This window comes from Heterodontus francisci, chromosome 7 (assembly GCF_036365525.1).
Source record: "Heterodontus francisci isolate sHetFra1 chromosome 7, sHetFra1.hap1, whole genome shotgun sequence".
NCBI classification, from domain to species: Eukaryota; Metazoa; Chordata; class Chondrichthyes; order Heterodontiformes; family Heterodontidae; genus Heterodontus; species Heterodontus francisci.
Genome location: NC_090377.1, coordinates 28,970,140 through 29,546,855, shown reverse-complemented (window position 1 = coordinate 29,546,855; position 576,716 = coordinate 28,970,140). Strand labels below are relative to the sequence as shown.

Sequence of the window (576,716 nt, the reverse complement as noted above, 5' to 3'; positions counted from 1 at the left end):
CACCATTAACATATTGTTTGCCTTTGCTCCGTGACCTTTTGGTCAGCTATGTGGCCTGGTCCAATCTGCACCTTCTCCTTTGTTATCTCTTGCCCAACCCCCACCTCACTTGTTTATAATCTGTGACTTTTCTAATATTTGTCAGTTCCGAAGAAGGGTCACTGACCCGAAACGTTAACTCTGCTTCTCTTTCCACAGATGCTGCCAGACCTGCTGAGTGAATCCAGCATTTCTTGTTTTTGTTACACAAACTACTTTACCAACCTGGGGTCCTGGATTTCCCATTGGTCACGTTGCTCATTTTAGATCCCATTTTCAAGCCTTATGTGGCCACTTAGCACCTAAAACGTGGGCACTGCACAGCCTAATTTAGTCTTTCATGAAAGCAAAATACTGCGGATGATGGAAATCGGAAATAAAAACAAGAAATGCTGGAACCACTCAGCAGGTCTGGCAGCATCTGTGGAAAGAGAAGCAGAGTTAACGTTTTGGGTCAGTGACTCTTCTTCGGAACTGACAATTATTAAAAAAGTTACAGATTATAAGCAAGTGAGGCGGGGGTGGGCAAGAGATAACAAAGGAGAAGGTGCAGATTGGACAAGGCCACATAGCTGACCATAAGGTCATGGAACAAAGGCAAACAATATGTTAATGGTGTGTTGAAAGACAAAGCATTAGTACAGAATAGGTGTTAAAGGACTGAATATTGAACAGCAGCAAGTGCAAACATGAAAAAAAACAGTGGGTAAGCAAACTGAACAAACTAAGATGACATGAAATAAAAAGGTTGTAAAAAATGTAAAAAAGAAAAAACAACTAAAAATGAAAGTAAAATGGGGGGCTGTCATGCTCTGAAATTATTGAACTCAATGTTCAGTCCGGCAGGCTGTAGTGTGCCTAATTGGTAGATGAGAAGCTGTTCCTCGAGCTTGCATTGATGTTCATTGGAACACTGCAGCAATCCCAGGAAAGAGATGTGAGCATGAGAGCAGGGGGGAGTATTGAAATGGCCAGCACCTGGAAGCTCAGGGTCCTGCTTGTGGACTGAGCGGAGGTGTTCCGCAAAACGGTCACCCAGTCTGGGCTTGGTCTCCCCAATGTAGAGGAGACCACATTGTGAGCAGCGAATACAGTATACTACATTGAAAGAGGTACAAGTAAATCGCTGCTTCACCTGAAAGGGGTGTTTGGGGCCTGGGATAGTGAGGAGAGAGGAGGTAAATGGGCAGGTATTACACCTCCTGCGACTGCAGGGGAAGGTGCTGTGGGACGGGGACGAGGTGGTGGGGGTAATGGAGGAGTGGACCAGGGTGTCACGGAGGGAATGATCCCTTTGGAATGCTGACGGGGAAGGGAGGGGAAGATGCGACTGGTAGTGGCATCACGCTGGAGGTGGCGGAAATGGCGGAGGATGATCCTTTGTATATGGAGGCTGATGGGGTGGAAAGTGAGGACAAGGGGTGCCCTGTCACGGTTCTGGGAGGGAGGGAAAGGGTTGAGGGCAGAGGTACGGGAAATGGGCCGGACACAGTTGAGGGCCCTGTCAACAACAGTGGGGGGGAATCCTCGGTTGAGGAAAAAGGAGGTCATACCAGAAGCACCGTCATGGAAGGTAGCATCATCGGAGCAGATGCGTCGAAGACGGAGAAACTGGGAGAATGGAATGGAGTCCTTACAGGAGGTAGGGTGTGAAGAAGTGTAGTCGAGGTAGCCGTGGGAGTCGGTGGGCTTATAATGGATATTAGTAGACAACCTATCCCCAGAGATGGAGACAGAGAAGTCGAGGAAGGGAAGTGTCAGAGATGGACCATGTAAAGGTGAGAGAAGGGTGGAAATTGGAAGCGAAGTTGATAAAGTTTTCCAGTTCGGGGCGGGAGCAGGAAATGGCACCGATACAGTCATCAATGTACCGGAAAAAGAGTTGGGGGAGGGGGCCTGAGGAGGACTGGAACAAAGAATGCTCGACATATACCACAAAAAGACAGGCATAACTAGGACCCATGCGGGTACCCATAGCGACCCCTTTTACTTGAAGGAAGTGCGTGGAGTTGAAGGAGAAGTTGTTCAATGTGAGAACAAGTTCAGCCAGGCGGAGGCGGGTGGTGGTGGATGGGGACTGGTTGGGCCTCTGTTCCAGGAAGAAGCGGAGAGCCCTCAAACCATCTGGTGGGGGATGGAGGTGTAGAGCGATTGGACGTCCATAGTGAAGAGGAGGCGGTTGGGACCAGGAAACTGGAAATTGTCAAAATGACGTAGGGCGTCAGAAGAGTCACGGATGTGGGTGGGAAGAGACTGGACCAGCGGAGAAAAGATAGAGTCAAGATAGGAAGAAATAAGTTCAGTGGGGCAGGAGCAGGCTGACACAATGGGTCTACCGGGACAGTCCAATTTGTGGATTTTGGGAAGGAGGTAGAAGCGGGCTCTCCGGGGTTGCGGGACTATGAGGTTGGAAGCTGTAGGGGGAAGATCTCCAGAGGAGATGAGGTCAGTGACAGTCCTTTGGACGGTGGCTTGATGTTCGGTGGTGGGGGTCATGGTCCAGAGGGAGGTAGGAAGAAGTGTCTGTGAGTTGGCGTTGAGCTTCTGCAAGGTAGAGGTCGTACAACATACAACGCCATGCAACAACAGCACCACCCTTGTCTGCAGGTTTGATGACCATGTCGGGGTTAGACCTGAGAGAACGGAGTGCCTCAAGTTCAGAGGGGGACAGGTTAGAGTGAGTGAGGGGGGCAGAGAAATTGAGATGACCAATGTCTCGCCGACAGTTTTCAATGAAGAGATCAAGAGCGGGTAAGTGGCCGGGGGAGGGGTCCAGGTAGAGGGAGAATGCTGGAGGTGGGTGAATGGGTCTGCTGGTCGGGAGGAGGACTGACTCCTGGTCAAAGAAGTGTGCCCGGAGGCGGAGACGACGGAAGAAGAGCTCAACGTCATGCCGAGCGCAAAATTCATTGAGGTGGGGGCGTAAGGGGATAAAACTGAGACCTTTGCTGAGTACAGAACGTTCAGCATCAGAGAGGGGGAGGTCAGAGGGTATAGTGAATACACGGCAAAGGGTCAGATCAGAAGGGGTGGGGCATTTATTTCATTTCATCTTAGTTTGTTCAGTTTGCTTACCTACTGGTTTTTTTCATGTTTGCACTGGCTGCTGTTCAATATTCAGTCCTTTAACACCTATTCTGTACTAATGCTTTGTCTTTCAACACACCATTAACATATTGTTTGCCTTTGTTCCATGACCTTTTGGTCAGCTATGTGGCCTTGTCCAATCTGCACCATCTCCTTTGTTATCTCTTGCCCCACCCCCGCCACACTTGCTTATAACCTGTGGCATTTTTGATGTTTGTCAGTTCCGAAGAAGGGTCACTGACCTGAAATGTTAACTCTGCTTCTCTTTCCACAGATGCTGCCAGACCTGCTGAGTGGTTCCAGCATTTCTTGTTTTTATTTTAGTCTTTCATGAGCCTTACTAGCATTTTCTATTCTTATAGGTCTTTAAATTTTGATTTGAATTGTGGACAGTAAACACTCATTTAAAAATGTAATTATCTTGGTGTCAAACTGTTGTATTCAATATATTTTAACTGAAGTACGCTACTTGACATCTTTATAAATCGACAGGTGAAGTTGGCTGGTCCATTTTAGTACATATGGCTGTAAATAGACATTCACAACATTTGTGCTTTTTAATGAAACTAAGTAGGGAATGGTATCGGAGTGGTAATGTTACAAGACTAGTAATCCAGTGGCCCAGACTAATGCTTCGGCGACACGAGTTCAAATCCCACCACAAAAGCTGGTGGAATTTAAATTCCATTAATGAATAAAGAGGACAATTCAAGAGGAAGTTGGATGGCCACCTGAGAGGAATAGACTTGCAGGGCTATGGAGATCAAGTGGGGAGTGGGACTGACTGCACAGCTTCGTGGAGAACTGGCATGGACTCGATGGGCCCAGGGCCTCCTTCTGTGCTGTATATGATTCTATGAATCAAAATCTGGTTCACTAATGTCCTCTAGGGAAGGTAATCTGCTGTCTTTACCTGGTTTGGCCTGCATGTGACCTCAGACCCACAGAGTGGTTGACTCTTAATTGCCCTCTGAAGTGGTTTAGCAAGCCACTCAGTTGTATCAAACCGCTACAGAAAAGTCAATAAAGAATAAAACAGGATGGAAAACCTGGTATTGACAAAGGCGCACCTTGCCCAGTTGACCCTGCAAAATCCTCCTCACTAACATCTGGGGATTTGTGCCAAAATTGGGAGAGCTGTCCCACAGACTAGTCAAGCAACAGCCTGACATAGCCAAATTCACTGAATCATACCTTACTGCCAATTTCCAGGACTCCTCCATCACCAGAGGTGGCGGCACAGTGGTATACAGTCAGGTGGGAATGGCCCTGGGAGTTCTCAGCATTGACTCTGGGCCCCCCGGAAATCTAATGGCTTCAGGTCAGACATGGGCAAGGAAATCTCCTGCTGATTACCACCTACTGCCCTCCCTTAGCTGACATATCAGTATTCCTCCACTTGGAAGAAGCACTGAGGGTAGTAAGGGCACAGAATGTCCCCTACCCGGAGTACATCAATGTCCATCACCAAGAGTTGCTCGGTAGCACCACAACTGACTGAGCTGGCCAAGTCCTAAAGGACATACCTGCCAAATTGTGCATGTGGCAGGTGGTGTGGGAATCAACAAGAGGGAAAAACCTGCTTCACCTCGCCCTCACAGATGCATCTGTCCATGACAGTATTGGTAGGAGTGACCACCGCAGTCCTTGTGAAGATGAAGTCCCATCTTCACCCTGAGGATACCCTCCATCGTGTTGTGTGGCACTATCACTGCTAAATGGGATAGATTCAAAACAGATCTAGCAGCTCAAAACTGGGCATCCATGAGGTGCGGTGGGTCATCAGCAGCAGCAGAATTGTATTCAACCACAGTCTGTATCTCATGGCCCAGCATATCTACCACTCTACCATTACCATCAAACCAGGAGACCAAACCTGGTTCAATGAAGAGTGCATGAGAGCAAGTAGGTGCAGCACCAGGCATGCCTAAAAATGAGGTTCCAACCAGGTGAAGCTACAACACAGGACAATATGCCTGCTAAATAGCAGAAGCAGCATGCGATAGAACAAAGCGATCCCATAACTAACGAATCAGATCAAAGCACTGCAATCCTGCATATCCAGTTGTGAATAGTGGTGGACAATTAAAGAACTAACTGGAGGAGGAGGCTCCGCAAACATCTCCACCCTCAAAGATGGGGGAGTCCAGCACGTCAATGCCAAAGACAAGGCTGAAGCAGTTGCAACCATCTTCAGCCAGAAGTGCCAAGTGGATGATCCATCTTGGCCTCCCTCTGAGGTCCCCAGCATCACAGATGCCAGTCTTCAGCCAATTCGATTCACTCCATGTGGTGTCAGGAAATGGCTGAAGGCAAAGGCTATGGGCCCAACAGCATTTTGTCTGCAGTACTAAAGACTTGTGCTCCAGAACTTGCTGCACCCATGACCAAGCTGTTCCAGTACAGCTAAAACATTGGCATCTATCCAACAATGTGGAAATTTCCCAGGTATGCCCTGTCCACAAAAACAGGACAAATCAAATCCGGCCAATTACCACTCCATCAGCCTACTCTCAATCATCAGCAAAGTGATGAAGATGTCATCAACCGTGCTATCAAGCAATAACCTGCTCACTAATGCTCAGTTTGGCTTCCGCCAGGGCCGCTTGGCTCCTGGCCTCATTACAACCTTGGTCCAAATATTGACAAAAGAGCTGAACACCAGAGGTGAGGTGACAGTGACTGCCCTTGCCATCAAGGCAGCATTTGACATTGTGGTATCAAGGAGCCCCAGCAAAATTAAAGTCAATGGGGAATCGCAGGGAAAACTCTCCACTAGTTAGAGCCATACCTAGCACAAAGGAAGATGGTTGTTGGAGGCCAATCATCTCAGCCCAAGACATTAGTGCAGGAGTTCCTCAGGGTAGTGTCCTAGACCCAACCATCTTCAGCTGCTTTATCAATGACCTTCCCTCCACCATAAGGTCAGAAGTGGGGATGCTTGCTGATGATTGCACAGTGTTCAGTACCATTCACAACTCCTCAGGTACTGAAGCAGTCTGTGCCTGCACGCAGCAAGACCTGGACAACATTCAGACTTGGGCTGATAAGTGGCAAGTAACATTCATGCCACACAAATGTCAGGCAATGACCATCTCCAACAAGAGAGAATCTAACAGTCTCCCCTTGACGTTCAATGCCACTACCATTGATGAAACCCTCACCATCAACATCCTGGGGGTTACTATTTCAGAAATTTAACTGGACCAGGAACATAAATACTGTGGCTACAAGGGAAGGTCAGAGGCTGGGAATTCTGTGGCTTTTAACTCACCTCCTGACTCTCCAAAGCCTGTCCCCTACTGCAAGGCACAAGTCAGGAGTGTGATGGAATACTTTCCATTTCCATGGATGGGTGCAACTCCAACAACACTCAAGAAGCCTGACACCTTCCAGGACAAAGCAGTCTGCTTGATCGGCATCCCATCCACCACCTTAAATCACTGGCGCACACCTCCCTCCACCACCGATGCTCAGTGGCAGCAGTGTGCAGTGCAAGATGCACTGCAGCAACTTACCAAGGCTCCTTTGACAGCACCTTCCAAAACTATGACTCTACTACCTAGAAGGACAGGGGCAGCCGACGTATGGGAACAGCACCACCTACAAGTTCCCCTCCAAGCCACATAACACCTTGACTTGGAACTATATCGCTGTTCCTTCACGACCACTCGGTCACAAACCTGGAACTCCCTTCCAAACAGCACTGTGGGTGTACCTACACTGCATGGACTGCAGCAGTTCAAGAAGGCAACTCACCACCACCTTCTCAAGGGCAATTAGGGATGGGCAATAAATGCTGCCTAGCCAGCGATGCTCACATCCCAGGAACAAATCTTTTTTTTAAAATGCTGAAATATGCCTATGGAGAAACCTGCAACATGCATTTCCTAGAGCTAGTGAATGTTTTACTTGATGACAAATGAACTGTTCAATCTGAGAGTTTCAATGTTGTAGAAATCTTAACTAAATCACTCAGTCATTTGTAACTGCTGCTGTTAACTACTTACTGCTATTCCTTGTAGACTGGACATTAGCTTTACTGCTTCTGGTGACTTTTAATGGCACACTTCATCATTTTGATGATGTAATTCAATTCCTGTTGTAGATTGAAGAATAGATCATATCAATGAGAGTATTGTCAAAGTTGTCCACTGTCTTTCCATTGGTGTCGGAGTGTCTATGATTATTTTGTAGAGACTGGCAACACTAGGGCCTCTCTCATGGAACACAGGAAAGTACATGACCAGACAAGTCTCTGAAGTCCATCTGATCACTCACAAAATCCAATACCCCTCAATTGCCTAGCCCTTCAAATCTTGATCCAATTCTCCATTAAATGTTTCCACCTGGTCTGTCTGTACTGCCTCTATTTGACACACTCGCCATCTTTTCTATAAAGTAGTTCAATCTAAACTGTCTTGGCATCGTCCCTTTTTCTAAGCTTGCGCTGCTGTCCACTGGTGCTAGAGTTTGCCTCGATAGGTTTTATTCCATGGCTGTACTTGGGAACGAGATGCAGAACAAATCCCTTCCATCATTGCAGCGACTTATGTTGCTTTCACACATGCATGATGTGTACATGTTTTATCTACCTTGTATTTCATTATCAAAAGGTCTGTGCCAAATCAATCAATCTTATCTGGAGTGGCAGTAGAAGTGCACTGGTTAGCATCAGCAGTGCAGGGGCTAGAGAGGGTAACAATCTGCCTGTGCACCCGCTCCTGATTGCCATCCAGTGGCAGTGAAGACCAAGCTCATATCAGACATTCATCTCATCCCAGTTGAAAACGCTGCTGATTCTGACTGTAGGATGGTTACATCACAGAGCAACCCAGTGATAATGGAGGAATGGCAATATATTTCCAAGTCAGGATGGTGTGTGACTTCGAGGGGAACTTGCAGATGGTGGTGTCTGGAGAATGCCGAATGAAGAAAAACCTATTTTTTTGGTTCAGCTCCCTATAGTTTTACACGCTCAAACAGCTACTCATGCAGTGATGCTCAAAGACCATGATGTCCATGTGCTGCTCTCAGCTTACTTAGTTTCCCTCCTGCTATCGTTAGGACTGACGTATGAGGAGAGATTGAGTCGGTTAGGATTATATTTGCTGGAGTTCAGAAGAGTGAGGGGGGAATCTCATAGAAACCTATAAAATTCTAACAGGACTTGACAGGGTATAGATGCAGGAAGGATGTTCCCAATGGTGGGGGAGTCCAGAACCAGGTGTCATAGTCTAAGGATACGGGGTAAACCTTTCAGGACTGAGATGAGGAGAAATTTCTTCACCCAGAGAGTGGTGAGCCTGTGGAATTTGCTACCACAGAAAGCAGTTGAGGCCAAAACATTGTCGGTTTTCAAGAAGGAGTTAGATATAGCTCCTGGGTCTAAAGGGATCAAAGGGTATGGGGCGAAAGTGGGAACAGGCTACTGAGTTGGATGATCAGCCATAATCATAATGAATGGCGGAGCAGGTTCGAATGGCCGAATGGCCTACTCCTGCTCCTATTTTCTATGTTTCTATGTTTCAAACCAAGGTTGTAGACCGAAATTTGGGGCCGTTCACTAAATCTGTGCCTTCTGAAGTGAGAGGAGAAGTACAAATAGACGAGTAGCCTCCCTAAAGTCCTGATCCTTAAACACTTCTGAATATCTCTTCCGAACTCCATTGTGACCTTTTGAATTAACCTTGATGGCATTAACTAGGTTGTCAGGAAAGCAGAAAAAAACTAAAACTGGAAGCTGTTGAACGGCATATAAAGTATAATGCCTGTAATAACCACAAGATGGCATTTAAGGCATACTTGAAAAGGGAAATGTTCTTAACATATTTTAGTTTCGGGTTAATTTACCAGTGGATTCAAGTAATCTAAGCTTTTGGGAAGGCATGAATTCCTTCTTAAGGTACTTTTTATCACAACCATATGAACAGAATCCAGATGGATGGTGGCTTTCGCTTCAGTTAAGCGCACCTCCTTGACACATCTCCTGTCCAGATTTATCAACAAAACACTCAAACTCAGTGTCTTTGCCAAACCTCGAAATGCTTTTTGCATGTAGCTGATGGAGAATTTGTTAGAATAGAGTTTTAGATGAGGTGATTTTCCATTACAAACAAGGTACTTTTCCAGTTGACACTCAACCCATGTATTCAAGGGTCTTAGAAGCTCCAATAGCCGTAGGTATTTATCGCATACAAGAAGACCATTCAGCTCATCATGTATGTGCCAACGCTTTGGTAGAACAATGCAAAACTAATACCACTGCTCAGCACTTTCTCAGCTGTGTGTCTTCCACTGCTATAGTTATCTCCAGTTGTAAAAATAGGCATACAGATTCCTTCTCTTTTAGAAATGAGAAATTTCGGTCTGCAACCTTGGTTTGGAGCGATAGCAGGAGGGAGCTGAGAGCAGCACATGGACGTCATGGTCTTTGAGCATCACTGCATGAGTAACTGTTTGAGCGTGTAAAACTATAGGGCGCTTAACCAAAAAAATAGGTTTTTCTTCATCTGGCATTCTCCAGACACCACCATCTGCAAGTTCCCCTCGAAGTCACACACCATCCTGACTTGGAAATATATTGCCATTCCTTCATTGTCACTGGGTCAAAATACTGGAACTCCCTACCTTACGGCACTGTGTGTATCTATGCCACACAGGCTGCAGTGGTTCAAGAAGGTGGCTCACCACCACCGTCCCAAGGGCAATGAGGGTTGGGCAATAAATGCTGGCCTAGCCAGTAAAGCCCACAAGCCATGAACACATTTTTTTTTAAAAAGACATCATTCATTGGAGACTATGGGATCAATATTAACTGCCTTCTCCTGGAGTTAATCATATCAGTACCCTTACTGCCCCATGAGTCACCTGGTCTGGATGGCTTGCACCCTGATTACTAAAGGAAGTGGGGCTGGAGATAGCAGAAGGGCTTGCCATAATCTTCTAATCTTCCCTATATTTGGGGGAGGTGCCAAAGGATTGAAGAGTGGCAAATTGTTACATCCCAATTCAAGAAAGGGTGTAAGGACAGTCTTAGCAACTACAGGCCAGTAGTTAAACATCTGCGGTGGGTAAGATTTTAGAAAGAATAATCAGGTAAAACAAATCAACAGGTACATGGAGAGATTTGAGTTAATTAAGGATAGCCAGCTTGGATTTGTAAAAGGAAGATCATGCTTGGCTAATCTAATTGAATTTTTTGATGAACAGAGAAGGTTGATAAAGAGAATGCAGTGGATATTGTCCAAATGGATTTTAGGAAAGCATTTGATAAAGTAACACATAAAAGGCTAGCTAACAAAATTGAGGCTCATGGAATAGGAGGATCAGTGTCCAGTTGGATAAAAAAATTGGCTTAAGACAAGAAAACAGCGAGTTGTGGTAAATGGTTGTTTTTCAGACTGAGGATGATACAGTGGTATAAAAACAAGAAATGCTGGAAATACTCAGGTCTGGCAGCATCTGTGGAGAGAGAAGCAGAGTTAACATTTCAGGTCAGTGACCCTTCATCATAACTCTGCTTCTCTCTCCACAGATGCTGCCAGACCTGCTGAGTATTTCCAGCATTTCTTGTTTTTATTTCAGATTTCTGGTGTTTGTAGTATTTTGCTTTTATGATAGACAGTGGTGTTCCCCACAGGTCAGTACTGGGACCACTGCCTTTTTTGCTATGTATAAATGTCTTGGATCTTGGAATACAAAGTAGAATTTAAAAATTTGCTGATAATAGCAAACTTGGAGGAGTGCCAAACAGTGAGGATGATATGAACCACCTACAACAGGACATCGAAAGGCCAGCAGAACGGGCAGACAAGTGGCAGATGGAATTTAATACATACAAGTGTGAGGTAATGCATTTTGGCAGAAGGAATAGGGAGAGGCAAAATAGAGTTAATGGCGCAGTTCTAATGAGTGTGAAGGAACAGAGGGAGCTGGGGGCTTCGATCTTTGAAGGTGGCAGGACATATTGAGAGAGTGGGCTTCATGAATAGAGGCATCGAGTACAAAAGCAGGGAAGTTATGCTGAACCTTTATAAAGCTCTGGTTAGGCCCCAACTAGAGTATTGCATCCAGTCCTACTCACCACACCTTAGGAAGGATATGAGGGTCCTTGAGAGGGTGCAGAGGAGATTTAATAGAATGGTTCCAGGGATGGGGGATTTTAGTTACGAGGTTAGATTGGAAAAGCTGGGGTTGTTCTCCTTGGAGCAAAAGAGATTGAGGGGAGATTTGATAGAGGTGTACAAGATTATGACTGGCTGAGATAGTTTAGACAAGAAAAAACTGTTCCCATTAACTGATGCTGCAAGGACTAGGGGAACACCGATTGAACATTTTAGGTAAGAGATGCAAGGGGAATGTGAGGAAGAACATTTTTATGCAGCGACTGGTAATAATCTGGAACTCGCTGCCCATGAGGGTGGTGGAAGCAGATTTAATCAATTATTTCAAAAGGAAATTGGATGGGCATTTGAAGGAAATAAACTTGCAAGGCTACAGGGATTGAGCATGGGAGTGGGACTGACTGGACTGCTCCTCGGAGAGCCAGCATGAATTCAATGGCCCCAATGACCACCTTCTATGCTGTAAATGACGCTATGCCTCTATGAATATGGCAGTGCGACCAATTCCATTTTGAAAGGGGTCTGCCACTGGCTGTCCAAAGCCGTGATGTAAATAGGACCCTGATTCCCATTTTGGGTCTGCACTGTGCAGGCTCTGACCAGTTCCACGAGTAATGGAACCAAAGGTTAGTTATGAATTATTTTTGTGGGCCGCAAAGGAGCAGAAGCCACAATAATCTAGGCCTCTGCCACCTCGGGACCACTGTCCCCACAACTTGCTTTTTTGATGGCTGCACTGGCCTGATTCTTGAGGCTTCAGCCCAGCAAACAGCTGCCCAGGACTCTTGTTTGCCCTCTGCAGCTTGTCTGTCAGATTTAAATGGGGGCCTCTTCGCTGCTGGAATGGGTGGCCGACCAGTGCTCGAACAGCCAGTCAAGATAGGCTCCAATGTTAAGTTAAAATGAAGACTTGCATTTATATCTCACCATTCCCAACCTCAGGTTGTCCCAAAGCACTGTACAGCCAATGAGGTTCTTTTGAAGAGTAGGGTATCAGCTTAATACTTGCGCTTACTTCCATAATTGCTAGGCAATGCTGCTGCATTCTCTGAATGATTCACATCATTTAAAGAATGAAGAAAACCCTACCAAGTAGGTAATCGTTTTGCATTGTAATGGAAAATGCTTATGTAAACTTGTCACACTGTAATTCCCCACCCTGCTCTATTGGAGACATTTCAGCATCATCATTATTGGGAGGGTGTAATGTCTTTGTCGTAAGTTTTCATAGATTTAAACACGAATGTAGAAATTTATAATGGAAATATAAAAATAAGACAGAATATATGATTTGAAAATGTAGATTGAATTACATTTGCACATTTTGGGCCAATTATCCTCAGGGCTTCAACCTAGCTTTATCTATTAGTCTTGGGACTGGATTTTACCAACCCCCAAACGTTGGGGGTCATGGCAGGGTGGATCCGGAAAATACCTCCAGGAGAGGCCCACCAAGGGCCTCTATGTCGGGAAGGGCCCGCCCCATATTGCCGGCAGCGGCAAGGCCTCGTGGCAGCCTCCCCGCCGCTCGGCGACGGGGTCCTAATTAAAATATGCAAATCAATGTAAATTAGGTGAATAAGCACTTAGCTTTTCACGACAGCCGTCCCACACCGATATGCCAGCAGGTTGCCAGTAGTCCCTTGCCTTCAGATCTCTGTTCAGAGATCCGAGGCTGAACACTGCTGGGGAGGGGGGAGGAGTGAAGTTTTCAGGGCAGAAGGGGCGGGGGACGGAGCAGAGAAAGCTCTTCCTATTAGTTGCAGTGATGGTGGGAAGTGGTTGTAGGTCAAAGGATTTAATGTTCAGGGGGGAAAGTTCGGGATCTAAATAAAAGTTGTTTTTTTTGGAGGGAGTGGGCAATTTATATATAGATTACTCATTGCGGGGGTGGGAGAGGGGATTCAAAGTTGCATTAAAATTTTATTTTTATTTCCCGGAGACCGGGTCCTTTAAAATTTTATATGTAACTGAAGGGCTTGAAGCCCTTTAAAAATGACGCCGGTGCCTGCACAATGGTGCCAGACACCGTTGCCGGGGCCACCTCGCCCGTCCCCTCAATGTCATCGGGGCGGGTGGTCTGCCCCCTCCATGTAAATGAGCCGCTACGCTAAATATCGCGGCGGCTCAGCGGCGCACATCTCGCGCATACGTCGCGCCGTTTTTGAAGCTCGCCACCGAGATCGGCGGTGAGCTCTCAAAATTTAGCCCTCGTTGTCAACTACCCATGTATGCAATACAGGAGATAGTGATTTGCATATATATATTCACTAAATCTCAACTGCGTCTGCAGCAGTCATTGTAAAAGCTGAGCTATAACGAAGGTTTAGTACTGAAACAGAAGTACTTGCATTGATACAGTATTTTTCATGCCTTAAGGATATCCTAATGGGCTTTACAGCCAATGATATATGTTTGAAGTGTAGTCAGTATTTTGTAGACAAACACGGTAGCTGATTTGTGCATCGCACAATATCATAAATAACTATGTGATAAATGACCAGATGATCTGTTTTAGTGACATTGTTTGAGGCATAAATGTTGGACAGGACATCGGGAGAACTCCCTACTCCAAATAGTTACATATGATCTTTTACATCCATCTAAGAGGGCAGACAGAGCCTTGCTTTAATATTGAAGCGTCTTAAAGAGAGTGGGACAGACAGCAGGGGAGTAAACCTCATCATGGAGATATCAGATAACTATGTAGATTACAGGAAGCTGCAAAAGGATGCAGCCTGCAAACTGTAAACGTGAGGAGCAATGGATAAACTACCCACTGCCATGCACTACGATAAACTACCTTGCATTGTGGCAGCAAAACATAATTGTGCCGTATGTTAACTTATTTAATTTTTTTTAAGGTTATGAATATTCTTGCCAGTAAAAATTGATAGATCAGTTGTTAAGCAATGTCTTAACTAATTTGTGACTGAAGTAGAAGGAACTGCTTTAAATTTTCTTGGCATACATTCCTATCCTTCAGCAAAATACTGTAAAGTGTGCAGTTACTTATTAGTGCAACAGCAGGAATGTCTGTTTTGATTATTTTAAACTAAGCTTGGTGTGTGTAATTACCGACACTTCTGTAAGAAAATTTCATTATTATAGACAACAGAAGGTTGTTTGCGTGATAATAGTCTTCATCTGCCTGGCGGGCCTTTTTGCCTCTTAAATGTTGTAATTTTGGTGTGAATTATTGTATGATGATAACGGCTAGCAGCTGAAGACTGCAGAAACTGCTTTTGCTTTGCTCTTGTAGTTTTTCGCCCAAAGCAGAACTCTGAGATTTAATTACAGCCTTGAACTCACAACCAGCTATTGTTTACATTTAACTAAAGAAGCGTCCTTTTTCTCTCCTTTTGTCCTTGTGTATTGTACCTGCTGGGGACTGTTGCCAGTTGCAGGCAACTTGACACCAAGGGTTTTTCCCCAACTGAATAAATCATAATGACAGCATATGATTATCACTACCTAAATTTGTTACTTTCAGTAAATAGCCATAAACTTGAGTCAACCTGGCAGACAAATCATGGGATGAAATTCTCTTGGTAGATGTATTCAATGAGAAAAGGATAGCATTTAGTGTTTTCTACAGAATCCTACATAAAAATGCATTGTCACTTTGGCAATAGCTGTGAGCAAGAAAAACAGGGCAGTACTGACCACTGACCACCTCCAGGCGCGTATCCATTGTCTCTCGAGATAAGGAGGCCCAAAAGAACTGGTGAGGGACTTTAACTTGTCCAATATACACTAAGAATGATCAAGTAGGAAAGGGTTTCTGAGCTTGTCATTGTAATGCGTAATCGCTCAGTGTGTCATAGAGCCCTCGAGATAATGCTGTCTTCTAGACCCAGTACTTGTGAATGGCCCAAACACAGTTCAGGGAGTAGAAGTAGTGGAACTGCTAGGTGACAGTGACCATAGCATGATAACATTCACTCTTGACTATGAAAATAGCACAAATATGTAACAAAGCCCAAGTATATAATTTGAGGTGGGCACAGTTTAGAGGAAAGGGGACACACTCCAGGGAAAAAAATTGCATTAGTAATAAAAGGACACCTTTCAATTGGGGCGGCACAGTGGCGCAGTGGTTAGCACTGCAGCCTCACAGCTCCAGCGACCCGGGTTCAATTCTGGGTACTGCCTGTGTGGAGTTTGCAAGTTCTCCCTGTGTCTGCGTGGGTTTTCTCCGGGTGCTCCGGTTTCCTCCCACATGCCAAAAGACTTGCAGGTTGATAGGTAAATTGGCCATTATAAATTGTCACTAGTATAGGTAGGTGGCAGGGAAATATAGGGACAGGGTGGGGATGTTTGGTAGGAATATGGGATTAGTGTAGGATTAGTATAAATGGGTGGTTGATGTTCGGCACAGACTCGGTGGGCCGAAGGGCCTGTTTCAGTGCTGTATCTCTAATCTAATCTAATAACATTGGGGTAATTTTGACTGTGGGTGACAGTATAAAACAGGTGGCATTGAACCAATTTTAATCGGGGGAGGTGTTTAAGAGGTGGATGATTCACTATCACCCAAATTATATCATCAGCTAAAGTCAAAGTTATGTGGTCTTGCAGGACAAGAATGCCCCAAAGTACTGCAAAGGCAAAGTTAGTAAAAATGCTTCAAAATGGGTCAACAGATGAATTAAAAGGGAGATGGGGGTTGTGGTGGGGAAGTAGTTTGTAAAGAATATTGGACTGAGTATAAGTTTAGAAGAAGTAGCAAAGCAAACGATTTGGGATGCCAGGTGAAATCTGGAACAGAACATAACAGCAAAGCAAAAAGACAGTGCCAAAGTTTTTACCAATGCACTGTAACAACAGAGAGGTAGTCAGAAAGGATGTTAAAACCCTAAGGAATCAATATGGAGTTAAATGTGGGATAACAGAAAACTGTTAACCTGCTAAATTACTGTTTCTTGGATATTGTAACTATATACGAACTGACATTAAACACATATTGTATCTATTCCAGGACTTTGTGAAAGAAAAATTAACTTGCTATTATAAGGTGCAGGACATCCCTTTTGAATTGTGGTAACCGTTATGCACGTAATTACAGCAACCAAAACAAACAGCAAATGAATAAATAACCAGAGACAAAATTGAGAGAGCAGAGTATGAGGGGAGCGGGGCAAATAACTCATAATGTGGAAGACTGCAGCAAGATACAGGAAAACATAAACAGGCTTGCAGAGTGGCTAGATAAATACCAGATGAAATTCAGCATAGTAATTGGAGGCTTTGGAAGGTAGGAAACTAAATAGGGTAGCGAAGCAAAGAGATCTGGGAAATACATGAATCGCTAAAAGTAGCAATACAATTTGATAAGGCCATAAATGGTGAAAACAAAATTCCAATAATACCAGAATTGAGAAGGTGCAATTTTTAGGAAAGACTGAGCAGGCTGGGGCTCTTTTTTCTGGTGAAAAAGACTAAGAGGAAACCTGATAAATATCTTTAAAATTATGATGTGGTTTGATAGGCTAGAAATGGAGGAACTATTTCTATTTGTGGGTGAATCCAGAACAAGGATTGCATTGCAACTAATGGATCAAATAGAGAATTTATTAGGACTTTCTTTACTCAGGAACTTAATACTTTAGGAGTGGTAGAAGCAGGTAGCATTGATTCATTTCAGGAGAGGCTTGATAGGGGAAAATGGAATAGAGAGATTATGGGGGCAAGATGGAAAGAAGTAATTGACAGGAATCTCGTGGAGTATAAACACTAGCACAGATCAGTTGGGCCAAATGGGCTATTTGAGCTGTAGATTCTGTGTAATTCCATGTAATCTAGCTTGCTGGCCACAAGGACATCTCCCCACTCTTCAAATCATGCCATGGGATCTTTGTCCCTCACTTGAATAGGCAGATAGGGCCTTGGTTTAACATCTTATTCAAAGCGAGGCACCTCTGACAATGCAGCATTCCTTCAATACAGCATTAAGTGCCATTCTAGATTATGTGGTCAAGTCCCTGGAGTGGCAATTGAACCTTATCATTCTGGTTCAAGCAAGGGCACTAGCAACTGAGCTTGGCCCTATATAAACAACCAGTGTTAACATTCTTTAAACAAAAGGTTGAATGGTTAAGTTCATGTCCTGTTAGAGTAAAATGTTGCATAAACTAATGGGAATTTCTTTGTTTTCCAGATTGAGGCTTCAATCTAGCATGCATTAATGACCCAAGACCAACTCATAAACCCTTCAAAAAAAATCTGCATCTAATCATGAACATTCTTCGGAATTGTAGTCATAGTACATTGGCTTTTCCTGGGTCAAGATAAGTATGTATAGAACTGCATTCATCCCACTTCATCTAGCCTCATGGATCATATAATGTACTTGTGTGTGAAAATTAATTCCCAGCCTTTTCCAGGACTGTGCTAAGCTAAAATTATACATTGTATCGCAGTGTCTTAGGAAGGATATTACCTTGTATTGTGAGTTTGATTTTTCTGTATGATAAAATGTTTTATTTTATATTTTTGGGTTGTGGGTGGGCAAACATTGCTGCTAAATTATAAATTTTAGGAACTGAAAAGGTCAAATTTGTGCTTGTGGACTTTTCTTAAAAAAAAAAGGAACACTTTGGCAGCATTGGGCAGCCTGGTCAGTGTAGGTCATCAAAGTGGACAATTTGGACAGCAATTGAACCAGGAGTAGAATGCCTTTTAGTACAAAAAACTGCAAGTCCTTTAACGATGCTAAAATTGTTTGATTTTTACACTTCACTTGAATCACTGAGAATGTCAGAGTGAAAAATTGAAGATCTTGAAGAAGGACATACATAAATGCAAATTGGCCTTATTTTGGGTCAGAGGAAAATACGGCTGCCTTTCATACTCACAGATGAAACTGTTTATATTCTCGTGCAAGTAACACTGGAAAACTGGAAGCAGATGGAGCTTGTTCAATTACATAATCTCTTTGGACCTTCAAGAAGAACTCAGTCTGTCAGCTGCCATTAACCTTACTGAGGAAATGAGAAGGACTCATTCTGAATGAAGAGCAGAACTGTGTGAATTAAAGTATGTTCACTCATGGGTATTTCCATTGATGTCTATCATAACTCAGCTGCTGGTTTCATGCCATTTGAACACAGGTAACTTCAGTGTGGGGACTATACTGGTGTCCTGAGAATATTTGGTCTTGCATACAGCATAATCTCTTGTGAGGCAATAGCAAACCTCTAAATGTCCATTACATATGTGTTTTATTGTAATGTGTTCAAAAAGAAAACTGCCTGCAGTTAAAGTATTATGGTAATATGGTGGACCAGATGTTCCTAGATATCCTTTGGGAACTGCACATTGACTAAAGTTTGCACTTTATGTACTTAATTCATTTTTGTGTGTTTATATTTTTTCTCCCTGTGTTTTCATGCGTCATATTTTGGGCTTTTGATCACCATTCGGATATTTTTTTTTTATGCCTATGACATTGAGTTATGAACAAACCTGCACCATTGCAGTGACTATCTTTAATTTGGTATTGGAACCTTTCTGCAACTTGAAGCTGATCAGCCAATCAGTTCACCTAATGTCAGAGCTCTGGAACGTCCAAGCCTTATAGAAGACTGTCATTGTAAAAGCTAGTCTTATTAATAAATATGCAGTTCTTCATATTCTTAAATCTCTCACACATTACAGAAACAGGTCCACCCTTGACTGGTTCTGGACAATTCTAATGCATTTCTTTTGCCCTGATGTCATTGGGATTGTTCATTAGACCCAGTCTCATAATTGTATATCAAATTTAACATTGGATACAATGCCTTTACTTAAGGACCCAGATTTTAGTATAAGGACATTATATAATTAGAGCAGGAGAGTTCATCTGTACCCTTTTGATCCCTGCTGCTGTCGTGCCCAAGATATATGAAACAAAAAAAAACCTTAACTGGGTATGGTCTTCATTTTCCAATTCAGATCCAGATGCAGTAAGTCGTGTATTCTATAGCCTGTTGGAGAAAAGCATTTTTGCACCTTACTGGCTTTGGTCTTCACAGTTTTGAATAGGATTTTTTTTTTACCCAACCATCAAATTAAATAAATCAGATTAACCAAAATACATTGCAGGTAGACGGAGAGTACTGGAAATGACCAGTATTATTAGATGATAATTTCAGAGGTGGGGTGAACCAGATCAATGTTCTGTCCAGTCCTTTATGAGCTGTGCTCTTAACCTGTTCGCAGGACTTTGAGATAAGAAGATCTATCTGTCCGTATGATTCAAAGACTAAAACACTGAAAGATTGTGATAATCAGTTTTCTGTTGTATATGAACCTGAGGATTGTTCAAATTCTACTCCCTCCAACTCATGAATAGGGATCAGCACTGGATCTCCTGTGGTGGATTTCAGGCAGCAATGTCCTTCTAGAGTTCCCCTTCAGGCACCTCCCTCTTAAATTTAAGAGGAGCTCATTTCTAAGATGCGGGTGCAAGCAAAGTGGACATTGATATAATCCACATGGCACTTCAATCATTGGGAATTTGGGCAGCATGCCTGCATCATTGTAGTTGGTGATGTTTATCCAGGGAAAGACAACCCACATTTCTAATAAATAATACCTTAGTAGCTCATCAACAGGTAGAGGGGGACTCATTTCCATTTTACTGTGCTGCGATAGATATGGCTGGTGTTATTGTGCCTGGACCAAGGAATATTTCTCTTGGCCTTTCGCTTGCCATGAGTAGAAAATTTGAAGGCAGTCCCCCAGGTGCCTTACAATCCATCCATATGAATGAAAGATCTATCCTTAAATAAGTTAAGGAATGTACCGCACATTTATATGGCTGGAGATTGACCTGTTTAAATCCCTGGAGAATCATTAGTCTCTCTGTGCCAATATAGGGTAAGAAATGTGTCTGTTAGAACAGAACAATATTTTCTTTTCTCAAGTTAGAAGTCTCTATATGCTTTTGCAGTCTTACTTCTGCTCCTCCATGTGTTGCAGATGACACACACAGACCAAACAAAAACTCATTCTGATCACTCTGCACTGGTCCAGTTAACCTTGGTTCTTAATCCTAGCACTGAGCAGAACCAATATTCTTGTATGGGTAGCTGGGAGCTGCTGTCTCAGTAAAGGATCCATTTCTGTTTTCAGAGCCAGAATACTTTTGGCTATGGTATGTTTATTGAATAGTATCAATTTCTGTATCAGTGGTAGAGAGATGCTACTCTGTTGCTGGAGACTTTATATTATGTGGGATTATAATGTTAAATGTTATAATAAGTGGCTAAAGTTTGCAACATGGTGAACACTTATTTTCCCTGCCATGCCCAGGACTAATTATATTTGAGGATATCTGTAATATCTAGGCTTTAATCCTTGCTCTATATGAATTTATATAGCCACCAACATGGTGTTTCGTGAATGTTCACATTAGGTTCTCATGGCTTTATTGAAAATACTTTGTTTCCTTCCTAACTTAGTGTCGTCTCTAATAAGCTATGGGCCCACTGTTTGAAACTCTCAAATGTATGATGTGAAACTTCTTACCAAGAAGGCAGCAGTTTTTGTGACATAACCATGTACAGTTACACAATACAAAAGGAGGACATTTCCCCTTTCCATTTCCCTTCCCTTTCCCATATCTCTTTATATTCTGTCCTTTCAAATGCTTATCCAGTTTCTTTTTAAATAATATTATAGTCTTTGCCTCAGTGGCGACAGCTGGTAAAGCATTCCATGTTTTTATAACATTTCTTCTAACTTGTCCCTTCATCGTTCTTGTGATAACCTAAGTATACACTACTTTGTTATCAATTCATCAACCAGTGGAAACAATCTTTTTATATTTACCACATCAAAACTTTTCCTAAGTTTGGCAGCCTCTCTTTACGCAGTAAATGTCAAGGGCTCAGTTAAGAACTGTTCCACTCCTTCCACAGCTACTTCTTGGGCTTATCTTACTTAGGATTCATTGACAGTACCTATAAGGCAGTTAAGAGCATCCTCTGTATATTTACCAAAAAATTATTGCTTGAATTTGGCCAATACTCTTTAGCACATCTATTTTGGCAGCAAGGATTAGGGCATCCCAGCTACAATTGAGTACCACTCTTCCAAAATTGCCAATATTTTTGTATGGATCCTGAGGGATGTCTGAATGACAAAGAACACAAAATTACCTACCTTGTAGGCTCTTGGCCATTCTTGAAATGATAGTCTCCCTCAATATCCCCTCAGGCTATACTGTGCTCATTACTAATATTGTTGTTTTAAGGTTAGGAAGTTTTTATAGGAGTGGTTTTTAGGATAGAGCAGATCAAAAAGAACTGAGCTGTCAAGCAGCTCCAGGTCTTTAAAGAAGGTCGAAGAAAAGGGCCACATAGTGGTCCTGGTGACCTCTGGATAGATTAGCTCTGGGAATCATCTTCATAAACAATCAAATTTGGACTTGTTGCTTTGGTGTGTGAGGAATGTTAAAATTCTGAGAATGATGAAGACACTACAAGATAGGTAATCTTATTTTATTGCCAACAATGCTGCCCTGCCCCTTCGTGTAGGATGACTATATTGCACAGATAAAGAGCCTGCTGCAGAAACAATGTTAATGAAAGGGATAATGCAACATACTTTATTAAATTAGCTGATTGACATTTTCCCAGTGACTGTCTTGCAGTTAGCCTTTGTGTATTAGATACTGATCAGCCAGTCAGTCAATCTAGTTTTCAGCATGTGAAGAACCAAAGGATTTCACAAGACCGTTGCTGTGGGAGATTTTAACCAGGCAATCCAAGTATTCACAGTTCAGCCTATTTTTATTTTTTAACTCAACTTGCAAGTAACAATTTGCTTTTGAACACCTTCTTGCCTATCATTCCATTATCTTTCCTGTTTATATTTTTGAAACAACTAGATGCTAGTAACCTGAAAGGGTTAGTTCCAACTGTGTGTTTAGCCTGTGTATCTAAGGAACAATGAATCCATACACTGTATTAATGCTGTGTGCCTGCCAAATGACTAACAAGATTTGGGGGAAAAAGAATCATCATATTGTTCAATGTCTATTGTCCGTCTCTGGGATGTACTGAGCTATCTTATGACCTGATAGATGTTGGGATGTGAGGCTCTCTGTAGTTTGTGTCTAACTTGTGTATCTGTATTGCAGAAGTGTTTCTCTTAGCTGGCTGTGTGTACAGTAGTCTTTAAATATGTTCATTTTAGGTCAACCTATATTTATTAAAACAACCTATACAATTATTTTGTTCAAATGGTATAAAAATAAATATTCATGGTCAGCATACAGCAAATGAACACTGCGAGATAATTAAAAATATGATCAAGTTTGAGGGCAGTCTTTAAAATTTCACTGAAATTTTTGCCCTGTGAGGTATACGAATCTGCTATGAAATTACTTGCATGATGTATAATTTACTTGAATTGGTTAATGAAAGTGCTGAAATAAAGTTGATTTAAACCCCAAAGGTTCAATTATCTTTCTTTAACATGGTAATAAAATCTGTAAATATCTTAGAACATGGTGCATTTTATTGATGACTAACGCTTAGAATGCAGCTATTATATTCGAACTGAAATACAAGCAATGCAACTCCAAACATTTTGACCTGCTGTGTGACCTTTGTTTTCCCTCCATACTGTGAAATGTATGATTTGCTGTAGGTGCTGCTGAGAAACCGGTGAAACCTAAAGCTGAAAAGTTGTAATAATTATTCTGTAAGTTTTTTTTTTGGAGTGATCTAGCTCAGTGCCACCAGATTGTAAAGAAACCAAAGAAAATGTTAAGCTCTATGGCATATAAATAGAGGTGACAATAAAGTTGTAGGCTACCAGGAGAGACCATATTTAGCCCATCAGCCAATTTTGGTAAAAGCAAAATACTGCGGATGCTGGAAATCTGAAATAAAAACAAGAAATGCTGGAACCACTCAGCAGGTCTGGCAGCATCTGTGGAAAGAGAAGCAGAGTTAACGTTTCGGGTCATTGACCCTTCTTCGGAACCAATTTTGGTCCTTGTTCTTCAAAAAGAGATGTCATGTTACTGACAGGAGTTCAGGCAAGAGCTACAAGATTGTTATTAGAATTTTTAAGCAGTCAGCTACGGATAGCAATTCTGTACTTTGGGCCTCGGGATGAGAAGACCGAGGACAAACGTGATAGAAGTTTTTTAATTCTCCTTGAAGGAATTTGATAAATTGAAAACAGATGGTGTCCTGGCCATATACAGAATTCCAAAGCCCGTGTTTCAGATCCAAAACACAGTCCCACACTTGAAGCTTGACTCCAAAAAAACTGCAGTTTTGACTCAAGGGGCTGCATTTTAAAAGCCCAATGCCGAAATAGGCGGTGGGCAGAAATATATGCAGCCTGCACACACTGAGCCCAAGTTACATAGCTGGGACGGCCGCCCCCCGATGAAGTGCAGGGGGTGGGCGAGCCGTCCCCAGCAACGGCACCTGGTACCAATGTAAAAGCAAAATACTGCGGATGCTGGAAATCTGAAATAAAAACAAGAAATGCTGGAACCACTCAGCAGGTCTGGCAGCATCTGTGGAAAGAAGCAGAGTTAACGTTTCGGGTCAGTGACCCTTCTTCGGAACATACATGGTCTCACAGCCGAGATCAGGACGAGGCCTGCTGGTGTTGGGGTCAGTGGCGGGCCTCCTCGGTTGTTATCTTCATTCCTCCCCCCGCCACTGTTCCCAGCGTTAGACAGCCTTTAAAATCCAGCCCAAGGAGTCACATAATCAAAAAAAAAATGCAACTTTTGAATCGTAAACCATCTGAAAGCATGCACCCAGCAAAGCAAAAGTTACAGAAGCTTTAAACTCTTGCTGCGCTAGGGCTCCCTTCAATTTTCAAATGAGTATGGACAAGGTCACTTCATAGCAAGAGTCAAAGAATACCTCTCCTTGAAGTATAAAATCAAGCCATCTTTGAATGCAGCTGAAGTTCACCTGTCAGACTGGGTTGACCACTCAGATAAAATCAGCCCTGAGAACCCCAGGTGCTGATTAAGTCTCCTGCATACAGAGTTAGAGGAGGCTAAAGTTCGGAGAGCAACCATATTGATTCTGCCGTGTTCCACAAATCCTTCACAGCAACTTGTGAAAATAGTGTGGTAAGAGAATGAAACCACGCCACGAATCCTTAAAACTCTTAGCTCCTTCTAATGACATTGCTAATAGTCTATCCAGAATGGAACTGAGTTTTATGCACTAGGAAGACTCAGATTCAAAGATCAATCTGTGGAGAATTTGTTGCTATCCACTGGGATGGTATTGGGAGTAATACATTGGCCTTAGTGCCATTGGGCTGGAGAAGGGAACATCAATTAGGATTTCCTGCTTCTGACTGCTATTCAGTGACTATTGGAAAATGTACTTACGTGGACATTGAATGAGGACAGAATCAGATTCGGCTGTGATGAACATCATTGTCAAACAGCCTGCTAACATTCATTTTCTGAGCTTATACATTAATGTAGGGAGCTTGAGTGTGCTGTTGGTGGGCACCATCTTCCATGGTACATACACCAATCAGAGTCAGCAACTTGAGGGGAAGAAAAAAAATTGGAGGGTGGTAGAATAATGTTGATTGTGGGGTAAACCCCCAACAGGCAGCCTCCCCTAATCGTTTTGAAAAGTATAATATTATGCATTAAATGTATCTCTAGTTGCTTGTTTCCATTGCTTATTGTCCTCAGATCTCCTTTTATCAGAAGCATAATCACATTCTTTCTGTGCAGTGGAGTGACGACTATACAACCTATACTGAGATTTGTTAAGGGAGACTCAGTTATGTTTTTTCAGCTGTCCTCTTGCTATAAAAACATAAAAAAGATATTCAAGCTATCTTTCTTCACCCTTTTGGTTTAGTTCCTTGAACAGAATCTACTCAGACCATTTTTTTCATTCTAAATTTTGCCTTGGGGCAAATTTGGTATCATTGTTTTAGTGCCTTCTATTGAATAAGGAATGCATTATTTTTAATTGAATACTTTAGCTGAATCCACATTTACTGCGCTAGGTAACATTCTGTTCTGTAAGCTAATTTTAAATGGCAAGTAATTTTTTAAACCTTTGTTTCTCTGTTAGCTTAACATTAAGAGCCCCAAATGCACCCCACTGATTTGCCTTGATAACTTTGAAAATAAATATATTTTTCCCTTCCTTCCAGCATTCCCTCTACCATCCTCATTTGCTTTCCAGAATTCAAACTTAACTTCCATAACACATCTCTTTTCCTGGTCTCAAAAACAACATTGAAATTGAACTGTTTATAATCATGGACTCTTAACAGTCCCATACTACCTCTGAGTAAAGGATGGCATAAGGACATTTATAAGAAGGGACCTGGCCTCAGAAGATCATGAAGTAGAGTCAGTTTGGTTGGAAATTAGGAATAGCAGTAGTCAGAAAACACTGGTGGGAGTAGTTTACAGGCCCCTTAACAGTAGTTATATTATTGACAGAACATTGAATGGGAAATTATTGGAGCATGTAAAAAAAGGTAATGTATTAATTGTGGGGGACTTTAATCTGCATATAGACTGGGACAATCAAATTGGCAACAGTGGTCTAGAAGATGAGTTTGTAGAATGCTTTTAAACAGTTTCTTGGAGCATTGCAGAACCGACTAGGGATAAAGCTATCTTAGATCTCGTATTGTATAACGAAGCAGGGTTAATAAGCAATGGTCATACTAAAAGATTCTCTGAGAAATAGTGATCATAATACCATTGATTTTCATGTTAATTTTGAAAATGACACATTTTAATCACAAACAAGAATCCGAAACTTAAACAAAGCCAATTACGAAGGGAGAACTGGCTAAGGTTAATTGGGTAAATAGACTGGAAGGTATGGTTTTAGTTTAGAGATACAGCACTGAAACAGGCCCTTCGGCCCATCGAATCTGTGCCGACCATCAACCACCCATTTATACTAATCCTACACTAATTCCATATTCCTACCGCATCCCTACCTGTCCCTATATTTCCCTACCACCTACCTATACTAGGGGCAATTATTAATGGCCAATTTACCTATCAACCTGCAAGTCTTTGGCATGTGGGAGGAAACCCACGCAGACACAGGGAGAACTTGCAAACTCCACACAGGCAGTACCCAGAATTGAACCCAGGTCGCTGGAGCTGTGAGGCTGCGGTGCTAACTGCGCCCTACTGCGCCACTATGCCGCCGCTGGTAAGTGAACAGTGGGAAACACTCAAAGAAACAATTCAAAGGGTTCAACAAAAGTACATTCCGTTCAAAAACAAAAACTCGTCCAGAAAGACCCATCCGTGGCTCACTCAGGAAGTTAAGGAGAGTATTAGACTAAAAGAAGAGGCTTACAATGTTGCAAAAAAATAACAGCAAGTCTGAGGGTTGGGAGTGTTTTAGAAACCAGCAAAGGGCCACCAAAAAGTTGACAAAAGGGAAAAAATGAGAGTAAACTAGCCAGCAATATAAAAACAGATTGTAAGAGCTTTTATAAGTACATAAAAAGGAAGAGAGTAGCCAAAGTAGACATTGGTCCCTTACAGGCAGAGACATAAGAAATCATCATGGAGAATGAAGAAATGGCAGAGGTATTGAACAAATATTTTGAGTCTGTCTTCACAGTGGAATACACAAGTTCCATACCAGAAATAGGCAGTAACCTAGGAGCTAAAAAGAGTGAGGAAATTAAGGATTTTGATATCAGTCAAGATAAAGTATTGGAGAAACTTGAGGGACTAAAATCTGACAAGTCCCCGGGGCCAGATGCCCTACATCCTAGGGTTCTAAAAGAGATAATTGCAGAGATAGTGGATGCGCTAACTATGATTTTCCAGAATTCCTTAGATTCAAGAATGGTCCCGTCAGATTGGAAATTGGCAAATGTTATGCTGCTTTTCAAGAAAGGAGGTAGAGAGGAACTACAGGCCAGTTAGTCTAACATCAGTCATTGGGAAGATGCTGGAAACTATTATTAAAGAAGTCTTAACATTGCACTTGGAAAAGCATGGTATGATTAGAACAAGTCAGTGGGGTACTAAAGGGAGATCATGTTTGACAAATTTATTAGTGTTTTTGAGGATGTAACTAGTAGGTTAGATAAAGGGGAACCAGTAGATGTAATATACCTGGATTTTCAAAAGGCATTCAATAAGGTGCCACATAAAAGATTAATAGGCAAGATAAGGGCTCATAGTGTTGGGGGTAATATATTAGCGTGGATAGAGGATTGGTTAACAGACTGGAAGCAGACAGTGGGCATAAATGGGGCATTTTCAAGTTGGTAGGCAGTGAATAGTGGGGTGCCGCAAGGATCACTGTTGGGGCCTCAGCTATTTACAATCTATATTAATGACTTGGATGAAGAGACAGAGAGTAATGTATCTATGTTTGCTGATGATACAAAGCTCAGTGGAAAGGTAAGCTGGGAGGAGGCCATTGAGAGGCTGCAAAGAGATATAGCCAGGTTAAGTGAGTGGGCAACAAGATGGCAAATGGAGTATAATGTAGAGGAGTGTGAAGTTGTTCACTTAGGTCATAAAAATAGAAATGCAGAATTTTTTTAAAAGGTGTGAAACTGTTAGGTGTTGCTGTTCAGAGAGACTTGGGGGCACTCGTACAAGGAACGCACAAAGTTAACATGCAGGTGCAGCAGGCGATTATGAAGGCAAATGGCTTGTTGGCCTATATTGCAAGGGGATTGCAGTACAGGAATAAAGAAGTCTTACTAAAATTGTGCAGGGCTTTGGTGAGACTGCACTTGGAATACTGTGTGCAGTTTTGGTCTCCACATTTTAAAAAGGATATACTTGCACTGGAGGCAGTGAAATGAAGATTTACTAAATTAGTCCCTGGGATGAGTGGGTTGTCCTATGATAAGAGGCTGAGTAAATTGGGCCTATATTCTCTGGAGTTTAGAAGAAAGAGAGGTGATCTAATTGAGACATACAAGAATCTGAAAGGGCTTGATAGGGTAGAAGCTGAGAGATTGTTCCCACTGGTCAGGTAATCTAGAACATGGGACACAGTTTCAGTATTAGGGGTCAATCATTCAGGACTGAGATGAGGAGAAATTACTTCACTCAAAGGGTTGTGACTCTTTGGAATTCTCTACCCCAGAGGGTTGTAGATGCTCCATCATTGAATACATTTAAGGCTGGGATGGATAGTTTTTTGGTCTCGCAGGGAATCAAGGGATATGGGGAGCAGGCAGGAAAGTGGAACTGAAGCCTACGATCAGCCATGATCGAATTGAATGGCAGAGCAGGCTCGATGGGCCATATGGTAACTTCTGCTCTGATTTCTGATCTTGTTTTTACCATTCACAATGCAAAACTCACCCATTGCGAACCAATATCCTTTATCTCTGATGGTGAATTGGGACAACAAAGTGTCATACATGCATTGGACAGGAAGTAAGCAACTAATGCAGGTTGCCAGTTACTAAAGTAGTGAAGTAGACATTTTAAAATAAAGGTAGACTTGGCCACAACAATCTCAAGTAGGAATGACACAGGAAAGGCTTTACACATCATTAATTCCTATTTGGATAGTGAGGAGGCAGGAGGAATGGAGAGAAGCTACTTCGTCACACCTGCATACAGGTCACATTTGGCTGCTACATCATTCAGATTTGCTCTTTGTAAATCTGATTGGTTCACCTCTCACTTAAATAGGTATCTGGTATCGCAACCTTACTTGTGCACAGAGTTTACAAAAAAAACGTTAGTTAAAAACACTAGTTGAGCCTCAGCTGGAGCATTGTGTCCAGTTCTGGGTGCCAAACTTTAGGAAAGGTGTGAGGGCATTGGAGAAAGTACAGAAAAGATTCACGAGAATGGTTCTAGGGATGAGGAATTCCAGTTATGAAGATGGATTGGAAAAATTAGGACTGTTTTCCTTGGAGAAGAGAAAGCTGAGAAGTGATTTGATATAAGTATTCAAAATCATGAGGGGTCTGGATAGAGTAGAGAGGGAGAAACTTCTCCCACTCATGAAAGGATTGGGAATGAGTGGGCGCAGATTTAAAGTAATTGGGAAGAGAAGCAAAAGTGACAAAGAACAGTACAGCACAGGAACAGGCCATTCGGCCCTCCATGACTGCGCCAATCATTATGCCTGTCTAAACTAAAACCTTCTGCATTTCCGGGGTCCATATCCCTTTATTCCCATCCTATTCACGTATTTGTCAAGATGCCTCTTAAACGTTGCTATCGTACCTGCTTCCACCACCTCCCCTGGCAGCAAGTTCCAGGCATTCACCACCCTCTTTGTAAAAAACTTGCCTCACACTTCCCCTCTAAACTTTGCCCCTCGCACCTTAAACCTATGTCCCCTAGTAACTGACTCTTCCACCCTGGGAAAAAGCTTCTGACTATCCACTCTGTCCATGCCACTCATAACTTTGTAAACCTCACTCATGTCGCACCTCCACCTCTGTCGTTCCAGTGAAAACAATCCGAGTTTATCCAACCTCTCCTCACAGCTAATGCCCTCCAGACCAGGCAACATCCTGGTAAACCTCTTCTGTACCCTCTCCAAAGCCTCCACATCCTTCTGGTATTGTGGGGACCAGAACTGTACGCAGTAGTCCAAGTGTGGCCTAACTAAGGTTCTGTACAGCTGCAGCATGACTTGCCAATTTTTATACTCAATGCCCCGACCGATGAAGGCAAGCATGCCGTATGCCTTCTTGACTACCTTATCCACCTGCGTTGCCACTTTCAGTGATCTGTGGACCTGCACGCCCAGATCTCTCTGTGGAGGCTTTGGAGAGGGTACAGAAGAGGTTTACCAGGATGTTGCCTGGTCTGGAGGGTATTAGCTATGAGGAGAGGTTGGATAAACTCGGATTGTTTTCACTGGAATGACGGAGGTCGAGGGGTGACATGATAAAGGTTTACAAATACTGCTGAGGGTTCTGCCATTTACTGTATACTTCCCACATGTATTAGACCTTCCAAAATGCATTACCTCACATTTGTCCGGATTAAACTCCATCTGCCATTTCTCCGCCCAAGTCTCCAACCGATCTATATCCTACTGTATCCTCTGACAATCCTCATCACTTCCGTAACTCCACCAACCGTTGTGTCATCCGCAAACTTACTAATCAGACCAGCTACACATCATTTATATATACTACAAACAGCAAAGGTCCCAGCACTGATCCCTGCGGAACACCACTAGTCACAGCCCTCCATTCAGAAAAGCACCCTTTTACTGCTACTCTCTGTCTTCTATGACCGAGCCAGTTCTGTATCCATCTTGCCAGCTCACCTCTGATCCCGTGTGACTTCACCTTTTGTACCAGTCTTCCATGAGGGACTTTGTCAAAGACTTTACTGAAGTCCATGTAGACAACATCCACTGCCCTTCCTTCATCAATCATCTTTGTCACTTCCTCAAAAAACTCAATCAAGTTAGTGAGACACGACCTCCCCTTCACAAAACCATGCTGCCTCTTGCTAATAATTCCGTTTGTTTCCAAATGGGAGTAAATCCTGTCCCGAAGAATCCTCTCCAATAATTTCCCTACCACTGACGTAAGGCTCACTGGCCTGTAATTTCCTGGATTATCCTTGCTACCCTTCTTAAACAAAGGAACAACATAGGCTATTCTCCAGTCCTCTGGGACCTCACCTGTAGCCAATGAGGATACAAAGACTTCTGTCAAGGCCCAAGCAATTTCCTCCCTTGTCTCCCTCAGTATTCTGGGGTAGATCCCATCAGGTCCTGGGGACTTATCTACCTTAATGTTTTTCAAGACGCCCAACACCTCCTCCTTTTTGACATCGACATGACCCAGACTATCTACACTCCCTTCCCTAGACTCATCATCCACCAAGTCCTTCTCTTTGGTGAATACTGATGCAAAGTACTCATTTAGTACCTCGCCCATTTCCTCTGGCTCCACACATAGATTCCCTCCTCTGTCCTTGAGTGGGCCAACCCTTTCCCTGGCACCCCTCTTGCTCTTTATATACGTATAAAAAGACTTGGGATTCTCCTTAATCCTGTTTGCCAGTGACTTTTCATGACCCCTTTTAGCCCTCCTGATTCCTTGCTTAAGTTCCTTCCTACTGTCTTTATATTCCTCAAGGGCTTTGTCTGTTCCCAGCCTTCCAGCCCTTACAAATGCTTCCTTTTTCTTTTTGACTAGGCTCACAATATCCCTCGTTATCCAAGGTTCCCAAAACTTGCCAAACTTATCCTTCATCCTCACAGGAACATGCCGGTCCTGGATTCTAATCAACTGATGTTTGAAAGACTCCCACATGTCAGATGTTGGTTTACCCTCAAACAGCCGCCCCCAATCTAAATTCTTCAGTTCCTGCCTAACATTGTTATAATTAGCCTTCCCCCAATTTAGCACCTTCACCTGAGGACTACTCTTATCCTATCCACATGTACCTTAAAACTGGCGGAATTATGGTCACTGTTCCCGAAATGTTCCCCTACTGAAACTTCGACCACCTGTCTGGGCTCATTCCCCAATACCAGGTCCAGTACGGCCCCTTCCCAAGTTGGACTGTCTACATATTGTTTCAAGAAGCCCTCCTGGATGCTCCTTACAAATTCTGCCCCATCCAAGCCCCTAGCACTAGGTGAGTCTCAGTCAATATAGGGTCACCACTACAACCCTGTTGCTTTTACATCTTTCCAAAATCTGTCTACATATCTGCTCCTCTACCTCCTGCTGGCTGTTGGGAGGCCTGTAGTAAACCCCCAACATTGTGACTGCACCCTTCCTATTCCTGAGCTCCACCCATATTGCCTCGCTGCATGACCCCTCCGAGGAGTCCTCCCACAGTACAGCTGTGATATTCTCCTCAACCAGTAATGCAACTCCCCCACCCCTTTTACATCCCCCTCTATCCCGCCTGAAGCTTCTAAATCCCGGAACATTTAGCTGCCAATCCTGCCCTTCCCTCAACCAAGTCTCTGTAATAGCAACAACATCATAGTTCCAAGTACTAATCCAAGCTCTAAGTTCATCTGCCTTACCTGTTATACTTTTCGCATTGAAACAAATGCACTTCAGACCACCACTCACACTGTACTCAGCAACATCTCCCTGCCTGCTCTTCCTCTCAGTCTTACTGGCCTTATTCACTAGTTCCCCTCAGTTATTTCACCTGCTGACCTACTGCTCTGGTTCCCACCCCCCTGACACACTAGTTTAAACCCTCCTGAGTGACGCTAGCAAACCTCGCAGTCAGGATATTAGTGCCCCTCCAGTTTAGATGCAACCCGTCCTTCTTGTACAGGTCCCACTTGTCCCGGAAGAGATCCCAATGATCCAGATATCTGAAACCCTCCCTCGTATACCAGCTGTTTAGCCACGTGTTCAGCTGCATTATCTTCCTATTTCTAGCCTCACTGGCATGTGGCACAGGGAGTAACCCGAGATTACAACCCTCGAGGTCCTGTTTTTTAACTTACTACCTAACTCCCTGAACTCCCCTTGCAGGACCTCGTCACTCTTCCTGCCTATGTCGTTAGTACCAACGTGTACCACAACCTCTGGCTGTTCACCCTCCCCCTTCAGAATGCCCCCTGTCCGTTCAGAGACATCCTTGACCCTGGCACCAGGGAGGCAACATACCATCCTGGAATCTCTTTCACGTCCACAGAAGCGACTATGTGCCCCTGACTATAGAGTCCCCTATAACTATTGCTCTTCTGCACTTTGTCCCTCCCTGCTGAACAACAGAGCCAGCCGTGGTGCCACTACTCTGGTTGCTGCTGTTGTTTTCCCCTGATAGGCCATCCTCCCCAACACTATCCAAAATGGTATGCTTGTTAGAGAGAGGGACAGCCACAGGGGATTCCTGCACTGACTGCCTGCCCCTTCTAGCAGTCACACATCTATCTGCCTGCACCTTGTGTGTAACCATGTCTCTAAAACTCCTGTCTCTGATTCTTTCCGCCACCTGCATGCTCCTAAGTGCATCCAATTGCTGCTCCAACCGATCCATGTGGTCTGTGAGGAGCTGCAATTGGGTACAGTTCCTGCAGATGTAGTTGTCCGGAATGCTGGAAGCGTCACGGACCTCCCACATCTCACAGGTGAAGCACTTCACCCCTCTAACTGACATTTCTAGCACTAATTAATAAATTAATTTAAAATAAATACTTATTAAATCCTTACTAAATTAAGGTACAACTAACTATATGGTCCCTAGCGCTAGATTTCTGCCATAAATATTAAATGCTAAATACAGTAATCTCCTCTCTCCGGTTTAGTTACTTCTCTACTTATTAATTAATTAGTTAATTCGGGTTAATTAGTTATCAATGTTTTATTTTCAAATTCAGTGCAGATTCCCTACCAGCCAATCAGGTCACAGCTTTCCTGTGACCTCTCTTTCTCAGTTTTTTTTCCACCTGAGGTAACTTACTCCGCCCTCTGACTCTTCTCCTAACCAATCACCTTGCAGCTCCCCTCTGACGTCACTGTTGGCTTTTTTTTTCAAAACTCCGGCGCGCTGGAAGAGCTCCTCTCAGCTCCGCTCCCAAAAGGCAAGAGGTGACATGAGGAAAAACTTTTTCACGCAGCGAGTGGTTAAGGTCTGGTATGTGCTGCCTGAGAATGTGGTGGAGGCAGGTTCAACTGAAGCATTCAAAAGGGAATTAGACTGTTATACGATAAGGAAGAATATGCAGGGGTACGGGGAGAAGGCAGGGGAATGGAACTGAGTGAATTGCTCTTTCGGAGAGCAGGTGCAGACACGATGGCCAAATGGCCTTCTTCTACGCTGTACCAATTCTGTGATTCTGTACAAAGAAACTACTCTGATTATTCCTCATTGTGGTCTTGTAAATGACGCAGCCAGTTCTGATGGAAGTTCACAGACTTGAAATGTTAACTCTGCTTCTCTCTCCACAGATGCTGTCTGACCTGCTGAGTGTTCCCAGCATTTTCTGTTTTTATTTCAGATTTCCAGCATCTGCAGTATTTTACTTTTATATTAGAAAGATCTGAGATTCAACTCCTGATCTGTACTGAGTTAACTGTCAGAGTAAATCATGGGGTATTAATCCTAACCGACTCAATCTCTCCTCATACGTCAGTCCTGCCATCCCAGGCATCAGTCTGGTAAACCTTCGCTGCACTCCCTCTATAGCAAGAACATCCTTCCTCTGATAAGGAGACCAAAACTGCACACAATATTCCAGGTGTGGCCTCACCAAGGCCCTGTATAATTGCAGCAAGACATCCCTGCTCCTGTACTCGAATCCTCTCGCTATGAAGGCCAACATACCATTTGCCTTTTTTACCGTCTGTTGCACCTGCATGCTTACATTCAGCGACTGGTGTACAAGAACACCCAGGTATCGCTGCATATTCCCCTCTCTCAGTTTATGTCCGTTCAGATAATAATTTGCCTTCCTGTTTTTGCTATCAAAGTGGATAACCTCCCATTTATCCACATTATACTGCATCTGTCATGCATTTGCCCAATCACTCAACTTGTCCAAATCACTCTGAAGCCTCTCTGCATCCTCCTCACAACTCACCCTCTCACCCAGTTTTGTGTCATCTGCAAATTTGGACATTTATTTCCTTAACTAAATCATTAATATATATTGTGAATAACTGGGGTTTAGCACCGATCCCTGCGGTACCGCACTAGTCACTGCCGGTCATTCGGAAAAAGACCCATTTATCCCTACCCTTTGTTTCCTGTCCTTTGTGTTCAACTGGTCAACTTTTGCTCCTTGGAACAGTATTACACCACGTAAATGATTCCCATCAGATAAAACCCCTTCCTGTGACAAGAAAGTCATTATAGCATGATAGACTAGGAACATATGGACATGAATGATTTCCATCTCACCTTCATCTTGTCTTTTCAAAATGAAAAATTATTTTGGTTTATTCATCGGACACTGAATGTTCTGGTGCCTTCCCTTGTCACTACTGGCTGAGAGATGCTTCATGAGGAGACTGACATGGCCTTCACTATAAGGCGATAATAAATATTGTTTTAAGTCTGTAACATGGAGGGAAACAGAATTAACTCATTGCTAACTTGGGTTTGGTGCTGATGGGGGATATTTATTTACCTGGCTGTTAATGGCATCAAGTCCAGGAATGCTTGTGTTCTGTTCCCTCACTTTGTAAAATGTAAGTCGTTGTCTAAATGTAGGGGCTTAGAGAGTTAAATTACGAAGACAGATTGCATCAACTTGGCTTGTATTCCCTTGAGTATCAAAGATTGAGAGCTGATCTGATTGAATTGTTTAAAATGTTGGAAAAAGTTGAATAGGGTAGATTCGAAAAAACTATACCTTTTGATGGGGGAATCAAGAACAAGTGAACATATCTGTAAAATTCTCGCCCACAAAAGGCTGTGGGCACTAAGACATTTGGAGCTTTCAAGACCATGAAAGATATATTCCACTGAGAAAGACTCTATGAGAAGGATGCACCATCCATGGCTAACTAAGGAAGTAAAGGAGGTAGCAAATTGAAAGAAAAGGTGTACAGTGCTATAAAATTAGGGGTAAGCCAAAAGATTGGGAAAATGTTAGAAACCAGCACAAGATGACTTAAAAAAAGAGGGAGAAATTAAAGCATGAGAGTAAACTATCAAGAAATATAAAACCAGACAGTAAAAGCTTCTATAAATATATAAAAAGGAAGAGAGTAGCTAAAGTAAGTGTTGGTCCCTTAGAGGATGAGATTGAGGAATTAATAATGGGAAACAAGGAAATGGCAGGAACTTTGAACAAGTATTTTCTATCTGTCTTCACAGTTGAAGACACAAAAAACATCCAAAGAATAGCAGAAAATCAAGAGGCAAAAGGGAGGAAGTTAAAACAATCATTATCACTAGAGAAACAGTACTATGAAACCTAATGGGATTAAAGTTGACAAGCCCCCTGGACCTGATGGCCTACATCCTAGGGTCTTAAAAGAAGTGGTTGCAGAGATATTGGATGTATTGGTTGTAATCTTCCAAAATTCCCTAGATTTTGGAAAGGTCCCAGTGAATTGGAAAACTGCAAATGTAACAAGAAAGGGAGCCGGGGGTGGGGGGGGGGGGGGCGGGGCGAGGGTGTGGGGAGGGTGCAGGGGGACAGGGGAGAGGCAACAGAAAGCAGGAAACTATTGGCCAGTTAGTCTAACATCTGCCATTGGTTAAATGCTACAATCCATTATTAAGGAAGTAGTAGCAGGACATTTAGAAAATCATAATGCAATCAGGCAAAGCCAACATGATTTTATGAAAGGGAAATCATGTTTGACAAATTGATTAGAGTTCTTTGAGTAACAAGCAGGGGGGATAAAAGGAAACCAGAGGATGTTGTGTATTGGATTTCCAAAAAGCATTCAATAATGTGCACATAAAAGGGTACTACACAGGATAATGCAGGACATGCTGTTCTCCCTTCGTCAGATACAGGAGAAATGCCGTGAACAACAGATGCCCCTCTACATTGCTTTCATTGATCTCACCAAAGCCTTTGACCTCGTCAGCAGACGTGGTCTCTTCAGACTACTAGAAAAGATCGGATGTCCACCAAAGCTACTAAGTATCATCACCTCATTCCATGACAATATGAAAGGCACAATTCAACATGGTGGCTCCTCATCAGAGCCCTTTCCTATCCTGAGTGGTGTGAAACAGGGCTGTGTTCTCGCACCCACACTTTTTGGGATTTTCTTCTCCCTGCTGCTGTCACATGCGTTCAAATCCTCTGAAGAAGGAATTTTCCTCCACACAAGATCAGGGGGCAGGTTGTTCAACCTTGCCCGTCTAAGAGCGAAGTCCAAAGTACGGAAAGTCCTCATCAGAGAACTCCTCTTTGCTGACGATGCTGCTTTAACATCTCACACTGAAGAATGCCTGCAGAGTCTCATCGACAGGTTTGCGTCTGCCTGCAATGAATTTGGCCTAACCATCAGCCTCAAGAAAACGAACATCATGGGGCAGGATGTCAGAAATGCTCCATCCATCAATATTGGCGACCACGCTCTGGAAGTGGTTCAAGAGTTCACCTACCTAGGCTCAACTATCACCAGTAACCTGTCTCTAGATGCAGAAATCAACAAGCGCATGGGTAAGGCTTCCACTGCTATGTCCAGACTGGCCAAGAGAGTGTGGGAAAATGGCGCACTGACACGGAACACAAAAGTCCGAGTGTATCAGGCCTGTGTCCTCAGTACCTTGCTCTACGGCAGCGAGGCCTGGACAACGTATGCCAGCCAAGAGCGACATCTCAATTCATTCCATCTTCGCTGCCTTCGGAGAATACTTGGCATCAGGTGGCAGGACTATATCTCCAACACAGAAGTCCTTGAAGCGGCCAACACCCCCAGCTTATACACACTACTGAGTCAGCGGCGCTTGAGATGGCTTGGCCATGTGAGCCGCATGGAAGATGGCAGGATCCCCAAAGACACATTGTACAGCGAGCTCGCCACTGGTATCAGACCCACCGGCCGTCCATGTCTCCGTTATAAAGACGTCTGCAAACGCGACATGAAATCGTGTGACATTGATCACAAGTCGTGGGAGTCAGTTGCCAGCATTCGCCAGAGCTGGCGGGCAGCCATAAAGACAGGGCTAAATTGTGGCGAGTCGAAGAGACTTAGTAGTTGGCAGGAAAAAAGACAGAGGCGCAAGGGGAGAGCCAACTGTGCAACAGCCCCAACAAACAAATTTCTCTGCAGCACCTGTGGAAGAGCCTGTCACTCCAGAATTGGCCTTTATAGCCACTCCAGGCGCTGCTTCACAAACCACTGACCACCTCCAGGCGCGTATCCATTGTCTCTCGAGATAAGGAGGCCCAAAAGAAAGAAAGAAAGAAAGAAAGACACAGGATAAGAGCTCATGGAGTTGTGGATAATATACTAGTATGGATTGAGGATTGGCTAACTAACAGGAAACAAAGTCGGGATAAATGGGGAATTTTCATGTTGGCAAACTGTAATTAGTGGAATGCCACAGGGATCAGAGCTGGGGCCTCAACTATTTACAGTCTATATTGATTACTTGGATGAAGGGACCAAGTGCATTGTAGCCAAATGGTAAAAAGATAGGTAGGAAAGCGAGTTGTGAGGAGGACACAAAGTGTCGGCAAAGAGATATAGATCGGTTAAGTGAGTGGGCAAAAATTTGGCAGGTGGAGTATAATGTGAGGTTGCCCACTTTGCTAGGAAGAATAGAAAAGCAGAATATTATTTACATGGAGAAAGACTGCAGAATGCTGTGGTACAGAGGGATCTGGGTGTCCCTGTACACGAATAACAAAATGTTAGAATGCAGGTACAGCAAGTAATTAAGAAGGCAAATGGAATGTTGGCCTTTATTGCAAGGGGGGTGGAGTATAAAAGTAGGGAAGTCCTGCTACAACTTTATTGGGTATTAGTGAGACTGCACCTAGAGTACTGCATACAATTTTGGTCTCCTTACGTGAGATGAGATATACTTGCATTGGAAGCGGTTCAGAGAAAGTTCACTCGGCTGATTCCTGGGATGAAGGGGCTGTCTTATGAGGAAAGGTTGAGCAGGTTGGGCCTATACTCATTGGAGTTTAGAGGAATGAGAGGTGATCTTATTGAAACATATAAGATTCTGAAGGGCCTTGACAGGGTAGATGCTGAGAGGATGTTTCCCCTCATGGGGGAAACTGGAACTGGGAATGCAGTTTCAAAATAAGGGCTCTCCCATTTAAGGTGGAGATGAGGAGGGATGTCCTCTCTCAGAGGGTCGTTAATCTTTGGAATTCTCTTCCCCAGAAAGCAGTGGAGTCTGGGTCATTGAATATATTTAAGGCTGAGTTATATTTTTGATCTACAGGGGAGTAAAGGTTTATGGGGGCGCCTGCAGGAAACTGGTGTTAGGGCCACAATCAGATCAGCCAAGAGCTTATTGAATGGTGGATTAGGCTCGAGGGGCTGAATGGCCTATTCCTGCTCCTATTTCTTATGCTTTTACATGATTGATAGATTTTTGTTAGGTAACTATCATCAATTGTCATAAAAACCCATCTGGTTCACTAATGTCCTTTAGGGAAAGAAATCTGCCGTCCTTACCTGGTCTGGCCTACATGTGACTCCAGACCCACTGCAATGTGGTTGACTCTTACATGCCCTCTGAATGGCCTAGCAAGCCACTCAGGTCAAGAGCAATTAGGGATGGACAACAAATGCTGGCCTTGCCAGGGACACCCACAGCCCAAGAAAGAATAAAAAAAAGGATCTAAGAGTAAAAAGAGTTGAGATACAGATCAGTTATGATTACAGTGTAGTTAATGCTAAAGCCTGGCTACCCGACCCGAACCCGACCAAACCCGACTACATGTGTTTGCTTCGGGTTGGGTCAGGACTGTATTCTGTGTCCAGCATTTGGGCTCAGGTCGGGTCAGGCTGGACTGTACTGTTTTGTTTCGTATTGTTTTTGTTTTAATCTACATTTAATTTAATATGTTTGTTATTTTCAGGTCCGGTCGGGCATTTAAAAAAATTCAAGGACTTGGGCCTGGGTCGGGTTCGGGTTGGCTGTTGTTGGGTCGGGCCCGAGTCGGGTTTTAATTTTATACCCAAGCCAGGCTTTAGTTAATGCTTACCGCTAAATGCTTGTTCATTCTAATTTTAACTAAGGTGTAATGCCCTGTTGTGGTTTGATGCAAAACTGTAATTGGATGGTGCAGCAACCTTGAGGGGCTGAATGGCCTACTTCCTTTCCTATGTACAGGACTTGACTCTGAGACACACATTAGTCCTACACACTGAGGATTCCCTTTCACACAATCTCCTCTAACTGCACGTGTTGTGATTCTCAAAGTGTGTATCCACTTTCTTCAACCTATTACAGTTTGTGATACATTTATATCAGTATATTGTGGTATGTGATTTTATCTTTACTGCGTCTGATGGTCCTTGTAACATCCTTGAAATGATTGTTCATCCTTCTTAAGAGGCTTGAGGACAAAATATAGGGTGACACTCCAGTGCAGTACTGAGAGTGCTGCACTGTCAGAAGTGCCATCTTTCAGATGAGATATTAAACTGAGGCCTGTCTCCCTCTCAGGTGGATGTAAAAGATCCCATAACATTATTTTAAAGAAAAGCATGGAAGGTCACCCCGGTTTTGTGGTTGATATTCATTCATCAACATCAGACTATCTGGTGATTATCACATTGCTGTTTATGGGACCTTGCTGTGTGCAAATTGGCTGCCATGTTTCAAGCTCAAAAAGTAACTTAATATTTAATAAAGTGCTTTGGAACATCCTGAGATTGTGAAAGATGCTATATAAATGTAATTGCAAATTCATTCTTTCTTTTTGATACAGTACTTGCATCAAATTGGACCTCTGCTATTTGAGAACTGCCCAGCTGCATTGCATTAGCTGAGTATCGTGGGCACTCCATTGGTTCAGGACAGGCTCTCAGTCATTGAGGATGTACTGAAATCTCCCATCCATTTGATATTTGACTCCATTGGCTGTCTCTTTGACCAAAGAGAAGAAGGAGCCTGTAATAATGGAGGGCTTTACTTAGGCTGAAGCAGTAAGCCCACTCTATGATGCATTCAGGTGGTACAGATGAGTGTACTGATCTGCGTTCTATTAATCTGTGGGTTAGCTGTTGAGTATATGATCAGCATTGTGTCAAAGATTGACCTGATTATGTTTATGATACAAAGTTGTCAATTTTCAGAATATGGAATTTTGAGAGACGGGAAGCTAGCATTTAGAACATGAACATGCTTGTAAAAAAATGTTGTTCCTCTCCCACCTCCAAAATAGACGGTATGAGCAGAGCGTGTAAAGACTAAGGGAAAGTGAGAACTAGTTAACTTCAAAAATTGAGGTTGGGGAAATGGGTGGGAGAAAATAATAGAATACCATCGTAGAAAAAAAGAGGACCATTTATTTAAAATGTAAAGAAGGACAGAATCATAGAATGACACAGCCCAGACAGCGACCATTCAACCCTATGCTGACTCTTTGGATTAGCTATCCAATTACTTCCATTCCCCTGCTCGTTTCCTATAGTGCTGCAAGTTCTCCCCCTTCAAGTATACATCCAATTTTATTTTGCAAGTTATTATTGAATCTGTTTCCACCGCCTTTTCAGGCAGTCTATCTAGAACATAACAACTCGTTGTGTAAGTGTTTTTTCCTTCATATCATCTCTGTTTTTTTCGCCAATCATCTTAAATCTGTGCCTCTGGTTACTGACTTTTCTGCCACTTGAAACACCTTCTCCTTGTTTACTCTATCAAAACCCTTCATGATTTTGAACATATCTGTCAAATTTCCCTTAAACTTTTCTGCGCTAAGGAAAACAGCCTTAGTTTCCCTCCATGTGACTCAAGTCTTTCATTCCTTGTACCTTTCTATGAAATCTCTTCTGCACCATCCTGCCTGAAGTGTGGCACCCAGAATTGGCCACATTATTTCAGCTTGGGCCTAACTAGTATTTTATAAAGGTTAAGCATAACATCCTTATTTTTGTACTCTATGCCTCTATTTATAAAGCCATGGATCCCGTATGCCTTTTTAACAGTCTTCTCAACTTGTCCTGCCACCTTCAAAGACTTGTGTATATACACCCCCAGAGCTCTCTGCTCCTGCACCTCATTTAAAACTGTGCTATTTAGAAATAGGGGAATGTTACGCCAATGTGTTTTGTTGAATGATAATTTTCTTTGGTCCATTGACTGGAGATCTGAATTTATATATATTTTTGCAAGACATTTTTTAAAAGACATTTAAAACAGGATGCCAGCTACACTGTATCCTACATTTCAAAGGACAGTGAAGAGGGAGACAAAATATCTGTGCAATTCCCAGCAAGAACCAAGACCCAGGAAGTTTAAAGGAATTACCTGTTCTTATCAGGAAGCAGAGAAGTACTGCTGACTGCTATGTTTTGAATCACTGAATGACTGCCATGTGACAAGCCCCTCTCCATCTGTGGTTTTAAGCTGGTGTTTTCTCTGCAGCAGAGGTGAAGCAACTGGACTCTGGCATGAGAAGACCCTAAGTGGGGGTACCTCTCTCTCTCTCTCTCTCTCTCAAAGCTTTCAAATCCTGCCTGTTGGCTGACCACCTTTGCATACTGCAGCTACAATCAGAAACCCCATTGAAGGAAATCATCTGCATCGCTATCTCCAAGAGACTCACCAAACCAGTCATCTACCTCTTCAAACTAAAAGCCTGAGGACTACTGAATTCAGCTAGAAGCCAGCCAAATCACCAAACTCCACAGACTGTATACCTTTTTTTATGGACTCTAACTTAACCAATCTACCTTTCCCCACTCTGTAACCTCCGTATGTGTGCAAACCTTTAGTGTTTGTGTGAGAGTGAAAGTTGGCATCTTGTTTATTATTTTATTAGTTCAGTTTGGGTACAATAAAATTAACCTCTTTCTTTGTTAACTCAAGAAAACCTGTCCAATTGGTTCTTGTTATGATCATAGCAAGTAAGCACTCAAACGCCTACTGAATTGGCCGGTACATCCACTTTAAAAAAAGAATTAAACCTGTTGTGGTCAAACAAGGAGTGGGAAAAGAGGGAAGCCCTTTTACCCCTCCTCACTTGATTGGAACAGAAATTTGGGGTCCCACATCTGGGATCAAACCCAAAGACAAACAGGAAATTGGAAACCAAATTGATCCCTAGCAATAATTTAAAAACTTCAATACAGGCTTTGTTGTGCTTTTCAATGTTAGAGTATTAAAATGTACACATTTGAGGCCAGTACCTTCCTAGAACAAAGTGAAGTAACTTGGACCAGGTTAAAAGCCCCATCTGTTGAAGAGTTAGAGATTAGATCCATCCAAAAACTTGTGGCCAACCATTTTAAAATTGACACTGAAGAACCGGAAACAGGCATAGAATCTGAAACAAACAAAGTAACATTAGATAAGATACAGCTAGAGCAGAGGAGACTAGAATTAGAATTCTAGGAAAGGGAGAAAGAAACAGAATTCCAGAAAGAGAAGGAGGAAAAGGAGTTAAAGCGGCTCAAACTAACTAGGGGAAGACCCAATACAACCAGTGAAGATACCGCTAGTGAGGGAGTTAGCCCTAACTCAGGACCGACTGTTGAACTCTTAAAGTTCTCCCAGTTGATACCAAAGTTCAATGACGGGAATGTGGAAGCATTTTTCATCTGTTTAGGAAAGCTTTCAAAACAGGTGAAGTGGCCAGTAGACAGCTGGACACTGTTATTGCAGAGAAAACTAACAGGAAAAGCCCATGAGGTTTATTCACTGTTGCCTGATGAGAGTTCATCAGATTATAAGATGACTAAAAATGCTATCCTGAGTGCATATGAGCTAGTACCGGAGGCGACGGCCAAAAGCTCTGAACTCTCCAAAAGCAGCCGGAACAAACTTACATCAAGTTTGAAAGGGTTAAACAACTTGCTTTCGACTGATGGATACGGGCACTTGAGATAGAGTCCACCTGTGAATACCTCAGAGAAGTGATTCTCCTCGAGGAGTTCAAAAACTCGCTTCCTCTTTCCATAAGAAACCACGTGGAGAAACAAAAGGTTCCAAGAGTCAGGCGGGCAGCAATCCTGGCTCATGATCATACACTTATTCACAAGTCCTTGCCCAAGGGAAACCCTTCCCTAGTTACCTCCAAAAGCCTGAAAAGTGTAGAAGGTGTGAGAGTGATTGGAGGATGAACAGCCATGAGCAAGGAGGGAGAGCTGGAAACATAGGGACCCTCCTCAGGCCAAAAAGGAAGGTGCTGCGAACAGGAGTGACACCCGAAAGTCTGTATGTTTCCATTGTAACAAGGCCGGTCACCTTCGAGCTGACTGCCGGAAGTTGCGAGGAAAATCCATCGGTTTAATCAGGTACACCAGACCAGTGCAGAAAAAGGGGCCCTGATGGAAAGCACAGTTGACCAGGCTGTGGCTTTAACTGTGGCAGTAAAACCTAATAAACCTACCACTGTGAGTGTGGGAAAACTTAACAAAATCCCTGAGAGTTACCAGGATTTTATGTCCAGAGGAAATGTGACCCCATACCCCTCGAGTGAGGTGAGTAAGCCCATAGTCATACATAGGGAGACAGATCTTTCCCCCAGAGAGTGCATTGAATGCTAGACTGCTAGTCAACGGTATTGCAGGAAAGTATATGCCCTCCCTTTATACCGGGTGCACTGTCTTTCTATAACCACTAGGGAAGCTACCACCTTCTCTCCCACCAGATCATTACCCAGGAGAAGATCAGCCCCATCTACAGGTAAACTAGGGACAATCCCCATGATTACTGGTCCTGAAACAAGGTCACACTCCAGGTGATTGAAACATATAAGATTGTGAGGGGTCTTGACAGGGTGGATGTTTCCTCTTGTGGGAGAATCTAGAACAAGGGGTCACTGTTTAAAAATAAGGGGTTGCCCATTTAAGTCAGAGATGAGGAGAAATTTTTTCGTCGGAAGGCCGTGAGTCTTTGGAACTCTCTTCCTCAAAAGGCAGTGGAAGCAGAGTCTTTGAATATTTTTAAGGCAGAGGTAGATAGATTCTTGATAAGTAAGGGGATGAAAGGTTATTGGGGATAGGCGGGAATATGGAGTTGAGGTTACAATCAGATCACCCAAGATCTTACTGAATGGCAGAGAAGGCTCAAGGGGCCGAGTGGCCTAGTCCTGCCCCTAATTCGTATGGACACACATGCCACGTTGTGGGGAAGCCTCAACCTGCAATAAAACCTGCACCCCTAATTCCCATTCTGGCTCTTGGGGGAACCATTCAGCAGAGTGCTAGTAGATTGTCATAGTCATAGAGTCATAGCGCTGAAATAGGCCCTTTAGCCCACCGAGTCTATGCTGACCAACAACCACCCATTTATACTAATCCTACATTAATCCCATACTCCCTACCACATCCCCACCATTCTCCTACCACCTACCTACACTAGGGGCAATTACAATGGTCAATTTACCTATCAACCTGCAAGTCTTTGGCTGTGGGAGGAAACCGGAGCACCCGGCGGAAACCCACGTGGTCACAGGGAGAACTTGCAAACTCCACACAGGCAGTACCCAGAATCGAACTCGGGTCGCTGGAGCTGTGAGGCTGCGGTGCTAACCACTGCGCCACTGTGCCGCCCCTGTGATTGTGTGTGGCCCCTACCAAAAACAAAAGGGGGCAACCAGTATTTTCTCACCATTATGGATGTGGCTACCCGATTTCTAGAGGCTATCCCTCTAAGAACTATCTCCGCCAAGGTAGTGGTGGAGGGGCTAACCTAATTCTTCACCTGATATGAGCTGCCTGCTGAGATCCAGTCAGATCAGGGCGCAAGTTTTATGTCCAGTATTTTTGAAAACGTAATCTGGGCAGAACTCAGCTAAAGTCCTCAGCCTATTACAGTCACAAGGGGCTTTGCAGCAGTAATACCAGACCCTAAAGACAATGATCAGGGGAGACTGCTTTGAGGAGCCTGCAATGTGGAAAATTGCACAGGTATGTCCTGTACACAAAAAGCTGGACAAGTTCAACCCGGCCAATTACCGCCCTATCAGCCTACTCTCAATCATCAGTAAAGTGATGGAAGGTGTCATCAAAAATGCCATCAATGGGCACTTGCTTAGCAATAACCTGCTCAGACGCTCAGTTTGGGTTCTGCCAGAGCCACTCAGCTCCTGACCTCATTACAGCCTTGGTTCAAACATGGACAAAAGAGCTGAACTCAAGAGGTGAGGTGAGAGTGATTGCCCTTGCCAACAAGGTAGCATTTGACCGAGAGTATCGTGATAGCACGTACAGAGAAGTGGTCACACCGCAGGCTCAGACTCCACAGGCAGGAGGGGAATGGGTGACCACCAGGCAGAGCAAGAGGACCAGGCAGGCAGTGCAGGAATCTCCTGTGGCTATTCCCCTGCAAAACAGATATACTGCTTTGGATACTGTTGGGGGGGAATGGCCTCTCAGGGGAAAGCAGCAACAGCCCAATTCGTTGCACCACGGTTGGTTCTGCTGCACAGGGGAGGAGTAAAAAGTGTGAGAATGCAATAGTTATAGGGGCTTCAATTGTAAAGGGAATAGATAGGCGTTTCTGTGGCCGCAAAAGAGACTCCAGGATAATATGTTTCCTCCCTGGTGCTAGGGTCAAGGATGTCTCAGAGCGGTTACAGGACATTCTGAAGGGAGAGGGCGAACAGCCAGTGGTCGTGGTACACATTGGTACAAACGATGTCGGTAAAAAAAAGGATGAGGTTCTAAAAGCACAATACAGAGAGATGGAAGTAGGTTGAAAAGTAGGACCTCAAAGGTAGTGATCTCAGGTTTACTACCAGTGCCATGTGCTAGTCAGAGTAGAAATAGCAGGATATATCGGATGAATACGTGGCTGAAGAGATGGTGTGAGGGGGAGGGTTTTAGATTCCTGAGACATTGGGTCTGGCTCTGGGGGAGGTGGGACCAGTACAAACTGGATGGGTTACACCTGGGCAGGACCAGGACTGATGTCCTAGGGGGAGTATTTGCTAGAGTGGTTGGGGAGGGTTTAAACTAAAATGGCAGGGGGATGGGAACCTTTGCAAGGAGTTAGAGGAGGGGGGATGAAAGACAAGGAGAAAAGACAGAAAGGGAAATAAGAAAAGTGATAGGCAGAGAAATCAAGGGCCAGAATCAAATGGGGCCACAGTGAAAAATAATGGGAAGGGGACAAGTAATGTTAAAAAGACAAGCCTTAAGGCTTTGTGCCTTAACGTGCAGAGCATTCGCAATAAAGTGGATGAATTAATCGCACTAATAGATGTAAACGTGTATGATATAGTTGGGATTACGGAGGCATGGCTGCAAGGTGACCAGGGATGGGAAATGAACATCCAGGGGTATTCAGTATTTAGGAAGGACCGAAAAAAAGCAAAAGACGGTGGAGTTGCATTGCTGGTTAAAGAGGAAATTAACGCAAAAGTGAGGCATGATATTAGCTCTGACGATGTGAAATCTGTATGGGTAGAGCTGAGAAACACGAAGGGGAAAAAAACGTTAGTGGGGGTTGTATATAGACCCCCAAACTGTAGTGGTGATGTTGGGAATGGCATTATACAGGAAATTAGAGATGCATGCAATAAAGGAACATCTGTAATTATGGGTGACTTTAACCTGCATATAGATTGGGGAAATCAAATTAGTCACAATACCGTAGAGGAGGAATTCTTGGAGTGTATACGGGATGATTTTCTGGACCAATACGTTGAGGAACCAACTAGAGAACAGGCCATCCTAGACTGGGTATTGTGTAGTGAGAGAGGAATAATTTACAAACTAGTTGTGTGAGACCCCTTGGGGACAAGTGACCATAATATGATAGAATTCTTCGTCAAGATGGAGAGTGACATAGTTGATTCTGAGACTAGGGTCCTGAATCTTAGGAGAGGAAACTATGAAGGTATGAGGCGCGAGTTGGCTATGATGGATTGGGCAATGTTACTTAAAGGGATGACGATGGAAAGGCAATGACAAACATTCAAAGAGCGCATGGATGAACTGCAACAATGGTTTATTTCTGTCTGGCGCAAAAGTAAAATGGGAAAGGTAGCTTACAATGCTTACAAGGGAAATTAGAGATAACATTAGATCCAAGGAAGAGGCATATAAATTCACCAGAAAAAACAACAGACCTGAGGATTGGGAGCAATTTAGAATTCAGCAAAGGAGGACCAAGGGATTGATTAAGAAGGGGAAAATAGAGTACAAGAGCAAGCTTGCGGGGAACATAAAAACTGACTGTAAAAGTTTCTATAGGTATGTGAAGAGAAAAAGATTAGTGAAGACAAATGTAGGTCCCTTACAGTCAGAAAGAGGGGAATTTATTATGGGGTACAAAAAATGGCTGCCCAACGAAATGCATATTTTGGTTCTGTCTTCACAAAGGAGAACACAAATATCATGCCAGAAATGTTGGGGAACACAGGGTTTAGTGAAAGAGAGGAACTGAAGGAAATCAATATGAGTAGAGAAATGGTGTTGAGGAAATTGTTGGGATTGAAGGCTGATAAATCCCTAGGGCCTGATGGTATGCATCCCAGAGTACTTAAGGAAGTGGCCCCAGAAATAGTGGATGCATTGGTGGTCATCTTCCAAGATTCTATAGACTCTGGAACAGTTCCTACAGATTGAAGGGTAGCTATTTAAAAAGGGAGGTAGAGAGAAAGCAGGGAATTATAGACCAGACAGCCTGATGTTGGTAGTGGGGAAAATTCTAGAGTCCATTATCAAAGATTTTATAGCAGAGCACTTAGAGAACAGTGGTAGAATCGGACAGAGTCAGCATGGATTTACGAAAGGGAAATCATGCTTGACAAATCTACTAGAATTCTTTGAGGATGTAACTAGTAGAGTTGATGAGGGGGAGCCAGTGGATGTGGTTTATTTGGACTTTCGGAAGGCTTTCGACAAAGTCCCACATAAGAGATTAGCGTGTAAAATTGAAAAGCATGGGATTGGAGGTAGTGCATTGTGATGGATAAAAAATAGGTTGGCAGACAGGAAACAAAGGGTAGGGATAAATGGGTCTTTTTCCGAATGGCAGGCAGTGACTAGTGGGGTACCGCAGGAATTGGTGCTAGGACCCCAGCTATTCACAATATACATTAATGATTTAGATGAGGGAACTAAATGTAATATCTCCAAATTTGCAGATGACACAAAACTGGGTGGGAGGGTGAGTTGTGAGGAGGATGCAGAGAGGCTTCAGGGTGATTTGGGCAAGTTGAGTGAGTGGGCAAATGCATGGCAGATGCAGTATAATGTGGATAAATGTGATGTTATCCACTTTGATAGCAAAAACAGGAAGGCAAATTATTATCTGAATGGCTATAAACTGAGAGATGGGAATATGCAGCGAGACCTGGGTGTTCTTGTACACCAGTCGCTGAATGTAAGCATGCAGGTGCAACAGACGGTAAAAAAGGCAAATGGTATGTTAGCCTTCATGGCGAGAGGATTCGAGTACAGGAGCAGGATGTCTTGCTGCAATTATACAGGGCCTTGGTGAGGCCACACCTGGAATATTGTGTGCAGTTTTGGTCTCCTTATCAGAGGAAGGATGTTCTTGCTATAGAGGGAGTGCAGCGAAGGCTTACCAGACTGATGCCTGGGATGGCAGGACTGACGTATGAGGAGAGATTGAGTCGGTTAGGATTATATTTGCTGGAGTTCAGAAGAGCGAGGGGGGATCTCATAGAAACCTATGAAGTTCTGACAGGTCTTGACAGGGTAGATGCAGGAAGGATGTTCCCAATGGTGGGGGTGTCCAGAACCAGGGGTCATAGTCTTAAGGATACGGGACTGAGAAGACACTTCTTCACCCAGAGAGTGGTGAACCTGTGGAATTCACTACCACAGAAAGCAGTTGAGGTATATATTTTCAAGAAGGAGTTAGATATAGCTCTTGGGTTTAAAGGGATCAAAGTATATGGTGGGAAAGCGGGAACTATTTTGCGAACCACCCCCTCCCAGCAGTTTGCGAACCCCAATTTGAGAACCACTGGCTTACCACGACAATTTGCTTGCTTCAGCCATTCAATTTGTATTAATTCTTAGTCAGGCCACCAAAAGGAACACTGTACATCAATGAGGCAACACGCTGATCATCTTGAGCCTGTGGCTGTATTATTTCCTGAGTTGGATGATCAGCCATGATCATAATGAATGGCGGAGCAGGCTCGAAGAGCTGAATGGCCTACTCCTGCTCCTGTTTTCTATGTTTCTATGTATCAAGGAGCCCTAGCAAAACTGAAGTCAATGGGAATCAGGGGGAAAACTCTCCGCTGGTTTGAGTCATACCTAGAGCAAAGGAAGATGGTTGTGGCTTTTGGAGGTCAATCATCTGAGCTCCAGGAGATCACTGCAGGGGTTCCACAGGGTAGTGCCCTAGGCCCAACCATCTTCAGCTGCTTCATCAATGACCTTCCTTCAATCATAAGGTCAGAAGTGGGGATGTTCGCTGATGATTGCACAATATTCAGCACCATTTGCAACTCCTCAGATACTGAAGCAGTCCGTGTAGAAATGCAGCAACATGCAGGCTTGGGCTGATAAGTGGCAAGTAATATTCGCGGCACACAAGTGCCAGGCAGTGACCATCTCCAACAAGAGAGAATCTAACCATCTCCCCTTGACATTCAGTGGCACTACCTTCGCTGAATCCCCCACTATCAACATCCTAGGGGCTACTATTGACCAGAAACTGAACTGGAGTAGCCATATAAATACCGTGGCTACAAGAGCAGGTCAGAGGCTGGGAATCCTGTGGTGCGTAACTCACCTCCTGACTCCCCAAAGCCTGTCCACCATCAACAAGGCACAAGTCAGGAGTGTGATGGAATACACTCCACTTGCCTGGGTGAGTGCAGCTCCGACAACACTCAAGAAGCTCGACATCATCCAGGACAAAGCAGCCCGCTTGATTGGCACCCTTTCCACAAACATTCACTCCCCGCACCACCGATGCACAGTGGCACCATCTACAAGATGAACTGCAGCAACGCACCAAGGCTCCTTAGACAGCACCTTCCAAACCCAAGACCTCTACCAACTAGAAGGACAAGGGCAGCAAATGCATGGGAACACCACCACCTGCAAGTTCCCGTCCAAGTCACTCACCATCCTGACTTGGAACTATATCGCCATTCCTTCACCGTCGCTGTGTCAAAATCCTGGAACTCCCTTCCTAACGTCACTGTGGGTGTACCTACCTCCCATGGACTCCAGCAGTTCAAGAAGGCAGCTCACGGACAATTAGGGATGGGCAATAAATGCTGGCCTAGCCAGTGATGCCCACATCCCATGAATGAATAAAAAGAAAAGAAAAGTACCCCCAGGACTGGGACAAAAGGCTGTGATTTCTTCTGTTTGCTACCAGTGACTCACCCAGAGTCCACTGGCTTTAGTCCCTTTGAATTAGTTTATGGACACGAGGTGAGAGGTCCTCTAAAACTGATCCAAGAAGAGGTTTTTGGGACCCAGGGATGAATCTTCCCTACATCTCCATGTTCCGAGAACAGCTCATGAGAGCCTATGCGGTGGCTCAGGAACACTTTAAAACCTCCCAGACAACTGTGCAAAGGCAGGTGGATAAGCATGCCAAGGTCAGAACATTTCAGCCCGGAGACCATGGGTTGGGTTTTACTGGGCCCCCCGACGTCGGGGTCGTGGCGGGGGAGCCCAGAAAATACCTTCGGGAGAGGCCTGCCATGGACCTCGACGCCAGGAAGTCCCCGCCCCATTTTACTGGCGGCGGCAAGGCCCTGTGGCGGCCTCCCCCGCTGCTTGGCGACGGGGACTTCATTAAAATATTTAAATTAATGAATAAATACTCACCTCATCACGACAGCTGTCCCGCTGCGATATTCCCACCGGTTCACGGACTTCCCACGCCTTCCGATCTCCGTTTGGCGATCTGAGGCCGAACACTGGTTGGAAGGAAGGAGCAGATAAGTTTTCAGGATGGGAGGGGAAGTGGGGAAAACCACTGTGATTGGTGGAGGGGATGGTGGGAAGGAGTTGAAGGTTAAAGGTTCAAAACTTTGCGGGGGGGAAAAGTTGGGATGGCGAGATTAGTTTTTTGGGGACACAGGGCAATTCATAAATTGACTAGTCATTGGGGGTTGGGAGAGGGGATTGAAACTTTGAATAATTTTTTCCTTTTAATTTATCGGGTCCTGTTACTTTAAACTTTCAAATTTAAATGAAGGGCAGAAAATTTTTAAAAATGGCGTTGGCACCTGCGCAGTGGCACTGGACACCGTTGCCAGGGATGGAATGCCTGGCCCCTCTACGTCATTGGGGGCGGTCGGACCGCCCCGGCCATGTAATTGAGCCCCCATGCTAAATGTCACAGCACCTCTGCAGCGCGCATCTCGCACGTGTGCAGTGCCATTTTTGAAGCTCAACGCCAAGGACTAATTCAGCCCAATGTGTTAGTGCTATTATTAATACAGGGAGAATCATTGAACGCCTGGGTCAGTGGCCCGTACGAGTAATAAAGAGAATTAGCCAGGCGAATTATATAATTAACACCCCAAATTATAGGGAAAAGCAAAGGTTGTGCCACATCAATATGTTAAAACAGTATCACAGCTGGGAAAGGGACAACCAAGCACAAGTCTGTCAGGCAGTCAGGAAATAGGAGGGTGAAAGGGACAGTGAGGACGAGTTAGAGGAAGGCCCGGAGGAATCTCAAATCGAACCCAATACCGTCCGGTTAGCTGACACTGAAATGTTAGAGAAATTAGACACCGTGCTCTCCTATTACAAAAAAACACAGCACAGAGAGGAGACCTAACAATGCTTTTCACAGCATTTAAAGGGATCTGCAGGGACAAACCAGGGTGCACAACCCTAACCCGACATGATGTGGATGTAGGAGAGACCCCTCCCATAAAACAAAATCCCTATCGCCTAGGTCCCAGGAGATTGACCCAGGTTCAGGAGGAAATTCAGACTGAAGACCTAGAAATTAATCATTTAAATTGTGAGGGGAGACACAGAAAAGCTCAAAAGTCAAAGGAAAACCCGAAACCCAACAGGTTTTCTGCAGCAGTTTTGGCGGATGGTGATGGTGGTGGCTGCAAGTCAAGTATCCTAACTGAGCAGGAATTGTTGGCAGGCTGGATGAGCACATAAAAAAACGTACAAAAAGCACTAGACGATTTTTACAAAGTTATGAACAACTTTGAATCCAGGGTTGAGTTCACTAATATTCTTTTCTTTTGGGCCTCCTTATCTCGAGAGACAATGGATAAGTGCCTGGAGGTGGTCAGTGGTTTGTGAAGCAGCGCCTGGAGTGGCTATAAAGGCCAATTCTGGAGTGACAGACTCTTCCACAGGTGCTGCAGAGAAATTTGTTTGTCGGGGCTGTTGCACAGTTGGCTCTCCCCTTGCGCCTCTGTCTTTTTTCCTGCCAACTACTAAGTCTCTTCGACCCGCCACAATTTAGCCCTGTCTTTATGGCTGCCCGCCAGCTCTGGCGAATGCTGGCAACTGACTCCCACGACTTGTGATCAATGTCACACGATTTCATGTCGCGTTTGCAGACGTCTTTATAGCGGAGACATGGACGGCCGGTGGGTCTGATACCAGTGGCGAGCTCGCTGTACAATGTGTCTTTGGGGATCCTGCCATCTTCCATGCGGCTCACATGGCCAAGCCATCTCAAGCGCCGCTGACTCAGTAGTGTGTATAAGCTGGGGGAGTTGGCCGCTTCAAGGACTTCTGTGTTGGAGATATAGTCCTGCCACCTGATGCCAAGTATTCTCCGAAGGCAGCGAAGATGGAATGAATTGAGACGTCGCTCTTGGCTGGCATACGTTGTCCAGGCCTCGCTGCCGTAGAGCAAGGTACTGAGGACACAGGCCTGATACACTCGGACTTTTGTGTTCCGTGTCAGTGCGCCATTTTCCCACACTCTCTTGGCCAGTCTGGACATAGCAGTGGAAGCCTTACCCATGCGCTTGTTGATTTCTGCATCTAGAGACAGGTTACTGGTGATAGTTGAGCCTAGGTAGGTGAACTCTTGAACCACTTCCAGAGCGTGGTCGCCAATATTGATGGATGGAGCATTTCTGACATCCTACCCCATGATGTTCGTTTTCTTGAGGCTGATGGTTAGGCCAAATTCATTGCAGGCAGACGCAAACCTGTCGATGAGACTCTGCAGGCACTCTTCAGTGTGAGATGTTAAAGCAGCATCGTCAGCAAAGAGGAGTTCTCTGATGAGGACTTTCCGTACTTTGGACTTCACTCTTAGACGGGCAAGGTTGAACAACCTGCCCCCTGATCTTGTGTGGAGGAAAATTCCTTCTTCAGAGGATTTGAACGCATGTGACAGCAGCAGGGAGAAGAAAATCCCAAAAAGTGTGGGTGCGAGAACACAGCCCTGTTTCACACCACTCAGGATAGGAAAGGGCTCAGATGAGGAGCCACCATGTTGAATTGTGCCTTTCATATTGTCATGGAATGAGGTGATGATACTTAGTAGCTTTGGTGGACATCCGATCTTTTCTAGTAGTCTGAAGAGACCACGTCTGCTGACGAGATCAAAGGCTTTGGTGAGATCAATGAAAGCAATGTAGAGGGGCATCTGAAACAAAAACAAGACATGCTGGATTCACTCAGCAGGTCTGGCAGCATCTGTGGAAAGAGAAGCAGAGTTAACGTTTCGGGTCAGTGACCCTTCTTCGGAACTGCATCTGTTGTTCACGGCATTTCTCCTGTATCTGACGAAGGGAGAACAGCATGTCAATGGTCGATCTCTCTGCACGAAAGCCACACTGTGCCTCAGGGTAGACGCGCTCGGCCAGCTTCTGGAGCCTGTTCAGAGCGACTCGAGCAAAGACTTTCCCCACTATGCTGAGCAGGGAGATTCCACGGTAGTTGTTGCAGTCACCGCGGTCACCTTTGTTTTTATAGAGGGTGATGATGTTGGCATCGTGCATGTCCTGGGGTACTGCTCCCTCGTCCCAGCACAGGCATAGCAGTTCATGTAGTGCTGAGAGTATAGCAGGCTTGGCACTCTTGATTATTTCAGGGGTAATGCTGTCCTTCCCAGGGGCTTTTCCGCTGGCTAGGGAATCAATGGCATCACTGAGTTCCGATTTGGTTGGCTGTATGTCCAGCTCATCCACGACTGGTAGAGGCTGGGCTGCATTGAGGGCAGTCTCAGTGACAGCATTCTCCCTGGAGTACAGTTCTAAGTAGTGCTCAACCCAGCGGTCCATCTGTTTGCGTTGGTCAGTGATTATGTCCCCCGATTTAGATTTGAGGGGGGCGATCTTCTTGATGGTTGGCTCAAGAGCTCTCTTCATGCCATCATACATTCCTCTGATGTTTCCGGTGTCTGAGGCCAGCTGAATATGACTGCATAGGTGTTGCCAGTAGTCGTTTGCGCAACGCCTAGCTGTTCTTTGTGCAGTACTTCTGGCTGCTTTAAGTGCTGCGGATGTTAAATCACTGGGGGCTTTCTTGTAGTTCAACAGTGCAATGCGCTTAGCGGCTATGACAGGTTCCAGCTCTTCATTATGAGATTGAAACCAGTCTGCATTTCTCTTCGCACTTTTGCCGTAGGTGGTCAAAGCTGACTCATAGATGGCGTCTCTGATGTGGGCCCACTTGGTCTCAGCATCCCCTGTGGGAGTGTTTTGAAGGGCTGTTACAAGTGAATTTAGAAATTTATAGAGAAACTGAATAGGAAGGTATTGCAGAAATACATGATGAAATTCAATGTATGCTGGAGCACAAGTTGATTGAGCCCAATCAAAGCAGTTGGAGTTCCCCAGTTGTGCTTGTGCTCAATCCAGGATTAAAATAAAGAGAGTACGGCTATGACGGCTATTTCTTTTTTAATTTGCGACCTCATAATGAAATGTTCCTGTTGTCACATTTCATTTCATGTGGTGAGGAAGCGTTACGCCAATGTGTTTTGTGGAATGATAATTTTCGTTGGTTCACCGACTGGAGTTCTGAAGTTGCATTTTTTTAAAAAGACATTTTTAAAAGACATTTAAAACAGGAAGATTGTTAGCAGCTTCAGGTGATCACCTAGTTTGGTACACTGTAACACACATTGCAAAGGACTGTGAGGAGGGAGACAGAATATCTGTGCATTTCCCAGCAAGAACAAAGACCCAGAAACTACCTGTTCTTATCAGCAAGCAGAGAAATACTGCTAACTGCCTTGTTTTGAATCACTGAGTGACTGTCATGTGACAAGCCCAACCCATCTGTGGTTTTAAGCTGGTGTTTTCTCTGCAGCAGAGGAGAAGCAACTTGACTCTGACATGAGCAGACCCTAAGTGGGAGTCCCTCTCTCTCTCCATTCCAGCTTGAAAGCTTTCAAATCATGCCTGTTGACTGACCATCTTTGTGTACTCCAGCTACAATCAGATTGGTTGGAGACTTGGGCGGAGAAATGGCAGATGGAGTTTAATCCGGACAAATGTGAGTTAATGCATTTTGGAAGGTCTAATGCAGGTGGGAAGTATACAGTAAATGGCAGAGCCCTTAGGAGTATTGACAGGCAGAGAGATCTGGGCGTATAGGTCCACAGGTCACTGAAAGTGGCAACGCAGGTGGATAAGGTAGTCAAGAAGGCATACGGCATGCTTGCCTTCATTGGTCGGGGCATAGAGTATAAAAATTGGCAAGTCATGTTGCAGCTGTACAGAACCTTAGTTAGGTCACACTTAGAATATTGCGTGCAATTCTGGTCGCCACACTACCAGAAGGACGTGGAGGCTTTGGAGAGGGTACAGAGGAGGTTTACCAGGATGTTGCCTGGTCTGGAGGGCATTAGCTATGAGGAGAGGTTGGAAAAACTTGGATTGTTTTCACTGGAACGACGGAGGTGGAGGGGCGACACGATAGAGGTTTACAAAGTTATGAGCGGCATGGACAGAGTGGATAGTCAGAAGCTTTTTCCCAGGGTGGAAGAGTCAGTTACTTGGGGACATAGGTTTAAGGTGTGAGGGGCAAAGTTTAGAGGGGATGTGCGAGGCAAGTTTTTTACACAGAGCGTGGTGAGTGCCTGGAACTTGCTGCCAGGGGAGGTGGTGGAAGCAGATACGATAGCGACGTTTAAGAGACATCTTGACAAATATATGAATAGGAAGGGAATAGAGGGATATGAGCCCCGGAAGTGCAGAAGGTGTTCGTTTCGGCAGGCATCAAGATCGGAGCAGGCTTGGAGGGCCGAATGGCCTGTTCCTGTGCTGTACTGTTCTTTGTTCTTTGTTCTTTGTTCAACCAATCTACCTTTCCCCACTCTAACCTATTTATGTGTATGCAAACCTTTCGTGTCTGTGTGAGAGTTGGTGCGTTATTTATTATTTTATTAGTTCGGTTTAGGTACAATAAAGTTAACCTCTTTCTTGGATAACTCAAGAAAACCTGTCCAATTGGTTCTTGTTCTGATCATAGCAAGTAAGTAAACAAACACCGACTGAAGTACATCCACTTTAAAAAAGAATTAAACCTGTTGTGGTCAAACAAGGAGAGGGAAAAGAGGGAAGCCCGTCAACCCCTCCTCACTTGACTGTAACAAGAGGAAAAAAGGCACAGCTGGGTGAACATAAGTCGTGATTTTTTTTATTTTCTTACAGAATTGTTTTACTTTGGTAGCTTGATTTTTATGTTGTGGTAAGGAACTGAAAAAAATGCTAATTGAAATTCACTTGAAATTAGATCAAATTGATTACAGTCTCAGAAAATATCAATTCTCATGCTAGATGCTTGACATTTTAGGCTGTTAAAATAAACTTCAGGTGAAGCTTCTTAAGTACTGGATTTTAAAGATGTCATTATGCTCGGTAGCGTACCACTTCATAAGCTGCTTTAAATAAGAATGATGCGTCAATTCATCTCTTGCTGAATTTCTAATTGATTTTTTATTAGGCATATAATTTTTCTTGGTAGTTTATACAAAATCTGAATGGTAACATTATCTTGATGACATTTTGCAGTTTTGCACCAAAACCACTACAGGCCATGATAGCAGTTTGATAACAACTTAGGTAAAGTTGGAATGAATAAGCATGTAGCAGCAAGCATGAACTGCACTGTAATTATATATTTATATGTCTTTACATATTTGGTGGTTTCAGAGGTTGAGAAGCCTTTAGTAATAGATGCAAACAGAGTTCCAGCTGCTTCGCTCTCCATTGCTTTTTGCCTCCAATAATAGGTAAGTTATCCATCACACTTTAGATTTCAATGACACAAAATGTGCAGTTCGACCGTAGCTAAATTAGCATTATTTCAGAATGTGGCCTGAGGTGAGAGACTGCCTGCAGGAGGTAGTCTCACACTGCTCCAGCTTCAGACAGGCTGTACTGTAATTGTAACTGGTACAAACCAATTTTAATTAAAACATTTAAAAAGTGGCTCACTAGATTGTTTTCTATGTTTTGGATATTAGAATATTAGTGAGCAGCTGATACAACTCTCACTTTCTCAGTAATATTAAAATATGGTTTACTAACATTTGGATGATCAGAAGCAAAGTTCAGTACATGCAGGCTTCTCTTTGAGTCCCTGTAACCAGCAGCCAGAGCTGTCAAGTACCATCCACATGATACTGCACAACCCCCTGTCTTTTGATTCTCCCGATTTTATGCTGCAAAGAGACAATGTCCCCACCCCTACCCCACCCCACCCCCGCAGTTACTCAGGTTGAGACCTGAGTGAAGCCACATTTGTTCCACTCTCTGAGAATGAATCATAGGTGTTCTGTCTCATTGCTATGAGCACCACCCTCAATATGAAGATCGATAATTTTGAGACAAACATAAACTTTAAAGGCCTCATGTAAAATGTCAGTGAGATTTTTGATCAGAATTTGATGGTACCCACCTGGTTTCCATGGTTAAGTGATTTAAAAGTAAATCTGTAATAACATCTTTACATTGAAATCATTTTGCCACAGATTGACCTGAAATACTAATCCGGCTGTCCTGTCACCACAGTGTCTCACCTGCTGTGTGTTTCCAGCAATTTCCATTTTTTTATTTCAGATTTCCAGCATCTGCAGTATTTTGCTTTACGTTAATCTTTTTAATTGCATTGGAGCAGATGAAGCAAATCTGAGAAGGTGTTTGGATCCCAGAACTAACCGTTTAAATGTGAGACAGTAAAATATTATTTATAATTATTTTGAAGGTTAGTTTTCAGATCTACTCAACCTTAATCAAGACAGTTACTAACTAATTAATGCAGGTTTATCAAAGTTGAAATTCTGCAAAAATGAAAAGAATGTAGTACCCTAAGTCACATATTTCTAGCTTCAGATAAAGTATTTCAGAAAACTTTTGTTTGGACATCATAATAATTGTCACCCAACGCTCTATAATAAATCTAACAGCAACTCCTTCATTATAATTTTAATCTTAGTTGAACTAGTTTTTAAATACTTACTAGAAAGTTAGAACACGAATTTATGTGGCGCCTTTCACAAACTCAGGACACCGCGAAGAGCTTTAAACCCTTTTGATGTGTAGTTACTGTTGTAATGTAGGAGACAATTACAATGGTTTGTAGAAGTGATTAAATGAATGCTGTTTCACCTGATGCTTTCCTGGAACTAGACGTGGGATCTATGTTGGTTTAATTGAAAATGCCTTGTGCATTCCACCTTACAATCAAAAACATTAAATACAGTAAAGGTGCGGCTTTCAAATAATTGCTTTTCTTTAATGTGGTATTGTAACACTTTGATTGTGAAAGTGTTGCAACCTTAAGGAGACATAATTCTTCCTCAAATATTTCATTAGTAATCGTCAAAAAATTTACAAACTCAAAACGGAATCATCAATTTTTTAATATGACACAAATATGCCAATGGAAATTGATACTAATTAATATTATGAATTTATTCTGTCGCCGTGATACAAAAAGTGTTATTATTTAAAATGAAAGTTAAATCTACAGGTAAATCCCATTAATGATAGGTCCTTATCCATCTAGTTCATTTACTAGTAATTAAAGTAACTAAAAATGAGTCTTTACTTACAGGACTTGTCTGTGGGCAAGAATAGCAAGACTAGTGAGCAGCGATTCCCAAGGTGGGCAGTGAACTCTAATTTCCTTAAAGTATTTTTATGTGTAATTGGGGAAAAAGGTATGCAGCAAGGAATCATCAAGATTTGATGATCTTAAACATTTCAATTAGATTACCCCATAATTTTCTATAGTCAAGAGAATACAAGCCTAGTCAATGCAACAAAGCAAAATACTGTGGATGCTGGAAGGAAATCTGAAATACTTAACAGATCAGGCAGAATCTGTGGACAGAGAAACAGAGTTACCATTTCAGGTCAGTGACCAATAGTCGGAATTGGAAGACTTTTTTTTATTTGTCCGTGGGACATGGGCATCGCCGGCTAGGCCAGCATTTATTGCCCATCCCAAATTGCCCTTGAGAAGGTGGTGGTGAGCTGTCTTCTTGAACCGCTGTAGTCCTTCGAGTGTATGTGCACCCACAGTGCTGTTAGGAAGGGAGTTCCAGTACTTTGACCCAGCGACAGTGAATGACTGGCGGTCTCGTTCCAAATCAGGATGGTGTGTGGCTTGGAGGGGAACTTGCAGGTGCTGGTGTTCCCATGCATCTGCTGCCCTTGTCCTTCTAGTTGGTAGACGTCGTGGGCTTGGATGGTGCTGTCGAAGGAGCCTTGGTGAGTTGCTGCAGTGATTCTTGTAAATAGTACACACTGTTGCCACTGTGCATCGATGGTGAAGGGAGTGAATGTTGAAGGTGGTGGATGGGGTGCCAATCAAGTGTGCTGCTTTGTCCTGGATGATGTCAAGCTTCTTGAGTGTTGTTGGAGCTGCACCCATTGAGGCAGGTGGAGAGTATTCCATCACACACCTGACTTGTGCCTTGTAGATGGTGGACAGGCATTGTGGAGACAGGAGATGAGTTCCTCGCCACAGAATTCCTAGCCTTGACCTGCTCTTGTAGCCACAGTATTTATGTGGCCGGTCCAGTTCAGTTCTGGTCAATGGTAACCCCCAGGATGTTGATAGTGGGGGAATCAGCGATGGTAATGCCATTGAACATCAAAGGGAGATGATTAGATTCTCTCTTGTTTGAGATGGTCATTGGCTGGCACTTGTGTGGTGCGAATATTTCTTGCCACTTATCAGCCCAAGCCTGGATGTTGTCCAGGTCTTGCTGCATCTGGACACGGGCTGCTTCAGTATCTGAGGAGTCGCGAATGGTGCTGAACATTGTGCAATCATCAGCAAACATCCCCACTTCTGACCTTATGATGGAGGGAAGGTCATTGATGAAGATGGTTGGGCCTAGAACACTACCTTGAGGAACTCCTGCAGTGATGTCCTGGGACTGAGATGTTTGACCTCAAACAACCACAACCATCTTCATTTGTGCTAGGTTGACTCCAACCAGCGAGAGTTTTCCCCCTGATTCCCATTGACTTCAGTTTTGCTAGGGCTCCTTGATGCCCTCCTCGGTCAAATGCTGCCTTGATGTCAAGGGCAGTCACTCTCACCTCACCTCATCTCTGGAGTTCAGCTCTTTTGTCCACGTTTGGACCTAGGCCGAAATTAGGTCAGGAGCTGAGTGGCCCTGGCAAAACCCAAACTGAGTGTCAGTGAACAGGTTATTGCTGAGCAAGTGCTGCTTGATGGCACTGTCGACGACCCCTTCCATTACTTTACTGATGATTGAGTGTAGACTGATAGGGCAGTAATTGGCTGAGTTGGATCTGTCCTGCTTTTTGGAAAGGACATACCTGAGCAATTTTCCATATTGCCGGGTAGATGCCATTTTTATAGCTGTACTGGAACAGTGTGGCTAGGGGTGTGGCTAGTTCTGGAGCACAAGACTTCAGTACTGTTGCCGGAATATTGTCAAGGCCCATACCAAGTTAAAGATCCTAAGCGCCTTGGGACTTTTTATGTTCAGAGTGCTATATAATTGCAAGCTGTTGTAAAGATTTAACAGTTTTTAAGAAAGTACTGAGGCAGGGAAAGAAGGTGGGGGAGGAGGAGGGAGGAACGAACAAAAGGAAAGCTCTGTGTAGGATGGAAGGCAGGAGCAATTATATGTCAAAAGGGATGGCGATGCAAGGTAAAAGGGGGGATGGTAATGGGACAAATAAAAAAACAAAAGATGTGTCTACAGGACTGTAAATTGCAACAGCAGAACTATTACCAGCATCTACCGTCTGAAAAATGGGAACAGTGGTTATGATCTGAAGTTATTGAAATCAATGTCGAGTCTGGAACCTGTGCTCATAATTTAACCCTTTTTAGCTCTGTTATAATTCTGGTGATCCTGAATCTATGCGAATCCAGCACGCAGCACTGACAGTGAGTATTATTCCAAACATTGGACAAATTAGAGCCCAGAATGTGCTGAATCCCAGCTTTCGGTTGGGTAAACCACAGGAGATTGGATAACAACACCCATGTTGGATACGCGGTCATGGTCAAGTCCTGGAAGCCAGACTCTGTCATGTGATAATAGGCATCTTATATCAAATTATGTTGTGTGTGTGATATCAGTGGGACCTAGGGCTGCCAACCATCCAGAATTGTCCTGAAATCTCCAGGACAACTAATTTCCAGGATACTGCTGTGAGCAACACAAGAGAAAAATCATTGGGGCATTAAAAACGATTTTTAAATTTTCCTTGAACACTTGTTTATTAGTTATGCGAATATTGTAGATGGGAAAAGAGGCTGTTTGACCAACTGATACATTTGGAGGTGAGAGGTCACATGATGAAACCACGAGGAATACATGGCATCCCTAGTGCGATGGGACCATCTATTTTCGCAACAAACCTCTGAGATATATACACTCATCTGGTTCTGGCACCTGTGCAACCCTGATTTTAATTGTTCTGCCATTCAGCTGACTGGGTCCTAAGGTCTGGAATTCCCTCCCTCCTCCTTTAAGGTGCTTCTTAAAACCTACCTCTTTGACCAAGCTTTTGGTTATCTGACCTAATATCTTCTTATTTTGCTTCATAATGCTCCTGTGAAGCACCTTGGGATGTTTTATTCCATTAAGGGTGCTATATAAATACAAGTGTTGTTGTTTCTACTACTCTAATGTCAAAAGTGCTGTGCACCAATACTGATTCATTTCTCACTTCTCTCCATTTGTACTTTACCCAAACCATATGTGTGTGCGTTAAAAAGAGGGAGAACATGAGAATAGATCAAGCTCACCGGAACTGTTTGTCCCTGTTTTAGATCTGTAGTGTGGACCTGATGACCAAGTACTATACAACCAGGTTTAAAAATTCTTATTTGAAATTTTATTAATTGTTCCCTCCTTTTGCGCGGGCGTTGGCTCAGTCTTGTGACACTCGCCAGGATATCTGCAAGGAATCAGGCTCAGCCATTCTGTTCTAATTGAAATCAGTGCATGTTTCTTTCATATCTAATGGCTTAAATGATCCACAGTAAATCTACAGTCGTGAACGCCCTGAGCCAGCGTCAAACCTCATCTGGATAATTTCCTATCCATTGCCTGGGTAGCCTTGAAAGGCTTCGACTTAGTTCAGAATGAACTACTTGAATTTTGTAAAATGTGGGGTTTCGAATTTGATCTCCGGCACAATCAAGACCTCTGCCATTGTAAGGCGGTTCAGGTTTCCCTGACTCAGCACCGTCGAGTTACAGAGAAACTGATCGTCAATACAGAGTTACCTTTCTGTCTCAGATTTATAATGTGTATATCCATGAATGTTGATTTTTCCGGCCGCTAAGGAAAGTGGAGCAGACTTAAAACTTTGATGAAAATAAAAGGGGAGGGGGATGGGTCACAAAACAAGATTGCATTCAGGTCGCATAGATGCTCAATTGTATCAGCGACAGTGCAAGAAATCAACCTGAAATTGACTATTGGGTGAAGCGGTTAGTAACCAGCAGTGCAGCGCGGGAAGGGGGGACTGGCGCACAAGCTTTTGGACCTGTGTGTTTAATATGCAAATGCAGCAACGGGTTTGGGCAGATCCAACTTCACCTGTCAGTCTCGGTTTTAAGTCTGGAGGAGCTTCTGTTTCATGTGCAATTGGAGCAAAGGGACGCGAGCACTTCAGCTTTTGGCTTCCTCTGCATGTAAAAAAAAATCTATTTTTTTTTGTGGGACACGTTCGTTTGGGATACAGTTGCTTTAAATGCATGAATCGATCAATCACTGGTCTGCATCGTGAGGTGAGGATTGCTTTGATTAGTTACAACCAATATGTGTTTACAAGGCGATTGTGGCTCAATGGATTTTTAAAATATATATTTTTAGACTTGAAAATAAATCTGATCGCTTTAACTTTCATACATATGTATTGGTGCTTTTTGCAGTCAAAAGCGAATAATATCCCATATGTAAATGAGATAGGTTTTTCGGTAATGTTTGTTCTTTCGAAATCGTACTTAGCGCTATTTGCAGTCTTAAACGAATTAAGAGTCAGGTTGTTTAATTGGCAGGGGAAAAGGTTGGGATGCACAAAGTATGCTGCTCGCTCACTGGCACCTGTTGGACTTGAACCGATTTGCCAGTGTACAGTTCCAACCTATTTTAGGATTATTAAGAATAGAAACATAAAACGTTGGAAATGCACCGCAGATTTTTCAGCACCCGTAAAGAGAAAACCTGGGTTAATGTTTCAAGATCGCATTGACACTCGCTGCCTATGGGGGTGGTAGAGGCAGAGGCAATCAATGATTTCAAAAGGAAATTGGATGGGCACCTGAATGAAATAAACTTGTGGGGATACAGGGATAGAGCGAGGGAATGGGACTGTCTGGATTGCTCTACAGAGAACCAGCATGGACTCGATGGGTTAAATGGCTTCCCTCTGTAATGACTGATTATTTTTGGTAATTGGTGTGGGTGGAGTTTTGTTGCTTCTTGACTCTGGATTTCCCCCACAGTCTGCTATTGGCCCACTTTGAAACTCTTAACTGGACTATATACAAAATTAACCAGCTGCAAGTTTGAGAGTGGAAGGATGTTCCTTACATTGTAATGGATATCGAATGTACTAGAGCAGTTAATGTTGAGATCCTCCATCTCTGCCTCCTTTCAATGAAAAAGCGTCCTCAGAACCCATCTTTGTGACTGAGCCTTCAGTTACCTTCTTGAAAGTTGATTTTTGGGTCTGCATTCACTCCTTTTGCTATTTCTTCATGAAATGTCTTGGGATGCTGTGTATTTGAGGTGCTCTGCAAATGCTTGGTGGTCTAGATTGAAGTTAAGAAGATTTGTGTTTCAATTGATGATAAAAGAGCCATCAGGTTTGAGGGGGCAATGGATTAAAAATAGTTGGATGAATGCTTGATTAGTGTAAAAGGTCAAGGGCCAAAATGTAAGTATGAAAATTAAGTACAATCAGTGTTAACCAAATGTGGAAATTGGTGTTTGCTGCAACCATGGAGTGGGAAAGATGGCAACTGATGGAAGGACTAATATAAAATGGAAGGTGGGATAGATGACAAAAGTTTTGACTTAGGCTGGTAAAGAAACAATATTGTTACGACCAGGTGAGAAAGGTGTCTAGAGTTCCCTCTCAGCCTTCACCTGGTCTTACTGTAACAGGGTTTATTTTTAAACACACTGTTTTTAGCTTCACCTTGGTGAATGCTTGTTCACTGCTTTCCAATTATAAGGCAAAGAAATGAGCACAAACAGACTTTCTTAGGTTTAAAGAAAAAAAGTGAAATTTATTAAACTTGAGTTTTAAGTTTAATTTGGTTAACGCCCACGCTAGCATGCATATGTGATACGCACATGCAAATAGGGACAGAAAAGAGCAGAAGAAAAAATAAAGTGGAAAGGTTTGAGGCAATATTTGAAGAGTTTCTACGGTTCTTCGAGCTCACTGTAGAGTCCTTGCTTGTAGGTAATTCTTGCTTTTCATTGAGGCCCAATATTCTTCTTAAACCTTGTTTGCTGTAGGAGACTTTTCTCTCTTGGGGTTCATGTGTCTTCAATGGATTCTGAAGCTGGTGAAAAAGAGATGGGTGCAGACAGGAGGAGAGGAGATCTGCTTCAGTCCAGGATCCAAGAGCTTTGTTTCTCCAATTTAAAACTCTTAGTTCAAAACTCTGCAACAGCCAGTTAGTCATGTGACTAAACTGGTCTGACCACGTCCGTTCTGTGTATTGGGAGCAGGGACTGGTTCCCTTGTTCCAACACTGTCTGCTGGTATACAAAAATGTCTTTCTGGCTAGGGGCCTGGCAATTCCTTGTAACAGGCCCTCTTTTCGTCCCAGCAACAATTTGAAGTTTAATGTCCATGTGGTGAAATTTAATGTGCCTCATTCTTGGCAGGTGGGGGCCTGCATGACATATAAAAAATTTTGAATCTTTCTTCTGGACATCAATGAGTTGGATTGAGTCTGTGATAAAGTAGATTGCACCTGGTCAATGGAGGGATTGATGAATTGCATGGTGTTGCTTTATGCTTAGGGCATATTGAACACTCAAGTTCACACCTCTACTGCAAAATAAGGAAAATAAATAACTAGCACCGTTCATATCCTCAGGATGTCACAAAGTGAAGTCCAAGTGTAACGTTGGAAAATGTGGCAGTCAAATTTTGTCTCGCAATGTCCCACAAACAGCAATGAGATAAGTGACTACATAGACTGTTATACTGGTGTTGGTTGAGGAATAAATATTGGCCTGAACATTGGAAGAACCCCCATGCTCTTCTTCGAATAGTGCTATAGATCTTCTACATTCACCTGAGAGGGCAGAAGGGGCCTTGATTAATGTCTGATCCGAAAGATACAGCTCTGACATTGTAGCACTCGCTCAGCACTGCACTGGGGTGTGAGCCTTGAGTGCTGGAGTGGAGCTTGGACCTATGATCTTTTGACTGAGAGGTGAGCGTGCTTTAGTGAGTCAATACTGATAGTAAGGGCCCACATATACATTTGATGTGAGTCTAACCCTATTATGCCAGCTCTTTAAAATGCAGCATTAAAATGGCTTTTGTATTTAGATCACATGCATTTGAAAGGGACTCTGAGGGACTAAATGGTTATTTTGGGGCCTGGGTTTGAATCCAGCACAGATGAATGAGAGCTGCTTTTTGTTCTGATATCTGCAAAATTTCTTTTCAGAATGGGTTTGGGCAATTGTAACTCAGTTCCTCCTGCATACAGTCCTACAAGAGAAAATGGTGCAGAATTTGGCACAAATGAACAATCTCACAGAGAGACAATCAGGATTAGTTGGTGCAGAAAATTGGGAAAAACTCTCACTAATGCAATCAGATGTGATTTTCACAAGATGGGGTTTCGGTTGGTGTTCTGCTTTATATCAGCTTTGCTTTGTCTGACCAGGGAGCGTTGGGTATTTACTTTGGCATCAAGATCGGCACAGGCTTGGAGGGACGAATGGCCTGTTCCTGTGCTGTACTGTTCTTTGTTCTAAAAGTGGAACATTGCCCATTCCACTGCTGCACCCTTCACCTGACAACCACACTTACTAAACTATGTTTAGTTAAAGTTTTAATGGGAAAATGAGTGAATGCATTCTTACTTTTCATCCAATAATTACATCTCAATGTTGAAGCGTCATTTTCTGTTTCTGTTACCAGTACATGCACCATAGCATCTAAATGGTGTGTAACAGGAATCTGAATAGTGGGATTCCATAATTGAGAAAAGTTAAAAATTGACAACAGTGCCCATTCATTATTGATTCGGGCAATTAGTCAGACACGATAGACATTTAGGTATGTAGGACTTATTGATCACTTGTCCAAAGGACATATGTTGGAAATACTAATTTTGTCTGTGAGAGTTCTACAAATAGTTTGTATTGTTTTTCCTGTCCTCTGCAGTGCAACAGATTTGAGTCCTATCAGGAGTAAGTGATTTGCTTGGAAGTGAGAACTAGGACAGTCTGAGAATGTTGACAACTTGCACCTCAACTGGCTGTAATTTTAAATAGAAATAATCTCCGGTGTGTTGTCCTTGGTAAGCCTCTGCCTGGTCATTCATTTGTAAATGAGAGATCAGGATAGATGACCTAATCCAAGAGCAGTGTTGCTAGCATGCATTTGAGAGCAATTTAGCAACAACACCCTATCTGATTGTGACTCTCCTGGCATTTTTCTATTGCAGTACATTTGCTTTTAGGAACTCAGGGGATTGGGTCTTTGTGCATCAGCTGTTACTGCTACAGCATATGGTATCTCTGCAGAGTACGGCCATGACATTTGACTCTAGTGGACACAAGGAGCAAATGGTTGGTTATTCATCTGATTCTAACCGTTTTCACATCACATCTCACTTCACTCTCCAGAACTCACTTCCTGTTCCTCTTTGTGTCTCCACTTCTCTCTCTTTAAGGACCTTTTCAAAACTCTTCTTCCTGATCAAACCCACTCTTAGTTTGTGGTATATATTTGTTCTGCTGATGTGGGTGACGTTGGAAGCCTGCATTTATTGCCTATTCCTAGTTTCCCTGAAAAGTTGATGGCAGGCCTTCCCTTGAACCACTGCAATCCTTGTGCTGATGGTGTTCCCACAATAGTGATAGATATGGAATTCCAGTCAAAATACTCAGTGAGAATGAAGGGACAGAATTATTATATGTATAAGTCAGGATATTGTGTGGCTTGGAGGGAAAGCTGGAGGCAATGGTATTTCCACAATACTTCTGCTCTTGTCCATCATAGTGGTGGAGATCCAGAGGAGGGAGATATTGTCAAAGTACCATTGGTATGGTAAATTGCACATCCTGCAGTCTCAGTATCTTAGTAATGGAAAGTGGGGATATTGAGTCCAGTGGCAGGGGTACCAGTCAAGTGAACGGTTCAGATATTGCAAGTTTCTGGAATGTTTCAGGTGCCTAGATCAAAGCCGTGATGGCTCAGTGGTTCTGGCAATACCCTATCTGGTTGAGCATTCCATCATACTCATGACTTGAGCCTTTTTAGATAGTGGATAGGCTTTGATTGGTCAGGAGGTGAGTATGCAGTCCCTGTGGCCATGGTGTTGACATGACTTATCTAGTTAATCCTTTGGCTAATGGTCACTCAAGCCTCTTGATGGTGGGTGACTTGACAATGCTATGTGGTGTCGTTGACAGTTGGGAGAGATGGCTAGATTTTCTTCTGTTCAAGATGATCATTACCTGGCACTTGTGTGGCATGAATGTTACATGTCACTTATCAGCCTAAGCCTGGATGTTGTCTGGATTGTAATATTGGCTGGCATAGGTTACTGCATTAATGGAGGATTTATAACACTGTGGAATTGTCAGAAAACTGCCCACTCCTGAGATTGGACAGTAGGTCAATGCTGAAGCAGCTGAAGATGGTTGGGCCATGAATTCATCCCCAAGGAACTCCTGAAGTAAGGTCCTAGGGCTGCGATGATTGGCCACTCACTCTTTCAGACATCTATCTTTATATTTGGTGTGATTCCAGTAACAAGATGGTTTTCTCCTTAACCCCAATTTATCTTAGTTTTGCTTGGGATCCTTGATGTCATACTCACTCAAATGCTGCCCTCATGTGAAGGGTAGCTATTCTCACCTCTAGAATTCAGCTCTTGCTTCCATGTCTGAATTAAATTTTATAATGAGTCTGGAGCTGAGAGATTCTGACACAACATGAACTGAGTGTTGCTGAGCTGGTTATTAGTAATTATGTCTTAATTGACACTATTAATGACTTTTTACATCATTTTGGTAATAATTCTGAGCAGGCTCATAGGGTGGTAATTGGCCAGGTTAGATTTATCCTGTTTTTACTGGATAGGGCATACTTGGGCATTCTTCCACATTGTTGGGTAGGTGCCAGTGTCACAGCTGCAGTGCAACAGCTTGGTTAGGAAAGTGGCTAGCTCTGGTGTACAGATCTTCAACAATATATGGCTATGCTCTACTTTGCCTTTGCAATATCATCCAGCTCTATGTCTCCAGTCACATTCTGTGTTCTTGCAGTGTACCGTGTACGATCATTGGCAGAACCTTCAGCTATCATAGCTCTGCATTCTGGAACTCTGTTTCTAAATCTCTCTACTTAGCTACATCTCTCTACCTTCAATAATGACCTCCAAACCTGTCTTCAACCACTCCTTCAGTCACCTCCCATAACTTGTTCCCCTGCCCCATTCTTGCTGAATTGTCTGACCCCAGCTCAAAAAGCATCTTCGAGGTCTCATTTCATTAGAGTTGCTGTGTGAATGACCAAACACATGGTTCCCACAACAATCAAGTTGGCTTTATTCCTAGACAGAATAGAGGTAGGTAATTATCGTTCGTAGTAATAGGCATGTTGGTCTGTGCTTGCTCATATTGGTTTTGTTGAGAGAGTAGATACTGCTTTGTCCTGAGGCTAGTCTTGGCACTGACTTGTTTTTGGAGCTTGGCAGATGTTGTTGCTAGAGATACTGCCGTGTATTGAAGGAAGAGAGGTTGAGGGGATGTTCCCATTTGAAGATCTTTGGGAGAGGAATTGTTGCTCGCCTTTGGTTCAGTAGTGGAGCATTACAAACTGGAAGCAGCCAGCCTGCAAATTCCTAGCGGGCAGATTAATTGTTCTTCAGTCTGGTGGCAGAATTCACTCCAAATTCACAGTTGAATTGATGCACCACTTGTAAGCCACAGAAGTTTATCTTAGATCTGCTCAAGGAAAGTCAAAAGGTAAGGTACCGCATAGTACACTCATGACGAAGGTCAGAACATGTGTTGTCGGGACAAGAAGCAGAATGGATAACATGCTGGCTACAAAACCGAAAACAGAGAGTAGAGTTTAAGAGCAGCAACTCAGACTAGCAAAAGGTGGGAAGTGATCTTCCACTGGGATCGGTGCTAGGACTACTGTTGTCCACAAATTACATTAATGACTTGGACTTGGGAATTGGAAGTACAATTTCAAAATTTGCAGATGAACCCAAGCTGGGGATATAGCTAATGGTTGGTTGGCATCCTTCCGTCTATGTAAGATGATGAACACGCAGCAAACATTTAGGTGGGATGTCTTCTCCTGATGCAGCTCTGCTGATGGCTGTGAAGGCCAATCCTTCCGAGGCCGGTTCTGCCACAAGCGCTGCACATGAGGTTGCCAAGTAACATTGTGAATTGTTTTTGACAGCGCCTGCTGCCAAGCTGCTGTAGCAACTGGTGCACACCAGTCCACAGGATGTGTTGCCGTTTCCCTCTTTCACCAGGTATTGACTCCCAGTCTTGATAGTCGACATTTAGGGCCTACATGTCACGTTTGCAAGCATTTTTGAAGCGTAGGTTTGTGTGCCCTACTGGTTGTCTGTCTCCAGTTACCTCATCATATAGAAGGTCCTTGGTATGCGACCATCTTAAATCCCCCCATCCCAGCAATCAGTCTGGTAAACCTTTGTTGCACTTCCTGTATGGCAAGTATATCCTTCCTTAGGTAAAGAGACCGAAACCCTACTCAATACTCCAGGTGCAGTCTTACCAAGTCCCTATACAATTGCAGCAAGACTTCTTTACTCCTGTACTCAAATCCTCTTGCAATAAGGGCCAACATACAATTTTCCTTCCTGATTGCTTGCTGCACCTGCATGTTAACTTTTCATGATTTATGAACAATGACACCAAGGTCCTTTTGGACATCAACACGTCACAATCTCTCACCATTTAAGAAATACTCTGCACTTCTGAACACCACCTCATCTTTCGACTGGGCACTTTTCAGCCTTCCGGACTCAATATTAAGTTCAACAATTTTAGATCATTACTTCTGCCCCCATTTTGTTTTGTGTTGTTTTGCTGGTTCGTTTTTTTTCCCTCTTGTTTCTCTCCTAATCCTTTTACTTTGCGTTTGGACGGCTGCTATCCTGCAATTCACACCTCATCTAGACACACAACTTTTGTTTCTTTACTTGTCCCATTGCTATTCCTTTGGCTTTGTCCCATGAAACCTTTTGTTCTTCAATCTCTCCTGCCTTCCACCCTATCACATGCCTTCCCTTTTGTTCTTCTGCCCACCCTCCCCTCTTTCGCTTACTCAGAACCTATTGCATTCCTAATTTTTCCCAGTTCTGATGAAAGGTCACAGGCCTTCAGGCATTTAATTTTGTTTCTGTCTCCACAGATGCTGCCAGGCCTGCTGAGTATTTCCAGCATTTTCAGTTTTTCTTTCAGATTTCCAGCGTCCGCAGTAATTTGCTTTTGTATTCAAATCTGTTGCTTGTGACACCATTTAGCTGTCTTTAGCCTGCTGCTTTTAATGTTTAGCATTTCAGTAACGTGTAGTAGTTTCACTAGGTTGGGATTTCATTCTAAGGTCTGCCTGGCTGCTCCTGACATGCCCTTTTACACTTTGCATTGAACCAGAGGTGGTCTTCCAGCTCCTGCTAATCTCTGCCTGTATGACTCTGTCTCCAATTTCTTATCTATTTCTATTTGGGAGGCACCTTGGAATTAAAAAAAAATGTTAAAAGCACTATATAAATCGCTCTGTTGTTGTAAACCCAACCTGATTCAGCAGGGTTCTGTTATAGTTAACCCTGGTTTAAACAATAGTCAGATCATCAGGTTTTACCATTAACTACTTCTTGTCAATTCTATTACAGCATATGTTTGTTCAAGCAATGAAGTTTAGCTGATGGTTAATGATTAGCCATTTAACAAGGAGTTCCTGATTAAAAGGAATCACAACTGTTACTCAGTACTATACTTGATGGCTCAACCTCTAAGTATCCAGGCCATTTACACTGAGGGATACTTTCTGTTCTATCAACATTCAGCGTTTCTGTCATCTGACAAATAAATCTTGTTCGCAAGCATAATTGTATATTTTATTTTTCATTGAGAACCAAGTGAAAGCCTTGCTGTAATTGGCACTGGTATTAACACATTTTGATGGCTTGATGTCAATGTACCTGACAGCTGTTAAATGATTAGAAGAAAGAAAGAACTTGCATTTGTCTAGCAGTTCATCCTATCCTCAGGACATCCAAAAATGCTCAACTTCTAGTATTATGTTTGAAGCGCAGTCAATATTGTTACATTGACAACAGCCAATATGTGCACAGCAAGATCCCATAAATAGCAAATAGCTGAATAAGTCAGTTAATATAAAAGCAAAATACTGCGGATGCTGGAAATCTGAAATTAAAACAAGAAATGCTGGAAATACTCAGCAGGTCTGGCAGCATCTGTCGATAAAGAAGCAGACTTAATGTTTCAGGTCAGTGACCCTCCTTCAGAACTGATAAATATTAGAAATGTAAAATGTCTTAAGCTAGTAAATTGGGCTAATAAAAACAAGAAATGCTGGAACCACTCAGCAGGTCTGGCAGCATCTGTGGAAGAGAAGCAGAGTTAACGTTTCGGGTCAGTGACCCTTCTTCGGAAGTAAAGTGGGGGTGAGGCAAGAGATAACAAAAGAGAAGGTGTTGATAGGACAAGGTCACAGAGAATAACTGACCAGAAGGTCATGGAGCAAAGGCAAACGGTATGTTAATGGTGTGTTGAAAGACAAAGCGTTAGTACAGAGAGGGTGTGAATTGACTGTAAAGCGTAAAGCACAAAGCACTCCAAGCACAAGCATTAAATTTAAACAAAAAACAGAAACAGTGGGTAGGCACAGTAGAAACAAACTAACCAAACTAAAAAAAACTATAATAAAATAATCAAATAAAAAAGAAAAGAAAAAAATAACTAAACATAAAAAGGGGGGCCTGTCATGCTCTGAAATTATTGAATTCAATGTTCAGTCCAGCAGGCTGTAGCATGCCTAATCGGTAAATGAGATGCTGTTCCTCGAACTTGTGTTGATGTATGCTGGAACACTGCAGCAATCCCAGGACAGAGATGTGAGCATGAGAACGGGATGGGGGTGGTGTTGAAATGGCCAGGAACCGGAAGCTCGGGGTCCAGCTTACGGACTGAGCGGAGGTGTTCCGCAAAGCGGAACTGCGACAGGGTTCCCCTTGTCCTCATTTTCCACCCCACCAGCCTCCAGATCCAAAGGATCATCCTGCGCCGCTTCTGTCACATCCAGCGTGATGCCACTACCAAACGCATCTTCCCCTGTCAGCATTTTGAAGAGATTGTTCCCTCCGCGACACCCTCGTCCACTCCTCCATTACCCCCACCACGTCGTCCCCTTCCCACGGCACCTTCCTCTGCAATCGCAGGAGGTGTAATACCTGCCCATTTACCTCCTCTCTCCTCACTATCCAAGACTCCAAACACTCCTTTCAGGTGAAGCAGCGATTTTCTTGTACTACTTTCAATTTAGTATACTGTATTCACTGCTCACAATGTGGTCTTCTCTACATTGGGGAGACCAAACGCAGATTGGGTGACCGCTTTGTGGAACACTTCCGCTCAGTCTGTAAGCAGGACCCCGAGCTTCCGGTTGCTGGCCATTTCAACACCACCCACCCCCTGCTTTCATGCTCACATTGCTGTCCTGGGATTGCTGCAGCATTCCAGCGAACATCAACACAAGCTCGAGGAACAGCATCTCATTTACCGATTAGGCACGCTACAGCCTGCTGGACTGAACACTGAATTCAATAATTTCAGAGCATGACGGGTTCCCCCTTTTTATGTTTAGCTATTCTTTTTTTATTTGGTTATTTTATTTTCGTTTTTTTAGTTTTATTTTAGTTTGTTTAGTTTTATTTTAGTTTGGTCAGTTTGTTTTTACTGTGCCTATCCACTGTTTCTAAATTTTTTTAAATGTTTGTGCTTTACAGTCAATTCACACCCTCTCTGTACTAACGCTTTGTCTTTCAGCACACCATTAACATACCGTTTGCCTTTGTTCCATGACCTTCTGGTCAGTTATTCTCTGTGACCTTGTCTATTCAACACCTCTTTTGTTATCTCTTGCCCCACCTCCCACTTTACTTGCTTAAAACCTTTTACGTTTCTAATATTTGTCAGTTCTGAAGAAGGGTCACTGACCTGAAAGGTTAACTCTGCTTCTCTCTCCACAGATGCTGCTGGACCTGCTGAGTATATCCAGCATTTCTTGTTTTTATTTAAGTCAGTTAATATGTTTTTCATACTGTTGGCCAGAACATCAGGAGAACTCTGTTCCTCTTTAAACAATGCTCTGATTTACAAATAATGCCACAAGAACTTTACTTACATCCACCTGAACAGGCAGACAGGCTCTCGATTTAATATGTTTAGTTTAGTTTAGAGATACAGCACTGAAACAGGCCCTTCGGCCCACCGAGTCTGTGCCGACCATCAACCACCCATTTATACTAATCCTACACTAATTCCATATTCCTACCACATCCCCACCTGTCCCTATATTTCCCTACCACCTACCTATACTAGGGGCAACTTATAATGGCCAATTAACCTATCAACCAGCAAGTCTTTGGCATGTGGGAGGAAACCCACGCAGACACAGGGAGAACTTGCAAACTCCACACAGGCAGTACCCAGAATTGAACCCGGGTTGCTGGAGCTGTGAGGCTGTGGTGCTAACCACTGCACCACTGTGCCGCCCAATATATTGGGGAAAAAAACATTGGACTGGATTCTTTGAACCCTCTGCTGATCTCGGTGGATATCTTCTCTCAAAGGCAGCATCTCTGACAATGTAGCACTCCCTCAGTACTATACTCAAGTGCTGGCCTCGATCAAGAATGGTGTGAGTGCCACCAACTGAGTAAAGCTGATGCTTGGGTTCTTTTGCAGATGTGAATCTAATGCGTTGGGTAGCCATTGCTGTTTCTTGCTGGCATTTCCACTCTTCAAGAATAGTAGATCCCTCTAAAGATTTCTCAGCCAATTTGGCTGAAGGAAGGCATGTCTAACATGAAATTAAGGTTGTTAACCTTTGTCAGAAGGAGCAAAACAGGGAAACTCAAGAAGTGGGACCGTGGCGTGAATTTTGATGATGACCAGTCATTAAACATCCTAATGCCTCTGTTACAACAATTGAGTAAATTAGAAAAATTGATTTATTTTCTGTTTTAAAAAAATTCCAGACACTCCACAAAAACTGGTCTGAAATCAGGCAGGTTGGTATTGATTAGTTGATTGTAGAATCGACGAACAATAGCAAAGCAAGTGAGATTCTTAGTTGGAAATTAGCATAAATCTATGGGCAAAAATGTACTTTCTAGAATGAGTGAATGTGAAGTTAGAAAGAGGGTAAAGGCAGTCAATAGGAAACTTCTTTTGAGTATCAGAAAATAGACGCAGTCTTTTACCTAAAATTCTAGCTTGGGAGAATATTGCAGTTTTCTTGAAAATATAGCTTTAGGCCCTGTCCATTAATTACCATGTTGTGTCTGTGAAGAGAAAAATCCTTCTTGTTATTCACTGCTTAAGGAAAATTATCTTTGAACTCAAATGGGTGTCATTTTCTTGACAATTGACCTTAACCAGAGATTCTAAAAGGGAACAAAATCTATCCTTTTTAGTACAGAGCTGGAACCAACTGTTGGTGGGAAAGAGTTACAGTAGGTTGCAGAGGAACAGATGCGGTAAGTAAATGGATACTTGATGAATAATTCAGGCATGGTCAATAAGAATGGATGTGTGCTGGTTGAAGATTTGTGCACCTGAAATTGTGAACATGACTTCTAAGTAACTGCACATGCAGAGTTAGTACACTGTCACTGTGTGACTTTTGTTGGTCCGTGATGTTTGGGGAAGATCAGGTGGGGACTAGCAGCTGATGGAACTATGGAACACTATAGGATCTACTATAAGGAGCTGGATCCACTGTGTGTCACTGATGTTCACTGATCTGTGGAAGCTCTACGTTAAAGCATCCTACCTACACCACGTGCTCCTCTCTTCACTGATTTACTAACACTGGTACAATCAGCATGTAATTGTCGATCTCTAATAGCTTGCATTTTTTTGATGCACTGATATTTAGAAATTGTTAATTTTAATCACGCAGGACATGGGACTGTCTATGATGCATATTTTATTATTGCATTAGGAGTAATCACATGGATTTTGTTATGATATTGATGACTCAAGAAATAAAATAAACATTGTTATTCCAGCTTTGGAACTGGAAGATAAAAACCAGCTAATCTTAAAAATAAAATTAATTTACTATTAGACTGATTTGAAGCAGGAAATCACTGGGCAAATACCCCGACTTACTAAAGACGTCTGCCTATGATAAGAAAATAGAAGTGTTAAATGAGGATCGGTTGATTGACTCTTTAATCAATTTCTTGCTCTCTCTCCTCCATACACCCCCACCCTTCCACACACAAACCAAACGCAGTTTGTTCTATTTGGACTCTAGAGAACACATTCAAACCGATTAGCCTTGGGAGTTGAACTTCACTATTTCTAGCATGGCAGCAAGGAGTCTACTATATACAATAGCCAAGCCACTGACGACTGGGAATCTGAACATGATTTTTGAATGTTTTACTATTTAATTGTGTACAAATTTACATGTTTGAGTTAAGAATAGTGCAGGGTGTCGGGGACACTGAGTGACCTAGTGTCATAGAGCATTATTCTTGACCTCTGGGAATCAAGGTTAAATACAGCCCAGATTGACAGGCAGGGGTTACAGACCTGAAACGTTAACTCTGTTTCTCTCTACACAGATGCTGCCTGACCTGAGTATTTCTGGCATTTGCTGTTCTTATTTGAAAGTTGTCTCATTTACTGATTGTATGAGGAACAATTTCAGGCAGTCTTCAACTAGGTTCTGGTGACCGTGGGCGTACAGCAGGGTTCTGATTTGACAGTCCCATTTGGGGAAGTCACACAGGCAGCAGGTATGAGGAATGAAAATATTTACACAAATGCATTTCTGCTTTTGGGGCTAAGGGTACATTTTTGAGATACATTGGGAGGATATTTTACTCTGCACCTAAGTCATGCTACACCTAACCCAAGCCAGAATGGGGGAAAAGTGTCTGTTCCCTATTAGAACTGATGTCTCCCATCATTAAGAGCACACTACTCATCAGTTGAAACAATGATACTATATTGTGCTTGACATATTCCCAAATTGAAAATTATATTTCTGATCTGACATTATTTTAGGGTTGGGAGTTCTGAAATTTCTGTGTTCAGACTGACTTCTGCTTTCAGCTCGATATGTACAGAAGATAGCAGTGGATACATTTATTTTAAGCTTATTTGTAAACCTGTATTTTACAACCTAGTGACTTTAGTGTCTCATTGTCGCCCAGCACAGCTGTGTTAGTATTCTTTTATGTTTGCCTTGTGCTGTTTAAAGAGCTTTGATTGTGACCTCTGTAAAATTGAGGGCATCAAATGAAATATATGGCTGAGTATCATGACCTTTTGTAATGTTTAACTTTTAGGATAATGAGAATTTAAGTTTGATTATTTTTCAAACTCACAATGGACAGTGTGAGCATTCTGTAGATATATTGATATGAATCATGATTCAAGAGATTTGTTAGTGTTGATTGTTTCCCACAATGTAAGTTTGAGAATTTGAATTCAGTTTCAAGAAAAAAGTTCTGGAAATAAAAAGCTGTCTGACTGTTTTAAAAATCCATCTGGTTCTCTGATGTTTTAGGGAGAAAACTTCTTGCACTTGGTGTTATGTGACTCAGTGTTGACTCTTAACTGCCGTCTGAAGTGATCAAAAAAGCCACTCAGGTGTATCGGATGTACCAAGCCACTATGAAGAATACCACATGGACTGCAGTAGTTCAAGAAGAAGGCTCACCATCACCTTCTTGAGGTCAACTAGGGCTAGGCAATAAATGCCAGCAATGCCCACATCCCGAGAACACATTTTAAAAAAGTTTCAAAGGTATAGACACAAGCTGACTGTCCAGTTGTATTGTGACTAACAGTACAAATATAAACTGGTAAGATTACATGACTTTTGTAAGGAGCACAACAGTTGGTTCACCCTTTTATCCCCTGACAGCTTCCCAATCAACTGCAGGAGAAGCAACATCTGCCCATTCATCACGTCACCCGTACAAAAACTCCTGGATGAGACACCTATTTATTTGTATCTCTTGCAGTGCCATATTCATTGCTGACATTGCAGCTTCCTCTACATCAGAGAGACCATAGGCAGGTTGCTTTGCCAAACGCCTGTGTTCTGTTCGAAAGTACGACCCTGAATTTTTGTTGCTTGCTATTTCAATTTTCCATTCCTCTCCGAGTTTCTCTGTTTTTGGCCTTCTACAATGTTCCAATAAAAGTCAACCCAAGCACCACATTTTCTACCAGTTACTTCACAGCCCTCTGGCCTTATTATAGATTTTGCTGATTTCAGACCTTAACCATATTTCCCATTTTCTCTCTGGCAGTAGATGCTGGTAGTGTGGGATGGGTGTGCCTGTGTTTCTGGTGATGGGGGAGACAAGTGGGTTGGTGCTAGAATGGGGGAACATTGTGCTTATGGGCGCTCTGCATCCTCGGTGTTGATGTACTTGTTTCTTATACCAGACTCCTGGGACGCTCTCCAGTGCAGCAAGATTAGGAATTCTCTGCTAGTTTGATAGATCCTTTTCTCTGCCTCTTTGATCACCTTGCATTTGAAAACCTCTTGAGCGTATGTTAAACAGATCAGAAAACAATACAATGTGCAATATTCAACATCACCACAAGATGAGCTTTCTTCTACCAGACTCCTGCCCCGTTTTGTTAGTTTTTCATGCTTTGCAATCGACTTGCTTATTCCCCTTTAGTGCTCTCACATTCAGTGCCTTGTACATGTCTCTTATTTATTTGATTTCTTTCCTTTATGCCTCCTTTTGTCTCCTGTGTCTATTACATCTGCTCTTTAAACATTTCCCAATCCTCACAAGAGCATTTTATATCCGTTCCTGTGTGTGTGTTGTTGATATGATTTTCCCCCTTTCCCTTGTTCTGTTTTAAATACTGTTCCCCTATAAAACCTTTCTGAGGAAGGATTTATACCTGAAATGTCAATTGAACAAACAAAGAACAGTACAGCACAGGAACAGGCCATTTGGCCCTCCAAGCCTGCACCGATCTTGATGCCTGCCTAAACTAAAACCTTCTGCACTTCTAGGGACCGTATCCCTCAATTCCCATCCTATTCATGTATTTGTCAAGATGCCTCTTAAACGTTGCTATCGTACCTGCTTCCACCACCTCCCCTGGCAGCAAGTTCCAGGCACTCACCACCCTCTGTGTAAAGAACTTGCCTCGCACATCCCCTCTAAACTTTGCCTCTCTCACCTTAAACCTATGTCCCCTAGTAACTGACTCTTCCACCCTGGGAAAAATTGATTCATGTTTCCCTGACAGATGTGGCCTGACCTAGGGAGTGTTCACCCGATTTCTGTCTTTGTTTCAAAACAAATTTAGCCTAGTAAAAGACTTGAACACATTATTAATCATTTCCTGAACTGACAATCCCAAAACTTGTAAGGACCAGATCTTGGCTCTCTTACTTCCATCCTTAGTTCTACTCACACCAGCTGAGCAAATGTCACTCTCCATACTGGCTGCCTCTATGCTTGCACTAAAAGGTTTCCCAAAGTGTAGAGCAGCACATGCTATTGATGGAGCTTTTTCTGATGCTTCTTTATACTTGCGACAAAGACGGGTTGATTTTAACTTCTAGTTCAGAGCAGGTGCTCGCCACCTATTTATTGTTACAGCCATGAGGCCCAACTCATGTACATACAGCTAGCCAGTGGTAGGTGCCCAATGGGTGCATTGTAGCAGCACGTTGATTGTGGGAGGGCGTGAAACTGACCAGCTACCCATGCTCAGCCGTCGGGTTCGGCCTGAAAATTGAACCTGGGTTCTCTGTATGTCATGGGACTGGATTAGCATATTGCAACTAAGCTCCTGCTTGAAATGGATGGGCGCCTGGGCTGCCTATGTGAAGGCTCCGAAAAAATGCCGATAGGCAAATCGGTAATGGGGCACTAAGTTTAGCCTGGTGATTTTCAGGGGGCAACTGCGCTGTACCCACTATATGAGACTGTGAAAATTAGGCCACTATGTTTAAACAGAATGGAGCTAGGAACACATGAAGCACTGTTTGCATTGATTTTATTTTGGGATAAACTAGGCTTAGAAATTTTAAATGCTCCAGATAAATAAGGTGTAAAATAACCCAATTACTAAATCCCTGGAGGTGAATTCAAGTGGGTTTATTACTAATAGGCTTTCATTACAAACATCCGACTGCAGGAACATGAAATACCGTTACTTTTTCACCACTATGTCTTAGAAACAGTAAAATCAACTAATGTAAATATTAAACTTTGTGGGTAAATAAAATATGGAGAGGATGGAGCTCCTTCATTTGGGACACCTATTGAGGCTCCAATATTATGCATTGATTCCAAATTGGAGATAGTTGCGACACCTGGAGACAATGGTATGTTGCAGATATCATTTGGATGGCGTATGCATATACACAAGCCTAACCTGTGATCTTTTCTTAACAAGTAATTTATGATCCACCCAGGGTGAGCTCTTATCCCAATTCCATTAGTACCTGCAGTAACCAATGCTGATCCTCACGTAAACTGGTCTCAGTAGCTATCAAAACAAGGATCAAAATTTAGGCTTCGTGCTCAAATGGCTCAGCATACATTTGTTTTGATATGCTCCCTGCTAGCTATAGCAGGAACAAGATAACTTATCTTGTTTGTGGTAAAAGATAGAGGAGTGTTGTGAAATGCTTTAATGCTCAGATAGATTGCCTTGCTAACATTACACTGTCACCTTTCTCAAAGGTTCATTGACAAAAGAAAGCTTCGTTGATTTGCACCTTTCTCTCATTAACCACCAGTATATGCAGCAGATATTAACTCTTTAAACACCAGATGCTACAACAGTACTCATCAAGGGTGCAGTCACACAAAAACTACCATCAGTGCAAGGCAGTTTTGCATTGGTCTGATTTTCAGTGAATAATGTGCTTGCAACTTAAATTCAGGGCTGTGGCCTCACCTCTGCATGAGGAATATTAGAATTTTTAAAAAGAGCAACAGTAATGCGTAAAAGTGTTGGTTGGAAAATATTCTGTAAGTTGATTTTTTTTTTAATAGGAATTACGAGATTCAAAGTAACTGCTGACTTGTTAAAAATATATTTTTAATACCAATAGTCAGGTTACCACCTGGTCCTCGCTATATTTGTTGCTGAGGGTTGCCATCAGAATTGCAGCATGGCTTCTGCATATGTGAAACTATGCAGTCGACATGTGGCGTGTGCTCGATATAAAAAAGGCATGTGGAATGCAGCTTCAGTTGGGTCTCAGCCATGTTCTTTAGCGTGAATTTGTTTCAGTGAGGATACAAACCCGTTTTTCCTGCTTAATTTTCTCCTCATCGCTTGGTCTCCTTGTGCAATGAATAAATGATTTGGAGAACTTAAGAGTATAATTAATACCATGAGGTGGCTTTGCTCTGTTCTCCAATTTAGCCCTCACAGCTGAATCTGTTTCCTTCATGATGATGCTGCAGCTTTTGCTCTATGGATCAAAACCTTGTTGCGTACTGTACAGGCAGGAATTCCTCTTCTCATGATAGTTCAGCATAGCAGTAACAGCATCAGATAGGAGCCAGCAGTGTTGAGGAGGAGATGATTATCAGTATGAAGTGAGGATGGGGAAGGAAGGATGGTTGAATTGATGGGGCTGGGGGAAAACGTTATCTGTCTGATCTGGGGTAAGATGGAATTCTAGGAGGAGAAGAAAGGTACCTATGTGTCATTGATTTATTGGTTTCTGAAGGGGTCTGGGGCGGCGCAGTGGTTAGCACCGCAGCCTCACAGCTCCAGCGACCCGGGTTCGATTCTGGGTACTGCCTATGCAGAGTTTGCAAGTTCTCCCTGTGACCGTGTGGGTTTTTGCCGGATGCTCCGGTTTCCTCCCACAGCCAAAGACTTGCAGGTTGATAAGTAAATTGGCCATTATAAATTGCCCTTTAGTATAGGTAGGTGGTAGGGGAATTGAGGGAAGGTGGGGATGTGAGAGGGTAATGGGATTAATGTAGGATTAGTATAAATGGGTGGTTGATGGTTGGCACAGACTCGGTGGGCCGAAGGGCCTGTTTCAGTGCTGTATCTCTAAATAAAAAAATAAAAATAAATGAAGGATTAGAGGTATGCTGAATCGTACCAGAGATGCGAACAGTCTGAACATTAGGAGGAGTTAGATGTATTGGACCCAGGGTCTATACTTTTCTGGCCACATAGTTTAGTGTTGCCAGCAAATGTTCTAATTGATGTGGAAACTTGCAGCTTTTTATCCATTATGAATAGCGTAAGCAGCAGATGGCCTGAAGGAGACCTGTGCAGAACTGTGGCCCAGTCAATGGCAAATTTACTCACCACCTGTAGCTTTCTGTTGCCAAATCAGTATTTGGTCTGCTGGGTAATTTGTCACTAATTCTGTGTGCCTTTGTCTTCTTTAAGAGTTACAGGTATGAGATTTCATCAGATGCTTTCTGAAAATCCAATTAAATCATTGTCTCCTGCACAGCCTCTGACTAATTTAGTTATATTTGATAGAATTGCAGTAGATCAATGAGACATTGCCTATTGCCTATGGGCTCTTGTGCTCGAAAGAAGAATTCCAATAGTTCTTACATGTCTTCTGCAGGAATATGCCAAAGGATTTACAATTCTTACATTTGTGTCACTCTCATTCACAAAATTGGGATTACAGCAGCTAGCATCCTAGTCAGCCTCATTTTATAGTGCTTCCACAGACCTTGCTGAATTCATGATTATGTCCAGTGCTTTGCAGCAATTTTGGGCTTTGAATTTCTTCTCATGTACGCATATATTCCCGAAGCACTTTAGGTCCAGTCTTAACTCCTGAAAAACTGCTGTGAATAAACTAAATTAGTTTATCAACCAGTTCCTAATTTCCCCCCTAACTAGTTTCTACTCCATTTAAGCCCTTGATCATTAATAATCATAATTTTTGCCAATTATAGTTTTTGGCCTTCCATTTATTCGTAAGATCATACTGGAAGAATGCATCAAAAGAAAGAGTACTGCAGCTTTAAGTGAGTTGACTTAATGTAAAGTGTGTGTTTTGACTTTCACAGTTTAAGAGGTTTCGTGGTTGACCTGCCGACAAAGCAATCAGTGTGTGCACTGAGCTGTTACAAGCATGAACTGTACCACAGGAAGCAGGCAATAAAGCACAGCTTTCCTAATTTCCTACTCCCTTTGCATAAATTGAAAGGGAAATCCTGCCCTTTATGATTTGGAGTTCTTTTTAGTGTTTGCCCACTATCCTCTTCTCCACCAAGTGGGTAAATTTTCCACTGGAGTATATTGCAGGTTAATCGATAATAAAAGTTAGTTGCCATGGATTTAAAGATATGGGACAAAGACAAGAACATTTTTATTCTACATTTTATAGACCTTGCAACTAGATTTAGTTTTTCTACAATAATAAATAGGAAGGACGAAAGGGTGATTATGTACAAAATTATGAAGAAATGGATGGGGACTGGGCTTGGGGCGCCAGCTAAGTTTCTGACTGATCATGGAGGGGAATTTGCCAATGACGAGTTCAGGGATATGTGTGAAAACATGAACATTATGGTTATGAATACTGCAGCTGAAAGTCCTTTCAGCAATGGGCTTTGCGAAAGGAATCACTCAGTGGTTGATGAAATTTTACATAAAATTTTGGCTGACCAGCAAAACTGCAAGTTGACAACTGCCCTGGCATGGGAGGTTCATGCGAAGAATTCACTTCAGATGGTTGGAGGATATAGTCCCTATTAATTGGTCAATGGGCAGAATCCCAAATTGCCTTCTGTACTTTGCAACAGTCCTCCTGCTCTAGAAGGTACTACAATTAGTTCCATTTTTTTTCTACACATTTGAATGCTTTACATGCAGGGAGACGGGCTTTCATCAAGGCTGAGGTCTCTAAGAAAATTCACAGAGCTCTGAGGCATCGTATAAGGCTGTCTGAGGCGGAATTTAGTTCAGGAAACTTGGTCTATTACAAAAGAGAGGGCCACAGGGAATGGAAGGGCCCTGGTAAGGTAATCGGCCGAATGGTAAGACAGTAGTTATCAAGCGTGGAAATCAAACTGTTAAGGTTCATTCTTCATGATTTACTAGGGTTGGTTACAAAATGTCAGAATCTGAGCAGCTGATAGAGGGAACAGAGGCAACTTGCACTTCAAATACTCGTGTTTTGTGATGAAGGTCCTGAGGCACAGGTAGATAAAGATTGTGATGTAACTGATCATGATGCTTAGGAAAGGGCTATCGCATCCAAAGGCCAATTGCCTTGAGTATGTACTCGGGTGACATATATTCCAGATGGGTCTGATAAATGGAGGGATGCAACAATTGTGGGGCGTGCAGGAAAATCTACAGGCAAGTTTAAATATTGGTTAAATGTTCAAGATGATGGCCAAGAAGCCAGAGCCATGGACTGGCAGAATGGGGTGAAAGAGTAGAGGGTAAGAAAACTCAGTGCAAGTTTTGATAATGGGCCAAGAAGTGACTCTCGCGTAAGGAAGCGATCACGTACTGGAAAAAGAGCCTCCGATAAAGTGCGAGGGAGATCTTCTAGCAGTAGTTCTGAAAGACATCAAAGTGCTAATAGAGGCCATAGTATGAACAGATTCCACAATGATTCGAAGGCTAGAGGGCAGTCTCGGAATAGAACTAGAAGCAGAAGTCTTTATGATTGTGAAGTTTTAGTGGTTGCCAATAAACTTGAGGATAAACTAATAAGAGAAGCAAAACATGAGGAATTAGAGAGTTTGGAGGCTATTCTGAGGAGCCAGATAGGGGACAGCAGGCCCTGTCACATGGGCAGCACAGTGGCGCAGTGGTTAGCACAGCAGCCTCACAGCTCCAGCGACCTGGGTTCAATTCTGGGTACTGCCTGTGCGGAGTTTGCAAGTTCTTCCTGTGACTGCGTGGGTTTTCGCCGGGTGCTCAGGTTTCCTCCCACAGCCAAAGACTTGCAGGTTGATAGGTAAATTGACCATTATGAATTGCCCCTAGTGTAGGTAGGTGGTAGGGGAATTGAGGGAAGGTGGGGATGTGGTAGTAATATGGGATTAATGTAGGATTAGTATAAATGGGTGGTTGATGGTCGGCACAGACTCGGTGGGCCGAAGGGCCTGTTTCAGTGCTGTATCTCTAAATAAATAAAAAGAATGCTCAGGATCCTGCCCTTATACAGCTAATTCTGGCCAATGAAAATCTCAAGTGAAAAGTTCAGTTCTTTGAAAATTTGGTGGGCAGCAGTGCATTGAGTACTGTCAATCTGGCAGTGACATTTTCTATGATACCTGCATTGGAAAGTTCAGAGTTAGGACACTGAAAAGTTTTTAATCAAAACTTGTTTGTTATCATTGGCCAGACTTCTTTCAAAAGTGACCAGCACCAGTGCAGCTGCAAGGATATTTAAGGCAAGACGCAAAGTTTGTAACGGTTTCCCATAACTTGTAACTTCTGATAAAAACAGAAAATGCTGGAAATATTCAGCAGGTCTGGCAGCATCTGTGGAGAGAGAAACAACATTCATGGGCGAGATTTTAACTCCTTCAAACCCCACCAAACCCCACCCACTCGCACAGAGTTAAAATCAGGCCCAACATTTCAAGTTGATGACTCTTCATCAGAACTTCTGATGCTGTTGGATATTTACCTTGACTTAAACCTGACTCCTAATAATTTCCAAATTGACCATTCTGTCCACAACTTTCTGTTTCCACTTGATGGGGAGACCAAAACTAAGTGCCAAAAATATAAGATAGTCACTAATAAATCCAATAAGGAATTCAGAATAAACTTCTTTATCCAGAGAATGTTTAGAATGTGGAACTTGCTACTACATGGAGTAGTTGAGGTGAATAGCATTGATGAATTTAAAGGGAAGCTAGATACAACAAAAACTTATATTTATATAGTGCCTTTAGTACAGTAAAAGATTCACAGGAGTGTTATTAAACTAAATTTGACAGCGAGCCTCATAAGGAGATAATAAGACAGATGAAAAAGGTAGGTTTTAAGGAGCACCTTAAAGGTAGAATAGAGGGGAAGAGAGACAGAGGGTTTAGGAAGGGAATTCAGAGCTTAGAGCCTTGGCAGCTGAAGACATGGCTGCCAATGGTGAAATGCTTAAATTCAGGAATGCTAAAGAGGCCAGAATTGGTGGGGCACAGATATCCTAGAGGGTTGTAGGGCTGGAAGACATTGCAGAGACAGGGAGATGCAAAGATCTGAAAACAAGGGTGAGAATTGTAAAATCGAGGCATTGCTTAACTGGGAGCCAGTTTAGGTCAGCGAGCACAGGGGTGATAGATGAATGGGACTTGGAGCGAGTTAGGACAAGGGTAGCAGTTTTTTGGATGACCTCCTTTACAGAGGGAAGAATGTGGGAGGCTGACCAGGAGTGCAATGGAATAGTCAAATCTAGAGGTAACAAAGGCATGCATGAGGGTTTCAGCAGCAGGTGAGCTGAGGCAGTGAGGGAGTCAGGTGATTTTACAGAGATGATAATACCTTAGTGATGGCACGGATATGTGGTCATAAGCTCATCTTGGGATCAGATATGACACCAAGGTCGTGAACAGTCTGCTTCAGCCTCAGACAGTTGCCGGATGGAGAAATGGAGTTGGTGGTTAGGCAACAGAGTTACAGTGGGGACCAAAAACAATGGCTTCGACCTTCTCAACATATAGTTGGAGGAATTTTCTGCTTATCCAGTATTGGATGTCAGACAAGCAACCTGGCAGTTTTGAGACAGTGGAGGGGTCACATGAGGTGGTGGTGAGGGATAGCTGTGTGTCGTCAGTGTACATGTGGAAACTGATGCTGTGTTTTTGGATGATGTCGCCGAGGGGTAGCATACAGATGAGAAATTAGTGGGGACTAAGGATAGATCCTTGGGGAACACCAGAGGTAATGGTGTTGGAGCGAGGAGAGAAGCCATTACAAGTGATTCTCTGGCTCAGACTGGACAGAGGGGAATGCAGTCCCACCCAGCTGGACAATGATGGAGAGGAGGAGGAGGCTGTAGTCAACCATGTCAAAGGCTGCAGAAAGATCAAGAAGGAGGAGGAGAGATAGCATACCTTTGTGACAGTCACATAGACTGTCATTTGTGACTTTGATGAGAGCTGTGTTTGTACTATGGCAGGGACAGAAATCTGATTGGAGGGATTCAAACCTGGAGTTCTGGGAAAGATGGGCACGGATTTGGGAGGCATCGAGGTTCAAGGACTTTGGAGAGGAAAGGGAGGTTGGAGATGGGGTGGTAGTTTGCAAGGATGAAAGGGCCCAGGGTTGGTTTTTGAGGAGAGGGGTGATGATGGCAGATTTGAAGGAGAGAGGAACAGTACCTGGAGAGAGAGAATCATTAGAAATATCAGTAAACGTGGGAGCCAAGCAGGGAGGTTGCGTACTCAGTTTAGTGGGAAAGGGGTCGAGAGAGTGGGAAGCGGGTCTCATGGACAAGAGTAGCTTGGAAGAGGGCATGAGGGGAGATAGGAGAGAAACTAGAGTAAGAGTTAAGCTAAGGGCTAGCACATAGGGGACCCTTAAAGGAAGTTTGGCTCGGTGAAGGGAGAGAAGTGGCAGAGACAGCTGATTGGATGATCTCAATCTTAGTGACAAAGAAGCCTATGATCTCCTCACACTTGTTGGAGGTGTAAGTGGAGGAGACCGGGGAAAGGAGTTTAAGAAAATACTTTGTGGTAGAGAAAAGAAGCTGGGGGTTGTCTTTGAATTCCAGGATGATCCTGGAATAGCGAACAGTTTTGGCAGATGAGAGCAGGACCTGATGGTGCTTTATGTGGTCCAGAAGGTATGGTGATGAATAATTAAACCAGTTGTCCGCCATTTGTGTTCAAATCCGCATCCCATGGACTTAAGGGAGAGGAGGTGAGTGCCCTATCGGGAGAACAGCCAGTATGAGAGAGATTTTAATGGAGACTGGGGCATCAAAGTTGGAGGTGAGGGTGTGATTGAGCAGATAAAGAAATGAAGGAGAAATGAATAATACGCCATGCTGGTAGGGTTAGAGAAAGAGGGTTGGGTGGAGGCTAGTGCAGCACAAGCAATGGCATGGAACAGTTGGGTTGAATGGCCTATTTCTGTGCTGTGTATTCCATGCAATTCCATGTAATAGCCCTTTGTGTGACCATTTGACTTCCCTTCTTTGTCCTAACTTCCTAATTTTTAACTGGTGTCCTCTTCACCACATTGAACAATTTGTCTTGATCAATTTTACCAATCCCTTCATAATCTTTAAAATTTTATCACCAACCTTAAAATCTCTTTTCCAAAGAAAAGAAACCCAACTATTTCAACCTTAATCGAACATAAATTCCTGATACCCAGACTTGTATTTACTGTTCACCTCTATTATCTGAAGGGCAAATCTGACCTCCTATGATTGACTGACCAGAACTGCACAGAGTGCTTGTTATGTAATCTAACCACTGCCTAACAGGGGTTGCAACCTGTAGCACTGGACCCATAGTTACATTTTAACCCGTCAATCCAGCTCTTGAAGCCTAAGTATCATAGTCCTATATGTGATTATGTTTGTAATTTGCTGGCTTGGGAATATTAATTTAAACTTATTAATTCCCCCCCCCCCCCAACCACTGCCTCCTCCAAGATTCTTTGTGGTCCATAAAGACGAAGGCTAATTTGTTTAATTTTTAATATGGGTTATGTGGGTGTCACATCTCAGGCTGAAATGAATCAGACTTGAAATCACAGCTGTAACTTTAATAAAGATTTAACAATTATTTCTGTAGAGTTCTTGCTTACTGCTCGCACTACAGAGCATAAGCTTATCTGACCTTACAACAAAAGGTCGGCTACCCGACCTGAACCCGACGACATGGATCGGGTTTGGGTCGGGTTGGGTTGCACTTCCGGGTCCGGCATTCGGGCTCGGGTCGGGCCGGGTCGGACATGCTCTATCACAACCTCAGGTCAGTGGCTCCAATGGTAATTTACGTTTTGGGCTTGAAAAGTGGTTTTGGTACAGTTATTTTAAGCTTGTGCCGATAAGCAACAAAGTGAAAAATGGAAGGTAGGTTAGCTGATGGGTGCGGGAAAAAATGGAAGGACTCGGGCCGGGTTGGGCTAGGGGTCAAATGTGGTTCAGTCGGGCTTGGGTTGGGTTTCATTTGCAGACCCAAGCCGGCCTTTATTTACAGTAACCCCCAGGTCAGGTGTTTTCCCCAAAGCACAAAGCTGCTTTCAATTTCCCTTCCAAGTACCATATATTCTCTAATATTCAAGCCCACATATACAATCAAGACAGTGGGCTATAAACTCTTCAAGATCTTTAGAGTTAAGCTCTACTGGCCGACATTAAAATAGGATCCTTTCATGTTGTATGCATGTTTATTGCTATCTGTTCCTATATTATTTACCTATCCATTTCCATTACCCTCCTTCTGTCATATCTCAGGCCAACTTTCAACTGTGTGAAGTACTTCTGAAGGTAATCAATCTCCTTTCTACTAGTAACCTTCCCACAGAACTTTATGGGATGAGTAAATATAATACCTCACACATCCAGGGGTTTGGGGGGGACGGGATGCTGGGGGGGTTGTTTAATTTTCAACTTACCACTGGAGGATAATGGCAGCGCAGTGGTTAGCACCGCAGCCTCACAGCTCCAGCGACCCGGGTTCAATTCTGGGTACTGCCTGTGTGGAGTTTGGAAGTTCTCCCTGTGTCTGCGTGGGTTTTCTCCGGGTGCTCCGGTTTCCTCCCACATGCCAAAGACTTGCTGGTTGATAGGTTAATTGGCCATTATAAATTGCCCCTAGTATAGGTAGGTGGTAGGGAAATATAGGGACAGGTGGGGATGTGGTAGGGATATGGAATTAGTGTAGGATTAGTATAAATGGGTGGTTGATGGTCGGCACAGACTCGGTGGGTCGAAGGGCCTGTTTCAGTGCTGTATCTCTAAACTAAACTAAAACTGGCGTTACTGATTGGGTGCCTGCTGTATAAGCAGCCATATTTTCTGTTGCGATTGATCTTAATGGAGAGGAAATGGGTATAGGCAGCTGGGATCAAGCGAGTCCCTCGAGGAGTATAGGGAATGTAGGAGTACACTTAAGGAAATTAGGAGGGCGAAAAGGGGCCATGAGATTTCCCAAGCAGATAAGATAAAGGAGAATCCTAAAAGATTCTGTAAGTACATTAAGAGTAAAAGGGTAGCTAGGGAGAGAGTAGGTCCCCTTAAGGATCAGTGTGGTAATCTATGTGTGGAGCCACGGGAAATGTGCGAGGTCTTAAATGAATACTTCTCGTCTGTATTTACCGTGGAGAAGGCCATGGAAGCTAGTGAGTTCAAGGGAGGGAACACCGATATCCTGGAGCATATCAACATTACAAAGGAGGAGGTGTTGGAGGTTTTGAAATGCATTAAGGTGGATAAATACCCAGGGCCTGACCAGGTGTATCCTAGGATGCTATGGGAAGCAAGGGAGGAGATTGCTGGGGCCCTGGCAGAGATTTTTGTATCATCGTTGGCCACGGGTGAGGTACCGGAAGACTGGAGGATAGCTAATGTTGTGCCTTTATTTAAGAAGGGCAGCAGGGATAAGCCAGGGAACTACAGGCCGGTGAGCCTTACATCAGTGGTGGGAAAGTTATTGGAAGGGATTCTGAAAGACAGGATTTATATGCATCTGGAAAGGCATGGTCTGATAAGGGATAGTCAGCATGGCTTTGTGCGTGGGAAATCATGTCTCACGAATTTGATTGAGTTTTTTGAGGAGGTGACCAAGAGGATTGACGAGGGCAGGGTGGTGGTCGTTGTCTACATGGACTTTGGCAAGGCCTTTGACAAGGTCCCGCATGGTAGGCTGGTCCGGAAGGTTCGAACACAGGGGATCCAGGGTGAGCTAGCCAATTGGATACAAAATTGGCTTGATGATTGGAGGCAGAGGGTGGTAGTGGAGGGTTGTTTTTCAGATTGGAGGCCGGTGACCAGTGGTGTGCCGCAGGGATCGGTGCTGGGCCTTCTGTTGTTTGTCATCTATATTAATGACTTGGATGTGAATGTAGGGGGCATGATTAGTAAGTTTGCAGGTGATACCAAAATTGGTGGTATAGTGGACAGTGAAGAAGGTTGTCTAAGGTTACAACAGGATATAGATCAACTGGGAAAGTGGGCAAGGGATTGGAAAATGGAATTTAACGCAGACAAGTATGAAGTGATGCATTTTGGGAAGTTAAACCAGGGCAGAACATATACAGTGAATGGCAGGCCCCTGGGGAGTGTTGTTGAGCAGAGAGACCTTGGGGTGCAAGTACATAGTTCCCTGAAAGTAGCAACACAGGTAGACAGGGTGGTGAAGAAGGTGTATGGCATACTTGCCTTCATCGGCCGAGGCATTGAGTACGAGAGTTGGGACGTCCTATTACAGTTGTACATGACGTTGGTAAGGCCGCACTTGAAGTACTGTGTGCAGTTCTGGTCGCCGCACTACAGGAAAGATGTGATTAAGCTAGAAAGGGTGCAGAAAAGATTCACAAGGATATTGCTGGTTTGGAGGGCTTGAGTTATAAATAGAGATTGAATAGGCTGGGTTTGTTTTCCCTGGAGCAAAGGAGGCTGAGAGGGGACACGATAGGGGTATATAAAATTGCGAGGCATAGATAGGGTAGATAGCCAGAGTCTGTTTCCCATGGCAGGGGTGACTAAAACTAGATGGCATAGATTTAAGGTGAGAGGGAGGAGGTTTAAAGGGGAACAAAGGGGTAAATTGTTCACACAAAGAATAGTGGGTATCTGGAATGAGCTGCCAGAGGAGGTGGTGGAGGCAGGAACAGTAGCAACATTTAAGAGGCATCTGGACAGGTACTTGAATGAGCAAGGGATAGAGGATTAATGCAGGCAGGTGGGATTAGTACAGATAGGCATTATGGTCGGCATGGACGCGGTGGGCCGAAGGGCCTGTTTCTATGCTGTATGACTCTATGAAATTTGGGCTCTGTTTTTAATAACAGATGCCCAATCTGGAACAACTGTTTTATGGTTGAAAATTGCTCATCTCTACAATTTATAAGAGAATTTTGCATGGTTTGCCAATCTTTAATTGCAGGTAGATATTATATAATATTTATATTTTGCACAGGAGACATTTAAGTCTTTCTGGAGTACCAGAATCTTTATAGGGCAAAATTCATTTAATTTATAGTGTTTTTCTGATTCTGCTCAGTGCCACTGGATACTCCAGAGCACCAAAGAGAATTTATGCAAATTGACACATGATGAATGACCCATCAGCTTAACAAAAGAGCACTATTGATTCCAGTGAACCTTCTGCTTACGTATGAGACCAAATGTTTGACACAGGGTGAGATTGATGGCTAATAGACAAAGTTTTCAAACCTTCAAGAAATAGATTCAAAGCACTGCACTGGGGAGCACTATGATGAATGGACTGCAATGACAAAACAATTTTTCATAACAAAAAAATCTGTTTTTGAGAGACACAAAAACGACCAAAACACAAAGGTTTCGGTTGACATATATTCAGAATAGAATTATGGAATGCATTAGAGATCAAATGGTGACTTTCCCACTAGTGTATCAGAATGTATTCCTAGATCCCATCAGTCATAGTTCATAAATGCCACTTTGCGCTACTGTTACATTATATGGACCTGTCTTGCCTATCAAAGGCAAGCTATGATATTGATGTTCCATTAATCCTCAGAGTCTATAAATGCCAACAAAATAAAACCAACTCTTATACTTAAACAATCACTATGCCAAGTGTTTGCTTGTTGCCTTGACAGATTTGATGGGAAAATGCAGATTTGTGGTTTTTCTTGTAGCATTCCAGATTGTTCAGTATTTCTTTATTGTAAGTTTCTATTTGACACTCAATGATGCTATTTAATATGGGATTCAAACATGCAGATTTCCTGTGACATTGCTGCAACGGGAGTATTATATCATGTAACACAGTGCATTATTTAACAATGAAGTGTTGACCTTTTCCTAATGGGCATAAAGTTATTGCTTTGAGAAAAGTTGTTTCATGTGCCTTGGCCTTCATGGACACCAATGGTAGGACAAAGGGAGCTGGGGGTGTAAGCGATCCACAAGAGGCTGGAGGCTGAGGAATGGAGAGCTTCGGTGAGGTTGTAGGGCTGGAGCAAGGTCATAAAGGGAGTTTAGCATGAGGAGAATTTTAAATTGAAGATGTTTTGGAGCAGAGGGCCAATGCAGGTCAGCAAGGATTGGAGAGTTCTTTAAGCAGAATTTGATGTGTGATATGATATATTTAACGGAGATTTGAAAGAGGTAAGACATATGGAGGGGAGAGCAAGTCTGGAGGTGGCAAAGGAATGGATGAAGGTTTCAGCAGCCCATGGCCTGAGACAGAGAGGCTGGCAATGTTATGCAAGTTGTTACGACCGACTGCTCAAGACAAAGCCCCCAATCAAAATATGATTCTGACTGTGGTGGGAGAAACACACAGTTGATTCAGTCCCGCCCCTCAACAGATCACCTAACATATATCATTTTAAACTTTCCAAATTAAAGAAAGACCAAGCCAAATTGTACCATCTATTAACCCCTGAATGAGGCTAACCAAAGGTGTCTTTAGATCAACAAATTAACTGTTTAAATGGAAAACTAAATTGTTAAACACTACTGAGATATAAACAAGATTTAAAATAGAAAAAATTAGTGTCCTTGCAGATTTACACTCCTGCCAAAGTGGAATCTTCCAACGTGTAACAGTCCATGGTTGCTACAAGTCCTCACAGATGTCCGATGGGGGAGAAAAAATGTTTTTCAACAGTAGAACTGTCCGTAGTCTAGTTCAGCAGTTGAAGTGATACTTTTCTTCTCCAGTGATGAATTCAGCAATTAATAACTTGCAAACTCTTTTTAATGAATCAATTTGACTTTAGAATTTTTGAGGGGTAAAAGATTGTCACAGTCTAACTTCCCTTCCTTCAGTTTATATTATCGGAGATCTCTTTTCCGTTCATGCTGGTCCAGCTGTCTGTCTGTGTCTGTTAACTATTTCTCAAAAGCTAGTTTTTTTTTTTATAGCTAGTTTCAAATGTCAATCGGCAACATTGTATTTCGTGTCCTTGGTCCTGAGTGGCTGTATCCCGGGCAACCAGAATGCAGTCTTTGAATCCCAGTGCCTGGAGCTTGTTGCCTTAAAGCAGTACTCATCCTTTTCCAGCCTTAAAGGCACACCGCATACTTCTCAGAATAAAAAACTACAGCATCATAACAAGGTGAATATAGAGGTCTGTATTGATGGAGAGGATAAAGGGTTAGAAGCACAGCTTGGGGCAAATAGGATACCGAGGTTGTGAACAGCTTTGTTGAAACTGAGACAGCGTCCAGGAGGAACAGTTCCGATGAGCTGGACAACAGAGGAGGAGTTGGGAGGATGATGGCATCCTCAAAGTATCAAAAACCACATAGAGATTGAGGAAGGAAAAAGCGTCATGGTCACAGTCACCGAGTTTATCATTGTTGTTTTTATTAGGCTTTTGACTGTATTGTGGCAGGAATGGAAACCTAATTGGTGAGAATCAAAGATGGAGTTGTGGGAAAGATGGGTCGAGAATTGAAAGGTGAGACAACACATTCAAGAATGTTGGAGAAGAAATTAAGGTTTTAGTTTGGGTAATACCTTGTTTTTTGGAGAAGTGGGGGGTGATGGCAAGGCCATATGGATGTAGGTGACGGAGTGGTGAAGAGGATCGATGACTACTGAAGTATGTGGTGAACGGAAGACCAAAGGCTTGTAGTGCCTTTCATGACCTTGGAATGTTCTAAAACACATTAGGATGCAGTACTTTGAAAGTGTAGTCACTGTTGTAGTGTGGATGAACACAGTAAGATACCACAAACAGCAATGAGATAAATGGCTCAGTAACTTGTTTTATTGATACTGGTTGAGAAATAAATGTTGGCCAGGACATGGGTGAACTCCACTGTTCTTAGAATTGTGCCAAGAGATTTTTTCCATATGCCTGAGAGAGTAGACAGGAACTCAGTTTAATGTCTGCTCCAAAGGCAGTGCATCACTCTCTCAGTCCTGTGCTGGAGTGTCAGGTAGCAATCTATGTATAACTTTGGACAAGAAGTAGATGAAACTTAATCAGTTCGGATCTTGAAAAAGAACCTGTGTGAAACCAAAAGCTGGATAATCTAAATTGCCTTTACTTGTCCCTACATTATATTGCTGGCCATTATATTTGAACCTTCTTTGAGTCTAAGTGCTTTTGAAGGCATACTTGAAGAAATTTAGTTAAGTGCCACAAGTCTAATCCCACTTTCAACGATCAAATAGATGTGATATTATGTGCTCCTTAAGGTAAGATCTTGAAAGCAAATCTAAGCCAAATCCATGCTGATTTAATTTGAACAGTTTGATAAAATTGAGCTTTATGAGGATTGAACTCTTTTTTTTTAATGGCGAGATGGAGCTAAATTTCTGAGTAAAGATAGTCATTTTAAGTTTTGGATTTGACATGGATTCAATAAAACTTATTTAATATAAAAAAGGTGTATGAATTTAATAATGCGAAACAATTTATTTTCCAGAGCCTTCCATAGTTATGTGCTGAAACACATAACAGCATTACATTAACCTTTGTTTGTTTTACTCTAATTATTCTGTCCCAAATGTTTTCTACCATAATCTGCTTTAGTTTTGTTGTGACAAATGGATTTCAATGTAGGCAAGTGTGAGTCATCCACTTGGACCTAATAAAGGTGTTTTCTGAATGGTGAAAAGCTGGAAACAGTGGAGTTCCAGAGAGACTTGAGAATCCGTGTACGTAGAGTATTAAAATGCCACAGACAGGCAAAGACAGTAGTCAAAAAAGCTAATGATATGCCCAGCTTTATACCTAGAGGACAAAAGCTGCAGCTACACAAAGCCTTAATTAGACCACACCTCAAGCACTGTGTTTAGTTCCGGCACCACAACTTAGGAGTGTCAGGCAAACCCCCACCTGCCAAGACTGAGGCACACATTATTTTGCCAGATGAACAAAAACTTAAAATTGCAAGCCCTGACTGGAAGGACATTTGCATAGTATCAGACAATGTTGAAACAATGGGGATCCAGTAGTTGCTTCCCCAATACACAGAAGTGGTCAAACCAGTTTTAGTCACAAGACTCGCTGTCTGGAGTTTTTGAATTTGAACTTCCAACAAAGGATTTGAACTCAGAACGCCATGTGCTCATGGACTGAGAACATTTCCTTTCCTGTCTGTCTGCCTCCATCTCTTTCCCACAGAACTGAATCTTGCAAAGGCACGTAAACTCAAAGAGAGAACAGTCTCCTACGTGAACAAGGTTTAAGACGAATATTGCGCCCCAACGAAACGCAAGACCATATTTTCAATCAAGGACTACTGTGAGTTCGAGAAACAGTAACAAGATATTGCCTCAAACTGTTCTACTTATCTTTTCTTCTGCTCTTTTCTGTCCCTATTTGCATGTGTGTATCATGTGTGCAAGCTAGCATGGACGTGTCATATATCCATAGGTGTTAATCGCATTAGAGTTTAAGGTTGAATAAATTTCATCTTTCTTCTTTTAAACCAAAGAAAGCCTGTTTGTGCTCATTTCTTTGCCTTATAATTGGTAAGTTGTGACTGAGGGCACTGGATACTGCAAAGGCTATGGCCCTGACAACATTCCGACAATAGTACCGAAGACCTGTGCTCCAGAAGTCGCCGTGCCCCTAGCCAAGCTGTTTCAGTACAGCTACAACACTGGTATCTACTCGGCAATTGCCAAGTAGGAAAATTGCCCAGGTATGTCCTATACACAAAAAGCAGGACAAGTCAAACCCAGCCAATTACAGCCCCATTAGTCTACTCTCAATCATTAGTAAAGTGATGGAAAGTGTCATCAACAGTGCCATCAAGCGGCTTTTGCTTAGCAATAATCTGCTCAGTGAAGCTCAGTTTGGGTTCTGCCGGGGCCACTCAGCTCCTGACCTCATTACAGCCTTGGATCAAACATGGGCAAAAGAGCTGAACTCAAGGGGTGAGGTGAGATTGATTGCCCTTGACATCAAGGCAGCATTTGACCGAGTATGACATCAAGGAGTCCTAGCAAAACTGAAGTCAATGGGAATCGGGGAAAACTCTTTGCTGGTTGGAGTCATACCTAGCGCAAAGGAGGATGGTTGTGGTTGTTGGAGGTCAATCATCTGAGCTCCAGGACATCACTGCAGGAGTTCCTCAGGGTAGTGTCCTAGGCCCAACCATCTTCAGCTGCTTCATCAATGACCTCCCCTCCATCATAATGTCCGAAGTGGGGATGTTTGCTGATTGCACAACGTTCAGCACCATTCGTGACTCCTTAGATACTGAAGCAGTCCGTGTAGAAATGCAGCAAGACCTGGACAATATCCAGGCTTGGGCTGATAAGTGGCAAGTAACATTCACGCCACACAAGTGCCAGGCAATGACCATCTCCAACAAGAGAGAATCTAACCATGTCCCCTTGACCATCGTTGAATCCCCCACTGTCAACATCCTAGGGGCTACCATTGACCAGAAACTGAACTGGAGTAGCCATATAAATACCGTGGCTACAAGAGCACGTCAGAGGCTAGGAAGCCTGCAGCAAGTAACTCACCACCTGACTCCCCGAAGCCTGTCCACCATCTACAAGTCAGGAGTGTGATGGAATACTCTCCACGTGCCTGGAAAGAAGCTCGACACCATCCAGGACAAAGCAGCCCGCTCGATTGGTGCCCCATTCACAAACATTCATTCCCTCCACCACCGACGCACTGTGACAGCAGTGTGTACCATCTACAAGATGCACTGCAGCAACGCACCAAGGCTCCTTCAACAGCACCTTCCAATCCCGTGACCTCTACCAACCAGAAGGACAAGGGCAGCAAATGCATGGGAACACCACCCCCTCCAAGTCACATACCATCCTGACTTGGAACTATATTGCCGTTCCTTCACTGTCGCTGTGTCAAAATCCTGGAACTCCCTTCCTAACAGCACTGTGATTGTACCTACCTCACATGTACTGCAGCAGTTCAAGAAGGCAGATCACCACCACCTTCTTGAGGGCAATTAGGGATGGGCAATAAATGCTGGCCTAGCCAGCGACGCCCACATCCCATAAATGAATTAAAAAAAAAATAAGGATTCACAAAAAGGGAGCTCAAAACACTATGTGTTTAAAATAAAACTCTGTTACAATAAGACCAGGTAAAGATAGTAAAAGACCACTCGACCCATTTCTCACCTGGTCATAACAGGAGGGATACACTGGCCTTGAAGGGAGTGTAGCATAGATTTACCAGAATAATATCTGGACTCCGAGGGTTAAATTACAAAGCAAGATTACACAAACTAAGGTTGTATTCCCGGGAATTTAGAAGGTTAAGGGATGATTTAATAGAAGTTTTTAAGATATTAATGGGAACAGATAGGGTAGATAGATAGAAACTATTTCTTTTGGTTGGGGAGTCTCAGACTAGGGGGCCGTAGTCTAAAAATTAGAGCCAGGCCATTCAAGAGTGAAGTCAGTAAACACTTCTACACACAAAAGGTGGTAGAAGTTTGGAACTCTCATAACCAAAGGTATGAAAGGCCATGGAATTAGGTCACAGATCAGCCATGATCTTGTTGAATAATGGAACAGGCTCGAGGGGCTAAAGGGCCTAATCCTGTTCTTATGGTTCCTATGTCCTATATTATTAACCGCTCTGTTACACAGTCATGGGCCGAATGACCATCTTCTGGACTAAATTCTTTATTCATTTAAGTGATGAGCTTGATTGGAAAGCGTTACTGCATCTTAATTTCTTATGAACTTAATAGGCTACAACTGAATTTCAGGTTAAAGCTGAATCCTTGAATGTGATCATGGTCTAAATGTGCATATCAGCAGTAATGCCAACCCCATCATCTCATAAATCAGGAGGTAAACTCTTAAAAATCAAGATGCTTGGTACAAAAATAATGAGTTGTTAGTTTTTCCAAATATAAACCAACATAGATTGACAGTTGGTTTATAAACGTCATTAGAGGCTTATTTAATCTCTAACAGATCAGAGCTATTTACAAAAACTATATTAGAGTCATAGAGTTATACAGCACAGAAACAGGCCCTTTGGCCCATCGTATCTGTGCTGCCCATCAAGCACACATCTATTCTAATCCCATTTTCCAGCACTTGGCCCGTAGCCCTGTATGCTATGGCGTTTCAAGTGCTCATCTAAATACTTCTTAAATGTTGTGAGGGTTTCTGCTTCTATCACCTCTTCAGGCAGTGTGTTCCAGATTCCAACCACCTTTTGGCTGAAAAATGTTTTCCTCAGATCCCCTGTAAACCTCCTGCCCCTTCCCTTAAATCTATGTCGCCTGGTTATTGACGCCTCCACTAAGGGAAAAAGTTTCTTCCTAGCTACCCTATCTATGCCCCTCATAATTTTGTATACCTCAATACCCCCCCCCTCCGCCTTCTCTGCTCTAAGGAAAACAACCCTAGCCTATCCAGTCTCCCTCTCTTCATAGCCGAAATGCTCCAGCCCAGGTAACATCCTGGTGAATCTCCTCTGCACCCTCTCCAGAGCAGTCACATTCTTCCGATAGTGTGGCGACCAGAACTGTACACAGTACTCCAGCTGTGGCCTAACTAGTGTTTTATATAGCTCCATTATAACCTCTCCTGCTCTTAAATTCTGTGCCTCAGTTAATAAAGGCAAGTATCCCATATATCTTCGTAACCACCTTATCTACCTGTGCTGCTGCCTTCAGTGATCTATGGACAAGTACACCAAGGTCCCTCTGACTCTCTGTACTTCCTAGGGTCCTACCATCCGTTGTATATTCCCTTCCTTGTTAGTCCTCCCAAAATGCATGACCTCACACTTCTCAGGATTAAATTCCATTCGCCACTGCTCTGCCCATCTTACCAGCCCATCTATATCGTCCTGCAACCTAAGGCTTTCCTCCTCACTATTTACGACGCCACCAATTTTCATGTCATCTGCGAACTTACTGATCATACCTTCTATATTCATGTCGAAATCATTAATGTACATTACAAACAGCAAGGGTCCCAGCACCAATCCCTGCTATACATCGCTGGTCACAGGCTTTCAATCGCAAAAACAACCCTCGACCATCACCCTCTGCCTCCTGCCACTAAGCCAATTTTGGATCCACCTTGCCAAATTGCCCTGGATCCCATGGGCTCTTACCTTCTTGACCAATCTCCAATGCGGACCTTATCAAAAGCCTTACTGAAGTCCATGTAGACTCTTGCTGCATTCCCCTGAGAAGCTATCTCCCCCAACAGTATCCAAAACTGAAAATCTGTTAGAGAGGGAGATTGACCCAGGGGACTCCGGCACTATCTGCCTAGTTCTTCTACTCTGCCTGGCGGTCACATTCCCTTTCTGCCTGAGCATTTCCCTGCAAGTGCTATCCACAATGATCTCAACCTCATGGATGCTCCATAGTGCCCCCAGCTGCTGGTCCAGATCCGAAATGCGGATTTCGAGCTGGAGACACTTCCTGCACACGTGTTTGCCCTGGATACTGGAAGTGTCCCTGACTTCCCACATTGCACAGGAGGAGCACTCCACGCTGCCGAGCTGCCCTGCCATGACTTACCCTTAATTTACTCCCTTAAATTACTCAAAAATTAGAGATTATTTACACTAGGGACCTGGATTCCCTAAAAAAAAAAACACTACTTACTATATTTAAAAAAAACTATAGACCGTACCTTTCTCTTTACTTACTAACCCAGCTATTTACTGATACTCCCTAACAGTATTTACTCACCAGCCAATCACCTTGCAGGTTCCCTGTGATGTCACTGTTCATTTATTTATTTAGAGATACAGCACTGAAACATGCCTTTCGGCCCACCGAGTCTGTGCCAACTGTCAACCACCCATTTATACTAATCCTACATTAATCCCATTACCCTCTCACATCTCTACCTTCCCTCAATTCCCCTACCACCTACCTATACTAGGGGCAATTTATAATGGCCAATTTACCTATCAACCTGCAAGTCTTTGGCTGTGGGAGGAAACCGGAGCACCCGGCGAAAACCCACGCGGTCACAGGGAGAACTTGCAAACTCCGCACAGGCAGTACCCAGAATCGAATCCGGGTCGCTGGAGCTGCGCTACTGTGCCGCTTTGTTTTCAAACACCGGTGCACCTGGACGCCTGTCTGCTGCTCTCCCAGATGGTAAGTGCTCTAGTCCGCAATCCTCTGGCTCTATTTATGGGCTCCTTGCTCCGTGTTCTTCCCGCAGGTCCACTGCTCTCCGCTGCTCTCCCAGACGGTAAGTGCTCTAGGCTGTGATCTTCGGGTTGTATTTACCGCCTTCCTGCTCCGTGTTCATCCCGCAGGTCTGCTCCTCTCCCAGATGGTAAGTGCCCTAGGCCGCGATCCTCGGGCTCTATTTATCGACTCCCCGCTCCGTGTTCTTCCCGTAGGTTTGCTCCTGTCCGCTTATCTCCCAGAGGGTATTACTACATCTGAAAATGCTTTACAAAAACGTTTTAAAATTTCCTCCCTGTTATCACAGCACATGTTAAAGAAAATCTACCCTCGCAGTACAGTAGAATGATACAGTACAGAAGAAGACCTTTCAGCCCATTTCAGCTCTTTGGCAGAGCTAGTCAATTAGTCTCAGTCCTCTGCTCTTTACCCATAGCCCTGTAAAATCCTTCCTTTCACGTATTTATCCAATTCCCTTTTTCCCGCCTTCCCACCTCCAATTTTAGGCACCACCTCTTGCTGGGGCAACGGTTCAACTGGTATCTCATCCAAGCAGAATTTCAGTCAGCTATTCAACCATTAAGGGCATCAGAGATGAGTACCCAATATCTACATGCACACACAACCCATCCCTGCATGCCCTTCCTGGTCAAGATCACCCGACAACATTTCAGGAGCAGAAACTCTGACCTTTCCTCTCCATAGCTCGTTGGACCACAGGGCCCCATTGCACTGCCCAGCGAGAACTAACAAAACTGAGCACTGACACAGGGAAAGAGTCCAGAGCCTTCCTGGCCTGGAGAGCAGAATAATCTTTTCACAGCTTAGTGCATTTACAAACAAGCTTTGCAGAAATACTGCAGATGCTGGAAGTTCTGAAGAAGGGTCACTGACCTGAAACGATAACTCTGCTTCTCTCTCCACAGATGCTGCCAGACCTGCTGAGTATTTCCAGCATTTCTTGCTTTTATTTCAGATTTCCAGCATCCGCAGTATTTTGCTTTTATTATTGCAGAAATACTGATTGCAGCTATCCAGTCCTGTCCGAAGGACAAGCTGCTACTTCAGGCCATTCTGTCTAATTTAATATTGTCCGCTAGGTGAATGTTACTTTCATAATACCCTGCTTTGCTTGTGCTCATGAAGCAAACTGTTGTTGGGTTGTTTAAAAACCAAATACTACAAGAAATGATGTAGAAAACCTGACAGTTATAAATCTGAAACAGCATCTGAAAGGGCTGGAAATGCACAGCACACTCATTAGAATCTGCAAGGGAAAAGTAAATGTTTAAAATGGAACCCTTCATTAAAACTGGGGTCAGATCTTTTGTTCTCTTTCAGTTCTTGACTGGCCTGCTATCCGAATATAGATCACGTGTAATCTTGCAAAAGTAGACATTCTAAACCTCAGCCACATTCAGTCTGGAATTCCACCCCCCCTCCCCCACCATCCCACCAAAATAAAATCCCAGATTTGCAAGAGTTGGCATGTCTGTAACAGTTAAAGTAATTGGGAAGACTTCAAGGCCCAGAATTCTGGGCTTACAAACATACAAACATACGAATTAGGAGCAGGAGTAGGCCCCTCAAGCCTGCTCCTCCATTCAATAAGTTAATGGCTGATCTGATTGTAGCCTCAACTCCACATTCCCACCTACCTCGATAATCTTTCACCCCCTTGCTTATCAAGAATCTATCTACCTTTGCCTTAAAAATACTTAAAGACTCTGCTTCCACTGCCTTTTGAGGAAGAGAGCTCCAAAGACTCATGACCCTCAGAGAGAAAAAAAATTCTCCTCATCTCTGACTTGAATGGACGACCCCTTATTTTTAAATAGTGACCCTTAGCTCTAGGTTCTCCCACAAGAGGAAACATCCTTTCCACCTCCACCCTGTCAAGACCCCTCAGGATCTTGTCTGTTTCAATCAAGTCGCCTCTTACTCTTCTAAACTCCAGCGGATACAAGCTTAGCCTGTCCAACCTTTCCTCCTAAGACTACCCTCCCATTCCAGGTATTAGTCTAGTAAACCTATTTTGAACTGCTTCCAACGCATTTGCATCCTTAAATAAGAAGACCAATACTGTACACAGTACTCCAGATGTGGTCTCACCAATGCCCTGTATAACTGAAGCATAACCTCCCTACATTTGTATTCAATTCACCTTGCAATAAACAACAACATTCTGTTAGCTTTCCTAATTACTTGCTGAACCTCCTTGCCCACTTCTGCGCATGTAGGGGTCACAGGGTATATTGTCTGTGCCTGGATCATGAGGGCTACGGCTACTCTGACATTTGGGCCTCAGGCCTCATTTCAGTGGAGCCAATGAGGTGGATTGCTTGCAGTCATGGAGTCTGGTTCCTTTATTTGCACATACATCTCTGATTGTCAGCTGTGGCTCAATAGATAGCATTCTTGCTTCTGAGTCACAAGGTTCTGGGTTTAGTGCCACTGTCGGACTTGAGCGCAAACATCAAGGCTGATACTCTAGTGGAGTGCTGCACTGTTGGAGGTGTCATCTTTTGAATGAGATCAAAGCCCCGTCTGCCCTTTCAGGTGGACATATAAGATCCCATGGAACTGTTTCAAAGGAGGGCAATTGTCCCTGGTGCTCTGGCTAATATTTATCCCGTAATATCACAAAAAAAAGTCATTATCACAAGAATTAGGAGCAAGGGTAGTTCATATGGCCCATCGAGCCTGCTCTGACATTCTTAGGCTTCAACTCCACTTTCCTGCCTGCTCGTCATATCCCTTGATTTCCTGAGAGATCAAAAAACTGTCTATCCCAGGCTTAAATATATTTAATGATGGAACATCCTCTGGGGTAGAGAATTCCAAAGATTCACAACCCTTTGAGTGAAGTAATTTCTCCTCATTTCAGTCCTAGATAAGGGGCTGATTATTTGAGACTGTGCCCCCGTATTTTAGATTCCCCAACCAGCGAAAATAATCTCTCAGTATCTACCCTGTCCAGCCCCTTCAGAATCTTATATGTTTCAATGAGATTGCCTCTCATTCTTCTAAACTCCAGAGAACATAGGCCCAATTTACTCAGCCTCTCATCATAGCACAACCCACTCATCCTAGGGACCAATCTAGTGAACCTTTGCTGCACTGCCTCCAATGCAAGTCCTTTCTTAAATGTGGAGACCAAAACTGCACACAGTATCCCAGATGAAGTCTCACCAAAACCCTGTACAATTGTAGCAAGACTTATTTATTCCTGTACTCCAATCCCCTTGCAATAAAGGCCAACATGCCATTTGTCTTCCTAATTGCTTGCTGTACCTGTATGCTAACTTTTTGCGTTCCTTGTGCAAACACACACAAGTCTCTTTGAACATCAAAACTTACCAGTTTCACACCTTTTAAAAATATTCTGCTTTTCTATTCTTACGACCAAAGTGAATAACTTCACACTTCCCTACATTTTACTCCATCTGCCAACTGGTTGCCCACTCACTTAAATGGTCTTTATCACTTTGCAGCCTCTCTGTGTCCTCCCCACAGCCTGCCTTTCCACCAAGCTTTGTATAATCAGCAAATTTAGATACAATACTCTCTGTAATCGCACTGCTGTTTGTGAGAGTTTATGTGCGCAAATTAGCTGCCATATTTCTTGCACTGCAATAATGACCACACATCAAAACTACTTAATTGGCTGTAAAGCATTTTGAGATATCCCGTGGTCATGAAAAACACTATATAAATGCAAGTCTTTTTACAAAGGAATTAACACCTCGATCAGGCACACGTAGGGGAAGCATATATATTAACCTGTCATGGCTCTATAACCCTCAGTATCCTCAGCTTTATCAATCTCTGTTTTGAAATTTTGAAGTAACCTAACCTCAACACCGTTGTGGGGAAGAGAGTTCCAGATCTCCACTACATTTTGTGCAAAGAAGTGCTTCCTGACATCGTCCCCGAACAGCCGAGCTCCAATTTAAGGATATGCTTCCTTGTTCTGGACACCCCGCCGTAGGAAATAGTTTCTCTCTATCTACCCTATCAATGCCTTTAGTCATCATGAACACCTCAATTACACCACCCCTTAATCTTCTCTATTCAAGAGAACATAAGTCTAGTCTCTGCAACCTAGCTTCGTAATTTAACCTTTTTAACCCCAAGAACATGCTGGTGAATCTGTACTGCAGCCCTTCCAAGACCAGTGCATCCTTCCCGAGGTGTGGAGCCCAGAACTGAACAACTCAACAAGACATCAGCTGCCTTTGGGGAATTGACCAGTTTACATGAAAATTCCTCTGAAGAAGGAATTTTCCTCCACACGAGATCAGGGGGCAGGCTGTTCAACCTTGCCCGTCTAAGAGCGAAGTCCAAAGTACGGAAAGTCCTCATCAGCAAACTCCTCTTTGCTGACGATGCTGCTTTAACATCTCACACTGAAGAGTGCCTGCGGAGTCTCATCGACAGGTTTGCGGCTGCCTGTAATGAATTTGGCCTAACCATCCGCCTCAAGAAAACGAACATCATGGGGCAGGACGTCAGAAATGCTCCATCCATCAATATTGGCGACCACGCTCTGGAAGTGGTTCAAGAGTTCACCAACCTAGGCTCAACTATCACCAGTAACCTGTCTCTAGATGCAGAAATCAACAAGTGCATGGGAAAGGCTTCCTCTGCCATGTCCAGACTGGCCAAAAGAGTGTGGGAAAATGGCGCACTGACACGGAACACAAAGTCCGAGTGTATCAAGCCTGTGTCCTCAGTACCTTGCTCTATGGCAGCGAGGCCTGGACAACGTATGTTAGCCAAGAGCGACGTCTCAATTCATTCCCTCTTAGCTGCCTCCGGAGAATACTTGGTATCCGGTGGCAGGACCGTATCTCCAACACAGAAGTCCTCGAGGCGGCCAACATCCCCAGCTTATACACACTACTGAGTCAGCGGCGCTAGAGATGGCTTGGCCATGTGAGCCGCATGGAAGATGGCAGGATCCCCAAAGACACATTGTACAGCGAGCTCGCCACTGGTATCAGACCCACCGGCTGTCCATGTCTCCACTTTAAAGACGTCTGCAAACGCGACATGAAGTCCTGTGACATTGATCACAAGTCATGGGAGTCAGTTGCCAGCGTTCGCCAGAGCTGGCGGGCAGCCATATAGGTGGGGCTAAAGTGTGGCGAGTCGAAGAGACTTAGCAGTTGGCAGGAAAAAAGACAGAGGCGCAAGGAAAGAGCCAAATGTGTAACAGCCCCGACAAACAAATTTTTCTGCAGCACCTGTGGAAGAGTCTGTCACTCTAGAATTGGCCTTTATAGCCACTCCAGGCACTGCTCCACACACCACTGACCACCTCCAGGCACTTACCCATTGTCTCTCGAGACAAGGAGGCCAAAGAAGAAGAAGAAGTCTCCCATAATAACCACTCTTTTTGGAAACAAACTTCTCTGATCTCTGTATTTATTGCATCCTGCTAATTTATTGTTATCAGGAAGTCTGTAGTTAACTCCCACCAAGCCCTATTTTCTGTTCCTCAGTTTTACCCAGAGAGTTTCTACTGCCTGCTAATTAAAGGCTGGTGGATGCTTTGGATAATTAGAGTTGTTTTAACTTTGAATGTGTGTGACTTTGTTTAGTGCTTTGTTGCTGGAGTATAAATAACCTGACATATTTACAAAACATGCTATCACCATCTAGTGATGGACAATTTGTATTGCGGCATTTTTGTCTACGAATTTGCTGGTGTCTCGGTTTTGCCTTTTTATGTCCCAAATAGAAATTGGGCAGATTACTTAAGTTTGGATGAGTTTACACTATCCTGCACATAACAACAAAAGATGTACCATCACACAGTTTGTTGCTGGGTTTCCTTTCAGAACCTTCTGGCTATTTGAAAAGTGCTTCCTATAAAATATTAACATTTTAAACGCAACTAGATATGAATTAACTCCTGAACGAATTTGGCAGTACATGTCAAATGGATTCCAGATAGCTTTTAGAAGTAAAGTAGATTTTTCAGAAAGTGACAACGTTGGGGCCTGAGGCCTTCAACACAATAAATATCTTTGGATAAACTCACCTCAGAGACTCAACACGCCAGACTGATAATCTGGGCAAACAGTGACGGTGATTCGATTTGCTTCTAACTACTTCTTTACTTGACAAAATCGATCAGAGCTCATGATAATTGCTTTGACTTCCTGTGATTGAAGTAGATTGCTATTTGAAGTTACAGGCCTAAATATCTCCTTTTAACCTGAAAGAGTTGCTCAACCCTTGACTATTTTCAATTTGATAGGTTTTATTTATGTTCTGTTTTGGTATGGAAATGGTGGCATAGTGATTATGTTACTGGACTAGTAATCCAGAGGCCTCAACTAATTATTCCAGAGAAGGTGAATTCAAATGCCTCCATGGCAGTTTTTGAGAATTTGAATTCAGTTTTTAAAAATCTGGAAATAAATAGCTGGTATCAGTGAGATGAAACTGTTGGATTGCCATAAAAACCCAACTGGTTCACTAATGTCCACTAGGGAAGGATACCCGTCTGGCCTTGTTTTAATGTGACACCAATCCTACACCATCATGGTTAGCTCTCAACTCCCCTTTGAAGTGGCCTAACAAGCTGCTCAGTTTAATCAAACCACTAAGGTTTCCACCTTCTCCGGGCAAATGGGCAATAAATGCTGACCTTCCCACTGATAACCAGTGTAATGAGTTCTTTTATGTTGTTTGCAACATAAATGAGGTGTGTGGAGTCCAATTGGTTGAAGATCTCAAACAGGTTTATTGACAGCTAACAAGTATATACAGTACAGAGCAAACTATTTACAGAACCTTACGCTGGGTGTTACAGTTGCAGAGTGATGCGGGCTCTGAGTCACATGACTGCATCCTGGTACTTGGCTCATTAGCATTCTAAGATCTTAAGGCAATCATACATCATCCCCCTTCTTTCATTGGATAATATCAAAATTACTCAAATAGGGATAGATATTATGAACTTTACAAGTATAGAGGCTCGGTGGTTTGACAACTCTTGCTTGGAGAATTTGCGACTCAGTTGTTGCTGTTTTTTTTCAGGTTTCTCCCTCTCTGCATTCAGTTTCTGTTGTCCTGCCTTCAGCCTGCTTACATACCCTGTTGCTTTTCTCAAGGTGACCACCTTTGAGGCCTTGTCATGCTTGGAAATTTCTGGCACCACATCTCGAAGAGCCAACAGACAATTATTCAACTCATTCCTCCTCTGCCTCTTCAGTGTATTGAGTGTTCTTTGCTTCTCCTTATCCTCTGCACCTGAAGGCCTGGGGCTCAAGGGTGAGGACGTGTTGGGGAAGGAGTACTTGACCTCATGGAGGTACCCGTCCATTCTGGCTCGTTGTGTTGCCGGCGGTTCTCTCGAGAGCAGTTGTGCTGTTGCAGGGTTTTCAGACTGCACCGTTTGATGCTGACCAGAGTGTGCGAGCGGGTTCCGGTCCTTGGATATTTCCCCTTGGCAATGCTGTCGTAGATAGTTATGATGTTGATATCCTTGCACGCTGGTTATCCTGCCACTGTTGGTCCGCTCATGTCTACAAACATACGAATTAGGAGCAGGAGTAGGCCACTCGGCCCTTCAAGCCTGTTACGCCATTCAATAAGTTCATGGCTGAACTGATTACTCCACATTTCCACCTACCCCTGATAACCTTTCACCCCTTCCTTATCAAGAATCTATCTAGCTCTGCCTTAAAAATATTCAAAGACTCTGCTTCCACTGCCTTTTGAGGAAGAGAATTCCAAAGACTCATGACCCTCTGAGATAAAACATTTCTCCTCATCTCTGTCTTAAATGGGCGACCCCTTATATTTTTAAACAGTGACCCCTAATTCTAGATTCTCCCACAAGGGGAAACATCCTTTCCACATCCAGCCTGTCAAGACCCCGCAGGATCTTATAGGTTTCAATCAAGTTGCCTTGAACTCTTCTAAATCCCAGCGGGTACAAGCCTAGTTTGTCCAATCTTACCTCATAAGGGAGCCCGCCCATTCCAGGTATTGGTCTATTAAACGTTCTCTGTACTGCCTCCAACACATTTACATCCTTTCTTAAATAAGGAGACTGATACAGTACATAGTACTCCAGATGTGGTCTCACCACTGCTCTGTATAACTGAAGCATAACCTCCCTACTTTTGTATTCAATTCCCCTTGTGATAAACAATAACATTCTATTAGCTTTCCTCATTACTTGCTATAGCTGCATACTAACCTTTTGCGATTCATGCGGTAGGACACCCGGATCCCTCTGCATCTGAGTTCTGCAATCTCTCACCATTTAGAAGGTACAAGTTAGAAAGTTTGTGGTTTCCATGCTGTTACTACCAGGTGAGGAATGTGTCTCAGGCTCCCTTCTTGCCCCTTTCCTGGTTTGGCTGCAACAGGGTTTATTTTTTAAAACTCAGTGTTTTTAGCTTACCACCTCAGTGAGTCCTTACTCACAGCTCTCTAATTGTAATTGCAAACAAAGCAATCAGACAGGTTTTCTTAGGTTTAAACAAGAAAGATGTAAGTTTATTAGCGTTACCACTATAACCTGGTTAAAATTACGAAAATATGCGATGCAACCATGCGAGATAAACACACACACAAATAGATACAGAGGAAGAGAAGGAATTGGGGAGGGGGGTTTGGAGTAGTAAATTGAATTCAGTTACTGTCTTTTGTTTTGCTGTAAAGTCCTTGGTTGAAATTGCAGTCTTGGAGTCCTCGCTGGGGCCCAATACGCACTTTCAAACTTGCTTCTCTGCTACCAGAAGGCTGAAGCGGTCTTTTGTCTTGAGGGTTAAAATGCTGCCGTGGGTCCCTGGGACCTTGCTACAGAGAGAGAGAGCTTCCTTCTCTTTGGTCTTCAAATTGCAGTCTGCCCAAACCTTTCTGTGAGGCATAATTCAAACAGTTCCCAGTCTGGTCAGCAGATAAGTCATGTGACCAGCTCTTTGTTTGAAACAGGTTTGTCTGAGAGAGTTGTTGTTTCTCAAATTTCTCCAGTCATACTCGATGGGGTGTGGAACTCTGGCTCTTACACAGACAAAGAAGGTTGATTATGATGATTGCCCAGACCAATCTTGTTAATTGAATCATTGGCTCTATTCAACAGTCTCTCAAAATGCAAATGTGAAGCCATGTTTCAGCTGTCCAACTCTGTGGTCTTTTTTAAACAAGTTCTGTGCAATGTCCAGCAAACGGGTTCAAATAGTGTTCCATCTGACAAAATTAATATGTTTCCATTTAGCAGGTGTGGTTTATGACACAATGCCAACTTGCCATAGCTGCATCGCATTGTTAGTGTGCCACTGCAAGGAATGGGTGACTGGTTGTACATAGATACCTTGGCAGTTGTCAGTTGTATCATTGATTTCCAATGACTCCTGTACATATTGTTGAGTATTTGGACTGGTAGGATATTTGCACTAGTGCCAGTGTCAATCTTGACCCTGAGTTTGCCAGCTTTCTTTGGGCACATGATAATGATGAAAGCTTCCAATTGTTTGACTTCATCAACGTGATTGTGTTGGGTTCAATTTTCATCATCTGGCTGAGAATTACTGCTCGTTGAGTCTTGTCCCAGGTCTGTTTCGCTGTGGACTTCATGTATTGACTTGCGATCACCCAGGTCTCTGATGCTCTCCTTGCTGCTGTTGCCCTGTTTTCTGTTTGCTTGTGTTCGACCATGACTTCTGGCTGCAACTTTGGGTCCGGTGACATTTTGCACCGCATGCCTTGCACAGATCTTGAAATGCAGGACAACTTCGCCTTGAGTAGGACTTGCCATATAGCTTGCTTGCTCTTTTCGACCTGGTTATTGTGCTGATACTGTAGGCTGCACCTAGTGCTTGCAAGTGCTGTTGTCCAGCTACAATGGCTTCATATTTCCTGCCATCTTCCAGCAGTGCATCAGTGCTGTGATCTTTCTTTTTCCCCAAGAGGTCTTTTGGAAATGCTTCAAGGGATGTTGATACAATCACAAGCTCCATTATTTGGTCCAACAGCCCTTAATGCAGCATCTACTGATGAAATTAGTCTATTGATTCCTGTGGCTGTTGCCTGTAAGACATCAATTCCAGCCTTTGAATTCTAAAATTCACTCTTAATTGGAGCTGATCTTCTAGCACTTTCCATATCTTTGTCGGATTTTTCTGGTCCTCATCAGATAGTCCAGAGGTGTTGATTCTGTGTAATCTCTTATTTCCAACAGCTAGTAGTATTTTTATAGCCTATTTTTCTGGTTCTACAATTATTTGGTCTGTGAAGAATAACTGCATTCTTTGTTTGAACAGTTGGAACTTGGATAGGATATCCAAGGCCTTCCAGTTCATGCAGGGAAATTTGATATCCATATTTCCGCTGTTCTTTTGCTTTAAAACTTACTTTAAGATTTGTTCTATGACTCTGCACTATTTCCTCTTTAAGAGACTCTCTGCTATTTATACTAGCTGCTTTGATTGGCAGGAGCAGGTGTTTGCTAGTGTTGCGTGTTTACCTTGCTTCCAGTACTTAAGCCTGTTTTGTTTACACAGTTGTTCACTAGCTGCTGGAGTTTGTTTATGTTCTCCACACTCAAGTGGTTTTAATGGTTTGTTTTACTGTGGCTTCATGATTGGAAGCTCTTATTTACACTAGAGTGGTTTAATGGGTTTTTTAAACTTTGGCTGCATGGAAGAAGGCTCTGCACTGATTGGGTTTTCCCGCACTTTTTCTAACGAAGGCCTCCTTCAATGGCGCTGACCTCAGTCAGCCTGGGAGGGGAGTTGGGTCTTCTCCATTTCCTTTTACACGGAGCTTTTGAAAAAAATCGATCTTTTGAAGGTCTTCAAAGCTTTTATTTTTAAAGCAGTATCCCTCTTGACTCACCCAATTTATTTGCAGCCTGTTGTTCTGAGATCTGTCTTCTACACCTTGAGGTAAATTCTTTTTTTTACTGTTTGAGCCAGTATTTTTTTGGACCTTCTCTCCAGTGGTTGTAGGAAGGATAATTTTCAGAGCTGTTTTCCCTGTGATCTTCAAACCTAGACTTTGTTTTCTCACCACAGCTGCCACCATGTAATGAATTCTTTTATGTTGTCTGACACAACATAAATGAAGTGAGTGGAGTCCAATTGGTTGAAGATCTCAGACAGGTTAATTTACAGCTAACAAGTATCTACAGTACAGAGCTATTTACAGAACCTTACTCTGGGTGTTACAGTTGCAGAGTTTTGACGGCTCTGAGTCACATGATTGCATCCTGGTACTTGGCTCATTAGCATACTAATCTTAAAGGGACATTTCTCTTAAAGGCAATCATACAACAACTACTTTTCTAAGAATGTTTTCTTTTGTTAAAAAGCTATCCCAATTAAACATGTATTGTCTTTTGCTTATACTAAATGGCATAGGGAAGCACCGGTACTTTCTGAGCAGTTCAAGCCTCAGGCTTGAACAATGAAGAAGTACGTAATCAGATGAGGCAGTGTTGGTGTATACAGTGCTATGTCTAGCATGCGCCTGATGCACTTCAGACATGTTTCTGACTGTAGGGAAGTATTACTGCCATTTCATACCATGTTTGATTGAAGACAAGATAGTGGTGGAAAATAACTTGTGTTCAAACTACCGTTTATATTTTATTTGATGTGTGAAAATTCCAGTAAAATGCAAACGGTGTATTCATCCAATTGCATGCAAATAGTAACTGTTTTTGGCTGTATCCTTGTTTTGTTTCTATTATGAGTTGATGTTGCTGTTGATTTTGTTTCAATTGTGCTTTAGATATTCGACTGATAGAAACATTTGCTGAGTTATTATTGTAATGTTAGAGTCATCGAATTATAGAGCACAGAAACAGGCCCTTTGACCCATCGTGTCTGTGCCGGCCATCAAGCACCTAACTATTCTAATCCCATTTCCCAGCACTTGGCCTGTAGCCTTGTATGCTATGGCATTTCAAGTGCTCATCTAAATACTTTTTAAATGTTGTGAAGGTTCCTGCCTGTACCACCTCTTCAGGCAATGCGTTCCAGATTCCAACCACCCTCTGAGTGAAATTTTTTTCCTCAAATCCCCTCTAAACCTCCTGCCCCTTACCTTAAATCTATGCCCCCTGGTTATTGACCTCCCCCGCTAAGGGAAAAAGTTTCTTCCTATCTACCTATCAATGCCTCTCATAATTTTGTATACCTCAATCATGTCCCCCCTCAGCCTTGTTGCATGCTATATACTCTGATGTTCACTATCTTTCTTCATGGGTGTTTTTATTTTGTTTTTCTCATTTATACATTGTAGTTATTGCTCTGTTGCAAAAAGTAAAATAATCCGAAACCCAGCTGATGTGTTACTTACGGTGAGTCATAGGATAAAAGGTTTTATAACAATATGGGTATTATAAGTAAAGTGTGCCAAGAAAGGTATTACAGGAAGTAAGTAAGAGACTTGCAAGTAAATATACAATATATGTAAAAGTTTTAATATGTTAAGTGAATTTCCCATATTACTACTAATGTCAAAGGATTCTTATGTCTTGTATTCATGTCGTTGTTGTCTCTGCATCTCTCTGTTTTCTGCTTGTATGTCTTCTTCTCATATCTGCTCATGTGTATTTCTCTTTTTTTCTGTTCTTTCTCTCCATGAACTTTTTTCTTTCTCTTGTTCTTTCCTGTTGAGGAGAGGTAGTAGCTAATGTGGTAGGGATGGAAGCTGCCGAGGGCTGTTGGCCATGTTTTCCAGTGACAGTTGAGGGCCGAGGCTGGGGCTGGGGTTTCGGGTGTGGTGGTAGTGGCTTGTAGGCCTCAGTGATCAACTTGCATTAATTCACACCAAAGCTTTCACTTCCACTAGTCCTTTGCTTTGTTGCCTCTGATACCATTTCGTAAGGCATTGTTCCAATTTTGTTCCAAGCCCAAGCTTTTGCTTTTGCTCAGTGACATGACTAACTGTCTCTTTCCCAACCAATTGCTGGTCTGATGCTTGTTATGCTGTTCACTGTTCCATTGGCTCCCTGTTTGCTCCTTATCCTGTCCAAACCCATCCGCTCTATTTTAGCCCTCATCAACTATGATTGCCAAGGTCTTAATTTAATCACCACTGTGAGAGCCCTTCCACCATTCGCATCACACAAGTTGCAGGCAGTGACCATCTCCAATGAGGGAGAATCTAATCATCTCCCCTTGGCATTCAACAACATTATCATTGCTGAATACCCCACCAGCAACATCCTGGGGACTACCAATGACCAGAAACTTAACTGGACCAGCCATATAAATACTGTGGCTATAAGAGCAGGTCAGAGGCTGGGAGTTCTGCGGCAAGTAACCCACTCCTGACTCCCCAAAGCCTGCCCACCATCTACAAGGCACAAGTCAGGAGTGTGATGGCATACTCTCCATTTTCCTGGATGAGTGCAGCTCCAACAACACTCAAGAAGCTCGACACCATCCAGGATAAAGCAGCCCACTTGACAGGCACCTCCTTCCACAACTAAAACATTCACTCCCTCCACCACTGGCGCACAGTGTGTACCATTTACAAGGTGCACTGCAGCAACTCGCCAAGCCTCCTTTGACAGCATCTTCCAAACCTGCGACCTCTACCACCTAGAAGGACAAGGGCCACATGGAAACAACAGAACCTGCAAGTTCCCCTCAAAGTCACATACCATCCTGACTTGGAACTATATCGCTATTCCTTCACTGTTGCTGGATCAAAATCTTGGAACTTCCTCCCTAACAGCACTGTGTGTGTACCTACCCCACATGGACAGCAGCGGTTCAAGAAGCTGGCTCACTACCACCTTCTTGAGGGATGAGCAATAAATACCTTGCCAGCGATGCTCACATCCCATGAACGAATATTAAAAAAAATCTGCTACCCCCATCACTACTGAATACCTTCTATCTTCTGCTGTATCCCATTCTTTCACCTTGGCGGAGTGGATGGATGGGACTTTGAAGGCACAAGAATGACATCAGTGGTGGGAGTCCACTACAATATGATGGATAGGCATTTCCATATAAATATTTATCCTGCTGTCACCAAAGCATTAGTGAAAAATCGTGACAATACGGATTAAAGTGTGCATGCAAGAAGTACATGGTACACAAGACATAAAATGATAAAATAAATAATACTCTTTTCATATATATAAAATAGGAAAGAACAGGTATTGTCTTTCCCTTTTTTCCTAAGCCACCAGTTTCAATTGACATGGTAGTCTAGATTTTAAGGAGCCCTCGATGTTGGGATCTGTGGTGGGGGGGTCCTGATGATAGCCCTGAATGAGGCCCACCACAGACCTCGACGCCGGCAGGGCCCAGTCCGATATTACCAGTGGCAGCAAGGCCTCGTGGCAGCCCGCTCCCTGCCCCCCCCCCCCCGCTGCTCAACGATAGGTGGGGGGGGGGTGTGGGAGGTAACTTTATCAGTCATGGAGGGGAACAGGGTCAAATTAACGTCATGGGTGTAGGGAATGGTGGGAAGGGTTGTAGATGAACATTTGAGCAGTTTGGGCGGCAAGGTCAGATTTTACAGTGTTTTGGAGGAAAAGGGCAAATAAGTAATGTAATTGTCATTGGGGGGGTTGGGAGAGGTGCAAAAGATATTTATTTTTTAAATTCCATTTAACTTTAATAATGTAAATTTCCCAGTAGGACTGACTGCCCTTTAAAATGGTGTCAGTGACTGCGCATAGGCAGCTGATGTCATTGCCGGGGGTGGACAGCCTGCTCCCTCCACACGATTGGGGATGGCCCACCTTAGCTATTTAAGTGCGTGATGGCTCTTTGGCGTGCAGGCCGTCAGAATTCAGCCCGGTGTGTGGCGAAATGGGCCTCAGTCCTTGCGTATTGGGGAACTCTGGCTGAGCAGGAATTTTACACACACCATGGAGATGCCTGCGATCCAGGTCGCTTTTCCTGCACTGGGTCATTTACATGCTGGAGGTGTGCTCTCCGGCCTACAAACAGAGATTCCTATTGAATTAGGGCAGGAAACAAACTGTGGCAGGCCTGCAGGCAAGGGAGGGAGAGGCTGCTTGAAAATCTGCAGTTTTATTTGGCTGAAAACTTTAATGCTGCTTCTGGGACCCATGCGTAACAACTATGCACAAGTGATTGCAGTTTCCTGTCTGGGGGAAAAAATAGTCAGAGACCCCTCTTTGACATTTAAATATCATCCTGTCATCCAGCATCCAAGCAGGACAAAAGCACAGGCAATGTGCACAGCAGAGGCTGCCTTCCCTCATTGTCACTTCACCTACAGCACCCACCCACACATGAATGGGCACATCTTATTCCACCAGTCCTGCTCTTCAGAGGTATGGGCATAGTTTCTGAATCATTCTGTGACTTTATTCCGTTTAATTGGAGCAGTCTTCTTCAGATATATGTGCTAGTCTGACCCCTCCACTCTGATGTAGTTATGTTACCCACACGTTACACCCCTGCTCCATATGCTAAAAGTATTGTATGGTCAAATCTCAGTACATTGTCTGTGAACACAAAGGCATTGACATAATATAAAAATAGTTTTATATTATGCATAAAGCCTGCTTCTGCGATTCACACTTGGACGGACTGTAGATAACCTTTGTGCAGCACAAGATTGCCATAAAAGAAGGTGTGCTGCTGTCCTCGTGGGAATACCGTGCCTTACACTAACTACCAACAGTCACTGATAAAATGTTCTATTTTGGCTAATAACCTCAGCATGTACAGGAAACACAAAGCATATAGAGCAGTAAAACAAACGCTCAGATGCAATTTGCAGGCTTTTCTTTGTTCCAACCATAGCTATGTAGCTGCTTTGAAGTTGATTTTCTTTTTAACTGTTTGGCTCTCGGGTTTCGTTACAGATGGTGCAGACACTTGCACTGTCATCTCTATGTAATAATTAGAATATTGTTCCATCATTCACTCATCAATTTGTGTTTTTTATATGATAATGGATTATTGATTTTCAGGACTGATTCCAAAATACTACAAGCAACCAAACATACAACTCCAAGTCATGCATTGAATGTACAAAACCCCAAATAAATTCTCGAAATTCTATCCATGCTTGACAGATTAGTGCTCGAGAGGTTATGGCCAGGCTTTGTTGCACACTTGATCCTGTCCCTATATTTAATTGTTCTGGATTGTGGTCTGGGATGTTTCAAAGGCCATGATCACCCTTAGACCCAGTGTCTTACCTACTTGGTTTGCTGTCCAAGTAATCTAAGTGCCCCCATGCTCTGCACAATACATAGACCACCAGAACTCTGCTCTTAATGTTGAGAAGGTACACCTTTCTTTCATGGCAAGCTTCCTTTTTTTCATCTCTCCTCAAACCAGAACTATGTGCTGCAGCACCTATGGAATGCACACCAATTCAAGGAAATGATGTATGGTCTCTACTAAGGCTGGAGAACTACCAAGAAGTCTGGGTCCAATCTCTGAAAAACTGTACAAGAGTTGCTCTCAAATGCTGCACCATAACCTTGTAGAAAGGAGTGGAAAAGGTTGCTATGAGCGGGAAGATGTGAATACAACACTCTACCAAAGACGCACAAGAATAATGACACGTTCCCCCTCTAAGGGAATACTGCATACCTCTTGCAAATACTTTTATTACTACCATCAAAATCTCTAAGTATATAAAGACTACTCAAGGCCACCTGATGAGAATGCAGGATCTACAATAAATGCTAAACTTCACTGATTGGATGCTCATTATATAAAAGACACTTGATGCCTGGTCTCAAAAATACAATGTGAGCTAAAAGTCTGGGTTCTTCAAAATGTAAAGCAATTTAAAACTTAATTTTTTTTTTAAAGTGTCAGATATTGGCCAAGTGTCAGTTTGACTCATCACATAACACTTCTGCTTCTGGGACAGTAATGGTTTCAAGCTCCATAATTGGGCCTCGAGCTCCTAATTTATGTTAAAATTTCAATGTAGTACTGAGGATGTGCTGTCCTTTAGTTAGGACCTTAAAGTGAGGCTCCATCTGCTTGTTCTAATTTTCAAGTTGATATTAAAGATGCCATGGCACCTTTGAAGGAGAGTGGGGAGAACTCCTGGGTTTCTAGCAAATACTAACATTCCACTCAAGAGACTTGTGCACAAAATCCAGGCTGACGCTCCAGTGCAGTGCTGAGGGAGTGTTGCACAGTTGGAGGTGTCAACTTTCAGATGAGATGTTAAACCAAGGCCCCGTCTGCCCTCTAAAGTTGAAGGATCCCACGGCACTTTTTAAAAAAAGAATAAGGGACTTCTCCCTGGTGTCCTGGCCAATGTTTATTTCTCAACCAACAGCTAAAACAAAATCTGGTCATTACTTCATTGCTGTTAATGGGAGCTTGCTGTGTGCAAATTGGCTGCTGTGTTACAACAGTGACTCATTTCAAATGCACTTCATTCACTGTCAAGGGATTTGGGATGTCCTGAGCTTGTGAACGACATTGTATTTAAATGCCAGACTTTCTTAAACCAGTAGTACCAAAACAATCAGGTCCATCATTCATCTCATAGCTGTTTGTGGGATGTTGCTGGCATTGAATATCATTTGCTTACATAGTAACAGTACTTCAAAAGAAGTTAATAGTGAATGATTTCAACATGATCAGGCATTCTAGCTGTGCAACCCATTTTCAGTCAGGAATTGATAAAGTCACTATTATTGTTTTTGTCTTTAACATTCATTGTGATGCTTTTCATTCTTGTAGATAGCCAGCTGCTGAAATACACATTCGTGTGCTTCACAATGCAAAGCAAATTAATTACACGGTTGCTTTCAGTCAGACAAATATCTTGACATGTCACCTTACTTTACATAAAATGAGACCAATGAGTAGAGGATTGTATGAACATTTGTGGCTACATGCAATGTTAGCTCATGGTGTGCCCCTGTACTAGGGATTTATGGGCAACTAGTGTTGCTTTAACATCTCACACTGAAGAGTGCCTGCAGAGTCTCATCGACAGGTTTGCGGCTGCCTGCAATGAATTTGGCCTAACCATCAGCCTCAAGAAACCGAACATCATGGGGCAGGACGTCAGAAATGCTCCATCCATCAATATTGGCGACCACGCTCTGGAAGTGGTTCAAGAGTTCACCTACCTAGGCTCAACTATCACCAGTAACCTGTCTCTCGATGCAGAAATCAACAAGCGCATGGAAAAGGCTTCCACTGCCATGTCCAGACTGGCCAAGAGAGTGTGGGAAAATGGCGCACTGACACGGAACACAAAGGTCCGAGTGTATCAAGCCATCTTCGCTGCCTCCGGAGAACACTTGGCATCAGGTGGCAGGACCGTATCTCCAACACAGAAGTCCTCGAGGCGGCCAACATCCCCAGCTTATACACACTACTGAGTCAGCGGCGCTAGAGATGGCTTGGCCATGTGAGCCGTATGGAAGATGGCAGGATCCCCAAAGACACATTGTACAGCGAGCTCGCCACTGGTATCAGACCTACCGGCCGTCCATGTCTCCGCTTTAAAGACGTCTGCAAACACGACGTGAAATCCTGTAACATTGATCACAAGTCGTGGGAGTCAGTTGCCAGCGTTCGCCAGAGCTGGCGGGCAACCATAAAGGCGGGGCTAAAGTGTGGCGAGTCGAAGAGACTTAGTAGTTGGCAGGAAAAAAGACAGAGGCGCAAGGGGAGAGCCAACTGTGTAACAGCCCCGACAAACAAATTTTTCTGCAGCACCTGTGGAAGAGCCTGTCACTCTAGAATTGGCCTTTATAGCCACTCTAGGCGCTGCTCCACATACCACTGACCACCTCCAGGCGCTTACCCATTGTCTCTCGAAATAAGGAGGCCAAAAGAAAGAAAGTGTTGAACATTGCATCCCTTGCATTAGCAGTGACTTTTTCTTTTGGTTTAAATTCTGTTCATCTCTGGATAACCTTTTACTGACAATATTCATTAGCTCAGAATGCTTTTCCTTGTGGATTCTTCTTCCTCTCTCCTGCCCCTAACATTTTTGGGGAATTACATCCAGATGTTTGTCAGCAAACGTGGTCTCTTCAGACTACTAGAAAAGATTGGATGCCCACCAAAGCTACTAAGTATCATCACCTCATTCCATGACAATATGAAAGGCACAATTCAACATGGTGGCTCCTCATCAGAGCCCTTTCCTATCCTGAGTGGTGTGAAACAGGGCTGTGTTCTCGCACCCACACTTTTTGGGATTTTCTTCTCCCTGCTGCTTTCACATGCGTTCAAATCCTCTGAAGAAGGAATTTTCCTCCACACAAGATCAGGGGGCAGGTTGTTCAACCTTGCCCGTCTAAGAGCGAAGTCCAAAGTACGGAAAGTCCTCATCAGAGAACTCCTCTTTGCTGATGATGCTGCTTTAACATCTCACACTGAAGAGTGCCTGCAGAGTCTCATCGACAGGTTTGCGGCTGCCTGCAATGAATTTGGCCTAACCATCAGCCTCAAGAAAACGAACATCATGGGGCAGGACGTCAGAAATGCTCCATCCATCAATATTGGCGACCACGCTCTGGAAGTGGTTCAAGAGTTCACCTACCTAGGCTCAACTATCACCAGTAACCTGTCTCTAGATGCAGAAATCAACAAGCGCATGGGTAAGGCTTCCACTGCTATGTCCAGACTGGCCAAGAGAGTGTGGAAAAATGGCGCACTGACACGGAACACAAAAGTCCGAGTGTATCAGTCCTGTGTCCTCAGTACCTTGCTCTATGGCAGCGAGGCCTGGACAACGTATGCCAGCCAAGAGCGACGTCTCAATTCATTCCATCTTCGCTGCCTCCGGAGAATACTTGGCATCAGGTGGCAGGACTATATCTCCAACACAGAAGTCCTTGAAGCGGCCAACACCCCCAGCTTATACACACTACTGAGTCAGCGGCGCTTGAGATGGCTTGGCCATGTGAGCTGCATGGAAGATGGCAGGATCCCCAAAGACACATTGTACAGCGAGCTCGCCACTGGTATCAGACCCACCGGCCGTCCATGTCTCCGCTATAAAGACGTCTGCAAACGCGACATGAAATCGTGTGACATTGATCACAAGTCGTGGGAGTCAGTTGCCAGCATTCGCCAGAGCTGGCGGGCAGCCATAAAGACAGGGCTAAATTGTGGCGAGTCGAAGAGACTTAGTAGTTGGCAGGAAAAAAGACAGAGGCGCAAGGGGAGAGCCAACTGTGCAACAGCCCCGACAAACAAATTTCTCTACAGCACCTGTGGAAGAGCCTGTCACTCCAGAATTGGCCTTTATAGCCACTCCAGGCGCTGCTTCACAAACCACTGACCACCTCCAGGCGCGTATCCATTGTCTCTCGAGATAAGGAGACCCGAAAGAAGAAAGAACATCCAGATGTTTGTGGCAAACTGAAATAGTTACTTGTATTTATGGGCCTGTATTATTTTGGGACCAATTTGTGATTTTGTAAATATAGTTCCAGGAATAGTTCTCGTTAAAAAGAGGTTAATGAAAAAGTAAATAACATAGTCCTATGTTATCGAACCCCTACTCTGTTATACATCTTGCTCTCGGGAATTCTTTATCCAATTTACTCCACCTTGCCGCTTCCCTCTCTGTCCTCTTTGATCATGATTTTGGTACTCTAACTTGGCCTCTTTTTTGTCTCTCCTTTATCCATGGTAACCCTTTCCTCGATGTAAATTCCCCTGGGGCATCTTCCTACATCCTCCTTGACCTTTATATCAATGCAAGTTACTGTTGACTGGAATTCAAATAGTTTTAACCTTGACTGTTGGTCAGGTTGCATTTGATATATGAATTGATGTTTTGGAACTTCCTGGCTGTTGGCTTTAAGAAATCCCAGCAAGTTGACTCTCTGGCATTATTGTCAACTGCACAAGAGCTACATGCTTGCAGCTGCCAGCACAGCAATGTTAAAACAGCCTTTGACTTGTCTGAACGTTCATGAGGGAACTGCCCTTCACAAGTTATGTCAGGATTGACACAGACTGGAAAAATGTTACACAGACAGGAGCCAAGCTCTGACTGATATTAACAATTACAGTGGAATCTCCATAATCCAACCTCTAATTATTCACCTTGCTGATTATCTGCCAGAAGTTGTGAGATAGGAAAGCCTCACCTCTGGGCGTTGCCTCATCAAACGGTCTTTTGTTGTTCATATTTAATCCATTTTTCAATGAATTAAACTATATATTGTTTCCTTTGGTTTTTCTATTGTACCTGACTTTATCGCTGTGCCTAGGCTGCTGCCATAACGTACTTTTAAGACCAAATTTTTGGGTATCTCGATTTATAACCCAATTTCTGTTGCCCATGAAGGGGGTCCTCTTTTATAGTAGGCAATGGGGGGTTGGGGGGTTGCTGTGGGCTGTGGTTCCACTGTCAATCACTTCAGTGTAAAAGTCTGCCATGTTGAGGGCAATGCTTGCTGATTGGAGAAGTAAAGCAACAAAGGAAAAATAAAGCAAAAGACAGTCTCGAACTGTAAATTCTTATTGAGGGCATCCATCGATGGGGAGAAATATTTCTGCAAAAAGGAAATGTTACATAAACAGAGAGTCTAAAAAAAACATTGCCCACTGATCTTTGCCAATAATAGCAAAGCCTTTGGATTGAATTTTGTGTTCAGGATTTTTAAAGGCAGGAGCGACTTTCTTTAAATATTTCTGAAAAAAAGAGATGTGCTGTCAAAGGTTTTCATCTTGCACACATCAGGACAGACGCAAAAATGCCAAATTTCAAAGGGAGCAACAATTTATACTGCATGAGAAAAGGGTGCTGTTTGGTTGGCAAGTGGACTCTGCTAGATCGAGGAGCTGCCAAGGAGAATGCACCAGGGAACTATTGTCCCCAACACTTGTTTAATTCAAAAAAAGGCACAACGGCCTGGACATGTTCCTTTTGCCTGCAGAGGACAGTTCCCTGCATATGAATATATGTAGCTTCTCACAAATGTAAGTCAGCAACATTCCGAGCCCGACTAATAATCTTAAATTGGTTGTTACTGTAATTTTTAGCACACTTGGGATTATTCGGTAGGTGCTGTCCAATCGTGGAATCACTTCTAAAGTTAGACATTGTGTTCTGAGTTTTTCAAGTATGGGCTGGTTGAGTATGATCAGTACTCTGCCAATTGCAAACAGCTGAAGGGACCTGCTGTTTGATATGATCTGCCATTCATTTGGACGGATAGCCTATGTACCTGGCATCGCAACAGCACTGGAACTCATATACCACATGACTCATTTGTGTGGTAGGCAGAATGCCTTTTTTGGCTTGATGGCCGCATCCTGTTAGTGGAAAATACCACTTGGGTTGCTGCTGCACCTTCAGGTAAGTTACTTGATTGACAAGGGCTCCGTGGAGCTGGTTTACCTGAGTGTAACCTGCTATGTCCTTGGTTGCTTCTGAGCAAACCAGTGTTGGAGTGGGGACCTCAAGCAGATGTTAGGCTCCTTATTTGCATAAGCAAAGGGCCTAGTGCCTGCTTCAGGCATGGGTAAAGGACATCTCTTGTTTCTCCTTGCCCCAATATGGTGATCGGTGCACTTCTGACCGATAACGGGCAATTAGGGATGGGCAATAAATGCTGGCTGAGCCAGCGACGCCCACATCCCAAGAACGAATAAAAAAAATGTGTACACTGCCTGCTGCTCATTTTTGGGGCGCTGTGTGGCCCAATTTCTAGGCCACTTTGTTTCCACAAAAACTGTTCAGCTTTTAGTTAATTTTAATGTAGGGGGAAAATTTGATTGTAATCCAATATTGCTTTGGGTTAATCTGCTGGAGAGAGAAATCTGTGGCTATTACACATGCCCAGTAGGAATGACTGATTCAGTAGTTTTAATACAGGAGGAAACCTACTGATGTGTTCTTAGCAGCCATTGGCTGTGATTAATTGCCAACAATGAGCTATATCCCTGCTGTGGTAAATTACTTCATTACAACAATAACAGCTACTTATACTTATAAAGCTCCTTTAACGTAATAAGACATCCCAAGGCGCTTTCACAGGAGTATTATAAAACAAAATAAGACACTGAGCCACATAAGGAGATATTAGGTTAGATGACCAAAAGCTTGGTTAAAGAGGTAGATTTTTAAGGAGGAAAGTGAGGTAGAGAGGCAGAGAGGGAGGGAATTCTAGATCCTAGGCATCTGAAGGCACACCACCAGAATTAGATGAACGCAGAAATCTTGAAGGGTAATGGGGCTGGAGGTGATTAGAGATAGGGAGAGGTGAGGCCATGGAGGGATTTGAAAACAAGGATGAAAATTTTATAACCAAGGCATTGCTTGACCGGAAATTAATGTAGGTCAGCAAGCACAGGGGTGATAGGGGAACGGGACGTGGTGCAAGTTAAGACACAGGCAGCAGAGTTACTTATATAACATCTCACCTCTTAAAGCCAGCCCTGAAATATTTCCTTTGTTTTGTGTAAACATTGCAATATATAGCAACACAAATAAATAACAGAGCAAGTTGGAAAAAATAAATCTTTCTCCTGATTTTTCAAAAGCAAACTGACTGAATCATCCCGAATAAATCTAAGTTGATACCGGGTAGAAATGTGGTCTGCCGTACAGGTGGGCAGGCAAAGGTGGTAATATCTTCCAGATGTCCGCACTTGAATGTTGCCTTGGCTTGGCGTTGTCTTCTGCTTTTCTGGCTTCACAAACTGACAATGAATATTTATGGAAATATTTTTAAGAAGCCATAATTGGATCTGACAAGTATGGAGCGTTCTGTTTATTATATTATCACAGCAAATGTGTTGAACAGAATGCTCGATACCTGCCTGCCAAGTCCAATTTTTATTTCCACTTGTGAAATTAGCTGTAATTAACTTGCATTCTCTCTAGTTCAGTTAATTGGCTCATTCAATGAAAATATACAGTTTCCTGGATATTTTTAATTGAATTTCCATTGGTAGTTCTCATGTATAGCACCTTTACGGCCTAATAATTGCAGAGCAGAATAGATCTCTCCATCAACTTTCCTATTGATCCAGGCAGTTGTTACTTGGTTTTAGCTTTTGTGAGAAATCCACCAAGACATATCTGCAACAGTTCAGTTTTTTGTTGGTTCTTTGGCATTGCATTGATAATGGTCCATTAACAAACTTGTAATCAAATGTAAAATGACATCCTTGCTGTCTGGAAGTAGAAAGTGAGCCATTAGAACTTACTGGGTTACTACTCACTGGACAATGGCAGATTGACCAGTATATTCGTGTGTCTATACGCGTGTGTGTGCTCTTTGTTCATCCTTCTCATCCTTCTGCTTTTAATGATCCTTTACTTGGGTAAATGTTCACTATTATTAGCAAATGGTAAATGAGATAAAAACAGAAGATGCTAGAAACGCTCAGCAGGAGAGGCAGCATCTGTGGAAAAAGAAACTGTTGGCGTTTCAGGCTGGTGACCTTTCATCAGAACTTGATGCTACCTGAGTGTTTCCAACATTTGCTGTTTTTATTTCAGGTTTCCAGCATCACAATATTTTGCTTTTAAGAAAATACAATAAATTATTTTTGTAGACACAATTTTATCATTCAGTTTTAAATTGTAATTTAAATGTCTCTGCTTATTGGATTGTGGTTCTATTCCTCAAAGCATTTATAGTATTTTGGCTATGTTAAACACTTGTGACACTGGTCTGATAGCTACTTCACCCTCCTCAAACTTTGAAGTGTTGGGAAATCTGGTTCTACTTTTTGTAGAATCATAATGGATATGGGACATTTACCAGTTCAAGATCTGTTGCTACTGAAATTTAAATCACAATGGGAAATGTGTGTTAGTGGCAGACAAGAGTCAAAAATTGGCATGTAAATAACATGCAGCATTAAGCTGAAGAGTGAAGAATAAAACTGGCCTTGAGCTTGGCACACATCTCCCATCTTGTTGGTTGGCTAAACGTCTTAGTAATCTTTCTGGTCATCCAGATTCAGTTTCATTATTAGTGTTGGGGGAAGTGCGGGTGGGGTGCAGGGAGAGGATGGAGATGCAGCTTTAAAAGAAAGTAGTGCCAAAGTAGGGCTCTACAATGTGGCTCGGTTGCCACACTCTTGCCTTTCAGTCAGCAGGTTTTAGTTCAAGGTCCACTTCAGAGACTTGCGCACAAAATATCAATCACTTCTGTGCAGTACTTGAGGGAGTGCTGTCTTGTCAGAGAAGAGATGTTAAATGGAATTCCTCTATTCTGCCTGTTCCAGTCCCTGCTACACAAAGAGTCGAGAACGTACTATCAGTGTCGCTAGCATAACTTGCATAACTCACTGTGCGAACTACATTGTGCTGTCAGGAGATTTATGTTGAGGTGTGTTTAGATTTGGCTCATGTGCCCAGGTTTGGATTAACATATGAATTTGGTAGCAGATTTATATCATGATTGGTTTCTATCAGACTACCATAATTCCACATGTGTCGCAGTCCAAACCAGCTCTGCAGGAGTGTCCTGATTGTCTGCTCCACGCCTTTCCTACTGCCTCTAAATGATGGTTGTTTCAAATTGTGCCAAGTGTCCTTGGATACTGCCCACCTGCAACCTTTCTGTAACAGGGAATTGTGTGCTCAGATCATCCCCCATACCACATCATGCCCCAATGCACAAGACCTACCCTGATACAACTTCAAGAATTACAAGAAACATGCTATTGTGGCCAAGGATAGAATGAGTGTTTTTGTTCCATCTGGCTAAGATTTCTCCGTGAAGCAGGAAATCTCACTAAGCAGCACAAGAACTGATATTCAACATGTAATGATTCAGGGATGTTAATAGGGTTCAGTCTTGTTGCTGGAGGTGTATGGAGCAGTTCTGTTAATTGACTTGCTATCGGCTTGTTACTGTTTCAGTTATTTGAATAGATTTGGCATCCATCTCATAAAAGTGACAAAAGTAATATGTTTTGCTGATAAGCTGCAAAGCTTTACTTTTGAAAGGATACTTTAATTAGTAGCTACCTTTCAGAAACCTGCCAGTTAAAATGTTAACCAGAAAGACAACTTATTACTTAAGTGCACCAGGTGTAATGACAGATTGATAGCCAATATTAAAAGTACTGTGTCACAAATATTTACCAAAGGTTGGGATTTTGGGTGTTCCTTGTAAAGCATTGCATGCATACCTGCTGGTCAGAGAGCTGTATGTTTCATTTAAATCAGTTATTGTAACCACCCTGGAAAGAAAAGGCATTAGGAAGATTTTAGCTGCTTGTAATGATTACCATACCTATTGGTATACCTGTTATCAACCGTGCCCTTTGAACCATTGGCAGTTGCACCTAAGTCATAGAATTGTGGTAAAACTTTGATCTGTTTTGGTCAACGTTCTTCCAGTCCTTGCCTCTTGTGCATCTTTGTTACCATTGGCAGCTATTCCTTCAGTTATCTATGCCCTAAGCTCTAGAATTCACTCCCTACACTGCTCTACTGTCCTCTCTCCTCCTTTTAAGACACTCATTCACATCTATTTCTTTGACCAAGCATTTGATCACCTGTCCTAAAGTCTCCTTTTTTGACTGTCAATTTTTTGCCTGATTTCGCTCCTGTGAAGCATCTTAGGATGTTTTATTATGTTAAAGGCACTATATAAATGCAAATTGTTGTTGTTTAAAGCTATAATACGATTGTGGTTTTTCACTGCCTCTTTATAAAGACTGATTCCTGTGCTCATGTGAATTGTTCCAATTCATTGGTATCAGAGTTTCCAATTGAGAGGAAATGCCAATGTCGGGGTCAAATTCAGGTCACGTAGCCGCAAGGGTGGGTGGTGGGACTGTAGTATAAAGGTCTGACTGGGTTAATGTTGAGAAAGTGGAGTCAGATGACTCTGGAGCTGGGGCTGGCACCATATTTAAAGCCCTGCGAGCCCTGTTGCCCTTGCTACCTTTGAGTCATTTACTCTTTACTCATTGTTGCTGAACCCGGTGTGGTAGTGACTCTTGGACCACGCTCCCTATCCCACCTCCCAGGAGAAGGACACTGCAGGATGGCAGAGGCAAGACACTGGGTGGCCGCATGGTTTAGCGATGCTTCCCTGGATATTCTCCTCTAGGCTGCAAAGAAAAGGTGGGAGGTCCTCTACCCGAGGGATGGCAAGAAGAGGCCCTATCACTAGAAAGCCACTCCATTCAAGGGAAATTAGGGATGGACAACCAATGCTGCCCTTTCCAGCAATGCCTGCATCCCATGAAAGAATAAAAAAAAAAGCTCAACCTCCTCGGAGGAGGCAGCACACTCAATGTGCATGTCATTCTCCAATGCTACTCCCCTCTGGAGTGCCAGGTTGCACAGAGCGCAGCATACCACCATGATACGTGAGTCCCTTGAGAGGGCGTTTTACAGGGCTCCCCCAGATCTATCTAGGCTTCTTTTTCATTTTCAGAAGCCAATGGCCTGTTCAATGGTGGGCCTTGTAGTCGCATGGCAGCAGTTGTAGGTGTCCTCTGACTTTGTTATGGGGTTCTACACAGATGTAAGCAGCCATGTCTTTAGTACATACTCTTTGTCACTATCCATGCATGAAGGCATTCGGGTGGCCTGAAGAGCTGAGGCACCTGGGACTTTATAAGAATGTACAAGTTGTGGCAGCTTCCCAGGAACCGTGTACTCACCTGTAGGATCCTTTTGTGGTGGTTGCAGTCTATGAGAACATTCAGCGAGTGGAACGCCTTCCTGTTCACAAAGGATCCTGACTGCTCTGCGGGAGCCTTGATGGCAGTCGATTACCCTCTGAACCTAAGGGAATCCAGTGATGGCTCTGAATCCTATCATCCTCTCAGCCTGATTGGTGTGATACCTGATGCATTGCTCTGTCCTCTGGTACATGGCATCCATCAACTGCTTGTTGCATCGATGGACCACTGACTGGGGAATTCCATGTATGTCTTCAGACAATCCCGGGAATGATTCTGAGACATCCCTGGTCACTTTAACTGTCACAGCAATGAACGGCCTCCACATCCCATAGGCCTCAACTTCTCCTGCAGCATTCTGCACCAGCCTGAACAGAAACGGTCTTCAGAGAGACTGGTGCTCTGACAGCTCCACGAAGCTGAGCCTCTGTCTGAAAACCTTTTCAGCTGGGTAGAGATTTCTGTGAACATTAGCCTGCATTATTGACCCTATGCACCCTGTTGACACTGGTGCTCCTCTGGTCATTGCACATTGCTCCATATGGCTGAACGTGTCTCTGTCTCTGTCTCTCTGTCTCTCTCTCTCTCTGTCTCTCTCTCTGTCTCTCTCTCTCTCTCTCTATCTATCTATCTATCTATCTATCTATCTATCTATCTCTCTCTATCTCTCTCTATCTCTCTCTATCTCTCTCTATCTCTCTCTATCTCTCTCTATCTCTCTCTATCTCTCTCTATCTCTCTCTATCTCTCTCTATCTCTCTCTCTCTCTCTTTCCGCGCCCCCCCCCCCCCCCAACTGTTCTCAGTGACGGAGTCAAACTCAGAGTAAATGCTTAAGGCTCAAAGACTCTCGACCCCCTAGTGCTATCTGAAGTGGACCTGGGAGACACCTTTCCAATAACTGCCCTCTGATATGGGCTCATGCTGTGCAATCCCTCCAACTTTTCAAACCTTCACTTATCTTGACCTTACCTGTTTGGTTGACGATGCAACTGTACTCAATGGCTACCACTTCCAGCCACCATTCACCGCCCGCTGAGTTCTCGTCCCCTTTGAGCAGGCGAGCTGCTGAAGCCCTGTGGAACCTGTTCACCCCGGGGAAAATTTCAAATCCACTTCAAAATCGCTGTCAATTGGCTGCTTAACAGCCTCAATTGCTGCTCGCCGCCGTCCTGCGCATTCCTGCTACCTGGCTGCCCCTGGGAAATTTTCCCGGCGGCGGGAAGTCATTGGGGTCCTCTCCAACGCGTTCCCCCACCATTTTACTGTCCCGTCCTGTCGCTGCAGGGCTGATACAATTCCCCCACTCGGGTTGATGACTGTAGAAAGGTTATCAGCCTGAAACGTTAACTTTGTTTCTCTCTCTACAGAGGCTGCCTGACCTGCTAAGTGTGTCCAGCATTTTAATTTCAGATTTCCAGTTTCTGCAGTAGTTTGCTTTTGCTGTTGTAACCTGCCCTTGTACTACCTCATACTACAAAGCACTCGAGGTTCAAAGTGTTATGCCACCTCATTTCTTCACAATTATGAACCAGTTACAACGTCAATTATAAATTTATACAGGAAGTGAATGCAGCTGTGGACAAGGGTAGATGGATTGACTATTTTTATTCCAAATTTTGAACTTAGATTACATTACTGAATATGAGTTGCACAGGTTTGTAACTACAGGTTTTAAGGCACACTAGTTGTTATTGTCACTAGTAACATTGAATTTCCTACAGGCTTTCTGAAACTGGAAAATTAGGCCTCCTAGCTTGCGCACCACATTCACACCATGCAAAATTTTTCAATGGATGATTTTTGCCATCCATTGGACGAAGCTGGGTACTTTTGTGAAAAATGCTTGGTCTGCTTTGCTAACCTTAAAACAAGGCTTTTGTTAAATTAGGATTGATTATTTCTGTCAAGTCTTCGGTGGCTGAGCAATTGTGTTTTTCTTTTGTCATGTACATTTTGCATAGTCCCATTTGCCCCTACCCTTTGCTCTCTTTGCTCTAATCTGCACTTTTTCTAAGAGGTATTTATCTGCAGTCTCGGCTATTACTGGTGACATACAAGGTAATGTTAACAATAACAACAATATCCTAAAGGAGGAGAGAGAGGTTTTGGGAGGGAATTCCAAAGCCTAGGGTTTAGGCAGCTGAAGGTTCCGCTGATAATGGTGGAGTGATGAAAATCGGTCTGCGCAAGAGGCCAGAATTGGAGGAGCAATATGGGAATCCTTTTGGGTATACTAATGACCTGGATGATAATAAATCACTTCGACATCATTAGCTTTTCCCAGAATTATAGCTAGGTACTGCTTACAGATTATGCCAATGTCTGCCCTGCTGATGATCTACCATCTGGCTGAAGCAGCAATGCCTGGTGAACTGTGTTTTGCTTTGCTCCAGCCAGGTTGTGTAATGTGTGATCTGCCATATCTTTCACCTGAGTGGTCAAGGTGACTTGAGTCTGAGTGTGATAAGGTATATACCACTTCCTGGCTGCACTGGGCTGGGAATACGTTCCCTGAACGATGTGACTTTTTACATTCAGATTGTACAGTGAGACCTTCAACCCCTTTTCTTTCAGCCACTTATCCAATCTAATCTTGAACGTTGACTTAGTTTCTGCCTCAGCTCTGAAAGTGAATGCCACAGCTGCCTTCAGCACTTTAGGAAAGATGTGAGGGCATTGGAGAGAGTACAGAAAAGATTCATGAGAATGGTTCCAAGGATGAGGAACTTCAGTTATGAAGGTAGATTGGAGAAGTTAGCACTGTTTTCCTTGGAGAAGGGAAGGCTGAGAGGTGATTTGATAGAGGTATTCAAAATCATGAGGGGTCTGAACAGATTAGATAGGGAGAAACTGTTCCCACTCGTGAACGGATCGAGAATGAGAGGGCACAGATTTAAAGTAATTGGTTAGAGAAGCAAAAGTGACATGAGGAAAAACTTTTTCATACAGTGAGGTTAAGGTCTGGAATGCGCTGCCTGAGAGTCTGGTGAAGGCAGGTTCAATTGAAGCATTCAAAAGGGAATTAGACTGTTATGATGAGGAAGAATGTGCAGGGTTACGGGAAGAAGATGGGGAATGATACTAAGTGAATTGCTCTTTCGGACAGCCGGTGCGGACACGATGGGCTGAATAGCCTCCTTCTACGCTGTAACAACATGAGCATTCTCTGCTTATTCCCAACCCTCAGCTGTGGTGGGCTGGTTGTACCTCCCCCAGTCCCTTTTGGCTTGTCTGCACCAGGCTTCTCTGGTCAGTCAAATCTCTGAACTCATTTGGCATGTAACTTGCTGCCACAATGCACACCTCAGCTATGCTTAGAACTGACTCAACAAGTCTTCTGCCTGAAATTGCATTAGCCCTTTAACTGTATTCTGGTGGGAGAAGCTAATGACTTTGCACGTCTCTGTGAGTGTTCACTGCAGCTGTCTGTGCTGGACTAACAAAGCCCATTTTTCTTTCCACTACCCTGGCCTGAATTTTCCTAAGCTGTATGACTAATGACTATAATTCCTTCAGTACCTTCAAATTGAAATGATGAATGACCGGAATGAATTGATGGCCACTTCACTCACTCCTGTGTAATTGAGATATTTCAGTGAAGCTGTGGCTACTGGTACCTTTGCTGTCTTCTAAAGTTCCCAAATGCAGGACAAATTTGCCCTTCAGATAGTGGTGATCCAGTGGCAGCTGAGCTGTAGTGTTGTGAAAAAACATCCAGTGTCCTGAAGCTCCTTTGTGTCCTAGCCGACATGATCAGGTGAAGGCAAGGAGACATTGGCTTAGAAACTGGTCTGTGCCACTTCTTTGGGCACAGGGGTTGTGATTCACAACCTACTCACTTCTGTTGCCATGGAGGTAGACAGCATGCAAAATTCAGGCTGCATTTTCATTTAAGTGAAAGGAGTGTGCAGTTCATTGGTACTCGTGCTGCTGGCTGGCAGCATGTTGAACAAGGGGCCTAACAGCATGTGAGGCTAGCACATGGTTCAGTTAGCCTCCAGCTGTTAAAGGCAGACTGTCCCTCTTAAAGGGAAGCCACACTGGAAAACCAATGGCTGTTGCTGGTTGATATTAGTGTAAGTCTGAGCAAGGAATAGAGCATCAGGCCAAGAAGAGGACTTCCAGGTTCACAGATAAACTGCTGGAGGCATGGAGTTCCTCAGGGTAGTGTCCTAGGCCCAACCATCTTCAGCTGCTTCATCAATGACCTTCCTTCAATCATAAGGTCAGAAGTGGGGATGTTCGCTGATGATTGTACAATGTTCAGCACCATTCGTGACTCCTCAGATACTGAAAAAGTCCATGTAGAAATGCAGCAAGACCTGGACAATATCCAGGCTTGGGCTGATAAGTGGCAAGTAACATTTGCGCCTCACAAGTGCCAGGCAATGACCATCTCCAACGAGAGAATCTAACCATCTCCCCTTGACATTCAACGGCATTACCATCGCTGAATCCCCCACGAACAACATCCTAGGGGCTACCATTGACCAGAAACTGAACTGGAGTAGCCATATAAATACCGTGGCTACAAGAGCAGGTCAGAGGCTAGGAATCCTGAGGCGAGTAACTCACCTCCCTGACTCCCCAAAGCCTGTCCATCATCTACAAGGCACAAGTCAGGAGTGTGATTGAATACTCTCCACTTGCCTGGATGTGTGCAGCTCCAACAACACTCAAGAAGCTCGACACCATCCAGGACAAAGCAGCCCGCTTGATTGGCACCCCATCTACAAACATTCACTCCCTCCACCACCGACGCACAGTGGCAGTAGTGTGTACCATCTACAAGATGCACTGCAGCAATGCACCAAGGCTCCTCAGACAGCACCTTCCAAACCCGCGACCTCTACCAACTAGAAAGACAAGGGCAGCAAATACATGGGAACACCACCACCTGCAAGTTACCCTCCAAGTCACACACCATCCTGACTTGGAACTATATCGCCATTCCTTCACTGTCGCTGGCCCAAAATCCTTTCCTAACAGCACTGTGGGTGTACCTACCCCACATGGACTGCAGCGGTTCAATAAGGCAGCTCACCACCACCACCTTCTCAAGGGCAATTAGGGATGGGCAATAAATGCTAGCCTGGCCAGCGGTGCCCACATCCCATGAATGAATAAAAAAAAAAGCTAGTGACCAAGGTGGACAGAAGGAAATAGGCCATATTTCCACAGGGGTCAGGAAGTGCTCAAGGCAGACCCTCTAAAGGGAATGGAGGCAGGTGGCAAGGGATGTCACCGCCCAGAGTCTGGCCCCCACGACTTGCCAACAGTGCCGTAAGAAGTTCAATGACTTCACCTGCATCGTCAAGGTCAGTGAATGCATCTTCACATGACATCTCATACTCACTAAATCACCAGCATCTCTCACTGCTCAATGCACAACACCCCCATCACTCACCCAGAAGCACTCACTAGTAATCAGGATTCAGGCCTAACATTCACAAACTCCACCTCATTCGTACACACTTCCAATGATGCCAGTCTCATATCCATCTCTTGCTGCCTCCACATATCTCCAGCTATTCAGCTGTGGCAGGCAGATCACCTAAACACAGCGCAATACAATCACAGACATTCTGCCCTCTCTCTTGCTGGTCAAGGTTGTCCAGAACCACAGGGAGAAGCAGAGATCCAGCGTGGGCTGGCACGATTTCATCCACTGAGCCCATTGGAGGAGATGGTGCTGTGAAACAGGCGACACAACCTGTGGTATTATGGCCACCAAGACCAAGACTGAGGGTGATGGTATGTTACTGCATTATGCCCTTCTCAACTCCCTCACCACTCATTCTGCTATCTGGCATGGTGAAAGCTGCAGATGGTGTGACCATGGACCTCTTGCTTTCCTCAGCCACAGCACACCCAGGAGGAAGACAGAAAACAGCCCCACACCAATGATGAGGAAATGCTATCACTCGATCTGACACTCGCAGCCACCAGCTCAGATAACTGGTACCACGTGAATTTTAGAGGCTAGTATAGAGTCAGGATCTTCACATACATACGAACATATGAATTAGGAGCAGAAGTAGGCCAATCGGTCCCTCTAACCTGCTCCGCCATTCAATAAGATCGTGGCTGATCTGTTTGTGTCTCAAATTCCACACTCCCATCTACCCCTGATAACCATTGATTCCCTTGCCTAACAAGAATCTATCTAACCCCGCCTTAAAATTATTCAATGACCCTGCCTCCACCACCTTCTGAGGCAGAGAGATCCAAAGTCGCACGACCCTCTGAGAGAAAAGTTTCTCCTCATCTCTGTCCTAAAAGGGCGACCCCTAATTTTAAAACAGTGCCCCCTGGTTCTGGAACATTAGAACATTACAGCGCAGTACAGGCCCTTCGGCCCTCGATGTTGCGCCGACCTGTGAAACCATCTGACCTACACTATTCCATTTTCATCCATATGTCTATCCAATGACCACTTAAATGCCTTTAAAGTTGGCGAGTCTACTACTGTTGCAGGCAGGGTGTTCCACGCCCCTACTACTCTCTGAGTAAAGAAACTACCTCTAACATCTGCCCTATATCTATCACCCCTCAACTTAAAGCTATGTCCCCTCGTGTTTGCCATCACCATCCGAGGAAAAAGACTCTCACTATCCACCCTATCTAACCCTCTGATTATCTTATATGTCTCTATTAAGTCACCTCTCCTCCTCCTTCTCTCCAATGAAAACAACCTCAAGTCCCTCAGCCTTTCCTCGTAAGACCTTCCCTCCATACCAGGCAACATCCTAGTAAATCTCCTCTGCACCCTTTCCAAAGCTTCCACATCCTTCCTATAATGCGGTGACCAGAACTGCACGCAATACTCCAGGTGCGGCCGCACCAGAGTTTTGTACAGTTGCAGCATGACCTCGTGGCTCCGAAACTCGATCCCCCTACTAATAAAAGCTAACACACCATATGCCTTCTTAACAGCCCTATTAACCTGGGTAGCAACTTTCAGGGATTTATGTACCTGGACACCAAGATCTCTCTGTTCATCTACACTACCAAGAATCTTCCCATTAGCCCAGTACTCTGCATTCCTGTTACTCCTTCCAAAGTGAATCACCTCACACTTTTCCGCATTAAACTCCATTTGCCATCTCTCAGCCCAGCTCTGCAGCCTATCTATGTCCCTCTGTACCCTACAACATATTTCGGCACTATCCACAACTCCACCGACCTTAGTGTCATCCGCAAATTTACTAACCCACCCTTCTACACCCTCTTCCAGGTCATTTATAAAAATGACAAACAGCAGTGGCCCCAAAACAGATCCTTGCGGTATACCACTAGTAACTAAACTCCAGGATATACATTTGCCATCAACCACCACCCTCTGTCTTCTTTCAGCTAGCCAATTTCTGATCCAAAGCTCTAAATCACCTTCAACCCCATACTTCCGTATTTTCTGCAATAGCCTACCGTGGGGAACCTTATCAAATGCCTTACTGAATTCCATATACACCACATCCACTGCTTTACCCTCATCCACCTGTTTGGTCACCTTCTCGAAAAACTCAATAAGGTTTGTGAGGCACGACCTACCCTGCACAAAACCATGCTGACTATCGCTAATGAACTTATTCTTTTCAAGATGATTATAAATCCTATCTCTTATAACCTTTTCCAACAAGAGGAAACATCCTCTCCACATCCACCTTGTCAAGACCGTTCAGGATCTTATATACTTCAATCAAGTCTCCCCTCACTCTTCTAAACTCCAGTGAAAATAAGCCCAGTCTGTCAACCCTTTCCTCATAAGACCCACTCGTTCCAGGTATCAATCTAGTAATAAAAACCAAAAGTGCTGGAAATACTCAGCAGGTCTGGCAGCATCTGTGGAGAGAGAAGCAAAGTTAACGTTTCAGGTCTGTGACCTTTCTTCAGAACTGGCAAAGGTTGGAAAAGAATCAGGTTTTAAGCAAGTGAAGGGGAGGTGGGTGGGGGGGGGGAGAGAACAAAGGGGAAGGTGTTTGATAGGGCAGAGGGCAGGAGAGATTAAATAACAAAGCTGTCCTGGGACAAAGGCAAAGAGTGTGTTAATGCTTGTGGTAAAAGACAAAGCATTTGTCCAGAGAGAGTGTTAATAACAGAATAATGAGCATTTGGTAGTGGCATCACGCTGGATGTGGCGGAAATGGCAGAGGATGATCCTCTGGATATGGAGGCTGGTGGGGTGGAAAGTGAGGACAAGAGGAACCCTGTCGTAGTTCTGAGGGGGAGGGAAAGGGGTGAGACAGAGGTGTGGGAAATGGGCCAGACATGGTTGAAGGCCCTGTCAACTACTGTGGGGAGGAATCCTCGGTTGAGGAAAAAGGAAGGCATATCAGAAGCGTTCAATCTAGTCAACCTCCTCTGAACCACCTCCAACGCATTCACATCCTTCCTTAAGTAAGGAGACCAAAACTGCACACAGTATTTGAGATGTGGTCTCACCAATTCCCTGCATAATTGAAGCATAACATGCTTACTTTAATTTCAATTCCTCTCGTAATAAAGGACAGCATTACATTATCCTTCTTTATTACTTCTTGTACCTTTCTACTAACTTTTTGTGACTCATGCACTAAAACCCCTAGATCCCTCTGCACCTCGGAGTTCTGCAGCTATTCTCTGTTTAAATAATACCGTGCTTTTTTATTCTTCCTGCCAAAGTGAACAACTTCACATTTTCCCACATTATACTCCATCTGCCAGATTTTTGCCTACTCACTCAACCAAGAAGTTTGGGTAGTTTTTTTTTGAAAATTTTTCTGCCCGGTGAGTCATCAGGCACGAGTGGGCTGCAGGCAGTTCAGGGAGGGAGGGTAGCTTGTGTGTCAGATAAGGACTTCGATGGGGAGGCCTACAGGAGATCACGGATGAACATTCACACTAAGATACTTGGTGTGCTGGCAGGTCTGCTCGACAGCCTCCTGTCACTGTTAAAGAGCATGGAGGAGACCAGCTCCATTGTGATATAGAGCATCATGAAGAACATCTTTTCCAGCGTGGACGTGGTGGCCAACTCCATGACTGCATCTACAGACCCAACTGTGATGCAGCGTCTGGTGGCCGCTGTCTCAGCTTCCACTGCAGCACAGGCGGAAGGCATCCACTGTCTCGGTGCTGCAGTGGGAGCTCAGATGGAGGTCATGAGATCCAAGTTACTGCCATCATGGCCACAGATCTCAGCGCTCAAAGGGGCATGCAGGTTCTCATGGCAGTCCAGCAATCTGTCCTCCAACAGATTGTCGGGATTGTGGAGATGCTGCTTCCTGGGAATGGCAGTGGCACTGTGGAGCAGAAACCTGATGTCCTCTCTCAGGTTGACAGCATTCATGCTCCCACCACTCCCACTCTGCCAATGCCCTTGTTTTTGTCTCTCAGCCAGCCAGCCCAGACTGCTGCTGGCCATGCCGAGTTGGTGAAGACCGAAGCTGGGCTCTCAGGACCCAGAGCTGCTTGAGGTCAAGGCCATCTGCGGTCTCCCCCAGTGAAAGTCAGCAGCCTTCCACCAGCCATTCTGCAGCCACTGGGCTAGCACTGTGTAGAGCAATAGGACAGACAAAGTTACCTGCAATGCAGGCACACAGGTTATTAGTTCATTTCTATTTGTATGCGTTGTTGGATAAAGATGTTGTCATGGTCCTGTAGTTTTTTTTCTGGGAATATGCAGTTTGCCTTTAAGGCTTGCAAAGGATTAGTATTGCTTTAAGAACCAGCAAGCCTCAGGAGTTATAGGAAGGTGCATTTTCGTTGCCTTAGAAACAGCCATTTGGAGTCTGCGATTCAAAGGGTGCATTCTCGTTACCATTGATACAGCCACTGGGAGTGAGTATTAAGCGATACATTTGTTACAATTCAATTTTGAATTGGCTTTTTAGTTGAAGACAGTTTGTTCTAATAGAACACAGACTCCGAGGACACACAGACACAGACAGCTGTGGTGACAGCACGTGGAAAAAGAGCTCTCAACCATTTAAACTGTAGGAATAGGATTTTAGTCTGTTTACTATTATCTCTCAAAATTCTAAAAAGATCAAGCCAAAACAGAAATCTCTGGTAATTTGAACTGAAGGAAGGGCAGTTAGACTGTAGCAATCTCTTATCCCTCAAAAACTCTAAAGTCAGATTGATTCTACTGGAAGTGTTTGCAAGTCATTAATTGTTGAAATTCGTTGGAGAAGGAAAGCATCACCTACTGTTGGAGTTAGACTATGGACTGTTCTACTGTGGAAGAACCTTTTTTTTCCTGCATCAGATGACTCTGAGGACTTCAAGCAACATTGGAATGTAAATTTGCAAGGACTGTATTTTTTCTATTTTAAATGCTATTTATAGTGTTTAAGAATTTAGTTCTTCTAGTTAAAGAGTTAATTTGTTGATTTAAAGACACCTGGTTTGGTTAGCCTCATTCTGGGGTTAATAGATGGTACAGTTTGGCTGGGTCTTTCTTTAATTTGGAAAGTTTTAATTGATATGTTGGGCGATCTGTGGAGCGATGGGATTGAATTATCAGTGCGTTTCTCCCACCACAATCAAAATCATATATTTTGATTGGGGGCTTTGACTGCAGCTGTCGGTCGTAACAATGTTAATGAGAAGGTGTTTGTGGGTGGCCTTTATTGTTGGATGGTCGCCAAGGGAGCGCAGTGATGGGGCGCGCAGATGGATGTGACAGTGGGGAATGATAGTCAGGGCAAGTAGTTTCATTGAAAACGGAGTTTGATATTGCATTCTCTGACAGCCTGTCCGGTTAAAAAGCGTCAAAATACATTCTCCGCGCTTCCTCTTCCTTCTCTCTGTATGGCCTCCGGGTGCCTAGCGGCAATGGCTGTGCCCTCAGAGTGATGTGCCGGAGGATGCTGTAGACCACCATGACCTTTGAGACCCCTCCGGTCTGTTCTGTAGGGCTCCCTGAGTGGTCAGGGCAGCGGACCCTGCTGCACAATATTCTGTTTGGCTCCGTGGCTTTCATTGTCTCCGCACTTTCCTCTCATGGTGGGATGGCAGAGGGAGGTCATCAGCCATGTGTAAAGGGAACAGCCCATGACCTCTGAGCAGCCAGCCTCTGGTTGCTCAAGGAGGCACAAAGATGGTGGGTAGAGCCAACTGGTGCAGGATGAATGCATCGTGGCTGGTGCCAGGATAGCAGGCTTTCACCAATATGATGTTCTTGGCCTGGTTGCATACCAGCTGCACGTTTATGAAATGGAATCCCTTGTGGTTCCTTGTCATGGGGGACCTGTAGGGCCACATGCGTGCAGTTGAAGGCTACCTGCACCATTAGGAATCCTGCTGTCCTGGCAAAGACATGTACCCTTTCACTTTCCTCGTTCCCTATGAGTGAGAAGGTGATGTACTCTCCTTGTCTGGGGTAGATGGCCTCCCTGACCACCTGGGTGCTCCAATGAACGCTGTACTGGGAAGTTTTGGAGGTATCTCCTGCTCCCACTGGAAGGACTGGAACGCATAAAAATTTATGGCAATAGTGACCTTGAAGGCCATTAGCAGGGCCGTCCTCACTCTGGTGTGAAGCTGCAGGTTGTGTTGTAGGGGGTGGCAGAGTAGAGTGGCCACCTCTTTATTGAACCTGAGTCACTCGGGAATTCCTCAGGGGTGAGGCCTTCTGTGTAGAGCCCTTTACCTCCTCCTCCTCACTTTTTGCAGCCTCTGCTCCATCTCATGGTCATGTTGCAGACCAGGAGGCACTGTGTTACGACCAGGTGAAAAAGGGGTCTAGGGTTCTTTCTCAGCCTTCACCTGGTCTTACCGTAACAGGGTTTAGTTTCAAAATACACTGTGTTTTTAGCTCCCTATTAGTGAATCCTTGTTCACTGCTTTCCAATTATAAGGCAAAGAAACCAGCACAAACAGGTTTCCTTAGGTTTAAAGAAGAAAGGTTGAAATTTATTAAACTTAAACTTAAACACTAATTTGGTTAACGCCTACGGATACATCACGCGCCCACACTAGCATGCATACGCGACACATGCAGATAGAGACAGAAAAAAGCAGAAGAAATAAAGTGGAAAAGTTTGAGGCAATTTCTAAAGAGGGTTTTTGTTCGGTATCTTTGAGCTCACTGTAGAGTTCTTGATTTTAGGTAGATCTTGCTTTTCGTTGGGGCCCAGTATTCTTCTTAACCTTGTTCGCTGTAGGAGACTTTTCTCTCTTGGGGTTCATGTGTCTTCAATGGATTTGGAGTTCCGTGAGAAAGAGATGGGATCAGACAGGAGAGGCTGTGGCGAGCCAGCCAGGAGACGCCTTTTCAATCCAGGAGCAAACAGACACTCTGAGTTCAAAAAGTTTGTACAATTCAGAAAAACCCAGGTTGCCAAGCAGGCTAGTCATGTGACAAACTGGTCTGACCACATCTTGGCTCTGTATCATCTTACCAGGACCTGGAATGCTCTTCCCTGCCTTCAATGTCTGGTGTTCAAAGTCCATTGTGGGTTAAATGGATAAGGGGAGTAACCTCTCTTGTCCCTATTGGTATGTAGATGTCTTCCAGCCAAGTGTCTGGCAGCCCTTCTCTTCTTCCTAGCAACAATTTGAAATGTAATGTCCATGTGGCAAAATCAATATGCCTCATTCTTGGCAGGTGGGGGTCTAGCATGACACACTGCAACCACAGTCCCCATACCTCGGGCAGCAATTCCTGTGACCTCCTGATTTTAAGCACCAGCTCTCAAAAAAGAAAAAACCTCCAAAAACATAGCACAGTGTGTGTTGAACCTAAGCAGAAGTAAGTCAAAAGCACTTTACCCACAAGTTGCTACCTGGCCCCTTTACATAACAGGGCGCCTTTTGTAGCTGAACACATGTTCATTGGTGAGTGATAAGTGAATACGTTGGGTGGACCCGCGTGGCCCAAGTTCACAAATACAGCGGCAAATCAGCTGATGGAGCTGATTGATGGCATGATAGCGCCAATTCAAAGGCTTCCAGTGCATTCAGGAATGCTCGCTCAAGCTCCATTCTCAGCGTGGAGTGCTGGAAACTGGTTGGAGCTACAGCGCATCCCACTAAGATAGGGCCTTTGTCTTCCGCAGCGCTGAACAGCCAGCCAGAATAAAATCTTTGATTTGAGGGCATGTGGTTATCTGTATGACTTGTTCATTTTCATCCCCTGTCAGGCACAATCAATGAAAACCCATTCTACCATAATGCCCAGAAATACCTAGGATCAAAATGTAATCACAAAGCTGATTTAACATGCAAAAGAGAATATCTGGTCTGCTTGGTGATTCCACCCAAGAACCACCTTAATTAACGTTCTAAATAACTTACATCTCAGTGGAATTTAACCTTTAACTCAAATGTTTTGTGCATCAAGATCCATATTTTCACCACTATCTTCAACAAGCGCCACTAGTTTTCTGTAGTGCAGAAGGTCAACTTTAAGATTCTCATTCCCACCATCAAACCTCTCCATGTCCCCACCCAATCCTACCTTTGTGATCTTCTCCACCTCTGTCCATGTGAGCACCATTCAGTCCTCCAACATCTTCTTGTTTTCTGCTCTATCAGTCTACAGAAGGCTGGGCTGTCCCCTCAAATTCCCTCCATCATCATCATCCCTGCCCTGTCACCTGCCTTTCAAAAAACTCCTTGACTATCCTTTTCAAAAGTACATTTGCCTCATCCTGCCCTCTTTCACCCCTAACCCCCACTTTGATCGCCATGTCTATTCAGTATTCATGGCACTGGAACAAACTGTTAAATAATTATATGTAGCAGGCACTATAGAAAGGTAATCTGTATAATTTTATTTCAAAGTCTTTAGGAAATGCAAAAGAATCTTATAATTATTGTTTTACTTGTCTAACCTCAGACTTCAAATAGTCCATAGATTTTTTTATTTCCAAAATATACTTTATTCATTAAAAAAAACTGTAAAAAATACATTACAAAACAGTTCCAAAAAGCACAAAGTCAAATAATACAAAGAGTGCAAAGGAGATCAGTTTCCTTCAATACAGGAGTGAGTTGCCTCACAACCCTTCCATTTTGTTTTACATGCTATGTACATTTTACAGGAAAACAAATATTTTCTGGATTCAAATAGTCCAGAGATTTTAGTGAGAAAATCATTAGGAATTTTCCTGCAGAGCATTTGCACAGGCTCAGCAGCAGCCTGGAATAGTCAGCGCAGGTACTTTGTACAGAGATGATGGCCTTGATTTTAACTTCCCCCGCCAGACAGCAAACAGGATCAGTTAAAATGCAGCAGGGGACATCTCTCCCGCCCCCAGTCTGACCAACTGCAATTCAGTATACCCACCTCAAGCCAGTGGGATCGTCTTTAAGTCTGCATCTCAGGCTCTGATGTCATCAGGGCCCAATTTAGAGATACAGCACTGAAACAGGCCCTTCGGCCCACCGAGTCTGTGCCGACCATCAACCACCCATTTATACTAATCCTACACTAATCCCATATTCCTACCACATCCCCACCTGTCCCTATATTTCCCTACCACCTACCTATACTAGGGACAATTTATAATGGCCAATTTACCTACCAAACCTGCAAGTCTTTTGGCTTGTGGGAGGAAACCGGAGCACCCGGAGAAAACTTGAGGAGTGAGCAGGGGAGCAGTGGCACCTTCCCCAACAGGTCAATCCTACTGGGAGCTAGATCCTAGATCTGACCCTAGAAATAGTAAATGCATTGCTGGTCATTTTTCAAAATTCTATAGACTCTGGAACAGTTCCAACAGATTGGAGGGCAGCTAATGTAACCACACTATTTAAAAAAGGAGGTAGAGAGAAAACAGGGAACTATAGATCGGTTAGCCTGACATCAGTAATGGGGAAAATGCTAGAGTCCATTATAAAAGATGTAATAGCAGAGCACTTGGAAAACAATGACAGGATCGGACAAAGTCAACATGGATTTACGAAAGGGAAATCATGCTTGACAAATCTACTGGAATTTTTTGAGGATGTAACTAGTAGAATAGATAAGGGAGAACCAGTGGATATGGTATATCTGGACTGTCAGAAGGCTTTCGATAAGGTCCCACATAAGAGATTAGCATGCAAAGTTAAAGCACATGGGATTGGGAGTAAGGTACTGACATGGTTAGAGAACTGGTTGGCAGACAGGAAACAAAGAGTAAGAATAAACGGGTCTTTTTCCGAGTGGCAAGCAGTGACTAGTAGGGTACCGCAGGGATCAATGCTAGGACCCCAGCTATTCACAATATATATTAATGATATAGATGAGGGAATTAAATGTAATATATCCAAGTTTGCAGATGACACAAAACTGGGTGGGAGTGTAAGCTGTGAGGAGGATGCAGAGAAGCTCCAGTGTGATTTGGACAGGTTGAGTGAGTGGGCAAATACATGGCAGATGCAGTATTATGCGGATAACTGTGAGGTTATCCACTTTGTTGGCAAAAACAGAAAGGCAGATTATCTGAACAGCGATAGATTGGGAAAGGGGGAGGTGCAGCGAGACCTGAGTCTCCTTGTGCACCAGTCGCTGAAGGTAAGCATGCAGGTGCAGCAGGCAGTTAAGAAGGCAAATGGTATGTTGGCCTTCATAGCGAGAGGATTCGAGTACAGGAGCAAGGATGTCTTGCTGCAATTATACAAGGCCTTGGTGAGACCACATCTGGAGTATTGTGTGCAGTTATGGTCTCCGTATCTGAGAAAGGATGTTCTTGCTATGGAGGGAGTGCAGCGAAGGTTCACCAGACTGATTCCTGGGATGGCAGGACTGACGTATGACTTATTGGGTCGATTAGGCTTGTATTCGCTAGAGTTTAGAAGAATGAGAGGGGATCTCATAGAAACCTACAAAATTCTAACAGGACTGGACAGACTAGATGCAAGAAGGTTGTTCCCGATGGGGGAGTCCAGGACCAGGGGTCACAGTCTAAGGATAAGGGGTAAGCCATTTAGGACTGAGATCAGGAGGGATTTCTTCACCTAGGGAGTGGTGAATTTGTGGAATTCTCTACCACAGAAAGCAGTTGAGGTCAAATCATTAATATATATTCAAGAAAGAGTTAGATATAGTTCCTATGGCTAAAGGAATCAAGGGATATGGGGAGAAAGCAGGAACAGGGTACTGAGTTTGGATGATTAGCCATGATTGTATTGAATGGCGGTGCTGGCTCGAAGGACTGAATGGCCTACTCCTGCTCCTATTTTTCTATGTTTCTACGTTTCTATTCTGCTGACCTATATTAGCTCTCAGTTCTCCAGATAGAGGGCCAGAAATGATCCAGGAAGTTATTCTTTTCTTCAGTTTCCTTGTAGTCCTTACTCTGGGGTTCCCTGTCCCCTCCCTCCCCCTCCTCCTCCTCCTTCTTGGGCTAGCCACTAAGCATAGTGCTGGAGACCATTCCCTCTGATGCCTGGTGGCAACCTCTGATCCAGAATAGTGAATGGAATGTTGCTTCCCAGGTGCTACGATTCAGAACATCACAGAGTGGATACAAAACATTGTAAAGTGGGAAACACTTTTTTGCATGGGGTCTAGTGGAACTTTCTTCCCCCAGAAGGTGTGGGTACCAGGCCAATTGAAATTTTCAAGACTGAGGTTGATAGATTTTTGATAGTTAAGGAACAAAGGCCAGTTTTTTGGAGTCGGAGTTGAAATAATGACCAACCTTATCTAATTGAATGTGGAACTGGCTTGAGAGGCTGAAAGGCTTATTCTTGTTGCTATGCCAAACCTATAGGTTACTCCCACTTTAATGTGTTTCACAAACAACTGGTGAAAGTGCTTTACTCATAGCAATTTGTACAATTACTGAGGAGATATAACATGTCACGTACGTACTTAGAAACCAATTACAGTAGGATCTGGATAAGCACACAACTACTTTACCCAGGACTACTGTAATTAGATCAGGGCTATTCCATAACATTAAGTTAAAACAAAACCACTGGTAAGTCTTGGTAGCAAAGGCCGTTTAATCCTGTACTCAGAAAGCAAGTAATGGGATTTTAGACAAAACTGAGCAGAGATCTAAAAGGTGCTGCTGTCTCTTTAGGTTTATTTTGTCGGATTGTTGAGTGCTCTGTGCATTTAAAAGATGAATAATTGGGATCAATATGTGCTCGAGTTCTGCTTAGAGCAGCAATTTTACATAGTTGGAATGCATGGAACGTGCATGGCACATTAACATTCTAGTGAACATGACATGATGAAACACTTCACAGTCTAGGCACCAGAATAAACAGCCTATGGCAATCTGCTGGCAACATGTCAACATTTTTTTGCTTGTCAGTTTGCTCCCCTTCCCACTTTTGGCTTTCCGGAAGGCATTGACTGCTGGTTTAGGTTCCACAGGTACCCATTACATTCCAATTTCCAGATGATTGAGTAAATTGTGGCTCAGCACATTTACCAACACTCTCAAAAATCTTCACTGCACAGATGTAGAGAAAGAAAGGACTTGCATTCGTATAGCACCTTTCATGAGCTCAGAATATCCTAAAGCATTTCCAGCCAATGGAATACTTTTGAAGTGCAGTCACTGTTGTAATGTAGAAAACAAATAGCAATGAGTTAAATGACCGGATAATCCAGTTTAGTGTATTGGTTGAGGGATGAATATTGGCCAGGACACCAGGGGGAACTCCCCTTCTAAGATGCAAAGCAATGTCTGGTTCCTCACCTGTAAGAGCGCATTTCTGTGGTTAGTTTCAATCTCCCCAGTTGTGAAATTCAGATAAACTTGTAACTCCTAAACGACTATTTTCCCTTTTTTGGCCCCCAATGAGGTCAGCTTCCAAAAGTACACCAATTACTGACGTGCAGTGGCAGCAGTGTGTACCATATATAAGGTGCACTGCAGCAACTCGCCAAGGCTCCTTCGACAGCACCTTCCAAACCCACGACCTCTTCCACCTAGAAGGTAAGGGCAGCAGACTCGTCTGAGCCGCACACTATCCTGACTTGGAAGTTTATCGTCGTTCCTTCACTGTCACTGGGTCAAAATCCAGGAACTCCCTTCCTAAAAGCACTGTGGGTGTACCTACACCACATGGACTGCAGTGGGTTCAAGAAGGCGGCTCACCTGCACCATCGCAAGGGCAGTTAGAGAGGGCAATAAATGCTGGCCTATCCAGCGACACCCACATCCTGTGAAAGAATTTTAGCAATTCACCACTGCTGCTGTGCTGCTTGTATGCCTCAGCTGCAAACCTACAGCCCAGCACAGCCAACAACCAGGGGACGCCCCTAATCTGCCTTCCGGACCTGAGAACCAAGACTGAACCATGTACATGGCCCAATGAGGACTTCAACCTCAACGAAGGACTCTGGGCCTAAACTTCAGTATTTAAATTCCATTCATTACAGACTTTACTCTAACCTCCCAACTCTGTTTTTTTCCTCTGTAATCTATTTATGTGTGTGTGTGCCTCTTGTGTGAATGTGGGCATGGATGCATTGTGTATTTTAGTAATTTTTAATCGTTTTAGAGTGTTAAGGTTAATAAACCTACATCTTTCTTGTTTAAACTCAAGAAAACCTGTCTGGTTCATTTGCAATTATATTAGAAGAACAGGAGCAGTGCTCACTAAGGTGGTAAGTTAAAATCACTGTGTTAAAAGGATAAACCCTGTTGCAGTCATACTAGGGAAGGAGTGAAAGGGGAGCCTGAGACCCTTTCCTCACCTGGTCGTAACACTATGCTAAATGTTGTATAGCAACTTTTCTTTTAGTGACTTGGATTCATTTTATGCCAGGTTTCTGGAGAAAACAATCAAATAAACCTTTTTAACCTTTTAAAAATGCTATGGGCTGGAAAATTGTGCATCATTGATCCAGGGATCAATTAAGACCTGTTAATTCAGCAATAGAAATACTGTAATTTCAATCAATTGAGGCCTGTTTTTTCCCCTCACTTTTTTTAAATATAGGGCAGTGAGGACAAGAGCGGAGTCTAAATTTTGCACTTCAGAGCAGTTTCATGGAATATTTATTTACTGAATGAATGAAACCAATGTGAAGATCAATTGTCAACCATTTTATTTTAATAAATCTGTTATGTTTAAGTTAGACTAATTCCATTGACATCCTTGCTAAAATGTATTCCAAAAGCTCAGTGAGTAGTGCCACACATGCACACTGAAGATTCCAGGTTCAATCTCTGCTCTGTGCTAAGGGCAGTGGGAAGGACACTGTAGTTGGCCCGAGTGCCTCTGTGTTGGGAAGACAAAAATCTTCCAAGGTTTGTTTTCCTGAGTATTATACTGCAACCCTCACTAGAATTAATTGTGGGTGGACATTGGTGGAGGACAGGTTTAGACTTGCCTGTGATGCCTCATGTGGTGAATAGTTTCCTCACACTTAATGCTGTGGCCTATGCATGAAAATGCCTATGGGACCATAATCCAACAAACGTTAACAGTTTCTGGAAAGGGAAGGAGAGAAAGCAGGTAAAAAGAGGAATGAAGTGAACATTTGGCATGGGATTGTTAATGCATGTTTAATCCCAGTGTTTACTTAAAATGGTTAAATACAGAGGTCCACAGTAAATGGGTATTGAATTCTCCCAAGAATAATTCCTTGGGATTTACCTTAGCTAAGTAAGATCCCTTCCTAAGATGCACTTTAGTACAAAGTACCCCTTGATTTAAATTTGGCAACTTGACTAAATATAATGAAATTATGCTTTTGCTGTAAATGCAGCTGGGTTGTTGAATAATATTTACCTGTTTAGAAAAAAGATTCTTTGACAGTACAATTTAATCCTTGCATCAGGTATGTAATAGCATGAATAGCCTAGTTTGTTCTGATAGATACAGCCTTTCACTATCAGTCCTACTTACTGAAGGACCAGTGTTTCCCTCCAGTGTTGGGCATTGTTAATTTCTGCTAAAATCTATGCCTACATCTTCATTGGCTTTGCCCTTTTCCCCCCCTCATTGAGCTGGCCCTTATTCATGGCTTTATCTACTTGTAACCAATATAGGTTTATTGTGCATTGTTTAATAAAGATCATCACATGGAAGCGAGTACAATCAGATGGAGCTTAAGTAACGAAGCCTTGTACCAATCTCTGTGCAGAAGTATATGATCAATGGAGAGCCATGTGGCATTAAGATTTATTTTGGAGGGTACTTTACGTAAAGCTCATAAGTTACAGTAGAGTTTATGCCTGTATGTTGGTTTGTGCTCTGAAGTCTCATAGTGAATGCCACTGTGGGGATCTCCTTACAATGTCTGAAAAGGTGCCACCAGAGGCAATACGCTTTATTTCTGACAGTGGAATTCCAGTAGTGATATGTGAGCCTTTTGTGTTTGCTTTAGCAGTAACAGAATTGAGTGAGCTACATTTTTTTTGCCAGCTTTGCACAAAGCACTTTGTTGAAGAGGAAAAAATACCCAAAATGATCTGATAGTTAGATCTCCAGTTGGGGGCATAGTGCACGCAACGTTGGCTTCTAAATGCTGTGACCCTCATTTCTTACCCTCTTGTAATGATGTTGCTGAAACCTTCTGCCCCAGACTCCGATTACTTAATGCTTAACACTTGGAGCCGTAATAGGGACTTGCATTGTGTGTATGCAGTGAACTGATTCAGAGATTAGATCGGACCTGCATCACATCGGATAACCAGTCTCGGTAATGTTCCTGGTTGGAATTTATATTCCGATCATAGTGTGGATTAGTGAATGATTGTATACACCTGCTAGTGAAATAAGAACCTGGAATCATATTCCTTTTCATTCTTTGCACCACTTCATTGCCTAGTGTGTGTTGGGAGGAGGGGTGATGAAGTATATCAGATGTTTAATAAAGCCACAAAATGGCCATCTTTTCACAGCTGCAGTGTCCTAAATTTATTATCCCCTTGCAATGATGTTACCCACACTTCTGTCTTCAACTCATTTCATAACTTAAGTTCTCGAAAGTAGCAAACATGTTGACTGTAATACAGATCTGTTGTACTATCAAGGAGTACTGCTGCTGATCATAAATCATGAGAATTTAGCCTAGAATGCACTCTAGTGCAACCATTCCTTTATGATGTATATTATTTTGGTATTTAATCATAACAGTACTGTGTAGTCTGAGCGTCTCTCGATGATCAGAATTGTTTGTTACTGTATTGGGATCCTACACAGCCCATATATAACTTCTGGAATTGGCACATCTCCTGTGACATTGTACAAGGTAAATCAAGATGATCTGTTGTTTAACAGATATATTGTGCCATGAAATGCACAAAAAGATTATTCTGGGTTTTTAAATTGGCAATAAAACCAGACTTTAATGATCCTTTTGGATAGGTGGGTTACCCACTCCATAAATTTTGTGAGAGTGATAAGAACATAGGAAATAGGAGCAAGACAAGGCCATATGGCCCCTCGAGCCTGTTCTGCCATTCAATAAGATCATGAGTGATCTTCTACCTTAATTTATCTTTAGCACGTTTTTATGCAGCGGGTGGTAATGACCTGGAACTTGCTGCCCACAAGTGTGGTGGAAATGGAGACAATCAATGACTTCAAGAGGAAGTTGGATGGCCACCTGAGAGAAATAGACTTGCAGGGCTATGGGGATCGAGCCGGGGAGTGGGACTGACCGCCTTCTGTGCCTTAAATGGCTGATTCCAATTCAACTTTTCTGCCCTATCCCCAGATCCCTTGATTCCCTCAGTGTCCAAAAATCTATCAATCTCATTCCTGAAGATACACAACAACTGAGCATCCACAGCCCTCTGTGGTAGAGAATCAAGAAAAATATAACTTGCAAAAGGTTTTGGGGCTGTTTTTGGAGCAGCCAGCAGTGGTGCCTTTAAGCACCAGGAAACATAGCATAACTCATGCTCCACCCACATGTGCCTGAAATTGTAATTGGTGTTCTAACTATATGGTAAGGCCCCGATTTTCATAGTAAAAAGGCCTGTTGCCTGAAACAGGATGCCTATGGGAAAGCTCCTTTAAAGATGTTGATGGCTGAAGTGTCACCAAGAACTGACCCCATTTTGAAGCCTTTATCACCTTATTAACGCCGATTTTGGAAAATTACATCAGCTCCATGTTGTGATGAAAGGTTGCAGACCTGAAACGTTAACTCTGTTTCTCTCTACACAGATGCTGCCTGACCTGCTGAATATTTCTGGCACTTTCTGTTCTCATTTCAGAGTTCCAGCATCCACAGTATTATGCTCTTATTTGCAGTTTCTCTGAGTCTGACTCATGGAAACTACTTTACTGTAATCTATGCTTTGAACCTACATTCTGCTCAATCGCCTTGAAGCTGTGCCATCAATAATGTTTCTTGGAGTCTCAGAAATGGCCATGACTTTCATTGACACACCTTGAATCTGATGCAGAGTTGTTGCATTTTTATTTGGCAAAGTTCATCTGTGTTTTTTTTTTAGTACCACAATGAAGATCAACAATGGTCGTCAGGAAACCAACATTCTACCTTATGAAAATATTACCAGTACTTCCACACGTTCCATTTTGTATATTTATATATTTAAATAATTGTCAATTTTAAGAATGCAAGAAGACTTCACTAACTTTACAAAGAACTAATTTGGAGCATAATGCCCTGAACTAAAGCCATGAACCTATGTCATGTGGAAATGTCAATGTCTGTCAGAGCTGCTGCTCATTTCTTTCAATGGCATCTACTCACATTACAGTGATTTCCTGTCTCACTGTTCATTGCTGTTTTAAGATTGTCTTGCCAAAGTTTGTTGTGCTTCCTGTGAACATGATGTCAGATGTTTCCAGAACAAATGACACATGTGGTTGGCATCCTTCCATCTATGAAAGATGATGGACATGCAGCAAACAATCCATTTAGGTGAGGTGTCTTCCCTTGATGCACCTTTGCTGATGGCTGTGAAGGCCAGTCCTTGAGAGGCAGGTGCTGCCACAAGTGCCGCACATGAAGCTGCCAAGTGACACTGTGAGTTGTTGTTTTTGACATTGACGCCTGTTGTCAAGCTGTTGCAGCAACTGGTCATCGTGATAGTGCACTCCAGCCCACAGGATGTGTCACCATTTCCCTCTTTCATCAGCTAGTGAATCCCAGATGTGATAGTCAACATTTAGGGCCTTCATGTAACACTTGCAAGCATCCTTGAAGTGGAGCTTTGCCCCCCACCCCACCCCGGTCATCTGGCTACCTCACCATACAGAAGGTCCTTGGGTATGCGACCGTCTTCCATCCTGCAGACGTGTCCAATCCACCAAAGCCGCCTCTGTTTGATCAGTGCCAACACACTTGGGAGCTCTGCCTTTGAGAGGATTGCCACATTTGTGATGTTGTGCTGCCAGGATATACCCATAATGCGCTGCAGACAGCGAAGATGGAAATTATTGTGCTACTTTTCCTGGTAGTTGTATGTCACCCATGTTTCGCAGCCAAACAGCAAGGTGTTGAGAACACTGGCCTTATAAATCATCATCTTGGTCCTAAGGGTCACCTTGGTGTTACCTTATGCGTATTTTGCAAGTCGGCGAAAGGTGGTCGCTGCTTTCCCTATGTGCGTATCAAGCTCTGCATTAAGGGACAGATTGTCTGTCACTGAGAACCCAACATAGCAGAATTTACTAACCACTTCCAGTGGGGTGTTATTTAGTGTGATCAGGGGTGGCAATGCAACACCTTGTCCCTTGACGCTTATAGTCAAGGAGAACAAGTTACAGGCGTGGAAGAGACAGTCCATGAGTCTTTGTAGCTGAGGTTCCGTGTCAGCAACTAGGGCAGCATCATCAGTGTAGAGGAGTTCTCTGATCATGATGCAATGTGTTTTTGTCTTTGCTTTCAGCCATGATAGATTGTAGAGCTTGCTGTCTGACCTGGTGTGCAAGTAGACTCCTTCCATATCTGCAGGGAAGGTGAAGGTCAGGAGCACGGTGAAGAAGATGTCAAACAGAGTGGGGACAAGGACAGAACCCTGTTTCACTCCATTCTTCACTCCAAAACTGTCGCAGGTGGAGCTATCAAACTGTACAGTGGATAACACCATGGAGCAGATAGGAACATAGGAGCAGGAATAGGCCATTCAGCCCATCAAGCCTGCCCTGCCATTCAATACGATCATGGCTGATCATCCACTTCAATGCCTTTTTCCCAAACTATCCCCATATCCCTTTATGTCATTGGTATTTAGAAATCTGTCAATCCCTACTTTAAACATACTCAATGACTGAGCTTCCATAGCCCTCTGGGGTAGAGAATTCCAAAGATTCACAAGCCTCTGAGTAAAGAAATTTCTCCTTATCTCGGTCCTAAGTGGCTTCCCCCTTATTTTGAAATTGTGCCCCCTGGTTGTAGACTCCCCAACCAGGGGAAACATCTTACCTGCATCTACCCTGTCTATCACTTTAAGGTTTCAATGAGATCACCTCTTGTTCTGAAGCTTCTGAAAATCCAAGTATACCACGTCCACTACTCCCCTTTATCAATTCTGTTAGTAACATCCTCGAAAAACTCCAACAGGTTCGTCAAACATGACACTCATAAATCCATGTTGACTATGCCCAGTCAGATCATTATTATCTAAGTGTCCATTTATCACATCCTTTAGAATGATGAGCCTGAGGAGCTTCAGATTTTTCCAAAATCTTGCAGAGCCCTATTCTGCTGACGGTGTCAAATGCCTTAGTTAGACCTACGAAAGTAAGGTCATTTTATTTTTTATTCGATCGGGGAATGTGGGTGTTGCTGGCTAGGCTAGCATTTATTGCTCATCGCTAATTGTCCTTGAGAAGGTAGTGGTGAACTGCCTTCTTGAACCGCTGCAGTCCTCGGGGTGTAGGTAGACCAACAGTGCAGTTAGGAAGGGAGTTCCAGGATTTTGATCCAGCGACAGCGAAGGAACGGCGATGTAGTTCCAAGTCAGGATGGTGTGTGGCTTGGAGGGGAACTTGCAGGTGGGGTTGTTCCCATGCATCTGCTGCCCTTGTCCTTCTAGGTGGTAGAGGTCGCGGGTTTGGAAGGTGCTGTCGAAGGAACCTTGGTGAGTTGCTGCAGTGCACCTTGTAGATGGTACACACTGCTGCCACTGTGCAGTAGAGAGAGTGAATGTTGACGGTGGTGGATGGGGTGCCAATCAAGTGGGCTGCTTTGTCCTGGATGATATCGAGCTTTGTGAGTGTTGTTGGAGCTGTAGTCCTCCAGGCAAGTGGAGAATATTCCATCACACTCCTGACTTGTGCCTTGTAGATGGTGGACAGGAATTGGGGAGTCAGGAGGGGATTTATTTGCCACAGAATTCCCAGCCTCTGACCTGCTCTTGCAGTCACAGCATTTATGTGGCTGGTTCAGTTCAGTTTCTGGTCAATGGTGTCCCTCTGGATGTTGATAGTGGGGGATGCAGCAATGGTAATGGCATTGAATGACAAGGGGAGATGGTTAGATTCTTTCTTGTTTGAATTGGTCCAAAAAACTCAGCTTGCCCAGCAGGTTAGTCATGTGACTAGCTGGTTTGACCATGTCCGTTTGGTATTTGGCCATCTTAGCAGTTAGCTGGGAATATGAGCTCCCCCACCTTCAATGTCTGGTGATCAAAAATTCAAAAGTCCATTGTATGTTGAATGTCAGGGAGTGGCTGCTTTGTCCTTCCAAACACTGTCTGTTAATATGCAAATATCTTTTCCAGCCACGGCTGATCCGTTTAACAAGTCCTTTCTTAACTCCAGTAACAGTTTAGTTTAGTTTAGTTTAGAGATACAGCACTGAAACAGGCCCTTCGGCCCACCGGGTCTGTGCCGACTATCAACCACCCATTTATACTAATCCTACACTAATCCCATATTCCTATCACATCCCCACCTGTTCCTATATATTTCCCTACCGCCTACCTATACTAGGGGCAATTTATAATGGCCAATTAACCTATCAATGTTCACGACAAAATTAATGTGCCTCGTTCTTGGCAGGTGGGGGCCTAGCATGACAATGGACACAGACTGCTTCAGTATCTGAAGAGTCGTGAATGGTGCTGAACATTGTGCAATCATCAGCGAACATCCCACTTATGACCTTATGATGTAGGGAAGGTCTTTGATGAAGCAGTTGAAGATGGTTGGGCCTAGGAACTCCTGCAGTAATGTCCTGGGGCTGAGATGATTAACCTCCAACAACCACAACCATTTTCCTTTGTGCTAGGTATGACTGCAACCAGTGGAGAGTTTTCCCTCTGATTCCCATTGACTCCAGTTTTGCTAGGGCTCCTTGATGCTATGCTCAGCCAAATGCTGCCTTGATGTCAAGGGCAGTCACTCTCATCTCACCTCTGGTTCAGCACTTTTGTCTGTGTTTGGACCAAGGCTGTAAAGAGGTCATGAGCTGAGTGGCCCTGGCGGAACCCAACTGAGCGTCAGTGAGCAGGTTATTGCTGAGCAAGTGCCGCTTGATAGTACTGCCGATGACCCCCTTCCATCACTTTGTTGATGATCGAGAGTAGACTGTTAGGGCAGTAATTGGCTAGGTGAGATTTGTCCTGCTTTTTGTGCACAGGACATACCTGGGCAATTTTCAACATTGCCAGGTAGATGTCAGTGTTGTAGCTGTACTGGAACAGCTTGGCTAGGAGCATGGCAAGTTCTGGAGCACAGGTCTTCTGTACTATTGCCGGAATTTTGTCAGGGTCCATAGCCTTTGCAGTATCCAGTGCCTTCAGGCGTTTCTTGATATCACGTGGAGTGAATCTGATTGGCTGAAGTCTGGCATCTGTGATGCTGGGGACATCAGGAGGAGGCCAAGATGGATCATCCACTCAGCACTTCTAGCTGAAGATGGATGCAAATGCTTCAGCCTTGTCTTTTGCATTGATGTGCTGGGCTCCCCATCATTGAGGATGGGGATATTTGTTGAGCCTCCTCCTCCTGTCAGTTGTTTTATTGTCCACCACCATTCACGACTGGGTAAAGGGGTACACTCTGTTCCAGGCACTTCTCTTGTAGCTGGTGTATGGAGAAGATCATGTCTACAGTAGATCTGCTGGCATGGAAACCACACTGTGCTTCCGGGTACACTTGGTTTGCAAGCAAATGGAGTCTTTTACCTATGACCCTAGCAAAGGCCTTCTGCATGGCTCTAAGGAGTGAGATGCCCCTGTAGTTGTTGCAGTTTCCTCTGTTGTCTGTGTTTTTATATAGTGTGATGATTTTGGCATCACGCATCTCCTGTGGAACAGAGCCTACTTTCCAGCAGAGAAGGAGTAGGTCATAAAGTTGGGGCAATAGATTGGACTTTCTGTGCTTGAGGAATTTGACTGGGATTCCTATTTGTGTGCCAATTTGGGCCCTACTGGTCGGTGCGTTCAACATTAACAACAACATCTAAAGCTAATGGCTAAGGGAGTAAACCTGACAAAATCTGGAGTGGAGTCCCATTGTTGGTGTTTCCCTCAAGCCACATGCATACATTTGGCAATAACAACTGAATTCCCTAAACTGTGCTTCTGAAAAAAAGCACAAACGTGACCCAGGTGTGATTTACAGATGCACAATCCCAACATCCCCTGATTGCTTGGTGAGCACATGTCAACCTAGAAAGCTACCAAAAACTGACCAACAGCTTTGAAAATGCTAACACAGCTTCCAACAAGCTCCCCTGGAAGTTTTTGAGTTTTCTCATTTAAAAATGATACATCTGGTAACTATAGGCACTTTTATAGATTAGATCTGTAATCTAGCAAAAAGGGATAACAAAGTGATGTTTGAATTTTCAACAGATAACCAGATAATTATTTAAATCAAATGTTACCTCAACAGCCACTGTCCCAGATCACAAAGGCACTCCTCTCTCTCCAAACCTAATCCACACAGACTATACAGACCACACTGACACTATCCAATTCCCTGGCCTTTGCAGCAGCACTGTTATCCAACACCTCCCAGTTCATTCTGGCACTCTTCTTGCTTTTGCACTGAGAAAAGCTGATACTCCTTTTCTACTTGCGCACAAAATTAAGAAATGTCTGGCAATTGTGGATTAAAACCATACTATTGGTTGAGGGGAAATGAGAGTTATTTTATGCAGTGAGTCATTACGATTTGGAATGCACTGCCTCAAAGGGTGGTGGAAGCAGGTTCAATCGTAACTTTCAAAAGGAGCTTGTATGTGTACTTGAAAAGGAAAAGTTTGCAAGGTTATGGGCTCAGAGCAGGGGATTGGACTAATTGGATACTCCTTCAGGGAGTCGGCATAAACACGGTGGGCTGAATGGTCTCCTTCTGTGCCTTTTTGATTGGCAAAAAATGACTATCCAATCCTATACTATAATGCTTAAAAACAACAAATAAAGTACAGAAATTCAATGCAGATATCAGTCCAAGTGAGATTTATGATAAGGTAACATTCTCTTTTGAACATTAATGCCTGTAGTGCCATTCCTTCTGGGAGAAAGAAAAACTTGTGTCACAGTTTGATAATATCTATATTTATACCCACAAAATCTATATTGCGCAATGGACTAATGGACATGTAAGAATGGTGCTGCTACTTCTATTGTCACAGGGAATAACATCAAACTTCCCAGGTAGCTTATGATCAGATATAGCTGATTTCTGAAAGCACACTTTGTTATCTTTTGAATAAGGAGTAAACATATCTCAACTTCACTGTGATCCACCCTTTAACCCATTGCTATTTTTAAATATAGGGGAAACTAAAATGCAGCCCCAAAGGATTCAATGTGATGGTAACAATACATCAAATGTCTTTTCAAAGACTGCTGATTCGAAAGAATAGAAAAAAAGAAAGACTTGCATTTATATCACGCTTTTCATGACCAATGGACATCTCAAAGTTCTTTACAGCCAATGAAGTAGTTTTGAAGTGTAGTCACTGTTGCAAAGTAGGAAACATGGCAGTCAATTTGTGCACAGCAAACTCCCACAAACAGCAATGCAATAATGACCAATTAGCTCATGAGCACTTTTGGATGTCCTGAGGTTGTGGAATGTGCTATATAAATGCAGGTCTTTCTGACCCAAACATCTAGGCAGCATGTGCTCATTGCCAATAAGGACCCTCTGGTTCTAAAACCAGGAACTGGACTTGGTGCTTGTTCCGCAGCCCAACCCTACCCACTGTGGGTGGGATAACTGTTCAGTTAACGCAAGCCATGCACATTCCGTTTGCTCATGTTGGAGTATACATTCAGGTAATTCTTAAAGAAAAAAGAAACTGACTGATTTAATCAACTATCTAAGATGATTAGAACACACTGCCAGATTGTATTAGAATAAGATGTATTCCGCTGATGCTGAAGTACACAACGACTTGCCTCTGTTCTTCAGTAAAATTAGTATAAAAGCCAAACAGTAATGTAAAAAATACCCAGAGGTAACACACTCCAGGCCAGTCCAGTGTTGTCAGTTCTTAATGAAGCTTTATAGTCAGGTGTAGAGGCTGGTTGGTTGTTGTGTATCATCAGTGCGCCATGTCAAAAAATGCCCTCAGAAAGTCTCAAGACTGTTGTGTTGAGAAAGAATCGAGTTCAACATCCACTCTCTGGAGGTTAACAATTCTGTAGCATTCTTTGTGCTTGGAATGAGAATATAACACTCACTGATTGCATTATTTGCCAATTGAGAAAGAGGATCCATCTAAAAATAGCAGCAATTTTCAACACTTTTGTTTAATCAGCACAATAGGGACAAAATCCTACCAGAACTTTGTAAGAACTGCACCATTATGTATAAAAAAAGCAAGGCCCTGCCCACACCAGTATAAGGACATTGATATGCTCGTAATGTGTTGCACTTTGATATTTGATATGTAGGTCTTGTCTAATGCAGGAACATGTTAACAAAATGTTTGTTTGAAAACTGATACCTTTGCATAATTGTTCTCAACTCAGCCATAAATGTTTTTTCCTGAATGCAGCTTTGTAGAGATGATTTAAGGGAGGGAAGACAGAAGGTTGACTTAGTAGGTTATTGATGCACTTCCTATTCGCCTCACTGATTGGAAGATGGTACATGAACAATTTATAAGCAGTTCCAGTCACTAACTGTGTAACATTGACATGAGCCTAGTTGTGTCTTGACACTAATTGGTACTATTGCTACTTTATGATGATTCATTTTTGTTAGTAAATTCATTAATTAAGTGATTAAGGGATACACACACATATTCAAAGCTTACAGTTGTATTTCATGGTATTTTAAAATGTCGATCAGAATCCACATGACTGGAAAATACATATTTCATTGGGTTGTCAACCCTCCAGCATTGTCCTGAAGTCTCCAGAAATTTAAGATTAATATCCTGGACACTGCTGTGAGCAACCCAGGAGAAAAATCAAAGGGGCATTAATAAAATGTGCATTTCTTTCATTTTCATTGAACATTCCCTTATTAATTATTATAAATATTGGTAGATGGAGTAAAAAGGTTGTTTTACTGGATGCAATGATTGGAGGTCATGTGATGAAATCTTCAGGAAGATGGCCAACGAGAGTTGGCAACCCTAGAATTATACCGAACCATGACTTCAACAGTCGTCCTTGTAGAAAAAGTTTATCTGTTTGATTAAAATGCCACTCAACTGGAAGCTTGCTTGATGGCAGAATGTAACAATAAAGTTTGAGTGGTATATATTTTGTAGCTAAACCCAGCATTTGAATTAGTGCTTTAAATTTACTGGAGAGTGTCAATTCTGAGGCTGTAATCCTCTTATTAATTAACAACTGTGTTGCCAATATTAGAAGTTAATTGAGGAATTATCTAATGCTGATTGATGGGGAGATGATGGTGTAATGGTAATGTCACTGAGTGAATAATCCAGAGACCTGGGCTAATGTCTTGGAGAGCATGGGTTCAAATCCCACCATGGCAGCTGGTGGAATTTAAGATTAATTAATAAATACAATTAATCAATAAAAATCTGGAATTGAAAGCTAGTCTCAGTAATGGTGCCATCATCAAACTATCATCAAATGTCATAAAAACCCACCTGGTTCACTAATGTCCTTTAGAGAAGGCAATCTGCTGTCCTTACCTGGTCTGGCCTACATGTGACTTCCAGACCCACAGAAATTTGGTTGACTCTTAATCACCCTCTGAAATGGCCTAGCATCCCACTCAGTTGTCAAGGGCAATTAGGGATGGGCAACAAATACTGGTCTTGCCAGCGATGCCCACATCCCATGTAAGAATTTAAAAAACCTTTTGTGGTTGTTATGCACTCATCTAATATTCCTTAGTGAAGCAAATGGTTGAGCACTAGTCATTTGAAAATCATGATAAAATCTCCACTGTAATCAGTCACACAGAGCCATTTTAATAACTATACAATGGTTGAATTTTTAATCATAAAAATTGACATTGTACTGTTACCTGAATGTCCTATCAAGCTGTATGGATCATAGCTTGCAGCAAAATCCAGGACACCACCAACCCCTCCCCCCATCAATTTAGTGACTTTACATAGAATTTTACAGCACAGTAACATGTGTATGCCTGTAAACAGTGCAGTAACTGCTACAGTTCAGGTATTTCCCACCGTCTTCCAACTCCTTTTATCATATTAGCAGCGTAACAACTTGAACAGCCTGAGATCTGCAAATTGAAACCCATGCCTATATTCACTGCTGCATTCAGGTTAGCTAAGCCCAGGCCTAATAATCAAACTCATTCACAGTAAATTACTTACTTGACAATATGTAGGATGCCCATTCTATCTTCCGCTAACCTATATATGGTGTAACACATTTTCAGATCATCTGACACAGACTAAGCAAGTATTTCTTGATCAATTTACAAATAAAATGATGCCCAAAAGCAGAAGATATGAGCAAAATACTGAACATCACAATACTTAGGAGAAAACTGGAACCCACGAACAAGAGGCTAACGTATCATTTTCAGGAGTCATAGAGTCATAATGGCACTGTTTGGCCCATCAAGACCATGCCTGCTCTTTTTAGAGCAATCCAGTCAGTTGCATTCCCCCGCTCTATCCGTAGCCCTGCAAGTTTATTTCCCTCAAGTACCCATTCAATTTCCCTTTGAAATCATTAATGGTCTCCACTTCCATCATCCTGATAGGCAGGTACCTTGGTCTTCCATCATCCTGATAGGTCATTACTACTCACTGCTTAAAAAAATCACTTTTCCTTGCATCTCTTGTCCAAACTTGATATCTGTGTCCCCTAGACCTTGTACCATCAGCTAATGGGAACAATTTTTCTTTGTCAACCTTATTTAAACCTGTCATAATCTTGTACACCGCTATCAAATCTCCCATCAATCTCCTCTGCTCCAATCTAATCTTGTAGCTAAAATCCCTCATCCTTGGAATTATTATGGTAAGTTTCCACTGCACTTTCTCAAGGACCCTCACATCCTTCCAGATGACCAGAACTGGATGCAAAACTCTAGTTGTGGCCTAATCAGAACTTCATAAAGATTCAGCATCACTTCCTGCTTTTGCACTCAATACCTCTACTTACGAAGCCCAAGATCCCATATACTTTGCTAAATACTCTCTCACTATGTCCTGCCACCTTCAAGGATCTGTGCACATACACCCCAAGATCCCTCTGACCCTGCACACTTTTTAGAACTGTGCTATTAAGTGTATATTGTCTCTCCCTATCCCTTCGGCCAAAATGTATCACCTCGTACTTCTCTGTACTAAATTTCATTTGCCACTTGTCTTCCCATTCTGCTAGCTAATCTATGTCCTATTGCAGGAATATGACTATCTAGTTTATCTTTTGGTAGCTTTATTGTAGAAACAGGGTTTATTGGATTTTCTAAAGTATGGCTTCTCTTGCATATTAGTCACTAACCTAAATTGCAGATGCCAGTTTGCTGTTGGGAGTATATCTCATCCTCCGCTCTGAAATGTTACTGGTGATAGTTGAGCTTAAGTAGGTGAACTCTTGAACCACTTCCAGAGCGCGGTGGCCGATATTGATGGATGGAGCATTTCTGACGTCCTGTCCCATGATGTTCGTTTTCTTGAGGCTGATGTTTAGGCCAAATTCGTTGCAGGCAGCCACAATCCTGTCTATGAGTCTCTGTAGACACCAGTGTGAGATGTTAATGCAGCATCGTCAGCAAAGAGGAGTTCCCTGATGAGGACTTTCCGTACCTTGGTCTTTGCTCTTAGACAGGCAAAATTGAACAACCTGCCACCTGATCTTGTGTGGAGGAAAATTCCTTCTTCTGAAGACTTGAACACATGTGAGAGCAGCAGTGAGAAGAAGATCCCAAACAGTGTAGGTGCGAGACCACAGCCCTGTTTCACACCACTCAGGATAGGAAAGGGGTCTGATGAGGCGCCGCTATGCTGAATTGTGCCTTTCATATTGTCATGGAATGAGATGATGATACTTAGTAGCTTTGGTGGACATCCGATCTTTTCTAGTAGTCTGATGAGACCACGTCTGCTGATGAGGCCAAAGGCTTTGGTGAGATCAATGAAAGCAATGTAGAGGGGCATCTGTTGTTCGCGGCATTTCTCCTGTAGTTGACGAAGGGAGAACGCTGTGCCTCAGGGTAGACATGCTCAGCCAGCTTCTGGAGCCTGTTTGAAGCGACTCGAGCAAAGACTTTCCTCACTATGCTGAGCAGGGAGATTCCACGGTAGTTGTTGCAGTCACCGCGGTCACCCTTGTTCTTATAGAGTGTGATGATATTGGCATCACGCATGTCCTGTGGTACTGCTCCCTCGTCCCAGCACAGGCAAAGCAGTTCGTAGAGTGCTGAAAGTATAGCAGGCTTGGCACTCTTGATTATTTCAGGGGTAATGCTGTCCTTCCCAGGGGCTTTTCCGCTGGCTAGAGAATCAATGGCATCACTGAGTTCCGATTTTGTTGGCTGTATGTCCAGCTCATCCATAACTGGCAGAGACTGGGCTGCATTGAGGGCAGTCTCAGTGACAACATTTTCCCTGGAGTAAACTTCTAGGTAGTGCTCCACCCAGCGGTCCATTTGCTTGCATTGGTCAGTGATTGTGTCCCCTGATTTAGATTTGAGGGGGGGGCGATCTTCTTGATGGTTGGCCCAAAAGCTCTCTTAATGCCATCATACATTCCTCTGATGTTTCCGGTGTCAGAGACCAGCTGAATATGACTGCATAGGTTTTGCCAGTAGTCATTTGCGCAGCGCCTGGCTGTTCTTTGTGCAGCGCTTCTGGTTGCTTTACGTACTATCACCAGTAACCTGTCTCTCGATGCAGAAATCAACAAGTGCATGGGAAAGGCTTCCACTGCTATGTCCAGACTGGCCAAGAGAGTGTGGGAAAATGGCTCACTAGCACGGAACACAGAAGTCCGAGTGCATCAAGCCTGTGTCCTCAGTACCTTGCTCTATGGCAGCGAGGCCTGGACAATGTATGTCAGCCAAGAGCGACGTCTGAATTCATTCCATCTTCGCTGCCTCCGGAGAATCCTTGGCATCAGGTGGCAGGACCGTATCTCCACCACAGAAGTCCTCGAGGCGGTCAACATCTCCAGCATATACACCCTACTGAGCCAGCAGCGCTTGAGATGGCTTGGCCATGTGAGCCGCATGGAAGATGGCAGGATCCCGAAGGACACATTGTACAGAGAGCTCGTCACTGGTATCGGACCCACCGGCCTCCACTTTAAAGATGTCTGCAAACGCGACATGAAGTCTTGTGACATTGACCACAAGTCGTGGGTGTCAGTTGCCAGTGATCGCCAGAGCTGGCGGGCAGCCATAAAGGCGGGGCTACAGTGTGGCGAGTCGAAGCGACTTAGCAGTTGGCAGGAAAAAAGACAGAAGCGCAAGGAGAGAGCCAACTGTGTAACTGCCCCGACAACCAATTTTTTCTGCAGCACCTGTGGAAGAGTCTGTCACTCTAGAATTGGCTTTTACAGCCACTCCAGGCGCTGCTTCACAAATCACTGACCACCTCCAGGCGCTTACCCATTGTCTCTCGAGACAAGGAGGCCAAAGAAGAAGAAGAAGAAGCTCTGAAAGAAGGACCCAGCCTAAAATATTGAGTTGTATGTTCTCTCCACAGATGCTGGGCAACACGCTTTGTACTCCAGGTTTTTACGTTTTTGTTTTAAAATTTCCAGCATTGCATTACTTTGCTTTTATTTTGTTAGGAAATTTGTCTTTTGAGTTAGTGAACTGTCCAGCATTTCACTTGTCGTGAGATACTGGCCAAGAAGAGTGAGGTAAGAGTTGGACTCCTGTGCTTTTTCTAGCAGTCTTTTGACAATTTTTAACACTAGTAGCCACTATTGCTGCTACCAGGATGTGGTCAACATAATTTCCAGGCCCAAGACTCCATATCCTTGTTCATCACAGGCTGGTAAATCACTTCTAGCTCTCCAAAACCAACCTCGGATTTTGATGTGGAATGAGTGAACTCTGTGCTTCATTAATTCCTTTTGAATATCAGTCTATCGTGTGTGCTGAATTTCTGTCTAATGTTAAAATACACAGGTCTCTTGTACCAGGCCATCCTTCGATAATAGTTATTTTCAACAATTCCAGTTCTTTATGGATGTAGGCAGCATTGGCAAGGCAGCAATTAGGACATTAAGAGTCAGCCACATACCCATAGACTTGTTCACTGATATAAAAAAGTGTGGCAAGAAAAAGAAGTGATTCCATTTTTACTTCATTTCACCACGAAGCTGAGGTTGGTTTGTTGTCTCTTTTTCAAAAAAAATTTCATTTTACTGCTTTGTTTCTGAAAGAACAGACTCTTTACCAGAATTATATGTGCAAGTGCTACAGTTATACTTTAGGGCACACCTATATAAATGAGGATCAAAAGCTTTGTCCATTATGTCCTGTATGAAACCCCTTTAAAGGAAAAGAATGAAAAGAAATCATGCTGTTTAGTTTATGACCATTTTCAATGGAATTTACATGATAGATATAATGCAGGGTAGGTCGGATAGACTGAAGACATACTCTAATTTACCTTGTGATCCCCTTGGCATTAGTGAGGGAAAATCCACATGCAGTTTGCCTTCTGTTTAATTAGTCAATACCAATATCCAGGTTGCCAATGTTTCTTGGAACTTTGCAGTTTCTCACTGAAACATTCCTTCAAATTTGTTGGCCATTATTCATGGCTCATGAATAGTGAATTTGTAGAAATGCACTGTTATGACATGCCCTTCAAAATTACTATCTTTTCAAAAGTCTTTTAAAAGCAGCACTGCAGAGAGAGTTAAGCATGCTAATTTACTAATATTTATTTGTCAAGTCCATACGCAACATCTAGGTTTGGGCTGATAAGTGGCAAGTAACATTCGTGCCACACAAGTGTCAGGCAATGACCATCTCAAATAAGAGAGACTCTAACCATCTCCCCTTGATGTTCAGTGGCATTACCATCGCTGAATCACCCACTATCAACATCCTGGGGGTTACCATTGACCAGAAACTGAACTGGACTAGCCACATAAATGCTGTAGCTCTAAGAGCAGGTCAGAGGCTGGGAATTCTGTGGCGAGTAACTCCCATCCTGACTCCCCAATGCCTGTCCACCATCGACAAGGCACAAGCCAGGAATGTGATGGAATAGTCTCCACTTGCCTGGATGGGTGCAGCTCCAACAACATTCACGAAGCTTGACATCATCCAGGACAAAGCAGCCGCTTGATTGGCACCCCATCCACCATCTTCAACATTCACTTCTTCCAACCACCGACGCACAGTGGCAGCAGTATGTGCCATCTACAAGATGCACTGCAGCAACTCACCAAGGCTCCTTTGACAGCACCTTTCAAACCCGCGACCTCTACCAACTAGAAGGACAAGGACAGCAGATGCATGGGAACACCACCACCTGCAAGTTTCCGTCCAAGCCACACACCATCCTGACTTGGAACTATATCACCGTTCCTTCACTGTCGCTGGGTCAAAATCCTGGAACTCCCTTTCCAACAACACTGTTGGTGTGCCTACACCCCAAGGACTGCAGCGGTTCAAGAAGGCAGCTCACCACCACCTTCTCAAGGGCTATTAGCGATGGGCAATAAATGCTGGCCTAGCCAGTAACACCCACATCCCATGAACGAATAAAAAAAAATGTAAATATTCAGTGGTGTCATGGCTTCTCACTAATTTACCTTTTGGTGTGAGCTCACTTACAGCCTTCAGCACAATCCATTTTGACTACATAATGTTGTAGTGGGACCTGTAGTAAGGTAGCAAGATAGTGTTATGAATTTGTCATTTTATTTTTAATCCATATTGCATTGCTGTCTGGTTACTAAGTTATGATCTTGTTGCCCAGGTTGCAGCTAAGATAATTCATCAACTGATGGGGCTGCTGTACCTAAAATCACTGTCATCACCCCTTCCTCAAAAAATCCACCCATCCTTGAAGCTACAACTCGATCTTCACCCTCTGTTTCCTCTCCAAAGTCCTTAAATTTCTTGTCATCTCTCAAATCCATGCCCACCTTTCCTGCAACTCTGTATTTGAATCCCTGCTACAGCACCAAAACAGCCTTAACCAGTGCCACAAATGACATTTGTGGTAACCATGGCCGTGATACACTATCCTTCTTCATCCTTCTTGACCTTTCTGCAGCCTTTGACACGGTCTACCACACCATCCTGCTCCGGTGCTTCTCTTCCATTGTCGAGCTGGGTATGATGCTCTAATTGGGTTCCCGTCTGATCGCAGTCAAAGTATACCCAGCATTGGCTTTTCTTCCCACCAAACATCTTTCCCTCTGAGTCTTCCAAGAATCTATCCTTTGCACCCCTCCTGTTCCTCATATACATGCCACATTTGGCGATGCCATCCAAAGACATTGGATTACATTCCACATGTAACACTAACACTACTGTCTCGATTACTCCTCCACTGCCTCTGTGCTGTCAGACTGCTTGTCCAGCATTCAGTCCTGGCTGAATCTCCATTTGTTCAAAGGCACTTCATAAAGGTCTGATCAGACATAAGTTGATTGCGAGCCAAAGAAGGAGATATTAGGAGGGGTGACCAAAAGCTTTATCAAAGAGCTGGGTTTTAGGGAGGTCGAGCAGCAGAGGGGTTTAGGGAGGTAGTTCCAAAGCATGTGTTCTAGACTGAAGGTGGGGTACAGTTGGGTCGGAGTTGGGGGGGCGGGGTGGAGTGGTTACAAAGCAGACATAATTGCAGCAAAGGAGACTTTTGGGAGGGTAATAGACTGGAGGTTACAGAGATGTTGGGGAGGGGGGTGGGTGGGGTCTAAACTGTGAAAGGATTTAAACAAGAGGATGAAAATTTAAAATTGGAAGTGTTTGGGAATTTAAGGCAGCAAGGATAGGGATGGTTGGTGAATGGTCTGGGTCATTAAAGATTCTAACTCATTCCACCTTTGTGTTACAGATGCAGATCTGTTAGCAACGGAAGAAATTAATGAGGCCTTGATGAGTTTACAGGAAAATCTGTGTAGAAGCAAACAGCTGGAATTTTCCAAGGCCAGCGTTATGAAACTGCTGAGATAAAGAACAGAAAATGCTGGAAATGCACAGCAGGTAAGTCAGCATCCATAAAGAGAAAAGACAAGTTATGACATTTCAAGAGTGTAGCCTTCATCAGAACGGTCGACAATTTATAATGGTTTCATTCTCTTCCCAATTAGAACTGTCTCTCTTTCATAGTCTCCTTGGTAGAAAATAACAAAGCACTTGACTCAGAGTTACTATTGCTGCATTAATGTGATGAGAGAAATGAGCATCCCATCTCCAATCTTCCATCAAGAAATGTCACTTAAACATAAATTCTTGTAATTCCTTTGGTAATAAATCGACAGTTTTGATCCAGAATTGTGTTTTATTCATTAATAATGCTAACAGTAATCCAGTTAAAGTCTTAAAGCAAAGTAAATACCATTTAAGCACATTACTAGTGGTCTAAGTAATTGGAGTTATTAATAGGAAACATCCTCAGCCAATAGGAATATAAGGGACACAATATCCATCAAATTCAACATTCCCAGTGATGGTGAATGCACTCAGTTAATGTTAAGGTTCCAACCCTCCAAGAGTGTCCTGGAAGTTCCAGGAATTAAAATATTAATCTCCTGGAATAAAAACAAGAAATGCTGCAAATACTCAGCAGGTCTGGCAGCATCTGTGGAGAGAGAAGCAGAATTAATGTTTCAGGTCAGTGACCCTTCTTCAGAACTAGCAAATATTAGAAATGTAAGAGGTTATAAGCAAGTAAAGCGGGGGTGGGGCAAGAGATAACAAAGGAGAAGGTATAAATAGGACACGGTCACAGAATAGCTGACCAGAAGGTCGTGGAGCAAAGGCAAACAATATGTTAATGGTGTGTTGAAAGACAAAGCATTAGTACAGATAGGGTGTTAACGGACTGAAAATTGAACAGCCGCAATTACACACATGAAAAAAACAGTGGGTAAGCAGACTGAACAAACTAAGCCGAAATAAAATAAACACAGAGGAAAAAAAATTTTAAAAAGAAAAAATAACTAAAAATAAAAGTAAAATGGGGGGCCTGTCATGCTCTGAAATTATTGAACTCAATGTTCAGTCCGGCAGGCTGTAGTGTGCCGAATCGGTAAATGAGATGCTGTTCCTCGAGCTTGCATTGATGTTCATTGGAACACTGCAACAATCCCAGGACAGAGATGTGAGCATGAGAGCAGGGGGGAGTGTTGAAATGGCAAGCAACTGGAAGCTCGGAGTCCTGCTTGCGGACTGAGCGGAGGTGTTCCGCAAAGCGGTCACCCAGTCTGCGTTTGGTCTCCCAATGTAGAGGAGATCACATTGTGAGCAGCAAATACAGTATACTACGTTGAAAGAAGTACAAGTAAATCGCTGCTTCACCTGAAAGGAGTGTTTGGGGCCTGAGATAGTGAGGAGAGAGGAGGTAAATGGGCACGTATTACACCTCCTGCGATTGTAGGGGAAGATGCCATGGGAAGGGGACGAGCTGGTGGGGGTAACGGAGGAGTGGACCAGGGTGTCGGAGAGGGAACGATCCCTTCGAAATGCTGACGGGGAAGGGAGGGGAAGATGCGTTTGGTAGTGGCATCATGCTGGAGGTGGCGGAAATGGTGGAGGATGATCCTTTGGATATGGAGGCTAATGGGGTGGAAAGTGAGGACAACCCTATCGTGGTTCTGGGAGGGAGGGAAGGGGTGAGGGTAGAGGTGCAGGAAATGGGCCGGACACGGTTGAGGGCCTTGTCAACCACAGTGGGGCGGGGTGGGGAATCCTCGGTTGAGGAAAAAGAAAGACATATCAGAAGCGTTGTCGTGGAAGGTAGCATCATCAGAGCAGATGCGTCGGAGATGGAGAAACTGGGAGAATGGAATGGAGTCCTTACAGGAGGCAGGGTGTGAAGAAGTGTAGTCGAGGTAGCTGTGGGAGTCAGTATGCTTATAATGGATATTAGTAGACAGCCTATCACCAGAGATGGAGACAGAGAAGTCGAGGAAGGGAAGGGAAGTGTCAGAGATGGACCATGTAAAGGTGAGAGAAGGGTGGAAATTAGAAGCAAAGTTGATAAAGTTTTCCAGTTCGGGGCGGGAGCAGGAAACGGCACCAATACAGTCATCAATGTACAGGAAAAAGAGTTTGGGGAGGGGGCCTGAGTAGGACTGGAACAAGGAATGTTCGACATATCCCACAAAAAGACAGGCATAACTAGGACCCATGCAGGTACCCATTGCAACACCTTTTACTTGAAGGAAGTGAGTGGAGTTGAAGGAGAAGTTGTTCATTGTGAGAACAAGTTCAGCCAGGTGGAGGAGGGTGGTGGTGGATGGGGACTGGGTGGGCCTCTGTTCAAGGAAGAAGCGGAGAGCCCTCAAACCGTCCTGGTGGGGGATGGAGGTGTAGAGCGATTGGACGTCCATAGTGAAGAGGAGGCGGTTGGGACCAGGAAACTGGAAATTGTCAAAATGACGTAGGGCGTCAGAAGAGTCACGGATGTAGGTGGGAAGAGACTGGACCAGCGGAGAAAAGATTGAGTCAAGATAGGAAGAAATAAGTTCAGTGGGGCAGGAGCAGGCCTGGGTCTGCCGGGACAGTCCTGTTTGTAGATTTTGGGAAGGAGGTAGAAGTGGGCTGTCCGGGGTTGTGGGACTATGAGGTTGGAAGCTGTAGAGAGAAGATCTCCAGAGGAAAATGAGGTCAGTGACAGTCCTGTGGACAGTAGCTTGATGTTCGGTGGTGGGGTCATGGTCCAGAGGGAGGTAGGAAGAAGTGCCTGAGAGTTGACGCTGAGTCTCTGCAAGGTAGAGGTTGGTACGCCATACAACAACAGCACCACCCTTGTCTGCAGGTTTGATGACCATGTCTGGGTTAGACCTGAGAGAACGGAGTGCCTCAAGTTCAAAGGGGGACAGGTTAGAGTGAGTGAGAGGGGCAGAGAAATTGAGATGACCAATGTCGCACCGACAGTTTTCAGTGAAAAGATCAAGAGCAGGTAAGAGGCCAGGCGGAAGGGTCCAGGTAGAGGGAGAATGCTGGAGGTGGATGAATGGGTCTACTGATCGGGGGAAGGACTCCTGGTCAAAGAAGTGAGCCCGGAGGCGGAGGCGATGGAAGAAGAGCTGAATGTCAGGCCGAGCACAGATTTCATTGAGGTGGGAGTGTAAGGGGATAAAACTGAGATCTTTGCTGAGTACAGAATGTTTAGCATCGGAGAGGGGAAGGTCCGAGGGTATAGTGAATACACGGCAAGGGGTCAGATCAGAAGGGATGGGGTCAGAGGGAAGTGAAGGGGAAGAAGAATCTGGAGGGGCATTAGTCCCCATCAGCTGCTGGAGCTTGCGTTCCTTAACACCTGAAAGGAAGAAAAAAGGTTTTTTGTTAATACGTTGGATGAGACGAAGGATGAAATGAAACTGTGGAGTAGAACAGATCTGAGATAAGGTGAGGCGGTGCTGCTGGAGAGAGAGGTCCAGTGTGTGCATGTGGCGGCGCATGGCACTGAGTTGGATCTCAGGATGCGGTGAGAATAACAGTCCGAGGAACGTTGTATTTCCCGGAGATACCTGTAATCCTGGGTGGATTCAAAACATGATGGGTGAAACTGCAGTTGGAATCCACGTGGAATAAGTCGGAGCCGGAGAGAGTCACTGAGGAAGGAGATGTGGCTGTGAAAACGAGTTTTGGTAGACACTTTATCAAACACCAGGAGGGAAATAGGAAGCAATGAAGGTGAACAAGGTAAAAGAGACAAACGAAAATCCCGTCGGAGAGAAGAGCAGAACTTCTTCAAAGTAGGCATTCCTGGAAGAGAAGTGGCAGTGAATTAAACACTATAATAAAAGCAAAATACTGCGGATGCTGGAAATCTGAAATACAAGCAAGAAATGCTGGAAATACTCAGCAGGTCTGGCAGCATCTGTGGAGAGAGAAGCAGAGGTAACGTTTCAGGTCAGTGACCCTTCTTCAGAACTGGCAAATATTAGAAATGTAAAAGATTCTAAGCAAGTAAAGCGAGGGTAGGGCAAGAGATAACAACGGTGAAGGTATAAATAGGACAAGGTTACAGAATAGCTAACCAGAAGGTCGTGGAGCAAAGGCAAACAATATGTTAATGGTGTGTTGAAAGACGAAGCAATAGTACAGATAGGGTGTTAACGGACTGAAAATTGAACAGCCGCAAGTACAAACATTAAAAAAAAACAGTGGGTAAGCAAATTGAACAAACTAAGATGAAATAAAATAAAATAAACACAGAGGAAAAACATTTTTAAAAAGGAAAAAGAAAAAAATAACTAAAAATAAAAGGAAAATGGGGGACCCGTCATGCTCTGAAATTATTGAACTCAATGTTCAGTCCGGCAGGCTGTAGTGTGCCGAATCGGTAAATGAGATGCTGTTCCTCGAGCTTGCGTTGATGTTCACTGGAACACTGCAACAATCCCAGGACAGAGATGTGAGCATGAGAGCAGGGGGGTGGGGGCAGTGTTGAAATGGCAAGCAACCGGTAGGTTGGGGTCCTGCTTGCGGACTGAGCGAAGGTGTTCCGCAAAGCGGTCACCCAGTCTGCGTTTGGTCTCCCCAGTGTAGAGGAGACTACATTGTGAGCAGCGAATACAGTATACTACATTGAAAGAAGTACAAGTAAAACGCTGGACACTGCTGCAAGCAACTTTGGGGGAAGAATCATTGGAGCATTAAAAAATTGTCATCTTTTCATTTTCTTTGAACACTTCTGTTTAAGAGTATTGGAGACTGGAAAAAGTTTTTTTGACTGATAGTTCAGAATCATTCAATTAAGTACTGAAGACTGTGTTTGCTTTCTATTTGGGGTGGGAAGTTACCGCCCTGTGAGGACAGGTGTGTTGAACCACCAATGGCTGGAATGTGGAGATGGAATGTGATGAAACCTCCAGGAATACATTCAACCGCAGTTGGCGACTCTAGTCAGTGTGCATCTTCTGACCTCCGCTTCACAATGACTCAGCTAACAGTTTATTGACATTTTTCATTTGCATTACTATTTGTTAAAGTTGGGGTTTGTTTAGGAATGGAGTGATGCAACATTTTCATTTACAAGTACTTTTGTACAGATGGACTTACAAGAAATTGACTTGCAGTGTTGCCAAGTTATTGGCTCGCTACTGTATAACACTTTATTATGGAAAAGGTACTGTCAAAACTCAGTTTCATTGTTTTCCTTGCATTACTAAAGCTTAATCATTTGTGTTTTACCACAATTTGTCACAGAATATCTTTTAAATCAACAATTCTGCAAGTTTTAGTGTGATTTGCTGTTGCAATTTGTTTCAAGCTGATTATTTGCTAATGGCCCTGCTACTAAGTTATTAATCATCACTACAACTTGCATTGGTATATCCCTTTATTGGAATACAATGTCTAAAGGTGGCACACATATATGAGAGCAGAAGATGAATTGACAGTCAAAAAGGTAGGTTTAGAGGCTTTTAGCGGCAAAGAAGAAAGGAACAAGAGGGAGAGATTTAGTGAGTGAGTTCTAGATGGTTGAACTGGACAACTGAAAACTCTGCCAGCAAGTGAAGAACACCAAGAGGGCAGAGACACAGGAGGCTAGAGTTGAATGGTAATAGAATGCTGGCAGGAGAATATTGTCAAGTTAGGATGGAGCAAAACTGTGGAGGGACTTCTAAATAAGAAGGATTTGGAATTTGGTGTGAGGGAGGTGATGAGGAGGTTGGTGAGGACAGGGTGACTGAAGTTTGCGTTGGCACAGGGTGCAGATAGCAAAGTTTTGGACAAGTTGGGATTCATGAAGGGAGGAGCTTGGGAGGGTGTTGAACTTGTGGTGCCATAAGCATGGATTAGGGTTTCAGTGGAGGTGGGACTGAGATATGAGTGAAGGCAGGCAATGTTAGTGGAAGCATAATGTGTTACGACTGAGGTCAGAGGAGTGCACTGTCTTTTCTAGTTCCACTTCTCCACAGGTCACAACATATATTTTTTAAAAGTCTACCCAGTGACCGATGCGGTCAATCGTAGACTCTACTCTTTATCCCAGAATGAAGACCAACCAGGTTTCTTTAGTAAACAACAAAATTATTGGTTTATTATAAAACAAGACTTAACCAATAGCAAAGCATTAACACACAGATTGAAATATGAAAGTTCTCTTTTTAAATTCCACACACATAAACTCCCACACATACTGGAAAAAAATACAGAAATTCTCTCTGCAGAGGTCTGTTACAAAAAAAAAACAAAAAAAGAATACTTGGCCAAATACATGCTAATTCTTGAAGAAAAAAGAGAAGATATGAAATAATGTCAGTTGTCCCTTTTTGGTCTGGCATCCCAAATACGCATACTGGGATCACAGGGATCTTTCTAGAGCAGTTCTTTTCAGGCAACGTGGAGGATCACATTGGCAGGCTTTTCAGGAGAAATGCAGCATCAGTTTCTCTATGTCTTATACTTGATTCTCAGGAAGTTCTCAAAGAGATGGAAGAGGATGAGCTGATGGTGGCTGCTCTCTTGGCTGGTTTTCTCCAACTGTCTTCAAAACAGTTCACACCCCAACACACTGTCCAAAGAGAAACCAAAAACAATATCTCAAGAGTCAAGCTTCCTGACCCCTATAAATCATGACTTGTCACTTCTCTATAAACATCTCCCCCAAGTCAAAAAGCCCATGCTGGGTATTTTACAGGTGACTTCCAGTAAATGTTGTTTTCAAACAAGACCTCTCAGTATCCTTTCAATGACCCAGTGAAAAAAACAGTCCAGTATTTTTAAAATCTTCAGCCTTCCAATGAATCCATCTCCAAAATTTAAATAAGAGTCCCCCCAAAAATATTAACAAAAAATATAGAAACACCATCATAACAAGTGTTAGTGGTGGATAAAATATGGGGTTAGAATCTTCCACTACTGTACATTGTACAAATACTTCACAGGATATCTACAAACTAAATGAGTGACATGAATGAAGTGATTGAAAAGAAGCTGTGTGACAATACTTTTTATATTTTGAATATATAATCATGTAAAAACTTGGATTGATTATCCTTTTTAAAGCCATTGTTTTCTGTGATTAACCTTAAGCCAGGGACCCATTGTTACATGATTCAGTGAAGATAAGATCATTCGTAACACTTGCATTCTAGAAAGTTGTTTCCTTTGATTCTTGGAGTGGATAACATCCCACCCAGTTAGAGCTTTTTTTGTAAATAAATTGATTATTACAGGCTGACCCCTGTGCAAATGATGTTTGTTTAAGGTGCAGTTTCAAAATCTCATTTATGATAATTCTGAAATCCTATGAATGTAGGCCAACAGCTGACAGCTTTAACCAACTGCTGATAGGTGATAAGTAATGGGAGGATGCGGAAAAACATCCAAAGTACATTAATAGCAATGGAATCACACTGATCAAGGAAATAGTACTGCAGCAGCACAGCTCTGTATCTTTGGAGTGTACAGATTGATGAAACGTTCTGAGGCTCTGAATTCTGTTGGGATTCTTCTGGTCTTTCACTATAACTCTTTTAAGAACATTTCCCTGTCGATTTATCCAGTGTCAACAAGAGACCGGTAGAACCCCCACGGAATTTCAGTGCATGTGATTATATACTTCTATGTTCAGCAGTGGCTCAGAACACCCAGAGTATAAGAACATCCTGTCAGCTCTTCTATTTGACCATTAGCAGCAATGAGTCCTGAAGCTAAGCTGTAAATCATCCATAACTTCGATATCACACAAATATGAATTCTACTCCAGCTTGAATTGTTTAGAATCTGAATGAACTTACGTGTCAGCAGAAAAATAGCTAATATTCCAGTGCAGTACTAAGGGAGTGCTACATTGCCAGAGGCCCCATCTGCCTGCTTGGCTGGATGTTAAAGATCCCATGGCATATTTTAAAAAAGAGCAGTGAAGTTATCCCTGGTGTCCTGGCCAATATTTATCCCTCACTCAACATCATAAAAACAGATTATCTGGTCATTATCACATTGCTGTTTGTGGGAGTTTGTTGTCACATACTGGCTGTTGCATTTCCTGCATTACAGCAGTGACTGTGCTTCAAAAAGTATGTCATCAGCTGTAAAGCACTTTGAGACATCCAGTGGTCATAAAAAGTGCTATATAAATGCAAGTCTTTCTTTATGTTTTAGGGTTTTTAGACATTTTCATTGGATTAAGTCTCTCAGACCACTCCTGTAGATGATTTCTCACACCCTCTGCCTCATAGTGTGCTTTTGCCTGCCTCATATCTATATAATTGTTGCAAGTCAAGGAAATGAACAGAAAACCCTTGTCCCTGTATTTCATCATCTAGCTATCGCATATGATCTTCCTTGGCTTTGAAAGCTAGGACAATAAACAATAACGTCTGTGGCTTGCATTATAAACCGCCAAACATATTTGTTAGACAGCAACTGGACAAGTGACCAGTAGCAGCGATGTGCTGTTTGAGTTACAGAGGCTACTGGCGTAGCCATATCCAATTGGAATATAGAAAAATAACAGTCATGTTTAGTGTTGTATACTGGATTGAACACAAGGTTGCTGAATATGGAGCTGGAGTTGGACATTGGCATTGTGGAACTAACAGAAGTTGGAGTAGGATTAGTGGAGATTATTATTTAAAGAGAAATGGTATGAAAACAGTTCCTTCAATACTCTCCCTTTACTTGCTTTACTGAGATAGAATTGATTTGTATGCTTTCTTTCTCCTGTTTAAATATTTGCCATGGATCGACTTGCCAATTTTTCCTTGCATTTAATTGGGCCTAGATCCCTTTCTTATTTTGCTATAAATTGTTTGTGATTTCTTTTTCAGTTAAGTGCTTTTTTTTCCTGTGCTGTGTTTGAATGGTTGATAAGCAATCAAATTAATTTGGGTATTGATGCTTAAGAATGAGTTCATAGATAATAAATTAGGACTGAAGAGGTTTCTGATTATTTGAGCATCCACAACAAATATATTTTTGATCAAACTCAAAATTTGTGATTGTTTTATGGTATTTTTGCTGTTAGGGAGAAAAGACAAGAAAATAAATAACCAACAAATGCAAATCTTGTCCGTAAATAGATGCAGTCAAATATACAGTGTGTATGATAATGAAACTTTGACGTCCTAATACCCGTAATGTTTTACCAAATCACAACTTTTCACTTGGACTATAATCTTTTTGCCCCATCCAAATTAAACCAAATCCGGATTAAAATATACTCAGAATTGGATAGCAATAGTTAATTCCAAGGTGTAAAGAAGAGAATGAAAGAAATAATATAGCCTTTCATGTCCGCAAGACTTCCAAAGTGCCTGACAGCCAATGAAGTACCATTTGAAATGTAGACACATCACAAGATTACCTCCAATTACATGCGTTGTCAACTTTGCTAATAATCTCTGTGCAGAAGCTTATCAAATTCCTCCTGGAAGTGTATATGGACAACATCCATAGATATTTCCCTGTCCACCATTTGGTGACCTCCTCAAAACATTCAATTAGATTAATCAGACATGATCTACTCTTCATAAATTCCAAGCTGACGCTCTTTGATCAGCTCATACTTGTTCAAATGCTCGGTCACTCCATCTTTGATGATAGACACCTCATAAATGCATGATTAATGTGGTATATTCCAGATATTTTGTATAACCCTTCAGTCTCCATAATCTCAACACCTTCTGGTACTGTGGCTATAAGAGCAGGTCAGAGGCTGGGAATTCTGCAGTGAGTAACTCACCTCCTGACTCCCCAGTGCCTGTCCTCCATCTACATGGCACAAGTCCAGATGTGTGATGGAATACCCTCCACTTGCCTGGATGGGTGCAGCTCCAGCAACACTCAAGAAGCTTGACACCATCCAGGACAAAGCAGCCTGCTTGATTGGCACTCCATCCCACCATCTTGCACATTGACTCCCTCCACCACCGCCTCACTGTGGCAGCAGTGTGCACCATCTACAAGATGCACTGCAACAGCTCACCGAGCCTCCTTCAACAGCACCTTCCAAACCTGTGACCTAGAAGGACAAGAGCAGCAGATGCATGGGAACACCACCACCTGCAAGTTCCCCACCAAGCCATATTACAATTGTGTCTTGGAACTATATTGCAGTTCCTTTACTGTTGTTGGGCCAAAAACCTAGAACTCCCTTCCTAACTGCACTGTGTGTGTACCTATGCCACATGGACTGCAGCAATTCAAGAAGGCGGCTCACCACCACCTTCTCGAGGGGAGTTAGGGATGGGCAACAAATACTGGCCTTGCCATCGATGTCCACATCCCATGAACGAATAGAAAAATGATTTAAAAAATGGACACTTTCTAAATTGGGTGGGAAATCTGACCTCTTATTCAGCACATTTATTGTTTATATAAATTGTGTATTTAATCAACTGTATGATGGCAACAAAATAAAATGTTCAAACTTCTTAATAAACATATAGGATGTCATTATATCCCATGTCCCAACAAAGAAGAAAGAATGGGTCAATTTTATGGTAGAGATTGCGATTGGGCTCACAGTACTCACTGTCATTTGTGTGCAAATTGGACAACAACTTCTGGCAACTGTACATGCATAGTTAAATGCCAGAATCCAAAAGTTGCTGTCTGATATGTCCTGTGCCACCAAAAGCTGCACAATGATGGTATCTCGCTGAGAAACAACCATTCAAATACAATGAACGGCGTGAAGTTTCAGTACTTACCTCCAATTATACGAACGTAACATAGGAATCGCTTCTACACATAGATGGTGGTAGCAGATGGCAATTGATGCAAGGTCAATGGTTAATTTTAAATTTGTGATTGATAGATTTTTGTTATCCAAAGGTACTAAGGGTTTGGGGGCAAACCTGAGTAAATGGAGTTAGGTCACAAGTCAGCCCAGATCTCATTGAATGGGAGAAGAGACTCGAGCAGCTAAATGGCCTACTCGTGCTCCTACTTTCCTATATTCCTAAACTTGCCAAAAAGTCTTGGGATTTGTTCATTCCAGTACTTTCTTAATGGTGTGATAAATCTGAATTACTGCCAAACAACCTCTCTAGCACTGAAAATTGACTTTTACTAGTCCACTAGTGTGGAGTCTCATTTCTTTAACTTTTGATTCTTGTTGGAGATACAAGAAAAAATTAATAACTTTTTTTTACTTTGTTTCTTTTATCTCTTTTCCTTAATCCGTTCATTTCCTCTTTTTATTTTGCTTTATGTGCCTGAATTTGAATTTATTATTGTAACTGACAGTTTGTGCTGATTAACAATGATTATATCTGATTGATTGATTAAGGAGGCACTCAGTTTCTTGCCCTGTTTGCACAGATACCCTGTAGAGTGTGCTGTGCTTTTTGGATGGCTGGCTGACAAGAACATTCTGTGCAAAACCCCATAAAGAGTCCAAGGACAAGCACAAGTCTAATGAATGGCTGATGCGCTCACACCAAATTCCGACCTAGAGACTGGCATTTATATGATGCATTATTCAGTCTTTCAGAAAGCTTTCAAAGTGTTTCGTGTTTACTGAATTACTTTGAAGTGTAGTGCTTGTTGTCACACAATTAAACAAGTCAGCCAGACATTCAAGATTCTCTCTAAAAGAACATTTGCAATTTTATTTTTCTGGCCAGTCATGCTGAAAAAGTTCTCAGTGCCAATATAAAGTTTGGTCAGTCATGGGTCCCTGGTTGCAGGCTATGCTTGATAGTTTTGAAGTGGAACTGAGAGAAAGCAAAGTATCTGATCCCCTTCAATTTCATTAAAATAAAAACGTAAGCGTCAACTGAGAAAAATGTAATAAAAGTATCAGGTAAAACAAATGTTTGATTGCTAAATTAAAGGAAAATATAAAAGGAATGCTTCTTTTAAATCCCTTCTGAGGGATATTAATTGCAACTTCGCCAATGTACATCTGTTTATTTGATGCAGCTGGCACAAACGGACGGTTGTCTCACGCCTTCACTAAATTAAATTCAAACAATTTAGCATGTTAATTGCACTACACAGTCTGTGTGAAGCTGAAATCAGCGTCTATTCTGTAATATTACTGATCTGAATTGTAAAATTTCATTCATGTGATCAGTTACTTGCTAGTTAGTACTTCCAAGAATGACAACTTGCATCTTTATAGCACCTTTAACTTATTAAAACCTCCCAAGGTGCTTTACAGAAGTGTTATCAAGCAAAATTGACATAAGGAGATATTGGGTCAGGTGAGGTAAGTTGGAAGTAGCAACTTAAAGGAGGAGAGAGAGGTAATGAGGGAATCCTAGAGCTTAGGCCTAGGCAGCTGAAAGCAGGTGGAGTGATGAAAATCGGGTGAACTATAGGAGCAGTCAGGTGGGCCGAAAAAATTCCCACATTGGTTGTTGTTGTAACTTCACACTCTTCCCTTGGAGAATAGTGGAAGGATTCACAGGCTAACAGGTCAAACCATGAGCCTTAGTGGGAGTGTTTTATGTCTCCCCCCCCCACCCACCCCCTCAAACCAATTATATAGGGAGAGAGGACCACACACATCCACCAGACATAAGTATCCCACTGGATGTCAATACAGAATTCAGAGCTGGTGATCCAGCCTCCACTGCTAAGGAATGTCTGGAGCAGGTTTGAACCCAACTCATCTACTTCAGAGCTGGAATTGCTGCCACTAAGCTGAAGGCCCACTCCACTCCTGCTTAAATTGAGGATGAAATTTTAAAGACAAGCTTTATGCTGTTGGTTAAATGGCCTTTCAGGATCATTTTTTTTTTACCATGAATTTAACTTTAAATATTCTGGTATATGCGCATTGGGTTAAAGTACATTTTGTTTAAGTACACAGATTTTCACTTATAAGCACACAGACTGTAATTATCCATTGCCCCAAACTGATAAAATATTTCACCTCAGTACTCAAATAAATGGGGATGCTACTTAACATTTTGCTGTCTCACCTAACTACAGGGAATAAGTTAGGAATATTTCAGAACATAGGACCAGGAGTAGAGCATTCAGCAACTCAAGTTTGTTCTGCCATTTCTTTAGCTCATGGCTGATCTGCATCTTAACACCGTTTACCCACCTTGCTTCCGTAATGCTCAATATCCTTGCCGAACCAAAATCTATCAATCTCAGTTTTGAAATTTTCAGTTGACCTTGTCTTAACAGTTTTTTTTTGGAAGGGAGAGTTCCAGATTTCCACTAGCCTTTGTGTGAAGAAATGTTTCCTGACCTCACTCCTGAAAAGCCTTGCTCTAATTTTAGAACATCTTTGCAACCATTGGAGCTCAACATACTTAAGTAGGGAATCTATTACCACCAGTTAGCTGAGACAGCCAAATTAAACCAGTAATATAAAAGTGCCTGATGATGCTTGCCTGGCTATGGAGCCAGCCACGTTCTATGCAGTGTTAGAAACCTGGGGCAGAATTATTCTAGCCCAGTGTGAGGGGAGTGGGGGGTGGGGGAGGGTTCTGGTGCGTGCAGGGTGAGAAAGTCACAAAAATTGATGTTGGGTCCTGATGTTAACCAACCCTCTTCTGGCTTTCCCTGGGATGGGATTGAAGGTGAGCGGGGAACGACCTTGGATCTGTTGGGCAAGTAATTAAGCCTCAACTGGAGTAAGTTTCTAGTTCTGGATGCCACACTTTAGAAAGGATGTGAAGATATTAGAGAAAGTGCAGAAATGATTCATGAGAGTGGTTCCAGGAAAGAGGAACTTCAGTTATGTGGATTGATTCGAGAAGCTGGGGCTCTTCTCTGTGGAGAACAGAGGATTAAGAAGAGATTTGATAGAGGTGTTCAAAATCATGAGAGGTCTGGACAGAGCAGACAGGGAGGAAGTGTTCACATCGGCGGAAGAATCATGAACCAGAAGACATGATTTAAGGTGATTGGAAAAAAAAAAGCAATGGTGATATGAGGAAAAACTTGTTTTATATAGTGAGTGTTTCGGATCTGTAATGTACTGCCTGAGAATTTGGTGGTGGCAGATTCAATCAAGGCCTTCAAAAGAGAATTGGATAATTATACGAAGAGAAAAAATTTGCAGGGCTATGGGTAAAAGGCAAGGGAGTGAGACTGGGTGAGTTGTTCTTGCAGAGAGCTGGCACAGACACGACAGGCCGAATGGCTGCCTTCTGTGCTGTAACCATGCTATGATTCTATGGTTCTGTGAAGTGGTTGAGGTTGTTAAGAAGTCAATTAAGACCTGTTTTAATCTGGAATTCTGGATTTCCCAGCCAGAGCATCTGTTTCCTGACCTGTCAGCATCTCGTCAGGGTCACTGAGGTGAGTGCACATTGGGAACAGCTTCATCGGTGAAACCGACAAGCTAGGAAGGCTTTGATCAATTACACTGAAGAGCTCCAGCCACGGCCATTGTGAGACTGCTGTTTAAAGCACTTCTTCTCTCGGAGTGCTTTTACTGCTTGACAGGTGATTACCAACTTCTTGGAAAGCACTTCAACCACCTAGCACTTCACTCACCTTCAGCTGTACTTCCCTGCTGCCTGTCTTCATCAGGGCATGGGAGCAGTTTATGCAGCTCCACCTTGCAGCTCTGCTGAGGGGCAAGAGCAGAGGCCACAGCACGGCCAAGAGCACCAGCAGCAGCAGGAGCTGTCTTATCCTCAGCCGCATGCCTCGCTACAGGGCAGATGGGGTGGACACCAAGATCCAGCTGAAAGGAGGCAAGACCCACAACACAGGGTCTACAGATGGTGGGGGAGGGCGGGGGTCAGTCCTCTCACCATGTGTGACCACCAGTTCCTCAGGAGGCTTAGGCTCTAATGGCAGGTGGCTGCTGACATCTGCAGCCTCCTGGAACAAGACCACTTTCACAATGGAGCAGGTTGCCAATGGCCGACAACGTGCCTGACGCTGTAGGGCTACCCCCTCTCCCTGCCCCACCCCAGATCTCTGCCTCTCGCTAAATTGTGCGGTCTCTTCTCCTGCAGAAAGGTGTGATTGTTCATACTGGCTTGTGTGGAGATGGGGGAAGGACACCATTTATGGAGGGTGACTGTGACACATGGGTGCAAGAGGGCAATAGACTGAGGGTAAATATGAATGTTGGATGTTCAGGTGAGGATATGAAGTGCCTGCAGGGAGAGGAATGAGTGGAGCTGCAAGGTGTGTTGACTTGAGTATGCTCCAGGAGAATGCTGGGCAAGTCAGAATGTTGGGCTTGGCACTATCCTAGGTCCTCTTGGTGCACTGTCTCCAGGTTGGAGGGAGCACACACCTGCCGTTGACTTCCTCAGCCATTTCCATCCACATCTGCTTGATTGGAGAGCTTGCCCTCTCCCTCCCACCCTTGGGAGAGCGCACCCCACTTAGCCCCTCAGATCTCACAGTACCTCCATGTAAGAGTGAGACCTGGGGAGCAGCCTTCCCAAATTTTATCTCCATTCCTGTGGTTGCTGCAGCCTGAACAATCCCAAGAGCAACAGTCGGGAATGCAAATCTATGAACCAGGTTCCTGATCCTAAAATGGTCCCGTCTTTCTGGTAGGGACTGAGGTGAGAAGATTCCTCCCCTGATTTTAGGCAGAGATGTTTCCCTTGGATGGGAATGTTGGTAACTATGGTATTAAGACTCCACTGACCACCATAGAGTCATTACGGCACAGAAGGAGGCTATTCAGCCCATCAAGTCCATGCTGGCTCTCCGCAGAGCAATCCAGTGAGACCTATTCACCCTTTGAATATTAAAAAATTTAATGTAACACACTGTAAGAAGCATTCAAATAAAATAAGATCAATTATGGAGGAAATATATCTCACTAAACTAATTAATACCCCAAAAACAACTGTTAGTCCAAAAATACAAATTGGTGATGTTTACAGGTTAGTGTACATTGGTAAATGGCCAAAATATGGGCTTCACTTTATCGTAATGCTCAAACTTATTGCAATGGAAAATAAAGATGGCTTCATCAGAAATAGGCAAAGGTGATAAATTTTACTTCACCCTGCTGATAACTGTTGCTGTATACAGTCAAAGTGTAACTTTAGCAGAGAATTCCTCAAACAATACTGATAACATGCTCTGCTTTAGGGAAGACCCTAACTACATCTTAATTGGAAGAAGCAGTTTCTACTGGGAGTGACATTCCTGACTTTGTTAATTTCTGTGGAAGGGATTGGTGAGCTCCAATGAGGAATATTGCTTTATATTCACTCTGACTTGTTCATTGAAATTAGTGAGCAAAGGCCTGGACTTTGCAGTCAGCGGAGACCAAACAGTGCTCGCCATTCATTATACTTACATTTGCCTGCAAGAGGGCTTTTGCAGTTATTAGAGAGGCAAAACAGCACAGCGCCCTCTACAGGAGATATGGACCTGTGCAAACAGGGCACACAGTGGCGTCTCTCCTTAACCAATCAGCTTGAAGAATCCCTACTGAGACATGCAGAGTCTAAACCAGGAAGTGGAATAGTTAATTCAATGTAAAATTATGTATAGGAAGCAAAATAAAGAGGGAAAGAAAACAGGAATGAAAAGAGAGAGATGAAAGAGACAGAAGGAAAGAGTAAAAAAAAACTTTAAAAAACCTACAACAATAACTAAAATCTGAAGAATTTCAGCAGTAATTAAGACTTATTACGCCATTAAAACTTCATTTATACCTGAATGACCAGGACCTAACTTTTTGCCATGTTTATAGTGGGTATCTGATGGTTAAGTATAGCAACTTCATGCCCTTTCGTGTGTTTCAAAGCCGAGACTTTGTTCTAGTGAAGCCTCTGAAGGAGCAGAGAAGTTGGACAGCAACTTCCTGATTTCAGTGTTTAATTGCACATGTGTGGATACTGGAAGTTGCTGTCTGATTTATTCCTTAATAACCGTGCTATTACCCTCATCGTTATTTCCAATGATGGAACCTTGAAGAGTATTGCAGAATGCTGCAAGCTGCAGTTTACAATCCTGACAAACTGCATTTGCCAGATAAAGAAAAACTCTAACTTGTCCTTAACCCAGTGCCTACTCTTATCTTGTACAGCTGGTTTCTTTTGTTTGCAAACAAACTGCTCCATTGCACAGAGGAGTGTGGAATTAAAATTGACTGCATTGATTAAGGGAGGAATCTTGTGTGTCCTTTAAGAGGTTTCACTTCAGCATTTATCATATAAGTGTGAGATAAATTAGCGGGTGGGATGAGGTACAATAAAAGTATTTTATCTTAACAACTGGCTCAGAAGGAGATGTGGGCTTTAACTAGATTTGAACAAATGTTCAACACTATTTATCCATAAGAACACCAAATTTCTAAGAATGGAACAAGCCCATGAGAACTAATAATATCCAGGTTGGATTACACAACTACTATTAAACCACCAGCAGTTACAGTTATTTCTAACCTGTTCGCATCATATATAAATCACTGGAAATCAGGGGTTGCCCCTGGTTTTTTTTTTGGACCTGGTTCCAAAGCTACCAGGAAGCCTCCAGTATCTTTGTCAAGTAGTATTCTTCATAACCTATATGGTGGGTGGTAATAGACTGTTCAAGCAGAATGTTGCAGCTAAGCCAGATCCTGCCCTCACTTGATCTGGCCACATATATACTCTTCAGCAGGAGTCAAGGCTAGGCTGATGCTCCATGATTTTTCTTGAAGCCACTGTGAGTGTGCCAACAACGTCCCAGCCAGGGTCACTTATCTTAACACAGGTTGAGGGTGATACTTGGTATCTTCACAATCTATTTGTCTCAATACTATACCTTCTTCTTCTTCTTCTTTGGCCTCCTTGTCTCGCGAGACAATGGGTAAGCGCCTGGAGGTGGTCAGTGGTTTGTGCAGCAGCGCCTGGAGTGGCTATAAAGGCCAATTCTAGAGTGACAGACTCTTCCACAGGTGCTGCAGATAAAATTGGTTGTCGGGGCTATTACGCAGTTGGCTCTCTCCTTGCGCTTCTGTCTTTTTTCCTGCCAACTGCTAAGTCTCTTCGACTCGCCATGCTTTAGCCCCGCCTTTATGGTTGCCCGCCAGCTCTGACGATCGCTGGCACCTGACTCCCACGACTTGTGATCAGTGTCACAGGACTTCATGTCGCGTTTGCAGACGTCTTTAAAGCGGAGCCATGGACGGCCGGTGGGTCTGGTACCAGTGACGAGCTCGCAGTACAATGTGTCCTTGGGGATTCTGCCATCTTCCATGCGGCTCACATGGCCAAGCCATCTCAGACGCCGCTGGCTTAGTAGGGTGTATATGCTGGGGATGTTGGCCACCTCGAGGACTTCTGTGTTGGAGGTACGGTCCTGCCACTTGATGCCAAGGATTCTCCGGAGGCAGTAGTAAGAAAGATTGCTAAACTTGGCTTTCACTTCCCGAAGAATTTCCTCACGCAATTATTGAAATTGTCAGCATGCTGCAACTCTGCAGGCTCTGTTTCCTCAGTAGGAAATGGACCCTTTTTATTGGCTCACCGTCATTGTTTTTTTCTGGATGTCCTGGAACAAATCCACTAACAGTAATGTAACATACTTCACAACTTCAGTGTCCTTTTGACCTCAATTTCTGCTTCTGTTCCCAATTTTCTTTCGACCAGAAAGATGGCCTACTGCCATTTCCAATGTTCTCCTGGCCAGTTTCTTATCCCCCTGCTCAGTTGATCCACAACTCTGCTGTCCATATCCTATCCTACACCAAGTCCTGTCCTGCCGTCACTTTTACATTGCTGCTCCGAACCTCAAATTTAAAATTCTCATTTTTGTGTTTAATTTTCTCCATGGCCTTGCCCGTCCCTGTCTCTTGTACCTTCTCCAATGTTTCAACTACCTCTCCCTAAACTCTGTCTTTCTCAGACTCTGACCTCTTGTGCATCCCTACTTCATTTGCCTCACCATTAGCAGCTGTGTCCTCAGCAGCCAAGGCCCCACGCTCTAAAATTCCCTCCCTAATCCTCTCTGCAGCTCCACCTCTCCCTCCTTCTTTAAGACCTTCTTAAGGTTTTGGTCATCTGCCTACGCTCTCCTTCTTGGGCTCAGTGTCTTTTTTTTACATCTCTGTAAAACAACTTATGACAATTTTAACATTAAAGATGTAAATGCAAAAATGTTATGTTCTCATTCTATTCCTTTATCTTCTCACTTTATTTCATTGTACTTCTTCATCACTCTTTCCCCTTCAGGAAGGGCAGGATGACGTGGGTTGAGGATTTTGTTTGTTGCCTTTGAGATTGGCCAGTTGGTGGGACTGTCTGAATTATGTCTTTCCTCCCTTCCCCGTCAAACTGAAATCATTGATTATCGCACACTTGTCCATTCAATGACTGAGGAAGTGAGACTAAACTTGGCTAATGTGTATAAGTGACAGGCAGCCATCCTGAGACTCAACTTAATCACCAGACTGTCCCACCATTTAACTTGGCTGCCTAGGTTGTCCTTAGTATTTAAATATTTTGTGGTTTTGGTAGACAATTGCACCAGCACCTTAGAGGCATAACAAAGCACAGAAATAATGGCAAGTGCAATAGTAGCCTCTTCCTCATCACCACCACCCACTACCTCGTTACATCATAGAACCATAGAAACGTTATGGCACAGAAGACGCCATTCAGCTCATCGTGTCTACGCCAGCTGAAAAACCTAGCTGCCCAATCTAACCCCACCTTCCAGCACCTGGTCCATAGCCTGGTAGGTACAGCACTTAAGGTACCTTTTAAATGAGTCGAGGGTTTCTGCCTCCACCACCGATCCGGGCAGTGAATTCCAGGCACCCACCACCCTTTGGGTGAAAAAGTTTTTCCTCATGTCCCCTCTAATCCTTCTACCAATCACTTTAAATCTGCACCCCCTGGTAATTGACCTCTCTGCTCAGGAAATAGGTCCTTCCTGTCTACTCTATCTAGGCCCCTCATAATTTTGTGCACCTCAATTAAGTGTTACGAGCGATCGCTCAAGACAAAGCACCCAGTCAAAATATATGATTCTGATTGTGGTGGGCGAAATGATTCAGTCCCACCCCTCCATTGATGACCTAACATATCATATTAAGTTTTCCAAATTAAAGAACGACCCAGCCAAATTGTACCATCTATTAACCCCTGAATGAGGCTAACCAAACCAGGTGTCTTTAGATCAACAAATTAACTGTTTAATTAGAACAACTAAATTTTTAAACACTACTGAGATATAAAGAGCATTTAAAAGGGGAAAATTAGTGTCCTTGCAGATTTACACTCCTGCTGAAGTTGAATCTTCCAATGTGGAACAGTCCAAGTTTGCTTGAAGTCCTCACAGCCGTCGATGGGGGAAAAAAGGTTCATCAACAGTAGAACAGTCCGTAGTCTAGTTCTGCAGTTGAAGTGATGCTTTTCTTCTCCAGTGATGAATTCAGCAATTAACAACTTGCATACTCTTTTAAATGAATCAATTTGGCTTTAGAATTTTTGAGGGATAAAAGATTGTCACAGTCTAACTTCCCTTCCTTCAGTTTAAACTATCAGAGATCTCTGTTCCATTCATGTTGGTCCAGCTGTCTGTTTGTTACTGTTAGCTGTGTCTCAAAAGCCAGTTTTTCTGCTAGTTTCAAAGTCAATCGGCAACATTGTATCTTTGTCCTTGTTCTCCGAATGGCTGCATCCTATGGCAAAGAGAATACATTCTTTAACTCAGTCCCTGGAGCTTGCTGCCTTAAAGCAGTACTGATTCTTTTCCAGCCTTAAAGACACACCGCATACTTCCTGGAAAAGAAAAAAAACTACAGGATCATAACATAAGTCACCTCTCAGCCTTCTCTGTTCTAAGGAAAACAACCCTAGCCTATCCAATCCTTCCTCATAGCTACAATTTTCTAGCCCTGGCAATGTTCTTGTGCACTAATGTACACTTAACACACAAGCCAGTCATAGGCTTTCTATGCCATAAGGCCATGGCTACACCTCTCCATTTTTCTCTGCTTTAAGGACTCTCAAACATTTTCTAGATCAGTCTTTTTTGACACCTCTCCTAATGTGTCCTTCTATGGCTTGACATTTATTTCCCTGCTTGTTTCAATGTATGAAGCTTCTTGTATATGTTAAAGGTGCTATATAAATGCAAGTTCTTTGCATCAATTAGCCTAATGAAATACATCAATTTAGATCATCACTTCCTGCACATGTTTAGCATTCTAAAGATATTTGCAGATATTTGTTTTAGTAGATTAAGGAAACTGTATCCATTAGAATGAGCCCTATAGATTAACTTGGATTTTTTCCTCCTGACATTGCCCCCTTTTTAAGCTACGGGTTGGATTCAATATCAGCAGCAAGCCGTATGTGTGAGACTCATGCATTCCCTTGGCTACAAATCATGGCTGGAACCATTCCCGATGTCAATGGAAGGTTTGTATAAGCCAGCAGTGAAGGCTCAGATTCAGCCCACTTATAGTCAAACGGAACGTCAGTGGGTGATGTTTAGCTTTTGCTGGGTAACAATGGTCAAAAACACTGAACAAAAGTGTTGATATTTGTGTAGCTTTGTTGCTTCAAGCCATAGACTTTATCATGGTGGCCAACTGTATGAGGTAAACAGAAAGGAAAAAATGGGGTAAATGGAAATTCCAGTTTTCTTTTCATTTTTAAATCTTTATCATGAAGCAGTCAAAATAACACCTTGCAAAAATCCATGAATATTTTAGAGGAACATTGTTATAATAAAGATATGTTTGAGAAATATATTGTCATCTCTTTGCCAAACAAAATGATGTAATTTGCACCAAGTCATCCCATTGTTGCATCCGTCATCATATTTCATACTTGACTGCAGTGTGGTCCTTCTGACTCATTTCCCTCCCTGGCAACAGAAATTATTTCCTTCCCCCAACCCCACCCACTTAAATTTTTGAAATTAACTTCTTTTCTAAATGTGTATTTCTGTCTTTATCTTTCTCAAACACGTCCGTTTATCCGTCTATCTGTCTATCCATCCATCTATTTATGTATCAATATTTTGCTGAATGTGTGTATTTCTATGCATAGAAATAGACATTATAGAGATCTGCATAAATAAGATCTCAATATAGATTGAAAAGTTCTCTGAACAAACCCTTCTGGTGTCAATACTAACAGGTTATTGCTAATCCTAACAGAATAGTATAACTTTAAATGCATCATATTTGGTTTCACATATTGGACTGGATTTTGTGTAGGAGGCAGGGCTCCTAGCACTGGGCCGGAAAGGCGGCGGGGATCCCCGTCTCTACATTTTTGCAGCCCCACGGAGCGATCCTCTGGTGCTTTCCAGTTAAAGATTCATGGGCCGGGAACCCCGTCCCTTTAAAGACGGGATCCCGCCTCCATGAGCTGCTGGTTAATCAAAGGGTCGGCAGCTCCACCAGGAGCGGTGGCCACTGCCAGTACTGCAGAGGCTTAAGACCCAGGAACCCCGGACAAGAGGTAGGTGAGGCAGGGTCACAGGGACCAAATCTGAAGGCCCTGGCTTTGCGGGGGTGAGCATGAAGTTCAGGGGGAGGGCGGTCCGGTGGAGAAAAGTTTTTCCAGTGGAGGTCCTCTATGGGCCACAAATTGCCCACAGAGGAGAGGCCCCCCCAAACCCGCAGGGAGGATGCCTCGTGTTGCAAGGCATCGCGCCCGCACAGCGGAGGCCCCCCTACTTCCCTGCCACTGGTAATATCCCAGCGGCGGTGGTATCAGGCCCTTAATTGGCCATTAATAGCCCATTTAAGGGCCTAAAGTGGCCTCTGGGTGGAAAGGCCTTCATCAGCCTATCCTGCCTCTCGGAAGATCGCATGGCGATGGGGAGGCGATGGTCCCTCTGCACCCCCCCGCAACTCCCCCCCCCCCCCCACCTTACCACCTGTCCCGATACATTGTGCCCCCCCCCACCTCAAGAGGGACCCATAAAATCCCAGCCATTGTTTCTGATTGTTGCCTGACCTCTTTTAATTATACTGCCTTATTATGTTGCAAATAATAGTGATAAACACAACTTCATACTTATTCTGATTCTTTTTGCCAACATCAGGGGACCCACCACAATAAGTTGTGCTTTATAGAAGGAAAAGTTCAAAATATAGTATGTGGGGGATGGGGGAAAGAAGGAAAACAATTTGTCTGATTGCATCCTTTTTTCTCTTCTGTTGCCGATGAAACAGTGTAGCTATACATCTAGGCAATGCAAATTTCAGTTGGAAATGTATGATTTACCTTCTGCTGTGCTGTGAGCTGGAGACGTGCAGGAAGCTACATTTGGTTAATGGATTGTTTCCAAAATAAATCATTTTGAGGGATCATGGCTCCTGTCTGTCTGCTGCTTGGTGGAAAGTTTAAATAATGCGGGGAAAAAACAATGTGGGACATGGAATTGTGTGTATTGGAAATATCCTCTATCTTGAGAGCCATTCTCTTTTATTATGGGCCATAGCCAAGCAACACACAATATTAGGAGAGGAGTGAGGGGCTGCGGGGGTGGGGGGACGGGTGCGGTGGTTGTGTGTGCCGTGGAGAAATGGGAAGAAAATTGACAAAAGAATATAGAACCTACACACGCCGAGGTTTCTATGAGAAGAATGCGCTTTTGGAATACTTCAAAACTTTTGTTAAAGGTTCTGACTGACTGAGCAATTACAGCAATAGCTTAGCACAATTTTCCCATCCTCCCCTCTATGTTGTCAAATTGCTCTTTCACATGTTTGAGACAGCAAGTAGCCAGAAACCATTACTACAGTATGCTATTTTGTAATATGCAATAGTGTGACAATCCTGTCATTAAAATCTCATGCTTTTGACATACATGCGAGCTCTTGGTCACTAGCTGTCAGACCCTTGAATGCTTTAGATAAGCTTTCAGTATCTGTTTAACAATAGGGATTGAGTACAAGTGTTTGCAAATAAGCCAGGTGACATTTGGCACTTGTTTTCTGTATTGTTGATCTTGCATTCTTCCTTGTGAATGGCTGGGTAGGGACAGAGTGTTCCATTCATTGGTGGCTGTTCACCAAAATTCTGTCTCTTTTTGATAACAATCTGAATCATTGGGTATGCTCCATGAACTATTTTCTCATACCTCTCATTTTCTGAGCTTTTTATGGTTCTCAAACAGTCACATGAGCAAGAAATTATCCACCTGCTCATCTACCTACCTACCCTAACGACCCTCCTAACTAACTTAACCTAACCATAACCAAAAAAAAACTACCTAATCCTGCATAACCTAACCTTACCTAAAATCTACCTATCTAATTATCTGCCTAACTACTGACCTAACTAATCTACCTACCTACGATTAAGAATTCTTGGGGCCCTGGGCATCAAGAACTTTTGTGGGCCCTCTGCAACCCCACAACTTCTCCCTACCAATGCATGAAAACATTAAGACCATACAATGTTTACACAATGCATTAATAAAGCAAATCGTATCACAATATTCGACACTTAAATGAAAAATACTTGTATGATGTAACTTGTGGGTGTCTCTGGCTATGGGATCTGTAGGCCCATGCCTTAAGGCATTTCTGTTATCAATCTCCTAAAGGTTTGGTCTGTAGGAGAGTAAAGGAATATAGATTAGAGCTTTATTTGTGGTCCCCAAGGCAAAAAACTTGGCTGTCCCTGACCTACATACTAACAGTCACTGCACCTAAAAGTAATTTATTACATGTGAAATGCTTCGAGGTGTTTCTGAGAGATGTGATAAAGGCTATACAAATGTGGATGCATTTCTTCTTTCTCCTGTTAATGTCACACAGCAGTGATACCATATGCGGTGCTCAGAACTTGTTGTGTAGAATAAAATATACAACTGTGTAAGTTGCATATGCCTGGATTCGTCTTGTCTTTGATTCAGAAAGTGTTGCTTTTGACTGAGATTTCATTCAGAGCCAGAGTAACAACTTTTTTCAATGAGAACATTGGGTGGATTAGGCCTGAAGCTCACCCGAATTTGGACTTCAGGCCTCATCAGCATACTGAAGGCCAGCTGCGGATGCCAATCAGGCATCCAAAGGGAGCTTTTCAGTTCTGTGAGGCGATGTTGGGCAGGCTGCCAGCTGCCAAGTCGTTGGAAAGGGAACGTCAGAGAAGATGCGAGGTGATCGGGAGAATCGGGTGGGGACCAGGTGGGAAATGGCAAAGGTAATCAGGATGGGTGTGCTGTTCCCAGCTCCACATTCAGGTAAGCGTTCTTTTTAAAACATATCTTTTTGATGGCGACATCCAGTTGTCCCTTTAAGGAGGGTTGGGTAAGCCACATTTTGACCTGGTTATCCTAACTGCAGCTAGCACAGTGTCGGTTGCATTCAGGGCAGCTAAATTTCGGGAAGGGGTCTTAAACAGGCATTAGTCCCATTGCATCTGCAAATAGGAGGCTCAATGTCTGTTACATACGTGAGCCCTAGACGCCTATGCTGGAGCCTTGACCAATATGGTGGGTGATGTATTTCCATTGTGGAACGCATGTGCATGCCACTCACCATATTGGTTGCTTCAGCTCCTGTTTTATATCTGTAAAACAGGCATGGTGTCAACAGATTTCGAAACCATAACTTTTGACTTTGCTTTATTCTCTATATATACAAAATTATGAGGGCCATAGTTGGGTAGATGGGAAGAAACTTTTTCCCTTAGCGGAGGTGTCAATAACTAGGGGCATTGATTTAAGGTAAGGAGCAGGAGGTTTAAAGGGGATTTGAGGAAAAGTTTTTTCACCCAGAGGGTGGTTGGAATCTGGAACACACTATGTGAAGGGGTGGTAGAGGCAGGTACCCTCACAACATTTAAGAAGTATTTAGATGAGCACTTGAAATGGCATAGCATACAAGGCTATGGGCCAAGTGCTGGAAAATGGGATTAGAATAGATAGGTGCTTGATGGCCGGCATGGACACAATGGGCCGAAGGGCCTGTTTCTGTGCTAGATAACTCTATGATTCTTTTTCTTTTGGGCCTCCTTATCTCGAGAGACAATGGATATGCGCCTGGAGGTGGTCAGTGGTTTGTGAAGCAGCGCCTGGAGTGGCTATAAAGACCAATTCTGGAGTGACAGGCTCTTCCACAGGTGCTGCAGAGAAATTTGTTTGTTGGGGCTGTTGCACAGTTGGGTCTCCCCTTGCGCCTCTGTCTTTTTTCCTGCCAACTACTAAGTCTCTTCGACTCGCCACAATTTAGCCCTGTCTTTATGGCTGCCCGCCAGCTCTGGCGAATGCTGGCAACTGACTCCCACGATTTGTGATCAATGTCACACGATTTCATGTCGCGTTTGCAGACGTCTTTATAACGGAGACATGGACGGCCGGTGGGTCTGATACCAGTGGCGAGCTCGCTGTACAATGTGTCTTTGGGGATCCTGCCATCTTCCATGCGGCTCACATGGCCAAGCCATCTCAAGCGCCGCTGACTCAGTAGTGTGTATAAGCTGGGGATGTTGGCCGCTTCAAGGACTTCTGTGTTGGAGATATAGTCCTGCCACCTGATGCCAAGTATTCTCCGAAGGCAGCGAAGATGGAATGAATTGAGACGTCGCTCTTGGCTGGCATACGTTGTCCAGGCCTCGCTGCCGTAGAGCAAGGTACTGAGGACACAGGCCTGATACACTCGGACTTTTGTGTTCCGTGTCAGTGCGCCATTTTCCCACACTCTCTTGGCCAGTCTGAACATAGCAGTGGAAGCCTTACCCATGCACTTGTTGATTTCTGCATCTAGAGACAGGTTACTGGTGATAGTTGAGCCTAGGTAGGTGAACTCTTGAACCACTTCCAGAGCGTGGTCGCCAATATTGATGGATGGAGCATTTCTGACATCCTGCCCCATGATGTTCGTTTTCTTGAGGCTGATGGTTAGGCCAAATTCATTGCAGGCAGACGCAAACCTGTCGATGAGACTCTGCAGGCATTCTTCAGTGTGAGATGTTAAAGCAGCATCGTCAGCAAAGAGGAGTTCTCTGATGAGGACTTTCCGTACTTTGGACTTCGCTCTTAGACGGGCAAGGTTGAACAACCTGCCCCCTGATCTTGTGTGGAGGAAAATTCCTTCTTCAGAGGATTTGAACGCATGTGAAAGCAGCAGGGAGAAGAAAATCCCAAAAAGTGTGGGTGCGAGAACACAGCCCTGTTTCACACCACTCAGGATAGGAAAGGGCTCTGATGAGGAGCCACCATGTTGAATTGTGCCTTTCATATTGTCATGGAATGATTCTATGACTCTAATTATAAGTAATAAAACACATGCTTCATAAAATAGCAATAAAATATTATAGAGTTCAATGATGTGTTTCAAAACATATCCTCTGCGATGAGAATGTTAACAACCACCTTATAGAGTCATAGAGTTATACAGCACTGAAACAGGTCCTTCGGTCCATCGTGTCCATGCAGGTTATCAAGCACCTATCTATTCTAATCCCATTTTCCAGCACTTGGCCCATAGCCTTGTATGCTATGCCATTTCAAGCGCTCATCTAAATACTTCTTAAATGTTGTGAGGGTACCTGCCTCTACCACCCCTTCACATAGTGTGTTCCAGATTCCAACCACCCTCTGGGTGAAAAGATTTTTCCTCAAATCCCCTCCAAACCTCCTTCCCTTTACCTTATATCTATGCCGCATGGTTATTGACACCTCCGCTAAGGGAAAAAGTTTCTCCCTATCAATGCCCCTCATAATTTTGGATACCTCAATCAGGTCCCCCCTCAGCCTTCTCTACTCTAAGGAAAACAACTCCAGCCTATCCAGTCTCTCTTCATAGTTGAAATTCTCCAGCCCAGGCAACATCCTGGTGAATCTCCTCTGCACCCTTTCATTCCAGCACATCCTTCCTATAGTGTGGCGACCAGAACTGTGCACAATACTCCAGCTGTGGCCTAACTAGCATTTTATACAACTCCATCATAACCTCCCTGCTCTTATATTCTGTGCCTCGGCTAATAAAAGCAAGATTCCCATATGCCTTCCTAACCACCTTATCTACCTGTGCTGCTGCCTTCAGTGATCTATGGACGAGTACACCAAGGTCTCTCTGACCCTCTGTACTTCCTAGGGTCCTACAATCCATTGTATATTCCTTTGCCTTGTTAGTCCTCCCAAAATGCATAATCTTTTACTCCTCTGTCAGCTGTCAAGAGCGAAATATCCACTAAACTTCTCTGAACATTTCTTAACCGCTTTCCTCAACTTGTAATTTCAGTTTCTGATCTTGGAAACCTGATCATACCCAATCTGATCAGTTGATTTTCCCCCAGTACTTTCATCTTTTAAAATTGCATTAAGAGATTCCCTGTTTTGGAACAACCCCAGTTTGATTTGTGATAAGCCATTTTTTCTCCTCCCCTCCCCCGAAGCTGTAAGAAGAGTTAAGTGGATCATGTAATCCAAATTCGATAAACTGGTTTGGAGTATTGGACCAAACTTGGAAATTTGGTGACTTTATTAATTTGCCTCACACAGCACTCCTGCTGCTGTTTCCCTGGCAATGCAAAGGAGACGTTTAGGGTTCACATTCTCATGGGACTTGCAGGCTGCTGCAAGGTGTGTGCTTACAGCTAAGTAAGCAAAGAAGAGCAGTATCTGAAAGTTGCAAATCTCCAATTGAGTGCTGCTCCCTAAGACATCTTACATTTTGCCTGGTAAGAACTGCTTTAGACTGGTGTTATCTTATATGTTACGTGACCCCAGTGTAGCAGTGAATCTGGCACACTGGAACACACACACAAACAATTAGTTCCTAGCTGTATAGTTCCAAGCTCTTTACAAATGATAAAACATCATAGGGCCTCAAAGTCTACCAATGGGAGGCTGCCACAAGGCGGTTGGTCTTGCCCAGATGCCTCGGGGGTTGCAGGTCGACTGGAAAATTCCACTCAGCCTCAGGCAATAGGCCTTTAACTATCACTACTTGCCCACCCACCGCTTGTGAACGGGTAGCCCTGCCGATTCTGATCTCGCCACTGCAAAAATGACCTGGGGGGTGTTGGGGATGGAGCTGATGGACCAAGGGATTGATTAAGAAGGGGAAAATAGAGTACGAGAGCAAGCTTGCGGGGACCATAAAAACTGACTGTAAAAGTTTCTATAGGTATGTGAAGAGAAAAAGATTGGTAAAGACAAATATAGCTCCCTTACAGTCAGAAACAGGGGAATTTATTATGGGGAATAAAGAAATGGCTGACCAACTAAATGCATACTTTGGTTGTGTCTTCACAAAGGAGGACACAAATATCATACCAGAAATGTTGAGGAACACAGGGTTTAGTGAGAGAGAGGAACTGAAAGAAATCAGTATTAGTAGAGAAATGGTGTTGGGGAAATTGATGGGATTGAAGGCCAATAAATCTCCAGGGCCTGATGGTATGCATCCCAGAGCGCTTAAGGAAGTGGCCCCAGAAATAGTGGATGCATTGGTGGTCATCTTCCAAGATTCTATAGACTCTGGAACAGTTCCTACAGATTGGAGGGTAGCTAATGTAACCCCACTATTTAAAAAGGGAGGTAGAGAGAAAGCAGGGAATTATAGACCAGTCAGCTTGACATCAGTAGTGGGGAAAATTCTAGAGTCCATTATCAAAGATTTTATAGCAGGCAGTGGTAGAATCAGACAGAGTCAGCATGGATTTACGAAAGGGAAATCATGCTTGACAAATCTACCAGAATTCTTCGAGGATGTAACGAGTAGAGTTGATGAGGGGGAGCCAGTGGATGTGTTTATTTGGACTTTCAGAAGGCTTTCGACAAAGTCCCACAAAAGAGATTAGCATATAAAATTAAAGTGCATGGGATTGGGTGTAGTGTATTGCGATGGATAGAAAATTGGTTGGCGGACAGGAGACAAAGAGTAGGGATAAATGGGTCTTTTTCCGAATGGCAGGCAGTGACTATTGGGGTACTGCAGGGATTGGTGCTAGGACCCCAGCTATTCACAATATACATTAATGATTTAGATGAGGGAACCAAATGTAATATATCCAAATTTGCAGATGACACAAAACTGGATGGGAGGGTGAGTTGTGAGGAGGATGCAAAGAGGCTTCAGGGTGATTTCGACAAGTTGAGTGAGTAAGCAAATGCATGACAAATGCAGTATAATGTGGATAAATGGGAGGTTATCCACTTTGGTAGCAAAAACAGGAAGGCAGACTATTATCTGAATGGCTATAAACTGAGAGAGGGGAATATGCAGTGAGACCTGGATGTTCTCGTACACCAGTCGCTGAAGGTAAGGATGTAGGTGCAACAGGCGGTAAAAAAAGGCAGGTGGTATGTTGGCCTTCATAGCGAGAGAATTCAAGTGCAGAAGCAGGGATGTCTTGCTGCAATTATACAGGGCCTTGGTGAGGCCACAACTGGAATATTGTGTGCAGTTTTGGTCTCCTTATCTGAGGAAGGATGTTCTTGCTATAGAGAGTGCAGTGAAGGTTTACCTGGGATGGCGGGACTGACATATGAGGAGAGATTGCGTTGGTTAGGATTATATTCGCTGGAGTTCAGAAGAGTGAGGCGGGATCTCATAGAAACCTATAAAATTCTCACAGGACTTGACAGGGTAGATGCAGGAAGGATGTTCCCGATGGTGGGGGAGTCCAAAACCAGGGGTCATTGTCTAAGGATACGGGGTAAACCTTTCAGGACTGAGATGAGGAGAAATTTCTTCACCCAGAGAGTGGTGAGCCTGTGGAATTCGCTACCACAGAAAGCAGTTGAGGCCAAAACATTGTATGTTTTCAAAAAGGAGTTAGATATAGCTCTTGGGTCTGAAGGGATCAAAGGATATGGGGCGAAAGTGGGAACAGGTTACTGAGTTGGATGATCAGCCATAATCATAATGAATGGCGGAGCAGACTTGAAGGGCCAAATGGCCTACTCCTCCTATTTTCTATGTTTCTATGTTTCTGACAAACCGGCTTGCCGGCCAGCAGTGCATATTTTTGTGTCCAACCACCTCTGCACTCAGCCCCATCTGGGCCTAAAATTCCTACCAGTTATGTCACTTGGGTGCTGGTTGCAACTGTAAGCAGAACAGAAATAACGATATATGCCTTGCATTTTCGGGCTGTTTGGTTTTTAAGAGTTTAGTCATAGAGTCGTACAGCATAGAAACAGTCTTTCCACAGATGCTGCCAGACCTGCTGATTGAATCCAGCATTTCTTGTTTTTGTTTCAGATTTCCAGCATCCGCAGTATTTTGCTTTTATTATAGAAACAGGCCCTTCGGCCCACTGCGTCCATGCTAATCATAATGCCTATTTATACTAATCCCACCTGCCTGCATTTATTCCATATCCCTCTATGCCTTGCTCATTCAAGTAGATGCCTCTTAAATGTCGCTACTGTTCCTGCCTCCACCACCTCCTCAGGCAGCTCATTCCAGATACCCACTATTCTTTGTGAGAAAATTTTACCCCTTTGTTCCCCTTTAAACCTCCTCCCTCTCACCTTAAATCTATGCCTTCTAGTTTTAGTCACCCCTACCATGGGAAACAGACTTTGGCTATTTACTCTATCATTGCCTCTCATAATTTTATATACCTCTGTCATGTCCCTTCTCAGCCTCCTTCGCTCCAGGGAAAACAGACCCAGCCTATCCAATCTCTCTTTATAACTCAAGCCCTCCAAACCAGGCAACATCCTCGTGAATCTTTTCTGCACGCTCTCTAGCTTAATCACATCTTTCCTGTAATGCGGCGACCAGAACTGCACACAGTACTCCAAATGCAGCCTAACCAACGTTATGTACAACTATAACATGACGTCCCAACTCTTGTACTCAATGCCTCGGCCGATGAAGGCAAGCATGTCATACGCCTTCTTCACCACCCTGTCTACTTGTGTTGCCACTTTCAGGGAACTATGTACTTGCACCCCAAGGGCTCTCTGCTCAAGAACACTTCCCAGGGCCCTGCCATTCACTGTATATGTTCTGCCCTGGTTTAACTTCCCAAAATGCATCACTTCACACTTGTCTGCGTTAAATTCCACTTGCCAGTCCCTTGCCCACTTTCCCAGTTGATCTATATCCTGTTGTAACCTTAGACAACCTTCTTCACTGTCCACTATACCACCAATTTTGGTGTCATCTGCAAACTTACTAACCATGCCCTCCACTACCACCCTCTGCCTCCTGTCACCAAGCCAATTTTGTATCCAATTTGCTAGCTCACCCTGGATCCACTGTGTTCGAATCTTCTGGACCAGCCTACCATGCGGGACCTTGTCAAAGGTCTTGCCAAAGTCCATGTAGACAACGACCACCGCCCTGCCCTCGTCAATCCTCTTGGTCACCTCCTCAAAAAACTCAATCAAATTCGTGAGACATGATTTCCCACGCACAAAGCCATGCTGACTATCCCTAATCAGACCATGCCTTTCCAGATGTATATAAATCCTGTCTCTCAGAATCCCTTCCAATAACTTTCCCACCACTGATATAAGCTCACCAGCCTGTAGTTCTTTGGCTTATCCCTGCTGCCCTTCTTAAATAAAGGCACAACATTAGCTATCCTCCCGTCTTCCGGTACCTCACCCGTGGCTAACGATGATACAAAAATCTCTGCGTGGGCCCCAGCAATCTCCTCCCTTGCTTCCCATAGCATCCTAAGATACACTTGGTCAGGCCCTGGGGATTTATCCACCTTACCTCAGTACCTCAGGACATGCGCGATGCCAATATCATCACCCTCTATCAAAACAAAGGTGACCGCGGTGACTGCAACAACTACCGTGGAACCTCCCTGCTCAGCATAGTGGGGAAAGTCTTCGCTCGAGTCGCTTTAAACAGGCTCTAGAAGCTGGTCGAGCATGTCTACCCTGAGGCACAGTGTGGCTTTCGAGCAGAGAGATCAACCATTGACATGCTGTTCTCCCTTCGTCAGATACAGGAGAAATGCCGTGAACAGCAGATGCCCCTATGCGTTGCTTTCATTGATCTCACCAAAGCCTTTGACCTCGTTATCAGACGTGGTCTCTTCAGACTACTAGAAAAGATCAGATGTCCACCAAAGCTAATAAGTGTCATCACCTCATTCCATGACAATATGAAAGGCACAATTCAGCATAGCGGCACCTCATCAGACCCCTTTCCTATCCTGAGTGGCGTGAAACATATCTGTGTTCTCGCACCCACACTGTTTGGGATTTTCTTCTCCCTGCTGCTCTCACATGCGTTCAAATCGTCAGAAGAAGGAATTTTCCTCCACACAAGATCAGGTGGCAGGTTGTTTAACCTTGCCCATCTAAGAGCGAAGACCAAAGTACGGAAAGTCCTCATCAGGGAACTCCTCTTTGCTGACGATGCTGCTTTAACATCTCACACTGAAGAGTGTCTGCAGAGTCTCGTTGACAGGTTTGCGGCTGCCTGCAACGAATTTGGCCTAACCATCAGCCTCAAGAAAATGAACATCATGGGACAGGAAGTCAGAAATGCTCCATCCATAAATATCGGGGACCACGCTCTGGAAGTGGTTCAAGAGTTCACCAACCTAGGCTCAACTATCACCAGTAACCTGTCTCTAGATGCAGAAATCAAGAAGAGCATGGGAAAGGCTTCCACTGCTATGTCCAGACTGGCCAAGAGAGTGTGGGAAAACGGCGCACTGACACGGAACACAAAGGTCTGAGTGTATCAAGCCTGTGTCCTCAGTATCTTGCTCTATGGCAGCGAGGCCTGGACAACGTATGTCAGCCAAGAGCGACGTCTCAATTCATTCCATCTTCTCTGCCTCCGGAGAATACAAAGAACAAAGAACAGTACAGCACAGGAACAGGCCATTCGGCCCTCCAAGCCTGTGCCGATCTTGATGCCTGCCTAAACTAAAACCTTCTGCACTTCCGGGGTCCGTATCCCTCTATTCCCTTCCTCTTCATGTATTTGTCAAGATGCCACTTAAAATTCTCTGTGGTACCTGCTTCCACCACCTCCCCCGGCAGCAAGTGCCAGGCACTCACCACCCTCTGTGGAAAGAACTTGCCTCGCACATCCCCTCTAAACTTTGCCCCTCTCACCTTAAACCTATGTCCCCTAGTAACTGACACTTCCACCCTGGGAAAAAGCTTCTGACTATCCACTCTGTCCATGCCGCTTATAACTTTGTAAACCTCTATCATGTCGCCCCTCCACCTCCGTCGTTCCAGGGAAAACAATCCGAGTTTATCCAACCTCTCCTCATAGCTAATGCCCTCCAGGCCAGGCAACATCCTGGTAAAGCTCTTCTGTACCCTCTCCAAAGCCTCCATGTCCTTCTGGTAGTGTGGCGACCAGAATTGCACGCAATATTCTAAGTGTGGCCTAACTAAAGTTCTGTACAGCTGCAGCATGACTTGCCTATTTTTATACACTATGCCCCGACCGATGAAGGCAAGCATGCCGTATGCCTTCTTGACTACCTTATCCACCTGCGTTGCCACTTTCAGTGACCTGTGAACCTGTACGCCCAGATCTCTCTGCCTGTCAATACTCCTAAGGGTTCCGTCATTTACTGTATACTTCCTATCTGCATTAGGCCTTCCAAAATGCATTACCTCACATTTGTCCGGATTAAACTCCATCTGCCATTTCTCCACCCAATTCTCCAACTGATCTATATCCTGCTGTATCCTCTGACAATCCTCATCACTGTCCGCAACTCCACCAACCTTTGTGTCGTCCGCAAACTTACTAATCAGACCATCTACATTTTCCTCCAAATCATTTATATATACTACAAACAGCAAAGGTCCCAGCACTGATCCCTGCGGAACACCAATAGTCACATCCCTCCATTCAGAAAAGCACCCTTCCACTGCTATCCTCTGTCTTCTATGACCGAGCCAGTTCTATATCCATCTTGCCAGCTCACCTCTGCTTCCATGTGACTTCACCTTTTGTATCAGTCTGCCATGAGGGACCTTGTCAAAGGCTTTACTGAAGTCCATATAGATAACATCCACTGCCCTCCCTTCATCAATCATCTTTGTCACTTCCTCAAAAAACTCAATCAAATTAGTGAGACATGACCTCCCCTTCACAAAACCATGCTGCCTCTTGCTAATAAGTCCATTTGTTTCCAAATGGGAGTAAATCCTGTCCCGAATAATCCTCTCTAATAATTTCCCTACCACTGACGTAAGGCTCACCGGCCTATAATTTCCTGGATTATCCTTGCTACCCTTCTTAAACAAAGGAACAACATTGGCTATTCTCCAGTCCTCTGGGACCTCACCTGTAGCCAATGAGGATGCAAAGATTTCTGTCAAGGCCCCAGCAATTTATTCCTTTGCCTCCCTCAGTATTCTGGGGTAGATCCCATCAGGCCCTGGGGACTTATCTACCTTAATGCTTTGCAAGACACCCAACACCTCCTCCTTTTTGATAATGAGATGACTGAGACTATCTACACTCCCTTCCCTAGGCTCATCATCCACCAAGTCCTTCTCTTTGGTGAATACTGATGCAAAGTACTCATTTAGTACCTCGCCCATTTCCTCTGGCTCCACACATAGATTCCCTTCTCTGTCCTTGAGTGGGCCAACCTTTTCCCTGGTTACCCTCTTGATCTTGGCATCAGGTGGCAGGACCGTATCTCCAACACAGAGGTCCTCGATGCGGCCAACGTCCCCAGCTTATACACACTAGTGAGTCAGCTGCGCTTGAGATGGCTTGGCCATGTGAGCCGCATGGAAGCTGGCAGGATCCCCAAAGACACATTGTACAGCGAGCTCGCCACCGGTATCAGACCCACCGGCCGTCCAGGTCTCCACTTTAAAGACGTCTGCAAACGCGACATGATGTCCTGTGACATTGATCACAAGTCGTGCGAGTCAGTTGCCAGCGATCGCCAGAGCTGGCGGGCAGCCATAAAGGCGGGGCTAAAGTGTGGCAAGTCGAAGAGACTTAACAGTTGGCAGGAAAAAAGACAGAAGCGCAAGGGGAGAGCCAACTGTGTAACAGCCCCGACAACCAATTTTATCTGCAGCACTTGTGGAAGAGTCTGTCACTCTAGAATTGGCCTTTATAGCCACTCCAGGCTCTGCTCCACAAACCACTGACCACCTCCAGGCGCTTACCCATTGTCTCTCGAGACAAGGAGGCCAAAGAAGAAGAAGAATGCGCTTCAAAACCTCCAACACCTCCTCCTTTGTAATGTTGATATTCTGCAGGAAGGTGTTCCTTCCCTCTCTGAACTTGAGCATGTATCAAAACTATAGTGGAAAATTATGATATACACAATGGATCAGTCTACAGCCATTAAGAGAACTTTTCATTTTAAAACCTTCATTGCAACTGAAAACTAAATGATGAACAAAGATTTTAAAGGGAAAAAAAGGCAGTGCAAGAAACAATGGGTTGGATTTTAAGAGCCTGCTGCCGATCTTGGCGGCGAACTTAATAAATGACGGCCAAAGAGCGACCGCAATCTCATTTAAGTAGCCAGGGCAGCCCACCCCCCCCACCGCCCAGTCTCGTGGAGGGGGCAGGCTGTTCATCCATGGTAATGGCGTCAGCTGCCAGCCTTGCCAGCACATTTAAATTTTTAAACAAATACCCCCCAAAATTAAATAAATAAATTTCTTATGCCCTTCTTCCCCCTCCCCCACCACAATAACAATTGCATTAACTGTTTGACCTTTCCCCCAAAACATTTACCTTTTATATCTGCCCTTCCCCCCCCCCCCAAATTGAAGTGGAACCCTTCCCACCAGCCCCTACACTATTACGCATATTTGACCGCACCCCGCACTGAAAATCTTACCTCCTTCCCCCCTCCTCACCAGTGTCATGCTGCCTTTCCCTGGACGGGGAATTGAAGGTGCAGGAGTGCCGGCCGACACGCTTGACCCTCAAGATTGGAGGTAAGTCTATGTAAATTAATTAATTTTATTTATTTGAATATTTTATTTGAGGTCCTGTCACCCAGTGGCGGGGGGGGCGGCGGTGGTTGGGTGGTGGGGCGCCGTTACGGGCCTTCTGGCGTCGAAGTCCGTGGTGGGCCTCCTCCGGACCCATCTTCAGGTACCCCTCCGCCACAGATCACCACGTAAAATCCAGCCTAATTTTTTTTTTCCAGTTCTAATAACATGCATGCAGATTGCATAGAATTACATAAAATCTACAGGACAGAAACAGACCATTTGGACAAACTGGTTCATGCTGGTGTTTAAACTCCACCCGATCCCAATTACCTCTTCCCACCCCAACCCCATATCTTCTTTTGGGCCTCCTTATCTCGAGAGACAATGGATACGCGCCTGGAGGTGGTCAGTGGTTTGTGAAGCAGCGCCTGGAGTGGCTATAAAGGCCAATTCTGGAGTGACAGGCTCTTCCACAGGTGCTGCAGAGAAATTTGTTTGTTGGGGCTGTTGCACAGTTGGCTCTCCCCTTGCGCCTCTGTCTTTTTTCCTGCCAACTACTAAGTCTCTTCGACTCGCCACAATTTAGCCCTGTCTTTATGGCTGCCCGCCAGCTCTGGCGAATGCTGGCAACTGACTCCCACGACTTGTGATCAATGTCACACGATTTCATGTCGCGTTTGCAGACGTCTTTATAACGGAGACATGGACGGCCGGTGGGTCTGATACCAGTGGCGAGCTCGCTGTACAATGTGTCTTTGGGGATCCTGCCATCTTCCATGCGGCTCACATGGCTCACATATCACTCTAGTGTATTCTCTACTCCCTCTTGTCAACAGCACAGTCTCCCCTTAATTGTCGCATCAGCTACTCCATGTGGCAGCAACTTTCAAATTCACACCATTCCCCTTGTAATGAAATTCCCCCTACATATTTGATCTGTTAATGGCTATTTTATATATAATCTGCTTGTTGTGAACCCACCCTCAGATGGATACAAAATAAAAACAGAAAGTGCTCAAATTACTCAGCAGATCAGGCAGCATCTGGGGAGAGAGAAGCAGAGTTAACGTTTCAGGTCTGTGACCTTTCATCAGAACTGGCAAAGATAAGAAAAGTATTAGGTTTTAAGCAAGTAAAGGGGCGGGTGAGGGGGAGGGATGGCGTGGGGTGATGGTGGGGAAGAGAACAAAAGGGAAGGTGTGTGATAGAGCAGAGGGCAGGAAAGATTAAATATCAAAGCTTTTCTGGGATGAAAGCAAAGAGTGTGTTCACGCTTGTGGTGAAAGACAAAGCATTAGTCCAGAGAGAGTGTTAATGGCAGAATAATCACAGAATCACAGAATAATACAGTGCAGAAGAGGCCCTTCGGCCCATCGAGTCTACACCGATGCATTAAAACACCTGACCTGTCTACCTAAACCCATTTGCCAGCACTTGGCCCATAGCCTTGAATGTTATGACGTGCCAAGTGCTCATTCAGGTACTTTTTAAAGGATGTGAGGCAACCCGCCTCTACCACCCTCCCAGGCAGGGCATTCCAGACCGTTACCACCCTCTGGGTAAAAAAGTTCTTCCTCAAGTCCCCCTTAAACCTCCCACCCCTCACCTAAAACTTGTGACCTCTCGGAACAGACCCTTCAACTAAGGGGAACAGCTGCTCCCTATCCACCCTGTCCATGCCCCTCATAATCTTGTACACCTCGATCAGGTTACCCCTCAGTCTTCTCTGCTCCAGCGCAAACAACCCAAGCCTATCCAACCTCTGTTCATACTTAAATGTTTCATCCCAGGCAACATCCTGGTGAATCGCCTCTGCACCCCCTCCAATGCAATCACATCCTTCCTATAATGTGGCGACCAGAATTGCACACAGTACTCCAGCTGTGGCTTTACCAAAGTTTTGTACAACTCCAACATGACCTCCCTGTTTTTGTAATCTATGCCTCGATTGATAAAGGCAAGTGTCCCATATGCCTTTTTCACCACCCTATTAACCTGCCCTTCTGCCTTCAGAATAATGCGCAGCTCTATCTAAAAGCACAACATGAAAAACAGGCACATGGTTAAAGAAAAATATAATAATTTAAAAAAGAAATTACAAATTTTTAAAAAGGGCCAGTCATGCTCTAAAATCGTTTAACTCAATTTTGAGTCCACAAGGCTGTAGAGTGTTTAATCGAAAGATGAAATGCTGCTCCTCGAGCATGCGTTGGTGTTCACTGGAACACTGCAGCACGCCAAGGACAGAAATGTGGGCATGAGAGCAGGGTGGTGTGTTGAAATGGCAAGCAACCAGAAGTTTGAGGTCGTACTCTCGGGCTGAGCGGAGGTGTTCCGCAAAGCGATCACCCAATCTACGTTTGGTCTCCCCAATGTAGAGGCGACCATATTGTAAGCAGCGAATACAGTATACTAAATTGAAGGAAATACAAGTAAATCGTTGCTTCACCTGGAAGGAGTGTTTGGGGCCTGTGATTGCATGCAAAGGGGATGAGGTGTCTGGGTGATGGAGGAGTGGACAGGGTATCGTGGAGGGAACGATCCCTTTGGAACGCTGACCGGCAGGGGTAGGGAAGATGTGTTTGGTGGTGGCATCACGCTGGATGTGGCGGAAATGGCGGAGGATACAGTTTTGCCACTTCCATCCTGTCAACATTTTAAAGACTTTTATCAGGTCTCCTCTTAGTCAACAACAACAGCTTGTATTTATATAGCACCTTTAACATAATAAAACGTCCCAAGGCACTTCACAGGAGCATTATAAAACAAAATATATCACCGAGCCACATAAGGAGATGTTAGGCCAGGCGACCAAAAGCTTGGCCAAAGAGGTAGGCTTTAAGGAGTGTCTTAAAGGAGGAAAGTGAGATAGAGAGGCGGAGAGGTATAGGGAAGAATTCCAGAACATAACCCTAGGCAACTGGCCACCAATGGTGGAGCCACTCCAATTAGAAATACTCAGCAGGCCACAATTTGATGAGCGTAAATATCTTGGAGGTAGCTGGAGTAGTTTACAGAGATAGGGAGGGGCAAAGCCATGGAGCGATTTGGAAACAAGGATGGGAATTTCAAAATCAAGACATTTCTTGACCGGGAGCAAATGCAGGTCAGCAAGCGGGGAGGAATGGAACTTGGTGCGAGTTATAATTGAGACAGCAGAGTTTTGGATGACTTCAAGTTTACAGAGGGTAGAATGTGGGAGACCTGTCAGGAATGCATTGGAATTGTCAAGTCCAGTGATAACAAAGGTATAAATGAGGGTTTCCATAGCTGATGAGCTGAGGCCAGGGTGAAGTTGAGTGATTTTATGGCGGTGGAAGTAGTCTTCTCTTTTCCAGGGCAGTCTACTCAATCTTCCTGGATAGTTATATCTTCCTAAAATATCTTCAGGCACCATGCTTGTAAATCTTTTTTGTATTTTCCTTTAATGTCCTTTTGTAGTATGGAGCTTAGCTTTCAGTGTGTTGTTCACAGAAAAGCTTACAACTGGGTGCTGACTGGAACCTGCAGAGTATTTCCAACGTTTTTCTACTTTAGTTTCAACACTTGCAAGTTTTTTTCCATTTTTATTTATGAAAAATACGAGTTCAAAGTTGGTGATGAGTTCCACCCAAGTTGTCACTTTTGCATAAATTTGGCACCATAAATTGGGTTGTTATCTCACAAGCCTGCAAACTGCTGCTATTAAATTGTCTAGGATACTTCAGACAGTGCACTCAGCATTGTTTCACAGCAGGAGAAGTATTATCAAGGAACCAACAGGACAAGAGTATTTCCTCAGTAATTGTGTGGAATTAGTTTTACAGTCCTCTGTTTATTACAAATTAGGATCCTGTGATTCAATAAGATGGGATTCTTGGAGCAGCAGCAGGAAGCTGTGAGAAAATGCAGTAAAGCCAGTGGAAGTCTTGCTTTGTAGGTTTTGATGTTCCTTGTCCTTGTCATTAAACCCTGTGTTTTCTTGTCCAACCGGCTTTTTGGATTGGAGATCAATGTCCTTATCTGCTGACTCTCTAAACAGACATTTTTCTTCTCATATATTCCTATAATTTAATATGACCAAAGTGTTTGAAACTGGCCAGTTCAGTTAAGGAGTTTGCTTAGCTGATCCCAGCCAGAGCAACGATTGAGGTATTAATACTAAAGTGTTAACATTGGCTGCAGACCCTGAGGGAAAAGAAAACCAGGCAGTCAAGAAAGAACATGCACATTTCGCGTCTTTTGTGACCTTCAGATGCCTCAAAGTGCCTTACAGCCAAAGACATACTTATTGAAATGCAGTCACTGTTGTAATGTAAGGTACACAACAGCCAATGTGTGCAGAGCAAGATCCCACAAACAGAAATGAGGTAACGACCACATAATCTGTTTTAGTGATGTTGGTTGAGGGATAAATATTGGCTAGGCGACCTCCTTTGCTCTTCTTTGAAATAGTGCTGTGGAATCTTTATGTTAACCTGAGAGGGCAGAAAAGCCTTGGCCTCACATGAAAATGGTAAATATTCCCAATCTGATCACTATTCAGTAATCTTTGCTGGAAATGCATGCATGTGGGCATTACATAAGGACAGAGTCAGAGTTAGCTGTGATAGACCCATCAGGGGGTAGCCAGGGCTACGTATGGAAATATTTTTATATGAGGAAGCAAATCAACTGTCATAGCAGTAGCTCATGGTGCAACAGCTGTCTTACTGTCCCTCAAAGGATCTGGCTGAGAGATTATTACAAGTCCAACTAGTACTGTTGTCTATATGGCAGCACTCTTGTCTCTGAGATAGGGGTCCAATATCATTCCTTTCGTCACAAGTTCATTTTATTTAAAATATATACTGAGTTGACTGAACTCAGTTTTTTGAGCAGCAGCATGTGAGAGTACATTTGATGTTACTTAGTAATGGCTAAGTGTGGGTGTTTGCTTTGCTTTCTGTGATTTAAATTACCATTATATGCATAAAGAAGGAAGGATCCATCAACATTGTACTTTCTGTTTAATAAATTAGTAATAACAACAGCTTATGTTTATGTGGTACCTCTTAATGTTAAAAAAAGACTTCTTGAGACAGAAAAGGTTAGGAGGAGTCGCTGGAAACTTGTTGATAAGATGTATTTTGAGGAAGGCCTAGAGTTTTCTCTGCAGTTTCTCCCCAGATACAGCTGCAATCTGGAGGCAAATTAATAATAATAACAACAACTTGCATTTATATAGCAAATTTAACATAGTAAAACATCCCTATGCTCTTCACAAGAATGCTGTTAAACAAAATTTGACACCGAGCCACATAGATTATTAGGACAGATGACTAAAAGCTTGGTCAAATGGGTCAGTTTTAAAGAGCATCATAAATGTGGAAAGAAAGGTCAAGTGGCAGAGATGTTTAAGGAAGGAATTCCAGAGCTTAGGGCCTAGACAGCTGAAGGTATGGCTGCCAGTGGTGGTGTGATGAAAGTCAGAGGTGCACAAGAGGACAGAATTGGAGGAGCCCAGGGATCTCAGAGAGTTGTAAGGCAGAAGGTTATTTCAGAGATAGGAAGGGGAGAGGCCATGGAGCAATTTGAAAACAAGGATGAGAATTTTAAAATCAAGATCTTGTTGGAGGCAGGCAGTGTTACAGAGGTGGAAGTAGGCTGTCTTGGTAGAGTGGATATGGGGTTGGAAGCTCATTTCAGGGTCAAATAGGACACCATTGTTACAAATGGTCTAGTTCAGTCTCAGACTGTGACCAGGGAGAGGAATGGAGTGGCTAAGGAAAGGTGTTTGTGGTGGGGACTGAAGACAATGGCTTTGGTCTTCCTAACATTTAGTTGGAGACAGTAGAGGAGTCGAGAGAGGTGATGGAGAGGTAGAGTCGGGTGTTGTCAGTGTACATGTGGAACTTGATATGTTTTTGGATGGTGTTGCTGAGAGGCAGTACATAGATGAGAAACAAGAAGGAGTCAAGGCCAAATGCTTGGGGGACTTCAGAGGTAACAGTAGGGGAACGGGAACTGGATAGATAAAAATGGAACCAGGCGATGTTTTAAAAGAATTTTGGGTGTAAGTGAGCAACTTGCATAACTGCAATACACCCAGGATCTTTTATGTGTGTCCATCAAACTCTTTTTCTGAATGAATCTACAACTCCTAAAACTGGTCACGCCCAATTCTCAAATGTGAATATCTTCCAAGTGCACGTGACCGGGGTCACCTCTCAACATTACGAAGATACGAAGAATGACGGACAGGAAAAGACCCTCTGGTTCATCCAGTCAGTCCCAAACAACATCAATAGCTTGATGCATCGCAATATATACACTCCGCAAGCCACTCAAAAGTCAAATGGTCTCCTGAGGTTGGGGGTGAGGGGTGGGTGCGAGGGGGTGGGGTTGCAAACCAGATAAACTACAGAAACAAAATCTGAAGAATTCCCCTCCGACACCTTTAGCTGATCAAAACTAGTCCAGTAGACCATTCTGGCCCTGATTAATAGGAACATAGGAGCAGGAGTAGGCCATTCAGCCCATCGACCCTGCTCCATCAGTTAGATCATGGCTGATCATCTACCTCAATGCCACTTTCCCGTGCCATCCCCATATCCCTTGATGTCATTTAGTATCCAGATATCTATGGATTTCTATCTTGAACATGCTCAATGATTGAGCTTCCACAGCCCTCTGGGGTAGAGAATTCCAAAGATTCACCACCACCTTCTGAGTGAAGAAGTTCCTCCTCATTTCAGTCTTATAGTCTGCCCCTTATATTACACAGAATCTACTTTTGTACGAGGTGATCTCCGTTCCAGCCAGAAACCAGTCCAGCTCTCATTTGATGGGATTCAGCAACTCAGTGTTCACCGCATGAACTAGCAGTCTGTTCAACCAGTCAACTATTCTTTGGGAAAAGAACCACCTCCTAACATCTAACTTAGCTTTGTCCTGACAGAAATTGAGATTGCGGCCCCTAATTTTACTGAACCTATTTAGCTGCTGCCCGTGTCTTAACTTGCACCAAGTCCCATTCACCTATCACTCCTGTGCTCGCTGACCTACGTTGGCTCCCAGCCAAACAATGTCTTGATTCTAAAATTCTCATCCTTGTTTTCAGATCCCTCCATGACCTCACCCATCCCTATCTCTGTAATCTTCTGCAGCCCCCAACCCTCCGAGATATCTGGGCTCCTTTAATTCTGGCCTGTTGCGCATCCCTGAATTTAATCGCTCCACCATTGGTGGATGAGTCTTCAGTTGCCTCGGCTATAAGCTTTGGAATACTTTCCCTATACCTTTTCGCCTCTCAACCTCACTTTCCTCCTTCAAGACACTCCTTAAAACGTACCTCTTTGATCAAGTTTTTGGTCATCTGACATACCTTCTTATGTGGCTTGGTGTCATATTTTGTTTTATAATGCTCCTGTGAAGTGCCTTGGGGCACTTTATTACATTAAAAGTGCCATATAAATATAAGTTGGTGGTGTTGGCAAAAACTGTTATGTGAGTGTTTCTATTTTTCTTTGCAAAAAGTGCTTTGCTGATATTTGAATTGTAGACTGAGTGATATGTGCACAGATTGCAAGGCACCTCTTTCCAAGCAGCTCAACAGAAAAATGACAGGAAGATTTATGACTGTCACATGACTTGATTGCAGGTTTTAGTTTCACTTTGCATTGTGAAAGAAGTGTGGGCTAGACCAGCAGCATGCAATGAGCTGGCTGGGACCTGTTTTGCAGACCAAATAAAAGATCTACTGTCTGTAAAAGAAGACTTGCCACTACTGGAAAAAGAAATCCTACATTTGAGGTGGTGGCTATGGTCTACCTGGAGAGGGGCAAGGACCCCTGGAGAGGGAAAAGACCCAGGAAAAGAGGAGTTGCTACACTCTGTGGAGGAAAACTGCTTTGCAGAGAGGATGCCCTGCATTTTTGAAGGTAGCAGATTCCTATTGCCTCCAGTCTCTGAAGAATCCTGCCTCGAGTGATTCCTATTGCCTCTTGTGCTTTGGGAGGTCCTGAAAGCTCAAGAAAGCTTCTATTGCTAGACTGCTATTTTAAAACCCAATTAGACTTTGTTGCTACACTCTTGCTGAAAGACCTGTGTGACGTCTACAGCAGACAAATTGCTTTGAATGCCTAACCATCACAGACTGTTCATCAACTTCGATTGGAGAGACTTCGAGTGACATCTGACTATTCGACTCTGGGACACCTCACCCACCCGGAAATATCCTATCAGATCGTGACAACCGAATTATTTTATAATTCCTAAGTAACAGTTGTAACCTAAAAACATCCTTTTTTCCCTGTTAACCAGTTTTTGAATGTATGTGTGTGTGCATGAAGGTTAGAAGAATAAGAAGTTTGAGAAGAATCCTTTCACATATAGAGTTATCTCAGTATTATTTGAGACATAGTTTATTAATAAATAATTAATTTTGTTGTTGTTTAAAGAAACCTGGTTTGGTGTGTTTTACTCTGGGGGACAAATAGAGTGTTTAATTTGGCTATTTTCCGGTGGGTGGGAAACTTCACTAATATGCTGTGACCTGTGGAGTAGTGGGACTGAATTAACAGTGCATTACTCCCGCCTTGGTCATAAAACTGTGTGCACAAACACAATCTATTGCTGTCATTATCTTATAAACTTCGATCAAATTGTTAACACTTGTCTATTGTCTATTGGAAAAATCCCCCATAGTAACGGGCACTGCCATGGTTGCGAGGTTTTATTAGCAGAGCACCTTCCTCATTAAATGGAGCCTCCGTGGTGCGGGCAGTCGATCCGGGTCTCTGCCTGCCCCGGGAAAGTTCCCCAGTGGCAATAATGAGTCAGGGAGCCAACCCAACATGGCTTCCCCCTATTCCCCAGCTCCCGTCTCCAAGCCTGCCACCACAGGGCTGGGAAAGTTCCGCTCAGGGTGTATGTAAGTGTGGGCGCATGTATGGAAAAAATTGTATCCTTAAAAATGTGTTTTGACTTCCTTCAGCAGCTACTTTGAGTGATGTCAATTATACAAAATAAAATCATATATTGCAGGTCTAGGGGAAAAGGTGGGGAGTGGGACGAGGTGAGATGTTCTTGCGGAGAGCTGGCACAGACACAACAGGCTGAATGGCCTCCTGTGCTGTAACCATTCTCTGATTCTATGAATTATACAGCACAGAAGGAGGCCAGCTCTTTGAATGAGCTATCCAATTAGACCCACACTCCTGCTCTTTCACCATAGCTCTGCAACTATCTCCCCTTTAAGCATTTAACCAATTCCCTTCAAAAGTTAATATTGAATTTGCTTCAACCACCCTTTGAGAAAGTGCATTCCTGATCATCATCAAACCTCATCTTACCCCTGGCCTTTTTGCCAATTATCTTTAATCAAAGAATTAATAAAGATTTCAACAGAGGAAGAGCTGAAGGTATAAGTAATCACATATCTCTTTTCCGGCAATGAATTATCAGCTGTTTATGTATTGGTTATACTTAATATTTATGTGAACAGGAAAATATTTTAACCAGTCAATAACAAAATTGTTTGCCAAATATTTAATTCTTTAGTTAACAGGCTGGAATGTTTTTATCTGTTTGGTTATCAATGAACCTGGAGGGTCAGTACTGACTGTCAAGGCCAATCACAGACTGGCCTGTGGCTGCTGCTGCGCCCAAGCAGGCAGTTAGGGCCTCCAGGCCTACCTGGAGTGCTGACTGCCCAGCCTGCCACTGGTGGTGGCCTCCAGGCACCTAAACTGGCCCCCGCCGCCTGTGGGAACCTGGAAGCTGACTGGGAAATTGTTGGCCTCCTTTAATTGGCCTCAACAGGTTCTTAATGAGCTGTGATGGCTACTTACTGCATGCGGGCAGATAGCCTGCAGCACCCACTCCCTCCACCCCCGGGCCCATCTCTGCAAAAATGACCTGCAGGCTGCATGGAGCCAGGGAACTAGCACACCTGGCTAGCGGGGCTATTTTTAGCTCCCTCCCACCTCTGATCCCAATCCTGGCTCCAGCAGTGGCAGAAAATCCAGCCCCATAAGTTCGCAGTTGTTCACAAATCTTGTGTAAAATGTAGAGCTGAATTACTCAGTGAACCCTCGTTTGTTTGTGATCCCCTGATTTGGCCTCATGGGATCTCATCTGTAATATAAGCGTCAATACTGGCTGAGAAGCTACATTCACCTACAAGGCAGAAGTCTGGAGTATGATGGAATACTTTCCACTTGCCTGCAGTAGCTGCAACAACACTCAGGAACCTCAGCAGTTTCCAGGGCAAGGCAATTTGCTTGATGGGTACCCTGCCCAATGGCTTAAACATCCAACAACGTGCCAAGGATTCTTCGACTGCACTTCCCAAACCTGATATCTCCACCATTTAGAAGGACAAGGACAGCAGGCGCAAGGGAACACAATCACCTCCAAGTCCCCTCCAGATCCTGACTTGGAGACATATCAGCATTCCTTAACTGTGGCTGGCTCAAAATATTGCAACTCCCTACCTAACAGTATTATGAGAATGCCTTCACCACCTGAACTGCATCAGTTAAAGAGGAAAGCTCAACCACTTTCTCAATGGCAACTAGGAATGGGCAATAAAATCTGGCCTTGCCAGCAAAGCTCACATGCCGAGAATCAATTTTTCAAAAAACACTTCATTTTGGGTTGCCATTAAGAAGCTGGTTCACAAGAAGACTAGTTACCTCTTACAAACAAAATGTCGCAGAACAGCTTATGGGAAACCTAAGAAATAAGTTCACTTTGACACCAATTCTACAATGTAAGACCAGCTTTAGTGCTGTAATTCCTACCTCTCCTTGTAAAACTTGGGTAATGACAGGTCATTCACTTATATTTAATTGTGAGGTTTGACCTAAACAGTTGACAGCTATTTGCCATCAGAAGGTGGGTGAATTTCTAAGAAACTGAAATATATTGGCCTTTCTCACAGGGAATGAATATTTCAGCAATGTTTCTATATAAAACCAAATTTAGGAGCCAATGTAAAATGAGGATTTCTTAGAACATGGGATAAGAATCCAGCCTCTTTGAGATTGAGAATGTTGATTAATTCTGCTAAATGGTATATTTCACTAGTTTGTAAGAACCAACCAAAGGGAAACCAGGCACCGTGGTGGAGACAGAATTCATTACATGTTCCAAATTTCCTGCCTTAAATGCCCATTAATTCTTTAAATCTCAATTGATTGATAACAGACTTAAAAGGACAATAAGTCACGTTTGCTCAGATGTTTCATCTGTCACTTTGATGGCTGTCCACCCTAAAAAAAAATTCCCCCCACAACCTTGTGGGCAACTTGTCATTTGCGTGAGTTAAACAGTATAATCAGACGGTAGCACATTCTTTAGTACAGTTCAGTTTCCACAGGAACTGAAAGGCAAAATGCAGCCCAGTGCTAAAAGTCTCAGCTGTTACTGTTCTCTCGGTTTAATTTTTGTCACTGGTTCCCTAGTTCTTATTTCTCCAACCAGAACATGTCATTTACTTTGACCACTTGAATTAAAATTCTGGTCACAAAGAACTGTGAGTGGGTAGTATAATTCCGAACTCTCAGTTTCTATGGAAATTGCTCATTAAGTGCCTTTCAATTGAGTAACAAAACAAACATCAAAGGACTGCTTTTTTCTACACAAGAATCAGAAGCTTGTAGCACCGTAGATAGTTGTCATACATTCCCAGCAGGGAGCTGAATTTACAGGGTTGGTAGAATCAATGCTATGATATTACAGCCCAATCTGCAACTGGCATTACCGGTGAGTACGGCTTTCAGAATGGAAGGTCGCGTGAGGTATATAATGGACGGCAGATCTGATACTATCAGCTTTCTACCCCTGCTAGAGTTGAAAATTACCCTCATAGTTTCAGCACAGTGAACAATGTACCTTCCTCCATTTTCTCTGAGGCACTCAGTGCTGTCTCATGCATGGGGTACAATAAATGAGCACCACATGTACTTCACACTATTTAAGTGGGATCCTAGACAGTGAGCATTGACAGTCTAATTAACTGTAGAGCTCTTTGTTCTTGTGCGGCACTCCAGGTAACAATATGGGCAAGGACGTACACAACATGCTTAGGAACCAAGTGAGGTTGGGACTGGTTGGAAGTGAAGTATTTGCTCTGTATCACCCTGCAACTTAATCATAAGGGTTGTTGTATATTATATGATTTCACATCACCATGAAGAGGCTATTGAATAATCCACAATAAAATTCAATTGAGGATGTGTTTCAACTGGTGGCTGTTTACTTTTGAAATGATGTTTGGATAGTGCAGCAGTAACATGGACTGGTTGCAGGCACTAGCTAATCGCAATCTTTCCTTAAGGAGCTTCGTACACTGAAGTGTTAAAGGTATTTGCCTGGGCTATAAGGTTTGGTAACCGTGGCAACATGACATTTCTCATGACAATAGCAGAACAGAGGGAGCAAAAGCTGTCATCTATTATCACACTCAACTAATCTAGGCTTAGGTACAGAAAAACCAAAGACTGGGCAAGCAGGATCTACATACAGGTTCAAGCGTCTCTGAAATCTTTCAAAGCGCTTGTGCTGCTGTCGGGTGAATTCCAGTGAAATCTTTTAATTACTTTGATGCAGCTGACAGTCATGTATATGATTGTTGGATCTCTTCCCAGCAATACCAGATCCTTAAATTCCGTATTCAATTCAAATGCAATTGAAGTAATCCTGTAATAAGCCGGCGCAGACACAATGGGCTGAATGGCCTCCTTCTATGCCATAACTTTTCTATGATTTTATGGTGAATAACTGTGAGTAGGCATTGTGGAATTGAGACTGCAGACAAGTCAATCTTGAAGATTGATCCTCAACCAGCCCACTTATCCAACTGCCCTTGCTCATTATTCCCAGTTCCCCAGCACAGTGCGACTGAAATCTATAATTATGCTTTGATCACACTTTGCGGATGAAAAGCAATTTATAATGGCAATGGGAGAATGCTTGTTTTTCTCCAGGCAACAACCTATTAACATTCCTGAGAATGCTACATTGTTAGTTTGCTTTAAATTACATAGAAAAACACTAATTAAAAGAGATTCTGCTTGTGTTTCAGAAACTCTTTTTCGGACCTTTGCAGCTTTCAAGACTCCCCACCACCGATTGTATAGAACTATTAAAGGGGAGCTTCACTGATATTCCTATGCCACGGGGTAGGGTAGCATACTGGGTGTGTTACTGGATGAGTAATCCAGAGCCTGTGCCAATGACTGGGAGACTCAAGTTCAAATTCCATAATGGGAGCTGCGGAGTTTAAATTCAATTAATTAAATACACCTGGAATATCATTAATGGTGACCACAGAACGACTGTATTGTTGTGAAATACCATCTGGTTTACTGATGTTCTTACCTGGTCTGGCCTGTATGTGATTCCAGACCCACAGTGATGTCATTGCCTAGCAAGCCACTATCAGGCTCACCACCACCACCTTCTCAAGGCAATTAGTGATAGGCGATAAATGCTGGCCTTACTAAGGACACCCACAACCTGTGAACGAGTAAAAAAAAAATCACACATTAGAGTGTCCCAAAGGGATTGTGTCCTTGCGTCCATCAATACTGCCTGTCCTGAGTTGAATCTGAATGTGCACCATACAGTTAATTAATTATGACATGCTTTGTTCAGGCAATTGGTATACAGTTGACATTAAGGAAATCCTCAGGCTTTTGCACTTCAATTTGTTGTGTGGGAATATTAAGGTTGAAATGTTACACGTATTTGAATCTACTTCTGACTGCTCCGAATTCATCAAAAATTTCTAAGATAACAGTTTTCATTCCTTCTACCTTGGCAGATTGTGCATCCAGAAACATAAATGACGATGTCAGAACACACTGTTATCTTGCCCAGTTTAAGAAATAAAGCTTAAAATCACTGCTATTCTAATGACAGTTAAGTAAAACCCTCCCAAGTCCTTGGATTGAGTTCATTTCTTTTAATATTGAATCTTTTGGGGTGATATGTTACACCAGGAGTAGCACCATCTCTACTAAACTGGTGCACATTTTGGAAGCGTTACCATCCCGGTTTTAATTTTGTCGTGTGGATGTAGAGTTAAGATTCCTTGGTACTTTACGGTGTGTGTGTTCCGTAGCCTTATTAAATGAGACTGTATGTGAAACAGCACGCTACTGTTCAGGCAAATTGAGATGGTTGGTAGTACTGAAAGAACAGTGACAGATTAATGTAAGGGTTTGCTTATAAAAACAAAAAGTGCTGGAAATACTCAGCAGGTCTGGCAGCATCTATGGAGAGAGAAACAGAGTTGACGTTTCAGGTCAGTGACCTTTCATCAGAACTGGCAAATGTTAGAAATGTAATAGGTTTTAAGCAAATAAAGCAGGGGTGGGGGAAAAGAGAACTAAAGGGAAGGTGTTGATAGGACAGAGGGTCAGGGAGATTAACTGACAAGGAGGTCATGGGGCAAGGGCAAAGGCAAAGAGTGTGCTAATGGTGAAAGACAAAGCATTAGTGCAGAGAGGGTGTAAAATGACAGAATAATGAACAGCCTTAGCCAAAAGCACAAACATGAAAAAAAAGTGGGCAGGCACATGGTAAAAAAATGATTTATGAAGCAAACTATGATTTGGTTATTATTTCTGTGGATTTACTGAACCTTTGAGTGCCACAGTATCATTTTTGCACTGGACCATTGAGTGTGATGAAAGAAACTATAAGCATCTGACCAGTGTAGCTCATCTGGTTTAAATGCAGTAGTACAGGAGAGCATGCCAGGAGCAGCACCAACCATATCTAAAAATGAATTGCCAACCTAATGAAGCTATAACACAGGACTGCATGCGTATTAAAAAGATAGAGCAAAGCAATCTCACATCCAACGAATCAGATCAAAGGTCTGCAGTCTTGCCACATCCAGATATGAATGGTGGACAATTAAACAACTAACCGGAGGAAGGGAAGCCCAGCACATAAGTGCAAAAGGCAAGGCTGAAGCATTTGCAACCATCTTCAGCCAGAAGTGGCGAGCGGATGATCCATCTCGGCCTCTCCCTGAGGTCCCCATCATCACAGATACCAGTCTTCAACCAATTTGACTCACTCCATGTGAAATCAAGAAATAGCTCAACGCATTGGATATAGTAAAGTTTATGGGCCCTGACAGCATCCCAGTTGTATTACTGAAGACTTGTGCTCCAGAACTAGCTGCATCCCTAGTCTAGCTGTCCCAGTACAGCTACAACACTGACATCTACCTGACAATGTGGAAGATTGTCCAGGTATGTCCTATCCACAAAAAGCAGGACAAATCAATGACAGTGCCATCAAGTGGTACTTACTCAGCAATAACCTGCTAACCGATGCTCAGTTTGAGTTCTTCCCGGGCTACTTGGCTAGAGAGCTCATTACAGCCTTGGTCCAAACATAGACAAAGGAGCTGAAGTCAAGGGGTGAAGTGAGAGTGACTATCCTTGACAACAAGGCAGCATTTGACTGAGTGTGGCATCAAGGAGCCTGAGCAAAATTGAAGTCAATGAGAATCAAGGAGGAAAGCTCTTCACTGGTTAGAGCCATACCTAGCACAAAGAAAGATGATTGTGGTTATTGAAAGCCAAACATCTCAGCCCCAGGAAATCGCTGCAGGAGTTCCTTAGGGTAGTGTCCTGGGTCCAACCATCTTCAGCTGCTCCATCATAACCTCAAAAGTGTAGATGTTTGCTGATAATGGCACAGTGTTCAGTTCCATTTGCAACTCTTCAGATCTGAAGCAGTCCATGCTCACGTGCAGCAAGAGCTGGACAATATTCAGGCTTGAGCTGGTAAGTGCCAGGCAATGACCATCTCCAACAAGACAGAATTTAACCACATCACCTTGATGTTCAACGACATTACCATCACTGAATCCCCCACCATCAACATCCTGAGAGTCACCATTGCCAGAAACTAAACTGGACCAGCCCTATAAATACTGTGGCTACAAGAGCAAATCAGAGGCTGCGAATTCTGCGGCATGTAATTCACCTCCTATCTCCCCAATGCTTGTCCACCATCTACAAGTCACAAGTCAGGAGTGTGATGCAATACTCTCCACTTGCCTGGATGGGTGCAGCTCCAACAACACTCAAGAAGCTCAACACTATCTAGGACAAAGCAACTCACTTGATCAGCAGCCTATCCACCACCTTAAACATTCACACCCTCCGCTACCAGCACACCGTAACATTAATATGTACCATCCACAAGATGCACTGTGGCAACTTGCCAAGACTCTGTCGACAATACCTTCCAAACCCATGACCTCGACCACCTAGAAGAACAAGGGAAGCAAATGCATGGGAACACCACCACCGACAAGTACCGCTACAAACCACACACCATCCTGACTTGGAACTATACACCGTTCCTTCACTGTCGCTGGGTCAAAATCTTGGAATTCCTCCCTAACAGCACTGTGGGTCTACCTATACCACCTGGACTGCAGCGGTTCAAGAAGGTAGCTCACCACCACCTTCTCAAGGGCAATTAGGGATTGGCAACAAATTCTGGCCTGGCCAGCAATGCTCACATCTGATGAATGAATAAAAAGAAATACATTCTACAGTGTATGGTGGAATGACCCTGTACTTATAAAAGAGCATATTTTCCACGAGCAAGACTATGGGAGATCATCTAGTCTTGTTTAATAATTAGCGTTTTAAAGTATTTCTCTCTTAGCCGATCCCTGCATTACTCTAAGATCATCCATGGACAGATACAGTGACAGACATGCCACAGAAACCCAGTGAAACTGCAGGGAAAAAGCACTGCATGGCTGTCTCAGTGCCCCTGCAGTGACATTAGTTCACATGCATGACAGTGGAGAAGACTTTTATTTTCTACCTAGTTTTATTTTTTTTTCAGCTGGTTTAATTTAGGGTACAGGCCATTAACATTGCTAACACAAAGCTGTAAATAGCAGAGTGGAATGATGCACCTGATGACATCATGACTTCACAATGATGTCTGGTGTTAAAAATAGACTTCATTAACTGCGTACGCAATACCACCAATTCAGTAGCTTGTTATATATGCTACATTTCCCCACAGTTAATACAGTGGCTCTGAAAAAGGACACTTCCCGAGCCTTCCAAGAACTGATCTTGATGGACGACTGCTCCAAACCATACTAATTGCCCTCTTTTAAACATTGTACATTTATTTACATCACAACTCTCAAACTTAAACTCCAACATTTTAGAACAAAGGTTTGTAAAATCAAAAGAATCTTTGAAATTCAACGGGGCTTAATTGGAATGAATTTACCGGACACAAACTTGATATGCAGGTCATGAAAGGGGCTTTGTTGTTGTATTTGAGAGTTTCAGGCAGGTTTAACTCATACAGCAGGTTGCTATTGGCAACTAAAATAAAAGCAAAATACTGCGGATGCTGAAAATCTGGAATCACAAAAGGTGTAATACCTGCCCTTTTACCTCCTTTCTCCTCATCATCCAAGGCCCCAAACACTCCTTCCAGGTGAAGCAGCGATTTACTTGTACTTCTTTCAATTTAGTATACTGTATTTGCTGCTCACAATGCAGTCTCCTCCACGTTGGGGAGACCAAATGTAGATTGGATGACCGCTTTGCGGAAAACCTCTGCTCAATCCGCAAGCATGACCCCGAGCTTCTGGTTGCTTGCCATTTCAATTCGACACCCTGCTCTCACACCTACATTTCTGTCCTTGGCCTGCTGCCTTGTTCCAGTGAACATCAACACAAGCTCGAGGAACAGCACCTCATTTTCCAGTTAGGCACTCTACAGCCTTCCAGTTCGACATTGAGTTCAGAGCATGTCTGGCCTCTTTTTATTATTATTTTATTTTCAACCATGTGTCTGCCTTAAACTTGCTTTTTCATGTTTGTGCTTTTGGACAGAGCTGTCTATTATTCTGTCATTATCACTCAGTCTGGACCTAATGCTTTGTCTTTCACCACACCATTAGCACTCACTTTTCCTTTGCCCCCTGACACCTTTGTTATTTAATCTCTCCTGCCCTCTGCCCTATCTTTTGTTCTCTTCTCCCCCACCCCGCCCAACCCCTGCTTCACTTGCTTAAAGCCTATTACATTTCTAACCCTTGCCAGTTCCAATGAAAGGTCACTGACCTGAAACATTATCTCTGCTTCTCTCTCCACAGATGCTGCCAGACCTGCTGAGTATTTCCAGCTTTTTCTGTTTTTATTTTTGCTATTGGCAACTTATGTTAAAGAGTGCTGTGTCAGGTGTCTGTGTAAGTTCACAGTATTAACTGCAATGTGAGCAGCTGTGAAAATGGATTTTCCATTTTTTATGTTAGTTCATAAACTTTTCAAATGCTGTTAAGTAGTTTAGTTCCCGTTGACCTATTTATCACATTGGAACCTCTGCTAAATTACATAGATAGAATTCATGCAATTTCATAGAATTTTACAGTACAGAATTAGTGTACTTCTTTGGCCTTGAAATTATGGCTGGAATTTTACCAGGCCTTTGGCGACATGCTGGGAGAAGGGAAGCCTGGCAAAATAGAATGGGAAGGCATCAGGTGTCTTACCATCATCATGCCATTTTGCCAGTGGCGAGAAAAGTGGTAGATTGTGTTGGTGTCTAATAAATTCTGTTGATGGATGTTAAATACCTAGTAGTTGAAGGTAATAGGGTGAACATGTGTTGGGTGTTGATTAGTTAATTGTACTCAGGTGTATATATGAAGAAGAGCCAGCCAGCATTAGCTGGAGATTGTTAGGTGTGAAGTAGTGAGCTCTGCGGTTAGCAATAAACAGTCTCCATCAAAGCATCCTAGTCTCAGTGTCTTCTTCACAAACAGGCTTCCCACCTACCGGGAACCCAATTGAGTAAATTAAGTGAGCAATTAAGGCCCATTTCTTGACTCTGCCTGTGTCTTGGGGGAGGGGTGGTGGAGTGGGGGTGCTGCCATTGCATGGGGACATCGCCAGTGATACCTGGTGGCCTCCTAGCAGAGTCCTCCTTTAGGGGCACTCCATGGCCCACGGAGGGATCCTCCTGGTAATAGCGCCACCTGTCCTCAGTGAACCCCCAACCCCGATTGCTGGGGCCGGCCTGTCTCCCTCCCCTATGTCAATTGTTTTTTTTATTCTTTCATGAGATGTGAGTGTCGCTGGCATTTTTTGCCCACCCCTAATTGCCTTTGACAACTGAGTGGCTTGCTAGGTCATTTCAAAGGAGTCAAACACATTGCTGTAGGTCTGGAGTCACATGTAGGCCAGACCAGGTAAGGATGGCAGATTCCTTCCCTACCAAGATGGGTTGTTAGGACAATCGATGATCTCTCCATGGTACCAGTATTGAGATGATCTTTCAATTCCAGATTTTTATTAATTAATTGAATTTAAATTCCACCAGCTGTCATGGTGGGATTTGAACCCGTATCCCCATAGCATTAGCCTGGGCCTTTGAATTACTAGTTCAGTGACATTATGCCACTGTCTCCCCTATAACAATTATGTTTAATTATATGTAGAAGGAGGGCATTAATCAGGGTTTTACTTGAGCACATATAAAGAGACACTTAAAAAAACAATAGGTGGTTGAGTTCGGAGGTATATGCTTGTAACGTTTTACTCAGTAAAAGACTGAGTGAAGGTTGGCTCCGGTATTATCCTTCACCAACTGGCTTTCTGGAATAGAACACCCTGGTCCTTGTACCATCAGTTAATGGGAATAGCTTTTCTTTGTCTACTTTATCCTCTTCCTTAGTAAACACCATTACAAAGTACTTATTAAGTATTCCAGCCTTGTCCTGTGCTTCTAAGCATATATCACGCTCGTTGTCCCTAATAGACTCCACCCCACCTCTTATAACCTGCTTACTATTTACATGTTGGTAGAAAATTTTTGCCATTCTATTCTCTCTTTGCCAGTTGTATTTTCCTCTTCACTTCCCGTCTCAACTTATTGTATTTGGCTGGTTCTTGCTTCAACCTTATGAGATACCTGTGCTTCTCTAATTCAAGCTTCTTGAGCATCTCCGATTTTAATCACTGCAGCACTGGTGGCCGTTGCATCAATTGCCTAGATCCTAAGCTCTGGAATTTGCTCCCTAAACGTCTCTACCTCTCTCCTTCACTTTCCCCCTTTAAGACACGCCTTCAAACCTACCTCTTTAACCAAGCTTTTGATCATCTGCCCCAATATCTCCTTAAGCTGCTCGGTGACATATTTTGTTTTATAATGCTGCTGTGAAGTGCGTTGTGATGTTTTATTCCTTTAAGTGCCCTATATAAATACAAGTTGTTGTTGTTAGGGTATCGTGGAGCAAAGGTGCTTAAATGGAGTTGTGGCACAGATCAGCCATCATCTAATAGAATGTTAGAACAGACTGGAGGGACTGAATGGCCTCCTTCTGTTTCTATACTCTAGCTATGATTTATTTTTCCTGTCCAATTTTCTCTTTTCACTTTTTTGAAGGCATTGTCATTGCTGAGGTACCATAAACATTGACAGGATATTGGGCTGTGGGATCGTCACACCTTCATTCAGTCAGTCTTGCTTTCATTCTACATCCATACAAATGCTCTGATACTGTATAACGATAGGGGCTGATTTTTCTCTCCCTAACCCAGGGATATTGAGGCAAATTGTAAACAATGCCAGGTATCTCTAGCCAAGATTAGCTAATACAGCACCAATTGAGCACATAAATTCACTGATTCATTAAGAGAGTAATGGCATTTTTCAAAATGTATACTCAATATAATTTCTTAAATGTGTTGGCCAAGATTATGCAGTTTAGCTTGGCTTATTTTCAAAACCTTGTAATTTGGCTGCAATCTAACTTGGACTGAGCTTGCTATTCTAATTAAAAAAGAAAGTTTAATCCTTTCTAATTATTTAAAGTGGTTTCAAGAGGATTGTTGCAGGTAATTAAATTTGGTTTACCCCAATTATATCCCAATTTTGGGGATTTGGAAAAATCTGAGCCCTTAAAAGGTTTCAGCTTTGTCATCATTTGAAAATTTGGGTGCGCTTGGTTTGCTGTTTAGTTATTAACTTTTCATCCATACGAGAACATGTACTCAGCAACTTGATTACTGCCACCACTGAGATATTGTCTCAGTCATCGTCTACTCCATTTTGTGTTTTATCACTAATTTCCAAGAATATATACCAAGAATCATCAAGTTCCCTCCTTCCTGACAGGAAGTTTCGTTATAACTGTCATGAATGTCTACACTATGGAGAAGAATCTGCTGCCTACAGGTCTGTGCTGTAGTGGGTCTAGGTTAAAGTAGTTCACTACCAGCTTTAGGCAAACTATAATAAATAAAAAGTACTAAGGCATTGGTCATGTCAAAAACAGTAAAAAAAAAGTCCTCTAAAAATTGGCTTGGAGCTTTTTTTGCTTTTAAATGCAGGGTTTTTAGCTTTTGAGGATTGATGAGACAGTAGAGCACTGCTAAAGCTAAGCTAGAGGTTGTATAGGCATGAATGATGGTAAATGGCATTGAGATTGGCATGGGTAGAGACCGAAAAAAAAAATCGTGAGGAGAAGATTGGATCTGTGGGATTGGAGGAGAAGTCCAATAAATATTTGACCTGATAAATAAATTTGAGGGAAAAGAGGTCACAAAATTTAGAGTCGGTGGGAAGGATAACTTGCTAAAACACCAGTAGGAGGATTAAAATGGACTTTAATAGAAAGTGACTAAAAGGGGCATTATTTTCAGGGATTTATTCTGTAGATTTTGTGCTTTTGATCAGTTGCTTTTTCAGTACGTGTGAACTCTGAGCGGTTCGTATGCTTCATGCCTTAGATGTAGCTACGTGAGTGCTGAATTTGTGATGCTACATACAACAGTTCATTACTGTAACAGTGCTGGGGGGAAACTGTATCTATATGAAATCTAAATGTTGAAGGCATAAACTTGATAGTGTATTCCTAGATGAGGCCTGTAATGTGCTCCCCAGGAAAATATTGAATTCTTACATTTAAAAGTGTGACCACATTTCCATTGGACGCTGTTCTACACTCTGTAATCTTGTCAGACATTTGCCTGAGCTAAATCTTTTAGTTATGTGGGTAAATATCTTCAAAACAACATTAGCTTGCTGAACTGTAGAACACACTTTCATATTCTATTAGTTTCCATGGAAGTATGCTTTCAAGGGAATCCTTTATGTCATATGTGTTTTATTTAATCTAATACAGACACAATAATATCCCCATCAATAAACTGGGCCATTTGGCAATGAGTCCTTTCAGGCTGCACAAAAATTGAACACAGGTTTTGAGAATGAAGATGTATTCATACACATCAACCTAGAGAGTTGGTAAATGTAAGAGCTTCAAAAAAGCTGACAGCTCAAGAACAGCCAAGATTATAAGCTTATGGCTTTATGTGAAAACCTATAGTTACATGGGTGTTGTAACTGTGTAGGTACAATCAACATTCCATTACTAGTGTTGCAGAGATAACAAACTGTAGGTACATGAAATCCAAATATAGTAGACTTGTTGACAAAATTAAAGCCGATGGGATTAAAGGGACAATGGCATCATGGATATAAAATTGGCTAAGGGACAGAAAGCAGAGAGCAGTGTTGAACAGATGCTTTTCAGCATGGAGGGAAGTATACAATGGTTGTTATTAGGGCCACTGTTTTTGATATATATTAATGACTTGAACTTGGGTATAAAGTGCATAATTTCAAAGTTTGCAGATAACACGAGACTTGGAAATGTAATAAATAATGAGGAGGGTAATAACAGACTTCAGGAGAACTTGGCCAGACTGGTGGAAATGGGCACGTGGCAGATGAAATTTAACACAGAGAAATATAAAGTGATACATTTTGATAGGAAGAAGGCGGAGAGACAATATAAACTAAATGGTAAAATTTTAAAGGGGATGCAGGAACAAAGAGACCTGGGGGTATGTGTACATAAATCTTTGAAGGCAGCAGGGTAAGTTGAGAAGGCTGTTTTAAAAAAAAATGAGATCCTTGGTATTATTAATAGAGGCATAGTGAACAAAAGCATGGAAGTTCTGCTAAACCTTTATAAAACATTGGTCAGGGTTCAGTTGAAGTATGGTGTTCAATTCTGGGAATGACACGTTAGGAAGGATGTCATGGCCTTAGAGAGGATGCACAAGAAACTTAATTAAAATGGCACCAGAGATGAAGAACCTCAGTTATGTGGCAAGGCTGGAGTAGCTGGAGTTGTTCACCATAAAACAGAGAAGGTTAAGAGAAATTTGATAGAGGTGTTCAAAATCATGAATGACTTTGACAGCAGTGGCAGTTCAGGGTTTCAGTGGGTCGCACTCTTGCGTCTCAGTCAAAAGATTGTGGGTTCAAGTCTCACTCCAAGAGCATAGAAATCTAGGCTGGCACTCCAATGAAGTGCTAACCTGCCTGAGGTATTTTCTTTCAGGTAAGACATTACACCAAGGTCTCGTCGCTCTTTTAAGTGGTCACTATTTAACTGGCCAATGTTTATCCCTTCATCAACAGCATGCAAACAGATTACTCGGTCATTATCACATTGCTGTTTGAGTGAGCTTGTTGTGTGCACATTGGCTGCTACATTACAACAGTGACTAGACTTCAAAAGAAAGAACTTCATTGGCTGTAAAGCACTCTGGGATCTTCAGAAGTCATGAAAGGTACTATATAAATGCAGTCATTTTTAAATCATAAGAAACTGTGTCCAGTGGCAAATGGTTCAGTTACCAGATGACAAAGATTTCGGCCATTGGCTAAAGAACCAGAGGCGACGGTAGGAAACATTTTTTTGTACAACAAGATGTTGTGATCTGGATGCACTACCTGACAGGATGGTGGAAGAGGATTCAACGGTAATATTCAAAAGAGAATTGAATAAATATTTGAAGGGGAAAAACTGCTGGGCTATGGGAAAAGAGCAGGGGAGTGGGACTAATTGGATAGTTCTTTCTTAGAGCCAGCAGAGGCACAAAGGGCTGAATGACTTCCTTCTGCTGTATCATTCTATGATTCTCTGATAACTTGTGGATGTGGTCAACCCTAAAATTTAGAATTTTACATATAAAATTGTGCATCTTGGTTCAAGAGTTTTCATACTTCAGGATTGATTGGTTATTAACTTTAAGACAAACAGAAAAAACTGTAACATTTGGATTTTCAACGATTTCCCAATAGTTGCTCAACAATGTGCAACCCCCATTGCTCAGTTCACACATGCATTCTACTTCCTCCTGATTCAGTTCACGACGATATTGTACCCCAACCCAACTCCCCCTTCTGCCACATAGACTCTCATCCTCCAATTCTCCCAATTCGTGAGTACTCTTCATCCTCTTTCTCCTCAATTTAAACTGACACACTTTTCTCATTGAAATCCTCTTCAACTTGGTACTCTTCCTCTTCCCTTTAGCGCCTCCACCTGTTCAATCTGGCACTTCATTTGCCCCTCAGTTACAAATAGCTCTCTTACCAATCTCTCCCAGCAAAGGCTGACATTCTCTATAGTGAGACGGAGTAGAGTGTCCTTTCTATGTGTAGTTTTAACCCAGGCAAGACTGAGGCTGTAAGGATCCTACCTGAATAAGACTGGGCACTTCCAGTTGTCCATGGATCTACAGGGGAGAACTACCCACAGTTCATCCACACAATGTTCATCTCATTCAAAGAAAGGCAGATGTAGAAATAGCAATGAGAGGATGTCCTTCTCTCTTGAGGTTAAGATGCGATGTTGTATCCTTTTGCGTCAATAGGGTTCATTTTTAAATTTGTTGAGAACCGTCTTTGTTATTAACATAGGATCAGGAAGAGGCCATTTAGCTCCTTGAGCCTGTTTTGTCATTCAGTGAGATCATGGCTGATCTATGAGCTAACTCCATATACCCGTCTTTTCCTCAGTTCCCTTAAAGCTTTTGGATAACAAAAATCTATCAACCCCAGTTTTAAAATTAACAATTGATTTAGCATCAATTGCTGTTTGTGAAAGAGAGTTCTAAACCTCTACCACCCTTTGAAAGAAGAAATGCTTCCTAATTTCACTCCTGAAAGATCTGGCTCTATTTTTAACACTATGTCCCCAGTCCCAGACTCCACAACTAGTGGAAATAGTTTATCTTCTATCTACCCTATCTGTTTGCCTGAATATCTTGAAACTTTGATCGGGTCACGCCTTAACTTTCTAAATTCCAAAGAATATAACCCTAGTTTGTGTAGTCACTCCTCGTAATTTAACTCTTGAAGTCTAGGTATCATTCTGGTAAATCTCTGCTGCACTCCCTCCAAGGTCAATATATCCTTCCTAAGGAGATGTGCCCAGAACTGCTCACAATACTCCAGCAGTTGAAAGTCTGGTCGATGGAATTCAGGGCATTTATGCTTCTTGCTCCATTTCAGTGATGTGAAAGAATTTTGCTGGCCTCGATGAAGGGATGGGGCAGGGAGGACAAAGGGACCTCTGTTTACTCAACAGTGAGAGGACCTCAACCTGTAATAACAATTTCTTTAAAAAAATTATACACAAACTTAATTGTTAAATGTTCGCCAGTTTTCTTGTTAAACTTGGAGTCTATTTATTTGCAATGTTTGGTTTCTTGAAATAAAATGTAGGGGGGAAATACAACCTTCAGCCAACACACTTTTATGTTTTGCCCATGTTTTATGTGTAGTTTTCAATTACTCCAGGGGGCCTGATGTATACAAACAGCATCATCATTGTAATGAAGCTTAGTTTGGGTCAGTTGGTAGCTCTTTAGAGTCAGAATGTTGTGGGTTCAAGTGTCATTATGGATTTAGGCTGGCATTTCAATTTTGTACAGAGGTGGTGCTGCATGGTTGGCGGTGCTGTCTCTTAGATGAGATTTTAAGCTGAAGTCCCACCTGTCCAGGTGCACAGGGATTTTTCATGGCACTATTTGAAGAAGAATGGGATGTTCTCACTGTGTCTTAGCAAACTGTTATCCCTCAAACAGCACCAACAATAGCCAGTATTTGGACATTCATTCACTATTTCTGGTACCTTTATATATGAAAATTGGCTACACTGTTTGCATACTTAACAACAGTGAGCACACTTCAAATGTAATGGCTTGTAAAGTCTTGAGGATTTGAAGGGTGCTATATAAATACAGGCTTAATTTTGTTAATACTGGGAGTGACAGAGAGAGCAGAGCAAAGAGCTGAGCCTAAATCATAATTGGTTCTGAAAATTGGCACAAATATTAAATATTTGTAGAATTCCAAAATTTTCCCAATTCCAACCATTTCAAATGTATAGTAACTAACATAATACACATTTTACGATAAGCCACAGTGGCTGCACAATCTCACCGTCATTTAACTTGCTGTATCAACAGTTCCAAAAATCTGACAGGGTCTGAAAATGTATTGTACTTGTTTTTTGTTATGTTTCTATTTTATAATATCTTTTTTAAAAATGTTATTTCCTGTTCATTTTTGATGTTTATTGTGTTGTGTGAATTTAGCACCTTACCTTCCTGTGTTGCTTGAATAACACACAATCTCTGTCTGCACTGCATTCAACCCCTGTGTTTCAACATCTGCTAGTCACGTATTCTGGCATAGTGCAATGCTGGCTTAGTGTGACAGTTTATTCTCTTTAAATTTACCAAACAGCAATGAGTGAACTTGGCAGCAGAATTTAATAATTTGGTCAGTTTAAAGATTTCAGCCTGTAGTTTCCGCTCGATTGTGCTGGTTTTTTTGATGCAATTCTCCTGATAATGGCGTAACTGTTGCAAAAGATCGCAGAATTTTAAGTGCAAATTGCGTTCAGTGAAACGGGTTTGCGCCAACTTTTGTGCTAGTTTTAAAAACATCATACCAGAAGAATAGAATCATAGAATGGTTACAGCACAGAAGGAGGCCATTTGGCCCATCCTGTCCATGCCGGCTCTCTGCAAGCAGGCCCCACCCACAAAACTGGCCACACCCCCAGGGTGAATTAATCAACAGTGGGAGTTTCCGCCAATTGGAAGCCTTTGCGAGGGCTCCAAAAATTAAGCTGGATCCTCTGGGTGCAAAATTAGAAAATAGTTCTGCAAAGCAGAAAGGTGTCTTGCAAAGCATTAAGGTAGATAAGTCCCCAGGGCCTGATGGGATCGACCCTAGAATACTGAGGGAGGTAAGGGAGAAAATTGCTGGGGCCTTGACAGAAATCTTTGCATCCTCATTGGCTGCAGGTGAGGTCCCAGAGGACTGGAGAATAGCCAATGTTGTTCCTTTGTTTAAGAAGGGTGGTAAGGATAATCCAGGAAATGATAGGCCGGTGAGCCTTATGTCAGTGGGAGGGAAACTATTAGAGAGGATTATTCGGGACAGGATTTACTCCCATTTGGAAACAAACGAGCTTATTAGCGAGAGACAGCATGGTTTTGTGAAGGGGAGGTTGTGTCTCACTAACTTGATTGAGTTAGTTTTTTGAGGAAGTGACGAAGATGATTGATGAAAGAAGGGCAGTGCATGTTATCTATATGGACTTTAGTAAATCCTTTGACAAGGTCCCGCATGGCAGACTGGTACAAAAGGTGAAGTCACACGGGATCAGAGTTGAGCTGGCAAGATGGATACAGAACTGGCTCGGTCATAGAAGACAGACGGTATCAGTGGATGGGTGTTTTTCTGAATGGAGGGATGTGACTAGTGGTGTTCTGCAGAGATCAGTGCTGGGACCTTTGCTGTTTGTAGTATATATAAATGATTTGGAGGAAAATATAGCTGGTCTGATTAGTAAGTTTGCGGACGACACAAAGGTTGGTGGAGTTGCAGATAATGATGAGGATTGTCAGAGGATACAGCAGGATATCGATCGGTTGGGAGACTTGGGCGGAGAAATGGCAGATGGAGTTTAATCCGGACAAATGTGAGGTAATGCATTTTGGAAGGTCTAATGCAGGTGGGAAGTATACAGTAAATGGCAGAACCCTTAGGAGTATTGACAGGCAGAGAGATCTGGACATACAGGTCCACAGGTCACTGAAAGTGGCAACGCAGGTGGATAAGGTAGTCAAGAAGGCATACGGCATGCTTGCCTTCATCGGTCGGGGCATAGAGTATAAAAATTGGCAAGTCATGTTGCAGCTGTACAGAACCTTAGTTAGGCCACACTTAGAATATTGCGTGCAATTCTGGTCGCCACACTACCAGAAGGACGTGGAGGCTTTGGAGAGGGTACAGAGGAGGTTTACCAGGATGTTGCCTGGTCTGGAGGGCATTAGCTATGAGGAGAGGTTGGAAAAACTTGGGTTGTTTTCCCTGGAACGACAGAGGTGGAGGGGCGACACGATAGGGGTTTACAAAGTTATGAGTGGCATGGACAGAGTGGATAGTCTGCGAGGCAAGTTTTTTACACAGAGTGTGGTGAGTGCCTGGAACTTGCTGCCAGGGGAGGTGGTGGAAGCAGATACGATAGCGATGTTTAAGAGACATCTTGACAAATACATGAATAGGAAGGGAATAGAGGGATATGGGCCTCGAAGTGCAGAAGGTGTTAGTTTAGGCAGGCATCAAGATCGGCGCAGGCTTGGAGGGCCGAATGGCCTATTCCTGTGCTGTACTGTTCTTTGTTCTTTGTTTGCATATTTTCTACGAGTCAGTTTCACTCATTTAAAATATGGTTATTCACAGGTTTTCCCAATGACCGATATTAGGTTATCCAATTCCCTTTTGAAAGGTACTATTGAATCTGATTCCCCACCTTTTCAGATAAAGCATATTTACATAATCACCTTACTATATGATTGACACTGTGATTTAAAATGTTTATTTTTGTGGTCAACTTATTTTCAACCATATTTATCAAACTTTTAATAAGATACCACCCTTAAGTATATCAAGCAAATATTTTTTTAAAAGTTTGTTTTAAAATGCCGTCTGATTCTGTTGGTTCATGGTATATTTTACATTGGGTGAAATGTGATATCCGAGTTTCAGTGGAAAGTCGGTGGGGAAAGGACTTTGGGTGCAATTTGCATTGGAATCATTGATTCGGCTCAAAGTGGAAACTTTACCGCTACTTCTTTTCCCTGATTTGATCCTCTCCCTGTTCCCAGCCAATTCTGCTCACCAACCTCTAGGATAATGGATTGCAATGTTACTCCATCCTGAGCTGAAATTAAGTTAGCCAATAAACCTTCTACGACCTCCATAAATCGCTCTCGTTCTCCATAGCCTGTAATCTGTGCACATGAATGAAAATGGAAATGTTTATAAATTTATAGAAGTTGTGACACAGAAATAGGCCATTCAAACCCATCAGTTCATGTTGGTGCTTATCCTCCATGTGAAGAAGTAGTCTTCCTCCTATATCCCATCTTCCCCTTACCCTCAATCACCTTTCCCATCCAAGCGGCCTGGAATTTCCTTGAAATGACTTGCTCTGTTTCACCTTTAAATGAAGTATTGCATCTGTCAGTGGTTTCTAGAAGGAGATACACTCAAGCTTCTGGGTTTCATGATTTAGTGTTGCCATTGGTCCAGGCACTGATATAAAACCTGTATAAACAGCTGAACTACCTGGAAACGTGTGCAGCCTTGAAAAATATTCAGTTTGCCTGCACTCTTCAGCAGCAGAATGAAGGACGGACACGTAGGAAGTAACACTGCTTGGCTCTTGCACTTGACTCTAAATTTCATTGCATGTCTATACATGCTGATATATTACCCTAACACCATGAGCTCTTACCTTTCATGCACTGCATCTACTTCTTCTTTGGCCTCCTTGTCTCGAGAGACAATGGGTAAGCGCCTGGAGGTGGTCAGTGGTTTGTGAAGCAGTGCCTGGAGTGGCTATAAAGGCCAATTCTAAAGTGACAGACTTTTCCACAGGTGCTGCAGATAAAATTGTTTGTCAGGGCTGTTACACAGTTGGCTCTCTCCTTGCACTTCTGTCTTTTTTCCTGCCAACTGCTAAGTCTCTTCGACTCGCCACGCTTTAGCCCTGCCTTTATGGTTGCCCGCCAGCTCTGGCGATTGCTGGCAACTGACTCCCACGACTTGTGGTCAATGTCACAGGACTTCATGTCGCATTTGCAGACGTCTTTAAAGCGTAGACATGGACGGCCGGTGGGTCTGATACCAGTGACGAGCTCGCTGTACAATGTGTCCTTGTGGCTGACATGGCCAAACCATCTCAGGCACCGCGGGCTCTGTAGGGTGTATATGCTGGTGATGTTGGCCACCTCGAGGACTTCTGTGTTGGAGATACGGTCCTGCCACCTGATGCCAAGGATTCTCTGGAGGCAGCGAAGACGGAATGAATTGAGACGTCACTCTTGGCTGATGTATGTTGTCCAGGCCTCGCTGCCGTAGAGCAAGGTACTGAGGACACAGGCTTGATACACTTGGACTTTTGTGTTCTGTGTCAGTGCGCCATTTTCCCACACTCTTTTGGCCAGTCTGGACATAGCAGAGGAAGCCTTCCCCATGCGCTTGTTGAATTCTGCATCGAGAGACAGGTTACTGGTGATAGATGAGCCTAGGTAGGTGAACTCTTGAACCACTTCCAGAGTGTGGTCGCCGATATTTATGGATGGGGCAATTCTGATATCCTGTCCCATGATGTTCGTTTTCTTGAGGCTGATGGTTAGGCCAAATTCATTACAGGCAGCCGCAAACCTGTCGATGAGTCTCTGCAGACGCTCTTCAGTGTGAGATGTTAAAGCAGCATCGTCAGCAAAGTGGAGTTCCCTGATGAGGACTTTCCGAACTTTGGTCTTCGCTCTTAGACGGGCAAGGTTGAACAACCTGCCACCTGATCTTGTGTGGAGGAAAATTCCTTCTTCTGACGATTTTAACGCATGTGAGAGCAGCAGTTAGAAGAAGATCCCAAACAGTGTAGGTGCGAGAACACAGCCCTGTTTCACGCCACTCAGAATAGGAAAGAAGTCTGATGAGTCACCGCGATGCTGAATTGTGCCTTTCATATTGTTATGGAATGAGGTGATGACACTTAGTAGCTTTGGTGGGCATCCAATCTTTTCTAGTAGTCTGAAGAGACCACATCTGCTGACGAGGTCAAAGGCTTTGGTGAGATCAATGAAAGCAATGTAGAGGGGCATCTGTTGTTCACAGCATTTCTCCTGTAGCTGGCGAAGGGAGAACAGCATGCCAATGGTGGATCTCTCTGCTCGAAAGCCACACTGTGCCTCAGGGTAGACATGCTCAGCCAGCTTCTGGAGCCTGTTTAAAGTGACTCGAGCGAACACTTTCCCCACGATGCTGAGCGGGGAGATTCCACGGCAGTTGTTGCAGTCACCGCGGTCACCCTTGTTCTTATAGAGGGTGATGATATTGGCATCGTGCATCTTCTAGTTCCCCTTTATCCACCCTGCTCATTACATCCTCAACTCTAAAAAAAAATTTGTCAAACACGATTTTCTTTTCATAAAACCATGTTGACTATGCTTGGTTGTATTATGATTTTCTAAATGTCTTACTACTACTTCCTTAATAATGGATTCCATCATTTTCCCAATGCCAGATATTAGGCTATCCAATTCACTTTTTAAAGGTACTATTGAATCTGATTCCCCACCTTTTCAGATAAAACATGTTTACATAATCAGCTTACTATATGCTTTGTGATTGTTACTTGTATGTTGTTTTTGTTGGCGTATAGTAACAACACACACACCACTCAGGATAGGAAAGTCCAAAGTACGGAAAGTCCTCATCAGAGAACTCCTCTTTGCTGACGATGCTGCTTTAACATCTCACACTGAAGAATGCCTGCAGAGTCTCATCGACAGGTTTGCGTCTGCCTGCAATGAATTTGGCCTAACCATCAGCCTCAAGAAAACGAACATCATGGGGCAGGATGTCAGAAATGCTCCATCCATCAATATTGGCGACCACGCTCTGGAAGTGGTTCAAGAGTTCACCTACCTAGGCTCAACTATCACCAGTAACCTGTCTCTAGATGCAGAAATCAACAAGCGCATGGGTAAGGCTTCCACTGCTATGTTCAGACTGGCCAAGAGAGTGTGGGAAAATGGCGCACTGACACGGAACACAAAAGTCCGAGTGTATCAGGCCTGTGCCCTCAGTACCTTGCTCTACGGCAGCGAGGCCTGGACAACGTATGCCAGCCAAGAGCGACGTCTCAATTCATTCCATCTTCGCTGCCTTCGGAGAATACTTGGCATCAGGTGGCAGGACTATATCTCCAACACAGAAGTCCTTGAAGCGGCCAACATCCCCAGCTTATACACACTACTGAGTCAGCGGCGCTTGAGATGGCTTGGCCATGTGAGCCGCATGGAAGATGGCAGGATCCCCAAAGACACATTGTACAGCGAGCTCGCCACTGGTATCAGACCCACCGGCCGTCCATGTCTCCGTTATAAAGACGTCTGCAAACGCGACATGAAATCGTGTGACATTGATCACAAGTCGTGGGAGTCAGTTGCCAGCATTCGCCAGAGCTGGCGGGCAGCCATAAAGACAGGGCTAAATTGTGGCGAGTCGAAGAGACTTAGTAGTTGGCAGGAAAAAAGACAGAGGCGCAAGGGGAGAGCCAACTGTGCAACAGCCCCAACAAACAAATTTCTCTGCAGCACCTGTGGAAGAGCCTGTCACTCCAGAATTGGCCTTTATAGCCACTCCAGGCGCTGCTTCACAAACCACTGACCACCTCCAGGCGCGTATCCATTGTCTCTCGAGATAAGGAGGCCCAAAAGAAGAATAGTAACAAATAAAACGTTTGCTGCAATGATGGCACTGCTTTCCATTGGGTGCCTGATGCTGTCATTTGGAAGCTTGCAAGAGGAGATTATTTATACAGGCTTGCTGCAAAATGTCAATATCTATGGGAGTAGGTGGCAAAAACCATACAAAATGCTGTTAATATTAATAGCAATTAACTATAATGTTGCCTTTTTTAAGTTTTAAAAAATATATGTACCATGGAACTTCCTCAATTCCAGCAGTCCCATTTCCACATTGTTACCAGTCAATTAGAGCATGAGGTGGTAGGAATTGTGTTTATGGCAGTACCAAACATAGTGAAATGCTCGTAGGGCGGCTGTTTGCGAGGACATTGGGAAATGCACAGCCATAACCTCCCTGGACTGGCATGTTTTCAAGATGTTGCAACCCTAGCAAAGGCTCTTTGTCCATTGAACCCATTTAATAAATACATAGAAGTTGATTTGGAGTGCTGTTAGTGGTAGAAATTAGAATCAATTAAGTTTCACTCCTGTATATAATCATTATCACAGAATATACAGAGATAAAGTGATAACACTCTTTATTGCTGCCCTCAAAGACTGATGATTAAACCCATGGAGATTGCTTTTTACACATGTGGTCATGAATTATGTGTAATCCTTTTGCATATTTGTAATTATAGATGAGAAATGCTCTGCGAACAAAGATATAACGACGGGTTGGATTAACCAATTACTAATACGATGAAAATCTGTCCATTTGTAAACTGAAAGAAGCACTTTTCAAATGTTCCTCTAAGTCATAAGCCAATTGCCTATTTTCAAGCATACTACAGAAAACACACTTGGATGAATAAACCACATCTCTGTACTTACAGAGCCTAAAGGCAAGGCAATAAGAGACCTTGGGATAGAGTTTCTAATTTGAGCAAAATCAGCAATCTGGGCACAAATTCTGCTGGTTTTCTGGTGAAGTTACAGTTTCCACTTAATTCTTCCATGCACCAGCGGATAGTGTTTTAGGACATAGTTGTTTATTTTTCTTACTTGCATTAAACATTTTTTTGATATATTTAGGAGTGGTATACTGATGCAATTATATTAATACAGCTGAAAATAGGTTTATCACAAAAAATGAGTATTTTTAAATAAGTGTTTAGTCCACTAGATTGTAAAATGATGTGAATAAAAACTATACAGAACCATTTATTATTTGCATTGCTGTACACTAGTACATTAAAACTTTTGAAAGGTGCCTATAAGTGCTCTTAAGCCTAAAATTTAAAAAAACCTAATTTTAAGAGTCTCCCCGAAGGACCGCAAACAAGTGAAAGTTGCCATGGTGATTAATTTGGTCTGGTGGTGTGGCCAGTTTTGTGGGCGGTGCCAGCTTCCAGCAGGATTTTTTTAAACCATCACAAAAGATCACAGAATCTCAATTTATAGTGGAAGTAACTTGCGTTTGAAATTCCTCAATCCTTTGCGCTGGTTTGGCCGATTTCTGTAAAACCACTGCAACCTAGCAGAAACTCCACCCCCTTGCATACACTGGCTTTGACTGTACTTTGCAGCATTTTGAGTCTCTATTTCTGTTTTAATAGTGGTTAACTAGGATGGAATTGAAGGATTTATAATCAAACTAAAAAAATTGCTTGCAAAAGGAAAATTAGTATTGATTTTTAGCTAGGTTCATGTTGGAAGGTCAGAAGAGGGACTGGAAATAAAAGTACTGAATTGGGAGAAGGCCGATTTCAATATGATAAACAGGATCTGGCCAAAGTGGACTGAGAGCACCTACTTGTAGGAAAGTCTACATCAGACCAGTGGGAGTCATTCAAAAAGGAAATAGTGAGAGTTCAGGGCCAACATGTTCCCATAAAGGTGAAGGGTAGGATCAACAAGTCCAGGGAACCCTGGATGTCAAGGAATACAGAGGATTGGATAAGGAAAAAAAGGAGGCTTATGGCAGATTCAAAGTGCTGAAAACAGCAGAGGCTATAGAGGAGTTTAGAAAGTGTAGCGGGGTACTTAAAAAATGTAATTCGGAGAGCGAAGCGGGGACATGAAAAACACTGGCGGGCAAGATAAAGGAAAATCCCAAGGCATTTTATGAGTATAATAAGGGCAAGAGGATAACCAGGGAAAGAATTGGGCCCATTAGGGACCAGCGTGGCAATCTGTGTGTGGAGCCGGAGGATATAGGTGAGGTTTTAAGTGATTACTTTTCATCTGTGTTCACTAGGGAGAAGAACGATGTAGGTGTAAAGATCAGGGAGGGGGATTGTGATATACTCGAACAAATTAGCATTGAAAGGGAGGAAGTATTAGCTGTTTTAGTGGGCTTAAAAGTGATTAAATCCCGAGGCCCAGATGAGATGTATCCCAGGCTGTTATGTGAGACAAGGGAGGAGATAGCAGGGGCTCTGACACAAATTTTCAAATCCTGTCTGGCCACAGGAGAGGTGCCAGAGGACTGGAGGACAGCGAATGTGGTACCATTATTCAAGAAGGGTCGCAGGGATAAACCAGGTAATTACAGGCCAGTGAGTCTAACATCTTCTTTCTTTTGGGCCTCCTTATCTCGAGAGACAATGGATACGCGCCTGGAGGTGGTCAGTGGTTAAACCAGGTAATTACAGGCCAGTGAGTCTAACATCAGTAGTAAGTAAACTAGTGGAACAAATTCTGAGGGACAGGATTAATCTCCACTTGGAGAGGCAGGGGTCTAGAATCAGGGGACACAATCTCAGAAGAAGAGGTAAGCCATTTAGGACTGAGATGAGGAGGAATTTCTTCATTCAGAGGGTGGCGAATCTGTGGAATTCTCTACCCCAGAGGGCTGTGGAAGCTCAGTCCTTGAGTATGTTCAAGACAGAGATCAATAGATTTCTAGATATTAGAGATATGGTAATAGTGTGGGAAAATGGCATTGAGGTAGAAGATCAGCCATGATCTACTTGACTGGCGGAGCAGGCTCGAGGGGCTGAATAGCCTACTCTTGCTCCTATTTCCTATGCTATGTTCAAGCTTCTGTGAGTTTTAAGGATTTGTCAGGTTTTTCACATGCAGTAAGTATATCTTTGTCCATTATAAGTGGGCTTGACTGCACTTAGATTTCTGTTAACTGACTCAGACTGTTCAATTAAGTTGTAATATTGGAAAAGAGTAATTCTTATTTTACTTTATAATCATTGCAAAGCCTCTAACTTCTCATAGACAATGTTTGCTCATGTTATATATTCTCAGAATTACAATAGTTGTGAGCTTTAATGTTCAATAATCAAAATATTAACAAGATTGGCCTGATAGCTATAAAAAGAGTCTGCTGGACTCATGCCTTGAAGACCGAGATTCATATGCAACAATCAGCCTCCAAGAACAAATGGGTTTGCCAGGCTCAGCCTGCTCATCATGGGAGGGATTAGGATTCTATACCAGGATATCAAGCACACAAAGAAATAATGTTGTCAGTGTCCTCAGAAAGTGTTTGAACATTTGTGTTGGGGAAGGGAAAGAAAAGGAGGGAAATCATAAATAAAGGGCATACATGGAAACACTGGTAAGTCTTTGAGAACTGAGGATATTATTTATAGTAATTAGATCCATTAAAATGCAACGTTTTCTTGTTCTTGTAGGTGCAGCAGGTGCTAATCCTTAATGATATTACCAGATACGATGCCCATAACTCGTCATCCTACAAGAGTCGTCCTCTTCCAGCTCCTCGTCCTCCTAGTGGATCGTGCGTTTACCAGAAATGTCAACTTTCATAACGTGAGGCCACCAAAGTCTCGTAAGTAGATCTGACAACCATACCTAGCCGAGATTCTTGTTATCATTCTGACATCTGGGGCAGGACTTTCTGTTTTGGGTCTGGACCCCAACGATGACATCAAATGCAGGTTCTGACGTGCCCCCTGCCCCCATCCCCACCACTCCACTGTGTCAGGAACAGTAACTCGAAATTAATATTTGCATTGGCCAATTAGTGGATGCACTCAGCATCCAATTAAGGACAGTGGGCAGGCTCTCAAAGCTGGAGGGCCAATAGGAGGAGGCTCAATACTTTTAATATATTTGGAATGTAAAATATCCACAGCATCTGGACCATTATTGTGGAGGGGAGCCCCTTCACAGGGCAGCCTGTGGCCACAGCTGGTTCCCCAGTCTGCTGCCAGGAGGCTGCCTCCGGGCATCTGCCATGTTCCCGATGCGCAGGTGGGCCTGCAGTTTCCAGTCGGTTTCTTAATTCAGTTTACAAGCTACCCGCCACTTGCAGCCGGGTAGCTGTTCTGCATCGGGTCCAGTGTACAGGAAAATGACTGGCAGGCGGGACTGTGGTAGAGAACTGGCATACCTGCAGGCATCGGCAATTTCCACGTCTGCCCACCTCCATTCCTGCCCACATATTGACACGAAAATCCTGCACTTGGGATCTTCCCTTCACTGTATGTTGGAGTCAATAAGTTACTTAGGCAATGTTAAGTATTTCCTTCCATATTACAATGTGTATCTATATCAGGGTTGTCCAACATACAGGCCGCGGGCCAGGATCCGGCCCAGCAAACGTTTCCATCCAGCCAGCGGGTGTAAAATGTTCCCGGGAGTTTCCTCATCCTCACCGTGACTGGAGATGAGAAATTTCCATTGTCAGATTGGCTTTTAAACTATTGCGCTGTCAGTTTCACGGCTGACAGCGGCTGACATCATGAACAGCGGATTTCCCAACAGATTCAGGGTTTTCTGGCGGGTTCAGACTTTTTTTTTAAAAAGCCTGCTGGAAAACCCCGAGTCTATTGGGAAACGGCTGTTCCCGATGTCAGCAGCAGTCAGCTGTGAAACTGACAGCGATCTTTATTAAAAGAACTGACCAACCATCTGCTGAGCATTCCACGTTCTGCAAATGTGTGGGAGAGAGACGGAGAGAGGGGGCAGAGACGGAGAGAGAGGGGAGCGGGAACACAGAGAGGGAGGGGAGACAGAGAGACAGGGGGGGTAAGAGAGAAAGGGGTGGGACAGAGAGAGGTGAGGGGATAGAGAGAGAGAGAGAAAGGGGAGGACAGAGAGAGAGAGAGAGAGAGTGGGGGGGGCAGAGAGAGAGAGGGGGGAGGACAGAGAGAGAGGGGGGTAAGAGAGAAAGGGGTGGGACAGAGAGAGGTGAGGGGATAGAGAGAGAGAGAGAAAGGGGGGACACAGAGAGGGGGGACAGAGAAAGAAGAGAGGTGGGACAGAGAGAGAGATGGGGGGAGAGAGAGAGGGAGGACAGCGAGAGGGGGGAACAGAGAGAGAGGGGGTACAGAGAGCAAGACAGTGAGGGGGCACAGAGAGTGTGGTGCAGAGAGAGAGAATAAAGGGGTACGGTGGGGGGTCAGAGTGAGGGGGGGACAGAGAGAGAGAGGGTGGGGGACGGAGAGAGAGTGAGGGGGGACAGAGAGAGGGGAGGGAATAGAGAGAGAGGGGGACAGAGAGAGAGAGTGAGAGGAGGGTGGAGCGATAACGATGGAGGGAGGAGAGATGGGAGGGGAAAGTGAGACAAAGAGGGGGAGGGGGGAATGGGACAGAGAGGGGGAGGTGGGGAGTGAGAGTCAAAGAGTCGTTTACAGCACACAAGGAGGCCATTCTGTCCATCGAGCTCATGCCCGCTTGCCACAAAGCTATGCAGTCAGTCCCACTCCCTGGCTCGGTTCCCGTAGCCCTGTAAGTCTATTTCTCAAAGGTGGCCATCCAACTTCCTCTTGAAGTAATTGATCATCTCTTCTGCCACTACCCTTGTGGGCAGCGAGGTCCAGGTTATTACGACTCACTGCGTAAAAAAGTGCTTCCTCACATTCCCCCTGCAACTTTTGCACAAAACTTTCAATCTGTGTCCCCTAGTCCTAGAGGGGAGGTGGGGAGGGAAGAGAGAACGACACACACAGAGTGAGGAGATGGGGGAGAGAGATCAAGGTCTCTTCTTAAAGATGGACACATATCCAGAATACTCTACATCGCTATATCAAGTCTGTGGACAGAGATTGACTAATTATGCAAGCAAAAACAATGCCAGGTATGTCACAAAATCAGTTTTCAATATAGTGACAAGAAAGTCAGTCAATAAATTAGTATTCTCATTTAAAGCTTCTTCACAAAAATGCACACTTGTTGTTTTTATTAGAAAGATAAATTTTTAATGCCTTTATCTTTCGAAATTTGCTCACCGGCCCCCCTGGACTGAGCAAAAATCGAATGCAGCCCTCCACCCGAAACGGTTGGACAACCCTGATCTATATTGATATGGCTGAAGCTGATTATTAACATGTCTGATAGTTCCGAATGTAACTGGAGCACTCAAAGCCACTTCCAAAGTATTTACAAAGTGATTTTTTTTTTTTCATTTTAATGAAACATGAATGCTGGGAACTGTGAAACTAGCATTAAATTTTGGCTGCGTTTGCTGACAACGCAGCCACCAGGTGGCGCTGCACTGGCACATGTGCAAATGCAGCCTGTTCAACTAAAACATTACAGTCAGCGACGTTCAGGCAGCTGCCAGAACTAAATCTGGCGCTGCTCAAATAATCACGCAAAGGCAATGTAAACACATGGCCGGAGAGGTCGGCTGGCTGGGGAATGGCCAGAGAGAGCGGGAGGGGGTGGTGGGGAATGGCCGGAGAAAGCGGGTGGGCGGTGGGGGGGGAGAATGGCCGGAGGGGGGGGGGGGGGGAATGGCCGGAGAGGGGGGGGGGGAATGGACGGAGAGGGGGGGGGGTGGGGGAATGGCCGGAGAGAGTGGGCGGGGGGGGTGGGGGGCGGAATGACCTGAGAGAGCGGGCGGGGGGGAGGTGAATGGCCGAAGGGAGTGGGCGGGGGGAATGGCCGGAGAGATCGAGGGGAGGGGGGGGGGTGGAATTGCTGGAGAGAGTGGGTGGGGGGGGCAGGAGGAGAGCGCACCTGCCGCCACCAAGGTTTTCGGTCGTTCCCTCCCCCGCTCTCTCCCCACACCCCGCTTCTCCCACTTCTCCCCCACACGCCGCTCTCTCCCCCACACCCCGCTTCTCCCCCACACCCCGCTTTCTCCCTGCTTCTCCGCTTGCGCTCTCTCCCGCGTTATGCGATGACGTCATCTGGGCATGCATGTACCAGTCCTGGCAATTTACGAGATGACGTCATCCGCGCACGCGCCAACCGGTCTTGGCAATGCGGAACGCAGCGCACGCGCAGAGAGCAGGAGCCCGTTTGTGCGCAGGTTGGTGCAGTCGGATGACGTCCCTGTCGGCTGCGTTTTCAAGAATCACTTTGTTAAATTTTCTAGTGTCAATTATAATGGAGCCTCATATGTCTCGATGAATGGTTATTTATAAGTGATTAAAAGAACTGTGTTGTGATGAAGGAACCTTGACCTTGGTAATCTTGAACCTTGGGAGCCATATAGTTATGATATTGGTGAGTGTTTTCTTGATAGGTTCTCTGATGAATGTACACTCTGGGTGGAATTTTGTACTGGCGGGGGCGGTCTCAATGTTGGGGTTAACCGACGCCGAGATCCCCATGTCAGTTCTTATACAGAAGGCCTGCCAAATCTAGTGCCAATCAGGCGCTTAACTGGACAGCGGCAGGCCTTCTGTATGATTTAGGACCATGTCGCTGGAAGTCCCGGCCTTGCAGAGCTGCTGACCAATCAGAGGCGGTGGCTGCTGCTGTAGCTGTAGTGACCAGACACTGAGGAGTGGCTCTGGAACCAGACTCAAGGTAGATCAGGACAGGAGGGGTCTCGTGGGGTAAGGGTCACGGGGGATGGGGGGGAAGGGGAGTCAGTAGCTAGGGCAGTGGGGGGCTGGCCCTCAGCGGGCACCCCCTTCCCGGTACCGGGTCCCTTGTTCAGGCACTAAGTGCTTTTGAAGGAGGGTCCTCTGCAGCCGGGAAGCAGCCCGTACAGTTTTTTCGTGCCGTGCTTCCCGTGCGGCAGCAGGGCCACTCGCCACATGAGTAATTGTGGCTGCAGTGGGAAGAGGCCCTTAATTAGGGGCTAATTACCCAGTTCAGGGCCTCAATTGGCAGAGGGGCAGGAAGGCCGTTCACAGGCCTTCCCGCCCCAGACTAAATCTTTGGTGGAAGCAGGCTGCCGCCACCATCCCACCTGATTTTATGCTCCCCCCCCCCCCCCCCCCCACCCCATGACCAAACCCGCTGCAGAGGAAAGCATAACATTCCACCCTCTCTATTCATAATATCCCAATCACATTCACGATCCTTATTACTGTAATTTCACAACTGTCAAAATAAATATAGCAGTCGTTCGTTAACCCTTTGGGCACAACAGATCTGTTTACATGTCCAGCTGCTGTGTGGCCTTTTCTGGAGTCAAATCATTGTTGCCTATCAAAACTGGAGCTGGGCACAACGAAAAGTAAGGCTGCCTCATGTTGGGAATGTCACTCCACTTATCTTTGTTGTGGGATCGGGCCTTTTCTCTGGATTCGGGCTGCAATAAAAAGGAAGCTGCCTCACTTTGGTGCTGCATTTGTGGCATGAACATACCCCTTCCTGATTACTCTCATCCGTAATATTGGGAAAGTGTTTTTTCAAAGGAGATTTAAACTTGGTGATACAAAACCACTGGTGTGTTTTATTCAGAGCTGGTCTAAAAGTATATATTTACAGTACTGATCATCTCAGCACCCTTGCAGTGTTCCAGCTATCTTGTCTGTTCTATAGAATGATTAGCTGGCCCCAATTTACTGAACTTTCTCTTTTTTTCACAGCGACTCCATTTCCAAACAGCTTCAAGTGCTTTACTTGCAACAATGCATTGAACAATTATGAGTGTAACAGATGGGCTGAAGATAAATGGTGCCCTCAGCGTAAGTATCTTGTAGCCAAAGTTGCTCAATTCAGCAGGCTTCTTACGGGAGATTTACAGCTTATGGTCTGATTGATAGTCCAAAGATCTCTTTGTAAATAGTCCGTTTCAATAGCAGCAACTGTCTGTTTTACTTTGACCAATTAAAAAAGGCTCTGAGAGGTCAGTCAGTGTGACAGGATGTTTCAGTTTTACACAGTACTTCAGGCTGGTCAATCAAAAAATAATGTATAGCTCTGATGCTTGCTTCTTAAATAATTTTACTCAGTGTTTAGATTTATAGATGACAAATGCTTGCATCGAGCCAGCTGTTGAAATTGCTATTACAATATTTAGTCAGACTTTAGAAGAAAATAATGATTCAAATTGAAATGGAAAGGTTGGTTCTTTATTATTAGCATTGTTTTGCAGTTTTAACCTTTTTCTTTTGACTTGTGCTGGAAGGATGAGGTAGATGTGCTGGATGGCCAACCTCATTGTATCTAATTCAGTATAGCACAAGCGTCAGTTGTCAAGTGATGCATTGGTGCAAGTGCTGTTATTGGGATGGGAGAAATGCCCAGTGCAAATTGGACAATGCTTTTATTCCACCACCCCACCCCCGCCACCATTCACTTTTCCCTGTCAGTGACACCAAAGGTGAAGCCATATTAAAGCTTCTCTAATCTGCACATTAAATACTTCATATATGCTTAATAATTATCTTCAGACAAAATTGCATAACATGCAATCAGATTTTTGTTCACTGTAAATTGGAAATATAGAATTTTTCCATAAATTTGAGAAAGGCGATGTTAACATCCACACAAAAAGCACCCTCTCAAATGCTTTACCTGTTCCATTTTCCATAAGCCTGCACCAACTAACTGCAAAGAGCAAAAGCAGCCTAGACGTGGCCAAAATTTTTGGCATGCTCGGATAAATAATGCTTGAATATTTGTTTTCAACGCACTGCTGTCTAATGAAAAATCAATTCTTTCCTTTATAGCATTTATGTGTCTGATTAACCATATACGCCATGCTAAAGCTGTCATGGGAAAGCCAGAGATGATGGGCACCATATTACAGTTATGGAGATGGGGCAGAATTTGGGGCAGAACCTAGTTCCTTTAGGATCTCATTTCTTGCTGTTTACCGTTTTCCAGTGGAGAAAGTGGGTGAACCTCTGCCTACACCTCCCCTTTCCCCCTCCTGCCCCCAGTGGCAAGGGAGTATGCTGGGGTGGGGCAGAGGGGGGTTCTGAGATAGAGTTACATAGAATTTACACCACAGGAACAGGCCATTCAGTGTTTATGCTTAATTTAAGCCTCCCCCCACTCTATTTACTTCATCTCACCCTATTCACGTATCTTCCTTTCTCTGTGATGTATTTATCCCAGGACTCTCGGAGGAGGCCTGGCCCCCAAACGCGTGGCATGCAGGCCCACCAGCATGTGATTCCGCCTGGTGACCACAAAACCCGGCCTCCAGCTATGGATAATTAGCCTCACTTCCTCGTGCGTGTCTCGGGAGAGAAGGCGGCTAAGGGAGTAAACCCCGACAGAAAATCCAGAGTGGAGTCCACAGAAGGTTATCTGTCATTTATTAGGCAGCTTTCCGGCAACTCTTACAGCAGAGCTGGTACCAAACAGTACTTGTTTTTCCCTTTCCTTTAGAGAATAGTATTAATGCAGAGGGGTGTGGGGTGGGTGGGGTGGGGGGGGGGCTGGTGGGGGAGGTTCCTGATGCTTGGCAGAGTCAGGGCCTCCATGCTATTTGCCCAGCCCTGTGCGCTGGAGAAGACACTCCAGCTTCGTGGTAAAACCACAAGTGACGATGTTCAATCTAGAAGTGACATACAACCTGGGCGCTGTCCATCGTCCCCTCAGACGGACAGATGCCATCATAGTCAGTTATCCCAGGAATTTCATTAAGGGCTGATGCTGAGGCCTTTTGAAAGGCTCTAAACCTGTAGATAGCCAGGGACAATCAATCCCAGACAGGATTAAGTACCTTATTTTTTGAGAGTCCTGGCTGCTTTTGGAGCTGTGTTTTTTTCCCAAATTTTTTTTCTTTGCCCTCTGTTGAAGTAGTTGTGGGTCTTACAAAATCGGATGAGGAAGGGCAACACTGAAGCCTCCTTGTAGATGCTAGTGGGCCGTCCCAACTGAGCAAGTAACCCCATCTCCACAAAGCAGAAAGGTAATGCTAAACCTGTACAAAGCGTTGAGAAAGCTCGACAAGAAATAGTTGTGGAAGCAGAATCCAGAATGGCTTTTAAACAGAAAGTGGATAAATCTTCAGTAAAGAAAAAAACCGTCTTGCATGTAATTTATTAGAACGTCTTTAGAAGTTAATTATATAACCATCCCATCTGAAGAACCCATCTTTACTATAAGGTCGAAATTATTATTGGTGATGTAATTGTATGACGGCTTAACACTATCGTATCACATTCCTCTCTCAGGTACTAACCCATATATTTTAAAATGCCCCCACTTAAAATAGTGGAGAGAAGAATTTGTTGCAAGCCTGGTCTTTGTCTGTCATCACACAGCAATTTCCACCCTTATGTGTTAAAACCTAAGGATAGAAATGTGATGCCTCATCACCAATACCTCTGCTCCCATGACCCCATACGACTCCAATAAAACCATGGGCTGCAAGGAACTGAGGCTAGGTAAAGATGTTTTAGTATGTAACTGTGCAAATACTATGAAGATGGCAGGTCCAATCCAGAAACTAGTTATCTCAGGGTCTGTTTTCATTTTAAATTCTAATACTAATTCTAATTACATACACACATCACCTTTTCCACTGAACATTTGAGGATAAAGTCATTCTAAGGCCTTACCTCACAGTATCCCTTTAATTGAAGATGATTGGCCATTCTAATTTTTTTTTGATGTTTTTTCAGATCCTGTAGACATTAATGAATTTGACCTAGCCATAAGCATTTTTGCCAGTTCCCAGTTCAACAAACAGTCAGGGCAGATTTAGATTCATGTGTCAGCCAGTGCTGCTTAATAACCTCCTGTCCTGCCACGTTCTATGTGACAGTGGTCCATGATGGCCAGTTGTCTGATTATTTTTTTCCCTTTTTCCCCATGGGAAGTACCTTATCTTTGTTTGGCATCTTCCTTACATGAACCAAATAAGAATTCAAGGTGTGGGAAATATTGAATGCAAACTTGAGCTCAGCTTCACAGTAACGCAAGATGTTGGTACACCAATGTCTGCACCTTATCCTAAAAGGTCTCTTAGTGGGGAAAAAGCCCAGAATGATACCAGGAGAAGGAATAGTCCGAAGTTCACCAAGAATCACTGCCTGTTTAACATTACAGCAATTTGCACATCTGTATATATTTTTCTTATTACATCTGGACTGATTTTTCATTATTTTTTTAGATCCTTATTAACACATTGTGGAGCAATATTTTCCAGCAGTTGGCTACCATGACTAGGGAAAAATAATCTACTAGAGTGAAAATTGGCGAAGTTTAAGATTTTTGTTTTGGCCTCTAGTATGTCATTCTCAAACTTAATAAGGAATTCAACTGCATTATAATCACTTTTTCTCAGAGAATCTTTTACTATGAGATTACTAAGTAACCCTGCCACATTACACAGATCGCTAAGATATTTAAGGAAGGATATACTTGCCTTGGAGGCAGTACAGCAAAGGTTCACTAAATTGGTTCCTTGGGATGAGAGGATTGTCCGATGATGAAAGAGTAAATTGGGCATATACTCTGGAGTTTAGAAGAATGAGAGATGATTTCAGTGAAACATATAGGATATTGAAGGGGCTTGACAGGGAGTCACTGAGAGGTTGTTTCCCCTGGCTGGGGAATCTAGAACACTGGAGCATTGCCTCAGGATAAGGGGTCTCCCAGCCATTTTGGACTAAGGTGAGGAGAAATTTCTTAGCTAAGAGGTTTGTGAATTTTTGGAATTCTCCACCCTAGGGGGTTGTGGATGTTCCATCATTGAATATATTCAAGGCTGTGAGAGACAGGTTTTTGATCTTTCAAGGAATCAAGGGATATGGAGAGAGGCGGGAAAGTGGAGTTGAGGCAGAAAATCAGCCATGATCATGTTGAGTGGTGGAGCAGGCTCGAGGGGCCGAATTGTCTGTTCCTTCTATTTTTTATGTTCTTAGGAAGATCCCAGGTTTAATACTTGGTTTAGACTGTTAGCTAAAATCAGCTAGGATGCCAGAAGGGGTGCTAGACTTGCAATCCAGATAATGAGGCGTCAAATCCTACCAGCGGGAAAGAGCGGGTAAGAGGGACTAATTGGGTAATTCCTTCAAAGTTGGCACAGGCACCAATGGGTGGAATGTCCTCCTTCTGTGCTGTAAGATTCAATGATAGAAATTACCTTGGGTCTCCTGTCAGAGTGGAAACTAGCCTATGCATGTGGAAGTTTCAGGTGAAGGTGAGTTTAGGTTGAACCCGAATCCTTAGAGTGGAAAAGCCTTGTGACATTCACTGCCAAGGCTCGTTAAAAAAAAATGAAGATGATCTGGAGGGTAATTAGTGGCTGCAGGAACATACCTTAGCAAGTACTAAATGGCGTTGAGAGGGAAAGGAAGAAAATTGGGAGAAAAAGAGTAATTGAGTGAATGCTTTCACTGGTAACTATTAATTACAATGTATGAAGCAAAATAGAATGTTAATACTTCAAATTAACCTTGACAGAAGCTTCATTATTATCAATATCACTTACAGAAATTCAGTAAAGCGAATACCAAATAATGGGAACGACTTTGTGGGGTTGTTTCTGAGAATAACAAGTATGAAAAATTGTCAAAAGTTAGTGAGCACTTTTCTAAGATAAATACCTAATGAAGAAAAATGCAGAAAATGTCATGACCAAAGAGTAAAGGTATGTGACTTGGAGATATTGTTGCCTTTAACCAGGTATTGGGGGAATAATTGTCATTCCATTTGTGCATTAGGCTGTCCTTTATTTACCTAAAAGGACCAAAGTTAGGAATTTACACTTTATGAGGAACTAAATGTTTTTTTATGGCCAGGATAACGTTCATTACTATATAGAGAAAAAATTCCCTGAGAAACTTTGGATGACTTGTTTTTATGGCTCCCAAGGGGTTTGTAAATGGTAAAATAGTTCTAAATCTTCATCTTTGTCTTTTCATGGCACAGATACAGAGTATTGCCTCACAGTCCACAGATTTACAAGCCATGGCAGGAGTGAATCAGTCTCAAAGAAATGTGTTTCAAAGGAGGAATGTCATTCAGTTGGCTGCCGTCACATCAGGAAGTTTGGTCATATGGTAAGTACTGGCACAGGCATAATGGACCGAATGGCTTCCTTCTGCACTTAAAGGATTCTTTGACGTATTTAAGCAAAGGTGCCCAAGTATTAACGAGTGGGCAGTTCTCCCAGCATTCTCCCTGTTAAAGCCTGCGTAAATGAAACCATAAATAAATTTCATATTCAACTGGACAGAAATATCAATATTTTTGATTTGGTTCAATATCCTTCGTAGACTCAGTTTTAAAACTTTTTGTTCTCTCTATTTTACTTGCATATAAGATAAATATTTGCACGTGGAATGTGTTCCTAATAGCATCCCTTTCAAATATACATAACTTTTTTTTATTTGTTTCATGGGCTACACTGGCAAGGCCAGCATTTGTTGCCCATCCCTAATTTCCCTTGAGAAGGTGATGGTAAGCTGTGTTCTTGAACAGCTGCAGTCCATCGGGTGCGGGCACACCCACAGTGCTGTTCGGGAGGGAGTTCCAGGATTTTGATCTAGCAACAGTGAAGGAATGGCGAAATACAGTTCCAAGTCAGGATGGTGTTTGGCTTGGAGGGGAACTTGCAGGTGATGGTGTTCCCATGTGTCTGCTGCCCTTGTCCTTCTAGGTGGAAGAGGTCGAGGGTTTGGAAGGTGTTGTCGAAGGAGGCCTGGTGAGTTGCTGCAGTGCATCTTATAGATGGTGCACATTGCTGCCACTGTGCTTCGGTGGTGGAGGGAGTGAATGTTGAAGGCGGTGGATGGGGTGCCAATCAAGTGGGCTGCTTTGTCCTGGATGGTGTCGAGCTTCCTAAGTGTTGTTGGAGGTGCACTCATTCAGGCAGGTGGAGAGGATTCCATCACACTCCTGACTTGTGCCTTGTAGATGGTGGACAGGCTTTGGAGAGTCAGGAAGTGAGCTACACGCCGCAGAATTCCCAGACTCTGACCTGCTCTTGTAGTCACAGTATTTATGTGGCTGTCCAGTTCAGTTTCTGGCCAATGGTAACCCCAGGACATTGATAGTGAGGGATATAGCAATGGTAATGCCATTGAATGTTAAGGAGTGATGGTTAGATTCTCTCTTATTGGAGATCATCATTGCCTGGCACTTGTATAGCGCGAATGTTACTTGCCACTTATCAGCCCAAGCCTGAATGTTGTCGAGGTTTTGCTGCATACGAACAGAGACTGTTTCAGTGTCTGAGAAGTTGCGAATGGTACTGAACATCCCCACTTTTATCCTTATGATGGAAGGAAGGTCATTGATGACCTTAACTAACAAATCCTAACAGTAATCCAATATGACTGATGCAACGGGACCAAGTGGAAATGGCACATAGGTAATGTAATGTTGGGCAATATTTGTCTCCATTTGGTAACTTTAGCACAAAAAGCGGAAGTAAATATAAATTGGGGATACTGCTTTATGCTTACAAATACTGTATCACTAAAATTAGGAAAATTTGTCCCTAATACATTAAAAGAGAATGGTAATTGTTTTTCCTGTTTATCAAAGAGTGCTTGTGCCTGGAAATTGAATGATTTCAATTTTGGGAACCCATTGTCAACTTCAAGGACATTGTGACGTAAAATAAAGTTCCGTCTACTTTATCCCTAATATAGGAAAAAAAAACCTTTTGCACTGTTGTAACATTTTTTATTTCTTCTATTTCCCAGACCTTATCCTCAAGGTACCTGCGACTGATTGTCAAATCTGAGGCAATTTCGTGCTGTTGTATTGCAGTGGCCATTTAAAAACTGGTTTGCAATTACTCAAGTTTACTTTATGTTGGACTCTTACAGTCAATGTAGAGAGGTGACTTCCTTCCTACTAGCCTCAGTTAGACTTAAAACTAGGCCTAAAGGCCAAAAAGACAGTGCCTATACCCTGTGTTACCCCTTTTTCAAAACATTCTCCAAACTTATCAGCTGGCTTTTCTATATCTAATGTTGCCAGAAATGAGACAGAACTCTTTAACCAGTTATGAATAGAGACAATTTAGACAAAATGGGTTTGGTTCTGACAGTTTTCTCAGTAGACCCTAATTAGGCTGATTTGTACACTTCATCCCATGGTTTTATTTTGGCAATTGGCAGGAAAAGTAGAAGAGAGAGTAGCTGTCAGGGTGGTATGTACACAAACACTATACAACCAGAAGCAGTAAAGTATCCTGGAAATGAATGGCACTGGGAACAGATGGATATTATGCATGCATTGGAAGTCTATAATTGGAGGGGAATGCAATTTGAGTGGAAACACTTAATCAGGAAGCATTTTGTTTTTGTTTTTGTTTCAGGAGTGTACTTCCTGTTGTGAAGGGATGATCTGCAACATTGAAGTGCCAACGAACCACACAAATGCAGTGCTTGTAGTTAAACAACACCACAGGTTCTCTTCATCTGCCAACAATAGGGTGCTGAGTATAACCAGGATCACAGTAGCACTACTAGTTGTTCTCTTGGTATGACACTAGAGCAAGCGGAGTCGAGTCAAGTTGATTTCTTATGTGCATCAGCCATATTGACAGATGCCAGCTTTGGACTTTGGAAAAATAAGTGTCTTCTTCAAAATATTCCCAGATATTTTCACCGGTCGGTGATAGGCACATGCTGCCATTTTGTGCACTGGAATCACAAAGACTGGACATGGAGCTGAACTGATGTGAAAAACTGCTGTTGCAACAGACTGCTGACCTCAGGTCAATGACTCTTAAGGGTCAAATGAGGAAGGTCACAAGACAGTTAGCACACTCTTTTCGAAGATAAATACAGATTTCCTTTTTCTTTTATTCTGAATCAATTTTTCTGCCCTCTCTTCCTCTGCTGAAAGTGTTGATCAATTTGCAAGGTATAGTTTCATGGACACGAGTTCCCTTCTTGCACCTCAACTAAGTGGTTATAAGTCACATGTGAACCTTGGCAGTGCGTGTCTGCAAGCTCTTCAGTCATGAACGATCAACAGCCATCTTTATCTAACGTTCACACACTTGCAGTGGGAGTTACTAGACAGTGATCTGGAGCAGAAACATTGACCAATTTTTCCCCTTCTTAACTCTGGTGTATTGAGGCCAATTATCTTCCCCTACCTCAGCCCAGGTGCAAATCAACTAACTCAGGGAAGACCAACGATTGAATTTGCGATCTCCCTGGTCTGTTTTAATTGGCTTCTCACTGGATAAAATCAGAGGAGCAGAAATACAGATTTTCAATGGTAACTTAGCAGTCATTCTTTACAATTTTCTCAGAACTAATCACAGTATATTCCCCCTCTCCACCTTTTATGTCTGTGCCTGCTATTTATGTTATAAGGCTATTTCTATGATGATAATATGGTGGATGGTAGTTGTGGGAAAAAAATTTCTTCTATGCAAGGTAAAATTTCTTTTGGCAATAAGACAAAAAGAAATTGGAAAACTATCAGCCATAAAAACATAAAACAATAGCATTTATAACTATTTAACTGAGACAGAATCCTTGGGCAATATGTTATGGTTGAAGGTAGATTTTGGATGTTTGTAAACAATATGAGAGCGCTAACTAATGGTGTCCTACTCCTTTGTAATCAGAAGATTCAATTGTAATAATGGATAATTTTGCTTTGAAGTCACGCTCTGTATCTGAGGATAGGTGTCCTCTGATTTAAAGAAAGAAAAACACATCCGAAAGCATTTTATACAATAAATTACTTTTGGACTGGAGTGACTATTATTATTTGGCCAAATGCACAGTCGTTCTGCACTAGCCACATATCACAATGCTTGGTGCTTTAGCTTGAGGGAAGAATCTTGACCAGGTCTCTTTGCTTCTCCTTTTTAAAAAGTGCCATGACTTCTTTAATATCTGTCAGATCTCATTCAATGGCACGTCAATCAATGGTACTACTGAGGGACAGAATACAATCTAAATTGTGTACTCAAGTACTGATGTGGGACTTGATCTCACTAACTACTGACACAGAGACAAGAGTGCTACCAATTGGGTCAAGCTTGTGTACAAGTAACAACTTATGGTATGATACGGTAGAAAAGCCTATTAAAACATGGAAATCCTCTCTTTGGGCCATGAAGGTTCCATCCGAAGGAGGGATATTGCTCAACAAGATTATTATGACACAGGCAATAGAAATAGGAAGCAGCAGTTCCGATGAAAGGCCATCGACCTGAAAAGTTATCTCTGGCCGGGGGTTTAGCCGGGTGACGGGGGTCTTGACGTTTGGAAAAAGTGACGCCGAGAACCCTGCATCGCCTCTTCTGTGGGAGGCTCGCCGAATCAAGTGCCAATTAGGCACTTAAGTGGACAGTGGCGGGCCTTCCACGGGATCAAAGACCCCAGCGACGGACATCCCGCCCTCAGAGCTGCCGGCCAATCAGAGGCTGGCAGCTTTTAACTGAACAGCACCAGGTGGTGGCTGCTGCCGGTGGAGCACTCACCCAAGGCCCAGGAGTGGTGCTGGACCCAGACCACAGGTAGGCCATGGCAGGAGGGGTCTTGCTGGGTGGGGGTTGTGGTGTAGGGGGGTTGGTAGCAAGGGCAGGAGGGTGGATCTCAGTGGGCCCCCCACCCTTCCTGATGCCAGGTCCCTCGTTCAGGCACTAAGTGCCTTTTAACAAGGGTCCTCTCCCCCACCCCCTCCTCACTCCTCCCGGAGCTGGCAAACAGCCCGCACTGTTTTTCGTGACATGCTTCCCATCTGGTGACAGAGCCTCCCGCCGCACGGCTAAATGCGGTGGCGGTGGGCTGAGGCCCTTAATTAGGCATTAATTGCCCAGTTAAGGGCCTCCATTGGTGTTGGTCCCCTCCCCACCATCATCCCACCTGATTATATGCCCTCTCCATCTCCAAACCTGCTGTGGGGAAGGGCTTAAAATTCCCCCCTCTGTTTCTCTCTTCATCAATGCTGCCTGACCTGCTGAGTATTTCTAGCACTTTCTGTTTTTATTTCAGATTTCCAGCATCCGTAGTATTTTGTTTTTGTAGGAAGCAGGCTACTGGGAATAAAAGCTATTCCCTGCACTTACAGTATTTATTATTTATGGATTACAACTTCCAAATGTCGGGGGAGGGCTACAGAAAAGAACAAATAATTTTCCTGTGCACTGGGTTAGAAGGCCTCATGGACCTCTTGGCAGCTTGTTCTAGATCTGCACTTCCAGGGCTGAATTTAATGCGGCTGTTTGGGGCAGGAATGGAGGCATGGGGTGGCAGGAGAAGACGGTCGGATGGGTCCGCCCAGAAATCCGATACCGTGACGTTGGTTTCGGATTTAGTCAGCGACAGGAAAGCTGCCGCCCCACGCGACAGGAGTGTAATTTAAATTGTAGAACAGTTAGCTTTAATGCATTTGCATGTAATTGTAGGTGATTCACTGGGGGGGGGCTTGGAATTAAGTGGACAACAAGCAGCCCTCACATGCCTTCTAAATCCCAGCCATTGAAAGCTGGGGCACCAAAGTGTCGCGACGAGTAGGCAGCCATGACCAGAACTGCATAGGGGAAGAGGGGGAAGCGTAGCCCATTGTCGGACTGCAATGCTGAACACTCTGCGTGCGTTGGCTAGGTCTCGGGTGGCAGTACCAGGTGAGCTTGGTCGCAGGTGGCAGTACTGGGTGAGCAAGGTCTCAATTTTTCTGCAAGGGGGTGCTGGGTGTCGGGTGGTCTGCAAGGAGTGGCTTGGTTTTTGGTGGCATAATCTGGTACCCAAACTGTTGGGTGAGAGGGTCGGATGCCCATATTGCTGGGTGTGGTGCTCAGCTATCAGCAAGGGTGGGAACTGAGGGCCATTAGTGAGTCTGCCGGGATAAATAGCAAAGGAAAAGCTGCCAGGCCATGTGCATCTCTGCAAGGACGGCGCTCTAGAGGCCCACTGATCACCTGGCATGGGTCTCATACACCCTGTCTTTTTGGACCCCCATGGCGTGATGCAGCGCCTCCGATGGAGGGAGGGCCAGGATGTAGCAGGGTCTGCCCATGAAGCTCCCATGATGAGTGCAGCAGCAGCTGGCCATGCTAAGAAGGCCCCACCTGCACCAGAATGTGTACCGGACTTGAGTTGGCATTCTCGAAATGTCTGAGTGGCATTGTCAGCGAAGACTACGGCTCTCCAGGGAGACGATCACTGACTCATGCGCCCTGCTGCAGGATGAGTTGCGACCTATGCACATGGCCTTGAAAATCATTGTGGCATTTAACTTTTACTTATCTGGATCTTTTCAAGGATCCACCAGGGAAATGAGTGGAGTCTCCCAGGCAGCAGCCCATCGCTGCATCAAGGAGGTGGCCAATGCCCTGTTCAAGAGGGCCGGCGACTATGTGTGCTACTGGACCGACACTGACAGTCAGGCCAACAAGAAGGCCATTGGATTCAGGACCATCAGTGGATTCCCCCAAGTGCAAGGTGTGAGAGATTGCACACATGTGGCCATCAAGGCTCTAATGGACCAGCCAGCCACCTTCATCAACAGGAAGGACTTCCATCAATCAACATGCAACTGGTCTGTGAATACCATAAGCGTTTCCTGCAGGTGTGCGCCTGCTTCCCGGCAAGCAGTCACGACAGCTACATACTTCGACAGTCCCAGGTGCTTGCCTTCAGGGATGGATTTTCAGGTACAAGGGCTATCCATTGAAGACCTTGCTACTGACACCTGTGAGAAATCCTCGCACCGCAGCAGAGGACAGGTACAACAATTGGCATGGCTCTACCTGAGTGACCAACGAGCAGGCCATTGGGCTGCTGAAGATGAGATTCCATTGCCTAGGTCAATCTGGTGGAGCCCTGCAATATGCCTCAGCTGGGGTCTCGCTCCGCACAATCTAACACTGCAGAGAGGGGGAGGCCTTGCATGATGAGGCCATGATTGACTGCCACTACTCCACTGAGAAGGAGGACACAGAGGAGGCTAGTAAGCAGGCAGCACAGGATGTTAATCCCCTTGCACCTGAGGCCAGGCACATTGAGTGACGGGCCAATGAGGTAAGAGACAATCTCATACTTACCCACTTCCAGCCACCCTTATAGCCTCTCAGTGTAAAATCAATGCTCACCTCAATGCATGCAGTGTGTCGCTTCCTTTCTACTTGTCTTCCATGCCTAGTGCCCAGTTTACCCATGTGCTATGGCCCATGGGAGACACTAATCAAATGAGGGCTGTGGCTACATTGGCATCCACTAAGGGGGAAAGGTGAAGTCAGCAGCTCACAATTAAGGCATGACAGAATAAGCATTTTCCATAATGCAAGTTAATTTCAAAAACAAAAGAACTTTACGAGAAAACAAATGTCAAATGTCAAACACCCGTGAAACCCCAAGTGCCTCTAGGTGCTTTTCTTTATACATTTACGAGTACTTCTACAAGGTGTAACCCTGCACTAGCAGCTGGGCTGGAGAAAGGATGCTGATCAAACTGCCCTGTGATGACTTTGATGGCCTTCCTCCGGCTGCCTGAGGCCTGGAGGGCCCCAGCTGCCTGAGAGTTTCCTGCACTGGTGCAGGGCTTTCCTCAGGCATCGTGGCTAATGGAGCTGGGCTCACTGGCAGAGGGACTGAGGAGCCACTATCCATGCTCAAAGTGACTTGAGGGGAGCCTCCAGCTGTGGAGATCAGTCTCTCCTCCTCCCTTTCAAGGCTCACTTGAACTTCCCTGCTGACCAATAAAGGATGACGACCTAGAGAAGACTCCAGGGGCCTTGTCCTTCTTTTGCCTTGCCACTGCTGCATGGCCAAGACGATGGTGTGCAGATCTGCGTGCATTTGTAGGATCTGGCTCTCCATGAGGGTCAGCAACTTCTCCATAGAGGAAGCCATTTGCTCACATGCCTGAGACATGGCAGCAGTCATGGAATGGATGGACTCCTCCATCGTTTGCTCATGGATTTGCATGGCCTCTGGCAGCTCTGCCAGATGTTGCCTTACCTCTCTCTGCAACTCCAGCATGGCTCAGCATGGGCCTGGCCACTCACAGTCCTCTGACTGTCTGAGGCCTCGGCTGCCTCAGCCTCAGCTTCAGCCAGCTGCTCAGGTGAATGTGTGGTGCTCTCACCAGCTTGTGACCCTGATTCTGCAGCCAAGTGGAAACCCACCAAGCTGAAAGTATTTGCGCTGGTGGAAGGTGCATCCTCTGACTCCGGATCCTCACAGGTGGAATTAGGTCCCCCTTCTACTAGAGTCTCCTGCAGACACCGATCTGCATGAGAGAACACAAACATGTGTGGGTTAGGATGTGCAGATCTCGTCATGTCAACCATACGTGATGTGGTTCTCCAGAAGTGAACTGTATGATGATGGAAGACAATCCTCACTCTCTTGCACGAGACGCTGGTCTCACCATCTGCCATTGAGCGGCCACCCTGGGTCCTTGCTAGTTCAAGTGCCTCCTCCTCAATCTTTGGGAGAGGCTGGATGTCTGGGATCTCTCCACCAGTCTGTGATGTCTCCCTCCAGTTATGCGCCTTCTTGTCCTGCAAGTGGAGAGAGGGAGATAGTCATACTTCGCTGAGAGATCAACATGACGGTTCTGCTAGTCGCAGACCCTCATCCTCTACTGGGGTTTCCTTTACAGCTTGTGCTCCCATCTGCTCTCAGAGGAGTTAATGGGGGTGAGCTGTAAATGAGGGTGGCCGAGATGCAGTCATACACCTGTCATGATGAAGTGACGCATAACCCCCTTTGCTACTGCCTTTATGCTGCCTCTCTCCCCCTGTCCCACTTCCTCCTGTGTAGCTACATACCCTAAAAAGGAGGGAGGTATGGAGCAGTCACCTTGGCAGAACTAAGGAGGTCCTTGACCCTCTTGCTGTACTGCACCCACGTTCAGAGCATGACCCCACGGCTGCTGACCTACTCTGCAATCTCCGTCCAGGCTTGATTGGTCAGGCGGGAGGACCTCTTCTGGCCATCGCTGGGGAAGAGGACCTCCCACCTTTCCCTTGCAGCCAGGTGGAGAATCTCGAGGGAGGCATCGCTAAACCGTGGGACCACCGGGTGTCTTCCTTCTGCCCTGGTCGCTGTAGGCTTGCATACAGCTCCTTGCCTATCAGGCAGCAGAGGCAGCAGAAGGGGTCCTGGGGCAGCAGAGGGCACGCAGGAAGGTACTTTTTTAAACCAGGCAGGAGTGAATGCAGGACTGGCAGGGCTTTAAATATGGTGCCAGCACCTGCTTTGGAGTCATCTGATACCATATTCAGCATCTCAAATCCCGCCCCCGTCACGTGATGGGCCAGGCCCAGTGCCTCCATGATGATAATTGGCCGCTCGCTGCGCGATCACGGTGGGGCAACCGCACACGTGACATGCGGGGATGGCACACACTTCCGTGTCCGCCGCCGGGACCCGTGACGGGCCTACTAAATCCAGCTCTCAGTGTGCTATGAAGGGATTTATATTATCACTGACCATGCTACCTTTAATGTGCTTAAATATGGGGCTGTGTTTAGAGTGCATCTATCTAGTTAGCTAAGATTTTAAGAGTCTCGTGCATCACATGTAAGTGTCATATTTATGTGCTGGAATATTTTTTGTCATTCCTGTCTGCGATGCTGTTCTATCCTGTTTAAACATCAATTTATTATATTTATCTCTCATTGAGTCCTCTCATCACTATCTTCAAGGTATGTGATGCTACGTCACTCACCTGAGGCATGTAAAGATGAGGCATGTTGCTCAATGCTGCTGCTGCTTCCCCTTCTCGCTCACTCCTGCCTCCTCTGCTACTATCCAGAGCGCTGAGGCGGTCTTAGTCCCGTCCATGCCCACTATAGCTGTTGTCCCTGACTCATTTGCCCATCCACCCTGACCACCTACTCTCCTCCACTGAGGAAATTTCAAAAGCCATATTCCTGATTGTGACTGAGCTTTAAGTTGTTTAAGTACTTAATACATGTATACTAATTAAAAGAAGCACTCAAACATGCTCATGACTTCCATCAGTCATCACCAGGAACACAGCTTCTGGAATTTCCTATGTGCAGGATTCTGAAAGAGCTTTCCCAACATTGACTGGGAAACCTTAAAACTCTTTCTGCATTTACACTCTAATTGCCAGTGTAGAATTACACTATAACCACAATATGCACTTGGGTAAAACTTCAGGGGAGGGGAATTAATGATAACTTACTACCTATATTCTGCTCCACCCCTTTATGCCACTCCCTATTCCCTTTTGCTGCAGCTCCACCCCCCCCCTACCCCCCTTCCACACCCTCTTTCCCATCAACTCCTCACTCCTTACCTACCCCTGGGAAAAAACATACATAACAAATTACAAAACTCTTGAATGGCTGGCAAATAGCTTCTGAAGAAAAGGGTGACAACTTAAAATACAACGTACAACTAAAAAACTGCCTCAGGGCCATTGAATAAGTTATATTCCTTTTTTTTACATTAGATTTCAAGATCTTTATTGGTAATTTGGGACTACATTCCACAATTTAATTTGTTTTTCTATGAAAACTGAAACCCAACTGCCTCATATATGACACGTGAAAGGAACAGTTGCAATACATTTTGTTTGCACGTTCAGCTTTTCCAGCCCAACTTTCCAAGTTCATGTAGGAACAGGGTATACTTTTTACTAGCCTGAATATGTGCAACCTTGAAAGGCCTTGAAGGTGCTCTGCCCTTCACAGGCATTTCCATTGCCTTGCATGAAGCCAGACTGAGCTTTGCTGCTCTTAGCTGTCCTTGAGCATTATGTGGAGTTGCATTGGGCTGCTGACTTTCACAGTACGGAAGCAGTCTGCGCCACCTGTGAGGTAGGGATCCCACTAGGAGCTTGTCCTCGACTGTGAATATGCCCTGACCCAAACAATACCCCTCCCCCAACATAAAACTGCAATTGGATTTGTTGCCTTAAAGGGACACACACATACACTTAACAAAAGCGTAATACATTGTGATTTACGATGTCCTTATAGAATGGGGCATCCCCATGCATACCAATAGCAGCACAAATCTAAATTTTTGTTAGCATGTGTAGGTATGTATTTGTATGTCCATATCTGTGTGTATATGATATATATGTGTGCATTTTGTTGATTACTCCTGCCAATTTGCAAATTCAAGTGTTACACTTCAAAAACGAGAAAGAAAGACAGTGTACAGAGAAAATCCCCCAGCCATAACAAAATCTTATTGTTGCAGGAGGCAGAATATTTGTTGATTCTAACTGAACTTAGCAATTGCTCCTTGTGCTGAATTGCGTCCAGAGTTTTGTAAGAAGCTTTCAATCTGCCATTTTTTAGATTAGAGATACAGCACTGAAACAGGCCCTTCGGCCCACCGAGTCTGTGCCGACCATCAACCACCCATTTATACTAATCCTACACTAATCCCATATTCCTACCAAACATCCCCACCTGTCCCTATATTTCACCTATACTAGTGACAATTTATAATGGCCAATTTACCTACCAACCTGCAAGTCTTTTGGCTTGTGGGAGGAAACCGGAGCACCCGGAGAAAACCCACGCAGACACAGGGAGAACTTGCAAACTCCACACAGGCAGTACCCAGAATCGAACCCGGGTCCCTGCAGCTGTGAGGCTGCAGTGCTAACCACTGCGCCACTGTGCCGCCCGTCCCTCACTAAAGAAAATCTTTCAACTTTAATTGATCTCATCCTCTGTTTGCTTAGCATAAATTAGACTTTGTCTCCCTAATTGACAGCACAATAATATATAGCCTAATATCCCTGACCTTATAAGGCAGTGTTGATCCAAGTTCCCATAAGCAACACCATGGGAAATGTCTACAAATAAAAACACTGCAGACAAATTTTTGTCATCAGATATAAAACATTTCTAATTTCAATTGCACTGCTTTAAGACTCACCTAAATCCCAAGTGCTAATTATACTCAGTTTACTGGTCTAACTCATTTGCATATGTATTCACAACTCAAGGTGTGAACTCAGTTGGGTCTAATGATGATCCCACTGATAGGAGAGGAAAATTATTTGTAAATTAAATTTAGAGGGATGGGGACAATTAAAGGGGCATGTCACATGGTGAACAGCAAAAATTTAGAAAGTTTTTGGTGAACGAAAAGTTGTCGGTACTCTTTGTCAAGGCTGAAGTGGCGGGCTGGTTTGAAAGGAAAGTGAATTGTGGATACAGCCATGAAATGACAGACAAGTGATGGTGTAGCTCAACAATTGGCATCCTCTTTGATGACTGCTGAAATTGAGGTGGTGCTCCTTAGATAATTACAAAAAGGAGGGTAGGGGTAGGTGTGGAAGGGTTTACCTCTGTGCCACTCTACAGCACCATCATACAGTTTAGTACTGCAGCATACCAGCTAGAAGGTGCAGCCAAGTGTCAGGCCACAGCTGACCATTGCTCTCCATGCGGCATGGTAGATGTTGATGTACTAGCTGACACAGCTTGGCATCTTCCCCTCTGCTGATCCAGACCGTCAAAAGGCAGGTTAAAACTGCCATTCCTAGATGAGTTTGCCAGGACCCACAAAAGAGGTGGCATTTTGGCAGCTGCATCCAGATGGGTAACATTGACACCTTACCACCCTATGATGCATTCATTCATGCCGTACCAACAAAGTACTCTATTTTAGATTTAAACTCGGAGTGGGTTTCTGGAGAGACACCACTCTGACATGTTAATTTCCCATCTGCCAGAGGCAGCAGGAGGCCACGGCAATTTTACAGTATGTAAGATTACATATTTAGATATTAGGAGGATTTTTCTGACATGTCATTGGTGCCGAACTGCAACTGAAGCTTGAGAGGTGGACAGTGGATCAGGCGAGCAGTCCTGTTCCTTTTATATTTTTCTTCCTTTGAAAATTGTTCTGGAGGCAGGAGTAAAGCTAATGGAATCAGGTAGCTGGAGATAAAATCTTGGGCATTGCTTTTATCTCTCTACAGAAATTGAGTCCTATCCTTACTGGGATTCTGGATTGAACTCCAGAATGCATTTCATACTTGCTTTCCAAAAAGTAAAGAGAAGCAAATTAAGATAAAGATCAGTGTCCGAGTTAATGGCCTTTCTGGCCACTCTATGGCTGACAGTTCAATCTTAAAATGTCACCAGTATTGCAGACATAAAACCACGACTACCTTCCGTGAGAGACACTGCTCCTCTCCTATTTAGTCTACTTTTATGTGGCTCTTTAATCAGCTCTTTTAATTTCAAGAGTTGAGCTAACCAATTACTGTGGCATTGAAGTTCACTTATATGCACACTACTATATGCTGCATTAACATCTCACACTGAAGAGTGTCTGCAGAGTCTCATTGACAGGTTTGCGGCTGCCTGCAATGAATTTGGCCTAACCATCAGCCTCAAGAAAATGAACATCATGGGACAGTACGTCAGAAATGCTCCATCCATCAATATCGGCGACCACGCTCTGGAAGTGGTTCAAGAGTTCACCTACCTAGGCTCAACTATCACCAGTAACCTGTTTCTCGATGCAGAAATCAACAAGCGTATGGGAGAGGCTTCCACTGCTATGTCCAGACTGGCCAAGAGAGTGTGGGAAAATGGCACACTGACACGGAACACAAAAGTCCAAGTGTATCAAGCCTGTGTCCTCAGTACCTTGCTCTATGGCAGCGAGGCCTGGGCAACGTATGTCAGCCAAGAGCGACGTCTCAATTCATTCCATCTTCGCTGCCTCCGGAGAATCCTTGGCATCAGGTGGCAGGACCGCATCTCCAACACAGTAGTCCTTGAGGCGGCCAACGTCCCCAGCTTATACACACTACTGAGTCAGCGGCGCATGAGATGGCTTGGCCATGTGAGCCGCATGAAAGATGGCAGGATCCCCAAGGACACATTGTACAGCGAGCTCGCCACTGGTATCAGACCTACCGGTTGTCCGTGTCTCCGCTTTAAAGACATCTGCAAACGTGACATGAAGTCCTGTAACATTGATCACAAGTCATGGGAGTCAGTTGCCAGCGATCGCCAGAGCTGGCGGGCAGCCATAAAGGCGGGGCTAAAGTGTGATGAGTCGAAGAGACTTAGCAGTTGGCAGGAAAAAAGACAAAAGCGCAAGGGGAGAGCCAACTGTGTAACAGCCCCGACAACCAATTTTTTCTGCAGCACCTGTGGAAGAGTCTGTCACTCTAGAATTGGCCTTTATAGCCACTCCAGGCGCTGCTCCACAAACCACTGACCACCTCCAGGCGCTTACCCATTGTCTCTCAAGACAAGGAAACCAAAGAAGAAGAAGATATGCATCTCTGCCTTGTTTCTCTCTAGGACTTTAAAACCTTTCAAGGCTGCTTTACATCCCCTAATTAGTCTCTTCCATTTATCCTCTTGCTACATTAAAGTAGTTACATAAAATAAATTGTTGTATCCAAACCTCTGTTATATGTAAGTTTCTCCCATGTCTCTACTAAAGCGATGCTTTGATGTAATCAAGTGGTGATCTCTCCAACTTTATTGTCCAACTCAACCAATGAAATATGACACGACATACTGTATCTCACATGCAATTTTGACTTTCAGTACCATGAAATTGCAATCCCTCGCACAGAAGATTATCAACCATTCTCCCTGACAGCATAACCCAACAAAATAATTACGGTGATATGATGCATTGTGATGGTGTGGAATATTAAATCAAAAAGTTAGCTGACAGTAAATGATGTACAAGGAGATATAATGTTTCAAAAACTTTCATTCCTGTTTAGGTAACCAGTAAATATTTCAAATACATGGAACCTATAAGTATTTATCTTTTTTTTAAAAAAAGCTGCTCAGGCAATGGAAAGTAGAAAAAGTTTGAAGCATCACCCAAACATACTGGCGTTCCCGGATACCCATCAGCTCCAGAGGTACAGTGATGCCCTCTTGAATGATCTAACATCAAAAGCATTGCAAGTGATTATCTAAACTTGTTTTGCCAACTTTTGGCTCAGACATTGGGCTGAATTTTTGAGTCCTGCCAGAGGTGGGTGGGGGACCTGTAACCAGGTGGGGGTTGGGTGGCCATGTGATCTCGCCTAATCCATGATGAAGGTCAATTAAGATAGGGTTAAGCAGCTCATTAAGAGCTTATTAATGGAGGATGTTGTGATTTCCGTGGGGGCACATGGGCCGCACGTGCTGTCTGGGGCAAACCAGGTGGGAGGCGGGTATACAGTGGGGAGCCAGTCATGGCTACCCCAAGGCTTTAGCTGGGTTGCATAAAAGGGTGAATGGTGCAAAGTTGTCTCGGCCTTTGGGAAACAGTTGCCAACAGTGTTGCGCAGGTGGCGGGGAGAGTGGTCAGTAAGTGCTCATATTGCACTTATTCACTTGGTGTCGCAAGGGCATAAGAGAAGGGAGCAAGGCTACCAAGCACAATTGGGCAGCCAGCTAAGAACAAGGAAGGCAGCAGCTGGCAATGAGGGAATGGCTCTCCGCTTTGGGTCCAGTGTCAATGAGGAGCAACACCCTCCACAGGGAGGCCCGAGTGCTGCGCATCAGGAATGCAGGGGAGAGGGATGAGGGCAGGAAGGAGACGGAGGACATACCCTTAGCATAGGATCTACCGCTAAAGACAGAGCCACCCGGAGATGACCGAGAACCTGTGCCACAGAAGACAGTGACACTCCAGGCAGATGGTCATAGATGTCTGTGCCCTTGTTGCTGAAGACATCACACCTTGCAGCACTGCTTGCCATGCCCTATCAGTAGCCATCAAACTTACTGTGGTCTTCAACTTCTTTGCTTCTGGCTCCTAAAAAGGATCAGCTGCAGACCTTGGTGGTATCTTGCAAATGACAGCACACCAATGGATCTCGCAGGTCACTGATGCCCTCTTTGCCAGAGCTGGACAGTACATCCAATTCCAGACAGACGCAGCCTTGCAGGCACAGAGGACAGTGGGTTTCACAGCCATCGTTGGATTTCTCCCAGGTGCAGGGCATCATCGATTACACCCAGTGACAGGCCAGCCAGATTCATCAACAGGAAGAGCTTCAACTCCCTCCACATTCAACTGGTCTGTAACTACAAGAGCTTCCTTCATGTGTGTGCTTGCTTTCCTGGCAGCTGCCTTAACTCCTTCATTCTCCAGCAGTCCCATACTGCCGCAGCACTTCACTCCACCCCCGCAAAGTCCGTGGATGGATTCTAGGGGACAAGGGATATCTCTTGAAGAGATGGCTACTCATCCCTTTACAAGAGCCCTAGACAGAGGCACAGAGATGATATAACCAAAGTCATCTGCTCACCAGGACCACAATTGAGCAGGCCATTGGTCTTCTGAAGATGTGATTCCAGTGCCTGGACCAGTTGAGTGGCAGTAGTAATACACTCCTGCAAGGGTCTCGCTCATTGTGGTGGTCTGCTGTGCTCTCCATAACATGGCCTTCTAGAGAGGTGTGGACCTTGAGGACAGTGAGACCCTGGAAGGACACAATTCATTGAAGGAAAAGGAGGAGAAAGAGGAGAAGGAGGATGTGGAAGAGGAGGGGGAGGATGCAGAACACTGTGGTGCTCGGGCTGCACAGGCCAGGCATAGCATGTGGCTTGAAGGTCACGACTGGATGCCATGATCGTCTGATTCAGGAATGTTTCAACTGAGCTCCTGTTACCCAGGAGAATGGCATGATCTGGAACTCACTCTCAGCTGCCTATACTAACACTTCTATTGAAGACGCAGCCTGGAGTACGTAAACTCTTACCATCAATGAAGGATGAACATCTGCCCAGAGGTTTTGCCATCACTGTTGAGGAACCCAAGCTCTCCTTCACCACCTTGTACCTATTTTCTCCTGTCATCAATAAAAGGAGTCTCACACATGTTGGCTTCAAGTGTCATTATTTACATGATGCTCAGAAAGGAAAACAGTGACACCCCAGTGACCCACTCAGTGATCCGCATGGCTGGGTAGCCTCCACCCTCGGCCACTTTTATGGGGTTCTCTCCTTGTGGCCTCGGAAGAGATGGAGGCAGTTTGCTCACTTGTCTTGGCTTGTTCCTGAGATGCATGTGATGGTTGTCCTTGTCATGGAGATTCCTGTGGTGGCATCTCCAGAAGCTGCTGCACCTAAATCATTGCAGGGATAGCCTTTGTCATTTGGCCCTGCTACAAAGATGCCCCCTCTGTCAGAGAAACCAAGGAGGCCGAAGATGATGATGGCGCCCTCTTCGGTCACATCCTCAGCCCTCCAACCATCTCTGCACCACAGGTGCCACTGACTGGTCCAGGATATATAATGTGGCATACATCCTGTGAATGCCAGTGTTCAGTTCCTGCATACAGTCCAAGTAATGCTGCATATGGCTCTCCATGAGGTTGGCCACTCTCTCAATGGGGGAGCTCATGCACTCAGGGCCTGATCCATTGTGGCTTACATGTGCTGTTTGGACTCCTCCATTCTCAGCCCATGACCCCGCACTGCCTCAGGGAACTCTGACATGTGGGAGCACATCTGCTACTGTTTTAGGTAGATCCTCCTTTCCAGTGACTCTTGAGATCCTGCATCTGTGCCCAGTTGAGCAGAGCTTTGTCTGTTCTCCCTCCTCTGAGGGAAACTGCCCTCATCTGCCTCTGGCACTTCTTCCTGCACATCAGTGCTGTGCTCCTCACCCACTGCCACCTATCTAAACGCATGTGAGGATCCACCGAGGTGACTGTATCTGCGCTGGTGGATGGGCACTTGCAAGGTGTGACAGTGCTTCTTTGGAGGTTTGCTGGTCATCTTGGCCCGGTGCTGGAGAGGGGGAAGATCTCCTTGGGTTGACTTCTGCACCTATGGGAAACACAAGAAGGGAACATGAGAGTAGCATAGGGGAGCAGAAGCCTCTGCAATGCTAAGGCTTCCTAATACAACTCTGTGTTTTATATGTTGTCGGATGGGGTGGAGTACAATGCCCCCCCTTAATGAATGCATTGCCCTCTGTAATCACCAACTGCACCATGAGTGTCCATCACACCATGGCCGACTTCCTCGTGGTCTGCTATCCTGGCTATTTCCATCACTTTCCCCTCCATAGGTGTGATGATTTGAATGTAGGGCACATCTCCTTTTGGGCCCTGTCTTGGGCATTATGTGCCCATTCTCCTGCAAGGACAAAAGAGAGCAAGATAAGGCACTACTCTCCTCTATGGCCAATGGCAGCTGCTCCAATTCATTAGAAGGTGTGTATATCTGTGCTGGCAGGTCCTCAACAGCACTATGGCTCTGAGCCATTCTGAGGGAGTCAGTCAGTGGCTTATGTGCCTACCCCTCCCAGGTTCTGAAGCAGCATGTGCCCTGAGACTCCTCAGCTTGTGTGTCTGCTGGAGGGAGTATACTCAGAGACCTGTCCTGAGGGTTGGGGGTTGCAGTCACCTTGATACGCCAGAGCGTATCAAGCCATTGAACCTTTTCCTACACTGAATCCAAGTTTTTCTGATCACATTTCTGCCACTGACTGTGGCAGCAATGTTCATCCCCACTTGCTTGGTCTGGGAGGGTGCCTTCCTCCTGCCACCCTCCAGGAAAAGGACCTCCCTCCCCTCCCTCATGGCCACCAGCATGATCTCCAGGTCCACATCTGAAAATTGAGGGGCTGCCCTTCCAGGCCTCTGGCTTTGCTCAAACATTGTGGAATTGAAGTGTTCTGTGATCTTTCATTCTTCAATCGCAGTAGTGATAGCTGGCATGGTCAGTTTCAATTGGGCCCGCATTTGAGTTGTCCCCGCTCTGCTCCCACCCCCATAGCTGGTAATTGGTCAACAAACCCATCTCCATAAGAATTAAGGGGTTGTTCCTGTGAAACTCTGGGTCAGATTCAGGATCCAGAAATGGTCTTTCTTCTGTTTCTCGCCCTCATGGTGAAAATCCAGCCCATTGAATCACAATAGTGGAATACTCCATTTTAACAAAGAAAGCGGGAGCATGAAGATCCAGATTATATCCCGTTGCATGAATCAAATATTCAGATTCTTTCTTTACTAAAGGTAGCTGCTGTAAAATTCACATGTACATATAGACACATTGCTAAGAATTTTGAGCAGAGAAATATGCAGAAATATAACAGCTTCAAGATTGTATATTTTGAACAGTCTTTTAGAAACCAAACAGAAAATGCAGATTTTAAACTATTTAAATTAAATGGTTGTGCTGTGGGGCTTGTTTCTTACTCATTTCAATGAAAACCACTTAATCGCATGGCACGTGTCGTTGCATAAAACTCTTTGCTCCGAGCATTACACAATTAAGCAGAAGTACCATATCAAGACTAGTCACTCTGAGGTTGACCAATCACAATACATCATTGATCATAACTATGGAGACATCTATAGCAACATTCAAAACAGAATTGTAATAATACTTCAAATGAAACTAAAAGGCTCTGGGAAAGAGTAGGGGACTGGGATTAATTCGATCGTTCTACCAAAGAACCAGCACAGGATGAATGGCTGAATGGTCCTTTGTGTTGTATCATTCCATGATTCTAAGGTGGTAGAATTGGTTACTCAATGCTGGTTTGGGGGAAAGTATACTCGCAACATAGTCTTTGGCCTCCTTATCTCGAGAGACAATGGGTAAGCGCCTGGAGGTGGTCAGTGGTGTGTGGAGCAGCACCTGGAGTGGCTATAAAGGCCAATTCTAGAGTGACAGGCTCTTCCACAGGTGCTGCAGAAAAATTTGATTGTCGGGGCTGTTACACAGTTGGCTCTCCCCTTGCGCCTCTGTCTTTTTTCCTGCCAACTGCTAAGTCTCTTCGACTCGCCACACTTTAGCCCCGCCTTTATGGCTGACCGCCAGCTCTGGCGAACGCTGGCAACTGACTCCCACGACTTGTGATCAATGTCACAGGATTTCATGTTGCGTTTGCAGACGTCTTTAAAGTGGAGACGTGGACGGCCGATGGGTCTGATACCAGTGGCGAGCTCGCTGTACAATGTGTCTTTGGAGATCCTGCCATCTTCCATGCGGCTCACATGGCCAAGCCATCTCAAGCGCCGCTGACTCAGTAATGTGTACAAGCTGGGGATGTTGGCCGCCTCGAGGACTTCTGTGTTGGAGATGCGGTCCTGCCACCTGATGCCAAGTATTCTCCGGAGGCAGCGAAGATGGAATGAATTGAGACGTCGCTGTTGGCTGACATACGTTGTCCAGGCCTCGCTGCCATAGAGCAAGGTACTGAGGACACAGGCTTGATACACTCGGACTTTTGTGTTCCGTGTCAGTGTGCCATTTTCCCACACTCTCTTGGCCAGTCTGGACATAGCGGTGGAAGCCTTTCCCATGCGCTTGTTGATTTCTGCATCTAGAGACAGGTTACTGGTGATAGTTGAGCCTAGGTTGGTGAACTCTTGAACCACTTCCAGAGCGTGGTCGCCAATATTGACTCACAACATATTGAGTGAACAATATGGCAATCATGACACAAACTTGTTTTGATGAAAGGTCATAGACCTGAAAGTTAACTCTGTTTCTCTCTCTCTCTCTCTCTCTGTCTTTCTTCTCTGTGGAAATTGCCTGGCCTGCTAATTGTTTCTGATTTTATTACAAACTTGTTCAATATGATTTCACTTTTGGAACAAAGATATTTTCTAGCACCAAAACTGGTAGAAATAAAGAAACTGGTCCTCAGATGGAGAGGGAAAAATTTTAGCACGGTTCTCACTCACTGTTGAAAATGTACACATGTGTTTATCAGATGAACTCAGGTTCAGACTGAGACTCCAATGTGATGGCCTCTCCACACTTAAATAGTCTGATAACATTTGCCAGGTTAGTTCTCAGATGAAGAATAAGCACAAGCAAGGAAGTTATGCTCAACCTTTATAAAATGCTGGTTAGGACTCAGGTGCAGCATCAGAGTCATAGGCATTGTGTTCAGTTCTGGTCACCACATTTTAGAAAGAATGTCAAGGCCTTGGAGAGGCAGAAGAGATTTACGAGAATGGTACCAGGGGTGAGAGACTTCAGTTATGTGGAGAAATTGGAGAAGATGGGGTTGTTCGCCTTAGACCAGAGAAGGTTAAGAGGAAATTTAATGGAGGTGTTCAAAATGATGAATGGTTTTGATAGAGTAAATAGGGATAAACTGTTCCCAGCGGCAGAAGGGTCAGTAATCAGAGGACACAGATTTAAGGTGATTGGCAAAAGAATCAGCAAAAACATTTTTTTTTTACACAGCAAGGTGTTGTGATCAAGAACGCACTGCATGAAATGGTGGTGGAAGCAGGTTCAGTAACAACATTCAAAAGCAAATTGGATAAATACTTGAATACATCTACAGGACTATTCGGAAAGAGCAGGGGAGTGGGATTAATTAGATAGCTCTGCCAAAAAGCCAGCATAGGCATGATGGGCCAAATGGCCTCCTTCTGTGCTATGTCATTCTATGATTCACGCAAAGTGGTAGAGTGTCTGTGGAATTCTACAAGCATGAGTCAGCACTATCTAAAGTTAGGAAAACAGAGAACCTGCATTTCATGTCCTCATTATGCCCTGAAGCATTTTACAGCCAATAAATTCCATTTGAAGTGGAGTCATTGTTGTTTGGTAGGCACATGGGACAGACAAATTTGAGACAGCAAGGCGTTACAAACAGAAATGAAATTAAGACCAGAAAATCTGGTTTAATAAAAGCAAAAGCAAAATACTGCAGATGCCGGAAATCTGAAATACAAACAGAAAGTGCTGGAGTTCTGATGAAAGGTCACAGACCTGAAACGTTAACTCTGTTTCTCTCTCAACAGATGCTGCCAGACCTGCAGAGTATTTCCAGCACTTTGTTTTTAATCTGTTTTAATGATGTTGCTTAAGGGATAAAATATTGAGCAATGACATGGAACTTTTTTTGTCTACTTGAGAAAGCAGACATGCCCTTATATTAGAGCAACATCTCTGACTGTGCAGCATTCCCTTAGTACCACACTACCAGAAGGACGTGGAGGCTTTGGAGAGGGTACAGAAGAGGTTTACCAGGATGTTGCCTGGTCTGGAGGGCATGAGCTATGAGGAGAGGTTGGATAAACGGATTGTTTTCACTGGAACGACGGAGGTGGAGGGGCGACCTGATAGAGGTTTACAAAGTTATAAGCGGCATGGACAGAGTGGATAGTCAGAAGCTTTTTCCCAGGGTGGAAGAGTCAGTTACTAGGGGACATAGGTTTAAGGTGAGAGGGACAAAGTTTAGAGGGGATGTGCGGGGAAAGTTCCTTACACAGAGGGTGGTGAGTGCCTGGAACTTGTTGCCGGGGGAGGTGGTGGAAGCAGGTACCATAGAGACGTTTAAGAGGCATCTTGACAAATACATGAATAGGATGGGAATAGAGGGATACGGACCCCGGAAGTGCAGAAGGTTTTAGTTTAGGCAGGCATCAAGATCGGCGCAGGCTTGGAGGGCCGAATGGCCTGTTCCTGTGCTGTACTGTTCTTTGTTCTTTGTACACTGCAGTATTAGCCTAGATTAAGTGCTTAAGTAACTAGTGAATCTTGAGCTCCTGACCGTGAGACTGAGTTCGGGCTGATGTCTAAAACAGAACTTCAGCTGTGCAGTCAGATCCAAATAGATGAGGTAATATCACACGCTTCTTGAAATTTACTGTTATTCCAAGTTGCCGGGATAAAGTTGAAGACTGGCAATGACATTAACCTGTCACACTTTCCTCGTAGTAGTCAGTTATTAGATGATGTAATGCCTGTTGACCCCGCCCTAAAGGGGGTGGAGGGATCACCAGCAGATACCTGATCTGTTTGGAGCTCATTTATAGAACAGAGAGCCCATTGACTGCTGTCTTTACTACTACTGTTTGGATAACATCGTCTAAAGTTTGCCTTTGACTTTCCCACTGCCCACCGGACAGGTAAAAAAAAACCTTTTCTAAAGTAATAAAAAAAAAGTTATATGTAGATTACTGTCTACTTTGTGTTTGCGTGGATGTCCATCCCATGTTGTTGGGATGAGCTGTCCTTGAGCTCAAGCTTTAGTTTTCTGTATGTGATTTACAATTGAATAACATTAAATTCCTGATTCTTGCTCACAGAAAGCATCAACTGGAATGTACATGTGGGCTGTGAATGAACAGCGAGCAATTGAAGCCGGAATTGGATGCAGGGTTTTTGGACCGAGTTCTGACCGGCCCACAGCGGCTGGAGGAGGCGATCAGCCCGGGACCGGGGGATCAGCCAGCCGGCTCCCTCCCGGTTTGACAGCTTGTGCCCCGGGCAGCTGTAAACCGCGGCTCCCACCCCACCTCCCCATAACCGAGGCTGGTTTGTTTTGTCGGAGGAAACGCTCTTCCTCTCTGGTGTTCCTTTGCAGAAACTTTACCTCTCAAGTCCACTCTTTTTCCCCATCGGTTCATTCAGCTGGATTATAAATAAATGGGTAACCTGAGCTGGTTATTCACAGGGGCCATTGTGTAAGGCGGGTGGATGTGAAGGATTTGTGCTGGTAGGGAACGATTCTGTCCATAAATCTCTTGTTAGCTGTTGTACAAATATTAGTTCTTAGTTGAGAATTGCAAATGAATCTATTTCCAATATTTCTTCACATTGTGTATTAAGTCTGTCAGCACAGAATTTACAACTCTTGGGCTGATAAAAGGACTTGCATTTATGTAGCATGTGAGCATATCTTGCTGAAACGTCTCCAAGTGTTGGAAGAATAAATTTTAAAGACATCATATACGCAAAAGCAACACCCATTTATCACACAGCAAGACCCCACAATTGGCGGTGGATGAGATAAATGTCCATTTAATCTTTTTTGTTGTTGTATTGGTCGATGGAAAAATATTGGCAAGCGGTAGGAGGAGAACCTTTTGCTCTTCAGATAGTTCTATAGGACCTTAAACCCATCTAAACCAGTGGGACAGGCATAAGGTGTATAAGTCTGCACTTCTAATGATATGTCTTCAATATGAGTGGCGTACAGACCTTCTTATCAGTAGGAATCGCTGTATAGAGCAGATGGAAAGTAATTTATTAAGCATAATAACAGTGATTTCGCCCCCACCCCTCAAGTTATCTCCTCTCCACTTCTGAAGCTCTGACTCTTGGGATGTACCTCATTTAATGCCCGCTGTCTTCTGGTAACTTCATCTAAGTGAGCATTCGTCATGTGAGTTTTGGTCGTTCGGGGATAATTTTATGAGCTCAAGCTCCGAGTGGGAAATCTTGTTCTCTGGTAATATATATCCGAAATTTAGGTGCACACAGCTCAGGATTTTCTGACTATTGGTTGTGGGTGAATGTTGGGCAAACGTGGACTTGTAAAATCACCCCCCCCCCCCCCCGCCTCCTCCCACCTTTAGGATTGGCAAACTGTTCATCTGTGTGTGGGCATCACAGCTAAATCTTATGTCTTCCCCAGTAATCTTCTATTTTCTGTGTGGCTCAGTTTCACACTGAGTTGTGGGCAACATCAACAACAAAACAAAATGCACACTTTAAATCCAAAATTATTCCAATAACCTATTTGGGGAAAAAAGGATTGTTGCTTCCTGACAGTTTAAAAATAATAAGTCAGAATAGAACTCGGAGGAGGCATTATTACAATTTAAATATTGTCATTTTGGGGAAATAAAGAATACTTGTTTCCGTCGAATGACAAAGGATCTCTACCTTAAAGTTAGCACCAAATTGCCCTTGAGGAAAAAAACACTAAAATGGCCATGGCATGGAGCTCAGTCTTACTGTGCATTAACACCCTGTTAAATCAATAAGTATAATAATGAAAAGTAGTTGGTTCCATACATAATCATAAAATGGAAGGGTGAAGTGTTGGGTGATGGTAATTTATGGAAAATAATCCACTGTCTGGTGTCAGCTGCATAACTGATAAACGCACCAGTCACGACTGATTTATTTGATGTGATTCACTCTGATCTGATGAATTTATTTCACAAACAGATTGGATTTTTGTTTTTGCTGGCAGTTATTAATTATTCCTGAGTTCAGTCTATAAAAAAAACAGAGTGGGTTGTGGCAACCTATCGCTGCTCCAGGATGGTGCACTGCAGAGTGTCGAGCTGCAGGCTTTTGCCTCACATTCGCATTGAGATATATCTTGACCTTCGCATTGAGATATATCTACATGGCTTATGGTTTCCATTAGGAAACAGTTCAAAGCCAAACCAAGTCTCACTACCTGCACCCAAGTAAATGTATGATGAGCAATTAAAGCTTTAATCGTGCAGGAGATACCTGACTCAGGTCATACCCTCTTGCTAAGATTTAGCAATCCTCAGAAAGGTAAAGCTCACCTTAAGTGAGAATAGTAAAGATTCTTTTTTACAAAATGTTGGTACTTTGCATAATGTTATTAACTGCAAATAAGCAGAAGCTTTTTGGGGGGGATTATGAGATAATGGCACTAATTGGATGGAGAGTCTTAGAACACAGACTTCCTGTGGCAGTACACAAACATAAACCAGGATGATTTGAAGAGTTTTTAAAATTTGTTCTTGGGATGTGAGTGTCGCTGGCAGGGCCAGCATTTATTGCCCATCCCTAATTACCCTTGAGAAGGTGGTGGTGAGTCACCACCTTGAACATTACAGTCCATGTGGTATTGGTACATCCAAAGTGCTGTTAGGGATGGAGTTCCAGGATTTTGACCCAGTGAAAGTGAAGGAATGGCAATAAAGTTCCAAGTCAAGGTGGTGGGTGGTTTGGAGGGGAACTTGCAGGTCGTGGTGTTCCCATGCACCTGCTGTCCTTGACCTTCTAGGTGGTAGAGGTCATGGGTTTGGAATGTGTTGTCGAAGGAGCCTTGGCGAGTTGTTGCAGTGCATCTTGTAGATGGTACACACTGCTGTCAATGTGCACCGGTGGTGGAGAGTGAATATTTAAGGTGGTGGATGGGGTGTCAATCAAGCAGGCTGTTTTGTCCTGGATGGTGTCGAGCTTTGTTAGTGTTGTTGGAGCTGCACTCATCCAGGCAAATGGAGCGTATTCCATCACACTCCTGACTTGTGCTTTGTAGTTGATGGGAATCAAGAGGTGAGTTACTCGCTGCAGAATTCCCAGCCTCCGACCTGCTGTTGTAGCCAAAGTATTTTATAGGCTGGTCCAGTTAAGTTTCTGGTCAATGGCAACTCCAGGATGTTAGTGTTAAGTGTGCAATGAATACAGCCATTTATCTTCATCCAAACATACCTGAGAGTACATAAAATACAGACCATTTCATAATAATAACCCCATGTGACCTATCACATTAGAATAGCAGCTGTGGTAATAAGCAAATGTCTAATGTCCCATTCATGTCAGTTGCAAAGAGCGGAACGCACTTGAGGTGCTTAATGATCTTCCTTGTTCTAGCCTCTCTTACTTCAAACATTTCAGTGCTGACTCATGGTCAGGAAATCTGACAACTGTGATATTGTCAATGAAAATAAGGTATTGGTGGACATACTCATAATTACTTTGTCTCAGTATTTACCTTAGAGGAAGAGGACATGCCATGGGCACGAATATTGAAACAGGGTCAGGGACTGTCCAAAATTAACATAAGCAAAATAACAGTAATGAAGAAAATAATAGCACTAGAGAGTGACAAATCCCCAGGACAAGATGGTTTCTATCCCAGGATTTTAAAGGAAGTAGGTACAACGCCTTGCAGATGCTGTAACTATGACCTTTCAAAGTTCTCTTGATTTGTGGAGCATACCTTTAGATTAGAAAATTGCACATCTCTCCGTTGTTTAAGAAAAGTGAGAGAGGGAAACCACGGAATTATAGACCAGTTAGTTCAGGGTTGTCCAGCATACGGCTTGCAGGCCAGGATCCAGTCCGCCAAAGGTTTCCATCCGGCCCGCGGGTATAAACTGTACCTGGGGCCATTCTCATCCTCGTCAGGGCTCCGTGGCTGGAGATGGGAAATTTCCCTTTACCTTCTTGCAGACCGGCCTTTTTAAAAACATTGTGCTGAGTTTCAAGGCTGACAGTTGCTGAAGCAGGAATGCGCTTCCCAACTTTGACAGATTCAGGGTTTTGCGACTTTAAAAAAAAAGCCCACACCATATTTTTATCTCCCCCTTGGTGAATCCTTGTTCACTACTTTCCAATTATAAGGCAAAGAAACCAGCACAAACAGGTTTTCTTAGGTTTAAAAAAGACAGGTTGAAATTTATTAAACTTAAACTCTAATTTGGTTAATGCCTACGGATACACGATGGCTGGCCCATGCTAACATGTATACGTGATACACACATGCAAATAGAGACAAAAAAGAGCAGAAGAAAAATAAAGTGGAAAAGTTTGAGGCAATATCTGAAGAGTTTTTGTTACGGTTCTTCGAGCTCACTGTAGAGTCCTTGATTTGAGAGGTGACTTAATAGAGACATATAAGATAATCAGAGGGTTAGATAGGGTGGATAGTGAGAGTCTTTTTCCTCGGATGGTGATGGCAAACACGAGGGGACATAGCTTTAAGTTGAGGGGTGATAGATATAGGACAGATGTGAGAGGTAGTTTCTTTATTCAGAGAGTAGTAGGGGCGTGGAACGCCCTGCCTGCAACAGTAGTAGACTCGCCAACTTTAAGGGCATTTAAGTGGTCATTGGATAGACATATGGATGAAAATGGAATAGTGTAGGTCAGATGGTTTCACAGGTCGGCGCAACATCGAGGGCCGAAGGGCCTGTACAGCGCTGTAATGTTCTAATTCTAATTCTAATTGTAGGTAGATCTTGCTTTTCATTGGGGCCCAGTATTCTTCTTAAACCTTGTTCGCAGTAGGAGACTTTTCTCTCTTGGGGTTCATGTGTCTTCAGTGGATTCAGTGGCTTGTGAGAAAGAGATGGGAGCAGACAGAAGAGATCTTCTCAGTCCAGGAGCAAACAGACACTGAGTTCAAACTGTTTGTACAATTTAGAAAAACCCAGGTTGCCAAGCAGGTTAGTCATGTGACTAACTGTTCTGACCACGTCTTCGATTGCATCACCTTAGCAGTATCTGGAATGCTGCTCTTACACATAATACCTGCTAATCAAGGTCCATTGTGGGTTAAATGTGTCAGGGAATGGTCCTTTGTCCTTCCAAGCCCAATCTGTTAATATGCAAATGTCTTTTCCGGCTACGGTTGATCTGTTTAACAAGTCTTTTCTTCACTCCAGTAACAGTTTAAAATCAATGTTCATGATAAAATTAATGTGCCTCATTCTTGGCAGGTGGGGGCGTAGCATCACAATATGGTTGGTTCAGTTAAGCTTCTGTGACCCCCAATATGGTAGGGGCTCAGCTGTGGTGGTGTCATTGTAAGGTGGTTTGGCTTTCTCTTGTTGGAGCTAGTCATTGCCTAGTGTTTATGTAGCACAAGCGTTACCGACAACTTGTCAATGCAAGCCTGGATGTTATTCAAGTCCTGTTGTCGGCCGGTGTTACAAATTTGGGATCCTGCCTTAAATATTCTTGAGTACATCTGTGTAGTTACTCTAGTTACACAGTGTCTTGTGTTTACAGTATACCTACATGGCTCAATATTTAACGATGCAACAGTATTTAACATTTACAAGCATTTAACGATTATACCCCCTTGTGATCTGAACTGAGTATTCATGTCTTTTGCAGATGTGCCTCTCTAATCTTTTGGAACAGAATACTTGGTAAAATGAGGTCTGATATGAATCATTCAACTGCTTTGTTTCAGAACAATTAACTTTCTCTGTATGTTTATGATCAGGTTTACTTAATTTAACCAGTACAACTTCTCTCTGTGTAATATAAAGTATTGAACAAGTTGCATTTTACCACATCAGTAGGTCATCTTCCTTTTTTAAAATAAAATCACCAATGGTTAGTAACCTGTATCCTTGAGTCTGGCTAAAGCTTGCCCTTGCAACTTTCTACTTAGAAATCTGAATGCATTTCTGTCTCTTTCTGTTTTTATTTCCGTGTTCACAACCTAAGAAGAGGGCAGACACCAACCAACTCTTACCAAACGCCTGAGACCAGGGAGGTCCCAACACAATGGGTGTGAAGTGCTTATCAATTACCAAGACAGGCTAATGAGTAATGAATTGTTTATTGTTTATAGACTTTGGGAAATAACTTCAAAGTCTAGCTTATTTGTATTTTAAACATCTTTCATTTCTATCTCAGTGCATTTTAAAAACTTGAACAAATGCACTTTTGTTTAAAATGCAATCTTTAAATGTAACTTCTTTCTCCCCCACCCCCCCCCCCCCCCCACCACCCGCCACCATCCCCTCCACCCAACCCCCACCAATCTCCTTTCTGTGGAAAAATGGTCAACAAATCCGAAAACGGGACAACTGGTATGGGATGCTTCATTATTGGAGGAGTTGTAAATGCAGCTAATACTGCAGAATTAGGAATTGGCAATGAACAGTCGCACTCTGACCTTATGATAGAGTGAAGGTCATTGATGAAGCAGCTAAACATGGCTGGGTAAGGGTGCTAACCTGAAGAGCTCCTGCATCAATGCTTTGGCGTCATGATGATTGTCCCTGGCAGCCTTCTGTCTTGTGATTAACTCTGTGTTAAACATCATCTGGTATGGCTCGGGTGTCCCACTGTGGCTTGGCAGTCTCTGCCGCACTTGCTGCAGATGAAGGCAGTGGGCTGAGTGGGTGAGGATTCACTGGCCTCTGAAATGTGTACCTTTCTACTGTAAAAAAAGAAGGTATGCCTGCTCTGGAAAACTCTGGTGCTTATTAATCCATCTCGATTGGAGTATAGATCACTGGAATTGAAGCTTAGCTAATGGAGAATGGTATCTTCACTGCATTTAAATCTCGCTGACAGATTGCAGTTGTGTGCCAGTTGGTGATAATTGCTGTCATGACTGTCGGCACTGGCAGTACATTTCATTTTTAAGTTTCAAACTTAATTTCTGTTTCCTCCTCCCCCACCCAGAGTTGACAGATGTTTAGATCCCCAAGGACAGGTCAGTGGCCAGGTTGGCCTGCAGCTTGCAGAGACACAACACACGGTTCAGGGCAGGATTTAAGCAGCAACTACTGAATTTTTTTTATTTTACTCGCTCATGGGATGTGAGCATCACTGGCTAGGACAGCATTTATTGCCCATCCCTAATTGCCCTTGAGAAGGTGGTGGTGAGCTTCCTTCTTGAACTGTTGCAGTCAATGTGGAGTAGGTACACCCATGGCACTGTTAAGAAGGGAGTTCCAGGACTTTGACCCAGCGACAGCGAAGGAACTGCGATATAGTTCCAAGTCAGGATGGTGTGTGGAACTTGCAAGTAATGGTGTTCCCATGCATCTGCTGCTCTTGTCCTTCTAGATGGTAGAGGTTGAGGGTTTGGAAGGTGCTGTCGAAGGAGCCTTTGTGAGTTGCTGCAGTGCATCTTGCAGATGGTACACACTGCTGCCACTGTGCATCGGTGGTAAAGGGAGTGAATGTTTAAGCTGCTGGATGGTGTCGAGCGTCTTGTGTGTTGTTAGAACTGCACCCATCCAGGCAAGTGGAGAGTATTCCATCACACTGCTAACTTGTGCCTTGTAGATGGTGGACAGGCACTAGGAAGTGAGGAGGTGAGTTACTCGCCGCAGAATTCCTAGCCTCTGACCTCTAACAGAGATTAAACACAGAGTCTCGAGAGATGTGCACTATCCACCTAGATACCCAGGTAATAAGCAGTGGAATGCAAATCTTTGCATCTGTTGGGCAACATTAACATTGGCCTCCGCTTTTAGATACGACTCTTATTCATCTAAAAGTCTGTTTCTTTGGCTTCAGCTGATTTGAGTGCATAAGTGGTGCACAGTGCACAGCAATGATTCCACCTAGCCTGTTAAAAAGTATACAGCTTAACAACAAATTTATATTATGAATAGTGTTCTGTTTGTCAGAAGGATGTCGCAGATCAAAGGGAAATATGGATGCTGAGTAGGATGAAATATGTTTAACAGCGTTAAAGACAGAGCAGACACAGTGTTTGGTACGGAGGTAGGTTATTAGGATTTTGGAAAGAAGTGGTGCATCCGAGAGTAGCTGGCAATGGTAGAGTGAAGGTGATGGGGAAATGAAGGGAGACCAGTTTTAGAGTTCCAGTACAATATGCATGTCTCTCCATTGTCGTCCAGCTGAGTGGGGTTGCTCTCATCTGGTTCCATTCTTATCTATCTAATCGTAGTGTTATCAAAACCCCATATGCAAAATGGGAAATATTAATTTCATCGATTGGAACTTTGCCTGAGACTTTTACTGGAAATTGTTACAAATAACTTTTTAAAAAGAACAGCTAGCACCCAAGATGGCCATGGACATTTGCATTTGAAACGCCAAAGGATTAGACTGGAGACAAACATGATTAACTCAGCCTAGCGAGAACAATGGGGTGCTCTCTGATTCAGTTACCTGAGATAGCCTTATCAATGTGATTGTCAAGAGCCGTCGACACCCATTGACTTTGAAAGAGCCAACCCCCTCACCAAGTATGTGTGGACTGCCTGAGGGGAGAGCCTTGAATCTGAGAGGAAATTCCAGAAGAACCTCATTAAAACACAGAGGTAGTCATGTCATGTGACTGCTTGTACAACTCTGGGAGACTGAGTTGTGACTCAGAAAGCAGACAGTAACTGAGAGTCATCAAAGAAACAAATCTCTCTCTCTCCCTCTCTCCAGTAAAGATCCAGAGAAGCCTCGGCTGAAACTGCTAAAGCCTCAGACCTACAGACCATCACAGCCAGCAACCAAGGGAAAAGGATAAAATCCCCTCTTCTGCCTTCCAGAGCCTGAGAAGCAAACCTACAACCATGCACGTGGCCCAGCGAGGAATTCAGGACCACGATTTCAACTAAGACCTCTGGGACTGATGTTCAGTATTTAAATTCCATTTATTACAGACTCTACTCAAACCACCCAACTCTGTTTTTCCCTCAGTAATCTATTTGTGTGTGTGTGTGTGTGTGGTGTGAACGTGAGCATGGATGCTGCCGTATTTTAGTGACTTTAACCTGTTTAGATTGTTAAGGATAATAAACTTACATCTTTCTTGTTTAAATCCAAGAAAACCTGTCTGATTGGTTCTTTGGTAACTATATTAGAGGAACAGGAGCAAGTGCTAACTGATGTGGTAAGTTCAATTACTGCGTTTAAAAAAAAGGATAAACCCTGTTGTGATCAAACCAGAGAAGGGGCGAAAGGGGAGTCAGAGACCCCTTCCTCACGTGGTCGTAACTGTAGCCAGAAAATCACTTGCATGACTTCTGTTCTTGCTCCCACACCATTATTTCTGGTGTCCCCCAAGGATTTATCCTTGATCCTCTTATTTCTTGTCTACTTGGTGACATCATCCAAAAGCACAGCATTAGTTTTCACATGTAGGCTAATGACACTCAGCTCTACCTCACCACCAGTTCTCTTGACTCCTCCACTGTTGCTAAATTATCAGACTGCTTATTTATTTTATTTATTTTTATTTAGAGATACAGCACTGAAACAGACAATTCGGCCCACCAAGTCTGTGCTGACCAACAACCACCCATTTATACTAATCCTACATTAACCCCATATTCCCTACCACATCCCCACCATTCTCCTACCTACACTAGGGGCAATTTACAATGGTCAATTTACCTATCAACCTGCAAGTCTTTGGCTGTGGGAGGAAACCGGAGCACCCGGCGAAAACCCACGCGGTCACAGGGAGAACTTGCAAACTCCGCACAGGCAGTACCCAGAACTGAACCTGGGTCGCTGGAGCTGTGAGGCTGCGGTGCTAACCACTGTGCCGCCATCCAGTATTGGATGAGCAGAAATTTCCTCTAATTAAATGTTAGGAAGAGAAGCTATTGTTTCAGTTCCCACTCCAAACTCCATTCCCTAGCTACTGACTCTATTCCTGCCCCTGGCAACAGTCTGAAATTAAGCCAGTTTGTTTGCACCCTTGGTGTCACATTTGACCCTGAGATGAGCTTCTGACCTCATTTGTTCCATCACTAAGACTGCCTATTTCCACCTCAGTAACATCGCCCAACTTCGCTCCTGTCTCAGCTCATCTGCTGCTGAAACCCTCATTCTAACCTTGTTACCTCTAGACTTGACTATTCCAAGACACTCCTGGCTGGTCTCCCACATTTTACTCTCCATAAACTTGAGGCTGTCCAAAACCCTGCTGCCCATGTCTTGACTCACACCAGGTCCTGTTCCCCTTTCACCCCTGTGGTCACTGACCTACATTGCCTTGCTGTCAAGCAACGCATTGATTTTAAAATTCTCATCCTTGTTTTCAAATCCCTCCATGGCCTCGTCCCTCCCTATCTCTGTAACCTCCTCAAGCCCCACAACCCTCAGAGATATCTGTGTTTCTTTAATTTTGCCCTCTTGTGCATCCTTGATTTTAATTGCTCCACCATTGGTGGCCGTGCCTTGGCCCCAAGCTTTGGAATACCCCCCCTACACCTGTGGGGCGGCACAGTGGCGCACTGGTTAGCACCGCAGCCTCACAGCTCCAGCGACCCGGGTTCAATTCTGGGTACTGCCTGTGTGGAGTTTGCAAGTTCTCCCTGTGTCTGCGTGGGTTTCCTCCGGGTGCTCCGGTTTCCTCCCACATGCCAAAGACTTGCAGGTTGATAGGTTAATTGACCATTATAAATTGCCACTAGTATAGGTAGGTGGTAGGGAAATATAGGGACAGGTGGGGATGTGGTAGGAATATGGAATTAGTGTAGGATTAGTATAAGTGGGTGGTTGATGGTCGGCACAGACTCGGTGGGCCGCAGGGCCTGTTTCAGTGCTGTATCTCTAAACTAAACTAACCTAAACTAAACCTCTTCACCCCACTCTCCTTCTTTAAGACACTCCTTAAAATCTATCTCTTTGACCAAACTTTAGGTCATCTGACCTAATATCTCCTAATGTAGCTTGGTGTCACACTTTGTTTTATAATACCCCTGTGAAGCACCTTGGGACATTTCATTACATTAAAGACGTTATATAAATATAAGTTGTTGGTTAATTCAGTACCATAGAAGCATTGTTTATGTCTATCACAGCCACAGAAATATTTCAAAGTGCTTTATGGAATGGGAGTGGAAAACCATAAAAGGGAAATATATGTTGTGGTAACCTCTTTGATTAGCTGAGTAAATGCACTGTGTGGTGTGGTACTGAAATAGCTGATCTCAGCCTAGAGAGAGATGTGGGTGGTACGAGTGGATAACAGATGAGGACAGGGTTGAGTTTGGGTGTGATGCACTCTACAGGAGAACAGTCTGCCAACCTTCACAGTCCAAAATATCTTTCAAATAGGATTGAAATCACTTTTTCTTTTGATTCTAACTTTAAGAAACAATCCAGCATACAGTGCACAATGGTCCCCTCTCCACCTGACCCCTACTGCCAATGTCCGACCACATATCTTCTCCATTACCAAGACCACTTACTTCCATCCCCATTTCCGCCCCTGCTCAGCTTATCCATGTATTTGTTGCCACTAGACTCAACTATTCCAATGCTTTCCTGATCGGCCTCCCGGTGCTCGCTGGCCTGTATTGGCTCCCAGTTAACCAATGCCTCATTTTATAATTCTCATCCTTGATTTCAAATCCTTCATGGCTTCATCCCTTCCTATCTCTGTAATCTTCTTCAGCCTTACAGCCTCCTGAGATCTCTGCGCTTCTACAACTTTGGACTTTTGAGCATTCCTGATTTTAATCTCTCCACCATTGGTGGCTGTGCCTTCAGCTGCCAAAGCCCTAAGCTCTGACATTCTCCCCCATTAACCTGCTCTGCCTTTCTATCTTACTTTAAGAATCTCCTTAAAACCTACTTCTTTGACCAAACGTTTGGTGATCAATCCTAATCTCTCCTTAGCGGCCCAGTGTCACATTTTATTTGGTGCTCCTGTCAATCACCCTGGGATGTTTAACTACATAAAAGACACTATTTAAATTCAAGTTGTTCTCTTAAAGGTGACCGTGCATGGGCAACTCACTGGTAACTTGCCCAAAAGTTATCTTTGATGTGTGACTGTGGTCTGAAGTTCCAATGGACTGTTCAACTGTGGAGTGCATTCACAGCCAAGACAGATCCTATCTTTACCTGACATCTTGGAGCATACACTTCCAGCAGGTGTCAGTCAAAGTGAGTTGGAGCAGGACAACCTGTGGATGACCTCCAGCCCCCTCCCATCCTGGGATGCCACAGATAGTCATCTTACTGAGATTGGCTAACTCATTATCAATCCACAAAGTGCATCAACCGAGCTGTCGGACATCCTCACAATACACATTGAGGCCCGATAATAACTCGGAGCCCAAAAGAGAGTCGGGAAATGGGAAGGAGGACTTGCAGACGGGAAACCTAGAATTGTGGGTTTGCCACAGGACCTGTTTTAAATGATCGCAATAGTTTTCCCGTCCGAAAGCCATCCAGATTCCCAGGCTGGCTGCCTGTCGGGTTGGAAAGCGTTTGACATTGTGAGGGGAAGGTGGGCTGGGGAGATCGGGGAGGTGAAGATCTGTCCCATCACTGGGTGTTTAAAAGCTAATCTTGGTGGTCCGACGTTAAATGCTTCTGCTCCTCCTGACCCACAAACAATCAAAGCACTTACCTCATGGATCCAGCCCGTCTCACCTCCTTTCTCTTGCTGGGTTTCCTGAAGCCCAGGAATCCTGGCCTGTGGAAGTTAAAAATAAAACATTAGTTAAAATGGAGGCACGCAGCCTCCTTTAAAATATTTTATGGACTGACCCGCTGCCTGAGAGCGGATGGGTCGCCCACCCCTGGACACACCTCCATTTAAAACTGGAAGTGGGTGGGTCTGGGTCAGGTTTCCTGTTTATTTTTAACGCACCCTGAAGAGTTAAAATTACCCCCGAAATGTCTGTGCCAATTTAATTAAACAGTATGATATGTATATCATATGGGAGCTTTACATCAATTGTGTGGTAGGTAGTTACTGTTCATACAGCCTCTATGTCCATCTGTAGTTTTTTTTTAAGATAAATAAATAGTGGCTTTTCCATTGCCAGTCACAGCTTCTCTTGCTCTCAAGTTACTCAGCATGCCGTGTAGACTAAGGGTTTCAACTAAGAGATACGGTACTCATAAAATGCTGATATATCTCATTATTGCCTTTTCCTCCAGTGGGGCCTGGAGACATCCCTGAATGCTTACATCAAGTGTTGAATGCAAGTCGCACCTGCAGATATATCCCATAAAATGTGGAGAAATCTCCCCAACCACAGTTTTGTGACATGCCTAAATCCTCTAGCACTTTGCATTAATACCTTAATACTGGGAAATACCAGACCCTTTAATGGACTGTTAGGGCTGACCTTTCCCACAAGCGTCGGGAATGTGACATTGGACGATGTGTGGGTCCCCAGCCTCTGCGTTTTTCTGTCCAATTAAGGATGGCAGGCAGAACATAGATGCAGGAGGATTAATGGGAGCTCCTGCAGCACTGGCTGGCCATCAGGCCAACGGAGACCGGAGACAGAAGGTGATCGCAAAGGCACCTCAAAATGGAGGCGCTCTTGAAAGGCTGCTGATGGTTCCATAACAAATAAGGTTGAGAGCTGTTAGAGCCATCAGTGTGGAGGGAGAGCTCTCCACGAGAATGAAGCAGCAACAGCCAAAATCAACTTTGCAGCTCCAGCATAGAGGCTTGGAGAGCACACTCCGATGATCTTCTGACTTCCTGTCGGGAAGCCACCTCCAAATCATTGCCGGGCTCTGAACTCAGCAGGGGGCCTGTGTGACGCTGGGGAAGTTTCATTGGAGTGAGAAAATGGCCCTTATGTGCGGTCTTAGTTGCCTTGATTGGCTGCCTGTTCCTGTAGAGCAGGTTGCAGATTCCCATGGCAGGCCATCCCTGTGAACCTCACCTGGAGGTAGGACAGCATTGGGAAAGCATCCTGACTGTGATTCCCACTACTTTCCCAGACCCCCACCTCCCCCAACCTTGGCTCCAAAGCAGCCTCCACAGGGCCAGGAAACTTTGATGTGAAGAGGTAAACAGTTGGCAGTCAAATCAGGGCCCAAGACGAAAATGTAAGGGAGAGAAAAGGGGTAGCAGCTGAGATGGTGCTTTCGGATGGGGGAAGCATTAACTGAGGGGCAGCTTGAATAGAGAGCTTAATGGGGAGGAAAGTGTAGTGGCATACAAACTGAGTGATGGAGATGGAAAGAGGTATTTTAACTGAAGAGGGAAAAGAATGTGAGCTTGAATTGATGCGAATCCCAAGAGTGGCTGGAAGAAAAGATGAAAGCACTGTTGGAAGCAGAAGCATCCCAAAGATTGGAACTGATGTCCCACTGAAGGTCTTAGTCAGAACCTTGAGCAGGGGTACCCCCAGGCAGTTTAGACACTTCCCATGGTGGCCCCGGGAAACATCGGTGGCACTGATGATGGGACGGAAATCTGCCAGGGACCCAGGCTCCGACACCCTGCTGCCATTTTCATGAGGCCAGTGGTAACCTTGAGTGGTTCATGTAGTGAGGCAGCGGTGAGTCCCACTACTCAAATTTTCCATGATTCTCCACTGCTATCCTGCCCAACTTTGGGTGGAACTGTGGAGGAGGATCCAACCCAGTGCCTGTCTTGATTTGGATCTGCAAGGGGTCAAGCTCCTTTTGTTAATTGGGGAGGGTTAAAATGTACAAGTCAATTAGGGCAATTTTGGGTGGTCACGTGCTGGGCTGATTCTCCTTTTAAAATCTAATCTGATTAAAAATCCATGAATTGTGAAACCTAAAAGTGCTTTGAAATTAAACAGAATGCATCATTTGTAATGTACAAATTCACAATTGCGTGGGGGAGTGCGGGCGGTACTGGATGCTTATAGAAATGTGCCATCGATTGTGTGCCTTCAGCATTTGGAATTCCCCTTCATGTTTTCACTAATGGTCCTTATGATTCTTTTTCCCCCTCCTTCAATACAGCTGAAGGGATCATGTATATTCCTACTGCTTAAGTTACAAAGCCCGTATAACTACTTTTTTTTCCGCATGCCGTAGGCTTATAAACCAGGCCCTTCTTGAGGTGTCAGCTTTCTTTTGAAGGTGTTGGTCATGTTGGCATGCATGATGTGTGGGTATCATAGTAAAATATGATTTTACTTATTATTATTTAATATATTTTAATAGTATACACAATTTTTGCAGCAACTGATGAAACATGTGCATTAGCCGAGTAATGTCCTACAGCAGTACAGGCACCCCCAGTGGATTGTGGATTGCAGATTGCAGGCACATCCTGGTCATTTCATAATCTGAGCCTAATTCCAAAATTCCTCATCCAGATGGCAGTGGCCCTTTTAAACTCACCATTATTGCATTTCTGTTAATACATTTGCCACCATCAACAACACCTTGTATTTGGATAGCACCTTGAAGGTAGTTTAACGTCCCAAGGCATTTTAGGAGTGTTAACAAGAAAATGTACACATGTGGCAAGGAAAAGCAAAGGGTGCCTCATTATCTCTCGGATCCAATTTTGATTGTGTCTGCTACCTTGGGAACTCTGGAGTAATTAATTCTTTGGCAATATGGGATTAAGTATTTTCCCCCCAAAAATATACTTTATTCATAAATTTGTAAAAAATACTTCACAAAACAGTTCAAAGCAGTTTAAATTTGACATTTTGGAAAGTGCAATAGTGATCAGATTCCTTCGATACAGAGCATGCGTTGCCTCACAACTCTTTCATTCCATTTTATATGCAATGTACATTTTCATTGCATAGCAAAAACGTATTTGGTGCATACAGCCCGAGGCGATTTACATGGGTTCCAGCCCCTCAATATGGTGTTGAGTATAAAGATGCGATGAGCCTTTTAACAAAACTTTTTATGTAATTTTGGGTAGGTTTTTTCCTCTTCCACCCCGGCCTGACACTCCAGCTGCTAACCAAGCCAGACAATACCACTCAAGTTTGATGTTGCTGTATTTTCTTATCTACCAAACAACATATTTTTACGATGTCTATCCTGCAAGTTGTTCTTTCTCTATTTTACATCCTTCCCACAGTAGCTGTGAAACAGTTAATCTCACATAGCCCAGATGGTAGTATCTTCCCAAGCAAGGTGCAGTGTGCCACCGGGAACTGATTCTAACAGATTTTAACTTGCTGTACTGAATAAGCAGCAAGGGCGTCATCTGTCTGTGCTGTAACCATTCTATGATTCCATTATTCTAGGTGAAGACAGTAGTGAAGAGGATCGGGATCAGAAAAGACCCAAATAGGTAAGTTGTTTTTACTTTCCTAGTGATCCTCGGGGCCTGACAAGGAAAGGATATGCCTCACCTCCCCCACCTCCCTTCTCTTCCCTTACCAATTGCAACCCCTGCGCACCGCCACCAACCCCTCCACCCCCCCCCCCCCCCTCCCACGCCTTCCCCAGGAGACAGCCCCGGCAGCAGATCCCACCACCTACTTAGTGTTGGTGGGTGGTCTCCAGGCTGTGCACTGCAGCTTTTCTACTGCTTCCCACTGATTTTTCTGTCTGGACCAGGTGAGAAGTCGGCAGGTTGTGATATAAATGAGATGTCTAGGCCTCCGATTTGGAGCAGCAGGGGACAATTGCCCAAAACTCATCCGTAGTTAAAATCGGACCATCAGGTTTAGTTTTATTATCATGGATCCTAATGACAATATTAACCCAAGAACAACCCAGGAATGTGTAAAGTTGCATTCCAAATTCTCATGCAAAGCTAGCCCCATTTTATGGTTTTGATAAAGTACAGAGCTGTATTAACATAATATTTAAACAACCTGTCATTCAGTCCTGAGAGCTCTCAAGATTCTATTTAACCCAGAATTATACTGAAAGGAAGCCCGTCAGCAAATCTTTATTGTCCCTTAACATAACTTTTCTGGCACTTACATAAGTGCCCTCAGTATTTGTGAAACAGCATTCCTGGTGCAGAATAATGAAATTGGAAAATAGTTGTTCAGTGTCAAGGTAGATTGGTTTTGACAGAATGCTTTATTCTGACCCACTTAGCAATATGTTTTAATTAAGTGTGTGGCATGTGGTTATTACAGTCTGCCAGAATGGAATTTCTTTACTGCCATTCAGTTCGAACAGCATAAATTAAGGATTGTTCGGAAAAATAAATTTATGGTTACTACTGCTGCTGCACTAGAAGTAGTCACCTAATTAATATAGACACAGACAAAATTTATTTCAGTGAAATCTTTTAACAGTCATGTCAAGTTAATCAAGTACACATCAAAGAGGCATTGACATCAAGAATCTATGGCTTGCATCTAAGCAAATAATGTGCTTTTTGGGTGATGACATGACAATGAACTTGTGGCATTCTTTTCATTTTTTGCTATTTTGTGAATATTTTAAATGGAATGTTTTTCATATTGAAGTGTCTGTACAAAGGTTGCACTGATTACAAAAATGGAAATTTTGCAGGTTACCTTCGCTGTTGGCGCCAGAGCAGAGTGGGGGCAAGGAGCCAAGCAGAGAGGGGGCTCGCTGATTTTCTGCCCATGTGGTAGCATATGGGGGCTTCTGACTGGGCCTTGGGTATTCCTCAGCAGCTGACCCTGAAAATAGGCAAACTCTTCCCTTTAACGTTGACATCAATTTAATGGATAATGGCATATTCAGAGAATGAACTGATTTTCTCAGAGAATGAACTGTGCACTGAGCTAATCTGCAATTTGGGCACACAGGTTCCGGTCTGACAGGAAATAGGCATTTTAAAGAGGGCACACTTAGCCTAGAAATTCATTCAGGCCATTTTGTGTGCTCTGCAAGCTAACCAGTGGCAGGAATAAAGCAACTGATGGAGGTCCTTAAGATAAGGAAAGGGTTTGATGGGATAGATGTGGAGAAAATGATTCCATTTGTGGGGGAGACCAAAACTAGAGGCTGTAACTATAAGAAAGTAAATAATAAATCCAATTGGGAATTCAGAAGGAACTTTTTTACCCAACGAATGGTTAGAATGTGGAACTCACTGCCACAAGGAGTAGCTGAGGCAAATAGCATAGATGCATTTAAGGCTGGGCAAGATAAGCACACAAGGGAGAAAGGGATAGAAGGCTATGCTGATAAGATTAGTTGAAGGGGTGTGTGAGGAAGCTCATCTGGAGCATAAAAGCAGGCATGGACTTGTTGGCCCGAATGGCCTATTTCTGTGCTGAAGACTCGATATAAGTAGTTGGCTTCTGAGTGTCAGTGGTAACCTATTAAAGAGGCTTTCTGCCTCTTTTATGCTGGAGCATGAGATGGCTGTGAAGCTACTTTAACCACATTTGCTAGGCTGTGGCTGCCTGCACTTATCCATTTTCAACAACACCGTCTGTCATTTTGAGGAGTCTGATTGATGGACCGCACTTGCCTGCATAACAACAGTGACAGTAAATAACTGGATGTAAAGTGGTTTGGACCATCCTTAGCACATGATGAGGTAATCTATAAATGCAATTTCTTCCTTCCCATGATGTCCAGCAAAGTGGCCTAGGAGTCTAAAATTACATCCCTGATTTTGGTCTGACCCCTCTTGTTACGCTGCTTTGACCTCCCAAGTAGGGAGCTAGATCTGGGATATTGAAAGTTTGAGGAGCACATAGCACAGCGCTCAAATGCTCTTGCTGCTTCCAGGCTTGTGTGTGAGAGCCAATAGACATGTATTATGTAGAATGGGGGCTGAATTTAATGGGCCCCTCACAGATGGGTTAGGAGTCAGGGGGGCCCATAGAATTGAAGCAGGGGGGCAGAGGGCCATTGCCTTCCCGTCACATTGGAATTTAATCGGGGGAGGGATAGGCCGACGATAGCGTTCTCGTCCAGAGCCCAATTGAAACCCTTAAGTGGCCTTTTACTGGCCACTTCGTGATGGGTCCTCCTTCGTGGACTATCTGTGCAAACTACCTACGTGAACCTCCCCCCGACCTTTGGCCTCGGCGGCCCAGCCTCACTTACCCTGGGTCCAGCTTCTGGCACTGGGCCTGGGCCCAAGGCCTCTTGTAGTACCTGCAGTGGCCATCGCTCCCAGTGACGCTGCCAATACTACTTAGCAGCTGGCCTTCTGATTGGCTGGCAGCTCTTGGAGGTGGGATCCCTGCCTTTAAAGGGATGGGCATCCCGGTACCGAGCACTTAAGTATCTGAGCACTTTTAATCATGCCAGGGGTGGGGATGGGGGTGGGGGACAGCTGGCTGAGGTGGGGTTCCCCTCGCCTTTTCAGCCTAGCACCAGGAGCCTTGCCGGTGCGACAAAATCCAGCCCTGGTTGTGCAATTGCTTGGTTTGTGGGTCAACTTTCCAAATGGTCATGTGACAACCATTCCAGTTCGACGTGGCAGTAACAAAGTGTGTCCTACTGTAGCCTGGATATGCAATTGGAGTTTGGAAAGGACTTACTGTTCGAGGCTGCATGCTAAGCCCTCACATTCAGGGTGTAACAAGACAACAGGATTTAATAGTCACGTGTACACTTTTTCCCATCTCTCTGATATAGCACAATGGTGACTAGCCTTACTGTGGCCTACTGAGACTGTTAAACTTTTTCTTTTATCTGCATGTTTGAGGCTGCACTGACACTGGAAGCTGCCGCTTTGAGGAGGGTGTCAGAGAGAGCAGTCCTTCTTTGCTGTCCTTATTCCATTGGGCTTTCCAGGCATATCTCAGGAAATGTCATCTGTTGGGCCCAGCTGAAGAAAAGGGCCATTCCTTTAGATGGCAGCTGCAGCCTTTCAGCTGTGCACTATTTTTTGCCCATTACTGATGGTGTGCTCCAGCAGGCAAGGCCTGAAGCAGTTTAGGAGCTTGCTAGGAATAGCCAATCAGATTAACCTCAGGAAATCCCGTGAGACTGGCCGGGTATGCTCTTTTCTTGTGTTACAGTCCCTGCTCCAAGACTCTGCCGCTTTACTGATGGTGCTGGGAAATGGGCCTTGGTGTAACCAAAATGATCACCAGCTGGTTTGAAAGCTTAACCTGACTGCACAGGCCAGCAATGTGTTTCTTGCTCACTGGCTTGTCTGGATTATTTCCAGTCACTCAAGAAAGTATGGCAGTCACAGTCAAGTTGTGAAGCCTAACCTGCAAACGAGCGTACATGCAATGTTGATTATCTGTGCTCCAAGGAAGTGGATTTCAATCCCAATACAAATTTGAAGTGACAATATAAGGAGGACATAAAATAGGGAGATAAGTGAAAGGAAGGGAGAAAATGGTTGGATCTTGAAAGCCACGAGGCTTTCAAAGCCTTGAAGGAGTATTGTCAACGTCTCACACATCTCACTTACTTTGGGACATTTTTACAATGCAGTAATATTTTTCAATGTGAATTGTCAGTTCACCATCAGCATTTGGCAAACAGGAAAAATTATTTATCAAATAAGAACAATAGCCCTTTGCAGCAGAAAATAGCAAAAAATCAACCGAGTACAACTGGAATCAGCGGGACTGGTAAGTGTTGTAATGCAATATGCATTATTAAAAATAAAATATTTAAAAAGAAAAGACCCTCAGCTGTCCATGTTTGATGTCAAATCTGTCACCTGCTACCAGAAAAACGATACATGCAATCGGGAGTTTACTTTGATACTTTAGCATCGCTGTTAGAGAGCATGACTAACTCTGCCAGCTGTGTCACCAGCCGGTGACCTGAGAGTCAGGGTTAGAAGGTGTGCTACAAAAACTTGCTTAGTTATAGGGAGTAAAGAGCATTGCAGTGGCAGGGAGATTGTATTTCAGATCAAAGTTACAATAGTATTGACCATTCCTAATGAATCAGCAGGAAAACCTGAATCCAAGTTAACATTTGCAAATTTCTTGATTTGCCTATTTGCCTTAAATGTCAGAAGATTTTATTCAGTGCTGTACAAATTGTCAAAAATAATGACTTTTGATTGGCAATGCTTTATTCCCCCCAATGTTATGAAAATGTTTGACATTCTTGTTTTTTTTAATGAATGCACGTGACAAGGTAAATCGAGCTGTAAGTCATAGAGTACAGCACAGAAGGAGGCCATTCAGCCCATCTTGCCTGTGCCAGTTCTTTGGTAGAGCTATCCAATTAACCTCACTGTCCTGCTCTTTCCCCACACCCTGTAATCTTTTCCCCTTTAAGTACTTATCTAATTATATGTTGAATGTTACTATTAAATCTGCTTCCACCATCCTTTCAGCCAGTGCATTTCAGATCATAAACAGTTTGCTGTGTTTTAAAAAAAGGTTTACTCATGTTACCTCTGGGTCTTTTGCCAATCACCTTAAATTTGAGTCCTCTAGTTACCATCCTCTGGCACTGGAAACTGTTTCCCCTTATATGCGCTATCAAAGCTTTTCATCAATTTGAACACCTCTATCAAATCTCCTCTTAATTTTCTCTGCTCTAAGGAGCACAGTTGCAGCTTCTTCAGTCTCCGCACACAACTGAAGCACACAACTGCCTGGTACCATTTTTATTACACTTGCCTCTGACTGAATCTTTCCAACTCCATCTCTAAGATAGAAAGAACTGTTCTTCAGTGACGCCATGACAGTCAAAGGTCCCTCCTGATGCCTTTCCTCACTCCACATTATCATGTCACTTGGATGTGATACAATGATGACTTCATCAATTTGGAGATGGATAAAGAATTGGCCAAAAGCTGCAGGTACAAGTTATGGGAATGATGGCAGGGTGGAGACGTGCCTTAGGGATTAGTGCTGAGGTCTCTACTATTTCTGATTTACATGAACAATCTGCCTAATCCAAGTTGTGCTGAGAAGCCAATGATGGGCCTGCTCTTTGCACTCCTGCAGTCCTTGTAGTGATGGTAATCCCACAATAGGGGTGGGTAGCTGAGTATTGACCCAGTGATGCTGAACAAATGGTGATATATGTCCAAGTCAGGATGATGTTCGAATTGGAAGAGATTCCAGTTAATTGCTGCTTATGTCCTTCCTAGTGTTAGAGATCCCAGGGAGGGATGTGCTAGTCAAGTGGCCTTGGTGAGTTGGTGCAGTTCATCCTCTGATCTACAGTGCACTGATGGTCATGGAGTGGTTAGTGAGCCCAGTGGCATAGGAGACAATCAGTAAAGTGCTGTATCCTGGATGGTGTCAAGCTGCTCGACTATTGCTGCATCATCTGTCTGTGAGTGGTAATTTCTTTTGTAGGTGAAACTCAAGAGCACAAATTGACTTAATTTGGCTTGTTAAGACAAGCCAGAAAGAAGCTGGCAGGGTCAGCAAATACCAGTTCTGACATGGCACTGAAGACTAAGGCACATTATTGGGGCAGAGTAGAATGAGCTTTATTCTGCATTTGGGGATTCTATGATGTAGAAGATGAGGTTTATAGACATCGTAGAGTTTTGCATAGAAATGCAGTGGTAATAATGGAAATGTAATTATCTGAACAAATACTGGGATAAGACAGGTGTTTGAGTTCAAAATGAGGAAGAGTTTGTAGAACACATTGACGCCGCTTTCTTTAATCAAGCCGGGTGCAGGACATAGATCCAATTCTAGGTAATGAAGCAGGATAAGTAGGTAATCAGAAGGTATAGGGGAAATAGTGACAATAAGCAAATTAGGTTCAAATTGAAAATAGATGAAGAAAGTTATTGACGATGTATTTGTTGGAATGGAAATTAGTTCATTTCAGTCCAGATTAATTGTTTGAAAAATGGCAGGTCAAAGAGCAGAGCAGCACTGGAAGATAATTAAATATGAGTTGAATAAAGTGCAATATATTCTGACTAGATGTATTAAGACAACTAATTTCTACCTCTATAATCTTGCCCAACTCCATTCCTGCCTCAACTCATCTTCTGAATCCTCATCTGTCCCTTTGTTACCTCTACTCTTGGCTATTCCAATGCAACCTTAGCAGGCCTTCCGCCCTCTAAACCTGAGGTCATCCACAACTCGGTTGTCCATGTCCTCACTTGCACCAAATCCCATTCACCCTTACCCCTGAACTCGCTGATCTACTCCCCTGAACTCGCTACATTGGTCCCTGGTTCAGCAACGCCTCTTTTTTTTTTCTCTCATCTTTCTTTTCAAATGCTGCTGAGGCCTGGCCCCTCCCTATCTCTGTTATCTGCTCCAGTGCCATAAACCTCCAAAATATCTGTGCTCCTTTAATTCTGGCATGTTGAGCATTCCTGATTTTAATCACTCCACCATTGGTGGCTGTGCCTTCAGTTGCTAAGGCCCTAAGCTCTGGAATTACAACCTCTCCACCTCTCTACCCCTCTTTCCTCCTTTAAGGTACTCCTAAAAACCTACCTGTTTGACCAAGTTTTTTGTTCATCTGCCCTAGTATCTCCTTATGTATGAAATTGCTGTCATATTTTGTTTTATAATGCCTATATGAAGCACCACGTGTAGCATTTCATTTTGTTTAAGATGCTATATAAATACAGATTTTTGTTGTTGTTAGAGTTATTGTGAAAGATTGGCACCATGGACAATCAAAACAACAATTTCAGAAAAGAGCAATATGATAATTTTTGTACATTATCCTCACTATAAAGTGTCAGCGTGACTCAGTTGGGAGTACTGTTGCCGCTGAGTCAGAAAGTTGTGGGTTGAAGTTCCACTCCAAGACTGAGGGAGTACTGCACTGTCAGAGGTGTCACCTTTTGGATGAGATGATTAAAACCCAGGGCATGTCTACTCTGTAAGGTGGAGATAAAAAAATCCCATGACATTATTTCGAAGTAGGGCAAGGGAGATATCCCAGGTGTCTTGGCCAATATTTATCCCTCAATCAACATCAGAAAAAAGATATCTGGTCATAACTGCATAACTGGAATAAGTGCTGTTAGAAAATAAATTATTTTACAATAAGCGGCTATTGAGGCAGAGGCTATGGGGGGAATTTTACTGTTATGATGCAGGTAAGGGGTGGAGAGGGGGTGATGGGGGGTTGGTAGTTGGTGGTATGGTGTGGGGCACCCAGAAGTTAAGTGCAGCTTGTCTGTCGGTGGCTTTTTAGTCCAGCCATTGCATTTTCACCTGACTTTTGGGTTTCCCAACCAATTAGCATGAGCGGGCACGATGACGACCTGCATGAGTCAATTTCAGCTGAACTATTTAAAGGGACTCTGCAAAGATGATACTTGATGGATTGTGGATGTGGCAGAACAGAGGAAGTAAATGTTGTTACGGAGTTCCAATGTGGCGAGTCTGTACCTCGCTGCACTGATGCCTCCCTAGATCTGATGCTGTGGTCTGTAAGGGCCCGCAGTGAGATACTCTTCCCTGCCAATGGAAGGAAGAAGCCTGCCACTGACAGCAAGAAAATGTGGCTGGAGATTGCTCAGGAGGTGAGCAGCAAGATTGCGGTGCCACGCTCCTGAATAAAGTGCCGAAAGTGATTCCATGACAGGTAAGGAGAGTACACTGGCACATTCAGCTACATCTTTGCTCTGCCTTCCCAAGCCTACTCTTGCACATCACTCCTCACGCCAATCTCACTCTGCCTATGCACTTCCCTATCACATTCCCATCTCTGCATCCACCACTAACACTCACCCTCAACTTAATGTCTCTCCCTCATAGTCACCCTTAACAACTGTTATCCATCTATCTGTTCAACACATGCTATTACTCTCACTCATAGGTCTCTGCTTTCCTTCCTTGCAGGAGAAGAAAGCACAGAACAGCAGGGAGAGGCAGAGACCGGAGATCATCCTCCAGGAATCTTGATACAACGGCAGAGGAGGCGGCACTGGAGATCAGCGGGGTCTCGACATGCCCAGTCATTGGAGATGGGGTCCTCTCAGCTTTCTGGTGACAGAATTAAATATCACATAGCCACATAGTATACAGCCCTTACTCATGTTGCCTTGACGTCAGCTGCCAGTGAAATATGATCATGTGCATTATGATTATTAAACTGTTCTTACCTTGACAGTTCTAATCCACGCCTTTAATATCCCACAGGGCCATCAAGCATCTTGCAGAAGGTCACGCACGTACTCTGAGGATGCACCATCACAGGACGTATGCAAACCATGCAGCAGCTCAGATTCTAAACCTTGGTGGGACCAGTAAGGAAGATAGTTGGGTTTCACCTGGTGTCACACACATCACAAATGAACAAGAGCAGAAGGTGGAGACAGGGACAGCAGTGAAAAGTCTGTGTCAGAGAGTGCAGGACACTCCAGCCTCTGCTCAGCTGGATGCAAATGTTGAACCTTGGGGGCTGTTGACAAAGAGGATACATTGGAGCAGCAGCAAAGAATGTGCGAGGTACTGGCCTTTGCATGGGGTATCCAGTGTGGCGATGCAACAAGTTCATGCAAACTCTCACCAATGGTTTGCACACTCTGAATGCCACTTTCAATAGGATTGATGAAACCCTATCTCTTGCCATTTATCAATCCACTAATATGTACCAAAGTGCTCTCCAGCTGATTGTAGGAGGGAAGTGTGACTGAGCCATGAGAGGCTCACTCATGAGGGGACATGGAAGTGGGGGCTCAAAACGCTTCCACTTTTCACCCATTGCCCACCCCCGCCCCACCCTCAGTCGGTACCCCACATGCTGCCTCCTGTCCTGATGGCTAAATCTGCCCTGCACAGGTGCGGGTGGAACCCAGTCATAGGCTCCAAAACCTAGAGGACGTTGGCCAAGCATATCTGCAGGGATCTGAGCAGCCTGCCCACCTCTGCTGAAACCACAGGGATTGCACCATGTAGAAGTGCTAGGAAGAGTAAAGATTTGTAGTTGCACATGGGTGTGTTACACAATGTTAAATTGGTAATTTTCTGCTTAATGTCTGAGTCACATAAATATTATTCCTTTCTGGCACTTCTCATCTGGCCCATCTTTGCCGGCTGCCTGCCAAGTGGCTTTCTCATGAATGGTAATTCAAGACTTAAAGCAGAGCATTGGGTGGCTGTAAAAGGGATGCTTGGTTGATTACAGGTCTGCTTTGTGCTCTTGTTTTATTCTTTCATGAGATATGGGCGTCGCTGGCATTTGTTGCTAATCTCAATTGCCCTTGACAACTGAGTGGCTTGCTAGGCCATTTCAGAGAGCAGTTAAGAGACAAGCACGTTGTTGTGGATCTGGAGTCACATGTAGGCCAGACCAGGTAAGAAAGGCAGATTTCCTTCCCTAAAGGACATTAGTGAAGCAGATGGGGTTTTTACAACAATTGATGATAGTTTCATGGAACCATTACTGAGACTAGCTTTTAATTCTAGATTTTCATTAATTCATTGAATTTATTAATTAATTGAATGTAAATTCCACCAGCTGCCATGATGGGATTTGAACCCATATTGCCAGGACATTAGCCCAGGGCATTAGCTTAGGTTGGGGGAGGGTGGGCAGGGTGGGGGGAAGTTTTGGGGGCAAGTGAGTTTTGCATATGACTCCCACATGGATGCACTGGTACAACCTAACTGAATCTTGCCATATCATTGACATATGGCTTTGACAGTAGCACTCCTGGGCAATGTTCCCTCTAAGCTGCATTGCTCTGCAGCAGCCTGAAAGTCCCTATGCAGGCCACACACAAGTTGTTTCCTTTAAGTTGTTGCATGTGTGCGACTGTGCAAAAAAATTTAAAAGGGCCTTGCGTTTATATAAGTCGCCAGTGCACTTAGAGGGAACATTGCTCCTGGATTTCATTGCTTGGGCTTCTCACGGGTGTCATTGGTCACGTTTTAAGTGAATATCCCTTGTCTCCAAGCAGCCAGCCAGTAAGTCTTTTCCAGGATGCAAAGAGCTCAGGAAGAGTGGACTGGCACAGGACAAAAGCACCATGGCAGCTACCCAGGAATCTCATGCCCAAATGTACAGCATTTTATTGTGGTTGCAGACCAGGTGCACATTAACGGATGGGAAGCATTTGTGGTCATCGAACACTGGTGGGGTTGTGCGGGTGCCTTGATTGCCACTTGTGTTGTCGATGATGTGCTACACCTGTAGGAAGCCAGCCAGAGCCGCAAATTTGAACGCCCACTGATTCTGACTGGCATCACAACTGGCAAAGTGTATATAAATGCCTGCGCTGCGAGGGGGAGCAGTGACATGGTGGTAATGTCACTGGACTAGTAATCCAGAGCCCAGGCTAATGCTCTGGGGACATGGGTTCGAATCCCACCACGGCAGATGGTGAAACTTGAATTCAATTAATAAATCTAGAATTAGAAGCTAGTCTAATGGTGACCATGAAACCATTGTCGATGTTTGTAAAAAAAAAAAAAAAATCTGGTTCACTAATGTCCTTTAGGGAATGAAATCTGCTGTCCTGACCTGGTCTGGGCTACGTGTGACTCGAGGCCCATTGCAATGTGGTTGACTCTTAAATGGTCTCTGAAATGGCCTAGCAAGCCACTCAGGTCAAGGGCAAATTCAGGATTAAAAAATGCTGGCATTAAAAAAAAAAATGTGGCATTGGTCACCTGTGTGATGCATTCATGGGCAGCTGACTGCAAGATCCAGCAAATGTCTCCAGCGGATCCCTGGAAGGAGCTTCATGCAAAGAAGTTGAAGGCAATGGTGACTTTGATAGCCAATTGTAAAGTGTGGCCACTGGGTCCACTTGCAGCATGTTTTCTTCCAGCAAGCTGCAGATGTCTGCCAGGATCTGTTGCAAAACCCTGAGCCTCCTGAGGCACTGGTCTTCATAAAACGTCCTGCAAGCTGATCCTATGCTTGTACACCCTATGCGGCAGTTATTGCCATCAGTGAGCTGCACCTCTCTGATCATCCCCTCTCTCCTTTGGAATGGCAGGTCTGAGAGGAGGTGGTTGCTGCCTGTTACTGATGCTGGTGCTGTTCCTTCTGCTGCTGGTGAAGTTGATGCTGCTGGTCTTCTTGGTCCTTCTAAGCTAAAAGAGCATAAGTGGTACCAATGATGATTTGACACACCACAGATAGAAAGTGGAGATTAGATGCACAAACCTTCCAAGTAGTGAAGGTCACCTCCAAAGCAGTGAAAGCAAACTCTCAAAACAAGTATTGTGAGCAAAATAAAAACAGAAAATGGTGGAAATACTCAGCCGGTCAGGCAGTATCTGTGGTGCGAGAAACTGGGTTCTGATGAAAGGTCATCAACTTGAAATATTAACTCTGTTCTGCTCTCCAAGATGCTGCCAGACCTGCTAAGTATTTCCAGTATTTTCTGTTTTATTTCAGGTTTCCAGCATCTGCAGTATTTGCCTCTGTATTGTGAGCAAAAGCCTTTCACACTTAGGCAAGGAAGCAGCTATGCGGTTTCAGTACTTAAGGGTATTTTTGTGTCATTTGTTCAACCCCCTCAATTGTCACTGCGCTCTCGCCTTGCTTTTGATGGAGAATTCCTACACACGCACAGTTAAAGTTGAAAACCCCTGTTAAAAAAAGCTCTGAATGACCTATTAACATATTTAAAATGGCAAACCACCTTTCCCAAGGAGGGTTCTTGCATCCTAATGCTTTGCTGTTAAATGTGGATATTGATGGGTTGCTGCTTGACATGTTGTCAATTTCAGGGCTCTTAGCTGCTCGTCAGCTCCCAAACCCACTCACTCTTGGAAGTTAAAATTCCTCCCATATTGAAAGGGACTTAGCTGCATACTTGAAAAGGAAGAATATAGGAGTAAATGGGGAAAGGGCAGAGGAATAAGATTGAAGTATATACATGCAGTTGAAGAGCTAGAACTGACACAGGCATAATGGGCTCTTTCTGTACAGTAATATCTATTCTACTGTGCAGCATTGGCAAAATAAATCGGAAAGAAAAACAAATAAAAGTTTAGAAGTATAAAGCACAATGAGTCACTCCTAAACCTTTTTTATCACAACATTTAAAGTTTTATTTTCCTAACTGATCTTTGTTTAGACTAACAGGTAATGTCAGGACTGGTATATTATAGCAATAAAGTAACTGCAGTGTGGGTTTCTGCCTGGTTTCTCAGTTAGACTAACGCTTCAGTGGTAAAATGAATGAACAGACCAGTAAAAGCTTTATTAGTTGCGCTGATTGTGCTCAAATCAGCCCTTCAAAAGGTCACATTGACAGAATTAATAATGGAGTTTGTCAGAAACTCATTGTATGTTTAATTCATCACAGCAGTGTTTATTTTATTAAGCTGAGGCATGCTGTTCAGCATGTAGAAAGTAGAAAACAAGCTGAATATAAAGCACAGTTAGCTGATGTAATCTGTATTGCCACATTAATCCTTCTCCACTGACAGCTTGCAAAAAATATTTTTTAAAGAGAATTTGCAGGTTTTGGGGTTTTTTGTTATGATTTTAATTTTCTGGGACAATTCTTTCTTGCAACTCTATAGCGTGCTCTTGTTTCCCATTGGGAATTGTTTTGTTGCTCTTGTTCCTTGCAGTTTCTCAACTTAATGTTTATATTCTTTCAAGCAGCTTATTGTGATACTCTTGTTCCTTTATCAGTATAACATTTGGTTTCTACATTGAGTTTCCCTCCACTCCCATTAATGCATCAAATGTAAAATCACATATTTGGAAGTAATTTCATGGCTCCAGGCAGCTACATTTAGTCCACTCCAACTTTCCTGGCTTTCCAAAGGGCCTCCACTTTTCATGGCTGCTTCTGCTGACATACCCAGACCATGAGAACTGGCCTGGCACAAATGGTTGGGTAACCCCTATATTTCTGTACAGCACTAGTCTGCTGCCTTTCCAAACTCATCTCTCTGGCCAGCATGAGAGTGGGATTTAGAAGAGTTGGTACAGTTACTCTCCTTATTTCTGGTTTGATCTGTTTTAATTTGTCAGGCCCAGGGGTGAGGGAAACACCAGTGAAACCCCATCGTTAGTAAGTTATTGGTGGATTATTCCCACATCAGGTAGCAGAAGTCAAAGAGAGGACAACAAGAGAACAGCAGGCTGGGCAGTAAATTGGGGCAGGGGGTGGGGGAGATGGGTGGCAGGGGCTACCCGTGTTAATCTGTTAATTTTGTATCAATAGTTTGATTGTATGTAGGTGGAGGGTGTTAATTGGGGTCTTACTTGAGCACTTATAAGCAGGCAGTTACTGAGACTGGTGGAGGGTTTGAGTGAGGAGTTACATGTTTGTAATCCTTTTATTCTGTACAATAAATGTGAAATTGAGTAAAGATAGGCTCCAGCATTATCCTTCGATAACAAGCTTCCTGGAGTGTAACAACCTGCACCATTGGGAAAGCTGAGCCAATTTTCATAGTACAAAAACATCAGTCAAAACATTTTGAGATGATGGAAGACCAGTTGGACAGTTTGAGAGCTGGACAGAATGCAAATTCTAATCTCTCAATGTCTCAATGCATCAACATCAGTGCTCTTGGGCTTTGATTATCAAAAGGCCACTGAATTATCCTAATTCACTGCCCTCCTCAAGCAGCAGAGGTTGGAAACAGCTGCTAACATTTTTTTTGCCAGATATGTGGAACTTGCTAAAGTAATTTAATCAACGTGTTCTTTTGAAGATACCATATTCCATCTGGGAAGGGGAATATCTTTTCAGAACAGCTGTGCAAAATCTATCTAATAGCAAAAGATTCAACAAAGGGAAGGGATGAGGAATCCTGTTTCAGCTTCCCCCTCAGAGCACTACAAGAGCATTTCTTAGTTTAACATTCACAATTGTTATCTGCTTCAGTGACTTTAAGCGCACATGAAAAATGAAATCAAAATAAGGGCTGATGTGGCTTCATGTTTAATAACTACAATTTAAGCTCCTCCCCTCTATTCTGCAGCTGGTAACATTAATTGCACTGGGAATAAACCATGGACCCCCCCTCAGTCACACATCCTGTATACTCAGCACAGCGCCAAGAACAATTGTGGTTCTGTAACATTCAAAGAAAATATGACACTTTCCATTAATGTTTGATGCCTGAATAAAATAGTTAGAAGCCTGAATATTTGAAAACCAGAACACTGGTAGGAATAAGTGGCACCAATATATTTTATTGCAATGGTTTTTCTAAGAATAAATGCCTTGGATGGGGAAAAAAATGACATTTGGTCCAACAAGGTTGCTCTTTCCATTGTTTATCCATTGCTGCCTTGTACTTACTAGGCAATACCTCTGCAATCTTCCTATCCATATGTGAACTGAACAGCTCAATTAATAACATTTGAGTCCTTAATTCCATTTCTCCATAGGCATTCCAGCCAATAGCACTGCCCCCAAATCAGTTTATCTACTAAAATAGGTGTTGAACAAAATATCTGTTCACTGTTTAAAGCAATATTTGAGTTTGATGGGGTTTATTTTGGCGAAAGGGTGAAAATGGGGGCTGTGCTAATAGACATGCATGTTTGAAAGTCTAGTTTTAACACACAATTTTGGTCCTAATTGCTGGTTACCATAATTTGAACTTGCCCAGAGGTGCTAAAACAGATATCTGCAGGTTTAACACTCAGGCGATGATTAGACACAATTTTCATGGAGCAGCATGGAATCCATGCACCTACTTCCACTGAAAAGGTGGAGAGTGGACAGGCTGATGCAGAGCGACAAGTTTCAGGATGGCACAGGGACTGAGTGAGAGGGTTCACAGGAGCTCTATGACAGTGGTGGTTCTTGTGCAAGCAGCCCAGAGGAGGAAGGATGTCCTGTACTTTCATGGAGGAAGCAGCCCACCTCGTCCTCCTGTCTCTTGCTTCTGCAGCAGCTATGCTGCTCTGCCTGGCCTCATTCCTCACCCAGGTCAAGGGGATCCCTAGCAAGATACCCATGACCAAGCACTCCCTTTCTCCAGGTGACTTCTATAAGGTAGAAGAGCACATCACTCTCTCCTTTCAAGTGAAGGCCTCAAAAATTTTCCAGATTAAATGTTGATAGCATTGATGAAGTCCCTGAAAGACTCCCAATGTGTTTCATAAATCCTCTCAAACCTCTAGCAGCAAGTTAACAGTAAAATAAAAACCTTTTAAGTAGCATAAAACATCCTCAGCAATGACTTGTTTACTCCTGTTCAGCTGGCTGCCTTTAGGAGAGGGTGTTGGGTCAAGTGTCATCCGCCAATGATGGGCAGCTGCTTGAATGAACACTAGCAGGCAAGTTGATTGTCAATCAGCTCCTTAATAATCCCCTGGGCAGCCAAGACTAGTGCTGGCAATAACTCATTTACCAAGATGGCATCTTACGCTAAACGTGGGCTAAACCAACGCTGCAGCTTAAGACCCCAACTTAGCTACCCCTTTAATTCTTTAGCACCTCAAGTATTCATGAAAATTGCTGCCATTATATTTGTAACATAGTAATACAGGATAGATTTTATTTTTTGAGGACACTCTTCCCAACCTCAATATAATATCAGTACAGGAATGTTAAATTGGCTGGTGTTTTAGCACCTCCAGGTAAATGCAAATTACGGTACTCGGCAATTAGAACCAAAATATGTGCTAAATCCGGACTTTCAAAATTATCCTTCTTAGCACACGTTTTTACCCTTTGGCCAAAATAACCCCTCGAGCGTTACCATTCCTCGTGCCAGTAGGAACTGTTTCTCCTTGTTTACTGTCATCAAAATCCCTCATAATTTTGAACAGCTACATTATTTATGCATGGTGCTGTGGATCTACATGAGCAAGTGGAAAGATAGAGGGCTGAATTTTCGAGGGACCCCCAACGTCGGGAATGGAGGCCAGTGTCGGACAGTGTGTCAATCTCAAGGGGCCAGGCATAATCACCAGCATGGGGAGGTGAGGGGAGGGGTGGGGGGAGGTGTAGGTGGAGTGGTGGTGGACAGGAATCCTGCTGTCCTCCAGAGACCAATTAAGACAGGTTAAAAGCTCGTTTGAAATTCTAATTTGTAACAAGCTGGACAGGTTCCTCATGTTCAGAAACAGATCATCTGAAGGGAGGCAGGTACAAAGTGGGGAACCACCTATGGCTGCTGAAGGACATCACCCTTGCCCCATAAGAGAGTCAGCAGAGAAACAGGGGACTGGACACTCGGTAAGGGGTTACCCTTGGCGCTGCACAGGTGGCAGGGGGAGTTGGCACCCCCTGGCATTGTGGGGGCAGAAGAGCAGGGGGCAAGACTGCCAAACACAATAGGGCAGCCACCTGCGCAAAAGAAAGGCTCCAGCTGGCAATGGGGGCACAATTCTCAGATTTTGGGCCCTGCGGTGATGAGGGTCAACACCCTCTGCAGGAAGAGCAGAACCCCAAGCATCAGGAGGAAATGAGAAAGGAAAGAGGGGTGGGAACAAAACGGAGACCAAACCCTCAACACAGGATCGTTCACTGAAGACAGAGCTACCTGGAGATGACCCAGTGCCACAGGAGACTGTGACTTTCCAGGTAAATGCCCCCAGACATCTGTGCCCTCATCAAAGACCTTGCACTACTGGATGCCATGCCCTGCCAGTGGCTGTCAAGGTTGCTGTAGCCTCAAACTTGTTCATTTCTGGCTCCTCCAAGGATCAGCTGCGGAGCTTAATGGCATCTCAAAAACGACTGCAGACCACTGCATCTCACTGGTAATTATGCCCTCTTTACCAGAGCTGGACAGCGCATTCATTTCATGACAGACATAGCCTCACAGGGACAGAGGGCATTGGACTTTACCTCCATCACTGGATTCTCCTAGGTGCAGGGCATCACCGATTGCACCCATGTGGCCATCAAGGCACCCAGCGACCAGTCAGTGAGATCTATCAGCAAGAAGGGCTTCCACTCCCTCAATGTCCAACTGGTCTGTGACGACAACAAGAGCTTCCTCCAAGTGTGCACCTACTTTCCTGAAAGCTGCCATGACTCCTTCATCCATCATCAGTCCTGGCTGCCTCCGGTCTTCACTCCGACCCCGAAGTGCATGAATGGATCCTAGGGGACAAGGAATGTCCCTTGAAGAGATGGTTGCTGACCTTTCTTCAGGAGCCTCAGACAGAGGCACAGAGGCTTTGCAACCAATGCCACCTGCTGGGTAGGACAACCATTGAGCAGGCCATCGAGCTTCTGATGATGTGATTCCTGGACCGGGCGGGTGGCACCCTCCAATACACTTCTGTAAGGGTCCTGGTCATTGTGGTGGTCTGTTGCGCTTTGCATAACATGGCCCTCCAGAGAGGTGTGAACCTTGAGGACAGTGAGGCCCTGGAAGCAGACAGCTTATCGGGAAGGAGCAGAAGCAGGGGCTGAGAGAGGAAGAGGAGGCAGAGGGAGATGACACTGAACAGAGAAGTACCATTTCTGTACAATGAGGTGGCCTCCTCCAGCCACCCTCCACGAAGAGGACCTGCCTCATGGCCTCCAGCATTAGATCTAGTTCCGAAGAAGGGTCACTGACCCGAAACGTTAACTCTGCTTCTCTTTCCACAGATGCTGCCAGACCTGCTGAGTGATTCCAGCATTTCTTGTTTTTGTTTTAGATTTAGGTTGGCATTGATGAAGTGAGGGGTTGCCTTGCCCAGGGTGCCAGGCCTTCGGCTCCTCTAACATCTTGCTGAGCACAAATCGCAGATCTCTCCCTCAGGACAACCAGCAGCCTCTGTGATTGCTGCCGTGGGAGTTTAATTTATTCCCACAGTTCATCTGACCCGGCCTCGTGCCCGACCCACTGGCTCTAAGTGGACAGGAAACCCATTTCCATACCAATTTAAGGGCTCACCCCCATGAAAATCTGAACTTTTAAAAGTTTCCCACCGGAGGTGAGTTTCTGACCCGAAAACAAACCCAATTCCCCTTTCCTGCCTCCATGGTGTAAATTCACCCCAGACATTGGATTTACAAATCAGGCTTTTGGAATGCAAGAAACAAATAGACCGCCCAGTGTAAAATTGTTCAACCCTATGGATCATTCAATGTGTCACAAATGTATAAATGGACAATACTTTGTTTTCAATCTGGGAATGTGACTTGGAAGACAATAGATCAGATGACAGCATCTCCAAGTGGAATTTTTAAACCTGCTATACTTTCATTGTGATGTTTGACCCTTCTCACTAACATGTGGACCCTGCCTCCTCTCAACAATACGACTTGTATTTGTATGGAGCCTTTAACATTAGTAAAACATTGCAAACAGCTTCACAGGGGCATAAATGGAAGCTGAGCTGTAGTAGAAGTGGTTAGGGAGGTGAGTGACGATAGGCTTACAGAGGTAAATTAATGCTGCTTTTAAGAAATGTAATCAGAGATCTCATTTTTGGCTGGGGGGCAGCAGGGGATGGGTGTTAGGTAGGGGGATCTCAACAAATAACAAGATATCTTCGCTGAAGGTGGACAATGTGTTGAAAGATCAGTACAGGTGCTCTGTCAGGTGAGAATTGCTGGGATTGCAGTGTGCAGGTTATCACGGCCGTGACCTTATTTGGGCTATATTACACTGATGGGAATCTAATGACACCAAAAGAACAGACAAAAATGCAGAGTTTCATTCAAATAAGAAGACATTTAGAGTGCAATTTTACAAAAATGTACTACTGTAAATGTGTAAACTTGTGTGGGAAAACACAAGGTGCAGAGCACAGGACATTTTAACAGTAAGGAGACAGAGGTTGACTCTTTGTCTTAACTTCAGATCTGTAGGGACTTAATCAAAGGTCATGCCTATATTATAGGTTTAGTACTATTGAACTGAATTACATTGGCAGCTCTGCATCATTCTGACTAGGAAATTGAAGCTCTGTGCTTGTATGCAAGCATATCCTGCACAATGATGTCCAAATGTCAGCAGAAGTACAGTGTTAACAAAAGTTCCAACAGCATACTCTATCCTTTCCTAACATTAAAAAGACGAAGAAGTTCCCAGTTGGGCTGTCTAGGAACTTTTGCATTACTCGTTCATGGTAGGATTTCTGATTGGATTGCTGCTATTTGGGTGCGCTGATCTCCACGCCCAATTCTTTGACCCATGTTCCCTTCCACAAGACTATGTGGATTCACTGAAAATATGATCTGAAATATGTGATGTACCTGGCATGTGAAGATTTCTATTCAGAAAGTGGTGTTTACCCCTATTTTCCTGGAAGTATTTCTACATTATTGATGGCTCTTTTACTGAATCATATTTGAGAGGGTGAGGTTTTTGCACAGCCGCATCTTTTAAGTTCTTACTGTAATTAATTATAAACTGAACGGCATTATCTCTGTTGTGAATATTCTTAGCTTTAAAGTATTCTGGTTCACATTTAGACGAAACAGACTCAGGCTTTTTTCTCTAGAAAAGTAAAGGCTGAGTGGTGAATTAATAGAGGTCTTGAAAATTTTGAAAGGGTTTAATAAGATAGATGTAAAGAAAATGTTTCAGCTTGTGGAGGAATCCAAAACTAAGAGTCATAAATATAAGATAGTCACTAATATATCTAATAAGGAATTCAGCAGGAACTTTTTCGCTGTAGAATGGGTAAGAATGTGAGACTTCCTTTATTGTGGAATAGTTGAGGCGAATAGCATAGATGCATTTAACGGGATACGAGATAAGTACACGAGGGAGAAAGAAATAGAAAGTTATGTTGCTAGGGTTAAATGAAGTAGAGCAGGAGGAGGCTCGTGTGGAGCATAGACACCAGCCTAGACCAGTTGGGCCAAATGGCCTGTTTCTGTGCTGTAAATTCTATATATGTAATTTACTTCACAACGGGGTATAGTGTCACTCCTTAAGATTAACTTTTCAAATTAATTTATCATGAATTTCTGAAGTATTACAGATTCTTGTCAGCAAATGGCCAAATAATGAGTCTGTACAATATATTATCCAGTCCATATAGTGCAACTGGATCACAGTGGTTTATTGGGGGTCAGAGGGAGAATTTTGTGGTGCGTACTGAAGAAATAAAGGATAGCACGTTTTGAGGGATTTGACTCACAAGCATAGTGTAAAAATTCAAGTGGGCTATGCAGGTCTATCTTGACAAGTGGAGGAAATGTGTTGTCAAATGCTTCAGGGTCAGTGGCCAGATTTTAAAGAGCGGACTGGTGGTGGTGGGGGGGGGGGTGGGGGGGGTTGTGTAAAATAGAGTGGGAGGCTCGGGGTGCCCTTCCTGACCTGGTCCCAGCTCTGCTGCCATTTTACATGGGGCGGCGGCGGCGGGTAATGGCCCAGCCGCCCCTGGCCAATCAAGGCCCTTAAGTGGCCAATTGATGGTCACTTAAGGGCCTCTGCCTGCCGCCACGGGGATTTTAACATTGGCAGGCGGGCGACCCAGGCCTGAGAAAAGCCACCTGACAAAAGTAGGTGGCCTTGTGACGGCCTGGCGGGGGATCCTCCTGGTCGGGCACCTGCCCTGATGTCCCAAACACTCCCAATGCCCAACACGCCCCCTGCTCCCCCCCACCAATTGGCCCCCCTGCCTCGCCGGGGCCCAACCGATCACCCCCGGCGAGGCCCCAAAAACCTACTACTTTTGCGAGCCATCCTTCCTCTTCATCTGGAAGCTAGGTGTAGTCCCAGCAGTGGCCACTGCTCCCTGTGGCGCTGCTGGGACTAAGAGCTGCTGGCTGGCTGATTGGCTGGCAGCTCCACTCGGGGGGACTTCCACCTCATTGAGACGGAAGTCCTGCCTCAGACCAGTTAAGGGCCTGCGGACAGTAAAATCCGGTCTGGATCTCCAGGCCCAGTGGAGGCTCCCATCCAACAAGCGAAAAATTCTGGCCAGTGCTTTTTGCATTGATCCTATTTACGGAAGGTCCTCATCAGGGAACTCCTCTTTGCTGACAATGCTGCATTAACATCCCACACAGAAGAGTGTCTGCAGGGACTCATTGACAGGATTGCGACTGCCTGTTGTGTGTAAACTGGTTGCCTTGTTTCCTATATTACAAGAGTGACTACACTTCAAAAGTACTTCTTTGGCTTTGGGACATCTTGTGATTGTGAAAGGTGCTATATAAATGCAAGTCTTTATTTTTATTGTAATACATACTTCATTAAGAAAACATTCTTAGTACAGTCTCATAACATTTCATTTGGGCCACCATATTTGCAGACAGTAATAAAACATTTCAGTTAGGGCATCTATTTTTAGGTACAGACTGAACTCATCGTGAACAAATATATATATTAATGTATGGTACTGGTTAATTATGACTTTCAAAGCAATCTGTCTTGAGCTTTGCTGCTGTGGTTGTCAATAGGGCCACTGACCTCATTACTTTGCTCCAGCCTTTTATTTTAGTAGCTAGAGTGATTTAGAGATTTCCCACAAATCAGTAGCACCTCGCACGACTCATTGTTTCCTTCAGGCAAAACTCATATGGAAGCGTTGCATGATGGGGAGCAAGCTCTATTTGGACTATAAATTAAATAAGCAGGAAACACAATTATAATGCTGAGATTATTGAGTTGACTCACTGTGACTCTAAGCCAATTCCACAATAAACAGCTTTCATTGTGGGATTTATTTTCTTGCTTGTAGTGAATGCATGTTGTGGAAAATAGTCAAAACAACCATTTCAATTTAACTGCTTTTTTCATATTTTAAAATTTGTTGTCTATGTAACTGAATATAACTGAACATTTGTGTTCAGGTTAAGTATTCAGAAGGTCCAGCAGCATCTGTGGAGTACGAAAGGTTATCAACCTGAAATGTTAACTCTATTTCTCTCACCATAGATGCTGCCAAACCTGTTGTGTATTTCTAGCATTTCCAGTTTTTATTTCAGGTTTCCAGCAATTGCAATATTATGTTTTTGTGTTCAGGCCAAGTACAAAGTGAGGTTAGTGGTCCACTGGCTCACTGGATTCTGATCTAAAGAGATCCAGAAATTATAGGCCTAGTGAATTGACATTATGTGGGATACAGATAACTGGAGTCTGATATAAAGGGAGGGGGAGAGGGGCGGAGGAAATCAAAGTCATCGGCCGAGAGTGAAAGCAATAAATCTAAAACCAATACAGGGTGCAACAGTGTTGATGAGTGAACACAGGTTGGTGGATATCATGGGGACAGAAATCTGCAACTCGCCCACTGCTCTTCTGCTGTCGGTCTGGTGAGAGTTCAGTGGAAGGACTGCCAATTAGACAAGAACCTGGATATTTAGGGTCCGGGCCTTCACCAGCAATTTCTATGGGACCTTGTGAAAGGAAGGCTGTCCGTTTGCCCAAAGAAGGACTGAGGATTAAGAGAGGAATATGGATGGAGTCACAATCCCTAGCCTGGTGGTTTCCTCAGGGAAGCGGTGGCATAGTGGTATTGTCACTGGACTAGTAACTCAGAGACCCAGGATATTACTCTGGGGACATGGGTTCGAATCCCACCACAGCAGAAGGTGGAATTTGAATTCGATTAATAAATCTGGAATTACAAATCGTTGTAAAAACCCATCTGGTTCAATAATGTCCTTTAGGGAAGGAAATCTGTTGTCCTTACCTGGTCTGACCTACATGTGACTCCAGACCCACAGCAATGTGGTTGACTCTTAGATGCCCTCTGAAATGGCCTAGCAAGCCACTCAGTTGTATCTAACCGCTACAAAGTCAATAAAAAAGAATGAAACCAGACAGATCACCCGGCATCGACCTAGGCACCGGAAATGACAATGGCAAACCCAGCCCTGTCGACCCTGCAAAGTCCTCCTTACTAACACCTGGGGGCTTGTGCCAAAGTTGGGAGAGCTGTCCCACAGACTAGTCAAGCAACAGCCTGACATAGTCATACTCACGGAATCATACCTTACAGACAATGTCCCAGACACTGCCATCACCATCCCTGGGTATGTCCTGTTCAGCAGAGGTGGCGGCACTGTGGTATACAGTCGGAAGGAAGTTGCCCCGGGAGTCCTCAACATTGACTCCGGACCCCATGAAGTCTCATGGCACCAGGTCAAACATGGGCAAGGAAACCTCCTGCTGATTATCACCTACCAGCTTCCCTCAGCTGATGAGTCAGTACTCCTCCATGTTGAACACTACTTGAAGGAAGCACTGAGGGTGGCAAGGGCACAGAATTCAATGTCCATCACCAAGAGTGGCTTGGTAGCACCACTACTACTGAGCTGGCCGAGTCCTAAAGGACATAGCTGCTAGACTGGGTCTGCGGCAGGTGGTGAGGGAACCAACAAGAGGGAAAAACATACTTGACCTCGTCCTCACCAATCTGCCTGCCACCGATGCATCTGTCCATGACAGTATTGGTAGGAGTGACTGCCGCACAGTCCTTGTGCAGACAAAGTCCCACCTTCACATTGAGGATACCCTCCATCATGCTGTGTGGCACTATCACTGTGCGAAATGGGATAGATTTCGAACATATCTAGCAATGCAAAGCTGGGCCTCCATTTGGTACTGTGGGCCATCAGCAGCAGCAGAATTTACTCAACGACAATCTGTAACCTCATGGCCTGGCATGTCTGCCACTCTACCCCTTCCCATCAAGCCAGGAGACCAACCCTAGTTCAATGAAGAGTCCAGGAGGGCATGTCAGGAGCAGCACCAGACATACCTCAAAATGAGGTGTCAGCCTCATTTTAAAAAAATTTTTTTTTAGTTTTGGTGGCAGCAGCTTTGACGGAGCTGCGGAGGTGCGGAGCGAACTTGCAGCTGGGAAGTCAATTTCAGTGTAAGTTAAAAGTTAATTCCCTTTTGTTTTCGGAGGACCAGGGGACTGCTGGTAGATTTGTTGGGAATTTAGAATAGTGGGAATGGAAGTTAAGGCAGTTGTATGTTCCTCCTGCAGAATGTGGGAGGTAAGGGTCGCCAAGAGTGTCCCTGCTGACTGCATCTGCGGGAAGTGCACCCAACTCCAGCTCCTCGAGAACCGCGTTAGGGAACTGGAGCTGGAGCTGGATGAACTTCGGATCATTCGGGAGGCGGAGGGGGTTATTGAGAGGAATTATGGGGAGGTAGTCACACCTCAGGTAAAAGAAATAGGTAGATGGGTTACCGTCAGGGGAGGGAGAGGGAACCAGCAGGCAGTGCAGGGATCCCCTGTGGCCGTTTCCCTCAACAACAGGTATACCGTTTTGGATACTGTTGCGGGGGACGACTTACCAGGGGTAAGCAATGGGGTACAGGTATCTGGCACAGAGTCTGTCCCTGTTGCTCAGAAGGGAAGGGGGAAGAGGAGCAGAGCATTAGTCATTGGGGACTCCATAGTTAGGGGAACAGATAGGAGGTTCTGTGGGAACGAGAGAGACTCACGGTTGGTGTGTTGCCTCCCAGGTGCCAGGGTTCGTGATGTCTCGGATCGTGTTTTTGGGATCCTTAGGGGGGAGGGGGAGCAGCCCCAAGTCGTGGTCCACATAGGCACCAATGACATAGGTAGGAAGAGAGATGGGGATTTAAGACAGAAATTCAGGGAGCTCGGGTGGAAGCTTAGAGCGAGAACAAACAGAGTTGTTATCTCTGGGTTGTTGCCCGTGCCACGTGATAGCGAAGCGAGGAATAGGGAGAGAGAGGAGTTGAACACGTGGCTGCAGGGATGGTGCAGGAGGGAGGGTTTTGGTTTCCTGGATAATTGGGGCTCTTTCTGGGGTAGGTGGGACCTCTACAAACAGGATGGTCTTCACCTGAACCAGAGGGGTACCAATATCCTGGGGGGGAGATTTGCTAGTGCTCTTCGGGGGGGTTTAAACTAATTCAGCAGGGGAATGGGAACCTAAATTGTAGTGCCAGTGTACAGGATGTTGAGAGTAGTGAGGTCAGGGATAAGGTTACAAGGACGCAAGAGGACACTGGCAAGCAAGAACCTGTTTTAAAGTGTGTCTACTTCAACGCCAGGAGCATCCGGAATAAGGTGGGTGAGCTTGCAGCATGGGTTGGTACCTGGGATCTCGATGTAGTGGCCATTTCGGAGACATGGGTAGAGCAGGGGCAGGAATGGATGTTGCAGGTTCCGGGATTTAGATGTTTCAGTAAGAACAGAGAAGATGGTAAAAGTGGGGGCGGGGGGGGGGGGTGTGACATTGTTAATCAAGGAGAGTATTACAGCGACAGAAAGGACGTTTGAGGACTCGTCTACTGAGGTAGTATGGGCCGAGGTTAGAAACAGGAGAGGTGAGGTCACCCTGTTGGGAGTCTTTTATAGACCTCTGAATAGTTCCAGAGATGTAGAGGAAAGGATAGCAAAGATGATTCTCGACAGGGGCGAGAGTAACAGGGTAGTTGTTATGGGGGACTTTAACTTTCCAAATATTGACTGGAAATACTATAGTTCGAGTACTATAGATGGGTCAGTTTTTGTCCAGTGTGTGCAGGAGCGTTTTCTGACACAGTATGTAGACAGGCCAACCAGGGACGATGCCACATTGGATTTGGTACTGGGTAATGAACCCGGCCAGGTGTTAGATTTAGATGTAGGTGAGCACTTTGGTGATAGTGATCACAATTCGGTTAGGTTTACCTTAGCGATGGGCAGCGACAGGTATATACCGCAGGGCAAGAATTATAGCTGGGGGAAAGGAAATTATGATGCGATTAGGCAAGATTTAGGATGCGTAGGATGGGGAAGGAAACTGCAGGGGATGGGAACAATCGAAATGTGGAGCTTATTCAAGGAGCAGCTACTGCGTGTCCTTGATAAGTATGTACTTGTGAGGCAGGGAGGAAGTTGTCAAGCGAGGGAGCCATGGCTTACTAAAGAAGTTGAAGCGCTTGTCAAGAGGAAGAAGAAGGCTTATGTTAGGATGAGACGTGAAGGCTCAGTTAGGGCGCTTGAGAGTTACAAGCTAGCCAGGAAGGATCTAAAGGGAGAGCTAAGAAGAGCAAGGAGAGGACACGAGAAGTCATTGGCGGATAGGATCAGGGAAAACCCTAAGGCTTTCTATAGGTATATCAGGAATAAAAGAATGACTAGAGTAAGATTAGGGCCAATCAAGGATAGTCGTGGGAAGTTGTGTGTGGAATCAGAGGAGATAGGGGAAGCGTTAAATGAATATTTTTCGTCAGTATTTACAAGGAGAAAGAAAATGTTGTCGAGGAGAATACTGAGATTCAGGCTACTAGGCTAGATGGGATTGAGGTTCACAAGGAGGAGGTGTTAGCAATTTTGGAAAGTGTGAAAATAGATAAGTCCCCTGGGCCAGATGGGATTTATCCTAGGATTCTCTGGGAAGCCAGGGAGGAGATTGCAGAGCCTTTGTCCTTGATCTTTATGTCGTCATTGTCGACAGGAATAGTGCCGGAAGACTGGAGGATAGCAAATGTTGTCCCCTTGTTCAAGAAGGGGAGTAGAGACAGCCCTGGTAATTATAGACCTGTGAGCCTTACTTCGGTTGTGGGTAAAATGTTGGAAAAGGTTATAAGAGACAGGATTTATAATCATCTAGAAAAGAATAAGTTCATTAGCGATAGTCAGCACGGTTTTGTGAAGGGTAGGTCGTGCCTCACAAACATTATTGAGTTTTTCGAGAAGGTGACCAAACAGGTGGATGAGGGTAAAGCAGTGGATGTGGTGTATATGGATTTCAGTAAGGCGTTTGATAAGGTTCCCCATGGTAGGCTATTGCAGAAAATACGGAAGTATGGGGTTGAAGGTGATTTAGAGCTTTGGATCAGAAATTGGCTAGCTGAAAGAAGACAGAGGGTGGTGGTTGATGGCAAATGTTCATCCTGGAGTTTAGTTACTAGTGGTGAACCGCAAGGATCTGTTTTGGGGCCACTGCTGTTTGTCATTTTTATCAATGACCTGGATGAGGGTGTAGAAGGGTGGGTTAGTAAATTTGCGGATGACACTAAGGTCGGTGGAGTTGTGGATAGTGCCGAAGGATGTTGTAGGGTACAGAGGGACAGAGATAGGCTGCAGAGCTGGGCTGAGAGATGGCAAATGGAGTTTAATGCGGAAAAGTGTGAGGTGATTCACTTTGGAAGGAGTAACAGGAATGCAGAGTACTGGGCTAATGGGAAGATTCTTGGTAGTGTAGATGAACAGAGAGATCTTGGTGTCCAGGTACATAAATCCCTGAAGGTTGCTACCCAGGTTAATAGGGCTGTTAAGAAGGCATATGGTGTGTTAGCTTTTATTAGTAGGGGGTCGAGTTTCAGAGCCACGAGGTCATGCTGCAGCTGTACAAAACTCTGTTGAGACCGCACCTGGAGTATTGCGTGCAGTTCTGGTCACCGCATTATCGGAAGGATGTGGAAGCTTTGGAAAGGGTGCAGAGGAGATTTACTAGGATGTTGCCTGGTATGGAGGGAAGGTCTTACGAGGAAAGGCTGAGGGACTTGAGGTTGTTTTCGTTGGAGAGAAGGAGGAGGAGAGGTGACTTAATAGAGACATACAAGATAATCAGAGGGTTAGATAGGGTGGACAGTGAGAGTCCTTTTCCTCGGATGGTGATGGCAAACACGAGGGGACATAGCTTTAAGTTGAGGGGTGATAGATATAGGACAGATGTCAGAGGTAGTTTATTTACTCAGAGAGTAGTAGGGCCGTGGAACGCCCTGCCTGCAGCAGTAGTAGACTCGCCAACTTTAAGGGCATTTAAGTGGTCATTGGATAGACATATGGATGAAAATGGAATAGTGTAGGTCAGATGGTTTCACAGGTCGGCGCAACATCGAGGGCCGAAGGGCCTGTACTGCGCTGTTATGTTCTAATTCTAAAAAAAAAAGATATAACACAGGACTACTTGTGTGCCAAACTGCGTAAGCAGCATGTGATAGGCAGAGCTAAGTGATCCCATAACCAACGGATCAGATCTAAGCTCTGCAGTCCTGCCACATCCAGCTGTGAATGGTGGTGGACAATTAAACAACTAACTGGAGGAGGTGGCTCCACAAATATCCCCATCCTCAATGATGAGGAGCCCAGCACATCAGTGCGAAAGATAAGGCTGAAGCATTTGCAGCAATCATCAGCCAGAAGTTCCGAGTTGATGATTTCATCTGGGCCTCCTCCTGAAGTCCCCAGCATCACAGATACCAGACTTCAGCCAATTCGATTCACTCCGTGTGATATCAAGAAATGACTGAAGGCACTGGATGCTGCAAAGGCTATGGGCCCTGACAATATTCCAGCAATCGTACTGAAGATCTGTGCTCCAGAACTTGCTGCGCCCCTAGCCAAACTGTTCCAGTACAGCTACAACACTGGCATCTAACTGGCAATGTGGAAAATTGCCCAGGTATGTCCTGTACACAAAAAGCAGGACAAGACCAACCCGGACAATTATCGCCCCATCAGCCTACTCTCAATCATCAGTAAAGTGATGGAAGGTGTCATCAACAGTGCCATCAAGCGGCACTTGCTTAGCAATAACCTGCTCAGTGATGCTCAGTTTGGGTTCTGCCAGGGCCACTCAGCTCCTGACCTCATTACAGCCTTGGTTCAAACATGGACAAAAGAGCTGAACTCAAGAGGTGAGGTGAGAGTGACTGCCCTTGACATGAAGGCAGCATTTGACCGAGTATGGCATCAAGGAGCCCTAGCAAAACTGAAGTCAATGAGAATCAGGGGGAAAACTCTTCGCTAGTTGGAGTCATACCTAGCGCAAAGGAAGATGGCTGTGGTCGTTGGAGGTCAATCATCTGAGCTCCAGGGCATCACTGCAGAAGTTCCTCAAGGTGTTTTCCTAGGCCCAACAGTCTTTAATTGCTTCATCAATGACCTTCCTTCAGTCATAAGATCAGAAGTGGGGATTGCACAATGTTCAGCACCGTTCGTGACTCCTCAGATACTGAAGCAGCCCATGCAGAAATACAGCAAGACCTGGACAATATCCAGTCTTGGGCTGAGAAGCGGCAAGTAATATTCATGCCACACAAGTGCCAGGCAATGACCATCTCCAACGAGATGGAATCTAACCATCTCCCCAAGACACAGTGCCATTACCATCGCTGAATTCCCCCACTATCAACATCCTAGGGGCTACCAATCACCATAAACTGAACTGGAGTAGCCATATAAATACCATGGCGACAAGAGCAGGTCAGGGGCTAGCAATCCTGCGGCAAGTAACTCACCTCCTGACTCCCCAAAGCTTGTCCACCATCTACAAGGCACAAGTCAGGAGTGTGGGTGGAATGCTATGCACTTGCCTGGATGGGTGCAGCTCCAACAACACTAAAGAAGCTCGACACCATCCAGAACAAAGCAGCCTGCTTGATTGGCACTCCATCCACAAACATTCACTCCCTCCACCACCGACGCATAGTGGCAGCTGTGTGTCATCTACAAGATGCACTGCAGCAACGCACCAAGGCTCCTTAGACAGCACCTTCCAAACCTGCGACCTCTACCAACTAGAAGGACAAGGGAAGCAAATGCATGGGAGTATCACCACCTGCAAGTTCCCCTCCAAGTCACACACCATCCTGACTTGGAACTGTATCACCATTCCTTCACTGTTGCTGGGTCAAAATCCTGGAACTCCCTTCCTAACAGGACAGTGGGTGTACCTACCTCACATGGACTGCAGCGGTTCAAGAAGGCAGCTCACCACCACCTTCTCGAGGGCAATTAGGAATGGGCAATAAATGCTGGCCTGGCCAGCGACGCCCACATCCCATGAATGAATTTTTAAAAAAAAGTTCAGCTTGTGGGAAGAAGGATGGGCTAGTACTCCAAATGAAACCATGTGTGCTGGCCCACCATCCGGTGGAAATGGAACTACCTGGGGCCCTGTCTTGGATCGTGAATTGGACCCATGAAGATATAAAAAATGCCTGTCTTCTTTAAAGGGGCTCTCCTGCATGGATCATGCTTACCAGAGGGCATATCGAAATCCTTTGTACATGCTGGGCAGCACTTTCCAACCAGTATTGGAAGCAAAATCATGCAGTGTGAGCCTGGATATCTGATATGTGCTCCTGGTGAGCAAGGCTCCTATTTGGAAAGGTCATTTCTGAAGTGAAAGCGCACAGGATTCAAAATGAGATTGTAATTTGGATTATTAATTATTTAGATAATAGATGACAGAATGAAGTAGTTCTAAAGGGACAGTTGCTCCCAGGGTTCAGTCTTGCTGTTCATAATGTTCATTACTATCCCTGGTGAAGTTACTGTCTGTGGAACTCTCTTCCCTGGAGAGCAGTGGAGGCAGGGTCATTGAATGTTTTTAAGGCAGAGGTGGACAGATTCTTGACAAACAAGGGAGTCAAAGGGTATCGGGGGTAGTCAGGAAAGTGGATTTGAGTCCACAAACAGATCAGCTATGATATTATAGAATGGTAGAACAGGCTTGAGAAGCCGAATAGCCTCGTCCTGCTCCTAGTTCGTATTTTCTTATGTTCGTGTGTACTATAAATAAATATCCAAGTTTGTGTGTAACACAGAGCTTATTGAAAAGAGGATTCTCTGAGCAAATGGCTATCTAGGGCCATATTTTCCTCTTTTTACAAAAATAGCGCGCACGCGTAAACAGTGCTCTGAGGGTGGAAGTGCTAGAGAATGAATTGTCTGTGTTTAAAATGCTTTGACTATTCCGTCCTTTTCAAAAATGGATTCATTAACATGTGCAAAAAAAACCTTTAAAAAGCTATTTTGTCATTGTTAAAAGCCTTTTTGAAGTTGTTAATGACAAACTTGGGCAGCATTCTGCAGTTGCACAGTCAAATGGATAAAGTGAGTACTTCAGACCTGGAATTAGTTGCAAATCTCTCTGACCATTCAGCTCATTATCAGCACATCGAAAGTGAATAGTACACAACAATCCTTCTTGTTGGAGATCAATGACCATTGGCAGGTAGTGCACTGGTAGGAGCAGGAGAAGACAGCTTGTGAGTTCAAAAGGTAGAGGAGGTGCTCCACCTGTGGGTACTACCCTAGTCAGGGAGTTTGTTGAACAAATGTACTAGCTGGCCACAATGGAGGAGTAGACCTGCATCCTCCTATTACTTGGGGGGAACATGCAGCAGCCTGGGCTCACCCTATACCAGCTAGCTCCTCACCAACTCAATCACTGGTACCCCTTCTTCACCTGTGCTCATTGATTCACCCTCTGCTGCTTCCTCAAAATCAATATTAAAATGTACCATAGTGTTGATCCATGTTTTAAGTTGGGATGATGACTGTTAGTGCTCTTTTTTTTGTAGATTCACTCCATGGGATGTGGGTGTCACTGGTAAGGCCAGCATTTATTGCCCATGTCTTAATTGCTGTGTCTCAAGATGCACTGGGTTCTCTGTGTTGTAATAAGAAAACAGGTGGTACAGTATATGAGAAAATAAACACACTTCTCCATTTAGGTACTCCATTGTCATTGCTTGCAGTATTATGCACTAGGGCACCATTACTTTTGTGTGGATATGTTAACATTGTATGTCATCCAAGTAGCACAATATTTGTATAATGAACGTAGTACAAATTCTGCAAGGACTCTCAGTCACTGAAGACTCCACACCCCTCAGACTGTTCCTACTGAACACTTAACAATCCTTTTGTCACGTAGAGCTGTTTCATGTCTGAGGGTCCACCAGATATTGTATGCTGTGTCCTCTTGTTTTGTGCAAGTTTAGTTTTTAATACAAGAGCATTGAGAATTGAGACAGCATGATTTGGACTTAAGAAGTCCTTTCCTGCAGTAGATTCATGGTTTGTAATTTGCATAACTCTTTCCTAGTTGCTACACCCTTGCTAACTTTTGTCTACATCAGTAAAGCATTTTAGCATCTCCTTTTTGTTCATGTTCATATGTACCCTGCCCTCCCACTTCGCAGTAATAGCCAAAAATTTAACATTACAGACTTACTTCTGGGTCCTCCTGCCAAGTTCTTTCTGCAGGGGATTCCTCTATTGGCTCTATTGCAACTTTGCGCCATTCTAATTGTTTTTCTATTATAGGGAGCCATCCTTCCTGTCCCACCACCAAAGATGTGCTCATTTCACTCCATTACAGTGGTGACTAGTACCTCCAGGTTACGCAAAAATTTCACACTCTACAGCTGGATGAATTAGTTTTTAAATGGATCAGTAACAGCCTGAGGAGGGCTGTGACTGGCAGGATTTTGGCATATTCTCGGGAACTGTGTGTTTCTGAAGGCCATTAATTTTGGTAAAAAATGGGCCTGTCTATTTTTGCAAGCCAGGAAAGACAAGGACCCTGCAGACATTTAACACCTAGGCAATAATGTAAACTGATCTATGTCAGTAATAACAATAGAGCATATATTTAAATAGTGAATTGTATGTTATTAGATAAAATGCTGCAGTCAAGAGATTTAGATGATAGTTGAGAGAAAACATTTGAATTATTGGATTGCTTGACAGCACTTAGCAAAGCAACTAGAAACATAAGATGTATGAGTTGATCCATAGAGTATACAGTGACAACTCAGTCTTAAAAATGTCAGTCAATAAATGTTTCGGGATTTTACTCCTGAACGCTCTAACTCTAATGTTAAAATGATGCCCCCTTCTTCTGAATTCTCCAACCGGAGGAAATAATGTCTATGTATCCACCCTATAAACTCTGTTTATCATTTTAAAGAACTCAATTAGATCATCCCTCCACATTCTAAACTCAAGATATTATAGGGAGTTGCACCCTATTCAAAACTAGTATGTATTCCCTCAGGTGCGATGCCCAAAACTGAACAAAGTTCTCCAGATGGACTCTGACCAAGGCTCTACACAACTGAAGAATTACATCCTCACTTTTGTATTCAAAATCCCTTGAGATAAAGACCAACTTTCCATTAGCCCTTTTGATGATGTGCTGTACATGTGCGCTAGCCTTTTGAGTACATTGACACCTAAATCACTTTGCTCTTCCACAGCTCCTAGTCTGTCCCCACTAGGAAAATATTCTGATCTGTCACTCTTGGATTGAATACAATCCGTAGAATTGCCTGCTCACTTGAGGATAGCTATGTCCCTTTCTAACTTACTGCTCTCATCCACACAACTCTTGGCCTGCTTTCGGAGGGCTACCAAATTTAGACCCCCTGATTTTTCCCTCTCTCCTTCCCTAAATAATGGAGTGACATTTGCAATTTCCCAATCTTCTTACATGCAGTGGAATGAGAAGCTACAAAAGATCAGCTGTAATAATTGTTTCTTGTTTTCATGTATTCACCCCTAATTACTCATTAAAATTGTGTGAAAATAACTGTCCTAAATGTCATTGCTTGTACACACTTCTCTGTAGAATCATTGTAGAGTGTCCATGAAGATGCTTTGCCATGGCATTGGCTGGTGTTCAGTTGCACATCATGTTGGATTAGGAAGAACACTTCTTGGTACAGTTGCAGGTTTCAGCTTATTTTCTATTAAGTTAGTTGGCCATGAGGGTGTCACAAAACTAGTTCTCTTTTTTGTCTTCTGCAACTTCCGTTTGATACCACAGGAATAAATTCAAGGTGCTAATGAAGGCATAAATGTGAAGCTATTGCGATATGAAACAAGATAGAGCATTTTGTCACACCAACCAGGTTTCTTTAATAAACAATTGAATTATCTGTTTATTATAAAACACAACTTATACAGTAATGAAGCAAAGCATTAACACATGGATTGAAATGTGAAAGTTTCCTTTTTACCTTAGCCCCTCATACACACAGAGATACACCGAAAAATAGAGATTTTCTCTGCAGAGCTCTTTTACAAAAAAAACAAAAAATAAACTTTGGCCAAATACTTGTTAATCCTTGAAGAAAACGAATGAGATGTGTTGTGTCTCAAAATGGCATATAGTCTGGCATCCGAGTACAGGTAGATAGGTCACTGGGATCTTTTCTGAAGCAGTTCTTTTCAGGTGGCGTGGCATTTCACAGAGACAAGAGGAAGGAGGCAAACTAGGTGTTTCTCTCGTGGCAGGTTGCTCTCCAACTGCTTTCAAACACAGTCTACACCCAACTGAACCAAAACAATATCTCAGAAGCAAAACCAAACAGCAAGTCAGAACCACCTGACCCTCATAAATCGTTACATGTCACAGTGGCGCAATGGTTAGCACCACAGCCTCACAGCTCCAGCGACCCAGGTTCAATTCTGGGTACTGCCTGTGTGGAGTTTGCAAGTTCTCCCTGTGTGTGCGTGGGTTTCCTCTGGGTGCTCCGGTTTCCTCCCACATGCCAAAGACTTGCTGGTTGATAGGTTAATTGGCCATTATAAATTGCCCCTAGTATAGGTAGGTGGTAGGGAAATATAGGGACAGGTGGGGATGTGGTAGGAATATGGGATTAGTGTAGGATTAGTATAAATGGGTGGTTGATGGTCGGCACAGACTCGGTGGGCCGAAGGGCCTGTTTCAGTGCTGTATCTCTAAACTAAACTAAACTTCTCTGTAAACATCTTGCCCTAGTCATCAAGATTTCTATTGTTTATTGAGCTTGAGGCATGTAACTTACAGTAAAGGTTGTTTTCAAACAAGACCTCGAGTATCCTTTTGGCGACCTCTTTTAATAAAACAAAGTCCAACATTTATGAAATTACTTCAGTTCGCCAATAAATCCATCTTCGCAATTCTAACACATAAATCTTCAAAAATATTTTAAAAAGAAGCACCTTCATAACAATTTGTTGCCTGTAAAATAAAAGCATCTTAATGATTGCTATCTGGTCTCAACTCACTAAAGAGTTATCAGACGGCTTACTTTTGGAACAGCAATTCTGAAATACACAATATCCAGTGCTGAATGCACTGTGGTTCTATTATGATGTCCTTGTGTTCTGATATTATACAATTAGATATTGGGTAGTACAGCTGCCACCTAGAACTTAAGACTTCAGGACCATTTATGGGAATGACCATCGCCACTGAGTTAGAGAGAATATCTAAGTAGACCCAGAGTATGCAACAGTAGGACTAGGCTTGACATTGTTACTTTGCATTGTCAAGTGGCTTGTTGACACTTAGTTGGGAGCTCACACGTGACAAATGGGCAGTTAGTTGGGCAAGGTACCAAAGAGCTGCTGGAACCTGCATAACTGTGCCCCTTGTAGGACTGACTAACTGCTTTCAGAAATAGAAATAAAGAACATGCGATATTTGGGAGGGATGCTTCTGGTGTTAAAGGATTGTGATATACATCACATTTTGTGATCTGCTGTGTATTTCCTAGCTTTCTCTGTTTTAATTTCAGGTCTCCAGCATTTGCAGCTTTCCTTCTTTTTACATGTCCTGAATTCTTTGTTTCCATCAAGGACATGGAGCACAAAGGAAAAAAATACTGAAAAGTAATGAATTGAATTGAGTGCCCCACAACCATGTGATTGATAAATAAAGCCATGTCAGGTGGAATGCTGTATACACAACTATTCTTGCAGTAAATGTGATATGTTTCATTCATCCGGCTCCTAGATGACAGATTTATTTAACTGAGTTTCAGGTTTACATTGGCCTCTTCAACAGGCGAGAACATTTCAATTTACTTTTGACGTAGTTAGAGGCTGACCACTTGACAACTGTGAGGAACTGAATAGATTGTTATAGATATGTAAAGATTATACACAAAGAAGGAATTTACTGAAAGAAACCTTGAGTGATACACAAATAGACAATATACAAGCCCAATGGTAAAAGGTTGTGCACCTTAATGGCCTGTTTATATTAGGGAGCCACTTTCAATGTCCGGCTTCATGTGTAACCATTGTGTTGGTGCCAGGTTTGATCCATTTGTATGCCACATTTTTCAACTGATGTGGCTTTAAAACAATTGTCAGTTGGGCTACTCAAACTGCAATCTCTTCCCACACTAGAGAGCGGGCAGCCTACTTTCAGGTCCCTACCTGTACTGCTGTTGAATAAGTCACTGGATAGTGTGTATAAGAGGACCATGATTCACTTGCCCTCCTGATTTACTCTCTATGCGGTGAGAGGAACACCTTCGTCCTGAAAGTCTGGCCAACGTTGGGAACCTGTAGTGCGGCAAACAGTGGATATAGAGCTGCATCCTGCCGCTACATGGTGGCAATGCTGTAATGGATAAATGCAGGTTGTCGCTTGACTGCCTTGTCATTTCAGTGCTTTACTGACACTAGATACTGGTTCAGTAGTTTCTTAAGCTGAGATCAGACCTCATCGCTATTTCTCAACAATTGTTCCTGTTGAATTTTCTAACATTCAGCTTTCAAAAAAATTGATCTCCCTTGAACAAAATCTTCGTACTTCTGTTTTTTTTAAATGAGTGGATCCTGACACATGTAAGACTATTTCAGGTGCTTTTTTTTACTTAGATACGACTCTCCCTAAGGTAATTACAAATATTTCACACTTGCAGATGTATAAATTGTTTGCAATGAATTATTTATAGGTATTTGTAACTGACTTTGCCTCCCTGAAGTGTAGATTAAATCTATAAAATAATTAGCATGCTGTTGAGATACATCTGTCACCAGGTAACTAGGTGAGAACTTGGGTGTCACAGAAGGATAAATAAATTTGTCAACAGCAAGCAATGTTCTTGGCCTAACTGCAGTGTGTGTGAACATCAAATGATATGCCTTATTTAATTGATTTTTTTCGAAATGAATAATATATGCTCTCATAACTCTTCCCTATAATTATGGCTAGTTGGGATGGTGAGGTTATTGGGTTGCTTACTGTCTTGAAATGGGGTCAGGCTGTAGGCGGACAGGAATGTTCAGCTCCTGTCTGTTCCTGTCCATGCTGAAAACAGTAACCCGACAGGAATCTTTTTTTGTGAGGTGGGGGTGGGGGGAAGTGGGGAGGAGGTCAGCTGGATGGTGCAATGAGTTAAGATCATAGCCTTCAATTTCTGGGACAAGGATTCAAATCCAGACTAGTCTGAAGGGATGAAAGCCTCCACCCCTTGTTTGCTGTCAGTCCTTTGAATGTGAAATGAATTTTGGCAGTCTCAACCCAATTCAATGATTTATAGCGCCTAAGTTTTGCACTGAGTTGACAAAGTTACTCAGCCCGCAGGAATGGCTGGTTTAAGTAATTTAAAAATGTCAGAGTGGTGAAATAGCTACACTTGTCTGGAATTTGTGCTGGGGCACAATGTTAAGAAAAGAGTAGTGGAAAATTTGTTCTGCATCTCACTGCATGATACCTGATACAAGATACCCAGGAGTGGTTCATGCTAATATTGGGAGCCCAAAATAAAAAAAAAGAAACTTGCATTTATATAAAACTTTTCACGACCACCTGATTCCTCAAAGCACTTCACAGCCAATGAAATATTTTTGAGGTGTAGTCACTGTTGTAATGTAGGAAACGCAGCAGTCAATTTGGACACAGCAAGCTCCCACAAACAGCATGAAAGAGAGATAATTGGCTTTTTGTGTTGTTGATTGAGGGATCTGTTTGCGGCATTTCTCCTGTAGCTGGTGAAGAGAGAACAGCATGTCAATGGTGGAACTCTCTGCTCGAAAGCCACACTGTGCCTCAGGGTAGACACGCTCAGCCAGCTTCTGAAGCCTGTTTAAAGCGACTCGAACGAAGTCTTTCCCCACTATGCTGAGCAGGGAGATTCCACGGTAGTTGTTGCAGTCACCGCGGTCACCCTTGTTCTTATAGAGGGTGATGATATTGGCATCGCGCATGTCCTGTGGTACTGCTCCCTCGTCCCAGCACAGGCATAGCAGTTCGTAGAGTGCTGAAAGTATAGCAGGCTTGGCACTCTTGATTATTTCAGGGGTAATGCCGTCCTTCCCAGAGGCCTTTCCGCTGGCTAGAGAATCAATGGCATCACTGAGTTCCGATTTTGTTGGCTGTATGTCCAGCTCATCCATGACTGGCAGAGACTGGGCTGCATTGAGGGCGGTCTCAGTGACAACATTTTCCCTGGAGTAAAGTTCTAGGTAGTGCTCCACCAAGCGGTCCATTTGCTTGCGTTGGTCAGTGTTGTGTCCCCTGATTTAGATTTGAGGGGGGCGATCTTCTTGATGGTTGGCCCAAAAGCTCTCTTAATGCCATCATACATTCCTCTGATGTTTCCGGTGTCGGAGGCCAGCTGAATATGACTGCATAGGTGTTGCCAGTAGTCATTTGCGCAATGCCTGGCTGTTCTTTGTGCAGCGCTTCTGGCTGCTTTAAGTGCTACGGATGTTAACTCGCTGGGGGCTTTCTTGGAGTTCAGCAATGCGTTGCTCTACGTTGCTTTCATTGATCTCACCAAAGCCTTTGACCTCCGTCAGCAGACGTGGTCTCTTCAGACTACTAGAAAAGATCCGATGTCCACCAAAGCTACTAAGTATCATCACCTCATTTCATGACAATATGAAAGGCACAATTCAGCATAGCGGCAGCTCATCAGACCCCTTTCCTATCCTGAGTGGTGTGAAACAGGGCTGTGGTCTCGTACCTACACTGTTTGGGATCTTCTTCTCCCTGCTGCTCTCATATGCTTTCAAGTCTTCAGAAGAAGGAATTTTCCTCCACACAAGATCAGGTGGCAGGTTGTTCAACCTTGCCCATCTAAGAGCGAAGACCAAAGTACGGAAAGTCCTCATCAGGGAACTCCACTTTGCTGACGATGCTGCATTAACATCTCACACTGAAGAGTGTCTGCAGAGACTCATCGACAGGATTGCGGCTGCCTGCAACGAATTTGGCCTAACCATCAGCCTCAAGAAAATGAACATCATGGGACAGGACGTCAGAAATGCTTCATCCATCAATACTGGCGACCACGCTCTGGAAGTGGTTCAAGAGTTCACCTACCTAGGCTCAACTATCACCTGTAACCTGTCTCTTGATGCAGAAATCAATAAGCGCATGGGAAAGGCTTCCACTGCTATGTCCAGACTGGCTGAGAGTGTGGGAAAATGGCGCACTGACACAGAACACAAAAGTCCGAGTGTTTCAGGCCTGTGTCCTCAGTACCTTGCTCTACGGCAGTGACGCCTGGAGAATGAACGTCAGCCAAGAGCGACGTCTCAATTCATTCCATCTTCGCTGCCTCCGGAGAATCCTTGGCATCAGGTGGCAGGACCGTATCTCCAACACAGAAGTCCTCGAGGCGCCCAACATCCCCAGCATATACACCCTACTGAGCCAGCAGCGCTAGAGATGGCTTGGCCATGTGAGCCTCATGGAAGTTGGCAGGATCCCCAAGGACACATTGTACAGCGAGCACGTCACTGGTATCGGACCCACTGGCCGTCCATGTCTCCGCTTTAATGACGTCTGCAAATGCGACATGATGTCCTGTGACATTGATCACAAGTCGTGGGAGTCAATTGCCAGTGATCGCCAAAGCTGGCGGGCAGCCATAAAGGCGGGTCTAAAGTGTGACAAGTCGAAGAGACTTGGCAGTTAGCAGGAAAAAAGACAGAAGCGCAAGGAGAGAGCCAACTGTGTAATAGCCCCGACAACCAATTTTATCTGCAGCACCTGTGGAAGTGTCTGTCACTCTAGAATTGGCCTTTATAGCCACTCCAGGCATTGCTTCACAAATCACTCACCACCTCCAGGCGCTTACCCATTGTCTCTCGAGACAAGGAGGCCAAAGCAGAAGTGATTGAGGGATAAATATTGGCCAGGATGCTGAGGATAAATTCCCTGCTCTTCTTTGAAACAAGTGCCGTAGGATCTTTTTCATCTACCCAAGCACGCAGATGGGATCTTGGTTTAACGTCTTATCCAAAAGGCATCACCTCCAACAGTACTGCACTGGACTGTTAGTGGGAGATTAGTAAGTGGTTCATTTCCCCACTACTCTCTCAACTTGATTAATGCAAAAAATATTCCAAAGCAGTACATTTGTGCAAATTGGCTGCCGGGTTTGCTACATTGCAGTTGTGACTACATTTCAAAAATACTTCTTTGGTTATAAAATACTTTTAAGATATCCTGGGGCTGTGAAAGGTCCTATAGAAATGAACATTCCTTTTTTTTTGGATAGCATAGTCTTTGAGCAGGTTTATGAATAGATTCTTTTTATTCATTCTTGGGATGTGAGCATCGCTGGCAAGGCCAGCATTTATTGCCCATCCCTAATTGCCCTTGAGAAGGAGGTGGTGAGCTGCCTTCTCGAACCGCTGTAGTCCATGTGGGGTAGGTGCACCCACAGTGCTGTTAGGAAGGGAGTACCAGGGTTTTGACCCAGCAACAATAAGGGAAGGCCAAATGTAGTTCCAAGTCAGGATGGTGTGTGACTTGGATGGAAACTTCCAAGTGGTGGTGTTCCCATATGTCTGCTGCCCTTTTCCTTATAGGCGATAGAGTTTTGCTGGTTTGGATGGTGCTGTTGAAGGAGCTTTGACGAGTTGCTGCGGTGCATCTTGTAGATGGTACACACTGCTGCCACTGTGCACCAGTGGTGGAGGGAGTGAATGTTGAAGGTGATGGATGGGGTGTCAATCAAGCGGGCTTCTTTATCCTGGATGGTGTCAAGCTTCTTGAGTGTTGTTGGAGTTGCACTCATCCAGGGGAGAGGAGAATATTCCATCACACTCCTGATTTGTGCTTTGTGGATGGTGGAAAGGCTTTGGGCAGTCAGGAGGTGAGTTACTCGCCACAGGATTCCCAGCCTCTGACCTGCTCTTATAGCCACAGTATTTATATGGCTGATCCAATTCAGGTTCTGGTCAATGGTAACCCCAGGATGTTGATGATGGGGGTTTCAGCGATGATAATGCTGCTGAATGTCAAGGGGAGATGGTTAGATTCTCTCTTGTTGGAGATGGTCATTGCTCGGCACTTGTGTGGCACAAATGTTACTTGCTACTTATCTGTCCAGGCCTGAATGTTGTCAAGGTCTTTCTGAATGTGGGCATGGATTCAGGCCTGTTATTATCAAGAAATGCAGAAATTTTTTTTTGACATTTGAAGACTGGAGAAATTCAGTGATACTATTTGAGTTTTATTGAACCCTATTATTTTGCCAATATCTTTTTCTTTAAGGCTGTACAAGCTTTGATGAAAGGGTTGTAATTAGCTATCTAATTGACCAGACCAGATGATTGACCCTCCAGTTTTCATTCACTTTCAAAAAAGCAGCTCAACCTTCCTCCAAAAGACATGTCAAGAACAAGCTCTTGGCTTATGGATAATCATTTGTGACAACCCAAAAAATAATTATCCACAGTAATGTCACTGATGAAATGCATGAGCCAAGTAATGTAAATGTACAAACCTTGAAAGGCAATGTTAGCTCTTGATAAGTTGCAATTATAAAACGAGTTGGCTTTTAAATTTGAAAAATGTCTGCCCTGTTATCTCGAATGCTTGTGGGCTAGTTCGGGTGATCATGAGTCAGAAAACCCTCAATGGTAAACATTGTACAAGAGTAAAAGAAAAAGGAAAGACTCACATTTATATAGCGTCTTTCACGACCACCGGACGTTCCAAAGCGCTTTTGAATTGTAGCCTCTGTGGCAATGTAGGAAACGTGGAAGCTTCCACAAACCGCAATATGATAATGACCAGATAATCTGTGTTTTGTGATGTTGGTTGAGGGTTAAATATTGGCGAGGACACGAGGGATAACTTCACTGCTCTTATTCAAAATAGTTCTATGGGATCTCTGATGACAACCTGAGAGGGCAGATGGGGTTTATCATCTCATCTCAAAGACAGCAGCTTTGACAATGCAGCACTTCCTCAGTACTGCACTGGAGCATCAGCCTAGATTGTTGCTCTCAAGTCCTGGAGTGGGACTAAACCCACAACCTTCAGAGTCAGAGGTGAGAGTGCTACCAACTGAGCCATGACTGACACACAAAAAAAGCATGGTCTGGTGTGAAGTAACTTGTAGGATAGGCAGTTCATGAACATGGCTTTTGTAGGTGAGATGTATTAGCCCACACTATCTACCACGCTGATCTGTCAAATATTGAACTTGTCAGAAAGTTTTCATAATCCCTTTTTAAAATTCTTTTTTTCATCTTTGTTTGATTTGTATGTTATTTTGTTCCTGTCTTAACTCTTTTGACTGTTTATATAATTTATGTCATGTCTCAACATATTACTAGAAGTTTAGCTACTTAAATCCCAGCTGTTCATTTTGACTCAGAGCCATGGCTAGGATGAACCTAGTATTCTTATGAAACTTCATGACAGTACTACTGTGTCAGTGTTCCATCTGGAGGATAGAGAGTTGGTGAATATCATATCACACAACGGGTAATGGATGTGTCTTCTTGTACAATATTTAGTGCAAAAGAAAAAAATGCTACAAGCCCAGAAAAAACAGGGACGCATTATTATGAAAAAATTGTTCCCGTAGCAGGTTGGGATTTTTCTCTTTTGGAAAAAGAAAACCTAAATGTGACCTGATAGTGGTCTTTAAAATTATGAATGGGTTGGACAGGGTAAATGTGGAGAAAATGTGTCCGCTGATGGAAGTATCTAATACTAGGGGCCATAAATGCAAGATAGTTACTAATACATCAAATAGGGAAATAAGGAGAAATTTCTTTGCTCAGAGTGGTTAGAATGTGGGATTTGCTACCACAGGAAATGGTTGAAGGAAATTGCTTTGATGCTTTCTATAGTTCTTAGGGCTAAAGGGATCAAGGGAAATGGGAAGAAAGTGGGTACAGGGTACTGAATTTGGATGATTAGCCATGATCGTATTGAATGGCAGAGCAGGCTTGAAGGGCCAAATAGCCTACTCCTGCTCCTATTTTTCTATGTTTCTAAAATAAAACTAGATGGCCACATGAGAGAGAAGGGAATGGAAAGATATGTGGAAAGGCTGAGAGAAGGTGGGTGGAATGGGAGGGGATTTGTATGGAGTATAAACACCAGCACAGGTTACTTGGGCCGAATGGCCTGTATCTGTGCTGGATATTCTGTGCAATATGCAAACCGCGTCACCTCTAATGTCCCTTTCCTCTCAAGTCCTTGAACGTGTTGTCATCTCCCAAATCCATGCCCATCTTTTCCAGAACTCCATGTTTTAATCTATCCAATCACGTTTCCACCATTGCCACAGTACTGAAACGCTCTCATCAAAGACACAAATGACATTCTATGTGAGTGTGACGAATGTAAACCACCCCTCCTCATCCTTTTCAGTCTGTCTGCAGCCTTTGATATGGTTGACTACGCCATCGTCTTCCATCACCTCTCCACTGTCGTCCTGCTGGGTGGGGCTGCACTCGCCTAGTTACATTCTTGTCCATAAAATCATAGAGTATCACTTGCAATGGCTTCTCTTCCTGCTCCCACGCTGTTACCTCTGGTGTCCCCTAAGGATCTATCCTTGGCCCCCACATATTTCTCATCTACATGCTGCCCTTTGGCGACATCATTCAAAAGCATTCTGTTAGTTCTCACATATACACTGATGACACTGAGTTCGACCTGACCACCGCCTCTCTCGACAACTTCGTTGTTGCTAAATTATCAGATTGCTTACCCGGCATCCAGGACTGTTTGAGTAGAAATTTCCTCCAGTTAAGTGTTGGGAAGACTGAAGCCATTGTCTTCGGTCCCTGCTCCAAACTCTGTTCCCTAGCTACTGACTCCATCCCTCACCTTGGCCACTTCTAAGACTAAATCAATGTTGGCAACCTTAGTGTCATTTGACCCTACAATGAGCTTCCAACCACATAACCACACCTATTTCCACCTCTGTAACATCGCCTGACTTCGCTCTTGCCTCAGCTCATCTGCTGCTGAGACCCTCATTCATGCCTTTGTTACCTCTAGACTTGACTATTCCAATTTTCCCCTGGCTAGTTTCCCACATTCTACCCTCCGTAAATTTGAAGTCATTCCAAAACTCTGCTGCCCATGTCTTAACTCTCACCAATTACATTCCATCCACCACTTCTGTGCTCACTGACCTATGTTGGCTCTCAGTCAAGCAACACCTTTAATTTAAAATTCTCATCCTCGTTTTCAAATCCCTCCATGGCCTCACCTCTCACTATCTCTGTAATCTCCTCCAGCCCCACAACCCTCTGAGAGATCTGCACTCATCTAATTCTGACCTCTTGTTCACCTCTTGGTGGGCCTGCCTTCAACTGTCTAGGCTCTGAGCTCTGGAATTCCCTCCCGAAATCTCTCCGACTCTCTACCTCTCTTACTTCCTTTAAGACTTCCCTTAAGACGTACCTCTTTGACCAAGTTTTAGGCCATCTGCCCTAATATCGCCTCATGGCTTAGTGTCTAATTTTGCTTTATAATGTTCCTCTGAAGCGAGTTGGGATTTTTAATTACTTTTAAGGTGCTGTGTAAATATACGTTGTTGTTGTAATTCTATTCTATGTTTTAAAAAATAAATAAGAAGCAAAATGTGTTCATTAATGCTGTGTTAGAAATGTGATACATTTAACTTCTGCTTTGCGGCCCTCAATAAAATCTTGCCTCAGAAATGGGAGCCAAGCATCCACTCACTTTAGTTTGGTTGGCATCCTTCCATTTATGAAAGATGATGGGCGTGCAGCGAACAATCCATTTGGGTGAGGTGTCTTCTCTTGGTGTATCTTTGCTGATGGCTGTGAAGGCCAATCCTTGAGAGGCAGGTTCTGCCACGGGTGAAGCCGCCAAGTGACGGTGTGAGTTGTTTTTAGTGTTGGCGCCTGTTGTCAGGCTGCTGTAGCAACTGGTCATTGTGATAGTGCACACCAGTCCACAGGCAGTGTTGCCATTTCTCTCTTTTACCAGCTAGTGATTCCCAGGTAATAGCAGAAAAAGTAATTGGAGCAAAATGGGTTTGTTGAACGATTCAATATTTAGATAGATGAAACATGGAATGATATTGTAATATAATTTCTTTTGAAGAATTTTACTAAATTTTATCATTGAATGTGTCTGTATTGAAGATCAAGTTGTTTAAATAATACCCGTAGTGTAACAAACTTCAAGGTAATTAGAGAAAAACTGATCCCAGTCCAGCAGAATTTAGACTTTCCTGTATCCCGCTATTAGTTTGACATTTCAGTATCCTGCTTCCGTCCAGAGGCTGCCTGAGGTTGAGGATGGTGGGGATGGGGTCATGAATTATATCAAATCTCCAAATATTAAAAAATAACTCTCTGTTCAGAGCTTTACAAGGAGGAAGGAGGAGGGCCAACCAAACTACCATCTTGCCTCCAGGGGCATTTGATATTTAAATTTAATTGCAAATTTTAAAGAGTAAATAACAGCACTATTAACAGTTCTATGAAACAGCTAACCAATTGTACAAGTTTAAAAGAATATCAGAGTCCGTATAAGATGGGCATTTTTAAGAGGGGTTGTATCATGAATAATTGGGACGTACCTCAGAAATTCCTAATTAGTTCACTAAAATGCTGGACTGTGGATAGAATCCTATTTTTAAATTTTGTAGTATTTTCCAACATTTTTTCAACTTTTATTTTTCATTTCCACTCTATCCCACCCTCCGTGTTCTCTATATTGTTCCTTCATCAAGAGGTGGGCGCTTCACTTGTTGAAGGGGTCCGCCAAAGCCAAGTGTCCAGTGGAGTGTGAAAGCAGATGCTTTTGCTGTTGATTATTTCACTTGCTGCCTGTGAAGAAATACTTTCCATCTCTGCTCAGCCCCTCTCCTGATGGGATTGACATAACTGCAAAATCGGCAGGTGAAGAACAATGAGTAGAATGCTACATTCTAGCCTTTCCTCAAATTGGTTCCCCTTTGCTGAATATATATAGTGTGATATTCACACAAAAATCTCAAGAGGGGAAAACCAATGTCAAATCTTTCCAACTAGCCTTGTGCAGAAGCTGGCACTGGATCTCTCACCTATGCCTGTGGAAGACAATGGGCTGGATTTTATAGAGGCTTTGACGTCGGGATCCTTGGTGGGGGGGGTGCGGGTGGGGGGGCATGAAGATTGCCACGGACCGTGACGCTGGCAGAGCCCGTTCTGATATTGCCGGTGGCAGCAAAGTCTCATGGTAGCCCCCCTGCCGCAAGGTGACAGGACCGTAATTTAAATATTCATATAAATTTACTTACCTGCATTAATGACTTTCCTTGTGCAATTTGCCAAATAGCCGCTGCGAATCCAAGCACGGCGGCTCATTTAAATAGCTGGGGCAGCACAGGGAAAGTTTTCACTGGCGGCGGGCTTATAAAATTCAGCCCAATGTCATTCGTCATAAACTACTTGAGCAATTTGAATTACCTCGCCATAATATTGCGACTTCTCCTTCTTTGCAGTAGGATGGGAAAACCTGATAAGCCACTGGGTAATTTACATGCCAAATTAATTTGACATACTTTCTCAGTCCTTCATTCTCAAAGTAATTTGCAATAAAATGAAACTCTTATGAAAAACATTAGGCTGGAATTTATACATCCACCGCCATAACCAGCGGCGGACAAGAACAATGGCGGCCCGCCCATGCGGGCCACACGTCATGGAACTGCCGCGATATTAAGTGCGGCAGCTCATTTAAGTAGCTGGAGCAGATTGCCCACCCCGATGACGTGGAAGGGGTGGGTGGTCCTCCCTGGCAATAGCATAAACCACCTTTGCGCAGGCGCTGACACCATATTTAAAGGGCTTTGAGCCTTACATTTCAATTTAAATATTTAAAGATGTATCAATTTTTAAAAATTAAGTAAATTGATCCTGACCCTCTCCCACCCTCCGAATAGACATCGAATTAATTACCTGCCCTCCCCGCCCCACAAAACTTGTGCACCTGACCTTCCCCCCCCCCCCGAAGTTCATAAACTTTAAACATTACCCCTTCCCACCATCCCCTACACCAATGAAATGACTGCTGCCATTCCCCTCCCCCCCCCACTATGAAAAACTTATCTGCTCCTCCCCTCCCTACCAGTGTTCCATCTCGGATCCCCAGTCTGAAGGTATGAGAGTGCCGGGCACCAGCACCATATTGCCCTGGGACAGATGGCGGGAGCAAGAAGGTAATGTATTCATTCATTTGAATGATTCTACATATTTAAATGTGGCTCCCATTGCTGAGCGGGAGGGAGGCAGCCACGAGGCCTCGCTGCCGCCAGCGATAGTGAGCCGGGCCTTCCCGGCCTCAAGGACCGCGGTGGGCCTCCGCTGGAGGCATTTTCTGCCCCCTCCCCCCAACCCCCATCACAACAACCGACATCGCTGGGGGTGGGGTCTGTAAAATTCACCCCATTGTTTATTTTAATTAGCTTTGGGAGAAGCCTTGTTTCAAATTTTTGATAAATGATGCTTTTAAAAATATTCCCTATGATATTTATCATGCAGATATATCAAAAGTGTCCCTTTCCAGATCAATGAAATTTTATCTCCGAGTTCTGAGTTTTCATCAGCAACTGAGTTATCACTTTTTGCCTGTTTGACCTGAATTTTTATCAGTCTCACATATGGTAGTATTAATTTTTTTTATTATGTGGTCTCTGAAAGAAACCAATCCTTTTCCAAGCTGATTTTTTTTTTGAAAAAGAGGATCTGCTCGACCTGTCATGCTGTCACCTTAGGTACTTGGATAGACACTTCTAAATATAGGACTTTATGCAGGAGCAAAGCACGGCTTGTCTTTGTGGTTGTGGATGATTGATTCCAGCTTACCAGCTGCAGCCTCCTACTTAGCACTGTTTGCATTATACTACTCACTCGCCAGTTTCAATTTCCCCCTACACTGTCTTCACCTTGGCGTAACATGCAGCATGCTTGTCATTTAATTTGATTTTGCCAGCTCATTATGAGCACCTCAAGGATCAAATTAAGTCAGCGTGTTGATGGATGCCCGTTTAATTTGATCCTTGAACCATATATAAATTTATCTACAACTTTCTTAACCAAATTAACCAAAATATAATTAGGACCATTTAATCATAAACTAGAGAGTATTAGGGGAACAGGATGTGGCAAAAAATTTCTGGAGAGCAAATACTTGTGATTAAATATGCCAGCAAAACCATACACTTCTTGAATGTTCTACTGCCTGTCAAAGCAACTTAGTAAACTCAACTAACATGACGCATAAAGGATAACAGTATTCCAAAGTTTTAAATACTTTATTAAATTCTGCCTAAAACCTTTGGACTGATTTCAAAGCACAAGTTCACAAGTGTGTAACCATTTATCAACAGAAACAGTTCCATTCCACTCCTAACCTTAACTCAGCTGTTAGGAGGGGCACCAAAGTACAGTGGCTTGACTCAACTCTTACTTTTTCTTTTCATTTTAACCTTCTTTCTTTGTATGAAATGCTTCATGCAGGGTTGACATCTCCCTAAAGGTTTGGCTGAGAGATGTGTGCATTTATTCAAAACCAATTGGCCAGTTGGCCATTGTATTGGTGTACTTACAGCAAACCATTTTGTACCTATTATTACCCCAACATACACAGTTCCTAGTCATCATCAGGCCACTTGGGAAAGGAAGTGAAGCAGCATTTGCGGAGAGTGGAGGGGGGAGTGATCAGAGCACATGATCACAAGTCACTCACATTTGCTTCCTCACAATTGACTAATGCACAACTTGGCAGAAGTTTAAGAATAGGTTGCCTATTTTTCCTCCTTGTTGGGTATGGTGCATAGCTTGGGACACCTAGATTCATAAATGGTTACAGCACAGGAGGCCATTCGTCCCTTTTCATACATGCTGGCTCTCTGCAAGAGAACCCCCACCCTCTCCCCCCCGTAACCCTGCAAATATTTTCTCTCCAAATAATTATCCAATTCCCTTTTGGAATCACATTTGAATCAACCTCCACCAGACGGTCAGGCAGTGTAGTCCAGATCCTAATGACTCGCTGTATAAAAAAAGTTTTTCCTCATGTCACCTCCTATTCTTCCATTCAACTTGAATTTGTGTCCTCTGGTTCTCGACCCTTCCACCAATGGGAACACTTTCTCCCTATCTACTCTGTCTGGACTGCTCATGCTTTTGAACACCTCTATCAAATCTCCTCTCCACTTTCTCTGAGGAGAACAGCCCTAGCTTCTCCAGTCTACCCACATAATGAAGTCCCTCATCCCTGGAACCGTTCTCATAAATCATTTCTGTACCCTTTCTAATGCCTTTATATTCTTCCTAAAGTGTGGTGCCCAGAAGTGGAGACATACTCCAGTTGAGGCCTAACCAGTGTTTTGTAAAGGTTCACCATGGCTTCCCTGCTTTTGTACTCTATGCCTCTATTTATAAAGCCCAGGATCCCGTGTGCCGTATTAACTGCCGTATTTCCCAACCTGCTCTGCCACTTTCAACAATTTGTGCGCATATGCCCCAGGTCCCTCTGCTCCTGCATCTCCTTTAGAATTGTACCCTTTAGCTTATATTGCCTCTCCTCACTGTCTCTACCAAAATGTACCACTTCACTCTTGTCTGCATTAAAATTCATCTGCCATGTGTTTATGTCCCCTTGAAGTCTATCACTGTCTTCCTCACAGTTCACAATACTTCCAAGCTTGGTGTAATCTGCAAATTTTGAAATTGTGCCCTGCACACCCAGATCTAGGTCATTAATATAGATCAATAAAAGGAGTGATTCTAGTACTCACCCCTGAGGAACACTATTGTATTCCTCCTCCAGTCTGAGAAACAGCCGTACACCACTACTCTCTGTTTCCTATCACACAGCCATTTCGTATCCATGCTGCCACTGTCCCTTTTATTCCATGGGCTTTGACTTTGCTGGTGAGCCTGTTATGTGGCACTTTATCAAACACCCTTTGGAGTCCATGTACACCACATCAACTGCATTACCCTTCTCAACCCTCTATTACCTCATCAAAAAACTGACTCATGTTAATTAAACACAATTTGCTTTTAATATATCCTTCTGGCTTTCCATAATTAATCCACATTTGTCCAAGTGATTGTTAATTTTGTCCCAATTATAGTTTCTAAAAGCTTTCCCACCACTGATTGGCCTGTAGTCGTTGGGCTTATCCTTGCACCCTTTTTGAACAAGGGTGTAACATATGCAATTCTCCAGTCTTCTCACATCAACCCTGTATGTTAGGAGGATTGGAAGATTGTGGCCAGTGCTTTTGCAATTTCCTCCCTCAGTATCCTCGGATACATCTCATCCAGTCCTGGTGACTTATTAGCTTTAAGTACAGCCAGCCTTCTTAACACCTCCTGTTTATCAATTTTTAGCCCAATCCGATGTTTCAACTACCTTCTCTTTCATTATGACTTTGGCAGCATTTTCTTCCTTGGTAAAGACAGATGCAAAGTACTCATTTAATAGGTCAGCTATGCCCTCTGTCTCCCTGCATAAATCCCCTTTTTTGGTCCTTAATTGGTCCCAACCCTCCTTTTGCTACCATTTTACTATTTATATGCATATGAAAACTTTCGGATTCCCTTTTATGTCAGCTGCCAGCCATTTTTCATACTCTTTCCTTGCCACTTAATTTTTTCACTTCCCGTCTGAGCTTTCTATATTCAGCCTGCTTCTCAGTTTTTGGTCCTACCTTTTCCTCCTTGTGGGAATGCATCTCGCCTGTACCCGAACCATTGTTCAGTTACAGTTTCGTATGCCAATCTTTAATTTCAAGGACAGAAGAACAAAATATATAATGTTATATGGTTTTGTAGTTAGCCAGGTATCTGGCACGTTTAAAAGTTTCCTGTTGAAGTTGAGTTTCTGTTTGTCTGATTAGGAATGTACATGCTCTACCTTTAGAGACAAACCCTCACTTATCTTCTACCAGCCTGTAAATAGTAAGCAAGTAGTAAGGGGAAGAGTGGTGCCTATTAGGGATAGACAAGGTAATATATCCTTAGAGGCACAGGGCAAGGCTAATAAACTTAATGAGTACTTTGTACCAGTGTTCACTAAGAAAATGGAGGCTGACAAAATATCAGTAGAAACAGAGAGTAGAGGCAATAGATAGGATAAAAATTGAGAGGGAGAGGTACTAAATAGGTTTGCTTTGCCTAGGGTAGATATGTCACCTGGTCTGGATGGCTTGCATCCCAGGTTGCAGATGGAGATAGCGGAAGGGATTGGCATAATCTTCCAATCTTCCCTGGATACAGGGGAGGTGCTAGAGGATTGGAGCGTGGCAAATGTGATACCCTTATTTAAGAAAGGGTGTAAGGACAGTCCTAGCAACTACAGGCCATTTAGCTTAACATCAGTGGTGGGTAAGGTTTTAGAAACAATAATCAGGGAAAATATCAATGGACATTTAAAGAGGTTCAAGTTAATTATGGATAGCCAGCACAGATTTGTAAAAGGCACTCTATGCTTGACCAATCAAATTTTTTGATGAGTAACAGAGAAGGCTGTTGAAGGGAATGCTCTGGATGTTGTTTCCATAGATTTTAAGAAAGCACATGATAAGGTACCACATAAAAGGCTGGTTAAGAAAATTGAGGCTCATGGAATAGGAGGGTCAGTGTCCAGTCGGATAAAAAATTGGCTGAAGGACAGAAAATAACGAGTTGTAGCAAATGGTTGCTTTTCAGACTGCAGGATGGTAGACAGTGGTGTTCCCCAAGGGTTAGTGCTGGGACCACTGCTTTTTCTTGCTATATATAAATGACTTGGATCCTGGAATACAGAGTAGAATCTCAGAATTTGCTGACAACATCAAACTTGGAGGTGCAGCAAACAGTGAGGATAATATGAACTGCCTGCAACAGGATATAGATAGGATAGCGGAATGGGTAGAGAGGTGGCAGATGGAATTTAATACTGACAAGTGTGAGGTGATGCATTTTGGCAAATGGAATAGGAAGAGGCAATATATACTTAATGGCACAGTTCTAAAGACTGTGAAGGAACAGAGAGGCCTGGGGGTGCATGTGCTAGATCTTTGAAGGTGGCAGGACATATTGAGAGAGTGGTTAGGAAAGCATTTTGGCTTCATAAATAGAGGCATTGAGTACAAAAGCAGGGAAGTTATCCTGAACCTCTGGAAAGCCCCAACTGTAGTATTGCATCCAGTTCTGGTCACCACACTTTAGGAAAAATGTAAGGGTGCAGAGGAGATTTACCAGAATGGTTCCAGGGATGGAGAATTTTATTTACAAAGTTAAGTTGGAAAAGCTGGGGTTGTTCTCCTTAGAACCAAGGAGATTGAGGGGAAATGTAATAGAAGTGCACAAGATTATGACAGGCTTAGATAAGTTAGGGAAGGAAAAACTGTTCCTGTTAACTGATGGTACAAGGACGAGGAGACACATTGAAAGTTTTGGGCAAAAGATGCAGGGGGAATATGAGGAAGCACCTTTTTTACACAGCAGGTGGTAATGACCTGGAACTCTCTGCCCACAAGAGTGTGGAAGCAGAGATGATCAGGACTTCGAACAGGACTTGACAGGGTAAATGCAGGAAGGATGTTCCTGATGGTGGGGGAGTCCAGAACCAGGGGTCATAGTCTAAGGATATGGGGTAAACCTTTCAGGACTGAGATGAGGAGAAATTTCTTCACTCAGTGAGGATAATGGGTAAGTACTCCGATTGGCAGGGTGTGACTAGTGGTGTCCTGCAGGGATCTGTGTTGGGGCCTCAATTATTCACATTATTCATTAATGACTTGGATGATGGCATAGTAAGTCATATATCCAAATTTGTTGATGATACAAAGTTAGGCGGCATTGTAGACAGTCTAGATGATAGCATAAAATTACAAAGAGATATTGACAGACTAGGTGAGTAGGCAAAACTGTGGCAGATGGATTTCAATGCAGGAAAGTGTGAGATTATCCATTTTGGACCAAAAAAGGATAGAGCAGGGTACTTTCTAAATGGGAAGAGGTTAAGTACAGTGGATGTCCAAAAAGACTTGGGGGTTCAGGTGCATAGATCTTTAAAATGCCACGAGCAAGTGCAGAAAATAATCAATAAGGCTAATGGAATGTTAGCCTTTATATCTAGAGGATTGGACTATAAAGACACTGAGGTTATGCTGCAGCTGTACAAAACCCTGGTTAGACTCCACTTGGAGTACTGTGAGCAGTTCTGGGCACCACACCTTATGGATGATATATTGGCCTTGGAGGGAGTGCAACGTAGGTTTACAAGAATGATACCTGGACTACAGGGGTTAAGTTAAGAGGAGAGATTACACAAATTAGGCCTGTTTTCGCTAGAATTTAGAAGGTTAAGGGGTGATCTGATCGAAGTCTTCAAGATATTAACAGGAAAAGACAGGCTAGATAAAGATAAACTATTTCCACTGGTTGGAGATTCTAAAACTAGGGGGCATAGTCTAAAAATTAGGACCAGACCATTCAGGAGAGATGTTAGCAAGCACTTCTTCATGCAAAGGGTGGTAGAGGTTTGGAACTCTCTCCCACAAACAGCCGTTGAAGCTAGAACAGTTGTTAATTTTAAATCTGAGATAGATAGATTCTTGTTAAGCAAAGATATTAAGGGATATGGGCCAAAGGCAGGTATATGGAGTTAGGCCGCGGATCAGCCATGATCTCATTAAATGGCAGGACAGGCTCGAGGGGCTGAATGGCCTACTCCTGTTCCTATCTTCCTATATTCCTATGTTCCGGTGAGTGGTGACCCTGTGGAATTCGCTACCACAGAAAACAGTTGAGGCCAAAACATTGTATGTTTTCAAGAAGGAGTTAGATATAGCTCTTGGGGCAAAAGGGATCAAAAGATATGGGGGGAAAGCGGGAACAGGTTACTGAGTTGGATGATCAGCCATGATCATAATGAATGGTGGAGCAGGCTCGAAGGGCTGAATGGCCTACTCCTGCTCCTATTTTTTATGTTTCTATGTTCTAATGACTTCAAGAGAAAGTTGGATGGTCACGTGAGAGAAATCATCTTGCAGGTCTATGGGGATCGAGTTAGGGAGTGGGACTGACTGCATAGCTCTGTGGAGAGCTGGCCTGGACCCAATGGGCTGAATGGCCTCCTGCTGTGCCATAAATGTCTCTATGGGTCTATGACCTAAGACCCAGAAAGTTTGGGTTCAAGTTGGCAAGATTCAAAACTTAAGAACCACCAGGTGCTTCCAGAATGTAGAGCGCAGAAACAGGCCTTCAGCTAGTATCTATGCTCCACACAAGTTTCCTCCCACTCTACTTCATTTAACCCCATGTATCCTTCTATTCCTTTCTCCCACATGTGTTTATCAAGCTTCCCCTTAAATGCGTCTGCTATTTGCCTCAACTACTCCTTGTGATAGAGAGTTCCACGTTCTAAGCACTCTCTCTCCAGGTAAAGACGTTCCTCCTGAGTTCCCTATTGAATTTTTCAGTGTAGCAAATATGGCACCTAATTTATACACAGCAAGTTATCACAGAAAGCAATGAAATGAATGAGCAGTCAACCTGCTTTGGTGGTGCTGGGTGAGAGATAATAATTGACCACGACATGTGAAAATTCCCTGTTCTTCTTTGAAAATGTCCCGGGGGGTCTTTTACATCTACCCGAGCAGCAGATGGCCCCCTCATTCCCTCAGCATGCATTGAAATGTCAACTAGATTATGTACTCAAGTACTGGAGTGGAACCTAGAGCCAAGAGTGCTACGAACAAATGTAATTCTTTTATTCTGGATGGATGAGTTAAAAACTGTGGAATGACATCCCTTAACTGTATCTTTCTTGTGATATATTGTGAACAATTCCCTGAAGTACTGTAGAGCTGCTTGAATCAGATAAATGGCGGGTTTATTTACCCTCAGTGTATGAACTCTAAGTATCTCACCTATAATTTCTCTCTGCTCTTTAGTGGAGACATTAAACCTGTTTAAAGTAAGTGGATTAATGCTGCTGCTGAAATAGCAGATGTAGGAATGTAACAAGTGTTTTTAAAATTTGTTCCTGGGATGTGGGTATCGCTGGCAAGGCCAGCATTTGTTGCCCGAACCTAATTGCCCTTGAGAAGGTGGTGGTGGGCTGCCTTCTTGAATGCTGCAGTCCATATGGTGTAGGTACACCCACAATGCTGTTTAGAATGTCAATATATTTCCAAATGAGGATGGTGTGTAGCTTGGAGGGGAACTTTAAGGTGATGGTGTTCCCTTGCACCTGCTGCCCTTGACCTTCTAAATGGTAGAGGTTGCAGGTTTGGAAAGTGCTGTTGAAGCAGCCTTGGCAATATGGTACACACTGCTGCCATGGTGTGCCAGTGGTGGAGGGAATGAATGTTTAAGGTGGTGGGTGGGGTGCCGATCAAGCAGGCTTGATCTTCGACGGTGTCAAGCTTCTAGTGTGTTGTTGGAGTTGTACTAGGGAGTATTCCACCACACCCCTGACTTGTGCTTTGTCGATTAGTGAACAGGTTTTGGGGAGTTAGGAGATGAGTTACTTGTTGCGTTACTCATCTTAAGCATCCATACAATAGCATTCCTGTGATATTTCAGCTATTTGTTTTGCTATGGATAAAAATAACAGAAATAAAAAGGAGCCTATTGAGTAAACTGAAAAACAAAATTAAAAATAGAACAATAAACAATTGAATAAATAAAAGCGAAATACTGCAGATGCTGGAAATCTGAAATAAAAACAAGAAATGCTGGAAATACTCAGCAGGTCTGGCAGCATCTGTGGAGAGAGAAGCAGAGTTAATGTTTCAGGTCAGTGATCCATCATCAGAACTGGCAAAGGTTAGAAATGTAATAGGTTTTAAGCAAATAAAGTGGGGGTGGGGCAAGAGATAACAAAAGGCAAGGTGTTGATAGGACAGAGGGTCACAGAGAATAACTGACCAGAAGGTCATGGAGCAAAGGCAAAGGGTAGGTTAATAGTGTGTTGAAAGACAAAGCGTTAGTGCAGAGAGGATGTTAATGGACAGAAAAATGAACAGCCCTGGCCCAAAGCACAAACATGAAAATAACAGTGGGCAGGCACATGGTAAGAAAAATTACTGATAAAACAAACTAAAATGAAATAAAATAAAAATAAAAAATAATAAATAACTGAAAATAAAAAGAGGGGGCCCGTCACGCTCTGAAATTATTGAACTCAATGTTCAGTCTGGCAGGCTGTAGCATGCCTCATCGGTAAATGAGATGCTGTTCCTCGAACTTGCGTTGATGTTCACTGGAACACTGCAGCAAGCCCAGGACAGATATGTGGGCATTAGAGCAGGTGGGTGTGTTGAAATGGCCAGCGACCAGAAGCTTGAGGTCATGCTTAGGACTGAGCGGAGGTGTTCAGCAAATCGGTCATCCAATCTGTGTTTGGTCTTCCCAATGTAGAGGAAGCCACATTGTGAGCAGCGAATACAGCATACTAAATTGAAATAAGTAGAAGTAAATTGCTGCTTCACTTGAAAGGAGTGTTTGGGGCCTTGGATTTGATATGAAGTAACCATATTTATGCTATGTTAATTGTACCTTTGATAAATTTTACAGATATTCTTTTGCACTTACCATGGTGAGGGCTGTAGGTGCTGTGATAATGGGAAATGACACAATGTTTTTCAGGGTAGTCAGACTTAGTATTGAAATTAAAAAGAAAGGCTTGCATTTATATAGTGCCTATCACAACCTGAGGATATCCTAAAGTGCTCTACAGCTAATGTAGTGCTTTTTAAAGTGTAGTCACCATTATCATGTATAATAAACACAGAAGTCAATTTATAAACAATACTATGATGATGAGATGATTTGTTCTATTGATAGAAGGATCATTGTTGGCCAGGACTGCTGAGAGAACTCCCCTGCTCTTCTCTGAAATAGTGTACTGTAGAATCTTTTACATCTACCTGAGGGGGCTGAGAGAAGGCATCTCTGCACTGCATGGAATGTTAACCTAAATTTTATGCACAAGTCACTGGAGTAGGCTTTGAACCCAAATCTTCTGACTCAGAAGCAAGGCTGCTGCCCCTGAGCCATGACTGACAATATATACTATTCCTGAAGAGATTAAAGGGAATTGTCGATTCAATTTCTGAAACAGCTGTACTACAAACTGCTTTAAACTGTGTTGTGTTGGATGTCTGGTAACAGCTGTGCTGTAGCAGATGTGGCAGCAGTGTGCCTGCTTTTAACTCATCGAATTAATTGATCCAGAATGGCTGCCCCTTAAATTGGTTCCTTGGCTTCCGTTGTGCTGCATTAACTGTTCACAAATTAATCCTTTCCCTGACCAGCTACCGTGACACAGAAGATCTCTAACAAGATAAAGTTCATGACATTGAATTTATGTTTTGCATGTCACTGCTTAATTACTATTTTATATTTCATGTCATTTTGTTAACATACCTATTGATTTGCATATCTGTGGATCTCATTCACAGAATATTACACACAGGCATTGCTTAAACAACAAAAAAAATTAAGTTAGCAGTTAATGGCTGTTAGTTGATGCCATTTACATGGCAGTTAGTGTAAATGAAAAGCCTAACAGAGTAAAAATTTTTTCACGTTGACATTAAAATATCATCTATTTTTCAGTAGTATGATATATGATCTTTTTTCACTTTCCAATGCAGACTATTATAAAGTTATATTGATACCAGTGTGCAACACTGAGTACTACTTGAGTGCACTGAGTGTGAAGAAGGGAGTTTGGTAAGAGTTGGGATTTTAAGGGTTACTCTCTAGTCTAGTTTTTGTTTAAATTTAGCAATTAACTCAAATTACTGTTTGGATTAAGAGGCTAGTTAAGTTTCTTACAGTTTTAAACAGGAATATACAAGCTCTCTGACAGTAGCTGTAGCTAGTTAATTAGGTAGCTAGTTTAAACTGGTTTCTGAGCTCTAGCAAAGCTGATTCATCATTGTTTTCAGAGATATAAATTCAGGAGTTTGAGTGCTGCTTGTCTGCACTGAGTGTGAAGAAGGGAGTTTGGTCACTGATGGAATTTCAGTGAGGAGGGGGAACTACAAATTAATTAAGAAAAATAAATTTAATTTAATTAACACAATAGACGGCAGGGCAAGAGATGTGTTGCGGCTGCAGTATGTTGGGGCTCCTAGATGCCACGACAATCCATGGCAACCACGTCTGTAGTACGTGTCTGCGGCTTGAGGAGCTTCGTCTCAGAGTAGATGAGCTGGAGGCCGAGCTGCAGACATTGCGAAGCATCAGAGAGGAGGAATGTTATCTGGACACTTTGTTCCAGAAGGCAGTCACATCCCTTAAGGTAGGGTCATCTGTTTTGGTCAGTGGTAAGGGACAGGAGGGTGTGACTGCAAGTCAGGCAGGTACAGGGATCGAGAAGGGAAAGTAGAGCAGCCTCAGCCCTTGCAATTGAGTAACGCATTCGAGGTTCTTGCAGCTTGTTTGGACAAGACCGAGGGGCGTAGTGTGGCTGAGCAGCCTGAGCATGGCACCATGGTACAGGAAGCCGTTCAAGCGGTGGGAGCAAAAAGGAAAGTAGCGGTAGTAGAGAACAGTATATTGAGGGTGATTGACACTGTTTGCTGCAGCAAAGAGCGAGAGTCCAGAAGGCTGTGTTGCCTGTCCTGTCAGGGGTCGGGACATCGGCTCAGTGCTGGAGAGGAACTTACAGTGGAAGGGGGAGGATCAAGTTGTCGTGGTCCATGTAGGTACCAATGACATAGGCAAGACAAAGAAAGGGGTTCTGCATAGTATGAGGAGCTAGGCAGCAAATTAAGAAGCAGAACCTCAAAGATAATAATCTTTCTGGATTATTACCTGAGCCATGTGCAAATTGGCATAAGGCAAATAAGATTAGAGAAATGAATGCGTGGCTCAAAGACTGGTGTGGTGGAAGTGGATTCTGGTTTGAGGCGCACCGACACCATTACTAGGGAAAGTGGGGGCTGTACCGTTGGAACGGTCTACACCTGAACTGTGCCGGGACCGGTGTTCTAGTGAGCCACGTAACTAGGGAAGTAGGGGGGTTTTAAACTAAATAGTGGGGGCAAGGGATCAAATTTGAGAAGATGTAGCAAATCAAAGAGTAGAGACAAGGCAAGAGAGAAAGATATTAATATGGGAAAAGATAAACAGACCATGACAGGAAGGGACAGTGATTACAAATCTAAGAGTAAATCAGCAGACAAGGCTAAAAGTTACAAAAATAATAAAAGGACAAAAGTAAAGGCTCTGTATCTGAATGCACATAGCATTTGAAACAAAACAGATGAACTGATAAAGCAAATAGAAATAAATAAGTACGATCTGATCGCCATTACAGAGACATGGTTGCAGGATGACATAGATTGGGACCTGAATACTGAAGGGTACATGACATTTAGGAAGGACAGGAAGTTAGGAAAAGTTGGGGTGTAGCTTTGTTAATTAATAGAGAGAGATGACCTAAGTTCTGGAAACCAGGATGTAGAAGCAGTTGGGTAGAGATGAGAAATCATAAAGAGAAGAAGTCCCTAGTGGAAGTGGAATACAGGCCCCCTAACAGTAACCACACAGTAGGACTGGGTATAAAGGAAGAAATAATGGGAGCTTGTCAGAAAGGTACTGCAATAATCATGGGAGATTTTAATCTACATAGAGACTGGAAAAATCAGATGACCAAAGGCAGCCTTGATGAGGAGTTCATAGAATGTTTTCGGGATAGTTTCTTAGAACAGCCCATTCTGGAGCCAACCAGAGCTCAGGCTATACTAGACCTGGTATTGTGCAACGAGATAGGATTAATTAATGACCTCATAGTGAAGGCGCAGCGATAGGTAGCAGCGATCTTAATATGATCAGTTTCGGGGCAAGAGGAATGAGTCCAAGTCTACTATTTTAAACTTAAACAAGGGCAATTATGAAGGCATGAAAGCAGATCTAGCTGAAGGGATTGGCAAATTGGGTTAAGGGATAGGTCAGTAGAGATGAAGTGGCAGACATTTAAGGAGATTTTTCAGAATACACAGAATAAATGTATCCCAATGAGAAAGAAAAATTCCAAGGAGAGGACCCACCATCCGTGTTTAACTAAAAAAGTTAAAGTTAGTATCAAACTCAAAGAAAAGCATATAATTGCGCAAGGATGGGTGGCAGGTCAGATTGGACAGAATATAAAAAAAACAGCAAAGCATGACTAAAAGATTAATAAGGAGGGAAAATCAGAGTATGAGAGAGGCTAGCTAGAAATATAAAAACAGATAGTAAGAGTTTCTATAGATATTTAAGAAAGCAAAGAGTTTACAAAGTGAGCCTTTGTCCTATAGAAAGTGAGTTTGGGGAATTAATAAGGGAAAATAAGGAGATGGCAGATGAACTGAGCAAGTATTTTGCATTGGTCTTCACTATAAACAATACAATTAACATCCCAGAAATCACTGTAAATCAGGAAATGGAAGGGAGGGAGGAACTCAAGAAAATTACAATCACCAGGGAAGTGGTACTGAGCAAATTGTTGGAGCTGCAGGCTGACAAGTCCCCGTGTCCTGATGGACTTCATCCTGGGGTCTTAAAAGAAGTGGCTAGTGAGATAGTTGATGTGTTGATTTTAATTTTCCAAAATTCCTTAGATTTGGGGAAGGTTCCATTAGATTGGAAAATAGCAAATGTAACTCCTTTATTCAAAAAGGAAAGCCTGTTAGCTTAACATCTGTCTTAGGGAAAATGTTAGAAACTATTATTAAAGACAGTATAGCAAGCACTTAGAAAAATTCAAGGTAATCAGGCAGAGTCAACATGGTTTTGTGAAAGGGAAATCATGTTTAACCAATTTATTGGAGTTATTTGAAGAAGTAACATGGGCTGTGGATAAAGCAGAACCAGTGGATGTACTGTACTTAGATTTCCAGGAGCATTTGATAAGGTGCCACATCATAGGTCAATGTGGAAAATAAAAGCGCATAGTGTAGGGGGTAACATATTGACTTGAATAGAAGATTGTCTAGCTTACAAAAAACAGAGAGTAGGCATTATTGGGTCATTTTTTGGTTGGCAAGATGTAACAATGGTGTGCCACAGGGATCAGTGCAGGAGCCTCAACTTTTTACAATTTATATAAATGACTTGGATGAAGGGACCGAAGGTACGGTTGCTAAATTTGCTGATGACACAAAGATAGGTAGGAAAGTAAGTTGTGAAGAGGACGTAAGGAGGCTACAAAGGGATATAAATAGGTTAATTGAGTGGGCAAAGAATGGAGTATTGTATGGAAAATGTGAAATTGTCCACTTTGGCAGGAAGAATAAAAATAATGCATATTATCTAAACAGTGAGAGATTGCAGAGCTCTGAGATACAGAGGCATCTAGGTGTCCGAGTGTATGAATTGCAAAAAGTTAGTATGCAGGTACAGCAAGTAATTAGGAAAGCTAATAGAATGTTATTGTTTATTGCGAGGGGAATTGAATACAAAAGTAGGGAGGTTATGTTTCAGTTATACAGGGCATGGAATACTGCGTACAATATTGTTCCCCTTATTTAAAGAAGGATGTAAATGCATTCGAAGCATTTCAGAGAAGGTTTACTAGACTAATACCTGGAATGGGTGGGTTGTTTTATGAGGAAAGGTTGAAGATGCTAGGCTTGTATCCACTGGAGTTTAGAAGAGTAAGAGGCGACTTGATTGAAACATGTAAGTTCCTAAGGGGTCTTGACAGGGTGGATGTGGAAAGGATGTTTTCCCTTGTGGGAGAATCTAGAACTAGGGGTCACTATTTAAAAATAAGGGGTCGCCCATTTAAGACAGATGAGGAGAATTTTTTCCTCTGAGGGTCATGTGACTTTAGAGTTCTCTTCAAAAGGAAGCAGTCTTTAAATATTGTTTAAGTTAGATAGATTCTTGGTAAGTGATTGGGTGAAAGGTTATCGGGGGCAGGCGGGAATATGGAATCGAGGTTAGAATCAGATCAGCCATGATCTTATTGAATGGTGGAGCAGGCTCGAGGGGCCAAGTGGCTTACTCCTGCTCCTAATTCGTAAGCTCGCATGTAACCATAGAACATGTGTTCATTGACAGCATTCTTTAATTAAGAAGTGATAGTGTAATATTATTACTTAGATTCCCAGTGAGTTAAGGAATGAATGAATGAATTAATAAATACAATTGTTATCCTGATGAAGCAGCCATAATTGTGAGATAAAGGAATTTTTTTTAAGATGAATGATCTGCAAGTCTGAAATGTTGACAGTGTGCATAAAGATTTGTGCCTTTGCATAGTCAATCTGACAGTTTCAGGACATATAAAAAAACAAATTTGACCATAAGTATGAGTAAACACATCTTGGCAGCGGGTGAGAGTTAGATTTTCTCTCCCGTGTATTTCGCTAATGTCTGTAAATCTGGGTATGTTCAATTTAGTAGGATTTGAGTGCATAATCTAGGCTGAAACTTAAAAGTAGGACTGAGGGAGCACTGCATTATTCGGATATGGGATGTTAAACCAAGACCACAATTGCCTTTTTTGAAGAAGAGTGGGGAATTCTCCTGGTGTCCTGATCAACACTCATCCATCAATCAGCCTCACCAAAACAGATGAACTGGTCATCCATTTCACTGCTGTTTGTGGAGCTTTGCTGTGTGCAAATTGGCTGCAAGAGCAAAAATAGCTCATGGTGCTATACAAATGCAAATACTACTCACTGTTATCACAGCCACGTGGTGAGGTTTGGATGGTTCCCACTGTTCAACTCCCACTTGACGGCCGACAAATGCATTTTTTAAATAGGGTTTAACCCCTTTTTGTTTTATTTGTCAAATAAACAGACAGCGACAGGTTTTCTTGTCCGTTTAAAACAGAATATCAATTATTTATTGATCAATATACCTTAACCCGGAATTGTTGCAACTGTCTCCACTCACGCATTCACTTGTGCGCACATGCACACAAGAAGAGGCAGATAGAGAGGAAAAAGCGGTAAACGATTATACGTTGGGAGTAGGTTTCGGCAGGGGTGGGGGGGCGGCGTGCGGTGGGGTGGTGCAGTCATGGTAACCTGTTGAATTCTCTTGGAATTCAAGTTCTCATTGTGCTGTAGGCCTGAGATGATTGTAGATTTTACTCTTGAAAGTTCTGTTGAAATCAGTGGATCACTTATAATTCCCTGCTGTGTAGTGTAGATGTAGAATTCTACAGCAGGACACGTTCCTTCTGGTTTGCTGGAAACAGGCTTCCCGGATGCTGCTTTTTGCATGCCTGTCTCTTTCTCTCTCTCTCTCGGCTGCCTTTTAAGATAATGATGTGTTACATCTTGCCTGTGGGTTGGGGACGCTTTGGTCTCTTCCCCACGGCGATCGTCCAATGGCCCAAGATGTGGCTACTTCACATCTTCTTTGTTTCAGAAGAACCCATTCAATTCTGGAATATTTTAGGATGGGTGTAGGATTGGTGCAATTGACACCTCTTAGCTTTGAAGATTTTTCTTTGTCCCTGCAGGATAGTTTGAATATACAAAGGCTAAGTCCATTTCCTTCGGTGACCATTTCGGAGCACGTGGTTCACTTTTTAAAACAAAGATCCATTTTTAAAAAGCCAAAGTTAGTTTTTATAACTCTTCAGTTTTTATCCATAATTTTTTTCATCGTTGCACTTCTTGTATGCAAGACACTGTGCAAAGTAGCACTAGAAAGGGCCTATCTGTTAATGTGCAACTCTGCACTGTGATTTTTTTATATTTGCCTGTGTGCAGGGATCCTGTTGACTTGGGCATTTGTGCACAAAATAGATTTTGCAAAGGAGGCAGCCTACTAGCAATATCATGAGGATGAGGATATCCGAAGTACTGCTACCTCTTCCCACCTGTCACAGTTCTCCTCAACCTTCTCCCTGACTAACTGAAGCCTCTCCCTGATGCTCTATGTTCAGAGCCAGTAGCTATGTTTCCCAGGATCCTGCAGCTCTGCATTGATTCTCAGGCCCGTTTTCAGTCACACATTCTGTTGTTTGTAATGGAGCCTCCCTGGGGCATTCCCTGCAATTGATATGATAACAGTGGCCGAGGAGCGAGGGAGAGTCTACTTGGAAGGACTCCATTTGGATAGGAGAAAAATATTTTTTGCAAAAGATCTGAAGACTGTTTTAGTAACAGGATCACATTTATTAAAAAAATGAAAGGGGAGTACTTAGAGGCAGTGGTGTAGTGGTAATGTCACTGGACTAGTAATCCAGATCCCAGGCTAATGCTCTGGGACATGGGTTCGAATCCCACCACAGCAGATAGTGAAATTTGAATTCAGTTAATTAAATCTAGAATTAGAAAGCTAGTCTAATGACCATGAAACCATTGTCAATTGTTGTAAAACCCATCTGGTTCACTAATGTCCTTTAGGCAAGGAGATCTGCCTTCCTTACCTGGTCTGGCCTACATGTGACTCCAGACCCACAGCCATGTGGTTGACTCTTAAAATGCTCTCTGAAATGGCCTAGTAAGCCACTCAGTCCGAGGGCAAATTTGGGATGGGCAATAAATGCTGGCCTCGTCAGTGATGCCCACATCCCACATAATGAATAAAAAAAAGAGAGAAATCCCCCTAGACTACCCACGTTTTTAACGAAAACTTGTTTAACTTTTACATGGATGCAGAGTGCCAGTTTTAACTCATTTATTTATTGCAAGAACGCATCTCGTTTATGTGCCTCATGACTGAAAATCCCACTTTTAGGTTTAGTCCAATGTTGACTGCCCTATTTCTCCTGAATGTATTGTAGCCAGGAATGTTAAGTTTTCATGCCTATCCTTGTTTGAAACAAGCCTCTTGTTATTGCCACTTTATCATAACCCCAAGTAATGAGAAGCTTTTTATGTTGTCTGATGCAACATAAATGAAATGTATGAAGTTCAGTTGATTGAAGATCTCAAACAAGTTTATTAACAGCTGACAAGTATATACAGGACAGCGCTATCTATTTACAGGTCTTGCCTCTTGGTGTTACAGTTACAGAAAGAGACTGGCATGTCGTCACATGACTGCATCCTGGCACGTAGCTCATGAGCATACCAAGATCTTAAAAGGACATCACTCTTAAAGGCAATCACACAACAGTGACTTGTGCCTGTAGCTCTCTGCAACACTCTGTGCATTTCTGCACATTTTTATTTTAGAGATACAGCACTGAAACAGGCCCTTTGGCCCACAGAGTCTGTGCCGACCAACAACCACCCATTTATACTAACCCTACAGTAATCCCATATTTCCTACCACCTACCTACACTAGGGGCAATTTACAACAGCCAATTTACCTATCACCTGCAAGTCTTTGGCTGTGGGAGGAAACTGGAGCACCCGGCGAAAACCCACACGGTCACAGGGAAAACTTGCAAACTCCCAGGCAGTACCCAGAATCGAACCCGGGTCCCTGGAGCCGTGAGGCTGCAGTGCTAACCACTGCACCACTGTGCCCCACATACACGCCAAATCCACCTTAGTCTGCTTTTAATTTCTTTCCTGCCTAATTTCTCCTGTTTCTCGACTACTCTTTATGCTAATACTGTTTGTTTGTCTCTCCAGTCCTCTATGCACCTTGCTTCTCCTTTCTGATCTTTCATCCTGGTTCCCCATCCCCAGTCATAGTAGTTTAAACCACAGTACATCGTTGGGTCATTTTGAGCATTGAGTCAAATTTTCTTATATGCCTACTTATTGGTGATGTAAACATACGTGTCACTAAACTAAACATGTAGAACATACATGTTACAATGGAACTGTATTCAATGGAATAGCTTGGTAAAGAAAGATAATTTACATGTAACCAAACATGGTGGTACCAGTCCTGGATATATATGCTACCAATATTCTTTGGCTCAGCCTCTATTTTTCCCTCTCACCTCTGTCAGGAATCTTGGATATTTTTCTATATCATTGACCCATTTACTAGCATGCTATAGTATAACTCTATACACATAGCAGCCAGAATCATTTTCCCCTAGTTTTTAGATTCTCTACAATCCAATGGCTGGAATTGATTTTTTTTTTTTAGCAGGGCTTGTGTTTCTAATCAGTACATTATCTACAAAGATGCCACTGAATGTTTCCCCAGAGGCAGTGCATTCCAATCATCCTTTAAATTATGTGCAGCGTGCGGGGATTTGCGTTTATCCTCCAGGAGGAAGTTATAATGTCGTCCTTATCGCTGGTATCCTGAGATGTGGTATGATTACAATGAACCATCTGTTGCCTGTGCTACAGCAGCTTTCTGGTGCCTGTACAGTAACTCAATGGTGCCAGAAGTGCTCCTGAGGTATGGGTCTTTGATACCTGTGAGAGAGCTGCTGCGATGCACCTTCACTGAATAGCAATGCTCTGCAGTCTACCCAAAATCGAGATTCAGAAATGGCCTGCAATTCAGTGCATTTCTGCAAATACTTATAGTGCAGTTAAGAATAGAATTCCTTTTATATTTGCTGTTCAGCACCCTTCTTAAGTAAATTATAGAAATATTTTTTCTTATCATTTGAATCTTTAGTGTCCTCATTTTCTGCAGTTAGCTGCTCCCATCTCCATTTCTCTGCTGGGTTTCCGGAGCCCTGGGAAACCAGGCTGACAGCCATTAATTTAAATACTACTACACAGTGGGAGCCTGATTTAAAATCATAATGAAGTTTCCCACCTTTCCAAGATGGAACACTCATATGGCACGTACGTGGAAGGATGGGGTTACACATAACGATTTTAAAATGTTTAATCCCTGCCCCTTCCCGCCTGTCGTGCAGGAGTTAATATCGACCCCATGGTTTGATTTGATAGAGGTATTCAACATCACGAGGGGTTTGGACAGAGTAGATAGTGAGAAACTGTTCCCACTCGTGAAAGGATCGAGAACGAGAGGGCACAGATTTAAAGTAATTGGTAAAAGAAGCAAAAGCGACATGAGGAAAATCTTTTTCATGCAGTGAGTGGTTAGGATCTGGAATGCGCTGCCTGAGAATGTGGTGGAGGCCATTTCAATTGAAGCATTCAAAAGGAAATTAGACTGTTATATGAAGAGGAAGAATGTGCACTGTTCCGGGGAGAAGGCGGGGAAGTGGCACTAGGTGAATTGCTCATTCGGAGAGCTGGTGCAGACATGATGAGCCAAATGGCCTCCTTCTGCACTGTAACAATTCTGTGATTCTATGATCTCACTATATAGTGTGTTCTTCATTTTGAATGAACAGCTCTCTCTTTTTGGAGGTTGCACTGCTATGTGTCACTTGACAATATGCCAGTTAGAGGTCATCAATGAAAACTATTTTCAGACAGATTAAATAAAACAAGATGGTATTTTTGGACTTTTGGCATTAAGCAATTTTTGACACTTGCAGGAGAGTAAGTACACAATACTGCTCAGCGCTGAATACTTCATATTCCAAAACAAATGTTTCCTTTTTGAATGGTAATAAACAAGGATGCCCAATTTCAAGTTTGTCAGAATAACTGTATTCAAATTTATTGTCCCAGCAACAACAATAGGGTACCGAACCTATCCAAATGACTGTAATGTTGTAAGCTGGTTGTAGTGAAATGTGGCAAAGGAGACCAAAGCGCAAATTTCAGAAGCTGAATTGATTATCCTTGTCAAACAGCTCATTAACCACAAAAATCATCTTTCTAAACTGTACAAAACACTGCAGGGATCATTTTAAAGGCCTGTTGCTTTCAGACAGCTAATATCAGAAATTTGGGTGCATGTAAAATCGTGGGTGGTATGCGTCTCAATTTCTGATAAAACTTCTGGTGATTGCGGCGGCATGCTGACTGAACAGACTCATAGGATTATCTTTAATAAGCTATCAAGGTGTACAGGGTGATTATTAATGTATGCGGTTAGTATTAAGGAATAAAGATGTAAACTGTAGGAAGATATCAATGGACTGGTCAGGTGCGCAGAAAAGTGGTAAATGGAATTCAGTCTGGAGAATTGTGAGGTAATGCATTAAGCGAGGATAAGCAAGGCGAGGGAATGCACAATAAATGGTACTGAGAAGTATAGAGGAACAGAGAGACCTTGGAGTGAATGTCCACAAATCCCTGAAGGTAGCAGGACAGATAGATAAAGTGGTTAAGAAGCCATACAGGATACTTCCCTTTATTAGCTGAGGCGTAGGATGTAAGAGCAGGGATGTTATACTCGAACTGTATAAAACACTAGTTAGGCCACAGCTAGAGGACTGCGTTCTGGTCACTGCATTACAGAAAAGGTGTGACTGCACTGGAGAGGGTACAGAGGATGAAAATTTTTTAGCTATAGCTTTAGGAAAAGTGAAGCTGAGGGGAGATTTAATATAAAATTATGAGGGGCCTAGATAGAGAGTGGATAGGAAGGACTTATTTCCCTTAGCAGAAAGGCCAATAACCAGAGGGCATAGATTTGAAGTAATTGGCAGAAGGATTAGAGGAGCGTTCGGAAACTTGTTCATGCAGAGGGTGGTGGGGGTCTGGAACACACTGCCTGAAAGGGTGGTGGAGGCAGAAAGTTGCATCACATTTAAAAAATGCTTGGATGTGCACTTGAAATGCTGTAAGCATCTGGGCTACAGACCAAAAGCTGCAAAAGGGGATTAGGCTGGATAGCTCATTTTCGGCTGACACTGACATGATGGGCCAAATGGCCTCCTTCTGTGCCATAAATGTTTGATGTTTCTATGTACCAAAAGGATATTAAAGATTCAAATGATAAGAATAAAAAGTTGCTATAATCAGCAGTTATCTTTTTTTTTTACAGTACTTCTGAGTTGAAAAAAAATTCCCTTAAAAAAATCACTGAGTCAGGAATTTTGCATTCATTAAGTACATGTATTTGTTCCTGGAATTAAACTGAATATAGTATGCTGCAAAGATGACCCAATGTGTGAAGATTTCAATTGCAACTTTGTTTAACTGCTTTGCTGTTTATGTATTGTCTGTATATAGATGGGAGCAACTGACTTTCTTTAGTTTAAAATTAGTGAAGGCCAGTGTAGCCTTAATCAAGATAATTTCTTTTGGAACTAATTATTCATTTTAGTAGCCTTGTGCCATCTTAAAGTGCCTAGGTAGAAATAAATTCAAGACTGAGTGTGACAATTAAACAAGAGATATTTTTCCTGTGTGGTAAGCTTTTTATCAAGGATAAGATTGTCTACGAACAGCAACAGCAATAACTTATTCTTTTAACATGATGGGCTGGATTTTACCAGCCCCTCGACGTCATGGATCGTGGCGGCGAGGCCCGTAAAATACTTGCGGGAGCTGCCTGCACGACCCACCACGCCGAGAAGGCCCCACCGCATATTACCAGCTGTGTCGAGACCTCGGTTTTGCCCCCCCCCCCCTACAAAGCAGCGGGGCTTTCATTTAAATAATAAACTTCATTTAAATCCAATGAAAATTGCCCTAATTTCTGTCGGCCGTCCCACACCGATTTTATGGCTGCCGGCCACAACTCGCGTGCCTTCAGAACTCCGTACAGAGCTCCGAGACGAGACACTGGTGGGGAGGGGGGAGGACTAAAATTATCAGGACAGAAGGGGGGTGGGGGGGGAGGGGGAAAAACATTTATTATTGGCTGTGGGGATGGTGGGAAGGGGTTTAGGGTCAAAGGGAATAAAGTTCGGGGGGAAAGGTCATGTGTGAGAACTCACTTTTTTGGGGGGGATAGGGAAAATACTGACTGCTTATTCATTGGGGGGGGCAGTGGGAGGGGAGATTGCAGGTGTGAACAGATATTTATTTAAATTTGTTAACAAAATGGTCCCTTTAAACATTGAAATTTCATCTAAGGGCTTGAAGCCCTTTAAAAATGGTGCCAGTGCCTGCACAAAGGCGTCGGACACCGTTGCCAGGGATGAGGTGGCTGCGCCCTCTATGTCATCATGGGCGGCCGTTACGCCCCCTCCATTTAAATGAGACCCCACGCGTAACATCGCAGGACCTCTGGTGGCGCTTGTGTGTCGGAAAGCCACCAACTTCAAAGCACAACGCCGCGGAACGCAGCGCGCTGATTAAATTCAGCCCAATAAAACAGCCCAAGATGCTAGACAGGAGCATTATGAAGCAGAATTGGACACTGGGCCACATAAGGCAATATTAGAGCAAATGGCCAAAAGCTTGGTCAAAGTGGTAGGTTATAAGGAGCCTCTTAAAGGAGGAAAAGAGGCAAAGGGTTTTAGGGAGGGAATTCCAGAGCTTCGGGCCCAGGCAGCTGAAGGCACAGCAGCCAATGGTGGAGCGATTAAAATCAGGGATGCTCAAGAGGCCAGAATTAGATGAACGCAGCTTTCTCAGAGGGTTATGGAGCTGGAGGAGATTACAGAGATAGGGAGAGGTGAGGCAATGGAGGGATTTGAAAACAAGGCTGAGAATTTTAAAATCGTGGCATTGCTTGACTGGAAGCCAATGTAGGTCAGTAAGCACAGGGGTGAGGGGTGAACGGGACACAAGAGCACAGGAAATATGAGCATGAGTAGACCTTCTGGCCCATCGAGACTGCTCCACCATTCGTACAATCATGGCTGATCTTAGGCTTCAACTCCACTTTCCTGCCCGCTCGCCATATCTCTTGATTCCCTGAGAGACCAAAAATCTGTCTATCCCAGCCTTAAATGTACTCAACGATGGAGCATCCACAACCCTCCGGGGTAGAGAATTTCAAAGATTCACAACCCTTTGAGTGAAGTAATTTCTCCTCATCTCAGTCCTAAATGATCAGCCCCTTATTCCGTGACTGTGCCCCCGTGTTTTAGATTCCCCGACCAGCGGAAACAATTGTTCAGTGTCCCCCTTATCCAGCCCCTTCAGAATCTTGTACGTTTCAATTAGATTGCCTCTCATTCCTCTAAACTCCAGAGAATACAGACCCAATTTATTCAGCCTCTCATCATAAGACAACCCCCTCATCCCAGATAACAATTTAGTGAACCTTCGCTGCACAGCCTCCAATGCAAGTATATCCTTTCTTAAATGTGGAGACCAAAATTGCGCACAGTACTGTAGATGTGTCTCACCAAAACCCTGTATAATTGTAGCAATACTTCCTTATTCCTGTACTCCATTCCCCTTGCAATAAAGGCCAACATATTATATTCCTTCCTAATTGCTTGCTGTACCGGCATGTTAACTTTCTGTGTTCCTTGTACAAGCACATCTAGGTCTCTTTGAACATCAACACTTACAAGTTTAACGTCTTTTTAAAAAAAAAAATTCTGCTTTTCTGTTCTTACGACCAAAGTGCATAACTTCACACTTCCTTACATTATATTCCATTTGCCAACTTGTTGTCCACTCACTTAACCTGTCCAAACCTGTGACCTCAACCACCTAGAAAGACAAGGGCAGCAGATGCATGGGAACACCACCACCTGCAAGTTCTCCTCCAAGCCACACACCATCCTGACTTGGAACTATATCACCATTCCTTCACTGTCGCTGGGTCAAAATCCTGGAACTCCCTAACAGCACTGTGAGTGTATCTATCTCACATGCATTGTTGTGGTTCAAGAAGACAGCTCACCACCACCTTCTCATGGGCAATTAGGGATGGGCAATAAATGCTGGCCTAGCCAGCGACGCCCAGATCCCATGAACGGATAAAAAAAATCTCTTTGCAGCCTCTCTGTGTCCTCCTCACAGCTTATCTTTCCACCGAACTTTTGTATCATGAGCAAACTTAGATAGATTACTCTGTTTTTTTATCTAAGTCATTAATATAGATTGTAAATACCTGAGGCCCAGCACAAATCCGTGCAGCACTCCACTATTCATTGCCTGCCAACTCGAAAATGTCCTGTTTATGCCCACACTCTTTGCTTCCTGTCCATTAACCAATTCTCTATCCATGCTAATATATTACCCCCAACTCCATAAGCCCTCATCTTGCCTATTGACGTTTTGTGTGGAACCTTTATTGAATGCCTTTTGGAAATCCAGGTCTACTACATCCACTGGTTCTAACTTTATCTACCCTACTATTTACATCCTCAAAAAAACTCTAATAAATTTGTCATAACAGGATTTCCCTTTAGTAAAACCATGTTGGCTTGTGCTAATCATACTGTGTTTTTCAAAGTGCATTGTTAAGACTTCCTTAATAATAGATTCCAGCATTTTCCCAACGACTGCTGTTAGGCTAACTGGCCTGTAGTTCACTGTTTTCTCTCTCCCTCCTTTCTGGAAAAGCGGTGTAACATTTGCCAACTTCCAATCTGATGGGACCGTTCCTGAATCTAAGGAATTTTGGAGAATCATAGCTAGCGCTTCCACTATCTCTGCAGATATCTCTTTGATAACCATAGGCTGGGGGCCATCAGGTCTTGGGGATTTGTTGGATTTTAGTCCCTTAAGTTTCTCCAATACCTTTTCTCTGATGATATTAATTTCCTGACTTTTTAGCCCCTAGGTTACCACCTCTTCTGGTATGAAACTTGTGTCTTCTTCTGTGGAGACAGACACACAATATGTGTTCAACGCCTCTGCCATTTCCTTTTTCTGCATGATAATTTCTCCTGTCTCTGCTTCTAAGGGACCAACATTTACTTTAGTGACTCTCTTCCTGTTTATATACCTATAAAAGCTCTTACAATCTGTTTTTATATTATTGGCTCGTTTACTCTCATTCTACTTTTTCCTTTTTTAATCAAATTTTTGGTGGTCCTTTTCTGGTTTCTGAAACACTCTCAATCCTCAGACTTGCTATTCTTTTTTGCAACATTGTAAGCCTCTTCTATTAATCTAATACAATCCTTAACTTGCTGTGAGCCATGGATGGGTCTGTCTAGTTGAATTTTTGTTTTTCATTGTTTTTTGTTGAACATTTTGAATTGTTTCTTTAAAGGTTTCCCACTGATCATTTACCACCATGGAGCGAATTTTACAGACTCCCCGATGTCGGGGGTCGTGGTGGAGGGCTGGAAAATGCCTCCGGCACGCACCCACCTTGTGGCAGCCTCCCTGTCGCTTGGTGGCGGGAGCCAAATTTAAATATTTAAATTAATGTAAATAAAGGAATTAATTACCGGTGCGATCTGTGTGCTGGTGGCCGGCACTCCCACGTCTTCAGATCCCCACCCAGGGAACCGAGGTGGAATACTGGTGGGGATGAGGCAGCAGGTAAGTTTCTCAGTGTGGGAGTGGGGGGCTAGCAAGGTCAAAATAATATAATTGATGCAGGTGATGGTGGGAAGGGTTAGAGTGTAACTTTTCTGTACATTTTGGGGGAGTTGGAAGGTCAGATGGGCAGGGGAAGTGTCTTGGGTGGGGAGAGGGCAAGTAATTAATTTTATTGTTTTGGGGGGGGGGGGTGGGAGAGGGGCAATTTAAATGGATTAAAATTTTTTTTACATTTACCTTTAAATATTTAAATTGAATGTTAGGGCTTGATGCCCTATAAAAATGACATCAGCACCTGCGCAAAGGCAGCAGATGCCATTGCTGGGCCGGTTAGCCCACCCCCTCCACGTCATCAGCGTGGGCTGTCCAACCAGCTATTTAAATGAGCCGCCATGCTTAATATCGCAGCGGCTCCTCAACATGCAGCCTGCACAGGTGGACCGCCTGTTTACATCCACCTCCAATTACGGCAGCGCAAGTTTAAATTTCAGCCCCATATCTTATAGCTTATTTACCCAATTTACCTCAGCCAGTTCTCCCCTCATACCTACGTGAGTGGCTTTGTTGAAGTTTAAGATTCTTGTTTGTAATTGGAGTATGTCACTTTCAAACTTACATGGAATTCAATGGTATTGTGATCACTATTTCCAGTGGATCTTTTACTATGACATTACTAATTAACCATGCTTCATTACAGAGTACTAGATCTAAGATAGCTTTATTCCTAGTCAGTTCCACAATGTATTGCTCCAAGAAACTGTCGCGAAAACATTCTACAAACTCATCTTCGAGACCACTCTTGCCAATTTCATTATCCCAGTCTATAAGAAGATTAAAGTCCCCCAGAATCATTTCATTGCCTTTGTTACAAGCTGCAATAATATCTTGTTTAATGCTCTGTCGAGTGGTATAACTACTGTTGGGGGGCCTATAAACTACTCCCACTAGTGTTTCTGATCCTTGCCTTTCTTAATTTCCACCCATACTGATACTACTTCATGATCTTCTGAGGCCAGATTGCTTTCTCTCTAATATCCTTATGATAATCCTTTATTATCAAGGTTATCCCTCCTCCTTTGCCATTCTGTCTGTCTTTCCAAAATATTGTGTACCCTGGAATATTTATTTCCCAACCTTGATCACCTTGCAACCATGTCTCTATAATGGTGACTAGATCTAAATCATTTACCTCTATTTGTGCCACTAGTTCATCTATCTTATTGCAGATGCTTCACGCATTCAGATAAAGAACCTTTAATTTCATTTTTTTACTTCTATTCCCTGCAATGATCTTATTCACTGTTGTACAATTTTTGTTAAACCCTTTGTGTGTTCCTGTCCCATTCTACTTATCTTTACCCACAATGCTATACTGTTCTGATGCCTTGACATTTCTCTTTGGGACTTGGTGTGAGTAAGGACATGGGTAGCAAAGTATTGGATGGCCAGGTTTACTGAGGATAGAATTTAGAGGCTGACCAGGAGTGTGTTGGCCTGGTCAATCCAGGTACAAAAAGTACAAAAGTAAACATTTTGAACACCTGTGGTTGAAGAGTGGTGGACTCTGACGAATGGAATAACTGGGACATATCTGTCCGGTTTGCTCGTGCAATCTATTTATGCCAAAGGTATGTGACTGTAATGGTGCATTACCAGGCTACACAGTGATTTAAAATGGGAGTGCAGTTCCTCTTTTGGATCTGCAATTGCAGATTTACTGGACATAGTTAATTTTGAAAATGTGCAAGATTGGGAAGCACTGGACAAAGGGTGTTTGTAATTGGTATGTTTAATCGAATTATTGTACAGCTGAATACATTCATTTATGCTAGAATTATACATATGAAAGCCTATTGGTTTGGCTATTGATATCCATTCTTGTATTGCTGTGCAGCCTTTGAAAGAAGAGATTTGTTTGTATGTTGGGTTTCAGCAAGTTATATTGGTGTTTGCATTGTTAAAATGAATGCATGAGTGACCCTGAGTAGCTGCCTGGCACTTGTGTTAAGATGATGTAACTTGTTTACTGATCATTATTTGAACATGAAAACAAATTGTGCATACGTTTATTGTACGTGTCACATAATATGGTTTGGATCTCAATAGTCAAAACAATAGTCACAACGACAACTCTATCCTTATTAAGGTGACCAGGAATTAAATAGAAGCAATGACTGTAGTGCCAATGTATTGGATTTAATTATTAATGGAGAATGAAACTGACTATTGTACTTTTGAATGGTGGAAAAAAATATAATTAAAATCTTTGTTAAAGAGCGACACAAACAAGGTCAAAGTTTTCGACCACAAATGTTCACAAATATTGCCTCATATAATGAGGATTGGTTAGCTACTTCTCTTGTGAAGTACTGAATTTATGATTTCCAGTATATTCAAACATAGAGGCTTGCAAATGGATATATTGGTGTTATTTTTGATATACCAGAATTGATGTAGGCAGGAGTGGATGTTACACATGAGCACTAGTGACATTTGTGTGCTGGACAATCATAATCACCAGTTGTATAAGTGCAGTATCACACCTAAAATAGAATTTCATGATGTCAATTGAAGAATGCTGCATAACATGTTTGCTCAAAAGTTATCAGTAATGATGTAATAAGAAGGGTAACTAAAAGCAACTGAGAAGTGCCCAGTTATCTCTCTTTCTTCATTGCTATCAAGTGGGCCTTAGGGAATGGCATCAATATTTTGTTCTTCCCTCATATCTTTTATCCGTAATTTCTCTCCTTTCCCTTTCTTTGTATCTGAATTTCTCTTGTTATAGTGTGCCTTTGAAAGTGTTTTTCTGCTGCAGAATAAAAGTGAAAAATTGCAATGGAGGAGCAGCTAATCTGGACTGCATTAGTGACAGTGAGCACTCTTAATTAAAACTATATACCTTATGATGTGCAGAGAAACCTGAATATGGCTCAGATGGTCATGGGTTTCTTTTGTCTTCAGTTAACCTCCAGTAAGAGAAAGCAAAGGCAGGTTACAAAAAGAGAAGCATTTGGAATTAGGAATACAGGAGGAACACAGGAGAAAGATGGGGAAAGTAGGATAGGAAGAGGGAAAAATAAAACATTAATACCATTTGGCCATCTCCTGTGGCCCATGTGATAGGTACAGTTTGCTGCTTTAAGCTATGTTCATGTTTCGGTGTGAATGGGAACCTCAGGAACACAAGTGAGGGATGAAAGGCTCACACAGGATTGGTCCAATGTGAACAACTCCAATATTCTGTCTTCCCTAACAATAAATGAAGCTCCTTTTATATCACCTTTTAATGACCTGGAACTCACTGCCCACAAGGGTGGTGGAAGCTGAGACAATCAATGATTTCAAAAGGAAGTTTGATGGCCACTTGAAGGAAATAAACTTGCAGGGCTATGGGGATTGAGCGGGTGAGTGGGACTGACCGAATAGCTCTGTGGAGAGCCGGCATGAACTCAATGGGCCGAATGGCTCTCCTTTTGTGCCATAAATGACTCTGTAACTCTATGACATTGAAGTGTGATGCTAGAGCTTCTGGTACAGCTGGTGGTAATCTCAGGGTTAACCTGCAGGATTCACTGAGTCTGGTCACTATGAACACCCACTAACTGCAATATAGAATTAGCTTAGAAAATTTCCAGGGACCTTTTTTCACACACACGTTCTAGCAGATATTGGACTGGAAACTCTGGGAATAATTTTAACTTTGGATGATAGTGTAAAGTGAGTGCTTTCGAATTAGCCACCCATTGTACAGCACGCTGGACTCTCCTTTTCATTAAAGCCAATTAAAAGGGAAATCGGGAAACATGTAGCATAGGCCATCAATTCAATAATGCCTGCTTCACACAATTTGCCAAAATAAAAATTAACCTCCCTCTGACTGATTTTCCCCTTCCTAACCTAGGTTTAATGTGGTCAATTGTAGCATTTCATCCTCTCCCCTGGCTAATAACCATTAACTCAACACAGACCAAGGATTGAAGCTGAGTCCTCCTTATCTACATACTCAGCCATTCATTACTATTCGATTAAACTTGGGGGGATTTTCTGTTTGCTCTTCCTAATTACTGATGGGAAAGCAGCCAAAATTGTCCATAAACTCTGCCTTTAATACCTCTGTCACTCTATGGTCCTGCTAATTTTATTATGACAGGACCTTCAAGAAATCTTCAATGGAAATAGATTTGATGTATAATTTATTCATTTCTGTGAACATTTTTTCAATTTGCTTTCAAGCAGGATAGCGTGATGTGAAATGATGATCTGATATAAAGATTTAATTAATCTTGGGTTCTAGGGGAGCCATTGGCAGATTCTATGGGTTGGAAAACAGATAAATCATACACAAAGTATTCAAAAGCCCTGATATCCCATTTTCACACAGTTGAAGGCTCGTAAAGGAGCAGGATCATAAAAATTAAAACAGCTTACCCTCCAGTACCTCTCTGCCTCTCTATCTCTCTTTCCTCCTTTAAGACACTCCTTAAAACCTACCTCTTTGATCAAGCTGTTGGTCATCTGACCTAATATTTCTTTATGTGGCTTGGTGCTACATTTTGTTTTATAATGGTCCTGTGAATTGCCTTGGGATGTTTTATTACATTAAAGGTTCTATATAAATACAAGTTGTTGTTGAGAAGATCACTTGCTCTACCTGGGAATTTACCATGGTGTTTACTGCAATAACTGTGCTTTCAGAGCTGACTGTTCCTATTTCCAAGAACTGATAAGGTAGGAAACAATGAATCTTGGAATGCCAGCTGATTACAGCATAACACAACACCCAACACACACATCAAGGCCAAATTCCTCATTCTGCCTCACAACAGGTGACAGAAGTAATTTCCAGACAATTGCCTGGATGTCCAGACATTACAAATACCTCTTTCGGAAGTCTTTGTACTCTGTGGGTTTTCTGCAAACCTCATGAAGTACAGACGTCTTGTTAAGGAACTTTTTTTTTTCACAGATGTTACAAACCTTAAAGAGCACAATGTATTACTGAGAGAAACACTGTTGCCTAAATTAATACACACATATGCTAATTCTAATATTCTTATTTTGAGGACCATGACTGATTTAGTCCATGAATGTAAGCACAGGAGCAAAGTACTATGAATGCTGGAAATACTCAGCCGATCTGACAGCATCTTAAAGAGAGTTAAGGTCAGAAATTTACACCTCCCGCAGGAGTGGGCTGGATGCGGTGGGGGGGAGGGTGGAGGGGGGCTCGTAAAATTGAGTGGGAGGTGGGTGGCGCCATTCCCGTCGCCTTCCCACCCCTGCTGCAATTTTACGACTGGTGGTGGCAAGAGATAGCCTGCCCTCCCCAGGCCAATTAGTGGCCAATTAAATGCCCCCAGTGGAGGTGGGCTCGCCTCCGAAGTTTTGGCTGGTGGGCGGGCCCTCCCTCCCAGCGTTAAATTCTGCCCAATGTTTCAGGTTGATGACCCTTCATCAGAACTGGGAGTGCTTAGAGATGTAACAGTTTTTAAGCCAGGCAGGGAAAAGAGGGACAGCACCCTATTTGTTTGACTAGACATGCTACAGTCTTCCAGACTCAACAATGATTTCAACAATTTCAGCCTTGGCGCCCATTTTTTTTTGGATGGCAGCTGTTGAGGATGATTTTTCAATGCCCATTTACACCTCCTTTAGACACATTTTCTGCTTCTTGTCCCATTGCCATTATTATTTGCCGTGCACTATCATCCCTTTTGTCACTTAATCTCTCTTGCCTTCCACTTTCAAAGACCTTCACTTTTTGTTCTTTCACCTCTTCCCCACTTTTCCCTGCCTTTTTAAAAAATTGTTATATCTCTAAGCACTCCCAATTCTGACAAATGGTCACTGACCTGAAACATTAACTCTGTTTCTCTCTCCGTGAATGCTGTCCGACCTGCTGAGTATTTCCAGCATTTTCTGTTTTTATTTCATATCTATAAGTCCTTCTGTTTTCTGAATAAAGAATTATGCTGCTTTTAATGTTCCTGAACAATTTCAGACAAAGCTGTAAAACCGGGGCCCCAACTGGCCTCTCAACTGGATGTAAAAAAATCCCTTGGCACTATTTTGAAGAACGACAGTGAAGTTTTCCAGGGTGTCACAGCTAATATTTATCCCTTAACCAACATCACTAAAAAGAGATGATCTAGTCATTATCACACTGCTGCATTGCTGTTTGTGGGACCTGGCTCTACCCAAATTTGTTGTGCAAATTTCCTACATTACACCAAAGACTATCCTACAAAAGGTACTTAATTGACCACAAAGAGTTTTGGAAATTACTGATGTCGTGAAAGGCACAAGAAAAATGCCAGTTTCTTCCTTTGTCTTTGTTCTCCTTTTAATTCAAGTTTTGGGAGCTTGCCTTCTGCAAACCAGCTTCCAGAGTTTATGTTGCTGTATCCTTGTTTTATAGGCTGATGCCAAACTTGTAGATCCATGTAAACTGGGTCTCCTGTGAAGGTACAGATAATGTGCCAACAGCATAAATGCTGGGAGCTGAACGACAGGCACCAGGGTCCCAGAATCTCAATGGGAAGAACAATATGAAAGCAGCGCTGGTTTACAGGTACAGCTCATCTCCTGGGGTTGCCCAATATCTGGAGATTGTCATCCAGTTGGTTAATAAACCTGCCTGAAGAATAGCTGGAGCTGTGTGCTTTGCATGGGATTTGTGAAATCAAGGACGTTTATAGTTTCTTAAAATCGTAGGAGGAAATCTGATTTCCACTGGGTGAGTAGTGTTAAAATCATCCCCTAGACTTTCTTCGTAGGATTGGCTGAGGAGCTACAAGACACAAAGCTGACACTACAGCACCATCACTGGTAGTTACAGTATGGGAAATTTTCCATGGAGATCATCCTCCATTATAAATGTGGACATAGGAATTTATAATGGAGCATGTAGAGGCATAAGCTTTTTAATATTAACATCAATTGTAAATTGTCATTGTTACATTTTTGACGCAGCTGTGATGTATCGATCTCCAGTACACTGAGTTTTATGATCTAAGTTCTATAATTGGATGTTTGTAAAAAACTGTTCTAAGATACAAAATTATAATTTTGATATTTGCCTATGTTGCAAACTATTTTAGATAACTTTCAAGACCTAAGCATTTCTAATTTATTTAGCGGCTAGAAGTCAATTTTTGAAATACTATTGCTCTGCACGCGTGGTATCTTACAAGGGTCAATCTGAGTGGCCTGCACAGTGCTTTCCAGGTTGCTGTGCGTTCGTGCACATGTGTAGCTTAGAGGGAACGTTGCTATCAACTGAGAGCTACATGAGCTGAATGACTTTGTTCTTGTCTTTTACAATGTATCATTATGACATTCTCTTTTAGCATCTTTATCCTTATACAGCTGTTACACTTTGTTGAATGATAATTTTCTTTAATCCACTGACTGGAAATCTGAATTTATTTTTTTTAAAGACATTTTTTAAAAGACCGGCTAAAAGAATGATTTTTCTAGCAGCTTAAGTTGGCTACTGAATTTGCAACACTGTATCCTACCCTGCAATGCTTGTGAGGAGGGAGATGAAATGTCTGCTCAGTCCCCAGCAAGAATCAAGACTCTGGAAGTTCAAAGGAACTACCAGTTCTCTTTAGCGAGAGAAATACGGCTAACTGCTATGATTTGAATCACTGAGTGACTGTCATGTGACAAGTCCCTCCCCATCTGTGGTTTAAGCTGGTGTTTTCTCTGCAGCAGAGGAGAAGCAACTGAACTCTGACATGTGCCAACCTGAGTGGGGGTCTCTCTCCATCCCAGCGTGAAAGATTTCAAATCCTGCCTGTTGACTGACCACCTTTGCATACTCCGGCTACAATTAGAAACCCTGTTGTAGAAAATCATCCAGATTGCTATCTCCAAGAGTCCCACCAAACCAGTCATCTACCTCTTTAAACTAAGAGCCTCAGGACCACCGAATTCAGCTAGAAGCCAGCCAAATCATCAAATGCCACAGGCTACATACCCCTTTTCTCTGTGGACACTAACTCAACCAATCTACCTTTCCCCACTTGTAACCTGTTTGTGTGTGTGAAAATTGGTGCAATGTTTATTATTTTAATTAGTTCAGTTTAGATACAATAAAGCTAACCTCTTTCTTTGTGACCTCAAGAAAACCTGTCCAATTGGCTCTTGCTGTGATCATAGCAAGTAAGTAATCAAACACCTGCTGAATTGGCCTGTACATCCACTTTAAGACATAATTAAACCTGTTGAGGTCAAACAAGGAAAAGGGGGAATCCCTTCAACCCCTCCTCACTTGACTGTAGCACAGCTAAGACTTTTTGCATTAAAATAAAAGCAAAATACTGTGGATACTGGAAATCTGAAATAAAAACAGAAAGTGCTGGAAATACTCAGCAGGTCTGGCAGCATCTATGGAGAGAGAAACAGTTAGCCTTTCAGATCTGTGATCTTGCATCAGAACAGTCTGAACTTTTTACATTGGTATTTTCATAATTCTTGCAATAGTATTGTACCCTCTACTAAAAAAAAATTCCAGATAATTTCTATCCATACCTACTAATTACCCTAAATGAATGATCCATTGTAATTTACAACATGAACTATCTTGAGTGTCTATGATGAAAGAGAATAGTCTACGTCTCCACAGGTAAAAACAAATGTTTTTCTAATGAGGTGCACCTGGATTCTTACAAGAAAATCTTATATGATTTCTACTTCTGCCTGATGTGTTTCATTGCTTGTTTTGCTCGTTCTCTAATCTTTTGATAGTTTTGAACAGTTCCTGTAAAATATTATAAAATATTCAACTAAAAGGCCACCTGCTTTGACTGAAAACCAAACGTCACATCTGACCAGATGAAGGAATAGTCCGGCAAAATTGTGTGTTTTGGAAAAGGTTGTTCTCGGGATGTAGGTGTCACTGACGAGCCTGCATTTATTGCCCATTGTTAGTTGCCTTGAGAATGTGGTAGTGGGTCTTCTCCTGAATTGCTGCAGCCCTTACAGTAACAGTGCTCAAACAATGGTGTTGGGTATGTATTTCCAGCATATTGACCCAGTGATACTAGAGGAACTGCAATATATAACATTGCAGCTCTTGTCCTTCTTGGTGGAGGCTCCTTGTATTGTCCAGTGGATTCGCTGCTCACAGTGTGGTCTCCTCTACATTGGGGAGACCAAGCGCAGACTGGGTGACCGCTTTGCGGAACATCTCCGCTCAGTCCGCAAGCAGGATCCTGAGCTTCCGGTTGCTTGCCATTTCAACACTCCCCCCTGCTCTCATGCTCACATCTCTGTCCTGGGATTGCTGCAGTGTTCCAGTGAACATCAACGCAAGCTCGAGGAACAGCATCTCATCTACCGATTAGGCACACTACAGCCTGCCGGACTGAACATTGAGTTCAATAATTTCAGAGCATGACAGCCCCCCATTTTACTTTCATTTTTAGTTATTTTTTTCTTTCTCTTTTTTTTTACATTCTTTTTTACATTTTTTACAATCTTTTTTTTTGCATTTTTTTCATTTCATCTTAGTTTGTTCAGTTTGCTTACCCACTGTTTTTTTTCAGGTTTGCACTTGCTGCTGTTCAATATTCAGTGTATTAACAGCTAATCTGTACTAATGCTTTGTCTTTCAACACATCATTAACATATTGTTTGCCTTTGCTCCGTGACCTTTTGGTCAGCTATGTGGCCTGGTCCAATCTAGACCTCCTTTGTTATCTCTTGCCCCACCCCCACCTCACTTGCTTATAACCTGTGACTTTTCTAATATTTGTCAGTTCCGATGAAGGGTCACTGACCCGAAACGTTAACTCTGCTTCTCTTTCCACAGATGCTGCCAGACCTGCTGAGTGGTTCCAGCATTTCTTGTTTTTATTTCAGATTTCCAGCATCCGCAGTATTTTGTTTTTATTTATATTATTGTCCAGTGGATTGCCTGGGGACTTTTAAAATTCAATGTTACTCCTCAGTAAAATCTTTAAGACTGCAGTTTATACTGTAGAATGTGATGCACAGACCAGAGTTATGCAGCATTCCAGGGTTACACTGAGTCCAGTCACAAAGGAGCAAAGCATGTTTGCTTCCTCCTAAGGTTCAAGACATTGAAAAGTAAGCTAATCAGTTTCTCAGGAGGCCCAATGACTGCACCAGGCTGGAGTTATACTGCACCTGATGTGAATTGAAACCGGTGAGGCAACCTCCTAGATGGGTCTCTCACTTTCTGGTTTCAATGTGGTTGGAAGTTAGATGGCTGACATGACTCCTAAGCTATATTGCAACCTTTTTATCAATGTACAATCAAAATGACTATGCACTGATGCATAATCGTGGTATTCTAATAGAGTTGCTTTTTCTTGCTTGGGATGGTTGTTTCCCACTGTTCTTTGTTTCTTGATCTATACTACAGTCGTCTTCATGTTCTCTGCCTGATGTTTGCAGCGCACTCTGATTCTTGATGTTGCAGGATAACATATCAGTCCTTAACTGTTATATCTCAGGTCCTGTCTTGTCAGCACTGCGGCTGCATCTTTGCTAGTCTTTAGTTTATCGATTTGGTTGTAACAATATTCCAACATTATTTTATTTATTTTTATTTAGAGATACAGCACTGAAACAGGCCCTTCGGCCCATCGAGTCTGTGCTGACCATCAACCACCCATTTATAGTAATCCTACACTACTCCCATATTTCTACCACATCCCCACCCTCCCTATATTCCCCTACCACCTACCTATACTAGGGGCAATTTATAATGGCCAATTTACCTGTCGACCTGCAAGTCTTTTGGCTGTGGGGGGAAACCGGAGCACCCGGCGAAAACCCACGCGGTCAGAGGGAGAACTTGCAAACTCCGCACAGGCAGTACCCAGAATTGAACCTGGGTCGCTGGAGCTGTGAGGCTGAGGTGCTAACTGCAGATAATTTCAGAGCACAGTATCACCATTGACTGTTCAATATTTATTACAGTTTTTCATATTTTATAAATATATCGCGATCTGTGTGGCAAGCTAAAATCAGACAGCAAAAGGATGATGACGCCAGATACCCACTGTTTAAAAGTTAGAAATATAACATAGATCACAGGCCAAGTGAAATCTTTTTCTACCACTTCTCTGCTTGTGCAGTGATATGAAAGGATAGAACTGTTGGATTCTGTTTAGGTTCAGTGCCTGGGTGAGAAGCAGAGGTCACAACGCTTTCTTTTTAAAGATTTTTTTAAGAGAAACGATGGTGGTTGTGCACTGTCAAGCAATTTTAGTGCCACACATCATGAAGCTATCAGTATCAGTGGTGCAATGTAACTCTTCCCCATGTCTTTCTCCAAAACAGAAGTCCCTAATCTACTGAAAGCTAAGGTTCTAAATTGGGGGAAGGAAAATTTAATGAAACTGAGAGGTGACCTGGCGAAAGTGGACTGGATACAACTACTTGAAGGAAAATCGGTGGCAAACCAGTGGGAGGCATTCAAGAGCGAGATACTACAGGCACAGTGTAGGCATGTTCCCACAAAGATTAAGGGTGGTACTGCCAAATCTAGAGCCCCCTGGTTATCTAAAAGCTTACGGAGTAAGTTAAAGCAAAAAAAGAAAACTTATGACGATCACAAATATCTTCATACTTTAGAAAGCTGAGAGGAATATAAGTGCAGGGGTGAAGTTAAAAAGGAAATTAGAAAAGCAAAGAGAGGACATGAAAAATTATTGGCAGGTAAAATCAAGGAAAACCTGAATATGTTTTATCAGTACATTAAGAGCAAGAGGATAACTAAGCCTATCAGAGATGTACAGGGGAACTTATGCATGGATGGAGAAGATGTAGGCAGGGCTCTTAATGAGTTTTTTGTCTCTGTCTTCACAAAGGAGAGGGTTGATGCAGAATTTGTAGTTAAAGTGGAGGAGTGTGAAATATTAGATATGATGAGCATAATGAGAGAGGAAGTGCTAGAGGGTCTGACATCCCTGAAAGTGGATAAATCGCCAGGACCGAATGGATTGCATCCCAGGTTGTTAAAGGAAGCCAGGGAGGAAATAGCAGATGCGCTGAGGATCATCTTCAAATCCTCACCAGATACAGACGAGGTACCAGATGATTGGAGGTCTGCAAATGTTGTACCATTGTTTAAAAAGGGCGCGAGGGATAAGCCAGGTAATTATAGGCCAGTCTGACTTTGGTGGTGGGTAAATTGTTAAAATCTATTCTGAGGGACAGGATAAACTGTCACTTAGAAAGGCATGGATTAATTGAGGATAATCAGCATGAATTTGTTAGGGGAAGGTCATGTCTTACTAACTGGATTGAGTTTTTGGAGGAAGTGACAAGGAGGATTGATGAGGGTAGTGCAGTGGATGTGGTCTACACGGATTTTAGTAAGGCATTTGACAAGATCCCGCATGGCGGACTGGTCAGTAAAATGAAAGCCCATGGGATACAGGAGAATGTGGCAGGATGGAGCCAGAATTGGCTCAGTGACAGGAAACGAACAGTAGTAGTTGACAGATGTTTTTGTGGATGGAAAGTGGTTTCCAGTGGTGTTCCACAGGGCTCAGTGTTGGGCCCTTTGTTGTTTGTGGTATATATTAATGATTTCAGCTTAAATGTGGGTGGCATGATTGAGAAATTTGCTGATGACTGAAAAATTGGCCGTGTAGTTAATAGTGAAGAGGAAAGACGCGGACTCCAGAAAGATATCAATGTTTTGGTTGAGTGGGCAGAAAAGTGGCAAATGGAATTTAATCCAGAGAAGTGTGAGGTATTGCATTTGGGGAGGGCAAATAAAGCGAGGGAATATACAATAAATGGGACGATATTGAGAGGGGTAGAAGAAGTGAGAGACCTTGGAGTGCATGTCCACAGCTGCCTGAAGGTGGCAGGACGGGTGGATAGAGCGGTGAAGAAGGCATATGGATTGCTTTCCTTTATTGGCCGAGGTATTGAGTACAAAAGAAGGGATGTGATGCTGGAACTGTATAGAGCATTGGTTAGGCCACAGCTGGAGTATTGCATGCAGTTCTGGTCACCACATTACAGAAAGGACATAATTGCTCTGGAGAGAGTGCAGAGGAGATTTACAAGAATGTTGCCAGGGCTTGAAGGTTGCAGCTATGAAGAAAGATTGGATATGCTAGGATTGTTTTCCCTGGAACTGAGGAGGCTGAAGGTGACTTGATTGAGGTGTACAAAATTATGAGGGGCCGAAATAGAGTGGACAGGAAGGACCTGTTTCCCCTGGCGGGGAGGTCAGTTACCAGGGGGCACAGATTTAAGTTGATTGGCAGAAGGATTAGAGGGGACATGAGGGGAAACTTTTTCACTCAGAGGGTGGTGGGTGTCTAGCATTCGCTGGCAGGAATGGTGGTGGAGGCAGAGACCTTCAATTCTTTTAAAAGGTACCTGGACATGTACCTGAGGTGCTGCAAACTACATGGTTATAGACCAGGTGTTGTAAGGTGGGATTAGTTTGGGCCGATAATTTATTGGGCCGGCACAGGCACGATGGGCTGAATGGCCTTCTGTGCTGTACTTTTTCTATGGTTCTATGGTTCTAAGACTCTGTCCAAATTTATAAAAATTATAATGTACAGAGCTGGAGAACATTTCATGAATTGATCAATCGCCGCAATCAAAGATACACAGATACAATTTCAGTCCTCCAAAAGGCAAACTGCAAATGTGAGCCACTGCAGATCACAATGTATCAGACATGATTTATACTGTAGGTTGACTTTTCTTTACTCACAGGTGCTTTGAGGCAGGATGTGGTTTTATAATCAATGAGTACTTTGTTCCTACTGAATGGGACAGTTATGGTGATTAGGAAAGCATTACTCTATTAGCATTTCAGGAGTTTTGTTTAATGTATAACATTTTAAATCAGTGATGTAATTATGTCGTAAACCATAACTTGAAGTTTGTAGAAGGCGCCTCCATAGTAATCTGCAGAACACATGTTTATAACTCTTTCTTTGAACAGTTTAAAAGTGCTACTACCTGTTCAAAGAGAGAAGATTATGGTCTGAAACAGATTAAAGACAAAAAAAACTTTTTCACTCATGAACCATCAAAGCTAATGGATGGGTTTCTGGTCATTGTTAAGTTTCTGAAGCATATTTATATAACCCTCACTGTCTCTGGGAGTCAATATGTGAGGCACTGCTTAACTGACTGAAAGCACCATGAAGGAAATATGTTGTTCCAGAGTTGGCCTTAGGTTGCACTTAACTATCCTCTCAACTCCATCTCCACATCTGGATTTCTGCATGGTACTTTCTATTGGAGAATTCTTTTCATCAGAAGCACCAAATACTCAAGCAACAAAAAATCTTCTGTGATGCAAACTTATGAGTGACCTCTTGGATTGAGTCTAAACCTGCCCTCCCTTGATGTATCTGGCTATTTTAAGGCTGTTCAGGTCATGACACAATAACTGTCTCTGAGGCAAGTATTAACTTGGCACGTGGCTGTTCACATGAAATGCTAAATGCTTCTTTCTCATGTTATTTAGCTGTTACAAGCTCATGCTATTCAAAATTTAACATGAATCTAATGAGACAGTCCACACTCTAGTTTATATTTTGTTCATTCTCAACATATGGGCGTCGTTGGAAAAGCTATCATTTATCATCTGCTTGTCCTGAGCAGGTGGCGGTGTGCCTTCATTTAGCAGTTTGATGCAACTGAGTGGCTTGCTAGGCCACTTCAGATGCCAGTTAAGAGTCAACCACATTAATGTTGGACTGGAATCACATATAGGTCAGATCGGGTAAGGAAAACAAGTTTCCTTTCCTAAAGTAAGTCAGTGAACCAGTGGATTTTCATGACATCCAACAGTTTCACAGTCACTTTTTCTCTCCAGATTTTGTTTTTAAACTGAATTTCTTGATCTGCCATGGTGGGATTTGAAGTCACATTCTTTACAGCATTAGTCCAGGCCTGACTTACTAGTTCAGTCACCCAAACTGTATGCAACCAAACTTTTTTCCAGTATGTAAACCTTCAAACAATTTTTTATAATTTGTTTTCACAGTTGAAACAAACTTTTTCCAAATTGATACTTTCAACTTATTCTGCAACCGTCGTTAATTGCTTTAGAAAGACTGTAGCAGTGTTTAGTAATCAACAGATGATCCCTGGTGGCTGTAAGACTGGATCAGAGAGAACAAAATGGAAAATCACATGTGAGCACTCTTTAAGCAACCCATTATTATAGAATTTTACCCATTGTGCCTGTGACGGCTTAGTCACAATTAGTCCCCACTCTCTGCTCTTTCCTCATTGACCTGCACTACAACAGTGACTACACTTCAAAAAGTACTTCATTGGCTGTAAAGCCCTTTGAGATGTCCGGTGGTCCTGAAAGGCGCTATATAAATGCAAGTCTTTTTTTTCTTTTTGCAGATTTTTCCTTTTCAAGTGTAGATCCAATTCCCTGCATTCCTATTTACTCCAGTGACACTGGGCAGTATACAGAAAAAGGGGCATAACCTTAAAATTAGAGTTAGACCTTTCTTGGCTGATGTCAGAAAGTACTTCACACAAAGGGTAGTGGAAATCTGGAACTCACTCCCCAAAAAGCTGTTGAGACTAGGTCAATTGAAAATTTCAAAACTGAGTTTATGTTAGGCAAGGGTATTAAGAGTTACAGAACCAAGGTGGGTAAGTGGACTTCAGATACCTATCAACAATTGAATGGCAGAACAACGAAGAAGCTGAATGGCCTACACCTGTTCCTAAGTAATATTTCAGTTTTAAGTATCAAAAGTTTTTGTATTTTAATAACAATTCATTTAGAGCAGTAAAATTTGGCAACCTCCTGAGTCCTTTGTTAGCATAAAGAACAGTCTTATCTAGGAGCACTCTAACTTTAGAGCTGCAATGGAGCAATGAATTTCAGGTCAGTTTCATCAATCTTAAATTAAACCAGTGAAAATCTTTGTATACATTGTTCAACTTATAATTAAGAACTTTAACTTTAAGTGCAATGACAGATGACTCAAAACAATGAGATGAAATAATTGCATAAATACAAACAGAAAAGCAAATACTCTCATTGGAATGACATGCTGGAGATCAGGGAAAGGGACACTGTAGCCTTTAAGTTTTATTTTTGTAATCATTTTCAGTGATGCTGAGTACTGCAGTGAAGTTATACAAAAACTTTTGAAAGCCTATTGTTTGAGTAATTGGCCAGGATACTGAATAACTACATATAGTAATATCAGTAATACTTCTTACGAGTGCCCCAGTGTACAGGGTAATGCTTTTCCATGTATATCTACAGTGAATGATGGGTTTTGAAGCAAACTTCATTGCTCGTTTAACATGGGTAGAACTGTACCTTTGTTATTTGCTGCCAAGAGATTTGCCCATTGTATTATATGAAGTAAGAGGGTGAATTTAGACTGCTTGTAAAGTGTGGATACAAAGCTTTACACAGGTGTTAAATTGACATACATTGACAGTACATGGATTGCAAATCTAGTGTGGGTTACATAGTGTTCAGGGCATTTTGGAACCTACCTGACCTCAATGTAAATGGAGAACGAAAATTCTTCCCATTGTATAAATATTTAAGTTTCTAGCTTTTGTGAGAGAGCTCTGTGCATAGTGTACCCAGGCATTTGAAAGGTTAGGCGCCAGCTGGCAGGGAACTAGAACCGGCATCGTGGTTCTGCCTCCCTGTAGGGCAAACTGTGGTCTCCAATTAGTAACTGTTGTGTAAATGCACCAATGTTATTCCAACTGCCAGAGCCTCAAAGCTGTCATTAAAATACATTGAAATCGAACATCATAAGTTCCTGTCCTACAAACAATAGTTTTCAAAGATATGCTATAGTTTCACTCTGAAAAGACATATATATATATATATATAAAATATATGTATATAAATGCCTTTCTAAGGTACTGTAGTCAAAGTCGATTAGCATAAATACTGAAAGCTGGAAAAGCTCTAATGGAAGTAGATGTATTACCTCTGGCAGATTACATTGGGTCTCAAATGTCTTCAGTTTTGGGATATTCCTCAAGGCAACCTCAAGTTAAGTAATTTCTTTGTGAATGTACAGATGGAAATAAATATTGGAGGCTGTCAGGCATTTGTGCCAGTGTTGTGTATGTGCTTACTACATCTATAGAAACTATTTAGGAACATCACAACAGGAACAAGCCACTTACCCCCTTGAGCTTTTTGGGGAGAGAGGGAATTCCAGATTTTCATAACCTTAAGTGTGAAGAAGTGCTTCCTGATATCAGCACTTAATGACTTGGCTCTAATTTTAAGGTTACACAACCCCACCCACTCTCCCCCATCCCCCCCCCCGCCATCTTGTTCTATACTCCCCTACCAGAGGAAATAGTTTCTATCTACCATATCAAATACTTTAATTACTTTAATCATCTTAAACATCTCAATTAGATCACCCCTTTAATCTTCTATACTCAAGGAAATAGAGCCTAGTCTATGGAAGATGCGCTCAGAATTTAACCTACCTATTTTGAAAATCTGTTTGGAGGTGACATTGTACAGAAGTGGCAAAGTGAAACAGGATGGCAAGACAACAGTCCAAGCAATTCTTCTCACAAAGTGTCACTCCAGATGTGACTGTGTCAATACAGCACCATTAACATTAATGACTGGAAGGAACTTACTACCATTTGTTCAAAATGTGACAACTTGTCATCAAGCTGCATCATGCTTTGAGTCGAAACACCTTAACGATGAGGCAGAGCGGCGGCCGAGAAAGAAAGAAAAGGAAACAAATCCTGCACTCTGGATCCCACTACCTCGTGCGATGTCCTGCCTCGTGCCCAAAGACCTGCGGGTCGAGAATCAGCCTGTTCAGTCACCTGAAGACCCATGGTAGAAACTTGTGACCTTGAGTAGACGTCATCCTTGAATCGAGGGATAGCCAATGATGACGACAATGTCTGGGAATGGTGGTGAGAAGATGCTCCAAAAGCATAATTGAAGCATTCACCCTTTTCAAGAAGGATAGAGCGTTTGTAAGAATCCTCTAGAACAGATGCTTAAAAACTTATTAAAACTAAAGTACCTCTTTGGTGGTCTAACTGAAAAGGTACCTGCCTGGTTGCAGCTGGCATGCACTGCTGCCACCACTAGATGGTGTTAGTTATGGTGGCCTGTCTTGGACCACAGTGTGCACAATGATGACATCACACACTGCATTTTAAATCATTGTGATTGGTTTAATTATTCCAGAATAAATTATAATTGCTACGAAGCTGAACACAGGAAACATAGAGAACAGAAGAAGGTCTTTGCTTTTTGCTTCTTTGGTTTGGAGGAATTTTCATCAAGATGAGAGAGATTGGTAATAAAAATAGAAAATACTGAACAATTCTGGGAAGGGATCCATCCGAAACATTATCCTGTCTTTTTCTTTCAATGCTGATCAACCTGGTGTATTTCTAGCATTTCAAATGTACATTGTTTGCACTTTTCCCTTTTTACTGAGAGATATCAGGAATGGAATGCTCCCAAACTCCCAACCCACCCCGCCATCATTTTATCACCTAGTGCCTGAGTCTGTTGTAGCTATAAATCTCTTTCTTGAACTTATTTTAGTGTTGATTCAAATGCAAAATTGAACGAACAAGGATCTGCTTTGATAGGCAGCTTAAGATCTGCTAACGAATTCCTTCTTCTCAACGCCTGGTTAATGCAGTGTGGATCTAATTGGTTGCTGCATTGATACATTAATGTATACTAATTGTTAAGGGAGCATCTCTCAATTACCCACGCAAACTTTTTTTTATTAATTCATGGGATGTGGGCGTCGCTGGCCAGGCTAGCATTTATTGCCCATCCCTAATTGCCCTTGAGAAGGTGGTGGTGAACTGCCTTCTTGAAACCCTGCAGTCCATGTGGGGTAGGTACACCCACTGTGCTGTTAGGAAGGGAGTTCCAGGATTTTGACCCAGCGACAGTGAAGGAACGGCGATATAGTTCCAAGTCAGGATGGTGTGTGACTTGGAGGGGAACTTGCATGTGGTGGTGTTCCCATGCATTTGCTGCCCTTGTCCTTCTAGTTGGTAGAGGTCGAGGGTTTGGAAGGTGCTGTCTAAGGAGCCTTGGTGCGTTGCTGCAGTGCATCTTGTAGATGGTACACGCTGCTGCCACAGTGCGTCGGTGGTGGAGGGAGGGAATGTTTGTAGATGGGGTGCCAATCAAGCGGGCTGCTTTGTCCTGGATGGTGTCGAGCTGCTTGAGTGTTGTTGGAGCTGCACCCATCCAGGCAAGTGGAGGTATTTCATCACACTCCTGACTTGTGCCTTGTAGATGGTGGACAGGCTTTGGGGAGTCAGAAGGTGAGTTGCTCGCCACAGCATTCCTTGCCTCTGACCTGCTCTTGTAGGCACGGTATTTATATGGCTACTCCAGTTCAGTTTCTGGTGATTGGTAGCCCTTAGTATGTTGATAGTGGGGGATTCAGCGATGGTAATGCCATTGAATGTCAAGGGGAGATGGTTAGATTCTCTCTTGTTGGAAATGGTCATTGCCTGGCACTTGTGTGGTGCGAATGTTACTTGCCACTGATCAGCCCAAGCCTGGATATTGTCCAAGTCTTGTTGCATTTCTACACGGACTGCTTCAGTATCTGGGGAGTCACAAATGGTGCTGAACATTGTGCAATCATCAGCGAACATCCCCACTTTTAACCTTATGATTGAAAGAAGGTCATTGATGAAGCAGCTGAAGATGGTTGAGCCTAGGACACTACCCTGAGGAACTCCTGCGGTGATATCCCGGAGCTCAGATGATTTGACCTCCAACAACCACATCCATCTTCCTTTGCTCTAGGTATGACTCCAACCAGCGAAGGGTTTTCCCCCTGATTCCCATTGACTTCAGTTTTGCTAGGGCTCCTTGATGCCATATTCGGTCAAATGCTGCCTTGATGTCAAGGGCAGTCACTCTTACCTCACCTCTTGAGTTCAGCTCTTTTGTCCATGTTTGAACCAAGGCTGCAATGAGGTCAGGAGCTGAGTGGCCCTGGCGGAATCCAAACTGAGCGTCACTGAGCAGGTTATTGCTAAGCATGTGCCGCTTGATGGCACTGTTGATGACACCTTCCATCACTTTACTGATGATTGAGAGGAGGCTGATGGGCGATAATTGTCCGGGTTGGACTTGTCCTGCTTTTTGTGTACAAGACATACCTGTACAATTTTCCACATTGAAGGGTAGATGCCAGTGTTGTAGCTATACTGGAACAGCTTGGCTAGGGGCGCAGCAAGTTCTGGAGCACAGGTCTTCAGTATGATTGCCGGAATATTGTCAGGGCCCATAGCCTTTGCAGTATCCAGTGCCTTCAGTCGTTTCTTGATATCACGCGGAGTGAATCGAATTGGCTGAAGTCTGGCATCTGTGATGCTGGGGACTCCAGGAGGAGGCCGAGATGGATCATCAACTCGGCACTTCTGTCTGAAGATTGTTGCAAATAATGAAAATGAAAAATTTATTTCACTGACGTTTCAGTAGTCAGTGGGAACCACAGGCTATCAAATATATTAGACAAGAATTTCCAAATTGCCTTTTAAATTTATTGACCTTTAGTTTGGGCAGGCCCTCTGACATTTAGCAGTTGTACCCTCCTTCTTAGGGACAAGTCCAATGCTACCTCTACTGAACAAAAGACAATTTGTTAAATGAGAGATCCTTTATAAATGTTCACATGTGTCATTACGGTAGCAAGGGCAGATGCAGAATAAACCTCCTTCTGCTTTGAATCAGCAGTTATACATAACCTAACCTCTGAAGACTGCTGAAGACCCTGTCACTGCTGTACCATATTAAATTGTTCTATTGCACCTTTTTTGACATCTTTTAAATCTTTCTGAATGAGATTACCAATGTTGTTACAATTTGTACAAAATGGTGAGAAGTTTTGTTTACCTATCGACCTGCAACTGGATTGAAATTGCACAAGCATGACTTCAAGTATAAACTTTACACATGTCCGAGAGAAAAGACTTTGGTCTCACTGGTTTGTGCTAGATTTGAACTCGTGGAATAGAGGTGAAAGGATATCTTCAGTGATGCAGTGCACCTTCTAATTCCTCGGAAGATCTTGTTCCAGAAATGATATAGATTTATGGCAAGATATCGGGGCTGTAAAGCCTGAGCTTTCTGCTCTGCCGGCAGAAGAGGGGGACACTTGATGGCCTGTAGTAGAGAATGTGGACCCTGATCCAAATTCTGGAGATGGGATCATTTAAATCATTGGAGGACGGCAGCCTGCACCTGCACTGGTGGCTACCTTGAAGAGTGTCATTATTTGGGATAGATTGTTGATGCTGCACATTGTATCAAGACCACCCAAATGATGCTGCTGTTGAAGACTGAACATGCAGGAAATACTCTCTAACAGATTTGCATAGGGTGGATGGACAGGTACAGATTTTACAAGTATAATCCCTTCCTGCAAATAAATATAGCAGTTAATCTGGTTCAAATTGACTTAGTTTGAAGAGTACAGTGCAATGCTATCTTAAATTTAAATCCATTGAATCGGTTTGAAAAGCCTAGCAGATTTTTAGGCTTTCTTGGCTTAGATGGGCTCACTAGAACAAGGTGATGAGGGACATGTAATCCTCAATTCAACTATATTTCAAGCTGTTGATGTTTCTTTGTGTAGTTAAATGTGCCCTGCAGTGCTGTCATCAATACAAGATTAATACAAAGAAGTCAATTTACTGCAGTACAGTACCATAATACTATAAATACCTTAAGACTATTAGTGGTGCTGTCATAAGTCAGGGGATGCTGGAGTCACTTGACAAGCCCTTTAACATGCGTTCACTTGTCTAAGTTTGGTCTTTGCATTTTCTGACCTTATTGTAAGATCCTGTGGATGAAAAAATGCAAGGCCTTATTATCCTTGCAAATCTTCCTTGAAGTCCATGGCTTTATGGAACTGAATTCTTTATGGCTGGTGTTTACTAGACTTCGATGCCTTATGCTCTTGAGCAAGCCAGAGCCTGTAGTCCTACACATGAGTTAGAAAGCTGAATGTCACTGCTGTCATTTTGCCTGTTGAAACGGGATATTCCTACTGGAACAAACAGTGTTTCTGAAATGGTTTGATGCAGCATTAGACCCATAGGAACAAACTTCAACCTATTTCCAGCCATTCTGAAAGGGTGTTTAAATGACAAACATTGAATGTAAATGAAAGATCTCATCCAAAATACTCATCTGTCTTTCTCTTCTAAATGTTTACTGTATCTGCTATGCATTTTTTGTTACTTTCTGTTTTTTTTGTTCTCCTCCCAGCTCCAAAGGTCAACTTTAACAAAACTTCAGATCTGTTCACATATGTCCAGACATACACAAGTACATATAGCGAATTTCACTAAAAATGGAGGCCTCAAAATTCCTGGGAATCTGCCAATGGCAGAAGTGTGACAGAGTAGAACCCTTACCTGTGCCAGTCCCAAACCAGGGATCCCATCCCAAATCCTGGAGATGGGGGGAGGCTGAAGATGTTTCCTCTTGTGGGAGAATTTCGAACTTGGGGTCACTTTAAAAATAAGGGGTCACCCATTTAAGACAAAAATGAGGAGAAATTTTTTCTCACAGAGGGTCGTGGGAATTTCGAACTGTTTTCCTCAAAAGGCAGTGGAAGCAGAGTCTTTGAATATTTTTAAGGCAGAGGTAGATAGATTCTTGATAAACAAGGGGGTGAAAGGTTATCGGGAGCAGGCAGGAGTTGAGGTTACAGTCAGATCAGCCATGATTTTGTTGAATGGTGGAGCAGGCTCGAGGGGCCGAGTGGCCTAATCCTGCTCCAAATTCATATGTTTGTATTCACTCCCAGCTTTCCCCTGGAATGAAAAGGATCAGTATAACTGGGTTGAAGTTCCAATATGAACAGGTTCTGCCACAGATATCTGGGTAGAAATAGGTCTTTCTGTCTTCTCCAGACCCAGGAATTTGAGGGCCAGAGAGTTTTCTGTGTCCCCAAAAGTGCAAATTCGAAATTCTATTCCATTGGACTTCTTTTGAATCTTCAAGGAGAAAATAATCCCTGTTTCTTGAAGTTTGCAATTTCATTTTTGTGAAATCTTGATGCTTATAGGGACTTCAATATCTTTTTGAAGACCCCTGTGATGTTGCTCATGGTACGTCAGATGTTATGATGCTCTTTAACAACAGGAAAGTTACACCACATAATTCATAATGTATTATTTTTCTGTTGTGAAAATAAAACCTGTGTTTGAAAAGACAACAAAATCTAACTGCTGTGAATAAACATGCCAAGCTCAGTTAGAGTTCAGTTCAACATATTTTCAATATTCTTAATACTTCTAACACTTTGAAGGTAAAATCTAAGTGTGATCAATTCTTTTGACAGATGAAACAGATTGCTGACTCTGAACTGCTCTCTGGAATGGCTTAGCAAGCCATTCAGTTGCATCAAACTGCTACCAGCGGTTCAGGAAGAAGACCCATTATAACCTTGGGTAAGTAGAGATGGGAAATAAATGCCAGCCTTGCCAGAAATGCCACAACGCGAGACTAAATGGAAAAAAAAAGTAATGTTCATGGAGTTAGAACCAGAGACACTTTGGGAATGCTAGGAGTTGACTAGGATAACTTCAGTTTTGTAGACTTTGAACTATAGAAAATGTTAACTCGTTCAAGACTTGATTTCAAACAAACAATTGGATAGTAGAACAATGACTGAGGAGTCAGTGGTGTTGGTGGAGAGGTAAATTAGCATGTCACCAGTATATGCTTGGAAGCTGAATCTGTCTTGATTGTTGCACATGATCTCATTCCTAGTGCAATGTTCTTTAGTTTAATTTTATTGATGATTTGTATTCATTGTAATACAGAGACTTATCACCAAAAAGTCAATTTGTGGACTTAGCTTTTACTTCTGTTCTTAAAGAATTAAATTATCATTTGAAGAATTTTGCAAAGCTTCAGTGTACCATTTTAATGGGACTGGAGGCAGTATTTCTGATTGCGGCCCAAGCATTTATTTTCTTTAAAATTTCAGAGTTGGTGGAATTTTCTAAGAACTGGGTGGTCACAGTTTTGAAGTGACAGGAAAACAAGGAGAAAAATAGCTTCCCTAACCCTTTAATCTACTGAGCATAATAAAGAGGTTGTATGTGATGTTAGCTGAATGCCAGTCACATCTCCCTATGATAACAGGATAGGTATGGCAGTTGCTTTCCCTCAGTTGGGGTACTCATGTGAAGTGTCATTTTAATTTATGGGTTGTTTTTGGCATTGTGCCATCAGTCTAATTGTCGTCAAGGAAAACTGTCAGGACAGGATCACAATGTAATAGTTACTGTGCCTTACAGTAAAAGCAGACATTTCATCTCAGAATTATTTCTGTGTGACCACTGAAAATACGAGTGTTTTTGCACCTTTCTCGCAATTAATGTAGAGTTGAATTGTGGAGTAATTTACCGGGGAAGGCCAGTGAATTGAACAGTATATGTGAAATCGAGATGGTTAGATGCATTTAAGGAGACAAGGATTTGCAGAGTACGGTAAGAAGGGAGGCATGTAGGGTTCATTAATCTAACGGCAGCAGGCTTGCTGGGCCTAGCAGCCTTTCCTGCTCCTCAGTGTTCATGCGCTTGTTCTGTAAATTCCAACACGACTCCAGCAGTAGAAATTGTGCCATTTTCTCCAAGATTGGTCCTGTAGAATTGGTTTCGCATTTAAAGATTGCACTGATGTGACTACTATGCTCTTCAATTCATAGTTAAAAATGAATGCAGTATAGTTCATGTCCGTGCATATTTGCATGGATGATATCAGGATTCTGTAGGAAACTGTACTCATTTCTCTTAATTTTTCAACTTCTGTTGTAAATCTGTCAAGTGACCTTATTCTACGTGCCATGGTTTTTCTCAAAAGTACACGTGGCCTGTATAATGTCCATTCATTCAGCTCTCAATAGCTCTTGGCAAAGGAGAGACCAGAGTGGTGTAATGCTTTAGTATCAAAAACTTTAAATTCAACAATTATCAGGAAGAACCTTATTTAATACTGATCTTCATGTGGAGCATGGAAATTTCATTCCCATTGCACTGGTTCACTCATTACCATCTCCGTGCCATTCCCTTCTCACACTAGAGTTCAGCCCTAGTTCGTACCCTCCAGGAGATCCCATTAAAATGTCCTCTGATGAGGCCACATTCAATCCTCTCTTGCTCCTTTTGCAGCAATCACACACTTTTTTCTGAACTATCTTCCAATGAACCATAACTATGAACCTATTCAGTCACCTCCTTCCCCATGACTCTACCCAACCTGCACTCTATCAGCCCTCATCACTACCCTTCTGGGCTTGCTTTTTCTATCACACGCCCCATGATTATCCTCGACAACCTGCAGTTGTCTTCATGCCACAAGCCTGCTTGACCTGCTGCCCCCTCCCTTAGTTGTAACCCTGCATGACCTTTTCCTCAGATCCAGATCTGGGTCATCAAATGTTGGCAAGTGTGCCTACTGAAAGTGACTGCAGAGATTGACAGTGCTTTCAGAATTGACCACAACTGTGTTCTTGCTATGTTTTTGGTGATGAGGCGGGGAAAATATTATGGTCAAGCTGTGAAATCTACAGGGAAGTTCCACGTTCTTGCTGAACTGGATTAATCCTGGCCACCTTTACCCTTGACTCACTAGCTGCCTTTGCTTTATGGATGACTGAATGCCAATTGGTAATTACATTTATGAGTGAATTTTGCAAAAAAAAAAAGGATAGCAGCAGCAGCGCTACTTGCAAAAGGAATGTCTTCCGAAAATATGTATGCTAAACTTTCTCTCTGAAATGCTGCAGTCTGGTGTGCGTGTGCGTGTCTGCATTGTTCAAATGATTGGTGAAACCTCTCCAGTTCTACTATGAAGGAAATATTAGCAGGACAGGATTGTAAAATAAGCAGTTGGCTGTTTTGAGTAAGATTTAAAAAAGTGACTCTTATAATGTCTCTTATAAGGCATGCCTGCCTTCAATAGGATGGAAGCATTGATAGCAGCTTAACAGTCTGAAAATAAAGTAGTACTTGGTATGTTATTGAACATGTCATGAGGAATACACCCCACTGTTATCCAAATCCAGAGTGAATCAAAAGAATGCCAACAATTATTGGAGAAGCTGTGGTACATTACATTTATGTAGTTGCTCTTGTAAAAGAATATTTCACACCATTATAAATGTGACACTGAACAAAAGGAAAAGAAAACTAAAGCTGCAGTTATAAGCGATGAGAGGAATTTTGGGGGCAAGGGTGGGTTTGGGGGTGTGTGAAGTGGTGAGAGGTGTAGAGCATTCCGTCGGGAGTAATGACTGAAAGATTGGCCTCTGATGGTGGCGCAGATGGAGAGGAGACAACCGGTAATCCAGAGCCAGGGGATAAGGATCTTGAAATCGATTGACTGGGGCACAGGAAGCCAGTCGGGCTTGACAGGAATACAGAGAGACAGGACCATGCATGGAAGAAGACAGGATTGCAGATTACCTGAAGCCTGAAGAGTTGAGACGAGGAAGATGGCATTGAGGGACTTGAGATATCAATTTTGATGCAATGTAAGGCACGGAGTAGGGTTCATGTAGTACCTGGGTGAAGAGGGATGGGGGGGAATGTGAGCTATAGTCCTTAGGTGGAAGTATGTAGCCTTAGGAATAGATTTGATGTGAATTTGACTTGAGAGGGCAGCCAGGCAGATTGATGGGGGTGCCAATAAGAGACAGGTAACTCTTGGTAGCAGCTGAAATGAATGGCCTTAGCCTATCAGCAATTTATGCAGCAGTGAGTATTCATTCCGTGCAATAAAAAGTCTGCTTAAAAAGAAATTGCTCCTGGAAATTCATGGTGGTTCTGGCTGCAACTTGAGATTCAGCTAGAAGTGCCAGAAACTAGCTCAGAACCTGGTTATGCCACCTCCCGGTATACTGCCAAGGTTTCTCAGATGGCCTTGTATTAGCTGACAGCATTGGTACGTTTTGTGAGACTATACTGGCTGACATTGTGGAGTCCACGTAGGCGACCAGACTGAGATCATAGCTTCAACCTCCCCAAAGGTTTTCCAGCAAAAGTAAATTGTTGCAACCCTCTTTGTAAGGGGACCTGTCACATCAGTTCTTATGAGTCTGTCTACAATTTTTTTTAAAATTAGATTTTCAAATAAGGCCAATGCTGCTCCTTACTCTGGAATATTTCTTTAATTCAGGTTCTAAAATTGGGTCTGTATATTCCCACACTCCAAGAAAAAGTGTGGCAGGAAACTAAACTTTCTTTGGCCGCATTATCTGATATTATCAATCACAAAGGACAAGGAATTCAATTTCTTTTTAAATGTTTTTCCCACATTCAGTTTTCATGCTGGCACAAAGCCAGTTGCTAAATGACACAAATGTTTGAAATGCTAGGTCAATGTCTGTGACCTCATTATTATCATTAGGTTTTGGACTTTGTGATTGAATATTTTTCTTCTAAGATACTTGCTTCTTTAATTGTCCTACTCTTTCCTCGGTGAAAGGTGATGACTCAGTAGGTGGAATCTTACTGCCTTTAAGGATTCTCTGCAGTCGGGACCAAAAATGACTCCTGGCCCCGTTTGTGATGCCTGGCTGCCTGCCTGCGTGACCTCACCGGAAGCGGTCAATTAAGAGGCCGCCTCCAGAAGTGTTGTCCAATTATGGATGCCAAAAGGAACTGGCACCCAACAGGCCCAATGGGAGGCCCCGCAGTGATGTCCTGCCAGCAGCTCCACAGGAGAAGTGAGCACTACTATGGCAGGCAGGAGAACACGAGGGGTGCCTCAAGATGGAGGCGTCCTCGGAAGATATGTGAAATTATTAAAATTATTTGTGGTGTCATGATCCTGTTTTTTGGGGGGAAATATGCAGTCTACCTTTTAAGGCTGTAAGAGATAAGTACTTCTTTAAGGCAGCCAGCTTCAGAAGTTACTGTAAGGTGCATATTGGTTGCCCTGGCTACAGCCATACAGAGAGAGAGAGAACAGGACATACAATGTTGCCATTTAACTTTGAAAAACTGGCTTTGCAGAGACAGTTGACACAGATTGTTCTGGCATGCGAAGGAAAGAGAAGAGCTCTCCCTCGGTCTATTTAAACTCTATTTATTATTCTCTCTCAAAATTCTGAAAAGTCAAGCCAGATTAATTCTTTTTTAAACAAAACAAATTGTTGATCAGTGTTCGTCGTTGGAAAAGAAAAAGTGGCACTTCGGCTGCCAAACTGGACTGCTGGGTTTCCTATGGTTGACGAACTTTTCTTTTTGCCATCGGACGGCTGCGAGAACTTCAGGCAACCTTGGACTGTTCCACATTGGAAGATTCCACTTTGGCAGGAACGTAAATCTGCAAAGACTTTATTGTTATTTCTATTTTTTTCGGGCAGCTAATTAAATTCCAAACGGCCGTCAATTTGTGTACATGTATGCGAATGCGGGAGTTAGATATTGGTTTATCTTACTGTTTAAGATTTTAGTTTTTTTAAAATAAACAATTAATTTGTTGATATCTAAAGATACCTGGTTTGGTTCACCTCATTCAGGGGATACTAGATTCGTTCAATTTGGCTGTGGCATTCTTTGATATGGAAAGCTTAAAGATAAATGTTATGCGACCTGTGGAGTGATGGGACTGAATTGACAGTGCATTGCTCCCACCGCAATCAGAATCATATATTTTGATTTGGGGCTTTGCCTTGTCACTTGGCTGAGTTGTGCTAACTCAACGATTCAAGAATGAATGATGATCTGAGTGGCACTTATCTGCTGATTTTTGGTGGTTATAGAAATGGTTCATACACCTGGGCTCATGCTGAGGTCCCTCGGTTGACCTGAGCCCCAGAGAATATCAGGGATATTTGGCTGGGAAATACTGCCTTTCTCAACCTTGCATACTTCCTGGGTAACTTGTCACTGAATAGCATGGACATACTATTGTAATGGTGACTGAATTGGGAGGAGGAATTTACAAGGTGCTGCCTCCACCTTGACTCAGTGTCAATGGAAGCCCCCAACCCCTCCATCAACATTATGTGCCCCAACCCCTTGCCATCAAAGAATCGTTCAATTATTTGAGGTCCAGTAACTGTGTAAGATTCCCAACTTGAATAAGTATAGTACAATTTGCAATATAATGTGTATCTCACTAATACCCAAGAGAGCTTGTAATACCTATATGACAAAATAAAAAATGTGGGTTAAATATATCAGTAAGAAAAGTACACACCGACTGTCATGGTGCTGTTTTAAATAAAGTTATCTTTCTACAGTATAAATGAAGTGCATGCTAATAGTTTAAATTATAAGCTTGAAAAGGACATAAGTGGATGAAACAACATTGTAAAACCCTGTACAAGCTGTAGCTTGAGATTTGGCATAGGTCAGGGTTAACCTTGATCTCAGCTCAGATATCCAGGACAGACTCCTCTGATAAGTGCACCGTCAGTCAAGGCTTCATACCAGACTCGCTTAAGAACCTCTCAAGCTCAGCCTTGAATGTATGAGGCCCAGAGGGCAAGCAGGAACTTGATGCGTTCTTTTAGGGGGTGGATGGATAGGGGGAACTGATGGAATGTAAGATCCTTTGGGATCAAGTGTTTGTAGGAGTCAGCACTGAGCTGCTTGTTAGTGACAGGTAGTCAAAGTCTTAGACAGCAGCACCTGAAAGAAGACTAAGAAAAGGATTTTGAGCTTTTATTGGTTGTATAGACCATGTTTTGTGCTGCAAAGGAATTCAGTACTTACAGAACAAAAACTAAATCCTTCTTACAGTACGAGTTATGGCTCGAGAATCCATTCTTATCTGTTCTGTACAAATTCAACAGGATGGGTTTGTCTCTGGGCAAACTGACAATTTTCCTTCGATGACATAAATGTTGTGTACAATCTTTGAAAACTTAAAATAGCCTGAATAATAATGATTAGACTGTAAAAATAGACATGCTGACAAAGTACAAAGGGAAGATGCAAAATGCTTCACCTTTTTCTAAAAGAGCAGTCAGAAACATCACCCTAAATTATGGTTTGAAGTTGTAATTAGAGTCACAATCACAGTGAGATGATACTGCGTGTTCAAGTTATAATGTGCGCATGATTCCTCCCTGCTACTCCCCGATCCTGGTCATCAGCTCCTGGCCTCAGCTCCCATAAATAGGAAGATGCCAAGTGAGGTTAAGAGCTTCCACACAGGAAGAGAAATGGGAAGGAAATAAACAAAATGTTTTTCGTAAAAAAAAAAGACCTTAGGAATAGCACGGAATTTTTTTGCTGTCAATTTACCCATTCCATTGGGGTGAACTGTTTGATAGTTACACCAGACCAGCTTTAGGTTTACTAAAGAATAAGTTTAGATAAAAGACAGTGATGTCTTATGCCTTCCATACCCAATAGGATTATTCCTTTGGTATCACGGCCAGCCGAGTAAGCCTTTCCTTAATAACAATGTAAGTCATAATACCCAAGGGTCAGCTGTGGTTCAGTTGGTAGCATTCTCACCTCTGAATCTGAAGGTTATGGGCTCAAGTCCCATACCAGGACTTGAGCACAAAAATCAAAGCTGATGTGCCAGCACTGTACTAAGGGAGTGCTGCATTGCTGGAGGTGCCATCTTTTGGATGAAATGTTAAACAAGGTCCCGTTTGCTTTCTAAGGCTGACATAAAAGAATTCATTGCACTATTTTGAAGAAGAGTAGAGGAGTTATCCTCAGTGTCCTGGCCAATAATTATCCCTCAATCAACATCATAGAACGGGCTTATCTGATCATTACTCCATTGCTGTTTGTGGCTGCTGCATTTCCTACATTATAACAGTGACAACACTTCAAAAGTACTTCATTGGCTGCAAAGCACTTTGCGACTCTTGTGGACCTGAAAGGTGTTATATAAATGCAAGTCTGTCTTTTTAATGGAATTTTTCTGATTCTGTCTGAGTGCATTGCATATTTAAGATCAGCCAGACGTTTACCATATAACATCCCCTGACTAAATCTATCCATAAACCTGATGGTTGTTAAGAATGAAATAATGGCCAGAATTTTAGACCGCCCACTCCCCTCCCACCACCACCCCCAGGAGCTGGTTGGAAAGTGAGGCAGTGCATAAAACCATGTGGGAGGTAAAGGGTGCTGTGCCCGTCACCTACCCTCTCCTGTTGCTATTTTGCCAGCAGCAGCGAACGTGGCAAATGGCCTACCCACCCCAGGCCAATTGAGGCCCTTAAGTGGCAAATTAATTGCTATTTAAGGGCCTTCTCCCACCGCCAATGCTATTTTACCAGCAGCAGATGGGTACTTCACCACCTGAGCCCCACAGAGGGCCCCCTCAGCAGCACGGGCCACCCCCATTAAAACTACCCCACATGATCTGCTATCCGGCCCACCCCACTCCTCCCAACCCCCGCCAGGGCCTAGCCAATTGTCCCTGACGAGGCCCGATCCCCACTTACCTGCTCTGAGGCCGGTGTCCATCATGGCTCCTTTCGCTTGGTGCAGTCCCAGCAGTGGCCACCGCTCCCTGTGAGGCTGCTGGGACTGAAGAGCTGCCAGCCCGCTGATTAGCTGGCAGCTCTTGGAGGTGGGATTTCTTGCCTCGGGGGTGGGGAGGGGGGTGGGTGATGGAAGTCCCAACCGAGGCCAATTAAGGGCCTGGGCCATGTAAAATAGCAGTATGGCTTCCAGGCCCGCCAGAGGCAAGCTGTCCCCCAACTTTTCAGCCGGTGGGCGGGAACATCGCTTAACATTAAATTCTCGCCAAGGACTCAGTAGGAACTTCATGCAAGGGTTCTCCTGCACCAACTCCCCTCCCCCCTCAACAACCCTTCTGAAATACGCTGCACCAGACACATTTACATACTCAGTGCAGTTTGTATTAATAAAAGGATGAAGCTTTTGCTAATATGTATAGTACATCATGGGATGAGTTGTGGTATATTGTGATAGAAATCACAAGTGAGGGTGAGTTAGTCTCATGAGGTGAGATGGCTACCCTTGATTAAAATTAGCAACATGCGAAAAAAAAATCAAGTTTTGCACTGACTGTATGCTGGGGTCCTATTGGATGCAGAGATACATACTCCATTCAAGGGTTAGGCGGAGCAGGCCTGAAAGAGGAGTTGAGGCCTGGGACAGATCAGCCATGATCTTATTGAATGGAGGGGCTGAATGGCCTACTCCTGCTCCTATTTTTTATATTCTTGGGTTCATTCATATTTCCAGTAGTGAGATTGACTCATGAGTGCAGAGGATGCCATCAATGCATTGCTTCCATGTGTTAATGTGCAGTCTACAACAGATTAAGTCTCCAAAGAGCATAGTTGCGAGTTATTTTTTTGCTGTACAACAGTAGTACTTGGGAATGCTGTGGATCTAACTGAACTCAATTATACTTTTGGCTGCATACCCTTCTAAGATCAGAGAACAGCAGAACCAAGCATGTATGTATATTTTTTTTATTCTCTCAAGGGATGTGAGCATCACTGGCAAGGCCAGCATTTGTTGCCTAATTGCCCTTAAGAAGGTGGTGGTGAACTGCCGCCTTGAACCGCTGAAGTCCATCTGATGCGGGTACACCCACAGTGCTGTTTGGAAGGGAGTTCCAGGTTTTTGACCCAGTGGCAGTGAAGGAATGGTGATATAGTACCAAGTCAGGATGGTATGTGACTTGGAGGGGAATTTGCAGGTGATGGTGTTCCCATGCGTCTGTTGCCCTTGTCCTTCTAGGTGATAGAGATCACAGGTTTGGAAGGTGCTATCGAAGGTGGCTTAGTGAGTTGCTGCAGTGCATCTTGTAGATGCTATGCTCCAGTGGTGAAGGGAGTAAATGTTTAAGGTGGTAGATGGGGTGCCGATCAAGTGGGCTGCTTTGTCCTGGTTGACGTCGAGCTTCTTGAATATTGTTAGAGATGCACTCATCCAGGAAAGTGGAGAGTATTCCATCACACTCCTGTCTTGTGTCTTGTTGATGGTGGAAAGGCTTTGGGGAGTCAGGAGGTGAGTTGCTTGCTGCAGAATTCCCAGCCTCTGACCTGCTCTTGTAGCCACAGTAATTATATGGCTGGTCCAGTTAAGTTTCTGGTCAATGGTAGTCCTCAGGATATTGATGGTGGGGGATTCAGCGATGGTAATGTCAAGGAGATATGGTTAGATTCTCTCTTGTTGAAGATGGACTTTGTCTGATACTTGTTTGGCATGAATGTTACTTGTCACGTATCAGTCAAAGCCTGAATGGTGTCCAGGTCTTGCTGCATGCGGGCCCAGACTGCTTCAGTATATGAGGAGTCACAAGTGGAACTGAACACTATGCAACCATCAGCCAACAACTCCACTTCTGACCTTAAGATGAAGGGAAGGTCATTAATGAAGCAGCTGAAGATGGTTGGGCCTTGAACTCCTGCAATGATATTCTGGGGCTGAGATGATGGGCCTCCAATAATCACAGCCAGCTTCCTTTGTGATTGGTATGTCTCTAACCAGTGGGGTTTTCCCTCTTATTTCCATTGACTTCAACTTTACTAGGACTCCTTGATGCTATACTCAGTCAAATGCTGCCTTGATGTCAAGGGCAGTTACTCTCACCTCAACTCTAGAATTCAGCTCTTTTGTCCATGTTTGGACCAAGGCTGTAATGAGGTCTGGAGCCGGGTGGCCCTGGGGAACCCAAACTGAGCATCAGTGAGCAGGTTATTGCTGTTTAAGTGCTGCTTGATAGCACTCTCGATGACACCTTCCATCACTTTGCTGATGATTGAGAGTAGACTGAAGGGGCAGTAATTGTCCATATTGGATTTGCCCTGCTTTTTGTGGACAGGACATGTCTGGACTCCCCTATCATTGAGGATGGGGATGTTTGGGAGCGTCCTCCTCCTATTAGTTGTTTAATTGTCCACCACCTTTCACATCTGGATATGGCAGGACTGCAGAGCTTTGATCTGATCCGTCGGTTGTGGGATCGCTTAGCTCTATCGCAATCTTCTTCTGCTGTTTAGCAGCATGCGGTCCCGTGTTGTAGCTTCACCACATTGGCACCTCATTTTTAGGCATGCCTAGTGCTGCTCCGGGCATGCTCTCAGGCACTCCTCATTGAACCAGGGTTGATCCCCTGGCTCATTGGCAATGGTAGAGTGAGTGATATGCTGGGTCACGAGGTTACAGATTGTGGTTGAGTACAGTTCTGCTGCCACTGATGGTCCACCGGCCCTCATGGATGCCCAGTTTTGAGCTGCTAGGTCTGTTCTGAATCTATCCCATTCAGGACAATGGATGGTATCCTCATTGTGAAGTCGGGACTTTGTCTTCACAAGGACTGTGTGGTGGTAACTCCTACTAATACTGTCATGGACTGATGCATGTGCAACAGATAGATTAGAGGCCAAGCAAGTTTTTCCCTCGTGTTGGTTCCCTCATCACCTGCCGTAGGCCCTGTCTGGCAGTTATGTCCTTCAGGACTCAGCCTGCACAGTCAGGAGTGGTCCTACCAAGCCACTCTTGGTGATGGACATTGAATTCCCCCACCAAGACTACGTTAGGGAGAGGATGTACTAATGGGCGTGTCCAAATACCAATGACAGTTTTATGTCTTACTTGTATCGCAGTATTAAGTGCTTAGAAGCAGAGTACTGAGGCTCCCCTCAGCTGTCTGCATTCAGAGAAATAGTGATAGTGGACAAAAAGGGAAATATCTGCCATAGTCTGTGCTTGCAGTCAGATCCGGCATTTTATTCAGCAGCAGGTTTTTTTTACGCTGTTGATTTGTGAGAATCTTTTCTCTTCCCCACCAGCGACAATAGGACTGACCCACTGCCAGAATGATAAATTTGTAATAAAAACAGTTCATTGACCTGAAACTTTAACTCTGTTTCTTTCTCCACAGATGTTGCCAGACATGCGCTGAGTATTTCTAGCACTTTGTGTTTTTTATTTCAGATTTCCAGCATCCGCAATATTTTACTTTTCTGATAGACCTGACTTCTGAATAACTTCCAGTATTGGTGACTCTACCCCTAAGTATAAATGCAACAAATTTAGCACAATGAGAAAGCAGTTGTTCTTAGCTTACCTATTCACTAAAGCTTTGTTTTGAAATGACCCTTTATTAACAAACCAATATCCTAAACTGGCAGATTCTGCCTCCCTTTGGTCTGAACGTGAGTTCAGTGACAGACTCTGCTGTTAGAGCTCTTACACTTAATATGTTCTACATTTGCTGGAAGAGGGGCCAGGTCTCAGGTTTGCTGAGCCCATTGCACTGAAAATCACAGATTATTTCTGGGGTAGAAATTGGTCGTCATTGTGACTTCTTTGGCCTCCTTATCTCGCGAGACAATGGATAAGCGCCTGGAGGTGGTCAGTGGTGTGTGAAGCAGCGCCTGGAGTGGCTATAAAGGCCAATTCTCGAGTGACAGGCTCTTCCACCTGTGCTGCAGAGAAATTTGTTTGTCGGGGCTGTTACACAGTTGGCTCTCCCCTTGCGCCTCTGTCTTTTTTCCTGCCAACTACTAAGTCTCTTCGACTCGCCACACTTTAATCCCGTCTTTATGGCTGCCCGCCAGCTCTGGCGAATGCTGGCAACTGACTCCCACGACTTGTGATCAATGTCACAGGACTTCATGTCGCGTTTGCAGACGTCTTTAAAGCGGAGACATGGAAGGCCGATGGGTTTGATACCAGTGGCGAGATCGCTGTACAATGTGTCTTTGGGGATCCTGCCATCTTCCATGCGGCTCACATGGCCAAGCCATCTCAAGCGCCGCTGACTCTGTAGTGTGTATAAGCTGGGGATGTTGGCCTCCTCGAGGACTTCTGTGTTGGAGATACGGTCCTGTCACCTGGTGCCAAGTATTCTCCGGAGGCAGCGAAGATGGAATGAATTGAGACGTCGCTCTTGGCTGGCATACGTTGTCCAGGCCTCGCTGCCATAGAGCAAGGTACTGAGGACACAGGCCTGATACACTCGGACTTTTGTGTTCCGTGTCAGTGCGCCATTTTCCCACACTCTCTTGGCCAGTCTGGACATAGCAGTGGAAGCCTTTCCCATGCGCTTGTTGATTTCTGCATCTAGAGACAGGTTACTGGTGATAGTTGAGCCTAGGTAGGTGAACTCTTGAACCACTTCCAGAGCGTAGTCGCCAATATTGATGGATGGAGCATTTCTGACGTCCTGCCCCATGATGTTTGTTTTCTTGAGGCTGATGGTTAGGCCAAATTCATTGCAGGCAGCCGCAAACCTGTCGATGAGACTCTGCAGGCACTCTTCAGTGTGAGATGTTAAAACAGCATCATCAGCAAAGAGGAGTTCCCTGATGAGGACTTTCCGTACTTTGGACTTTGCTCTTCGACGGGCAAGGTTGAACAACCTGCCCCCTGATCTCGTGTGGAGGAAAATTCCTTCTTCAGAGGACTTGAACGCATGTGAAAGCAGCAGGGAGAAGAAAATCCCAAAAAGTGTAGGTGCGAGAACACAGCCCTGTTTCACGCCACTCAGGATAGGAAAGGGGTCTGATGAGGAGTCACCATGTTGAATTGTGCCTTTCATATTGTCATGGAATGAGGTGATGATACTTAGTAGCTTTGGTGGGCATCCAATCTTTTCTAGTAGTCTGAAGAGGCCACGTCTGCTGACGAGGTCAAAGGCTTTGGTGAGATCAATGAAAGCAATGTAGAGGGGCATCTGTTGTTCACGGCATTTCTCCTGTATCTGACGAAGGGAGAACAGCGTGTCAACGGTCGATCTCTCTGCACGAAAGCCACACTGTGCCTCAGGGTAGACGCGCTCGGCCAGCTTCTGGAGCCTGTTTAGAGTGACTTGAGCAAAGACTTTCCCCACTATGCTGAGCAGGGAGATTCCACGGTAGTTGTTGCAGTCACCGCGGTCACCTTTGTTTTTATAGAGGGTGATGATATTGGCATCGTGCATGTCCTGAGGTACTGCTCCCTCGTCCCAGCACAGGCATAGCAGTTCATGTAGTACTGAGAGTATAGCAGGCTTGGCACTCTTGATTATTTCAGAGGTAATGCTGTCCTTCCCATTGTGACTACTAGCCAGTAAACAGTGAGAAAGATGATCAATTTTGCAGGGCTATGTCCTGCATCCCGAAGATGTTTATCAGGCATCCGCAGTGGCTGCCTAAAACAGGCATCAAGTCCTTCGCACATGCTTTTGGTTCCCTTTGAGCGATTGGGCAGCCCTGAACGTTGCAGGCACCAGGCCTGCCCCTTATGGGTCTTGCAGGCTTGGATGTGGCCACCAAAAAGGTAGGTTTCAGCCTTACAATCTTTCAATCTGGAGTATTTTTCCGGCACTCCTAATTACCATTGCTAAGCCGTGATAGCCCCTTCTTTCTGCTGTCATCGCCACCACCTCCCCTCCCAACACTTAGCTGAGCGCTGCTACTGGCATGGCAAACAGCCCATAATTCATGTGCTGCAATTGGTGAGTTGTCTGAGGGCCCAGCAGGCAATGGAAACTCTTCTAAATTATTGAAATGGAACCTGAGGCCCAGTTTTGGGAAAGGCTAGGGACTCCTGGTTGCGATGCACACTGTCCCTGCTGTCTTCAAAATTACATTTAAATGGTATGCCCTTTAGAAAAAAATTATTTCACCTATTGTTGATGTTAGAAAGAAAGGAGAGTAAAAATAATGCTTGCCTTTTTGTAAAGTCTTGTCATCTGATCAAAATATCTAAACTTGGGGCAGGACTTCAACCCCGATATGGGGTCGGGAACAGGGGCTGGTGGGCATGTCATTTTGTGCCACTGGCTGGTTTGCTGGCGCCATCGCCCCCCCCCGAGTCATTTTCCTGCAGGCCAGATCGGGACGGAGTGGCCACCTCCTGCATGTGGCAGGTAGCTTGTTAAGATAATTAATAGGCCATTGATCAGAGGCCAACTGGAATTTTCCAGTTAGCCTACGAGCCTCCCGTGGTGTCGGGAGCATGGCAGCTGCCTGGAGGCAGCCTCTCGGTGGCGAACAGTGTGGGGGGCTAGCCCTCCAGACTGACTTTGAGGCCCCTCACGCCTACCTGACCACAGCTGCGGCTACAGGATGCCTTGTGGAGGGGTCTGGCAGCTGTGGCCATTTTGTTTCAAGTCTTAAAAGTGCTGAGAGGGTGCCTCAAGATGGAGGCACCTTCTGTCTTACGTGCAATGGCAGGCTGCAGCTGTTTCCATGCTGGAGAGCCTCCTGAACTGGCAAGCACGTCCTCTGTCCACTCATCGGCCTATCCAGGGAAAATCGATGTTGGGTTGCTGCGCCCGACACTGTACAGGGTTAGAACCTGCAGTTCACCTCGATGCCAGGCTCCCGACCTGAAATGCAAAACTCTGCCCATGGTTCACACAGGGAATTAACTGCTGGAGTTTTGGCAATTGTGGTCGTAGAAATGATCTTAACAGTACCAACTAATGTTCCCAGATCTAGTATTTACATTGTGTAGAAATCCTGATTATCTGTTTTTATCTTGTGAAAGATTTATGCCAGTACCACTGGGTATTGATATTTGGTCTTGTAGACCAAAATAGTGTAGCTGGGCTTCCTATGGCGATTGGCTGAGAAGGCAAGTGACTGAAATAGGTCTAGCACAATATAAAAACATCTATTTAAACATATTTATTTAATGTGAATGGTGTGTCAAGGTTGCATTCATTGCCCATCCCTTGTTGTTCTGAGAAGGTGGTGCTGGGTCTTCTCCTTGAACCACTGAAGTCCCTGTGGTGGTGATTTTTTTTTTATCTGTTCATGGGATGTGGATGTCGCTGGTTAGGCCAACATTTATTGTCCATCCCTAATTTCCCTTGAGAAGGTGGTGGTGAGCTGCATTCTTGAACCGTTGCAATCCTTGGGGTGTAGGTACACCCACAGTGTTGTCAGGAAGGGAGTTCCAGAATTTTGACCCAACGACAGTGGAGGAATGGCAATATAGTTCCAAGTCAGGATGGTGTGTGACTTGAAGGGGAACTTGCAGGTGGTGATGTTCCCATGCATCTGCTGCCCTTGTCCTTCTAGATGGTAGAGGTCATGGGTTTGGCAAGTGCTGTATAAAGGAGCCTTGGTGAGTTGCTGCAGCGTATCTTGGAAATGCTACCACTGTGCATTGATGGTGAAGGGAGTAAATGTTGAAGGTGGTGAATGGGGTGCCAATCAAGTGGGCTGCTTTGTCCTGGATGGTGTCAAACTTCTTGAGTGTTGTAGGAGCTACATCTATCCAGGCAAGTGGACAGTATCCCATCACACTCCTGACTTGTGCTTTGTAAATGGCGGACAAGCATTGGGGAGTCAGAGTTGAGTTACTCACCACAGAATTCCCAGCATCTGACCTGCTGTTGTAGCCACAGCATTTATGTGACTGGTCCAGTTCAGTTTCTGGACAATGGTAACCCCCAGGATGTTGTTAGTGGGGGATTCAGCGATGGTAATGCCATTAGACATTAAGAGGAGATGGTTAGTTCCTCTCTTGTTTGAGATAGTCATTGCCCAGCAAATGCAACTTGCCACTTGTCAGTGCAAGCCTGGAAGTTGTCCAGGTCTTGCAGCATCTGGACATGGGTTGCTTCAGTATCTGAGGAGTCACGAATGGATGAATATTGTGCAATCATCAGCGAACGTCCCCACTTCTGACCTTATGATGGAGGGAAGGTCATTGATGAAGCAGCTGAAGATGGTTGGGCCTAGGACACTACCCTGAGGAACTCCTGCAGTGATGTCCTAGGACAGAGATGATTAATCTCCAACAACTACAACCACCTTCCTTTATGCTAAGTATGTCTTCAATCACAGGAGAATTTTTTCCTGATTCCCATTACCTCCAGTTTTGCTAGGGCTCCTGGATGCCATATTCGGTCAAATGCTGCCTTGATGTCATGGGCAGTCACTCTCACCTCACCTCTTGAGTTTAGCCCTTTTGCCCATGTTTGGCCAAAGGCTGTAATGAGGCCAGGAGCTGAGTGGCCCTGGCAGAACCCAAACTGAACATCAATGAGCGGGTTATTGCTGAGCATGTGCCGCTTGATAGCACTATCGAGAACCCCTTCCATCACTTTACTGATGATTGAGAGTAGACTGATGGGGCGGTAATTGGCCGGGTTGGATTTGTCCGGCTTTCTGTGTACAGGACATACCAGGGCTACTTTCCACATTGCAGGGTAAATGCCAGTGTTGTAGCTGTACTAGGAACAGCTTGTCTAGGGGCATGGCAAGTTCTGGAGCACAGGCCTTCAGTACTATTGCCGGAATGTTGTCAGGGCCCATAGCCTTTGCAGTATCCAGTGCCTTCAGTTGTTTCTTGATATCACATGGAGTGAATCGGATTGGCTGAAAACTGCCATCTGTGATGGGGGCCTCAGGAGGAGGCCCAGTTGGATCATCCACTCGGCACTTCTGGCTGAAGATGGATGCAAATGCTTCAGCCTTATCTTTCACACTGATGTGCTGGGCTCCCCCATCATTGAGCGTGAGGATATTTGTGGAGCCACCTCCTCCTGTTAGTTGTTTAATTGTCCACCACCATTCACGACTGGATGTGGCAGGACTGCAGAGCTTAGATCTGATCTGTTGGCTGTGGGATCACTTAGCTCTGTCTATCGCATGCTGTTTACGCTGTTTGTCATGCAAGTAGTCCTGTGTTGTCACTTCACCAGGTTGACATCTCATTTTTAGGTATGCATGGTGCTGCTCCTGTCATGCCGTCCTGCTCTCTTCATTGAACCAAGGTTGGTCCCCAGCCTGATGGTAATGGTAGAGTGAGGGATATACCTGGCCATGAGGTTACAGATTGTGGATGAATACAATTCTGTGGCTGCTGATGGCCCACAGTACCTCATGGATGCCCAGTTTTGAGTTGCTAGGTCTGTTCATAATCTATCCCATTGAGCACGGTGGTAATGCCACACAATACGATGGTGGGTTTCCTCTATGTGAAGATGGGACTTGGTCTCCACATGGAATGTGTGGTGGTCACACCTATCAATATTGTCATGGACAGATACTTCTGCAACAGGTGGATTGGTGAGGATGAGGTCAAGTAGGTTTTTCCCTCTTCCCTCACCACCTGCCCAGACCCAGTATAGCAGCTAAGTCCTTTAGGACTCGGCCAGCTCGGTCACTAGTGGTGCTACTGAGCCACTCTTGCTGATGGACATTGAAGTCCCCCATCCAGAGTACATTTTATGTCCTTGCTACCCTAAATTTCCTCCAAGTGCTGTTCAATATGGCGAAGTACTGATTCATCAGCCAAGGTGGGGGGGGGTTGGTCGGTAGGTGGTTATCAGCAGGAGATTTTCTTGCCCATGTTTGACCTGATGCCATGAGACTTCATGGGGTCCAAAGTCAATGTTGAGGCCTCCCAGGGCAACTCCCTCCCGACTATATACCACTGTGCCCCCACCTCTCATGGGTCTGTCCTGCCGGTGGAACAGTGTCTGGGACATTGTCGGTAAGGTATGATTCTGTGAGTATGACCATGTCAGGCTGTTGTGTGAATAGTCTGGTCCCATAATTTCAACTCAGCAGCAGTAAAGGAGAGGTGGTACACATCCAAGTCAGGATGTTGTGTAACTTAGAGGGGATGTGCTTCTATGATATTGCTGCCCTTTCCCTTCTTAGTGGTAGAAGTTGCAGGGCTTGCTGGTGTTGTCAAAGTAAGGTTGCTGCTGTGCATACTGCTACTGTCTGTCCCAAAATCATTTTACACAACCACCTAGAAGGACAAGGGCAGCAGGTGTATAGGAACACCATCACCTCCATGTTCCCTTTAAAGTCACACCTCATCCTACTTTGGAAATATCTCGCCATTCGTTCAGTCACTGGGTCAAAGTTCTGAAACTCCCTCCCTAACAGCATTGTGGGTGTGCCTTCACCAAATGAACTGCAGGGTTCAAGAACATCCACCACTGAAATCTCAAGCTGTACTAGGGGTGGGCAATAAATGCTGGGCTTGCTAGTATGCACAAATCCAGAGAATGAATTAAAAAGAAATCCCCTTAGCTAATTCACTCACTTTAAAACTTGAGTTTGCGTTTTTTCCCTGTCAGTTTTACATTTGGTACTTCTGAAGTTTGGGCTGTGGGAGAATGATATTCATGTGCCACTTCCTTGTGTTTACACCTTTAAAATCATGTCCTTATCCCTTTGATCTGCATTGTTGAGATAAGAGTTTTGGTTTTGACTGTAACAAGCACATACTATAAATGCACCAAATGTAGAAGCATCTCTAATTTTAAGGTCGCGTGGGGAAGACCTCTTTAGGAGTTAATTATCTGGGAACTAGTGCAGAACTCGTAAGAACAAAAAGCTTGCAGTTGTTGAGCTTTGCTCAAAGTAGCTGGAGAGGAATGGGGTGGGGGGGGTGGGGGTTGATAGGGGGAGGTGGAATAAATCATAGCCAGAGGCAGAAGCGCATATTAGATTAGCAAAATTAGAAGTGCCCTCCGAGGATTAATTTGTCATGAGAAAGTAGACAACTTTCATTCCGAATTAAAAACCTGATAATCTGAGTTGCTTCTCAGAAGCTGGGAGAGAGAGGAGGCAGATGGGTAGTGCTAGTTCACAGCTGATTAGCCTGCTGTGCTAATTGGCAGCCAATCAGAGGGGCGGCCCTTATGCTCAGCCGCCCACTGGGAATGTTGATTGGTTACTATAACTGACAAGAGTGCACACAGACTGAACACAGACTATACGCTACTTCAAAGCAGGAGTTGAAGAAAAAAACCACAGACAGCACTTTCCACTGAAGTCAGTCAATGTTGCATTCATATAAAAGCAGGAGCCATGGTCATGAGATCTCAGTCAATGGAATAACACCAGTTTACACAAGGTTTTTTTGTGGGTGGTAAGTAAAGGTACACAATCTATTTTCGTTCTGCTGGCACTGGTTGTTGAGTGAGGTAGTACCAAATAACTCTTGCGTTTATTCGTGAGTTTGTGACCAGATTCTGTCTCCTTTAGTAATTTTATTTGGCTTTCAATAGTTTGGGTCTGTAAATTAAACTGAATTTGTAAATGAGGTTGTATTTTCTCTTGAGATCTTTTGCATCTTCCAGTGTTTGGGTGACCTTGGTATTTTGTAAATGGGTCAGAAAATGTGCTAATGTATAGATATATAGTTAACGTACAGGGTTTTGAGACTGAGGACAAGTTGAATCAGAACTGTCAGCTATTTGCGGCACTACAATGATGGACTATGTTATAACATATCCAGACTCAACGATAGTAGATGAAAGGGTGATGGTGGCACAGGGATTGCATAGATTTGTGAATCACATGTCCGACTGGTGTCTTCTCCCACTGACAACAATGGGGTGTAGATCAAATGTAAAACAGCTGCACGTTGCAAATTTTAAATAAGCAGTGCATGCGTAGATTATTCTAAGGCACCTTCTGTCAGACTTATTTTCGTAACAAATTCTGTAATGTCAATGGATTATGTACACAATATGCTTTATGGTGTCTATTTAGTGTGTGTCCAGGGTGTATGCTTCCAAGCATCTCCAATCTCAATGTCTTTGAGTTCTGCTGTTCATGGCCAGGATTTAAGATGAGTTTAACATGTTACACTTTAAAAATGGATGGTGTTTATTAATATTCTTTTTCAGGATATTGGATTGGCACTTCTGGTAAAAACACAAATGATATAATTGCGCAGCAGCTAAGTCTGCATTTGAAAGAGTGGTTGACATTTTGAGTGGGCGCCTTCTGCCTGAAACATTAAATTGTGAGCCCCGTAAATAGCCAGAATGAATGAAAGTACAGAGTGAGAAACTGTGCCTGTGAACATGCAAGCATCTGTGTACCTTTCAGGCTCTGAGAGTCCCACTCCAGTGATGTAGCAATACAGTCCTGGTTCCACTGGAGGAAGTGTCTTGTCCAATGCTGCAGAAACGTCTGACAGTAACTAATAATGAGTTACTTACATAGAATGTCCAGCACACATACAGGCCATTTGGTCCAAAAGATCCATGCTGATGCTTATGGTCCACATGAGTCTCTTCCCACCCCTCTTCATCTAACCATATTAATTTATTAGTCACCCTAATTCTGGTCTCCCCTGCAAGTGAAAACATCTTCTCTGCATTTACCTTCCTATCAAACCCTTTCATATTCTTAAAGACCTCTATTAGGTCACCCCTCAGCTTTCTCTTTTCTAGAGAAAAGAACCCCAGCCTGTTCAAACTTTCTTCTTTTGCTCAAAGCAATGATCAGTCCGATGTTAGGAAAATACTGAAACCTTTTGCAGGTCTAAAACAAAGTACACAAAGGTTGGAATTGGGTGCACATTGACCATTTACATGCAACTAGTTGTAATAAATCCAAAAGCAAAATACTGCGGTTGCTGGAAATCTGAAATAAAAACTGAAAATGTGGGAAACACTCAGCAGGTCAGGCAGCTTCTGTAGAGATCGAAAAACAGAGTTAACCTTTTAGGTCGATGACGCTTCATCAGAACTGGATCTCTATTCAATCCAGCCTGCCTATTATTTTTACAATACAGCTGATCTCAATGGGTGTAATTGGTCATTTTACTGTTCACTGAATCAACAATAGAGAAAACTCCAAGTGATAACTCACTTCACAGCTAGCAGCAGGACCTGCTGGGACAGATTAGATTTACAATTTACTTCAGTCTGACCCAAGTGCTAAACAATTGTAGAATATGCATATCTCAGAGCCAAAAAATAGTCACAAAACAACTTTTTAATATTAGTATTACTTAGTAGAGATATTGTCCTGTGGGTACATGTTAATTTCCAACATTTGTTAAAGACAAACTCATTCTTCATGTATTCTGGAAAACCATGGAGAATACCAGACCATTTTATACATCATGATGGGATTAAAAGAGAGGTGACACCTCTTGGGGTAATTCTTGGGCAGACTTCAGTCAAAACTGCCTGTGGAACCCCACTATTAACATGCCATGCTGGCTGCTGGGGGGTGGGGGTGGAGGACAAGAGGGGAGTTCCTTTACGATGTAGCAGATGTTATACCTGATGCAGTAGAAACAACTGTGAGGCTTTCACATTTAATATGATCCTTGGGTTTCACATTTTAGAAAAAAAGTTCGCACAAGATATAACTGATGAAATGATGACCCTTTCATAATCTTGAGTGGTTGTTGGTCGGCACAGACTTGGTGGGCCGAAGGGCCTGTTTCAGTGCTGTATCTCTCTATAACTCTATGACCCCATTGTATCAGAGGGCTGTCTTTATTAGCCCAGCAAATTCTCACGCGATGGTGATATGCTCTTAAACGTCAACGTTTGTTGGGATTTCTGGAAGGGTTTAGTGAAACCTACTGTACAAATCAGTGAAGATTTCATCAGTAGCTATCAGACTAGTATTCAGCAGTTGAGGTTTGGGGGGGGGGGAGGTGGGGGGATGGTGGGTGTGCCTCTGCTGCACCTTTTGTGAGTCATTATCCTCTGCACAGATCTGTTGCCATTGTTGGGAGCCTGATCTTTTTTGAAGTTCACAATCTATAATCAGGATCGGAGTAGAGAATATCTGAAATGAAGAGGGTTGTGGTTTTTTTCGTCTGTGAAGGAGCCCTGCCTGACAGCTGCCGCATTCATTAGCTTTGTGTCTTAATCGGAAAACTGACTAATTGGGGGGGTGGGGGGCTGGTGAAAGGTAGAGTAAATACATTTATCTAAAGGAACAGGGAGGGACTCATTTCACACTGGGCAGGCAGCAGAGTGAACAGTCAGTGTCAAGCAGGCAGTCGGGGAAAGAGTTAATGCTGAAACAAGTTCAGATTGCTTCATGTGTTATTTTCGCCCTATAGAATTCTATGTTTTTTATTCCTATTGCGCAGAGACTTCTAAGACAAAGAGTGCTATAGTTCTGGCTTATAACCTGGAGAATCAAATATTCACAGCCTATAGTTATAGGTTAGAATGCAGCTGCTTTGTTTGAAAGTCGGCACTTGGAAGGTTATTGGGGTTGTTTCACTTCTCCTCCTCTCTTCCCTTATTGCTGCCTCTTTGACCAAGTTTTTAGCCACCCATCCCATTATCTCTCTCTTTGCTTCAGTGTCAACTTCTGTCTTCTTACCCTGCTGTGATGTGGCTTTGGTGCGTTTTACTATGTTAAAGGCGCTTTATAAATGCAAGTTGTTTGTAATTTTGTGTAACATTCCAAATCATCTGATGGTGGTTTGTCTTTTAATGGTCATCTCCTGCTCCTGTCGTTCTACCGTTGGTGGTGACTGATCTTTTAATCACCACCCTGCTCTGAAACACCCTCCACCAAATCCATCTGTTGTTCAGCTTCACTCTCTGTTCTCAAAAGCCTCCTTAAAAACCCTGCTCCTAATCTGCCTTCTCCCCTCCCCAGCAACTTTTCCATTGACTTTGTTGTCCTTCCTGTCCTGTGTACAGTGTCTTTCTGTTTCACTTTTAAAGTGCACTGTGACATTTTTCTGTACTTTAGATGCACATTAGAATTTAAGTTGTCATAATAGGTTTTCTACCATTTAAGATTATGAAGGTAAACTACAGAAAAGTACATATTGGGCACTTACAGCTTCGGAGGTCAACAATCAACAAATATGTTTTTGTTTCATTAAACAAATAGCCCTGTTCTCTCTCTGCACTGCAGTTTTTGATTCATTGGCATTAACAATATGGAGGGCCTTGCACTGGGGGAATAAATATTAAACTCAGCCACCAGTGAGGAAGATTGATTCCATGTAAATAAAGCCAGTGGTTTTATTTTTTGAAACAATGGAGAATAAAATGCAAATTCAGATGGAACCGTTGCAGGGAGCCATTCTTGGAGATTTAATGGGGTTTGCTGTCCTGACACATGAGAAGTCTCATCGTCGGCAGCTAATTACTTTTACTCAGAGAGCTAATGTAACAGAAGGAGCCAGATTGCTGATCAGGGAGCCCTCAGGGCTTTGGCAGCTTTTAAATTCCCAAGTGACGCGCTTTTAAATCTGGGCCACTTTTCTCGGGATCTGATCTTTTGTGTGAAAAACCAACTAAACGTGAGTTTCTAAAAATAAAGCCAGATTTTCCATTGCTTTTCCATGACGGTTGGACACAAAGACGTTCTTGGGATTTATTCTGTGCAATGTTGTCTATCACTAAAGGCACGGGGGCATTTATTTAAAACTGCAGTAATACAGGTGCATTTTGAGTGTTTTCCTTTAAATGTTCTGTTGGTATGGTTATATCAGTTTGTATCGGTGGATTCCAGTCCATGGATTACAGTCATAGGTTTACAATAGGGAAACAGGCTGTTCGACCCAACCAGTCGACATGAACAGTAGTCCTAATTCCAGGTGCCCATTTTCTTCCCATATCCCTTTGTTGCCCTTTCCTTCAATCACCTATTCAACCTATTAAAATATTTCCACATGGCAGAATTTTCCCACAGGCTTTGGGACACCAACATCGGGACCAAATGGGGATCCCAAGCCAGTACTTGCCAGCAGTTAGACAGGCGGAGCTGTTTTCCTGGATTCCTTAATTCTGTCTAATTTAGGATGGCAGGCAAGCTCCTGATGCTGCCAGCCCAGTCAGAGGGCTGGCAGCTCTGAAGCTTCGGCAGCCCCATTGGCAGAGGTGGGCACTGCTGAGGCAGGTTGGGCACTGCGAGGGCACCTCAACGTGGAGGTGCCCTCGGAGGAGTAAGTTAAGAATAAAATTTCAAAGGGGAAAGCTGGCAAGTCCCTCGGATCACCACTGAAACCCCTCCTGCTGGCTCATTGGGGTCACGGAAGTTGCCATTGCTGCCCGTGGCCCCCTCTTTGGGGGATGGAGTCTTTGGCTCTGATCCCCACCCCAGATTGCTCAGGGAGGCTGCCTCCATGGAACTGGTGGTCTCCCCATGTGGAAGGGAGCCCTGTCTTTGCCAGCAAAATGCCAGAAACGTCCCCAGCAGCGGGAATGAGTTGGGAAGCTGTCCCGATGTGGCTCCCCGCTATTTTCCCAGCCCCTCTGCCTCCAAGCCCACCATCACGGGGCTGCAAAATACTGCCCAACGTCACTGCTTCTATGACTAACTCTGATAGTCACAACCTTTTTTTATTTAAAAAATGCTTATCCTACACTCTGTCCTAAATCTCTTGCATTTCACTTCATATCTATGTCCGCTTGTTCTAGACCCATCAGTCTGTGGAATGAAGTCCATGGATTGTATTTGAATTTGTTACAACCAGGTGAGAAAGGTATCTAGGTGTCCCTCTCAGCCTTCACCTGGTTGAAATTTGGTTGCCACCTACAGATACACGACACGCCCATGTTAACATGCACATGCGATACACTCATGCAAATATAGAAAAGAGCAGAAGAAATGAAGTGGAAAAGTTTGATGCAATATCTGAAGAGTTTTTGTCACAGTTCTTCGAGCTCACTGTAGAGTTCTTGATTGTAGGTAGATCTTGCTTTTCGCTGGGGCCCAGTATTCTTCTTAAACCTTGTTCGCTGGAGGAGACTTTTTTCTCTCTTGGAGTTCATGTGTCTTCAGTGGATTCAGAGGCTTGTGAGAAAGAGATGGGAGCAGACAGGAGAGATCCTCTTAGTCCAGGAGCAAACAGTCTTTCTGAGTTCAAACTCTCTGTGGCTAGTTCAGGAAAACCCCTGGAACAGCCACTTATCATGTGACCAGCTGGTCTAACCCATCCTGGATTGTATCACCTTAGCAGTCTCTGGAATGCTCCTCTTACACACAATACCTGGTGATCAAGGTCCGTTGTGGGTTGAATATGTCAAGGAATGGTCCTTTGTCCTTCCAAGCATGGTCTTTTAATATGCAAACGTATTTGCCAGCCACAGCTGTTCTGTTCAACAAGTCGTTTTGTCGCTCCGGCAACATTTTAAAATCAATCTTCATGACAAAATTCATGTGCCTCATTCTTGTCACATGGGGGTCTAGCATGACAAAATGTAGGTGGTGAATTATGTCACCAAAGAATCTTTATCTTTCCTTCAAACTGTTAGGGTAGCAGTGATCTAGTTCTCGTAATCCAACATCCGCATGTTATTTTCATTCGATTTTAACCTAAGCCACCCAGTTTGAGGTGTGGGTTAGGGTCAGAAGCCCATTTTCTACCCCATTGAAGTTAATTGAGTGCAAAATTGGGCATGCTATGAAACCAATGTCCAGCCTGAACCCACCTCATTCCTGCTGCGTCGCTTAGGCTAAAATCTGGGCTCTCCTTTCTGATGAAAATAATGAAAAAATGTGTTTTAGTTCAAAAAAATGAATATGACCTTTCAGGATATTCCAAAACATTCTACAGTCAGTGAAATATCTTTTGAAGTGTAGTCATTGGTGCAATGGATTTTTTTTTCCATGGGATGTGGCCGTCACTGGCAAGGCCAGCATTTGTTGCCTTCCCGAATCGCTCTTGGCAACTGGATGGTTTGCTAGGCCATTTCAGAGGGCAGATAAGCATCAACCACATTGATGTGGGTCTAGAGTCACATGAAGGTCAGACGAAGTAAGGACAGCAGATTTCCATCCCTAAAGGACATTAGTGAACCAGATGGGTTTTAATGAGAATCTGGTAGTTTCTTGGCACCATTACTGATGACTAGTTTTCAATTCCAAATATTTATGAATTAATTAAAGTTATTAATTAATTGAATTTAAATTCCACCAGCTGCCATGGTGTGTTTTTGAACCCATGCCCCCAGGGCATTAGCCTGAGTCTCTGGATTACTAGTTCAGTGACAAGTTTGTAAGTAAAATATTTTTAAAATTGAAGCTTTATAAATGCCTTGAGTCTATAAATCCCATAATTTATTTAAAATAGACCACTTGTGTCAGGAATTTCATAGCTGTCTAATGTCTGTGGCACAGTTAAGATTTGCTTCCTCCTTCTGAAGCACCTTGGGGCTTTATGTCTACATGAAAGGCGCTATATAAATTCTGGTAGTTGTATTGTCCTTATTATGTGACCTTCATCCTTCACTGAGAGGTCCGTTTTGTCCAAACCCACAGGTTTGTCTATGAAATTTCCAATACCCCGTGTCACAGATCTGATTTTCCTCATTGGAATTTCCAGCAGCTCTTCATTCATTCACTGCTGACACTATACCTATTGATGACTGAATGCATTTAGTGTTTTGAGTGTGCTCTGCATTGTGTGTGGCTCTATTTAAGGCAGCTGTGCTAGCTCCTGTAATACAACACTGAAATGTATGCTCCTGTTATATATATTTTTTTGTATATGCATGCATCATATTATAAAGTAGTTTTCTAATTACTTTAATACTATTTAAGCAAAATTGTATTTCTATATGGAATGAAGTAAATTATATTTACTTATTCTTAAATGCTGAACACACGCAGCTACTTAAAAAAGAACTGTGGCGGAATCAGATAAGAATGGAAAAAATGGCAGTCAGGTATGTCACCTATTCTTACCTCACTGTAAAATTTCCCAAAGGCTTTTGTGTGAGCTGCAACAATCCAGCATTAGTTCAGACAGTTACAACGATTTGTGAGCAAAGCTTGTGACTAGGAAAGCAAAAAGCTCAATCATTTGACCTGTTGTGTAGTGAGATATGCTCGTTGCCCTCATACGATGCCAACTTTACCAAGATTACATTGCTCCATCCTGTTGAGGATGGTAGTACTATTTAACCAAGGAAGGGTCTGGCAGGAGCTATTTCAGAAGATCAGATTAATTAGAAAGAAAATACACAGACTAATTCAATAATCTGTTTAAACTTCCTTTGCATTAGGGACTAGAGTAGCTGGGCTTTCCTGGATGGGCAAATGCTTTCTTTTACAGAGCCATGCTGTTTAAAGGGCCATTGTCACTAGGAAATTCTGGCTGCAAGCTAAAGATTTCGAAAGCTAAAGGGCACAAAAAGGCAGAGACAGGGTTTCCCCCGCCTTTTCAGCATGGCGCCAGGAGTCCTGCCTCCAGCACAAAATCCAGCCCAAAATGTGGTCGACTTTCATTCAATCGCTGTGTTACAGTTGACGTGTCTTATAGCAGATGATGCAGAACTAAACTGCCTGCTGCCAGAAGAATCATGGTCCATAATCCATTTTGCAGATACCGCCTTTCGCAAAGAAATACAGGGACCAATTTTCATACAACACATCAGAAGACGGTGGGCAGAGTGATCACAATGTCCACCCGAAAGGTCCAAACCATGTGCATGGTCAGGTTGGTTGGCGAGCTGCCAGCAATCAATGAGCACTGGAAGGCTGTCTAATAAAATGTGACATGAAAAGTGACATGCACAACGTAAACACACAATTTTAAAATTTTATAACGTAGTCACACATGTTCAATGCATCTCATGTGTCACTGTTAGGAGGAAAGTTTCTCTTACCAGACTCTGATGCCTTCCTGCTACTGTTACTCTCCCTTTTTTTCTCTTTCCTCTTTGACTGCTATTTAACTCATCTTATGCTTCTCTGCTTCTATATCCATCCATTCTAAAATCCCCTCTATCTATATTTGCCGTTTCCTTATCTTCTTCCATCCCCTCTGTTCAAAACCGTTTAAAAAGAAAAGCTCATTTCCAAGCACACTGATGTGGCAGCAATACCAAAAGTGAAGGACAATCATGACAAATTGTGTAAATCTAAATCTATAGTATAAATGGTACCTTAATAGCACTTTCTGCAATTTCCTCATTTACTTCTTTTAATACCCTGGAGTGGAAACCATCAATTTCTGGAGATTTGGCTATCTTAATTGCCATTATTTTCACCATTACCAATTTTTAAAACTTATATTCAATCCACTAATCTCCTCTCCTTGACTTATTTTTAGGTTCCCTCACACCCTGGTGCTATGTCCTCTTCCTCCATTTAATAAGTCTACCTTTCCTTATTATCCATTGATTTTTCCTGCAACAGTCTTTAATGGGCCTAAGTTCTCCTTTCCCACTCACTTTCTCTTCATATATTTATAAAAACCTTTGCCAATTTCAATATCTCTTTGACTGACCGTGATGCCTTTTCCCTAATGCTTTGCAAACCTGTATTCATTGTGCAGGATTAAAATAGTTTTCGAAACTTTGCTTTTAATTTTTAGGTCAGGTATTACTTGGACCAGAATAAACATCTGAGGTTGAAGGCACTGAACTATAGTCATTTTTAAGCTGGGAATCCAAGCCAGCGAGGAATTAGATTTGGCCTGTCTGAACTCATTATGTAGCACCTTTGCAGCTGAGGAATGAGACTGAGTGTCTGAGTCGTATTCATTCGCAGAGTCCAGAGATGAAAGGATGTAGTCCTAAGCCACTCAGACCTCTAATTCTGTTTCATATTCATCACTAGGAACATAACTGAAAATCATTCCAATTGATATTTGAGAAAAGGAAGTGAGTGCTTCTTGAAATTTGAATAAACCTTTCTGCACTGACATAAGGATGTAGGAATGTACAATACTGGATATTGTACAATATCGTGGCTCATGTGGCTAGTTTCAAAGTTCAAAAGATTCCAAACTATAACTTGCTGTTACGGCCAGGTGAGAAAGGTCTAGGGGTCCTTCTCAGCCTTCACCTGGTCTTACTATAACAGGGTTTAATTTTAAACACACCGTGTTTTAGCTCCCCCCTTGGTGAATCCGTGTTCACCACTTTCTAATTGTAAGGCAAAGAAACCAGCACAAACAGGCTTTCTTGGGTTTAAAGAAGAAAAGTTGAAATTTATTAAATTTGAACTTAAACTCTAATTCAGTTAACGCCTACAGGTACATGACGTGCCCACGCTAGCAAGCACACGTAATACACACTTGCAAATGGAGACAGAAAAGAGCAGAAGAAAAATAGAGTGAAAAGGTTTGAGGCAATATCTGAGGAGTTTTTGTTACGGTTCTTCAAGCTCACAGAAGAGTCCTTGATTGTAGGTAGATCTTGCTTTTCGTTGGGGCCCAGTATTCTTCTTAAATCTTGTTCTCTGTCAGAGACTTTTCTCTCTTGGAGTTCATGTGTCTTCAGTGGATTCAGAGTCTTGTGAGAAAGAGATGGGAGCAGGCAGGCAGGAGAGGCTTTGGTAAGCCAGCCAGGAGAGATCTTCTCAGTCCAGGAGCATTCTGCTTTCTGCCCAAACTGTTTGTACAAATTCAAAAAATTCAGGTTGCCCAGTAGGTTAGTTATGTGACCAGCTGGTTTGACCATATCTGTTTGTGTATTCAACCATCTTAGCAGTCAACCTGGAATGCGAGCTCCCCCACCTTCAATGTCTGATGATCAAAAGTCCATTGTGGGTTGAATGTGTCAGGGAATGGTCCTTTGTCCTTTTCCAAGTACTGTCTGTTAATGTACAAATGTCTTTCCAGCCAAGGGTCCATTGTGGGTTGAATGTGTCAGGGAATGGCTGCTTTGTTCTTCCAAACACTGTCTGTTAATGTGCAAATGTCTTTCCAGCCAAATAAACTTGTATTGGTGGAAATGACAACCAACCAGTGTTATTTCCAGATCCTCTTAAAGAATAACAAAAGCAATACAAGACAGACCATAGAGTGTTATTGCTACAGTGTGCTTACTCCCATCAGGGGGCCATCTAGTGTTGAGTTAACAATGTACAAGTAGCATAAATATCACTTGCCCTGCTCAGAATTACATGTCGAAAATAATCATCTCCAAAAATGAGCCTAATTAACAGCTAAAAAATTTGGCAACTGTATCTTCGAATAATTTGATTAAAAAGATCCATTGCACTCCCCAGATAATATACAGGAAAGACGAGTTATGTCAAAACTAGAACCAGAATGAAAACTAGTACATTCATAACCATTTATGTCCAAATGATTTGGGAGGTTACTTGACCTTTAGGGATGTCTTCAAGTAGATTGGCTGACTGTGGGTGAGCTTGGATATATGATGGGAGTAGATGCTAACTTTTCAGGTTTGGGTTCAACACCATCAGGGTTCATGACTTTCTGAGAGGCTGCCCTACAGAGTTCACACCAGAGTCAAGAGCCCAAACAACATCCTGGGAAATGGTTAGTTTGTTATGCATGGGAATAGGCGAAACATCGGAAAGTATCAATAAGTAGTATCAGCACCTGAACTTATTCCCTTAACTCATGCAACAAAATTTAATATGGGCCCTTGCAGATGCCACTCGCTTCCTTTTTGTGGATTGAAATTAAGGGCTGAAGAGCTCAAAGTTCTTTTGCATAGCTTGAAGAGTGTTTGCATTTTGTGGTAGTCTGCTGCTGGGTGCCAATCATGAGACAGCGTGGAGCCCACATGTTCAAGCATACGGAAAACCCCTCTTGTGTTCACAAGTGAACTCCAGCCATTATGGGGTGATCTTGAGGAGAGGAGCCCAGAGGCAGCAAGCAACGTTGACTGTTGCCAGCAAACAGCAAAACACAGACAGAGCGTAGCAAATACTTTTGACATCTTACTAACCTTTGGCATATATGAAAAACAATACGAACAATGGAAAGAAGTTTTGAGAAGAAACAAAACTTTTTGTTATTGAGAAACAGTGAGTAAAGATGCTTGTAAAGAGAGGCTTTGATACCTCAGCACAAGTTGGAATATTTTCCAAATAACTGGTTGATATGGTAAGGGTATGTAGTTTGGCTCATAGTGTGAAGGAACTTTCATGGTGAATGCCATTCCTAAGTCATCTAAGAATGTTCATTTCATAATAAAATGAGAATAGAACCATTTATATTTAATAACTGATTATATAGTGCACAACAATGGAATATAAAGTTTACTAAGCTCAGTGCCATTAACTGCTATTATGTGAAAATGACTGGTTGAGATCTGTTTTATGTGGCTTGTCAGGCCTGTGGTTTCACATTTTATTTTGCTTTAATTATTGGATTTATCATTCAGCAAATAGTTTCTTAATTCATCAGCCAGCTGCTGCAAGAGACAAAGACAAAAGTTGTATCTTCATTTGAATTTGCTCCATTTCGGTAAGAACTGATTGCAGAATCACAGTCGGATTAAATAATGCAGTGCCTGTACTTTTAGTTTGTGTGCATTGTTAAATTATAAAATGACATTTGACCTTTCGTCAATAACCAATAAATCTCAGTTAAGTTCTACATTGGCAAAGTGCTTTTCTGTACTTTGCAAACCCGATGGCATTATTTCCACCATCTGCAAATAGTTATTATTGTGCATTGAGAATGTTCTGAAACTCCATTCACCTGGAAACCGTTTGCTCTGAATGTGCTGGTCAAGACTTGTCACTATTCCTTGTGGAGCAAAGTTAGCAGATACTGTAACTATCTTTGTTTTAGAAACTATCCCAGAAAATATATTTACATGTGTTTGCAGGTGGTAGCAGTAGTGTGCCTACAGTAATTGCACAATGTAATTCATTCTACATAGACACTTTGGGATGTTTCCCAGGGAAAAGAGCTATATAAATGTAATTTCTCTCTTGCATATTGGGTTCAGCCAGTTTACATTGCATCTGTACAATACTTCATCCATTGGTATCTTGCACATCTGCGTTGAGGGTACGGGGAATGCTTGGATGACATTGTCACTGAGGAATTGGAATGGAAAGTTGGCCATGGCTTTATGGGATATCGGGAAAGTAAATGGAGTTTTGCATAGAATTTATTCCTCCTTCTCCCTGATCTGGGGTTTATGGTCTCTTTCTTGGTACAGTCATCCTGGCCAAGCCCCCTATGGCATAGAATCTATGTTATCGTACTGGGATGCTAACAGTTTTTGGTCTCTAAGTATGACGCTAGTTCTGGGTGTGTCACGGTTTAAAGCCAATACTTCCCAGATTGATGTTCAGAATGGTTTGATGCTGGGGCTTCGTTAGATTGTATACAACGCGTCTCTGACCTCAGTTGGAACGTAAGAATAGTAAAGGATGAGAAAAGGCCATTGTGCCAATCCATCTACTGCCCTTGCTCTTCAATTCTAATCTCTGTAATGATTTTGAGTGTATCTAGTTCTAGATTGTATCTTTTACCAGTGGCAGTTGCTTCAATATTTTATATGGATGATTTTGTTTTTCTACATTCTACTGATGATCATGAGCATTTGTTCCCTATTATTTCCTATTTATGTGCTGTTTAAGTTCTGGTTGCAGGTGGTTTTTAGTCTTTTTGTGTCAGCTGTAGCTTTGGGCCCAAACATAGCAGCTAAGATGGATTGAGCTTCTGTGAGACAAAAGATCATAATTAAACCTTCATGTAAGATCTGGCACATTGTGGGGATGACCCTCTTTTGCCAGGTTCAGAGTCCACTCTGGGGGCTGGATTTTATGCAGGAGGCAGGGATCCCGGCACCGGGCCAAAAAGATGGGGGGAGCCCAGCCTCTACATTTTTTCTCACCCCCAGAGCGATCCTCCGGTCTTTTGGGGTCAAAGTTTGAGGAGGCAGGAAGCCCTTCCTTTTAAACACTTAATAGAGACGGGGATCCCAACCCCAAGAGCTGCTGGCTAATCATAGGGCTGGCAGCTCAACACCATCAGCAGTGCCACTGGGGGCAGTGGCCACAGCCGGTACTGCAGAGGCCTCAGATCCAGGACCGGTGCTGGAACCCTGAACAAGAGGTAGGTCTGGAAGGCCCCGGCGAGGGGGTTGGAGAATGGGCATTCGGTCCGGTGGAGAGGGGTCCCGGGAGATACATTGGTTCCCAGGAGGGCCTCCGAGGGCAACAAGGGTGGGAAGGCCGATGTAGGCCTATCTGGCCCCTGGGAAGACCAGGTCCGGTAGTCCCAGCATCGACTTCCGTGGTGGTCGCTGCTATTCCAATTCTCAGCACAGGCTAGGGAATTGAACATATCTTTCTGGTTTGTATGTGCAGCCTGGCGAGGTACTGACCCAGTCACTTACTAAGGCAGCACAGGAGAATCTTCACAATGTTGTTTCATTGTCAGTACAGTTAAGTCCATGCTTGGCACTACTGATACAGCAGCCAATTTGTTTTGCTGTTTAAAAGAGATGCAAATCTGAAAATTATATATGTGCAGGCATAATTCATGAAGCAATCATTTTTTTACATATCAATCAGGTTGGAACTTTTGTTTATGGTCATTTTCTTCAAAAAGCAGTTATTAAAAAAAAAACATCTGGTTTGCTTTTGGAATGTTCTATCAGTCAATTGTCAATTTCCTAGTGGCTCATAGTTATTGATAACACCACCACCACCAATAGGCATCAGCAAATTGATATAAAAATCGTGGATATTAAAGATTGTTAAACAGTTTTGGTGGAAGTAATACAGCTGTGTTCTCCTGGCAAACCGACATCAGTGTCCACCATGTGGCATTGAGCACCCAAGGCAGACGAGAAATAGGCAGGAAGGCTCGAGGGTTGAAATGATAATCAGAAATTCTTCTAAATGAAAGCCCTTTTGAGAAAGCTCATGATTGTATAGACTTGCTCTCTGCTGTTGGAGCTTGGCATGGCCAGTTAGTAAAATAAATACTGTCAACTTTCATCCCTTTATCTCAAAGAGATAGTTTTACCAGCTCATCCATTAGTTCCATTAGTTATCTTCTTCCATGTACTGCTCTGTGAATGGAATTCTCTGAGTGATTTCCGCAGCTTTTGCTGGTAAAATGCAACATGTTGCAGAGCATCAGCTAGCCATGCACTCTCAACGGCTGAAATCCATCCGACCTGTAATTAATTCCTGTTGCATTTCTTGCCGTCAACTATCTCTTCATGAGCCAGAGGAGATAAAATTCTGTCTCGCTGTCCCGCTCTGGAACTGAAACAGTATCTATGGTCCATCAGAATAACTATGCTGCTTCTAACTGGCTTCTTTTTATTCTGCTCTTCTGTCGATGCAGGAGCTGTAGCCATCTCCTAAGTGGCTCCCAAGGCTTTTACACCACTTCTCATGGGAGAGGATTTATTTCTACCTCCTGGCTGTGAAGAGCAGGCAACTATCTCCTATGAAATAAAATCCAGAGGTTAGTAACAATTTAGTCAGGATACATCATTACTTTGAGTTTGGTTTGGCAAATGCATTAATTGTCATACTTGAATATTGTGGAGATGTCACAGCATTATGTGGTACTAGTTTTTTTAAACATGATGAATTGTAATTATGCCTTCATAATATAACACAATAATCCCAATAATTTTGATTGATTAGAAGAAATTGAAGGCAGTAAAATTGCTTTTTAATTGGCGAGCAAAGGTTTAGTTTCTCAAATCCATGAGCCTGAGATTAATGGCTTCTTATTTTCCGAACTGAACTTGAGGGCTTGGAAGTTTCTGTTAGTACAATAGAAGAAGTTTTGGTTGCTGTGTTTTGTACTATTGTGGTTCATTGCATCCTGTGGTATTGTCTTAAATTTACCTTGTACTTTGTGAAAATTTGCATTGCCACAATTTTAACTGATCTGTGATTCAAATGATAATTGACTGTTTAGTGCAGCCTGCTTATAATTCCTCCACTTCTAGAAACATTGCTCAGGGTTGAATTTAAGTTTTAAAAAAGAATCAAAAGTTCGTATCAGCACATATCCGATGCAGTTGCTGCTTTAAAAAAAAATGTCATGGTACAGCATGCAGCAGCGCAAAGTAGGACAAGCAAGTGAGTCATAGAGTTATACCGCATCGAAACAGGCCCTTCGGCCCATCGTGTCTGTGCTGGCCATTAAGCACCTATCCTAATCCCATTTTCCAGCATTTGGCCCGTAGCCTTGTATGCTATGGGGTTTCAAGTGCTCATCTAAATACTTCTTAAATGTTGTGAGGGTTCCTGCCTCTACCACCCCTTCAGGCAGTGTGTTCCAGATTCCAACCACCCTCTGGGTGAAAACATTTTTCCTCAAATCCCCTCTAACCCTCCTGCCCCTTACCTTAATTCTATGCCCCATGGTTATTGACTCCTCTGCTAAGGGAAAAAAGTTTCTTCCTATCTATCCTATCAAAGCCCCTCATAATTTTGTATACCTCAATCAGGTCCCGCCTCAGCCTTCTTCGTTCCAAGGAAAACAACCCTAGCCTATCCAATCTCTCCTCATAGCTGAAATGCTCCAGCCCAGGCAACATCCTGGTGAATCTACTCTGCACCCTCTCCAGTGCAATCTCATCCTTCCTATAGTGTGGTGACCAAAACTGTACACAGTACTCCAGCTGTGAGATTTACAGCATGCTGCTGAGTGCACCATCTTAGTTTCCTCACTGCTCGAATGCATAGTTTTTTTTTTAGTGATTTCTTACTTCTGAGTCAGAAGGTTGTGAGTTCAAGTTCCAATTTAAAGATTTGAGCTTAAATATCTAGGCTGGCACTCCAGTCCCGTACCGAGGGAGTGCTGCACTGTTGCTGGTGCCATCTTTTGGATGAGGTGTAAAGGCCCCGTCTGTCCTCTCAGGTGGATGTTAGAGATCTAATGGCATATTTCAAAGAAAAGCAGGAGCGTTCTCCCAGATGTCCTGGCCAATATGTATCCCTCAACCAACACCACGAAGACAAATTATTTGTTCATTGTCACGTGGTTTTTGTGGGAGCTTGCTGTGTGCAAATTGCCTGCTGCGTTTCCTACATTACAACAGTGACTACACTTGAAAAGAATTTAATTGCCTATACAGTGCTTTGGGATGTTGGTAAAAGACGTTCTATAAATGCAAGGTTTTTTATTCTCTTTTGTTTTAGATGCCTTGATTCTGACTTTTGGTATTTAGTTGCCGTGAATCTGGTTTTTGAATGTTCTAGCTAGTGTGGATCTTGCTGTTGTGATGATTTAGGGATATATGTTTGACTTTGTGGAGATTTAGATGTACGGTTCTGCTTCTCAGGATAGTTTAGCTCTAATATGTCTAGTTTTCACAATGGTTTAGTTAGGAACTAAGTAACATGAGAACCCCTGGAGAGGAAGTCTAAGAAGGGTACCTGTTGTTGCCACTAATGGATTGCTTTTTGTCCACTTATGTCTTAAACTGCTTGAACTCAAAGTTTGGTAGGGAGAGCTGCTTTTACTAATGGTTGTTTAGTTTAAGCTGGAGGGGATCAGCACCTACTTTCTACAGCAAAGTCCAGCCTTCTTATCCCAAGGACAGAACCACAAGCCCACTTTTTTATTGTGGATCTAGGATTCTGTAACTGGAATGACTCTGTTGACCCTCAAACTACGGTATCAACTGACGTGGCGGACAAAAGACACCTGCATGAGATACTTCGTATAAACACTTTTATTGATACTTAAATCGCTTATCTGCTGTTTTTTCACTTGTTAAACTACTTGTTAATTGTTACAATAAATCACAAGGCCCACGGCTTGGACTTAAATACTACCCATTGCGAGGCGAGGTGATCAGTCTCCCTCTGATGGGTTCTCTTCACTGAAGTGGACTCAGGGTTCCCTTTGTGTGATGATCCTGCAGGTCTTCTTCCTTTGGAAGCTCCTAGACTCCCCTTTTTTTATCCAGTTGTTCCCAGCCTCAAGAATGTTCTTAGTCACGTACACCCCTGACTTGGAGTCATCCGTTTTGCTTAGTGCTAGTTAAAAGCAAAACAAAATTCATCTGCTGGCCTTGATCTTGTTTTCTGTCCTTGTCTAGCAGTCTCATTCGGAGCACATCTTATCACAGCAGGCTGGGTTCGTAAAACAGCTACTGCAGCTGTTTTACAGTCCTTCTTCTGTAAAGCTGGCAACTTTTCCCTTCATGTTTTGCACAATTTTAGCTGTTACCCATCCGGCTACAAGGCTGAGCTGCAGTGAAGTGCAGGAATAGTAAAAGATCCAAAAATGTACCTGTAATTTGCATGGGTTTCTATTGTGTATTCAGATGGAGTTGCAGCAAGCTAAATGTTAAGTGATAACATTCAGATGGAAGAAGAAAGGGGCGAATGACTTAGAAACACATCACATTGATCAGCTGAAAAGTTTTGTCAGAGGGTGTTGTCACTGTATCAAGGCAATTTTGGTTTGGCTCATTTCCTGAGATGTGCAGCAACACGCCATTTTCAAACCTCCATTCAAATTTTGCTCGTGCGGAAATTGCAGAATCTCATGTCTCTTTACAGCACACCCTTCAGCTCTGTTTGTGAGCACTTTATTGCACTGCTAATCATGCATCCACTGCGTGCAGATGTGGTAATTTACTATGGCAACGAGCTTTTTTGCCATTTTTAAAGAAAAAGACCTGCATTTATCTAGCACTTTTCACAATCTCCAGACGTTTCAAAGCAGTTTACAGCCAATGAAGTACTATTGAAGTGCAATCACTGTCGTAATATAGGAAATGCGGCAGCCAATTTTCACACGACAAAGTCGCACAATCAGCAATGTCTCCGCTCTTCTGTTGTTGAAACCCTCATTCATTCTTTTGTTACCTCTAGACTTGACTATTCCAACGCACTCCTGGCTGGTCTCCCACATTCTACTCTCTGTAAATTTGAGGTGATCCAAAACTCTGCACCAAGTCCCATTCCCCTATCCCCTGGGCTTGCTGACCTACCCGATCAAGCAATGTCTTGGTTTTAAAATTCTCTTCCTTGTTTTCAAATTCCTCCATGGCTCACTCCTCCCTATCTCTGTAATCTCCACCAGCCTCACAACCCTCCAAGATATCTGTATCCTTCTAATTCTGGCCTCTTGTGCATTCCTGATTTTAATCGCTCCACCATTAGTGGCTACACCTTCAGTTGCCTAGGCCTCAAGCTCTGGAATACCCTCCCTACACCTCTCCACCTCGCTTTCCTCCTTTTGAGACGCTCCTCAAAACCTACCTCTTTGATCAAGCGTTTGGTCATCTGATCTAATATTTCCTTTTGTGGCTCAGCACCATACTTGTTTTTATAAAGCTCCTGTGAAGAGCCTTGGACATCTTTTTACAATAAAAGCGCTTTATAAATGTAAGTTGTTGTTGTTGATGATAATGATCTGTTTTGGTGCTGTTGATTGAGTGATAAAAATATTGGCCAGGACATTGTGGATAACTCCTCAGCTCTTCTTCAAAACAGTGCCGTGGGATCTTTTACATCCACACGAGCAGGCAGATGGGGCCTCGGTTTAATGTTTTGTTACGTTAATGTACTTTGTTGAATGATGATTTTCCTGAATCCACTGACTGGAGATCTGAATGTATCTTTTGTTTAAATGACATTTTAAAAAGACCAGCTAAAAGGATGACATTGCTAGGAGCTTAAGACAGCTACTGAATCTGCAACACTGGCCGAAATTTTACCCTCGGCGGACGGGAGCCTTCAACGACTGAAAGGTCGGTAGCGATCCCGCCTCCCCCTGGCCTAGGGATCCAGACTGCATTTTGCGGTTCCCAGGCCCTTAATTGGTCTGAGGCAGGGCTTCCACCTCATTGAGGCAGGAAGTCCTGCCTAATAGAGCTGCCAACCAATCAGCGGGCCGGCAGCTCTCTGTCCCAGCTGTACCACCAGGAGCGGTGGCCACTGCTGGGACTGCAACCCAGCTGAGGACAGAAGATGTCGGGGAGTGCCGGAAAATCGATAAGTTTTTGGGGCCTTGCTGGGGGCAATCGGTCAGGCTCTGGCGAGGCAAGGGTGGTTGATTCGGGGGAACGGGGCGGCGTGTTTGGGGTTGAGGGCAGTTGGCACAGGGTGCCTGATCAGGAGGGCACCCCCCCCGCCGGCCATCAGAAAGCCGCCTATTTTTAACAGGCGGCTTTTCTCGGGTCTCGGCTGCCTGCCGGCCAAGGGTAAAATCCCCATGGTGGTGAGTGGAGGCCCTTAAGTGGCTGTTAACTGGCCACTTAAGGGCCTTGATTGGCCTGGGGTGAGCAGGACGTTTATCACCGCCACCTGCGTAAAATGACGGTGGAGGCAGGAGCGAGTCGGGAAGAGCCCTCCGTGCCTCCCGCTCCATTTTATGCCCCTCCCCGCCTCCCCCCCCACCATCCTGCTCTTTGGGAGGGGTGTAAAATTCCAGTCACTCTATCCTACACGGCATTGCTTGTGAGGAGGGAGACAAAATGTCTGCTCATTCCCCAGCAAGAACCAAGACCCAGGAAGTTTTAAGGAACTACCTGTTCTTTTTAACAAGAGAGGAATACTGCTAACTGCAATGTTTGAATGACTGTCATGTGACAAGCCCCTCCCCATCTGTGATTTTAAGCTTGTGTCTTCCTGCAGCAAGCGAGGAGAAGCAACTGTATTCTGGCACATGCAGACCCAAGTGGGGGTATCTCTCTCTCTCTGTTGCGCTCTCTCTCTATTCCAGCATGAAAGCTTTCAAATCCTGCCAGTTGACTGACCACCTTTGCATATTCTGGCTCCAGTGAGAAACCCTGTTGGAGGAAATCATCTGCATTGCTATCCCCAAGAGACCCACCGAATTAGGCATCTACCTCTTTAAAAGGCTCAGGACCACCAAATTCAGGCCAGCTGAATCACCAAATGCCACACTGTGTATACCACTTTTTTCTATGCACTCTAACTCAACCAATTTACCTTTCCCCACTCTGTAACCTATTTGTGTGTGTAAACCTCTAGTGTGTGTGTGTGAGTGAAAGTTGGTGTATTTATTATTTTATTAGTTCGGTTTAGGGACAATAAAGTTTATCTCTTTCTTTGATAATGTAAGAAAACCTGTCCGATTCATTCTTGTCATGATCATAGAAAGTAAGTAATCAAACACCTACTGAATTGGTCAGTACATCCACTTTAAGAAATAACTAAACCTGTTGTGGTCAAACAAGGAGAGGGAAAAGAGGGAAGCCCTTTGACCCCTCCTAACTTGATCGTAACAGTTTCATCTGAAAGGCTCAGCCTTGAGTTCTGTGGTGAAGCCCTGTGATTCAGAGGCAAAGTGCATGGATGACTGTTCTCCTAGATGACTGTTTTCAATACTGATTGAAATACCTTGAATAGAAGACAAAAATATCATCTGCTTTGGAGAAATGTTTCCATGCATCCTGTTACTTAAAAGCTTGCTGTTTAATAGAGGGGAGGTGGTGGCATAGTGGTAATGTCACTGAACTAGTAATCCAGAAGCCCAGGCTAATGTCCTGGGAACACAAGTTCAAATCGCACCATAGCAGCTGGTGGAATTTAAATTCAGTTAATTAATAAATTCAATTAATTAATAAAATCTGGAATTGAAAGCTTGTCTCAATAATGGTGCCATGAAACTATCATCGATTGTTGTAAAAATCCATGTGGTTCACTAACATCCTTTAGGGAAAGAAATCTACTGGCCTTACCTGGTCTGTCCCACATGTGACTCCAGACCCACAGCAATATGGTTGACTCTTAACTGTCCTCTGAAATGGCCTAGAAAGCCACTCAGTTTTCAAGGGCAATTAGGGATGGGCAACAAATGCTGGCCTTGCCAGTGATGCCCACCTCCCACGAAAGAATAATAAAAAATATTGCCACTTGGAAGATGTAACTCTGAAAGATCATTCAGTATTGCTATATGACCCTGATGGATTATGCCTTGTAACGTGACTGCCCCAATGCAAGCTTTAATATTCCACCCTGTGAATTAATAAAAAGATCAACAATAACAATAAGGACATTTACTATCAAATGAAGTATAGATTGAAATTTCTATGCAGTTTTAAGATTCTGCAGCATGATTAGAATAATAAATCAACAAGAAAACAAAAGGGAATTTTAAAAAATACTTAAAGGTGCAAGTTGCTCATTTCAATGGGGATGGACAGGGAGAAAAGTGAAAAAGAACCCCAAGAAAGAACAATGAAGTTCCTCCCTGGTGTCGGAGAAAAGATTGTGAGGAATGTCCTGCCAACTGCAAGGAAAATGTAAACCCAGAGCAATACCTTCAGATTCACCAATGGAACAGAATAAGAGGATTGATTCATGGTGTTACAGCCAGGTGAGGAAGGGTTCTAGGGGTTGCCTCTCAGAATTTTCTTAGTTTGGCCGTAACAGGGTTTAATTTTTAAAACACCGTGTTTTAGCTTCCCTTTCAGTGAGTCCTTGCTCACTGCTCTCTAATTGTAATGGCAAAGAAATCAACCAGACAGGTTTTTCTCAGCTTTGAAGAAGAAAGGTGTAAGTTTATTAACTTTAAAACTCTAATTCAGTTAAAACTACTAGAAATACGCAACGCGACCACACTAGCATGCATACGCGATAAACACACAGGCAAATGGAGACAGAAAAAGAGAAAGAATCAAAGGAGAAAAGGTTTGAAACAATAGCTGTTCAGTTACTGGCTTTAGGTTTGATGTAAAGTCTTTGATTGCAGTTAAGTCTTACAGTTCTCGTTGGGGCCCAGTGCACACTTTCAAACGTGTTTCGACGGTCTTCTGTCTTGAGGCTTGAGTTACTTCCGTGGGTCCCTGGAACTTTGCATGAGAGAGAGAGAGAGAGACCGGGAGAGACCTTCCTTCTCTCTCGTCTTCAAATTGTAGTATCCTCCAAAACTGTTCTGTGAGCACAATTCAAACAACTCCAAGTTGGCCAGCAGGTTAGTCATGTGACTAGCTCCTTATTTGGAACAACCTTTCTGGCAAGGTTTGCACTTTCAGTGGGCCGGAGGGGAGGGGGGGTGGGGGGCGTGGGTGGTGGGGTGCGAGTGGGGGTTGGGGGGTGGAATGCTGGTTCTTACAAATTCAATGTCTGTTGATCAAAAATCCATCTGGCTAATTGAATCAGGGAGGCACTCCCATTGTCTTCTTCAGGCAACTGTCTTTTGGAATGCAAATGTGCAGCCATGTTTTCAGCCACTGTCCTTTAGGATGCAAATGTGCAGCCATGTTTTAAAGTCCAGTAACAGTTCAAAAATAACATTCCATATGACACAATTAATATGTCTCATTTTGGCAGGTGTGGTTTTTGTCACAGTAAGTTGTGAAGGACAATGTTAGGACAGACACTTGGCAGTATTTCTTTACACAGAGGGTGATTAACAGCTGGGGACAGTTGAGACCTGAAACCTGGATTTATTTCGGAAATCACTAGGTTCTGTAATGGGATGCCAGCTTTGGTGTTCTGGAAAGATGATATCAAGTGAACTGAAGAGCCTCATCATCCAAATCTTCCTTGTGAAGATTTCTATGCCAGAATTTCTTCATAATTATGTTAAGTGCAGGTGATGTTGTATTTTGACTCGATCTGCAACTCATTGCTTCAAATGTCTGTAAACAAATGCCAGAAGATTGTGCCTTTTTTTTATTCCTTCATGGAATTTGAGCATCGCTGGGGCGGCACAGTGGCGCAGTGGTTAGCACCGCAGCCTCACAGCTCCAGGGACCCGGGTTCGATTCCGGGTACTGCCTGTGTGGAGTTTGCAAGTTCTCCCTGTGTCTGCGTGGGTTTTCTCCGGGTGCTCCGGTTTCCTCCCACAAGCCAAAAGACTTGCAGGTTGATAGGTAAATTGGCCATTATAAATTGTCACTAGTATAGGTAGGTGGTAGGGAAATATAGGGACAGGTGGGGATGTTTGGTAGGAATATGGGATTAGTGTAGGATTAGTATAAATGGGTGGTTGATGTTCGGCACAGACTCGGTGGGCCGAAGGGCCTGTTTCAGTGCTGTATCTCTAATCTAATCTAAAAAAAAAAAAATTTATTGGCCATACCTAATTGCCTTTGAGAAGGTGGTGAGTGGAATTCAGCGATGGCAATGTCATTGAACGTCAAGGGGAGATGGTTAGATTCTCTTTTGTTGGAGATGGTTATTGCCTGGCACTTGTATGACATCAGTGTTATTTGCCACTTATCATCCCAAGCCTGAATGTTGTCCAGGTCTTTCTGCAGACAGGCATGGACTGCTTCAGTATCTGAAGAATTGCGAATGGTACTGAATACTGTGCAATCATCAGCAAAGATCCCCACTTCTGACATGTTGGAGGGAAGGTCATTGATGAAGCAGTTAAAGATGGTTGGGTCTAGGAAACTACACTGAGGAACTCCTGCAGTGATATTCTGGAGCAGAGATGATTGGCCTCCAACAACCACAACTATCTTCCTTTGTATTAGGTATGACTCCAACCAGTAGAGAGATCCCACACAGTCAGTCCCAGTACTCCATTGAGTTCAATTTTGGTTGGGCTTCTTGATACCACACTTAGTCAAATACTGCCTTGAGATCAAGTGCAGTCACTCTCACCTGACTCTTTGGAGGTTAGTTCTTTCATCATGTTTGGGCCAAGACTGTGGCGAGGTGCCAAGTGGTGCTGGCAGAATCCAAACTAGGTGTCAATGAGTAGGTTATTGGTAAGTGCTGCCAATCACACCTTCCATCACTTTGATAATTGAGAGTAGATTGATGGGGCAGTAATTGGTCAGATTGGATTTGTCCTGCTTTTTGTGAACAGGACATACCTGGGCAATTTTCCATTTTGTTGGGTAGCTTCATGCATCATTACTGAGACTAGCTTCTTATTACAGATGTATTGATTAATAACTGCTGCTGTGGTGAGATTTGAACTCATGTCTCCTGAGCTTTAGTCCAGGCCTCCAGATTACTAATCCAGTAACATTATCATTATGCTATCGTTCCCTGCTGAGTGTTAGGTGTTATTAGAATGGTTGAAACATACTTCTCAGGAATTGCCTCATGTGTCCTGTTTCAACCTGGATTCTTCTGCCTGTACAATGAATGCTTGTTTATATTGGTAGACAGAGACACATAAGCTGAGCACTTGAATAGTTATGATTATTTACTGTTAGTCAGCACTGGAATTCAAGTCCAAAGTGATTTTGATTTTTTATTACCACTAAAGCTTCCAGAACATGTTTTAAGGAGGTTGATTATTTTTAATATTCATTCCTGGAATTTGGGTGTTGCTGGTAAGACCAGCATTTATTACCCATTCTTAATTGCCCTTGATTAAGTGGTGGTGAGCCGCCTTCTTGAACTGTAGGTGCACCCACAGTGCTATTAGGAAGGGAGTTCCAGGTTTTTGACCCAGTAACAGTGAAGGAACGGCGATATAGTTCCAAGTCAGGATGGTGTGTGGCTTGGAGGGGAACTTGCAGGATGATTATAATCAAAAATGACAGCTGGGATTTCTAATGCCAGCAGCGATCAAACATTAGCTAATGATAAAGATCTGGGGAAAGAAAACCAGCACTGATCTTGGCTGTAACCAGTTTCTATAAAGACTGGAATGAGATCCCCACTATGTGCAGCAACTCAATTGAAGAGTATCCCTCATCATGTTTGTTCTGCAGAAGCTCACGATGGAGGAGCCTTATAGCTTAATAAAATTTCAAAGATAAATCAGAAACAGTTAGAAAAATACAGGAGGAGCTGAATGGGTACATACCTCTCATTGATATAGAGCAAGAATTGGTATGTGCCTTTTGTGATGCTACTGGAGAAAGTCTATGCGTACTCATCTGCTGCTGAAACTCTCATCCCTGCCTTTGTTACCTCTAAGCATAACTATTCAAACACTCTCCTGACCAGCTTCCCATCTTCCACCCTCCATAAACGTGAGCTCATTCAAAACTCCACTGCCCATATCCTAAATCACACCAATACTGTTCACCCATTACCTCTGTACTCACTTATCTACATCAGCTCCAGGTCTAGCAGTACTTCGATTTAAAAAAAATTCAAATCCTTGTTTTCAAATCCCTCCACGGCCTCGCATTTCCCTATCTGCGTAATCCCCCCTTAGCCCCGCAACTCTCTGAGATAGCTGCTTTCCTGCAATTCTGGCCTCCTGCGTATCCCCAATTTTAATCACTCCACCTTTGACAGCCATGCCTTCAGCTGTCTGAGCCCTAAGCTGTGGAATTCCTTTTCTAAACCTTTCCACCTCTCTATCGTTCACTTCTCCTTTAAGTTGTTCTTCATGACAAATACATGAATAGGAAGGGAATAGAGGGATATGGGCCCCGGAAGTGCAGAAGGTGTTAGTTTAGGCAGGCATCAAGATCCGTGCAGGCTTGGAGGGCCGAATGGCCTGTTCCTGTGCTGTACTGTTCTTTGTTCTTTAAAACCTACCTCTTTGACCAAGCTTTTGGTCTTCTGTCCTAATAGCTCCTTATGTGACCTGTTAAATTTAGTTTGTTAACTCTCCTGTGAAGCAGCTTGGCATGCTTTACTGCGTTAAAGGCACTAAATAAAAACAAGTTGTGACTGCTGCTGCTGTTGTAGTTGTCATGAACACGTGCTATGCCGAAGGATATATTTTTTTAATCCATCAGTTGGAAACCTGAATTAAACTTTTTTTAAAAAGGAGAAAAAGGAACTGATATTAGATGACTGCTAGCAACTAAAATGGCCACCACAATTTGCATCAAAATACTCGACATTCCAATGTATCAAGGTGGAGACGTATTTATTTATAGATACAGCACTGAAACAGGCCCTTTCGGCCCACCGAGTCTGTGCCGCCCAACAACCACCCATTTATACTAACCCTACAGTAATCCAATATTCCCTACCACCTACCTACACTAGGGGTAATATACAACAGCCAATTTACCTATCACCTGCAAGTCTTTGGCTGTGGGAGGAAACTGGAGCACCCGGCGAAAACCCACGCGGTCACAGGGAGAACTTGCAAACTCCGCACAGGCAGTACCCAGAATTGAACCCGGGTCCCTGGAGCTGTGAGGCAGTTCTGGTAAATCTTCTACCAGAACAATGGCTTGGGAATTTTGAATGGGAGACCTGTCCTTCCTTCCTTAACTAGATATTAAAGGTAATCTTGGTGCATTACCACCGGTGGAGATGGACCACTCAAAGGGTAATCACTGGAACAATGGAACCGTGAGAGAGATTGGAATTCTTAGACATGATCTAATTAAGTTGCAAGAAAGAGAACACACTGGGTCATCATGTGACAGACCCCCATCTGTGTGAAACTAGCTGCTCTTTTTCTTTGTAGGCAGGCAAGCAACTGAGACTGACGAATAAGGACCCAAGTGGGGTCTCTCTTTCTCTCTTTCTCTCTCTCTCACACTTGGAGAGTAGTTTATTATTTTACTTAGATCGGGTTTAAGCACAATAAAACTAACCTCTTTTTCTTGTTTAACCTCAAGAAAACCTGTCCGACTGATTCTTTTATGATCATAGCATGTAAATAGTTAAACACTCACTGAATTGGTAAGCATATCCACTTTTTAAAAGAAATAATCGCTGTTGTGGTCAAACAAGGAGAGGGACAAGAGGGGAGTCTTTCGACCCCTCCTCATCTGATTGTAACATTGTACTTATCTATCATTGATGGTAGGGAAGAAAGTCTATGAGTACATATCTATTAGTGATGGTGCTGTAGAAATTCACTGCTTTTTAACATTTCATTGATGGTACTTGACTGAAAAGCCATGAAAAAGAAAGAACTTGCATTTCTGTAGTACTGTGTCATACTCTTGGGATTTACAAAAGAAATTTAAATGCAGTGGATTGATTTTTGAACTGCCATGACTGTTATGTAGCCAATTTACAAACGGCAAGGACCCTTAAAAACCCTTAATGGGTAAATAAGATGAATGGCCAGTTAATCTGTTTTTGGTGTAGGTTAAGAGAGGAATGTTAGCTGGCACACCAAGGGAAACTCTTGTTCTTATTTGAGATAGTGTCGTGGGATCTTTTGTATCGACCTGAACAGACAGACAGGGGTCTTAGTTGAAGATGCCATCTGAAAGATGGGACCTCTGACAATCTTCCTCAGTACTGCACTGGAGTCTAAATCATGTGCTCACAACCTGGAAGGGGACTGACTCTGGGGTGAGTGTGCAGCCAATTGAGCCAAGCTGATGGGAATCATGGGAGGGACTCAAAGGGTGCATGCCAATTAGTAATGATACTTCTACAGCTGCCTTTCCTTTTGATCATATTGCATCATTCCAGAACTATCAGATAGACAGTCATACTGGAAACTAGTTACTTTTTTGAGTTAACATGAATATTGTCATAAATAAAAAGCAAACAATTGCAGATAGTGAAAATTTGAATCAAAAACAGAATATGCTGGCAGGTCAGGCAGCATTTGTTGAGAGAACAGAAGAGTTGGTGTTTCAGGTTGTTTGCCAAAGCTAACAGTAAGGACACAGTGATTACTTAATCACATTGCAGTAACACTTGACTATTTCAGTGACTTATTCATGTTTGGATTCATTGTTTGTTCAGTCTTTTATATAAGACAATATCCATGGATAAATGATTTTTTAAAAACATGTCCATTATCCATCAAGATCCCAGAAGTTGATACTAATTATATTAGAAAACAACATAAATTCATCAACTGGATGCTTCTCCATGCCAGATTATGTTTCAATAAAGCACTCTGATATCATGATTAATGTTGCTTCCAATCCATTTATTTTTCTCAATGATAAATCCAGGAAGAGTAAATGTTTCCCTCCCGGATGGGTCAAAAAGTCAAAAGCAGTTTTGTATTTAATCTTATTGAAATGTCAAAACACACTCAATAGAAACAAATAGAGTACCTCCCAGAGATAGCAACTATTAAGAACAGTTATTTTCAAAGGTACGGTACTTAGTCTGTAGGGAGCTCTCGGCTTTGAAATCTGTGAAACAGCAACATTAACTCCAAAGTGGTTGCAGCCAACTATCAATATATGAAGAAGTGCTTAAATTTTAACTGCTTGTTAACATATATTTGAATGTAATCTTTAGGTGAAGAGGTATCGGGACTGATTTTAAGTCTGTCCAGTTTCACCTTTGTCCCTTGCTTAATTTTTTCTTATTGCAGTCAAGTGCATTGAAAGAACCATATTGAATGTTATATTGGGGCTGATTTTCACTTCAGGTGATTTTCAAAGAGGCCTATCACCGAGCGTCTGAAGAGGTTGCCTGAAAGAAGAGGTAGGCCTCTGTTCCACACAAATTGGGATCCGAATGGCGTAGTTATGGCCTATTGTAATTTTAAGAGCATTTGATGAGTATGCTCCATTCTTATGGACTGATGCCCCAATTGGGAAAGGGGCAAAAACATTTCTTGCGAAAAAAAAGTTTTTTATTAAATCCTTCTGGCTCCACATAAATACTGTGGACAACTGCCAGTCCACCCTGCTCTGCCTCAGCAACACTTCCCCCACTCTGAGAACATGCCTGCACTTACCTTAAACCCACTGGCCAACATCTCTGACGCCAAAGAGCGGCAAACTGCATCTGGTTTCTTATTTGGCATTCGCAGCTTGCCAGTCAAATTCAAAATCGTGGGTACCTCTTCCCTACCAGAACAGGCATCTGGTCAGATGGTTAGAAGTCAAAATCCACCCCAGTGCGTTCACCATCCCATGTAGATGTGTGGAGTTTACAGCTGTGCGTTATGAGATCTGTAATTGTTTACATGGAGCATAATTACCCAAAAATAAAATCCTGACAGTACTCTGACAGAGTAAAACAATTTTTAAAATAGTCATGAATCTTTAATAATTATTTAAATGCCTTGAAATCGGAATCATAAACTTTTTATTAAAAAGCCCAGTAGCTGTGCTCTGTTTTGGTGAGAGGATGTTTGTTGTCTGTTGTTGTATTAGCAGAGCATTCTAGAAAAAGTCTCAGGCTCAGATAAAAGTTAGCTCCGAACTTTTATTATTTACATTATATTATATTATATTATATACACATTCCTCAAACCACCTAAGCTGGCATCCTCTTTGCTGCTCCTTCTTCAACCTGTCTCATGTAACTGTTACATCATCGCTCTTACAGTGGGAGGGGTCTCTCGCACTGCCTTCTGTATTAACCCTTTACATCCTTAGACTACAATGTTGCCAATACTAAGTCGGGCAACACTAACTGAAGCCTGATATATCAATAACTGGGAAAAGGTCAGCTATTGAGGAGTCTTTCCTAATTGGTGGAATAAGGCTGAGTCATTAAGACTCACTTGACCTCAATACATGAACGAGGGTAGTGCAGCATTCTACCTCTTTGACCAAGCTTTTGGTCACCTGTCCTAATACCTCCTTATAGAACATAGAACATTACAGCGCAGTACAGGCCCTTCGGCCCTCGATGTTGCACCGACCTGTGAAACCATCTGACCTACACTATTCCATTTTCATCCATATGTCTATCCAATGACCACTTAAATGCCCTTAAAGCTGGCGAGTCTACTACTGTTGCAGGCAGGGCGTTCCACGCCCCTACTACTCTCTGAGTAAAGAAACTACCTCTGACATCTGTCCTATATCTATCACCCCTCAACTTAAAGCTATGTCCCCTCGTGTTTGCCATCACCATACGAGGAAAAAGACTCTCACTATCCACCCTATCTAACCCTCTGATTATCTTATATGTCTCTATTAAGTCACCTCTCCTCCTCCTTCTCTCTAACGAAAACAACCTCAAGTTCCTCAGCCTTTCCTCGTAAGACCTTCCCTCCATACCAGGCAACATCCTAGTAAATCTCCTCTGCACCCTTTCCAAAGCTTCCACATCCTTCCTATAATGCGGTGACCAGAACTGCATGCAATACTCCAGGTGCGGCCGCACCAGAGTTTTGTACAGCTGCAGCATGACCTCGTGGCTCCGAAACTCGATCCCCCTACTAATAAAAGCTAACACACCATATGCCTTCTTAACAGCCCTATTAACCTGGGTGGCAACTTTCAGGGATTTATGTACCTGGACACCAAGATCTCTCTGCTCATCTACACTACCAAGAATCTTCCCATTAGCCCAGTACTCTGCATTCCTGTTACTCCTTCCAAAGTGAATCACCTCACACTTTTCCACATTAAACTCCATTTGCCATCTCTCAGCCCAGCTCTGCAGCCTATCTATGTCCCTCTGTAACCTACAACATCCTTCGGCACTATCCACAACTCCACCGACCTTTGTGTCATCGCAAATTTACTAACCCACCCTTCTACACCCTCATCCAGGTCATTTATAAAAATTACAAACAGCAGTGGCCCCAAAACAGATCCTTGCGGTACACCACTAGTAACTAAACTCCAGGATGAACATTTGCCATCAACCACCACCCTCTGTCTTCTTTCAGCTAGCCAATTTCTGATCCAAAGCTCTAAATCACCTTCAATCCCATACTTCCTTATTTTCTGCAATAGCCTACCGTGGGGAACCTTATCAAACGCCTTACTGAAATCCATATACACCACATCCACGGCTTTACCCTCATCCACCTGTTTGGTCACCTTCTCAAAAAACTCAATAAGGTTTGTGAGGCACGACCTACCCTTCACAAAACCGTGCTGACTATCTCTAATGAACTTATTCTTTTCAAGATGATTATAAATCCTATCTCTTATAACCTTTTCCAACATTTTACCCACAACCGAAGTAAGGCTCACAGGTCTATAATTACCAGGGCTGTCTCTACTCCCCTTCTTGAACAAGGGGACAACATTTGCTATCCTCCAGTCTTCCGGCACTATTCCTGTCGACAATGACGACATAAAGATCAAGGTCAAAGGCTCTGCAATCTCTTCCCTGGCTTCCCAGAGAATCCTAGGATAAATCCCATCTGGCCCAGGGGACTTATCTATTTTCACACTTTCCAAATTGCTAACACCTCCTCCTTGTGAACCTCAATCCCATCTAGCCTAGTAGTCTGTATCTCAGTATTCTCCTCGACAACATTTTCTTTCTCTACTGTAAATACTGACGAAAAATATTCATTTAACGCTTCCCCTATCTCCTCTGATTCCACACACAACTTCCCACTACTATCCTTGATTGGCCCTAATCTAACTCTAGTCATTCTTTTATTCCTGATATACCTATAGAAAGCCTTAGGGTTTTCCTTGATCCTATCCGCCAATGACTTCTCGTGTCCTGATTATGATTAGAGATACAGCACTGAAACAGGCCCTTCGGCCCACCGAGTCTGTGCCGAACATCAACCACCCATTTATACTAATCCCATATTCCTACCAAACATCCCCACCTGTCCCCTATATTTCCCTACCACCTACCTATACTAGTGACAATTTATAATGGCCAATTTACCTATCAACCTGCAAGTCTTTTGGCTTGTGGGAGGAAACCGGAGCACCCGGAGAAAACCCACGCAGACACAGGGAGAACTTGCAAACTCTACGTCCTCTCCTCGTTCTTCTTAGCTCTCCCTTTAGATCCTTCCTGGCTAGCTTGTAACTCTCAAGCGCCCTAACTGAGCCTTCACGTCTCATCCTAACATAAGCCTTCTTCTTCCTCTTGACAAGCGCTTCCACTTCTTTAGTAAACCATGGCTCCCTCGCTCGACAACTTCCTCCCTGCCTGACAGGTACATACTTATCAAGGACACGCAGTAGCTGCTCCCTGAATAAGCTCCACATTTCGATTGTGCCCATCCCCTGCAGTTTCCTTCCCCATCCTACGCATTCTAAATCTTGCCTAATCGCATCATAATTTCCTTTCCCCCAGCTATAATTCTTGCCCTGCGGTATATACCTGTCCCTGCCCATCGCTAAGGTAAACCTAACCGAATTGTGATCACTATCACCAAAGTGCTCATCTACATCTAAATCTAACACCTGGCCGGGTTCATTACCCAGTACCAAATCCAATGTGGCATCGCCCCTGGTTGGCCTGTCTACATACTGTGTCAGAAAACCCTCCTGCACACACTGGACAAAAACTGACCCATCTAAAGTACTCGAACTATAGTATTTCCAGTCAATATTTGGAAAGTTAAAGTCCCCCATAACAACTACCCTGTTACTCTCGCTCCTGTCGAGAATCATCTTCGCTATCCTTTCCTCTACATCTCGGGAACTATTCGGAGGTCTATAGAAAACTCCCAACAGGGTGACCTCTCCTCTCCTGTTTCTAACCTCGGCCCATACTACCTCAGTAGACGAGTCCTCAAACGTCCTTTCTGCCGCCGTAATACTCTCCTTGATTAACAATGCCACACCCCCCCCTCTTTTACCATCTTCTCTGTTCTAACTGAAACATCTAAATCCCGGAACCTGCAACATCCATTCCTGTCCCTGCTCTACCCATGTCTCCGAAATGGCCACAAGATCGAGATCCCATGTACCAACCCATGCTGCAAGCTCACCCACCTTATTCCGGATGTACTCAGTGTTGTGTGTACTTGTTGTGTACTCACTTATGTGGCTCAGTGTCAGATTTTGTTTAATGCACCTGTGAAGCACCTTGGCAGGTTTTACTATGTTAAAGGTGCTATATAAATACAAGTTGTCACCAGCATCTGGACACACCATGTACTGATTGGAAGGGTGAATACCAATCAACAGTGGGGGCAGGAGCCAGTTTTGTGCAGAACTGGATTGATTTTTGCTAGCTTGGTAGTGTTGTGAGCTGCTGATTTTGCTCTGTGGTACCATTGAATGTCAAAGTGTCTGGATTGAGATGGAAAATTTAGTCAATTTGATATATAATTGGCTGCAATTTGTATTTCACAGTTAACAATAATCAGTAACAGATATTTTGCCATGTGGATGGGCTGCACTTTGAGGTGTGGTTTCTTTGAAAGGCATGACAAAGGGAACATGATTTTTTTCTCTATGGACACCTGAGGGGAGTAAATAAATGGGGATGAGAGGGGGAATTCATATTCTGCACTGTCTAAAAGTCTAAAGAGTAATGAAATACATGGACAAAGAATTAATGCTGATAACTTCAGATGGCCACTGGGGTGGGGGAGGAGATGAGTATTATTTAAAACGTATTTAACCATATTTATACAATATTAAATCATATTAATAAAATAGCGTATACAAATGAAGTAAGTACCATGCCACATGTACAATGGTGCAAGCTACTCCAGTATGATATTGGCAAGCTGATAACCATTTGTCATGTTAGATCATGGACAACTCCTTTAACAACTTGAAGTAAAAACAGGAAGTGCTGGAAATACTCTGTGACAGACCTGAAATGTTAACTCTGCTTCTCTTTCCATAGATGCTGCCTAACCTGCTGAGTATTTCCAGCACTTCCTGTTTTTATCTCAGATTTCCAGCATCTGCAATATTTTGCTTTTATTACTTTTAACAACTTGTTGAGTTACTTTGCAGTATTTATTTTTGTCACAAGTGAGTACCTTTTGTGTATTTGGAGCATCACACGCTGCAGCCACAGTGTGTGGTTATGAAGCTCTCGGCACTCAAGATACAATAACTACCCACTTGTCACATACACCAAAGGTCAATTTGAGGAGTCTTGTTGTGGAAGCAAATCAGTCAGCACCGTCAAATCTACAGTAGATAAATATAAAGGACAGAGACTTGAAGGTTGTTAACAATTGGAAATGTGTGTCTAAAAATTAGTATGGACAGTACTTGTCTGCAAGTCTGTATGATGCAGTTTATGATGCCTATGTAGTTACATAAAATACCTTTAATATGTTTTTACATATAATTCCATGCAGTTTCTTGTAGTTCCTCTTATTGTGTTCCACATTCTCTATGTTCCTGAGTATGCATTTTAACAGTGTGTTCTCAGTGAGTGACCCCATTGACAGTTCACTGTTGGGCTTGCCTTGTTTCAGTATTTTGAGTTGGTTGATCCTATGTAGTTACATAAAATACCTTTAATATGTTTTTACATATAATTCCATGCAGTTTCTTGTAGTTCCTCTTATTGTGTTCCACATTCTCTATGTTCCTGAGTATGCATTTTAACAGTGTGTTCTCAGTGAGTGACCCCATTGACAGTTCACTGTTGGGCTTGCCTTGTTTCAGTATTTTGAGTTGGTTTTGATCTTAGCCACTGACCGTGTGTGGTTTTTATTTCTTCCCATTGACTTTGTACCATGCTGAAAGTGAATAAATGAAAGTAAAATAACAGTTGACCATATGCAAAAACAAAAAATGCTGGAAATACTCAGCGGGTTAGGCAGCATTGGTGGAGAGAGAAACAGTTAACGCTTCAGGTCGATGAACTTTCATCAGAACTGGAAGATGCAAAGGCAGGGAAAAGGGGGCAGGGAAAGAACAAAAAGAAAGGTGTGTGGGGTCAGGTTCTGACCAAAGGTCACTGACCTGAAACGTTAACTCTATTTCTGCTGCCAGACCTGCTGAGTATTTCCAGCATTTTCTGTTTTTATTTATGTACGATTGGGTGTTGATTAAGTGTCAAAAGGGATGAAGGTTCAGGGCAAAATTAGTTAATAATGAGACAAGTATGGAAACAAGAGATGTGTCCAAAGGAGGTCCAAAGGTTTAAAGCAGAATAGCAGAGGAAGAGGGAAGCATGGAAAATCTGGGAAAGAGAAGGGCTTCGACAGCCCAGGAATGTGGCAGCAGAGAGGCAAATGGAGTCCAGAGGTGCAGACCACCCATCATCTATGTGCCAATAGGGAACCAGCCCACACATACTCCACTTCTAATAGCTCTGCTGCAGCCATTCACCAATACCAACACCTGCAGTTTGAGGGAGAAATGGATAAGATCTCAAATTTATGTTAAAACTTGAAGTGCCGAGAAGAAAGACAACGTGCTATTTTTTTTGAGCTAGCATTGAGCTTCATTGGAACAGTGCAGGAGGCCACAGACAGAGTGGTCAGAGTGAGATGGAGAATTGAAGTGGCAAGTGACTGGAAATTCAAGGTTATGCTTCCAGACGGAACAGAGCTGTTTGACAAACTGCTTACCCAATCTGTGTTTGGTCTCCCCAATTATATGTATTTATTTATTCATACAGATTAGAAAGTAGAAAGACCTTATTTACTTGGAGAGGCAGGTGGTGAATTGAGACAGCATTTGCTGTATAATTTTGGATTTTTAATCCTGATTAACATTCAAAATGACTGTCATACACCTTTGACATATTTGTTTGGATCTATGGCCCAGATTTTCCTATAACGTTGCTATGGGGACGACATGGACCATAAATTGTGCTGTCAAATGCCCCAGTCCTGCTGCTGTTAACCTACTCCATAATTTTCTGCCTTCGTAATTAGAATATGTCATGGTGAGCATAACTACAAATCAGAAGTGGCGCAACCAGTGGACAATGCGCTGATCCCACCACTGATGATGCGATTTATCTCTGAACTGCCCAGCAGCTCGACAGAAAATGTGCTTTGGGAAAGAAAAGACAATATAAAATGAGACTAAAAAGTAAGACCATTTGTCTTATCAAGCAGGTTTTCAGATGGGCTGCCATAATTTGGCAGATATAATGTAGCTCCTCAGCTCAAGTAGTTAGTGATCTCTGATTTTAGATAAAAGCCATCACTGATGGGTGTCTCACTAGACTGTCAAAAGCTGGTGAACTCCTTCTAGTTCTACAGCACCAATAGCCGTTTATCCACAAACGTCCCTTTTATCTCATTAACTATCAGTGATGTCCTGTGTTTGATTACATATCCGAGCTGGCAATACCAGAAAATGAGAACCGTAACCCGAAGATATCTTTTTACGAAGCTGGTCAGAGATGCTAAGGGTCTCTCCAGTTCCTGCTGAACCAAAGAAGTGTCTTGTGGGGAGAGATCAAACACATTAAAACTTAGAGAAACTGTATCCAGTGGCTGAAGAGTCAATAACCAGAGGGCATCGATTTAAGATGATTGGTAAAAGAACCAGAGGTGACATGAGGAAAAACAGTTTTATGCATCGAGTGGTTAGAATTTGGACTGATGGTGGATACGGATTCAATAGTAGCTTTCAAAAGGGAGTTGGATGCAGGGCTGTGGGGAAAGTTGTGGGGGGGAGCGGTGGTAGGTGGGGAGTGGGACTATCTGCTTTGCTCCTTGAAAGAGCCAGTGCAGACACGATGGGCTGAATGGCCTCTTCTGTGCTGTACTATTCTATGATTCTATGAAACTTCGCTTCACTTATAGTTTAATTTATTGAAGGAAAAGGGGCTAAACTGTTCAGAAAAGTGTAATCTGTTACACAATTAGAAATTTAATAACACTAAACTAAATAAAACTAAGTTATGGTAAACCAGAGGGCTTGAAAAGGGAAAACTAATTTGAAAATTCTTTTGGCCCCCATTGTTCCATTCTAAAGACACAAAGTCATCGGAAATTGTTTGAGAAACTGGGTGGGCTGTGTTTTTGAGACTTTGGTTGACTAAAGTGAAACTTGGCATATCTTTTAAAATAAATTAACTACGGTAGGTAAAAGGGGCTTTTTTGAAGTTTTTCAGATAAGGTTAAACAAGCAATGAATTGCAGAGCTGTGATTGACAATGGGAAAGGCATTGAGGATAAATTAAGCTGTTCTATTTACAGCTGCAAGCTGTACAAGGCTTAGTTAGAGGGAAGGTTAAATTGACAGTGATCAAAAGGAGCATAGACTTGAGAGACTAGTGATTACTGCTAATTATTTTCTGGCTTCGTATCTTCGCTACAGTAATTAGAAATTTAGTGCTTACATTTAGTATGGTCCATAACTCAGTTTAAGACCATCTCTGATCAGCTTCTCAAAGATATCTCCGGGTTACGTCTGATTTCAAAATTATTCAATTCTGTTGCTAAAGTATTTTGTATCTGTATTCGTTTAGATATATATTTTTGTGTGTCGCTTTCTAGAATTTGGATGCCCGCTACCAAAATGAAAATTATTTACCAGACTTTTTGAAGCTATGATGAAAACAGTTATTTATGTGTGCAAATTTTTAATTTAATCTTGGCCTATGCATTGGATCATGGCTGCGGGCCTTTAAAGACAGGGTTTTAAGTGGCCACTGGTATAAATGTGACTGTCTGTCTGTAATCAGGGGTTTCCTTGAATTCGTGGAGACATGAATATATTTCTCAAAGGATCAGCCTACTTCCCAAGCTGGCAGCTGTTTTATTGGTTTAGGGACTGATCCGGATTGCTTTTCCAATAGTGCCCATTGCCTGCTAATTTGGGCCAGTAAGCAAGAATTTTTTGTTTGGCCTGTTCCAAGCTCTGCAAAAACACTCAAACCCTGTGAAATAAAGCAAACAACAACAACAGCTTGGGTTCATATCGTGCCTTTAACTTCATAACACTCCTGTGAAGTGCCTTTGGATGTTTTAACAAACAAGATGTGACACCGAGCCGCGTAAGGAGATATTAGGACAAGGGAACCATTAACTAGGTCAAAGAGGTAGGTTTCAAGGAGTGTCTTAAAAGAGACAGAGCTAGAGAGGTGGTAAGGTTTAGAGAGGGAATTCCATAGCTTGAGCCTAAATATTTTCAATATTTCCAAATTAGCTGATGACACAAAACCAAGAGGGAATGTCAGTTGTGAGGAGGATGCAAGGAGGCTTCAAGGGGATTTGAACAGGCTAAGTGAATGAGCAAGAATATGGCAGATGGAATATAATGTGAATAAGTGTGAAGTGATCCACTTTGGTAGAACAAAACAGAAAGGCAGAGTATTTCGGAAATGTTGAGAGGTTGGGAAGTGTTGATGTCCAAAGAGACCTGGGCGTCCTTGTTTATGAGTCACTAAAAGCCAGTATGCAGGTGCAGCAAGCAATTAAGAAGGCAAATGGTATGTTGGCCTTCATTGCAAGGGGATTTGAGTATAGGCGTAATGATGTATTGCTGCAATGGTACTGAGCCTTGGTGAGACCACACCTGGAATATTGTGTACAGTTTTGGTCTCCTTATCTAAGGAAGGACATACTTGCCATAGAGGGAGTGCAACGGAGGTTCACCAGACTAATCCCTGGGATGGCGGGATTGTTTTATGAGGAGAGATTGCTGAAACTGGGTCTGTATTCTCTAGAGTTTAGAAGAATGATAAGTGATCTCATTGAAACTTTAAAAATTCTTACAGGGCATGACCGGGTAGATGTGGATAAGATGTTTCCTCTGGCTGGTGAGTCTAGAACCAGGATACACAGTCTCAGAACAAGGGTTAGGCCATTTGAGACTGAGATGAGGAGGAATTTCTTTACTCAGAGGGTGGTGACTCTGTGGAATTCTCTACCCTCGAGGACCATGGAAGCTCAATCATTGAGCATGTTCAAGACAGAAATCTATAGATTTCTGGATACTAATGACATAAAGGGATCTGGGGATAGTGGGGAAAAATGGCATAGAGGTAGAGGATCATCTATGATCAGTTTGAATGGCGGAGCAGGCTTGATGGGCCGAATAGCCTACTCCTGCTCCTATTTCATATGAGCCTATAACAGCTGAAGGCACAGCCGCCAGTGGTGGAGCAATTAAAATCGGGGATGCGTGAGAAGCCAGAATTGGAGGAGTGCAAAGATCTCAAAAGGTTGTAGTGCTGGAGGAGGATTACAGAAATAGGCAGCTGAACTTTCTGCCCACAGCGGGGCTCCCAGTGCCGGGCTGAAAAGGCGGGGGGAGCCCCACTTCAGCCAGCTAGAGCCCCCGGCACGATTCTATGGTGCCAGGCCAATTAACAGACGGTGCCGGGGTCCCTGTCCCTTTTAAAGACGGGGATCCTGCCTCCAAGAGCTGCCGGGCAATCTCAATTCTGGCAGCTCAGTAGTATCGACAGCCCACTGGGCGCAGTGGCCACTGCTGGTACTGCAGGGGCCTTGGATTCAGGTCCAGTGCTGGAGAGCCGGATGTCAGTTAAGTAAGGCAGGGTCACCAGGGCCAGTCCGGAAGGCCCCGGCAAGGCAGGGGAGAGGCTGGGTGTTGAGTAGAGGGGGGTGGAGGTATAGGGAGGTGTTTTGTTTGCTGGCGAGGGCCCTCCATGGGTCACAGATTGCCCACAGAGGGTCCCCACAAGCCCGTTTGGTGGAGGTCCCCCCCATCACTGGTTAAATCCTAGTGATGGGGGGAAGTGGCCTTTATGTTTCTGTTAATAGGCTTCTTAAGGGCCTCAATTGGCCTCTGGGCAGGAAGGCCATCATCGGCCTAGCTTGCCTCCCACAAAATTACATTGTGACGGGAAGGCGATGGACCCGCTGCCCCCCGGCACCTGTTTCAATTCTATGGGGCCCCCCCGCCTCTGAACCAGTCACATGGGGGCCCATAAGATTCAACCCAGGGTGGAGCAAGGCCAAGGAGGGATTTGAAAACAAGGGTGAGATTTTTAAATGAGATGCCCTACTACAGCCAATTATGGCCTGGTGATTCTCAGACTGTAGAAATGCAGCCTTAGATCTTTGTCATATACTGGCATATATGAGAAACTGGCATAATAAGTACTTGCAAAACATGCATGGAGCTAATGATCACATTAGGGAAGGCGTTTGTGGCTGGGAGGTCCCCTGCTGTTCGTGCAGGTACAGACCTCATGTTGTGCCTGTCTGTCAGCATGTCAAAGAATGATCCAGCCACTGTTAAAATGTCAGCATCAAGTTCATCAATGAAAAACTGTTCAGACTTTGATCTTCAAACCGAGCCACATGGGTCAAGCTGTGCTGCTGCTCTGAGAATGTGTAAATGAAAGATGACTTGATTGTAACATAGGGCTACCCAAGATGATGAAATCTTTAACATAAACATGTTTGATGCTGTGAGGCTGAAGGAGGTTTGTTGTTTATAAGACATCATTCTGTATTCAGGACCTGTTTAAAAAAATTAAACCATTTCAAAGAGCTGTGATTAACTTCATTATTTTTCTTCTTCTGTTCCTGCTGATTTACAATTCACAATTTCTGTTTAATTAATGAGAGGAGCTGTCTTTTGGGAGTTGCTGAGCTTGGTGACATGAGGGAACTGATCTAATGTCTGTAGGAAACGCCATTAATACAGCTTGCTTCAGATAATCATGTACTTTCTGCTGTTGGTGGACTTGGCAACTCCTTCAAGCTAGTTCCATCACTGGATATCATTGATACTTAATAGATAAGGAACCAATTTTGGTTTGAGACATTCATTTTGAAGTACATTAACTGTTACATAGGCAAATGTGGCAAGCAATTTGTGTACAGCGCGATCCCACAAATGACAAGAAATTGAATAACCAGTATTTTTTAATTATTCATTCATAGGATGTCGCTGGCCAGGCCAGCATTTATTGCCCACCCCTAATTGCCCTTGGGAAGGTGGTGGCGAGTCACCATCTTAAGAATACTGTTAGGCATTTCGGAGGGTGGCTGAAAGTCAACCACATTGCTGTCGGTCTGGAGTCACATTATAGGCCTAACAAGGTAAAGACAGCAGGTTTCCTTTCCTAAAGGACATTGGTGAATTGGATGGGGTTTTATAACAATCTGGTGGCTTCATGGTCACCATTACTGAGACTAGCTTTATTTTTAATTCCAGATTTGGATAATTAACTGAATTTAAATTCCCCAGCTGCTGTGGTGGGATTTGAACTCACATCTCCAGATCTTTAGTCTAAGCCTCTGGACTACTAGTCTAGTAATATAACCAATATGCTGCCGTGTCCCATCATATATTCTGTTTTAGATGTTAGTTGAGGGAGGGATGTTGGCACTGGACTAACTCACTGTTCTTCATATGGTGCCAATGGTATCTTTTACATCCACCTGAACAAGCAGAGGGGCTCAGTTTAACAGCATCCAAAAGACAGCGCCGCTGACAATTCTGGTATCCTTCAGCATTGCACTGATGTGTCCGTCTAGATTATGTGCCAAAATCTGTATTGGAGATTGAACTCTGTCTTGCAACTTGAGTCCCCGTCTGCCCCCTCAGATGGACCTAAAAATATCCCATTGCACAATTTGGAAGAAGAGCATGGGAGTTCTTCCCAGTGTCCAAAGCAACATTTATCCCTCAACCAACAACTTTGAAAGCAGATTATCTGTTCATTATCACATAGCCGTTTGTGGGAGCTTGCTGTGCACAAATTGGCTGCCGCATTTCGACATTACAACAGTGACTACACATCAAAAGCACTTTGGGATGACCTGTGGTCATCAAAAGTGTTATATAAATGCAAGTTCTTTCATCATTCTTTGACTAACTGAGCCAAGCTAACTCTGATGCTTGTATGAAAATCAAATTAAATTGATTCAAAACATGCAGTATAACTGCAGAATCCTCCAGCCTGGTTTTGGTTTAACATGAATGGTCTTAGATTACCTTGAGGAGGCCATCTCGTACTGCTTTGACTGCAACCACTGTAAAACTAAACTTTTGAGTGATGTCTGCCTGAGAACCTATGGTTTAAACTTTTTGGCACTGTCATCGGCTGAGCTCTAACATTATGAGTTTAACAGGTGATTAAAAGCCAGTGAGTAGAGCCCCACACATCTGCAAGATTGTGACTCTTTACAAATGTTCCTGGAAATAGCACAAGCCTGAACAAATCTATCACCTGCACATATTTCCTTTCACACTGCCAGTATAACTCAGTACAGCTGACTTTGCATTGCTTGAAGCTTTAAGCATGTTGTCGCCTCAAACCAGTGCCAAACAGTCAAATTGTTCAAAACATCAGCTGTAGCGGGGGGTGAGGGGCAAAAATCCCAAATGAATACGATTCAAAAGTAACTCTTTGTCACTCATTTATTAAAAAGATCCTGATTGTCAGGCTCCCTTTAAAGTTGCCATTTACCTTTTCTCCATTGTAGCTCTAGGTGTGAGTTTCTGTACTTTTCTATTATCAGTGTTCTTTTAAAAGCTAGTGCAGATTTTCTATTTTCCACAAATGCCCACACATTGATATCTGGGATGAATAACTATTTGGTCTGGTTTTTCCACAGTTGATATTTGTTTGGGATAGAAATGCAATACTGTACTAATGTGTCTCCTGGCTTGCCATAGTCATGTGACTTCTATCATGAGGCACTCACTCCAGGCAGCCATCACAAGTTCAGTTCAATACAGACACAGTACAAGCAAGACTGTTGTCCTGTGATCTCATAACAATATTGGCCGAAAGTTGACTGCTCGGAAAGGGTTAAATGCCTGAAATGTTTACTGCCAGTGGTTTTCCACAGATGTTGCCTGCTGAGCATTTCTAACCAATTTTATTTTCATGTTTTTATATTTTCAGCTTCTGTGGTGATTTGGCTTATTTTTGCCCCCAAAGCATCGATGCTTTTTGGAAGTGAGATTTTCATTCGAGTCAGGTTTGGAATGTTTGAAGGACAGTGTAACCCTGGCACTCAGTTCCCTGAAATCAATCTGCTAATAGTGCTGAATTCTACCCACTTTGCCTTTTTGCATTTTAAATCTCACTCATCCAATTGTAATTCAAAGCAACTATTTAGTAAACTTTAGGTTCCACCTGCCTGCTAATTTCAGGTGTTATTAAACTCATAACTAAACCTCATAACACACCAGCGAATTTGAACCCCTCAGCAGCATTTTCATCAAAGTCCAGGCCCGGTCAATATCACTTCTAGCATTTTCATTCTTGCAAATGAAAGGAATCACTTTGAACTTTTAAACACACTTTCAAACAGGTGCTAGCCATGCCGAACTCAGTACGCAAAAAGCTTTTGATGTTGCTGTCGCCATAGCAGCTATTACAACTTAGTTATTAGGTGACCATCAGATTTTAGTGTGGACACACTGAAATGCCTCCATGCTTCCAGCTTTAAACACAGGCTACCTGTCAATTGGTAACTAAACCCCCTTCATCGTACCCGAGGTGCTGTTTGCCGAAGCACTATCATTTTTGCACTGCTATTGTCTACCGGTGCTTTAAAGTCAGCTTGAGTACTTGGCAGCAGTAGAAACTACACCTGCTTTGGGCCACACTGGAGCTCTTTCCTGTTCAAAGGGCGAGGAATGAAGAGATTTGCATGACAACTTGATCCATTTTTTTAAAGAGGATAAAGATGGGGTTCCATAAGCTTAGCCCAAAGCACCTGGGTATTTGAAACAAGAAGCTGCTGTAGTGTTCAATGGGTACTTTCTATTTTCATCAAATCAATCTTTGCAAATTAGAACCCTTTACCTACAGAGTGGAAAAGTCAGTAGTGGATTATAATTGTTGCCTGTTTCATATTTGCTGCTTAGTCAGGTGAACAGCAGCCTACCTTGAGTTCATGGACACAGGGGAAAAGATTAAGAATTCCTGAAGTGAGTTCCCATGGTAGGGCTGAGTTGCATTAGTTGTGCTCAGAAAAACCTTGAAATCAGCCTGTGTGTGAAACTGACCATGCACGTGTTCTAAAATAAATGTTAACACTTATGGTCAAATAATGGACAAAAGAATTCCATAGAATGCATTAAATGCTCACACGATAATGTGGGAACATCTTGATGACAAAGAACAAACAAAGAACAAAGAACAGTACAGCACAGGAACAGGCCATTCGGCCCTCCAAGCCTGCGCCGATCTTGATGCCTGCCTAAACTAACACCTTCTGCACTTCTGGGGCCCATATCCCTCTATTCCCTTCCTATTCATGAATTTGTCAAGATGTCTCTTAAACGTCGCTATCGTATCTGCTTCCACCACCTCCCCTGGCAGGAAGTTCCAGGCACTCACCACACTCTGTGTAAAAAAACTTGCCTCGCACATCCCCTCTAAACTTTGCCCCTCGCACCTTAAACCTATGTCCCCTAGTAACTGACTCTTCCACCCTGGGAAAAAGCTTCTGACTATCCACTCTGTCCATGCTGCTCATAACTTTGTAAACCTCTATCGTGTCGCCCCTCCACCTCCGTCGTTCCAGGGAAAACAATCCGAGTTTATCCAACCTCTCCTCATAGCTATTGGCCTCCAGACCAGGCAACATCCTGCTAAACCTCCTCTGTACCCTCTCCAAAGCCTCCACGTCCTTCTGGTAGTGTGGCGACCAGAATTGCATGCAATATTCTAAGTGCGGCCTAACTAAGGTTCTGTACAGCTGCAACATGACTTGCCAATTTTCATACTCTATGCCCCGACCGATGAAGGCAAGCATGCCGTATGCCTTCCTGACTACCTTATCCACCTGCGTTGCCACTTTCAGTGACCTGTGGACCTATACGCCCAGATCTCTCTGCCTGTCAATACTCCTAAGGGTTCTGCCATTTACCTCCCACCTGCATTAGACCTTCCAAAATGCATTACCTCACATTTGTCCGGATTAAACTCCATCTGCCATTTCTCCGCCCAAGTCTCCAACCAATCTATATCCTGCCGTATCCTCTGACAATCCTCATCATTATCCGCAACTCCACAAACCTTTGTCTCATCCGCAAACTTACCAATCAGACCAGCTACATTTTCCTCCAAATCATTTATATATACTACAAACAGCAAAAGTCTCAGCACTGATCCCTGCGGAACACCACTATTCACATCCCTCCATTCAGAAAAACACCCATCCACTGATACCCTCTGTCTTCTATGACCGAGCCAGTTCTGTATCCATCTTGCCAGCTCACCTCTGATCCCGTGTGACTTCACCTTTTGTACCAGTCTGCCATGCGGGACCTTGTCAAAGGCTTTACTAAAGTCCATAAAGATAACATCCACTGCCCTTCCTTCATCAATCATCTTCATCACTTCCTCAAAAAACTCAATCAAATTAGTAAGACACGACCTCCCTTCACAAAACCATGCTGTCTCTCGCTAATAAGTTCATTTGTTTCCAAATGGGAGTAAATCCTGCCCCGAATAATCTTCTCTAATAGTTTCCCTACCACTGACATAAGGCTCACCGGCCTATAATTTCCTGGATTATCCTTGCTACCCTTCTTAAACAAAGGAACAACATTGGCTATTCTCCAGTCCTCTGGGACCTCACCTGTAGCCAATGAGGATGCAAAGATTTCTGTCAAGGCCCCAGCAATTTCTTCCCTTGCCTCCCTCAGTATTCTAGGGTAGATCCCATCAGGCCCTGGGGACTTATCTACCTTAATGCTTTGCAAGACACCCAACACCTCCTCCTTTTTGAAAATGAGATGACTGAGACTATCTAAACTCCCTTCCCTAGACTCATCATCCACCAAGTCAAGGCAACAATTTCAACCAGAAGTTATTGATGTCCTGCCCTCTACTTGCCCAGCTAGAAGGAGCACAGTGCTTTGGGCTAACTTAATTATTCAGAAATATTAGCATAATCAAGCCCTCACCTTGTCATCTGCCCTTGAGCGCAGTTCAGATTCACTTCAAGGAATAACACTTACATAAGTCACCCAAATTGTAAAAATGTTTTTTGTATTTAAAGTTGTGAGAATAATTATATTAAAAACTATTTTTGAAATATCTCATGGAAATGTTTACAAAAGCAGAGGACTGTCAGCTTGGCTCAGTTATTGGCACTTGGGCCTCTGAGACAGAAGGTCATGGGTTCAAATTGCACTCCACGACTTTAGCACATAACTTTAATACATTATTAAGGGACTGGTACACTATTGGAAATGACCTCTTCCAGGTAAGACGTTAAACCAAAGCCTCATCTACCTGTTCAGGTGGATGTAAAAGATGGTGCAGCAATATTTGAAGAGGAGCAGCGTGTACTTTTGGTGTGCTGGCCAAATTTATGTTTCAACGATAATTTACTTCTTGTTTGTGGGCTATTGTGAATTGGCCGTATTGTTTATAAAACAATAACCACACAATACTACAAAAGTAAGTTATTGGTTGTGAAGCACTTTGAGACATCCTGAGGATATGAAAGGTGCTTTATACAGGCACATCTTACCTTTTATTTGCTTTTAGAAATATTTATTTAAAAGAAACTATATAAACAATAATGGCATTTTAGTAGAATGGACCGAAGAAACAGTGTTCATACACATTAAAAATCTTACATCTACATGCACTGCCTGTCTATGTCACTTGACTCCTTGTTGCTACTTTTGTGGCACACTTCTGATTTTTGTTTCCTTTATCGAGTCCTATGTCTAATGAAAGACATCTATGTAATCTTTCTTATCCTTAATTACACAGTGGCAGCTCCTTGTGGGAGTATCTTTCTAAATTCTGGGTGCCAGCTTGGTCAAAAGCTTATTTTTTTCACAGTGATTTGTTTTGTCTCTGGTTAGTTACTTTGTAAATTTAGTTTTAAACCTTTAAATTGAAGATTTTGACTTTTTATTTCAATTTAATGTAAATTATTATCTAATTTCCTGCCTGCAGGTTCTCTCATACTTTTGCCATGCTCTTTTACTGCAGTAACAAGGGCCGGAATTTTACGCCGCCCCTGCAGGTCGGATGGTGGCGTGGCAGCAGCGTAAAATTGAACGACAGCCTCTGGGATGCCTACCTGCCCTGTTTCCGCCTCCGGACAAGTTTCGGGCTTCAGGCCACTTAAGGGCCCTCGCTTACCCATGGCAAGCGGATGTGCTGGGGACGTGAACGGCCGCCCAGTGATAGCTGCCGGCCTTTTTGCGCCTCGGTGGTGGGGTGCATGGCAGTCGGGCACAGAGTGCCTGATTGAGGGCCACCCCCGCCTCACCAGGGAAGGACCGATCCCCCGGTGAGGCATGCCCCTACTTACCTTCCCTCCTCGATCCATGGCGTTGGCTGGGCTGCAATCCCAGCAGTGGCCACCGCTCACTGAGGCGGGACCTCCTCCCTCAAATGGGGGGACAATTAAAGCCCGGGGACCCGTAAAATACGGGACGGATCCCCAGGCTAGGCGGAAGCGGGTTCACCACCGACTTTCACGTCGGAGTCTAGCTCACGTCCATCCACCGTAAAATTCCGGCCATGGCTCCCATTGCAGGGGGAGAGGCAGGTGCACTCCATTCTTCCCATGCACATCAAAATACCATTTCTGTGGTTCCTCGTGTCCCCCTCACCTTTCCTCCTTGGCTGTTTGTCTTTTCAGGATGCTTCCCCATTGGTGGCACCGCCGTTGTCCATCTCCGAACGATCAGCCCACCTTTGGCCACCAGTACTGTCTTTTCCAGCTGGCCAGCTCTTTCTTAGCCATTGAATTCTCCCTCATTGCAATCACTGCTACTATGCCTCCCTTGCATGTTGGACCAGTCTTGGCCACTGTTGTTGATGCTCCCAACGTCTTGACCCATTCCTGATTGCCAGTTACTCCCCTATTGTTGGTCCCTTGATTCTCTGACCTTTTATCACAGCAATTCCATTCTCCTTCCAGTTGAAGGAAGCCAAAAAATTGCACTTTAAAGCTAAAGCTGTATTAAAAATATGGGAGAGGGGGAAATTTGTTTGCATAGCGGCACTTATAGTGGCGCCACACAGACTTACTTTGATTCACCAGTGCAGACAGTGCCACTAGCTGCTCCCTGCAAGGCCCTCATGGCATTCTTCAATGTTATCAATGAAGAACGCTGTGCAGGTAGCAGCCTGCGGCTCTACCTGCCCTCAGAGAATCAGAACAAATCTGTATACTGGTGCTGTGCAAATGAATCTCTCCCCCGTTGAATCTCTTCCCATCTATGAAACATTAATAAAACAAGCTCACATAATAAAGGCCAACATACCATTTGCCTTCTTAATTGCTTGCTGTACCTGCATGTTAGCTTACAGTGACTCATGAACAAGGACACCCAAGTCTCTCTCAAGTTTAAATATTTTCTTCTGAATTTTGGTCAGAAACTGTTAAGGAACCTGATGTAATGCAGCGATTTAACGGTTTGATCACCATTAGTTAGTTACCTTATTTTATTTCCAGAGGGATTTCATCTCCCTTTAAAACCTACTTATTGGGAGATGCCTGATGGTAACCTGGGGGTCTAATGAAACTCATCAGATGTGGCTGCAGGATCAAGTGTCAGACAGTGCTGGGACCTCTGACCCAAAAACAAAGGGCTGTGAAGTGTCTTAATCACTGTACAACATTCCTCAATTTCTAAAGCTGTCCGGTTCAGGCTTCGTGTAACTAAAGGTGCTGAATCTAGGTGGTGCAAATGTATAGAATAGCAAAGAGTCCAACTTTTCCTCAGTATTAGACAATGCAGGAGCTCCCATTTCTAACTTCTCTGATGTGTTCAAAACATACATAATGAGCATCACTGACCATAGTAGTGTCTTATAAAGTCAAGAGAAAAATTTCTGTCCAATATAGTCCATTTCTATAGCACTCTTGTTTCTGCTCTTACCTGTTGTAATAAAGGCACTACATCACCTCTATCTGTTTCTGTCTGCATGATCGCATTTGGGGATCATGCTTGGTTTCCTCCTCTTTCTATTTACATATTTCTCCATTGGCAATTCCATAAACATGTATTTGCTGACAACATCCAGCTTTACTGCATTGCCTTCTCCATTGATCCAAAGGCTATTGTAACACTGTGTATCTCAATCAATATATATTGTATATCACATCAATACATAAATGAGAGAAATTTCCCCCCCCAGTTTATTTTGGCAAACCTGATGCCATCTTTTTGGTAGTCCCCAGCATTTCTGTCTCTGGCCTTGAGTTCATTAACCTTTCTACAATGTGTCCCACTCTCCCTTCACCCCTGTACTCTCCAAACTCTGCTGACTCCCTATGCCCCAGCAAGTTGACTTCAAAATTCTCATCTTTGTTTTCATCATGTACTCAGCACATCATATCTTAAAAATCTCCTCCTGCTTTATCTCTTTGGACAAAGGCTTCTCTAACTTATCTTCTCTAACTCTGCTCTAATTTAGGCCTTCTTAATCTCTGCCCCACCATTGGTAGCTGCTCATTTAATCACTGCAACCACCTGACACTCTTCCCCATTTCCTTCCTGCTTTCAGAAATCTTTTCAAAACAATGCTCTTCAACCACTTCTTTGGCCCACCATAATGCTCTCCAGTTTTCCCTTTTCCTTTAATACAAAAGCAAAATACTGAACATGCTGGAAATCTGAAACAAAATTAGAAAATGCTGGAAAAGCTCAACAGGCCAGGCAGTATCTGTGATGAGCATTTCCAACATTTTCTGTTTTTGTTCCCTTTTCTTGCTCAGCATTCACTGTTTTCTCCTTCCTAATGTAAAACACACAGAGACATTCTCCTGCATGAGAAATGCTGTAGAAATGGAAGTAGTTGTTCTTGAGAGTGAGATGCTTTGTTCCCAAACCCCTGCTACCCTATGACTAACACAAAGATCCATAATGTGCAGCCACTGATTGAAAAAAAAACAAGGGTGAAGCCCTGGCAAATCCAAGAACTTGTGGTATGATGATACCAAGATTAAGGTTTAAAAATCTGAAGATTAAAGAAGGAAGGGAAGTCTGAAGGTGATGAGATTTCCCATGGTTTTTAAGTACCAGAGAAACATAGTAACAGGAGGAGGCCATCCAGTCCGTCAGGCCTGTTCCACCAATCAGTGAGATCATGGCCGATCTGTATCTTAACTCCATCCACCTGCCTCATCTAGCAAAAACCTATTGATCTCAGATTTAAAATTGTTAAAATTGCTACTGCTTTTTGTGGGACGAATAAGAGAATGAGCAGTTAATCTCAATTCCAGCTCATGTGAGGATGAGAAACAAAAGGGAAAAAGTCCAAAGCAGCAATGACAGTTGAGGGGCTTTGTATGTGTGTATAAATATATTTTCAATATAATATCAATAGCTTACAGAAAGATGTTTATATCTACAGATATGTGATATGCATATATATGTTACGAAATTGAGGGGGAATAGAGGGTCAGCTTTATTTGTGTTCTTGTTGCTTGATAATCCATCCAAGAATTGTTTTTTCACTGCTTTAAGCTTATTCCTGAGTTTTAATAGCTGTCAATTTTCGGACTGGCATTTAATAATCTTTCATTGCACACTAGCATTCCTAACTGATAAGGCGTTCTTTTGTGATGTATTCTTTTGGCATCTAATTTCTTCATACAATAGATGCCAAAGATATTTATCAGATGTTTCAGTGCAAAACCGTTATTGGCCTATGCACTGTGTTTCTGTTTGTCAGATGTTAATGGAGACTCAAAGCTCTGAGATGAAATGCTCTGGAAGAGTTTATGGCAAGAGAATGATCACCACATATTTTTCATCTCTGCCCTCTTTAGTAGCATGTATATTGAATGTTTTCACCTGTCTGCAGTAATATCCCATTTCCCTCAAGGCATATGTTATGGTGACCTCCTCAATGTATTAGTCACCTGTACCTAACTCTAAATGCACCACTGAGACTGACTGACTTGAACAAAAAAAAAGAACAAGGAACAGAGGGTATTCTCTCATCCCAGGAGGGGCAGTAATATGGAAAGTTTTAAAAAAAACCTTGCAACTATCATCGAATCTTGGAGCACGAAAGAGGCTATTTGGGCCATCTTGCCTGTGGAAGAGATCTTTGAGCTATTCACTTAGTCCCACTCCACTGCTCTTTCCCCTTAGCCTAGCAATATTTTTTCTTTTTAAAAGGGAATTGGGTATATACTTGAAAATTACTATTGAACTGGCTTCAACCACCTATACAGGCACTGCATTCCATATCAGAATAACTCACTGTGTTGAAAAAATTCTCCTCATCTCCCCCCGGTTCTTATCTGGTCATCAGGTCTCTTGCCAATGGAAAAAGTTTCTCCCTATCTACTCTTATCAATTATATAGTGCCTTACTGAGTCCTCAGGGCATTCCAAAACTCTTACTTTTGAAGTATAGTTGTTACATGGCAAACAGTCATTCAGAAAACCTTTTCAGCTGTCTGGTAACAGTTTACCCTTTCACTTCCTCCGACAAGGAACAGTACAGAAGGGCCTAATTAGGCACAAACAATTACTTTGCAAATTGGTATGGCTGGGTGGCAAATGACATTCTTGGTTAATAGAATGACAGATGTGTATTTTAAACATTAAAAATCTCAAAACCTTTTTTCCCCTTTGTTTTCTGGCGGTTTCTCCTATCTGCCCAGTCTCCTGACCTAAAGGTGTCAGCCATGGCTTAGAGGTAGCACACTTACCTCTGAGTCAAACGATTGTGTGTTCAAGTCCCACTCCAGAAACTAAGCACAAAACCTAGGCTGACAATCCAATACAGCACTGAGGGAGTGTTGCACTCTGTGAGGTGCTGTCATTTGAATGAGATGTTAAACTGAGGCCCTGTCTGCCCATTAGGTGCACAGAAAAAATCCCATGACATTACTTCAAAGATATGCAAGGTGGTTTCTTCCCAGCGTACGGGCCAATATTTATTCCTTAACCAACATCACTAAAAACGTATTATCTCGGCATTATAGTGCTGTTTGTGGGAGCTTGCTGTGTTAAAATTGGCTGCCACATTTCCTACATTATAACAATGACTACACTTCAAAAGTATTTCATTTGCTATGCGGCGCTTTGGGCGATCCTGAGGTTGTAAACGATACTATATAAAGTCAAGTTTTTAAAAATTCATTTATGGGATGTGGGCGTTGCTGGTTAGGCCAGCATTTATTGCCCATCCCCAATTGTCCTTGAGAAGGTGGTGGTGAGCTGCCTTCTTGAACCACTGCAATCCATGTGGGGCAGGTACACCCACAGTGCTGTTAGGAAGGGAGTTCCAGGATTTGACCTAGTGACAGTGAAGGAATGGCGATATAGTTCCAAGTCAGGATGGTGCCTGGCTTGGAGGGGAACTTGCAGGTGGTGGTGTTCCCTTGCATTTGCTGCCCTTGTCCTTCTAGTTGGTAGAGTTCACGGGTTTGGAAGGATCTGTCTAAGGAGCCTTGGTGCGTTGCTGCAGCGCATCTTGTAGATGGTACACACTGCTGCCACTGTGTGTCAGTGGTGGAGGGTGAGAATATTTGTGGATGGGGTGCCAATCAAGCGGGCTGCTTTGTCCTGGATGGTGTCGAACTTCCTAAGTGTTGTTGGAGCTGCACCCATCCAGGCAAATGGAGCGTATTCCATCACACTCCTGACTTGTGCCTGGTAGATGGTGGACAGGCTTTGGAGAGTCAGGAGATGAGTTACTTGCTACAGGATTCCTAGCCTCTGACGTGCTCTTGTAGCCACAATATTTATATGGTTACTCCAGTTCAGTTTCTGGTCAATGGTAACCCCCAGGATGTTGATAGTGGGGGATTCAGCGATGGTAATGCTGCCACTTGTCTGGCGCAAATGTTACTTGCCACTTATCAGCTCAAGCCTGGATATTGTCCAGGTCTTGCTGCATTTCTACACGGACTGCTTCAGTATCTGAGGATTCACGAATGGCGTTGAATATTGTGCAATCATCAGCGAACATCCCCACTTCTGATCTTATGATTGAAAGAAGGTCATTGATGAAGCAGCTGAAGATGGCTGGGCCTAGGACACCACCCTGAGGAACTCCTACAGTGATGTCCTGCAGCTGAGGTGATTGACCTCCAACAACCACAACCATCTTCCTTTTGCGCTAGGTATGACTCCAACCAGCGGAGAGTTTTCTCACTGATTCCCATTGACTCCAGTTTTGCTCGGGCTCCTTGATGCCATATTCGGTCAAATGCTGCCTTGAGTTCAAGAGCAGTCACTCTCACCTCACCTCTTGAGTTTAGTTCTTTTGTCCATGTTTGAACCAACACTGTAATGAGGTCAGGAGCTGAGTGGCCCTGGCAGAACCCAAACTGAGTGTCACTGAACAGGTTATTGCTAAGCAAGTTCCACTTGATAGCACTGTCAATGACACCTTCCATCACTTTTGATTGAGAGTAGACTGAAGGGGCATAATTGGTTGGGTTGGACTTGTCCTGCTTTTTGTATACAAGACATATCTGGGCAATTTTCCACATTGCCGGGTAGATGCCAGTGTTGTTGCAGTACTGGAACAGCTGGGCTATTGGCGCAGCAAGATCTGGAGCACGGGTCTTCAGTACTATTGCCGGAATATTGTCAGGGCCCATAGCCTTTGCAGTATCCAGTTCCTTCAGTCATTTCTTGATATCACACGGAATGAATTGAATTGGCTGAAGACTGGCATCTGTGATGCTGGGGACGTTGGGAGAAGGCCAATATGGATCATCAACTCGGCACTTCTAGCTAAAGATTGTTTCAAATGCTTCAGCCTTATCTTTTGCACTGATGTGCTGGGCTCCCCCATTTTTGAGGATGGGATATTTGCGGAACCACCTCTTCCAGTTAGTTGTTCTATTGTCCACCACCATTCACGACAGGATGCGGCAGGACTGCAGAGCTTAGGTCTGATACGTTGGTTATGGGATCGCTTAGCTCTGTCTATTGCATGCTGTTTACGCAGTTTGGCATGCAAGTAGTCCTGGGTTGTAGCTTCACCAGGTTGACACCTCATTTTGAGGTATTCCTGGTGCTGCACCTGGCATGTCCTCCTGCACTCTTCATTGAACCAGGGTTGTTCTCCTGGCTTAATGGTAATGGTAGAGTGGGGGATATGCCGGACCTTGAGGTTACAGATTGTAGTTTTTAAAAATTCTTTCATGGGATGTGGGCGTCACAGGCCAGGCCAGCATTTATTGCCCATCGCTAACTGCCCTTGAACTGAATGGCTTGCTAGGCCATTTCGAGGGCATGTAAGAGTCAACCACATTGCTGTGGATCTGGAATCACATGTAGGCCAGACCAGGTAAGGACAGCAGATTTCCTTCCCTAAAGGACATTAGTGAACCAGATGGGTTTTTACAACAATCGACAATGGTTTCATGGCCATCATTAGACTAGCTTTTGATTCCAGATTTATTAATTTAATTCAGATTCCACCTTCTGCTGTGGTGGGATTCAAACCCATGTCCCCACAGCAATACCCTGGGTCACTAGTCCAGTGACAATACCACTATGCCACCGCCTCCCCTTTCTTATTTTAAAAGGTACTATCTTCTTAATGATGCTTGGCACTTCCAGTACATTGCTGAAATAGACCTATGTGTGAGCTTTGACAGTGAAAATAAGGAAGCTCATCAACTGGAGAGGAGGCAGTGCAATCACAGCTTAGCCCTGTCTTATCCTCATCTGACATTCACTAACACATTTCTAGCAGTACAGAGTGGATAACAATCAGGGATGGGAACCCTGAATAACTCCCTTTACCTAACCCAGAGGTAGCAGCAATGTGTAACAGAGATCAACTAACCCAGCAGAAATTGGAAATTGAACTTCATATCTTGGACTGTCCATCTTAGCTACTCGCTGAGCTATCAAACTAACGGGAAATCATCTTTTAACCATTAATCATCATAGCTATTGTATGATATATTTCTGGTCAATGTCAATGACTGTTATTTTGAATTGAATTTTAGGAATGGGCTGGCTCTAGTTCATTGGTGCACTGAAGCTCTGTACCACAGAGATTCATCCAGATAATATTTACACTTGAGCATCGGAGAAAGGCTCTGCCCAGAGGCTGAGCATCACCTGACACTGGGGATGGGTGGGCGAAGAACGGCAAAATTGAAGGAAGAGTTATTAGAACCATTCTACACACCTTCCACTTGCTGTATCTGGGATTAGATCACTTAGCTGTACTATTGGTCTTGGAAATGATGCATGAACCAAGAGACTGAATGAATCCTGTGCTAGTCATTGTAGTAATGGTTAAAAATATTTTTTTACAATAGAGTCAATATCAGAGAAATCTTGCGTGATAGATATATTCAGTTAAGAGCCCCTTCCCTGTGCCCCTGTTTCGGATTACAGCAGAAATGGCAGAATAATAATGAATGATAGTCAAAAGGATGGGTGATTTCTACACAGATGAATAATCTGAAAACTTTGATTAGTTTGACAACTAACAGCCCAAAATTAATTGAGACAGATTCATGAACCTTTTGCCATTGTCATTGTGTATTCTGAAGAACATTGATGGAAGCTGACAGCTTTGGCCTGTAAATCTGAGGTAAAGTTCATAACCTATTCTTCCTGACCTTTCCCATGTTTAAGATCATTTTTCAAATCACAGACCGCTACTGCTGTAAGCTTTCATAGCGTTGTATTTCTTTTCAAATTGCATCATGTCTGTCCTACCCAAAAAAGATTTGATTAATCTGTTTTATATCACACTTAAGTAATGAGTTTATCTTTATTAATTTTTTCATATTTAATTTTTTTGTCAATGCTTCTTACCACGCCAACAATTTCAAGAGGACAGTTTTAACCCTTCACACCTTGTCGATAATTACAATGCCTGGTTACCTAACCACTGGAAAGCAGCTGCCTGTGATTAACAATCAGGCTTCGGGATAGGCACCTAACCCACTCGTCCAAAGCAGATAAGGATTCGATGATGTCATTGGGCACCGCCTGCAGTTTAATTCGGGCCTGAGCTTCAATGGAAATGATAATCGGGTGCAGTGTTTACTGGGTGGTCAAGCTGAAATTGTGCATTTCACAGTATTGCCCACAGTCAAAATTATTCCCAGTGACTCCCACAGATTGAGTGCGCAGAGAAAATCTTTGTTTGTGGTTTCTGAATACGGTAATTCTTCATAGTGTTAAATAATAGTTAATAACCAGAACCAGAACAAGGCAACAGTTGCATTGTACCAAGTAACCATCAAAATGGGACCCAGGCACTGTAAAGCAATTTACTTCAGAAATTCTTCATCAAGATGAAATGAAATGCTGTAAAAAGGGCATAAAAGTATAGCACTAATTAGCAGTTTATTGATCCAACCTGCACTGTTAATATTAGTGCCTTTCCCATCTTTTGTGTGCAATTGCTGTAGAGATTGAAACAAAATTAAAAATCCTAAAAATCTGAAATAAAAACAGAAAAATTCTGGAAACATAGCAGGCCTGTTAGCGCCTGAAAGGGAAGAGGATAGGTTGATGTTTGGGGTAGAGACCAAAAAGGTGTGCACCTAGAAGGTTAACGAGGTAGATCTCCCTGATCCTGCACCTGGGTGGACGGAGTTGCCTCGGCACATTGATTATAGGTAAATCAGACAGGGTCTAGTCATGCCTGTAAAGGAGGCGCCCGATTCTTTGTCTATTTACAGGGGTTGAATGGCTAAATGAACAATCACCAATAAGGGACCAAGAGAAGCCCAGCATTTGTGAAACAGAGGGTGCATTCACAGAAGCACTCGGGTTAGTCGAGTTCAGGGAGAGACTTGAAAGTCAGAATGAGTATTTTGAAGTCAACTCACAGGGGTGTGGCAGGCCAGGAGAGTTCAGAGGGAGCAGGGTGATGAAGATGGTAGGACTTTGTAAAGGTAATACCTTAAGACAATTTTGGATAAAGGAAGCCATTCCTGATATTGGTCCTAAATTTGCCCTTTACTAATTCAAACCCATATCACCTTGTCCTTTTTTCTCTATTCAATTTGAAGTAATTGTCTAGTTTTATCTTTTCTTGTAATGTTTACTATATTGTATAACTCCATCGAATTCTTCTCAGAAACTTTCCTTTGAAGCTGAGAATTTGAATATTTCTCCAGTTTCTGCTCATAACTCAGATTTCTGACACTTCTGATATGTCATGAAACGTTTCTGAAAACTGATCTTTTTTAGCAATAATTATAGGAAAATAATGATCTGCAATTCCTGCCTTAAATTTCTCTGCCTCTCCACATCCTTCTCCTTTGGAATCTTTGTTAAAACCCACCCCTTTTGACCAAGCTTTTGGTCATTCCTCCTAATTACTTCTCCTTTGACTCGGCAACCATTTTTATCCGAACGTACCTCTGCGATGTGCATTGGAACACATTAAAGGCACAATATAAATGTAAGTCATTGTTGATAAAATATAAATGTTAATTTAAAATTGGAGTAAGACAGCAATAATGAAGATAATTTGAATGCTTGATGTGGTGACATAAGCACTTTATATCAGGGGTAGATGGGAGTGTGGAATTAAAACACAAACTGATCAGCCATAATTTTATTGAATGGCAGATCAGACTGGAGGGGCCGAATGGCCTACTTCTGCTCCTAATTCTTATGTTTATATACTAAATGTATTTAACATATATGGTTAATATTTAACATTAGGAATACTTAATATATGATATGAAATCTTTCTGAAAAAACAGAAGTTTTGGACAATAAATAAATAAAATATGTGACTATTACTTTTGCACACATTTACCTTTTATAAAATAAATGTGCTTGATATTTTAAGCTGAACACAAGCTTTCATGTGATACTCTACCATCTTTTGAATAGATAAGCCGAGAAGCTAAAAGCAATTACCTGACAGGTTTGGCTGTTTGTTTTCTTGGCATGTTTTCAAAAGTTCACCTAGATCTCAAGGCAAAGATATACATTTTCAAAGATTATGGCAGATTGGGGCTCACCCATGAGAGTGATTTAAGATATGAAAGCCAAAATAATCTGGAATAGGTATGTTAGAAGCAACCCAAAAATGTAACAAATAAATTGCGATCATAGTCAAAGATCATCTGATATTTTGCAATGTAATTTTCTCTGGTTATAATTTCTGCATACTGTTTCATAGACGGTTTGAATTTTTTTTTTTAAAGAATCTATGCATGGCATTTGAAACTCTGTACTTGTGACAAAGCATACTTGTAAAACATACCTTTCTTTCAATAATTCTTAATTCGATGTTGTGATTATATATTGATAATTTTAGTAATAATGTAAGGCTCCCATTATGGGGAGGCGGTGGCATAGTGATAATGTCACTAGACTAGTAATTCAGAGCCCAGGCTAGTGCTCTAGGGACATGGGTTTAAATCCCACCACGTCAGATGGTGAAATTTGAATTCAATGAATAAATCTGGAATTAAAAAGCTAGTCTAATGATGACCATGAAACCATTGTCGATTGTTGTAAAAACCCAGCTGGTTCACTAATATCCTTTAGGGAAGGAAATCTGCTGTCCTTACCTTGTCTGGCATACATGTGACTCCAGAACCACAGCAATGTGGTTGACTCTTACATGCCCTCTGAAATGGCCCAGCAAGCCACTTAGTTCAAGGGCAATTAGGGATGGGCAATAAATGCTGGCCTAGCCAGTGATGCCCACATCCCACAAATGAATAAAAACAAATATCATCCCCAGTCTGGGTACTTCAGTTCTAAAATAAATTATACCTTGAGGTTAAAGGCCTGCTCGGGTCTGCAAATGAAACTCGACCTAAGCCCAACAGAACCCCATCTGAGCCCAAGCCCGACCTGCTCTGAGTCTTTCCATTTTTTCCTGCGCCCAACCCGACCATCAATTAACTTACCTTCCGTTTTTCACTTTGTTCATTACCTGCACAAGCTTAAAATAACTGTAACAAAACCACCGTTAACGTCCAAGAAGTAAATTAATATTCAAGTCACTTACCTGAGGTGGTGATAGAGCGTGTCCAATCCGGCCCGACCTGACCCAAGCCCGAATGCCGGACCCGGAAGTGCGACCCGATCCGACCCGAACCTGACACGTCGTCGGGTCCCGTCGGGTTCGGGTCGGGTAACAGGCCTTTACTTGAGGGCCCACAGCTTACTTGTCTATGCATATTGTTTAAGGAGCTTTTTTTGTGAGGAAGTAATGCTCCATTGTTTTCAAAGTCAAATAAAGATGTGGTAGAGTGGGATCCTTGTTTGACTTACTTAGAACAGTATTGCACAAAGCATGTATGCACTTGTCGTGGAACACACCTCAGAACACCATAAAACTCTATCAACATTGGATATGGCTGCCTGGTTGCTTTGAAATGGTGCCGATAGCAAAGCAGGTAACTTAAGGAGTCTATATTAGGCCTTCACCCTAAGTAACCTGTTTATGGCTGTCTCATGGTAAATTGATGTTATTAGTGACCCAGAAGCAGGACCAGCCGGGGTTAAAATTTATCTGGTAACTCTTCTTGAAAGCTCAAATTCCACTGTTATCTAGTCTTGCCTCTGACTAGAGACTGTTGAATGACATACTGCATCTTGTGTTGTGTGTACATGATGTGCTATCCTTGACAGACCAAAGCCTCTTTTAGGGAATGATTGCTTATTAATAACAGTGTTATATAATGTTCTGGACACAGTAAAGGGTTATCTACATGACTGGTATTGATTTTTTTCAATGTTTCGAAGCAAACATTTGAATTGGGTTTTTGTTCTTGTCTATTTTGGTGGGTTAAATACTATGAATGTATGGAATAATTATCCATTGATGTGTCTCAGGCATTTAAATTCCTTTTGTTATTATCCCATTTTAATGGATCGCCTGCATTTCCTGAAACAGCGTGAAGTAGGTGGGTTTTGGTCAATTGGAGCAGAGAGTGAATCCTAATGGAGTGTTTCTACCTCAGTTTGTGTTACTGGCAGTAGTTTTAACTTTAGGAACATAGGAGCAGGAGTAGGCCATTCAGCCCATCGAGCCTGCTCCGCCATTCAATGCGATCATGGCTGATCATCCACTTCAATGCCTTTTTCCCCATACTATCCCCATATCCCTTTATGTCATTGGTATTTAGAAATCTGTCAATCTCTGCTTTAAACATACTCAATGACTGAGCTTCCACAGCCCTCTGGGGCACAAACTTCCGAAGATTCACAACCCTCTGAGTAAAGAAATTTCTCCTCCTCTCGGTTTTAAGTGGCTTCCCCCTTATTTTGAAATTGTGTGCCCTGGTTTTAGATTCACCAACCCTCCCTACAAAACCAGGTGGGTGGGCAGTTAACTACTCTCAGCAAAGCAACCCAGATCCCACTGATCACCTTTTCTTACCTCAGGCCTCCTGACTGGCAGCGAGGCCACCTGCCCAATGCCGGTAGAGTTCTTTAAGAATGGAGAATGAGGTCTGGTGACGTCGTTGGTTCCAGACTAAGATTTTAATTCAGGCCTGAACAAGGAAGTCACTGCAACTTTCCTGTCAGGCTGAAGAGAGTTGGGATCTGCCAAGGAAATGAGAAAGCCCAAGGAGATAAGTGTTTTATCTCCTTTGTGGAGCCAGGCAGAGCAAGAGTTCTCCACTGGGCCAGTCATGCTAGGCCCCACCTGCCAAGAATGGTGAACATCAATTTTGTCATGAATATTGATTTTTAACTGTTGTTGGAGTGAGGAAATGACTTGTTAAACAGATCAGCCCTGGCTGGAAAAAAACATTTACATACCAACAGACATCGAAGGTGAGGAAGCACATTCCAGGGCCTGCTAAGGAGGATACAATTCACAAGGGCCAGGACTGGTTAGACCAGCTGGTCACATGACTAACTGGCTGTTCCAGAGTTTTCTTTTGATCTGGCCACAGAAAGTTTGAACTCCGAAAGACTGTTTGTTCCTGGACTGAGAAGATCTCTCCTGTCTGCTCCCATCTCTTTCTGAAAAGCCTCTGAATCCAGTGAAGACACATGTACCCTAAGAGAGAAAAGTCTCCGACAGCAAAAAAGATTTAAGAAGAACACTGGGCCCCAACGAAAAGCAAGAACTACCTACAATCAGGGACTTTACATTAAGCTCGAAGAACTGTATCAACAACTCTTCAGATATTGCCTCAAACTTTTCACTTTATTTTTTTCTTCTCTTTTCTGTCTCTATTTGCATGTGTATCGCATATGCATGCTAGCATGGGCACGTCATGCATCCATAGGCGTTAACTGAATTAGAGTTTAAGTTTGATAAATTTCAACTTTTCTTCTTTAAACCTGAGAAAGCTGTTTGTGCTGGTTTCTTTGCTTTATAATTGGAAAGTGGTGAACAAGGATTCACCAAGGTGGAGCTAAAAACATGGTGTGTTTAAAATTAAACCCTGTTACAGTAAGACCAGGTAAAGGCTGAGAAGGACCCCTAGACACCTTTCTCATCTTGTTGTAGCAGAAATTTGGGTGCTAGTGTCCGGAATTTTACCCAAAGACAAACAAGAGAAATTGGAAGTGGGAAGCCAAATTGTTCCCAATCAAAAAAGAGCAATATTTCAATACAGGTTTTCTTGTGGTTGTGTGTGATTGAATACTAATATGTCTGCAACTGAAGCTAGTGGCTCCCAAGCCAGGGTGAAGTAACTTGGGATAAGTTAAAAGCACTGTCTATGGAGGAGCTGAGAAAAATGGCAGAGCAGTGTGGGATCACTGTATGTGGCAAGGCTAGGAAGTCTGAACTTGTAAGACTAGTGGCCAGCCATCTTTCCCTTGAATCTGAAGAAGCAGAAACAGGGTTAGAAGTAGACTCCGACAGGATATTGTTGGCAAATATACAATTGGAACAAAGAAAACTTGAATTAGAAGACCGGGAAAGAGAAAGAGAAATAAAGAGGCAGGAAAGGGAGAAAGAGAGAGCCTTCCAGAGGTAACTTGAAGAAAATGAAAGGCAGGAGAGGGAGAAAGAATATTCCGGAAGGAATATGAAGAAAGAGAGCTGAAGAGGCTTGAGTTAACTGGGGGGCAACAGAGTAACCTCAGTGAAAGCATGGCCAATATGGAAGAGCATAATTCAGGGCTGGGTACAGAACTGTTAAAACTAGCTCAACTAATTCCAAGATTCAATGAGGAGGATGTAGAAACATTTTTTGTGTCCGTTGAGAAACTGGCCAGGCAGATAAAATGGCCAGCTGAGACCTGGCCTCTTTTATTGCAAAGCAAGCTAACTGGAAAGGCCCATGAAGTTTATTTCCTGTTGCCAGATGAGAGTTCATCAAATTATGAACTGACAAAAAGTACTATCCTCGGGGCATATGAATTAGTACCTGAAGCCTATCGCCAAAAGTTTAGAACCCTCAAGAAGCAAGCTAATCAAACTTATCTGGAGTTTGAAAGAAGTAAGCAGCTGGCTTTTGACCAGTGGCTGATGGCTCTAAAAATACAGCTCAGCTATGAGACTCTCAGAGAAGTAATTCTGTTAGAGGAATTTAAACACTCTCTCCCATTCTCAATAAAGACCCATGTAGAGAAGCAGCGGGTTCAGAGAGCCTGGCATGTGGCCGTCCTGGTCGATGAGTTTGCTTTAATTTATAAGTCAGTTTCCCAGGGGAGAACCTTTCCTAGTCACCTCCACAAATCCAAAAAAGACAATGGGTGGGAAGGTGATAGGAGCCCAATCAGTCCTGGGAGAGGAAGGAAAGCAGGAGACACCAGGGGTCCTCCTCTAGCCAAAAAGGAAGGTGCTATGAGCAGGAGCGAGACCCAGAGACCTGTGTGCTTGTTGATCAGGGCACACCCACTCAGTGAGGAAGGGGCCTTGATGGAAAGCACAGCAGAACAAGCTGTGGCTTTAACTGCAGTAAGAGTGAGACCCAGGAAGCTTATGGCTGGAAGTGCAGTAACATGTAATAGGATTCCTGAGGGTTATCAAGGTTATGTGTCTGAACGGAGAGTAACTCCATACCCCTTGAGTGAGGCAAGCAAGCCCATAGTAATCCTCAGGGACACAGGGGCCACTAGATCCCTTTTATTGGGAAATGGCCTGACCTGTCCCCCAAAGAGTGCAGTGAACACCACAATGGTGGGGAATGTTATTGGAGGGCAGTGTATGCCTTTACCTGGATATTGGGTGTACCTGGAGTGCGACCTAGTTTCGGGACCGGTGACCGTAGGGATTGTCCCTAGTTTGCCTGTGGACGGGGTTGACCTGCTCCTAGTTAATTACCTGGTGGGGGTGAAGGTGGTAGCCCTCCAAGTAGTGAAAGAAAGACTGCAGGAGGTCAGAGAGACAGGACCGTAGCAGGAGACGGACCCCTGGAGTTTCTCTGAATGTGTAGTGGATCAGGTCATGATCAAACCAGCTTCCCCAGAGGAGACTGAATTAGCACTGCAGGCAGACAACCAGGTCTGCCTGTCCGAGACTTTCTTTGGAAAGTTAGGAGACCCAGGGAATGAATTAAATGGATTTTCCCTAGCTGAGGCTCAGCGAGCCGACCCAGTACTGCTAGAGTTAGCACAGGTTGCCCAGTCTGAAAGTGAAGCAGAGGGCGCCCCTCTACTGCACTCCCCTGTGACACTTCGGCTAGGTGAGGCATCATCTTCCTGGTTTCTGTGCCCCCTAGAGGTCTTTCTTTGTCTCTGCAGGTTTCTGTAAATGCTCTTAGCAACTCTGGTGAGGTGCTTCTAGTGCCACCCACATGTCCAAATCCCACCGAGTTAAAATCTTGGCCACTGTTTTGTCCATTTTCAAACTGCTTGCGTGTTGTGAAATACAGCAGCGCCTCATAAATACATGTCCTGCCCTTCTCTCCTAAGCATGTTGCTTTTTTGGGTAGTTTAATGGGTGTCACCAGCCTTCAGTATTTCATCAAGTGGCCTTTCATCATGTGTGAGGCAGGACTGTCTGTCGGCTTTTCAGTCTTGAGGGACCATCACAGCTGAGTCTGATCCTGTTCTCCTATTCACACACTTTCCAACAGACACTATAAATATTCAGGAGTGGGAACCACGGCTAACTTTTGTTTTATTATCCCCTTCCTAGCCTAATTACTGCTTCACAATTTTTAAAAATCATTGAAAAGGTATGGGAACGGGTTTTACCTGGCTATTCCATTAAGTGGCTGCCTTTGAACTCCTCCTCTGAAATAATTGCATCCTTCAAAAAATGTTCACCTTTTGCTGTTTTAGTTGCTAATCTGTCAGTCACTTTGATAGTCTTCATACATAAACATCCAGAAAATGCCCCAGATCCATGTATGGAACCACGTGGTTTAATGGGACTGTGCTGGATGCGTTCTCACGTTCTAGTCCTACATAGTTGACCTTTGTAGCAAAAGAATAACTTGTGACATTTCTGAACCTATTACCTATTAACTTGGGTTCCCAATAAGTTAAGACCTCGTAGGTTCACAAGGACATTGAGGTGTAATTGGGGGAGGGGTGCTGTTTAGCACATCAAGTGCTGCATCATGGATAACTGTGATTGGAGGGATTTTGTTTGATTGCTCTCAGGAGTCAAAGAGAAAATTCCCACTTTTACCTGAAGTCATAGAGTCATAACAGCACAGAAATTAGTTGTAGCTTTTTTTTCTTCCTTTTTTTGCCTCTTCACAGGAGTTAGTGATTGAGATGGATGGTACATAAGATTGCATTGTCTTAAAGGATGTTCTTTCCTTGGCCTTCTTTCTGTGTTCAGGTTAATTTTCCAGCTCTGCATCCCTGCTGGCAAGTCTTGCCGGTGGCGCATATCAAACATTCAGTTGGCAGCTGTGCATGACTTTCCAGCTATGAATTGAAATGGTCAGAAAATCCTGCAGTGTGAGCCCAGATTTCTGGTGAGCGCTGCAAGCAGCACGTCACCCTGGCAAGAGTGCAAAGCTGAAAAAAAAACTGCATTAGGTTAAAAAGAGGTTAACTGTTTGACATCCTTAGAAAGCATGGGGCAGGGTATGAACACAAACTGCCCTGTAAACTGGAACTCTGACCAGTTAATCCTGAAAATACCATTTTAATAAATAAGAAATTCACCGTATGTCATTGACAAATGTTAAATATATTGTAAAGCATTTGGACTTTTCAAAATGTTATTTCAATGTAAAAAACTGATAGCAATGGTTGTCAGTAACAAAATTTTGAAATGTCCAAGTGGTTTATGATGTGTATTTGATGTTTGACAGAAGAACAGTCACGTCAGCCAAATGAGTGTGAACATGGGACTAACACAGTTTCTGTTCCAGTTGATAATATTGTTGTCTGCAAACTACTTCCTAGTCTCTCCCCTTACAGGGAATTCTAGGTCCAAGCATAACACTGCCATATAGAATACTGCTGCAAGCATATTTTTTAGCCAGATTATATCTATCAGGACCCGAATGCACCATATTTACATTTGGCATAACAAAGTTGCTGCTCACACACCTCTTGTCTTCTGAAGCTTAACTTTTTTTTTGCACACTTTGAAAACAATAAAGTTCCTTTGTCCTATCTTAGAACCAAGTTCTGGCTGTTCTGAAGTTGTATTTATATTGTGTGTTTTTAAACTTTATTACAACATGTACCGAAGAATAGCTCCTTTGTTCCAAGCACTGTCTGTTAATATGCAACAATATCTTTCCAGCCAGGGGCCTGGCAACCCCTTGTCACAGGCCTTCTCTTCTTCCCAGCAACAATTTGAAATTTAATGTCCATGTGATGAAATTAATGTGCCTCATTCTTGGCAGGTGAGGGCCTGCATGACAAACACTAACCTATGCAGACCAGAAAGTCCCAGGTTTAGTCTGCCATCTTTGATGAGATAGCTAATCTCAGCTGAGCAACAGTTGGGATTCAAGAGTTGGCCTCAAGGTTTCTGTGAAAACTTTTCTTATTCATTTACAACAAAAACTGAAATTAATTTAACCAGAAATTCAACTTTCCAGCCTTGCTAATGGCTCTAAAATATTATACCTGGAGGTAAACTGTCAGTCGTATTTTGTTGTAGGATGTTTTATTGAGAAACAAGATACTGTTAGTAAGGATTTTCCTTGTTAGCTGCTCATTGTGGCTGTGTTAATTGGACCACCAATAGTTGGAAAATAGGTGGAGATTTGTCTCATCCAAAAGGCCTTCCACTATGCACCACTGTGAAAGCTTCAAACAAGTGGGCAATTTCCAAAAATGTGGGTGTCCAGCTCATTGAATGCGGAAAATGTCATTTTGAAATGAGCATCCAGAAATTCTGAGGATCCATTGAGATGGCAGCTGATTTGAGGAACACAAATAAGTAACTGCAATCCTTCACATTTCAGGAGAATTTGAAGACTGTTTTCATTAATTTATTATGGAGCTGTTATATGGAATTATATGGAGGTGTCTCTCTACACTTCCATCCCCTTCTAGAATGGTTTGAGGGCGCTCCACTTCTTCCTTGAACAGAGGCCCAACCAGTCCCCATCCACCACCATCCTCCTCTGCCTGGCTGAACTTGTTCTTACATTGAACAACTTCTCCTTCAACTCCACTCACTTCTTTCAAGTAAAAAGTGTTGCTATGGGTACCCGCATGGGTCCTAGTTATGCCTGTCTTTTTGTGGGATATGTCGAATATTCCTTGTTCCGGTCCTACTCAGGGCCCCTCCCCCAACTCTTTCTCCGGCACGTTGATCGGTGTCATTTCCTGCTCCTGCCCCGAACTGGAAAACGTTATCAACTTTGCTTCCAATTTCCACCCTTCTCTCACCTTTACATGGTCCATCTCCGACACTTCCCTTCCCTTCCTCGACTTCTCTGTCTCCATCTCTCATGATGGGCTGTCTACTAATATTCATTATAAGCCCACCGACTCCCACAGCTATCTCAACTACACCTCTTCACACCCTGCCTCCTGTAAGAACTCTGTTCCATTCTCCCAGTTTCTCCATCTCTGAAGCATCTGTTCTGATATTGCAGCCTTTGACAACAGCACTGTTGATATGTCTTCCTCTTTCCTCAACCGAGGATTCCCCCCCACTGTGGTTGACAGGGTCCTCAACCGTGTCTGGCCCATTTCCCACATCTCTGCTCTCACCACTTCCTCTACCTCCCAAAACAGCGACAGGGTTCTGCTTGTCCTCACTTCTCACCCCACCAGCCTCCACATCCAAAGGATCGTCCTCTGCCATTTTCGCCACATCCAGCGTGATGCCACTACCAAACGCATCTTCCCTTCCCCTCCCCGTCAGCATTCCGAAGGGATTGTTCCTTCCGTTGCACCCTGATCCACTCCTCCATTATCCCCGACACCTCGTCCCCTTCCCACGGCACCTTCCCATGCAATCGCAGGAGGTGTAATACCTGCCCTTTTACCTCCTCTCTCCTCACTATCCAAGGCCCCAAACACTCCTTTCAGGTGAAGCAGCGATTTACTTGTACTTCTTTCAACTTAGTATACTGTATTCGCAGCTCACAATGTGGTCTCTTCTAAATTAGGGAGACCAAATGCAGATTGGGTGACCACTTTGCGGAACACCTCCGCTCAGTCCGAAAGCATGACCCGGAGCTTCCGGTTGCTGGCCATTTCAACACCGTGCCCCCACCCCGCTCTCATACCCACATCTCTGTCCTGGGATTGCTGCAGTGTTCCAGTGAACATCAACGCAAGCTCGAGGCACAGCACCTCATTTACCAATAAGGCATGCTACAGCCTACCAGACTGAACATTGAGTTCAATAATTTCAGAGCATGACTGGCCACCCCTTTTAGTTTCAGTTTTATTTTTTATTTTTATTTCATTTTATTTTAGTTTGTTTCTTCATTCAATTTTTTTTAAACCATGCGCCTGCCCATTTTTTTTCATGTTTGTGCTTTTGGCTTGGTCTTTCATTATTCTGTCATTTAATACCCTCTCTGCACTAAGGCTTTGTCTTTCACTACACCATTAACACACTCATAGCCTTTGTCTTTGCCCCATGACTTCCTGGTCAGTTATTCTCTGTGACCCTCTGTCCTATCAACACCTTCCCTTTTGTTCTCTTTTGCCCCACCCCCGTTTTATTTGCTTAAAACCTATTACATTTCTAACCTTTGCCAGTTCTGATGAAAGGCCACTGACCTGAAATGTTAACTCTGCTTCTCTCTCCACAGATGCTGCCTGACCTGCTGAGTATTTCCAGCACTTTTTCTTTTTATTTCATGAATTTATTGTTCGGCTGCCAACTTTTCCCCCTCTCGTGCCAATGTATTTCCCAATGGGGATCATCCTATCTTAGGTGTTTGGAAGAGGAACAACCTACAGAAAGATGACAGGCTGTGCTACCACCAGGACCTTTACACCTACATCTGCGGATAGGGGTGAGATGGGCAGACCTCACAGTTTTATCAAAGAAGGCAACTTGCCACCACCTTCTCAAGGACAATTAGGGATGGGTAATAAATGCTGGCTTTGCAGGCAATGACCATACCTCGTGAATGAATTAACGGCAAGAGAGGCGCTCCTTCCCAAAGAAAATTGTGACAACAGAATGGATGGTGCTTCTAAGATATGTGAATGCTTGACAAACTCTAAGGACTGTTGCTTTCTCACAAGCCCCTAATCACAGGATATCATGCTTTGAGTGGGGCATGAAAGAAAGCATGCCATGGGTGGTCAACAGCTGGTATGTCCTGCTGGTTGCACCTACCAGGAGAGCACTAGCCATATCTACAGTGCCTGGCACACCAAACTGGCAATGAATGTGTGGAATTGTCTTCACAGGGTCCAGATTAGCAGAGCACCACAGAAAGAGCTGTGCCACCTGCAGCAAAGACACCTGCAGTTCCAATGCATTGTAGGCTGGCACATCCAGTGACGTTAGTGTTAACTGAGGCTGAATCTTGGCTGCAGCGCTTTGCAGGCTTGTGGGGATGGTGCTGTGGGTGGCACAGGGAGCTACCGCTTTCACAACGAACTCACGCTAAACTACCCCAACCTCAGCAGCCGCCAAGCGGATAGGGTGCTCGGCTGTTCTGCAACTTACCAACAGGCTGATGGCTTCACTTTTGATTTCCTTTCCATTAATTTTCCTCTTCCAATCCTTGTTCAGCCCTGGCAAAGACTACCATTGGGTTGTGACGTGTTATGAACCTTTCCAAAAGCTTTCTGAATTGTTATCCTCCTACTACAATTCAGTTGTCCCCTCTTCATTTGGAATTTCATTTATATGCAATTTAAATGTGCTCCCTCTACCTGACCAAATCTGAACTTGAAACTATGCAGAAGAACTAATCTTGGAAATTTGGGTGCAAACATCACACTTACATTTGAAATTACATAGACCTGCCACAAGCTACTTGGATCTAAACTGCACATATCAAAAAATGTCGGCTTAATGACAATGGATGAAGGGCATGTAAATTATGTAGGTCATTTACTTGTGCCTTGTCATTCTGTTGTATGTCTTGTTTATCCCATGTGTTTTACCAAATAATGGAAAACTGTAAGAAAATACTACAGTTTATGAATAAATTTGCAGCTGGAGACAATTGCAGTGTACACTGGAATGCATGGGTTGCTGTGTTTAATTGAAACATATGTGGCTGAATTTTACACCGCCCCAGCAGGTCGAATGGTGGCCTGGAGGTGGCGTAAAATTGAGCGAGAGGCTCCGGGAGGCCTAGATGCCCCGCTTCCGCCTCCGGCCAAGTTTACGCCGTCAGGCAGGGGGTGGAAAACAGCCCGTCCACCCGAGGTCAATCAAGGCCCCAAAGAGGCCACTTAAGGGCCCTCGCCCGCTTCCATGGGTATTTTACCCGTGGCAAGTGGGCGTGCTGGGGACGTGAAAGGCTGCCCAGCGATAGCTGCTGGTCTTCCTGCGCCCCGGAGGGTGCCATGGCAATCAGGCACAGGGTGCCCGATTGAGGGCCACCCCCACCTCCCAACTGACACCCCCCCCGAACCCAAGATGCCCCCCTCCCCCCCAAATGACCACTCCAGCCTCACCAGGGAAGGACTGATCCCCCTCGTGAGGCAACCTTAACTTACCCTCCCTCCAGGCTCCTTGGCGTCGGCTGGGCTGCAGTCCCAGCAGTGGCCACCACACCTGCTCCTGGGACTAAAAGCTGCCGGCCCACTGATTGGCTGGCAGCGCACTGAGGCGGGACCTCCTCCCTCAAGTGGGTGGAGCTCCTGCCTCGGGATAATTAAAGCCCGGGGATCCGTAAAATATGGGATGGATCCCCTGGCTAGGCGGAAGCGGGTGCGCCACCAACTTTCACGTCGGTGACAAATTCCTGTCCGCCTAAGGTAAAATTCAGCCCATAAGATCCCGAGGGGTCTTGACAGGGAGGATGTTTCCTCTTGTGGGAGAATCTAGAACAGGGGTCACTGTTTAAAAATAAGGCAATTTCAAAGTTTCCGGATGCTATAAAACTTGCCAAAATAATAAATAGTGAGCAGGATAGTAGCAGACTTCAGGAGGCCATAGATTGGTGAAGTGGAAAGCTGCAATTCAATACAAATTGGTATGAATTGAAGCACTTTGGAAGGAACAACATGAAGAGTACAATTTAAATGGTGCTATTTTGAGGGGAGTGCATGAGCAGAGGGTCCTGGGAGTGCATACTCATAAATCCTTGAAGGTGGCAGGGCAAGTTGAGAAGTTGTTAAAGTGTATGAGATACTTGGCTTTGTAAATTGGGGCATTGGATACAAAAACAAGGAAGTCTCTCGCAGCCCTGAAGGGGGCCAGATTGCCCATTGTGCCCGTGCTGACTCTTTGAAAGAGCCGTCCTATTTAATTCCAAAACCCCTGCTTTTTCCCTGTAAATTAGTTTTCTTCAGACGCATGCCAAATTGACAGTGTGCAGGGGATTCTTGTAGGTCAGGCTATTTGCATTCTGAACATGGGAGTTGGCAGGTTGAGACACGAGGTATTGTCTGTGTTGGCAACTTTTGTGTTGAAGCTAGTGGATTTGTGAAACTTTAGTTTTCTTGGTGATTTCCAGTGATCTACATAAAAGAACTAATAAGCCTGAGACAAAAACAGGTGAAAGGTCACAACCTGAAACGTTAACTCTGCTTCTTTCTCCACAGATGCTGCCAGACCTGCTGAATATTCCCAGCATTTTCTGTTTTTGTTTCAGATTTCCAGCATTCCCTTTTGTATCTAACCTAAGGTGCAGCTGCACAGCTGGCTAGCTAAGAACACATCTTCAATAATGATTAGTGTATATATTACCTGTTTCTTTCCCCAGTACACAGAGCTGAATTCTGAAATTGTGCACCATTATTGGATAACATATATGTACTAAGAGAAATACAATCTCTTTCATCTAGTTTTTTTTTGTTTTCAATTCTCTATTCACTTCTGCCTCATCACAAAAAAGGTTTGTGTTTTTTCGATCATTTGATCGCATCACCCCCACCATCTTCACATTCCAGCTTTAATGTCCACATGAAAAGGCGGACAGGATCTTAATTTAGCATCTCAACTGAAGGCACATGTCCAACAATGCTGTACTCCCTGGACTGAGGCTAAAATCCAATTCTTTTTGACTCAAGCATCAAAGTGCCAGCACACTAGCACTCCTTATGCTTTTGATACATGACCAAAGACACAACAACCCCAAGATACCTTCTGCATTAGTCGAAAGAATTATTGCCTGGGTACTTAACCATGGGGGTATCACAGCCTTGCCAGTTCATTTGCCACATGAAGGCACATAAGTTTAGCAGAACAGAAACCCTAACTGTTCACTTCCACTCTGGTATGAGCAGGGGAAATGTTCTAAAATTTTAATGAAGCAGAAAAATAAGAGGTTTCTGCCTGGAAATTTTGGAATGACCCGACTGCTTCCCTTTTGGAATTGGCTACAGTATAGATCAGGGATCAAACCTGGAACCTTTCCTAGTTTGTATGGTCTGATATCATGCTGGTTAATGGGCACATTTTTCCACTGAGTCATGAGGGAGCTGTGGTAACCACCAAAGTCTCCTCAATCCAGCATCACTTCTGAGAGAACTAAGAATACTGGTATCAGAGCATAATTATTGTCCTTAACAATGATAACACACAAAAATATTTTTTTTCCCTGTGTGTTGCCTCTGTCTTGCTGAATATTTGGACACAGTTGGCTTTGTTAGAGTTATTGTGGCTTTCTTTTGGCAAATTCAAATAGTAGAGACCAGCTTCAAACTGTGGTGGTGCTGTATATGTCCAATTCCAGCATACTGGAACTTGAGCTTTTTACATTACAGTACAGATTCCAGAGGACCAACAGCAACACAGAAACTTAAAGTGTACTTAAAGTGGATAAAGCACATGGGCCGGATGAGATGCACTGAGGGAAGTGAGGGTGGAAATCACAGAGGCACCAGCCATCATTTTTCAGTCTTCCTGAGACTCGGGGGTGGTGCCAGAGGACTGGAGAATTGCATACGTTACACCCTTGTTTAACTTTGGTGGTGGGAAGACTTATAGAAAAAATAATTTGTGACAAAATCAATAGTCACATGGACAAATGCGAGTTAATTAAGGAAAGCCTGCATGGATTTCTTAAGGGAAAATCATGTTTAACTAAACTGCTGGAGTTTTTTGAGGAGGTAACAGAGGGTTGATGAGGGAAATGCTGTTGATGTGGTGTACATGGACTTTCAAAAGGCATTTTATACAGTGCCACACAATTTGTGAGTAAACTTGTAGCTAATGGAATAAAAGGGACAGTAGCAACATGGATACGAAATTGGCTGAGTGACAGGAAACAAAGAGTAGAGGTTAATGGATGTTTTTCAGGCTGGAGGAAGGTTTGCAGTTTATAGTGGCGTTCCCTAGGGATCAATGTTGGGACCCTTACTTTTCCTGATATATATTAATGACCTGGTGTACAGGGCACAATTTCAACGTTTTCAAATGACATGAAACTTGGAAGTATTGTGAACTGTGAGGATGATAGTATAGAACTTCAAAAGGACATAGATAAGTTGGTGGAATGGGCAGACAGGTGACAGATGAAGTTCAATGCAGAGAAATGTGAAATGATTTATTTTGGTAGGAAGAACATGGAGAGACAATATGGAATAAAGGGTACAATTCTAAAGGGTGCGCAGGAGCACAGGGACCTAGGTGTATATGTGCATAGGTCATTAAAGGTGGCAGGACAGGTTGAGAGAGTAGTTCATAAAACATACAGTATCCTGGGCTTTATTAATAGGGGCATAGAGTACAAGAGCAAGGAAGTTATGTTGAACTTGAAAAGACACTAATTTGGCCTCAGCTGGAGTATTGCATCCAGTTCTGAGGAAAGACATGAAGGCATTGGAGAGAGTGCAGAAAAGATTCGTGAGAATGGTTCCAGTGATGAGGAATTTCAGGTATGAAGATAGATTGGAGAAATTAGGACTGCTTTCCTTGGAGAAGAGAAGGCCGAGAGGTGATTTGATAGAGATATTCAAAATCATGAGGGGCCTGGACAGAGTAGATAGAGAGAAACTGTTCCCACTCATGAAAGGATCGTGAACGAGAGGGCACAGATTTCAAGTGTTTGGTAAGAGAAGCGAAAGTAACATGAGTGATCAAGGTGTACATGCGCTACCTGAGAACGTGGTGGAGTCAGGTTCAATTGAAGCATTTGAAAGGGAATTAATTATATGAAAAGGAAGAATGGGCAGGGTTACAGGGAGAAGGCAGGGGAATGGAATTGAGGGAATTGCTCTTTCAGAGAGCCGGTGTGGACACGATGGGCCGAATGGCCTCATTCTGCGCTGTAACGATTCTGTGAAATAACTGAATCTGCACACACATTTACAATTTCTATCCGGAGACCTTCCCTCATGTCTGTGAGGTTCTATAGATTAAAAAAAAGGAAGACAACTTACGTTTACCTAGGACCTTCATGACTTCCAAATATCCCAAAGTGATATACAGCCAATGAAGTACTTTTGAAGTGCAATTCTTCAAATTGTACCATGGGAACTTTTATGCCCACCTGACAGGGCAGACAGGGTCTCAATTTAAGGTCTCATCTGCATAATGACACCTCCAACAGGACTGCACTCCCTCAGTACTGAAGTGTCAGCATAGACTATGTCTTAAACCCATGACCTTCTGTCTTAGAATAACTACTTTGCTCTCCTGTACATGCAGGTGTGAGTTCTCCGCTTACCTCTGACCAAAACAGATAGCCTATGATTTGGGGCAATAAAGCACTCCTTGGGTTGGTATGCCAGGTACAGGCAGTGTATCTGCTTTACTTGAATTGCACAGCTGCTGCTGAGGTGAGTCAGGTGGAGGAAGGGGATGGAAGGCAATTGGGAGGTGGATGAGCAGTGGACGACAGTGTGCCACAGCTTTAATGTGGAACCAGGTGGATCACTCCTGTTCCTCCTGGCTCCACATTAAGCTTTTTTAAAAGAAAAATTACCTTTTTTGTTTGCAGTCTCCCATATTCCCTTAAAGGATGACTGATTAGGCTGCAAATAGATCAGAGAAGCCTGAACGTATAAGGCCTGACATTGACTGCGTTCAGGGCAAATCAATTTCAGGTATGGCCCCTAAAACTGGCATAAGTCCCCCCATTAGCATTTTCACAGTACCTAATCCCTGTTTAAGGTAGTCACTAAGCATGCCTCTACAGTGCCCAAAACTATAAGGTAGTAGACATTGGTGCTGTCACAAATTAATATTCACATTTTATGTTATAATACACAATTGTAGGAGGGTGTAAAAGCCAATAAGAAGTATTTGGACTCAGTTAGAAGTACTCTCACCTCTAGGTCAGGAGGTTATAGGTTCAAGTTCCACACCAGAACCTTAAGCACATAATCTAGACTGACAATCCAGTGCAATACTGAGGGAGTGCCTCATTTTTGGAGATGCTGTCTTACAAATGAGATGTTAAATCCAGGCCCCATCTGCCTTTCAAGTGAATAATAAAGAACCCATTGCTCTATTCAAAGGAAAGCAGGGAGTTTGCCTGGTGGCCTAGTCACTGTTTCTCAGTTGATTAATGCCATAATTTATTTAATTGCTGCTGCATTAACCTAGCTAACAGCAGTCATAGCACCCCAAAAATAATTAATTGGACAAGATGACTTGGTGGTATATTAAAGTGCTATATAAATACAGGTATTTCTTTTTTGCTTTCTTTTAATTGATTGCCATGAATCTAAAAATTACCTTAGTTGTATGACTGCCAAGTATATCCTGCCATTTCATTATCCTTGAAGGTGTAAGAATAATTATCGAGGGGGTAGTTTTTTTTTATTTTCTGTAACATTTTTATTTGATAAAGCTGAGCTGCTTGTATTATTGGATTTTCAGGCCTTTTATATTGTATGAAGATATTGGCAACTCAAAGTTTTTTGATAGTTTTAATTCATCTTATTCGAATAATTAAATATTCAAACCTGCTACTTATCAAATGTGGACAGTACTGGGTAGGCTGGACAAACAGAAGTATGGGATCAGTGGATTTCCACCACACAAGGCGCATTTTGTTTGAATAATAAATATTGACTTGTGAAACGCTTACGAGGTTTTAAAACGGGATGCATTGTTCCTTCCTGATATGTGCTGTTGTGCTTTCCTCTATCCTTTTTAGTAAGTGGTTGACAGAACATAACACACCAAAGCAAAGCACACAGTCTCTTAGTTTTCCCTCTGACCTGCTGGTAATGTAATCTAACTACAGACAGGAATGGAACGAATTATAGGGGTCAATGGTATGCCTGCATTAAGCCTTGCCCTGCTCACAAAGGGGTTTATAATTTGGGAGAATCAAGCTTTTATTAGGTGCACTGAGCCGGAAGGGAAAATATTTATAATAACGTTCTCCCCCATCAGGAAGCCGCAACCTTTTGTGTCCTCATCTGGTGATGGTAAAGAAAACATGTCCCCACGTTAATCATCTCAGACAAATGAGCAATTGTATCCTTTGCTTCATGAATTTGTCAGTTAATTTTATGGGCATGGCGGCAAAGCAAAGGCCATAGTGTCATAATGCTATAAGCCTGAAGCAGCAGTGGATAAATAGATGGGGAAAAGCATACTGTGCTAGCCCACTGAAGCAAAGGTTCTGTTCGTAAAGGCGAAGTGGATTTTGTACTTTTGTACCTCGACCAAAAAAAATGTAATTAATCAAATTATTGGAAACCGTACCCTGAGGAAATTCTGGAAGAAACTAAGCTTCAGAGTTGACTGACAATTTTTCTACGACTGTCTTTGTTGTTTAGCTGACTGAATCGTGGAGCTGAATTAGACTTCTCTTTCCCCGCCTGCCCCTCACCCCAACTTGTTGTCTACCCAACACCCCATCTGCCTGACTTGACATGCTGCCAAGGAAAGAGAAGTGACTGGCAGAGTTGTCAGTCAATTGCCAAAGAGAATCGGCTCGGCGGGTTTGATGTGTGGTTGAATGAAATTGAATCCTTTGTCCTGTGGCTAATGTAGGGACTCCTTATCTGCTGTAAGATAAATGTCTTAAATATGATTTCTTAAAGTTGTGTTGGTGTTTGGGAGACAGACTACGAAAACTGTAAGCTTGTCCAAATGCGTCTCGACTGGTGAATAGTTCTTAACTAGCTGCCATCCTATTATTTGGAGTTGCTCTCAGAAAACTTACTGCTTTGTTTTTAGGCACTTTCTACCACGGAACAAGGCATCTCATTGGATATCTGTATGATCAAGCCCAAGACCAGCAATGGAAGCCCGGCCTGCATCGGCCTGGGTCCTGCTGCTGAGCCTAATTGCTGACTGTCTAAAGCTGGTGCAGCTTCGTGAGTTCACAGTGAAAGATATCATCTACCTCCACCCTTCAAGTAAGAAATGATCAGCAGAATTGCATTTTTTTTTATCTTGTAGCTAATCATGCAAGTGTTGGTGAATAAAACCATGCTGTTTAATTTTGAAGGAATGAGAATTGCCCATAAGTAATGTATTTGATCAAATAATTTTTATTTTTAGTGCTGTGTACTGACAGCTGCAGTTTTGATGACTAGATATAAATGTACTGGATGACAAACATCTGTACTGAAGTATAATTTTGAGCATGCAATGACAAGCTTAGAGGAATGTTAGCCTTGGTTTATTGTTTGCAAATAGCAATGTGTCCTTGTTTACTTTCAAATTTGTTTTTCTAGATGATTTCGGTGTTTGGACAGGTTAAAATACTTAATATGTGAGGTCAAATAGTTCAGACTTTTAGAGAGTGACAAGAGCTTTGCTACATTTGAAGTACTCCTTTTGTTCAGCCTCCTTTGAGCTTCCATGCAGAACTGATTATATTCCTTTGTTAAGTCCACTCGGCTCCTGAATTATGAGGTGAGAAGAGCACTGCGACTTCCATTTTGGATAATTGTAAGGGTTAAGCAGCTGCTTGAAGTCTTTTTGGCTATTTCTCTTTTTACAATGTTCCACTGACCTCTGATTTTTTGAAAATTGTGCTCTTGTTGTACATCATTAGTACGCTAGAAATCGCAGCATTTCCCCTTCTATATTCCCCAAGTATAAGCCAGCTATTATTACCTGCTGCCACACTTGTCTCCTTCAGTTGGGCAGCTAATTTGCCACTGGCTGTGCTGCACTCATTCTGACTAATAGAGATGTATTTCTTTCTGGAGCGACCAGTCTTGCGAACTGTTCACCTGACCCAGTCACTCGACTTAGCAGTCCAGACACATGCTGGTAAAATACTCCTTTGAGTTTAAGGAGCATTTAGCAATATGATTCAGTCTTGGTCTTGAATTTGGAAGGAGAATTCACTAACATCCTGCTAGAACCACTGAGTCGTCCCATTCACTAAAATTATTTGAAACGCGAAACAGTAAGTCAATTGATTTGGTGCCTTTTAAATGTTGATCTAAAGTGCCATATTTCACTTTCAATGCTACTGAAGCAAGAATTTTTTTAAAATTCTGTTAAGTTTTTCCTTTATGCTTGACAAATGTTGTTCAGTGTTAGGTAGGGAACACTTATGGAATCATAGAATCATACAGTATGCTGTTCAACCAGTCGTACCTGAGCCAGTTTTTACCCAATTAATCCTACTGCACTGCTCTTTCCCCAGAGCCCTGCAATTTTTTTCCCTTTAAGTATTTATCCAGTTCCCTTTTGAAAGTTACTATTGTCATGAACGTGCCATGCTGAATAATGATTTTTAATTCATTAGTTGGAAACCTGAATTAAACCTTTTTTTGAAAAAAAGAAAGCTTAAAAACCTAAATTCAACTTTTACAAAGAAAGCAGCTAAGATGGCAACCACAATTTGCCTTGAAATACCTCACATTCCAAGGTATCGAAGTGAAGACGCATGTCTGAATAGTCCTCATCCAGAACAATGGCTTGAGCAGTTTGAATGCTACTGGAATCACCTTCATTAGCAAGATAGTCATAGACAGCTTGGAACATTAACACTAGTGGAGATGAACCTCAAGGGGTAAACATTGAAACATTAAGGCCTGTGAGAGATTGGAATTCTTAGACTTGGATCTCATTAAAGTGCAAAAGAGAATACACTAGGGCAGTCATGTGACAGTCTCTCCATCTGTGTGAAATCTTGGAGTTTCTTTTGGATACGTGAGACGAGCATCTGAACTAACCAGTGCAGGACCCAAGTGGGTCTCTCGCTCTCTCACTCTCCAAGAAAACCATGGACCAAGTGGCCATGTCTACCAGTCAGGAACTTCAGGACCACAAATTTAGCCAGAAGACAACTGAATTACCAGACTCCACAAACTGTATATTTTATTTGTTCTGGACTCTAATCCAACCAAACTATCCTTCTTCACTCTGAAACCTATTTGTGTGTGTGTGTATGTGTTGCGTGTGTGTGTGTTATGTCTGTGTGAAAGTTGGAGTGCAGTTTATTATTTTTACTTAGATCGGGCTTTGATTTTAATAAACTAACCTTTTGTTTAAAATCAAGAAAACCTGTCTGGCTGTTTTATGATCATAGCACCTAAAGGGTTAAACACTCAAAATTTGTAAGCACATTCACTGTTTGAAAGAAATAAACCCTGTTGTAGTCAAACAAAGACAGGGACAGGAGGTAAATCTTTTGACCCCTCCTCACCTGACTGTAACACTATTAAATCTGCTTTTTAGGCAGTTCTTGCTAGACCATAGCAACTCAGTCTGTTAAAAATTTCTCCTCATCTGCCCACCCCAGTTCTTTTTGCTATTTGGCTTAAATCTGTGTCCTCTGATTACAGACCTTCCTGCCACTGGAGCACTGAAACCCCTCATAATTTTGAACACAAATGCTGGGCTTGATTTTCAGTCCCCTCTGGGAATGGAGGTGGGAGGTCGCTAAAAATAGCACTGCTGGCCTGCGTGCCGATTCCCTGGCTCCATCATGCCTCTGGGCCATTTCCCCAGAGGCGGGGTGGGGGGGATGCTGGTGGCAGTATGGCTATCCGCCCACACTCGGAGGGAAGCTGATTAAACTAATTAAAGACCTATTAAACACTGGAGCCTTGCACCCAAAGTAAGTGAGGCGGGGTCGCCGGGGCCTGTCCAGCAGGCCCAGTGAGGGGGTAGGTGGCCTTTGAGGGCAGAGAGTTAACGGAGGGGCAGCCGTTGCCACTGGGGGCCCTCCATGGGCCACAGATCTCGACAGGCCCTCCACTCCTCTGCCTTCCATCACGATTCTATGGGCCTCCCCATCAGTAAATTCCACCCAGTGTGGCCTTCTGACCAACGTCATGGCAGGGTTCAGAGCTTTCTTGATGATAAAGCCTCTCTTTTTTTTTTGTCCTTTGGGCATACACTAATTACATTATTCTGCCCTGTTTTCCTGTGTTGAAGCATCCAAACCTCGCGGAGTTCCTCTTGACAATGATGTGGCTGAGATCAAGAGCTCAGTGCCAGAGCTCAGAAATAGATACTACCGTGTGGGTGCATTACAGTCAGATATCTTTTCCTGACGAGCTTGAAAAGGTGCATTGATTTAATAATTCAGCTTAATCATTTAGAAGTTCTGGACCACGATAAGGATTGGGGGGTGGGGGTGGGTATGGGTTGGTGGGGGATAGGGGGAGGCACTAGAGAGGGTGGAACTGTAGTGGAATTCTAGAAGAAGGGACTGCATTTCAGGTGGAACCTTGATCAGCCACATTTTATGCCCCTAGCAAACCCTCTCCCTCCCCCCACAACCGCTGAAAAATTATATCGCAGACCGACTTTATGGGGTGTGGCTCGAAATATTCCTAGGCTACTGGTAGACCCAGTAGGCCCTACTCCTGCTCTCAGCAAAAGGTGGTCCCATTGTGGGCCTTAAGAAGGCTCGGGAATTAGAGGATTAGAGGCACAAAGGGATTGATTACCTTAACATAGTTGTCCCTTCATTTCTTGAGGGGGAAGTGTATTTTAAACACTTGTGTACAGTCCCATTTGTGCCTCAGATATCCCTTTCTCAGTCGGGCGTGTGCCTTTGTTGCACCACTATAAGGCGCAGGTGGCCATCTCACTGGGATTTGGGCAAGGTTATCAGCATAGTGAAATGGTGGATAGAAGTTGATCCTCTGTCCTGTCTCCCTTCCATACTCTCAAAAGGATCAAGCCCTATTAGGCTTGATATATACGATTCATGTGAGTCCGTCCCTTTGGTACAACTCGCTCTTCTATCAAGGTTTCCCACACTTTACTAATTGTAATTGGGAGAATAAACCACAGTCAAATTCAGCATCATTGCCTTATACTGTTACTGTTCTTAGGCATTAAATTTATAGTGATTGTTTTTGGAAAAGGGGTAGCAGTAGTCAGGTGTAATCCACCCTGAAAGAATAGTGCTCACCTGATGAGTTGTCAGTTATTGTTGGAAAGACTCACTGTTAGCTTTTTCATTTGCTGTGTGTCATTTACTCTTGGGGGATGATGCCCATATGCCTCTGAAAACATAATCCAGGGAGCTCATTAATCTCTGTGAATCAGAGCCAGAAAAGCCTTTAACACAGCTGCACCAACAACTGTGTGAAGTGCTACAGTATCGCCCATGCTTTGAAGTCCTGATGAAGAAAATTCCATACCATCTCCGAGGAGCCCCAGCATTCCCTTATGACATATCAGATATGGGATCAGTTAACATAATCAAACAGACTGCATTCAAACAGAATGCCTGAGGCTCCTTTTTACTGAATATTTCCTTTTTTCCCATACTTCCATCTTGATTACTTCCTGTACGGGGGTGTAATTGTCCTTCAGTTTTTTTGCTATGGACCATAAGACAAAGGCCCATTTAAGATATGGAATAGGCTCAGATTCAATGGTCTATAAAACTACTGTATTATCTACTTAATTACAGTTGGATGTTTGATTCTATCTTAATTCTGCATAATTGCTTGAGCCAGAATCAGATTTGTTTGTCAAGTCTCAATGCTAATGTTGTGGTGATTTTCAGTGTTGATGTTTATTTTCAACAAAACTGAAATAAGGATGGTTCATTCTAGTGTACCTTCAAAGGTTCACTCGATTGGTCCCTGGGATTAGAGGATTGTCCTATGATGAGAGGCTGAGTAAATTGGACCTGTACTCTCTGGCGTTTAGTAGAATGAGAGGTGATCTCATTGAAACATACAAGATTCTGAAGGGACTTGACAGGTAGACACTGAGAGGTTGTTTCCCCTAGCTGGGGAATCTAGAACACAGGAGCACAGCCTCAGGATAATCATTTAAGACTGAGATGAGGAGAAATTGCTTCACTGAGGAATGTGATTCCTTAAAATTGTCTACCCCAGAAGGTTGTGGACTTTGCATTTATTTTTTATTTATTTATTTAGGGATACAGCACCGAAACAGGCCCTTTGGCCCACCGAGTCTGTGCCGACCATCAACCTCCCATTTTTATACTAATCCTACATTAATCCCATTACCCTCTCACATCCCCACAATTCCCCTACCACCTACCTACACTAGGGGCAATGTATAATGGCCAATTTACCTATCAACCTGCAAGTCTTTGGCTGTGGGAGGAAACCGGAGCACCCGGTGAAAACCCACCTGGTCACAGGGAGAACTTGCAAACTCCGCACAGGCAGTACCCAGAACTGAACCCGGGTCGCTGGAGCTGTGAGGCTGCGGTGCTAACCACTGTGCCACTGTGCCGCCCATTGTTGAGTATATTCAAGGCTTGGCTAGATTTTTGATCACTCAGGGAATTGAGGGACGTGGGAAGACAGCAGGAAAGTGGAGTTGAGCCATGATTGTATTGAATGCTAGAGCAGACTCGAGGACCATGTGGATTGCTCATTCTCATGTTTCTTACGTTCTTGCCAAACTGGGGAGGCTGGTGAGGTGGTGTCAGTTTAGAATAGGCTAACCTTGGGCTTCCTTTCAACATGCGTTGTGTTAACTGAGAGAAATGGAACAATGCAATACAATCATATCTACACTTGGCATTACTGAAAGGGTAACTGAAAACTTTCAGGCTTTTGCCATGTGAGGGATGGGTAAAAGCAAGAGTGGGCTTTGCTATGACATTTGTCAATGATCAAATACACACTGTGTATGCTTACACATGAAGGGTGGGTACTATGCAACCATGGAATTGCACCCAGAGTAAGTTATTGCCTTCCACACAGGATGGTAGAAACCAGAAAAATTGATAGCGCAATTAGAAACATTTATAATGACATTCAAAAATCTTGTTGAGTCACAAAACTTTTTTTCCCTCCGATTGGCAAAAACTTATTCCAATTGTGTCAATCCCAAAGAGAAATCGAGTTAGTATATTATTAATTTAATACCTTTTTAAATAAGTCAGTGAAAAATGCCTTTAAAGGGGTGCTGCCTTAATGACAAAAATTTTTGGCAAACTTTTTTCTCCTGGGATAAACCATGCATCATCATTGTTAAAATGAGATCATCATGTAAACGACACCATGATTTGTTCCAACACCATCTATTTTATAGTGTCATGTTGGCAAACAAATGGGAAAAGCTTGCCAAACAATTAATCAGAACACAACTTTCCTTTTAAGTTAAATGTGATTGGAACTTGTCTCGAGATACTGAAACACCATTCAACAGAATACAATGGATGTTGCATCTTCATACCTTCCAGCATTATGAATAACAATGTCTTGGATAATGAGTCTCCTGCAGTGGCTAAGTTGTTTCCATTTAAATTGCCTGGGGGAAATCAGTTTTTTTTAATTCATTCATGGGATGTGAGCGTCACTGGCTAGGCCAACATTTATTACCCATCCCCAATTGCCCTTGAGAAGGTGGTGGTGAGCTGCCTTCTCGAACCGCTGCAGTCCATGTGGGGTAGGTACACCCACAGTGCTGTTAGGAAGAGAGTTCCAGAATTTTGACCCAGCGACAGTGAAGGAACGGCGATATAGTTCCAAGTCAGGATGTGTGTGGCTTGGATGGGAACTTGCAGGTGGTAGTGTTCCCATGCATCTACTGCCCTTGTCCTTCTAGGTGGTAGAGATCGCGGGTTTGGAAGGTGCTGTCTAAGGAGCCTTGGTGCGTTGCTGCACTGCATCTTGTAGATGGTACACACTGCTGCCACTGTGCATTGGTGGTGGAGGGAGTGAATGTTTGTGGATGGGGTGCCAATCAAGTGGGCTGCTTTGTGCTGGATGGTGTTGAGCTTGTTGAGTGTTGGAGCTGCACCCATCCAGGCAAGTGGAGAGTATTCTATGACACTGCTGACTTGTGCCTTGGAAATGGTGGACAGGCTTTGGAGAGTCAGGAGGTGAGTTACTCGCGACAGGATTCCTAGCCTCTGACCTGCTCTTGTAGCCATGATATTTATATGGCTACTCCAGTTCAATTTCTGATCAATGGTAACCCCTTGGATGTTGTTAGTAGGGGATTCAGCAATCGTGATGCCATTGAATGTTAGATGGTTAGATTCTTTCTTGTTGGAGATGATCATTGCCTGGCGCGAATGTTACTTGCCACATATCAGCCCAAGCCTGGATATTGTCTAGGTCTTGCTGCATTTCTACATGGACTGCTTCAGTATCTGAGGAGTTGTGAATGTTGCTGAACATTGTGCAATCACCAGTGAACATCCCCACGTCTGACCTTATGATTGAAGGAAGTTCATTGATGAAGCAGCTGAAGATGGTTGGGCCTAGGACACTACCCTGAGGAACTCCTGCAGTGATGTCCTGGAGCTCAGATGATTGAGCTCCAACAACCACAACCATCTTCTGTTGTGTTAGGTACGACTCCAACCAGCAGATAGTTTTCCCCCTGATTCCCATTGATTCCAGTTTTGCTAGTTTTCCTTGACGCTATACTCGGTGAAATGCTGCCTTGATGTCAATGGCAGTAACTCTTGCCTCACCTCTTGAGTTCAGCTCTTTTGTCCTTGTTTGACCCAAGACTGTAACAAGGTAAGGAGCTGAGTGGCCCTGACAGAACCCAAGCTGAGCATCGCTGAGCAGGTTATTGCTAAGCAAGTGCTGCTTGATACCATTGTTGATGACACCTTCTATCACTTTTCTGATGACTGAGAGTAGACTGATGAGGCGGTAATTGGCCGGGTTGGACATGTCCTGCATTTTGTGTACAGGGCATACCTGGGCAATTTTCCACATTGCTGGGTAGATGCCAGTGTTGTATCTGTATTGGAACAGCTTGTCTAGGGCATGGCAAGTTCTGGAGTACAGGTCTTTAGTACTATTGCCGGAATGTTGTCAGGGCCCATAGCCTTTGCAGTATTCTCTGCCTTCAGTCATTTCTTGATATCACGCGGAGTGAATCGAATTGGCTGAAGACTGGCACCTGTGATGCTGGGAACTTCAGGAGGAGGCCGAGATGGTTCATTCACTCAGCACTTCTGGCTGAGGATTGTTGCAGATGCTTCAGCCTTCTCTTTTGCACTGATGTGCTGGGCTCCGCCATCATTGAGGATGGGGATATTTGTGGAGCCACCTCCTCCTGTTAGTTGTTTAATTGTCCACCACCATTCACGACTGAATGTGGCAGAGCTTAAATCTGTCTATTGCATGCTGCTTATGCTGTTTGGCATACAAGTAGTCCTGGGTTGTAGCTTCACCAGGTTGACACCTCATTTTTAGGTATGTCTGGTGCTGCTCCTGGCATGCCCTCCTGCACTCTTCATTGAACGAGGGTTGGTCCCCCGGCTTGATGGTAATGGTAGAATGGGGGATATGCCGGGCCATGAGGTTAGAGATTGTGGTTGAGTACAGTTCTGCTGTTGCTGATGGCCCACAGTGCCTCATGGATGCCCAGTTTTGCATTGCTAGATTTGTTCGAAATCTATCCCATTTAACACAGTGGTAGTGCTACACAACACGATGGAGGGTATCCTCATGTGAAGATGGGACTTTGTCTGCACAAGGACTGTGCATTGGTCACTCCTACCAATACTGTCATGGACAGATGCATCTGCGGGAGGCAGATTAGTGATGACAAGGTCCAGTATATTTTTCCCTCTTTTTGCTTTCCTCACCTCCTGCCGCAGAACCAGTGTAGCATTTATCTCCTTTAGGACTCGGCCAGCTTGGTCAGTTGTGCTACCGAGCCACTCTTGGTGATGGTCATTGAAGTCCATCACCCAGAATGCAGTTTGTGCCCTTGCCACCCTCAGTGCTTCCTCCAAGTGGTGCTCAAAATGGAGGGAGGGGAGGTTTGATGCGGTATGTGGTAATCAGAAGTATGTTTCCTTGCCGTTGTTTGACCTGATGCCATGAGACATTGTGGAGTCTGGAGTCAATGTTGAGGGCTCCCAGGGCAACTCCCTCCCGAATGTATACCACTGTGCCGCCACCTCTGCTGGATCTGTTTGCCATTGGGTATGACATTGTAAGGTATGATTCCTTGTGTATGACTATGTCAGGCTGTTGCTTGACTAGTCTGTGGGACAGCTCTCCCAACTTTGGCACAAGCCCCCAGATGTTAGCAAGGAGGACTATGCCGAGTCGACAGGGCTGGGTTTGCCGTGGTTGTTTCCGGTGCCTAAGTCGCTGCCGGATGGTTTAATTCCTTATTGACTTTGTAGTGGTTAGAAACAACTGAATGGCTTGCTAGACCACTTCTGAGGGCATTTAAGAGTCAACCACATTACTGTGGGTCTGGAGTCACATGTAGGCTAGACCATGTAAGGACAGTAGATTTCCTTCCCTAAAGGACATTAATGAATCAAATGGGTTTTTACAGCAATCAAAATGGTTTCATGGCCAGAATTAGACTAGCTTTTTTTTAAATTCCAGATTTATTAATTGAATTCAAATTCCATCTTCTGCCATGGTGGGATTCAAAGCCGTGTCCCCAGAGCAATACCCTGGGTCTCTGGGTTACTAGTCCAGTGACAATATGCCACCGCCTCCCCATATCATTCTCTTTGGTAAGAGCAAAATACTGCAGATGTTGGAACTCTGAAATGAGAACTGAAAATGCTGCAAATACTCAACAGGTTTGGCAGGATCTGGGTAGTGAGAAACAGAGTTAACATTTCAGGTCTGTGATCCTTGATCAGAACTGGCAAAAGTTGGAAATGTAACAGTCTTTGAGAAAGTGAAAGAGGCGAGGGGGAAGAAGAACAAGAAGGAAAATCTGTGATAGGATGGAGGGCAGGAGAGATTAAATGACAGCGATGTCATGGAACAGAATGCAAATAGAGTGCTAGTAGTTGTATTAAAAGACAAATCATGAGTCCAGAGAGAGTGCTAATGGCAGAATAATGAACAGCTCTGTATGAAAGCAAAAACATGAAAAACAAGTTCAAGACTAGCATATGGTTAAAAAATATTTCTGTCCTCAGCCTGCTGCCGTGTTCCAGCGAACATCAAAGCAAGCTCAAGGAACAGCACCTCATCATCCGATTAGGCACAGTTTCAAAAGTGCGTCCTTTTTTAATATTTAATTTTTTGAGGACTTGTGTTAAAACTGAAAAGATTCCATGGATGTGTTTTTTTTTACCAAGTTCACTGAAAGGAAATGTGAGATGTTGTTTGAAAACAACCTGTGCTGGAAATCATGTGCTTTAAGCTCAATAAACAACAGAAACCTTGGTGACCTGGACATGATGCTTACAGAGAAGCCACATGTCAAGGTTTATGGAGGTCAGGAGGTTGACTGTCTGTTTGGAGTTTGGATATTGTTTTCAGTTCAGTTAGGGGTGTGAACTGTTTTGCCTGCCAAGGAAAAGGCAACCACCCAGCTCACCTCTTTCTCTACCTCTTTGAAGAATCCCTACAAAGTTCCAGTGTGGGAGAGCTAAAATCCATGGTGTTGCATCTCTCCTCAGAAGCTGGAAAAACCTGCCAGATTAATTCTCAGCACCACCTGAAAAGAACCGCTTTAGAAAAGATCCCAGTGATCCATCTCCATGTACCCAGATGCCAGACCAAAAGGGACAACTGAGTTCCTTCCATATCTTCTCTTTTATTTTCTCCAAGAATTAGCAAGTATTTGGCAAACCAGTGGGAGGCATTCAAAAATGAGAGTCTACGGGTATAGTGTAGACATGTCCCCACTACGAAAAAGCATGGTACTACCAAATCTAGAGCCCCCTAGTTATCTAGAAGCATACAGGGTAAGATAAAGCAGAAAATGAAAACTTATGACTGTCACAAAAAACTTAATACTTTAGAAAGCCTACAGGAGTATAGAAAGTGGAGGGGTGAAGTAAAAAAGGAAATTAGGAAAGCAAAGAGAGGACATGAAAAAATATTGGCAGGTAAAATCAAGGCAAACCCAAAGATGTTATATCAGTACATTAAGAGCAAGAGGATAACTAAGGAAAGGGTAGGACCTACCAGAGGTGTACAAGGTAACTTATACGTGGATGCAGAAGATGTGGGCAGGATACTTAATGAGTACTTTGTCTTCACAAAGGAGACAGCATTGATGCAGACATTGTAGTTAAAGAGGAGGTATGTGAAATATTAGATATGATCAGCATAATCAGAGAGGAAGTACTAGAGGGTCTGACATCCTTGAAAGTGGATAAAGAGAAAAACTCAAGGTAATCGGGAATAGTCAGCATGGTTTTTTGAAAGGGAAATCATGTTTAACCAATTTATTGGAGCTCTTTGAAGGAGAGCTGTGGATAAAGGGGAGCCCGTTGACATACTATACTTGGATTTCCAGAAGGCATTTGACAAGGTGCCACATAAAAGGTTATTGCGCAATGTAGGAGCTCATGGTGAAGGGGGTAACATATTGGCATGGATAGAAGTTTGGCTGGCTGGCAGAAAACAGAGAGTATGGATAAATGGGTCCTTTTCTGATTGGCAGGATGTGACGAGAAGAGTCTTGCGGGGGTCTGTGCTGGGGCCTCCACTTTTTACAATTTATATCAATGACTTAGATGAGGGGAGCGATGGCATGGTAGCTAAATTTGCAGATGACAGAAAGATAAGTAGGAAAGTATGTTGTGAGGAGGACATAAGGAGGTTGCAGACCGATATAGATAGGTTGAGTGGGTGGGCAAAAATCTGGCAGATGGAGTATCATATGGGAAAATGTGAAGTTGTTCACTTTGGCAGGAAGAATATAAAAGCAGAGTATTACCTAAATGGAGAATGACTGTATAATTCCAAGGTGCAGAGGGATCTATTTGTTCCAAGGCTAATGGAATGCTATCCTTTATTAGGAGAGGAATTGAAAATAAAAGTAAGGATATTATGCTTCAGTTATACAGGGCATTGTTGAGACCGCATCTCAAATACTGTGTGCATTTTTGGTCCCCTTATTTAAGGAAGGATGTAAATGCGTTGGAGACGGTTCAGAGGAGGTTTGCTAGATTGATACCTGGAATGAGCGGGTTGTCTTATGAGGAAAGGTTGGACAGACTGGGCTTGTTTTCACTGGAGTTTAGAAGATTGAGAGGAGACTTGATTGAAGTATATAAGATCATGAACGGTCTTGACAAGGTGGATGTGGAAAGGATGTTTCCTCTTTTGGGTGAGTCCAGAACTAGGGGGCACTGTTTAAAATTATGGGTCACCTTTGTAGGACAGAGATGAGGAGAAATATTTTCTCTCCGAGGGTTGTGTGACTTTGGAACTCTCTGCCTCAGAAGGTGGGGGGAGGCGGGGTCATTGAACATTTTTAAGGCAGAGGTAGATGGATTCTTGTTAGGCAAGGGAATCAAGGCTATTGGGAGTAGATGGGAGTGTGGAATTCGAGACACAAACAGATCTTATTGAATGGTAGAGCAGGCTCGACGGGCCGAATGGCTATTTCTGCTCATAATTCGAGTGTTTGTATATTCGTAAGTGAGAGACCTTGGAGGACATGTCCATAGGTTCCTGAAGGTGGCATGAGAGGTAGATAAAGTGGTGAAGAAGGCATATGGAATGCTTTCCGTTATTGATCGAGATATAGAATACAAAAGCAGGGATGTAATACTGAAACTGTACATAATGCTGGATAGGCCACAGCTGGAGTATTGCGTACAGTTCTGGTCATCACATTACAGGAAGGACATATTGCTCTCGAGACAGTACAAAGGAGATTTACAAGAATGTTGCCAGGACTTGAATGTTGTAGCTATGAGGAAAAATTGGATAGGCGAGGGTTGTTTTCCTTAGAACAGAGGAGGCTAAGGGGTGACTTAATTGAGGTGTACAAAATTATGAGGGGCCTAGATACAGTAGATAGGAAGGACCTGTTTCCCCTAGCGGAGAGGTTAATTACTAGGGGGCACAGATTTAAGGTGATTGGTAGAAGGATTAGAGGGGACATGAGGAAAAACTTTTTCACCCAGAGGGTGGTGGGTGTCTGGAATTCACTGCCTGGATTGGTGGAGGTTGAAACTCTCAACTCATTTAAAAGGTACCTGGACCTGCATCTGAAGTGCTGTAACCTGCCAGGCTACAGACCAGGTGCTGGAAGGAGGAATTAGAATGGGTGGTTAGTTTTTTCAGCCAGCACAGACACGATGGGCTGAATTGCCTCTTTCTGGGCCGTACCTTTTCTATGGTTCTATGGTTGATACTGACTCGGTCGCCCATTATACTTCTCTTCTGATTTTCATTTCTGTTGTCTTCAAGTTGCTACTTAAATTCAATTCTGACTAATAGAAAATGCAAGCTTGATTGTTGACCCTATTTCGCTTTCATTTTAGGTCAGCTACACTCGTTCTGACTTCATAAGATTGTGAATTTTATGAGGCCTCCGGCATCAGGGGTTGTGGCAGGGGTGCCCAGAAAATTCTTCTGGGAGAGGCCCGTCACGACCTCCACGCCAAGAAGGCCCCGCAGCATTTTACCGGCGGCGGCTAGGCCTCGGTGTGGCCCCTCCCCGCCACTTGGCTGCGGGGCCTTCATTTAAATATTAAAATCAATGAATAAACATGCAAATCAACTTGCCTTGTCCCGGCTGCTGGCTGGATGTCCTGTGCCTTCGGAACTCCGTCCAGAGTTCTGAGGCGTGACACTGGTGGAGGGGTAAGGGGTGAAAGTTTCAAGGCAGTGGGGGGAGCAGTGAAAACAGTTCTAATTGGTTGCGGAGTTGGTGAGAAGAGGTTTAGGGTCAAAGGGAATAAAGTTCAGGGGGGAAAGGTTGTGAGTAAAAACTCACTTTTATTGGGGGAATAGGACAAAAAGTCATATTATTCATGGAGGTGGGGCTGGGAGAGGGGATTGGAAATGCTAATAAAATTTTGTTTCACTTTTTTCACAACCCTGTCTCTTTAAGCATTTAAATGGCACTGAAAGGCTTGATGCCCTTCAAAAATGGCACCGGTGCCTGTACAGTGGCGCCGGACGCCATTGCTGGGGTCGGAACAGCCACCCCTCTACATCATCGGGGCAGCCACTCTGCCCCCTCCATTTAAATGAGCCCCCGTGCAAAATATTGCATGGGCTCAGCAATGGTGCATCCGCACCTGAAGCCCGCCGACTTCAAAGCGTACCACCGCGATGTGTGGCGCGCTAATAAAATTCAGTCCTGTGTGTGTCTCTGTGTGTGTGTGATATAGGATACAGAGTGGATCTTAACTTTGAGTGCCTCTACAACACCATCTCAGAATTGCCTGTTCTTGGGCTGGGAAAAATATACTGAGAAATGTCATGGAGAACAACAGCAGCCTTTAGATGTTTAATCAATTTTGGCTGGATCATTCTCCATTTAATTCAGCCTACTTTTTGCAAACACCATGACATACTTTCCCAGCATTTTTCAGTGATGAATCATAGTTTCATGGTTGTAGCCCATTAAAATAGGGAAGAGATAAGGAGCCCCTCTCCAAATTATCCTGACCGCAAGCTCCCGAATAACATCAGTACTGGTGGTGCTGCGAGGAGTGGGCGAGGGCACGCTGTGTTGTTGCCCCCCTACCCCAATTCCGTGTATGCAAAGATTAGCTTCAGTATTTCGCAGTCTTCAACATTCATAAATCTTGGAGTGTTGGTCTTTTATTTGGTAACATTTCCCATGGGCATTTGGTGGTGGAAGAGTTGAGATACTGAGTTCTATTTACAGGTTTGTTTCCTGAGCGCAGATCCGGGATTTCCCATTATGAACATTTTAACTAGATGGAGCGTTGCTGAACTTTTCTTATCGACTGCTTTACTTATCATGGTCATCCAACTGTACTATTAGCTTTTCCTCGGACCTGCAGCTGTCAGCCACAATGGGAGGTGGAAAGATCAACCAGCTTATAGCTTACTTACTGCAGAGACAGACATTCAGCAATATGGTTCTTGCTTCACACAGTACTATTCAGATATATTTTCCCATACGCAGTCAATCCTTCCAAAGCCTACTATAAACTAAGATGTTGCCATTTCTACTTTGATTATACTGTGCAGAACTTTAGATTATACAGGAGAAATACACTTTAGATTGCTATGTAAACCAAGTTTAAAAATTGTAAAACTTTTACAAAATCCTGTAGCCAGATATGAATTGAAAGACCACTGACCAAAACAATATTTTTTATCTTTAATTCAGATATTTGCAATGGGCTGTATTAGGATCATTGCTTTTCTTGTTATATATAAATGACCTGGATTTGGGTATAGGAGTACAATTTCAAAGATGGCGGGTGACACAAAAGTTGGCAATGTAGCCAAATAGATGTAGACTTCAAGAGGGCATTGTTATGACCGACCGCTCCAGTCAAAACCCCCAATCAAAATATATGATTCTGATTATGGTGGGAGAAACGCACTGTTAATTTAATCGCGTCGCTCCACAGATCGCCTAACATATCATTTAAAACTTTCCAAATTAAAGAAAGACCCAGCCAAATTATACCATCTATTAACCCCCGAATGAGGCTAACCAAACCAGGTGTCTTTAAATCAACAAACTAACTCTTTAATTAGAAGAACTAAATTCTTAAACTCTATGAAGATATAAACAACATTTTAAATAGAAAAAATTAGAGTCCTTGCAAATTTATAGTCCAATGTTGCTTGAAGTCCTCAGAGTTGTCCGATGCAAGAAACAAAGGTTCTTCCACAGTAGAACAGGCCGTAGTCTAACTTTAGCAGTAGGTGATGCTTTCCTTCTCCAACGAATTTCAACAATTAACGACTTGCAAACACTTTCAATAGAATCAATCTGATGAGAGTTTTTGAGAGATAAAAGATTGTCACAGTCCAACTTCCCTTCCTTCAGTTCAAATTATCAGAGATCTCTGTTTTGGCTTGATGTTTTTTTAGAATTTTGAGAGATAATAACTAAACAGACTAAATTTCTCTTCCTTTAGTTTAAATGGTTGAAAGCTCTTTTTTCAGGTGATAACACCAGCTGTCTGTGTCTGTGTGTCCTCTGTCATAGAGTCATAGAGTTATACAGCATGGAAACAGGCCCTTTGGCCCATTGTGTCCATGCCGGCCATCAAGCACCTAATCCCATTTTCCAGCACTTGGCCCATAGCCTTGTATGCTATGGCATTTCAAGTGCTCATCTAAATGCCCATCACGCAAAAGGAAGGTATAATAATGCCAGCATCACCTGTATAACAGCAGCAAAATGAACTCCACGTAAAAAAAAAAATCATAGGAGTCAGGAACTTCTCAATCTGAACAGAATTTTAATATTGTATTACTCAATATGTTCCCTTCCTCGATGTTCTCCCCTCTTCTCCTGAAAGAAGAGACTCTTGTTCCAGCACCTTGTTCTCCAGAAGCTCATCCCAATGAACATTCTGCATATGAGAGTCCAGACATTGAGCATCAGCAGGTTTTTTGACTGTGGAGAACTTTACTGAGCTCTGTTTCTACTGAAGCCCACCCACAATGGTCCAGGGATACTGAAGCTTACTGCAGACCTCCCACCACAGTCACAGTAGAGTTCAGCCAACTCCATACAATTAACAATTGACTTTATTGTGAAGCTATTTAATATTGATAAGATCCTGTTTTTTAACAAGTCAGTGAGTTTGTTTACTTTCTAAGTTGCCAGAAGCATGATGCTATACATAATACCTGATGCTTGCTGTTGGAGTTAGTTAAGAGATTGATGGTGTTAGAGTAACCCCACAGGAATCATTAATATTAATTGGGTTAATCACGCTGTTACAGATGGAATGTCGCAACAAAACAAATACAGTACCAAATAACTATTAACTATGACATCATTCGTTTTGTTGGGACAATTACATAGAAATACACAACATTAAGATTAATCATCTTAGAAAGGCCAATGTCATGCCAGGCATTTGGACTATTCATTACTAATAGATTTTAAAACAGGGTTAATCAGAGGCAAAGGAATGCTTCCATTTTAACCTGTGATGTAGAAGACTGCTAATCACTGCTTGGGTTCTTTATGAAAAACCTTAATGTTTTAAAGATTTAAAATGGTCAGTTATTTTTATTGCCAGATTTACAATATTTCTTAGCAGTCGTTCAAACCGTTCTACTTCCCCGAAGTTATGACTTGTTGAACCCAGTGTCCTCAGGACCATGACTCACATTGATGAGACAGTGGATAAAATTCTTTAGAATGCTCAGTTTAAAGTTTGTATCTCCCATTACTGTGCAGCAAGTGCACAATATATCACAAGTCTGATATTTGCAAAGGACAAAGGATTGTAGATGAAAGGCTTTTAAATCTCAATAGCACAATTGTAATAATGATCAGATATTTTGCATTACATGACTGCTGGCGCTGTCCCTATCTCCAGCAAAAACACCGTGCAAATACCTTGGGAACAGAAATTCTGTTCTTGCCTGCTGCCCCCACAACTCCTCCCCTCATCCTCCACCCCCATAACAACCTCTATTTAAATGTATCTGTAATAGGTTGTTGTATAGATTTTTTTTAAACCAGGTGAATTAATGCTCGCAAGTAAATGCTGAGCTGGCCTGCTGATGTGTTCCTGAATTGGGCTCCATCTAACCTCCTAACTTTATTCCAACTCCTGCTGGCAAAACAAGATGACTACCTCTCCTCCTGGGCCCCTGGCGTGACAACACAGCCCTAACTCTCACTGGCTGTCTCATATATGGCCCCCATTCCAACTGGGTTATTGCTAACTCTGAGCACTAACAATCCTTCATTTTTTTTTTGTGAAAGTTATCTTTATAGTTTCCAGGAGGAAGCTTTCTCTTGGTCCGATAGAACCATTGTGAAACTTTTGTCTGCATTTTGGAACTACCAGACATCATTTAAATAAGCCTAAAGGAGTGGGATTGTGGTGGAGAAAATACTATCCAATCAGAATTAAAGACATCCAAAGAAGCATTCCAACTTTTGTAAATGATTTACAAAGGTGATAAGCGAGGAGAAATCAGTTTTTAAAGAAGAAAACTTGAAATTGTTTTTCTTACTATAAAAATTGAGAGCAACATTCCTTCCTCTCAACACCTATGTTTCAAAATGGAATCTTCCACTGTCACTGTTGTAGAGAACCTATCTGTCTATCCATCTATCTACTCTTATGAACAGAGGGGAGATGGTATGGATGACTTCCACTTTTCACCTCTCAACTGACCGTAGATAGTGTTTTTAAAAATATGGTTTTAGTTCCTGAGTGTTTTAGTGGTCAGATAAACAGATGGGTTTTCTCATAGGATTAAAAGAAAGATAAATTATTTATTCAACAATACCCCCAAAATATTGGCAACGTCACCCACTCACACATGCACACACAAGAAGAGATAGAGATTAGAGGATAGCATGCATTTCAGTCTGATTGTTGTGAAAAGAGTTCACTTTGAAACCTTCTTGGTTTTCTGGGAGGATTTTTTTTTAAACAGTGATGCAGGCCTGGTGTTCCCTTTTCTTGTTCACTGAAGTATTTCAGACTCCTGGTAAAGATTCAGTCAAAGTCGGTGGCGAGAAATCATGTAACGATTTCTCAGTTGGGGAATTTTCAAGGTCACCTTGCATTCTCTGCCTCTACGGTTTAAAGATTTTACCGGCAGGGTTTGCTGTTGGCTGGAATGGATCTCAGCTTCCTGGCTGGCTTTCTTTCTCGGTCTTTCAGAGCTCCTTTTTTATAAAGAAAAAGCCTCATCAGGCTTGGTTTCAGTTAGGTGTCCATAGATGTCTCCGCTGGTGTGTTCATACCATGTCTTTGAACGTTTGGCCATTGTTACACAATGGGTTATTAATGTGGCTTATCTTGATAAAGTGGTGGTATGTCTCACCTATTATCTTGGCTTAAAGCTACAGTCTCCCTGTCTGCGAAGGCCTTTGTCAACCCAATTCTTGAAGATCGGAGCCATTTAACATTGAATGGGTTGTTTCATATTTTAATGTGTCTTCAAAGAACAAAGAAAATTACAGCACAGGAACAGGCCCTTCGGCCCTCCAAGCCTGCGCCGATCCAGATCCTCTATCTAAACATATCGCCTATTTTCTAAGGGTCTGTATCTCTTTGCTTCCTGCCCATTCATGTATCTGTCTAGATACATCTTAAAAGACGCTATCGTGCCCGCGTCTGCCTCCGCTGGCAACGCGTTCCAGGCACCCACCACCCTCTGCATAAAGAACTTTCCACGCATATCCCCCCTAAACTTTTCCCCTCTCACTTTGAACTCGTGACCCCAAGTAATTGAATCCCCCACTCTGGGAAAAAGCTTCTTGCTATCCACCCTGTCTATACCTCTCATGATTTTGTACACCTCAATCAGGTCCCCCTTAAACTCCGTCTTTCTAATGAAAATAATCCTAATCGACTCAACCTCTACCCCAGGACTAGTCCAGATGTGTTGATGGGTTTCATGTCCAACAGTCACTATGTATATTTGCAGTACAGGAGAGGTCACCTGACCTCTTCCTCCATCTCATATGCAGCAAAAGCGTGTCCATTTTTTGGAGTTTAGTTCATCAGGTAATTTTTATGGATCATTATTTATTTATTTATTTATTTAGAGATACAGCACTGCCGACCAACAACCACCCATTTATACTAATCCTATATTAACCCCATATTCTCTACCACATCCCCACCATTCTCCTACCACCTACCTACAGTTGATTGAGTGGGCAAAAAATTTGGCAGATGGAATATAATGTGGGAAAATATGAGGTATCCACTTTGGCAGAATATTTAAATAGAGAGAGACTGCAGAATGCTTCAGTACAGAGGGACCTGGGTGTCCTTGTACATGAATCACAAAAAGTCAGTATCCAGGCACAGCAAATAATTAGGAAGGCAAATGGAATGTTGGCCTTTTATGCAAGGGGTATGTAGTACAAAAGTAGAGAAGTCTTGCTGCAACTGTACAGGGCATTGGTGAAACCGCACCTAGAGTACTGTGTACAATTTTAGATTAGATTAGATTAGAGATACAGCACTGAAACAGGCCCTTCAGCCCACCGAGTCTGTGCTGAACATCAACCACCCATTTTATACTAATCCTACACTAATCCCACATTCTCAACAAACATCCCCACCTGTCCCTATATTTCCCTACCACCTACCTATACTAGTGACAATTTATAATGGCCAATTTACCTATCAACCTGCAAGTCTTTTGGCTTGTGGGAGGAAACCGGAGCACCCGGAGAAAACCCACGCAGACACAGGGAGAACTTGCAAACTCCACACAGGCAGTACCCGGAATCGAACCCGGGTCCCTGGAGCTGTGAGGCTGCGGTGCTAACCACTGCGCCACTGTGCTGCCCACCTTATTTTGGTCACCTTATTTAAGGAAGGACATACTTGCATTGGAAGCAGTTCAGAGAACGTTCAGTAGGTTGATTCCTGGGATGAGGAGTTTGTCTTATGAGGAAAGATTGAGCAGGTTGGGCCTGTACTCATTGAAGTTTAGAGGATTGAGGGATGATCTTATTGAAGCATATAAGATTCTGAGGTGGCATGACAGGATATATGCTGAGAGAATGTTTCGCCTCGTGGGGGAATCAAGAACAGAGGGGATAATTTCAAATTAAGGGTCTCCCATTTAAGATGGAGATGAGAAGGAATTTCTTCTCTCAGAGGGTTGTTAGTGTTTGGAATTCTCTTCCCCAGCAAGCAGTGGAGTTGGGTCATTGAATATAACCAAGGCTGCGTTAGACAGATTTTGATTGACAAGGGAGTCGAGGGTTACCGGTGGCAGGCAGGAAAGTGGAGTTAAGGCCACAATCATATCAGCTATCATCTTATTGAATGGCGGAGCAGGCTCGAGGGGCCAAATGGCCCACTCCTGCTCCTATTTCTTAAGTTTTTATCTACTCTCAGTTTGGTCACGGTGATTTAATGACTTAGAAATTATTTTGCACAATGATTTGCAATGGATTTGTAGCACAAAAACTTTTAATGAACCAAGTTTGTAGAAAAATGAAAAGTTTGGAGCAGTCAACACACCCACACCTACACCCACAAACTAATTCAATAAATGCTGAAAGGAAAATTTTTGGTTTTGCCTCAAATATTTATATTTATAGAATGCTCTGATATTGAGAATAAAGAGCTAAAGATACAATGTCAGAGTCACCTTAGTCGGATCTGCATCTGTATCCCGTATAAATCCACCAGAAATGGGCTGGATTCTGTTGTCAAAGGAATCTTAGTTTATCTTTCATTTTGGGACACTATTGACAATGTTTATGTTTAGAGATACAGCACTGAAACAGGCCCTTCGGCCCACCGAGTCTGTGCCGACCATCAACCACCCATTTATACTAATCCTACACTAATCCCATATTCCTACCACATCCCCATCTGTCCCTATATTTCCCTACCACCTACCTATACTAGGGGCAATTTATAATGGCCAATTTACCTACCAACCTGCAAGTCTTTTGGCTTGTGGGAGGAAACCGGAGCACCCAGAGAAAACCCACGCAGACACAGGGAGAACTTGCAAACTCCACACAGGCAGTACCCAGAATTGAACCCGGGTCGCTGGAGCTGTGAGGCTGAAAATGAGTAACAGCCTTGCTCAGATGACAGGAGCTGTCAAACCGGTATTCTGTCTGCAGGTGCGTGCTCGTTTTGAATTGGCATTTTCAAGTGATACACACATGATTATTTTTTGTTCTCCCAGTTGCTTTGAATCCTTCCAGATTTACATTTCTACACTATTCAGATGTCACTTTTTGTTTGGCTCAGTGTTAATTTTTTTTTGTCTGATAACACTCTTATGAAGCGCCCTGGATTGTTTTGAAGGCATTATATAAATGCAAGTCGTTGTTTCTCTTAGTTAAAATAAATTAATATTAGAAAGAATTAAAACATTTTGCTAATCATTCAATTACAATTTAGCATATTTGGTCAAGGCAACTTAACGTCTACAACTAAAAATACAATTTGAAGTCCCTGGTGCTGGGAGGATGGCAGATGATATTATTGTTGGATTTGTGAAAACATGATTTAGGGTACAGTAACAGGAGCTTACAGCTGCAGTGATAATGGATGAGTTAACATTGTAAATGATGTATGACATTATTTTAAACCAGAAAATATTAAAAGGACCTGCCAATGTAATTTAACTTCTGTTGTTATTGGGAGCATACAGTCTGATAAACCAATGCATTATGCCTCAGGATCCTTACATAATGTTCATTTGACACAGAAGTGATTCAAATGTTTTGCCTATTTACCTGACTAGTGAGAATAGGGTCAAGCTACTCTGGGTCTTCCCTTGCTACCACTTGAAAGCCATGGGCTTATGGTCCATCCCATCCCATCTACGGGAGGGAAGAAAAGCTGGGATAGATTGGGCAGTTGTTGATTATTTGATGGTGGTCTGATGTAAGGAATGATGTATTAATTCATTTCAATATATGTTCATTAAACAAGGGTAATGTGATGAGAATATGTTTGATTTTGATTTAGTCCCTAAAAGATGCAAGTTGGTAACATTTTATTGTAAGATTTACTCAATTGGTAATATTTTATGGACACATTTATGCTGTGGACTTGGATTGTAACAGGGCACATTACTCCTACTTAAAGCCTTTATAACTGGCCAAACAAGGAATCTTTTGTCAGTCCTGGTTGGGTTTAGTTGGTAGCACAAATGGGCTCAAATGTAAAAAGACAGCATTCTGTGTTACCCTGTCCCTGAAATCAGAACTGGTGTCTGATGGTTATATGGACTACCTATAATAATAATACCAATTTTTGTCTGTCTGGAATGTTTTGATTGGTAAGTTTAAGGGGCGCATCTGATAGTGGGATTATTTGGTGGGTGGTGCCTGATGCATGCGGAGGCATCTGGGGCGTGCGGAGAACTGGAGCGCATGCACACGTGTAGCTGCCAATAGTTGGCGGAGGGTTGGGGGAGGGGTTGGTGACGAACAAAAACAGTGGAAGGTAAGGGGAGCCAACAACAAAGTTACCCCAGAGTGGTTGTTTTCATGAGGCATGGGATGAGATTGATGGGAGGAATGAGGATGGCAAGAGCGAGATGAGGATGGCACGGAAGGGGTGGATGAGATAATGGAATTGGTTAAGTGTGGCGAAATGGCGGGTCAATTATTGTATACAACTTATTATTGAAAAGCAATGCTTTGTGCTAAAAATGAAGATACACTAGATTTCAATGAAAACGTTTCAGAAAAGCTGTCAGGTGAATTAAAAGAATTGATCAGCGTTGATACTATAGATGAAGGTAACAGTCTATACTGTTCAGAGTTTCTACACAGTCTAACTCCAATGGGCATGCCACCACACAAACTTAGACTCAAGGAAGGAGAAGTTTCATGTTGCTACGAAACTTGAATCCTAAACAAGGACTTTCTCCTGGAGCAAGATTGGTAGTTAGCTGTTTCCTTCAATGATGGATGCAGAAAATATAACAGGCAGATTTCATGTGTTTATTGTTCAAATATTGAGCCCATCAGATATAAAACTGCCTTTTCAAATCAGGGGAAAATGGTTCCCAATTAGACTTTCATATTCTATGACTGTAAACAAGTCACAAGGCCAGCCTCTTGACAAAATTTGTATTTATATTCCTAGATCTGTTTTTACACATGCACAGTTTTATGTAGCTTTCTCCAAAGGGAGAAGTTTTGATTCTGTTAAAGTCTTTGGTGAAAGAATAACTCAGATTTCTATATTTAAGGAAGTACTGTTGTAATAAAAATACTAATTTGACTGCAAATGTTTTGCGGGTCTCTGCCAGTATATAGGTAATCACATGATTATCAGTTTGCTTGTGTCATCACAGGGCGGCGCAGTGGCGCAGTGGTTAGCACCGCAGCCTCACAGCTCCAGCGACCCGGGTTCAATTCTGGGTACTGCCTGTGTGGAGTTTGCAAGTTCTCCCTGTGTCTGCGTGGGTTTCCTCCGGGTGCTCCGGTTTCCTCCCACAACCAAAAGACTTGCAGGTTGCCAAAAGACTTGCAGGTTGATAGGTAAATTGGCCATTATAAATTGCCCCTAGTATAGGTAGGTGGTAGGGAAATATAGGGACAGGTGAGGATGTGGTAGGAATATGGAATTAGGGTAGGATTAGTATAAATGGGTGGTTAATGGTCAGCATAGACTCGGTGGGCCGAAGGGCCTGTTTCAGTGCTGTATCTCTAAATCTAAAAAAATCTAAATGACGTTACATAATTTCCATGCGTTAATCATAAGCTTTAATGCAACTTTCTAAGCCTAATTTCAGCCAACTGTCGTTTAATATTTCCAATTCTCTAAAGGTACGATACATACAAATTAATTTAACATTTTGTTCCAGGATCATGCAGCCTCAGTTTAACATACTAATTACATTTCAGAAACAGGTCATTCAGCCCAGCAGGTCTGTCCCAGTGTTCATGGTCCACATGACCCTCCTCACACTTTACTTCCTCTCACCCTGTTACCAAGTCTAAAGACAGCACTGGAACATCAGCCTAGATTTTTGTGCTCCAGTCACTGGAGTGGGAATTAAACCTACAGCCTTCTGACTCAGAGGCAAGAGTGCTACTGACTGAGCCATGTCTGACACTGCGGGTGGGATTTCAATTTTGGAGTTGGGACCCTGATGTTACATTCATTTCCGGGTTCCAACCCTTCACTGCATCAGCAACGCACACTCGTTGCTATTTTATTTGAAAATGAACTTAATTGGCCCAAAGTCCCATTCGCCATCCAATTGGTGGGCACGCAAAGCAGGCAAGAAATGGGTAGCAGAAACCCCGATTTTAAGGGTGGGCAGCAACCATTGCTGTGGTTGCTGTTTGCGTCAATAATGGAAGGAGGAGCCGAGCAAAGGGCAGTGGGTAGAGCGAATTTCTCTGATTCCTCACTAGAGGTGCTGCTGGAGGCAGTGACAGCATGGAGACATATCCTTTTCCCTGCCAGTGGCATGAGAAAGCCTGCAAGACAGACTAAGAAAGTATGGCTGGAGGTGGCTCATGAGATCAACAGCAGAAGAGTGGTGAGGAGCAACTGGGTCCAGTGGAGGAAATATTTCAATGACTGGTTTAGGTCTGGCAAAGTGAGTCCAAAGGTAGACCCAGATAGCATCCTGGTCAGCAGTCTCCAGAATGCAAAAGAGAGGGGCATCCTGAGGGTGCATAGAGTTCTCCCGAGCAGAGGAGAGATGGGTGCTCAGCAGCATTGATGACCCATAAGCATAGTTTATAACCCGAGCTCTATTGGACAGCAGGCTACAGTGAAGACTGCAACGTCTTATGCAAATGAAAAGCTGCAAGCAATGAGGAAGAGAGACATCTTTCTTCACCTTGCAGGCCAAATGGAAGGACAATGCCAGGGAGAGCGAGAGGGCATATTTGGACAGTGGGGTTCCCCAGCTTGCATCACTAATGCATTTTGAGGAGCTGGCCCTTGATCTGACCAGAGTGGCAAGCCAGTGGGACACTGGAGACAGAGAAATGGGCATCCAACATAGACAAGGTGAAAAGGTTTCAAAATCTCCAGTTTAAAGGATGTATGGAAATGCTTCCTGTGCCACGAGCAGTCAGTGCATAAACTGTCATCTCATTATTTTAATCAGCAAAGCATCTGTTGATTGTGCTGATTTCGCATGATCACCTTCTGTTATGTCTCCCACTGGGCCAGCTGCAGAGGTGGGGGTGTTGACACACCACCAACATATTCTGGAGGAGTCAAAGGCTGAAGACATATCCGTCACATCTTGCTTGCACACCCTCCACCAGTGCAGATACTTGCACCTCGGCAGGTCTTCACGCGGTATTAGAAATGGTGGCGCAGGGTGAAGCACATATCACTTCAGAGTAGGATGATACAGGGGAGGCAGCGATGGCTGTGGGCAGTTCCCCTTGGAGGAGGGAGGGCAGGTGCAGCCTTGCTAGGCAGGACGGAGATGCAAAGCTTCAGGAGTCATGAAACAGGAATCATAGGGTGCAAATGGAGGAGTCCATTCATCTCTTGCTGTACAGTGTCTCAGTGTTGTGAGAGTATGAGCTCCTCCATTAAGAGAATGGCCAACTCATTCAGTGATGCCGCTTATGGGACCCCGAGCGGATGCAGGAACAGCGCACTGACATGCTCAGAATGCATGCCGCAGTCTGTAACATTGACTGGTCAGTGGCACAAATGGCGTAAAGAAGCATGGTGTGGTAGCCAGCTGCGCCCCAGCTGGTGGTATCCTCCAGCAATCAAGGGCGCCATGAAAGAGCTGAGGAGGCGAGAGATGGTGATGATGGGGTCTCATGGGACTCCATTATCATCCACTTCCATGGCTCCTCCAGACGAAGCATCTGTAGAGTTAGGCCCTGTGACCGAGGCTGTCGCTGCAGTGATGTCAATGCAGCAGCCTTTGGAGGTGCCCCCTTGGCACCTTCACACCAAGGCCGATCGCCAGGGGCATCTCAGTCTGCCTCCACCTCATCCTCAGCCACAAGGCGGGCAACTCGTAGGAGTGGCTGTGAGAGAGGCCACCACATCAGTGATGTCATTTTGTGGGTCACTTGCGTGTTTCTGTTGTAAATGGTATGATACTGTTATGTGATAAAGCACAGGGCATGTTATTGCATAAAACAGACTTGTGTGTTTCCATTTCATCATGGCCAAAGGCAGTGGAATGGAAAATAAGGGTTATCAAAGCAATGGCGTGTATGGGGGAAGGGTGTGTCAGGTGGAGAGTCTGGAGCCTTGCAGTGTTTGTGCCATTTGAAGGTTGCTGACTTTTGTTCTTAACAGATACTTGCTCTCACTCTGATGAATGTCCTGCAGACTGAGTCTCACTTAGGTGAAATGTTCTGGATCAGAGTGGCACCAGCATCCTTGCCATCCAGATGAGCATTCCACCTCCGGAGCCTACCATGGTGACATCCTTGCAAAGCATGGGGACTGTTCTCCAGTTCTTCTTCAGCCTCCTCCACATCCTCTTCCTCCTCTGAGGAGCTGTGCCATTCAAGCACTTCTCCATTTTCAAGGTCAACACCTCTCTGGAGGGCCATGTTATGGGGATCACAGCAGGCCACCAGAATACACAAGACCCTCGTGGGGTCAGGGCACCTGAGCCTCATCATCAGGAGGCCAGTGGCCTAGTCAGTGATGACCCTTGTGCTCAGATGGCAATGGTTGCAGTGTCTCTTAGCCTCCATGGCAGGGTTACGCACTGGAGTCCTCAGCCATTTCTTCAAGGTGGTAAGCCTTATCTGCTAACAGCCAGCCACGGATTTCTGATGGCTCAATGAAGAGTTGTGGGACCTGCAGAGTTAACTCTGCTTCTCTCTCCATAGATGCTGCCAGACCTGCTGAGTCCAGCATTTCTTGTTTTTATTTCAGATTTCCAGCATGTGCAGTATTTTGCTTTTATTATAGGAGAGAATGTAAGTTGTGAGGAAGATGCAAGGAGGTTTCAAGGGGACTTAGACAGGCTAAGTGAATGGGCAAGAACATGGCAGATGGAATATAATGTGAATAAGTGTGAAGTTATCCACTTAGGTGGAAAAAAAACAGAGTATTTCATAAATGGTGAGAGGTTGGGAAATGTTGATGTCCAAACGGACCTGGATGTCCTTGTTCACGAGTCACTAAAAACTAGCATTCAGGTGCAGCAAGCAATTAGGAAGGCAAATGGAATGTTGGCCTTCATTGCTAGGGGTTTTGAGTACAGGAGTAACAAAGTTTTGCTGCAATTGTCTAGAGCCTTGGTGCAACCGCACCTAGAGTATTGTGGACAATTTTGGCCTGCTCATCAAAGAAAGGATATATTTGTCATAGAGGGAATGTAATGGAGGTTCAGCAGACTAATCCTGGATGGTGGGATTGTCTTATGAGAACGGATTGAGAAAACTTGGCCTGTATTCTCTATAATTTTGAAGAATGAGAGGTGATCTCATTGAAACTTACAAAATTCTTACAGGGCGTGACAGGGTGGATGTAGATAGAACCAGAGGACACTGTCTCAGAATAAGGGGTAGAGCATTTAAAACTAAAATGAGGAGGAATTTCTTCTCTCAGCGGGTGGTGAATCTTTGAAATTCTCTACCCCAGAGGGCTGTGGAAGCTCAATCATTGAGGATGTTCAAAACAGAAATCGATAGATATCTGGATATGAATGACATCAAGGGATATAAGGATAGTGCAGGAAAATGGCATTGAGGTAGATGATCAGCCATGATCTAATTGAATGGCGGAGCAGGCTCAACAGGCTGAATGGCCTACTCCTGCTCCTATGTTCCTTTCAATTGGAATGTGGAGTCGTCCTGAACCCCCTACTCATGAACCCATGAGGCCTGTATGCAGAAGGACTTGTCCACCTCCCAAAGTTTCACCCCCAAAATGTCCTTGTCAAGTGTAGAAAGATAGAAACATAGAAAATAGGAGCAGGAGTAGGCCATTTGGTCCTTCGAGCCTGCTCCGCCATTCATTATGATCATGGCTGATCATCCAACTCAGTAGCCTGTTCTGACTTTCGCCCCATACCCTTTGATCCCTTCAGACCCAAGATCTATATCTAACTCCTTTTTGAAAACATTCAATGTTTTGGCCTCACCTGCTTTCTGTGGTAGCGAATTCCACTCTCTGGGTGAAGAAATCTCTCCTCATCTCAGTCCTGAAAGGTTTACCCTGTATCCTGAGACTATGACCCCTGATTCTGGACTCCCCCACCATCAGGAACATCCTTCCAGCATCTACCCTGTCAAGTCCTGTTAGAATTTTATAGGTTTCTATGAGATACCCCCTCACTCTTCTGAACTGCAGCGAATATAATCTCAACCCACTCAATCTCTCCTCATATGTCAGTCCCGCCATCCCAGGAATCAGTCTGGTAAACCTTCGCTGCACTCCCTCTATAGCAAGAACATCCTTCCTCAGATAAGGAGACCAAAACTGCACATAATATTCCAGGTTTGGCCTCACCAAGGCCCTATATAATTGCAGCAAGACATCCCTGCTCCTGTACTCGAATCCTCTCGCCATGAAGGCCATGAAGCAGGTACGATAATGATGTTTAAGAGGCATCTTGACAAATACATGAATAGGATGGGAATAGAGGGATACGGTCCCCGGAAGTGCAGAAGGTTTTAGTTTAGGCAGGCATCAAGATCGGCGCAGGCTTGGAGGGCCGAATGGCCTGTTCCTGTGCTGTACTATTCTTTGTTCTTTGTTCTTTGTATACCATTTGCCTTTTTTACTGCCTGTTGCACCTGCATGCTTACCTTCAGCGACTGATGTATCAGAACACCCAGGTCTCGCTGCATGTTCCCCTCTCTGTTTTTTTTTATTCATTCATGGGATGTGGGCGATGCTGGCCAGGCCAGCATTTATTGCCCATCCCTAATTGCCCTTGAGAAGGTGGTGGTGAACTGCCTTCTTGAACCGCTGCAGTCCATTTGGGGTAGGTATGCCCACAGTGCTGTTAGGAAGGGAGTTCCAGGATTTTGACCCAGCGACAGTGAAAGAATGGCGATATAGTTCCAAATCAGGGTGGTGTGTGACTTGGAGGGGAATACATGTTCCCATGTATTTGCTGCCCTTGTCCTTCTAGTTGGTAGAGGTCGCGGGTTTGGAAGGTGCTGTCTAAGGAGCCTTGGTGCATTGCGATTTATAGCCATTCAGATAATAATCTGCCTTCCTGTTTTTGCTACCAAAGTGTATAACCTCACATTTATCCACATTATACTGCATCTGCCATGCATTAGCCCACTCACTCAACTTGTCCAAATCACCCTGAAGCCTCTCTGCATCCTCCTCACAACTCACCCTCTCACCCGGTTTTGTGTCATCTGCTAATTTGGAGATATTACTCCCTCATTTAAATCATTCATGTATATTGTGAATAGCTGGGGTCCTAGCACCGATCCCTGTGGTACCCCACTAGTCACTGCCTGCCATTCAGAAAAAGACCCATTTATCCCTACTCTTTGTGTCCTGTCCGCCAAACAATTTTCTATCCATTGCAATACATTACCCCCAATCCCATGCGCTTTAATTTTACATGCTAATCTCTTACGGGGGACTTTGTCAAAAGCCTTCTGAAAGTCCGAATAAACCACATCCACGGGTGTAAAGAGATATTGCAGATAATTCTCTGACATTGTATCGCTGGTTGACTTTGAATGAGGGTCTTCTCTGAGCCTTATTCAACTGTGCCTTTTGTCGCCGTCCTGCCATTCTGACTCGCTCCCCACTGTGTCCTTCTCCTTCTTCTCCCTGAAATGGTTGAGACCCTGTGTGGATCCCATGCCTTATAAAGAAAATGCAAAACTGGCCCTTAATGAGCTGACAACAAGCTCGTTAAGAGCCTTAACTGGCCATTTTGGCAGGATGCCTCTTCTTGTTCTCCTCGGAGCCTTTAAAACTTTGAGTGTGTCATTTTTGTGTCGGAAACCTGCACGCCGACCTGAGGGGTGGGTTTAAATGACCACCTACTTCTGTTCTCGCCCTTGCATTTGAACCAAAATCTCACCCTATTTGTTTTCCACATTCTCATTTTGTAACCAGTGACACACACACAGTACTGTAGAGTAGTGATGTGAATTGAATGATGGCCTTTGACCTTGGTAGTTTACACAACGCTGTCAAACTGAATACATCAATCTATGTTTTTTCAAATCCCATTTTAAATTATGGCTACGTACAAAGAGTGAGTATTGCTCCCCTCTTTCAGGAATACATGGACTCGATAGGCTGAATGGCCACCTTCTGTACCATAAATGACTCAATGACTCGTATGATTTATCAGCATTATGTAGCATTTAAATCTGTAGTTTGTAGTATCCAAAGGACATTACATTCCAGAAATGCCCCCATTTTTAACAATCTCCGTTATATTCCCATTCAATTCAATGGGATGAACTAATGCTGTTTTCAGGTTATTCAGTGCTGAAATCTGTCCTTGATTGATGTTCAAAAATCCATATCCAGAACTTGAATTCAGTAAAATCAGATACCAATCCAACTCTGAAGAAGAAAATATTGGCAGCTGAGCCTGTGTGGCCCTTTGTATTGCTCTGTTTACAACATTTTCCTGCTATATTTTGCTGCTGTTGTAGCTGATGCAGCAGTTGCCAAATACAATTATGAGAACCTTCTAGCCAAATGTATATGTTTGTTCTTTTGCAGCAACACCCTATCCTGGTGGGTTCAAATGCTTTACGTGTGAAAATGCAGCAGATAATTACGAGTGCAACCGCTGGGCTCCAGACATCTACTGCCCGAGAGGTATGTCCAGACTGCGGAATAATGCTATCATTACTCACGCTACCTTGACGTGGCCCAGTATATTTTGCTGATGCACCTATTTAACCATGATTCACACACTAGACACTCCCCTGCAATGCAGTCCACATCGATTTTATTGCTGGAGTGGAGTTGGGTTCCATTAATAACAAAGGACAGACGGGGTTGCATTCGTTTGGGGAGTTAAATCCCCTGAAATTGACACCTGTCAGGATCCCAACATCATCCCACCCTCTTCCGGGTTTCTGTGGGGCGCGATTGAAGGTGAATGGGGAACCCCCTTGGATCTGTCAAGTAAGTTATTAAGGTAATTAAAAAGACAATTAAGGACTGTCTTAATCCTCATTTCTGGATTTCCCACCCGGGGGACCTGTTTCTCGAACTGTCAGCAACTCACCAGGGTCACTGAGGAGAGTGCACAGCAGGAAGAGCTTCTTCAGTGAATCTGAGAAACTGGGAAGCCTTTGATCAGTTACACTGAAGTGCTCCAGCCATGGCCAGGTGAAAGGCTGCTGTTCAAAGCACTCTGCTCTCAGAGAGCACTTTCACTGCTTGACAGGTGATTACCAACCTGTTGGAAGGCAATTCACCTGCCTAGTACTTCATTCACCTTCAGTTGCACTTGCCTCATGCCAGCCTTCAAAAGGGCATGAGAGTAGCTGACGCCGTCCCACCTCCACCTCTGCTGAGGTCCCTGGCAAGAGCAGAAGCCACACCACTGCCAACAACTCCAGCAGCAGCAGGAGTAACACCAACAGAGCACCAGCTGCCTTCTCCTCAACCGCATGCCCTTCCACAGAGGAGAAGGGATGGACACCGAGATCCAGCTGTAAGGCAGCAAGACCCCCAACACAGTCTACAGGCCGAGGATCAACTCTCTCAAGATGGCTGAGCACCAGTGCCTCAGGAGGCTCTGGCTTTACCAGCAGGTCGCTGTGACACTGCAGCCTCCTGGAACAAGACCACCTTCCCAATGGGCCAGGTGGGCATTGATTGCCATTAGCCGACAGGTTGCTTGTCACAAGAGGGCCATCAACCTCTCCTCCCTCTCTGCCACTCCCACCTTGAGTTTCTGCCACTCCTACCTTGAGTTTCTGCCACTCACCAAGTTCTGTGCTGTTTTCTCCTGTGAGGAGAGAAAGCAGAGAGGTGTGAGTGTTTGTAATGGCTTGTGTAGAGAGAAGGGAGGGATACCATTTGTGGAGGGGAACTGTGAGGCTGAGGGTGAGTGTTGGCTGCTCAGATGGGGATATGAGGTGCCTATAAAGAGAGGAATGAGTGCAGCTGCAAGGTATCATGTCCTGAGGACTGTTGTGCAGGAGAATGCTGGAAAAGTCAGAGAGTGGGGCTTGGCACCTGAATTTGCAATGCCACTCACCTGTCATGCCCTCTTGAGGTCCTGGATCCACTCGGTACACTGTCTCCAGGTTGGAGGGACCACACTCCTGCTGCTGACTTCCTCGGCCACTCCCATTCATGCCTGCTTGGTTGGAGAGGTTGTCCTGTTCCCTCCTTGGGAGAGCTCACCTCACTGCAGTCCCTCAGATCCTGCAGCAAGACCTCCAGTTAAGAGTGAAAGACCCAGGGAGCAGCCTTCCCAGGTCTCCTTTCCATTCCTGTGGTTGTTGCGGCCCCAAAAATCCCAGTGCTGGTGAGCCCTTGTAACCCATATGAAAATAGGCCCGCCGTTCTGGCGGGGACTGTCCAGAAGATCTCGCCCAAAGATTCAAAGCAAGAGAAGACACTGGTGCGGATCTGGGCCCCCCAAGGTGTCATTGACTAGACCAGCTGCCTGGAGGCGGCAGACCAGGGTTGTGGGGGGGCAGTGCTTCAGACAGGCTTTGAGGCCCTCCCTGCTTGCCCAGCCACAACTGCAGCCACAGGCCAGCCAATGCTCTTTACAAACTTTTAAATGGAGGCCCCCTCTCTCTCTCAACTGAAAATGCAGCCTGCTGTTTCCTCACTGCTGGAGGACCTCCCACTGGCCCTCCAGCTTGGAGAATCCACCCGCCAACCTTAAAATATTGTATTCATAAAATATTGAGGGAACTATCTCACTCCGTACTCAGTTACTAAACTTTTGTTTACCGCCATGATGTAAACCTCTACCTCTGTCATTAACTAGCAGATTCCTCTATTTACGAAAAGCATGTTGACAATGTGCCAGAACTCCCAACAATGGAGATGCATTCACACCTGATGTTGCTTATCGGGCTTGGCACATCCTTTAGGAGAGGAATGTGACTGTTCATTTGACCGCCCAGGAATGCGATCATTCACTGCAGGGAAATTAAAAACAATAATTCATTGCAGCAGATTGCTGCTTAACATTCCGATCTGTGATATACATTCCGGAACGCATTTTAACAGCTAACACAATGAACCTACGACAGGGCATGGCATATGTTTGCATTTTACAGGTCAAGTTTTTCTAATTTTGATGTTTGGCATAATCAAATATCAAGGTCAGGCATGAGATGAATATAACCAACAAGTGAAAACATCCCATTCTTATCACAGTTTGTGCAGGTCCCAATTTGAAATGCAGAATTCCGGGAAAATGAGTGAAAATAAGATATTTTCTGTTCAGCTACACAATAGTTAACCCTTTGACAGTGAGCATTTCCAAAATATCTGGAGTTTTTATCTGTATAACGCAGTTCTATAGACCAGAGAAGCTCCATCCCTTGTCCATAAGTTAGGTGATTTCCCCTGGAAGGGCAGTTGGTCTCAATGTCCACTATTAGAGGGGGAAATATCAGCCAGAGTCAGCATTCGTGATTGTTATTCGGTGGGCTCCCACATGCACATGTACAGATGCAATGGATGGAAGTGAGAAGATGAGGAGAAATTTCTTCACTCAAAGGGTTGTGAATCTTTGGAATTTTCTAGCCCAGCGAGGTTTGGATGCTCAGCTGTTGAATATATTCAAGACAGAGGTCGATACGTTTTTAGGTACAGCTGGAATTAAGGGATATGGGGATAGTGTGGGAAGGTGGAGTTAAGATAGAAGATTAGCCATGATCTTATTGAATGATGGAGCAGACCCGAAGGCCAAATAGCCTACTCCAGCTCCTATTTCTTATGTTCAAGCTCAAGTGACTGTGATTTTGTTTTAGAGATACAGCACTGAAACAGGCCCTTCGGCCCACCGAGTCTGTGCCGACCATCAACCACCCATTTATACTAATCCTACACTAGTTCCATATTCCTACAACATCCCCACCTATCCCTATATTTCCCTACCACCTACCTATACTAGGGGCAATTGCTAATGGCCAATTTACCTATCAACCTGCAAGTCTTTGGCATGTGGGAGGAAACCGGAGCACCCGGAGGAAACCCACGCAGACACAGGGAGAACTTGCAAACTCCACACAGGCAGTACCCAGAATTGAACCCAGGTAGCTGGAGCTGTGAGGCTGCGGTGCTAACCACTGCGCCACTGTGCCGCCCCATTGTCATTTATTAACTTGTATGGAAGGAAGATCAGCTGGGATTTGCTACCAGTCTGTTATCCACCACTCCTCCCCTTCCCCCTACACCTCACCAACCCCCTCAATTTTACTTTTTATGCTGTATTCAAGCAATCTAAGGTGCAAGAGCAGGGAAGTCTGCTCCTATGTCGCAATGAATGAAATGTTGAATCGCATGTTGAACCCTGCATCATTTTCTCTATTCTGAATCTATTTCATTTCTTTCACTCTTCCTGCATCAGTCACCATTCTGCTGAAAATAAAAAAATTTTTAAATGCAGTATTTGAGGAATTTGAGACATGTCATGTGATAAGCATAGCATGCTTGGGAGGAACAGGTGACTTAAGACCAATTCTTCCCCAAGCTCTCCAAATCTGGGTCTGTTGTAAACTAATTAATCGAGGGCAGGATTCTTAGGCCCTGATGGGGCCAAGTCGGAGGTGGGCGAGTGCAAAAATTCATGCCGTCGGCCGGTGTGCCAGTATGCCAGCATCATCCCAACCCTGGGCCATTTTCCCATAGGTGGTTTGGGGGCTGCTGGACGATAGGGCCTGAAGCCAATTAAGGCGACGAGGACTAGGTCAGCTGCCTGGAGGCAGTGTCCTGGTGGCAGATCAGGGAGCCAGTGCTCCAGGTAGGATTTGAGGCCCTCCCGCTGCCTGGCTACAGCTGCAGCTGCAGGCCGGCCAATAGAAAGGCTCCTCCTCCACAATGGTGGCCCAGCTGCTGAAGACAACTTTAAATTTCAACATTTAAAAATTTAGAGAGAGGGCGCCAAAAAATGGAGGTGCTCTCTCTCTCTCTCTCTCTCTCTCTCTCAAGAGCCCACTTGCTATCCTTAATTGGACGGCGAGCCCGCCCTCTGGCCACTAATTGGCCAATTTGGAGACAATCACTGCCAGGCGACAGTTCCCCTCACAGTGATGTGGGGGTCCCCTTTCTCCAGAGCTTGCCACGCCCCGAGCCAAACTGTTCCAGTACAGCTACAACACTGGCATCCACCCGACAATGTGGAACATTGCCCAGGTATGTCCTGTACACAAAAAGCAGGACAATTCCAACCCGGCCAATTACTGTCCCATCAGTCTACTCTCAATCATCAGTAAAGTGATGGAAGGTGTCATCAACAATGTTATCAAGTGGTACTTGCTTAGCAATAACACGCTCAGTGACACTCAGTTTGGGTTCTGCCAGGGTCACTCTGTTCCTGACCTCATTACAGTCTTGGTTCAAACATGATGAGTAATGGGTTGAAGGGTTATGGAGAATGGGCAGGAAAGTGGAGTTGAGGCCGAGATGAGGTCAGCCATGATTGTATTGAATGGCAGAGCAGGCTTGAGGGGCTGAATTGCCTATTCCTGCTCCTAGTTCTTATGTTCTATGAACAAAAGAACTGAACACAAGAGATGAGGTGAGAATGACTGCCCTTGACATCAAGGCAGCATTTGACTGAGTATGGAATCAAGGAGCCTGAGTAAAACTGGAGTCAATGGGAATCAGGGAAAAACTCTCTGCTGGTTGGAGGCATACCTAGCGCAAAGGAAGATGGTTTTGGTTGTTGGAGCTCAACCATCTCAGCTCCAGGACATCACTGCAGGAGTTCCTCAGGGTAGTGTCCCAGGCCCAACCATCTTCAGCTGCTTCATCCATGACCTTCTTTCAATCATAAGTTCAGAAGTGAGGATGTTTGCTGATGATTGCACAATGTTCAGCACCATTCATGACTTCTCAGATACTTAAGCAGTCCATGCAGAAATGCAGCAAGACCTGGACAATACCCAGACTTGGGCTGATAAATGGCAAGTAACATTCATGCCACACAAGTGCCAGGCAATGACCATCTCCAACAAGAAAGAATCTAACCATCTTCTCTTGACATTCAACGGCATTATGATCGGTGAATTCCCCAATATCAACATCCTCGGGGTTACCATTGACCAGAAACTGAACTGGAGTAGCCATATAAATAGCGTGGCTACAAGAGCAGGTCAGAGGCTAGGAATCCTGCGGCGAGTAACTCACTTACTGATTCCCCAATGCCTGTCCACCATCTACAAGGTACAAGTTAGGAGAGTGATGGAATACTCTCCACTTGCCTGGATGGGTACAGCTCCAACAACACTCAAGAAGCTCGACACCATCCAGGACAAAGCAGCCCACTTCATTGCCACCCCATACATAAACATCCACTCCCTCCATCACCGACACACAGTGGAAACAGTGTGTACCATCTACAAGATGCAATGCACCAAGGCTCCTTAGACAGCACTTTCCAAACCCATGGCCTGTACCACCTAGAAGGACAAGGGCAGCAAATGCATGGGAACACCACCACCTGCAAGTTCCCCTCCAAGCTGCACACCATCCTGACTTGCAACTATATCACCGTTCCTTCACTGTCGCTGGATCAAAATCCTGGAACTCCCTTCCTAACAGCACTGTTGGTGTTCCTACATCCCAAGGACTGCAGCGGTTCAAGAAAGCAGCTCACCACCACCTCCTCAAGGCCAATTAGGGATGGGCAATAAATGCTGGCCTAGCCAGCGACGCCCACATCCCACAAATGAATAAAAAAAACCCAAAGGACAAAATCCTGCCCAGAGATTTATTGCTTATCTCCCTTCTAATCACAAAAAGCAGGACAAATCTGACCCTGCCAATTACCGTCCTATCAGTCTACTCTTGATCATCAGCAAAGGATGGAAGGTGTCATTGACAGTGCTATCAAGCGGCAATTAAATAGCAATAACCTGCTCACTGAGTCTCAGTTTGGGTTCCGCCAGGGGCACACCGCTCCTGATCTCATCGCAGCCTTCGTCCAAACATGGACAAAAAGGCTGATCTGCAGAGGTGAGGTGAGAGTCCCTTGATATCAAGGCAGCATTTGACTGAGTATGGCAACAAGGAGCCCTAACAAAACTGGAGTCAATGGGAATTAGGGGGAAAACTCTTCACTGCACAAAGGAAGATGGCTGTGGTTGTTGGAGGTCAATCACCTTAGTCCCAGGACATCACTGCAGGAGTTCCTCAGGTTAGTGTCCTAGGCCCAACCATCTTCAGCTGCTTCATCAAGCATCAATTGCTGTTTGCGAAAGAGAGTTCCAAACTTCTACCACCCTTTGTGTGAAGATGTGTTTCCTAATTTCTCTCCTGAAAGGTTTGGCTCTAAAGTTTACAGTTCACGTTGCTTCTTCTATTCAGGTGCAATGATAACTAGTTTTCTGGTGTTTGTATAATTCTCTACACAAAGTCCTGGAACATTATCCAATGTTTGATCAGAGTTACTGGATTTTCTCATAATTTTGAATTTTCTTCCTTCTTTCTAGAAACACAGTACTGTTACACAAGACATAAAATGAACGCAAATGGAGACAGTTCATTGGTCACAAAGCGATGTGTCTCTCTGAGGGAGTGTTTATCTGTGGGATGTATGCAGCCTGATAATGAAGGAAACAAGGTGAATAGGTGACTTGTTTTTGTGATGATTGTCAAAACCATTGGGGAAACAGGTGCCCAGCTATGCACGGTCTCTGTTGTTTCTAGAAGTTTCCTTAGTGCAGAAGTCAGAAGGTACTTGATCGCCGATTGAGATGTCCTGAGGTTGTGAAGGGTGCTGCATAAAAGCAAGTCCTTTTTTTACATAAGCTGCTCTTATATGCCGGATACTGGCCTATTTGTTGGTTTAATGGTACTGGAGATCACGGAAAATAAACAAGAAAATACCCTCACAAAAATATCTAATAATATTCAATGTCATCTTTTTCAGGTCTGCACCTCATGCTGTGAAGGGACAATCTGTAACCTCCCATTACCTAGAAACACCTCCCAGGCAGTATTTTCAACACTATCTCCTATAAATCAAACATCTCGACATTTGCTTCACTCTGCAGTGACTTTAACTTGTGTCAGTCTTCTGTTCTTGCTTGTTGTATAGCTGGTGCTATTTTATGCTTTCATGTACAGCGTTGTCTAACATAGTATTTATTTTTGTATGATACATTTATGCCGTGAAATGTCTTATATGCTGTAAAGAAGGGTTTTAAAAAGTTCTAATTTTCCTCAAGTAAATATGAATTAAACTGTTGTCTATTGAAAATGGATGCAGATTTTAAGTTTAAGAAAACATTTTGAAGGAGTGCAAGAATTATGAAAATGTGAAGTCAGTAACTGATATTTATAAGTTGTTTATCCCTTATTGTGTGTTATGCAAGCATTAACATGATAAGGAAGTAATCAACACCTAAAGTATCTGCTGAATATCACCAACATAACATTTACATTGACTTCTAACAAAGCAGAGTCAGTATTCTGAGTTTTGGCAGCATGCAAAAGAAAGTTGTAGGAGAAAGAAAATGATCATTTACATATTTTCTATCAGAAGCTCTAATAAAAGTTATATGTACAATGAGAAGAGCACAAAGATCTACAAAAGTATTTTCAACCGTAGAACTAACAGCGGCATTCACTTTTTGAACTCTGAACTCTTGTGTAAGATTTTGTCTGTCTTGCTTACTCTTTTCACACAATAAGGACATCTTGCAAAACAAGAGGGTCCTGGCTCTGCGCTGCCCCTGCCACCACCCCATTCCCCCCCACCCCCAACTCAGCCCCCATAACACCACGTTCAGTCTCACAGGTGGGAGCTAGCAGTAGTACTCCCACCTGTAATAGCAGTACAACATTATAAAGAGAGGTCAAAGAAACCCAGTGTCTGTGAAGCTGAAGGATAGAAGCCTGACACTTGAATTCCTACAAGTGAATCTGTGACATGTTGAGCAATTTCCCTCACAGAACTAGTCACAAAATAATGAATGGTCATGAAAACTAGATTTAGTTCAGACACAATTGGGAGATTATAGTACAGCAAACGGGCATCCAACTGTGTGCATTAAGGTGAGAGATATTGGGGCACATTTACCTGTTCTTCACCGGGCATATCAGATCAGGAGGGCACACCACCTAAAGAAAAATATGGTGTCAAAAAGCACAAGGCTGGAAGGGGGCCTGGCTAATTTTTTCTCGATGCACATATCCAGTACATCCTGGTGCAAGAACAGAAGAATCTGTCCCATTGTATCAAGATCACCATACATGTGAATAGTCTGCATGGTGTTTTTCACAGGAGGGCATGGAAAATGACATGCGATTATTTTGAGGGTTGCAGAACTTAACTGCACCAAATTTAAAAGCTTGGCTCTGATGTTCTGTGGGAGTTCCACCAGTCAGGAGTTATGACAGGAGACTCTTCCATGGCGTTCTGTGGAGTCAATCAAGGTCCTCATTGTGTATTGTGCATTTATTAACTTTCAACTTTTTTAAAGAATTTTCTCCAGTACACTCCTAATCCAGAGCATCTTGCCACCACATAAATCAACCAGAGATAGACAAGAGTGAGACTATGGTATTTGTCACATAACTGTCATCTTTTTTGGCTGATTCCATTTACCTCTGGCAAAGCAGCAGATAAGACAGTCACTTAAAATTAAACATCTGATACAAGTGATCAAACATCTTGAAACATATTAAGATGGGGAGTGTCGGATCCATAGATTTCATGAAATAAGTTTTCACTATTGAGCACCTTGGGATGTTTTTCTCCATTACAAACACTGTCTATAAATGCAAGTTCTTGCTATTACTGAACAAAAGACGCTATTCTGCAAACTACTTAAAAATAGCAAATTCACTGATTTATATGTTTCAGCTACCAGACCAGGGTGACATTATAATCTTTTGATATATGGTTTCTAACAGTTTGTCCTGGTGCACTATTCATTATATTTTTGGAGAGGGACAGGGAAGAGGGAGAACTGACAATGGATCAAGAGATGATATTGCAGGCACCGAACACCTGAAAATCTGAGGCTGCTTGCAAATCGACTTCTATTGCTTTTGCCAACCACGGTGTTTAAATGAAGAACTTTCATTTATATCACACCTTTAATGACCGTAGGATGTCCTAAATGCTATTCAGTCAATGAAAACATTTTTGAAGTGTAATCACTATTGTAGTGTAGGAAATGCAGCCAGGACACCAGTAGAACTCCACTGCTTTTCTTTAAAAGTGCCATGGGATCTTTTACATCCACCCGAGAAGGCAGACGGGGCCATGGTTAACGCTTCAATAGAAAGCTGGCACTTCCGACAGTACAGCACTCCTTCAGTACTACGCTGAAGTGGCAGTCTGGATTATGTGCTCAAATCTGTGGAGTGGGTGATGGCATGATATCAAGAGAAAGAGGCAATGCAAGACCATAAAGAAAAGGGAAAAAGAAAGATGAGGCCACCCAAAAGTAAAATACTGTAGATGCTGGAAATCGGAAATAAAAACAAAAAATGCTGGAACCACTCAGGATACATAAACTTTTGTTTGATAACATTCCTGTGAAGTGCCTTAGGATATTTTGCTACGTTAAAGGCGTGATATAAATACAAGTTGCTGTTGTTTATCATCCAAATCTTTTGGCAAATTGGTTATGAAATCATGGTTTGACGTTATAATATGATTACAATTAATTTAACAAAAACACTGTTTTGTTTTATTCTTTTACATCCTTGATATTTGAAAGTATTTTTAAACCTACTTTGAGCCCCGCCTGCCAACCAACATAATAGAGGGAGAGCAAAAAATAGGTGAAAGAAATTTATAATGGAAAATGACAGCCCCTTCATATGCTTTAAGTGACAGGCTTGCCTCAGCTCAGAGGGTTAGCTCATGCATTTGAAGATAGACTCAAAATTATAGAATAGCTGAAACTCCAGTTTGGTTTCAATAATCACACCCTCTCCTTTTCACAAAAGGAAAACAGAAGTTTCTTTGGAACCATTTACAACCACGAGCCTTGTTTTGGGAGTGCCAGCTTGTGTCACAGTTGATTTCACCCGATCAGAAAATTATCGATTCAATGCCCACACGAAGACTTGAACAGGGACTGGCACTTTTTAATGCAATACTGAGGCAGTGCTGCATTATTTTGACTCTGGCATGAGATGCTGAACTGAAGTGCTAGTTGCCCATTCAGGTGGACAATGAAAGATATCCACCTGATAGTAGGGCTGCTATTCTGGAAGGATAATATCAAATGGGCCTTCTTCATCCAAATCTATCTTATGATGTACTTCCTAAGTGACTGTCTGTCTTTCAGTGCAGTGACGGGTTGGAAAACAGATTTATCATTGATACATGTATTTAGTTAACCTCACTATCCTTCCGTCACAAGATGAGAGGTAAAAATGCTTCAAATGAAAACCAATCTAATAATATCTTTTAATTTTTATAAATTTGTCTCCTTTGGAAACCCAGAGTTTAGTCATTCCGAAGGATGCTTAATGATTAAGATTGCTTATAAAATTAATTGTTCCAGTAAAAATCCAAACCCAACTTTGGCTTTGGAAAGCCTGAAAACACGTCCGGGGCTTGGATTCTCTGTTCAGAGCCAAGCCTTTCTGTGTAGAGATAGATTCGTTAACAAAGTCCTTGTAAACCAATATCATTTACTATGTTAAGTAAGGGGACATTCTGGGTGAGGTCACTTGACAAGAGCTGCATTGGTCCTGTTGCAATTTATTGAAGGAATGAAGAGGAACTTGCTTGGTCAGGTTCTATTTAATTGAGTCAAAATCTATTCAAAGCCTTCAACAAAGGACATTGAGCAACTAATGTCAAAAGATTGTTTCAGACAGACAGTGGTAGCAGCCTCTGTTTTCTCATTGAGTTGCCACTTGCTACGGGGTCTTTCCATTTCTGTCATTAAAATCCCTTTACTTTGGATCTTTGAAGCAATATTTAAATTATTCAGGATGTTAGCCAACAATATAAAAGTAACCAATTACTCTCCATTGGCAATGCTGGTAATGGCTTTGAAGGAACAGATTATTGTGTTTGGGTATTTATGTGCTTTATCACACCTTTTATAATGTAAACATTGCCATTTCTTCGCTGATGCAAAGAGTTTGACTAATGAAAAAGGCATCATGTAGAGATGCTAAAACACAGCGTTTTTTTGCCAAACCTATGAATCATATTATTTTCACTGAGTACTAATTTCAAAAATTAATATATAGATACAAAACATGGATATAAAATTGGCTGAGTGACAGGAAACAGTAGTGGTTCATAGTTATTTTTCAGACTGGAGGAAGGTTTATAATGAAGTTCCCCAGGGGTTGTTATTAGGACCCCTGTTCTTCCTGTCTATATTAATAACCTAGACTGTGATGTACAGGGCACAATTTCAAAATTTGCAGACGATACAAAACTGGAAGTATTGTGAACTTTGAGGAGGATAGTGTAGAACTTCAAAAGGACATAGACAGGTTGGTGGAATGGGTGGACAAGAGGCAGATGAAATTTAATGCAGAGAAGTGTGAAGTGATTCATTTTGGTAGAAAAAATGCAAAGAGACAATACAAAATAAAAGGTACATTTCTAAAGGTGGTGCAAGAGCAGGGGGACTTGGGTGTATATGTGCATAAGTTATTGAAAGTGGCAGGACAAGTTGAAGGAGCGGTTAATCAAGCATACAGCATCCTAGGCTTTATCAATAGGGGCATAGAGTGCAAAAGCAAGGTACTTATGTTAAATAAAAGCAAAATACAGTGGCTGCTGGAAATCTCAGATAAAAACAGAAAATGCTGGAACTACTCAGCAGGTCTGGCAGCATCTGTGGAGAGAGAAACAGAGATAACGTTTCAGGTCTGTGACCTTTCATCAGAACTGGAAAATGTTAGAAATGTGATAGGCCTTGAGCAAGTGAAAGGGGGGAGGGGGAAGAAGAACAAAAGGGAAGGTGTGTGATTGGGAGAAGGGCAGGAGAGATTAAATGACAAAGATGTCACGGAATAAAAGGTGTAGGGAGTGCTAATAGTTGTAATACAAATTACAAACCATCAGTCCAGAGAGAGTTTTAATGGCAGAATAATGAACAGTACTGTCTGAATGCAAAAATATGGACAACAAGTTTAAGACAGGCACATGGTTAAAAGAAAAGTTATGTTAAACTTGTATAAAACACTGGTTCAGCCTGAACTGCAGTATTGCATCTAGTTCTGGGCACAACACTTTAGGAAGGATATGAAGGTATTAGAGAGGGTGCAGAAAAGATTCACAAGAATGGTTCCAGGGATGAGGAACTTCAGTTACATGGATAGATTGGAGAAGTTGGGACTGTTTTCCTTGGAGAAGAGAAGGTTTAGAGGAGATTTGATAGAGGTATTCAAAATCATGAAGGGTCTGGATAGAGTAGATAGGGAGAAACTTTTCCCATTGATGGAAGGATTAAGAACCAAAGGGCACAGATTTAAGGTAATTTTTACATGTGGCGCATGGTTAGGATCTAGAATGCACTGGCGGAGAGTTTGGTGGAGGCAGATTCAATCGAGGCATTCAAGAGGGAATTGGATTATTACCTGAGCAGGAAGAATGTACAGGGTTATGGGGAGAAGGTGGGGGAGTGGCACTAGATGAATTGTTCCTTCGGAAAGCCAGCACAGAAATGATGGGCCAAATAGCTGCCTCCTGTGCTATAACCATTCTATGAAACTGTAATAATTGTTGCACTCTTACTACACTGTAATGACAAATTATGCTTCATTTCCTGGTATAAAGTACAAACAGTGAAAGATGTGCTGACACCTGCATTCCTGGTGCCAATCTGTGGTAATGTCTAAATGGATTATTTTTGTAATAACTATTCTTTAAGTATTATATGTATAGTCAACCAACTAGAATACCATGTGTTTCCATCACAATTTCACCTGTGTACTTCATTTAGAGCAGGAGTAAATAAACACAGTTGCATCATATATTGCAGGTTGCTATGTGTATTTTTGTAACACATATATACTGAGCACTATAGGGAAGATCATGTGAGTCAGGCTAAAAAACCATTGCCGATACTGGCCATATAGAATCATAGAAAGTTTCTTCTTCTTTGGCCTCCTTGTCTCGGGAGACAATGGGTAAGCGCCTGGAGGTGGTTAGTGGTTTGTGGAGCAGCGCCTGGAGTGGCTATAAAGGCCAATACTAGAGTGACAGACTCTTCCACAGGTGCTGCAGATAAAATTGGTTGTCAGGGCTGTTTCGCAGTTGGCTCTCCCCTTGTGCTTCTGTCTTTTTTCCTGCCAACTGCTAAGTCTCTTCGACTCACCACACTTTAGCCCCGCCTTTATGGCTGCCCGCCAGCTCTGGCGATCGCTGGCAACTGACTCCCACGACTTGTGATCAATGTCTCAGGATTTCATGTCACGTTTGCAGACGTCTTTAAAGCGGAGGCATGGACAGCTGGTGGGTCTGATACCAAGATGTCTCCTGGGCTGCAAGCTCCCTAGGAAGCTCCCTTGCTGTGCAACTCTATCCATGGCCATCTGCTCCCATTCTTAGTGCTTCCTCCCCCAATCTACCCTCTTAAACTGTTTAAATTCCCCTGGCTCTTTAATCAGTACATTTTAGCCCTAACTACAAGTTAACAGCTAGTTTAATGTTACCTGGGCCCATTGCCCTCTCCCAGCCATACCTGCTCTTTGCTTTCTTCATTGAGCACTGAATTTTGCTGAAATTGACATCCAGTTATCTGGACGCCAAGGCTACACTTCTCTACCGGACAAAATTGCAAAGTACAGCTGGTGATACTCTGATCTTCTATCCTGTTGTCTTCATCGTCCAGAGCGTCCGCGGCCACGGCGTGCGGTAAGTCCAGTGCAGAGAGGCAAAGAGGAAGGAGCAGCGGAACCCTAGGGTAATAGAAAGTTTAAGACACAGAAAGAGGCCACTTGGTCCATTGTGTCTGTGCCAGCTGAAAAACGATCCACCTATTCTAATCTTCCAGCATTTGGTCCGTAGCCCTGCAGATTACAGCACTTGAGGTGCATAGCCAGATTCCTTTTGAATGAGCTGAGGGTTTCTGTCTCAACTACCCTTTCAGGCAATGAGTTCCAGACCATCACCACCCTCTGGGTGAAAAAGTTTTTCCTCATCTCCCTTCTAATGTTTCTACCAATCATTTAAATCTATGCTCCCTAATCACTGACCTCTCTGCTAAGGTGAATAGACCTTCAACTCCACTCTATCCAGGCCCCTCAAAATTTTGTACATTTCAATTAGATCTCCCCTCAGGCTTCTCTCTTCCAACGAGAACAACCCCAGCCTATCCAATCTTTCCTCATAGCTGCATTTTTCCAGTCCTGCCAGCATCCTCGTAAATCTCCTCTGTACCCTCTCTAGTGCAATTACATCCTTTCTGTAATGAGGTGACCAGAACTGCACACAGTACTCAAGTTGTGGCCTAACCAATGATTTATACAATTCCAGCATAACCTTCCTGCTCTTATATTCTATACCTTGGCTAATAAAGGAAAGGATTCTATATGCCTTCTTAACCACCTTATTGGCCTGTCCTGCTACCTTCAGGGATCCGTGGACATTCACTCCAAGGTCCCTCACTTCCTCTACACTTCTCAGTATTTTCCCATTTATCATGTATTCCTTTGCCTTGTTTGACCTCCCCAAATGCATCATCTTGCACTTCTCCAGGTTGAATTTCATTTGCCACTTTTCTGCTCATCTGACCAGACCATCAATATCTTCCTGCAGCCTAGAGCTATCCTCCTCGCTATCTACCACATGGCCAATCTTTGTGTCATCTGCAAACTTCTTGATCATGCCCCCTACATTTATGTCCAAATTGTTAATATATACCACAAAAAGCAGGGGGCCTAGTACTGAGCCCTGTGGAACGCCACTGGAAACAGCCCACCAGTCGCTAAAACACCCGTCAACAATTACCCTTTGTTTCCTGCCACTGAGTCAATTTTGTATCCACCTTGCTGCATTTCCCTGGATTCCATGGGATTTTATTTTTTTAACCAATCTCTCATGTGGGACCTTGTCAAAAGTCTTACTAAAATTCAGGTAGACCACATCAACTGCACTGTCCTCATCTATCTTCCTTGTTATATCTTCAAAAAATTCAATCAAATTGATCAAATAAGATCTTCCCTTAACAAATCCATGCTGACTGTCCTTGATTAAGCTGTGCCTTTCTAAGTGACAGTTTATCCTGTCTCTCAGAATACATTCCAATAATTTACCCATGACTGAGGTTAGACTGACTGGCCTGTAATTATTCGGTCTATCCTTCGCTCCCTTTTTAAACAGAGGTACATTAGTAATTCTCCATCCTCCGGCATCATACCTGTACCCAGCGAGGACTGGGCCTTCTGCTATTTCCTCTCTTGTTTCTTTTAACAGCCTAGGGTACATTTCATCTGGCCCTGGTGATTTATCCACTTTCAAGGACACACTCCTCCTTAACTACAATATCTGCATCATCCCCCACTTTTGTGAAGACAGACGCAAAGTATTCATTAAGAACTATACCAACATCTTCCATCCCTACACATAGGTTACCTTTTTAGTCTTTTATGGGCCTTACTCTCTCCTTAGTTATCCTCTTACTCTTAATGTATTGATAAAACATCTATTGGTTCACCTTGATTTTGCTTGCCAATATTCTTTCATGCCCTCTCTTTGCTTTCCTAATTTCCTTTTTGATTTCATCCCTCCACTTTCTATATTCATCTCGGCTTTCTGTAGTATTGAGTTCTCGGTGTTGGCCATAAGCTTTCCTTTTCTGCCTTATCTTACCCTATAGGCTCCTTGACATCAATGGGGCTCTAGATTTGGCCATCTCACCCTTTTTCTTTGTGGGAACATGTTTACTCTGAACCCTTTGAATCTCCCCTTTGAATGCCTCCCACTGTTCAGACACTGATTTATCATCAAGTAACTGTTTCCAGTCTATTTTCGTTAACTCACTCCTCAGTTTAGTAGAATTGGCCTTGCCGCAATTGAGAACTCTAACTCCTGTTCTATCTCTGTCCTTTTCCAGAATTATATTAAAACTGACTGAATTATGATCACTACCACCAAAATGCTCTCCCACTGCCACTCCTTCCACCTGCCCATCTTCATTTCCTAAAACTAAGTCTAAAACTGCGCCCTCTCTTGTTGGACTTGCTACGTACTGGGCAAAAACGTTGTCCTGAACGTACTTCAAGAATTCTGCTCCCTCAATTCCTTTCACACTAAAACGATCCCAGTTAATATTGGGGGTTGTTAAAATCCCTTACTATTACTGCCCTATTGTTCTTGCACTTCTCAGAGATTTGTCTACATAGCTGCTCTTCTATCTCCCTCTGACTGTTTGGAGGTCTATAGTACGCTCCCAGCAGTGTTATATAAGGGCAACATTTTCATTGGATAATTATCTTTGCCTTTATGAAATAGTTTTTAAAAAATGATTACCATTCCAAACAGGAAGACAGTGCAAGCAGCAGTGAATGTGGAAAATTCTTTAAAGAAGCATTAAGAGTTGGTTTAGTTTAGTTTTTAGTTTAGTTTAGAGTAGACCCACCGGCCGTCCATGTCTCCGCTATAAAGACGTCTGCAAACGCGACATGAAATCCTGTGACATTGATCACAAGTCGTGGGAGTCAGTTGCCAGCGTTCGTCAGAGCTGGCGGTCAGCCATAAAGACAGGGCTAAAATGTGGCGAGTCGAAGAGACTTAGTAGTTGGCAGGAAAAAAGACAGAGGCGCAAGGGGAGAGCCAACTGTGCAACAGCCCCGACAAACAAATTTCTCTGCAACACCTGTGGAAGAGCCTGTCACTCTAGAATTGGCCTTTATAGCCGCTCCAGGCGCTGCTTCACAAACCACTGACCACCTCCAGGCGCTTACCCATTGTCTCTCGAGATAAGGAGGCCCAAAAGAAAGAAAGAGTTGGTATAGTCTGATTTTTTTTTTAGTGGCTTCCTAGACCCTTTATGAGGGCATTTTTAAGAGACAACCACATTGCTGTGGGTTTGGAGGCACATGTAGTCCAGACCAGGTAAGAATGACAGATTTCCTTTCCTAAATCACATTAGTGAACCAGATGGGTTTTTACAACAATTGATTTAAACAAGTGGTTTAATGGTCATCATTAGACTAGATTTTTTTATTTAATTCTAGATTTATAAATTGAAGTCAAACTTAATCATTTGTTGTGTGTGATTTCAACCCACGTTCCCAGAGCATCAGCCTGGGCTCTGAATTACTAGGCCAGTGACATTACCACTACACCACCACCACCCTGATGTTTTTAATACAACATCTGCAGTGTTGTAGCAGTCTCTGAGAATTGCTGTTCCTGTTGTTATGTAGACCACCTATTTCCACTTCCATAACATTGCCCCTGCCTCAGCTCATCTGCTGCTGAAACCCTCAATCATACCTTTGTTACCTCTAAACTTGACTATTCAAAGCACTCCTGGCTGGTCTCCCACATTCTACTCTCTGTAAACTATTCCAAAAGTCTGCTGCCTGGTTCTTAACTCGCACCAAATCCCATTGCCCTATTAGCCCTGTGCTCACTCACCGGTCAAGCAATGCCTTGATTTTAATATTCTCATCCTTGTTTTCGAATCCCTCCATGGCCTTGCCCCTCCCTATGTCTGTAATGTGCATGGTGTTCCCATGCATTTGCTGCCCTTGTCTTTCTAGTTGGCAGAGGTAATGGGTTTGGAAAGTGCTGTCTAAGGAGCCTTGGTGCATTGCTGCAGTGTATCTTGTGGATGGTACACACTGCTGCCACTGTGCATCGGTGGTGGAGGGAATGAATGTTTGTAGATGGGGTGCCAATCAAGCGGGCTGTTTTGTCCTGGATGGTGTCGAGCTTCTTGAGTGTTGTTGGAGCTGCACCCATCCAGGCGTGGAGAGTATTCCATCACACTCCTGACTTATGCCTTGTAGATGGTGGACAGGTTTTGGGGAGTCAGGAGGTGAGTTACTTGCCGCAGGATTCCTAGCCTCCGACCTAATATCTCCTTTTGTGTCTCGGTGTCATACGTTATTTTATAATGCTCCTTTGAAGCATCTTGGGGACGTTTTATTACATTAAAGGCGCTATATAAATATAAGTTGATGTTGTTGTTGTTGTTGCAGTAGGAGGACATGGCAACTCTTTTGCCCAAAGCAAAACAACAGAATCCAAAGTGAATCATAGAGGTGCAGCGACAGTCCTCTGCAGCTGATCTATGTACAGTCTACAGGAAGCACTGCGGCAATTCACCAAGGTTACTTGGACAGTAACCACCCACCCCTCCCACAAACTCTGCCACCAGAAGGGGCAAGACCTCCCCTTCAAGTTATACACAGTCTGATCTGGGTATATACTGCCACTCCTTTGTCATCACCACAAGAAATGCAGCAGTTCAAGAAGGCTCACCACCATTTTTGTCTGGTGCTGGTGATGGACAGTAAGTGCAACATTGCCCACGTCTGGAAAACAACATGAATAAAATTGTGCCAATCATTCCCCTGATTTCAATCGCAATCTCAACAATTTGATTTTGCATTGGACATGATTGAAACAGTAAATAATGGATTAAACTTAATATCCAACGAGGTCCAGTTCATTCATTCTTACACTGCACCTGAATTTGTAGGGTCCAGGCGTCAGTAAGATTCTCACGTAAGTTTAATGCTTAACTGTACGATGTTTTATGCATCCTTCAGTCACGATACAAGTATATTTTGAATACGCTGCGAGTTTGATTTACTTTCTCCCTTATCTTTGATTGATGAATCATATGGTTAAGTAGAACAGAAAAAGAGCTTTTGGGCCAAATTTTGCTCTATAAGTGAATCCTAACAGTATCTGCCATTAGTTAGACTTGACCTTGCATGACTAGGTTTTTAATTCTTTTGTGTGGCAAATTGCTGAAAGTGCGAGCTGATAACATTGCAGTGACGAATCTGAGTGAACAGGGAAAATAATACGCTAATTCCTTAATCAATCAGATTGAAGTGGTGCAAAATTTGGATCTATAGTGCTTGTTTTTTGGGTGCTATGAGTAGCCTGAGAGGTCAATAATGGTATCCGTAGTGTGCGCACACTTCTGATGTGTTTCGCGCACATATTGGTGAAACCATTAATGTGCACGCAGAGAGCATTCGCCAGAAGTATCCATTTAGGCAGATCATGCTATCAACCAATATGTAACGCTGATTTGACATCACCACTGCCATTTTCGAGCTTCACGCTCCAGCTAACACACGTAATCAAGCCTGACTGAACATGCAGCAGGAAAGACCCCCGAGAAATGCTGTTTAAAAGGATCATCAACTACTTAGAGGCTAGTTGCTGGTTGATTTCTACTGGATGCTGTTATGATTGTAGAAGTGTTTGGTGCTTTCTAGCATTATTTAAAGTTGCTAAAGTCTAAAGGGAGCGACAAGGTCAGTGTTGAAGGAGTTGATCCTGATTTCAAGGCTTCTGCACAAATCAGTTGCTCCTAGACATAGGTGCAGCAGTAGGCATTCCCCTTGAAATATAGTATGACTAGGAGAATGAGCAGAGGGCAAACAGAGCAGGCCAAGCTGCTGGAAGAGGGAGTAGGATGTAGAGAAGGGCTCTCAGCAAAAGACTATATTGGGTCAGTCTTCAGAGAATTTGGAGGGCCTCCTGGGGCTCCCAGTGGATAGAGTACATCTCTCTTCCTCTGCACCTTCTCAAGCAAGCTGTTTTATCAATACATTAAGAGTAAGAGGGTAACTAAGGAAAGAGTAGGGCCCATAAAAGACCAAAAAGGTAACCAATGTGTAGGGGTAGAAGATGTTGGTATGGTTCTTAATGAATACTTTGTATCTGTCTTCACAAAAGATGGGGATGATGCAGATATTGTAGTTAAGGATGTGATAAACATAGGGAGAGAGGAAGTATTAATGAAATTAGCATCCTTGAAAGTGGATAAATCACCTGGGCCAGATGAAATGTATCCCAGGCTGTTAAAAGCAGCCAGGGAGGAAATAGCAGAAGGTCCAACCATCATTTTTCAGTCCTCATTGGATACAGGTGTGGTGCCGGAGGATTGGAGAACTGTTAATGTTGTTTAAAAAGGGAGCGAGGGATACACCGAATTATTACAGGCCAGTCAGTCTAACCTCAGTCATGGGCAAGTTATTTGATTCAATTCTGAGAGACAGGATAGACTGTCATTTAGAAGGGCATGGATTAACCAAGGATAGTTCTAATGAGTTCTTTATGTTGTCTGATACAACATAAATGAGATGTGTGGAGTCCAGTTGGTTGAAGATCTCAAACAGGTTTATTGCAGCTAAACTATTATATACAGTACAGAGCAAACTATTTACAGAACCTTCTTTTAGGTGTTACAGTTGCAGAGTGACTCTGGCTTGGAGTCACATGACTACATCCTGGTACTTAGCTCATTAGCATACTGAGAACTTAAAGGGACATCACTGTTAAAGGCAATCATACAACAGTAGTCAGCATGGATTTATTAAGGGAAGATCGTGCCTGACTAAATTTGTTTGAATTTTTTTGAAGAAGTTACAAGGGTAGTGTTGAGATAGATTTTAGCAAGACTTCTGACAAGGCCCTACATGGCAGACTGGTTATAAAAATAAAAGCCCATGAGATCCAGGGAAATGTAGCATTGGCTCAAAATTGGCTCAGTGGCAGGAATCAAAGGGTGTTGACGAGTGTTTTTGTGGGAGGCTGCTTCCAGTGGCGTTCCGCAGGGCTCAGTACTGGGTCCCTTGCTTTTTGTGGTATACATTAACAATTTGTATGTAAATGTAGAAGGCATGATCAAGAAGTTCGCAGATGACACAAAAATTGACTGTGTGGTTGATAGCAAGGAGGATAGCTGCAGACTGCAGGAAGATATCAATAGATGGATCAGGTGAGCAGAAATGTGGCAAATGGAATTCAGCTCAAAGAACTTTGAGGTGATGCATTTGGGAAGGTCAAACAATGCAAAAGAATACACAATTAATAGGAGAATACTGAGAGGTGTAGAGGAAGTGAGGGATCTTGGAATGAATGTCCACAGATCCCTTAAGGTAGCAGGACAGGTCGATGAGGTGTTTAAGAAGGCATATGGAATCCTTTCCTTTATTAGCTGAGTTATACAACATAAGAGCAGGGAGGTTATGCTGGAACTGTATAAATCATTAATTAGGCCACAACTTGAGTACTGTGTATAGTTCTGGTCACCTCATTACAGAAAAGGATATAATTGCACTAGAGAGGGTACATAGGAGATTTACAAGGATGTTGCCAGGACTGGAAAAATGCAGCTTTGAGGAAAGATTGGATAGGCTGGGGTTGTTCTCCTTGGAAGAGAGAAGGCTGAGGAGAGATTTGATTGAGACGTTTAAAATTGTGAGGGGCCTGGATAGAGTGGATAAGAAGGACCTATTTACCTTAGCAGAGAGGTCAGTGACTAGGGGGCATAGATTTAAAGTAATTGGTAGGAATATCAGAGGGGAGATGAGGAAAATTTTGTCACCTAGAGGGTGATAGGGGTCTGGAACTCACTACCTGTAAAGGTAGTAGAGACAGAAACCCTCAACTCATTTAAAAGGAGTCTGGATATGCACCTCAGGTGCCATAAGCTGCAGGGCTATGGACCAAATGCTGGACAGTGGGATTAGGCTGGGTGGCTCGTTTTTCAGCCGGCGCAGACACGATGGGCCAAGTGGCCTCTTTCTGTGCCATAAACGTTCTATGATTCTAAGGCCTCCAGCGCAGTGTTGGAAAATCATGGAGCACCCGCTATCCAATCTTGTGCCATTATTACATCTTTTTACATGTCAGAATGCATTCCACAATGAAGTCCATCATCTCTCCAGCCATAATACACCTCCCCTTTAAAAGTTGCCGGCTGGCTTTAAGTGCTTCTAACCTCTCACAATTTTGGGCTTCCTGGTGAGGCTAACACTGGCTACTTGCTGCAATCATGTTAATTAGCAGGCAGCATGATGTTGGTGTGCTGTCTGCATTAGAAACAACAGGTATGGGTTAATCTGCATCAACACAAGCCCTGCACCTGCTTTCACAACTATCAAACTTAGCCCCCAAGGACTGTGAGATGAAAAGTGCAAGGACTGAGAAGAAGATTAAATTAGAGTTGGTGAGTTCAGTCCCAAGTCAGGTACGGAAAGATAAATAAAGAGAGGATTAAGAGAGATAAGAGGTAGAGATAGAAAGCAAAAGTAAAAAACAATTCATTTTAAATTTGACATTTTTAAAATCTCCAACTACAATCACAATTAGACTCCACATTTGTAATAGTTAATTTTCAGTGCCAGGGAAGTTGTTTGGCAGTAATTGACACTTATCACATCCTTAAAAGGGTAGAGACTGGAATGGACAAGACTTCACTTTCTGCAGAGAGTTTTATAACTACCACATAAATGCAGCAATTGCATGCCATTCCATGCATTTCAATGGTGACCTAAACAGCAAGATGCCATTTTCGCAAAGGTAATGGTGGAGAGGCAGAACTCGGACAGTAAACATTGGATATACTTGAGTTTAACCACACATTGGCCCCTCGCCTGAAGTTGCTCTGCCATTTGCACATGAATAATAGTGAGCGCCATTAGCCTCACCATTATTTTGACAGGAAAAACTGGGCCAGTGACCTTTTCTATTGAAGTCACTGCACTTCAAAAGATAATTAATTATGTGAAGAATGTTGAAATGTTTTGATATGAAAAGTGTATAAATGCATGAGTTATTTTTCTGAATCAGCAACATAGAGCAATTAGTACTGATAAACCACATGTACAATATTCCATATCAGGCTCGAGTTACTTGATGGTAATAGACCTAATGGTATCTGTCATCCATTAACACTGAGACAATTCATTTATTTTCTCTAAATGAAACCCCTCTGTGAACTGAAAAATCTATGAAATAATCATTTATTGTTTTTATAACCTGCATCAGCCGTATCTTGGCTCAAGAGATTTCTGTGAATTTTTAAAGGGCTACAGATTTGGTGGGGAAAATGCACCCTGAAAATGGAATGTTAACAGACAACACACACACACACAGGATCGTAACATAGCAGTGAACAGGTTGCAAAAACTTAACATAATATTTGACTCTCAACTCTGAAATATTCCTCTGAAATTGAAAGGTTGCACAATCACTATTGTATGCAGCTCCTGAATAAGGAGAGCTTTGCAATAACTTATTACAAACACTTAATGCAGATAATGATGTTAACTGCAACATACAGTTTACCTTTGAAATAAAATGGTGGATAGATGTTCAAATTGAATAAAACATTTGTAGAGCATGGTTAGATTTAGACATGATGCAGTATAATGTAATTCTGTAGAAAATATTGCTGTCATTATTACAGGCTATATTCTCTATTAAAGACACATTCCATGAGGATCATTTCATAAAATTACAAAAGTTTGGGATTATATAGCACCATTAACATGGTAGAAATATCCCAAGGCACTTCACAGAAGTGTTATGAAACCAAATTTGATACAGAGCATCATAATGAGATATTAGGAGAGATGACCAAAAGCTTGGTCAAAGAGGAAGGTTTTAAGGAGTAACTTAAAGGAGGAGAGACAAGTAAAGAGGTGGAGAGGTTTAGGGAGGGAATTCCAGAGCTTGGAGCCAAGGCAGCTGAAGGCACGGCCATCATTAGAGGAGCAATAAAAATCGGGGATGTGAAAGAGGCCAGAATTGGTGGAGTGCAGAGATCTTGGAGGACTGTAGAGCTGGAGGAGGTAACATTACAGAGATAGGGAGGAGAGAGGCCGTGGAGGGATTTGAACACATGGATGAGAATTTTAAAAGTGAGGTGTTGCCAGACTGGGAGCAATTGTAGATCAGCGAGCACAAGGATGATGAGTAAATGGGACCTGGTGCGAGTTAGGATATGGGTAGCAGGATTTTGGATGAGCTCAAGTTTAACGGAGGTTAGAAGGTGGGAGGCCAGCCAGGAGAGCATTCGAATACCCAGTGTAACAAGTGTGTCCATTATATCTTTCTCATGTTAATTGAAATGGGGTGCATGAAGAGAGTATAAACATTAAAAAGCTTATCTCAGATCAATGGTAGCTTGCTTATGACTTTTTTTCAACTGCTGTATAAACACTTGAAGTATTAAATACATGTACGTGCCTGCTTTCATTTTCATAGGACCAAAACACATTTCCAGGATGCACACAGCAAGACGCTGAAGAGTTTTGCCCTTTGAAGTGCAATAGTAGGTGAGCTGGTGGGAGTGGTGGTGAGATGGGGGCTATGCCAACAGCAGGTCCATTCTGTTAGAGAAGCCAGAGAGCTGTGTTGGGTCACATTCCAACGGTTGTATCTTGCTTCTTCTCAGATAAACTCTTTACTGGTCACATCTATTATTTATTATTATCACTGCCTCTTTGTGGTATTGGATATGTACAGAGGGGAATCTCATACTGGTTTCCCCTGGTTCCTAAAGCAGATGGAAACTGAATGGCCAGGCATCTGTGATCATCCCATCCCTCAGCTGTCAGAAACCCCTGATTATCAGCTTCCCATGTTTACCCAAAGGAAACCACGTTTGTCTCACTCAGCTAAATAAAGACATTGCAATCAACCACTGATAAAGTATCGCATTGAAATGAAGTTGTTCGAGGGAGGGTGGAAAGAAAGCCAGAATAGTTTATTGTGTTTGCCCAGGATGATGTCCTCTGACCAGTTGTGTGTGAAGGTTAACCCTTTCATTGTCCAGTCCTGGTGAATGTTGGTTTTGTCCGTTACAGATTAAAGGGGTGAATTTTCATCTTCACCATTTGGGTGGTAATCTGGCTGGATAGATCACACATCTTGCATAGAATCCATCTAAAATCATTGGAATGAAAATAAAGAGAGTCCTATAAAGCGCAGCTATCTGCTTCATCTGACTTCTGGCTTCTGGCTAGTCGGTGAAGCTCTACATAATGGCTGGAATTTTACATCCCACAGCAGGAGTACACTGGAGGCGGGGGTGAGGTCAGAAAATTGGGTGGGAGGCGGGGGATTCCATTCTCATTTTGTTGCTGCCTCTGCTGCAATTGTACGAGGGGCAGCAGTGGCGAGAAACCGTTTGCCCGCCCCAGGCCAATTATGGCCCTTAAGTGGCCAATTAACTGCCACTTAAGGGCCTCCTCCTGCCACCATTGATATATTACCAGTGGCGGGTGAGCAGCTCAGTAAAACCTGGCGGCCTCCTTCTGGGCTGGTGGGGGGGCCCTCCTAATTGGATGCCCTGTGCCCCACAGAGGGCTGCCCCACGGCCCAACTGCCCCCACTGAACTGCATTCGCCACCCTGCCTCCAACTGATCTCCCTTGCCTCGCTGGGGCCTGGCCCCACACACTTACCTTCTTTCCGGGGCTGGCCTCCCTCTTGCTCCTCTCTGTGGCTGCAGTCCCAGCAGTGGCCACCACTCCTCGTGGCACTGCTGGGACTGAGAGCTGCTGGCCCGCTGATTGGCTGGCAGCTCTTGGAGGTGGGACGTCCAGCCTCAGAGGGGCAGAAGTCCCACCAAAGACCAATTAAAGGCCTGGGCTGTGTAAACTCATAGCGTGGCTCCCAGGCCTGGCGGAGGCGGTCTTATCCCCAACTTTTTGGCCAGTGGGTGGGGCCTCCCACTCAACATAAAATTCTGGCCAAGTTCTTTTTCAGGTAGCTAATGTTCTGCTGAATAGAAACCATTTGATTCACAAATGCCAAACAGCTGCAAAATATTAAAACTTAAGCAGAAAACAAAGACGACAGTGCAGAGAAATAGCTGATGATTTGGAGTCCACCTTGCTCAAAATTAAATGTGGATTCTGCTGGTGAATGGGTGATTAAAATGCAGTTTATGAGAAACCCTTCGAGGAATTATTAATTGCTGCCTTTCTCCTAAAACCTGTAGATGAATTCAGGTTTTGGACTCTTCATCACAAGTTGTTTTATGTCGATTAGTACCAAATTAAGGATGGTCCTATATTGTGCTCTGAATCCCACTAGCAACTGGATTGATGTTGTCCAAACACTGGACCTTAGGACAAGGGAATCTTCCATCCCGAAGCTCTAGGCTTCGAAGCTTGTCGTCTTGACGTGAAAGACTAGTGTCTAATCTAGGGTGATGTCCATTCCCCATTACCTCACCTTTTAAGAATATAAAAGAATAATTAGAATTAGAATTAGAATTAGAACATTTCAGCGCAGTACAGGCCCTTCGGCCCTCGATGTTGCGCCGACCTGTGAAACCATCTGACCTACACTATTCCATTTTCATCCATATGTCTATCCAATGACCACTTAAATGCCCTTAAAGTTGGCGAGTCCACTACTGCTGCAGGCAGGGCGTTCCACGCCCCTACTACTCTCTGAGTAAAGAAACTACCTCTGACATCTGTCCTATATCTATCACCCCTCAACTTAAAGCTATGTCCCCTCGTGTTTGCCATCACCATCCGAGGAAAAAGACTCTCACTGTCCACCCTATCTAACCCTCTGATTATCTTATATGTCTCTATTAAGTCACCTCTCCTCCTCCTTCTCTCCAACGAAAACAACCTCAAGTCCCTCAGCCTTTCCTCGTAAGACCTTCCCTCCATACCAGGCAACATCCCAGTAAATCTCCTCTGCACCCTTTCCATAGCTTCCACATCCTTCCTATAATGCGGTGACCAGAACTGCACGCAATACTCCAGGTGCGGTCTCACCAGAGTTTTGTACAGCTGCAGCATGACCTCGTGGCTCCGAAACTCGATCCCCCTACTAATAAAAGCTAACACACCATATGCCTTCTTAACAGCCCGATTAACCTGGGTAGCAACCTTCAGGGATTTATGCACCTGGACACCAAGATCTCTCTGTTCATCTACACTACCAAGAATCTTCCCATTAGCCCAGTACTCTGCATTCCTGTTACTCCTTCCAAAGTGAATCACCTCACACTTTTCCACATTAAACTCCATTTGCCATCTCTCAGCCCAGCTCTGCAGCCTATCTATGTCCCTCTGTAACCTACAACATCCTTCGGCACTATCCACAACTCCACCGACCTTTGTGTCATCCGCAAATTTACTAACCCACCCTTCTACACCCTCATCCAGGTCATTTACAAAAATTACAAACAGCAGTGGCCCCAAAACAGATCCTTGCGGTACACCACTAGTAACTAAACTCCAGGATGAACATTTGCCATCAACCACCACCCTCTGTCTTCTTTCAGCTAGCCAATTTCTGATCCAAAGCTCTAAATCACCTTCAACCCCATACTTCCGTATTTTCTGCAATAGCCTACCGTGGGAAACCTTATCAAACGCCTTACTGAAATCCATATACACCACATCCACTGCTTTACCCTCATCCACCTGTTTGGTCACCTTCTCGAAAAACTCAATAAGGTTTGTGAGGCACGACCTACACTTCACAAAACCGTGCTGACTATCGCTAATGAACTTATTCTTTTCTAGATGATTATAAATCCTGTCTCCTATAACCTTTTCCAACATTTTACCCACAACCGAAGTAAGGCTCACAGGTCTATAATTACCAGGGCTGTCTCTACTCCCCTTCTTGAACAAGGGGACAACATTTGCTATCCTCCAGTCTTCCGGCACTATTCCTGTCGACAATGACGACATAAAGATCAAGGACAAAGGCTCTGCAATCTCCTCCCTAGCTTCCCAGAGAATCCTAGGATAAATCCCATCTGGCCCAGAGGACTTATCTATTTTCACACTTTCCAAAATTGATAAGACCTCCTCCTTGTGAACCTCAATCCCATCTAGCCTAGTAGCCTGAATCTCAGTATTCTCCTCGACAACATTTTCTTTCTCTACTGTAAATACTGACGCAAAATATTCATTTAACGCTTCCCCTATCTCCTCTGATTCCACACACAACTTCCCACTACTATCCTTGATTGGCCCTAATCTAACTCTAGTCATTCTTTTATTCCTGATATATCTATAGAAAGCCTTAGGGTTTTCCCTAATCCTATCCGCCAATGACTTCTCGTGTCCTCTCCTTGCTCTTCTTAGATCCTTCCTGGCTAGCTTGTAACTCTCAAGCACCCTAACTGAGCCTTCATGTCTCATCCTAACATAAGCCTTCTTCTTCCTCTTGACAAGCGCTTCAACTTCTTTAGTAAACCACGGCTCCCTCGCTCGACAACTTCCTCCCTGCCTGACAGGTACATACTTATCAAGGACACGCAGTAGCTGCTCCTTGAATAAGCTCCACATTTCGATTGTGCCCATCCCCTGCAGTTTCCTTCCCCATCCTACGCATCCTAAATCTTGCCTAATCGCATCATAATTTCCTTTCCCCCAGCTATAATACTTGCCCTGCTGTATATACCTGTCCCTGCCCATCGCTAAGGTAAACCTAACCGAATTGTGATCACTATCACCAAAGTGCTCACCTACATCTAAATCTAACACCTGGCCGGGTTCATTACCCAGTAACAAATCCAATGTGGCATCGCCCCTGGTTGGCCTGTCTACATACTGTGTCAGAAAACCCTCCTGCACACACTGGACAAAAACTGACCCATCTAAAGTACTCGAAATAGTATTTCCAGTCGATATTTGGAAAGTTAAAGTCCCCCATAACAACTACCCTGTACCCTGTAGACCTCACCACTCCTGTTTCTAACCTCGGCCCATACTACCTCAGTAGACGAGTCCTCAAACGTCCTTTCTGTCGCTGTAATACTCTCCTTGATTAACAATGCCACACCCCCCCCTCTTTTACCATCTTCTCTGTTCTTACTGAAACATCTAAATCCCGGAACCTGCAACATCCATTCCTGCCCCTGCTCTACCCATGTCTCCGAAATGGCCACTACATCGAGATCCCAGGTACCAACCCATGCTGCAAGCTCACCCACCTTATTCCGGATGCTCCTGGCATTGAAGTAGACACACTTTAAACCAGGTCTTGCTTGCCAGTGCCCTCTTGCGTCCTTGTAACCTTATCCCTGACCTCACTACTCTCAACATCCTGTACACTGGCACAACAATTTAGGTTCCCATTCCCCTGCTGAATTAGTTTAAACCCCCCCGAAGAGCACTAGCAAATCTCCCCCCCAGGATATTGGTACCCCTCTAGTTCAGGTGAAGACCATCCTGTTTGTAGGGGTCCACCTACCCCAGAAAGAGCCCCAATTATCCAGGAAACCAAAACCCTCCCTCCTGCACCATCCCTGCAGCCACGTGTTCAACTCCTCTCTCTCCCTATTCCTCGCTTCGCTATCACGTGGCACGGGCAACAACCCAGAGATAACAACTCTGTTTGTTCTCGCTCTAAGCTTCCACCCTAGCTCCCTGAATTTCTGTCTTAAATCCCCATCTCTCTTCCTACTTATGTCGTTGGTGCCTATGTGGACCACGACTTGAGGCTGCTCCCCCTCCCCCTTAAGGATCCCAAAAACACGATCCGAGACATCACGAACCCTGGCACCTGGGAGGCAACACACCAACCGTGAGTCTCTCTCGTTCCCACAGAACCTCCTATCTGTTCCCCTAACTATGGAGTCCCCAATGACTAATGCTCTGCTCCTCTTCCCCCTTCCCTTCTGAGCAACAGGGACAGACTCTGTGCCAGATACTTGTACCTCATTGCTTACCCCTGGTAAGTCGTCCCCCGCAACAGTATCCAAAATGGTATACCTGTTGTTGAGGGAAACAGCCACAGGGGATCCCTGCACTGCCTGCTGGTTCCCTCTCCTTCCCCTGACGGTAACCCATCTACCTACTTCTTTTACCTGAGGTGTGACTACCTCCCCATAACTCCTCTCAATAACCCCCTCCGCCTCCCGAATGATCCGAAGTTCATCCAGCTCCAGCTCCAGTTCCCTAACGCGGTTCTCGAGGAGCTGGAGTTGGGTGCACTTCCCGCAGATGCAGTCAGCAGGGACACTCTTGGCGACCCTTACCTCCCACATTCTGCAGGAGGAACATACAACTGCCTTAACTTCCATTCCCTCTATTCTAAATTCCCAACAAATCTACTGAAAAACCAAAAAAAAAAAGTCAAAACTTGTTAGGTTAGCAATCCAACGGACAGAACTTCTTAAATAAAAAGCTTACCTTACCAACACAACAGAGTCCTTTTTTTTGGTTAGAGGAGGAGGGTGGGTGGGATACACTACACGTGTAGTGTCTCGGCTACAGCCACCACCCAAATATACAGTTTTTACTTACCCAGCAGTCCCCTGGTCCTCCGAAAACAAAAGGGAATTAACTTTTAAACTTACACTGAAATTGACTTCCCAGCTGTAAGTTCGCTCCCGCACCTCCATAATGTCAAAGATAATATGGATTTTACTTGGATTTTGTCATAACTCAGTTGGTAACATTCTTCTGTCTGAGTTGTAAGGTTCTGGGTTCAAATCCCACTCCGGGACTTGAGCACAAAAATAAAGCCTGATGCTCCAGTGTATTACCGAGGGAGTGCTGCACTGTAAGAGGTGCCTCTTTCAGATGAGATGTTAAACCAAGGCCCTGTCTGCCCTCTCAGGCAGACGTAAAAGATCCCATAGAACTATTTTGAAGAAGAGCGGGGGAGTTATTCCCAGTGTCCTGCCCAATGTCTATCCCTCAATCAACGTCACAAAAATGTGGTCATTATCATATTGCTGTTTGTGGGTACTTGCTGTGCACAAATTGGCTGCTGCATTTCCCAGATTACAATAGTGACTACACTTCGAACATACGTCATTGGCTGTAAAGTGCTTTGAGATGTTTGATGATTGTGAAAAGCGCTATAACAAAGTTCTTTCTTTTTACATAATTAATGCATTCCATTTGTTTTGCAATTATAAAATAAATCTATTCACACTATGGAAAAATATCTGCAAGTATGGTGCTCCTAATCACATAATGCATTGCATAGTAAAATACAGCCTTTGGCATTATGATTGATAGAAGGAAAATATAAAGGAAACTTAAGCAATTTGCCATCTAAACTTTAGAAAGCTAGCAGCAATAAAAACAGGTTTTTTCTTTGAATGACCCGAGAATCACTCTGTAAGTGATCCTGTATGAACTTGACAGAAAAAAAAAATGTATGTTTGAATGAATGAATTAAAGCTTTATGTGCCTGGGCACTTTATTACTGTGCCAGGTAACCATGCAAATGCAGGATGTTTGGAATCAAAACAAAGGCAGATAAAGGTGGATTAAGTGCTATTCATAAAATAACATCTTTGGCCTACATTAAGGGAAGGCAAATTGAAAATTAAAGGGTTCTTGTCCTGAAAGAGATCTCTCCATTTGTACGCACAGTCTACACAATAGGTAACCAAGGTGAAATGATGATCTTTTTGGGTTCAAACCAATTTAATAGGGCTGTATCACCACCATCTAAAATCCATGGATGTTCCTAGTATCCTCCACTGGTTATTAGCTCCTTTGTTTAGCTTTTCTTTTTTCTATTCCTTCTGTCGCATGGGTCTAATGATTGTTTCTTGATTTATCTAATTTTCTTTCCTACTCTTCTCAATCTTGCCAGTGACCCATAATGTGAACCTTGGCCCACGACCTCAGCTTCTCACTAATAGAAATATCAGACGAGTTGTTCTGCTTTGCATGCTTGCAGCCCATGATTTTTTTTATCCATTTATTTCAAAGGATGGAAAATCACAGGTTGGAGGGATGTGACTTCCCAATATGTGCTCCTGCCATGTCCACCATCCCCTCATTGGCGTCACCATGAATTTTCCCTGCCAACACCAGGTTTCAGTTACTCATGCCACCCATTCTCAGCTGGCAGAAAGTCATAAGGTGTCCAGTGGGAGAAATGTATTGTCCATGTTCACCTTACTGAACGATGTAAGGGCCTTAACCTCCCTCCTTGGCTAATGAAAGGCTTTCAGGGCCTCAAACAATTGTACCCCCACCCCCCACAACCTCCCTCCACCATTGAGAGATTTTCATGGTTTCCCCCTCTTGAAAGACCTTCTGGGCTTCCCTGTTCCCTGAGATTTCCCCTGCCCCCACACTTCTCATCCTTCACCACTGTCTCCCCATTCCTCTCCTTTGTTTCCTTCACCCCACCTCTGTCATTATCCTCCTCCCCTCCTCTCTTCCTCATCTCCCTTCTCCCTTTTTTTTCTCTCTTCTTATCCATCACCCTCTCCTTCTCTATGCCTCTCCCCCTCCTCAAACATTGAAATGCATTGAATAGTATGAAGTTGCTGTCATTGCATGGTAGGTACAAACTAAACTTGTCACAGAAGGTTGAGTCTTGTCCATTCCAGTCTGTATCCGTTGAATGGTGTGATAAGTGTTAATTACTGCTAATCAACCACTCAGGCACTGAAAATTAGCTATTACAAGTGTGGATTGTCATTTCTTCAGAGTTTACTTGTTTTTGGAGATTCTAAAAATTCCAAATTTCAAATTAAAACCTATTTAACAATTCCTTTCTGTCTTTTTTTCTATCGCTATTAATCCAATCTTGGAGAATGCCAAACCGCTCCTGGTGCTCACTGTTCTTGCTCACAAGTGAAGATCAAGAATTTTGGCAAGATGCCACAGTACTACTGGGGCTCATATTCCAGCTTACACCAGCAGCCTCAAGACAAGAGAAAAGAAAATTTAGGCAAAAGGAAACATTTCCATAGGGAGTCAATGTGAGATGGAAGCTACAGTGCTTTATTGAACAAATTAAGTACTGTAGGCTATCATATCATACTGGTAACTAATATAAGCAGAAGCCAGGTGTTCCATTGAATATAGTACCAATATGGGCTTTAGTGCACTAATGTTGTATGGTACACCACCAGCGTAAGATTCAGTAAGGAAGACGATAGATTCCTGCCAACCAATAAAAATGCTAACACAAAAAAATCTTCATAGGATCTAGAGCTATTTACAGATTGTTAAAACAAAACAGTTGTGAAGAACTGCAGCTTGCTGCTCCAGAGGAGTTCAAAATGACCCTTGGTAATTGATTCTTTCAGCAAATACAGAAAAATTGAGATTATTTTGAGTCCTCAACACAAAGGGAAATACTCCAAACTTTGGACAGACACCTGAGGCATAAAAATCTGCAACTGATATCTTTTAACAGATGTCAAGTTGGGAGCAGACACGAATGAGGCTGAAGGCTAGACGAAAACATCTCAGGTCAGTTGACATTGATATAAAACAAAATGAGGCTTAATGAAATAAACTGACAAGCTGATAAAGTAACTGTCTGCAAAGAACCTATTATGCCCCAGAACACCAATCTATCATAAACCATATGTGGTTCATCAATCCAGTTCACTGCCATGAAGGGAACCACAAATCCTGCTCCCTCTGCTGTAAAGGCTTCACCCTCAACAACACTTCCAAGACTGTTTTTATATTATCTTTGAAATTCAGCTTTTGTGTTTTATGCCAGTTGCTGAAGGAGATTTTCATGGAAGTTTCAATTTCTGGAATAGCCAGTAAGAAGCAGAGTTCCATCGTGGTGACCCCTGGCCGGAGTCCATATTGCAGTATACTGTCTACCTCTGCGGTTAGGAACATAGATACAAACATACAAATTAGGAGCAGGAGTAGGCCATTTGGCCCCTTGAGTCTTCTCCACCTGGTGACACGATTATGTTGATCTGATTGCAGCCTCAACTCTACTTTCCTGTCTACCTGCTACTACCTTTAACTCCCTCATCAATCAGGAATCTATCTAACTCAGCCTTAAAAATATTCAATGACCCCGCCTCCTCTGCTCTCTGGGGAAGAGAATTCTACAGACTAACAACACTATGAGTGAGAAAAATTTCTCACCTCTGTTTTAAACGGGAGACGCCTTATTCTTAAACTGTGTTGCCTAGTTCTAGTCTCTTCCATAAGGGGAAAACTATCCTTTCAGCATCCGCACTGTCAAATCCCCTCAGGATCTTATATGTTTCAAGAAGATCACCTCTCATTCTTCTGAACTTCAATGGATACAGGCCCAACCTGTCCAAACTTTCCTCATAAGATAACCCCTTCATCCCAGGAATCAGTTGAGCGAACCTTTTCTGAACAGCTTCCAACGCAATTATATCCCTTCTTAAGTCAGGAGACCAAAACTGTATGCAGTAATCCAGATGTGGTCTCACCAATGCCCTGCACAATTGTAGCAAAATGTCCTTACTTTTATTTTCCATTCCCCTTGCAATAAACAACAACATTTCATTTGCCTTTCTTATCACTTGCTTTACCTGCATACTAACATAAGACCATACGACCATAGGAAATAGGAGCAGAAGTAGGCCATTCAGCCCCTAGAGCCTGTTCTGCCATTTAATAAAATCATGGTTGATATGTTTCTGTCTCGAAATTCCACACTCCCATCTATCCCCGATAATCTTTGATTCCCTTGCCTAACAAGAATCTATCTACCTCCACCTTAAAAATATCCAATGAGCCCGCCTCCACCATCTTCTCAGGCAGAGAGTTCCAAAGTTGCACAACCCTCTGAGAGAAAAAATGTCTCCACTTCTTTGTCCTAAAAGGGTGACCACTAATTTTCAAATAGTGCCCCCTAGTTTTGGACTCACCCACAAGAGGAAACATCCTTTCCACATTCATCCTGTCAAGACTGTTCAGGATCTTATATACTTCAGTCAAGTCTCCCCTCACTCTTCTAAACTCCAGTGAAAACAAACCCAGTCTATTCCTCATAAGACAACCTGCTCATTCCAGGTAACAATCTAGTAAACCTCCTCTGAAATGTCTTCAATGCATTTACATCCTTCCTTAAATAAGGAGACCAAAACTGCACACAGTATTCGAGATGTGGTCTCACCAATGCCCTGTATAACTGAAGCATAACATCCTTACTTTTATTTTCAGTTCCGCTCATAATAAAGGATAACATTCCATTAGCCTTCTTTATTACTTGCTGTACCTGCATACTAACCTTTTGTCACTCATGTACTAGAACACCTTGATCCCTCTGCACCTCGGAATTCTGCATTTGTTCCCCGATTAAGAAACACTCTGCTTTTATATTCTTCCTGCCAAAATGAACAACTTCACATTTTCCCATATGATACTCCATTTGCCAGATTTCTGCCCACCCACTCAACCTATCTATATCGGTCTGCAACCTCCTTATGTCCTCTGCACAACATACTTTCCTACTTATCTTTGTGCCATCTGCAAATTTAGCTACCATGCCATCGCTCCCCTCATCTAAGTCATTGATATAAATTGTAAAAAGTTGAGGCCTCAGCACAGACCCCTGTGGGACTCCACTCGTCACATCCTGCCCATCAGAAAAGGTCCCATTTATGCATACTCTCTGTTTTTTGCCAGCCAGCCAATCTTCTATCCATGCTAATATGTTACCCCCTCCATCATGAGCTTCTACTTTGTGCAATAACCTTTTATGTGGCACCTTGTCAAATGCCTTCTAGAAATCCAAGTACAGTATGTCAACGGGCTCCCCCTTTATCCACAGCACATGTTACTCCTTTAATGAACTCCGATAAATTGATCAAACATGATTTCCTTTTCACAAAACCATGCTGACTATTCCTGATTACCTTGAGGTTTTCTAAGTGCCTAGTTGTTGCCTCTTTAATTCTAACACCTTCCCCATGACAGACATTAAGCTAACTGGCCTATAGTTACCTGTTTTCTGCCTCCCCCCATCTTCTTGAATAGAGGAGTCACATTTGTTACTTTCCAGTCTGATGCAATCTTTCCAGAATCTAGCAAATTTTGAAAAAGTAACACCAATGCATCTACTACCTCATTAGCTACCTCTTTTAAGACCCTAGGATGAAGCCCTTCTGGACCCAGGGACTTGTCAGCCCGTAGCTCCATTAGTTTGGTCAGTACCGCTTCCTTGGTGATGGTAATTTCACCAAGTTCCTCTCTTCCTTCCACCTCTTGATTTACAGCAATTACTGGAATACTTTTTGTATCATCTATAGTTAAGACAGAAGCAAAATATTTATTCATTTCATCTGCCATTTCCTTATTATCTACTATTAACTTCCCATTCTCACTTTCTGGAGGAACAACACTCACTTTACTTACTCTTTTCCTTTTTAAATACCTGTAGAAACTCCTGCTATCTGTTTTTATATTTCTAGCTAGCTTCATCTCGTACTCTAATTTCTTTCTCCTGATTAACCTTTTAGTCATTCTCTGCCGTTCTTGATATTCTGACCAATTGTCTAACCTGCCACTCATCTTTGCACTATTATGTGCTTTTTCCTTAAGTTTGATGCTTTCCTTAACTTCTTTAGTTAACCACTGATGGTGGGTCTTCCCCTTAGAATATTTCTTTATAGTAGGAATATACTTATTTTGAGTTTTCTGTAATATCCCCTTAAATATCTGCCACTGCTTCTCTACTGATCTATCTCCTAGCCTAGTAACCCAATTCACTTCAGCTAGCTCAGTTTTCATGCCCACATAGTTGCCCTTTAAACAAGTTTAAAATACTAGTCTTAGATCCACTCCTCTCTCTTTCAAACTGGATGTAAAATTCAATTATATTGTGGTCGCTGCTACCTGGAGGTGCCTTTACTCTGAGGTCATTAATTAATCCTGTCACATTATACGATACCAAGTCTAATATAACCTGCACTCTGCTTGGTTCCAGAACATGCTGCTTGAAGAAACTATCTCGAAAGCAGTCTATGAACACCTCATCCAGGCTACTATTGCCAATCTGATTTTTCCAGTTTATATGTAGATTAAAATCACCCATGATTATTGCCATCCCTTTATCACTAGCTCCCAATATTTCTTCTTGGATACTTCATCCTACATTATGGTTACTGTTAGGGGGCCTGTAGACCACTTCCACTAGTGACTTCTTTCCCCTACTATTCCTCATCTCCACCCAAATCGATTCTACATCTTGATCTCCTGAACCAAGATCATCTCGAACTATTGCACCAATGCCATCCTTGATTAAGAGTGCTATCCCTCCACCTTTACCTAGCTTCCAATTCTTCTTGAATGTTATATACCCCTCAATATTGAGGACCAAATCCTTGTCATCCTGCAGCTATGTCTCTGTAATGGCTATTAGATAGTACCTATTTACTTCAATGTGCGCTATCAGTTTGTCTACTTTGTTATGAATGCTACGTGCATTCAGATACAGAGCCTTTAGTTTTTTTCTTGGTGATCTTTGTGACATCTAGTCTTGACTGTTGGTGTGCTCTTAGTTTTTTTCTCTCTGTCCCTTCCTGCCATTCTCTGACTTTCATGTCCCATATTACTATTCTACTGTCCTGCCTTGACTCTACCCCTTGATTTGCTACATCTACCCAAGCTTGATCCTTCTCCCCTCTTGTTTAGTTTAAAGCCCTCTCTACTTTCCTAGTTATACGGTTTGCTAGAAGACTGGTCCCAGCACAGTTCAGGTGCAGAACGTCCCAACGTTCCAGCCCCCACTTTCCCCAGTACTTGTGCCAGTACCCCATGAACCGAAACCCACTTCTCCCACACCAATCTTTGAGCAATGTATTCATTTCACTAATCTTATGCGCCCGCTGCCAACTGGCACATGGCTCAGGTAATAATCCAGAGATTATTACCCTTGACGTTCTGCTCTTCAATTTGTTGCTTAACTCCTCATACTATTTAAGCAGAACCTCTTTCCTAGTCCTAACTATGTCGTTGGTACCTACATGGACCACGACAACTGGATCCTACCCCTCTCACTCCAAGTTCCCATCCAGCCCTGAGCAGATGTCCCGAACCCTGGCAGGCAACACAGCTTTCTGGACTCACGCTCTCGGCTGCACAGAACAGTATCAATTCCCCTTGCTATACTAACCCCTACTAACACCACATTCCTTTTAGCTCGCCCCAACTTGAATGGCTTCCTGTACCACAGTGCCATGGCCAGTCTGCTCATCCACCTTGCAGACCTCGCTTTCATCCACACAGGTTGAGAGCACCTCAAACCTGTTTGACAATTGCAAAATCTGAGGCTCCTCCACTACTGTCAGCTCGGTCCCTTTATCTGCCTCACTGACGGTCACATCCTCCTGTCCCTCACTACTGACCAAAACAGATGATCCTGTTCTAAGAGGTGTGACCATCCTTCGGAACAAAGTGTTCAGGTGTTTCTCCCCTTCCCTTATGTTGTGCAGTGTTTGCAGTTTAGCTTCCAGATCAATAATCCTGATCTGGAATTCCTCTAGCTGCTCACACTTTCTGCAGATGTGTTTGTCCTGGATCGTCTTGGCATCCAGGAGCCCCCACCTACCACAGCTGAAACATAACACCTGACCTGCCATTGTTACTTATGCTATTAGTTAATTTACTTTAATTACTTTCTTAATTAACTTAGAATAATTCCTACCTTTCGTAGAATTTACTTTGCTTATTAAATGTTAGTACCACCTTCAACTAAAGTTAGACTTTTCTTGATTACACAGATATGTAGACCTGCCTACTGGTAATAGATGTTACCAATCCTAATAAAGCTTTGCCAATTTTAATCATGCTTACTGCTATTAGTAAACCTTACAAATACTGATAATGCTAATAATACTTAATGCAGCTTCTGTATTAAGTTGTCCGAATTTGAGCGAATACGCTCCCTGTTGGTCTCTCTCTTTCTCACTCTGTATGATAAATTATCAAGTCTGCTTTAGTTTTTAATTTATATACTAATGAATTGATCAAATCTTATTTTATATCTGATTGCTTTTGATGGAATTAAATTAAAAGCTTACCTCTATACTTACCCTGGATAGTTTTCAATTTCCCTGCTCTGTCTGTCAACTGTGATGTCACCCTGATATCACTTTTTGATTTTTTTCCCTCCGGCTCCGATCTGCCATTCTCTCTCTCTCTTTCTGGCCTCTAACTTCTTGGCGTGCTTTTTAAAGCTCTGCTCTCACTGTGTTCTCTCTTTCTGGCCTCCAATTTCTTGGCATGCTTTTTAAAGCTCTGCTCTCACTGTGTTCTCTCTCTCTTTCTGGCCTCTGGTTTTTTGGCGCGCTTTCTAAAGCTCCTTCCTGCTCTGTTCTCTCTCTCTCTCTCTGGCCTCCGATTTCTTGGCGCGCTTTCTAAAGCTCGCTCCTGCTCTGTTTTCTCTCTCTCTCTGGCCTCCGATTTCTTGGTGTGCTTTTTGAAGCTCTGCTCTCCTGCTGTGTTCTCTCTCTCTCTTCACATTTTGTGAATCATGTACCAGGTCACCCAGATCCCTCTGCACCACAGAGTTCTGCAATCTCTCTCCATTTAAATGATATACTGTTTTCCTATTCTTCCTGCCAAAGTGGACAAGTTCACATTTTCCCACATCTGCCATATTTTGCCTACTCACTTAATCTATCCATATCCCTTTGCAGACTTCTTATGTTCTCTTCACATTTTACTCTCCTATCTATCTTTGTGTCTTCAGCAAATTTAGCAAGCATACATTCGGCTCCTTCTGCCAAATCATTGATACAGTTTGTAAATAGTTGAGGCCCTTGTGCCACTCCACTAGTTACAGCTTGCCAACCCAAAATGGTCCCATTTATCCCTAGGGCTAGATTTTGTGCTGGTGGCGGGCTCCCGGTGCCGGGCCTCTTTGTGCCCCCCAGAGTGATTCTTTGGTCTCTTTGAATCAAAGTTTCAGGAGGCAGGATCCCCATCCCTTTAAAGACTCCAAGAGCTGTTGGCCATTCAGAGGGCCGGCAGCTCAGCAGTATTGGCAGCACCACCAGGAGCGGTGGCCACTGCCGGTACTGCAGAGGCCTCAGACCCAGCTCTTGCGCTGGAATCCCAGAACAGAGCTAGGTAAGACAGAGTCGCTGGGGCCAGTCTGGAAGGCCCCAGTGAGTAGGGGTGGTCGTGCAGTCCAGGGGGATGCGTGGCCCAGGGGGTAAAGTTGTTCCCAGTGGGGGCCCTCCGTGGGCCACAAACTGCCAAAGAAGGAGGGGCCCCCCCCACCCCCAAGCCATAAGGAGGGTGTCTCATTTTCCAAGGCATCCTCCCCACGTGACAGAGGCCCATCCCCTGCTGCTAGTAAGATCCCAGTGGCGGTGGGAAGAGGTCCTTAATTGGCCATTAATAGGCCACTTAAGGGCCTCAATTGGCCTCTGGGTGGGATAGCCATTGTTGGCCTATCCCGCCCCCAGGAAGATCGCTGGGCGATGGGGAGGTGATGGGCCCTGCGCCCCGCCACCCCCCCCTACTATACTCTGTGCCCCACTGCGTCAGGGGCTTCACGAAATCCCAACCCTACTCTCTGCTTCCTGTTAGCTAATCTATCCTTTATCCATGCTAATATGTTACCCCCTACACCATGAGCTCTTATTTTGTGTAGTAACCTTTGATGTGGCACCTATCAAATGTCTTTTGGAAATCCAAGTACACCATGTTTACAGGTTCCCCTTTATCCACCTTGCTTGTTACTTCCCCCAAAGAACTCTAATAAATTAGTGAAACATGATGTCCCTTTCACAAAATCATGTTGGCCCTGCCTGATCGCATTAAGAGCTTCTAAGTGCCCTGCTATAACCTCCTTAATAATAGATTCTAGCATTTTCCCTATGACAGATGTTAAACTAACTGACCTGTTGTTTCCTGCTGTCTTCTGCCTTTCTTGAAAAGAGGAGTTACATTCACGATTTTTCAATCTTGTGGGACCTTTCCAGAATCTAGGGAATTTTGGAAAATTACAACCAATGCATCTATTATCTCTGCAGCCACTTCTTTTAAGACTCTCGGATGCAGGCCATCAGGTCCTGGGGACTTGTCAGCCATCATTACACCTGTGAAACTGACAACAATTTCTGGAGTCTGCATGTGCACAGCTATACGTGGAAATCCAGAAGTTGCTGTCAGTGATTCCTAGTTATATCACAGGGTGCGCTGTTGAAGGCCCTGCAGTTAGTAATGTACTGAAATCACTTGAATTGATGTGAATGGTCACTTTTAGGCTATTAGTCATGCAGTAGAACCCTTGAAAAAATTATGCTTTAGCTAACTGAGGTGTAATTGTATTTTAAACGGCATGCTAAGTTCATCATTACAGCTGAACACCTCTCTGGCCCTGAAAAACTAACTTTAGTTTTGTGCAATCTCAAATTTCTCCATTATGATAAAATTCCACAGGTTTTCAAAATAATAAAAATTATAATTAAAAGTTTGTTTATGATATTTCAGCTTCTACCTTTAATCACATATGTATGTCCCAATCTTTATTTTGCTCTCTGTAAAATGATTGAAAAGTGAAGGATAATCAGTGGTTTATACTTCTTGGTTTGCTATTCGTGAAATTTTTCCATGTGTTTGGTTGCTTAGTCTGTTTGATGACATCACTGTGAAAATCAAATGTGAACATTAGGCCTTTAATAGAAAATGTTGGCAGGAACTGTATACAGCTGTAAGAGTTTTAATATATTAAAATGTTTCCCCTGATTAAAAAAAATCCTTTTTCTTATATCTGTAATTATAGAATACGAAGAAAAACTTCTTTATGCAAGGTGTAGTTAGGATTTGGAATGCACTGCCTGATAGGATGCTGGATATAGATTCAATAGTAGCCTTCAAAAGGGAAATGGATAAATACATGAAGAGGAAAAATGTCCATTTCCAACCATTCTCTTTCTCCTGGTGACTACTATACAGTTTTCAATAGGGTGGAGTTGGACAGCACTTATTCTTTTTAGGTGAAGTCCTAAGACAATTTCCAGAATAAACATTGCTCGAGTATTGGGGAAGTCTTGTCGAAGTGTCCCAGAAGTCCCTTGTTTCAGATCTCCAGCAGCAATGATCATGAAACGGTGAGTATCCCTTTAAGGTGTGATTATCCTTTGAAAAGCACTTGAAATCAACATCAATGTCATGTTTACTCCCAAACAGGAGAGGGTGATAGTTGAAGTACTAGCCACCAAAATGCCATGCAGAAGCTTCAATGGGCATGTGCAGGCATTTTGAGTGGCCGTCAGCTGCTTAACAAGTATCTGTGCAGCCATTCCTAGTGCTGGCTTTAACTGCTCCACCGACAAGGTGACATGTGCTAAACGCAGACTAAACTGATGTTTCATCTTGGCCACCTAATTACCTCTTTAGTGTCTGAAGTATTTGGCCAAAATTGCCCCCACCAAAAGTTTTTACTAATCTCTTTTTTTCAAAAACAACATCATGGGGCAATAATGATATTGCACGAGCAGAGAACAACAATTGATGTTTTAGTCAATATTTACTCCTCAACAAAGGAAAGAACTTACAATTATACAGTGCCTTTCACAACATTCTGAAATGCTTTACAGCTAACAAAATACTTTAGAGTTGTAGTCACTATTGTAGAGAAACACAGTAGCCAATTTGCAGACAGCAAGCTCCCACAAGCAGCAATGAAGTGGAACCTGTTTTGGTGATTAAGGGATAAATATTGACTAGGGCAATATTCTTCAAATAATGCTATGGGGTCTTTTATGGTCACTTGAGAGGGCAGAAATCTCATCTAAATAATAGCACCTATGAAAGTGCAGCACTCCCTCAGTACTGTATTGTAACATCAGCCGAGATAACATGCTCAAGTCTCTGAAGTGAGGTCTTCTGACTTGGAAGCAAGAGTCCTACCACTGTATATTGTAATAATAAAAGCAAAATACTGCGGATGCTGGAAATCTGAAACAAAAACAAGAAATGCTGGAATCACTCAGCAGGTCTGGCAGCATCTGTGGAAAGAGAAGCAGAGTTAACGTTTCGGGTCAGTGACACTTCTTCAGAAGAAGGGTCACTGACCCGAAACGTTAACTCTGCTTCTCTTTCCACAGATGCTTCCAGACCTGCTGACTGTATATTGTAATATCTTTTGTATTCTGCCCTCTCTGTTGGGTGGTGTAAATAAATTTCCAACATGGCTGTTCCCAGATAAGACCTCATGGAAACATGACGACGAAAGGATGAGATTGATTTTTTTTTGCATTCCATTCATGTGATTGCTGTCTGAAGAACATTCTGACACATTTTTTGGAGCTCCCAAAGTTGATTTTGAGGAAGTTTGAGCGATTTGAAAGGTTAGTTTGTGTGTCTGCAATTCAGGTTCAGCTGCAACTCAGTGGCCGGAATTTTACGCAACCCCAGTGAGCCGGATGGTGGTGGTGGGGTGGCGTAAAATGGAGCGGGAGTCTCCGGAAGGCCTTCTCGACCCACTCCTGCCTCCGCCCCACTTTGCGTAGGGCGGTGGGGGGGGGGGGGTGGGCGTGCGAAAAACAGGCCACCCGCCCCAGGCTAATCAAGGCCCTTAAGTTGCCAATTAATGGCCACTTACGGGTCTTCACCCACCTCTACGGGGATTTTACCCATGGCAAGCGGGCTTCCTGGAGCCGGGAAAGTTCGCCCACTGAAAGCTGGAGGCCTCTCAGCGCCCCGGGTGCCCGATTGAGGGCCGCCCCCATTTCCCAAACCACCCCAGGACCTAAGACGCCACCTCTTCCCCCCAAACAACAACCCTTGCCTTGCCGAGGCCTGACCAATTACACTTGGTGAGACAAACCAAACTTACCTGCACTCTCGGCTCCATGTCCTCAGCTGGGCTGCAATCCCACCACTCCTGGTGGCGCTGCTGGGATTAAGAGCTGCAGGCCCGCTGATTGGCCAGAACAATTAAAGCCTGGTGACCCGTGAAATGCGGGACGGATCCCCAGACTATCTGGGTTCAATTCTGGGTACTGCCTGTGTGGAGTTTGCAAGTTCTCCCTGTGATTGTGTGGGTTTCTGCCGGGAACTCCAGTTTCCTCCCACAGCCAAAATCTTGCAGGTTGATAGGTAAATTGGCCATTATAAATTGCCCCTAGTATAGGTAGGTGGTAGGGAAATATAGGGACAGGTGCGAATGTGGTAGGAATATGGAATTAATGTAGGATTAGTATAAATGGGTGGTTGATGGTCGGCACAGACTTAGTGGGCCGAAGGGCCTGTTTCAGTGCTGTATCTCTAAATAAAATAAATATCCAGATGGCATACATGAGTGGAGGAAACAGTAATGCTCCAGGTCACAGCAATTGAGGTCATGGTAGATCTAAAGCTAGTTCATGCTCCTAGAAGTCCTCCAATATGCATATGATAGATGTGGAAACAGAAGTTGATGTTATCGAGCAGGAAGATCAAGAGTTGTGCTCAGAGAGCAAGAAAAACAGAATGTGGAAGTTCAGAGAAAAAGGGCTGAAGATAAAATTCCAGCACTCACAGTAAAAATGAAAGTTGTAGATTCACAACTTACTTCCTTAGACAATACAGCTGCAGCAGTGTCTGTTATCTCAGAAGGAGAGTACAAGAGGACCCTAAGTCACATTCCCTTATGAAAAACCAGTGTAAAATTGACTAGTTATTCCAATAACAGTATTCCAGAACTAAATGAAGTGAGTGTTAAGGTGGAATTTTTTAAATATTCTTTCATGGGATATGGGCGTTGCTGACAAGGCTAGCATTTGTTGCTGATCCCGAATTGCCCTTGACAACTGAGTGACTTGCTACACCATTTCAGAGGGCAGTTCCGAGTCAACCATATAGCTGTAGGTCTGGAGTCATATGACGGCCAGACCAGGTAAAGACAGCAAATTTCCTTCCTTAAAGGACATTAGTGAACCTGATGGGTTTTTACGACAAGCAATGATAGTTTCATGGCACTATCACTGAGTCTAGCTTTCAAATCCAGATTTTTATTAATTAATTGAATTTAAATTCCACTAGCTGCATTAGCCTGGGCTTCTAGATTACTAGTTCAGTGGCATTACCATTACATCACCACCCAACCCCCCCACCCCCCCAAATATGATAATGCATCTTTTACTTGCCATTGGTAGTAGTAGAAGGGACCAAAGTTTCCCTGATGGGAAGAAATTGGTTTAAGAAAATGTGCTTAAACTGGGCCGAACTATTTACAGTATGGATCAGTAAGAGTACATCTGACATTGAGGAAGTGAAGGCTAATTCAGTTATAGCACATGAGTTATCTGTGAATTATTTCTCATACACAAATGTGTCTGACAGAGAAATGTTTGAAGAAACTCACAAGGATGTGGTGCTCATTAAACTAGTCGATTATGTTATGAATGGCTGGTCTAAAGAGTGTGATGATGAGAAATTGCAAGACCATTTCACACATAGAAATGAACTAAATATAGATCAAGGCTGTCTCCTATGGGGCTTTAGAGTCAATATTCTGCCAAGGTTTAGGGAGAGGAAAAGAGGAACTTGGTGAAATTACAATCACCAGGGAAGCGGTGAGAATGTTGTCACTGAGACCGGCCCCAATGCAGCCCAGCCTCTGCCTGTCTTGGATGAGCTGGACGTACAGCGAACAAAATCGGAACACAGTGATGCCATTGATTCTTTAACCAGCGGAAAAGCCCCTGGGAAGGATGGCATTACCCCTGCAATAATCAAGAGTGATAAGCCTGCTATACTGTCAGCACTCTACGAACTGCTTTGCCTGTGCTGGGACGAGGGAGCAGTACCTCAGGACATGCGCGATGCCAATATCATCACCCTCTATAAAAACAAAGGTGACCGCGGTGACTGCAACAACTACCGTGGAATCGCCCTACTCAGCATAGTGGGGAAAGTCTTCGCTCGAGTTGCTTTTAACAGGCTCCAGAAGCTGGCCGAGTGTGTCTACCCTGAGGCACAGTGTGGCTTTCAAGCAGAGAGATCGACCATTTACATGCTGTTCTCCCTTCGTCAGATACAGGAGAAATGCCGCAAACAACAGATGCCCCTCTACGTTGCTTTCATTGATCTCACCAAAGCCTTTGACCTTGTCAGCAGACGTGGTCTCTTCAGACTACCACAAAAGATCGGATGTCCACCAAAGCTACTAAGTATCATCACCTCATTCCATGACAATATGAAAGGCACAATTCAGCATAGCGGCGCCTAATCAGACCCCTTTCCTATCCTGAGTGGCGTGAAACAGGGCTGTGTTCTCGCACCTACACTGTTTGGGATCTTCTTCTCCCTGCTGCTCTCGCATGCGTTCAAGTCTTCAGAAGAAGGAATTTTCCTCCACACAAGATCAGATGGCAGGTTGTTCAACCTTGCCCGTCTAAGAGTGAAGACCAAAGTACGGAAAGTCCTCATCAGGGAACTCCTCTTTGCTGACGATGCTGCATTAACATCTCACACTGAAGAATGTCTGCAGAGTCTCATCGACAGGTTTGCGGCTGCCTGCAACGAATTTTGCCTAACCATCAACCTCAAGAAAATGAACATCATGGGACAGGACGTCAGAAATGCTCCATCCATCAATATCGGCGCCCATGCTCTGGAAGTGGTTCAAGAGTTCACCTATCTAGGCTCAACTATCACCAGTAACCTGTCTCTAGATGCAGAAATTAAGAAGAGCATGGGAAAGGCTTCCACTGCTATGTCCAGACTGGCCAAGAGAGTGTGGGAAAATGGAGCACTGACATGGAACACAAAAGTCCGAGTGTATCAAGCCTGTGTTCTCAGTACCTTGCTCTACGGCAGCGAGGCCTGGACAAAGTATGTCAGCCAAGAGCAACGTCTCAATTCATTCCATCTTCGCTGCCTCCGGAGAATCCTTGGCATCAGGTGGCAGGACCGTATCTCCAACACAGAAGTCCTCGAGGCAGCCAACATCCCCAGCTTATACACACTACTGAGTCAGCGGCGCTTGAGATAGCTTGGCCATGTGAGCCGCCTGGAAAATGGCAGGATCCCCAAGGACACATTGTACAGCGAGCTCGCCACTGGTATCAGACCCACCGGCTGTCCATGTCTCCGCTTTAAAGACATCTGCAAACGCGACATGAAGTCATGTGACATTGATCACAAGTCGTGGGAGTCAGTTGCCAGCGATCGCCAGAGCTGGCGGGCAGCCATTAAGGCGGGGCTAAAGTGTGGCGAGTCGAAGAGACTGAGCAGTTGGCAGGAAAAAAGCCCTGACAACCAACTTTTTTGCAGCACCTGTGGAAGAGTCTGTCACTCTAGTATTGGCCTTTATAGCCACTCCAGGCGCTGCTCCACAAACCACTGACCACCTCCAGGCACTTACCCATTGTCGCCCGAGACAAGGAGGCCAAAGAAGAAGCAGAAGATCTGGCAGTGCATTCCAGACCCTAACTATTTGTTGCGTTAAAAGATTTTCCTCATTTCACCTCTAAGTTGCCTCTTCCAGACCAAGTGGGAATAAATCTACATGAGTGAAAACATTTAAAAGATCGTTTTTGCTCCAAGAGTGACAATATAAATATTTTGGACAATCTAATAGTAAAGAGAGTGGTGATAAAGTTATTAGGGCATTCAACATGCAGATGAATGAAAGGCTAGGGCAGCTACAGTACTAGAGCAATGAACTTATTGGGCTCAATGGCCTTTTCGTGTCATGAATGTTCTTATGTTCCTGTGTGTTCTTATGGTCACATATTTTTCAACAATAGCAATCAGCAATAGGGCGAAGCTAGTGATTTAGTGAAATATGAAACTGCTGATTAAAAGAATTGTGCTCATTTGTTTGGTGACTCCTATGAAACCAAATGGTTGCACAGGGAATTGGCAGCTTCTCTTCCTGTAAGACTGATATAGTATTACAGGGGTTAACTGCTAATGCATAGAAGGAAATGTAAATATGCCTATCACTTTCATCAGAGGTCAGAGTTTAACCTCCAGCACCCTACGGCATGCCACCAGTACCCACAGGTGCTTTAGGGAGTTAATAAACTAGACATTCCTCAATTTCAGCGCAGGAGATTTCATAGATCACGGTCTCAGATAAAATAATGACAACAGGCCATAAATGTAATCAATAATAAACACTTAAGCACATTAGACAGATTTTAATTTAAATGATTGGAGAAATCTTACAGTTTAGGGATAACAGACAAATGCTCTGGAATTAGCCTGATTAAATATTAGTCGATGTATGCAGGCACTTAAAACATCAGCATGAAATTCCTTCACCTATTATTTTAATGTTTATTATTCTTAACTGAAAGAGACATGGAAGATAGGTTGATTTTAAGGAACACAACAATATTGGGAATAAAACCCAAATGAGCAATAGAGCCTAGCAGTCAACAGTGAACTTCAGAGCACATTCTGAAGGGAAATATTATTGTAGTGATTTGAAACCTTGCCAGACAACTTTATAGTTAAGTTTAATCATTTTGACATTAATTAGTTGTATTTAGGTTGTGAATCTTATTTAGATATAAATAATGGGCTGGCTCAGAAAGCAACATGGCTGCTGAAAATAATTTGAGCAACTTGATTGGTTAATTTTGCTGTGATTGCAGATTAATATCTTGTAGGTCTATTTCATTGGTTTTATTTTATGATGGTTGCTGATTGGTAGTTTTTTAAATCAGTGTAATTATTAATGACCTGGAATTTCCTGAGGCAGCATTGTTGTATGTTTGGCTTATTCTGGCTTGCAGAGATTTCTGAGTCTTTGGTGGAGTTTAACCAATTACTATTTATTACATTTCAGGAACTATATGCACTCTACTTAAACATGTCTAACTCCTCTGATAGTCATAATGCTTCTTCTTCTCAAGTCACCATCATATGTGATCTCTTACATCTTCATAGTGGGAGGTTTTACTCACACTATCTCAAACATTAACCCTTTCAAACTCTTATACTACATCTCCCCCCAAGTCTTTGTCTATATATATAATATATATCTATATATACAGAAACACACATTCATTTTTACATTTGCGTACTACTCTGAAATCACAGATTCAATCTGTCAGGAGGCTTCACGAATCTTCCTGATTGTGTTCTTATCAGACTCGGAAGATCGGTAGTCTTTCTTTGAACTCTTTGAAGTCTTGTTTCTTGGCTTGGATAGCCTTCATTGAGGTTTGCAGTATCTGGTGCTTTCTAAATTTCAGGATCAACATCTGGTTCATCCAAATGTATGACTGATTGACGTCTTTGATGCATACAAATAAGATTTCTCCTGTTTCTTATAGTACTTTCTGAAGTATGTCCTAAATAAGATCTCTATTGATTCTCATCTCGCTGGACGATCACTCATTCTCTGCCTTGGTCTTGTACCCAGACCTTTTCTCCTTCTATCAACTTGGGTAGGTTCCTGGTATGATATCTCCTGTTATAATTAAAAACTTGTTGCTTTCGATGAGACTTTTCTCTGTCTTGAACTCTCTGATAATCATGGACTTCTAGCCCTGGAAGTAATTTTTTGGGCAGGATGGGAAGTTGTATTCTAAGCTTCCTTCCCATCAACAGTTCTGATGGTGCTAATCCACATAGCAATGGAGTAGATCTATAGTTTAGGAGTGCTGTTTGAAAATCTTCATTCTTTTTTTTAACATTGCTTTGATAGTTCTGACTCCTCTTTCAGCTTCATCATTAGATTGAGGATATCTAGGAGAACTTGTAAGATGTACAGATCCACAGTTTTCCGCAAAGTCTGTAAAGTAGTTGTTTGCAAATTGTGGACCATTATCGGAAACAATCTGATCAGGAATGCCCTGTGTTTCAAAGATCTCCAATAAAACTTGAATGACTGTCTCAGTTGTTGTGTACACACATTTGACTTCAATCCACCTTGAAAAATAGTCAATAACAATCAGGTAGGATTTTCCATTAACATGAATAGATCCATCCCTAGATGTTCCCACGGTCTGGTTGGAAATTGGGTCAAGATAAGGGTTTCCCTCTGGTCTGATCTGTGCACAGTGCATATCTGGCAATTAAAAATCATTTCTTCGGCATCTCTCGATATTTCTGGATATTTTCCTTCTTGTACTAGAAGTTTTCCTGTGCTTTTCAGAAGTTTTCCCATGCTTTTCAGCCTCACAATCGCCTTGTGTAATGGCACCGACCTTTGATCTGTCCTTGCCCGGAATTTGGTTTTCCTGGTGCTGCCCACCTAGTGCACTGTTAGAACAATTTTGTATCCTTTCTTAAGGGTTGCTCACCAGATCTCCGACCATTGCTTGGTTCTCCGACTCAAAATCTGCGATCGTTGGACTGGGATTTTTCTTCACAGACCACCATGCCTCTGTGGTGCAGCCTGAATGCCTCTGTAAGCCAACTCCCTGACTCTCTATTTCATCCATGGAGCAGCTCTGGAGCTCTTCACAGCCTCTTCTCAAGTTCTTCAGTTTTTTTGGCACTACTTCTTCAGGTCTGATGATTTTCAAATTTTTCTGGGTGTTGTATACCATTGTTCACCGCTGCCACCATATTGTATGTTTGGTTTAGTCTGGCTCACAGAGGTTTCTGGTAGAATTTAACCAATAACTATTTATTACATTTTAGGAATTATGAGCACTTCACTTAAACATGTCTAACTCTAATGGTCATGATGCTTCTTCTTCTCCTTCTTCTCAAGTCTCCTTCACATGTGATCTCTTACATCATCATAGTGGGAGATTTTATTCACACTATCCCAAACATTAACCCTTGAAACCCCTTATACTTGAAACATAACTGGCATATTATGCCAAAATTTATGCCTATCTTCCTGCTGGCAAGTTATGCTGAAATGTTCTTAGAATATCATTAGCATAACCCAGAACTTGAAAACCAACGTAAAACAAATCAGAATAAAAATCAGGGATTAAGGAAAGCACTGAACTTACACCAAATTGCTTGATAAGTTCCCCTTCGTAAATAATGAAATAAAGTTTGTAGCTTTCAAACCAGCATTTATGAATTTTTGGAATAAAAATGTACAATTGTGGAAGCTGTTCAATTTTTAATACAAATCATCCTGATACCATTAAGATGTCTTCAGTAATACAGAAAATACATTGTACGTTCTATGAAGAGTATTCTTTTTCAATTTTTAAAAAAGTCACCATCAAACACTAGAACTAGGACTTTGGGTCCTGTTACACCTAAATTTTTTTGTTTAAATTTACAGCCCATTAAGAACTGACTTAAATTCAGGAAATTCACGTGAGCTGGACTATTGCCTGGGGCAAAACTATGTTAATGAGCAGCAGGGAATTTTGGCTGAGGTTTTGCGAATCAGTATAAAAGATCGAGGAAACTCAGGAGTAGCATAAAAATGGACGTTGTTACGACCAGGTGAGAAAGAGGTCTAGGGTTCCCTTTCAGCCTTCACCTGGTTTTACTGTAACAGGGTTTTATTTTTAAACACACTGTGTTTTATCTCCCCCTTGGTGAATCCTTGCTCACCGCTTTATAATTATAAGGCAAATAAACCAGCACAAACAGGCTTTCTTAGGTTTAAAGAAGAAAAGTTGACACTTATTAAACTTATACTTAAACTCTAATTCGGTTGACGCCTACGGATACATGATGTGCCCACGCTAGCATGCATATGCGATACAGATATGCAAATAGAGACAGAAAAGAGCAGAAGAAAAATAAAGTGGAAAAAGTTTGAGGCAATATCTGAAGATTTTTTGTTATGGTTCTTTGAGCTCACTGTAGAGTCCTTGATTGTAGGTAGATCTTGCTTTTTGTTGGGGCACAGTATTCTTTTTAAACCTTGTTTTCTGTAGGAGACTTTTCTCTCTTGGGGTTCATGTGTCTTCAGTGGATTCAGAGGCTTGTGAGAAAGAGAAGGGAGCAGACAGGAGAGATCGTCTCAGTCCAGGGGCAAACAGACACTCTCTGTTCGAACTGTTTGTACAATTCAGAAAAACCCAGGTTGCCAAGCATGTGACTAACTGGTCTGACCACATCTTGGATTGTATCACCTCAGCAGGCTCTGGTATGCTCCTCTTACACACAATACCTGGTGATCAAGGTCCATTGTGGGTTAAATGTATCAGGGAATGGCTGCTTGTTCTTCCAATCACTGTCTGTTAATATGCAAATATCTTTTCCAGTCATAGCTGATCTGTTTAACAAGTTCTTTCTTCACTCCAGTAACAGTATAAAATCAATATTCATGACAAAATTAATGTGCCTCATTCTTGGCAGGTGGGGGCCTAGCATGATAATGTAATTAACTTATGCCCAAAATTCCTTGATTTTTTTTTTGTTCCATAATTCGACTGTACTTATGCTGTTGTATTGGTGCAAGTTTTCAGGAAACTCTGGGCCAATGTCCAGGCCAGAGTGATTTGAACAATTAATATTGTGGTTGAGTTCAATGGGCATTGCAGAACTGAAATTTCTTAGGACAGCTAAGTAGCCTGTTCACTGTATGAAGATGATGGAGGAACTACAAGTCCACTCCACTTCTTCAGTTCATCATGCTTTTGGACACCTCTAAATATATAAGCCATCGGTATTGCTGAACCAATTACCACCCCCACCCCCCAATTGAGAGAATTTTTAGCTATCCTGTAAGTCAGAAAACTGACTGGGATTGAGTGCAATTTTGGTTTTACACCCTGCCTGATTTTACTCTCTATTGAAGTCAATGAGTAATATTAGATGGGGTATAAAATGAGAATTCCTCCCATGGGTTTCCCACATGGTGAGTTAGGTTGCCATGTGATTTTTTCAAACAAGGTTCCTGGCTTGCAATCTGTTGATCGGATGGCTTTTAAAGCTTCTTGGGTTATCTCCTTTGCAGGTGAGGGTAGGAATTAGCTTAAGAACCAGCTAAGCTGTTTGAGGAAAGAACCCCTGAGCCCATTAGGCTGGCAGTGGTGTCTTTTTCACTTGTCCGTAATCTTCATGGAATTCTGTAAGTAACGATCTTGACCAAAAGTCCAATTCCTTGCAGGCTGCTCATTCTGGGTACAATATAGATTATTATTTAGAATGAAAATTACTCAAGTGCAAAAAATGTCAGGAGCCAAAATGAACATTTTGATTATCAGCCGTTGTAGAAAATAACATTTATGCTCTTCAGAAATAACATGACAATTGGCTCCATAATATTTGTTAGACGTCTGTGTCTGCAATCTGTCTGTATTGATCGTCACTTTACTTTGATGTGCACTTTGAAGGACTTCACTATTGCACTATGCCATAAAACTCATTACCCATAAAACTGATCGACTGCGCTGCACTTTCACTGGCAAGCACACAATTCACTAAATTTATACTACTAAGGCTGCCTCTGCTTCAACATGTCAAAAGGGTACTCTACCACGATACTTGTGACTTTATGTGCCTGATTGTGGTTTTGTTCTGCTTGTGAGTCTTGCATCAGTCATCAAGGACAGTGTGAATAATTCCTTCTCTTCAGGCACTTGAGAACCTCCTTTTCCTTCCAAAGTCCTTGAATGGTTATTGCTTCTCAGATCCATGCCTATCTCTCCCACACCTCTCTGCTCCAATCGGCTTTCAAATCCTCACATAGTACCATAATGGCCCTCATTAAAATCACGAATGGTAGTCGCAGAGACTGTGACAATAGTGCATTATCCCTCCTCGTTATCTTCAACCATTCTGAAGCCTTCTCCAAGACCTCTACTCCATTGTCCAGCTCCATGGAAATACCTTCACTTGGTTCCTCGCTTATCTGTCAAAAATAGCCAGAAGAGCTCTCCCCAATCCACACACCAATGGCCTGGGAGTCCTCAAAGATTCATTCTTGGCTCTCTCCTAATTGACATATGGCCCCTTGGCGCCATCATCTGCAAACATCGGGCCCACCTCCACAAGCATGTTGCTGGCGCCAGTTGTACCTCTCCACCACCTCTCTTGAACTCTGCACTTTGTGTTTTTAGAGCGCTCATTTGACACTCAGTCTTGAATGAGCCATAACTTCCTCCAGCTAAACATTCAGAAGACCAATGCCATCGTCTTTGGCCCATTTACAAACTCAGTACCTTTGCCATTCGCTCTATCCTGCTTCTCGGTTACAGTTTTAAGCTAATCCAGGCTGTTCTTATCCATGGCATCCTATTCAATCCTGAGCTGAACTTTCAGTCCTACATCCTTCCCATCAGATGTATTGTCTATTTTCATCACCGTAACATTACTTGCCTCCACCGCTACCTCAACCCATATATTATGGAATGACTATTCTAATCATCTCCTGGCTGGCCTTCCATCCTCCACCCTCCATAAAGTTCAGCTCTTCCAAAATCTACTGCCAATATTCTATCCCACAGAAAGTCTTGTTCACCCATGACCTCTGTCGTTGCTGACCTACATTGGCTCCTGGTCAACCAATGCCTCAGATTTAAAATTCTGATCCTTGTGTTTAAATCCTCGCCCTTCCCTATCTCTGTAACCCCTCCAGCACTACACCCCTCCCACTGAACTCTCTGTTCATCTGACACTGCCCTGTTATGCATTCCCTGCCCCCTGCTCTTCATCCCGCCATTGGCAGTTATGCGTTCAGCTCCTAATCCCACAATCTGGAATTCCTTTCTTAAGATGCTCCAACTTTCCAAATCCCTCTCCTACTTGAAGAGTCTCATTTTAATCCATCTCTTTGACCAAGCTATGGCTCATCTTTGAATATTTCCCTCTTGCTGTTGTGTAACTGCAAGTGCTTGTGCTGTTGACGGCGATTAATATCCAGCTGATTCACTTTGGATGTTAAATATTGATGTTTCCCTGGCTTTTACCTCCTCTTTTACAATCACATCCAGCTTCAGATCTGAAAACTTTGATGTCCTTATTTTGTGGAACATTCTCCGCACTGTGATGGGGTAATATCTGTTTGTGTTTTTATAATGGGTTGAAGGTTTCATTTGCAGCTTGCTGCAGCATTTTGCAGTGTTCATTGCTTCCATTATATAAACAGGTGCCTTTATTATCTTGTAGTACAAAAAAGCACATCGTTTTGTTGACAAAATAAATTAGCGATGTTGGATAATTCACCAGGGACAGATCAGTGGAATATTTTGCTAAACCAAATGCTTCACAATCTGAAAGATAACTGCTCTGTTGTCAATGGAACATTTAACAACTTATACTAAATACTATGTAAATCTCTGTCTGCCTTTTAATGAGTTTTATGGCATAGTGCAATAGTGAAGTCCTTCAAAGAACCAGCACAAACGACATGGATCGAATGGCATCCTTCTGTGTTGTAACTTTCTATGGTTCCACAATTCAAAATGTTGCAAATGCTCTTTGAATGCTAATCCATTGTTAAAGTACCATCATATTTTTCCACCCCCATCCCCCCAACCCTGCACCCGCCCGCCCCCCTACTTTACACAGACTAAATGCAAGGGTCACAGTCTCATGTACACTATCTCATTGCACAATGTCAAAAAAAAACTGATGGCAGTTAAATTGCTTTTTCTTACTGTTGTGTTCCTTATTCTTATGTGTGCCGGACAACCGGTTATACAAGTATTCTATCCAGTAAAGGTGCAAGATTATTGGCTTTCTTTTTTTCAACCTTGAGACTTTAGCACAGTGCAGCAGAGTCCCAGTTCAGAGACTCACCTTTCAGATCGAATTAGTTTTTTTTTACCTGGAATGTGACCTTTGTCTCCTTTTCTTCCAAATTCAGAAAGTTCTTCTCTGCCAATCCAGGATGAGGACTCTGCTGGAGCATTCCAGAGATTCTATCCTGAACAAGATTCCTTTCAACTCAATAGCCTTTTCTGAGACTGGGCGCAAGGGTATTTCTATGCGTTCAAAATCTGTAAAAAAAAAAGTAAATAAATATAAAATAATGGATCAGTGAGCAATTTGCTGCCTGTTACCCCATTTTGTACCTCTAATCCTTCCTGATTGCCTAGCCTACCCTCTCCCCATCCTATGACCTACCTGAGGGATGTTGTCCGGGAGGCATCCGACCAACTTCATCTGGGTGAAACTGGCAAAGTGCCTCTGGGTGCCCAATTGGCATCTAATGCTCATTTGGTGATATGCTTCTTGTGCGTACACCCAGGGCCCAAGAACGGGGCTTATTACAGACCTGAAAATGGATTGAAATGAATTTCTTGCTCGGTGTGCTGCATACCTTTGTCTGATCATTTCTTTTTCTGTATGTTTTGTTTTTTCTCCTCTTCCTCCTGTGGTCAGATTCAGAATCGCCGAACCTCTATTATGGAAACGGGTGAGGAGGCCAATGGTACGAGCACATATTTATATGAGAGTGGGTAACAAAGCTTTCATTGGGATAGGGTGGGAGACTGTAACTATTAATGTATACCAGGTTATAGTTTTGGCTGTATTTGTTACATATATTGCTGTGCTGTTTTCCATTTCTACTTATTATATATCAATAATATAATTGGTCGGATACAGGTCCTTGAGCCCTGAAGGGTGGGCGATTGGCTAGGGGGAGGTAGCAGTGGCCAGGAGGGATGTAGTGGTGCTAGCAGTGTCTGGTGGTGGGGGTGGTGTGGGGGGGGGAGGTGAATGGTCGATGGTCATTTAATGTGTAGCTGGGAGAAGCTCTCAGCTAAGTGTGTGGGCCTTCCTGCCAGTTAATGCCACGTTGTGCTGTGTGAGTTAAGTGCCAGGGCATTTGAAAATTGAAAAATGGGTCCTCCAAGACACGCAGGATTCTAATTTGAATTAATTATCTTGATCTTCAAATGTTTCTGATGGGCACTCCTGCCGTCAGCAATCAAAATGGTGGGTGGCATATTTCTGGCCTGAAATGTGCATCCGCTTCCTGCCCACCATGTTGGCAGCTCAGTAGGATCGTTAACGCCTGAAAAACAGGCACTGCATGGTCAATATTCCAGGCCATGATATTGAAGATATAACAATGTGGTATAGCATCTATTACATGGGGAATGATAGCATAACGGCTATGTTACTGGACGAGTAATCTGGGGACATGTGCTCAAATAACACCATGGCAGTTGGGGAATTTAAATTCAGTTCATCAAATAAATCTGGAATTGAAAAGCTAGCACCAATAATGGTGATCGTGAAATTACCAGATTGTCACAAAGCCCCATCTGGTTCACTAATGTCCTTTAGGGAAGGAAATCTGCTGTTCTTACTGGGTCTGGGCTATATACAACTTCAGACCCACAGCAATGTGGTTGACTCTTAATTGCCCTCTGAAATGGTCTGTCAAGCCATTCAGATGTGTTCAAAAAGGTGGCTCGCCATCACCTTCCAAAGGGCAATTATGGATGGGCAATAAATGCTGACATTGTCACTCTTGAGTTGGCTGCTAGGTGTGAAAGTGAAGGCTTTCAATTCTTGTCTCTGAACGGACAGGATTCTGAAGGGGGAGTGTGAACAGCCAGAGGTTGTGGTACACATCGGTACCAATGACATAGGCAGGAAGAGTGATGAGGTCCTGCAGGACGAGTTTAGGGAGTTAGGTAGAAAGTTAAAAGACAGGACCTCTAGGGTTGTAATCTCGGGATTACTCCCTGTGCCACATGCCAGTGAGGCTACAAACAGGAGGATAGTGCAGCTAAACACGTGGCTGAACAGCTGGTGTAGAAAGAAGGGTTTCAGATATCTGGACCATTGGGATCTGTTCAGGGACAGAAGGGACCTGTACAAGAAGGACGGGTTGCATCTAAACTGGAGGGGCACAAATATCCTGGCTGCGAGGTTTGCTAGCGTCACTCGGGAGGGTTTAAACTAGTGTGGCAGGGGGGTGGGAACCAGGGCAGTAGGACAGTAAGTGAAATAAATGAGGGGGAACTAGTAAACAAGGCCAGTAAGACTGAGAGGAAGAGCAGGCAGGGAGATGTTGCTGAGCACAGCAGGACTGGTGGTCTGAAGTGCATTTGTTTCAATGCGAGAAGTATAACAGGTAAGGCAGGTGAATTTAGAGCTTGGATTAGTACTTGGAACTATGATGTTGTTGCTATTACAGAGACTTGGTTGAGGGAAGGACAGGATTGGCAGCTAAATGTTCCAGGATTTAGAAGCTTCAGGTGGGATAGAGGGGGATGTAAAAGGGGTGGGGGAGTTGCATTACTTGTTAAGGAGAATATCACAGCTGTACTGTGGGTGGACACCTCGGAGGGGTCGTGCAGCGAGGCAATATTGGTGGAGCTCAGGAATAGGAAGGGTGCAGTCACGATGTTGGGGGTTTACTACAGGCCTCCCAACAGCCAGCGGGAGGTAGAGGAGCAGATATGTAGACAGATTTTGGAAAGATGTAAAGGTAACAGGGTTGTAGTGGTGGGTGATATTAACTTCCCCTATATTGGCTGGGACTCACTTAGTGCTAGGGCTTGGATGGGGCACAATTTGTAAGGAGCATCCAGGAGGGCTTCTTGAAACAATATGTAGATAGTCCAACTGGGGATGGGGCTGTACTGGACCTGGTATTGGGGAATGAGCCCGGCCAGGTGGTCGATGTTTCAGTCGGGGAGCATTTCGGGAACAGTGACCATAATTCCGTAAATTTTAAGGTACTTGTGGATAAGGATAAGAGTAGTCCTCAGGTGAAGGTGCTAAATTGGGGGGAAGGCAAATTATAACAATATTAGGCAGGAACTGAAGAATTTAGATTGGGGGCGGCTGTTTGAGGGTAAATCAACATCTGACATGTGGGAGTCTTTCAAACGTCAGTTGATTAGAATCCAGGACCAGCATGTTCCTGTGAGGAAGAAGGATAAGTTTGGCAAGTTTCGGGAACCTTGAATAACGCGGGATATTGTGAGCTTAGTCAAAAAGAAAAAGGAAGCATTCGTAAGGGCTGGAAGGCTAGGAACAGACGAATCCCTTGAGGAATATAAAGACAGTAGGAAGGAACTTAAGCAAGGAGTCAGGAGGGCTAAAAGGGGTCATGAAAAGTCATTGGCAAACAGGATTAAGGAAAATCCCAAGGCTTTTTATACATATATAAAGAGCAAGAGGGTAACCAGGGAAAGGGTTGGCCCACTCAAGAACAGAGAAGGGAATCTATGTGTGGAGCCAGAGGAAATGGGCGAGGTACTTTGCATCAGTATTTACCAAAGAGAAGGACTTGGTGGATGATGAGCCTAGGGAAGGGAGTGTAGATAGTCTCAGTCATCTCATTATCAAAAAGGAGGAGGTGTTGGGTGTCTTGCAAAGCATTAAGGTACATAAGTCCCCAGGGCCTGATGGGATCTACCCCAGAATACTGAGGGAGGCAAGGGAAGAAATCGCTCAGGCCTTGACAGAAATCTTTGCATCCTCATTGGTTACAGGTGAGGTCCCAGAGGACTGGAGAATAGCCAATGTTGTTCCTTTGTTTAAGAAGGGTAGCAAGGATAATCCAGGAAATTATAGGCCGATGAGCCTCACATCAGTGGTAGGGAAATTATTAGAGAGGATTCTTCGGGACAGAATTTACTCCCATTTGGAAACAAATGAACTTATTAGCGAGAGGCAGCATGGTTTTGTGAAGGGGAGGTCATGTCTCACTAATTTGATTGAGTTTTTTGAGGAAGTGACAAAGATGATTGATGAAAGAAGGGCAACGGATGTTATCTATATGGACTTCAGTAAAGCCTTTGACAAGGTCCCTCATGGCAGACTGGTACAAAAGGTGAAGTCACACGGAATCAGAGGTGAGCTGGCAAGATGGATACAGAACTGGCTCAGTCATAGAAGACAGAGGGTAACAGTGGAAGGGTGCTTTTCTGAATGGAGGGATGTGACTAGTGATGTTCCGCAGGGAGCAGTGCTGGGACCTTTGCTGTTTGTAGTATATAGAAATGATTTGGAGGAAATGTAGCTGGTCTGATTAGTAACTTTGCAGACGACACAAAGGTTGGTGGAGTTGTGGATAGTGATGAGGATTGTCAGAGGATACAGCAGGATATAGATCGGTTGGAGACTTGGGCGGAGAAATGGCAGATAGAATTTAATCCGGACAAATGTGAGGTCATGCATTTTGGAAGGTCTAATGCAGATGGGAGGTATACAGTAAATGGCGGAACCCTTAGGAGTATTGACAGGCAGAGAGATCTGGGCGTACAGGTCCACAGGTCACTGAAAGTGGCAACGCAGGTGGATAAGGTAGTCAAGAAGGCATACGGCATGCTTGCCTTCATCGGTCGGGGCATAGAGTATAAAAATTGGCAAGTCATGCTGCAGCTGTACAGAACTTTAGTTAAGTCACACTTAGAATATTGCGTGCAATTCTGGTCGCCACACTACCAGAAGGACGTAAAGGCTTTGGAGAGGGTACAGAAGAGGTTTACCAGAATGTTGCCTGGTCTGGAGGGCATTAGCTAACTCGGATTGTTTTCACTGGAGGTGGAGGGGCGACATGATAGAGGTTTACAAAGTTATGAGCAGCATGGACAGAGTGGATAGTCAGAAGCTTTTTCCCAGGGTGGAAGAGTCAGTTACTAGGGGACATAGGTTTAAGGTGAGAGAGGCAAAGTTTAGAGGGGATGTGCGAGGCAAGTTCTTTGCACAGAGGATGGTGAGTGCCTGAAACTTGCTGCGAGGGGAGGTGGTGAAAGCACGTACAATAATGACGTTTAAGAGGCATCTTGACAAATATATGAATAGGATGGGAATAGCGGGATACGGTCCCCGGAAGTGCAGAAGGTTTTAGTTTAGGCAGGCATCAAGATCGGCGCAGGCTTGGAGGGCCGAATGGCCTGTTCCTGTGCTGTACTGTTCTTTGTTCTTTGTTCTTTATTCTTCCATCCTAGTGTTTAATCTTTATTGAACATCACGGCTTGATTACACAGCTGAAGCCGGGAGCACACTGTCCAGGGAATCAAGCAGGTAGATTACGTTTTACAGTTGTTTTTAGGTTGTAAACATTTTTCATTCACTGCAGCGAGAGGGCTTTGAAGCAAACATCAAGTATTTCTTCCACCAAAGCTAAAATGCGTGCCAAACAACTTGTCTACAGATGCTGCCTGAGCATTTCCTGCATTTTGCTCCTGTCATGAAATATCTCATTTTATAACATGTTTAATGAAAGAGTGAGTTGATGGGAAAATGTCTCTTGTTCCCTAATTAGTTTTCACAGGAATACTCATGCTGTCAGGAATTTTACAGAGAAAAGAATAATGAAATATAAACACCCCACCAAACCCTTGTTTGATGGGAACATTTTGTTTCTTTTTTATTTGGAGTTCATTATTTTCATTTCCCATATTGAAATTAAACAGTATATGTAACATTTTCGGACCTCAAGAGGAACTCCCTGCCTTAATACCCAACCCAGTTCAGGAATCTGTAGATTATCAAATCATTGCAGAGGCATTCTTTAACTATGAGCCTTTTTTTTTGCTCAAGCAGAGATATGGCAACTGTTGAAAACTGAGGCAACATGAGGATCAAAAGCATTTGATGGAAATGTTTAGTTCCGGCTTCACTGGGTTCAGCTGTTCTGTGCACCACATGTTTCTTGGCAATTTTATCTAACTTTAATTTCCTTCAGCTTTCTCAAATCTTTGATAATTACTTATTTAAGCAAATGTTCCATAAGCTTCCAGCCAGTTTTTTACACAATATATTCCAAGAATGCCTTCTGTGTTTATAACGTGTCAGCTGTAGCTCACTTGGTAATACTTTGGCCTCTGGCCTCTGACTCAGACAATCGTCGTTCAAGCCCATTCCAGAGACTTGAGCATAAAATCTAGGCTGACCTTCTCGTGCATTATTGAGGGAATGCTGCACTGTCAGAGGAGTTGACTTTCAGATGAGATGTTAACCCAAGACTCCATCTGCTGTCTCATAGAAACATAGAACATTTAAATCACAGAAGGAGGCCATTTGGCCCATCGTGTCTGTGCCAGGTCGATGTAAAAACCCATGACGTTATTTAAAAGAAGAACCGGGGAGTTATCCCTGATGTCCTGGCCAATATTTATCCCTTCGCCAACATCACGAAAGATCAACTGCCAGACCTGCTAAGTATTTCCAGCACTTTCTACTATTATTTCAGATTTCCAGCATCTACAGTATTTTGCTTTTATATCACTAAAAATTATCTGCTCATTATCACTTTGATGCTTGTGGGACCTTGCTCTGTGCAAATTGGCTGCTGTGTTTCCAACATTATAACAGTGACTACATGTCAAAAGTACTTCATTGGCTGCAAAGGACTTTGGGTTGCGGAAAGCGCTATGGGTTGAACTTTATGGAGATGTTTGAAGTCCAGCTGCCAGGGCCGAAAGTGGGAGGTGACCCCGTTTTGGCAGGCGTTGGGACCCGGGGCGGCATTTGTCGGTGGAGGCCAATTAAGTGGCTGCCGCTGAGGCTGCTGTCCAACAAGAGCTGCCAGCCGAATCAGAAAGCTGGCAGCACAGCAGCCTCAGCAGCGCCACCCCAAGCGTTGGCCATTACTGAGGCTGCAGCTGCAGGGAGAGAATGTCTCAATGGCTGGATGCCCTTGAAGTTAGGTAAGTAGGGTTGGGGGATGCTGGGGCCAGGCAGGCAGGTCCTGGTGATCAGGAAGGGGGAGGGTGTGTCACTGAGCACCAGCAGCGCTGTTGCCACGAAGGAGGCCATTGCTGCCAGGGGCTTCTCTGTGGGCCATGCTATGCCCATAAAGAAGGACTCCCCCCCCCCCCCCACTCATCAGAGCCTTTTGGGAGGCTGCCGGGTTTTACCCAGTGGTCTCTGCACGCAGCAGTGGACCCTCCCAATGCTCACGGAGGCAGGAAGTGGCTCTTAATTGG

General features: G+C 43.4%; 2 protein-coding genes and 1 long non-coding RNA gene across 16 annotated transcripts; 2 read left to right on the top strand and 1 right to left on the bottom strand.

The window, feature by feature from the left end:
• The first annotated feature begins 63,530 nt into the window (after positions 1–63,530).
• On the top strand, positions 63,531–254,991 carry lypd6b (LY6/PLAUR domain containing 6B). Of its 4 annotated transcripts, none has more exons than XM_068034485.1 (6): positions 63,531–63,926; positions 167,788–167,936; positions 240,877–241,031; positions 245,980–246,078; positions 251,228–251,358; positions 253,629–254,991. In XM_068034485.1, exons 3-6 carry the CDS (start codon positions 240,899–240,901, stop codon positions 253,797–253,799), a joined length of 534 nt encoding a protein of 177 aa, XP_067890586.1. In that variant the 5' UTR covers positions 63,531–63,926; positions 167,788–167,936; positions 240,877–240,898; the 3' UTR covers positions 253,800–254,991. The 4 variants fall into 4 exon arrangements, with proteins under 4 accessions (XP_067890586.1, XP_067890587.1, XP_067890588.1 ...); XM_068034486.1 differs by lacking the exon at positions 63,531–63,926 and adding an exon at positions 76,163–76,181; XM_068034487.1 differs by lacking the exons at positions 63,531–63,926; positions 167,788–167,936 and adding an exon at positions 204,527–204,596.
• An 18,998-nt stretch (positions 254,992–273,989) lies between these two features.
• Positions 273,990–527,329, top strand: lypd6 (LY6/PLAUR domain containing 6). Of its 10 annotated transcripts, none has more exons than XM_068034944.1 (7): positions 273,990–274,099; positions 290,372–290,418; positions 421,290–421,412; positions 482,734–482,915; positions 513,932–514,030; positions 520,852–520,982; positions 521,292–527,329. In XM_068034944.1, exons 4-7 carry the CDS (start codon positions 482,798–482,800, stop codon positions 521,457–521,459), a joined length of 516 nt encoding a protein of 171 aa, XP_067891045.1. In that variant the 5' UTR covers positions 273,990–274,099; positions 290,372–290,418; positions 421,290–421,412; positions 482,734–482,797; the 3' UTR covers positions 521,460–527,329. The 10 variants fall into 10 exon arrangements, with proteins under 10 accessions (XP_067891045.1, XP_067891047.1, XP_067891046.1 ...); XM_068034949.1 differs by lacking the exons at positions 273,990–274,099; positions 290,372–290,418 and adding exons at positions 406,274–406,403; positions 449,144–449,197; XM_068034948.1 differs by lacking the exons at positions 273,990–274,099; positions 290,372–290,418 and adding exons at positions 406,274–406,403; positions 449,144–449,219.
• Positions 416,299–470,450, bottom strand: LOC137371912 (uncharacterized). Of its 2 annotated transcripts, XR_010975301.1 has the most exons (4): positions 470,271–470,450; positions 464,061–464,108; positions 435,444–435,660; positions 416,299–421,392 (listed from the first exon to the last, which is right to left on the bottom strand). It is a non-coding gene; the product is annotated as an uncharacterized lncRNA (long non-coding RNA). The 2 variants fall into 2 exon arrangements; XR_010975302.1 differs by lacking the exons at positions 464,061–464,108; positions 470,271–470,450 and adding an exon at positions 440,370–440,456.
• Positions 527,330–576,716: the final 49,387 nt, after the last annotated feature.

Coding starts and splice junctions, on each gene's coding strand:
- lypd6b (XM_068034485.1), top strand. CDS start 240,899: ATGATATTACCAGATACGATGCCCATAACTCGTCATCCTACAAGAGTC. Junction 246,079..251,227: donor AGATAAATGGTGCCCTCAGC/GTAAGTATCTTG, acceptor TTCATGGCACAG/ATACAGAGTATTGCCTCACA. Junction 251,359..253,628: donor TCAGGAAGTTTGGTCATATG/GTAAGTACTGGC, acceptor TTTTTGTTTCAG/GAGTGTACTTCCTGTTGTGA.
- lypd6 (XM_068034946.1), top strand. CDS start 482,798: ATGGAAGCCCGGCCTGCATCGGCCTGGGTCCTGCTGCTGAGCCTAATT. Junction 482,916..513,931: donor CATCTACCTCCACCCTTCAA/GTAAGAAATGAT, acceptor GTTCTTTTGCAG/CAACACCCTATCCTGGTGGG. Junction 514,031..520,851: donor AGACATCTACTGCCCGAGAG/GTATGTCCAGAC, acceptor CCTTCTTTCTAG/AAACACAGTACTGTTACACA.